This window comes from Phalangium opilio, unplaced genomic scaffold, assembly GCF_054372755.1.
Source record: "Phalangium opilio isolate 3A_F unplaced genomic scaffold, DU_Popi_V2 ptg000025l_1, whole genome shotgun sequence".
Classification (NCBI taxonomy): Eukaryota; Metazoa; Arthropoda; class Arachnida; order Opiliones; family Phalangiidae; genus Phalangium; species Phalangium opilio.
Window position 1 is genome coordinate 166842 of NW_028324156.1, and position 474523 is coordinate 641364.

General features: G+C 37.8%; 27 protein-coding genes and 4 long non-coding RNA genes across 66 annotated transcripts; 16 read left to right on the plus strand and 15 right to left on the minus strand.

The window, feature by feature from the left end:
• Nucleotides 1-6184: 6184 nt before the first annotated feature.
• Nucleotides 6185-18196, minus strand: LOC149691563 (mucin-5B-like). The gene is made up of 30 exons (XM_089869422.1): nucleotides 18090-18196; nucleotides 17514-17578; nucleotides 16674-17186; nucleotides 15993-16613; nucleotides 15638-15937; nucleotides 15334-15565; nucleotides 14858-15272; nucleotides 14487-14793; nucleotides 14257-14427; nucleotides 14075-14185; nucleotides 13889-14018; nucleotides 13523-13831; nucleotides 12791-13462; nucleotides 12596-12726; nucleotides 12242-12536; nucleotides 11942-12182; nucleotides 11194-11872; nucleotides 10893-11137; nucleotides 10727-10838; nucleotides 10575-10667; nucleotides 9557-10510; nucleotides 9161-9495; nucleotides 8931-9099; nucleotides 8754-8861; nucleotides 8470-8670; nucleotides 8303-8403; nucleotides 7913-8245; nucleotides 7629-7847; nucleotides 7516-7567; nucleotides 6185-7454 (listed from the first exon to the last, which is right to left on the minus strand). The coding sequence occupies exons 1-30, from the start codon at nucleotides 18194-18196 to the stop codon at nucleotides 6268-6270; spliced, it is 9408 nt and encodes a 3135-aa protein (XP_089725548.1). The 3' UTR covers nucleotides 6185-6267.
• Nucleotides 18197-19121: 925 nt separating this feature from the next.
• Nucleotides 19122-23146, plus strand: LOC149691564 (uncharacterized). Its single transcript, XM_089869423.1, has 5 exons — nucleotides 19122-20091; nucleotides 20236-21465; nucleotides 21533-21640; nucleotides 21700-22677; nucleotides 22733-23146. The coding sequence occupies exons 1-5, from the start codon at nucleotides 19122-19124 to the stop codon at nucleotides 22921-22923; spliced, it is 3477 nt and encodes a 1158-aa protein (XP_089725549.1). The 3' UTR covers nucleotides 22924-23146.
• A 427-nt stretch (nucleotides 23147-23573) lies between these two features.
• LOC149691565 (uncharacterized) lies at nucleotides 23574-26030 on the plus strand. The gene is made up of 11 exons (XM_089868886.1): nucleotides 23574-23713; nucleotides 23776-23860; nucleotides 23938-24109; nucleotides 24166-24453; nucleotides 24522-24634; nucleotides 24714-24847; nucleotides 24953-25021; nucleotides 25083-25190; nucleotides 25269-25355; nucleotides 25434-25580; nucleotides 25646-26030. Exons 1-11 carry the CDS (start codon nucleotides 23699-23701, stop codon nucleotides 25718-25720), a joined length of 1293 nt encoding a protein of 430 aa, XP_089725012.1. The 5' UTR covers nucleotides 23574-23698; the 3' UTR covers nucleotides 25721-26030.
• Nucleotides 26031-26710: 680 nt separating this feature from the next.
• On the plus strand, nucleotides 26711-56840 carry LOC149691566 (dual specificity protein phosphatase 6-like). Of its 3 annotated transcripts, none has more exons than XM_089868912.1 (4): nucleotides 26711-26883; nucleotides 32056-32461; nucleotides 41081-41563; nucleotides 53639-56840. In XM_089868912.1, the coding sequence occupies exons 2-4, from the start codon at nucleotides 32056-32058 to the stop codon at nucleotides 54250-54252; spliced, it is 1503 nt and encodes a 500-aa protein (XP_089725038.1). In that variant the 5' UTR covers nucleotides 26711-26883; the 3' UTR covers nucleotides 54253-56840. The 3 variants fall into 3 exon arrangements, with proteins under 3 accessions (XP_089725038.1, XP_089725037.1, XP_089725039.1); XM_089868911.1 differs by lacking the exon at nucleotides 26711-26883 and adding an exon at nucleotides 31210-31412; XM_089868913.1 differs by lacking the exon at nucleotides 26711-26883 and adding an exon at nucleotides 31210-31412 and having other exon boundaries at nucleotides 41084-41563.
• A 5239-nt stretch (nucleotides 56841-62079) lies between these two features.
• Nucleotides 62080-73112, plus strand: Grip163 (gamma-tubulin complex component 6). The gene is made up of 16 exons (XM_089868889.1): nucleotides 62080-63248; nucleotides 63334-63495; nucleotides 66630-66742; nucleotides 67358-67695; nucleotides 67769-67817; nucleotides 67934-68109; nucleotides 68176-68377; nucleotides 68450-68751; nucleotides 68814-69091; nucleotides 69159-70358; nucleotides 70435-70588; nucleotides 70668-70809; nucleotides 70869-71199; nucleotides 71284-71503; nucleotides 72131-72321; nucleotides 72945-73112. The coding sequence occupies exons 1-16, from the start codon at nucleotides 63089-63091 to the stop codon at nucleotides 73055-73057; spliced, it is 4131 nt and encodes a 1376-aa protein (XP_089725015.1). The 5' UTR covers nucleotides 62080-63088; the 3' UTR covers nucleotides 73058-73112.
• Nucleotides 73113-73800: 688 nt separating this feature from the next.
• LOC149691568 (uncharacterized) lies at nucleotides 73801-132489 on the plus strand. Of its 6 annotated transcripts, none has more exons than XM_089868891.1 (17): nucleotides 73801-74207; nucleotides 81261-81742; nucleotides 94736-94831; nucleotides 95639-95839; nucleotides 120108-120963; nucleotides 121598-122035; nucleotides 128452-128734; nucleotides 128912-129182; nucleotides 129256-129300; nucleotides 129373-129531; nucleotides 129661-129753; nucleotides 129835-130033; nucleotides 130090-130241; nucleotides 130312-130585; nucleotides 130781-131039; nucleotides 131107-131353; nucleotides 131433-132489. In XM_089868891.1, the coding sequence occupies exons 2-17, from the start codon at nucleotides 81530-81532 to the stop codon at nucleotides 131586-131588; spliced, it is 3942 nt and encodes a 1313-aa protein (XP_089725017.1). In that variant the 5' UTR covers nucleotides 73801-74207; nucleotides 81261-81529; the 3' UTR covers nucleotides 131589-132489. The 6 variants fall into 6 exon arrangements, with proteins under 6 accessions (XP_089725017.1, XP_089725019.1, XP_089725018.1 ...); XM_089868893.1 differs by lacking the exon at nucleotides 73801-74207 and adding an exon at nucleotides 74707-74724; XM_089868892.1 differs by lacking the exon at nucleotides 73801-74207 and adding an exon at nucleotides 74980-75125.
• LOC149691569 (uncharacterized) lies at nucleotides 111883-114821 on the minus strand. The gene is made up of 2 exons (XR_016383398.1): nucleotides 114603-114821; nucleotides 111883-112164 (listed from the first exon to the last, which is right to left on the minus strand). It is a non-coding gene; the product is annotated as an uncharacterized LOC149691569 (long non-coding RNA).
• On the minus strand, nucleotides 114916-118083 carry LOC149691570 (uncharacterized). Of its 7 annotated transcripts, none has more exons than XR_016383393.1 (4): nucleotides 117949-118083; nucleotides 117729-117814; nucleotides 117566-117638; nucleotides 114916-117477 (listed from the first exon to the last, which is right to left on the minus strand). It is a non-coding gene; the product is annotated as an uncharacterized LOC149691570 (long non-coding RNA). The 7 variants fall into 7 exon arrangements; XR_016383392.1 differs by having other exon boundaries at nucleotides 117566-117674; XR_016383397.1 differs by having other exon boundaries at nucleotides 117729-117793; nucleotides 117949-118081.
• Nucleotides 132490-132625: 136 nt separating the features above from the next.
• On the plus strand, nucleotides 132626-213744 carry LOC149691571 (flavin-containing monooxygenase 5-like). 6 transcript variants are annotated; one of them, XM_089868908.1, is made up of 5 exons: nucleotides 132632-132785; nucleotides 133013-133100; nucleotides 204830-205529; nucleotides 211777-212699; nucleotides 213209-213744. In XM_089868908.1, exons 3-5 carry the CDS (start codon nucleotides 204891-204893, stop codon nucleotides 213240-213242), a joined length of 1596 nt encoding a protein of 531 aa, XP_089725034.1. In that variant the 5' UTR covers nucleotides 132632-132785; nucleotides 133013-133100; nucleotides 204830-204890; the 3' UTR covers nucleotides 213243-213744. The 6 variants fall into 6 exon arrangements, with proteins under 6 accessions (XP_089725035.1, XP_089725036.1, XP_089725031.1 ...); XM_089868905.1 differs by having other exon boundaries at nucleotides 132631-132785; nucleotides 211777-213744; XM_089868909.1 differs by lacking the exons at nucleotides 204830-205529; nucleotides 211777-212699; nucleotides 213209-213744 and adding an exon at nucleotides 135115-137390 and having other exon boundaries at nucleotides 132626-132785.
• Nucleotides 140747-168755, minus strand: LOC149691572 (diacylglycerol kinase theta). Of its 2 annotated transcripts, none has more exons than XM_089868897.1 (22): nucleotides 167466-168755; nucleotides 166647-166732; nucleotides 165603-166488; nucleotides 156839-156918; nucleotides 154827-154929; nucleotides 154640-154728; nucleotides 154404-154535; nucleotides 152175-152331; nucleotides 150334-150447; nucleotides 147859-147953; nucleotides 147725-147791; nucleotides 147226-147367; nucleotides 147023-147165; nucleotides 146893-146957; nucleotides 146676-146826; nucleotides 146411-146598; nucleotides 146214-146338; nucleotides 145677-146150; nucleotides 145450-145605; nucleotides 145222-145387; nucleotides 145047-145145; nucleotides 140747-141283 (listed from the first exon to the last, which is right to left on the minus strand). In XM_089868897.1, exons 3-22 carry the CDS (start codon nucleotides 165796-165798, stop codon nucleotides 141143-141145), a joined length of 2883 nt encoding a protein of 960 aa, XP_089725023.1. In that variant the 5' UTR covers nucleotides 165799-166488; nucleotides 166647-166732; nucleotides 167466-168755; the 3' UTR covers nucleotides 140747-141142. The 2 variants fall into 2 exon arrangements, with proteins under 2 accessions (XP_089725023.1, XP_089725024.1); XM_089868898.1 differs by lacking the exon at nucleotides 140747-141283 and adding an exon at nucleotides 141316-144087 and having other exon boundaries at nucleotides 167466-168753.
• fh (frataxin) lies at nucleotides 169864-171001 on the plus strand. Its single transcript, XM_089868922.1, has one exon. The coding sequence runs from the start codon at nucleotides 169966-169968 to the stop codon at nucleotides 170560-170562; it is 597 nt and encodes a 198-aa protein (XP_089725048.1). The 5' UTR covers nucleotides 169864-169965; the 3' UTR covers nucleotides 170563-171001.
• Nucleotides 170558-172645, minus strand: LOC149691574 (MKRN2 opposite strand protein). The gene is made up of 4 exons (XM_089868929.1): nucleotides 172082-172645; nucleotides 171551-171600; nucleotides 171313-171478; nucleotides 170558-171248 (listed from the first exon to the last, which is right to left on the minus strand). Exons 1-4 carry the CDS (start codon nucleotides 172303-172305, stop codon nucleotides 171050-171052), a joined length of 639 nt encoding a protein of 212 aa, XP_089725055.1. The 5' UTR covers nucleotides 172306-172645; the 3' UTR covers nucleotides 170558-171049.
• LOC149691575 (flavin-containing monooxygenase 5-like) lies at nucleotides 183351-185785 on the minus strand. Its single transcript, XM_089868887.1, has 4 exons — nucleotides 185702-185785; nucleotides 184556-185375; nucleotides 184162-184488; nucleotides 183351-184104 (listed from the first exon to the last, which is right to left on the minus strand). The coding sequence occupies exons 2-4, from the start codon at nucleotides 185192-185194 to the stop codon at nucleotides 183547-183549; spliced, it is 1524 nt and encodes a 507-aa protein (XP_089725013.1). The 5' UTR covers nucleotides 185195-185375; nucleotides 185702-185785; the 3' UTR covers nucleotides 183351-183546.
• On the minus strand, nucleotides 213725-216061 carry LOC149691576 (flavin-containing monooxygenase 5-like). Its single transcript, XM_089868904.1, has 4 exons — nucleotides 215730-216061; nucleotides 215265-215575; nucleotides 214913-215203; nucleotides 213725-214848 (listed from the first exon to the last, which is right to left on the minus strand). Exons 1-4 carry the CDS (start codon nucleotides 215749-215751, stop codon nucleotides 213799-213801), a joined length of 1674 nt encoding a protein of 557 aa, XP_089725030.1. The 5' UTR covers nucleotides 215752-216061; the 3' UTR covers nucleotides 213725-213798.
• A 376-nt stretch (nucleotides 216062-216437) lies between these two features.
• On the minus strand, nucleotides 216438-218270 carry LOC149691577 (flavin-containing monooxygenase 5-like). Its single transcript, XM_089869424.1, has 4 exons — nucleotides 218019-218270; nucleotides 217584-217955; nucleotides 217258-217524; nucleotides 216438-217196 (listed from the first exon to the last, which is right to left on the minus strand). Exons 1-4 carry the CDS (start codon nucleotides 218268-218270, stop codon nucleotides 216438-216440), a joined length of 1650 nt encoding a protein of 549 aa, XP_089725550.1.
• A 348-nt stretch (nucleotides 218271-218618) lies between these two features.
• On the minus strand, nucleotides 218619-220909 carry LOC149691578 (flavin-containing monooxygenase 5-like). The gene is made up of 5 exons (XM_089868888.1): nucleotides 220258-220909; nucleotides 220049-220195; nucleotides 219812-219989; nucleotides 219396-219750; nucleotides 218619-219337 (listed from the first exon to the last, which is right to left on the minus strand). Exons 1-5 carry the CDS (start codon nucleotides 220584-220586, stop codon nucleotides 218715-218717), a joined length of 1632 nt encoding a protein of 543 aa, XP_089725014.1. The 5' UTR covers nucleotides 220587-220909; the 3' UTR covers nucleotides 218619-218714.
• A 2122-nt stretch (nucleotides 220910-223031) lies between these two features.
• On the plus strand, nucleotides 223032-227391 carry LOC149691579 (P-selectin-like). 2 transcript variants are annotated; one of them, XM_089868914.1, is made up of 8 exons: nucleotides 223032-223379; nucleotides 223448-223654; nucleotides 223723-223899; nucleotides 223956-224132; nucleotides 224432-224605; nucleotides 224691-224780; nucleotides 224903-225100; nucleotides 226156-227391. In XM_089868914.1, exons 1-8 carry the CDS (start codon nucleotides 223319-223321, stop codon nucleotides 226380-226382), a joined length of 1311 nt encoding a protein of 436 aa, XP_089725040.1. In that variant the 5' UTR covers nucleotides 223032-223318; the 3' UTR covers nucleotides 226383-227391. The 2 variants fall into 2 exon arrangements, with proteins under 2 accessions (XP_089725040.1, XP_089725041.1); XM_089868915.1 differs by lacking the exon at nucleotides 224691-224780.
• A 916-nt stretch (nucleotides 227392-228307) lies between these two features.
• Nucleotides 228308-346968, plus strand: LOC149691580 (tetraspanin-14-like). 4 transcript variants are annotated; one of them, XM_089868916.1, is made up of 7 exons: nucleotides 228308-228443; nucleotides 279004-279084; nucleotides 300824-300905; nucleotides 328441-328507; nucleotides 342685-343188; nucleotides 343273-343581; nucleotides 343662-346968. In XM_089868916.1, the coding sequence occupies exons 6-7, from the start codon at nucleotides 343375-343377 to the stop codon at nucleotides 344625-344627; spliced, it is 1173 nt and encodes a 390-aa protein (XP_089725042.1). In that variant the 5' UTR covers nucleotides 228308-228443; nucleotides 279004-279084; nucleotides 300824-300905; nucleotides 328441-328507; nucleotides 342685-343188; nucleotides 343273-343374; the 3' UTR covers nucleotides 344628-346968. The 4 variants fall into 4 exon arrangements, with proteins under 4 accessions (XP_089725042.1, XP_089725043.1, XP_089725045.1 ...); XM_089868917.1 differs by lacking the exons at nucleotides 228308-228443; nucleotides 279004-279084 and adding an exon at nucleotides 281357-281725; XM_089868918.1 differs by lacking the exons at nucleotides 228308-228443; nucleotides 279004-279084 and adding an exon at nucleotides 293281-293298.
• Nucleotides 228310-232693, plus strand: NKAIN (Sodium/potassium-transporting ATPase subunit beta-1-interacting protein). 2 transcript variants are annotated; one of them, XM_089868920.1, is made up of 7 exons: nucleotides 228310-228443; nucleotides 229738-229866; nucleotides 229961-230098; nucleotides 230200-230280; nucleotides 230393-230593; nucleotides 230671-230731; nucleotides 231423-232693. In XM_089868920.1, exons 1-7 carry the CDS (start codon nucleotides 228441-228443, stop codon nucleotides 231845-231847), a joined length of 1038 nt encoding a protein of 345 aa, XP_089725046.1. In that variant the 5' UTR covers nucleotides 228310-228440; the 3' UTR covers nucleotides 231848-232693. The 2 variants fall into 2 exon arrangements, with proteins under 2 accessions (XP_089725046.1, XP_089725047.1); XM_089868921.1 differs by lacking the exon at nucleotides 228310-228443 and having other exon boundaries at nucleotides 228995-229866.
• LOC149691582 (uncharacterized) lies at nucleotides 232257-352809 on the minus strand. The gene is made up of 15 exons (XM_089868899.1): nucleotides 352625-352809; nucleotides 352481-352566; nucleotides 352209-352412; nucleotides 352037-352143; nucleotides 351832-351970; nucleotides 349946-350066; nucleotides 349800-349885; nucleotides 348947-349131; nucleotides 348779-348841; nucleotides 244898-245071; nucleotides 244703-244831; nucleotides 243823-243937; nucleotides 233257-233400; nucleotides 232934-233174; nucleotides 232257-232870 (listed from the first exon to the last, which is right to left on the minus strand). Exons 1-15 carry the CDS (start codon nucleotides 352807-352809, stop codon nucleotides 232729-232731), a joined length of 2121 nt encoding a protein of 706 aa, XP_089725025.1. The 3' UTR covers nucleotides 232257-232728.
• LOC149691583 (uncharacterized) lies at nucleotides 234591-238137 on the plus strand. 2 transcript variants are annotated; one of them, XM_089868928.1, is made up of 3 exons: nucleotides 234591-235183; nucleotides 236872-237021; nucleotides 237111-238137. In XM_089868928.1, exons 1-3 carry the CDS (start codon nucleotides 234919-234921, stop codon nucleotides 237338-237340), a joined length of 645 nt encoding a protein of 214 aa, XP_089725054.1. In that variant the 5' UTR covers nucleotides 234591-234918; the 3' UTR covers nucleotides 237341-238137. The 2 variants fall into 2 exon arrangements, with proteins under 2 accessions (XP_089725054.1, XP_089725052.1); XM_089868926.1 differs by lacking the exon at nucleotides 234591-235183 and adding an exon at nucleotides 235286-236414.
• On the plus strand, nucleotides 240066-242609 carry pck (Claudin superfamily protein pickel). 3 transcript variants are annotated; one of them, XM_089868924.1, is made up of 4 exons: nucleotides 240066-240189; nucleotides 240784-241140; nucleotides 241213-241362; nucleotides 241441-242609. In XM_089868924.1, exons 2-4 carry the CDS (start codon nucleotides 240864-240866, stop codon nucleotides 241665-241667), a joined length of 654 nt encoding a protein of 217 aa, XP_089725050.1. In that variant the 5' UTR covers nucleotides 240066-240189; nucleotides 240784-240863; the 3' UTR covers nucleotides 241668-242609. The 3 variants fall into 3 exon arrangements, with proteins under 3 accessions (XP_089725050.1, XP_089725049.1, XP_089725051.1); XM_089868923.1 differs by having other exon boundaries at nucleotides 240067-240210; XM_089868925.1 differs by lacking the exon at nucleotides 240066-240189 and adding an exon at nucleotides 240225-240415.
• LOC149691585 (uncharacterized) lies at nucleotides 249153-250679 on the minus strand. Its single transcript, XM_089868935.1, has 2 exons — nucleotides 249890-250679; nucleotides 249153-249434 (listed from the first exon to the last, which is right to left on the minus strand). Exons 1-2 carry the CDS (start codon nucleotides 250279-250281, stop codon nucleotides 249287-249289), a joined length of 540 nt encoding a protein of 179 aa, XP_089725061.1. The 5' UTR covers nucleotides 250282-250679; the 3' UTR covers nucleotides 249153-249286.
• Nucleotides 344799-352830, plus strand: LOC149691586 (uncharacterized). Its single transcript, XM_089868936.1, has 2 exons — nucleotides 344799-344930; nucleotides 349639-352830. The coding sequence occupies exons 1-2, from the start codon at nucleotides 344811-344813 to the stop codon at nucleotides 349825-349827; spliced, it is 309 nt and encodes a 102-aa protein (XP_089725062.1). The 5' UTR covers nucleotides 344799-344810; the 3' UTR covers nucleotides 349828-352830.
• Nucleotides 352831-354435: 1605 nt separating this feature from the next.
• Nucleotides 354436-361351, minus strand: LOC149691587 (sphingomyelin phosphodiesterase). 3 transcript variants are annotated; one of them, XM_089868901.1, is made up of 12 exons: nucleotides 361188-361351; nucleotides 358714-358897; nucleotides 357238-357432; nucleotides 356690-356854; nucleotides 356390-356617; nucleotides 356146-356315; nucleotides 355975-356085; nucleotides 355749-355917; nucleotides 355586-355668; nucleotides 355334-355517; nucleotides 355071-355261; nucleotides 354436-354742 (listed from the first exon to the last, which is right to left on the minus strand). In XM_089868901.1, exons 2-12 carry the CDS (start codon nucleotides 358876-358878, stop codon nucleotides 354622-354624), a joined length of 1782 nt encoding a protein of 593 aa, XP_089725027.1. In that variant the 5' UTR covers nucleotides 358879-358897; nucleotides 361188-361351; the 3' UTR covers nucleotides 354436-354621. The 3 variants fall into 3 exon arrangements, with proteins under 3 accessions (XP_089725027.1, XP_089725029.1, XP_089725028.1); XM_089868903.1 differs by lacking the exon at nucleotides 361188-361351 and adding an exon at nucleotides 359832-360011; XM_089868902.1 differs by lacking the exon at nucleotides 361188-361351 and adding an exon at nucleotides 359828-360011.
• A 354-nt stretch (nucleotides 361352-361705) lies between these two features.
• On the minus strand, nucleotides 361706-362824 carry Pop4 (ribonuclease P/MRP subunit POP4). Its single transcript, XM_089868930.1, has 3 exons — nucleotides 362773-362824; nucleotides 362210-362732; nucleotides 361706-362144 (listed from the first exon to the last, which is right to left on the minus strand). Exons 2-3 carry the CDS (start codon nucleotides 362471-362473, stop codon nucleotides 361773-361775), a joined length of 636 nt encoding a protein of 211 aa, XP_089725056.1. The 5' UTR covers nucleotides 362474-362732; nucleotides 362773-362824; the 3' UTR covers nucleotides 361706-361772.
• A 134-nt stretch (nucleotides 362825-362958) lies between these two features.
• Nucleotides 362959-400970, plus strand: PRL-1 (protein-tyrosine phosphatase 4A family member PRL-1). Of its 5 annotated transcripts, XR_016383390.1 has the most exons (6): nucleotides 362959-363155; nucleotides 363642-364447; nucleotides 366205-366410; nucleotides 396409-396492; nucleotides 399435-399551; nucleotides 400834-400970. XR_016383390.1 is itself a non-coding variant. In XM_089868931.1 (5 exons), exons 2-5 carry the CDS (start codon nucleotides 364238-364240, stop codon nucleotides 400868-400870), a joined length of 537 nt encoding a protein of 178 aa, XP_089725057.1. In that variant the 5' UTR covers nucleotides 362960-363155; nucleotides 363642-364237; the 3' UTR covers nucleotides 400871-400970. The 5 variants fall into 5 exon arrangements, 4 of the variants coding, with proteins under 4 accessions (XP_089725057.1, XP_089725059.1, XP_089725060.1 ...); XM_089868931.1 differs by lacking the exon at nucleotides 399435-399551 and having other exon boundaries at nucleotides 362960-363155; XM_089868934.1 differs by lacking the exons at nucleotides 396409-396492; nucleotides 399435-399551; nucleotides 400834-400970 and adding exons at nucleotides 388132-388174; nucleotides 388240-389350 and having other exon boundaries at nucleotides 362984-363155.
• Nucleotides 373323-392092, minus strand: LOC149691590 (uncharacterized). The gene is made up of 17 exons (XM_089868890.1): nucleotides 391070-392092; nucleotides 379060-379315; nucleotides 378963-378989; nucleotides 378773-378885; nucleotides 378645-378712; nucleotides 378414-378583; nucleotides 376619-378355; nucleotides 376446-376556; nucleotides 376289-376381; nucleotides 376104-376217; nucleotides 375837-376029; nucleotides 375677-375769; nucleotides 375549-375616; nucleotides 375310-375484; nucleotides 374958-375250; nucleotides 374226-374519; nucleotides 373323-373475 (listed from the first exon to the last, which is right to left on the minus strand). Exons 1-17 carry the CDS (start codon nucleotides 391097-391099, stop codon nucleotides 373330-373332), a joined length of 3981 nt encoding a protein of 1326 aa, XP_089725016.1. The 5' UTR covers nucleotides 391100-392092; the 3' UTR covers nucleotides 373323-373329.
• LOC149691591 (U3 small nucleolar RNA-associated protein 25 homolog) lies at nucleotides 392722-394836 on the plus strand. Its single transcript, XM_089868900.1, has 2 exons — nucleotides 392722-394492; nucleotides 394568-394836. The coding sequence occupies exons 1-2, from the start codon at nucleotides 392869-392871 to the stop codon at nucleotides 394804-394806; spliced, it is 1863 nt and encodes a 620-aa protein (XP_089725026.1). The 5' UTR covers nucleotides 392722-392868; the 3' UTR covers nucleotides 394807-394836.
• A 949-nt stretch (nucleotides 400971-401919) lies between the features above and the next one.
• LOC149691592 (uncharacterized) lies at nucleotides 401920-404095 on the plus strand. The gene is made up of 2 exons (XR_016383402.1): nucleotides 401920-402658; nucleotides 403624-404095. It is a non-coding gene; the product is annotated as an uncharacterized LOC149691592 (long non-coding RNA).
• On the minus strand, nucleotides 402784-407887 carry LOC149691593 (uncharacterized). Of its 3 annotated transcripts, none has more exons than XR_016383399.1 (3): nucleotides 407685-407885; nucleotides 405420-405509; nucleotides 402784-403882 (listed from the first exon to the last, which is right to left on the minus strand). It is a non-coding gene; the product is annotated as an uncharacterized LOC149691593 (long non-coding RNA). The 3 variants fall into 3 exon arrangements; XR_016383400.1 differs by having other exon boundaries at nucleotides 404633-405509; XR_016383401.1 differs by lacking the exon at nucleotides 402784-403882 and adding an exon at nucleotides 404157-404568 and having other exon boundaries at nucleotides 404633-405509; nucleotides 407685-407887.
• Between the last annotated feature and the right edge of the window lie 66636 nt (nucleotides 407888-474523).

Here is a 474523-nt window from a genome sequence, read left to right on the forward strand (position 1 = left end):
TTTTCTTATTTTTGATTAAGGTTTATTTTTCTTTTTTGAATTTTTTTTTTTAGTTTAGTGACACGATTTAAGGGGGGAATACAAGGTCAATTTGGTTGTTAATTAAGATTTAAAAGGGTAATTAATTGAATATAGCCACCATTTTCTGAAGTAACGTTAGAATTATAGCACCAATTTCTTTCTTTTTTTTTTTTTTTTGAATTTTTTGAGTTTGAGTTTGAGACGTCTACTGATTATTAGTAAGAAGTAGAAGAAAAAAACAGGTTAATGGGGAATTAATTAACTTAGTTAATAATTAACGATGTTAATGGGGAATTAACTTAGTTAATAATTAACGATTAAGGGATTTATTAACGCGAATTAAAAATAAAACAACAACATTTAAAACACCATTAAATATTAAAATGGTGGGTATATAATTTTTTTTTTTTTTTTTTTTTTTTTTTCGTAATTTCAGTTATTTTTAATCAATTTAGGAATTGTTATTGATAGCTTAATTAATTTTTTTTAATGTTTAGTTTACATTAGCGAGGATAAAAAATTTGGACGAAGCTACTGAAATTTTTTTCAGAGCTTTAAAGTATAGTAATTAAAAAAATTAACATTGTTGTTACGTTCCAAATAGTTTTCTTCAATTATTATTATTACTTATTTTTTAGGCATTTTTTTTTTAATTAATTATCGCTTAATTCTTCCTCCATATCGTGTTTATAATGGGCTCGAATTCATAAAAAATTTAATCGCAATGCATTGCGGTTGGTTGGTTGGTGTTTTTTGAAGCTTACGCTATTCAAGATGAACGTAACCGTAGTAGTCTCGTAGAGTTATTGTAGTTGGGTGGATTAATTAATAGCTTAAATGAGAGAAGAGGAGTTACCCCCCCCCCCTTTTAAGCTTTTTGCATATTATAGTTAATGGTGAATTTTTTTTTGTTACTTTTAATAATAACAAGAAGTGATATCTAGTTTATTAGGGAGAAGGTATAAATTCGCCCCACATTTATAATCTAGCTTTATCTCCAGTCCAAACGTTACGTAGGTCCGGAGTTAATTTAATCCCCGCCGCCTCTAAATTGCAACCAGCATCATCTCATTGGTTCTTGAAAACTCACGTCAGCGCGGCGACGCGAATGACGGGAAAATTACAGTCATATTTTCCGACTGAGGAGAGTGTAGCGAAATAGCCCGGCCTCCTTTTTACGTCCCCCCCCTTGTATTTTGAAAGGGGGACTGCAGGACTATGGCGCGCGAATACTAAGGCATCTTATACTTTCTCCCTAATAAACTAGATATCGCTTCTTGATGATAATAATATCCTTAGTTTCGAAAGAGAGAGATGAATAAGGAGACGTGAAATAAATATCTATCCCCCATTTTTTTAACTATGACAAAAACTATCAACGCTGGCTGGCTGGTTATTGAAAGAATTTATTGGCTTATTCTGGTCTGGTGAGCGTAGGGATTTAAAATAAACAGTCGATAAGTTAATTAATTATTTATTTTAATTAATTAATGAACGACTTATTGTAACGTAAAAACATTTGGGCTTTTACAATAATCAATCAAACACAAACGTATATAGACTTATTAAAAGAAATATCATTTTTTTGGGCTTGATAACCTAAAAATATCGTATATAACCAAATAAATAAATAAACAACAACAAACCTAACTGACTAGATGATCCCTTTAAGAACAGGTTAGGACTTGTGACTTTGAAAAAAAAAAAAAATATTTCCCCCTAAAATGCGCATTATTCGCTGTTAATAAACAAAGTACTTTAAAATGAGTAAACAAAATAACGTGCTAGCTCGTTGGCAAAGATGTGTTATCAATACTTCTAAAAGATTTCTTAACGTTTGGGGAGGAAATATAAACTAAAACTTCAAGATAAAAAAAATGGATTATGCAAATTTAAAACCAAAACTATTTGAGAAATATGTGGCACAATTTTCCGTTGTTTGTTGTTCTTAGTGGGGGGTGAAAGACATGAATTTATCCTTAGAAACGCTTCGTTCATGATATAATCAAGAAGTGATATCTAGTTTACTAGGGAGAAGGTATAAGTTCGCCCCACATTTATAATCTAGCTTTATCTCCAGTCCAAACGTTACGTAGGTCCGGAGTTAATTTAATCCCCGCCGCCTCTAAATTACAACCAGCATCATCTCATTGGTTCTTGAAAACGCACGTCAGCGCGACGACGCGAATGACGGGAAAATTACAGTCATATTTTTCGACTGAGGAGAGGCTGCGAAATAGCCCGGTGGCCTCCTTTTACGTCCCCCCCCCCTTGTATTTTGAAAGGGGGACTGGGACTATGGCGCGCTTATATATACTTAGGCATCTTATACCTTCTGCCTAATAAACTAGATATCACGTCTTGATATAATTATGACCCAGTAAATTTATAGCGACGCTTCTCTTGGGATTATTTTTAAATAGTTATTGATTAAATTTAATCATTCCCGTCCCGTTTAGTTTTACCAACATATTTCTACCTTTTGAATATATTAAAAAAAACTTGAGCAACCTCGTCATATGAATTTACTTTTAAAACAAAAAACCCCTCGGAAATTCTGCTCAGACGCTAACCATTTTAATTATAAGAGGTTTACAGAGGTACAGTCAATATAAAAATACCGGTAATTCTTAATTAATTAAATAAATAAACAAACAAACTTGCTTCGAACGAGGAAACAAACATACTTCTCAAATGAAACGTAAAAACAAAAACAACGTACGCCTTTTTACAAAATATTTTTCCCTCCTCTCCCCCACAAGAAAATTGATCAAAAACTAGTCTCTTTTAAAATATATAAACGTAAACAAACAAACAAACATATAGAACATATTTGGGAGAGTTGGAATATAAACAAATACTTCAAAAACAAAGAAAAGCAAAAAAAATATATAGACAATTGTTTTTTGAGGGGAAAATAAGAAAATTTTACTCGTAGATTTGAATAATTAAATAATTATTTAACGCAGAATTAAATACAAAACAAACAAACTAACTAACAAACAAACCAGAATATATATCATTGTAAATTATAATCAAATTTAAGATAAAAGAATTAGGATGGGGATAAAAAAATAATTAAATATTATAGAATACATTAAAGTATATGCAGCATTCCAGTTGAGTTTCCCCCCTTCCCCTCCTTCCTTCAAATCCGTCACTAATTAAGCCTTATTAACCAATTAAAAAGAGGGGAATTATATAGATTTATTTTAATATTAATTAGTTAGTTAATTAATGAATTATCGTCAATTATTCTGCCCATTTCGCTAATTCCAGTATTGCGCTATATATGTATATTTTAATTAAACTCTCCTCCTTTAGCTATATATTTTTTTTTGTGTCTTTAAATATTTAAAAACGCGTCACAACTGGTTAATTAGCGCACCCCCTTAATTGTTTAGTCTTAAGTTAATTATGCAAATTTATGCATAAATATTTGTGTTTTTTTTTTCACTGAAAATGCCCTGTATACCTCAGAAATATTACCCAGCGACTTTTTTTTAATTTGCTATTTAACTAGTTATAATTAGTTTTAATTAGGATGTTACTGTTTAGAACTACACCAATTTAATATTTTTAAACCACGTTTCTTCCCCCCCCTTTTAGTTTACTAATTAAAAATTAAATAAATTCGCATTAAATTTAAAATATTTTTAAATGATAATATACTCAAAATGTTTTTCTGAATCATTAAATTTAATTTAATTTAATTAATTTGAAATTGATTATTATTATTACGATTCCTTGTTCTCCCCCCCTCCCTCCCCATTTAAACTATACGAAACAAAAATGGAAAGCGCCATTTTTGTGTACTGCCTTTAACTGTATTATGCTATATGGGAAATTAACATGGGGTGCCATTACTCTACTAAAAATAAAGGAAAAAAAATCAGTATTTCGATATTTTGTTGTGAAAAAAAAAATCCCCTTTATTTTTCATCTTATTATTTTTTAGTATATTAGTTGTTTAAAATTAATTCTTTAATTTTTTTTTTAAATAAATTTTTAATTATTCTAAATAATCCCCCTAAATATATGAAAGAGGTTAGTTCTTACGTATGCCTGTACAAAAAAAAAACAAAATAATAAAATAATACGAAACATACCAAAATACCTAAATGAAATATACAACAGAAAAAAAAAAAATTGGTCCGCGCTGCAAATAATTGTTGTGTCCATTTAACTCGTCAAAAAATTTTATGCTGGAAGCAATAAAAAGAAAAAAAAAATACAAAGAAAACGACAAAAAAAATTACCCAAGCTTGGTTCCTAAAAAAAAATCTAATTTTTTTATTTATTTACTTATTTTAGTGCATATACATCAATACTTTCGTCGTTAATAAACATACTTATTCTTATACCTGAAGTTCATAAGATATGTTACATAAGTCACTTCATGACAAGCTCTCAGTAATCAGTAATAAACTTATTTAACATATCTTATGAACTTATGCTTATACATATATTGAACATACTTTCCTCACAATATACTTAAGCTCCGTTCAAACTACGCAATTTTTATTCCATTAAAGTAATTGCTTAGTGTGAACGGGTCGTTAACAAGTTGGTTAATTGAACAGTTCTGTAACTAATTTTCCAATTTGGGTAGGGTTTTATTATCTCTGGGGAATTCTAAAATTTGAGATAATAAGACGGTACTGGAGTCGTACTTGAACTGTTCTTGGGTTTACTGGTTGTCCCAGGTCCAGGGGGTTTGTTAGTTGTTTGTTGTTTACTAGTTTCCTTCTGTTCTGTTTTTACTTCTATAATTTTGGGGTAGTTTTCCAAATTGTTATCAAGTGGTTGTTTACTCGTTTCTTTTGTGTCTTCATCCACTTCTGTTATTATTTTGGGGTAGTATACTTGATTGTAATCGAGTGGTTGTTCTTCAAACGTTCTCTCAGGGTCGTTGTAAATATCCAAATCGTCGTTGTAAATAATATCCGTCTCCATATCTCTTTCGTATCCATTGTCCTCTTGTATTACGTCAGATGATGGGTCGCAGTGGTCACAGGCTTCCCTCCTGAAAACGGGTTTCTTCTGGTCTTCATCAGTAACTTTGGGTTGGATTTCCAACTGGGTTGACTGGCAGTTATTTGGTTTGAATTCTATTGATGGGGAAACTCCCTCTTGGTTCTGGTTAAACACAGTCTGATCCGTTGGTTTGGCTTCTGTTGAAGAGGTAACTTGCTCTTGGTTCTGGATGACTGTCGTCTGGTCTGTTGGTTTGACTTCTGTTGAAGAGGAAACTTGCTCTTGGGTCTGGTTGAGTGCAGCCTGGTCTGTTGGTTTGACTTCTGTTGAAGAGGCAACTTGCTCTTGGGTCTGGTTGATTGCAGTCTGATCTGTTGGTTTGACTTCTGTTAAAGGGGCGACCTGCTCTTGGGTCTGGTTGAGTGCAGCCTGGTCTGTTGGTTTGACTTCTGTTGAAGAGGCAACTTGCTCTTGGGTCTGGTTGATTGCAGTCTGATCTGTTGGTTTGACTTCTGTTAAAGGGGCGACCTGCTCTTGGGTCTGGTTGATTGCAGTCTGGTCCGTTGGTCTGACTTCTGTTAAAGGGGTGACTTGCTCTTGGCTCTGGTTTAGTGCAGCCTGATCTGTTGGTTTGACTTCTGTTAAATCGGCAACTTGCTCTTGGGTCTGGTTGATTGCAGCCTGGTCTGTTGGTTTGACTTCTGTGGAAGACGCAACTTGGTCTTTTGACACTCGCACTCCTTGGTTCTGGTTAGGATTAAGTTCCGGAATTTCTGTTGGACTCGGGTTGGGTTGTGATTTTTCTGTGGTCATCACTGGGTTAATTACCGCAGATTCAACGAACATAGTGTTGAGAATTACATGTAAAATAAACGCGCGCTTACTGAAGTACATGGTGTTAGCCTTATAAAGAACTCTTGTCGATATGAGATAAATATGCCTTAGTTCTGTTTTTATAATTGCAATTTTAAGTTTATTCGAATTTCATTGGACCCTATTGTGTATTTAACCATTTATTGTTATAGCTAGTAATTAAAAGTATTAGGTTTCATTGACGTCCTAATTCAAAGGTTTATAATACGACGTGAAATTTTGAAAGTTTGGTTTGGGAGTAATCCGGTAACTTGATCCACCAAACAACGCTGAAATTTTACAGAAGAACTTAAATAATACCACGAGCTTTTAAATTTTTCCATTATAAAACTTTAATCGTATTCGATTACAAAGTGTAGTGTATTTTACATCATTTTGTTATTTGGGCATTTTGACCTAACCTTGATGTTGTTGCTGGAAGTTATTTAGTTGTTGGGCATGTTGAGCTTGAGCAGCTTGATGATAGTCTTGTTGTAGCTTCATCATTTCTTCAACTTGTTTTTGATGGTCTCGTAGGGCTTTAGACCAGTCAGAGTTGGCGTCCCCGGAAGTTTGATGACCATTTCCTGATGAGGAACTGAAACTAGATTCACTTCCATGATTGTAGGAGTTTCTCGAGGTTTCGCTGTGAGATTTCCGGTAGCCGTTAGGTAGTTGTTCAAAAGACGAGTGGTGTTGAGTGTGGCTGTCGCTTCCAAATGGGGATTGACCAAATGCTGATGGTTCTTGACCGATTTGTTGTTGACCAAATTCGGAAGGTTCTTGACCGATATGTTGTCGACCAAATTCGGAAGGTTCTTGACCGATATGTTGTCGCCCAAATTCAGAGGGTTCTTGACCAATTGGTTGTTGACCAAATTCAGAAGGTTCTTGACCAATTGGTTGTTGACCAAATTCAGAAGTTCTTGGACCGAATGTTCCTCCTTGATATTGTCGAGAAAAGTCGCTATTTTGTCCCGTTTGAAACCGATCACTGGATTCTGGAAATATTGCTGGTTCTTGACCGATAGGTTCTTGGCCACCGAACATGCCTTGACTTTGACCAAAAGCGAAGTTACTTTGCCCGTTCTCACCACTTTCGGTTGGGAAGTAGAAATTTCCGCTCTCTTGCTGGAATTGGCCAGAATCTTGAGAACTTATTGTCTCCTGTCCTATTGGTTCTTGTCCTCCAAACTGTTCGCTTTGTTGACCACCAAAATCAGATCCAGGAGGTTGCGGTCTTGTCTTTATATTTTTGGATTTAGTTTTGGTACCACCGGTGAATTTATCGTTTTTGCTTTCCCCGGAACATGGACTGCAACTACAAGACGTGGGTTGTTGGAATTTTCTCTTAATCGTTCGACCTTTAGCGCATTCCAACTCGACTTCGATGACCTCGAAAGTTTGGGGCGAGCAACAATGGCAGTTACTTTGGAAAACACCCGCATCTAGCGAGTACTTGGAATGAGAATCGCAAGTTCCGGAACATTCTTTCAAACCAGGGACTGTTTTGTAATTTCGGCAAACGCCGAGTCTTGGATCGTGAATGGTTAGGAACCCAATGGCATCCGTCTCGTTGACTAAAGCTGGGACGCATTTACTGACTATAAACATAGAAATACGTTAAGGTTGTTTTACTTTAACTGATTCTGATTGGAAACTTACTGGTTATGTTGCATTTTTGACAACATCCTGTTTCGTCCCATACAATATGTTCCTGTAATTTCAAATTTATATTAGAGGTCAAATTTTAACCCTAATAATTTAATAAAACTTACCGGAGGGCATTCCTCGGGTACTGCTTCACATTTTGGTGATGTGTATATGGTTCTAACTGACCCTCCATCCAAAATACATTCGGCGCTATAACATTTACGGACTGTCGAATTCCACGCGCTGCCAACGGGATATGTTTCACCATTTTCTTCGCAAACGATTGGTCGACACCATCCGCAACATAATCCAAGTGAAGCGGGTGGTTGGACATATTCCGTGTACTACAAAGAGAAACAGGAAGGGTTTAGCCATAGCTGTTAAAATGCGGATGGTAAAACTTAACTACCTCGGGACATTCAGTGCAAACTATAGCCCGTTCAACTTTCTGTACATCTCCGAAACTGGAAATTTCGCATCGGTACGATAAGCAGTTGTTATCGGGACTCTTCCATTCGTGTCCAACTTCGTAAAGGTTACCGAAAATATCCTTGCAGAATAGTCTAGCAATTACTGGACAACATAGGTTGGGGACGGGAATTGCTTCCAGAGCGTATTCTTTTTTGTCCGGCATATCTTCGATGGTGGGACAGTGTTCAAGTGTACATTTTGGGCTGTAATTACCATCGGCACCCTCGCAAGTACAGTTTCGACATAGACCATCAGACCATTTCTCGTTCGGCTAGAAAAAACACAACTTTTAAATTGGACCGAAAGTTTAAATTAGGTATGAACATACCTTGTATATAGATGGTACTTGTTCAGTTTCCGTTAAGGGATACTCGGCGCCATCGACTAGTCGAAGTTGATGAGTGTAAATGCAGACGTCTTCCGGTGGCTCTGTAAAGTAATTAAGTAATTGTATACACGAATCATTACGTATTTTTATGTGAGGTATGAACGTACTGCATTTGTAAGTATCGCAACATTCTCCCGGTAACGTCTTCAATTCCAAACCAGGCGCGCATGACGGTGGGACAGGGCATGACTCTGGATGGCAAACAACTTCCGCTTTACTACAACAGTCCACATTAACCAGCTCAACTTGTTGACCGGGTTCCAATTCAGTTGGCCATCTAACCATGGGACATAGACCAGGATCGCATTCTAAAAAAAAATAGAAATACCAAAAACAGTTCTAAATCTGAATTCACTCTTTTGGTGAAAATTTTTCACCAAAGTATTCTTACCACAAAGGTACTCCGGGCAAATGTCCTTTCCAGTTTTTAATTTGGCAACTTCTCCTGGGGCGCATGTTGGTACCGCGGCGGGTGGACAAGTTGGTTTAGGTTTGGGCTCTTTCAAGTTTTAAGTATTATGTATTAAACTCTTTCTTTTTGAAAGGAATTTTTTAAAATCTTAATTACCACATAGGTATTTGGTGCAGCAAGTGTCGGTTCCGTTTGGTAATACTCGCAACATTTCTTCAGATCTGCAAATGGGAGGTGAGGGACACGTGGGTGTTAAACAGACAACCTTAAGATCGTAATCGCAATGACATTCTGTGCATTTTCCATCTTTCCAACTGTCACCGGGCTATAAATACGTAATGGAACTTTTTAATCAAGTCGCCTAAGACTGGAGGGAAAACAATTACCTTATGTCCTTCATCATCGCACGTGTCGCAAACGGAGTTACTCATGCATTTACCCCGATGGAAAACCATGCCATCAGGACAGAAACAACCGTCCATTTTCATCTCGTGACATTTAAATTCTTGTTCGATGATTTTACCACCTTTAATAGCTCCGCCTTTAACTCCTTCGTTGTAACTTCCTTTAACACTTCCACCTTTGACGCCTCCACCTCCCAAATCGAGCATTTTCTCGTATCTTATTCCCTCGTCATCTCTATTAGTAGTCGCGTTGGTACATGTTTGGGGGCACGCGTCGTGGCATTGCACGTATTTACTTCCTTCCGGACACTGAACAACTATTGGGGGAAAATGCTCAAGTACCAAATAACTACGATTACATATTATTATTTAACTTACCACATCCTAAACTTTCCATCCAATCAATTACTGGCGCGTTCAACTCGCAACACTGTCTAGTAAATTCGAGTAGGGCTTTGCAAGCTGCCTCTTTGGATTGCGAACCCTTAACAACATCGTACAGACAAGCGCGACGGTAGGGTTCAGGATCAACCAATGCCATGCATTCTTGTAAAATTGGGTGATGAAATTCAACGCAGTCGTATGGATTGTCGTCGAAATTAACCGGAAGTTGTTGTTCGTTGTCGTTTACGCACGACTCGTAATTTCCTTCGTTCATGTAACTACAGAGGACATCCTTATGATCAGGGATACCGTCATTATCAACGTCCATGTCATCATCCTCGTCGGCGAAGTTGCAATTACCGCATAAACCTTTCGTTCGGTTGAAGAACAGTGCGACAGGGACTTTAATGGAAAACGCCGCGTGAGATGAGAAGTAAAATATTTGAGCGCTCAACTCTGGTATGACAACCATGTAATTATGACCAGGATATCCTAGAACCATCATTCCAGCTACGTCTACTGGTAATCTCTCCAAGTTAATTGGGATATTATCCAAGACCACGTTTTGGTTTCTCATCATGACGACTTTATGTCCCTGGTATTCAACACCCATTCCTACAATGCAAGCCACTCTTCCCTGACAATAATCCGTGTGTCCAGTGATGATTAAACTACTCTCTAAGTGGTTTGCCATAATGAAGGACCCTTTTCCTTGGAAGTTAAACATGGCGCCATCGAAGGTTACTACTTGAGGATCACCGAATCCTTGACATACTCGATCGGGACATTCGTTTTGTTCGACGCATTTATCTTCGTGACGAATCATTCCAGTTGGACAGAAACAACCGGAAACGCAACCTTCACTGCAGTCACGTTTCTTGTTGATGCACGATTTCTCGCATCGCGGATGGCAGTCGTACCAAACCAGTCCAGGTGGACATTCGGGAACTTTTTAAAGAAAATGGAGACGTTAGGTCTAATTTCAATAGATAAATATTTTTTAAGGACTTACTGCATGTAAATTCGGTACAAGGTCCGCTACTATCCTCAGCAATTTTGTAACCATCATCGCAAAGTGGGATTATTGGTGTTGGACAAGTTGTTACTGTAATTAAGTTAGGCTTAAATGATTCGGAACCTAATTTGATTAGTGTATCTTCATACCAATCATTAGAGCATGCGCGGTAGTAAATCCGCATCTTTCAACCATGACACATTTGAGTTTGTTGTTGACGCAATGACATTTCTTGCAATCTTTTTGTATCATAGTTCCCGGCTAGATAGTAATTAAGTTTAATATCATTTGAGAGCACTAAAGCTAGTTTCTTACCGCTAAGACGCTTCCGTCGGGTAGAACGCAAGTACATTCCGCGGACTTGACGCAAGTTCTCTCATCAAGTTGAACGTATCCCGGTTGGTTGCATTCGACGTATTCGCAACCTGGGACGCATTTACTGGGGTCACGATCCAACTCGCAAGTACCACTCATGACCAACTTATCATGATACGAGTGACAAGTTTGATCGCAACGGAATAAGCAGGGAGTCCAACGTAAACCAGGTGGACATGGGTTCTCTGTAATAATTTAAGTTTAGGATTCGTTTTGAAGTTTATATTTGTTTTTCGCGTACCAGTGGTTGTTGGGGCCAAAGTTGTTGTTGTAGTCGCAATTTCAGGCGTCAAACAGAAACAGTAAACTCGAACTTCATAATCCAGACATTTTTTACCCTTGGGTTGTTTTCCGTGAAGACATATCAACCCGTTGCTCATATCGCAAGTAATACCCCTTTGTCCAGCGTCATACCAAGCCTCCTGAGTACTCGCCACCCGACATTCAAAATTTCTAACGTGTTCCTCGGGGCAGGCTCTGGTGGCACGCACTGTGTCAAGCACAGTTTCCCTATCACCGTTTTCATCTGCTCGGGCGTTTGTGACACTGACCCATTCGCTCCAGCCATGGTTTTCTGGTAGACAATCAATGGGTAATTCTTCGGTGATAGGTTCCTCCGTAGTTGTAGTTGGAGGCAGTGTGGTCGTTTCTATTAATCTCTCGTTCTCACAAGAGCAGAATACTCTGATTTCATAATCGGGACATTTTTTCGCTCCTTTTCCTTTGCCGTTTTCGCAGACAAGTCCTTCCGGTAATGAGCACCGAACGTCATCAGGTTCACTCACACTTCCCCCTTTCTTCGTAGTAGTTTTTACGGGTCGACATTCGATCGAGGACATGTTGGGGTACGTACAAGGGATATCGTAGTCCTGGTAGAGTTTGCTAAAATGATTGCCAATATCTTCGTAGTCTCCGTCACTCTGTTGAATGAAAAACAGTGAATTATCATCTTTCAAGAATGGAGTTCACTTCTTGACTAATTTTCTTACGTATTCATCGGGTTGGAAAGAATTCATCCACTCTGTCCATCCAAATAGGGTGCAAGGCCTGATCTTATCTTTACCCTTTTTCTTTTTTATTGGTGGTAAAATTTCCGACCTTCCTTCATCTTCATAATCAACCTGTGTCTTTGGCACAGCTTCTGTCCTTGGACTAAATGGAAGTTTTTCAATATATTTTTGTCTAGGACAATCTTGATCCTCGCAATCTACTCTTCCTTTACGACAGTAACTACCGAATAAAATTAGGGTTAGTTACCATTTCTCTTACTGTAGTTTTCAAGTACTTACCATGATTGACAAGGGTTCTCCAAAGTTCCCTCAGATACCCAATCACCATCCTTGTATATTTTCCCTTCAATTTCACAGTCGTAATTGGGCGCTTCACATTGAGCTTCCGGTACGCATTCGTCATTTCCGGTGTAGTTGAACATATGTCCAAACGGACACGGTTTAATATCGCAGCCTTCTACGCATGGGTTACTCTTGCAGGATATTTTTCCCGTCGTTTTGAGGCTCTGACAAGTATCTCGGGGACATAGTGGGATGCATGGATTGTATTGGTCACATTCCTCACATTGTATAGCTGAGAATTGAACACAGTTACTTGAAAATTATGAGAGTGGGTGGGTTTATTTAACTTACGACAAAGGTTTTGCGATCTCCAGGTAATGGGTATACCCTTTGAAGCGCAAGTATCGGCGTAAACAGCGATGGCAGTGCAGAGACAGTCGCAATTACCTCCGGTTTCACATGAACAGGTGTCAGCGATACACCTAATTAAGCCTAAGTTAGTTTCGAGTTCATTTAAATTGAACTGGCGTTGTTACCATCACTTACCTATCGTAGTACAACTGGACAGGAACAGAACCATGGCAGGGAGCAAACATATCAGATTTCAGTACTTGGCATTGATGGGAGGCCCACTGACGATTTGCTGTTTTATGCGAACAAATGTCTGTGACTTCGTTCGAAGAGGGACAGTAAGTATGAAGTTTCCAACTGTCCGCGAATATATGCGCGCGAGTCTCTGGTAGGCCACCATTTGGCAGGGTAAAATCGTTAATAGAATCATCGTCAAAATTCCCACAGAGTCCTTGCAGTTTTCCTTTCAGTATGGGATCAGCTCTGACGTACAATCTAGACTTCTTATCCCATAATATTTCGATACCCACGTCGCTACTTAAGTACAGGAAAAGTCCCACTTCTTGTATCAAATACTTGGAACTGGTCGGATAAGGACCTTCTTTGGATAATGTTACGGTTTCGTATCCCACCGTGAATGTAACTTCTTTGCCGCAAATAACTTTGGAAGATCCGCAAGGAACGTTTTGTACTATGACCGAGAATGTCTGGCCTTGAATAGATTTTCCTCTAGTCAGGACATACTGACACTGTCCCTGAACGTCATAGTTCTTGCCGTCGAAACTTTGATAGTGGGAACTACCATAAGCCGTACATTGACCGAAACACTGTTCTTGCGTGCAAACCCAAAGACCACCTTTACAAAGGCTATGACAACAAATACAATGAAATTATAACCTAATGAAGGTCATAAAGATTATATTTTACCAGTTATTGCAATCCATTTGAACGGCGCTACCATCGGGGTAACTTTTACCTCCATGATGGCAAGGACATTGTTCGGGTCTGACGCATTTGCCTAGAGTTTGATCTAGGACATATCCTCGTTTACATTTGCAACCCGCTCTACATGTCTTTGTGTGGCATTTCGGAGGATGGTTCATGTTATCGCAAGTGAGAGGACAATCGGAAATGCATTCGGAGCTTTCTTGGTTTTCTCCGCATGTAAGTAACTGATCAGGGGATTCGGTTACTCCCGAATCGAATCTGCATTGGAATCGACCATTTTCACATTCACTGAAAGTAGATAAGAAAGTTGTAAGTTCTGGAAATTAGGCTTAGTGATCTACCTACCATATCTTTCCCGATCTTTGTTGACGATATCCTGCTGGGTATTCTTTACTGTTGTAAACGCAAGGGCATCGGGAGGTGAGGACGCATCGGCCGGTTGAATCGAGGCTATAACCAGGTGGACACGCGCAACCTATAGCAAAAAGATAGACTTAGATCGGGTTAGTCTTAAGTTGAGTTACACCTCACCATCAACGCAATCTTTATCGGAACAGTTCTGTTGAACTGATATTGCCGCGCATGAGTAGGAGCAAGATGAGACGCACATTTGATATTCTTGTCCACCAGTACAATGGATTCCTATAAAAACATTGCATCCAAGTTCAATTAACAAAGATTCTTTTTAGCTTCAGTTTAATGTCTTATCTTACCACATTCTGGGACCTCTGGTCTCCAGTTAACCAGTACTCCTTGGTTAGAGCAAACTAAGGCGTACTGTTCTAGCTCGGGACATAAACAACTCTCCAACGGTCCCTCACAAACGCATATCTCCTCTAGACAAGCCTGGTAGAATGGTTGAGGATCAACGACGTCATGACACTCTGACGTGAGCAGATTTGATTAGACATGGATTTTTGAGAGCTGGAACTACTTTACTTACCAGCGAAAATACTGGATTTTATTATTTCGCACATCTTTTCGGCAGTTATAAGTTGATAGGGGTTACTTTCGCAAGGCGAAGTTGGTTGTTCCTCCGTCGTCTGACAGTTTTCTTTTGTCCTCCATTTACGAGCAAAAGCGGCAACAGTCAGCTCGTTGTCACCTTCAGGGGTAAAGAAATCGTCGTTTTGGTTACGGTTGAATGTTCCGCAAAGTCCGTCAGTTTTGTCGAAGAAAGTGTTGGGTACTTGAACGTAACCTCCCGTCTCTCCGTTCCAAACAACAATAATACCATTGGGTAGTTCCACCTATTTTGTGTTATTAGTTTGGTCAAATACTTAATTATTCATCCCCTCTGATTACTGTCCTTACTTGCAAGTACAAGGATGATAATTGCTTTATAAAAATATTCTGGAATTTGACGGGTAAGGTGTTCATTTCTTCACCATCGATGGAAACTTCCAGGAACTTTTTCAACTTAATATAGCTCGACTTTTCGGCATTATTGACCACTATAACTAAGTTTCGGCTGCAGATGGACACTGTTCTTGCTGACCATTCAATGTTGGACTTAACCCCGTTTTTAATAGAACCAGAAGACCCTCCTCGACATGGAACATTTTCCATCTCAATTACATATTTTTCCGAGTAGTAAAGCGCGTACGAACAGTCTTCCGGCATCTCGTAAGTTCTTCCATCGAAGGTGGTCAAATGGTGATGACCGCTGATGAAACAGCGAGCGGGACACACATCATTCGTGCACGTCCATTGTCCACCTCGGCATACGCTAATAAATTAATAGGTCATCAAAGTGTAATCCATGGAATATATAAGGGTTAAAAACCTACCAAGTATTGCAATCTTTTCTAACCGATTGTCCGCTCGCGTATTCCCTTCCTCTAAGTTGACAAGGACAATTATTTTGTGGGATACATTGACCCAAATGTGACACTGTATTAGGCGGACATTCGCATCCGTCTTCGCATTCTTGAGTATCGCAACTTGGTTCCGGATTTAGGCAAGTAGGTACGCAAGGAGAGACGCATTCGCTGTAGACAGTTTGATTCTTGCAATCCATATCTAAAAGGGTTAATCAATTCTTAGACATTACGTCATCGTGGTAGACACGAAGGATAATGTGAAAATTCTTACGACAGAGTGCTTCTCGTCTCCAACCTCTGGGAAGTTTTCCACCCACTCTTTGACATTCCCGAAAATATTCTGATAGCGAAGAACATTCGCAATTTTGTCCATCCTTCTGTTGGCAGCAGTCAATGACGCAAGATTCGTAGTAAGGGTAGGCGTCAAGTACATCGTGACACGTTGCGAATTCGGCAGCGAAAATTGGGAAACATTTTTGGGACGAGACATCATTCGTTTTGCGGCCTTTCTGGGAGTTCATGCTACAAATTGGAGCCTCTTTCGCAACGTCGCTGCAAACATCTGCAATAGCTTTAATTAAATGAATTGCTTAAAATTGTAAGTAATTATTATAAAATTCGATTACTATCGGGTCCTATTTCGGTCCAGCTATTTCCAAAAGCATTTGCATTCAACATCGGTGTACCATCTGGCGTCAGGAACTCTTCCGAGGCGGATTGAGACCCTAATTGACCGCAAAGTCCGCATGTTTTTCCTTCGTAGAGATCAGGTAATTGAACACTAACAGCTGAACCTTCGTAGTCGAGTTTTATGATCAACCCCTTAGCGGTTCTGAGCACCAGATAGCGTTGAGCTGGGTATATTTTAACGTTTTCATTGAAAAACGGCAAAGACCGCTCTTGTTCGTTTTCAAACAGTTCGAAACCGGAAGTCGCTGTGGGGAAATGAATGATATATCGGTTTTCGTTGAGTTGCAAATGAACAGCTTCGTAAGGACGAGAACAAGGTCGGACTGGTGGTCCTCCCGGTGGTAAATGTTGGACGTCATCTTCGCATTGTGGGTCGTGTTCCAGAGATACGGCGAACTTCTCGCCCCATTTGAAAGCCCCCGTTTTCTTGCTTTGTGGGGTACAGTCTTGCGCCAAAACGTAGGTGCAAAGACCATTATAGTTGAAGATTCTCCCGCCAAAGGTGCGGTAATGATGAGGTCCGAATGCGGTACAAACTCCGCTGTTACTTCTACCACCTTAAAGGGTTAAATTGGTTAGTTAAATTGGTTTTGGACGTTCTTATGGAAGGAACCTACGAATGTCATTGCTTATAAGTTTGGGAGCTGGAAGATCCTGATGAAAATCCATCATCTTTTCGGACCTTGGATTCTGCGGTTCTTGTTGAATTTGTGCCCCAGGAACGGTATCAACGTCTTGGGATATGTCCTCTGATTGTTGAGGGATCTGTTGTATGTCCTCGTTTTGTTGGGGAATTTGTTGTATGTCTTCGTTTTGTTGGGGGATCTGTTGTATGTCCTCGGACTGTTGGGGAATTTGTTGTATGTCCTCGAACTGTTGAGGAATCTGTTGTATGTCCTCGGACTGCTGAGGGATTTGTTGTATGTCCTCGGATTTTTGAGGAATCTGTTGTACGTCCTCGGACTGTTGAGGAATCTGCTGTATGTCATCGGACTGTTGGATATCATCCGTCTGCTGGGATATTTGTGATAAATGGGAGCCATCTTGCATCTTATCCAAAATCCTGTTGGGGGCAGGTTCTGGCTTGTCCGGTACTGCTTCCCAGTGTTGAGTCGGAAGAGGAGGTGGTTCTAAAAATGGTTTATGTTAATTTTCGCAACGGAAATTTGTTAAATAATGATAGGATTACGCAACAAGCTCCAAAAACCTTATCGACTTAAACACTTAATATTTAAGACTCTAGTTTTACTTCCCATTCATGTAAGCATAAAAAGAATCACTTCCGTCGTTTTTACTATAGTTTAATCTTTCGGAAATAAGTGAAGAAATAACAGGATATTCAGAGCCTTACCGAAACCAAACCATTCCAGAAAGTGGATGGTTTAAAAATAATATTTTAAGTTTAATTTGAACTACACTTGAATAACAAACTCCTATATTATTTTAAAGAAACTTACCAGTTACTTGAGGTGGTAAAACTGCTGGTTGCTGTCTGACCAGTGGTGGAAATGAGTTCTTCTTTCTAAAATACATCAAGAGATTGTTGTATCATAAGTTCATAGGATATGTTCCATAAGTTTTTCAATGGTAACTGAGAGCTTGTCAGGAAGTGACTTAGGTGAAGCGTCATAGATTATCGTAAAACGACGCCTGGTGAGGCGCTGTTAAAGGATTAATACAGACTAAACCGAGTGTAGTCAATTCTCGCTTGTCGTTCTGCAAGAACTAGCTCGAACTGTAAGTCTCTAGCATTACGAAGTACACTAAGTGTCATACTTATGGACATAACTTATAAACTTATGGTTGCATTCATGGATTTTGAATAGAGTAATGGCAGTACTACGTATGCAAACGTCATACCCTTCTATCTCTTAGCTCAGTGTCATCCGCCTACTGGGAGCGCACAGTATCCCCTCTTACAAGAACGCGCCCAGATGGAGGGATACACAGTCTACGCCCCTCTCTACCGCCACTAGTCTATTAGTTGGTCTGATTCGTTGGGCACCTGCTCTATTGCGAGCCAAATTACTTACGATGTCTTTGTGGTTTTCTTCCCCTTTTGGGCACCATCCGCTTGACTGATCAGTAGACAGCAAGCGAGAATTAGGCCCAATGACCATTTAACTCTAGTTCCTTTCATGATGTTTCCAGAATTGCAATAAAATTATTGGGATTCTATTTGTATTCGAAGCGGGATTTAAAAACGAACCCAGATCAAAGTACTGGGGATCGAATGTTGCGGGAGGTGTGACAGTTGATCCCTTTTATAGTCTTGCCTGGAAGCCTTACCATTAAGATGTTTCCTATTCGATTAGATCATGAGGGAAAGAAGTTAACTGTTCTTCCTGAGAAACAAGATTTGACTTCGTTCTTTTTTTTTTCTCTCGTCGATTTTTCTTATCGACGGAAACAAATAATGCTCTATTGACGTCTGTATTCTTCGGACAATTATTATATAATCCCGGATTAAACTTATTTAATCAGTTTTCTACAGAATTGGATGTCTGAACTAAATTTTAATTTCCTGGAATTGTTTTTGAAAGGGCGTCAATAATTTGGTGGTACAGATAAAAGTTCAAATAGGGGTTATCGTAAAGCCTAGAATTTAAGGTTTAATTTACAAGTATTCGTGTGTTCGGTTTTTGCAGTCTTTGAATACTTGAAAATCTTTTAGACTCTTACGGAAAAATAGGCTTATATTGTTAGGGATTATTATGTTTGGTTAAAAAATTGAGTTTTCTGTTGTTAGTATTGGCATACTTATACCGAATATGAAAGTTATCGTCTTATGATCTTACGAATTCATATTTTTTATTGTCAAACAAAGAAATCAAAATGAAATAGCGGGAAATGATGATGAAATAAAAAATCGATATTCAAAAAATGCTTAGACCTAAAATGAAGTTAGAAAAATATAATAATAGGTTTAAATTAGATTAAAAATAGGTGAAATTAAGTTGAAAATGTCCCCGCAATTGAAAAAAGGAGCAAATTTTATCGTATATAAACCCGGGTCACCGAGCCTAAGTCATCAATATCGCGCAGTCTTCCTCCAGTGTGAAGCAATGGGTATTTCTACTTATATAGCAGTCGGCCTTTTATTAGTAGTTAGTTTTATAAGTCCTCTTCAGTCGGCGGTACTTAGTAATGATAGTGTAGAGTTGAGTTTCCCCGATGTCTCCAATTCTTCGAGCTTCGTAAAGGAATCGTTAGCCAACGATACGAGTTCCTTGGATACGGTTATTGAGAACATCCACATCCACAAAGGCGATGGTTCCAGGTACTTGGTAGTGATGGGTGATGGGTCTGTTTCGAAGCTAGACAACTTCAGAGGGGAAAGTAATCACCATGGAAACCAAGATGATCATGAGCATCATGATAGCCACGAACCCCACGGTCATGAGCCTCACGACAGAGAACATCCGCCACATCGTTTCCATTCGCATCATGGATCCTTCCTCGCTGAATCTGATAACGGAACCAGCAATGTCTCAAATCTAGAATTAGACGACTTCAGGGAAGAACACAATCACAATGATCATCATAATGACCACGAACATCACGGTCACGATCATCACAACCATGAAGATCACGAACATCATGACCATTCACACCATGGCTCGTCTTTCCTCGCTGATTCTGAAAACGAAACCAGCAATACCTCATCTTTGGAATTGGATAGCTTCAGAGACAGTTCTAAGGGTCACGGTGGTCATAATGGAAACCATCATGAAGATCACCACGATCACTCACACCACGATCACTCACACCATGGATCGTCATTCCTCGCTGATTCTGAAAACGAAACCAGCAATACCTCATCTTTGGAGTTGGATAGCTTCAGAGACAGTTCTAAGGGTCACGGTGGTCACAATGGAAACCATCATGAAGATCACCACGACCACTCACACCATGGATCGTCCTTCCTCGCTGATTCTGAAAACGGAACCAGTAATACCTCATCTTTGGAATTGGATAGCTTCAGAGACAGTTCTAAAGGTCACAGTGGAAACCATCATGAAAAAAACGGCCACGGTAAGGATCATTCCAACCATGGATCTTCTTTCTTGTCTATGGAAATGACTACTGATGTGTTGTCGGAGGGTGTCGTTCCTAAAACTTTGCCACCTACTTTAAATCCCATTTCATTTCCACTTATTCACAACATGGATACAATAGATCTCAACAATGCCGGATCTCGACTTGGACATTCCTTTAACAGTTCTGGGAACTCAACAGGTGAAACGTCTGTCGAAAAACCTATTGGAAACTTTTGGGGCTTCACCAATACCTTCAAGAAATTTCATCCCTGGATGAACTGGTTCGTCGGAGTACCGGGAAGTACGGATGCGAGCGTCGATCTTTCCAACCAAGACTACCCAACTGAATTACCGAGCGAAATGAAATCTTTGGCCGAACTTAATGAAGAAGTACGGGATATGCGTAGTTTCTTCAATCTCAACCAACCCACATTCTTGGCCAATATCAGCGAAGGCAACGATTCCGTTGTAGAAGGAGATGGTCGTGACATGCGCAGCTTCTTCAATCTCAATCAGCCTACTTTCGTGGCCAACATCAGTGACGATAACGGATCCGTTGTTGAAGGAGATGGACGGGACATGCGCAGCTTCTTCAATCTAAATCAACCCACTTTCTTGGCCAACGTCAGTGACGACAACGTTTCTGTTGTTGAAGGGGATGGACGGGACATGCGCAGCTTCTTCAATCTAAATCAACCCACTTTCTTGGCCAACGTCAGTGACGACAACGTTTCTGTTGTTGAAGGGGATGGACGGGACATGCGCAGCTTCTTCAATCTAAATCAACCCACTTTCTTGGCCAACGTCAGTGACGACAACGTTTCTGTTGTTGAAGGGGATGGACGGGACATGCGCAGCTTCTTCAATCTAAATCAGCCCACCTTCCTGGTCAATGTCATTGATGGCAACGATTCCGTTGTTGAAGGAGATGGTCGTGACATGCGCAGCTTCTTCAATCTCAATCAGCCCACGTTCCTGGCCAATGTCAGTGACGGCAACGATTCCGTTGTGGAAGGAGATGCTCGGGACATGCGAAGCTTCTTCAATCTAAATCAGCCCACCTTCCTGGTCAATGTCAGTGGTGGGAACGATTCCCTTGTTGAAGGAGATGGACGGGACATGCGAAGCTTCTTCAATCTCAATCAGCCCACGTTCCTGGCCAATATCAGTGATGGCAACGATTCCGTTGTTGAAGGAGATGGTCGTGATATGCGTAGCCTCTTCAATCTAAATCAGCCCACGTTTTTGGTCAACGACACTGCCGATCACTTAATATTCATGGACCTATCTGGCGATCACGTGCACAACGAGAGTTGCGATGTGGAACTGGATGCCTTAAATGATACAATCCTCGTCGATACAACTCATGGTAATATGAAACCCCCTTCAAAAAATAACTCCGCATATCCCTAACCCATCATGTCTCTACCTTTTAGAAGGACGTAGTCTAAGCAACTTCTTCGACTCTTCTGTCAATTCGTCGATAAAAGCTGAAGGTCGTAGTCTTGACGAGTTTAACTCGAGCTTCCTAGATATGTCGCCTGGTACTTCTACCGCAAACATAATGTACATGACTTACACTATTAATATCTATTTCTTGCAGAATCGTCCAACATTTCCGACACACTTTTTGATTCCATGGTTATCGAGCTTGATTCATCGGAATTCAGAAAATTCAGGCAACTTGACATCAACAATACTGAGGACAACCCTATCGACAGCGAAGAGAGTGTAAGCAATGCCTCAACGATCGAAGCTCGCAGTAGTGTCAAAGAACCTAGCTCTCTAGACGAACTTTTGGGGCGCACTGTCGATAAAGACCTTCTCATGGATTTCCTGAACAACTTTCCTGCTAAAAAGCCTCTTAAATTTGATGACCTCATTAACAAGTTACCAACTCACAAGCCTAAGGTCAAGCTCGATGTCCCCAAGAAAGTCTTGGATAAGATAAAGATAGTTGACGACCTCAAGGACGACTTGGAAAAGTTGAAACCGATTAAGAAGCCTACTTTCAAGCCAAGCACTTCAACCTCCAAGCCCACTACTATGGAACCAACTTCTACGACGCCTGAGCCTACTACAACCGAAAAGCCTACCACGACCATGGAACCAACAACTACAACAAAGCCGACTACAACGCCGAAGCCCACAACTACGACTAAAAGGCCGACCACGACAGGGAAACCCACGACTACCACCACAACTTACAAGCCCACGACGACATACAAACCATATCCTCATGGACCTCGTAAACCTCATCCCGTGCCCTACTTGCCAGAAGGACCCCATTATACCTACGATGAAGGCAATTACCATCGAGAAGAACCTGGAATGAGACCTCCCGTCTTTGCTCACCCACATGAAGACCATTACACTCCTGAAGGGGAAAAGTCTTACGTCGTTCCTGTTGATGTCTATGGTCATGAATATTCTGGAATGTCACCTCCTGTCTTTGCTCGTCCACATGAAGACCAGTATAGTCCTGAAGGGGAAACTTCGTACGTCGTACCTGTAGATGTATATGGCCATGAATCTTCTGGAATGTCACCGCCTGTTTACTCTCATGATAGTGAACAAACTGGTAAAAATTCTTAACTAAATCTAACTGTAGTAGTTTCTAACGCGCTCTTTTATAGCATCGTACCACTGTCCATTGAACAAGGCTGGTTATCCCTGCCCACAATGGTTGCTGGAGAAGGATCCTCATTGCGACACTCACGAAGATTGCTTGGCGGCCTACCCTATGTCGCTGTGCTGTCCCATAAATTGCAGGAAGAGATGTGTTGGCAACACTTATCCCTATCTTCAGAAGCATCGTGGATATTAAGCCTGGCAAAGAATTCTGCGCGATATTTTTTATTTGCATACAATTATGCCGTTTTATTGTTTAAAAGTTTAATAGTTCAAAGTTACATAGTTCACAAGTTTAGGAGTTTTACTATAATAATGGGCCATTGTTCACTTAATTTAATTTTAATTCCATGGTTCATCTCCTGTGTTCAGTTTTGAAATGAAAAGAGAAACAAATAAAATATTTTAAACAATAATAATTTTCGAGCTTATTTGATTAACCAAATTTACTACGTGTCTGCAGATTTCAACTCTTGAAGCCTAACAATCGATAATACCATAAGTTAATGATTAATTAGTTAATTATTCACTTATGATAATACCAATAGTAATCTTGGTGTTAAAAGTTTTCATGACGAGTAATATTTAAAAACACCGCCTATCAAATGTGGAAAGGTTGAAAGCTTTATAGTTGATTTAACCTTATGTGCTTAAAGTTAGTTTAATTTAAGGTTGACTAAAATAGTTTGAATGAATTTAAAATGTACAACTAATTTACATTAAATACTGCATATTTCAGTAGGAATGAAATGTCACCATGTCATGAACAAATGGTTATTGTTAATTTGTAATAAATAGTCACATCGCCGCGGCCGCCGCGCTTTCAAATCTCGCGCGAAATTGCATTCAACCATAGCACACTCGATCACGCATTTGAGTTGGCTGTTATTCTTTGATTTCCCGGTTTTGAAGGGTTTTCCCGCCATTTTTGTAAAGTAAGCCATCACGAGTAGAGCCGCTGTCATAACGACATGACTTCCATAAATGTAAGTTTATTTTGAAAACAATTAACTGTAAATTAAGAAATTAAATTCTTTAAATCCTTTAGGAGGATCCGAGCTTGGAAAGACATTTTAAAGGCCATCGTGACAATGTTCTTAGTGTTGACTTTAACCCTAACATGAAGCAGCTTGGTAATTAATTACGTTTATCTTATATCAAATTTAAATGTCTTCATATCTTTAAACAACAAATTTAATTAATTTTTCAGCTTCGGGAAGCGCTGACAGTTCAGTCATGGTATGGCACTTTAAACAAAGTTTAAGGGCGTATCGTTTTCTTGCCCATAAGGATGCCGTTAATTGCGTTGCCTTTAGTCCATCGGGAACACTCCTAGCTTCAGCTTCTAGGGATAGAACTGTTAGACTTTGGGCCCCTAACATGTAAGCCTAACGCTAAGCCTAACTACACTTGAAATTTATTGAAAAATCCATTGTAGGAAGGGGGAATCAACTGTATTTAAGGGTCATACGGGAGCAGTACGTTCCGTTGATTTCTCACCCGATGGTAACAACATTGTCACTGCTTCTGACGATAAATCTGTCAAATTATGGACCACAAATCGACAAAGATTCGTTTCATCTATGGCTGAACACGTAAATTGGGTCAGATGCGCTAAATTTGCATCAGATGGTCGATTAATAGTAACGGGAAGTGATGATAAAACAATTAAAATATGGGATATTACATCCAAAAATACGGTTCATACTTTTCCTGAACAAATCGGGTAATTAATTTTTTTATTGTCATGGTAATTAAGTTCATTAACTGTTTTATTAATTAATTAATTAATAGGAGTGTTAAATCAGTGGCTTTCCATCCAAGTGGAACTTGTATCGCTGCCGCTATTGATGATATTATAAGAGTTTGGGATATAAGAGTTAAAAAACTGCTTCAACATTATCAAGGTTAGTTTATAGTCATTTTTAACATAATTAAAGTTTATTAAGATCTCTAATTTAATTTAATTTAATTGTATTTAATTAGTTCACAAAGGAACTGTAAATGGAATTTCATTCCATAATTCTGGAAAATATTTATTAACCTGTTCTAACGATTGCAACTTGAAAATTTTGGATCTTTTAGAAGGAAGGCCTTTATACACTTTATTAGGACACAATGTAAGATGTTTAAATATTCTCTTAATTACGATTAATTAATTAATAATTAGTCTCTAATTAGGTTAGTTTAATAATAATAAATGAATTTAATTTTTTATTTTAAAGACTGCCGTTAATGCAGTTGCTCTTTCACCAAATGGAGAATATTTTGCTTCCGGAGGAGCTGATAAACAGGTGGATTAACTATTAATTGTTTTTTTTTCTTAATTACTTATTATAATTAAATTTAATTTAGGTCATGGTCTGGAAAACTAATTTTGAAAGTGAACATTCTTCTGATCGTAAAGTTGCTAAACCTGATGTTTCTATTATGGATTCAAATTATCCCAGCAAATACAGAGAAGTAAATAAAATTAATTAATTAATGCTTTTAGAAATTAATTAATTAATTAATTTAAATATTTATTAATGCTATTATTAGGTTGATGCCAATGTAACCTTAAAAAACATGAGTATAACTCAACCCGAGGTCACTGAAGTTGACCATAATCAAAATAGCTTCCAATTGGTGATTAGATTGATTAATTAATTATTAACTAATGAAGATTTATTTATTAATTAATTGAATTACTTCCGCAATATTAAGCCTACTATGGGAAATGCAAAAACTCCGACTAAAGCGCAATCACCAAATATTGAAAATATCCCTCCATCTTCGGCAGCTTCTAACACAGATCCAGCGATTTTACAAACTTTGGAACATATTGTATCGCAATTGGATCTTTTAACTCACGTATGTTTAATTAAATTCATCATCTTAATTTAATTAAATTAATTTGAATTTTTTAAATGTTTCAGAGCATCAGCATTATGGAAAAACGTTTGGTTATTGTGGAAGATGCTTTGAACGTTCAAGGAAATTACGAAAAGTGAAAAATATTATATTTCCAATGTATTTTTATTTTTATTTTTATGTATATTCTAATTTTCTTCGTTTTTGTTGTTCACTTGTGTTCATGGAAATTTGAATACCCTTTATAATATTTTAAATTTAACCTAGAATTAATTAGTTTCATTTCGTTCAGTTCCTTTTGCAATTTCAAATTTTTATTTTAAAGTAGCATTGTTGTTTCATTCCAAAAGTCATATAATATTGTTTTTCAAGTTCATAATATAAAATTCGTGTGTGATAAGAAACAATTGTAAACTTGTAAAGTAATAAATAAATATCTTTTATCAAAAACGTTTTAGATAAAACCAAAGGATAAAACTAATTAATCTTTCCAGATATGACAAAGTTTTTTTTTTTATTCAATTTAAAGAGGTTACTACCTCAGAGGTGGTGTTTTTTTTTAGAGAAAACTGTTTATTTAATACTAGTTCTACATTAGTTTATCGTTTTAACCTCCCTGAAGTAAGTAGTAAGCTTATCTCTCTCTTTTTTACATAGTTCATCCATAATTTTATTTATTTATTCACCTCTTTATCCTTAATGAGGTTAATTTACAAGCATTTTCGTGTTTCCTGTGTTTTATTTCGATTTTATCATGGATAAAACGTGTTTCTGGGTTAATTTTAATACAATTACATCCTTTTTTGGGTTTAACATTTGGTTAAAATATTAATTTTTGACATAAATTTCGTGTTTAATTATATTTTAATAGTATGATAAGAAAGTTACAATTTTCTTATGTTTTTAGGTTAATTTTCACGTAATTTTATCAGTTTTAGGGTTTTCAAATTCTAAATTAGGCTTAACGTATATTTTTAAGCCTTGCACGTGAGTTTGACCTTTTCAATTTTGGCGCCAAATATCCGGGGTCACGACGTTAAACTCAACTTTGGTTGAACTGTCACACGATAGATGGCGCAAGCAACTCGAATTTTTACCGAAATATTTGAGTTTTTTGACGTCTGCTCCATTTTTGGCGCCATAACGCAGTGTAATTCGGTCCGTAATCGACTTCAAACGTGGTTACAGTCGCGAATCACCTTGAAAATTAATAACAATAATACAATTCTAAGTAAAATATAAATGCGCGTTTCGTTAATTAGGCCTAACCAAATTCGAGAACAATGAAGGATTTCTTCAAAAGGTATTATTATATTTCTTTGTCCATCTTAAAAACGCGATATCTGGGGATAATGACGCTTGGCATCCACATTGGCTTCAAAATGGGCGTGTATCTTTTAAAGTTTTTTTTTTATAATGCATTGCCCCTCCTGCTGAGTGCTCTCTGCCTTTTGTTACAATATGCAAATGAGTTAAAGCGTAGGAGAGTTTGAAAAATCACCAGCCCGATTTTCGAGGTTAAATTCCTAGAAATATACACGGTTCGAAGCATTTTTTTTATGTAATTTTAAGGCTTAACTTGTACTAGACTAGGTTCCTAGCCTACCAAAAGAAGGGAGCGGGAGATACAAGTTATATTTATCTTTAGTCGAAAGTGTGCGTGCGTTTGCAACATTATTTACTACGAAAACTAACACTAAACACTTGTTTTTTATCGTGATTCACCTAATTTCCGAGTAGGATAAATGAACTAGAATATTTTTTGCCTAGCCTAACCACTCAAAAATGATAAACTATTATGCTAAATACGATTTCCGTTTTTATGTTGTTTCCCGCGCATCCGGTTGTTGTTGAATAATTAGTTATGCGTACTCCTGTTACTAATAATATTGTCATACAGATTAGATAATGTTTTACCCGACAAAACTTGATAGATACGATCGTCGGATTTATTGAGAAATTTATTCCAAACCCTCTCCAAATATTTCGCAAATCATGTTGGCGGTAAGATTAAAGATAAATATATAGTCAAGGTTTGGAAAACTCTTCCTACACTCACTTAGATATTCCGCGAAATGATGACGTAATAGTCAACATATTGAAGGAGCTTTCCTTAGTCGATAAAAAAAATAATAATACCACAAAATTGGTAAAAAAAAGAGAAGAGATTTCTCATCTTTTGGATATTTTTTGACATGATTTGGAGCAAGTTTAGCAATTTTAGTTCAAGGTAGAGCAGTAACACTAAGAGGAAGGAGGTTCTAACGTTACTTCCGCTATCTAGAGCCAAGAAAAACCATGAAAGCTTCAAGATAGATTCTAGGAATTGTTGTAGAGCCCGTTTAGTTCATTCCCACCCTCAACTTTGTCTTTGATTTTAACGCGATGAGAAAAACCATAGCCAAGAAGAAAAAAAATAAAATCCCGCGTAAGCAACCAACCAACCAACCCAAAGTGTTCGTCCTAATTATAAGTTCTGACATAAGTTTTTAAGATGTGTTCCTACCATAAGTATGACTGTATCTATACTTCGTAATGCTACTGAGAGACTTACAGCTCGAGTTAGTTCTAGCAGAACGACAAGAGAATAGAGAGACACCTCCCAAGTCGTTGTTCTAGTAGCCATATTGGGTGGTCTCAGCTTCATTCCCGCTTTAAACCCACCAATATGGCGGTGTAATTTATGTCACGAGACTCAGCTCCTCCTCCAACTGAAAGCTCTCTATTGACTACACTCGGTTAGTTTTGTAGGCCTTTGACAGCGCCTCACTGCAGGCGTCGCTTTACCTCGAATCTATGACCTACCTCATTCACTTCATGACAAGCTCCAGTTTCTAAGTTACCAGTGACAAACTTATGGTGAACATATCTTATGAACTTATGGTTCTAAGAGTAAAAAAAACCAGAATTTCTGTCTTGGCAAGTCGGCGCCACGTGAATCCAACATTTGTTTACATCCACTGACTTTTCTCAGTAAGTTTTTCCCGCGCTCCCGTGTTGTGTTTGCTAAAGGCTTGAAATACCCTCTGGTACCACTCGTACCAATCCTAAACTACAACTCCGTACCGTCCATATGAAACCAATGAACAGCGGGGTAAACTTTGATTGATTTCTAGGCTTGAAATGAAAATTTCAACTTTAAAATTGTACCAGGCTTAAAGCCCAGCGTATATTTAGTATTTATTCGGATACCCGCCTTTATCTTTAGTATAACTTCGTGATGAATTTCAGGTACGCGAAGTTTTGTAGAGGCACCATCTTATAATCTAGTAATAGAACTTAATACAGTAAAAGGTGGGGGATGCCATTTTCCTATTCTGAAGTTTATCACGAACTTCTTGAGAACTTAGTTTTACTAAGTAAATACATCAAGTTATCACGCGATGCGCTGCTAAATTTGGTCTAAACGATTCTACATTATGATCTTGTAGTGGAGTGGTTAGCACCACGTTAAGGAGGACCATGCTTAAACCCTTTTGAGACGCTGATTCTTTTTTGGGAGTGGTCCTTTTAATAAAATGACGCCAAAAGATTTATTTCGTATCCCCATTCCGAAATTCTTAGAAATTTTTCTTTCTCTGTCGACGGAACGTATTTTCTTAGTTGTAAAAGTAAATAGATGACTATCTTACGATTTTTATCAACTTTAGATTATACTATAGGTTAAAGTAGGATAGAGTACGATTTAGAATGTACTTATAGAAACGTTATCTTCGGTATAAACTCCGCTTTCGTTTGAATCCAATTTTATTTGAATTTTGTGAATGTATGTATGTAACACACCCTTGATTAGATAAAAATATTTCCGAGGAAAAAAGGGACGACCGGATATTAATCCCATCATGCATTTCTATGAGTAATATTAGCGGGGAGGTTAATGTTATAGGTTATGAAAGGTCATTTCATTTTGATAATTTAATTGTATTTTTAAAAAGCTAAATCGTTCGGATGGGAAAATATTATACGCCATTCCCCTTCCCTAATTCCGGGAAAATAGCCCGCAGCTTTCGCCTTTTTTAGCAGGATATGTATGGTTCTTCATCCACCCACCCTTGAGTATAGCATACCATACCATCCCGGATCCTCACCAAACTTTTTAGCGTCTCTTTTAACAAGTTCAACTTTTCTCTTGACTATTAAAAGGATATTTTCGGTAGTTATCAGCCTTCAATAGTGCTATAAAGTTACGTTGGTTCATAATATAAGCTTAACCATCTTATAAATCCACTCTAGTCTAAGCGTAAAGTTTCTTTCATCTAAAATGTAGTTCGGGGAGGATGGGGGAGAAGTGGGTTGCTATATTTTAACCATTAGCGAAGTACTTTTTTTAGTTTTTCGCTATCCCGCTTTTATCCTAACAGTGAGTGACCTTTTCTTTAAAAAAAATAGGCCTAACACACTCTTCAATATGACTTTGCATTGTTTCGACGTCAATTTCTGCCATAATATGAAAGTTAGGCCCGAATAGAATTGAGTTCGTTAAATTATTTACAGAGAATTAGGCTTAGCGATTTCTTATGCGCCGGAAATAGCGCGCCAAAAAGAAATTGAAAGCGCGCGCTTTTCGCCCTTCGCGTTTGCACGTGCGTGTCGTAAAAAATATTTCCCGCCTTGTTTTTTTCTTTTTTTTTTCTCGCGCTATATATTTTACGCCCACAGAAGGTTTGTGTATAAACTCGGCTAAGCCTAACGTTTAAAAAAATGTACCCATGCCGCGTGCTTAGGGGACTCTATTTTTAAACATTCTCTCAACATCTCAAACTATGTTCTAGACTGGAGTTTAATGTATAAGATGTTATATCCTGTACCATAGAAGGGACTTTTTAGAGCATCCCTCTAAATTTACGTTTTCGTAGAATTCCAAAAGGCTTAGAAAACATTTTAGGTTCCCTAGACAACGATAGAAAACGTTTATTTTCGTCGACTATATAAATTGGATATAAGGAAAATATTAGGTTTCTTTTAGTTCCAGGTATTTCTTTTTTAAAAAAAATCCGTTTTCTTATCTCCGGTCCGGATTCTGGCATGGAGAATCTGGGAGGACTTACTCCCAGGGAGAATAGCCTTTTTTTTTTCTGAGCGTATCCGAATTCCCAACCTCTTCTTTTTGGGTATAATTTGACCTCTGAACTCTAAATACACCCACACACGCGCCTCTTAAAGGTAAGAAAGAACATTCTCTTCCAAACCGGATCTTGTAAGTCGTAACTTTGCCTGCCAAGATTGAAGAGAACCCCCTTTAAAAGCTAAAACTTGATACAAAAAAAAACACTTAGGAATAGGCCTATTTTAAGCCTAATAAAACACAAAAATTAGGCTTAATACATCAATAAATTTAGGACTAAAATATCCCTTCGTTTAAACTTAACATATAATAACGTTAAGCCTAATATAGCTCTAATTTACTATCACGCGCTTTAATTATAAATGAATAAAAATAAAAAATACGCAACTTCGGCTTCGCGCCGTTTCTGCTGTCACGTGTTTCGTTTCGTCAGTCACTTAATTCTTGGCTTTAAAAACAATGAGTGAAACGCGACGTCACTCTCTCGCTAGCTATTGGTCGGTGAAGAGCACGTGACTCAGTCGTTCACCCACTAGCACGTTCTTCTAGACGCACTCGGTTTCTGCCAGTTTCTGGCTTCATTTTCGAGCGAGAAGGCCGTCGAAATGGGGGGATTAATCTGTCGGTCGCTTTGAAAAAAATATATCATTGAAGCCGCGTTAAGCCTCGGTCGCGTAGAGTTCACGGGCTTCGAGAATAGTTTGTTTTAAAGCAACAAGTGGATAATACTTTTACGTATCGGAATTTTTTGAACGTGTTTTTAAACGGTAAGGGTTTTTATTTACGTTTATGTTATGGGATATATATGAAGTATTTGTGAATGTTGTTATATTATTTTACGGGGTTAAAACTTGAGATAGAAGTCATCGGGTAAAATTGACTTCGGTGATTCGATTTTTTCTCGGGGGTCGTTAGGCCTTTGGCGGAAATGCGTAGCGCATGCTCCTACCAGTAAATCGCCCATCCCCTTTTTGATTCGCGCGTAGAAAATACGATGCGGTATTTTTCGCCGTGACCGTGATTTCTATTCCTATGTAGTTCTAGGTAGATCATTTTTAAAAAGAATTAATCCAATTGAAGAACGTAAAGAACTTAAGCCTAGTTCTTAAAAAACCTAATGATTTTAGGCTACTAGGACGTACTAGGATAAGTGATTATAAGCCCTTAACTCGTAATATTTATCTTAATTTTGAAAGTTAAAAGCCTGTGATTAAAATAAACCAGAATTAAGTGAAACTTGTAATTTAATTTGGCCATGATTTCAGTTAATTAAGCATTTAAAATACATTGGAATTATATTTACGCGTAATAAGTTGCCACTCTTTGATATTTAAATACTTGATACTTGATAGTATATTAATTAGTTACTTAAACGCGAAACTTGAATAGGCCTGTTTTGCTTAATTTTAGATGAAAATGCCTTCATTGGATTATTTGGACGAGAAAGGTGAAACATGCATAACCGGGGCGTCATTGGTCGAACAAATCCGTTCGGACTCGCGTAAACCGCCGGTATTATTAGTGGACTGCCGTTCCGCGGTGGACTTCCGGCGGCATCGTTTGAGCGGCTCCATTAACGTCAGCTTGCCCGCTTCGCACCTGATGCTGAGGCGACTGGCCAATGGCAAATTACAAATAGCCAGCTTGATACGCGACGATGCTTGCCGTCACAAATTCCAAACTGAATGGAAAACGCACACTGTTGTTATTTATGACGCTGATTCCCAGGATTTGGGCTCGCGAATAGATCAAAGCGTTCTACTCACCCTGTACAGGCGATTGGAACAAGATGGCTGCCGTGTTCTGTGTTTACAAGGTAAGAAAATTATTCTTTTTATCTTTCATTCTTTAAGATTTAAGACCTAATTCCCGCCATTATCCTTCAATTGCGCCTTGTTTTATTTATATCCCGCCTTTTTAAGCCTAAATTGCGCCTTTTACATAGATTTCCCGCCTTTTTTGTGTAATTTCCCAAAATTTTCGATTAGCATAACTTGATAATATTGACAAGCTTTCTACCGTAATCTTATCTCGCAATTTATTCGCCGGTAACGAACGGTTGGCGATTTTGTATAAAACTGCGTCGCATTTACTCCTGAACGTTTAAGAATCGCCTAATGTCTCAATAATATGCAAATTAGTTTAGTGATTGGTGCCAAAGTGTCTTTATATCGGCGTGGGTATTTATTTCTCTTTTAAAAAAATGTGGGACTCTTACTAAATTCAAAATATCGATTTATCGCTGTTGTAATAAGAAGTAGGGAAGCGATATCGCGAGGGTAACCATCTAAGAAGAATTACGGGGGAGCGCGCGCGCTTCTGTTGGCTTGGCTGCGCGTTCTACCTAATCGCGAGTGGTGACTAGCCCCTCGATACTGTCAAAGAAAGTGAAAAAAAAGTTCCCTATCGCGTGGGAATTACGCGTAGGTTTAAGAAAACCCCGTATCTACGTTTGCAGACGTTTCTTAATTATAAAATTCTCTAAGATACTGAAATGGAAGTTTCGTAAATTTTGACAAGTGTTAGGGGTCCTTTGGGAATAACGTTATGTTGCCGTTAACAGGGTTCATACAAACCTGGAAAAATCCGGGAATTAAATAGTTGACAAAAACCTCAGGGAAATTTCGAATTTTTAGTAAAATTCAGGGAAATAAGGGAAATTTGCGTCAAACAGGGGCCGAGTAATTAAGCAAAATGTTCATAAACATACCCCCCTCCATAGGATTAACATTACACTATACTTTGGAGGCTCATAACTCTGGTTCTACTAGAGATACGGGGATGTCCTTTGATTATGTAATAGTCATATTTGCCCCCCCCTCCTTCGTTAGCATTTGCTATATAGGATACTCCATATACGGGAAAAACCTGGAAAACTCAGGGAAGTATATGGGGGAAAAACCTGGAAAACTCAGGGAAGTATATGGGGGAAAAACCTGGAAATCTCAGGGAAATTTGTTTTCCAAAAGCTGTATTTGAACCCCGGTTAATCTCTTGCGCCATCATCCATCCCCACATTCCACGTTGTTGTTTCTTCTTACTATTTCAAAACTATAGTGTGGTACTGAGAGGGTAGGGACTATACGGGGATGTAACGCCAATATTGGCCTAATTTATACCAACTAATAAATAAATAAATAAAATGTTGTCGCTAAAATTGAGGTGTAAGAGATATAACTGTGTCACCAGAAATTTCGTTGTAGTAGACGACTATTTAGTTAAGCCTAAATTTTAACCCCTTGAATTATAATATACTACAATTATTTTCAATATTAAACTAGTGTTTTAAAGAAATAATTAGCAAACTTAATTAACGCGTGCGAAAGAAAGTTCGAGATTTATTAGGTATTCTTATGTCATTTTATAAAAACAGGTGTTTTTGCTTTTAATTTTTTTTTTAGTTTAATGTTAGGTCCATAACAATCGAGATAAAATACCTTCTAATCTTAGTTTGCACTGCAGTTTAAACTGTTTTACGTGCAATAGTATGGTTGGTTTTGATGTAAAGTTCGGTTGTATCTTTAAGCCTAATAGAGATAGAGAAAGAAAGAAGAAAAAAAACTTAAATTTTCTTAATGAGCGTCTTAAGATAGAGACAGAGAGCTAAGGCAAATTGAAGAAGTTGTGAGATTGCCCTTCGTGACGGAAACAGGAATTTGAAAGTTCCCACGAAATCTTTCTTAATTGTCGGGAATATTTTTTCTTCATTTCTTTTTTTATTTTAATAAAAAAATACGATCGAAATGCCTTCAGGCCCAGTTGGGCTAAAAGACCGACAATCTTTGGTATAGACCATTTCGGAAATTACATATAGGGAGCTAACAACTGGCTAAGGGGAAGAGATAGTCTGACGTCACTCAGCCCCTCTCTGGTTGGCATTTTTTGCGCGTAGAATACTGTTTCCAACCGTTAGGGTGGGGATGAAACTCCAGTAAGAGATAGAAGGGTGTGACGTTTCAGGGTCAGAACTGTTAGCTTCCTGAGGCGCCATTATGGGTATTCTCCCTCCCTCCCTCCCTCTCTCTCCCTCTCTCTCTCGCCTCAAGAAGCCCCGCTAAAGGCAGTGCCAGTTGGCTAACCTCCCTCGGCGTGTAGCGAACTAGGGCTCCTTCTGGCGTTGCTTATTGGCGCCAGGTAGAATACCCCTATGGCGGCCTCTCCCCTGTGTGTTGGTTTCTCTGTTTGTAATTTCCGTAATGGTCTATAGTATTTATTTAATAGTTAAATGAATATCTTTGTAACTTGTCCTTACAAATGTTTTTAATGAAAGCCTTAGGCTTTCTATTGAAGGCAAGGGGTAGGACATCGGCCAAAAATTCCGTACACTTACCCTGAAATCACTTTGAAAATCCTAAAAACTTGAAATCCCGTACACAAACTACCTCTATATGTCCGACCCCTCGATTGGAGGGAGTTATTGCCGTCCCCCTACAGTGTTGCCAGGTAGTTGATGAGTCAAGAGATTGCAAAGAGTTACTCGTAGAAGGCCCTGACAACACTTGCGTAGATCTGAAGTTTTAAACCTAGATATGGGAGGGGGATGAATTTTTCGTAGCCCCTTTAGTGAAAACTATACTTTCTTTGGTATTACTTTAAACATTACGTATTCATACACTTTTCCCCTCTAAGTTCGCTCTTAAACTCCTTTCGCTGCTTTCTTGAAAGAGAGGGAGAGAGAAAGAGGAAAAAAAATTTAACTTCGAATCAACGAAGCTTGTCGCGGTTTTCTACAAAGGAAGTCTATCATCCTGTCTAGAAGTGAACTTCGACAAATGGCCCACTTCCTATCATTCTTCTCTCTTTTTCTCTTTTCTCTCTCTCTCTCCTCTCTCTCTCTCGGTTTTATAATTGTTATCATCCGGAATAATTTGAAAGGGCACGTGATGACGTGAAAGTGTCAAGTCAGTGCTATTATCCCGACTAACTGCGTCGTCGTTTGGAACCTTATATTCCTGTGGTTTATGTCTTATAAATGGGACAGGAAAATTGAGTGAAAACTTTGTCGATACAAAATTATATAATCATGCACGAGAAACGGGATTGTAGGGGTTGTTAGGTATTTCAAGGTCATTATAAATTTAATTTCAAATTATTGTTTAGTTTCTGCTGGGCGCGCGCCTGAGGTGTTAAGCTCACTTTCAAAAATTATACACTATATTTTTGAGAGTCCGCTTTGTAATTACAAAGTCCATGTAGTTTCAGGAATAAATACAGCTAATTGGAATCGTTGCGTAACCATATCCTTCCGTGTTAATTTTTATGCGGGTTTTGTAGGCTGGGGTTGAGAACTTGCTATCCGTCACGTGTTATTATAATTCGATTAAGACGTTAGACGTCTTTAGAACTGTGATTTTATTTATATATACCAAGAAGCGATATCTAGTTTATTAGGGAGGTATAAGATGCCTCAGTATTCGCGCGCCATAGTCCCAGTCCCTCTTTCAAAATACAAAGGGGGACGTAAAAGGAGACCCCGGGATATTTCGCTGCCTCTCCTCAGTCGGAAAATATGACTGTAATTTTCGTCATTCGCGTCGCCGCGCTGACGTCAGTTTTCAAGAACCAATGAGATGCTGGGTATAATTTAGAGGGGGATTAACTCCGGACCTACGTACATTTGGACTGGAGATAAAGCTAGATTATAAATGTGGCGCGAATTGACACCTTCTCCCTAGTAAACTAGATATTGCTTCTTGTTTATACTTGATAACAGCACCGTGAGGTTTTGTGCGCGCGAGATTTAATATTCTCGAGGTAAAATACGTTATACTTAAATATTATTCGTAGCTCTTCCCGCAAAATCGGCCTAGGTATGTTGAGAAAAAAATCGCTAGCTATGCACTATGATTCCAATTTAGCTGTATGCATTCCTGGTTGCTTTTAAAATGAAAGATTCAGTTGACAATTTTCGCTCACCCACGTGCTCCAATTTCTGTCGAATTTACTCTCCCTCGTAATGTAGTAAAGAATGATGACGTTTAGGAGCGAGGGGGGGGGAAACGCGTCTATTTTTAGACTTTTTTTTGCGCCTCTCTCGTAAATACCAATTTTAGGAAGTTCCCTTCCCTTCCTTACGTCAAGTTACTTGTAAAGCGAATTTCGCCTCGTTAGGCTAGGCTACATCTAAAATTGTTTTGTACCTGAAAATAGTACGCGGCTAGGGTCGGGGAAAAGCGGCCTTAAACGTCGTGCCTAACTTAATTTGTTATTGCCAAGGAATGCCGGTGACAATAGTTATTGCTAAGGTGCCTTAAGTTCGTCGGTATCTCGGTCCCCAACTCCGTCCCAATAGAGAGATTGCAGATGGGATAGTAGTACGTCACACCCTCCCAAGTCTTACCACAGCGTGGGAAATAAGGCGGTGGCACAGGGCAAATGACCAGTTTAAAAAGTAGATCGGAGGGGGGTCAGTGGTCCACGGGACCACTAAGAAAATTCAAGGGTAACCAGAGTTTAGACATTAACTCAACTATTTTAATTATCCACTTCTTGAGTTTAGCAGACGACGTGCCCTGGTTAATCGTCATGGACCAGTTTATTTATTCCAGTCCAGGGCGGTCGCTGGCCCAATGTCCAGTTTTAAAAAAATCCTTATTTAATTTCCCACCCTGGTCTTACCGCTGTTCTGGTAGCCATATTGGGTGGGTGGTCTCGGCTTCATTCCTGCTTTAAAACCCACCAATATGGCGGCGTAAATTATGTCACGAGACTACTCAGCTCCTCCTCCAACTGAAAACTCTCTGTAGATAATGTTCACTTAATGCTGGGCATAGAGAAATTTCCCTCAACCAATATTTCTTAACTTTAACTTTAACTGCAACGCCAGTATTTTGTTATTATAATTAGATCAAACCATGTCCTGCATCTCGGGTTGGGAACTGAATGGTTAATTACTGAATCTAACGCAATACTACAAGCTTTTCAGTCTGTTGTAGGCACTCGTAGGTGATCGCAACACTTGCCAGCATGCGCTATCTGTATCAAATTACTGTTCAGATGATAGTAAAAACCTCTTTTATCGGCATTTACTTGGAATTTTCATTGGGAATTCTTGGTAGTAAACGGGGCTCTTCGCAACGAAGACAATATCCTTGCGGAAATGAAAGCGTTTCCCCCCCTTCCCCCCAACACACTCTTCCATCAATTTCCTTTCCACGTTTTGGTGAACGAGACAGTCACATACCTGTCGCCCTGCTTTGTAACCCCACTCTAGTATAGTATAGTTGTAGTTCACATATATACCTGGTTTCTGCCTAAGTTGACGCTATTAGCGAAGGTATTTTGTCCCCTTTTGTAAATCGAATAACAAATCTCGAAGTCGTACTGTAGTAGCCTGGGTGGGAATGGTTAGGGAGAATTGGCGCCAAAAACGGTCTCGTGCCTTCACTTGTGTGCGTACCTTTTTTATTGAATGAGTTATGACGACATCGTAGGAAATTGCTAACTCATTCACGTGGTTTTTGTCTTATGGGGGCCTACGTATTTATTCTTAGTGTGTTACTACGCGCTAAAAATAAGTTTGTACCTTAATCTAAATGTGATTACATTTAGAATAGCTTTAGAACTAATTATCTCGAGTGTACTCGGCGTACTCGCGTCTTTTTGAAGGCTCGCTCTATAACAGGGTTCATACAAACCTGAAAAATTGGGAAAACCTGGAAAAGATCAAGGCAATAAATAGTTGACAAAAACCTCAGGGAAAATTCGGGGAAATTTAGAATTTTTAGTAAAATTCAGGGAAATCAGGGAAATTTGTGTCAAACAGGGGCCGAGTAATTAAGCAAAATGTTCATAAACATACCCTCCATACGATTAACATTACACTATACTTTGGAGGCTCATAACTCTGGTGGTTATATTAGAGATACGGTTATGTCCTTTGATTATGTAATAGTCATATTCCACCCCCCCCCCTCCCGTACTTCGTTAACATTTGCTCCATAGGACACTCCATATACGGGAAAAACCAGGAAAATTCAGGGAAGTATATGGGGAAAAACCTGGAAATCTCAGGGAAATTCGTTTTCCAAAAGTTGTATGAACCCTGTAATAAGCGTCGCCTGGTTTTAAGTCAAGAAGGGGAATTTGGCGTCAAAATTCTCCCTTTTTGGCGCGGGATTCTCTTGGCTGCTGCCGTGCCCGCCTACGCTAATTGGCCTTTGAATTTCCGGTCTTTTCTTGTGTATTTGTAATTTTTTTTTTCTTTCGTTCTTCTTCTACTTCTTCTGTTTCGTAAACTTGAGTAAAAAATAGTTAAAAAGTAATAAGTAATTTTTAAAGAAATAAGAGAAGGAAACCTACGCCCGCCGTTGCCCGCGTTTTTCTTGAGAAATTCCCGCCTTTTTCACCTCTTTAAAAGCGCGCGTGGAGGAAGGGGCCGAAAATAAGCAAAAAAAGGAAACCCAACTAAGGACTTTTTATCAATAAACTTCATCTAGTTGTAGTCTAGTCGACGCCAAACTCTTAATATTAAAACTTCTTAAAAGAAAAAAAAATTATAAAATAAAAAGAAAAGGACTTTAAGGGCTTGGAATGAAGTTGTTAAAAGTTGTTCTCTATTTAGTCTTTTATAGGGAAAATACTTGCTAAATGAGAGATATTTTGGTGGCGACAATTTGTTAAATTAAAACAAGCTGTTTTCTCTCCGGACATTATAAGAGTCCTTTTTGAAGAAATTTCATAGGTGTTTGTTTTATTGTTTTCACGAGGTCACGTGATGAACTTAACATGGGTGCCACGTGCTATTATGGTATAGCCTAAAGTGTCCTCTAACCTCTGTGAAATTAGACGTCTATAAGTCAAAATCAAAAACCCAGTCTATTAATTCGTTGGACCACTTTTTTAATTAAAATCCTAGAGCTTCTCTGGTCCCATGGACTACTATAATAATTAATAACTTAAATACATTGGTCCATGGGACAAGTTTAATTATTGAATATAATAGGGACCTTATTCACTGGTCCCAATGACTACTTAAATAAATTGGGTAAGGTTACTGGTCCATGGGACAAGTTTAATTATTGAAGATAATAGGGGACCCCTTAGTCTTGTTTCGAAGCCGGAATTCTATCATACATTATACTTGTAAATTAACCAATAAGGGACAAGTAAATGTGGCTTCGTATAGAAGCAAACGTTTCGTTTTCCATTTGGTAGGAAGTTAGCTTCGCTAGTTCCTTGGGGAATTTTTATGTTGCGAATATCTTTCTACACATTTTGACTGCAGGTTTCGATAGTGTTGTTGCTTGGTTATGATTCCCCCTTTGCCTTTAGGGCCTATCGTGTTTCTAGGGTGGTGTGGTGGTGGGTTTGGTATAGTTATTACTAAGCCTAAAGGCACACGAGTGACGGACGAGATACAAGCCCTCGGATTTTCTTTTGGGGGAATGGGAGGGTCAAATAAACCACGCACGTTTACCCCTCTTTCAGCTGGACGAGGGGTGCGAGTATCCTGCTGAATTGTTGAGGATGGTAAAGGAAAGGATGCGTGGATGGTGCTATAGCAATTTTACTTGGTGGACTGGTGCACTTTGCACGGTCTCTTAACTTAACTGAGGGGCTGAGAATGTTTTCGAGCCAACACGTGTGTGTGTTGTACCGTACGCTGTATTTAGGTTGTCAAGCGTTTATTCTGGGTATTAGTGGGGTTATGAGATTGTGAATGTTGTGGTAGTAGTGGGAGTGAGTGTGTCGTTTACAAATTAGGGTTAATGGTGGTACGAAGTTACTATTTTATTAAGGTTTATAAATTATATAAGGTTATAAATTAATGTTAGGCCAGGGATAGATTTAATTTTAGAAGTAGGAATGGAGAACGGAACAGTTGGTATTTACTTCAGTCCGACTCGTAGACCACCCAGTATAGAGCCCCTCCCTCCAATACGTAACGAAAAGTTTAAATCTTATTGGCTCACTTAAACTACGTTTTGATGACGTTACTGACGGGGACAGCGGAAAATACTAATTCCTCTTTACATCTGTCGCTATGACCCGACTAGTTTCTTTCATACCCCTCCGTCTCGTGGAAGGGGGTCCGGGACTTTGACACGCGCCCGCATTACTCTGTTCTCCATTCCTACTTCTAAAATTAAATCTATCCCTTTCCTTGAGTATTTTAAGTTAGGTTAGGCTTAATAATACGTCTGTTTCTATTGTTCCTTCAGGCGAGGAGCTAATCACTCACTTTAGTTTAGCACCTTAGAGATTATGCGTTACATTTGTTACTCTGAGTGACTTGCCCCTCGCCTTCAAGGGTTGCCACCGTTCAGGGAATTTGAACCTGGATATTTTTTGACAACCCTGTCTTTCCGTTTTACGGTTAGGCTTAACTTACAATCTTATTAGTTCTGCTTATTAATTATAAATTAAGTCTTAATTAAAAAGCAAGCGGAGGATTATAGTTTCGTGCTTTTGTTTTTTCTTCCTTTCTTGGCAGGAGGTTTTAATCGATTCAGCGCCGATTTCCCGGAATGGTGCGAATCTGGTTCGGATTCGGACAGTCCATTGGACGCGTCGCTTCTCGGCCTGGAAACCTTGCGTATCACTCCATCCAATTCTTCTCCGTCATCCTCATCGGCCACTTCTACGTCTAGCGGCAGCGAATCAGAGTGCGATAGCGGCGTACCCTTAGTCGTGGGTGGAAGAGGTTTAGGTGGTCCCGGAGGTGGTGGTCAAGGTGGTCTTGATCCGCCATTTCCCGTGGAAATCGTCCCCTACCTCTTCCTGGGTAACGCCGACAACGCCAGCGATTTTGGAGCCCTCGAGAGACACCATATTCAACACATATTGAACGTCACACCCGATCTGCCCAACGCTTTCGATAAAAAGGGACTCGGGATACGATATCTTCAGATACCAATTATGGATCATTGGTCCCAGAATTTGGCCGTCTTTTTTCCCCAAGCAATAGCGTTTATTGGTGAGTTTTTGGAAATATTGTTTTGTACTCTTATATAACTTTGGGTCTCTGGCACGTCTTGTTACTTGGGTATGTCTCCGAGGGGCCAATCAAGATAGTGTGAGTCTGTTGAATTGGCCCTTTCGATGTAACTTAGAGGGAAAGACGCTGGGTAAAACTTTGCCTTAATTCCATCTCGCTTTTTGACGCCTGCGCTAGTGCGCTGTAGTCCGGGCCGGAAATAAGCACAGGACGCTGGACATTGTCCAAATTTTTTTTAAAATGTTCCATAATTTTTTTAAAAACTAAGGGGGTCACTGGACAGTTTCACCAATGAATTTTCCGAAGTTTTGATAGCTTGACTATCGAGATACGACACTATTTTACCACACTCCAGTGGACAATGTCCTATAAAATTTTCAATTCAAACGGGGGGGTCACTGGACAATGTCCTATAAGGAATTTTTCTAATTTCCGCCCCTGGTTGTAGTCGTTTTGTATCACGAGAGTACATGCGCAGAGACTGATGGCAATGTATCAACCCCCTTGTACGTCCCGATACTGATTGTTGCCTACCCACTTTTTACGTCGTAAAGGCCTATTTAGAGGTTGAATTGCTAGATTCACAAATGACTGGCAACACTTGTCCGCACACCAGCTATTTAGTGAATAGCCCCTCGGGTATACCGCTACTTTTCTCATCTTTGCGTCTTTGATTGTTGGGCTTCCTTTGGGTTAGGCGCTATTATTACCACCAACTCTATATCGAGACTATAGTCGAGAATCTTTAGACCGTACCAATTGCAATGGTTAGCCGTATCAATGTGTCGCTTCTACTTTGAAATTAGTTTTCTTGGCGAGGAACTCTGGGGGTGGGATGATTTTCTTTTGGGGTAATAATGCTCGTCCGGTGTCCGACCCTCTCTTCTTGTTCGTCTCTTTCGGATGGCGCCTTTTTATATTTTCCGGATATCCGGTTTTTATCGCGTGTTTTTCTTCTACCGCTACACGGATGTTCTCTCTCCTCTCTCCCAAGTATTTGATACTTAAGGTCTCTTAAGAAAACGTTTTTTTAAGAGCTAGGCAAGGCTTTAATTGAAAGTTGAATCAATTTGTGTCGCGGTTTCTTTCTTTTTTTGGCTGCAGTTTTAAATTTTATTTTAAAGGGAAAGTAAAGTGGCCAGACAATTTTTTTATTTTGGGAACACCATGAATCCAAATTCACCAAAAAAAGAGAAGGGATAGATTTAATTTGAGAAGTAGGAATGGAGAACAGAGTAATCTGGGCGCGCGTCAAAGTCCCGGACCCCCTTCCACGGGAAGTGAGGGGTTATGAAAGAAGAGGCGGGTCATAGCGACAGAGGTAAAAAGGAATTACGGGTATTTTTCTCCGTCCCCGTCAGCAACGTCATCAAAACGTAGTTTAAGTGAGCCAATAAGATAATTTAAACTTTTCGTTACGTGTTGGAGGGAGGGAGGGAGGGGCTCTATACTGGGTGATCTATGAGTCGGACTGAATTAAATGCTAACCGTTCTCCATTCGTACTTCTAAAATTAAATCTATCCCTGATAGGACCGAAGTACAGTGGGATGGTTCTATTTGAAATCAATTTTGAGTCTAAAATGTTGTAACTTCTATGGCCATTTTGACCTAACAAGGCCAGCGTTTAGAGTGTTTTACGGATGACCCCTTAATTAAATTAACATGCCATATCAATTTCTCACTTAAATTTAAGGGGTAATCCATAAAACACTCCATTCATTACTTTAAGGTTTCCTTTGGTCAAAATCGGTCATAGAAATTACTTTTCGACTCTCAAAAATTGGTTTCCCTTTGAACCATACCATTGTACTTCGGTGTTACCCTTTTTTGAGACACCCTGTATTGGTAAAATAACACCAAAATGTCATTATTTATAAAACCAAGGCAAGGAAATTTTTTCTTCTTAAATGCATGCTAAAGGCGAATTCCCATCCTTGCTCTTGATGTGGGGGTTAATTTATTTTTAGTGTCTTACCTCTCGTATTTTTATGGCGATTTAGAAAATTAGAATTGTCGGTCTAGAGGCATTATTTTTTTTTTTTTTTTTTTTTTTAAATCTCAATTTCCGCCAAGCCTTGTTTCGCCTAGGGACCATATTTTTATCCCAGACCGAAAGAAGGCGAAAAAAATTAAAAGAATCTGTAAATTATTTTCTTCATTGAATTTAGCAATGGCCAGGGTTCATACAAACCTGGAAAAATCAGGGAAATAGTTGACAAAAACCTCAGCGAAAATTCCGTGAAATTTAGAAATTTTTAGTAAAATTCAGGGAAATTTGCGTCAAACAGGGGCCGAGTAATTAAGCAAAATGTTCATAAACACACCCCCTCCATAGGATTAACATTACACTATACTTTGGAGGCTCATAACTGTGGTTATATTAGAGATACGGGGATGTCCTTTGATTATGTAATAGTCATATTTGCCCCCCCTCCTCCTTCGTTAACATTTGCTCCATAGGATACGGGAAAAACCTGGAAAATTCAGGGAAGTATATGGGGAAAAACCTGGAAATCTTAGGGAAACTTGTTTTCCAAAAGTTGTATGAACCCTGAGTTATGGCGCGGCGTTGGGGTTGGGTTCGGGTTTTTGAAGTTTTGTATGGGGCGCCAAACAGGACAAAATTCGTCCAAATAACTGGTATATATTAGTCGAAATCTGATATATATTAGTCGAAATCTGATATATATTAGTCGAAATCTGATATATATTAGTCGAAATCTTATATATATTAGTCGAAATATTATATATATTAGTCGAAATCCGATATATATTAGTCGAAATCTGATATATATTAGTCGAAATCTGATATATATTAGTCGAAATCTGATATATATTAGTCGAAATCTGATATATATTAGTCGAAATCTGATATATATTAGTCGAAATCAGATATATATTAGTCGAAATCTGATATATATTAGTCGAAATCTAATATATATTATAGTCTGGAGAATTAGCAAAAATCATGCACTTTGTGAAGAAAGCACGAAACATTGCACAGTGATAAATAAAGGCATTTCAAGATTAGAGCCAACCTCTAGCTCACCTGTCACATTTGTGACAAGCTTTCAAAAGTCCCCTAACGACATATATATTTGAATTCTGAAATTTATGAAGCTCCCTAAACTTCGTTGCAATGGGAAATACGTCCAGCCGGGACTCGCTAAGGGCATTTCCATGGGGGCCGTCTGTAAAGCGAAAACATACGCAATTATGCAGTCTTAAAGGATATAATATTTTTTTTAAAGCAATGGAATTATTTAAATATAGAGAACGCACACAATTTTAGTTTTAACACTTAAAAGAGACAAAGTTCAATGCAATTTAAGTAGCGCTATTTGAATATATTTCTTTTTAATTTATTGTGTTCTTCAAATTATTTTTCACACCCGGCACATTTTCGAAGTGCGGTGCAAGGTAAATTTGCTTTGACACATTGCATTTGCCATGTAAACCTTTAAGACACCCACTTTTAACCATTTCGCGACAAGTTTCTGCCGCTTGCGGCATTGTCAGCCATATTGGGTGCCATTCTATGGTACTATCAGGTTGTACCAGTTTGGTCAAGTTAGACGCGTCCGATAAATACGGCTGTTTTACCAATGTCCGCCCCCAAATGTCACTCTAAGCGTGTGTTGTAACTACGCGGTGCCAGTCATCCTCTCTCTCATACCACCTCACATTTTAACGCAAAAGGAGAGAAAACCGCATGGTCAACTTGCAAAGCATTCGATGCCTTACAAACCAAATTTAGAAGTCCTTCTAAAACAGTCGTTAAAGAATTTCTACCAACTATAGAGAGATTTGAAATTATGTATGATCTTTGTAGTTCTGACGATGTAGTCAACCAAGAAAAAAATCTTTATTCACGCAAAGCATTGTGACATTGAAAACATACCACCTACTGAAGACGCGTTGTTACAACACATGTTTCGAGGGTGACACATTTGGGGGCGAACATTGGTAAAGCAGCCGGACCAAACTGGCACAACCTCATAGTACGGTAGAATGGCAACCAAAATGGTTGACAATGCCACCAGCGACAGAAGCTTGTCGGGAAATAGTTAAATGTGGGTGCCTAAAAGGTTGACATGGTAAATTCAAATGTGTCAAAGCAAATTTACCTTGCAACGCACTTTGAAAACTTGACGGGTGTGTAAAATAATTTTAAGAACACAATAAATTAAAAAGAAAAATATTCAAATAGCGCTTCTTAAATTGCATTTATCGTTGTCTCTTTTAAGTGTTAAAACCAAAATTGTGTACGTTCTTTATATTTTAAACAGTTCCATTGTTTTAAAAACATATAATATCCTTTAAGACTGCATAAATTGCGTATGTTTTCGTTAGCGAGTCCCGGCTGGAGCTGGACGCCTTTCGCTCTGCAACGAAGTTTAGGGAACTTCATAAATTTCAGAATTCAAATATATATGTCGTTAGGGGACTTTTAAAAGCTTGTCACAAATGTCACAGATGAGTTAGAGGTGAGCTCTAATCAAAATTAAGTAGAAATACCCTTATTTATCACTATGCAAAGTTTCATGCTTTCTTCACAACTATAATATATATCAGATTTCGACTAATATATATCAGATTTCGACTAATATATATCAGATTTCGACTAATATATATCAGATTTCGACTAATATATATCAGATATCGACTAATATATATCAGATTTCGACTAATATATATAAGATTTCGACTAATATATATAAGATTTCGACTAATATATATCAGATTTCGACTAATATATATCGGATTTCGACTAATATATATCGGATTTCGACTAATATATATCAGATTTCGACTAATATATATATCGGATTTCGACTAATATAGATCAGATTTCGACTAATATATATCAGATTTCGACTAATATATAACAGATTTCGACTAATATATATCACTTTTCGACTAATATATATATCACTTTTCGACTAATATATATCACTTTTCGACTAATATATATCACTTTTCGACTAATATATACAACTTTTCGACTAATATATATCACTTTTCGACTAATATATATCACTTTTCGACTAATATATATCAGAGTTCGACTGATATATATCAGTAAAGTGTACGAATTTTGTCCGGTTTGGCGCCCCATAGTTTTGAGTGGTTTGTGTCTCGACCTACGACGGGGAAAAAGAAAAGGAGCCGCGACGCCAGACCATTCACAAATTTCTTATTTCTTTTCCCATAATTCCATTCAAGGATATCTAGCTAGTAGCCTAGTACTAAAATTTAGTGAAACCGCCCACCCTTCACTAGCTCACTCGCTCGCGCCAAGTTTTTTTATCGAAATAAGAGAATTAAGGGTTTGGTTTATTTTTAATCATTTTTATTAATGATTCTATCACGAGGTACAAAGTAGTCTGTTAATGTTGTTGGTAAAGGAGTCTGTCTGTCTGTGAAAACAACTTTTAATTTCACGGAAATGATCTTCAAAGGTGTTTTCACAAAAAAGTATTACAATGTTTTTGAAGGCGCATTGTAATTTAACGAACAGCGTTGCTAGATTTTGAAACCGGAATTATAGTACCGAGACTCAAAAATTATGGTTTTTTTGGTAAAATTCTGGTACGCACCATTTTAGGCGGGAAAATTTGAAATTTTGGGCGGGAAATTGAATTTTTGGGCTGGAAATGTTAAATTTTAGGCGGGAAATTTGAATTAATGTCTTTCAAGCAAAGTTTACGGCTAATACGATTTTATATCTTTTAAATACATAAATTTGAATATATGTTAAATATATTTAAATTTGTATATTACTCTTATAAGTTTTTTATATATAAAAAAATATTTTAAATCCTATTAATTTAATATAAACTTAATATAAAACATGAAATTAATAATGATAATAATGTAAACTTGGACGTATGTAGTTCCCCTTTTCCCGCCATTGCGGCCATTCCAACACGTTGCCGTAACCCCGTACCGGACAATAGTAAAGTTGGGCCTACCGACGCCTACACCCACTCACTCGATCACGAAAAGACGAAAACTACCCCAAGGCGCGCGCCCGTATACACGTTTGAGTGAGGCAGTGAGCTGTGCTTAAGAGCTCGTTCAACTTTCTTCATCGCAAAAACCGAAAAAATCAAAATAAGATGGCCATGATGATTTTTGAGAAGTCCCAAAAAAATATTTTGAAATTATTGTCAAATATGGTACACTTTGGTGAAATTATGGTACAAAAGCGTACCATATAGTACGCTAACGAAATTATGGTACAGCGATAAATTAAACTCGAAATTATTGTAAAGTACCATAATTATGGTACGTCTGGCAACGCTGTTAACGAAGTTTCACAAAGTATTTTCCAATGTTATTGTAGTTTAAGGTGTCTCATAAGTTTATAAGATATGTTCCTACCATAAGTATGACACTACCTATATACTTCGTAATGCTACTGCGAGACTTACAGCTCGAGCTATAGTTCTAGCAGAACGACAAGCTAGAATTGAAGCAGTTTAGTTTTGCAGGACTTCCATCTAGGTCCTATTTAGTCTGCATTACTAAGCCTTTGACAGCGCCAAAAACCAGGCCTCCCTCGCTTTACCTCGAATCTATGACCTTACCTCACTCACTTCATGACAAGCTCCAGTTTCTAAGTTACCAGTGACAAACTTATGGAGGAACATATCTTATGAACTTATGGTGTCTTCACACGAAGAAGTATATGCCCCTCAGCTTGTGAAGGCATATTTGTAACTAAATGGGCCCCGTATAGGAAGTAAGGCTTATTTAGCGATAGGAAATTCATCCTCCCTACTTCCGTTTTACCAGACGGATAGGATATATAAATAATCGCAATAACTACCGCGGAATAGACCGGAAGTTGTAATATATATTTCAGACTAAACTATAGATGTTTGCCACTGTAATGTTATTAAATTTATTATAAAAAGTTAGGCTTAGGGAGATATTGTTGCTTATATACAGGGTGTTTCTGATAAGACGGGCATAAATTAAATGGGATGTTCTTTGTACTAACGATTTTGAGTCGAAAATGTAACTTCTGTGACAGTTTGTTTGACCCTAAGATACACCGTTTTTAAGTTATGTTTGGATGGTGTATTTTACGGATGGCCCCTTAAATTTAATTAAGAAACTGATTAAGACAATGATTTCTAATTTAATTAAAGGGTAATTTTCCCTAAAACACTCATCAAATAATAACTCGAAAACAGTGCCCCTTGTGGCAAAATGGAGATAGAAGTTACATCAAGGATAGATTTAATTTTAGAAGTAGGAATGGAGAACAGTTAGTATTTACTTCAGTCCGACTCATAGCCCACCCAGTATAGAGCCCCTCCCTCCAACACGCAACGATAAGTTTAAATTATCTTATTGGCTCACTTAAACTACGTTTTGATGACGTTGCAGACGGGCACGGCGAAAAATACGTAATTCCTTTTTACCTCTGTCGCTATGACCCGCCTCTTCTTTCATTCCCTTCCGTCCTTTCCTTTCCAGGGACTTTGACGCGCGCCCAGATTACTCTGTTCTCCATTCCTACTTCTAAAATGAAATCTATCCCTGGTTACATTTTCGACTCGAAATTGTTCGTCCAATTTACATCCCCTTTAATTTATGGCATCCATACTTATCACAAACACCCTGTATAAAAGCGCTGTTTTGTTTTTACCCCTAAAAATCATTTAGATATAAATCTACACGTGTAAATGTTCTTTGACCTCGCCGAGGTCATAGATACCAAAATTGTCAAATCAAGTATTTATAGAGAGATCATATGTTTAATGTTTGTGTTAATGTAAAGAGAGATAGAGATATTTGAAATATTTTTCTCACGTTCGACGCACCCTAAAATTCAAACAGGTGTTGTTAGCTTGTAGTATATAGTATAAGCATATACATTAATACGTCACATGATGCTCGTCACGGGCTACAAGACGATCACCCTTAGCTGTTAGGGAAAAAAAATTCCCCATATTTGAACCCCCAACAGAGCGTTGAACGAATCGCTAATTACAAAATATAGAAAATTACACATGAATTTATTACAAACATCTCTTGAATCTTAAAGGCCGACTTTCATCGAAAATAGTTCTAGCGAACTGAAAACCGAACATCGAGTATAACAATGGAGCGACCGTGCCGATTTTCGAATCCCCGCTGGGGTAAAATATGGAAGGGTTCTAGCTAACTTTAGCCTACCATCTCGCTTTTTAGCGCCTGCGCCTCGGTCTTTATCAAGACTACAGACGTAAGGCAATGAAGCAACCCCCTTGTACGTTCCGATCCTGAGGGTTGCCTATCCCCTTATTTACGTCGGGAAGGTCTATATAGCGTCAAATTTAGTAACTTATCTTATCTAAAAAGGACCATATATTTCACCATTTAACCGTTGCCTACGCTAAGGCAACGATTTAACAATACTACAAGTGTTCGATCTCTTTTAACTTATAAGATCAAGTTTCCTCGAAGCTTCCTAATTGTCACGAGGGAATTGCAGGTGCAATAAAACTAGAGCCCCGCCCCAAAGTTGGCTTTTAGCAAGCTCTAAAAAAAGGAAGGACCTTTCCTCCTTCACATTTCTGTTATAAAACGAAGCCCCTTATTTTTGGGGGGCAATTTTTAACCCCCAAAAAAGGGAATAGACCATTTCTATGTAACTAAGAGGGAAAGTTTCACTTTTTAGTCAACTTAACAATAAGGTATCTTTTCGAATCGGTTTATAACAATTATATCCCAATATTCACGTTATTATTTATTAAATTCATCTTGTAAGTTTTGTAATTTATATAATCAACGAAAGGGAACCAGATTGGCCTTTTTTTTGGAATTGAAACAAGCATGTCATACATGTTTTTAAAAAAAAAACAAATTTTGATGGCGGTGGTGTATTACGCGGCATTTTTTAGTTTTTCTTGTTTTATTCAGTTCTAAACTTGTAAAAGCAGATATATATATATTCTTTTAAGTTATATTATAATTAAACAGGTACATTAGAAAGATACCTTAATGACAAGTGGTTTTTTTATTATATATATGTATCTTTTTTTTAATGATTCGGATATTTTGACGATGACGCGTACGATGTCATTGAAGTGATTGAATTCCGGTTTGTCCCCCAGGGATTTAATGGGCTTATATCGGGTTTTTAAATGTTTTTAAAATTAATACCTCCGGCGGTAATTAATGGATTATGGTGGCGCTTATGAGTCTGTGATCGTAATCTATTTTTCTCTTTATTTAAGTTTTATTTTTTTTTTAAATTTTTCCTTTTTTGGTAATTTGTTTTTTTTGATAAGTTTGGGGTATGTTTAGTTGGTTATAACTTAACTTCTATGTTAGGTAGAAAGAATTTGATAGTACCCTCATAAATGTCTAATTTGATAGAGTAATAGCACCGAGTTTCATGGCCCTGGAACTTCATATGAAATCACTGCAATGTTTTGAAGTTTTTCATGTTTTATTTTAACTTCACTTCTATGTAAGATGCTGATAATTTGAAAGTACCATGGCAAACTAGACGTTTGATAGAGTAATAGGCTAGCTGCTATAGCACCGAGTTTCATGATCCTCTTACTTCTGATAAAACCCCTGTAATATTTTAAATTTTTTTTCCAATATATGTTTTTCTTTGTTTACCCTTTGTTCAAGAAGCTAGTCTTATCTTTAATTGGTTATTACTTCACTTTTATGCTAGGTAGAGACAATTTGAAAGTCCCATGACAAAGTAGACATTTGATAGAGTAATAGCACCCATTTTCATGATCCTCGCATTTAAAATAAAATCCTTGTAACATTTGTAAGTTTTCAAACTAATTTACTTCGTTTACCCTTTCTTCAAGAAATGAGACTTATCTATAATGGCTTATAACATTACTTCTATGTTAGGTAGAGACATTTAATAGAGTAATAGCACCGAGTTTCATGATCCTCGCATTTAAAATAAAATCCCTGTAATATTTCGAAGTGTTTCAAACATTTCTTTGTTTACCCAACTTCCTTTCCAAAACATAGACACGTTCGTCATTGATTTTGATCTGATGATAAAACTGCGTAGACTTTGAAATCTAATATCCAAAGTACGAAAAATGCCCCCCTAACTCTTACATCAAAAATTCATAATTTTAGAAATATATATTAAAATTTAAAATGGATTATAATAGATTTATCATTTAAAATTAAAACTTATTTTAGTTGTTTAATTTGTCATTGACGTTTAACCTTCTGTCGACTTCGGGGATTAAGTCAAAACGGTACCCTAGTAACTAATAAGTGACCCCGTTTTAGGTGTTACGAGTTTGGTGAGAGTAATGGACCTTTTTAATGAAAAAGGTGGAGAAAATTAATGATATTTTATATAGGGTCGATTTTCGTCGCACGTGTTTCAAGATGAAGTACATTCCTTCTAGCAATGAATCAAAGAATTACTTTTACTCTATAGACTATTTTCTTTGAATCGAAGTGCGAATTTCCTGCCCAAGCTTTTCAAATATAGACTCCCCCTACCAAGGGTTACACACCAGTCGAGGGGTCCGACATTCCACCCAAAAAAAGCGTACCAGATTTTGAGATTTTGCTAAAGATTTCGTGATTTCTTCTTTGATATCATGATTTTGCTAAAGATTTCGCGATTTCTTCTTTGATATCGTGATTTTGCCAAAGATTTCGCGATTTCTTCTTTGATATCGTGATTTTGCCAAAGATTTCCCAATTTTTCTTTGATATCGTGATTTTGCCAAAGATTTTGCGATTTCTTCCAAAGATTTCGCGATTTCCTCTTCTTTGATATCGTGATTTTGCCAAAGATTTTACGATTTCTTCCAAAGATTTCGCGATTTCCTCTTCTTTGATATCGTGATTTTTGCCAAAGATTTGCGATTTCTTCCAAAGATATCGCGATTTCCTCTTTGATATCGTGATTTTTGCCAAAGATTTGCGATTTCTTCCAAAGATATCGCGATTTCCTCTTTGATATCGTGATTTTGCCAAATATTTCGCGGTTTCGCCAAAGATTAAGGAATTCCCTCTTTGATATCGTAATTTCGTGATATCTTCAAAGATTTTGTGTGAAACATTTCGCTAGAAACGTACGGGATTTCGCGTAACTGTGGGACCCCTCGTACCCAGTAGCTTCGCCGTTTTGAAAGAGTCCATCATAGACCGGACGAGGGAGCAAAAGATATTCTTCAGACCGTAGGGGTGAGATGGGGTGAGGACCTAGAGGGGTGTTTGAGCTTGGTGTAATGCTTACCAGCTGGAGGAAAGAATTTTTCTTTTTTTTCTCGCTTCCTCTCCCTCTCTCTCCTCCTTCAAGGAGATACAATGGACTCCGGGACATTTTGAACAATTTTCCCACGGTCCGGGTACTATAGTCTGATATGGTAGAAAGTACTTAGGGAGTTAGGAATACGAAAAAAATGTACACCTGGTCGCCAAAAAGAAATATTTCTATTCCAAACGAAACGGACCCTGCCTGTCCTCTGGTTTGGTAGTAGTTCCTGCTTTGAAAGACTGCTTAGTTGGTTCCTTCTCGTGGGTGGTGTGGGTGGGTTTGAGCCAAGATATTAAGTTTTTTTGTATTGTTGTTTATTATTAAATCTCCCAGAAGCCAAAGAATTTCTTTTCTTACTTACTCACGTCTATGATCATAAGTTTATAAGATATGTTCTTTCCATAAGTTTTGTCACTGGTTACAAACTGGAGCTTGTCATGAAGTGAGGGAGGTAGGTCGTAGATTCGAGGTAAAGCGAGCGACGCCTGGTTTTGGCGCTGTCAAAGGCTTACGACAGACTAAATAGGAACTTAGATGGACTGCAAAACTAACCACCGAGTGTAGTACTTCAATTCTCGCTTGTCGTTCTGATAGAACTTTAGCTCGAGCTGTAAGTCTCTCAGTAGCATTGCGAAGTATAGGTAGTGTCATACTTAGGGAAGGAACATATCACTTATATACTTATGCTATGATGTGTTTAATCGTACGCGTCGCGTCATAACGTATTTTTTTGCACGAGTTTATTATATATGCTATTATAAAAGAAATCTCCTTTTGTTTGTTATTCCAGACGAAGCCCGTCAAAGGCGGCAAGGTGTCTTGGTACATTGTCTCGCTGGCGTTAGTCGTAGCGTCACTGTAACCTTGGCTTATCTGATGAGGACACTTAGGTTACCGTTAAACGACGCCTACGAACTGGTTCGTCGACGTAAAGCCAATATTTCGCCCAATTTTCATTTCCTGGGTCAACTCTTGGATTACGAGGGTCAATTACGGTTGACCCCTTCAAGTGGACAAGGAGGACCACCGACCTTAGTGGCCCAACAATCCCCGTTACTATCTGGTAACAGTATCAGTCCCATTCCCGGGAATCTAACGGTACCGTTAGGCTCCAATTTGGTACCATCCTCATCGTCCGTTCTTGACGTACCGGGAGCTTTGGCGTACGGAAACTATCCCTGTACTTGTCCGAATAGTTGCCCCTGTTCTTGTAGCGCGAGACGTAACGGGGAAGGTCGCGAGAGAAGCGAATCTGGCGTTTCAACCGCCACTTCGTCCTTAGCGACGACACCAATGTCTGCCCCACCTTGCCCATGCGCCACACGGGCTACCGCTCTTTATTTCACTTCCCCCGCCCACGCTACACCCGATTCGGGTATCGACGTTGACCGTTGGACAGAATGACCCTAGGTTATAAACACCTAACTAGTCTTTTTTTAGAAACAAATGTACTATTGACTCGGACAATACGTATTGTTTATTAGTTTTAGGTCAGTTTTTTAGACCTAATACGCCGCTCGTGATTGTGTCAAAATACTCTAATACTAAGTACGCTACGGTATTAACAATTTTTTTAGTTAATTAGACAAAAACTCTTAATTACCACCAATGCTTCTTAGATTGTGAATATTACGTTTAATTAGGGGAAAAATGTTGAACTTGAAAACTTATGTTGTGTTATGTTATGTTCGCGAGAATTGATAACAATAACAACCCTCAACCCATATGTGTTTTTGAAACAAAAGAAACTTGGGTTAACTGTTAAATACAATGTTAATGTGCCAAAACTCCCCCCCCTCCAACTCCCATTTTTAATTCTTTTTAAACTCGATCTCATCCACATTGCCCATTATTTTTTTAATTAATTAATTAATTTTAATCAGTGTTGAACTTTAATTATGATAAGCCAATTATGGATGGGATTAATATTATAACAACAAGAGGCCCAAGCAAGGTAAGGTAGTAACGTTAAATATATTGAGTATTTAAAAATTTAAAACCAGGACAAATTTTTATAATTAATTTTAATCGTGGGGTTTTTTTAATTAAATTTTTTTTTTTAATTTTTTAATTTTAATTTTTTTTTTTTTAATTTTTTTTTTTTTTTAATTTTTTTTTTAAACTTAATCATGGGGGTAAATTTTAAATATATATCTATATATATATATTAATGAAAAGGACTAATTAAGGGTCATGGTAAAGAAATTAAAATTAAATTAAATAAAATAAATAAATAAATATGGCGTGCCTTTTATTTCGTCTGCTTCAAAAACATTTTTGGGAAAAAAAATAAACAAACAAACACACTTAAAGAGCCTGTTTTAAGGCTTATTTTAAATTATATAAATATATATATTATTATATATTAATTATAATAATTAATACAGAGGGGGGAAGATTTTTATATATATTATATAAAACAGCCATAAATATTTTTAATTAAAAGTGAAAATAAAGGTAAGGCAAAATTCATGGAAAATTCAGCGAAATCATTCTTAAAAAAAAAAACATTTTTATTTCTCAGGTTTTTTAATGATGGGGAGGGAAGGGTTAAAAAAATTAAAAATAAATAATTGCAATATGTATTTTAGAAAAGTGCCACGAAGTTAAAACAAATATATATATTATATGCTCAAATTAAATTTAAAAAAATAAAAAAAAGGATTGTGGGGGTAATATCGTCGTAGTTGCAGACTTGAAAAGGACCTTTTTCTTGATTAAAATTAAAATGAATGACTTTTATTATTATAAAGTCTTACCGAGACAAAATTGTTAAAATTTGGATAGAATTAATTAAAAAATATTAGGAGATAAATTAAAACATTATTAAAGATAACAACAACAACAACAAAAAATAATACAGTGCTTTAAGAAGTTGTACAAATAAATATTTAAATCGGTGTTAAAATAAATAAATAAATAAATAAATAAATAAACAATATTAAATCCCCCCCGCGCCCTTTCTCCGGAAGAAGAAAAATAAATGCCAAAAGATAAACAAATAAACGTTGAAAACATAATTATTATTATTAATAATAATAATTAAGAAAAAATTAAAATATTTTAGAGTATTACAGAAAATCACGTTAAACAATTCATAGAAATATGTAAATAAAAATGTTAAATAGCTAATCCCATAACTCATATAGATATCGTTAATTCCTTCCTAATTAGTACCATTTAATTAATTAATGATTCTTTGATTATTTAACCGACTTTAATTAATCGTAGAAATCAAATTATAATCAAAGAATCTTCGCGATTTTTCTTTCATTTTTTTTTAATCATGATTAAAACCAATTAAAAAAAAACGACACACACCCACCCTTCTTGGTAGGAGTCCCATCTTGTAAATAATCAAATTTAAATAAATAAATAAATAAACATTAAGGTAAATATACCCGCTCCCGCGTTGTTGACACAAATAAACAAACAATACCCCCCCCCCCATTTCAGAATCCCAGTAACGTCTCATATTTCAAACAAAATTAAACATTAATACAAAATAAACATTCCAAAAAAAATAAATAAATAAATGAGAAAACAAACAAATAAACAAACACTGACTGAATTTAAAGGCAGAAAAAGAGTTAGGTAATGATTGAAGAGTTTAAAGAAAGGGTTATCGCGGGCAAAACGTTGTGTATTTAAAAAGATATAATTCGTTATTTGAAGGAATGCTTAACTAAATTGTTTTAAAAACCAAGGCTTAACGTTAAATTATTTAACGTGAATGTTTAAATGGTTTTATATATAATGGAAATGTTGACAAATGGTTCGGGGTGTCAGTTAAATATGTCATTGAAAAGGGATAAATATATATATATATAAATGATGATGGTTTTTAAACAAACAAACAAAACTTGTAAACAAACAAACAAAATTCTTGTTGTTCTTATCCGTCTTCTATATTTTGTCCAGTACCCAAAAAAAAAACTTATGAAACAACAAAAAAATCTTACATGGAGTCGAATAAAACTATTTTTTACGAAGTTTTTTTAGTCTATTTTAATTTAGGCCTATTTTTTAAAAAAAAAAATATGCCTAACGCGGAGGAAGCTAACCAATCAGAGAAGAGCTTGTAATTCCCATAAACACGTGGGATGGCCTGTGATGAGTGTTGTTGATAGTAAAGACATTTTTTGATTCCTGAAAGAGAGAGAGTGGTTCGGTTTCTCTTCAAAGACGATTTTCCTTTTCTAATATTTGCTTCCCCACGGAGCACCATAGCATTCGCCCAAGTGCCGAACTTCGTGTGTCGCCCACGCTACTACGTCATCACGTAAACCCATCTACGTAATGGCGTCACCATGAAATGTTGAAGACTTTATAGAAAACCTCTGATGGAATTACTGCCGGTCCTCGTTGTTGACCCCTGCCATTCTTCATTTATTGATATTTGAAAGTAAGTATTAGGCTTAAGAATTTAAAATCTCAAATTTAGGCTTAACCCTAACCTAATTGATGGTAGTAGATCTTTTAAGCTAGGCTAATTTTAGCCATAATAACTAGAGGGTTGTAATCTTAAATATATATGGGTGGCCCTGTCATAATTAGGCTTAATTGATAATAATAGGCTTATTTTTATTAGAAATATATTCAATAGTTCGTCCTCTATTCTGACACGGAATGGGAAAAAAAATCCGTTTTGAAAAATTAGGCTTAACTACTTCGATAAAGAATATAGATTATTAGGTGAATTGGTCTATTTTAAATTAGATTTTAGACCTAATGAGTAAATAAGAAAATACGTATGCATAGATCTAAAATATCAATAGACCGATTTTGTCACACGAATCCATTCCATTCCAAAGCGCGCGCTAGCTAGAGAGGGAAGATGGATGAAGTAACCTTCACCGGTAACCATGACAACCGCGGAGTACGGATTTTTTCTCTTTCCTTTTCTTACTCCTCTGATCTCCTCTCCTAAGTCTCTTCCTCTACCCATGGCCATCCTCTTACAGTCAATTCATTTCAAAAGCGAACGAGGTAGGTAGGGTTAGGGTTAAAGGTTGAATCCACCCACGCCCCGTTCGATATCTGTTCATTCTACTACTACAACATCCGTTTTGGGGGGTAAAAATTAGGGGTATTCCTTCTATCAGCGCGCAAACACACACCACTGCATTTCATTCTGAAAACTTTAGAATACTCCAAGGATTTTAAGTTCGAATTTTTGATAACCAGCCTGAACCGGTTCTGAGAGAGAGAGAGACTTTAAAATGAGTCTTTTGGTTTACCCTCGATAATTATTATGCCCCCAATAGACTATAGGATAATTTATTTGTAAGGAATGTGTGACTGTGTATTAGGCCTAGTATTTAAATCGGGTTTTCAAAATCAAAATTTAGGGCTAAAATAAATGACCTGTCTATCATTGGTTGAAATCAGGGAGATTACTACCATTATTATCTTATTATACAAACAAACTAATTGTTTATAGTGATATATTTAGATCATTATAACAACGGCTTCAGTGTCACTTGGCATCTTTGCAACAGTTCGAGAGCGGTATTACCCCTACTTCCACTTAACTGTCAAGTCACACTGTTCAGTGCGGGGGCGGATAGTAGCTAGAGCTCTGGCATTTTGGGAAAATGGTCCAATGAGCGAACGAGGGACATCGTATCGGGTTCGAGGCCCCAAAGTAGAAAGTCAACAGCGTCCTTGGACCATCGCCATTCCTTGGCACGGCGTACACTCTCGGACCAGGGCTGGCTGGCTGGTGTGAGAAATAGAGGTAGGTCTATTCATCCTTCCGTCACGTGACTCGTACCATCCTTTTCTCCTTCAAAACTGGATCGATATTGTCTTGAGAAGGGACTCGGCTCAGCTGCCTTTTCATTCAGAAAACTACTCTCTCAACGTGGTCTTATCATCCCACTAGACGAGTTGCTTCCATTTGCGATAGAATCTTTGTCCATTGAAGGTTATGACTTATTACCTTCCTAGAATCCATCCTATGACCTTCTGTTGTTAACTAATCTGTCTATAGTGGTAATGTCTAGGCTTGAAATTAGGTGAAAAATAGACCAAGTGGTTTAAAAGCAATTGGAATGTGGGTAGAAGATTCTTGGGTATAATTCAATTTATTCTTGTATTTATCCAAAAGCTACGCGGGGTCTTATATATTTCGCCGCTTGGGGCCCTAAGTCACAGACGATACACTATTTTTACCCCCACGTGACCCCCCTTTCCCCTTCATTAAGGCTTCAGCGTTGGCGATACTTGAACGACTATTCTACTGGTACATTTTAACCGCCCACAATTTTCTTAATGGAAAATTTTGCGGTGTAGCGTTTTGTTTTTAAAACACGATACTATATACACTATTTTGACCTATTTATCCCCAAAAAAATAGGCCTAAGGCAAGAACCAAGGGTTATTTCTTAAATAAACGCAGTGTTAGGCCTAAAATAATAATTCTAAGCCATGTTACTAAGGCTTCGAAGTTATTTTCTGTTTTCAACATTCCGTTAGAGCATAGATTTCTTATTCCAAACCAAGATTTAAAGATACGAAACGTGTCTTTGACTTAGAAGGTGAAAAAAGGAAGGAAAAACGGGTCAAAGAATAGGGATTGGCGCGTAAATAAACACGGAGAATTTCCCGCGCTTCTCTCACTCTTCGCGCGCGTCGTACAGTCTCTCCGTTCTCGCGCCGCTTTCATCCATAGGAGAAGGTAAAGGATACGGTTGTCATGGTAACCACGATCTGCAGAGAGAGAGAGGAGGTGCACGCGCCTTTTTAGCGGGAAAAGAGAAAACGCGGGAAGCTGGGAGGTCACGCGCTAGGATAAAGAAAAAGAAAAATCTGGCGCTTGTTTTGTAATTGAGAGATTACGGAGATCGGACATTATAGGGGGAATTTCTTTAAATTTCTTTAAATTTATTTAACAAAATGGGAATTAATTTATTATAAGTGTTCGAGCCCTTTTCTGATAATAGTTAACCAACGAAATACGCGCAGATTTTTCGATCCGAAGTTAATTAAAATTCTGGTCAAACAAAAACACCTCGGGGTTCATTTTAACCTCGTTTTCTTTTTATTTTCCTTTGGAGGGAAAATGGGGGAAAAATCAATTTGTGCTGGTAACTTATTTATTATCTAAACGTTCGAAAAAGGCGTCGAGGTGGTGGAAACTTATTCCCTATAACTTACCTAAACTATCTTCGATAACCTTTTGAACCCTTAGAGACTTTTCCCAATATTTTCTACCCTAATTAACTCCCATCTATAAAGTGAGTTTTATTATTAAACAATGGATCCCTATCCCCATACCGAGTTGAAAGGGGTCCATGGGTGAGGCTCTAATTATTCTCAGTGATCTTTTACGAAAGGCTTAGGCCTAATGGAGTCGGAACACGAGATGACAATATTTTTGGGAACGACCACCGGTGACAATGATGGCAGCTTTTCAGAATTGATTATCGACTGTTACTCTATTGTTTTGAGAGCTTCGTCCGACTCCATTAGGCACGATTACCGAAAGTACAAAAGGTGTTTTCAAACAAAAGCCGGAAGAGGGCGTCAATTTCGCCCCACCCCTTTCTCTCCCTCCCTTATCTAATTCATTGTCTATTCGATTCCCAGCCTTCTATAGAGATTAATTAATTGAAAAGAGACACTATTAATATCAATCTTTATTAATTAAAATCAACAATTATTTTGTTTACAGTATATATTGTTTCATAAGTTTGTTACTGGTTACAAACTTATGGAAAAAGCTTGTCATGAAGTGACGATGCGAGGTAAAACGACGCCTGGTGAGGCGCTGTCAAAGGCTTAGTAATGCAGATTAAATAGGACCTAGATGGACTGCAAAACTAACCACTTCAATTCTTGCTTGTCGTTCTGCTAGAACTAGCTCGAGCTGTAAGTCTCTCAGTAGCATTACGAAGTATAGGTAGTGTCATACTTATGGTAGGAACATATAACTTATAAACTTATGATAGTTTTCACTAAATGGGGTATTGAAAATTCTCCCCAATTTCTCTTGACTTATAAACTTCAGCGCAGTGTTGTCTGTCCCTGTATGAGTCAACTTGGTGAAGTACTGATTCAAACTGAACTGCTAGCCTTTCTATCTGCAATTTCTTGACTGGTAACACTGTGGGAACGTCAAAAATCCCACTTTAGTGGAAACAATGTATAGATTCGGTAGCTTATTTTTCTTAAAACGTATCATAGGGAATAAATTATAGAGAGATCTTAGAATAATTTCTAAACACCATATTTGGAGAAGGGGAAATGATTAATACCGTCTTCAAGGCCCCTTTATCCGTTAACGTAACGGGACATTTAATAAACAAACGACTAGTCGCCTATATAAGTTACAGATATCAATTGACAGCGCCTAAAAGCCTGGGACGACCTTTTTTAAACCCGTTTAACAACCACAAAGGATAAATTAGAACCAAGGTTGCGCGGTTTTGCACCCTACCAGGCGCTTACACGGTGTCGAATAGTTATTTATGTCTGTGTATTGTTATTATAACAGAAAGTTTCCCCGAATAGAAAGTATCCAACACCACGGTAGGTTTTAAAAGCATTTTCTTCGTCGTCTCTATTAATTTTTCTCTCCTTGGTTTTTCTCGGAAATGGCTAAATTTAATTCCGGGAATTCTGAGTTGATTAAGTATAATATTATTATTATAATAATTTTTAATTGGTCTCCCTCTCTCCCTCTTTAATTAGCTATAATTAATATTAATTAGTTTGCAGGCTCCCGCCAGTCCAGCCTAACTAACGTTATAGTTAGATATTTTGGCCATTTTTGTGAAGATATACGTCACACGTGCTTATGGTATTGATTTTAAAGTAATTTAAAATATCAGGTGGGAGTGGTTATTATTTGATTGTTTTTCCTTTCGTGGCGCCAGTTCCAAAATTTTCACCGTAAACTCATTAACTGTCGATTAAACCATAGCCCACTTGATCACGCTGGCTGCACGCGCTATAGAAGCCCGCTCAATCGACCCTAAAAATGAGAATAACATAGGTTCGGTCTAAAATTCAAACCCGTCTGGTTTTAACATGGGCCTCTATGGGAGGGGACCAGTTTTTTCAACGTTTTTGACAATATTAGTGCATCCACTGGTTCAAATCTCTTGATTTTTTAATGAGACGTGTATTGAAAGGTTTGATATTATCCTGTAAAATTTCAAGTCTTCAGCTATAATAGTTTTTTTTATAAAAAATAAAAATCATCACTTAGTAGAGAATTTTGCCCCTTCAATTTCTCTACTATGTGATGATTTTTATTTTTTATAAAAAAAACTATTATAGCTGAAGACTTGAAATTTTACAGGATAATATCAAACCTTTCAATACACGTCTCATTAAAAATTCAAGAGATTTGAACCAGTGGATGCACTAATATTGTCAAAAACGTTGAAAAAACTGGTCCCCTCCCATAGAGGCCCATGTTAAAACCAGACGGGTTTGAAAGTTTAGACCGAACCTATGTGACGCGCCGTATTCGCGAGTTAACATGTAAAAAAAATCGTTTGGACGGGCTTCTAAAGCGCGTGCAGCCAGCGTGCGTGATCAAGTAGGCTATGATTAAACGTAGCCGAGATAGGCGCGTTCTATATTTTTACAAAATAATTGATATTCCAAGAAACGATTCCAACCAATTTAATAAACTATAATCGTGTTTTTAACCGCAAAAGCGTTTAAGAAGTAATTTTTAGCTAAGCCTAATTTTGCAGAATCGATAAGAGTTGGCACTAATTTGTTTTTCTCAGTCATACTAATACAGTCAAAGGAAGACAGCTGTCACTTCCCTATTGAAAAATATTTTATAGAAGAAAGTGGACTAATAGCATAATATGTTATTATTCCGTAGACTATAATAGAGTCAAAGGCAAAAGGCTGCTACTACCGTGTATATTTTATTTCGCGCCAAAACCTAGTTGTGGACTCGTGTCTCCCGCCATCTAGCATACGTTGACGTAACCAACAGCTGATGTTTTGACCCGGTAAAAAAACCGCGAAACTTCCGTCTGCTTATGTCAGATTTGAACTTATAATTTTAAGTTTAAACGAAATCAATTAATCGCTATTAGAGTAATATTGTTAATTGTGTTCGTGAAAAGTTACGGTATGTGTTAAAAATATCTTCAACGCGGTTGGAATAGATTAAAAAGGTGTAAAGAAGGCTGATTTTAATACGTTAACGCTAAGCCTTGGATCAATGTGTTAATTTTGAACCTAATTTAAATCGCGTTTATGAACCATGGTCCAAACGGAATCGGCTAAAGATCTATTGGTCCACCTGTACCAAATAAATACGAAAAAAGAGCAACTTAAATCGACTCAGATTGTAAAGAATTCATTTAAACTTTACAGTTATCTTTTAAACTTTGCACCAAAATCAAATGACACTTTATTAAATGGTAATTATACTTCTTAACTTCCTAATAATTAATTCCAAATTATTACCACAGTATTTACCACAATATTATTCTTAATTAATCACAGGTAATCAATGCCAAAATCAATTGTTAAAAGGTTACTCAGCAGTAGATGCTTTGTTAGCCGAAATTTACTCTATGAAATGCTCTAGAAAATATGGTAGAGCTCAGAAACTGGAAGAAGTTTCATTAAAATGGATTAATAAATTAACGGATAATGAATCTCCTGGTGAGTTTTTATTGATTTTACTTTAATTAAAATCTTATATATAATAAAAAAATAAGGAAATAGAAACAAATAGAAGCAATATTGTTTAATTATTTAATATATACTGGCAAAGATCAAAAGATCAGTAAATTATCTTAATTAGCATTTAATAGAAGTTTATTTTATATTTTACTGTGTTTGATATTTTATTTCTAATCGGTGGAATCGATTTTCTCTAAGAGTATAATGTAAGCTTAGACTAGAATGAGAGAAGTACAAGGCTCTGGAAGGCTTTCGTACTGCTCTCAGTTAATATTGACCAATTTGTGTTTGCAAAAAAGGAAGTATTCGATTTTCCTCCCATTCCCTTCTCGCTTTTGATAGGCCGACATAATTCCCTCCCAGTTTCAATGTAACTATGGACGAATAGAATAGAGTTAGAAGGGTTTCTAAGCCTTTGTTAGTAGTGTCAAGAAAGGTTGAAAACGATAAGCTCGTCCTTGTGAATTTTAGCAGAGAGAATTTAGAAGGGGAGTTGAAAGGGTGGTTTGGAATGTAGCGCAACGTCGTCTGCTAAACGTTATCTAGGCAGGTCGACTTCCGGTATAATGCGTTTGTAACAGAGAGATTTTAGAACTTGTGACGCCTACCCCAAAAAGCTCAACGCGACATCTTGTTTGGGCGTCATCACGTTTAATAGAGTCAAAGGGGGGGGGCCTTCTACTCCTCTTCTAAATTCTCTCTGATTTTAGCTTCGCTTCTCCACGAGTCGGTCGAAGACGCCATTTTCGATTAGATTAATCGCAAGTCGGTCTGTACGCGTCGCTACGATTTTTGAATCAGTTCCGGTTCTGATTGAACTAAAATTATAAAATCGATGTTTAACTATTTAGTTTGATAATTAAATACCCTTCTGTGATTTAAAAAAAAATCATTGAGAATAAAAATGGGTAATCGCGAACGGGCCCAAGTTTGGCAATTTTTCCACAAAGAGGGGGAGAAATCGGTGGTTTGCGGACTCTGTGGTCAACGTTTGACATTTTGTAGTTCGACATCCACTATGAGATACCATCTCGAACGAAAACACCCTGTACAGTGGTCCATGAGCCGTAATGATAAGGGGGTAAGCGTGGACCCATTATCTGCCTCAACCGTAGTCATATCTGAAGATACTAGTACTTCTGACCCGACCTTTGATCTTTGTGAACCTTTGCGAGTCGATAAACCTAAAAAATCATACGGCCGCAAAGTTGTCAAGAAATCTGTTGAAAATAATCAATCAGATACAACCTCCTTGGTACCCTTCAACTCGGAGGTTCAAATGATCCAGCAACAACAGGGTAGTTCAGCGTCATGTATTCGGTTCAATAACAATAAAAATACGAACGCAATTACTTACTACATTACTGATATGTTAGTTCGCGATTTGTTACCGCTAAGACATTTGGAGAATCAAGGTTTTAGACAATTACTGGACTACATTGAGCCAACTTACTCAATACCTAGTCGGGAATGCGTCATGCAGTCCCTTGAGACGCTTTATAACGAGGCCAAACCGGGCGTCATTCAGTCTTTAAGTCAAGTAGATACTTTGTCAATTACAATGGATATTTGGACGTCGATTACTTCGAGGATTTTCTTGACGTTAACCGCTTATTGGGTAACTGAAGGCTGGACCCTTACCAATCGCGTCTTATCTACAAGTAGTTTAGAAGCCGGTTATACCGTGGAGGACTTGGGAACTCGCGTCCACGAGACTTTAAACGAATATTGTATCGATATCGAGAAGGTCACAGCCATTGTCCACGCGGACACTGAGAATTGGCCATCAGAAATATGTGGAATTCCAGCCGTGACGTGTTTCGCGTTCACCCTACACGAAGCCGTGAAAAGGGCGCTTGAATTACCACCTATAAGCCGTCTGGTAACTGCCTCCCGCAAGCTCGTCGGTAATGTCAAACATCTATCAGGTTCCATCGTTGAAGTACCACTTGTTCAAAAATCGCAAGTCGCTGTCTCCGAAATTAAGTTGGAAACTGATATCCCCAGTCGATGGTTTAGTACTTGTACCATGTTGAAGTTACTTCACGAACAGCGTCACATCATAAATGCCCTGGTTGGTGATGAAGTCATGGAAAGATCTAGCGGTGGCGTTTTTGGAGAGAACTCGGAACAGTGGGACATCCTTGGGGAAATCGTTTGTATTCTTCACCCCTTGAAGACAGCGACTGAAGTAATTTCGGTTGATAAGAACGTCTCTGTGTCCAGCGTTTTCCCAATCCTTCATGGACTTACTACCGTCCATCTCAGCGACAAGTTAGAAGACAGCGATACCGCCAAGTTATTTAAGCAAGTAGTTCGGTCGGAGATTGATTCACGCTGGTCCTTGGATTCCATTGAAGTGGTTCAGACAGTCCCGGTCATCGCGAGTCTATTGGACCCGCGATATAGGGACCCCTTATACTTGAGCGTGGAACAAAGAGGCAACGTTAAAGATTGTTTGATGAAGGTTGTCGCCTCCTGTCCCTCGAGTGACCAAAAGGTTTCACCCGAGGAAGACAATTCCATGAGTGTTGTACCAACAACTTCTTCAACAAGCTCAAACATGAATTTAAGCGCTTTGGAGTTCTTATTGGGACGACACGTCATGATGGACCAACAATCTCATTGTAACGGTGGTAGTGACGCGTCCGAAGCCGAGTTCAAACTCTATATGGACCCCATTATGAATCCGCCAGCCGCGACTGACACTAACCCGTTGCAATGGTGGCAATCTAATAGATTGAGGTTCCCCATTTTGGCGCGAAATGCCAAGAGATTCCTGTGCGTCCCAGCAACTTACGCTCCAACTGACAAACTCTTTACCAGCGAAGGGATTTTATTCAATAGCAGTAGATCTCAATTGGAATACGAATGCATTAATTATTTGCTGTTTTTGAATAGCAATATTGCCACAAGAAAAATGTGAACTTAGACTTATGTACGTGTCTCGTAATAAAACAGAGTTCTTGAATGTTTTTCGAAGCTTATTTTCTTGACCACTGATTTCTTACACGCCATTCCCACAAAGCGTTTTCCATTACCGTTTAAATTTCAAAAGCTATCACGTCCCATCCCAAAGTTGATCGATATTTTTATCAAATTTCGATTAACAGCTGGACACGATTTTGAGAAATGTTTGAAGTTCTTATTGCACTTATCCAACTGGCAAAACGCGGACAAGACCGTTCTTGGTGCTCCCTGGACTATACCAGTCATATCTCCATCGGTAAACCTTAAAATTTTGCAATTAAAAATTCCAATTATCGTGTCAAATACCCCAAGCAGATGTACATAATACTTCTCTTCAAGAGAAGTGTACCACCACAAAGCGGTCGGGGTAATTGTAACACGATTCTTCCCAACATCATTTTTCATTTGGAGCAAGGTTACTAAACCGAATCACGTACGCGATAAATAGTTCCCTCATCATTAGTATATAGGGAGCTAACAACTGGCTAGGGGGAAGAGATAGTCTGACGTCACGCAACCCCTCTCTGGTTGGAATTTTTGCGCGTAGAATACTGTTTCCAACCGTTAGGGTGGGACGAAACTCCAGTAAGAGATAGAAGAGTGTGACGTTTCAGGGCCAGAACTGTTAGCTCCCTTAGCCAAGGCGCGCTTGTGGATTGTTGTCCCTCGTCAAGACAATCAAGGTTTGTGGGTTGATTGCTAAGGATTCAGTGCTGGCAAACAGCTATGGAATTCACCCTAACACGGTGCGATGACCATCTGAAGTTTGATGAGCGGGAGAGCAAACAAAACGGGACCATGAGCCTGGGAAGAATCATGTTACATAATCAAAGTATTAAGAGGATACAGAGTGTCATCCTTCTGCCATTAGATATTCAAGGATGAAGAAACACGCGTTCCCATGACACACGGCGACTCCAACATCTACAAGACGTCGTTTTATTACACTCATTACCCTGACAAAATATTCGAGGAAGTTCAAACTATATCTCAATCGGATGATAATTGTTTGGAAAGAATTTTCGAAGCCATACCTGGGAGAGACCATAATGGTAACACCCTCTTCAAGATGCCCGATAATAGAATGAATTCCATCAACTATAAGGGATTTTTCTTATTCGGGGCTGTTCGAAATACCTCGAATTTGATGAGGGAAGACAGCACGGAGATAAACTTGAGTTTACCCGTTTTAGCCAACAAACAACCAAAGTTAGTTTGATCACGATTTTAATTACCCTCCTTATTCATTAACAAGTTGGATTAAACCCACGTCATTTCGTAGTCCAATGATGTTTTCGTTGTCCGAGGTTAATAACAAGGAGAAGTTGAAGGTAGGTGAAGTGGTTTGAGGGTTTAACGGACTTTAACGGCAGTCCATGGCCAACGCGCTCTCGCATTAAGAAGGATTGTTCGCACTTGAAGACATAAGTTTAAAATCATAATACAGAAATCCGAATTAACACCATCACCGGAAGATGAGGGTTTTGTTGACGTGGAGTCCGGGGTCACGACCCCCGAGCAAACTGATCCGACTGCAATTTGGCAAGAGGTCTGCAAGACCAAGGATACTTTACCAACCCGAACGTGGGAGACGAGAATCGGTCCACCGAGACCTCTAAATCGGTTAGTTTCAAAATAAAATGATGGCCGCGTCCATTGAATGATGGATGACCTTTGAACCTGATATAGGAGAACGCTTTTAACTTCGGCTGGTCCCGAAGCAACTAACAACGTGTATCTTAATTACTTACACGATCTTCAATTAATGGCCGGGTTGTCTTCTGGTAACCTTTTACCAATTGGATCGTCGCAGTTAACTTTAGGACAGTTATTTTTGGATGTGGTACACTTACTTCTTGGTGTCACTTCGGATACTTTCCTTTACGAAGGAGTAAGTTAAATTTATATTAATTTAGGCTTAATTTAAGGTAAGTCTGGAATATTTAATTCACTTCGTAAACAGGACACTCGCAAATTTTATATCAAATCCTCCGCGTACGTCACTGGTTCGACACCAGAAACCTTAGGCAAAATGATGGAAGATTTCTTAGATTGTGGCGCGATATACGTCCACTTGGAGGAGTTTTCCTCTGGGATGGAGACGGATTACTTGTCTCACGCGGGTTTCGTGGTACAAAGGTTTAAAGAGGGTATCAGTGACTACTTGCAGTATTACCGCGGATTCATCCTTCACGTTGCTGAAACGCATGGCGAATCTCTACTTCTGTTTCATAGAAAAATACTTGGCATCTACAGACAGTTAAGGTACAAGTACCTAGTCACTTCCCCTTTAGTTATCATGCAAGTATCTGACACATTTTGCGCAGATATTTGAAGGATCTATGCGCGGGAGAACGCAATGTTCAAGCCAGAATTGGCTTAAGAATGGGTTTGCCTAAAGGCTTGCAATTACTGACGTATCTTTATGACCAATCTATCAAAGATTGGGGTGGAGACAATACCTACATTTTGCTGTTTTTATTAAGATGCGCGTGCGCTCCTTATTTGATATTTTTGCAAAATTGGTTATTTGAAGCTAAGTGCTACGACCCCCATTCTGAATACGACATTGAGATGAATGAAAATTTTCTATCCGGGAATTTGGGTAAGTACTTTAAATTTTTCCCTAAACCGTTAATTTAGTTACAATTATAATTAATCATGATTTAAAGGCGAGTTATTTTGGCAAGAAGGTTTCAAATTAAAGCCTAAACTTCGAGCGGCACCCTTCTTGGGTCCCATGATGGCAAAGGCCATCTTAGTTTGCGGGAAATCTTTAAATCTCTTAAAAATATGTCACCCAAAACATCGATTATTAGACGGAAGACATCATCTACGACCAGTATTATCCGTGTCCTTGACGCGAAAAGAATTAAAAGAGACGCAAGATCGAAGCGAAGCCTATTTCAAGTCCTTGAACGCTGAACTGGAACCTCAAGTACCTCCGAAAGACAAGATAATCAAGAAGATTCAACTGAAAACTTGCGTTGATGTGACGGTACCCAAGGAAGGTGATAATAACATTCTAATAAGTCCAGTTGTCCCGGTCAAGTCGGTGGTTGAAGAAGAAGAAGTAGCTAAGCCTGACGCGACCAAAACTGCTGCTAAGGCAAAAATTAGTTATCCGGCGAAACTTAAGGATATGGAGGAAGAAATGTCCGAAATTGACCAAGAGTTTCAAAGAATTGAATCGGAATTGATTAAGGAATTAACTGACGAGTATCAGGAAATGGTGGAAGCTGAGGACCGGAAGTTGGAGTTGATTAACTGGCAGAGTAAGAGATTAGGATTGGAAGCGACTTCAACAACCAATAAGACGACTGAAACGGTCATGTCCTCGGAGTTTCAAAGTTATTCCTCCTCAACCTCTTTCGTTTCAACCAGGATGACAACTGAAAGAGTCGAAAGTACCACCACCACCACCACTGTCACGAAGATTAGTGGTGCAAGTACTTCCTTCAATTTAATGACCTTGGAGGACGAAACCTTGTCCAATCAAAACGCGGCGGATGATAGTGACGTGGAAAGTGATATAGATAGTGACAGTGAAAGCTTACCGACGGTTAGGGAGAGGATAACGATTGTTGCCCCGCAATTGGACAGTAATATACAAGAAGAGGATGACATCGAATTACCACCTGATGACGACGAGATTGTTCAAAATGATAAATCTGAGGAAAAAGCTGATCAAACGATAGAGGACAATGTCGAGGACAATATGGAAGACGAAGACACTCTTAAAGATGATAATGTTGATGAGAACCAAGATGTTGAAGACATTGTCGAGGACATGGAGACTTCTCTTTACAAGTCAATGTACTTGATACACGAACCGGCGCCGTACGAAGCCGAATATAGTAACAACACTTTTGGTAAGTTAAATTATTTAATTTTTCGTTAGTTCCTTTGTTCTTTTGTTCAATCGTCCCAATTTGTTAAATGTATCAGCATCTTGTCCATCACGCGACTTGTTCTCAATTACAAAGTCAGCTAGTCAGGTATTCGCCCCCGATGATTGCAATGATGATGAGGAATTCATTTCGGATATTATTCCTTTACCAATGTTAATTCAACGTTCATTGCATCCCCCTCTTTTAGCCCAGTATGTACCTTTCTACCAATTACTCTTCCAATGACGTCACCTGTTATAATTGCGCCCTAACGCGACTTCTTTACTTCAGAATTCGATTGGTTAATCGCGCAACTTTGAATTACTTCAACGAGGAATTAAAAATTAACGATCATTTTGAAGCCCTGAGGAATTTCTTTTTCTTTCAAGATGGCGAATTCGGTCATTCTTTGTCGCAGCATATCTTTGATAAAGTAATTACACCATGCAGCGTGCTTGTTTTAATTGGTCAGTTATCTAATTATATCGTTAGCTCTGCGATGGTTCCCATAATCTGTACAATTGTCTTTCGAATCCGTTCGAATTGATGAGTGTTTTAGAAACGGCACTTTCTTCATCGTTGCCATCATCGAGGGAAAGTGGTTTATGCGAGAATTTATACTTGGTAAATAGGTCAGATGGTTCGTCACGTCATCGTAACGTGACGAAATATATTTCGTTGAAATATAAAGTCACGTGGCCGATTAATTTAATTATTAACGATGTCTGCCTCGAAAATTACGATAAAATATTCTCCCTGCTTTTGAGAGTGAAACAAGTCATTTGGGCTTTGACTAATTGTTGGTATCATTTGAAGAATAAAGGTAATTAGGCCTATTTTTTAATGAATTATTTTGATCGTTACTCGTTAGGTTTGTGAAATGCTCTTTTTAATTAATTGTTTTTAGACGATAAGTATGGTAGATTATCGGGTGTATTAGAATACCGTCGTATTCAGTTATTTCGTCATGAAATGCTGCATTTTATTCGTTCGGTTCATACTCACTTGTGCTGTCAGTTGCTCCAGTTAAGTTGGGCCGAATTTCAGGATTCTATAAAAAATAAAGTCAAAGATTTGGACGATTTGAAGGCAGCACATGAAAGTTATTTAAACTTTGCATTAAGAAGGTTTGTTACTTAAAATCATTGCTTAAAATCCCTGAAAAGTAGGCTTAGGCGTTGGTTTTTTACAAGTGTTAAGCCTAATCCCTGAAAAAGTAGGCCTAGGGCGACGGTCTACATCTAAGTGTTAAGCCTAATTCCTGAAAAGTAGACTTAGGCGACGGGGTACTACTAATTGTTAAGCCTAATTCCTGAAAAGTAGGCTTAGGCGACGGGGTACTACTAAGTGTTAAGCCTAATTCCTGAAAAGTAGGCTTAGGCGAAGGGGTACTACTAAGTGTTAAGCCTAATTCCTGAAAAGTAGGCTTAGGCGAAGGGGTACTACTAAGTGTTAAGCCTAATTCCTAAAGCGTAGGCCTAGGGCGCCTGTCTACGACTAAGTGTTACGCCTAATTCTTGAAAAGTAGGCTTAGGTTAACTACTAAGTGTTACGCCTAATTCTTGAAAAGTAGGCTTAGGTTAACTACTAAGTGTTAAGCCTAATTCTTGAAAAGTAGGCTTAGGTTAACTACTAAGTGTTACGCCTAATTCTTGAAAATTAGGCTTAGGTTAACTACTAAGTGTTCAGCCCAATTCCTGAAAAGTAGGCTTAGGTTAACTACTAAGTGTTAGTCCTTTGTTCTATAATTTCAGATGTTTATTGGCCAAAGATCAGGAAGGGGTATTAAAAATACTGGAACGGGCATTCAGTTTGATTCAACAGTTTCATTTACAAGTGATTTCGTTGTCATGGGAACCAGGACGATGTTCCGATGATAATGGATTTGATCGAGTCATGAAAACCAGGATGGAGTTTCTCTCATGTTCCCTAAAGCTTTATAAAGGTAATGTTCATTATTTTTAGGCCTAAATTGGTTTTTGTCAGTTCGGGTAGGCTTATATATTTGTCAGTCGAACATAGTAATTGTCAGAGAGATTACAAGTTATAATATTTCTGTTAGATTTTTATTCTATCAATTTAACTATTCAAAATTGCGAAATCTATACATTCTTCTTTGTACTTTTTCACTTGTTAACCCTCTTCCAAAATTTATAACTGTATCAAAAACATTATGCACACATTGCACTGGCAGATTGGCTCTGCTCACCAAAGGTATTTTTAAAACACTTTCTTAATTAAGAGTTCTTTTCTTAATTCCAATCTTCTAATTTTCATCCTCTTAAGCCTTAGTTAACGCACGATCCTAATTCCTAAGCCTAATTCTTAACCGTAGTATAAGTTTCCCGCCAAAATTTGAGCTCAAACTAGTTTAAACTTCCCAAAGTCTAAGATAGATGGCGTTAGTGTGTCATCGATTTTTGTTTCCTCTCCTTTAATCGATTATCGATTCCAAACTTTTCCCGCGTAAAAGTTTCCCGCCAGTTTTGTTTCGCCGCGTAAATTTTCCCTCCATTTATTTTTTTTGGTACAAAAGGGTAAAATGTGTTTTTAAACGCGTTTTTTCAGTCTTAAAAGTATCGCTTAAAAAGCACAAACAACAATACGTCATGGATTTTCTAGTCCTTCTCGATTTCAATGCATTTCTCGACCAATCACTGGCTAGTTTACGTAAAACGTGAATGAAAAGTTATCGTTAAGCCTTTGTAATTTAAATAAAACGTAATTTGAACGATTGTTTATTGTCTTTTTTTTATCTGGTAAGTACCGGTTTTTCTACTAAATAGAAAGTTGTTGTGGGTCAAAACGTTAAATATCTCAAGGAATTTCGGCCAAAAGGGTACAGAGGTATTTAAACAATCTTCCCATGCCATTTAGGCTTAAGTCCAACCATTTGACAAGATAATATAACCCGTTTTAAATAGCCTTTTTGATATAAAAACTTTAATTCGATATTGAAACAAGTTTATAAGTCATTTTTAAACCCTCCAAAACGCGATTATTCTTTAGGCATTTTCAACCTACCTGAACCTTATCATTTAACAGAAAGATTATTTATTTTAAGCGATTTTAATTCAAAATGAGATAAATTTTCGCCTCTAGCCTTTTTAAAGTAATTATAGTTTGATAATCCATAGTACTATCATAGGCATACACGAATAAGCTCTTGGCTTCGATTAAAAATGCCCCTCATGACTTCAGGGTCTTAAATTTAAACTATGAAAAAATAAAAAAATGCTAAATTATATTTTAAAGTTGGTAAGAAAAACCTGTCATCCAGGATAGAGTTAATAAAACTTGTACCAGCTAATGTTTAAAGATAAAAAATAACCACCAATAAAGGGGATGTTAGTAGAAAAGCTCGGTTTTGGTAGGGAGGGTAGTGCTACAGTTGGGTCTCTCTCTCCCTAAAAGATTGGGGGATCTGCTGCGAAAGAATTTCTGAAACAACCACCACCACGAGAAATGAACGAAGACGGCCTTGTGCTATGGGTTCGGTTGTCTTAGCTGTGTGTTTCAAAAAGCTTAGGCGGGCCAGTTTTTACAGAATCTGCAGAGATTCATTTAAGACTGGGGGTGAAGCGCAATTTAGGATGAAATAGGACGCCAAAGTTTCGTTCCGCGCCTCTCTGTTAGACTTCAAAGTCTGTTTGTTAACCACAAAGTTCACGTTTTATTTTACGAGGGAAGAAGTATCGTGGTTTTACAGTAAATAATGTGAATTATATGTAGTGGTGGTTAGTTTGCAGTTGTAGTTGGTAACGGGACGTACGGTTTTAAGCCTAACCGTACGTCATTGTTTGCGTCATTCAAGAGAACTGTAAAAACACGGTGAGTGTACGTCTTTTTGTAGTTTTAAATTATTTCATTTAGAAATTATTGTTTATTTTATGTAAATTTCGTGATTTTATCGTCTGCTATAACTCCTTTCCTAAGCCTAATGTTACTTTTAATTTCGTAAAAGACGGTTTGACATATTATAGAGCACGCACGAGGGGGCGCGCGCGGGAATTGATTAACCTTTTAACCCAACCTCCTCTTGTCCTTGAACTTATTGTTAAGCCTAATTTCAAACTTTATTAATAGTGTTAGTTACACAAAAGAGTTTTAGGCTCGCCACTCAGACATTATAAACCCAAACCAGGGTCAAGGATCTGTTTGAATTATACGTAAGAAAAAAAAAAACAGACTTCAGACTCTCGTGACGTAGATTAAAGCGACCAGTCAATCGTAACCGCCCACGGGTCAAAACTCAAGAAATTTTTAGTTCTTTTTTACGTTAAAAGGAAGAGAAAACTGAAAAAGTACTTTTCCCTCCCTCAAGAGAAGAGTTGGTGGCGGAAATCAGGTACTACCCTCTTGTTCTCATTTAGTATTTTTTAAGCCTTTTTCTTTTGGCGTTGAGAAATCGAGCGAATCCGTTCAGTTTTTCGTGTTATTTGAAAGGTTTTTGGCGCTAAAGATTCCTCCCACACCCTCAAGTTAACTTCTATTTATGCAATTTTTTTTTACCAAAAAAGGGGGTCGAAAATATTTAGAATTCTCGACGGGGTGCGTTTAGTTTTACTTGAGTTCGTTTACGGGAAAGTTTGCCTTGTATTACAATCGTCTTTTATCGGAAATTTCGAAGGAATACGTGGTTTTTTTTCGCGATGATTTGAAGAAATGTTTTTTATTCAAATCGCGTTGTGTTTTATTGGAAACAAAGGCTTAGGAATGAGTTTTCTCGCAAGTTGCAACTACTGAAGGGTATGTTACTTTATTATTCCAAGTGTTTCTGTTGATTTACATAGTATTGAAAGCAATAAGAGAAATAGGCCTTTTCGGTTGAAACCCCAGGCTATTTCATGCCTTCATTTATCTACAGAACAAACATAATATTATAGACCTTATTAATTGAAACATAGTGCAAGAAATGATTCCAACACTAAGCTATTGCATGCCTTCATTTATCTACAGAGCAAATATAATATTATAGACCTTATTAATTATAAAACATGGTGCAACTCTAACATCAAGAAATTATTTCAAATTAACTGCAATACAAATAGACATTTTCAGTTGAAACCCCAAGCTATTTCGTTTCACCCCTTAAAGCTACACAATTTAATATTATAGACTTCGATTAAAAATTTATACCTAAAAAATTAATGGTTCCAAAAGTTCGATAAAACTTAATTATGAAATAAAAATAGCTAATTAGTCCCAAATATATTCATTAGCCACGCCTTCTCGCGTGCTTCTAAGGTAAATAAATTAAGTCTGAAAGGAGTTGTGTCACGCCACGTGATTATGAATATTAAAATAAAACACCAAAAACCAGGAAGCCAGCCATGAAAATAATTAAAAGGTGTTACCTTACACCATGCTTACACCGCCGCGAAATCGTGTCCTTAGAATAAACAAACATTTACTTCCCACTCACTTATAAATAAATAAATCAATAAATAGAATAATCATTTTTAATTTAGTAATGAGCACAAATAGGCTTAAGACGTGGTTAGTTTTTCCGGGTATTGTTAGTACTACATGAATTGATTCGTTATCCTCCCCCCAAGTGTCCCCCATCCCGCTCCCTGTTCTCTATTTATTTGTCACTTGAGTGTAAAACGCTAAAGGTGTCAATGAACCGTTGTACCCTTGAGTTTATTAAGGTATTACAGGAATATTCATATATATTCTTAGCATCACTTGTAAATAGGGATTTATACCATATCGTTTCAATATGAACAAGATTATGCTTTGACTTAGTAGCAATTAAATCGTCTGCTTCTACGAACTTTCACGTGACGTCACACATAATATCACTTAATTACCTCGTTTTTGGAAACCATATTGGAAGTCGTCAGATCAGGGCATACAATACAGGGACCAATATTGACGTCACGTCCCGGTAGCTCCTCCCCTCTCAGTACCACTCTATTAAAAAGTCCCGGGGGGGGGGGGTTAAAATAGAGCCTGCTGTGTTGACCAACTTGTTTACTTCAGACTTCGAACATTGATGGGTATTTTATTTATTAATTAAGATATGATTTGAAAACAAAACGGAGCAAATTTGGTGCAGGACTGGTAACTTTGAAAGCTTTATCTTACGTCTTTGTTGTCAGTACATATATCCATCAATGTTCCTTCCGTTTTAAGCATTTATCAAGCAGACGATAACTGCACTGCGCCCTTCCACTTTTAATAAAAAAGGTTCTATTGAATATTCATTGTGGGGAATGAATCAATTCATAATATATGCCATCGTTATGACTTAGTAGTAAGATTGGAAGAAGCTGTAGTTCCCTTTTTTGTCGTCGTCGGCTCAGGGCTTACAAGATTAGCGAAAACGTGTCTAGAGCACCTGCCACTATATGAACTTTTTCCCTCGAACTGGATTATTCATTCATTACGCATTAAGTCGCATACTTCAACCCTTAGAAATTATTAACTTCTTTTAAAAAAAAATATACAGGGTGTTTCCAAAAAAAAATGGTGGTAGGGTCGAGGTACTATGGTTTGAACTGAGTCGAAAATGTCAAATCACATTTTGACACCGTTTACAAGTTATGATTGGGTGTGTTTTGAGGATCACCCTCACCCCTTAATTAAATTAACATGGTTTTTCAGTTTCTTTACTCAAACTTAAGGGGTCATCCCTAAAACACTCTAATCGTAGCTTGTTTAGGGTGTCCCTGATTTACCATAGAAACCCTTTCACTTCGGTCCTATAATTTAATACCCTTTCTGGAACACCCTGTATATGTATATAGGTAAAAATCGTGCTGACGTAACTGCACGAAAAATATATTAAAAAATTTAGGAACGAATGGGTTAAAATTTCAAGGTCGGTATTTATATTAGGAATTCTTATACCACGTGACTTTAATTTTATCCACGTGCTGGTATCACTTCGGGCGAAGTTTTAAATTGATTTGAGAGTCGTTTGGTTTTAATTAGATGGGGAAAAAAAATTCTGAAGATTCTTCAGGTTTTATTTTTTCCAAGAAATTTTAGGCCTAACTCGTTTAGGAAGTTATTTACCCATTTTAATATTCATGAGGTTGTTGCAAATTCCGGAATATACTAAACAGGATGTTAGTATTCAAAGAATCCCAGTGCCGAGTTGAGTTTCAGGCCAAGTTTGAGAAGTGGCCAAATGTTTTTCTAGTTTCTTAAATAAATATATATATATAATGCAATGCTGTATGTATTTTTTAGAGTGCGGTTAAGTGGTACTAAGTAATAGCTTAAGTGACCATTGCGTCACCATAAAAGCTAAGTTTACAGACTAGGAGGATTAATACCATTTACACAAGGAGGCCAGAAGCACTGATGGAGTCTGAAGCCAGGACTCCTTGTGAAAATGGTATGAAACCTCCTATAGTAATTAAACTATGTATACAGGGTGTTTATAGCAAGTCTGGCACAAATTACGGGGATGTTCTATAAGCGTATTTGACTCTAAAAAGTTCTATGAAGACATTTTAGCGTCCGGGATACCGTAAACATTTGGGTTCCACGCTCATCATAAGATGAGGCACACTTCGCTAGCTACGTCAATGTCACGTGGGTTCCAAGTTCAAATATATTATATGTGACGTCAGGAGTGACGATTTCTAACCCTCTTCCCCTTTAATTCAACCAGAAAGGAATATAAAATCACCTGTTAATGATTCCCAAGTATAGGAAATCAATTTCTTCCTGATTTTTTTAAATAACAATTTTGTCTCTCTCATCAAGTGATGGGTAGAACTAGAAATGAATTGTAGTGGGAGATCCAGAATGTGTACGCCTACTTTAACCCTACCTACGTTATACGTATGCCTACGAAGATAATGTTGTACTTCTTCTTATGAAAAGGAAAAATTCTATATATGTGCCTACGATTTCTTTAGGTTCACCTTTTTGGTTGGGCGGATTACCTGAATAATAATATGCAGCCAAAATATTTTTCATTCACACTCGAGGAACGAAAATGAAATTTTCTCTCGTGTCCTATACAGGTATGCTGCTACCCACTTTTAGTGATTTTTATTGAAAGGTAAAGAAGAAAAAAATTGGGAATATACCCACACTTATATACAGGGTGTTTGTGAAAGGTCCATCAATAATGAAAGGGCGTATTTATTGGGCCATTTTGAGTCAAAAATGTTCTATGACATTTTTCCGTCCGGGCCTCTGCTTTCAAGTTATGATTAGAGTAATTTACGGATGACCCCTTAAATTTAATTAAGAAATTGAAAGACAGCGCTAATTTAATGAAGGGGTCATCCCTAAAATATTCAAATCATAACTCGAAAACCGTGGCTCGGACGGCAAAATGTCATAGAACATTTTCGACTCAAAATGGCCCAATAAATACGCCCTTTCATTATTGATGGACTTTTCACAAACACCCTGTATATAAGAAATATATTGAATATTTCGTCACATCTTTTTATGTGTGACTAGAGAGAGAGTTTGGAGTCTGGAGAAAAATAACTTTACCAATTTGGGTGGGTATACAGATTGAATAGACCGTCAAATTTATTAAAGAAGAGAAGTGGCGCTGAAATCAGGGATAGATTTAATTTTAGAAGTAGGAATGGAGAACAGAGTAATATCTGGGCTCGCGTCAAAGTTCCAAATCCCCTTCCACGGAACGGAGGGGTATGAAAGAAGAGACGGGTTATACATGGTTCGTACACGACCTGGAAATCCTGGAAAAGTCAGGGAAATTTAAAATGCACCTAAGAGTCAGAGTGGTACTGAGAGGGGAGGAGCTATGGGGACGTGACGCCAATATTTGTAGTCTAAATAGTATGGCCTGAGATGATGACATCCAATAAGGTCGCCAGAACCGAGAGATAGGAGGGTGTGACGTCATGATTCAGTTCGTAGTAGCAGACTATAGAGAGCTTTCAGTTGGAGGATAAGCTGAGTCTCGTGACATAATTTACGCCGCCATATTGGTGAGTTTAAAGCAGGAATGAAGCTGAGACCACCCACCCAATATGGCTACCAGAACAGCGGTAAGACTTGGGAGGGTGTGACCTACTACTTTCCCATCTGAAAGCTCTCTATAGTCTGTTTGTTACTAACGCCATACTTGTTAATGCGCCTCTCTATGGTGGTCTTTAGTTTCTATTTATTTATTTGCATGAATATCAGCCCATTAAGCCACGCGCCTGTTGTAAATACAAGGCTAGGAGCTATAAATGTATAAAACAAGGAGGATTAAGTATGGAGTGTAAATATGGGTATTATATAATATGTGGGAGGGAATTAGACCCCAGGAGATTGACGAAACCTCCATAAATACCAGTTTATAACCTTATAGGTCCTTGGGATAAAATCTGAACGGTCTGTGATTGGTTCTTTCTGGGCACGTCTAATATGTCATCAGTCTGGTTGCATGGTGACTGCATGATTTAGGCTTATGCGTTATGATTCGGAAAATTGTATCCCTTTTATATCAACCCCCTATTCATTTTATAGGCTATTTTAAGTACAAACTTGTCTAGGGTATAATATAGAAATCTTTATACTACGTTATAGGCAGCGTTTAGGCTTGCTCGGGTTTATAATTGAAATGGTCTATGCTGGTAAGGATTGCTCTTTTCCTGGCGTTCCAGGGAAGGGGATTATCTCCTGGAACTAAAAAGGGGGAGGGGGAGTTCCCCCGCGCCGATCTCTATTATGTTCTATGGCCCGTATCCAATTCGTATCTAAAATAGGAGGGGGGCTCGATCTCCGCGAGTACAAATTAATTCATTTGGCCTAACGACCCTTAGGAAAATGTATGGTTAGAAATGTATTGGCCATGCTCGTTCAGTGTAAAAATGTCATATATCAGAAAATTAAGTTCAAAGACCTTATTGGGACATATACCTTCACGTCGAAACCCTCATAATTATGCTGTTATAGGAGATATGTGAGGTAGATCTAATTTGTTCACTTTTGAGTGATACCTAATACTTGGGGTTACGATAATCAGGGCTCGAGTAATTAAGCAAATTAGCAAAATATAACATCTAATCATGCTCGTGTTGACACCACTACTTTGGGTTGGTTTTATAAGAGATACAGGGTAGTCCTTTGAGTATGTTATAGTCCTATTTCTCCCCTTTCCAATGATGCTAAATACTTGGGGTTACAACAATCAGGGGCCGAGTAATTACACAAAAGGTTCATAAACGTCCTCTAAATAGGATTAACATGGGCTTATTTACAAGATGCCTCTTAATTCTGGTTCTATAAGAGATACAGGGACAGTCCTTTGAGTATGTTATAGTCATATTTCTATCCTTTCCAAGTGTACTAAATACTAGGGAGTTTCAGCATTCAGGGCTGAAGTAATTAAGGAAAATGTTCCTAAAAGTCCTCTCCATAGGATTAACATGGGCTTATTTACACGACACCTTTAAACTCTGGTTCTATAACAGAGATAGGGACAGTCCTTTGAGTATGTTATAGTCCTATTTCTTCCCTTTCCAAGGATACTAAATACTTGGGGTTACAATAATCAGGGCCCGAGTAATTACACAAAATGTTCATAAACGTCCTCTAAATAGGATTAACATGAGCTTATTTACACTTCACCTTTTAACTCTGGTTCTGTTAGAGATACAGGGAAGTCCTTTCAGTATGTCACAGTCCTATTTCTCTCCTTTTCAACGATACTAAATACTTGTGGTTACAACAATCAGGGCCCGAGTAATTAAGCAAAATGTTCATAGGCCTGATTAGCATGGACATCCTTTTAACTCTAATTCTATAAGAGGTACCTTGAAGTTTTCCCCTTTCCAACGCGAAGTACTTGGGGTTATTTTAAAAACAGCATTAAAAAAATTAACTAAAACTAAAAAATATATACGTGATGCATTTTATAATTATAAATTATATTTTTATACTTTTTAGGCGTTCGATTTTCTGGATCCTTTGTCCATCGAATATTATTCGTTCTTGAGAGAAAAGCCTATCTGCATTGCTTTATTGCTAACTGGTGGACCACAAAAATCTCCAAAAGTTCCTTTTACTGGTAGAAGCGGCGGACGGCGCGGGTATAACTCCCTCACATCTTTGGATAGCTAGCTAGCTGTCTATACTCTCCGTTTCAAGGAGAGCGAGATTCTGGGGCATCCAGTGCAGCTCTCTCCTCTCTCTCTTAAGGAGAAGTGACCGTTTCCATGGCAACGTATCTTCGAGAGAGAGGAACACTTACTCCTCGTAGAGTCCTTGTCGAATCTCGTACAGAAAACATGCGACGCTCTAACCCGGAGCCTCGGCGACAATGGTCCCGTTCTTGGGCCAATAACGATGAAAATGATGCTGCCGAATCACCCAAAATATCTATCTTGGAGGACCCATACTACGCTCAAACTGACAGCGAAGATGACGAGGTTAGTAAATTGCAATTATTATAGCTTATTAATTGTGGATTAGATAATGGTTTCGTTAAGCCTAATTCCGTATAACATCTGCATAACCTGTTTATTTAGTTTATGGTTTTATAGAGTTGAATCTCTTTAAGGGGTTAAAGGTCAATCATAGTTATAATAAGAATTATTCAATGGTTAATGGTTATCTTAAGCCTAATTCCTTGTAACATTTGCATAACCTTCGTTACTTCTGTTTAGTTTATCGTGTTCTAGGGTTAATTGAATATCTTTAAGGGGTTAAAGGTCAATCGCAGTTATAGATATGAATTAGCTAATGGTAATGTTTCAGTTAAGACTAATTCCGCGTATCGTTAGTTTCTTCACTTCTGGTGTTTGATTTGTCATTTTCTTGAATTGAATCTATTGAAGGGGTGAAAGGTCAATCGTGGTTTATAGCTGACATTTGTCTTGGACCAAGGCTTAATATAAATATATTTAAAAATGGTTATGTTAAGACTTAAGACTAATTCGATATAACATCCGCATGATTGATTTGATCCGCGTATCCTTCATTACTCCTGATTGGTTTGCCATTTTCTCGAATTGAATCTCTTTAAGGGGACTAAAGGTCAATCTTGGTTATAGTTCAACTGACATTTGTCTCGGACCAAGGCTTATGATAATTATTATTTTATTAATAAATTTGACCCCATTTTTCACGTGTTTCTAGTGTTTTATATCTGCTACGATCGTAGACACTTACTTTCTTAATTAACAAGAATTATTTTAGTACACTTAAGATTATATCTTTTCTAGGTCATATTTAATATAAATACTTTAAATTAAATTAAATTAATAATAATAGTTTTTGAATTTTAAACTATTGATTGGTGTTGATGAACTAGAAAAATTTGAACCTCAACTTGAACCAAAAAAAAAGAATAAGAAATTGCTAACAATAACATTTTTTATTTTCATCGAAAAATATTTTGAACTGGTTTCATTTTACGTGAAATTTCCTATAGCTTGTCTGTTCGCGAATTTAGAAGCAGTAGGGAGAAAGGTATTAAGATTGATTATCCATTATTTATTATTTACCCTTTTCCCTTATAAGTTTTAATTCACTGAACAAAATTTAATTTTACCTAAAAAAATCTATTCTTTACTGAAATTATGAAAAGTTCTCTAGCGTAACAGAATGCAATTTTGGTTTAAAAAAAATGTGATACAATAATTTTAAAAACATTTTTCAAAAATCAAGAGAAAAAGTGTCAGGTACTTATTTATTTTTCAATGCCTTTCCATTATTATCTATACCGTTTTCCTTATGGTTTGTTATTATGGATGTGTAGTTGAAAAAGAAAATTATGTATATAATTATGATTTAGCACATAACGTGTGTAACCCACAGATGAGCGCACGAATTGCTTTGCTCTATTTAGTTATTTCAAACCATGTGTGAAACGGAACACGTGGATGGAAGGATTACATTTAAATTTTAATAAAAAAGGTAGTAGGTACGTGTCTCTGTTCAAAGAGAGTTAGGCTTAGAGAAAGTTAATTGCGGGAAAAGTGTCTACGGACGGGTTAATAGCCTTTATTATATCTTCTGATGGTGCAAGTCTTAACGAACGACGTGCTTGTGATTTTGGATTATACAGGGTGTTTCTGATAATTCTGCTATAAATTAACGGGGGATATTCTTTGGGAAATCAATTTTGAATCAAAAATGGATTACTTCTATCTCCATTTTTATGCCACGGGTCAGGGAAAACCTGGAAAAGTCAGGGAATTTAAAAATGGGCCGAAAAGCTCAGGGAAAAGTCGGGGAATTTTAAAAATTTCAGCAAAGTCAGGGAATTTGATTTTAGTGGGTAAAATTTCTGGGCATAAGTCTTTATTGAAAGAGTAATGAAAGTTTCTCCTCATCCTCTCTTAACGCAGAAAACTCTAGAGCAATCCTTAAAAATACTGTCTAGGATTGTTTTTGTAAAGTAAATGCCTTTGAAAAAATCTCTTAGACTGTTATTTATAGTTAAAATGTTTTTATTCATTTTGGTGCAACAAATACATTGGAAAACTTTGTATGCAGAGAGAAGTTGCATTTTTGACCAAAAATCGTTCGACCAAAGAAGACCGCAGACTTATCAGAAACACCCTGTATACTATTTAGGCTTAGTAATTTAGTTATAAGTAAATATGGAGTGATATTAGGCTTAATAATTTCTTAGTTTTCAAATTAACGTTTAGGACAGATTGTAATTTAAATAATTAGACTTGACAAATAACCCCTTTAGGCCGCGTTATCAAAGACTTTCTTTCCATTGTTTTCCAAAATCTTATAACGGTAGGCTTAGTTTTAAAATTGAATTTTGGTAATTAAGTTTAACGTAAAGGCGCCCAAGTCGTCCAGACCAGAGATGGGACACGTCCCAGATCATAAGTTCATAAGATATGTTCCTCCATAAGTTTGTCACTGGTAACTTAGAAACTGGAGCTTGTCATGAAGTGAGTGAGGTAGGTCATAGATTCAAGGTAAAGCGAAGACTCCTGGTTTTGGCTCTGTCAAAGGCTTATTAATGCATACTAAATAGGACCTAGATGGAAGTCCTGCATGCAAAATTAACCACCGAGTGTAGTACTTCAATTCTCGCTTGTCGTTCTGCTAGAACTAGCTCGAGCTGTAAGTCTCTAAGTAGTATTACGAAGTATAGGTAGTGTCATACTTATGGTAGGAACATCTTATAAACTTATGCCCCAGATATATCGTAATATTTTGATTTAAGAATTTTCTTCATTTTTGCGCGACTCATTCCAAAAATCCCTGTAGAATAAGCGTTAATTTATTTTTAGTCTTCTTGACATTCTCTCTAAAGTTCTCTGGCGACAATTTAACCTGACAGAAGTATATAATACTTCTCTTCGTGAGAAGTGTACCACCACAAAGCTGGGTAATTGTAACATGATTCTTCAGCCAACATCATTTTACATTTATTATATCAAGGTTACTAAACCGAACAAACATACGCGATAAATAGTTAATTCCCTCATTATTTCTCAATTAGCCCTTAACTATTTGCCAAAGCGCATGCGCTTGTGCATGGATTTTTGCCCCACGTCAAGACAATCAAGGTTTGTTGGTTGATTACTGAGGATTTAGTACCAAACAGATATAGAATTCACTCTAACGGTGCGATGCATACCCATCTGAAGTTTGATGAGCAGAAGAGCAAACAAAAAGGTGCATTTATGAGTCTGGGTAGAATCATGTTACACAACTAAAGCATTAATAGGATACAGAGTGTCACCCTTCTTCTATTATATCCTTCTGCTAACACGTAGGGAGCGAGCCCCGAACCTATTTTATGCCCCAGCTCTTTCACGAAAATTTTAATCTCTTTAAGAGAGATGGGAGTTTATGTGCATTTGAATATTTCGCCGGAGTCATCATTTATTTTATTAAACGAGTTTCTAAGCTCAGAAGCGAGGAAGTTTTTCGCTATGAAAAGATGTCCTTTTAATCCACGAGAATTGCTCTCCTAGATAAGATCGTAAGAAGATGTCTGAAATGACCAAATATTATTTTGCAAAAAGGAATAAAGATAGTCCGGTCTTTATCTTAAGCCTTGGTCCCAAAAAAACTAAGATTAGGCATAGGCTTAACCGTCCGTAAATAACAACAACTTCAATTCATAGACTTCCAATACCTAACCAAGAAGTGATATCTAGTTTATTAGGGAGAATGAATAAGATGCCGAAGTATTCGCGCGCCGTAGTCCCAGTCCCCCTTTCAAAATACAAGGGGGGACGTAAAATTAGGCCCCGGGCTATTTCACCTCTCCTCAGTCGGAAAATATGACTGTAATTTCGTCATTTGCGTCGCGCTGACGTGAGTTTTCAAGAACCAATGAGGTGCTGATTGTAATTTAGAGGCGGCGGGGATTAACTCCGGACCTACGTAACGCTTGGACTGGAGATAAAGCTAGAAATGTGACGAATTTATACCTTCTCCCTAGCCCTAGTAAACTTGATATCGCTTCTTGACCTAACTATGAATGGCCTGATTCAGGAGTATATTAATGGCAGTTTTCTCGTTAGTTTCATTGAAAAATAACATAACGTGCCATTGCTATAAAAACATTTTTTCTTATTTTCTTACCAAAATTTTTTATTTTATTTTTTACCCAAAAATGTTTGTAACAATAGGGAAGGGTTAGGCCCTACTTAAATATTCCCAAACTAGTTTCGGTGAATAGATAAGGCTCTCCCATTGAAATGTAAACCGTTTCGTAATCTAGGCTAAAATATACAGGGGTTTGCTTTTACACTACGTACCTTTATTCTTTTCAACCAAAATCCCTGAGTCATCGTCTCTCTCTCTCTGTAAAAATCTCACCCTCCAGCTTCTAGAGCTCAACTTTGCAAAAGGTTCTTTATTATTAATTCTTTGGCATATTTTAATTTCAAACAATGCAACACCAAGGGAAGAGAGAATATATAGTGCTGGCGTTGATTGTTTCCCCCCATTTTTACCCCCTCCTCCTGTATATAATCGAGCACTGTTGCGAATACAATGTTTTAAAGGGAGGGTGAAGTAGAAAATCAAGTGATTTTATTGCGATTCTTCTACTAAATAATTATAAGACCAGTCTGCATAGTCAAACATTAAGGAAATACTAAATTTCATTTGGCATGAGAATTTTTGTTAACAAGAAGAGAGGGAGTTACGCGATTGGTCAGGGGGTCCTCATTTCAAATTATCCATAAAATCTGAACCTAATTTGAATTTTAAAATCATTTGGAAGTATTTCCTGAATGTTTCACTATGCAAACTGGTCTTATAATATGTAGAAGAATCGATAAAAAATCACTTGATTTTCTACTTCACCCTCCCTTTAAAGGGGTTGCCTAACACAGAAGAAAGATTGTGTAGGTTTATTTATTTATTTAGAACACGTGAAAAACTGTGAAAATATTCATTCTCGCGCCTTATTCCACGTGGTAAAAATATTTCCCGCGCTTTCCTGCACGTGAAACGCGGTTAATAATTATTTTTCGCGCGCTTTAACTGAATTCAAGGTCACTTGGAAATCTGCTAGGCCTAAATCTTAACGTATTTCCTCAAGAATGAGATGATCTCGTTACAACTCCTTTAATAATCTGTTCAAGAGCGTGATAGGTTTAAAAGAGCGAAGCCTACCTTGCAGGGTGCATTGTCACCACTATTGGCTGGGGGCCCTCGAATGTTTCTACCTCATTCATAGGGTAGCCAGGTGGTGCATAAGTAATTCTTTATTAGCTTAGCTTTTTACTGCAGGAGGAGGTTTTTATTGCCATAGAAAGTGGTAGTAGGGAAGGAAGTAATTCCCCCCCTGTATTCTACTATCAAGGTTCGAAGCCAGTCACTCACTGCCGTTGTCGGCTTTGGCTTTTACCTATAGCACACCTGGGGGCAGGTAGTAGGTAGGTCTACGCTCTAACACTAGCGGCTGCCTGCCTGCTACGGTGAACTTCTTCAAGCTAGTTTTATATCAGACGCGCTGCTTGCTTTGTGGATTTTCTGCTATACGTTAGTAACATCCTTTTATAGTAGTATGTACTGTTTTCTAGTGTTTGCTAAGATTGAACCAACCGAGGCTTAAAATGGGTTCTAAAGTGGTTCGCGATTCGCCTTCTTAAAACCGAATGATTTGTGCGCGTTGTTGTGATTTGTTTTGGATTACTTAACCCGAGGCGATTGCCGATTGGTCTAATTTAAAGGCAAGTGGATTTTTGCCAAGGCTTAAGGGAATTATAAAATTAATTGGACGAAATAGGCTTAATTTAGAATGGTGTCCATAGACATTATAACACTATGGTGTCGCGTGAATAAGTTCTTAATTGCACGTGTTTCGATGTAATACTATGTAGTAAGTTGAAATTAGGCTTAAGGTTCGTGTTATTAGGTGTAATTTCTTGTCACGTGATCAAGACATTAATCGCACGTGCTTTGAAAGGAAGAAAGTGGTCTAATTTGATTAGGCTTAATAAATTGAGTGTTTATTAAGCCTAACAACTGTTATTTATTGCATTTAACCATCCTTTTTCTTCTTTCCGGAAAAGATATTAATAAAGTCTTATTTCTTAAGGGTATGTCGAAATTTAATCCAATTGTGTCTACAACTTAAGACAGTGGGTTATTTAATACGAGAGACCCCCCTCCCCCAAGGGAAGCCTTATGGTTTTAAGACTAAAATCTAACGAAGCGGAAGAAACCAGTGTTTGAAAAATTTTTGACCCAATATTGATTTTTGTATTCGGTAGGTTTTAGTTGAGACAAACACAATGGGGGCTACTACCTAATTGCCGTGCCGTTCCATAAAGGTCACTGACTCAGAAATAGTTATTTATTTATTTACTTACTCAATTGTTAAAAATTATGAATGAATTTAAGGCTTAACTGTTGTTGTACCTAAGCCTAATTTACCCTCGAGACTTTTTATTCCGAAGTTGGTTTGAAACTTTGCCAATTATTTACGCAATTATGCAAATTAGTTTAACAAACCAAATTATGCCAATTCAGGGATGGACTTTTTAAAAAAAATGAAAAGAAAAACATAATGAGATAAAACGGAATTCGTGGCACGGTAATTTGTAGAAACGATTTTAGCGTGACGTACCTTCACTTAAATTAATTAAAAGTCAGAAGTTAATTATTCTAAACGAAGTATACGTTTCCAACCCTCTATATGAATTATAGATAACTTCACAGTTATTAACTTCCGTTGTTTAATTAACACTGTAAACTTGATTTGTACCCGGATTCTTTTAAAGTTGAAAAGGCCCTTTCTTTCTTTTGTTAAAAGAAGCTAGTTTCGTTTTGCCATTTCTCAAAACTGGCTTCCTTGGTTTTGTTGGCTTCTTAAGAAACGCAATTGCGACATATCTATATCAAGAAGTGATATCTAGTTTACTAGGTAGAAGATGTGATATCTAGTTTACTAGGGAGAAGATGTGATATCTAGTTTACTAGGGAGAAGATGCCTAAGTATTCGCGCGCCATAGTCCCAGTCCCCCTTTCAAAATACAAGGGGGGACGTAAAAGTAGGCCGGGCTATTTCTTTACCTCTCCTCAGTCGGAAAATATGACTGTAATTTTCGTCATTCGCGTCGCGCTGACGTGCACGAGTTTTCAAGAACCAATGAGAGGTTGTAATTTAGAGGCGGCGGGGTTAACTCCGGACCTACGTAACGTTTGGACTGGAGATAAAGCTAGATTATAAATGTGGGGCGAATTAATACCTTCTCCCTAATAAACTAGATATCACTTCTTGACTATATATAAACACAATACCCTTTTTTGCGCTAAGCCTAAACGTGGCAAAGGCTTAACAATAGTCAGTGGAACTTTTTGTTCGAGTTAAGTTGAATGTCACCCTGGCACGCGAAATTATAAATAATTTTTTTTTTGTGCTTGTGGATGTGGAGAAATGTTTTATTGTTTGAAGCCAACCAATGAAGGAACAATGGTGGCTTCCGTTAAGTATTTTTTGAAGGGGGACATCGTTAATATCCTGTAACAAATCTGTGGCCTTGTCACGTGATGTCGTCTTTTTTTAAAACCTCTTACATCTTCTTTCTAAGGATTCAGGGAGGGGGATTCTCTCCTTTCGGTTATTAATCGATTTCATCATCTCCTCCCTTATTTTATGGGGTCAATAATTGACCCAAGGGGGTTGTGTAATGTGTCTAGTTACTTGGGTAGCCAACTAGTTTATAGATGTAGCTAAAGGGGAAGCTCGAAATAGGCTTAGATATCTGATGATGTCAAATGAAATAAGTAACCCTATAAAGGATTAGGTTTAAATACTGTTAATAATTTGATAACTGTAACAAAGTAGGTGAAATTATGCTTGGAAAAATAGGGGATATTGTGCTTGGAAAAATAGGTGAAATTGGGCTTGGAAAAATAGGTGAAATTGGGCTTGGAAAAATAGGTGAAATTGTGCTTTGAAAAAATAGGTGAAATTGTGCTTTGGAAAAATAGGTGAAATTGGGCTTGGAAAAATAGGTGAAATTGTGCTTTGAAAAAATAGGTGAAATTGTGCTTTGGAAAAATAGGTGAAATTGGGTTTGGAAAAATAGGTGAAATTGGGCTTGGAAAAATAGGTGAAATTGGGCTTGGAATGGGCTTGGAAAAATAGGTGAAATTGGGCTTGGAATGGGCTTGGAAAAATAGGTGAAATTGGGCTTGGAAAAATAGGTGAAATTGGGCTTGGAAAAATAGATGAAATTGGGCTTAGAGAACCAAAAAGTTATGCTAGTTTTAAAGTAGTATTAGAAACACTGTTAATAAATTAACTACTCACTAAGGCTTAGCAAAAATTTAATGCGAGTAAATCAAATTAGGCTTGAAGTTTGACGTATTTATATAATTTCTTTTTATCTATCATTCCTGAATGAGTCTATTTATCCCAAATTACGAAATGTTATTGTATTTCAGTCATATCTCTTATCTTTTCTCTCGCCTTTTTTGGCCCCAATTGATAAAAATTGTAAGCTTGAAAAATTTTTACATTCATAACGTCAGTTTCACGAAAATATACCTTACGACTTATTATTTCCCGTAAGTCACGCGTAACGTGAGACATTCTGTTTAAACATTATCGTGAGACGTGTTTATCTACCCCATATATTTAAAAAAAAAAATAAAAAATAAAAAAACTTGTTTCTATATTTATATATTCCAAATAACGAATGTTTATATTTATTTTTGGAAATATGAGAACATTTTTCTTTTTTGAACTCGATAATAATATTTATAATTTCACGATACTAGATTTTGGATGTTTATTTACATAACTATTTACGTATATATAAATATTTGACTTTTGAATTATTTAATAATTATTCGATGCAATATTATCACATTATCTTAATAAAATACTTGACCTTTGACCCCAATATTTTAGAATTTTTATTATTAAAAAATTAAAATATTTGGATAAATATTTATAAATATTTAATGTCGTCATTATGACGTTACGCTTGAGTTAAATCTAATTAATTAATCGTGCAATTAGTAGACCTTGACATTTAATACCTCCTACACTTAATTATATATGTACGAAAAATTTCAAATATTTTTAATATCCGTTTATTCATTTTTAAAGACGTTTAAAAAAATAAGAAAATAATAACATCCGGTTCATAGTTTTAAAATTCAGCCAGGCGTAAATTTAACTTTGCATTAATATAATAATAGATATATCAAATTTTTGAAGGTTTTGTACTTAAACTTAATTGTGTTTTAATCCCCTTCCCCTATCTAAGAAAAGTAAGAAGCGTTTATTTAAATGTGTTTGATGGAATTCAATTTCAAGCTTGGTGGATTTCTTATATAGACAAGTGTTGCCAGCCAGTCATTTGTGACGTGTGCAATTCAATTGCTATCATCTGCAACATAACAGAATCAAAATCTTGATTCAGTTCCAAACATAAATGATGCAGAAGATGCTCTAAAAACAAATTACTGGCAACCCTGAAGCGCATGCGCAGTTAAAGTTAGGAAACGGTGGGAGGTAGACAATTTCTCTAGCCCCCTTTAGTGACCACTATCTATTTGACCTTTTACAATACTTGCTTTTTAATTCGCATTAAGGGTTGTTTAGTCTTATTTGAAAGCTGGATTTAATGTTCCTCTGAAAACATCGACCCATTTAATATGAATTTTCTTATCGTTTCAAAGGAAGTTTGATTAAATTTCGTTTAGAATTTAGTTAAGGCGTTGTACAGTACCTTCCTTATCGCAGTGATTTTTTTTCTTAATTGAAACAGTCTAAATTTGCATATATATACTTAAATGGAGCGATAATTGAATAGTTTCGTAATTTCGTTCTGAACACGTTAACTTAATTTAAGACAAGTGATTACCCCCTCGTACCCACCCACCCACCTTCCTTGCATCACTTTGCAGTACTAACAAGGTTGATTTGACCCATAACCCCCCTGTTCTCTTTAAGGACAAGTAAGACTGACCATCAAAACCTTCCATGAATAGAACATTACACCTTTACTGAAAGAGATTCTGAACTACATATCCCATCAAGCGAATCCTTATATTCCTTAACCTGATACCAAATCGGTGTTCAGTAGGTTAAAGCCTTATATTACCTGTGTTTTAAATAGCCATTCACTGCGGGACCACCTTGGGCCTTTAGGGACTTAGTGACAGGTCACACGTGGGTTAGGATATAGCCGGGTATCGTGCTAACCAAGGGTTAAAAGTGACAGTTGATCCCAAAAAGGTTAAATAATTGATAAGACGTTGCAGAATTTTGCCCAGTCTCTAGAGGAAACGATAAAGGGGTCGGATACGTTGATATTGCACCAGTACTTGTATTCCAAAATATACTGTTTTAAATGTCACGGGAACGTTGGAAGTTATAGTCCCCTTGGTTTTAGGAGATAGTGAATTTTTGGTAGTTGAATTGGCCCCACCCGGGCGTGGTTCTCTCTCTTCATGTCCTTGGGTATCTTGGCACCATGATTAAAGTCCGGAATACCCAAAAGTTATATCGAGAAACTTACCTCATGGTCATTTACGGTGACTATTTCTGTTTAAGATTACCCAATGTCCGATAACACTATAAGGGATTGGGTAATATTAGTAAGGTAGCAAATTCAGGGTGAATTCTGGTCGCGCCGCGCCTTCAAAAGATAAGTTATCGTGATGACCTTTTTTTTTGAGATGTTGAGACGTCTTTTCTTTGGTAGCAACGTCGTTTCGTTTTTGTTGTCACCGCCAAACGTTCAAATTGAATGAATGTTAGCTTGAAAGGATACCTGGGTCACTTTCTATTCAATTCTAAAAATGCTGTCATAGGTAATAGAGAGTTTAAGAAGTTGTACGTCAATGTCAGTTGACCAGGGAGAAATGAGGTGTGATGGAGTGGTTACTATGATGACGGGCGACTTGCAAGACTCAAACTCTCCCAACGTACCTTGTGCACGCCCCTACCCTTAGGTAGACGATTGTTAAGTCATGGACGGTGGTTAAGTGCTGCCTAGTAACGACATTGTATTTCTGTTAGAGCTAGCTTCTATTTTTAAAGGCCGACTTCCAGCGAAAAGGGTTCTAGCGAACTGAAAACCGAGCATCGAGACTAACAATGTCCCAGCGACCGTGCCGATTTTCGAATCCCCGCTGGGTCAAAAGTTGGGAAGGTTCTCGCTAACTGAAAGCCGTGCAATGTGGTTCTAGCGAACTGAAGATGAACAATAGAAATCCTTTTAAATTTATTTCCTCTCGAATTTTTGCTTTCCCCTGAAGGAAATTCTCTATTGTGTATCTATCTTTGACCCCAGCGGGGCTTCGAAAATCGGCACCGTCGCTCCATTGTTAGTTTCGATGCTCGGTTTTCAGTTCGCTAGAACTCTTTTCGATGGAAGTCGGCCTTTAAGACAGAGAGGGTGTCCTTTACGGTACCGTACTGTACGACCCTACCTTAACGCCACTGAGGATGCTGGGAGGATTTCTGTACCTTGGGCGAGGGTACAGAGGCAACTCCATCCTTCAGGAGTAGTCTAGTCTGCTCGTGACGTTTATTTATTTATTTCTTTATTGGTTTCTTAAACTGTCTATTTCACAGACAGTGTTTTGATTGAACGCTCAAGAATCTTTTAAAAAGGTTACTAGGACAATATGCAAAAAAAACATTTCATATCTCCCGTCTCGTATCTTGTTCTTTCTTTCTTACTTTAGTTTCAAAGTCAAGGTGATTTTTTTTAATTGGCAATTAAGAAGGAGAAAGAGAGAGATACAAAGAATATATTTTAATTGAAAGCCAGATCTTAAATAATAAGAAGAATAATCCCGGAAGACAGACGAACCTCTTATCTCAAATGGTCTTAACCCTAATTCGATACAGCTTTGGACTCTCTATCTCTGTCCCCCCCGCATCCCCCCAATTGTTGCTCTTTGAAACAAAAGCCATTTAGGTCTTTACTTCTAAATCTTTTGTCACCGGAGACAATCTTACCGGGAAGGGAAGCGCAAATAGGAAGGGATTTAAAAGAAAAATATACCAAAGTATCGAAAAGTAATTAAGGATGACTCTGTAAGCGTTTGAACTTCAAGAAGCGGTTTTTTTAGGTCAAATATAGTTCATAAATCTAAGCCCAAGTTATAATCTTTAGGCTTAAGTGTTTTAGCTAAAACCCGGCTTCAAATTATTTCACGAGGTAATGCGCACGTGCTTTGTTTTAAAACTAATTGAAAATTAGGCTTAACGTTCTGTAAATTTACAAAGGCTTAGAATTTATTTCGTTAAGTGGGTAAGGGTTGTTGTTTATGTTTCACGAGTTAACGCAACAGAACCCATTAGTAGTAGAGAAACCACTTCGACGACGTTGATATATCAGGGTTGTCACTTCCATTAAAGTTAACACTTAAATCTTTTATAGAAACATCTTCTCTAATATCGTATCAGCACCCTCAATTTACGCCCCGTCATTATCGCCAAGGCTTAGGAAAGTACTTAAAGTGTCTCAACCCCGCTATTGATAACCCTGCAAAGTCAAATGGTCCCTAAAGAGGATTTCGCGCCCATATCCGTTCGATTTGAAGTAGGGAATAGAGTTTAAACCGGGGAAACGGATGGAGAGGATTCTTGGATTTCTTGGGTTCAAACTTCAATACTCTGTTAAGCCTTGGTCGGTACACGAACACGGTATATGTTGAGTAAAGGGCGACTCAAATCGTTTGATTGATTCTTTTCCGCTTGAGGAATCGTTTCTTGCAAGATTCAAACCCCCTCGCGTTTAGGATTCTTGAATCTTTGGGCGACCCTTTAGGGTTAATGTATGGTGTAAGGCTTAGGAAGCTGCTGGGACCAGAACCAATTTTTTTCTCTCTCTCTCTGTCCCTTCACGGTTTATTTATCTATGTAGAAAAATATCGGTGCTTTCGACTTCCTTTGATCAATGTTTTAAGAAAATGTAATTTATCATTGTTTTTTTTTGTTTCTGTTTTAGATGGCGGGTCCAGGATTGGATTGGCCCATGGTTCAAGAAATAATCGGTAGTACCGATGAACGATTCGAAGCTGTCGTCAATAGTTTAAATATGAGGGTAAATATTGATTTATTTAAATCGTTAAATGAATTTTAAACATCCATTTTTAAAGGATTTTCTCGATTTGCTAGTTTTAAATTATTCATTATAGCAAAAGTTTATAGATTTAAAACAAAAAGTGTACTTCATTGAAGATTTCTCGTGCCGTGTGATATGAGAAACCAACCCCCTTTTACTTCTCAGAATAGTGTTGACCCCCCCGTAGCACAGGGAACATGCCTGAATAGGTTCCCAAGGTAGCGGATGCTAGTTCTAGTACTAACGTTTGTATCGCCACCATAGATTACTATTTTCTAATTTCTATTAACCTTTGACCCTAAAAAAAGCTCTCTTCTCTGATTGGCTGGGTCGTGTCCGACTCGTGTGTAAGGTTCAGACGAAGGTCGTTTGCTTCTCATTTTACATAGCGTCTACTGCTAAATACTGGGAACTGGAAACAAAGTATACTTTTCGTTTTTATATATGGACTTTTGATCCTAGTTAAGCCTAATTCCGGCCTGGTTACTATACGCGCGCGTGCGCCGGAAATGGATAGTGTCATGTGAAATATTTTTACCTGTACCTTTGTGAGTTCATAACCGTGTAACCACAAGCGGAACAGAACAAAGGCCAAAAAAGAAACAAAAATTGGATTAACTTCGCGGAGATAGTGTAGGAACCATTACAAACTCACCGTTGCGTGAAAATGCAATTCAAATAGTCTTTTTATTCTGGAGTCAACATGTATAAACTAAGCCTAAAAATTTCTAAATTCGTACACAGTGCATTCGTTTAGCATTTCGTTTTTCGTTTCGTTTGTTGTAGGAGATGCTGGATTTGGTCTCGGGTTTACAAAGCTCGATGGCCGAAGAACAGCAAAGGTTCGACGATCTACGTGTCAGGCTTGACCTGTTAGGACCCGGTCATCTGGAAGGACCCGAAGGCGAGACATTGTCTGTTGCTCTGTGTAGCAGTCAAATGAGATTGGCTCGTCTCTGCGCTAGGAATATGAGATGCTTCACTCAGGTAAGAACGTTTTGTTTCTTTCTTTGTTTGTGTACTCTATTTTTAGGCCCGATTTAGGGTTAGGGTTCTTTAAAGTGAGTCTGGGTGGATGGGATAATTTGGCGTATAAATTCATTTACTTTGATGGGCGCAATTTCTCCCGAAACAAAGTGCGTGTAACGGTATTTCTCTATTGCAGAACATGAAACATTAAGTTATTGTAGAAGGGGATAATAGAAGAAGGGTGACACTTTGTATCCTAGCTCTTAATACTTTAGTTATGTAATATGATTGTTATCAGGCTCGTGCTCACCTTTTTGTTTGTTTTCTTGCTCATCAAACTTCAGGGGGGAGGGGTGAATCAATCAACCCACAAACCTTGATTGTCTTGACGTGAGACAAAAATTAACAAGCGCATGCGCCTTGGCAAATAGTTAAGCGCTAATGAGGGTACTATTTATCGCGTATGTGATTCGATTTAGTAACCTTGCTATAATAAATGTAAAATGATGTTGGGGATGAAGAATCATGTTACAATTACCCCTCTTTGTGGTGGTACACTTCTCTCGAAGAGAAGTATTATATACTTCTGGTTATTGCCATTATTTTTGGTGATTTTGGTTGTACGTTTCACCTGAAATTAGGGACTTAGGAAGGTTTTTTATAACCCCTGTTTATCTAAATGCATGTTAGCAGAAGTGAGATGAGACTAGAAGTAAAGGGCTTTAGCATTGATAGTAGCTCCTGGCACTAGTGAACAAATTTGAGGATTTTATGCCGCTTCCAACGCGCCTTCATTACGGAGAAAAAAATTGGTCGAGTTCCAAAAACATTTCCTACCCCCTTCCCCTCAACCTAAAGCCGCGGAACACGGACGCGGGTGCTTGAATCTAGTTCGGCCGTCTACCACCGCGAGCGTCTCACGTTTTGGAGGGGAAATTCTGAAACCGTCACTAGAGGGCCAACTGTTGGTGTGTTATCAAGAATATACACTTTCGCCGAGTGAAGAATTTGGTTAGCTCAGTACTTCTAGTCTCATCTCACTTCTGATGTTAGTAATCGGAATTATGTACAAAGATATACGCGAGTTTTTGTGGATATCGTAGACCTGTTTTTCAGAATATTGTTGCGATAGAGGAAGCGCTTCCGACTGGTTAGGAAATTTATTCCGTTCAAAAATGCAAAAGGAAAACAGTGAAAGGTCATTCTTGAAAAAATACTTCCGATTTTTTTTTTTTTTGAATTCTTTTTAGTGCATGGGGTTTGAACTTTTGAAGTCATTCCGAGCTAGGGAACAATGGTTTCTACTTTAAAATTCTTTTGAGATATTGTTTTTTATCTTTTTTTGGAAGTTTTGGTGGTCTCAAGGGATAGATTGACATTATTCTTTATCTTTTGAAAGATGCTACACCGTGTGTGTATATATAAATGAAATTGCATTCTTTGTTGTTGTATTTTGTTTTTCTCCAAGATAAAATTGGTTTTAAACCTAATATTGTTGGGCATTTTGTTTTTTGTAAAGGAAAGATTACCTTGAATTCTAGCTTTTTATCTTAAAGGGAATAGAAATAGTTCCAAGGTGTTCTAGGGAGAGCAATAAGCTGTACTATTTGAGTGGCTTGGACGGTTTTTAGTATTATCAGAAGTGAGATGAGACCAGAAGTACTGAGCTAACCAAATTCTTCACTCGGCGAAGGTGAATATTCCTGATAACACAAGAGCGGTTGGCCCTCTAGTAGCGGTTTCTGAATTTTCCCTCCAAAACGTGAGATGCTCGTGGCGGTAGACGGCCGAACTAGATTCAAGCACCCGCGTCCGTTTTCGGCCGCTTTAGGTTGAGGGGAAGGGGGTAGGAAATGTTTTTGGAACTCGACCAATTTTTTTCTCTGTAGTGTAGGCGCGTGGGAAGCGGCATAAAATCCTCAAATTTGTTCACTAGTGCCAGGATCTATTACCAATACTAGAGCCCTTCACTTCTAGTCTCATCTCACTTCTGGTATTATATACAGGGTGTTCCAAAAAGGATGGTAATTGTTGGACCTAAGTACAGTGGGATGGTAATTGGTTCTATGGGAAATCAATTTTGAGTTAGTCGAAAATGTATTATAACAGGGATAGATTTAATTTTAGAAGTAGGAATGGACAACAGAGTAATATCTGGGCGCGCGTCAAAGTCCCGGACCCCCTTCCACGGGACGGGCGGGGGGGGGTATGAAAGATGAGGCGGCCGGGTCATAGCGACAGAGGTAAAAAGAAAACTACGTATTTTTCGTTGTCCCCGTCAGCAACGTCATCAAAACGTAGTTTAAGTGAGCCAATAAGATAATTTAAACTTTTCGTTACGTGTTGGTTGGAGGGAGGGGCTCTATACTGGGTGGTCTATGAGTCGGACTGAAGTAAATACTAACCGTTCTCCATTCCTACTTCTAAAATTGAATCTATCCCTGGTTGACAGATTTGCATGGTAACGAAATATCCTTTCATTTTCCAAGCAAGTACTTTACCAAAGTTGTCTAGCTCCTCTTTTAATGAAAGGGTGAATCAACCAAGCGCGGTTAAAGTCTGCCAGGGATAGATACCGAAAATTTCGCAAGCTGTCACCATAAACCAAAAACTTCCTAACGAAGGAACAAATTAACTTCCAATTTACTCTTTTTTTTTCTCCTTATTCGAGTTTTCTTTTTCCCACTTTTCTATCTTAAGTTTTCTTTTCGGGGGAATGGATTTATTTTTTATTTCGCCTCTTTGGCTACAGAGGGAGGTAGTTTCTAATAGCGAATTACAATGGACTGCTCTGAGATTGCACGTGGTGTTTGGTCTATTATGTCATCATTCAAATATTCGACAGGGTGTTAAAGAAAGGGTGGTTGGACAGTGTGGTACTTCTGTGACATTTTTCGTAAGGATCACTGTCTGCTAATTATGATTGGACTCAGTGTCATTGCTTTACGGATAACCCCTTAAATTTAAATGGACTTAATTGTTGCTTGGTAATTGAACTTGGAAAAGTCACACCTTGAATAGTTACTTGTTATTATAAAATTGTTCTGAAACGTAACTTCGCTGTAGTTTTTAAGTTATTTGATTTACTGGACCACCAAAAACTCCATGCTTTTTCTATGGGACGCTAAGCCTAAAAATCTGTGAATTTTTTATTTAACATTACGGAAGGGTATGAAGTCATATTACGTAATACTACTTTAATTAAGGAGTCATTCGTAAAAGCACAAATATTATAACTTGTTTAGGGTGTCCCTTAGTGCAAAATGGCGATAGAAGTTACACCATTGATTTCCCATAGAACAATCCCACTGTACTTCGGTCCTTTAATTACAATCCCCTTTTTGGAACACCCTGTATTTGTGGCGATTGAGAAGTCGAAAGTAAAACCGGACTTTAACAGGAAATAAGATAAAATATATCTTAGTTAGGCCTACTTTTTCCCTGTATCGCGTATCTTTGCAATTTAGGAAAGATTTACGAATTGAAAACTTTTTTAGAAAGTTTTACAGTAAATGGGCGAAACGTGTTGGACGGGCGAAATTTTCACGAATTTTTCCAGATAATCAGGTAGCGCGGTTTCATTGTTAAAGATTAATTGATTATAGTTTTAAATATTGTTATTATATTCTTTCCTATATATTGTGTTGGTTGGAATTTCGAATTTTTTTTTTGGGCCTTCCTTTCTCCGTTATATCCGAGGGGGTAACCACAATATGTTTTTTATTAAGAAAAATGCTTAAAAGGATATGCCGGGCTATTTTTTCGTTTTTTCTGTTTTAATCAAAGGAGCGTATAAAATAATGAATGTCATCAATTGGAACCATGTTTCTATCTATAGTTTTAAAGGAGATACAAACGATTAAGTTTCTGTAATGAACACTACGCGTTAGGCTTCTCCGCAAAGCACTGGGAACTCTCCCTATTGGACGAACACGTTAGGTGGTACTAGACGTCCAATAGGGGTACTTCCCAGTACTAGGCGGAGTAGCCTAATGCTTAGTAGCCTAATGCTTAGTGCTCATTACGGAAACTTAATTACTTGTATCTTCTTTAATAATACATTCATCAATTATTTTATACTCTCTTTCGATTAAAAAAGAAGAAAATTCTAGCCCGGATTTAATTTGTAGAATGTTTTCTAGAAACTAGTGGTTATCGCCTCGAACGAGTTAAGAAAGACTTTTATTTCTGTCGTGATCTAGAAACAATTCAATTGTTTTCTATTAAAAATAGTCCAAGGCTTAAGTGTACGTCAATTTATGCATTATGTCTTAAACTCTTAACCCTAATTTCAACTCTCGATTCATTTTTCTCTACGCGATATTTTCTTTTGACATTTAAATTATTATGGTATTATAGCATTTAAATCGTAATAATTATTACCTAGGATTGGCAAATACAAGACCTACGCTGTCTTATTATCAAGAAGGGAACTTTTTATTATATTTTATATTATTTGAGGAAAAACTTCCTCAATTAGGCTTAGCAATGCAAGGATTATTTTCAATTGAAATTGAGTGGGTTTTAAATTTTCAAAATGGTGGACAAATTACTTTTTAAGAGAGATTTATTTTTGAACTTCAAAAAGAGGCACCCACTTTTATACCATGAAAGAATTTTTATACCGAAATAGATGTAATCTTTCTTTTCGTAGTACCTAGACTAGTCTTTGGTTGCCTTGGTTACCAAAACGTTTTTTTTTATTTATTTATTTTCATACCAACAAGGTCACAAACCTAGAACAGTTAGGGAATTTCAAATAAGGATATATAAAGGTCAGGGAAACATCAGGGAATCTGATTAAAAGTTGCTAAAATATCTGCGGTTCAAAACAATCCGACTATTGGGTGTCTGGGTGACGAATTAAGCGAGATCACCTTTGACCAGACACCGAAATCTCAGAGCTTTCTTCGCAATGTTTTAAAGTTATATATCCATTCATAAAATGCAATTTAAACGAAATTATTTGCTTATAACACCCCTTCTCATATTTAAAACAGTTTAACAAATTAAACGTCAGGGCATATCGCAGAATAAGGTCAGGGAAAACCCCTTCTTATATTTAAAACAGTAAGAATTGAACTGTCAGGGAAAATCGTAGGAAAAGGTCAGGGAAAACCTTGAAACGTCAGGGAATTTGAATCTGAAACTTTTGTGGCAACCTTCAGGTCCAAGCCACTGAAATACTATTGCGTTCCATGAATTTATACTTCAGCTGGGTTTTTTAGTTTTATTTTTTTTCTACTTTTTTTTTCAAAATGAAAATCGATATATTTTTTTTATATCAGAAGAAATATATAGCGTTATACATTTTTTTCCCTGGCATTTTTCTCGATTTCTCTCTTTCGGAGTCTCGTCACACTTTGCGATTTTAATCGTGGAAGCAATTTCTTTCATATATTTCTTTCATTTTTTTTTTGACAAACCCCAGACTCTTATACAATCTTACAACTTCAATCGAGAAATCGATAAATTTTCGGTCGATAATTTTAGAAAAATTGTAAGTGTTCTGAAACTCTGAAAGACACGTTTTCGTAGCCAGTGGCGCAGGGCCGGATTAGCAAGATTTTGGGCCCTAGGCAAGGCCTTAGTTCCGGGCCCCCAGCCCCCCAACAGACCAGTTTAAGAGAATCTAAGAGACAAACTATTTTTTATATTTTTTTTACTTAACACTTGACTGCATATTTAAATTTATTTTTGAAATCAATAGTTAAATTCCTTTCTTTCTAACTCAAGAAATTTAAAAATTATCTGTTCATAGTCTATGAAGTCGTTTAGTAAATCCTTTTCAATATATATCAAAGATAAAGAACTTAATTTTTCCTGGGCTCATGTGGTTCTTAAGTAGTTTTTCACTCTTTTTAAAGCTGAAAAGGATCTCTCGCCTCTTGCATTGCAAACACAAGTAAATTCTCAAAACAATTTCTAAGTTTGGAAAAGTTGAAATGATATTATTGGTACGATTGAAGGAATGAAAGAATTCTGGGTTTTTGCTTTCTTCATTCTTCACGAAATGCTTGAAATGTAGCAGTTCGTTTTCAAGCTCTTCAAAATTTAAATCATTGCAATACGTTTCTGCCAATTCTTGGAAAGCTCCAGAGAAAGATTCATCGGAGGCATTAATGTTACAAATAGGTTTGAACTTTTCATCAGTGTCCTTGTTAACTTTAGATTGTTTTTTTAGTATTTGTCATTAGATTGTCACACCAGACGTAAAACGCTTTTATTTTGAAAGCTCCCCGTCCACTCGGTGTGTTATCATCGTTTTTAGCCACATCGTATGATGTACATCAACGATGAGGCTCTTAGTTTGGCCTGCCCTGTTGTACTCGTCCTCGTACTAGTACTAGTACCAGTAGACGTGAAAGAGTAGCGCGTTTGGCAGTATAGAATTTTTCGTTCGTCATTTAAGGGAGAGTGAATGGGACAGAATTTTGGTGATGTGATTTTTACGTTCGTGTATTTTAAGAAGATCGGATTATAATAGTAAGCATTGCATTTAATTGTACCAGTAAGGTTAAGCATTTTGCATTGTGTTTTACGATTGCTCGACATCTTTAAACGAGAAAGAGGATTATGGTGTTATCTTAATTAAAATGGAAGGTTTAATACTCCCTTTAAATTTCCTGTCACCTGTCGGCAATAAGGATTTCACGCTTTCAATCCCGCTCCCCTATTTCAAAATCCAAAGAAATCGAGGGGAATTTTTAAAAAGCAAAAGGAAGTATATTCCGACGTTATATTTAGAACGGTCTTAAGGAGATGTTTATTATTAGAAGTTACGTGTATTTCTCCACAAATCGAGAAGAATTTTAAAAGAAAGTACTAGCTTGTGGCCCTAAATATTACAATTATAACGTAAGTAAATTTATTAAAGTGAGGATTAAGGGTTATTATTTTTGTTAGGGCATCGAGGGGTTATTCACTCTCATTTTCTGTACTTCTTTTAACGGGCATTTATGGGCATTTCGTTTAACCACTGTTAAAGGATGCTCATCGTGGGGGTACTCACGTTTTCCGTTCGTGTCACACTATTATAATTATAAAAGAAGTAAAAAAATGAAGTAATCATTTTAAAACAGTTAAGGTAGCGCATCGAGGTCTATCCACTCAAATTTTCTGTCAAGTACGGTATGATGTGGCTACTATTACGAGTCCAACCCTTGGGTCGCCTTGTTCTTTCCTTCGCCTTCGGCAAAGAACCGTTTTCGTATTTTTTCCCCTTTCTTCATTACTTTTGTAAATTATCTCTTTTGTCAGCTGACCAATTATTTAAAATATTTCAAATTCGCACGACCACCCTGAATAAAGCTTATCAAGGAATCATACTATGCAACACCAGTGTTTAATGACGGTCAGTAACAACACGAATTCAAACTGAAATTTCTTTCTCCGAGGATTGCGACTTCTGAAAATACATTTCCATTGAATTTTCAAGTTTCTTTTCGTCTTTTTCTTTCTTCCTTTATAAATTGCCTTAATGTTTTTGGGTAACGGGTTTTTCAACATAAAGCTGCCGTTACATCTCACATGGCTTTTCCATGGTGTCAGTGACGTTATTTTTCGGTAGAGAAAGAGGGGGGAATATATTTGTTGGTTTTTCATTTTCTCAATTTTTGAAAACTGGCTGATTACGGGCCCCTCAGATATCCGGGCCCTAGGCAATTGCCTAACTTGCCAAGTGGTTAATCCGGCCCTGCAGTGGCGATATTTATCGCGCTAGATTTTAATAATACTCGGTTCGATTATTCCGTGGGGATGGATAGTTAATTATGCATTGTATATTTCGATTTAGTGTTGGCATTTGAAAATAATTTTTATCATATCAAGAAGTGATATCTAGTTTACTAGGGAGAAGGTATAAATTCGCCACATTTCCAGCTTTATCTCCAGTCCAAACTTTACGAAGGTCCGGAGTTAATCCCCGCCGCCTGCAAATTACAACCAGCATCTCATTGGTTCTTGAAAACTCACGTCAGCTCGACGCTAATGACGAAAATTACAGTCATATTTTCCTTCTGAGAAGAGGGGAAATAGCCCGGGGCCTCCTTTTACGTCCCCCCTTGTATTTTGAAAGGGGGACTGGGACTATGGTGCGCGAATACTTAGGCATCTTATACCTTCTCCCTAGTAAACTAGATATCCCTTCTTGATCATACCAAGAATTTGTGTTTAATATACACTTTCTGTCAGTATCGTCTGCTTGATTTAGGGTTAACTTCCGGTATGTAGATGCAAAGACTTAAACGCTACCAGTCCCCTCATGTATGAAGCCATATTTAACGTCTTTATTGTCTATTAAGTCTTACGAGGTCAACACACCAGATTCTATTTTACTTTTGAAAGGGTTTTTTTGCTGGTTTTTTTTTTCAAACCAAATAACTTCTTGATTAGTTTAAAGAATTAAACGGCTTTAATTACTTTTTTAAACAATACCCTCACTCATTAGCAAATATTTTAAAAACACAATCAAGTATTTAATTGAAGTATTTTAAAAATGATTACTCCAGTTTTAATATAATAATTAAATCCTCCTTTTTTATTGCAATTACTTTCCTAATATTTCCTTGAATTAGAAATTTTAAATTACGAAGTGATAACGGAGATAGTTTTGGTCTTTTTGCTAAGCGCAACTTAAAAGAAAAAAAAAATTAATGATGTTAAAATACGGGTATTTATAATAATCATTAGCAAATGGCACCGAATAGTTGATGCTAAAAAGAAAATCAGTTTTTATTTCTTTAAAAAAATGTTATTAGGTCTGCTTCTCAGAATTTTATCAAGCGTGGCCCAAGTTTTCGTTTTGGGTGGATGAATTTTTACATTAGGGAAGGTTGAAATGGACTACAAACTAAAAGAATCAACCAGTGTTGTCTGTGTGTGTTTCCTCATCAGGGTACGATGGTGTTGTGTTTAGGAGGGAAAATGTTATGGAATAAATAATACCAGAAGCATATAATATACTTCCCTTTGATAGAAGAGAAGTGTACCACCACAAAGCGACCGGGATAATTGTAAAATGATTCATCCCAATATCATTTTACATTTGTAAATCTTCCTATATCTATATAAATCAAAGTCCTGACTGACAGACTGACTGATAATTAACGCCCAGCCCAAACCGCTTGCCCTAGAAGGCTGAAAATTTGCAGGAACGTTACTCATAAGTAGTAGGCGTGTACTAAGAAAGATTTTTTCCAATCCGCCGCCATCTTAAAAAATGGCGACCAGAAATGTAAAAAACTTCTCTATGCAACAAAGTCCGCGCGTTTCAACCGATTTCGCAAATATTTAGTACACTGGTTTCCTTTGACCTCTAGACGGGCTGAAAGGTCTTTTGGGTTCGATTTGTTGCCATCTTTTAAAATGGCGGCCACAAACTTAAAAACCTTTCTTTATGGAATAATGTCCGCATGAAAAGTAATAAAAATGCATCCCGACGGGCTGACGGGCAACGCCGAGTGCCTTCGCTCCTGGGGTGCTACAAAAGTATTAGTCGAATCAGTAAAATCTACTTATTCTTTATAACATTTTGATGGAAGTTATTATTACACGCGCGGGTAACAGCTAGTTTATTATAATTAAAGTATTAAGAGGATACAGAGTGTCATCCTTCTTCTATTATCCCCTTCTGCTAATATTATTTTTTTGAGATCAGTGGTCACCCTAAGGAATACTAAAATATGTTTGAAAGTCGTCCTTGGTCATGAAAAACAAGTATATTTTTGTACCATTTGGAGAATGCCTATAGCTGGCATGCAAGGTTTTTGGGGTTTTAGGCTTCAATAATTCAAACAAAGCACGATAATTTTAGATTTTTTGGACCGGAGGGGGGGAAGGGAACTTGACTTGTATATGGGGGTGTATACGTTGGCCAATTATTAAGTAAGAAAAAAAATTCTGGCCCGATGTTCCTGGGTCCATGTTTTTCAGGGTTACCGAACCTTCCAAAAAATACCACGTTAGTATCCTAAGGGGCGAATAACATTATGTGTATTTTTCAATCTAAGAATTTACTGAGGTTTAAAACGGGGATAGGTACAAATGAAATTAAATTAAAGATACACGCTAGCCCCCTTTGATTGTAATCGAAACTAATGCAGAGAAATTTCATTTTAAGTATTTTTCATCTTAAGAATTTACTATAGGAAGTAATGGGGGGTTTGTGCTTTTTCGATATAATCAGGAATAACACATATCCCGCCTTTAATAACGCTATTAACTTATGATGGAATTACTTTATATATATAAGAAACCAACCACCAAAATTTAGGGGAGAGGAGAAGATATCACGTTGGCAAGTTTGCGTTTGACCCTCCTAACTTCGATAATACCGTAGTCGTAAAGTACACATGCGAGAAACTCGGTTTTTAAAGGGATTTACAACGTATTTTGTAGGGGCGGGGCCTATATATTTATATAGAGAGCTTTCAGTTGGAGGAGGAGCTGAGTCTCGTGACATAATTTACGCTGCCATATTGCTGGGTTTAAAGCTGGAATGAAGCTAGGACCACCCACCCAATATGGCTACCAGAACAGCGCCGGTAAGACTTGGGAGGGTGTGACGTACTACTATCCCATTTGAAAGCTCTCTATAGAACTTCCATCAAATAGAGTTCTACTAGGCATGCGCCAATGTCGTAGCGTAATTAAGTAACCAGTTACAAACTTATGGAACTTATCTCATCAACTTATGATGTTTCGTTGATATTTTGGAACTCTAAAAACTAGTCACATTTTTATCATCCTAGTTAGGTCAAAGTTGACTCGCGCGTGTACTTTATTAAGTAAAGCCGTCGGAATTTTTGGGATATTTGTATGGTGGTGGTGGTAGACTTCAAAAGGCCCCTCTCTCTCTTTTTCTCTGTCAAAAAAAATTTGGCAGAATTTAGCAACAATCTTCTACAGAAAGTCAGAAAATGACTTTCCCGCCACTTTTTCGCGGATTTTTTTATATTTTAGAAAGGAAAATATATCGTTTAATATTATTTTTTAAATCGCGATATTTTTAATCGATTTCGCAATTTTTTTTAGGGGAAGCGGTTATGTTATATATATTTTTAAATAGGTTGTGTTAATTTATTTAATATATAAATAAATATAATTTCAGTACGCGTAAACTAATTTTAGAAGTAACTTTTATTATAACCATAAATGATTGCGATATTGTGTTTTTATTTAGGTAAAGATTTTACGCTATGCTTTTACGCCTATTTAATTACCAAACTTTATAAAAATAATCTCGTGTGACGAATTTTTAAAACCACAACAAGAAATAAATAATTTATTTATTTCATTTCATTTCCACGTGTAATATCTTAGCGTTTAATTAAGGTGATCAAAAAAATAAACCCCCCCCCCTTAAATTTAATTATTAATTATTACATCTGGACAAATACAAACCAGACTGTATTTCTAACCATTCATAAAAACAGCCTTAATTAAAATCTCCCCGCTGTAATATATTCCAAAAATCTACATGTAAAGAAACGGCTTAACAGTCGTTAGTCTTGTGTTGTGTATCGAAACGGTCCATACATTTATGTATGTGTGTAATTTAAAACTCTCGGTTCTGTTTTGTTTATCGCTTATAAATTTGTGTGTTGACTTCTCCGGACCGGACCGGACCGGCGTGGTATTTACACGAGACGCGCGCGTTTTTGTGACCGTGATACGTTCCGAAACGTGAAAACGTTTGTATTTGTCTACCAGGAAAACTTAAGGAATATATCGTTAAAACATGTACACCACCATGAAGTATGTACTCGTATAGTTAATAACGGAGCTAAAAAACACCCGAAATAAAAAAAAAATATGTATAAAGTTATCCTGGAAAAAGATTCGAGGAAACTGGTCAGTAATATCTTCAGTTAGGTTTGAGAAGCCGTCAGAGACGCCGTTGCGTTCAGTTACTGAATATTATCATTGAAAAGGCGGTATTTATTATTAGATTATAAATATAGTTAATTAGTCTTTAGACCTTGACTCACCTTAGGAATCATTAATTAATTAAAATATTAATTAAACGATATCGATAAATAATTAAGTCTAGTTTTTATAATCTTGAAACAATCAATATTTGGGAGCAAAAACCGGCTTACTTGAAGTGATGGTGCAGACTGCATTGCTTATCTTTCAAGAGGTTATGTGTGTGTTTTTTGTTTAGTTTAGTTTTGGTTTTCTAACGGGTTAGTCCAGACTATTTGCGCGTAAAATGTTGACCGTTTTAGTCGCTCTAACAATCGGCGGATTTTGGATTGTTGCCATTTTTTTGGTTGTACCTGTTTGGAGAAAGAGTAGGAAAGAATGGGTGAGTTTTGATTAAATTTAATTTTATTTTAAATTTGTGACTGGTGGATTTGTATTACTTAAATTGAAGTTTAGTGCGTTGAATTTAGTACGTTGTTATATTTGTTTATTCGGGAATGGTCAATTAGATCTCGCCTATGCAGTTTTTTAAAATTAAGTTTACGTTAATTTAAATTAAATTGACTGGTCCCAACAGTTGTTCTACTGTTCGTACGTAGAGAAAGGGTAATGCATTTCTATTTTGTATTTTTGTATATTTCTGTATATTTTCTTTTTTTTCCCTATGGAGCTGTATGACCTTCTGATAGGGTTCTAGCTCGTCAAATAAATGGAGCAAAAAAAAAAAAAAAAAAAAAAAATGGTTAAGGTTTGAATCGTTGTTAGACTTACTTAGTTACTTGGCCCTCAAACTCAAAAGGAGCTGGAACTGATATTGTAAGTCAGTTGTCTTATAATACCCAATACTTGCTATCGTAAGTTTATAAGATATGTTCTATATAAGTATGACACTCTTTATACTTAATTCGTAATGATACTGAGAGACTTACAGCTCGAGATAACTAGTTCTAGCAGAATGACAAGTGAGAATTGAAGTACTACACTCGGTGGTTAATTTTGCAGGATTTCCATCTTCCGATTTAGTCTGCATTACTAAGCAGCCTGACCAGTCGTCTCTTTACCTTGAATCTATGACCTATGTCACTTCATTCATGAAAAACCCCAGTTTCTAAGTTACCAGTGACAAACTTATGGAAGGAACATATCTTATTCAACTAACAACTTTTGAAACAAAACCATAATAAATTATAAAAAAACGTCTTGGTTTGGACCAAGGCCGAAAAAACAAACGATATGTCTGAGGTTTATCAGTTGACTGAAGTTTCAGATATTGCAATTTCTTTTTAAATTACTTTTATTCCTTTAATCCTTAATCAATATTTAATTCAATCAACTTATTTTTACTGTTAATCGATCTATTCCCTCTAAATTAATTTCAAAAATTACATATCTACGCTTTTTCAAGAATAATTCCATTTTCCGAAAACATTTTATCATGAAATTAATTATTTTGAAGGGAGTACGTGTTGGGTGACGAATATTGAATATTTGAAATATTATACGAAGTGTCTAAAAAGAGCAAGCGATCTTTGATATAACTCGAAAGGAAAATGTAAATATTTGATAGTGGATGCATATATTGGGGACGCGAATTTATACATTTAACTTCGAATATCGAAATGTTACATTTTTTTGTCGCGACTATGAAGGAAAGGTTGCACTGCAGTTTCCCTCTCCGAACTTCAAAGCTTCTTGGCCATAACTCAATCTAGATTTGGAACGTCATCACCCCTTACTACATTGTTGGCGTTACTTGTACACAGGCCCGTAGCCAGAAAAGTTACGCAGAGGGGGCAGTATCTTTCTGTGAGGGGGCATGGCAAATGGAATTTTTTTTATAGAATAACATAAATATCAAAATGTCAGACAATAAATATTTAAGCAGGTATTTCATTATTGACACTCATTTAACATTTGAAAATCAAACTTTTTTTAAAAAGTTTAAAAATAAATAAATTGTTAATAAACAATTCTAAATCTAAATTTCTAGTCAGATCTTTTTCGTAGGCTAGGGAAGTTAAGTTTCACTTTCTTTCAAGTGACATAGCTCGTCGTTAAAGTGAAAATACGCCAGTAGGGCAGGAAAAGTTTGCCTCGCAACTTCGCAACTCGCTGTTGAGGCGTCAAATGTAAGTCTGTACCCCGAGGGGTCGGTCATTCATGAACTCCCGTACGCTACCCGTGAAATCCAACTTAAGAAATCCGAAATCAATGCTGATTTCGAAATCAAATAAAAAATCCGAAATCAGCAACGAAATCACAAAACATTAAAGAAATCATAAAATCAGAAAAAAAAACAAAAAATCAACAAAGAAATCACGAAATCAACATAAAAATCACGAAATCAGAAGCGAAATCACAAAATCAGAAACAAAATCAGTAAAGAAATCGTGAAATCCATTACAAAATTCACGAAATCCAAAATCCAAAGAAATCGCAAAATCCGTCGAAATCACGGGAAAAATCTCAAAATTCGATGAAATTCATTGGATTTTATCGAATTCTGAAATCAAACGAAATCCGACGGAATCCGAAGAAATCAAATTGGATTTCAAAATCCCGAACACTTTTTCCAAAACGTCCGACCCCTCACTGTACCTCGACATAATATTTTGGTCCTGGATGACAAAACCAGCGATATATATCAAGGATAACCACAAAAAGCTAAAAATTCCAGTGTATCAGGGATACATATCAAAAGTGAATTTAAAACATACAAATGAATCAGGGATATATCAAGTAAAAAAATCCAAGTGTATCAGGAATATACACAAGTAAAGACAATAAAGTCTAAAATATGTTGATATACATTCTAAATAGCTTGAATATTTGTGTATCAAAATGAAAATATTCATTACAGGGGCAAAGTTAGTTTGATAAGAAGGCATTGGAAAATTTTGAGGGGGCATTTAGGGGCAAACCGAAATCTTATTTGAATGGGCAGGATATATTTTTGAGGGGGCATTGCCCCCTGGTGCCCCCCCGTGGCTACGGGCCTGCTTGTACACCGGTTACGTATTACGCGGAATGATTTTATCAGGCGTAGAGACCATTTCCGAAAACACACAGGGGCGAGGAGACCATTGGGGTATTCTTCCTTGCACCAAGGGCCATCGTCAGACGGTGCCAAAGTTCACTACAGGCGGGAGGAAAGTCAACTCGCACTGCCTCTAGCGGTGCTTCTAGGCGAGAGGGAGAAGACCCCAATGGCGGCATCGCCCCAGTGTTTTAGTTTCTCCTTATGTAATTTGTGTACGATCGGTCCATGGCAGTTCTGGTAAGGTATGATGTGTTCAACCATTTTATTTCCTCAGGAAATAACAAGTCATCGGAACTGAGAAGTATTTCTTTTTATGTAAACTTTACCCTTTCCTTTGGTTATATTTACACCGATATCATATTTTTCCAGTGCATAAAAGGAGAGCTACCTACTAAAAGAAACAAGACAGGACCGAGGTTGTTGCTTTGTCTTAAGTAGACAACATAAGTTTATAAATTAGTTTGAGCAAAATAAATTCTTTATCATAATTTCTTGACATCAATCTTCCCAGCAACTTACAACAGATTTAAACTTTTTTGGTGCAAACTTGAAAATTTGTCAAGGCAACAAGAATTAAAACTGTGCTTCCAACTTAGTAATCATCGACACGAAATCCCTTCAAAATAATTAATTTCATGATAAAATGTTTTCGGAAAATGGAATTATTCTTGAAAAAGCGTAGATATGTAATTTTTGAAATTAATTTAGAGGGAATAGATCGATTAACAGTAAAAATAAGTTGATTGAATTAAATATTGATTAAGGATTAAAGGAATAAAAGTAATTTAAAAAGAAATTGCAATATCTGAAACTTCAGTCAACTGATAAACCTCAGACATATCGTTTGTTTTTTCGGCCTTGGTCCAAACCAAGACGTTTTTTTATAATATCTGTCCCTTCAGTCTTAATGTAATTAAAATTTGAATAATTTCATGTTTTTTGTACCGACATACATTTGGGGTTGATCTATTTCTAATAGCTTAAAGAAGTACTTAAGTATAGTTAATTATATGAACTCATATCCAATAACATAGTTTTCGAAAAGCATATAATGTTGTACTTTATATATGAAGTTAGTTCAAAAATGACAGTATTTGAAATGTAGAATAAATTTTTTTATTTGTTGTGTACACTCTAAACATATATCAATGAGAATTTTTGAGGAAATGCATCATGAGTAGAAGAGCTTGAAGACGATGTCTATATAAGCATATTGTGTTGTACTTTATTTATGAAAAGTTTAAAAACGACGGTATTTGAAATATGGAAGAAAAATATTTGTTTCGTACACTGTATACATATACAGTGTTGTCGAGATCAGACCAACAGCTTCCTTTATGTACAACCCCCAATACTGCCAACGGGTGATGTCGTGCTAAATTATACAGGGTGTAAATAAATGTTTAGAATTCATGTTTTATTGTATTTAAGTGACAACGAGTGGCAAGATACACAAAGAATACAGGAGAATATGCGTGAATGCAACAAAATATTTTAAAGCACAGTCCTACGATTAGTCTTAGAACCTGGGCCTCAAATTGCAACCTCTAAACTGTTTAGTAAACAACTCAACGTAAATATTCGAAGTGTCTACCATTGTGGTTGAGGCACTCTTCCAGATGACTGTCCGTGTCTTGCATTACATTTGCAACCACTAAACTCATGACGCATGGCAAGACTAATGGTATTGCCGTCTTAGGTACTTCTCGTCCGTTAAGGCTTGATGTAGGGGGATATGATTATGCCTGTAGTAATGCCCTTGTAAACTGGCACGAACAGTAGAATGGCTTAGTGCAACTTCTTGTTCCACCGCTCTACTACAAGCATGAGATTGGCTTCAAAACTTTCTACGATGTCAAAGTCTGTATCCTCATTACAGACTATACAGTCTCTTCTACGTTCACGATCTTGCACTATCGAAATGACGAAAGTCCTCGCACCCAAATGTCGGTGTGGAGACCGTTCGGCATAAAGCACTACCTTTAGTTGAACCAGAGAGAATTTTACACATGTGTAAAATTCTCTATGGTTGAATGTTACCGCGACCTTCACCCAAAATAAACTTGCTGCCCAATTTTTCCTGGTTAGAATAAGTTGGCATTTTGCTAGGAAACGAGACCAACTACTGTAATTCTACTACTTAGCGACACTGAAAGCCCCTTTATATCTAAAAAGACCGGAAGTTCCTCAAAGTTGAGTTTTCAAAGATTGTCAGCTTGAGCAGCAGGTCATAGTATGTATAGTGGTGAAGGTCGCTTTAACATTCGACACGTGACACCACGGTATGTTTGGTCCTCCAATGTCCTGACCCTATAGGTCCAAACAATTACCATCCAGTTTTTCGGCTCAGCGTTGCGGTATTGCCGGTCCCATTTGAAATACAATTTCTGTAGTGTTACAATTTTAACAATACGCCTGTTAAAAAGGCACAAATACCGAAAAAAGAAACCATTGTAATAAAGGTTGGCCCCCTAACCTTAAACTATGAACAAAATAAAGAAAACATAAAGGTTTCTTTGGGAATGACTTTGAAGCAGAAGGTCCGAGTTGTCTGAGGAACCGAGAAAAAAGGCCGTAGTGAAAACTAATCGTCGTTACGTAGCAGTTAGGACCGAATTTAATTAGTTAGTCTCGTCTTTTAGCAAAATGCCAGTGTATTCAAACCAGGGAAAATTGAACATGATGTTTACGAGGATTACCCAAAACGGCAAAACCTTTGCGTGAACTAATTGAAGCCGATCCATTATTTTTAGAAAGGTACTGTTCTCTGACGAGGCTATTTAAGGATGGTACCTTAAACCTTCATAACGTGCATTTTTGGGAGGGCATTCTTGGAAACCAAATTATCGGACCCTTTTTCTTGATAAGAAAATCTCTGAAGGCATTTACTTGGACTTCCTGCGTCATGAGTTCGTTGCTTGTAAAGTAATTGAAAGACATGGACAGATGAAGAGTGCCTGCACCACAATGGTAATCACATTGAACATTTACGTTGACGTTGATGTGTACCAAACGGATTCGATTAGAGGTTGTAATTTGAGGCCCAAATTCCAAGACTTATCGTAAGACTGTGCTTTAAAATTTTCTGTTGCTCCCCCCACTTGACTGGTATGCTAGGTGGTATTTCAGTAGAAGAAAATTTATTGAATTAGGGATAGCGAGAGATGGCTAGTGATATGGCTTAGTTATGGGCTAGACGCCCTTGTTTTATTGGCAACATTATTACATTGAATGTTGCCAGATTAAATTGTTGCTGGTGATTTGGCGAACTATGCTAATGATATATTAAAATTTAAATGGAAAAGTTTCATTTTGACACATTCCTTACCCTAAAATTTTGTGTTTGGAGCCTATTAATGCATTATAGTGATAATGTAATTAATTTTAGTGTTAAATAGGAAAACATTTAGGCTGAAAGAACAACTGGCGTAGTTTAATCTTATTTTGTTATTTCAGTTAAGGGTTATCTATAGTTACCCAAAAAAAACCTGTTGTTTTCGATTAATTTTAATTAAATATGATCATTAAGTTGAAATTAACGGCTTATCTTCTTTTACTAGTGTTATTTCAGTTTATTATACGAGTTTGAACAAGAAATTCAGCAAACTTTAGAGGAGTGACTGTTTGACTCTTGCAGAACAATCACTACTTTGCCCCAAAACTTTTAAATATCACGCCTTTTCAATGGCTCTCTTTTCAAAATGGGGAAAAAAGCTTTTAAATGACAATTTAATTAATCGTAAGAATTAAACAGGAAAATGGAGGCTGGGTGAAAGATTTGTTAGTTTAATTATAAGGTATCCATGAATTTACCCAAAACACGAATCTTTCACATTCTGGGAGCACTGCCGTGCTCCCAGCCAAGTCGAGCACTGACATCCTTTTCTCGAAGCAACTCGTGGCACTTTTAAGCCCACTGTAACTTCGTGATGGGTATAGGTGAAAGTCTGAAATTTTGCTTGCCGCGAGGACTGTCAATCCTAGCTATTGTTTCCAAATTTCAAGTTCCTACCCTATATGCTTTTCGAAATATCGCAGATGAAATTTACCTTATTTTGTCACTCACTCACTCACTCACCGATCATCAAAATTCTAAGGTACTTCTAGAGGAGATAGAAACTTAAAATTCAGGATTTAGTTTTCATTTATTTTATAAAGCACAGAAAAATTAAAACATCCCGAATTTTTTATAAAATTGTTCTTTAGTTCTTTATTTTAAAACTAGATGGCGCTGCCGTCTTTTCAACAGAAATAGTGTGTGTTCTTGATGAAAGGACGTAATGGTCCAAAGTTAACCGAAAGTTAAATATATATTAAAGCTAATAGGAGTAGTAGTTTAATAGAAATGTGTCGTAACTGATGCTACATTCTTTTATTAGGATATCGCGTACAATCTTTATTGCATATTCTCTGCGGGTCGAAAGGGGTAATTCAGCGTAAATATGGACAAACGTTAGCGATTATATTGGCAAACGAAGTACCACGAGAGGGTCTTGTTTTAATATAACTACCGAAGTATAACGAGAGGGTCTACAAAAAGAAGTGAGATCCTAAGAAAAACATTAACATGTACAAAAATGGGCCAAGCCTCGCTTCGTGCCCTCTCCGCCGTAAAAGTTCTGAAATCCCATGTAGAGCCAAGTCTGCCTTTTGGTCTCATTCAATCGCCAATTGAACAATTATGTTATAAATTAAGTCCTTTTCCTAATTAATAACCAATATTCTTTGACTCTATCATTATTATACATCTTTGTTCGTATCAAAAATATCGTGACTTGGCAAGCGCAGGTGTACATAAGGTTATGCATAACTCGCCTTATAAACTTGTAAATAGGGTTATGCATAACTCACCATATAATTTGTACATAGGGTTGTGCATGACTCATCTTATAAACTTGTACATATCCCCTCGACCATAAACGATTTAGTGAATATCCCTTCGACTTCCTTTTAATATTACTTACTTGCGATTGCCAAGTCACGATATTTTTGATACGAACAAAGATGTATAATAATGATAGAGTCAAAGAATATTGGTTATTAATTAGGAAAAGGACTTAATTTATAACATAATTGTTCAATTGGCGATTGAATGAGAACAAAAGGCAGACTTGGCACTACATGGGATCTCAGAACTTTTTAGGGCGGAGAGGGCACGAAGCGAGGCTTGGCCCATTTTTGTACATGTTAATGTTTTTCTTAGGTTAATTATACTTGATTGAGTTTAATTTAACGGCTTATCTTGTTTATCTTGTGTGGATTTATTTTATAATAAAAGTTTCAATAAAATATTAACTTAAATTGCAATTACCCTAAAATTTTAATGTATGCGCTTTTGATGTATTTTAATGATCATTTAGATTAATTTGAAAGTGAAATAGGAAACTACTGTGGCTGTACGAAAAACTTGTGATGTTTTAATCTTAATTTGAGCGTGGTTCGTGAGAGTGGATTAAGCTTAAAATTTATTTGAATTTTTTACCCTATTTGCAATGTTTAGTGCAGTTTAATATTTTTGGCATATATTCATCATTATGGTACCCTAAACTTTTGGGTAGTTTAAACAGTTTATTTAAAAGTTATTTGAGCTTTTATCCAAAAATGTATATTTTGGTTTAATTTCACGTTAATTATATTTAATTGAGTTAAAATTAACGTAGGATTGTGTTTTGGCAGTGTACATTTAGGCTATAAAATGAGTTTAAATGTATACTTCACCTTAATTGCAATTTTTAGTGGAGTTTTCGATTCTTATTTTACCCTAAACTTTTGAATTTCGCGCCTATTAAGGTGCTTTCGAGATAATTTAAATTAGCTTAAGTGTGAAAGAGAAAACATGGGGCTTTACCAACGGCTTGGTTAGATACAATCTTAATCAAGGACATCATTTAAGAGTTATCTGAGTTTTCATCCAAAAAAAATGTACATTCGGGGTTTAATTTCACGTTAATTACACTTAATTACGTTGAAATTAACTTGTCGTCAGTGCTCATTAAGCTTATAAAATGACTTTTAATAAATAATTCACCTTAACTCTAATGTTTAGAGGAGTTTTTTATTATTTCCAACACATTGCGTTAAATTTTTATCATATCCTGTGCTAGTTTTGTGGTAAAGATTATCTATACAATATGTTAATGAATGATGTTATTCTATAGTTTAGCTTGAATACCAGTAATTAAATCAAATACCTATACAATTCATAGCAATTTAAACCAATAAACAAACGGCAACGTGGACTGTGGAAATAGCAAACAACGTAACCCTCCGTTTCTAACGTGGTTACGTTGAGAGAATCTGTGATGTAAACATGAAAATTATTTGACTAATTAAATTATATAACGACACTGTCCTCCTGGATTAACCAGCACCACTGTTACTTATGAATTAAACAATCCACTGTTGGTAACAAATAGTTTATAAAATGATAACGTAACATCACAGTATAACTGATTCAATAGGACCAAAATTGTTTTAACGAATAATCTGGTCCTCTACATTGGTTTAGTTTTAAGGAATTATATCACACACCTTCACAATTAGTAGCATTTTAGTGAGATTAACAAATAATGAAACCGCGTATACCTGTCCTCAAATGAGAATGTTGAGTGAACTGCGCTAACCAGTAACCTATACACCACTCTTTTAACTGCCGTAGGAAAACACATTGAACATTTTGTGATCTTTCCTGTAATATTTTGAAGTTGAATTCTTCACAGGGTGAAAACACTACCGTTGATTTCTAAACCATTAACAAATAATGAAACCCAGTATACCTCATACGTAACTCTCCGTTTCCAACGTGGTTACGTTGAGAGAATCTGTGCTGATGTAAACATGGAAATTCCTCTACATTGGTTTAGTTTAAGGAAATATATCACACACCTTCACAATTAGTAGCATTTTGGTGAGATTAACAAATAATGAAACCCTGTATACCTCAGTCCTCATATATTTGTTTGTAGCAGGAAACGAAGCAGACTGCGTATTTTTGGAATACAGAGCTGGAAATGAGCTTTTTTTATCTTGAAAGGGGAAAGACTATATAAATACTATATTACATAGACAAACTAAAATACAACTTAAGCCTTGGCCGTAAAGAACGTTCAAAAACTTACTTTAAATGATATAAAAACCTCTGTTAACTGTAATTATTTACCTGAATTACTTTTCTAGACGAAAATTCGACCTGATAACGACCTATTTCTTATTAAGGGTGCTACAGTTAATTAGAAAATACATATAAAGGTGCTCAAGCTCGGATGAAATAGTAAAGTAATCTGTCAGCGTCTACTGCTAGATAGTCTGACTCAAAAGTAATTTTGACGTACTTTTAGAATTAACTAAAATTAACATACTTAGAGTTAATTGATTTAAATTAAACTAGCCGATAGCACACCTTGAATACATAATTGTTAAATTAAGAGTATTCCGAAAAGTAATTTCGCTCTAGTTTTTCAGTTAGAGGTGGCTAAATATCACGAAAAACCCCATGTTAATCTCCATAGGAAAAATGGTAAAAGCATGTGAATTTTGCTTTAACGTTACAAAAGAGTATCAAGTCATATCTACAAGGGCCTACCGGCCCTGTAGAATTTCTTCGTTCCATGCGTTTACTTTTTGGATCAATAAAGAATTTATTATTTGGTCTAATAAATAGTAAATTTATACGAAAAATATCAGGAAATTGGTTTTTATTTACGAGAAAACTGAACTGGGACAATTGATTTTTATCAATATAAATCTGGAAACATTTATTTAATCTCGAGCAAGCTTGTATTTGCAATTTTTATATAAGTCGATGAAAAAAGGAATGTTTCAATAAATAGGGTAGGGTAAAAGCATTCAATAATATTTCATCATTTGATATTACACAATCAAAAGTACTTGCCTGTCATCATCGTCTCAAAATAAAAAATAATCAAAATAAATTTTTGACAAACTAGTTAAAAAATAAACTAAAAACCCATTTCGTAATCTCACTCATTATTTTCAAATTAAGGTAGTTTGTTTATTTTAACGAAATTACTTAATGACATTAAATTTAATTATTAGTTTAGTTAATTAGTCTAATTACATTAATTCGTTCCTGGGGCGGCGCAAACCCTTTTAAGAAATTATCATTGAAACTGCTCGCCCATTTACCATTTTTAATAATTGGCCCCCCGAAATATTTGGCGGTTCCCAGCAGCCTCGGGTGCTAATTTGTTGTTCTATTGTATAAACGTTTACCATTGTTGCTTTGCACTGAAAGAATTGATCAATAATGGTCTTTATACCCTTGACAAAAGTGACAAGTTAATTAAGGCGCGTTGTAGGTTAGTTTTGGGAGGGATTATTGAACCAAATTTTCAAGCTAGGGGTCGCTTAAATCTGGGGCAATGGCACCCTGTGTTAATTACTCATTAAACGTTAACCGTAATAAGTTATTCAACTGCCACGTCGTTTTGGGTTATTTGTAAAATCCACGGGGCGAATATCCTGTATTTAGAACCATTTTAATTTAGAACGAAGGTATTTCAAACAGGCCTTGGTTTAATTGTTGAAAATACCCTACTAAAAGGCTGGGTATCGTAATACCCCGTCTTCAATCAAAACAGTCCATGATTGAAACCCAATATCACTTGACGCTATTCCCAAAGTTGAAGAATACCCTGTTTTAACTGTTACTTTAAGGACAAGTAATACCGTTTTAACGCACTTTGTTATCGATATAGTGGTACAAATTTCGCTCTTTTGTGCTTCGTAATGATTGTGCCACATTTTTGATATAGAAGCGGAGTCATTTTCTAGTTTGGTTGGTGCCCTTTTGTCACAACTCTCAGTGGCACCCCCAAAAGATTCCCGCGTAGTTATTGAGGGGATATGAGTTTATTTCCAGAGAGTGTTTTTGTTTGAACTTGCGGGACATATCTTGGATTCTTTAGGGTCTTTTTTAAGCCTTGGCCTTTTGTTAGGAAAGGAACCTAAATGACACGCGGACTTTCCAAAGGGAATCGAGAATGCTGTCTGAATGGTCGGGAATGTTCCATTAGAAGTTGATGTCCCCCCAAAAAGGGAACATAATTTAAGTGTCTTTGAAAGCTATTTTTGGTCAGAGATCGCTTGTACTGGTGTTTAGTAAAGGCGTGTCTTTCAAAGGTTACGTTAGACTTAGTCATTAGCCAAGCGAGCCAAGATATCTGGTCAATTTTCTTGAAACCATTAACGAGGGGAGACACAAAGGAGAAAATGTCCCCGGGTTATATTCCAACCAAGGCTTAACCCAAAATGTCTTGTCATTATTCTCAATACTTTTCTACTTGCTTTCGTCAACAGCAAGCGGTACGAGCCAAACAAAACCATCGTATTATATCCGAGGACGCCGATTCAAGAACATCGTCCAATTCGATCCTGTCTTCCGGGACTAGTAGTACCATCACCACCAACAACGGATTAAGTAAACCGACGCTCAACACAAATTCCCCGGACTCGGAAATATACCCGGTTGTGATTAGAAGGAACAGTGCAGATAGGTTATTGGATGACAATCAAGACGAAGAGGTTATCAATAAGTCGGACAGTCCGGTACGCGCGGTTGGCTTCAAGGAAAGACTACGGTTTTTTCAACAACAGGAATCTAACGGTGGCGGCGGTGGTGCGAGTAGTGTTAGTGCTCAAAATGGAGGTGGTACGCGTAAGACTTGGAGTAGCAGTGGTGAATGGACACCGGCTGCACGGAGAGGCGAAGCGACTGTTTTAGACGAGGATGACGCGGCCACAACAATCACGAGTACTACCAGAGACAACAGTGACGCGTTAAGTGATTTTAGGACTCGTTCCGAATCGGATTTTGACGTATCGGATTTCGTCGTGCATCGGACTACTTTCGCGGAGGATTTAGACGACGCTTACGATAGTTGTTCCGCCGTGGAGGAAGAGTCGGTCGTTTCCGGATCCGGTTCGACACCGGTGACGTCACCCGTTAGGATTATCAAAGTGGAAATTGAGGATAGGACTGAAAATGTGGTGTCTTCGACGCCGAAAGGAATTGACCTTCATGGTCATCTGAGCCATGATGATGAAGGCTTAAATGACCTTGATGGACACGGTGATTCACCGCTCGTCGAGCAACCGTCCAGTGATCCTGATGACGATTTTGTCGAACAGGAGAGGGAGTTGCAAAAGAGACAAAGTGAGTTTTTGTTTTTGGACTTAATTCTTTGTAAATTTCGTAAATTACTATTACCAGAAGGGGATAATTGTAGAAGTATGACATTAGGTATCCTCTTAATACATTAGTTATGTAACATGATTCTTCCCATTCTCATGCACCTTTTTGTTTGCTTTCCTGTTCATCAAACTGTTTTGTAGTAAATACATAGCAATGAACCCACAAACTTCGTCTTGACGCGAGACAAAAATCCTTGGCAAATAGTTCAGCGCTAATAGAGTAATAATCAGGGAACTATTTATCGCGTACGTGATTCATTTATAATAAATGTAAAATTATGTTGGGAAGAATCGTGTTACAATTACCCCGACCGCCTTGTGGTGGTACACTTCTCTCGAAGAGAAGTATGATATGCTTCAGCTAATACGCGTTTGTTAGGGTAGGCAACCAATGAACACCATTCTTCAATTTCATACAATCGCTACTATAATAAACGAACTGTAAATAAAACAGCCCACCCCCCTCCCCGAGTTCTTGTAAACTCTTCTTCGCTAACTTCTAAGACCTGATGAACTCTTACGAGAAAGACGTTAGGCTTTTAGAGCAATCAATTTTTATATATTTTTTACGCGTGTTTCTTACATCGTTTGTTCAGGTGGATTGGCGCGAGACGAAAACGCGGGAGATGCCGAGGGACACGAATCGGAAGAAGGGGGAGGCGGAACGGAAACGGAAGAAGAATCCGAAGAAGATTTCGTGGATAACTCTGCTTCTTATATGGCAGCCGATCCACGTCGATACGTTTACTACACGGACGAGAACGAATTGGAAGTCATTCTCGAAGAACCGGAAGAGGAAGCCGAGGCCGAAATGTTGCAACAGCAACAAGAAGAAAATTACCAAGACGACGAAGACGATGAAGATGAAGATAGCTCCGATTCGGATGCCAGGAGCAGCACCGTTGATTCCGTTGTTCAAAGGATTATTCCAAGTACAACCGAAGCCCAGAAATTGATCAATCACGAGGAAGATCTCGCGACGGAGACTAAAGTTTCTATCAATGGAAATTCTCAATCGCGCAAGACCGAGAATGGTGAGTTTTTATCTATTCTTACCTTTTGTTTGTAATATTTTGGATTGCTGTTATATTTGGGACAACATTACCGCATATTGAACTCATTTTAGGGTTTGGCAATAACAAAACAAACAAAAAACACATTTTCCCTTAACGTCATGAGAACCATCTTGTTTTTAGCCCATTGTAAAACTAACACATTCAACACTCGCAAAGTAGTATATAACCTTTTGCGCGTTACTCCACTTATTTTTTTATTATTTATTATTAGTTCACGTGCAGTTGTTCCAACGTTGTATAACTATGTTTTACTAATATAAGAGAGATTAAGCTATGGGTGGAGACCATCTTGTTTTTAGTTTCACAAATAACCCATTGTAAAACTAACGCATTCAACACTCTCAAAGTAGTATATAACCTTTTGCGCGTGACTCCAGTTATTTTTTTGTTCACATGCAGTTCTTCCAACATTGTATAACTATGTTTTACTAATATTAGGGAGATTAAGCTATGGGAGGAAACCATCTTCTCTGAAAAATTAATCCATTAAGCTATACGTTTATATATATATAAGAAAAAACCCGACTGTAGCTTGCTGGGGCTGCTGTCGCCTTCGTGGGAGCTTTTGCCTTTTCGATTATGTATACACTAAAACGAGGCGGGGAAAGGTCTTTTACAGGCGCGATAAATCTTCTTGATGACTGGGGAACATTTATTTTTCTTTCTTCCCCATCAGTAGATGCATTTCCTGCCCCCTCCCAGCCCACTTCCCCAAGAACCCCACGTCATTAATTTTAGACTGAAGAAAAAAATTAAAAATATATAGGATATATAATAATACAGGTTTTTTATATTAAAAACAAAAATAAAATAGCGTTGGTTTCGGAAACGTTTACGTGGAAGGTTATAAGGCGACGGTGACGCCAATGTAAATATTCAATTTTTATTACAAGTATTTTTAAATCATAGAATTGATTAGGAATTATAAATACATTTTTAAGAGTGTCTTTAAAGGTGTGGTCAGGGATAGATTTAATTTTAGAAGTAGGAATGGAGAATAGGGTAATATCTGGGCGCGCGTCAAAGTCCCGAACCCCCTTCCACGGGACGGGGGGGGGGTATGAAAGAAGAGACGGGTCATAGCGACAGAGGTAACAAAGGGATTAACGTATTTTTCGCTGTCCCCGTCAGCAACGTCATCAAAACGTAGTTTAAGTGAGCCAATAAGATAATTTAAACTTTTCGTTACGTGTTGGAGGGAGAGTACGCTCTATACTGGGTGGTCTATGAGTCGGACTGAAGTAAATACTAACCATTCTCCATTCCTACTTCAAAAATTAAATCTATCCCTGGTGTGGTAGAACCGAAGTATAGTTGGTTCTATGGGACTTCAATTTTAAGCCTGTCGTTCTGTGACAAAGGACACAGTTTCAAGTTACGTATGAACCCTTAAAATTAACTAACAAAGGGTCGTGCGTAAAAGGCTAAAATCATAGTTTGTTTAGGGTGTCCCTCCTTAGGAGCAAAATGTGTCATAAAAGTTACATTTTGTTACTCAAAATTGTCAAAATTGATTTCCCATAGAACCCGCCCACTGTACTTCGGCCTTATAATTACCATTTTTTGAACAACCTGCATATTAAATTGGGGTTACCATACACCTAGCATTTCTCACAGTAATTTGGTATCATATACCGGTGTACGATTATTAAGTATGTCAGGGGTATTCCGGTCCTAAATCATGTAGGTATATATTTTCCAATACTCCAATATAATATTTTGGGCGGAGTATGCATATGGTATATGGTCTAGTTAGAACTGAAAAATATATATATCGAATTTCACTTTTAACCACGAAACTAAATAGTGTTCGATGCATTATAAGATATAAGGCTACCAATTGATATGTCAGGTATATTTAAATTCGGTAAGTTTTATTTATTTATTTACTTACTTATCATTAATTTCATTTATGCTGTACACCCATTAAATCGTGATATGAATTTATTTTATAACAATTCGCGTTTGCGCATGACATGATATAAACAATATTCGCTGCTTGTATTGTATTTTGGCCAAGGCTTAGGAAAAGAAAGAGCCACCCTTCCCCCTTTATTATAGATTAGTTTGGCTGTGACGTAGCGAGAAACAATAGAAGTTGGACCGTGGAATATGCGAACGTGCAGGTCGAATTAACAAGCATTTTCTGTCCATCGGTTTCGTAGGCAGTTTTTGTTTTATGATGATATGGCATAAATTATTCTTAGATTTCTGATTGATTTAATTTCGCTTGCCTCTGAGCCTATGAGGATCTCAGGGACATGTCCTCCTATGCGCGCTTTACTTCCGGTTTCTACCGCTAGACGAGAAAAGAAAGATTTTGAAGGCGACGTCTCGGAAGGTCAAGGCTAAAATTCGCAGTCTCTTGCGCGACGTAGTGTCTTTCATCTTTTCTCTCCCTCTCTCTCTTTCATCTTGAGCTTCTTTTTCCGTTGGCCATCCCTCGGTTACATGTCTCTTTTGGAAAATTTCGGGGTCAATGGTACGGTTGTGTCAACCCTCGGTGTGTTATCCCAAACCTTAGACGTCAATGAGTGGGTTGAAGACTTGGGTTTAGGAAATTTGCAATTAACATCATGGTTGGATTGTACTAATTGTAAGTTGTTTTAATTACAATTTACATCTGGGTTGGGGGTGTTGTAGATAAAGATGCTAATCTCTTTAAGTATCAAAGACATTAACGTTACGTTTCTTAAGGTTATCTTTTCTGTTTAATCCAAGCATAAGTTTATAAGATATGTTCTGTTCCATAAGTTTGTAATGTCTGGTTACAAACTGGAGCTTGTCATGAAGTGAGGTCGATTATAGATTCGAGGTAAAGCGACGCCTGGTGAGGCGCTATCAATGGCTTAGTAATGCAGACTAAATAGGAAGATGGAAGTCCTGCAAAACTAACCACCGAGTGTAGGACTTCAATTCTCGCTTCCGTCGTTCTCCCTCGAACTAGCTCTTAGTGGTTGTGTCATACTTATGGTAGGAACATATCACTTGTAAATTTATGATCCAAGGATATATGTGGGCGAGAAACAACCATCCGAATTAAATTCAATGGAAGTTTAGTTAATTCTAGAGACTATAGTTAATTAATACGTGGAAAACATTTTAATAGCGTGGGTTAAAGGTTTAATCTTTTTTTTCTTTGAAGCCGTTTAAATGTAAGCGTTGAAGTAAACCATAGCGAATTTGATATAGATTTAGTCTAGGGACGGACTTGAAAAAGTTAAGAGTCGTGGTTTCGAGTTTCACTTGGTCGTCTCAATCCAATTATTAAATATAGGAACGCTTGATTACTTTCGTTTATTTGGGGAGAGAGATAGAAAAAAAATCGGTGCCAAATTCTTGTCTGTAGCTGATTTGATTCGAAAATAACCAAAAAAAAGTTCTCAATTAAAACTAGGACGAGTTTGCTAATTAGAAAGTATTGAGTTATATGAAGTTCCTCTTCATTTCGCTTTTACATGGTCCACTGAAATCTGACTCGCGGTTACCTACCCATGGGGTTTTTTTTTTATGAAAGGATGAACAACGAATTCTTCACCATATTCTTGTGTTTGTAATTGCCTAGCGTAGGGTAAAAATAATTTATTCCCAAAGAAATTACTCGGTCACATTCGTGGCGTGGCATTGCGAGAGAAATGTAATGGTAGATTTTTGTGTGCAGAGAAAATTCAAAATTGTGTGTGTTTGTTGATGTGTGTTACTGAAGAACTTTTTTATTGGAGATGTTTTCGTCGAAATTTGTTGGTATGTTTATGTTTATTTGATTATTTTTGACTATGGTTTATTTTAAATCTACTAAAGGAAATTTATGCCAAAATTAAGTTAGTTTTAATGTATAATTACGGATATTTTTTATTATTTTTGTTTAGAGATTATAACACTTGATTTTTAGTTCGTATACCTTTTGAAATTTGTTGCTAGTATGTTTAATTATCAAAGGAAAATACAGCAAAATTTAATTTTAATTTAATGCATATTTAAATATGGTTTGAAGTATTTTTTAGCCTTGATATTTTGCTGGGTTATCTTTGAAAACACGCTGTAACTGACGTCACGAATTAATTTGCACGTAAAATAAAAACCACATGAGCTGCGGCCTAGATTATAATTATTTTCAATATTTAATGAATTCATTCTTAGTAAGCATTTAATTATATTTCTCTAACAATAACTTTGGCCTTTGAAATAAGCGCGGTAGAGGTGTGTGTTGTACGCTTTATATAAGTAACTCGATTTTATTCAAATGGCAGCCCGTATTAATTATAAATATTCTTAAGTACAGTTAATGTTACGTCTGTGCCGTTATTACGTTTGAAAGTCTGGCGATTTTATTCAAATGGCAGTCGGTATTACTTATAAATAGACTTTAGTACAGTTAAAGTTACGTCTCTGCCATAATTACGTTTGAAAGTCTGGCGATTTTATTGAAATGGCAGCCCATATTAATTATAAATATACTTTAATACAGTTAAAGTTACGTCTCTGCCATAATTACTTTTGAATGCAACATTCAGGGTGGTTTTTCTTATGATTTATTCTAGCTTGAAATTTGATGTTTTAAAAAATTACTTTTGGTGAACATTTCTTTTGTTCTGTATACGCATCTACGAATTCAAAGTCAGAATGACTTGAATGTGTATGAATAAAGTTATTCTTTAAGTTTCTCCCCTCCCCCATCTATTTCCGCTTAAGTAACAACTAAAATTGACTATATGCCCTCCATACACTCTTGTATAGCGGCAGTTATCAAAGAACTATAACTACAGTTCAAGGGGAGTGGTTTAAAGTACGTCATTAGCTGTATAAGTAAAGTTACAAACCGAAGAAAAACTAAGAAAAACCAGAAGTATATAATACTTAACTTCGAGAGAAGTGTACCACCACAAAGCGGGGTAAGTGTAACGTCACTCTTCCCAACATCGGAACATTTAGAGCAAGGTTACTAAACCGATAAATAGTTCCCTCATCAATACTCTATTAGCATTTAAAATATTTGGCAAGACGCGCTTGTGCATTTTTGTCCAACGGTGAGACAATCAAGCTTAGATTTCTGGGGATTTAGTGCCAAACAACTATAGATTTCACCTTACGGTGCGATGCCCTTTTCTAGTTTAATGAGCGGGAAAGCAAACTAAAAGGGTGAGCCTGGGAAGAATGACGTTACATTAAGAGGATACAGAGTGTCATCCTTCTTCTATTATCCCCTTCTGGAAAAGTTTATAGAAAACTATGATTCACTCTAGTGTGAAGTTAAGTTGATACTATGATGAAGTTATTTATTTTTTGATTTTTTTTGGGGAGGTTAATCGGTAACGTACCTTGCCACCCTCACCAGGAAAACCACCTTGATCCAATTCCAAACATTCCTGCATTCTCGACAACGTTTATTAGTTTAATTTTTTGAAATACTAATTAGCTGGCTATATAGATGTATTATAAATTTTTTTTCACTTTAAAATAAAGAGTGACAGGTTTTTGCAGAAGTAATATGTTAAAATACCATTTTAGGGATTGTTAAAGTAACTCCCCCCTCTATTCCCTTATCCTGTTTCAAACTCCCAGGGGACGTTTTTCAGTTCTTAAATCATTTATTTTGTCGTCGACAACCTTCGTTGTATGGTAGTGTTTTTTTTTACACCAGTTCGTTTTTATCTGATGATGATTGGTGTTTGGAAACGTTGATTGCTTCTCAACAACGGAACGGAACGGGTGTATTTTGGGGTCGTATCTTCGTATCAGTATATATATATTTATTGAATTGATTAGATTATATTTAAATAAGCAAGTACTCGCTCGTATCGCCAGAGTTAATTTAGTTTGAAACAGGATCTTCGATTTAATTTGCGTTTAGTTTTAGATTAAATTCTTTTTGTTTTGTCAATGATGTCTTTAGGTAATTATGGATGCCGTTGTTTTCAATGGGTTTTTTGTAAATTTTGTGTTTATGTAACTACTCCACGTGAAAATTGCCGCGTAGTGTCAAATATCTCGTGAAAATTGCCGCGTAGTGTCAAATATCTCGTGAAAATTGCCGCGTAGTGTCAAATATCTCGTGAAAATTGCCGCGTAGTGTCAAATATCTCGTGAAAATTGCCGCGTAGTGTCAAATATCTCGTGAAAATTGCCGCGTAGTGTCAAATATCTCGTGAAAATTGCCGCGTAGTGTCAAATCTCTCGTGAAAATTGCCGCGTAGTGTCAAATCTCTCGTGAAATTTGCCGCGTAGTGTCAAATCTCTCGTGAAATTTGCCGCGTAGTGTCAAATCTCTCGTGAAATTTGCCGCGTAGTGTCAAATCTTGTGCGTTGTCACGCGTTCTTTCATTAAGTCATGGTTTATTTATCTAATTTTGACTTTCATTGTTATTCTTTTGAAGGTATTAGTTCCGACGATGACTCTATAAAGTCGCCCACTTCTTTGGGTGGAGGATTATTTGGCAAAGAGGATAATCACGATGATTCCGGAGTGGCCGAAGACCACCCGAGTAGTAGTAGCGCCGCTGAAGAGTTGGATGACCCCTTATCACCCTGTTCTTCCTTGGACCACAAACTTAACGGAAGTAACCTTATCGTTAAGGGCTTTGAAAGTCCGGATCCCTTGCCGAGACTAGAAGAAAATATCTTCACAAGTAACTTGGAAGTTCCCTTAGTACCACCAAGGTAAGGTGACATTTTTTTATATAGTGATTCTTAGTTCTTAGAGACTCTTGCTCAAAGTAGGCTTAACTACGTAATAGTTCACTCCCTCTTTAAGATTGGGGTGTCTTTCAAACGTTATTAAGTTTCCTAACAACCCTTTTTTTTTTCGTCATTTTTTCTTGTCACGTTTCTCTTTAGACCGCTACCCAATTACATTCCCGTAAATGGCTATCACAAGAAACAGGAAATTAAAGAGAAAAACGACCAAGATCGTGATGAAACCCCACCAGCTCTTCCGTCGACTCCTCCACCGAAAATTCCTTCCCAATCCCCGCCTACACAGGTCAAGCAGTCACCCGAAATAAAGCCCAAAAGTAACGGTCACGTCACCTTCAGTGCGAAGGACAGCAACGAAGATGAGGTCATCACAACCAACAGGCCTAGAAGCACGACGCTGAGTTGGGACCCGGTAGGATTTACTATAGAAAACCACCACGTGACGTTTGTAACCTAAATCCGTATTATTATTTTAAACTTTATAGTCGGATTTATTGGCGGAATTGTATAAAACTCCACAAATTAATGAAGTAAGTTCTCACGAATGATTTTTAATAATAGTTTTTTTTATTAGACTAATTAATTTTGTTCATAATTAACAGCGAAGTGATTGTCGAAATGTGTCTTATCCCGGGGAACGTCCCGTCATGATGGAAGGTTATTTAGAAAAATTACCAACTGGAAAACGGAAATCAACCTATTGGAACTCTTGGAAACGGAAATACTTCAAAGTTTTTGATGGACATTTACATTGTTACGATGTAAGTACTATTTTTTATTTTTTACTTTTTATTTTACTTGATGGCGGAGAAACGTTTGCGTAGACCTCGCACGGTCGGCTGGTTGTAAAATTTTCTTTCTCTTCTTTCTTTCTTCCTCTCAACCTTCAGAGTAGTTATTCGGAAGAACCACGTATGTCCTTACTTTTAATGGGAGGGACCCTTGAAAGACTCGACGACAAAGTTGTTGGATTGGACGATAGAGTAAGTACCGGTTGAGTGTTTTTTTATTTATTTATTTACCATCGGGGATAGTTTTAACCGAGGCTTAACTGACTCTCTCAGAAAGGACACTACTTGGTACTGAGATGCCATAGTGTTACGGATACCGATGATTGGTTTGACGTCCTATCTTGGCATTGTCAAGAAAACTTTGACGCTACTTACGTTCACCCCGTCGCCTACCCATTACCTAGTCGCAAAAAAATTGTCATAATTGATTTGGGAGGTTGTTCCACAAGGGCTGGTATCTTGATGGATCAACGTAAGTCATTTTTAACTATTGAATACTAATTTTAAACTAATTAAACATAATTATAGCGACACTACCGCAAGTTTATTTCCCGAATGTTTGCGCGTCTAATAAAGTTAATAGTCAAAAGAAAGTCTTTGGTAGTGAAGCCTTGGTTCCTTATACAAGGCAACAATCCGTAATTTCGTTTCCAATTCAACCCACAGCCAAGATAAGCAAGGTAAGTAAAGCCAAGGAGCTAATTGCGTGTCCTCCTAGTGCCCTAATCTTTTGAGTACATGGTTTTTCAGTACACTCTGGATGTTGATTCACTGCCAGTTTTATTTAAAAAAGTCTTTACGGAATTGAACATGGATCCATCGCTTTACACGGTGGCCTTATGCGTTCCAAGAACTCTCAGCCCTCAAACGCAGCTAGCCATAACCAAAATGCTCTTAGAGGATTTTGGTGCTCAAGGAGTCAATATGACACATCAAGCTCTCCTGACGTTATACGCTTATAGATCCACTTCCGGCGTGGTTGTGGACGTCGGAGATCGACTCGATATCGTTCCTGTTAGCGAAGGTAAAACAATTTTGCCAAGGCTTATCTTGATTTCGCCAAGGCTTATCTTGATTTCGCAAAGGCTTATCTTGATTTCGCAAAGGCTTATCTTGATTTCGCAAAGGCTTATCTTGATTTCGCAAAGGCTTATCTTGATTTCGCAAAGGCTTATCTTGATTTCGCAAAGGCTTATCTTAAATAATTATTTTCTTTCAGGTTATATCGTCGAAAATGGCATAACTAGGTTACCTTACGGTGGTAGACGAATAGCTCACCATTTAAACCACACGTTGGCGCACAAACAAATAAGTCTCCTCAGTGACGTAGAATCATTCCTGCTAAGATATCTATTGGAGCAAAGTTGTTACGTGGCTCAAAATTATGATGAAGAGGTTGAAAGGTGTAGATACGACCCAGAAAGTGTCGAAAAAGTGATACCGGTTGATAAATTCTTGCAGGACAACCCTCCTTTCAAGTAGGTCTAGTTATAGGCTTAGCATTAAGCCTAAAAAAAGTTACTGATGTAACTTTACGTAATATAGGTCAGTTACTATGGAGTTTGGAAGGTTTCACGCGCCAGAGGGGCTCTTTAATCCAAAATTATGGGGTCTTGATAGCCCCGGTTTAGCCAAATTAGTTCATAAGGCGATACAAGAATGCGGAATGGATGTCAGAAAGGAAATGGCTCGCTCCATTTTCCTCAGTGGCGGTGTCACGTGTCTACCCGGTTTTGCTCAAAGATTAGAGAAAGAAATTGATAAATTGACGCCTAATAGTGTCATTCCAAAGGTATATTAATTAGGGCCAAGGCTTAAAGGTTGACAAGGCTTAAATTAACCGTCCGTTTCTTTGAATTTGACAATTTTAGGTTCACGCTTCTCCTTACCGCCAACATATGGCGTTTTTAGGTGCCTGTCAAATGTCCTTGTCAAACGAATTTCAAAGAGTTTGTATCTCCAGGGAAGAATGGATGACATCTTCCAATAATCAGCGAGCTTCCTTAATTAACCGATGGCACCTCTGATTAACAACAGTAATTAATTAAAATACACCCCCCCCCTCTAGAAACATTTTCTTACTTGAAATAAATAAAAAAGAACCAAAACCTCGCCAGTGTAATATAAAAACCTCTTAACCAATCAGAGCTTTCCTGTTTGGATTAATGCCAAAATATAATTATTTTTTAGATAGGTCCACCTAACAATTAACGTTTGGGAGGTGTAACTATTTTTATTTTATTTTTTCTTTCCTAAGATTTAATGATAATTAATTTTAATTTAACCCAAATAACTTCGAATGTGATGAAATTTTTTGGGCTCAGATTTATTCAATTGTTTAGAAACGTTTTGTGAATAGATTTACTTCAATATATTCCATCTACGTAAAAAAAAGGTTTTTTTAAGTATAAAACGGACTTAATTATAATTAACTAACGGCGGTGATTAGTAATTAGGTCGTTTTAATTAATCCATAAATGTAAATAGTTATTAGGTTAATGTCGGTTTTTAATTGACATTAAAAAAGCCTTTTAAAAAAATGGTATGTATACAAAAGGTTTAAATAATTAATTAATTATCAAAGTAACTAATTAATTAACGTATTGGAAAGAATAGACATTCCATTTTGTTTTTGTGTTTTCTAGTTTGTTTTTCTGTAAATAGTCTAATAGACCTATTTTTAATGGAAAATCCTTTTACAACTTCTCAAACGCGGGAAAAAAACAGTAAAACTTAATATTTATCCAGCCAAAATTACTTTTCTTCCATTTTTTATTTAGATTTAGACTTAATCGAAATTAAAAGATTCTAATTTCATTAATCCAGTTACTTTTTTATATATATAAAAACAATTTTGCTAACATCTTAGACAATCTAAATCTTAAGTTTTTGTCAAAATAATTAATAAAATAAATGAGTTTCCCGCTATTTTCGCTTAAATTTATTGGTTTGCTTTTCAGAAATGGCTACTTTCGGCAACGTGGCACTTAAAATTTTAAGTTTGGTTCGGGTCAAAGGTCAAATTTCAGTAAAATTGCAGACGACGCGACTGCGCTGTCTGGACTTTTTTAGTCTGCGGTGATGAAACGTGTGAAGGAGGCGAGTTTTGGTTATTGTAATGTTTTACTTTAATTATTATTAGAGTTAAGTTCGCGATGATAAAATTAGTTAGTACTAGATTAAAATCTTTCGTTACTACGCGGGAAATATCTTAATAATTAAAAGTAAGTAATAAAACATTTTGAAACGGAAGATTACCTATTTTTTAGTTTCACTAAGCCTTGGCCATTCCTACGTTTTCAAAAATTCAAATTCATATTTTCATAAACTAGTCTAAACTTGAATTAGGGTTGAATTACCGGTTTTGCTTCTAAATTAATGATGATTAGTTTAACCTCTGCCCTATAATTCCAGTTTATTTTTCGAAAATTAATTATCTTATGATTTATAGGAATAAATAAGTAAATGCAATGGATAATGTGTCAAAGAAAGAAATGCATTCCTCATCATATAACTACGAGCTTCTAGCCAACACTCAGGTAAAAATCTTATATTTTTCAATGTTTTTTTTCCGTGTAAGGGGCATAAAACCATGCTTTTCATGCTTTGGTGTGGTATTTGGTTATATATTGAGCAAATGGTTTCCTCAAATCCTGAGTAGTGTAAGGTTTTGTTGGGAACAAAGTTATCTGATAGTTGGCGATCTTTATATTGGTTTCTGTTGTTTTTGCGAGTGAGATGGGGAATTTATAATTAACAAGGTGTTGATTTAAACCTGGCACAATTTGTACCCCAATAATTTGGACCAAATTCTTACCATTGATTGTTTAAATATGTTTTGAACCAAAGCTTGTTTCCTATTGTCGTAACTTGATTCCTATTCATGTACACTGACGCGTTTATTGTGATTCTATTGGTGCAGGTATGCAATGTAGTTGCTTTAGTAGTAGTAGTAGTAGTGCAAGTAGTTCCATGAATGAGTAGAAAGTATGGGATTTGGCAACAGTAGCGATATAATACCATGCTTTTCAAGCTTCGATGTCAGTATTTGGTTATTAAGCAAATGGTTTCCTCAAATCCCGGTAACGTAAGGTTTTGTTGGGAACAAAGTTATCTGATACTTGGCGATCTTTATATTGGTTTCTGTTGTTTCTTCAAATGGGATGGGGAATTTATAATTTGGACTGTTTTGAACCAAAATCTTTTTCCTATTGTAACTTGATTCCTATTCTTATATACTGACGCGTTTTTTATGAATGTATTGGTGTAGGTATGCAATGTAGTTGCTGTAGTAGTAGTAGTAGTTGTAGCATGAATCTATATAACTATGAATATACAACTGCGTTACGCTGTCTAACCTCTCGATAAGGTTTGGGCGGGGCTTAGCGAAAGGAGACATCAGTCACGTGTCTGCTAGTGTTAGGAGCGGGAGAAGGGAGGGGGAATTCGGAGGTGTGTAAATTCGAAACGTCACTTCCTCTTGTCTTGTGATTGGCTATTAGAGCCACGCAAAACGCCTCAAAGCTAGGAGGGTAACACCCAAACCAAATCGACATGATAGATGGGGCATATGATAGAGCTGTATGTTCATAGTTATATAGATTCATGGTAGTAGGCTAGTAGTTCACTGAATGAGTAGTAACTTAAGTCTGGAATTTGGCAAGCCATAGCGGCATAATAGGGAGCTAACACTTCTGACCCTGAAACGTCACACCCTTCTATCTCTTACTGGAGTTTCATCCCCCCTACCGGTTGGAAGCAAAAATGCCAACCAGAGAGGGGCTGCGTGATGTCAGACTATCTCTTCCCCCTAGCCAGTTGTTAGCTCCCTATACCATACTTATCAAGCTTTGGTTATGTTTTGAGCAAATGGTTTCCTCAAATCCTGGATAACATGAGTTTTTGTTGGGAGCAAAGTTATCTGGTACTTGGCGATCTTTATATTGGTTTCTGTTGTTTCTGCAAATGGGATGGGGAATTAATTAACAAGGTGTTCATTTAAGCCTGGCACACACAATTTGTATCCAAATAATTTGGACTGTTTTGAACCAATGCTTTTTTCCAATTGTCATAATTTGATTCCTATATACTAACCAGGGCCGATGGGGCTTGTTGGTGGCGCATCCCATTGAGTTAAACTATTCCCCCATAGCAACATTTGCTGTTCTTCTTTTTTTTTCCGACTTAAGGGGGCGCACATTCTCGGCCCCTCCGTGTGCTAAATTGCTTAATCCGGCCCTAATACTTAATACGGCGTTTCATTATGAATGTATTGGTGTAGGTGCGTAATGTTTTTGCTTTAGTAGTGGTGTTGTAGTTCCCTGAATGAGTAGTAACTTAAGTCTGGAATTTGGTTGACAACCCTAACCCCTGGTCGCACCATTAGTCCTTTCTCCTTTAGTGCTCCCTCTGGTGAGCCGCCCCGTTATAAAGGGGTTGTAAAAAATGTCTTCCATTAAATCCTGAATCCTTTGTCTTGCTGCATTGGCAATTGCAAATATACACAGTGACACATGCACTTCTTATTTTGATACCTTTTGATTCTACATTCAGAAATTTTTATATTTTCTCTGGATAACCTTTAAAACAAAAACAAAGGTTTCATCGTTGCAAAAGAATTCCATCTGCAAACGCTTTGGTTTCAAGAAGATTCTGTTATTCCTGGCCGTTTTACAACTACTTTGCATCTTATATTTGTACAAATCTAATTACTGGAAAATATCCAGTCCCGCCAAAGAAGCGAACAAAAATGCTTACGATTACGAAGAAAATAGGGGACAATTTCTTCCAAACTCCGTGTTTCATCTACCCTTGACGCGACCCACTGATATGAGCAAATATTACGTTGAAGTCGATGAGGATGTCTCTTGTATGATTGGTGGAATAATTAGCGAAGATGATACGCGTAAAAAATGTTTGTGTTTGGAAGGGTGGACTGGAAGCGATTGCGGAATCCCTTACACTATATGGGATTCCGGGTTTTTAAAAAATGGCACCGCTAAAGGAATTAAAGTTCAAAGACGACAACAACCTAGAAGAATCGTACATTCTTTATGGTTTAACGGAAATTTTAAACGATTAAGGGTTTATTTGAAAACCTATCAAGATGTAGTGGATTTATTTATAATTGGATTTTTCCCTAATAATTCCAATTCCAAACAATCCCTGAATGAAATTACGGAGAAGCATAAACTTTCTTTCATTGCCGATAAACTTATGTACATTCCATTAACGGAGAGTGAGGTTTCCTCGAACAATATCGCCATAATTCAATACGAAATTTGGAAATACGCTAAGACCATCTTGTCAGAAGTTCGCCCCGATGATTTGTTAATTATGAGTGATATTTTTAATCAACCTTATAAAGAAGTATTAATGTTTTTAAAACTATACGATGGCTATGGGGAACCGTTGTTCTTTCATTTGCGTCAAGCCGACGTAACTGAAAATATTAATTCAACTTTAAATACGTCAAATCAACAACAAAATTTGGCAAGTTTATCGACTGATATTGTGGCTTGTCACATTGAGTTTTTAAGGTTCTTGTGTAACTATGACGCGCGTTTAGTTTGGTTACATAAATTTTTGAAGGATAAAAATTATAAAGTTAAAATACGTCGGTACGAAGATAGTTTGAAGATTTCGAAATTTTCACCGTGGAATGTTGGTTCCGTTCATACCCCAGCTGGAATTTACGCTAATAACAAATCCTCCAAAATTCATCCTCCTACTTCATTAGATAAAATTAAATTAACGGATAATGTTAATTTTAATATTACAAAACTTCCGGTAAATTTTACTGGTTAAATTTACTGCCTAAATTGTATTAAAACTATTTTTTAAATGTATATAATTATTAAAATGGGTTAAATACTGGTGATATTTTAATTAATACTCCCTAATATACGTAAAACTCTACTTAGTCAATTAAAATTAAATTAAATTAATTATTAATTAAGAAAATTAAACTTTCTACAGCCGGTCTGTAGCCTGAATTAATTCATTAGAAAATGGGTTTTTGGACCTTAATTTGTATTATAATTTAAATTAAACATCACTAATTATTAATTAATTAAATTATTAGTGATTAAGCATATAGTCATGTACAGTATTAAATCACAGTAATTATCAAAGATGATGGGGGTGGGGGGGATACGTTATCTGAGGGAAATCGGTGGACACACTATGGAACGACTCGGGTCCGGTGGAACGCTAGAAATAGGGGAGGAATGCTCGGTAAAATGGCGTGAGGTACCGTCTACGTCAGACGACGAATCAGGAAGACTCCCGTCACTTTTCCGTGTATTCCTCCCCCATTTTCTAGCGTCCCACCGGACCTGAGCCATTCCACAAGTGTGTCCACCGATTTCCCTCTGATTAGTATCATCCCCCCATCATCCTTGGGATTATAGACGGTTTTCACTAAAAGGGGGGGGGCTAAAGAAAATACCTCCCCTCGCTCAGGTTTAACTTCAGTGTGGTGTTGCCAGTTATTTTGTAAGCCTAGTTTCTCAGTATCGTACTAAACTGCCAGCCTTTCACTATGCTGATTCTTGGCTTACAAGCGGGCTGGCAACATTTTGGTGAAAACTATTATGTATATGTATTTTTATTAAATTAAACTTGGTGGCCAAAAATAAAATATTGATTTTTTTGAAATTATTCTATGTTTGTTTGTTAAATTAATTTTTTTTACACTTTTTAAACTAAACATTAATTAGACTTATTGCATTTTAGTGCAATTACGTTTTATTTAAAATAAAAGTATATATATATTTAGGAGTTTGTTGGATTGTAATCTAAAACTATGAATAAAATAACGTTTATACTTTGGGTGCCTTTTTTGTCTACAGTCAGGGAGGAGGTATAAAAGGGGAGTAGCCTCTTTCTTTTTGCCTCCAGTCAGGGAGGAGGTATAGAAGGGGAGTGCTGCCTTTTTTGTCTCCAGTCAGGGAGGAGGTATAGAAGGGGAGTAGATAGAAGGGGAGTAGCTAGAAGGGGAGTAGCTTTTTTTTGTCTCCAGTCACAGGGTTGCCACAGGTCAAGGAAGACCTGGAAAAGTCAGGGAATTTAAAAATGGGCCGGAAGAGTAAGGGAAAAATCATGGATTTTGATTTTAGTGGGTAAAATTTCTGGGGATAAGTCTTTATTGAAAGAGTAATGAAAGTTTCTCCTCATCCTCTCTTAACACAGAAAACTCTAGAGCAATCCTTAAAAATGCCATCTAGAATGGTTTTTATAAAGTAAATGCCTTTAAAAAAATCTCTTAAGACTGTTATTTATAACTAAAATGTTTCTTAATCATTTTGGCGCAACAAATACATTGGAGTTTATTTAATTATAAGCACTTAAAACGTGCTGTAAACATTTACTTTTTCGCCTTAAAAAGGTCAGGGAAAATCTAAGAAAAATGTCAGGGAAAACCTAGAAACGTCAGGGAATTTGGTTCTGAAAATTCCGTGGCAACCCTGAGTCAGGGAGGTGGTGTAGAAGGGGAGTAGCCTTTTGTTTGTCTCCAGTCAGGGAGGTGGTATAGAAGGGAGTTGCCTTTTTTTTATTTTTTTTCTTTTGGTCTCCAGTAAGGTGCTATAGAGTGGGAGTTGAGATTTGGATTTTGGTCTCTCCGAGTCTCCTCCTATATGTGCTTGCCGCTGCAAAATAATTTTGCAGACACATTTTTTATGACAGTGGCATTTTAATTATCTAATGTATACATGAATTACAGTTAATAAGATCATTCAAGTTTGGTTTGTTTTTGGGGGCCGCGAAAATCCACCCAAACATTTTATGTAATGTTTTCAAAAATGGTCGGTACTCAAAAACGTCGTTTATTTTATTTATTTATTTATTTATTTTTTTCTTTAATGATTTCCCCTTAAATTAAAATCCGAAATAAAATTTAAATATTTTAAAAATGGAATGAAAACATTTCTTGCGCCGATTTCTATCTGCCTTTATTTATTTATTATTATTTTTTTTTATTTTAACTCTTTCATTTTAACTCGTTAATCCAACACATTTCTCAAAGACTTCCGTTAATTAATTTAAAATAATTAATTAATTAATTAATGGGAAAAAATATTCCGTATTTAACAACAGACGCACATCTAAAAAGTTTTTTGGGGGGAGAAAGTTTAAATTTAAATATTTAAAAATGAAGATTTTTTTCAATACTTAATACTTAATTAAAGTTGTGCAAACAGATAACTATACCGTAATTTGTTTTTTTTAAACTTTTTTAAATCTTTTTTCAAAAGCGAATTCAGACTTTTTATTATTTTGGTTTTTTTTCCTGGGTTTTTTAATTTTTCTGGCGTTTATATTAATTTTATTTATTTATTTTTATTTATTTTATTCTTTTTTTGTCAAGCACCGAACACACTTCTTAATTTATAATTTATTTTTTAGGGGTTTTTATGTGGGGGTTTTTTTTTTGTTTTTTTTTCGTAATAGTATCTACTCCAATTTTATTTTTTTGTTAATATATATTTAATATATCATTTTATTTTCAATAACGCTAAAAGTTTCAACAAGTTTTCGCATTTTTTTTTTATAATTTAGGAAGAAGAACCATGCTTTGTTTGTTTGTTTGTTTGTTTATTTATTTGTTTTTGGTTTAAAGATTTTTTTTTTAGTCAAACATTTAAGACTAAAAAAAAGTTTTTTTTTTGCGTGGTGACTTCAGTACATGTTTGTTTATTTATTTATTACATAGACTATTCTGCGAATTTTTTTTTTTTGGTATTATTTTAAACACTTTCCACTGAATATCATAAATTTTTAGATACATTTTTAATTTTTTTTTTGAAAAACAGAAAAATTTGCAATCAGCGGCCAACATAAATTTTCTTATTTATTTTTCGTTTAGTATTTTTTTTTATAAACCTACGTTTGTGTTTTGTTTGTTTGTTTGTTTTTTTCTATATATTTATATATATATATATATTATATATTTACATAACCTCCCTTCACTGTGGTTAATTTGTTAATTAGTTTTATTACCCCCAAAAAATTATGGCATTAATTATTTACATCAGAAAGACAAATCTCACCTACGTGTTTGTTTGTTTATTTATTTTTGTTAATTTTTTTAAAGTCAAAAATTATTAATTAAGGGGAAAATTAATTCACTAATCAACATTATCTCACAAAAATGGCAATAATTTTCTTTTTTTTTTAAATCCAGCACCGAAATTAATTGAAATTGAAATAAATTATTTTTATAATTTTTCAATTTTATTTTCGATGAGATAAACGCCAAAAAAAAATTACCGAAATAATCCTTTATTTTAGTTTAACCCTTAATAGTTTTTTCTCTCTCGTTTAATTAAGTTTGTAGCTCTAGAAATAAGAACATTATTTGTTTGTTTTTTTGTTTACGCGATGTACACAGTACATACATGTACTTAACCTTAATCCTTTTTTATTTATTTTTTTTTAAGAAAAAAACATTTTAGTTTTTCATTTTCATTTTCGTTTTGTGAGAATTTGTTTATTTATTTATTTGTTTAGAAAGCTGACCCAGAAAACATTTTTTTTGCATCATGATAGTATATTTGTTATTATTAAAATATTTTAAAAATTAGGCTTAGGGTTACGTTAAATTTGGATGGCTTTTAGGGGTTTTTAAGGTGTTTTTTTTTAGGAATTATTTATGTTAGGAATTTATAATTAATTTTGGCCCAATTTTAATTTTTTTATTTTTATTTATTTTTGAAGGATTGAAGTTTGAAATTTTATTCATTTTTTTATTTAAAAATTGCAATTTTTTAAGTGGAAAATTATCCAATTATTTTAGGAAGCACAAGTCCTTACGTTACGTACGTTAATACACGTTGCATTTACTATTTTTTCACTTTTTTTACTTTTTTGCTTTTCTTTGAAATATACATCCTCTCAAAAGAATTGCGTAGACCCCCTCTGGCTGGCTGGTTTTTTTAAACCTACCGAAAAATCCAGAGGGAGCTGTTATATATATATATATTAAAATTCAAATTCAATCCCTCAATTAATTCGTTTTAATTATTTAATAAATTATTATAAGCCTTTTTAAACTCTTTTTGGCATTTTTTTTAATTTTAAATTTTAAATTAACATTTTGCACTCTAGTTTTGTTCCAGGGGCTGTTAGTTTATTTTTTCTTTTTTTTATCAATTATTATTTAGTTAATTAATTTCAATTCCTCTCGGGTTTCTTTGTTTATTATAGGTAATTAGGGTTGATAAATTAAATTATTAATTATATTAAAAAAGCGCGGCGTAAAAATTAAGACATTACCATAGATTAATTTCTTGTTTTCAAGCTATATTATTTATTGAAATCGGAAGAAGTGTTTTCGATATAGATTTGGTTTTTTTTAATTAACTATATCTCGATAAAGCCTTGGTTAATTAATTAATTTATTTAATTATTTTAGAAATTCTAGCTCATCGCAGTCCGATTTGCAGTATTTTTTATACCAAAAAAACTACCAACCATTTTTACCCTAGTTTATTTTTTGCCCTCGTGTTCTTCAAAGGGGAGAGCCCCAATTTTGCAGACGATTTTTTTGGGTGTATGTGTTTTTATTTTTTTTTTGGTCCTAGAAAGGTCCAGATATCGTATGACTCGTGTAGCCAGAGGTAGATGGTAATGGGCTACCAACTTCCAAACCAGATATGACCATACTGGGCTCGGTGTTGCGACGCTTGATCTTGCTTTTACTTTTCTTTAACATTGTGGCCTTTTGTTGGGTGAAAAAAGAAAGGTTAAAGGTTATAACCACCCTCCCAAAACATTATTTTTATTTAAAGAGAAAAAAAATCCTATTTATTTTTTCTTTCAATAATTTTTTTTTGGTGTAGATTCCAAAGGGTTTGAAACAAAAATAATAGTTAATTTCATAACATTTTTTTGTTTTTTACATTTGTTTTTTGACAAAGCCCGTTTTAACCTTAAAGTTAAACGAAATATTCAAATTTTTATAAATGAAAAATTTCAATTTTGGGATATATATATAATTTTTTTTTTCAATTTTTTGTTAGACTTTTTAATTATAATTTAATTTAATTTAATCAACATTAGTTTATTTCATCATTGTTGAAAATTCTAATACGGAATTTATAGTTTCATTAACAGTTAATTTTTTTACATTAATTTTATACGATCATTTTTAATTTTCATTTAATGCGCTGCTAGATTAATTAATCTATGAAACTCGTTAGGTAATTTTTACATTAATTTTTTTTTCAAAGCAATTTAATTTTTATATTTTCGGTTTGTTTTTTTTTTTTTTTTTTTGGTTTAAATTTCATTTTTTTTTTAATTTCAGTTTTAGCTAAAACTACAATTAATTTTTTTATAATTTATCTTATTTTTTTTTTAACTTTCAAAGGTTAAATTTTTAAAACGAAGAAAAAAATTAGATTAATCTGCTTAAATTTCCTTTGGAATTTTTTGTACTATGTTTTTAAAAGTCTCAAACGACTCATCACGTCTCAAGATTTTTTGGTTATATTTTTTTTTTATTTTTTAATATTTTGGGTTGGACAACAAACTTAATTATTTCTTAGGTTTATTAAAATTAACGGGGAGGGGTTTATAATAAATAATAAATAAATTTTTTTTCAATACAAATAAATTATACTAAATTAAGATAAATTAATTTGCAAGGAGATCTTTTTAAATCTTTGGCAAATATTAATTTTAATCAAACTTTTTTAAGGAATTAACTTTGTTTTAGATCAATTTAGTAATTATTTTTTAAATTATATAAAAAAATTAGCTGGTTTATAAAATATTTAATTTTAATTGTGCCCTTTTAATTAATTAATTAATATTAAATTTCACATCATTCTAAAAGGAAATAAAAAATATGGGATTGAAAAAGTTCGAGCCCCAGAACTTAATTCATCCCAAAATTTTATCAACCAGCTATTTTTTTTTTTTAAATAAATTTTATTAACTAACAAAAATGGCCCCTTAAATTAAACAAGCACCTTATCTAACTGAGCAGATATATATATAGACCCCTTAATTAATTTTTTAATTATTTGGCTAAGGATCTTTGTGGTTAGCCCTTACCACAAAGCTAAGCCTTATTGATTATATTTAATTCTAATTAAATCACTTAAATTGATCCAAAAAACCATTCCTCTATTTAGTTTGATTATTAATTATATTTAATTAAATTAAATGAAATATTATTATAATTTTAAACGTAACATTAACACTATTAAATTAATTAATATTCTTTTTTATACATTGAATTCGTACTTGCATAAATATTTTTATAGATTCTTTTGAGCTACTTTAGGAGTCCAAGCCAACAACTTGTGTCTTTCGGCTATCGTTTGTTTGTTTGTTTGTGTTGTCTGTCTGTCTGTTTGTTTGTTAGTTAGTAAATATCGCGTTTGACTAGAACGTTTTTTTTTTTGGTTTATTTAATTATTCTCTCAATTTTTTAACTCCGGCTATAATTCGATCATTTCTTAATTAAATTCAATTTTAAGGGAATAGATTCGTGTAGGTAAGTTTTGTTTATTTATTTGTTTGTTTGTCAGAAAATTCGGGGAAAGATTTAGGCTTAATAATTAATTTTGGAAGAAAAAGATTTTTTTTTTTGCGTGTTTGTTTTTAAAGGTTTGTTTGTCTCGTTAGTTAGTTAGGCTTAGGCACCGTACTTTAATTTTATTTTATTTCGTATTTAATTTGCGTTTTAATCTTAATTAACTTCATTAATCTAAATTAAACTAAAAATAATGAAGATTAACTAGAGCACCGTGAAATCTATATATATATATATATATATATATATATAATACGTAGTGTAACTAACTTAATTCCCAATTATTTTTAAATGCCAATTCTTAACAACAAACGCAACTGATAAAGTTTTATAAATACCATTAATTAATTAATTATAATTTGAGAGTTAATTTTCGGTGATTTAAACCGGCCGCCCTTAATTTTTTTTTTGGCACTTTTGTCTGGCTATAATTTGGCTTATTCATGGTTTGGTTGTTTATTGGCCGAATTAGGCTTAGCGTTAAGCCTAAATATTTTTACTACCAAGGCTTCAGAAGTGTTTTAAGTATGGTATGTTAATATTTTTCAGTTGCGCTTGCGTATAGCACATTTTTTTTGTTTGTAATCGAAGTGTTTAGTTATATCTCCTTAAAATAGATTAGTTTTAATGTTAATTATCTTTTTTCGGAAGCTTCTTTTGTTATTTTAGGATAAATTCGAAGGATTAGCGAGAGTAAAAAATGAGTTTTTTTGTTTTGTTTAGTTGTTTGTTGCTGTTTAGTATTTATTTTAATTATTTTTTTTTATGTTGGCAATTGTTTTGTGAAGGAATGTTGCTTGTAATTAATTAGAAATCAATCTTATTGGCTCGCTCTCTTTGTCTGTCTGAGTTTTCTATTCGTCGGTGGTCTTTTCGCTGACGCTGGTGTTAGTGTGGTGGTGCGCGTTGGTGCCGCCACCCCCAGCTAAACTCGGCTCTGTGTTCCTCCGTTTCATTTTGCTTTTTCTAAGCATTGTAGCCTGCGCCGAACACACACAAATAAAAAACACAAAAATACGCAGAAAAGAAAGAAAAAAAGAAAGACAAAAAAATACCCAAATAAATAATTAAAAAAATAATCAAAATATCACGTGGTCATTTTAATTAAACCAAAATCAATAAAAAAAATCATAATTTTTACTTCCAGGTTTAAATTATCGCGAACGGAAAAGTATATTATAGGCCGGGACCATCTTGTTTTTTTTTTCGTGTAACACTTGTTTCCATGGCAACGCGGTTTGAATTAAGCTTCGAAAACAAATGGCGGCGTTGTCATGGTAACTTATTTCGTATCGCGTATATTTTAAACTAGGAAATTTCTTATAAGAAATGAAATAATAAACAATTTGCCCCTTCCGCGACTATTTCATCACTTTTGTCGGTCTGTCTATGAAAAGAGACCTAAAAATTAGGCAAAGCAATGAAATGGAGGAAGAGCAGAAGCCGCTAAAGCACGCGCGTGACGTAGTTACGTCATAAAGGAAAAAAAAATGGCAGTGAAATCTCGCGCCAAACGAGACAACATTACGCCAAGTAAAATACAGGTTCTTATTAAAAAAAGTGTTGTTTTTTTTAAACCCTTTGGAATCTTTTGGAAATGGTTTAAAAATTATTGGAATATAAAGAAGTTCTACGGATCAAAATCTAGCACTAGCAAACTAATTTTTAGGTCTCTTTTAATTCTAATTAAAAGAAAGATCTATGGTAAACAAAATAGGCTTAATACCTTTTGGAGTGTAAATGTTTTCATGCAAAATTTTGTGGCCTGAACTCTAAAACCTTATAATTGTACTTCGATCCATTAAGATGTACGCTTAACTTCGTTTTTCTACCTTTGGTAATATAACCATTGCCAAAGGTTGAAACGAACTAGCGACCTTCTTTGATCGAAATAGTCTATCATCAAGTGGGAAAAATTAATGGATATGAATGTTTTTACCTTTAACGCGGAGCGTAGAACGGTGACCTCACCGGGACCCTGAATCCACGGTTCTCCATCTACTTGTACCGGCATTTCGCAATGTAGTTTAATTCTTAACTGTAAATAGAATGAGGTTGGCATTGGTAGGTGGAGTTTTAGGGTTAAGATTGAATAATTTAAGGTTTCAACTAACGTGTCCTCCTTGGGCTATCCTGATGGCACTTCTGAGTCCGCTCTGTATTTGACCCATATGTACTACACCAGTTACCCCGACAATCTCTAACATGCCATCGTAATGCGTAGGCTTTGAAAAAGTATCTTCCTTCTCCGGTCCCCAAGGGTTGGCTCCCGAACCCCAACTGTAATTAAATATTAGCGTTTAAAATGTATCAAGAGATCAAGATAGTCTTGACATAAGTACCTGAGAATATTGAGGATTATAATTCCTTCAACCTGGGGCAAGTCGATGACTTTACCGTCAACTTCGAGCCGTATTTCTTTGTGCAAGTCCCTCCACGTCTTTTTACTAACCATTTTCCTCAAGCCCATTTTGACGTAGACTCCTTTGTTGTGCAACCTGGTTAAGGAATCGTTAGGTTAGCTTAGATGCGATTTATTTGTTTTGGGGTTGGTGGTGGCGTTACTTACCGACTGTTGAATTTGTTTGGGTTTTCTTCCCTGGCGTTGTGGAAATCGAGACAGAGGTCAGCGTCAATGCCTATTCCGAAGTAATTGTTCATGACGAATATGGCGGAACTGTCTTCGGACGTCGATCCGGAACTGTTCGTCATGCCCATTGAGGCTTGCGCGAAGGCTGCCTTGTCTTCCGGAGGTTTGTCGTCCGAATGGAAGACGACCGTCCACCTGTCCAATCTGATTTCCTCGGCGTCGATGACGTCTTTGAGCAGCGTCAGGGGGTCTTCACCACCCGTGTATCCCGGACCCCAACGGAGAACTCTTGCTAAGTCGTTCCCCGTGCCCAGGGGTACGATGGCGCACGGAGGCGATTGGCATTCCGAGTCTTGACCCACATTGTCCAAACATTGCAGGGCCCATCCTACGGTACCATCTCCCCCACATACCAGGATCTTGTAATCATTCACGTGACGAAATACGTACAGTCTAACAAAGACCTAGTGATTAAAACGCCTTCCCCCAAATAAATATACGTCAATATTTATTTACCCTGGAAGGGGTCCCCCGTTGTCGAGGTCGTACACCTGGTAAGGGTTGAGAAGTTTTCTAAAAGACGTGATCAGCTCCAGGCCTTGACATCCGCCACTCTTGACGTTTACAAAAACTAATAGAGGCTAGATGTATACCGTTCGTGGTTAGACACGGCGTGGTTTGAAGAATGGTATATAACGTTCGCGAGTACTTACCCTGATACCGGCAGGAATCATTTCTGGAATGATACTAGGCAAAAGAAGCACCAATAGGTTTTTATCCTCGTAATTCATCTCGCGCAACATGTAGAAAGCTTTGACCGCGATATCCGCGTTGTCATAGGTAATGATAAGAGAACCATATTCGTAGTAAATTGGACCAATTTGTTTGAACTTGTAAGCGGCTGTTTTTTGGGGGGGGGGGGAGATACGCCAATGAGTCCTTTGACACGTTGACAGAAGTCATGTGAAGGCTACTTACGTTTAGCGAGCAAATCGACTAATATTTTTTCGTATTGTCTTTGCGACAAGTTTGGCGGGAGGTTGCCAACGAATAACGCCACAGTGGCGCTGTAAGTGTCCTCTTTTTGCTGTAGGTAGAACCGCGTCAGCTCTTTCTGCCTTATGGACTCCTACATCCGTTAAATCAGTATTAAATAAACTCAAGTACGCCGTCAGGAACTCTGAACTTAACTTACCCTGGCGATATTTTTGAGTATCTCCCAAGGGCATTCCTGGTTGTCCATCGTCCTTTCGTGAACCGCTAAGTACCAAAGAAACCTATAATTAGTTCTTGCCCAATTACTTACTTAAGTAATGATAACTCACATCCTTTATCGAGGGACAGTTCACTGAGTCTATAGATGTTTAGATCGGCACCTTCGAGGTCAAACTGTTTCAGAGCTTCGACCATAATTTCGTCCACCCCCGTGTCGTTGGTCACGGGAATGATCTTGTAATCGTCGGACATCCTACAAAGAGAGAGACTTAGCTTTTGGGGGTAGCTTAATGACTCGGGGTCAAGTACTTACTTCATTTTCCCAGGGAAAACTTTAACGGTTCCTTGATCAGGATCAATTGGCCTGAAGCGTATGACGATAGCTGGCCTTTTCCCTTCCTTTCGGGTCAGGCTTTGTACTGGCATGAACTCACCGAGCTCTTTTTCGTTCGGATCTAGATACGGGTTCAAAAGGTTAAAGCGCCGCTGTTTTGTCATAGATATATGCATAAGTTTATAAGATATGTTCATTCCATAAGTATGAGATTTCCTATACTTCGTAATGCTAGAGAACGACAAGCGAGAATTGAGTTAGTTTTGCAGGACTTCCATCTTCCTATTTAGTCTGCATTACCAAGAAGTGATATCTAGTTTATTAGGGAGAAGGTATAAGATGCCTAAGTATTCGCGCGCGCCATAGTCCCAGTCCCCCTTTCAAAATACAAGGGGGGGGGACGTAAAAGGAGGCCGGGCTACAAACTTATGAACATATCTTATGAACTTTTGATGTATTTTAAATATGTATGACGCACCATAAGCGTCCGTTAGGAAATATTGTTTGGGATCGTCGAAAATATGAAAAGCTCTTAATCCCGCACCCTAAATAAGGATACGAGTAAATTTAGAGGACAAGTACTTGCGGCGGAAATGAGATATATATACTGACAATTATTTGCTCCCTGGTTGCGTTTCTTGAAACTGTGATTGTCCTAAACATTCTTCTTTTGAGGGAAGCGTTGCCATCGTAAACTTTGATCATTTCTAAATAGTTTTGTGACCCAATTTATGTTTACTGTCTTATGCTTCAGTGATTTCGAGCGCGGTGTTTAGTAAATATATTCATGTTTTTCATGAATATATTAATTTCATTTTAAAGTTATTAATTTGCAACAATAACATAGTTCATGAGCGTACGACCAAAAACCTCCTCACTAATGGTTAATTTCAAATTAGGGTTTAGTCGACTCTAAAAAGACTTAATATTCATCTTAGTAATACCGCATGAAATATCTTCATCTCAAATAAACCCTATCGTATTAATTAAGCACTATTGCCATCCCATAATTCCTCGCGATATCGTAATTTTGTATCGTATGTATGTGTACAGGGTGCTTCTGAAAGACCTGCCAGCAATTAAGAGAAGTGTTGTTCTTTGGGCGATTTAGGATTGAAAATGTTTTCCAGTTATGATTAGAGTATTTTACCGATGACCTCATAAATTTAATTTAATTAAGAAACTGATTTAGATAATGATTGGAACTCGTTACCTGAGGAGTTGTTATCATTGGAATCTTCTACCACTTTCCGTCACAGTATAACGGCTTGGATCCTGGACAACGCCTGACTTTAATAATTTAATCTTTTTCGGTTCATTTGTTGTACCTTAATGCTTTTGGGGGGTTGCACATAAGTCAATTTGGCTTAGCAACCCTATCCCTCCAATAAATAAATAAATAAATAAATGATTTCTAATTTAATCAAGGGGGTCATCTCTAAAACACCTCAATAATACAATAACTAGAAAACGGTGTCCCTTGTGGCAAAATGAAAAATAGAAGTTACATCATTTTCGCCACGAAATCGTTTCTTCCAAAGAACATTCCGTTTAATTTCTAGCATGCAAACCTTTCAGAAACACCCTGTATATTTCTCTGCCTAAAACCTAGGGGCCCAAAGATTTCGCACGTTTCCCCTCCCTGTTTTACGAAAATGGTTAGTTCTGTTTGGAGATCTCTTTCGCAAGCTAGCGAGTGAAGGGGAGGAGGGAGAGGACCGAGGGTGCCTTGCCCTGACTGCATCATCCCATCCCTGAAAGGCTGAACCTTAAGGCCAAGGATCGATACTAGCCGGAACCATAACCCTCTCTCTCTCTCTCTGCTCCGCGTATTCCCCTTCTCCGTGTGTCTTCTCTTATTGCGGATAGAGTAAGGAGTAAGGCGTAAGGCTAACTCGGGAGAGAACCCGAGTCCCGTTTTCTATCTAGGCGTAGTCCGAAGAGAAGCTGGATGGGTATAGATATTCAGCGAGAATCCTGAATTTTTACTCCACAAAAAAAGGGCCGGAAAAAATCGAAATGGAAGGGATAATAATCAAAAATCGAAAAAGCTTCGATACCTCTGACTCTTTTTCTAACTTTACCGATCATCATCATGATTAGTTAGGGTTCTGGGTTGCCACAAGTTAGTAAGGGAAAATTTGGGAACGGAGAATTAAATGGGTGTAAATTATCAGGGGCTTTTAACCTAGTCAGGGAAAACTTCGAAACCGGGAATTGAATGGGTGAAATAGATCACGGAGTGGATTAGGTGGATGAAATAGATCAGGGAATGGATTAGGTGGATGAAATAGATCAGGGAATGAATTAAATGGATGAAATAGATCAGGGAATGAATTAAATGGATGAAATAGATCAGGGAATGAATTAAATGGATGAAATAGATCAGGGAATGAATTAAATGGATGAAATAGATCAGGGAATGAATTAAATGGATGAAATAGATCAGGGAATGAATTAAATGGATGAAATAGATCAGGGAATGAATTAAATGGATGAAATAGATCAGGGAATGAATTAAATGGATGAAATAGATCAGGGAATGAATTAAATGGATGAAATAGATCAGGGAATGAATTAAATGGATGAAATAGATCAGGGAATGAATTAAATGGATGAAATAGATCAGGGAATGGATTAAATGGCTCATATAGATCAGGGAATGGATTAAATGGCTCATATAGATCACGGAATGGATTAAATGGCTCATATAGATCACGGAATGGATTAAATGGCTAATATAGATCACGGAATGGATTAAATGGCTAATATAGATCACGGAATGGATTAAATGGCTCATATAGATCACGGAATGGATTTAAGGGCTCAAATAGATCACGGAATGGATTAAATGGCTCACGGAATGAATTTAAGGACTCAAATAGATCACGGAATGAATTAAATGGGTTAATCTAGCGAGGAAATGTGTCTTGGGATGACTGTTAACATTACTGTTAACTTGGTCAGGGAAAATCATCAGGGAATTTGAAAATTTTATGGCAACCCTAGCTAGGTCCTACTGTTATAGAAAGTATTCTGGGCTACGGTGTTAAGTGAGGGGAGTGTATATAGATAGGGTGGTATGACCTTCGTCTTTGTCCTTTTCCTTTGGCGATGGATAATCGTCGAATTCTTTTCCCTTGAGGTCGCCCGTTGAGGAGAACTCTTCCGAAATGCTCCTAGCTGTAAAACAAATTTGGCCTTGCCACGTGAGAAAAAATGAACGGGTCAGAATGTGGCATGTCTCTCTCGCCCCGGCGTTTTTGACATTATATTTAAATAATGACAATCGAAACGCAGCAATTCAGTGCTCTACCATTTAAAAATAAAACACACAAAGACATTACCACATTCATCGCCATATTCGATAGGAATAATATATAATAAAAGAAAAGAAGAAATCATCGTTTAAATTAATTCCTTTTTAAAATAAAATTAAAATTAATAATTAGGGGACGTGCATAAAATGAAGATGTTTTAAATTTTCTTTTTTCTAATACTAATAAATAATCTAGTTAATCAACATTGGTTTATGGAGGCTATGATATCTCTATACTACGTCATAGTTATCTACGTGACTAAGTTCAAGTTCGAGCTAGGGAACGCGTATGAATATGCAAGGTTTAACTTTCATAGGGCAGAAAGTAGTACAGATTTGGTTACTTTTTGCTATACAGGGTGTTGCAAATATGTATGGTGGTTTAATCGAAGTATAGTGGGATGTTTCTATGGGAAAACAATTTGAGTCCAAAATGTATGTAACTTAAACTTCAATAACGTTCTGTCTTGATTATGGAGTGTTTTATGGATTTCCCCTTAATTAAATTAGATATCATTGTGTTTCAATTTCTTAGTTAGATTTAAGGGGTTATCCGTAAAGAACTCCATTCAATCGTAACTTGTTTATGGTGTCCCTAATATTTTCGACTCAAAATGGATTTCCCATAGAACCATCCCACTGTATATACTTCGGCCCAATAATAAGCCTTTTTGGATCACCCTGTATAAAGGATATAAATAGACTCAAAAGGCAACTAAAGGTCAGAAGATGAATTTAAGCTCAATACGTGCTGAGAGGGGGGGGGCGGATAAATCTATCAGCTCAAAACCCTCCCCCATTCCCCCCTCTGTTCCCTATCTCCAATAATAACTGCACCTATAATCTTTGAGCATCTTGGAGCGATATTTCTGCGCGTAATTCCCATAATTGGAAGGAATACGGTTATGGCACTAAACCAGCCCTTTTAAGTTTTAACCCATTGCCACTACTAGGTATTCACGAAATAGCACCCTACCACGACTATATTTCAATCTTCCAATTATCCAAGCCGCTCAAAGACTACGGGTAATTGGGGACAAAAGCAGTATAGAGCTCTCTCTCTTTCGTGTGTTTTTAAAGATCGTGGTTCGAGCTTGATTCAGCTTCTTTGATGGAGGGGGGGGGGTCGACACTGCATCTCAACAAACCCCTCTCCCCGGAAACTGAACCCCATTGAATACAACCCCCCTCCCCTAGACCAATAGAAAGCTATAGAAAATCTGACGTCATCAATCTATTCTCTAAAAATGAATTCTATGAAAGTGCAATCAAAGCGTTTAAGTGAATTTAGTAGTGAAGAATTTAAATGTCTAGTGACAATTGTGAATAGATTCAATAGAAACATTAATATTGCACCACAAGAAAATAAATGTTTGTCAACTGACTGACTGATTCGGGAATATTGGTCACGTGGATGGGGTGGTCACAATTTTGCAAAAAAGTGTGTTAAATTCAAACTCGTGAAGAAATATTTGAATATATTGAAAAGTGTGTAAATATAAATACTAAAGAGTGAAAGTGGTGAGGTGGTTTCAAAAAGTGAAATAATCTATTGATTATCTAAGAGTTCAGGGGGTCACGTGATTAAAAATGTTTCTTTCGGACTCACGGGAAAGGGTCTCGCGTCTCCTGGCCGAGACCCCGATGATTGTTTCCAGAGGAACGTCCGTTCTCGGAATGCTGACTGAGTATTGAGGGAGCATGATGCTTTGTAAGCACCCAAAGTTACACTCCACGTTTATACTCTTGTGGCACGTGGCGTGAGCCTTTGCGCGCAATCACGTCACGTGTTTTAGTGTCCAGAAAGTCAAAAGGGGAATGGGGAAATAGGATTGAGAGAAAAGATGTTAGAATTCCTTAATGGTGGTAACGCGTCATGTAAACAAACGAATGTAGGTACGTAAGTGGATGAGACGGCAAACTGAACCCTCATAGTGTTTATGGAGTGATCGTTTGGGTCAAGTTAGACTTAGGTTAGATTAGGATCAGCTTAGGTTCGGTTCGGTTCGGTTCAGGTTTAGTTTAGGTTAGAGTAGGTTCGGTTCGGGCTTAGCTTAGGTTAGAGTAGGTTCGGTTCGGGCTTAGCTTAGGTTAGAGTAGGTTCGGTTCGGGATTAGCTTAGGTTAGAGTATTTTCGGTTCGGGATTAGCTTAGGTTAGAGTATTTTCGGTTCGGGATTAGCTTAGGTTAGAGTATTTTCGGTTCGGGATTAGCTTAGGTTAGAGTATTTTCGGTTCGGGATTAGCTTAGGTTAGAGTATTTTCGGTTCGGGATTAGCTTAGGTTAGAGTATTTTCGGTTCGGGATTAGCTTGGGTTAGAGTATTTTCGGTTCGGGATTAGCTTGGGTTAGAGTATTTTCGGTTCGGGATTAGCTTGGGTTAGAGTATTTTCGGTTCGGGATTAGCTTGGGTTAGAGTATTTTCGGTTCGGGATTAGCTTGGGTTAGAGTATTTTCGGTTCGGGATTAGCTTGGGTTAGAGTATTTTCGGTTCGGGATTAGCTTGGGTTAGAGTATTTTCGGTTCGGGATTAGCTTGGGTTAGAGTAGGTTCGGTTCGGGATTAGCTTGGGTTAGAGTAGGTTCGGTTCGGGATTAGCTTGGGTTAGAGTAGGTTCGGTTCGGGATTAGCTTGGGTTAGAGTAGGTTCGGTTCGGGATTAGCTTGGGTTAGAGTAGGTTCGGTTCGGGATTAGTTTGGGTTAGAGTATTTTCGGTTCGGGATTAGCTTGGGTTAGAGTATTTTCGGTTCGGGATTAGCTTGGGTTAGAGTATTTTCGGTTCGGGATTAGCTTGGGTTAGAGTAGGTTCGGTTCGGGATTAGCTTGGGTTAGAGTAGGTTCGGTTCGGGATTAGCTTGGGTTAGAGTATTTTCGGTTCGGGATTAGCTTGGGTTAGAGTAGGTTCGGTTCGGGATTAGCTTGGGTTAGAGTATTTTCGGTTCGGGATTTGCTTGGGTTAGAGTAGGTTCGGTTCGGGATTAGCTTGGGTTAGAGTAGGTTCGGTTCGGGATTAGCTTGGGTTAGAGTAGGTTCGGTTCGGGATTAGCTTGGGTTAGAGTAGGTTCGGTTCGGGATTAGCTTGGGTTAGAGTAGGTTCGGTTCGGGATTAGCTTGGGTTAGAGTAGGTTCGGTTCGGGATTAGTTTGGGTTAGAGTAGGTTCGGTTCGGGATTAGTTTGGGTTAGAGTAGGTTCGGTTCGGGATTAGTTTGGGTTAGAGTAGGTTCGGTTCGGGATTAGCTTGGGTTAGAGTAGGTTCGGTTCGGGATTAGCTTGGGTTAGAGTAGGTTCGGTTCGGGATTAGCTTGGGTTAGAGTAGGTTCGGTTCGGGATTAGCTTGGGTTAGAGTAGGTTCGGTTCGGGATTAGCTTGGGTTATTGTAGGTTCGGTTCGGGATTAGCTTGGGTTAGAGTAGGTTCGGTTCGGGATTAGCTTGGGTTATTGTAGGTTCGGTTCGGGATTAGCTTGGGTTAGAGTAGGTTCGGTTCGGGATTAGCTTAGGTTATTGTAGGTTCGGTTCGGGATTAGCTTAGGTTATTGTAGGTTCGGTTCGGGATTAGCTTAGGTTATTGTAGGTTCGGTTCGGGATTAGCTTAGGTTATTGTAGGTTCGGTTCGGGATTAGCTTAGGTTATTGTAGGTTCGGTTCGGGATTAGCTTAGGTTATTGTAGGTTCGGTTCGGGATTAGCTTAGGTTATTGTAGGTTCGGTTCGGGATTAGCTTAGGTTATTGTAGGTTCGGTTCGGGCTTAGCTTAGGTTAGAGTAGGTTCGGTTCAGCCTTAGCTTACCATCTTTCTAGCCTTGGGTAAGCATAGGTAGTCCATAAAGACCATAACTTACCGTTAAACCACACCATTCGCATCGCATTCCAGCTAGACATTCTGCCGACCAGCATGTTCTTTTGCACAAATGACATTTCGAGTTTCCCGGTAAATTTCCTTCTCTCCAATGGTGGAACTGAGTTACTGAAGGCTGATGATTAAAAAATATTTTAAACAGAATATATATCAGTTAGGGAATCGTACGCTGAAGTGGTGCGACGCTTAGGTTAGGGCAACGAAAACTTAACAACTTACCAAGTCTCGGCTTGGGGCATATGTGGCACATTCTTTACAATCGGAAACGCTGAAGTCCTGACATTCCAAATGGACGCAGTACTCGCAAACTGGTTTAATAAAGTAGATACGATGTCCGTGTTAGTTAGTGTTAGGTTAGGTTAAACAAATGAATGGTTGGAGTGAACGGGTTAATGTGTTAGCTCACCTTCGCACCTTACGGCGCAACTGTCTTCGATTTTCTTCCTACATACGTTGCAGAATTTTTTCTTCAGGTGACCCGGTTCGGTCCAGCAATGAGGAACCGGGAACTAGTTTAAAAATTAAACCATAATTAAATTAAATTAACGGATATAGCCCTTAATCGAGGTTAAGACGGGAACCTGACTCTCCGTAGTTATATCCGGAAAGTCAAGGTTAGGTTTCGTCTAGGCTTAAGGCGAGGTTTCGTCTAGGTTTAAGGCGAGGTTTCGTCTAGGTTTAAGGCGAGGTTTCGTCTAGGTTTAAGGCGAGGTTTCGTCTAGGTTTAAGGCGAGGTTTCGTCTAGGTTTAAGGCGAGGTTTCGTCTAGGTTTAAGGCGAGGTTTCGTCTAGGTTTAAGGCGAGGTTTCGTCTAGGTTTAAGGCGAGGTTTCGTCTAGGTTTAAGGCGAGGTTTCGTCTAGGTTTAAGGCGAGGTTTCGTCTAGGTTTAAGGCGAAGTTTCGTCTAGGTTTAAGGCGAGGTTTCGTCTAGGTTTAAGGCGAGGTTTCGTCTAGGTTTAAGGCGAGGTTTCGTCTAGGTTTAAGGCGAGGTTTCGTCTAGGTTTAAGGCGAGGTTTCGTCTAGGTTTAAGGCGAGGTTTCGTCTAGGTTTAAGGCGAGGTTTCGTCTAGGTTTAAGGCGAGGTTTCGTCTAGGTTTAAGGCGAGGTTTCGTCTAGGTTTCAGGCGAGGTTTCGTCTAGGTTTAAGGCGAGGTTTCGTCTAGGTTTAAGGCGAGGTTTCGTCTAGGTTTAAGGCGAAGTTTCGTCTAGGTTTAAGGCGAGGTTTCGTCTAGGTTTAAGGCGAGGTTTCGTCTAGGTTTAAGGCGAGGTTTCGTCTAGGTTTAAGGCGAGGTTTCGTCTAGGTTTAAGGCGAGGTTTCGTCTAGGTTTAAGGCGAGGTTTCGTCTAGGTTTAAGGCGAGGTTTCGTCTAGGTTTAAGGCGAGGTTTCGTCTAGGTTTAAGGCGAGGTTTCGTCTAGGTTTAAGGCGAGGTTTCGTCTAGGTTTAAGGCGAGGTTTCGTCTAGGTTTAAGGCGAGGTTTCGTCTAGGTTTAAGGCGAGGTTTCGTCTAGGTTTAAGGCGAGGTTTCGTCTAGGTTTAAGGCGAGGTTTCGTCTAGGTTTAAGGCGAGGTTTCGTCTAGGTTTAAGGCGAGGTTTCGTCTAGGTTTAAGGCGAGGTTTCGTCTAGGTTTAAGGCGAGGTTTCGTCTAGGTTTAAGGCGAGGTTTCGTCTAGGTTTAAGGCGAGGTTTCGTCTAGGTTTAAGGCGAGGTTTCGTCTAGGTTTAAGGCGAGGTTTCGTCTAGGTTTAAGGCGAGGTTTCGTCTAGGTTTAAGGCGAGGTTTCGTCTAGGTTTAAGGCGAGGTTTCGTCTAGGTTTAAGGCGAGGTTTCGTCTAGGTTTAAGGCGAGGTTTCGTCTAGGTTTAAGGCGAGGTTTCGTCTAGGTTTAAGGCGAGGTTTGGGCTAGGTTTAAGGCGAGGTTTGGGCTAGGTTTAAGGCGAGGTTTGGGCTAGGTTTAAGGCGAGGTTTGGGCTAGGTTTAAGGCGAGGTTTGGGCTAGGTTTAAGGCGAGGTTTGGGCTAGGTTTAAGGCGAGGTTTGGGCTAGGTTTAAGGCGAGGTTTGGGCTAGGTTTAAGGCGAGGTTTGGGCTAGGTTTAAGGCGAGGTTTGGGCTAGGTTTAAGGCGAGGTTTGGGCTAGGTTTAAGGCGAGGTTTGGGCTAGGTTTAAGGCGAGGTTTGGGCTAGGTTTAAGGCGAGGTTTGGGCTAGGTTTAAGGCGAGGTTTCGGCTAGGTTTAAGGCGAGGTTTCGGCTAGGTTTAAGGCGAGGTTTGGGCTAGGTTTAAGGCAAGGTTTCGTCTAGGTTTAAGGCAAGGTTTCGGCTAGGTTCGGGCTAGGTTTCGGCTAGGTTCGGGCTAGGTTTCGGCTAGGTTTGGCCTAGGTTTTCGTCAGGCTATCATCTTGCTCTTATTATTATTTCAAAATAGAAACGTACTTTAATAAAATTAGAAGCGATCGTCGAACACGGCGAAACCACTGTTTTCAGGCACCGGTCATGGACAACGAAGTTGCAAACTGTTTTAAAAACAAAATTTTAACGTTTCAGTATTAAATTCCCGTGAACATTTTTTGCGGTGAGGTGACCTTGTAGGTTTAAAATTAACGTTTTAACGATAATTGATAAGCCTATATTTTCTTCTTAAATCGACAGATCGATAATTTTAATTTTTCTTTCGGGTTAAAAAAGAGGTGATCGTGAAAGGTTTTTCTATAAAGGGCACCGTTCTATTTCGGGGTCATTTTAAAACCATCACGTCGTACGTGGTCCCGTCCGTCTTTCCTTCTATACCGCGGAAAAGCTCTTGTTTTAAAATAACCTTTTTCTAAAGCGAGCGCTCTCTCTCCTGACTATTTCGGGCACCCTAGCCCATAATTGGCTTTTCAGGGCCTGACCCTTCTTCTTCCACCTTCTCTTCTATTATTCCATCAAAATTTTAAATTTGTTCAACCTCCTCATTCTCCTCATCCCTCTCTACCCACAATCCTCTACGTTTTCTTCTAAAAATGGATCCCCTTAGTGGTGGTGCTGCACGGCAATGATTTTTCGATCCTTTAAAAGAGATCTGGGAGCACGGCAGTGCTCCCAGCCAAGTCGAGCACTGACATCCTTTTCTCGAAACAACTCGTGGCACTTTTAAGCCCACTGTAACTTCGTGATGGGTACAGGTAAAACCCTGAAATTTTGCTTACAGCTAGGACCGTCAATCGTAGCTATAGTTTCCAAATTTCAAGTTCCTACACTATATACTTTTCGAAATATCGCAGGTGAAATATACCTTATTTTGTCACTCACTCACTCACTCACCGATCATCAAAATTCTAAGGTACTTCTAGGGGAGATAGAAACTTAAAATTCAGGATTTAGTTTTCATTTATTTTATAAAGCACAGAAAAATTAAAACATCCCTAAATTTTTATAAAATTGTTCTTTAGTTCTTTATTTTAAAACTAGATGGCGCTGCCGTCTTTTCAACTGAAATAGTGTGTGTTCTTGATGAAAGGACGTAATGGTCCAAAGTTAACCGAAAGTTAAATATATATTAAAGCTAATAGGAGTAGTAGTTTAAAAGAAATGTGTCGTAACTGATTCTTTTATTAGGATATCGCGTACAATCTTTATTGCATATTCTCTGCGGGTCGAAAGGGGTAATTCAGCGTAAATATGGACAAACGTTAGCGATTATATTGGCAAACGAAGTACCACGAGAGGGTCTTGTTTTAATATAACTACCGAAGTATAACGAGAGGGTCTACAAAAAGAAGTGAGATCCTATGAAAAACATTAACATGTACAAAAATGGGCCAAGCCTCGCTTCGTGCCCTCTCCGCCGTAAAACGTTCTGAGATCCCATGTAGAGCCAAGTCTGCCTTTTGTTCTCATTCAATCGCCAATTGAACAATTATGTTATAAATTAAGTCCTTTTCCTAATTAATAACCAATATTCTTTGACTCTATCATTATTATACATCTTTGTTCGTATCAAAAATATCGTGACTTGGCAAGCGCAGGTGTACATAAGGTTATGCATAACTCGCCTTATAAACTTGTAAATAGGGTTATGCATAACTCACCATATAATTTGTGCATAGGGTTGTGCATGACTCATCTTATAAACTTGTACATATCCCCTCGACCATAAACGATTTAGTGAATATCCCTTCGATTATTTCAAAATCGGCAACGATTTAGTGAATATCCCCTCGACTTCCTTTTAATATTACTTATCTGCGATTGCCAAGTCACGATATTTTTGATACGAACAAAGATGTATAATAATGATAGAGTCAAAGAATATTGGTTATTAATTAGGAAAAGGACTTAATTTATAACATAATTGTTCAATTGGCGATTGAATGAGAACAAAAGGCAGACTTGGCTCTACATGGGATCTCAGAACGTTTTACGGCGGAGAGGGCACGAAGCGAGGCTTGGCCCATTTTTGTACATGTTAATGTTTTTCATAGGATAGAATATACCGTTTGATCTTTCTACCATCTTTGGGGGGGGGGGGATTGTTAAAACCTATTTTCGTAATTATTAGTCACGTGTCAAAGATTTCGATGTCATTTTGACGAAATCAGCTGTAGATTGAATTAGCACGTGTTAAACGTTTTGAATTTTGATGACGTATTTTCACGAGATTTGGCTGGGGTTTTGGGTCCCTTTTTAACCCTAATATTTTTAGGGGGATAAAAAAAAATGCCACTTTCTTCGTTATGGACCGATATTTACATAATTTATCTTATTTTAAAGCTCTCAGTTTCTGCAAATAAAGAAACCGAAAATAACCATATTTCTTTTAAGCCTAATCTATACAGCGTGTTTCTGGGTCAAACTGAGTGGAAAGTTCATGTTAAAGAAGAAGTGGGGTCTACAACGTTAAGTTAAAGGAGATATGAGCTCCCAAACATTGATTGGCCCCTAAAACAATTAAGGAAATAGTTACTTAATAAGGTGTGGAGTAATTAGCTTTATTTTACCAGCGTACCCTTACTTCTACCAAGAAGTGATATCTAGTTTACTAGGGAGAAGTTATAAGATGCCTAACTATTCGCGCGCCATAGTCCAAGTCCCCCTTTCAAAATACAAGGTGGGACGTAAATTGAAGCTTTTCATTCATGGCAAACAAGCCTATCAAAAGCACCCTGTATACCAAATAAGAGCTTATGATACATAATTTAGGTAATTAGTTTTTTTTATTATTATTATTATTATTTTTTTTTCACCTTAACGAGAATCCATAGTAATTATCTAAAAACAGTGTTATAAACTAACTAACGTGTTTAGAGGGAAATTGCGTAACATTTAATGCACTTTTTTTGTGAATACCCAAGAGTTCTAGCAGAACCACGCCACGGGTACATAGACTAATTCAGGGTTCATACAACTTTTGGAAAACAAATTTCCCTGAGATTTACAGGTTTTTCCCCATATACTTCCCTGAATTTTCCAGGTTTTTCCCCATATACTTCCCTGAATTTTCCAGGTTTTTCCCCATATACTTCCCTGAATTTTCCAGGTTTTTCCCGTATATGTAGTATCCTATGGTGCAAATGTTAACGAAGGAGGGGGTGGGGCAAATATGACTATAACATAATCAAAGGACATCCCCGTATCTCTAATATAACCACAGTTATGAGTCTCCAAAATTCAGTGTAATGTTAATCCTATGGAGGGTATGTTTATGAACATGTTGACGCTGATTTCCCTGAATTTTACTAAAAATTCTAAATTTCCCTGAGGTTTTTGTCAACTATTTTTAATCACTGATTTTTACAGGTTTGTATGAACCCATTAGAGAGAGAGAGAGTTTTGTTACGGACTGACAACCAAAAAAGGGCCTTATTTTTTCATCCATCCTTATTTCTCATTTTCCTCATCTCCTGGACTGGTTGGTTATTTTTCCTCCACCGTCGCTGCCGCGAGTCAGTCGATTCAACTACTGCAGAGTTGCATTTGGTTTACGTCAGGGGTCGTGCCCCCCGCCCCCCCTTTAAGATCGTGGTCGGGTGGGCGCCGTTCCGTTCTGATCCCCGGCCACGACGACGTTCGTTCAAATGCATACACCAACCAACCTACCTACCCTTTTGGAGAAGGAAAGTGTACGTACAGATATCAACTACGCATGCGCTAGCCTGTTCGATCGAAGAGTATACACGCATACCCCTGGACCCTGGCGCCTGGGTTTAAGCTTTGGGTTTGGGTTTATATAGCTGAAAACCAACCGAATCTCTCTCTCTCTCTCTCTCGCAAGCGACGGACGGACTAGAACAATTTTTTTTTATTTATTTTTTTGCCCCTCTATTGGGGGCGAGTTGGGGTAGATGAGGGTGCCGGGCATACTTCATATCATCATCTCCTCTTGATAAAAATTAATTTTGTGGTTTTTTTTTTTTTTTTTTTTGCTATCTTTGTCTTCATCGGGATTGGATTGAATTCAATATTATATGTTTTTATATAAATTATTTTAGTCTTGATCAACTTGCTAGATTATCTATGAAATTGGTGGTATCATTTTTAGTTAAAATCGTATTTAAAAGGCGATAAATAGGCCTACAGTATTAACTTATAAAGAGCACACATTTTTCGACGTAGTTTAGTGTGTTCAAAATTATACAGGGTGTTTTTGATAAGTCTGGTTGAAATTAATTTAAGGGGGATGTTCTTGGGTGCACGATTTTGAGTCTAAAATGTAAGTTCTACTTCTCATTTTGCCGTCCGGGTCACCGTTTTCTAGTTAAGATTGTATTATTGGAGTGTTTTAGGGATGACCCCTTAAATGTAATTATGAAACTGATTTAGATAATAATTTCTAATTTAATTAATTAAGGGGTAATTTTGCCTAAAACACTCAAAACATCGTAACTCGAAAATAGTGTTCCTTGGGGCAAACAAAATGTCATAGATAGAAGCGTTTCATTTTCGACTCAAAATCGTGCACTCAAAGAATTAACAGCCTCTTAATTTATGGTGCTAGGCTTATCATAAACACCCTGTATAGATTATAGTCTAAACAGCTGTCGAAAATCAATCTTAAAATAAACCAGCTTGCAAATAAGTAATAGATTTTAAGTACTCGGGGAATTATGGAGAGATAATGGACACACTTAACGTTTTGTGGAGTTCATCTTTACACTAAGACTAATTTGGTTCGTTAAAGGTATTCGTGTTTTTTAATTGAACGTAATTTGACAGTTGTTAAAAGTTATATTAAGTTTAGTATTTTAAAATAATCTGGTTTAGAAAAAGGAGGAAGGTAGAGTTGCGTTGACACCACCTGTATTATATTTTATCGTTTATAACTGTTTTGTATATCTACACGTGTCAATAACCGATCTAACAGATGTGTTTAAGTATACTAATATTTGGAGGACAATAACCTATACCCAATGTTGGAATTTCTATCATTTTTTGCAATGTAATCAAGTTGGATAATCAAGTGATATTACTCTGATTCTAAAGAGATACAGGGACAGTCCTTTGAGTATGTCATAGCCCTATTTCTCCTCTTTATAAGGATACTTAATATTTGGGGTTACGATAATCATGGCCCGAGTAATTAAGCAACGTCCTCTCCAAAGGATTAACATGAACTTATCTATACGACACCTTTTAACTCTGGTTCTATTAGAGATACAGGGAAGTCCTTTGAGTTTGTTATAGTCCTATTTCTCCTCTTTAAGGATACTAAATACTTGGGGTTACGACAATCAGGGCCCGAGTAATTAAGCAAAAAGTTTGGAAACACCTTCTCCATAGGATTAGCATTTCCTTATTTACACGACACCATTTAACTCTGGTTCTATTAAAGATACTGGGAAGTCCTTTAAGTAGGTTATAGTCATATTTCTCCCCTTTCCAAGCATACTAAATACTTGGGGTTACAACAATCAGGGCTTGAGTAATTAAGCAAAATGTTCGTGAACATCCTCTACTTTTAACTCTGGTTCTATAAGAGATACAGGAAAGTCCTTCAATTATGTTATAGCCCTATTCCTCCCCTTTATAAGGAAACTAAATACATGGGGTTACAACAATCAGGGCCCGAGTAATTAAACAAATTACTAAAAATGACCTCTAACAATTCCATTCACTCTCTTATTTACACCTTCAGAACTCTGGTTCTATAATAGATACAGAGAAATCCTCTGTGTGTCTTAACTCATAACCCTTCTTTACTCCTTTCTAACCATACTTTATACTTGTGGTTACAAAACAGAATCAAAACTCGAGTATATAGTTAAGAAAATAAGCCATGGCTACGTAGCGATAACCCATAGCCACTCAATAAAAACCCTTTGAAATCGATTTGAAACGATAGTTAAAGTATGGTGTGACTGTACGCGTCTCATTCTCTCGAAACCAGAGCTCCTGTGTCAGAGAGAAAGAGAGAGAGGAAATAGAAGATACTGTTCTTAGTGCCGTTGAGACATCGATCGCTTACGGAGCCGAACCGAGGGAAGTGAGGGTGGCAGCGTTCGCTTGCTCTTGGGTAGTAAGGCCCAACGTTTCGTACATACATACGCGCACTAATCAATCAAGGGTGCCTCAACCCTGGCTAGAAAACCCGGAGACCAGAAACATTGAGAAACTAAAATCTTCTTCTTCTCCTTTTTACCTCTCCGTGTGACGTAGTCCAGGAGAGGTTCTGTAACGGCCGTGTCTGTCTGTGTGTGTGTGTGTGTGTCTGTCTGTGTGTCTGTCTGTCCGTTGTTACACCCACGTGACCGCGTTCGCAGTTTGCGTATCGGAGCAAACGTGTTCCCAATTTCCGGACCGCATTGACAGTTCACAGAAATTTGGAAAATTGTATTTCTCTCCTTTGGCTAGTCTATACTTGAGTTCTCACACCACCATGTTTGGTCTTCGTCCATCCCATAAGAACACCGGTCTGGTACTTTTCTGGCTTCCACCACCACCATCTTCTATTCTTTGTCAATCCCACATTGACACCAGTCTGCACTTACACTGGCTTCTAACACCACCATCCACAAAGTCTATTCCACATAGACACCAATCTATATCATTGGCTTCTACTCCATTATCATCGTTTGGTTTTAGGATATACGCGGCGATCAGCTAGGGTTACGAGAAACGTCTAGCCTCCCTAAGGTGGGATCTCCACCAAAGGTTTTCGCAATTGCGCTTTTTCCTTACTATTATAATGGAATCGAATCGTATATATACCCCAAATTTGAAAAAAGCGGGCAAGAGGGGTACCCTTCACTTTAAACGTCAATATTAGCAAAGTTTGAGATGATAATAGGTATAACTTTATTTTAAACGATTTAACTATTATTAATGTTAATTATTGAAGATTAAAATAATTAAAAATAATTATATTTATTTAAATATTAAAGATAAATCTCTCGTGCAAAGAGAGAGATTATCATTGCCTCCTATATCTACCAAGGCCCGTGCATGCGATATATTTCCTTCGTTGCCTCCTATATCTATCAAGGCCTGTGCATTGTGATATATTTCATTCATTGCCTCCTATATCTATTAAGGCCCGTGCATTGCGATATATTTTTCAAAACAACAACAAAAATGGGAAGCTCCTCTCAGAAACATAATAATTTCTTTTCTCTGTATATGAAATGAAAATATGGATAATATTGCTCTCCTTCTTTAATGGTATGAATCCTTGCCTGTCTATTAATATTTTACGTAAGAGAAATACGTATTTAGCGAAGCCTAGAGAGGATAAACATAAGCGAGATTGTTTCGGAAAAAAAATACTGCTTCCACTAATGGGTTTATACTCCTTGTTACTGTTGTATAGAGTAATCTTGATAAAAGCTTAAAAAATTACGAGAGGACAGATCTTTTTTATCCTTTTGTTTTATTCTTAATAAGAATATAAAACATTTATTTTGTATCAAAAAATATTTTTTGGTGCTGAGATTGCTTTAGAAAAATCCAAACGGTTAGGCATTGGTAAAAAAGACATGTGTAAGCTATTTGCAGAGATGATAATTGTTTCACATGTTTTAAATAAAACTGAAGCTTCCATTATTGTGTTTATGCTCCTTGTTTGTTTCTCTGAAAACCATCTAGGTGTAGATAACAGTTAGACCAAAAATTTCAAAAAAACCTAGTTGAAAATAGACCTTTTAAATTTGCGGGAGCCATTCTTGAGAATTTTTCTTTGCTTGTAGGTTGTCAATTTATCTACCAGTAAATATTTGTGTTTGGAAGTTGGATATTAAGTCAAATTAAGTGGTTGTAAAGAGCCAGCAGGTTTTTGCCGCTCCTTTTTGTGAGTATTCGATTTTTGTATGTAAAATGGAGGAAGATAATGTTGAGAGTAAGGATGAAATGCGGAAGCGCAAAGCGCGGGAAAGGATGAGGGCAAAAAGGTCGACGTTTTCATTGGATACTTAAGTTTATATAATCTCGACACGGAGAGGTAATATTTTGGTTTTCCCGACTTGTTTGTCATATCTCCGTTCTGTTTTTATTCACGGGGCAAAGATTACGTCACGATTATAGTCTATGAGCAACTTGGTTGGAAGGTATTATAAAACCTGGCGTGCCATTAGGGTCTTTTTTTTTAATTAAATTCTTTTTAATTAAATTAACAAAATGATGACGCGTATTTATTCCAAGAAACTTCACGACACACTTGAATTTTCCTTTTTCACAAACACAATGTCCACTTATTTCCTGTGTTTACCAGATATATCCGTGACTGGTGAGATAACATAAACCATTTTCGCGAACCCATATAACTTGGCTTTGCCTTGGACACCGGTGTCCAGCAGTTGGAACACTTCTACAAAGGGGAGGGGCATAGCGAACCCCTATAACTTGGCTTCTCCTTGGAAACCGGTGTCCAGCAGTTGGAACACTTGTACAAAGGGGAGGGGCATAGCGAACCCTATAACTTGGCTTCTCCTTGGACACCGGTGTCCAGCAGTTGGAACACTTGTACAAAGGGGAGGGGCATACCGAACCCCTATAAATTGGCTTCTCCTTGAACACCGGAGTCCAGAAGTTGGAACACTTCTACAAAGGGAGGGGCATAGCGAACCCTATAACTTGACTTCTCCTTGGACACCGGTGTCCAGCAGTTGGAACACTTTTGCAGGGGGATATAGTTTAGTTAAGTCTACCCTCCTACCCTTTTTAAATGGAAAATAAACCTCTATCGAAGTTAATAAATATTTTAGAAATAAAGTGTTTGTGCGCTGACCTTCGCATATGTATCCTTGTCCGATGAGACCCCATAGCATATCGGTGCAATGATGGCAATAGGTCGGCTTGTGAAAGGTCTTCTTGGTAAAGTAGTGGCCGTGTTCGTAGTCCGGATGGGTTTCGGCGGTGGGGCTAGGATTGTCGCTGCAGGGCCTTGGGGCACTTTGATTGTGCCTAGGTCCGGAGCTAGCCATACTGTTCCACCTTCTGAAGAAACCGGCCAGAGCTTGCCAAGCCAGCGGTCCACAGTGTCCGATAATCCCAGTCGGTCAAATATTTCGTAGGAAAGGTTATAGGTCAAGTTTTAAGGCGAAGAGCGGATCGGGTAGGGGGGGGCAAAGGAAAAGCAGAGATAGACGGAAAATTGTAGTATTTTGTTTATTGGTTAAAGTAGAAAAATAGAGAGAGAGAAAGAGTGAAAAATATCTACGTCATAGTTTTTTAAACCAATTAAATTTAAGAAATAAAACATTAATATAACCATCCGTCTAAATTGAATTTAGAAGAACACATTGCTGTTAATTTTTAAGACTATTTTGCTTTATCTATACGCAATAATAATTTAAAACGTTTTAACATGCAAACATGCATATTAAATATTTAAAATTGTGCTGTTACGTTAAATGGGATTAGAATTACGGTGTTTCGTGATTATTATATTTAAAATTAATCGTGATTAATAAGGAAATTCTGAAGCAAAAATAATAAATAATAGGTTCAAAAATAGATATTAAAATTCATTCACATTAATATAATTAGGGTTGGTGGACTGGTTTATTAGTTTTGAGATTTTTTGCGGATTTTTGGAGTTAGTAGCAGACGCTTTTTTTAGAAACAGTGATTTTTGAAAAAATTTTAAGATTTAAGTGGAGATTTATAGAGTCCTGCAAAAACATTTGGATTGGGAGTGTAAGGAGGTAAGAAAAAAATATACAGGAATATATATATATGTATAGGGTTATAATATAATTATAAATTATCAATCGGAAAAGAAACATTTAATATATATATATATATATAGAATTTGGTTTAAATGAAATACCTAAGTTTTATATTCCATGGATATTTTTCTTATTATTTTTTTGTTTTGTATTTTTGGTTTTGTTTGTGTTTTCGTTTTATAAAGGCCTATAAAATTGTATACAAGATTAACGTTGTAGAGAGATTGTTGATTAATTAATTAATTTAATGGAGTATAATAATTAATTGGCATAATTAGTTGGTTTTTATTTGTAACTATAGTAATGAATTGTGAAAACCCCAAAACCCAAAAAATTAGGGGGGGGGGTGTGATTTTTTCTCTCTCGGTCTAAATGACGTATGATGATGGTAATTTATGTGGAGTTTAATTACCAAAGCGGTAATTAATTAACTAAATTCTATTAAAAGTATAGGTAATAAAATAAGGTAATCGAAGTGAAGGCAGAGTTTGTACGAATTGTTTTCCGTTAAGCCTTGGTTCTAGTTATTATTTATTAGTCCGGAATTCGTATTCGTAATGCATCATGGGGTATAGGAAAAGACGGTAGGCAGCCATGTTGTTGGTGATATTAGGCTTAACAGTTTTTCATTATTAGTGTTAAGTTTTTTACTTTTTTAATTAATTTTGATTCCAGATTATTTTTTATTAATGGCGCCTCTATCGTAAGATGAAGTTTCAGTTTTTAAAGGAGCAGTGAACTAAACTCTAATTCTAGTGACACTTCCCCTTTAATTTTATATACGGGAAAAGTGTGTCTTATGTCATTATATCTTACAGAAAACTCTGCCTTTGCTAGACCAAATTTGCATCGAAAGTGATATAGAGAGATAAAATAGATAGAGATAAAGATAAAAGTTAAGATGATTTAAAGGTACCTACTGTATATTCCTTCACAGCATCCCAAAGAGTGGTAAATAGTGGCGGGTACACGCGAGAAATTTTGAAAAAATTAGGAAAAGCCACCCAAAAAAGAACAGATAATTAGGAAATATATCGAAAAATTTTTGACAGAGAAGCTAATAGTTAAGATGATATTTTTTTTCCCACGATGGTAGTAAGATAAAGCCACAGTCCTCCGAGGTAAAGATAAAACACGATTTTGTCGATATAAGGAAAAGGGTTGTTGTTTTAATTTTTTTAGTAGTAGTATTATTATTTGAATTTGTTGTTTCGTTTGGTTCGATGTTAAGTATATACTTGGAAGAAATTTGAAGCAAAGCCGAGTTAGGTGATGATATTAATTCACTTTTGGGTCTAAAATTTAATCGCGCTATCGAATTAATTAATTAAGGAAGAAAGGTATCTTCCGTTTCTTGGCAAATTTGGACCAGAATTGTTGTTGTAGATTAGAGCTGGCTGGTTTTAGATGCTACGGAGAGTTAGGCTTAGCGGATATACTTTTTCCTCCGGACTGGGAACTTCCCAGTCAAGCCAAAAGCAAACCAAACCCGTTCGTTCGTTAACCAAAGAAAGAAGGAAGGAAGAAGGAAAAAAACCGTTTCTCTATCCCCGTTTTTATTTAAACCTTTTTAACTTCCATGATTTTAATTCGAATAGCGTCTTTATAAACCACGGTTTATACGCGAATTGTTTTAACTAGTAAAATTATGACCGCGTTATAAAACGGAACGTTATTCATGATACAAAAATGGAACGGGGAAGCCCAACTTTTCAACGGTAACCTTTCTGGCTCTTCCCAACTTCCGCCATTCGACGATGGTTTTCTCTTCCGCGAAGCTTGTCGGGAGAGATCGGCTCGTTACGTAGTACCAGCCTATAGGCGAAAGGAGCCAGCCAGCTCGCGCGCTCCACACTTTGCACGTGGAAAGCCCTTAACAAAGACTTAGCAGGGTGAATGGGTGATGTTTTTCCGGGGGTTGCGATACTAGCGCGAGCTTAGCCTAGCCTAGCCTAGGCAAAGGATTCTCTCTCCCATGTTCTCTCTCGCAAGCGCCGAACCGACCTCGGATCATATAGGAAAAGAGGGGGGTTGTGGTAAACTCTCCGGGAATAGCCGAACCAGAGTCGAATAGGCGAATCGAGCGGTATACTCTCTTTCTCCTAGGCAAGGATGAATGATACTTCTCTCAAATACTGGAGTTGTATTGTAGGAACTAACCCCAACTAAGCGATAACATACGTCTAACTCTAACTTAAGCCTAATTCTATCCTTCACCAGAGCTAGTGTAGTTTTTAGTAAAAAATGCCAGTGTTTATTCGGTTTTACTAGTAAGTTAGCCTACCGTTATTTGGTATCTCTAGGTTACAAGTTTCATTTCTCCTTGTTGGAGAGAAAGAGGAGGGAATCTGTACTCTCTCTCGCTTGCTCTCTACCCGCGAGAAATTGTAATGTAGCTGTAGTGAAACTGAGTTCAGCAGGCTCAATTTTGCAGGCTTGGAATGGGGTAAGTTGGATAAGGTTCTAGACTGCGCGCTCTCTCTCTCTTACAGCATCGTATGTAGGGGTAATCTAGCTGCCTAGGAAATGGAGAAAATAAAAAAAAAAATAACAAAATGCTTGATATCCTCTTCCTCCCGTCTACTTCCCCGTCACTCTTGAGTCGTGAGGAAGCTCTTAATATCAATCAACTCGGTCCCCCCTCTCTCTTTACTTCGCGACATCTATAGCTCTCCTTAGTTTGTTTTAGTTAATTTAAAGAATTAGGCTTAAACTTAAGCCTAATTTTTTAGGAATTTATGCGTGGGTTTTGGAGCTTTATTTCTAATAAGTTTTACCAGTTGCTAAGCCTATTTTATTGATATTAAGATTGATAAGAGTACACAAACTTAAACCTAGAATAAACATAACAAATAAGTTTTTTTTTCTCATTTTAATCCTTATAATATCTTTTGCAATTGAACGTAAGACAGATGACGCAAAAATGTTGTTTAAACGAATTGATATTATATATATATTGATTTAATTTAACTTTACAATTCTTCCATAATTTATTAACCCTTTTTGGAAGATTTTATAAAAATTATGTCTAAAAATGGCCTACTAATGTATTTCCTATGGCCCCTGTAGAAGTGTTCCAACCGCATGGGGATATGCACTGCAGGGTAGCGTACTTAGTAGCGTATAGGGGGAATAGCTGGTGAGATTTAAAAAAAAAAACATTTTTTGCCTCTATGATTAAATATATTTAAATTATTTATTATTATATCTCAATAAATATAGAATATTAAGTGTAGTAAAATTAAAATTAATTAGCAAATTTAGATTAGTATAACGTAATCTGTGTAGATGGCAGTAAAGGATTTTTCTGGTGTATCGAAGCCTCGACGTGTGTACCGTGTGGCGTGTGTTTCTCAGTGCACTGTGCTACGTTTTTGTTGCAGAATTATAGGGTCGTATTTTAAACCCACAAAGTTAACTATGGCGTTTAATCGGCGCATTTTACTGAATTTAAAGTCAATTAGTTCCTATAACACCAAATATTTAATTAGGAGAGATACAGTCAGAAATGTAACGCGTTTATCCCGAATCGTAACAACCCTTGACCAAGGCTTATTGAAGTTTAGTAGTGTCAAAAATCGTCTGCTAGGGGACATTTCACCGCAAAAAATGGTAATTACGACGAACTTTTCCACGGATAATTCTAATTCAGACACCAACATTGAAAACGCGTTTAATTTGGTTGAATACGAGAAACTAGTTGAAAATACTTTACAAAGTTTGGCGGAATTTATCGATGAAATATTAGAATCTGCTGATAATCTTAATGATACAGATGTTTCATTGAGCGATGGCATTTTAAAAGTGTTCTTGGGTGAACAGTATGGTACTTACGTTATAAATAAGCAAACTCCCAACAGACAAATATGGTTTTCGTCACCTTTTAGTGGACCATTACGTTTTGATTACGTTGATAATCAATGGATTTATAAAAGAACGGGCATTACGTTAAACGGAATCTTATCGGAGGAATTTAGTAAAGTGTTAGAAAAAAAGGTAGAATTCCCCGGAGTCTGAGTTTTATTTGTACAATTCGTTGCGCTAAACTTTATTTAGGACTTTGTTTACACAAAAATATATCAAAACCTTTCTCCCATGAGTTATCATTATCAATTGGTAAATATTAAAAATTGTACAATAAAATAAAATAAAATAGGCTTAGCTTAAAAGCTAATAAAATATAAATCTTAGAAGTAAATAAAAAAATATACAGTTAGGAACTGAAAAATAAAAAAGCTGTTTCTTAATAAAGTGATTAGATGTCGAAAAATACCACAAAGTTTAAAAATTAATTAATCACAAGAGCCCGTAACAATAACAGCTTTGTAGGTTTAGCGTTACCCTGAAAAGTGGTGTGAATTAAATCAGAAAAAAAAAATAAACAGCATTTGTTTTGTCATTCGTGTTAACTGTGAAACTAATTAAACTAATTTCCCTTTCAATTGAATTAACTAAACCTGAAATATTTTTTTTTATTACGGGGAAAAAAAAATCATCGTTAAGTTCATCTTTGTATGCTAACACCTTCTTTCCTGAGTTGTCTATAAAGAGCAATGTACTTGGCGGCGTTTCTTGTTCTGGGAATGATAAAGTCCTTGCAGAATTGCGTTTTACTCGTAAGAGAGGCTTTTAGTTCTTTTAGTTGCAATGAACGTAAAAAGTTGATGACAAACGTGTAGCAGTTGTGACTTTCTTCGTCATAGCTATTTATATGGAAAGAATTATAGATTATAGCCCTAATTAGTAATTAAAAACTTTACTAATTACTTTTCCATATTCCATTGCTCTTGCTGACAAATAATGTCTAAAATATAATCCCAATATTCTTTCCACGTATTGTCCAATTTTGGACACACCGGGATCGGTAAACACTGACTCCAATCTTGAATCGAAGCTTTTCTTAACCCCATTTTATCAAATTCCTGTACATCTCCTAATTATTAAAATTCAAATACAATTAGTATTAAATTAATTAGTCCAGTATAACCTGGGAAAACAACACTACCATTGGCGTCAGTTACTCCAATATGGAGATCAGCTGAATTTTGATATTGACTATAAAATAATGATTTAAAATTTGTTTAAATACTTTCAAAATAACAATGGATGGGGTTCCCACTATTTTCCCCATCATACTAAACTACTAAAAAAATTCCCAGGGCCATTAACCGAATCTACAGGCGTGACGTTTAAGAACAATAGAAACATTATGACCCGTTTCTTTTATGACCCTTTCTACCAATTCAGGAAATATAACACTCTGTATTTTGCTAAGACTAATCAGTCATTTTGTTTTTAGTTTATTTCCCTTGTCTACATAAGCCTAAAATAACCCTTAGCAATAATTTCGTCACTAGTCCCGCTTTACCGACTTATACTCATAGTTCTAAAATAACCCTTAGCAATAATTTCGTCACTAGTCCCGCTTTACCCACTCATAGTTCTATTAACCTTGACCTTTAACCTTTTCCCACACCGTCCCGTCATTGGTCTATACTATAATAATAAGAATGATATTCAAATTGCAAACACTTACTGCAAGAAATCACCGGAAGTAGGTTTAATCACAACGGAGCAAGGCATCTTTTTGGCACCGGTAAACGGGAAAGGTATTCGAAAAGGCGGAATCCTTAATTCCGTTGTCAAGAGATCTTTTTTACACAAGGGACAAATTTTGGGTAAATCGAAACAAAATATTTTCACGTCCTTTTCGCAATGTTGAAAACACAATATTCCCGGGTCTCCGTGCATGATTTTCATTTGGAAAATTCAATTCAGTTCAAAATTTTTAAATTTCCCGCCGAAATGCGCTCGATGATAAACAAAATCGTAGCCAAGGCTTAAGGGATGTTTAAAAGTCGCGTTTTTATTGAATTTCACCGGGATTAACTACGATAATCGTCGGGAAATGAAGTATTATTGTTAAATAACCCTCATTCTAACACTTGGTAATAATAAACGGTTAATTTTAAATGGCTATGGCCAGCGAAAGAGCCACGAAACTACTTCGCTCGGACTCAGAACTGACATTGAACCGCTGGCTCTAGAACGCGTGTGTTTTGTCTGTGAAAATTTTTCCCACTAAAGTCAGGATGCCAGGGGCAGGTTTGTAGATAGGACAGAATTTCCTCCGACTCCGAAGTTTCCTCGTGTACTTTACCATATACAAAATAGAATGCTCGAAAGGGGGTATGAAAGAAAGGTTCGTACAAAAGTTTCTTTCCTTATAAAACGTACAGAGGCACTGTATTGTGTTGTTATATTATCAAAAGCGTATCATCACAATTCTTATGGCGGGAAATGAAAATATAAATTTGTGCAAATTTTCCCGCCTATTTTTCTCTTCACTTATTATTTTATTTTAAAGATGCAATATTGCTTTTTTATATCATGCGTATTTAACGCTAAAAATATACACAATAAGCTATTAAGAAAATAATTAAGTTTCTTTCATATGGGGAATGTTTTTTCTCAGGTTTATTATTATTATAATAATAAGGAACTTTTTTATGTAGAAATTATTCGTTTTAATTTCCTCAAACACGTAGAAGTATTTTAGTTTAATTATTTCGAAAAATATTTAATTCTTGTTATTATTAGGCAATTGAATAACATCCTCTGAAGGATTTTAATGTTTCAAAGTACAATTATTTTTATAATTACATTCTGGAGTTCATCGATCGTTATTTCTAGTACTTGTCAAAGTTAAGCCTAATTTTAAAATTTAGGCTTAGCAAATGTTCGCCTCGAAGAGAACCTTGACATAAAGTAGTTTGTTAAGCCTACTTTTAAAATTTAGGCTTAGCAAATGTTTCTTAAGCCTACTATTCAAATTTTGCTTAGGAAATATTTCTTAAGCCTACTTTTCAAATTTAGGATTAGTAAATGTTTCTTAAGCCTAATTTTCAAATTTAGGCTTAGGAAATGTTTCTTAAGCCTAATTTTCAAATTTAGGCTTAGGAAATGTTCCTTGGATAAAATTGAGCTTTGACATTTTACCCTAACTGTCCTGAACTCCTTAATGTCTCTTCCAATTTTCTTTAGTCTCACTAATTAAGATTAGTTTTGAATAATTATCTTCGTTAGTGAATAAAATTTCTTAATTACCATAGACACTTTTATCCCTTCTCCCCCCTCTAGGCTTAATTTTAATCTTAATTAATCATAAACGAGAGGATAATTTTAAATTCAAGATCAAGTTTCTTTTTTTTTAAAAAAATGAAAAGTAGATATATAGGGGATGAAATAAATAATTGCGTTTGGAAAACTAAAGTATAACGATGACCTCAATTTATTTTAACATCAAAGCTATAACTATCACGTTTTGTAGTGTTATTAGAGTAGATTTAGGCTTAGCTTAGAATAGATAATCAAGTGTCAGAGGGAGAAAACTGGTAGAAATTGAAAAGGGGTAATCCCAAAGTGTTTTTTGTATTTTGAAGAAGACGCGGTGTGCTCATTTATGGATGGTGTTATGGCTTTTTAAAACGTTTTAGAAATGAGGTCAAAGTTTGCCTCGAAGGGACGACGATTAAGTTTATATACGCGTTTCCTTTCCGTCTAAAAACGCCCCTATTAAAAAAATCCACGTGTAATAATAATATTACCCTACAGCTTTCCTTTTAAGTGAGGTTTTAATCTTGATTTTGGAACTTTTAGAAAACTTTTCTGTGTTACCTCAGATCTATTTTACGTAAAACCATAAGTTTATCATGCCTAGGCATTATAAACTTATGGTATAACGAATCGAGGGTCTAATTCCCACATAATTCCAAATTGTTTTATATGTTTATTATTTATACGTATTTCCACTTCATACTTAATCATCCTTGTATTACTTAAGATCTATTTAGTTATCTAATTTCCACATTATTCTAAATCTTTTATACATGGTGATCGCAGGTCTATTTTGCGTGTAACCATAACGAATGGAGGGTTTAATTCTCACATAATTCTAAATTATTTTATATTTTCACTACTTACTTAATCCTCCATGTCTTAATTAATTTAATTTCTCCCCATATTGTTCTAAATCCATTATACAGGATGTTACAAAAAGGGTAAGGGATGGTTAGAATTATAGGCAAAAAATGGGTATAGACTATAGAAGTTAAATTTTCGACTTTTAAATTGATTTCTCATAGAACAATCCCACTGTATATCACCATTTTTAAAAGTCCACCCTGTATATGTGCGTATATCCACTCCTCGCTCTGTGTGACTGACCATACATAACCCGCGGTTAAAAAATCGAAACTGACCACGCTTTAAAGGCCCGTTTTTTATTCCATATATTGAGTTATAAATATAATATGAAATTTTTAGTAATAATGAATTATTATATTTAAAAGAATTATATCGTGGGTTGCTTAAAAATATATCCAACTCTCAATTTTTATCCTGAAAACGAGGAATTATTAACCATATCTCTCCCACACTTTTTTGTTAAAATAACTTAGTTTTTTACTTTCTTATATAAAAAAGAATTGTCTATTATATTTCTAAATTCTGTGCAAGCCAAAATATTATAATTTAAAATATTCTTTTAATTGAGTTCTACTTTCTCAAAAGCAAAACATGTCTATTATAATTCTAAATTCTTTAAATATAAATTTATATAAATTATCTACAAACCAAAATATAATAATTTAAAACATTTTTTTATATCAGAATTATACATTTCTTTTAAGTTGCGCTTCTAATCTTGGGGGTGGATAGCCATGGTAGTATGTTAATTGTGCAAAATGAGGTTAGTGACCCATTTAAAACCGTGCTTATTATAAATGACTAAATACTTGGTTTTTATAATGGTTATGTTTAGTGGTTGATGATTCGCCATGAGGGGGGGAACCCAATGAATTGTGTTGTTTTTATTTGACCATGGTAAACATGATTTTAGGCTTAGTAAATAAATTTAAAAAAATAGAGAGAGAAATATATTCTCGGGGTCGGTTTGTCTGATGTCCTACATGGGAAGATGGATATTCAATCCAGGTTGTCTAAATTTTATTTAAGATCTTAAAGATTTGGGAAAGGAAGTCGTCTACAACGGGAGGAGGGAATGAAACTTTTATTTTGGCCCCAGGGGTTTTCAGAAGAAATAGAGAACGTATTTTATTTTCTTTAAATTTTTCAAGTTCAAGTTTAAATAGTTATTTATTTGTCAAAGTTACAAAGTTATTTGAGATTGGTTCAAAAGATTCTCTGACTTTTCGGTCATTTTTGTTTCTTATTTTTGTAATATAGGCTTAATTAAGTTATTATTTATTCTCAAATCACGTGACTTGAGTCTCACGAGGAACAATTGATATTTATTGGTCAAAATCAATTGAAAAAAGTTCAAAAGATTCTTTAACTTTTCGGCCATTTTGTTTTTGTTATTTCAGTAAAATAGGCTTAACTAAATTATTATTTATTCCCAAATTACGTGACTTTATTCCCACGAAGCACAATTGATATTTATTAATCAAAGTCATTTGAAAAAAGTTCAAAAGATTCTTTGACTTTTTGTCCATTTTGTTTGTTATAGGCTTAACGAATATTTAGTTTATTCAAAAATCACGTGATTTTAGTACCACGAGAGACATTTCTATATATTTTTTGCTCAAAATCACCTGAGATTCTCTAATTTTTCGGCCATTTTGTTGGTTATTTTAGTAAAATAGGCTTAACGAAATTTTAATTTATTCATAAATCACGTGACTTAAGTCCCACGAGCGACATTTCCATATTTTATTGCTCAAAATCACCTGAGATTCTTTGACTTAACGACCATTTTGTTTTTGTTATTTTAGTAAAATAGACTTAATGAAATTTTAATTTATTCACAAAAATCTCGTGACATTAATCCCATGAGAAATAATTTATATCAAAAGCGCGCGTAAATTTCTAAATTCAAAACAAGGCTTAAGGAATAACGATCTTATTTTATTTTCAAACTTTTTCTTCTTGTAAATAATATTTAATTCGTGAGAAATGGGGTAGCGTGTATTCGAACGAGGTTGCCATATATTTAACCTCTAATCGAAAGGAAACTTCAGTCCAAAATTGAGTTTAATTAGATTTTGCGATATTGATCATCATCATCTTTTTCTTCCTTGGAAGAAACCCCCATCCTTTCTTACAAAAGCATCTTTCCTTTTTTGAGGCGATTTACGCTTAAGGGAAATTTATTCTTTCGATTTCAAATAAGAAGAATGATCCTAAACCTACTAACACAATTTTCACCTCTTTCTCTATATAATGTAAAGAGGCCCGCGTTTTTAGCATCTTATAAAACTTGAATCAAGCAAGCCATATATCTTAAAGCTATGAAGGAAACGATGTGCTTTAGTTAGAGCCAAATATTCGTTAATCGGCGAGTGTCGATTTGGCGAGTACTCTTAAGAAAGAGCATAAGTTTATAAGATATGTTCCATAAGTATGTCACTACCTATACTTCGTAAAGCATGGTTTTCACTTGGCGTAAATCACGACTTTTCGCCCGACGTCAAGCGACAACCGAAAAAAAACCTAGTTACGCTGGACAGAAATTACGTTGAGTGTGGCGATATTAGCTTTCTATTTTTTCGGCCGCGTTCAACGTTAACGCTCTGCGCGAGCCAATCAGCAATAAGCTAGAGTCATGACGTCATTTTCGCCCATGCGTGTGCGGAAGAGGCCGTCCGCGGTCCGCCATCTTTTTATTTATTTCGATCCTAATCGAGTCAGTTACTTGTACAAATCCCTGAAAATACCGAAGTTCAATGCTGAAATGTTTATTGAAGAGGTTAGGAACAATACAAATCTGTATGATATTAGAAACAAAGATTGCAAAAAAAGAAAGAAAATAGATGGATCGCAATTGGTGCAGTGTTCAGTTTATCTGTTAAGCCTTGGTTCCATTATTTGCGAGAACTACGCTAGGTGAAAACGCTATAACGCTGGGCGACAACGTAAAAAGCAAATCTGACGTTTGATGTCCAGCTGCAAAGTAGTTTTTTTCGGTCAAGTGAAAACCATGCTTAATGCTACTGAGAGACTTACAGCTCGAGCTATAGCTAGTTCTAGCAGAACGACAAGCGAGAATTGAAGTCCTACGCAGGGGCGTCGGAACGTTTTTGAACCTGGGGGGCTGAGAATTTTAGCTGGCCTTATGTGTGTTTGAGAAAAATGCTTGAATAATGGGAAAGTTTGAAACAAAGGTGGACATGAAATCAGGGATGTCCTTATTCACGTACACAATCAAACAAAATGCAATTATAAATTTTGTTTTGATGTAAGCTGGGTAAATTCTACTGGTTTTAAGTTTCACTTATTGACCCATTAGTCATTTTAAAAAAGAGAAACTTATAAGCATAGTCAAGTATTACGCACGGTAATTATAATCCGTTTCAACGTAAAAAATTATTTGCAGTTAATATCGAATAAATGAAAATTCACTTTGAGCAAGCTCTATATGCAGCCTTTCTTTCGGGGGGGGGGGGGGACTGTGAGAATTTACTCTGACAGTCAGGCCGCCTTGAAAGCGCTGAACCAGTGTCAGATAACGTCTCACCTGGTGCGCAGTTGCCTTGATCTGCTTGAGCGACTGGCGTCCCGCAACAGGGTCCAGTTGTACTGGGTGCCGGGGCATAGCGGACATCATGGCAATGAGCAAGCCGATAGGTTTGCTAAAAGGGGGCGAAGGCCAAGGTCTTGGGACCGTCACCGGTCGTCCCCATACGCTAGACGGAGTCTGCATGACAGGTTGACAGTCGTTCAAAATAAGCTCTGGCATAATATGGAGGGTGAGGGCCAGAGACAAACGAAACAGTTTGTCAATGGCCCCTGCAGGTCTAGGGCTAGGGACCTTATTGCGCTCAGCAGATGGAATATTTGGCTGACCACCGGTCTTTTGGCCGGACACTGTCGGCTAAATAGACACCTCCATCTGATGGGCCTTGCTGACGACCCTCTCTGCCGGTCGTGCCGGGAGAAGGAAGAAACTCCTTCTCACATACTGTGCGAGTGCGATTACTTCGCCTCACTCAGGTTAGAACACTTCGATTCACATACTGTGGAGCCCTAGAGGGTCTCTTCCACAACGGTGGAACAAATTCTACGGTACACCGCGGCCACAGGCCTCTTCAAGGCCTGAATATGAGGGTGCACAATATGCCTCTGGCATCGGTGCAAGGACGTGATCCCCCTCTCCCCCAATAATAATAATTCAATACCTTAAATTGTCTTTATTACTTGAAATATTTGTTAAATCAGTTCGTTTCGTTAACCACTCAAGAATAGATTTTGTTCTTTGACAATTTGGACAATGTTATTGGTTAAATTATGTCGGCTGCTAATTTTTGGTGGTGGCAAAGGGTTGATCTCTGGGTTGACCGTTGACGTACAAAAGGTAATTTTTAAGTAGACGACACGGTCACGTGAACAACCGGAAGTAGTTTCTCCAAATTCAGAGCTGGTCCCTAATTACAAAGTTTCTGCTCCTCTTGGTATATTATCCTTGCTCAAATTGAGAGAAAGGTCAAAATTGGACGATTTTTGCCTTAGAACATTTGTGAATAGCCTCTAGTGAGATTTTGAGAAAAAGCAAGTAAAAGCTACTCTATCGGCATTGTGGATCGGGCCTATTTAGGAAGGGGGGGGGGGTGTTGTTCATTGTCTTGGCAGTGGAGGATCTATTATAGGCCTAATTCTCTCGAGAGTGACAAAAATATTTTTCACCCGGGAACTTGCACTTGTCGAGAGGGGTGGAAACTTATGCCTTTTTTTTGTTTTTGAGCCACGGGGATCACCTAATCACAGCTAAATAATATAATATTTTAAAATCTATTATTTTTACTGGTATTATTAACATTTATTTTATTTATACTTTTTTTTGGCCTAAATTCTGAGGGGGCTCAGCCCCCCAGGTTCAAAAATCGAGGGGGCTTGAGCCCACCCTGCCCCCGGCTTCCGACGCCCCTGGTCCTACGGTTGGTTAGTTTTGCAGTCCATCTTCCTATTTAGTCTATATTACTAAGCCTTTGACAGCCTCTCACCAGGCGTCTCTTTACAGGAATCTATGACGTTTCACCTACGTCACTTCGTGACAAGCTCCAGTTTCTAAGTTACCAGTGACAAACTTATGGAGCATATCTTATGAATTTCTGGCGAAAGTAGAGATGGGCCAATACCAGTTTAAAGGTGCAATTCGTAAACGTCGGACGCAACGCAATTTTGTACAGACGAAGGCAGGGCGTCGTGCGAAAACGTCCTGCCTTTGCCTGTACTAAATTTCGTTGCGTTCGACGTTTATGAATTCCACCTTAAGCCGATACCGATATATCGGTTAAGCCAAATGTCGGTACCGATACCGATATTGGAACACCCAGTATATTTTCAAAATAAAATAATATTGCACTGTGTTTAGATTTATTTATGGCTTTATTTTTAGGGTAGAAAGAAATCAACCTTCGGGTCAAACCAGTTTCATTCATGTTATGATATACTTGCTAAGAGTTCTTCTTAAGGCGTAAGCTTTGAAATTTAACGTAATATTGGACCTCATTTTAAAATGGAACGATATGAGTGTATCCCTCCCTCACCACCACCACCTCGTTTTCTCCCCAGATATGTTTGTGTTTGCAAAGTTTTTTTTTTTTTTTTTGAGTAAATTGGCACTTGGTTTTAATTTTTATAACAAAATTCGTTCTATTTAAGTTAAATTATTATATATATACAGTAATAATTCAGTAACTAGTGCACTCGTTAAATAATTCATTGGAGTTGAAACTAGACTTTTCAAAATAAACCCAGACACATTTTATAATAAGTAAATATTAAATATGACAGTTAAATAAATAAAACTTGATCCAGAAGCGATATCTAGTTTATTAGGGAGAAGGTGTAAGATGCCTAAGTATTCGCGCGCCAATCGCCATAGTCCTGCAGTTCCCCTTTCAAAATACAAGGGGGGGGGCGTAAAAGGAGGCCCCGGGCTATTTCGCCTCTCCTCAGTCGGAAAATATGACTGTAATTTTCGTCATTCGCGTCGCCGCGCTGACGTGAGTTTTCATGAACCAATGAGATGCTGCATGGTTGTAATTTAGAGGCGGCGGGGATTAACTCCGGACCTACGTACATTTGGACTGGACTGGAGATAAAGCTAGAAATGCGGCGAATTTATACCTTCTCCCTAGTAAACTAGATATCGCTTCTTGACTTGATATAAAAGGGTTTGGGATGGGAAATCAATTTTGAGTCAAAAATGTTGTAACTTCTGTCGCCATTTTGCCACAAGGACCACTGTTACAAGTTATGATTGGAGTCAGTGTTTTAGGGATGACCCCTTAATTAGTTAAATTAGAAATCATTAAATTTGAGTTTCTTAGTTAATTTCAAGGGGTCACCCATAAAACAACAACTGTGTTCCTTAGCTCAAAATGTTATACAAGTTACATTTTAGACTCAAAATTGATTTCCCATAGAACCATCCCACTGTACTTCGGTCATTCCTAAAACACTGCTCCAATCATACGTTGGCAGGTATTGCAAAATGTCATAGACGTTACAACATTTTCGACTCCCATAGAAACATATCCCACTGGATTTTGAAAAGGTCAAATTAGATTTGACAGTTCACAAATATAACTTGTTATAAAACGGAACAGTGACGTGACGTGACGTGTACTCGTGTTCACACGTGATAAAATCTATAATATGTTTCTTATAAGGGAAAGAAAGAAGTGTCAAAGAAATTACCTTCCAATTTTTTATGGTTCCTTGAAATGTTACGCATGACGTAATTGAATCAAGTTATAATTATATTATATACTCTTCATTCATGGAATCAAGTCCTGTAATGTTTCGCATCAGTAATATTATCCACCACTTCCCATCATGCCTTTCACGAAATTAAATATATATGCTATACACTCGTGGTAGCAACGTCGGTATAACAATAAACAAAGTTATTGTTACCAAATTTTTTATAGAAATATCTAGGTATATAAATTGAAACATCCTAACGTGATAGGCGATTTTATAATTTTTAAATCATGTGATGTTTAGGCTTACCTTTAATAACTATATCCGTATTAAATTACTATTATAGAGGTTGCGTTTTTGAAATGCTGGAAGTTTGAATCGTGATGGTCCTTATATTGTTTTGTGGGTAAAACGTACGTCCGTAGTTCCTCTCGTATAGATTTAAGTTTCGGTTGACCAATGGACCATTTTTGCCCTAAGTTTTTCTTTTTTAAACTAAATTATTAGGCTTACCTACAGTAACAGAAACCACTGAGTTAAATATAATAATTTTCTGCATGAGTGTTGAAGAGTGTTTTCAAGTTTATATTAATTTCTTTCTTGGACAAAATGATTTTAATTCATGATTGAATTTAAATTGAAGATAAAATTAAAGGTATCATCTTTAAAGGCCGATTTCTAACTGAGTTCAATATAATAATTTTCTGCATGAGTGTTGAGTGTTTTCAAATGCTTATTAAGTTAATTTTAATTACTTTCTTGGACAAAATGAATTTAATTCATGATTGAATTTAAATTGAAGGTAAAATTAAAGGTATCATCTTTAAAGACCGATTTCTAACTGAGTTTAATATAATAATTTTCTGCATGAGTGTTGAGTGTTTTCAAGTTTATATTAATTCCTTTCTTGGGCAAAATGAATTTAATTCATGATTGATTTAAATTGAAGGTAAAATTAAAGGTATCATCTTTAAAGGTCGATTTCTAACTGAGTTTAATATAATAATTTTCTGCGTGAGTGTTGAGTGTTTTCAAATGCTTATTAAGTTCATTTTAATTATTTTCTTGGACAAAATGAATTTAATTCATGATTGATTTTAATTGAAGGTAAAATCAAAGGTATCATCATCTTTAAAGGTCGAGTTCCAACGAAAAGGGCGGCTTCTAGCGAACTGAAAAGCGAGCCTTTTATGAGCAAACGTTGCACAAAGGTTGTAGCTAAGTGAATGCCATTCAAAGTGGTGCCTAACGATTTACCCCTTAAAATTTAACCCCAGCTGTGTATTTGAAATCTGCACGGTTGCTCCATTGTTAGAGGTCTTCATTGTTGATGCTCGGTTTTCAGTTCGCTAGAAGCAGCCCTTTTTGATTGAAACTCGACCTTTAATTTTAAATATCACGTCCCATTGTGTCAAAAGAACAAAAAATGCACCGTTACCTCTACCCGTTTTTGCTAATGATCCCGGGAATTATACATAGCCATAAATAAATCTGCTAAATTAAGTTTCATTCAAATTAAATATATATATTTAAAGATATAAAAAATAAACCCTTTCTTCACGCCTTTGTGAACACACCACTCGACCTTCCTGGGTTTTGTTCTCCATCGTGTTCGTAGCAGACAATTACTTGACCTTGGGGTCAACAAAGCCCGATTCTATTTATGTAATAAGATTCTTAGATTATATTATAACCGGCTTTATACTTATACCTTCGCTACTCTACGAGTAACGAATATTCGCCAAAGAGCAAAACTACACACAGAGTTCGATGGCTCCTTGACCCAGATTGAGGAAGTTTATTTATTTATTTATTTTTATTTTTTTGAAATCAAAAGTTTTAAGTAAAGAGAAGAGAATATAAATATATGGTATTTATTGCTATGATGGTATCAAGAAACCGGAAGTATTTAGTTAATTTCCGTTAGGTTTTGAAACTACTTCCATCATTATAACGTGGGAAGTTAGTTTGACACCTCCGCGGAAGTTAATGTCATTTTGTACGAATTTTCCGGTTTCCCTAATCGGCCCAAATTTATCACCAAAATTTTCAGTTAAGTTAAAAAAAAAGAAAAGAAATAAGTTTTTACAAGGTTCATTGCCTTGGTTAATGGCGCGAATCTCCAATTTATTTCGCGCCAAATTATTTATTTTATTTAACAATATATATATATATACTATTATAAAATATGTTTTTTTTTTTTTGTTGCAAGCTTTCAATATTGCATTTACTTACTTTCTCTGATATTTTTTTAAAAAAAAATTTATTAACAAATTAGCTTTTAAACGCTTTAAGTACTCTATCTTGGTAACTAATTATTGCTTCCCTGGCACCAGGCCACGCGTTAGGACCTTCTAATCTATACTGGTACGCTAATAATGGTCCGAAGAAACATTTATAAAACAACACTGGATCAGACCAAAACATTTTGGTAAAATTTGGCTTAGCTCCGATTTTTTCTGCTAAGTCATCTACGTAAGGCATATAATCGCAGTACCACGACTCGCGTTCACCCCCAGAAACAAAGGTCTCCTTGTTAACCCTTTGCGCTTCTTTAATGTCTGCCTTCATGTCTTGGACGGATGGTAACTTAGTTTTACCGTTAACAATACTGGCGAACCATCTGGCTTGCAGTTCGAACGCGGGAAACACAGGTCCAAATGCCGCGACGTAACCAATAAGCCCTAATGTACCTTGACCATAATCGGGTGGTATGATATATTTGTATAAATTAATCGATGTCGGCGTCCAAAAGACGTCGTCTGGAATGTCCAAGAATGGGAGCTGACATCTGTAACCAGTGCAGAGTATAATGACGTCCAGTTTGGTGACCTAAAATGATAGGGTATTAATTAGATTCTACGCTTTCAAAGACTCTTAATTACTTACTCTCTCGTCTCCTTGGAATAGTATGCCATCTTCAAGTACCTCCGTTACATCCTTCTTTAGTTTGAGGGACCCGTTAAGTAGTTTGATTGGTAGATCGTCGTTGACAGTTGGCCCGTGTTGAAGAGGGCGGTGCTTAGGTTTTAGTCCATATATTTCGTGGTTCAACATTGTACTCAAACGCCTTTCGATCTCGGAATGTACCATGTTTTTTGGTAAGTATTTTCTGGCTGTCATCAAGAATCTGGTCAGGGATTGTATGTCATTTGGTAGACCTTGGAGACCTGTTCTTTTGAAAATCCAAGCACCTTTCCTGGTACTGATATAAATCTATGTATCCACCGTTAATGGTTAGGAAGTTACCAAGACAGGTCAATGGTTAATAATTTCAGCTTACCTCCAATGCAACGTTGCACAAATCCACAGCGACATCCGCTCCCGAATTGCCAATTCCAATTACCGCCACTTTTAATCCTTTGTACTTGTCACTAGTGCGATAGTCAGCCGAATGTATCACTTGACCCTTGAACTTTTCTAACCCTTTAATGTGTGGTCGGTGAGGTGTTCCCAATTGTCCAGCGCAAACCGCGACGGCGTCGACTTCAACGCTGGACACGCGTTTCGTTTCCAAGTCCTCTACGTCGACAGTCCATCTTTTACCACTCGGATCCTTAGTTTCCTTTGCCTTGATGACCTTATGTCGAAACCGGATGTACTTGTCCAGTTGAAAATGTTTCGCGTATGATTCCATATAGTCTTGGGCCAGTTTGTGATGTAGGAAGTTTGGCCAATCGTCCGGTGGTGGGAAATCACTAAATGCTGAGATTTCTTTACTTGAATTCATGAAGGTACAGTTATGAACTGTCGTTATCTCTTGATTGTCCGAATTAGGACCGATCTCCTCACGGTATTTCCATAAACCTCCAACATTACCGGTCAATTCGAAGGCGATTACGTTTAAATCTTCTTCTAAACACGCTTTTATTGTCACTAAACCCGATACGCCAGCTCCAATAACAGCCACGCATTTCTTCATCTTGATTAGGCTTAGAGCTAAGCCTAATTCTTCAAGAAGATGAGATCCTTTTGCAATCGGCTCTACCAGTCAACTGAAACTTTCCTTTGATATTGCAAGTCTTTTTAGGTTTTTAAAAATTTAAGTAACTGTAGTTTATATTTGTTTAAAATTATCCGTGCAGTTTTACTTTGGCCCGAAGCTATAACGGGGATAAATATAGAAAAATGTTTATTATTTATATGCAAGAGTTATTTTAGAAATTTGAAAACCATTAATTCATTTTAAAGCTATCTGCTAGAAGAAAAAGGACCCATAAACAGTACTAATATCATAAATATAGAAAGACTTAAATTTAATCTGATATATTATCCGTAACAGATCCATGAAACTGGATTAAACTAGTTTTTAAATTTAGAAGTAACTAATTCGGTGTTAAACAAAACTCCAATCCATTTGAGACCAATATAAAATAGCTATTATAAGGGGTAGTTTACTTTAGTACATTAACTTCTGGGAACTACTTACCAGTAGTTAATTGGCAGTTGTTAATTGAGTATAGATAGTTAAACGATAACAATTCAAGGATATAATTCAATGACCGATATGAGAGCTAAAATTTTCAAGTATTTCGTAAAACCGATAATAAAAAAATTCAGCTAAGATACTTTGAAAGGCTCTTTCAGTACAGGGAAAATATCGCCTGATGTAATAAAAACCTTGAATATTAATTATAATATATATATATATATATATATATATGTATATTAGACAGACATACAAAAGTGAGTGATAAGCCTCCCTCTATATTTCCAACTTCAATCAAATTTTTGTGCGGTTTTAATGATACGGAAAATGCTGACGTCTATGTTATAGAAACTCAATTCAATAATATATAATAATTGATAAGATAAATACAGCTTATCTTCTATAAAAATATCTATTTCTAAATTATTTAATCTTTATTTATCCGTTAATTTGACCTTGATTAACTTAAATTTAATCGCATTCTTTCTAAATAGATGTCGGTAGTAACTCTGTAGAATATTTCTTATTTACCATTACGCCTTCCTTGAAGGAAAGAGTAGGATGGAGTGGTAATCCCGATACCTTATAATGTTATTGTTACCTCTGTACCCCCACCTACAGAACGTCACCGAAGTCCTCCCAGCATCCTCTTTGGGGCGTTTAGGTAGGGTCGTACGGTATGGAGACGTCCCCTGCGTCTTAAAAATAGAAGCTAGTTCTCATACAAATTATTACTACTCCATCTAACTCTTTTCTCCATGGCGTAACTTCTAAACCAGTTTTCATATACTTCTAAAAGGATTGTTGAAGTCAATCTGACTTTGCAGTACTGTAAAAGGCTTTAAAACTTTTAAAAATATGGCGTTTTAAAATTTATCACATACTTGTCTTGTTTTAACAATAATATTTATGTTATAAACAAATGAAATTTATCCCTCTTAGTGAAACAGTTACAAGTTTCTAACAATTTTGGTTTTATATTAACTATTTAAAAAAAAATATAATAATAATTTAAATTGAAAAAGAAAAAAAAACCGAGGGACTAATCACTCTCAGAATCTCTGTACACCGTTTACGAATTACGCGTAATCATTTGGGCACACTTTTAAGGGAAGGAAGCTTAAAGATTACCCGTAATCCCTTTAGTACAGTCAAAGATACACCGTTTACATTGCGATTAGTGAATGGCCCCTCGGAGAAAACCCGTGTTACACGATACAAATCATTCTAGCGCACTTTCAATGGCTGGAAGCTTAAAGATTACCCGTAATCCCTTTAGTACAGTCAAATTTACAGTCGTGTACACCGATTACATTGCGATTAGTGAATGTCCCCTCGTAAAAAAACCCGTGTTACACGATACAAATCATTCAAGCGTAAATATATCAACCATTAGGCTTAGTAAAAATACCAATAAATAACATCTAAGAAAATAATAACTCATCAGATCTTTTATATAGAATCTTGTACCAATCGTTTTTTAAAATGCTAATTTATTACTAAACAAGCCATGGGGGTCGATGAGAGTACAACTAGTATTTAGAGCGTGGACTTTTTTCTCATAAGTGTTTAACGAAATTGATGTAGTACAGAGATAAGTAGGGGTCTCTCTTTTAAAACGGGATAAGATCTATCTTTATCTATATTGGCTTTTAAACCTTAGATAAATTTTTTGGGGCGAAGATACATCGACCTCACTCAGGTTTGGTCACAGTTTTAAATGTCAACGGGGATTAAACTACAGCGGATGTTTATTACGTATTAAAATTCCATAAGAAAAGTAGTCCCGTTATCGTTCTACCCCTCATAGACGGAAACTTAAAACTCTGCAACGAAAGATAAGGTGAATTGTACAACGATGACACGGGGGTTCGATACATTTTCTACGCGATTCGTGTAATGTTACATATTCCCTTGATTTATGTAAAAGTACAGAGGAAACCGGGCTCTAAAATACGGACTCATAAGACTTCGGAACGTCTTAACGTGTAGGTATATACATACGTAAGTCAACTCAATATCAAAATATTTTTATTTGCTGCTAAACCTTAACCCTAACCCTAACCGTTATGTTGATTTTTAAATAGATTATTAAACCAAATTTTATTTAGAAAAAAAATTATTTTGTAATGAATGTTTATTGTAAATTGAAGTAGAAAATCCTAATTTATTTCTCCATGGTGGTAGTCTAGTCTGGGTCTAATAAAATTGCATATATATTCATTGCGCAGCCGCAGTTAGCGTCAAAAGCGGACGTAAGGAGGGGGTGTGTAACAAAAAAAGAAAGAATAACTCTCAGTTGCAAATTATCTTTTTGTCCCAAATATTTTTTTAGGCGAAAAAAATTGGGTTCGGTAAATTTTCTCGTTTAGTTACCAAGTTGCTGCTTAGCTAACTAGTTCGTGTCTCAAATTCCCCCGTTTCTTTGCTTATTTATTTATTTGTTTATGGTACGGTAGTAAATATATTTGGTTGAATCGCGTGAAGTAGTTTTATTATTACACCTAGTTAGGTCTCTTTTAATATTGCTCCATAGTGACGGTTTATAAGAAGCCAATGAAAAGCGGCGTAAAATATTTTTGATATTGAAGTTGGATTTCCGAGTTGAAAGACTCTTTATTTGTTTTATGCGCCGTGAATGTTAAGTTAAGTTGTTGACTGAGAAAAAAGAAAGATATTTTTTTGGATATAACCAAGTGGATTTGGACTTCATTCAACATTTTGTGACGTAAGTTTTTGATTTATTATATTTTATTGAAACGCCTTATTTTGATTTTATAATTTTGTTAACTAAGTACGTCTCGTGATATTTAGTGTAATTAATCATAATTAATTTAAACGAGTTTTAGTTTTTAATGTAGTTTAATAACGCCTCGTGATATTTCTGTAATTAGTCATAATTAATTTCAATCGGTTTAAGCGGAAAATGGTGTTTAGGTTGAAGATTTTTTTAGGACCTAAACCTATTGGCTAAACTGTTAATTGATAACAAAGCGCCTTTTAATTTTAAGTAATAAATTAATTGGTTCTACATTATTATTACCATTATTACCATTTTAATCCATTTTATTTCGAAGCGGTTAATTTATATCTATACAGGGTGTTCCAAAAAGATAGGGTAATAGCAGGACTGAATTACAGTGGGATGGTAAAACGGGAAATCAATTTTGAGTCTAAAATGTTATGTAACTTCTAGTACCAATTTTGCCCTAGAACTAAGGCCACCCTAAACTAGTTACGATTAGATAGTTTTATGGAAGACCCCCCCCCCCTAATTAAGCTAGCATCTTCTTAGTTATTAAATATAAGGGGTCATCCTTAAAACACTTTTACAATTATAACTTTTAAACGGTGTACCTTAATTAGACCAAAATGTAATAGAAGTTATAATACATTTTCGACTCAAAATTAATTTCCCACTGTCCGTTGGTGCAATATTTACCTATTTTTATACACCCTGTATAATCAACCGTATACCCTTACACTAGTTCGTAATATGAATTTCTGATTTTATGACTTTAAAATAATAAATAATGATTTTTAAACAACCCTAAAAATATAAAATAAATTCAACCGGCCGTCGTAAACAAAAAAATACTTTATTATTTTTTTTAAACATTAGCATAATTTATTTTATTCTTTACGACCCATTTTATATCGAATTTAACATTGTTTCACTTCAGAATAAACCCTTTTTTTCCCTTAATAATGTTTATAATTTTATTATGGGAAGATCAAGGTCCCAAATATTGATTACTTTTTATGATCGTTGTTTTGGGTGATTTTTGTCACGTTAGGCTTAAGGAGTACGTTTTCGCTTCAAAAAGCAGACAGACCTCATTAGAAACGGCTATGAATTCGCCAAAAATAATTTGAAGGGGAAACCATGAGGAACCTTTAAGGGATATGTATCGTTAAGTTAAGAAACCAGTTGGGGTACATTCTTCTAAATTTTATCAGTGCCTCCTTTAGTCGCTGGTATTATTGAAAAATAATAACGAACGGAAATTATTAAGTAAAAGTTTTTTTCGCAGGTAATTTTTCTTTTTATTTTTAATATCAAAATAGATTTACTGATTGAAACAAATTAATTGACGAGAGTTAATTCATCTTTTGGTTGTTATATTATTGTTGCAACTACTTCTCATTATTCTCGCGAATATCTAAGGCCAATTAAAAAATTAAAGCTCTAATTATATTAGTAATTACTTTATAAATAACAACCCTTTTAGTTAATTTGATGATTTTAAGGTATATTGTCAATTCTTTTTTATTATTATTATTGCAACTACTTCCCATTATTCTCGCGAATATCTAAGCCTAATTTAAAAAAAATTAAAGGTTTAATTATATTATTAATTACTTAATAACAACCAATTTTAATTAAATACATGCTTTTAAGGTATTAAGACCATATTTTATAAACTTAGTGGTTTTTTAAGGCGTTTAAAATTAGTTATATCAGAAGTATATAATACTTCTCTTCGAGAGAAGTGTACAACAAAGCGGGGTAACGTCATTCTTCCCAACATCGGAACATTTGGAGCAAGGTTACTAAACCGAATCACATACGCGATAAATAGTTCCCTCATCATTAGTCTATTTGCGTTAAACTATTTGGCAAGACGCACTTGTGGATTTTTGTCTCACCCCAAGACTAGGTTAGGGAGTTGATTGCTGAGGATTTAGTACCAAACAGTTATAGAGTTCACCTTCCGGTGCGATGCCCATCTGTAGTTTGATGAGCGGGAGAGCAATCAAAAAGGGTGAGCCTGGGAAGAATGACGTTACATAACTAATGTATTAAGATGATACAGAGTGGCATCCTTCTATTATCGCCTTCTGGTTATATCCGTTATTTTATTGAAGCTAAGCCTAATTTGAGGCTCTACTTATATTATTAATTACTTAAAAATAACAACACATTTTAATTAATTGTATTTGCCTGATTTTTAAGGTATTAAGCTTCTAATTTATAAACTTACTGTCTTTTTTAACGCACTTAAAATTAACTTTGTCCATTATTTTCAATAAAGCTAAGCTTAATTTAAAGTATTAAGCCTTAGTTTATGATAGGTAATTTTTAAGCCAGTTTTTTTTTACTTGTTAAAACCTCTTTCATAAATTTGTTGGCTTTATTGAACGCCCGTTAATTTTATTATAAAATAAGCTTAAGCTTAAGGTTTTAAAAGCCTTAGTTAATACTTGTCACGAGCGTTATAACATTAATTTAAGGATTAAATATAACTTTTTTTTCTAAATATCTTTCATATAATTGAGGAAATATTTGTTAAAACTGGTTCTTTTTAAAAACTTTTAAGTTGAATTTATTACCAATTTTAATATTCATTTTGGCACTTATTAATATTAAAATTATTGGGTTTTTTATTCATTATGAAAATTCATATTATATTGACACGAAACTTCGTTTTAAAAGTGCTATGATTGATGGCGGGTTACAGGTGGGTTCAACTCCAGAGACTATTAACAGGGGTGCCACGGGTCAGGGAAAACCTCGAAAAGTCAGGGAATTTAAAAATGGGCCGAAAAGGTCAGGGAATTTTGAAAATTTCAGCAAACTCAGGGAATTTGGTTTTAGTGGGTAAAATTTCTGGGCATAAGTCTTTATTGTAAGAGTAATGAAAGTTTCTCCTCATCCTCTCTTAACACAGAAAACTCTAGAGCAATCCTTAAAAATGTCTAGAATTGTTTTTATAAAGTAAATGCCTTAAAAAAAATCTCTTATACTGTTATTTATAGTTAAAATGTTTCTTATTCATTTTGGTGCAACAAATACATTGAAAACTTAATGTAGAGAGTTTATTTAATTAAAAACACTTTAAACATTTACACTTTCGGCCTAAAATGGTCAGGGAAAATCTCAGAAAATGGTCAGGGAAAATCTGGAAAAGTCAGGGAATTTGGTTCTGAAAATTCCGTGGCAACCCTGATTTAAGTTTTTAGTGTCAACATATAGACCTGAAAACTCTTCGTAATATTCCCTCCTTTAAAACAACGGGATATTGGTGGGTTTTCACTCAATTAAAACACCGGGTAATGCCGGGTAACAACCAATTAATTAACTAGTACCAAAAAATTATTTTTCACTTAAATTATAATAAAATTCAGGGTTAACATTGTTTTGCGTCTTGACAGTTGTGGTATAAGAAGGTTTATACGAAACTCCAATCACGCATTGGAAGGATACGTCTACATTAAGTTTTTGGCCTCGCTAGCGTCTTTGGGGCGTAGATTATAGTAACAGATACGCATTGTCAAGGAATTCTTTCTTTAAATTTACCCCAATGACAGAAATAATTAAAAAAATAGTAATTTATACCATGACGGCTCTTTATTTATATACATTTCTAACCTTGGGGGTCAATTCTTTTCATTTCCTTATTTTCATTTCACGCTTTATTCTTATTGAACCAAGCGTGTTAACAGCGCATGCGCCACAATAAACCCCCACGCTTGTTTTTATGCAAATATATCTTATATATAAGTCCTGACTGACAGACTGACTGATAATCAACGCCCAGCCCAAACTGCTTGCCCTAGAAGGCTGAAAATTTGCAGAACGTTACTCGTAAGTAGTAGGCGCGTACTAAGAAAGATTTTTCCAATCCGCCGCCATCTTAAAAAATGGCGACCAGATGTCCGCGCGTTTCAATTTTTAATACAATGGTTTTCTTTAACCTATAGACGGGCTGAATGGTCTTTCAGGTTCGATTTGTGGCCATCTTTTTAAATGGCGGCCACAAATTTAAAAACCCTTCTTTATGGAATAATGTCCGCAGTAATAAAAAATGTCCCGACGGGCTGACGGGCTGACGGGTAACGCCGAGTGCATTCGCTCCTAGGGTGCTACAAAAATATTTGTCGAATCAGTAAAATCTACCCATTCTTTATATCATTTTAATGGAAGTTATTATTACACGCGAGCGACGCCGCGGACAACAGCTAGTTACGTATAAACGGTGAATGTCTCGTTTACGTGGAAATGTTAATTATGCGGCTAAAGTTCTAGTAACAAACGAAATTGGATGTTGTATTTTATTGTTGTTTACTATTGTATTGTTAATGCGAATTTTCTCAAGGCTAACGATAGTACTTGATGGTTTTTAAAGCATTGAAAAACAATATTAAACATTTTATCATTAAATGTCTACCTCTAGTTTTGGTGTTCATAGCCAACTATAATTAATAATGTTTAATGGTTAAGAATATTTTAAATTACTTCAATTTCGCCTTAAAGTTTTTCTTTTCCTGGTGATGGACCAATTCTTGGAAAACAAAGAGAGTATAAAGAGGGGGAGTAGAAGTCTCGGCTTGAATGTTTTCGCTTTGAAAATTTACTTCTAAGCTTCCGGTGCGCGCGCATCTTTCTCTGTCCTCTTATTGGTTGAAATACATACAGTGAACAGGATATTAGTAGGAAAATATAACAAATAAATCAAAAAGAAAAGCGAGAAATCCCAAAATGCCTTGTAAAAAGATGGTAGCTTTTTACTTTTCTTTAATTGTACCCTCTTTGTTGCCACTTTTTCTTTTTGTTAGGTTAATTTCTATTTTATGTTTATATTCAAAGATAAACAAGTGTTATTACTTTAGGTTTTCATAATGGTTACCACGCCTAATCATAATTGCAGCTCTCTGAACCTTGGTTCTTAGCCAAAATAGTTCACATAGTTTTCTTTCAAACAGGCAAACCAAGGAGTATTAGAGCGGGCCCATACCACACACCGGTGTAATACTCCTTGGTCAAACACCCGGAACCTAATGTATCGCTTTCAAAAGAATTATCAACCAGGGATAGATTTAATTTTAGAAGTAGGAATGGAGAACAAGGTAATGTGGGCGCGCGTCAAAGTCCCGGACCCCCTTCCAGGGGACGGGGGGGGGGTATGAAAGAAGAGGCGGATCATAGCGACAGAGGTAAAAAGGAATTACGTATTTTTCGCCGTCCCCGTCAGCAACGTCATCAAAACGTAATTTAAGTGAGCCAATAAGATAATTTAAACTTTTCATTACGTGTTAGAGGGAGGGGCTCTATACCGGGTGGTCTATGAGTCGGACTGAAGAAAATACTAACCGTTCTCCATTCCTACTTCTAAAATTAAGTCTATCCCTGTATCAACAAACTTCTTAAGAACTGTTGATGAACTTCTGTATTAGAAATAAAGTCTCTGATTTTAGTTTTGCGGATTATCTCGTTTAATCATTTTGATTAAGATCTCGTTGTAAACTTTCTCTCTCCATTTCCCATTAAACCGGATTATTATCTTTTTTTTTTTAAGTCGAAAGTAGGCTAATACAAAAAAGTTGGGCGACGAGGAAAATGCTTGGGAAAATAATTTTTTAAAACAATTTTTCCTGTAAGGTACTAATAATAGCCGCTTCCTAAAAGTATATAGTTTTATTGCCAAAAAAGTAATTGAACTAGAATGTCTATATAAAATAACCGAATGGCGATTTTTAGTCCCGGTTGACCTAAATCATTTCGCTTTCAATTCAATAGAGTTTTTACCCTTTTAATTTAGAGATATCCGTTTGATATTATCATAGTTTTGTAGAACGGAATGTCTAGTATAATAATATGGGTTTTCAATAAGCGTTTATGAAAATTTTGTAGCGAGCAGTTAAGGCTATAAGAGATATCAGGGAAAGATTTAATTTTAGAAGTAGGAATGGAGAACGGTTAGTATTTACTTTAGTCCGACTCATAGATCACCCAGTATAGAGCGTTCTCTCCTTCCAACACGTAACGAAAAGTTTAAATTATCTTATTGGCTGCTCACTTAAACTACGTTTTGATGACGTTGCTGAGTACGGGGACGGCCAAAATAAAAAATACGTAATTCCTTTTTACCTCTGTTGCTATGACCCGTCTCTTCTTTCATACCCCCCCCCCCGTCCCCTGGAAGGGGATCTGGGACTTTGACGCGCGCCCAGATATTACTCTGTTCTCCATTCCTACTCCTAAAATTAAATCTATCCCTGGAGATTTAAAGTGATAATACATTTTCTACTCGAAAATCGCCATAAATAATTTTATAATTGAACGACTTCTCCTGTTATTTTAGAGATATCCATTTGATATTATCAGTAAAAGGAATGTCTACTTTAATAATATGCTTTTTAATAAGCGTTTATGCAAATATTGTAGAAAATCAAGTGATAATAAATTTTGAATTTTCGACTCGAAATCGCAATAAATGGTTCCCTTTTTAATTGAACGATTTCTCCCATTTCATTTAGAGATATCCATTTGATAGTATCATAGTTTTGTAAAAAGGAAGCTCTACTTCAATAATATGAGTTCTAATAAGCGTTTATGCAAATTTTGTAGCAAGGATTTAAGGTTTTAAGAAAGATCAAATGATAATACATTCAGGACTCTAAATCGCTTGAAAAAGAAATCCCCCAGGGTTAATTCCTGGTAGACCTCTCAGAAACACCCAGTATAATTATTTTACCTTCACTTTCAATATAAAACCAGAAATAAAATAATTTATTTGCAATTATGGATGAAAATCACGTATTTCCCCAAAAAAAATAAAAATCACGTATTTCCCCAAAAAAATAAAAAGTAATTAAATCGTCTAATTATTTTTATGGTAAAATACTCTTAAGTAAATTTGCAACCTTGAAATCCTCAGAGATAACAACTCATATTCTTTTACGAGATAAGTTTTGCATCGACATTAAGTCGAATTAGATAAAGATGACACCATAAGTTCATAAGATACGTTCCTTCCATAAGTATGGCACTACCTATACAAGTTCGCAATGCTACTGAGATACTTACAGCTCGAGCATGTTCTAGCAGAAAGACAAGCGAGAATTGAAGTCCTACACTCGGTGGTTAGTTTTGCACCCCCTCCAAGTTCCTATTTAGTCTGTATACTAAGCCTTTGACAGCGCAAAAACCAGGCGTCGCTTTACCTCGAATCTATGACCTACTTCAATCACTTCATGACAAGCTCCAGTTTCTAAGTTACCAGTGACAAACTTATGGCCAACATATCTTATGAACTTATGAAAATAACACTTATGCTTTCACTTTTTTGTATTCCGATTAAATGTCCCCTTGATATCCAATATTATCTTTAGGGACTTATTAAAGTTCGCAGATAAAAGGAGGTATAGTTAAAACGTGACGCACTCGCTAAGTCATTCAAATTCACCGGAAACGCATAAATACTTTACATTCATTTTATCTTTCGACCCCTAGACATTTAAAATGATATTAATATTCAGTATTTATAGTTACGCTTAAAAACTAAACGCTTTTTTAAAAAAGTTCAAGGCATTCTGGTTTGTAAATATTTACACGTATTTTAATAACGGGTATTTTTTCTTTTTTTATATAAAGATACGTTTTGTTTATTATTTTTAAATTTCGTGACAACTTTATTTATAATTATTTGTACATGAAGAAATATTAAGTAGGGACGTAACTTTATATGTTCCATCCATAAGTATGACACTACCTATAGAGCTATTTCAGAGGGGGTAATGGCTACGTCACCAATGCTATTTGCCCATAGAGAAAACCCTCGCAAAATGTCCGCCCTACACTCAAAGGCAGGCCCAATTTTCGTAGCAGACGAAATTTTTCACCCACTGAAATAGCTCTATACTTCGTAATGCTAGAGACTTAACTGAGAGATAACTAGTTCGAGAATGACAAGCGAGAATTGAAGTACAACAAAGACATGAATTCAAACAATACGGACTTAATGGACTCTCAAATTTGAAGCCCTTTATTGTTCATACCAGAAGTGAGATGAGACTAGAAGTGAAGGGCTCTAGCATTGGTAGTAGATCCTGGCACTAGTGAACAAATTTGAGGATTTTACGCCGCTTCAATCGCGCCTACACTACAGAGAAAAAAATTGGTCGAGTTCCAAAAAAATTTCCTGCCCCCTTCCCCTCAACCTAAAGCGGCGAAACACGGACGCGGCTCCTTGAATCTAGTTCGGCCGTCTACCACCGCGAGCGTCTCACGTTTTGGAAGGGAACTTCAGAAACCGCCAGCAGAGGGCCAACCGTTGGTGTGTTATCAAGAATATTCACTTTCGCCGAGTGAAGAATTTGGTTAGCTCAGTACTTCTAGTCTCATCTCACTTCTGTTCATACTCAGGATGTTTTATAATGAGACACTATTGTTTTTTTCTTTTTGTTAGGTTAATTTCTATTTTATGTTTATATTCAAAGATAAACAAGTGTTATTACTTTAGGTTTTCATAATGGTTACCACGCCTAATCATAATTGCAGCTCTCTGAACCTTGGTTCTTAGCCAAAATAGTTCACATAGTTTTCTTTCAAACAGGCAAACCAAGGAGTATTAGAGCGGGCCCATACCACACACCGGTGTAATACTCCTTGGTCAAACACCCGGAACCTAATGTATCGCTTTCAAAAGAATTATCAACCAGGGATAGATTTAATTTTAGAAGTAGGAATGGAGAACAAGGTAATGTGGGCGCGCGTCAAAGTCCCGGACCCCCTTCCAGGGGACGGGGGGGGGGGTATGAAAGAAGAGGCGGATCATAGCGACAGAGGTAAAAAGGAATTACGTATTTTTCGCCGTCCCCGTCAGCAACGTCATCAAAACGTAATTTAAGTGAGCCAATAAGATAATTTAAACTTTTCATTACGTGTTAGAGGGAGGGGCTCTATACCGGGTGGTCTATGAGTCGGACTGAAGAAAATACTAACCGTTCTCCATTCCTACTTCTAAAATTAAGTCTATCCCTGTATCAACAAACTTCTTAAGAACTGTTGATGAACTTCTGTATTAGAAATAAAGTCTCTGATTTTAGTTTTGCGGATTATCTCGTTTAATCATTTTGATTAAGATCTCGTTGTAAACTTTCTCTCTCCATTTCCCATTAAACCGGATTATTATCTTTTTTTTTTTAAGTCGAAAGTAGGCTAATACAAAAAAGTTGGGCGACGAGGAAAATGCTTGGGAAAATAATTTTTTAAAACAATTTTTCCTGTAAGGTACTAATAATAGCCGCTTCCTAAAAGTATATAGTTTTATTGCCAAAAAAGTAATTGAACTAGAATGTCTATATAAAATAACCGAATGGCGATTTTTAGTCCCGGTTGACCTAAATCATTTCGCTTTCAATTCAATAGAGTTTTTACCCTTTTAATTTAGAGATATCCGTTTGATATTATCATAGTTTTGTAGAACGGAATGTCTAGTATAATAATATGGGTTTTCAATAAGCGTTTATGAAAATTTTGTAGCGAGCAGTTAAGGCTATAAGAGATATCAGGGAAAGATTTAATTTTAGAAGTAGGAATGGAGAACGGTTAGTATTTACTTTAGTCCGACTCATAGATCACCCAGTATAGAGCGTTCTCTCCTTCCAACACGTAACGAAAAGTTTAAATTATCTTATTGGCTGCTCACTTAAACTACGTTTTGATGACGTTGCTGAGTACGGGGACGGCCAAAATAAAAAATACGTAATTCCTTTTTACCTCTGTTGCTATGACCCGTCTCTTCTTTCATACCCCCCCCCCCGTCCCCTGGAAGGGGATCTGGGACTTTGACGCGCGCCCAGATATTACTCTGTTCTCCATTCCTACTCCTAAAATTAAATCTATCCCTGGAGATTTAAAGTGATAATACATTTTCTACTCGAAAATCGCCATAAATAATTTTATAATTGAACGACTTCTCCTGTTATTTTAGAGATATCCATTTGATATTATCAGTAAAAGGAATGTCTACTTTAATAATATGCTTTTTAATAAGCGTTTATGCAAATATTGTAGAAAATCAAGTGATAATAAATTTTGAATTTTCGACTCGAAATCGCAATAAATGGTTCCCTTTTTAATTGAACGATTTCTCCCATTTCATTTAGAGATATCCATTTGATAGTATCATAGTTTTGTAAAAAGGAAGCTCTACTTCAATAATATGAGTTCTAATAAGCGTTTATGCAAATTTTGTAGCAAGGATTTAAGGTTTTAAGAAAGATCAAATGATAATACATTCAGGACTCTAAATCGCTTGAAAAAGAAATCCCCCAGGGTTAATTCCTGGTAGACCTCTCAGAAACACCCAGTATAATTATTTTACCTTCACTTTCAATATAAAACCAGAAATAAAATAATTTATTTGCAATTATGGATGAAAATCACGTATTTCCCCAAAAAAAATAAAAATCACGTATTTCCCCAAAAAAATAAAAAGTAATTAAATCGTCTAATTATTTTTATGGTAAAATACTCTTAAGTAAATTTGCAACCTTGAAATCCTCAGAGATAACAACTCATATTCTTTTACGAGATAAGTTTTGCATCGACATTAAGTCGAATTAGATAAAGATGACACCATAAGTTCATAAGATACGTTCCTTCCATAAGTATGGCACTACCTATACAAGTTCGCAATGCTACTGAGATACTTACAGCTCGAGCATGTTCTAGCAGAAAGACAAGCGAGAATTGAAGTCCTACACTCGGTGGTTAGTTTTGCACCCCCTCCAAGTTCCTATTTAGTCTGTATACTAAGCCTTTGACAGCGCAAAAACCAGGCGTCGCTTTACCTCGAATCTATGACCTACTTCAATCACTTCATGACAAGCTCCAGTTTCTAAGTTACCAGTGACAAACTTATGGCCAACATATCTTATGAACTTATGAAAATAACACTTATGCTTTCACTTTTTTGTATTCCGATTAAATGTCCCCTTGATATCCAATATTATCTTTAGGGACTTATTAAAGTTCGCAGATAAAAGGAGGTATAGTTAAAACGTGACGCACTCGCTAAGTCATTCAAATTCACCGGAAACGCATAAATACTTTACATTCATTTTATCTTTCGACCCCTAGACATTTAAAATGATATTAATATTCAGTATTTATAGGGTCAGTATGCATAACTTTGGACACTTTTTGCATAACCTTGAATAACTTCCGTTGCTTATATGTTAGACTCAAAATTAAAAAAGCAATGGAGAGAAGCATTCTTAAGACGCATTCTCACAAGTTTTCAACTTTTAAAATGGAATACATTTTTCACAAAGTAGAGTTCCCCAAAGGCCGAATTCGTGCTCAACTTTGGACACTTCTATGTAACTTTGGACGCCCCCTTCCTAACTTTGGACACCCCTTCCTAACTTTGGACAGCGAAAAAAGGGTGACTTGGGGACGCATTAGGCGAATCACAATTGTTAAATAAAACTTCGCAGTCTTCGAATTGAAATTGGCGCCAATTTGTAGTTCTATTGTAGCGCTACGTAACGGTTTTGAGAGATCCGATCCGAATCGAACCGCGGAGAGAATCGCGCCGTCTGCTCTAGCCTTTAATTTTGGCGCTCTGTTTGCCGCGTAACAATTTTAACAAACTGAGGACGTGTCCCTTATTGTTTTAAACTCTAAAAAAGGCTAATATCGCGAGTTAATTAGTGTTAACAAACGGAGAAATCGGCCAGCATGAAAGTGTCCAAAGTTAGAAATTTGCCCAGGTGTTTTTAAAGCTGAATATTTCGTCGAATTTCCCGCGTAAGACAGTGTTTAAAATACGGATTATGAAGCCAAAAAGTTGCTCTTTCGAATGGTTTCTAGTTCGTTCAGGTATGATTTCTCTAATTTTCGTCAAACCTTATTTCCCGGGACCAAAGGGTTGACCCCCGCCAAATTTGGCCGTAATTTAAATGGACGAGTTTGGGGAGTGGGCTAATTTGGCTCGTAACGTAGTCGGATGTTATTCTACGACTTTGAAGTATTTTTTTCTAAATTCCTCACATTCTAAGCTTTAAAATAAGCTATTTCATTATCAATTTGATGCATCCAGTAATTAAATATGATTTTTATAATAAAAGTGTCTAAAGTTGCAGCTGTCCAAAGTTAGGCACACTGACCCTAGTTACGCTTAAAAACTAAACGCTTTTTTAAAAAAGTTCAAGGCATTCTGGTTTGTAAATATTTACACGTATTTTAATAACGGGTATTTTTTCTTTTTTTATATAAAGATACGTTTTGTTTATTATTTTTAAATTTCGTGACAACTTTATTTATAATTATTTGTACATGAAGAAATATTAAGTAGGGACGTAACTTTATATGTTCCATCCATAAGTATGACACTACCTATAGAGCTATTTCAGAGGGGGTAATGGCTACGTCACCAATGCTATTTGCCCATAGAGAAAACCCTCGCAAAATGTCCGCCCTACACTCAAAGGCAGGCCCAATTTTCGTAGCAGACGAAATTTTTCACCCACTGAAATAGCTCTATACTTCGTAATGCTAGAGACTTAACTGAGAGATAACTAGTTCGAGAATGACAAGCGAGAATTGAAGTACAACAAAGACATGAATTCAAACAATACGGACTTAATGGACTCTCAAATTTGAAGCCCTTTATTGTTCATACCAGAAGTGAGATGAGACTAGAAGTGAAGGGCTCTAGCATTGGTAGTAGATCCTGGCACTAGTGAACAAATTTGAGGATTTTACGCCGCTTCAATCGCGCCTACACTACAGAGAAAAAAATTGGTCGAGTTCCAAAAAAATTTCCTGCCCCCTTCCCCTCAACCTAAAGCGGCGAAACACGGACGCGGCTCCTTGAATCTAGTTCGGCCGTCTACCACCGCGAGCGTCTCACGTTTTGGAAGGGAACTTCAGAAACCGCCAGCAGAGGGCCAACCGTTGGTGTGTTATCAAGAATATTCACTTTCGCCGAGTGAAGAATTTGGTTAGCTCAGTACTTCTAGTCTCATCTCACTTCTGTTCATACTCAGGATGTTTTATAATGAGACACTATTGTTTTTTGTTAGTAACGTTTTGCTTATTAGTGCACTTATATTTTAGTCAATAATTATTTATTTGCATCAGAGTATCTGCCTTCTCTTATTTATTTTAGTATAGAATTTCCAGCACGAGATTCTTTATTTGTTCATAAATTATGATGTAATACAGTTAATGGCAATTTCTCAACACCCTTTGTTTAACTTTAATGATTTCCATGACGTGGAATGCTTATTTTATATAAGTTATTTAATTTAACTTTTCAATTGAGGAAAATTGACTTAAAAATGATTTGGCAACTTTTAATATTTATGAAGTCTATTGTTTTGCCAGACTTTAAATTAAAATCGCCCTTGAAAAAAAATAAATAAAAAATATCAATTTTTATTCAATCTATGCATAAATTATGATAATTATCCTTAGGTGGAGTTTCGGTAGGATATATTATTATAATCTTACTTGGTTTTTGTTGTTTTTTTTTGCTGTTACCTCAGGGTTACATACCACGTTGTTTTTTTGTAAAATAATATACTGCTATAAAAAAAGGCTTCAAACATTTCTTGACTGTTATCACGCCTATCATTAGTTCATAAGATATGTTCCTTCCATAAGTTTGTCACTGGTAACTTAGAAACTGGAGCTTATCATGAAGTGATTGATTTATGCCATAGATTCGAGGTAAAGGCAAGCGAAGACACCTGGTGAGGCGCTGTCAAAGGCTTAGTATGTACAGACTAAATAGGAACTTAGATGGAGTTTAGGACTTCAATTCTCGCTTGTCGTTCTGCTAGAACTTTAGCTCGAGCTGTAAGTCTCTCAGTAGCATTACGAATCGTATAGGTAGGGTCATACTTATGGTAGTAACATATCACTTATGGCGTTTAGATTACGTACTGATAAGTGTTGCCAGGCAAGTGATAATTAGTTCCTATCCTGTGATTAAATTACAAATTATTGGCAACCCTTACGTTACAGTTAAAAAATGGGGGGGGGGGGAGGAAATTTCTCTAGCCCCTTTAATGCACGCGAGCTTATAATTAAGCTGCTAATAATCACCATAGCGCGCATGCGTCACTAAAAAAACTAAGTCTTTCTTAAATAATAAAATGCACTGATTTCAAAAACACTTCTTTATTCGTTGTTCGTTATTCAAGGAGTTTCGAGTAGTTGTTATTGCCGAACAATTCTTAGTGTCCATAAAAGACGAGCAATCATACATATTCGATTGTATCGGTACTCGTCAAATAACGAACGCCGACTTATAAGGTTGGTTTTATCAATTCTTGTCCTTCAATTATTATACCCTTATTTTTTCTCTTTATTTTCAATATCGAAAGATGAGACGTAATTTTCTATAAATAATTTGTTTTCTTAAAAAATCGAACTCTGAATGAAGACTTAAAGGCCGACTTCCAGCGAACTGAAAACCCTTCATCTTTTACCCCAGCGGGGATTCGAAAATCGGCACGGTCCCTTCATTGTTAGTCTCGATGCGCGGTTTTCAGTTAGCTAGAACCCTTTCATCTTTTACCCCAGCGGGGATTCGAAAATCGGCACGGTCCCTTCATTGTTAGTCTCGATGCTCGGTTTTCAGTTAGCGAGAACCCTCCTAACTTTTGACCCAGCGGGGATTCGAAAATCGGCACGGTCCCTTCATTGTTAGTCTCGATGCTCGGTTTTCAGTTAGCGAGAACCCTCCTAACTTTTACCCCAGCGGGGATTCGAAAATCGGCACGGTCCCTTCATTGTTAGTCTCGATGCTCGGTTTTCAGTTAGCGAGAACCCTCCTAACTTTTGACCCAGCGGGGATTCGAAAATCGGCACGGTCCCTTCATTGTTAGTCTCGATGCTCGGTTTTCAGTTAGCGAGAACCCTCCTAACTTTTGACCCAGCGGGGATTCGAAAATCGGCACGGTCCCTTCATTGTTAGTCTCGATGCTCGGTTTTCAGTTAGCGAGAACCCTCCTAACTTTTGCCCCAGCGGGGATTCGAAAATCGGCACGGTCCCTTCATTGTTAGTCTCGATGCTCGGTTTTCAGTTAGCGAGAACCCTCCTAACTTTTGACCCAGCGGGGATTCGAAAATCGGCACGGTCGCTGGGACATTGTTAGTCTCGATGCTCGGTTTTCAGTTCGCTAGAACCCTTTTCGCTGCTGGAAGTCGGCCTTTAATTTCTTGTATCTTATTTAATATTGTAGATAAAAACATGGTTCTAATTGATAAATTCATTATTTTTTTACACACTTCGAAAATAAAAAAATAAAATTCAACCCGCGCATCCCTTCTAAGTATCGTATCTTCTAGAAAATGCCATTCTTGACATGCTCGCTTTCTATTGAAGGCTCGAAGTCCTTCAGATGTTATTGCTGATAGGGTCTATTTAACTGTGTATATATAGTCTGCAGAGGTACCGGTTAACTCAGGGATCTGGATTTTTGGAGGCTGTACGCGATACTCAACAGGTTGCGCGTGCTCCGTTTTAGAATTTGTCGGGGGAAGGGGGATAGAAACTCGTCAAATTTGAAGCCAAAATCTTTTAGCAAAAGTTTAATCATTGTTCGATTGGCCTGACTGACTAAACAACAGGCCGGAAGCTCAAATCCGACGTTAGTGTAATTTAATTTCTTTTCGGAAATTCCGAATTCGATTTATCTTCTTTTTTTTTATTTCAAGATACATTTTAAGTTTTTATATTTTGGTATGTAATTTTTATTTTAAATACTGTTATTAGTAAACCTTTGGTTTAATAATTTAATAATAGTTAGGAGTCTAGACTATTTTCCCCTGGTAATGGTTTATGAACCTGTTTAATTGTAATGTATATCTTTTTAATAATTGTTATAAATAGCATCCGAATACTTTATAAGTATTCAGTTTTTTATCAAATGCCCGTATGCAAACGTTATAAGATTAACATATTAGACTATATAAAATAATAGTAGTTTAATTGTAATGTTTTATTTTTTGATAGCATTAGAATGCCTAATAAGTATTAAGTATTTTTTGAAGGGTTTAGCCAAATGCCCGTAGGCTATCGTTATGTGATGAATATATTAGACTATATAAAATAAGTAGTTTAATTATTTTAGTTTAAGTCTGGCTAGATACATTTTTGTCTGTCTCATATTCTTCTAATGCCTTTTTCCATTGGTATTTTCTATGGAGTGGATTTTTCTTACATTGAGAACGAGGGTCCCTTTATAATTGCAGCTATGTCTTCATTTATAATACTCCATGGATACTACAGATTGCTAGTAGCCAATAGAAAAGGGCGTAATAATTTTACTTGAGTTCGAAGCTTTGTTTCTGATTTTTGTTTTTATTTTCGTTTATTTCAGGTTCAGTTATTTGTTATTGAAGAAGAGGAAGTTTATAGTGAGATATCAACAGAGCTAAACCATGTCAGAACAAGGTGTCAAAAGGATCTGCGTCCTAGGAGCGGGCGCCAGTGGTTTGGTGTCCATAAAAGCTTGCTTGGACGAAGGATTCAAAGTCACTTGTTACGAAATGCAAAGCCAATTAGGTGGACTATGGCGATACCGAGATGATGACGTAGATGGTTTGGCCTCCGTTATGCGATCAACAATTATCAACTCCAGTAAAGAAATGAGCGCCTTTAGTGATTTTCCACCACCGACGGAATTACCTAATTACTGTCACAATTCCAAGTTAATCGAGTACATTGACCAATACGCCGATACCTTTAACTTAAGGGAACACATCATGTTCCGTCACGAAGTCATCAAAGTCGCCCAATCAAAGGATTATGACGCATCCGGACGCTGGACTGTCAAATTAAGGGAACTGGACAGTAATAACGAATTCGAAGAGGTCTTTGACGGCATCATGATTTGTACCGGACATCACGTCTTCCCTTACACCCCACACTTCGATGGTATTGACCAGTTCAAAGGGAAGGTGATACATACGCATAGCTACAAGAAACCGGCTGGGTACGAAGATAAGAAGGTGGTCATTGTTGGAGTGGGAAATTCCGGAGGTGACGTTGCCGTGGAATTGAGTGCCATTGCTGAAAAGGTACGCTATTGTTTTCGAATTTTGGTTGTTTCGTTTCTTTTTTATCAAGTCCACCTTGAACCTATGCACTTTTGAGTATTATTTAAAATAAGGGTTTTTTTTTAAAGATAAAAAATCGGGAAAACAGTGGGGTAGGACATTTAATTCGTAGATAAATTTTATCCTTACTTCGAACACGGTTAAAGTGGTTAACTATCCGCCCTTTCTGAATATTTACCGCGTTTTTGAAGTGTTTTTAGCCACATCGTATATATACGATGAGGCTATTAGTTTGTCCCGCGAGCCTGTGGTGGTGGTGGTGGTGGTGGTGGTGGTCGTCGTCGTGGTAGTAGTTTTTCGCGATTTGGAATGTGGTCAGAGTTACCCAAAGAAATGGTTATGTCAGAGCTAACCGAAGAAATGGTTATTTTATGCCTTTGGCAGTATAAAAATTTTTGGTTCGTCATTGAAGGGAGGGAGAGTGAACGTGAGAGAATTGTGGTGAGGTGATATTTTTCGTTCGTGTATTTTAAAAGGATGGGGATTATAATAGCATGTTTAAGCATTGCATTTAATTGTACAGGTAATGTTAAGCTTTGTGAATTGTGGTTTACGTTTCCTCGATATATTTAAAGCTAGAGAGAGGATTTTAGTATTGCCTTAATTTAAATGGAAGGTTTAATACTCCCTTTAAAATTCCGGTCACCCGTGGACAATCATCCCGATCCCCGATTTCAAAATTCAAAGAAATTGAGGGGGATTTTTAAGAAGCAAAAGCAAGTAAATACCGACGTTATATATAGAATGGTGTTTATTATTAGAATTTACGTGTATTTCTCCTCAAATCGAGAAGAATTTTAAAAGAAAGTCCGAGCGGGCGAGAGTTCTAGAAGCGCGCTTTGGAAATGTTTTAGTTTCTTCTTAGCTACAAGGTATCGATGGGACTAATACTTTTACCTGAGTAGTAGTAGTAGTATTAGTAATTTAGTAACGGGCGTTGGTGATATTTGATTCTCTTTGCCAAGCAGCCATTGAAAAATTATTCCCTCTGACCGGTATATTAGGGGATATTTCATTAGAAGTATATTTATTGTAGTAGGGATAGCGAGAGTACGTAAACGATGTGGCTTAATTATGGGCTAGACCATCTTGTTTATTTTACAATATCTCTTCCGTCGGGGAATTTTGAAATCACGGAGAAATATCGAGAAAAAATGTATATATAAACTACCATATTAATTTTTTTATCAGTCTTTTTTTACTTTCGTTTATTTCAAACGAATGTTCATGAAAAACTATCACGTATTTTCCTTATTATTTAATAAAACTATAAGCGTTAACTTAAGCAATTTAATATCGGGTTATTAAGAGTTATTCAAAGCGATTATATTGTTTAAAAAACTCGATAAGAATTATTGTTTATTATTTCGAAATACCTACTACTTGAAACACGGTGTTAAAGGTTAATTATTCAACCATAAATTATTGAAAAAAAAACCACCCCTATAAACATAAAACCGGACTTCTATGTTAAAACTTAAATTGAAGGACTTAGGATTTGTTTTCGAGTTTTGACAACCATTTGAAACGTTAAAGGAATAGTACCGCTAATATAACATTATACCTTAAAATAACGGCCTTTTTCTAAATATAAAATGAATTAAATATTAAAATAAAAATAAATTATCTCTAATTACAAAATAATTAGCATTTAATTAGTCTTAGAAAAATATCAATGACTGCATAGCCATCCGCCATTGGTTTAGTGACGTCTGCTAGCCCGAACCACTTACTCGTACAGGATTGGTTGTATTCTCACGGGCTGAGAGAGACATAAGGGGTAAGAGGGTTGGTTTGGTGGCGTCTGCTAGCCCGAACCACATACCCCTACGGGATTGGATGAATTTTCACGGGCTGAGAGAGAGATGAGGGGTAAGAGGATCGGTTTAGCAGACGCTACTAAACCAACCCTCTTACCCCTTATGTCTCTCTCAGCCCGTGAGAATACAACCAATCCTGTACGAGTGGTGGCAGTCCTTGATTATTTTTTTTAAGACTAATTAAATGGGTAACTATTTTATAATAAGAGATAATGTATTTTTTTATATTTTTCTTTTTACCTCTCCGAGTGACGTATGTCACGGAGAGGTTCTAAATTCGACGTGTCTGTCTGTCTGTCTGTCTGTCTGTCTGTCTGTCTGTCTGTCTGTCTGTCTGTCTGTCTGTCCGTTGTTATACCCACGTGACCGCGTTCGCAGTTTGCAGATCGGAGCAAACGTGTATTCAATTTCCAGACCGCATTTACAGTCCCGGAAATTGTATTCCACTTACAGGCTATAACTCCATTGTCTGTCTAACAACTGTTCATTTGTCCACCCCACATGGACACCAGTCTGAACTTTCTAGCTTCTAAACACCACCATCTTCTAGTCTTTCGCCCATTCCACATGGACACCAGTCTGTACACCTGGCTTCTAACACCACTATCTTCTGGTCTTTGTTTTTGTCCATCCCACATGGACACCAGTCTGTACACCTGGTTTCTAACACAACCATCTTCTGGTCTTTGTTTTTGTCCATCCCACATGGACACCAGTCTGTACACCTGGCTTCTAACACCACCAACATCCTTAAGGTTAAGACATACGCGGCGATCGGCTAGGGTTACGAGAAACGTCTAGCCTTCCAATGGAGGGGTCTTCCTCCAAGGTTCACGCAATTGCGATGTTCTTATCTACAGCCGCGATTCGAATCCCTTATATACTACCTATTTGAGTAAGTCGAAGCAACCGGCGTATGCTTCATTTCAAACGCCAATATTAGTCAAGTCTCTCTAGAATGTTTAATTGTTCTATATCAAAACGATGTAACGTTCAATAAGGCAAACAACTGACGAAGAAAATATTTAATATTAATTATATTTATTTTAATATTTAAGATAATCTTGTTTCTCATCTCAAAATTAATACGGAAAGAGTTAAAAAGCAGCTTATTTTTTTGTCTGTGTGTGTCCGTCCGTTGTTACACTAGTGCGTCGCGTTAGCAGTTAGCCTTGTGTTGATGTGTTAAGAAATCATACAGAACCTTAATATTCCCTTTTTACATAATATAAAGTGAATATGTGGAAGTATTTTTCGTAATTATGATGCATTTAGTAGTTTTGTAGCTTTAAAGCTCTGTTTCATTTTGATATTCCAAAGATTTTTTTTAATATTGTTATTTGAAATGGCTGTTTATATATTACTTAAGCTATACGACATCTGTATATAGAATAATCCTTGGTTTAGTGACTTCATGAAGAAACCTAAGACCTAGACTCCGGCGGGTAAAACAAGTATTATCCGCAATAGGCTTAGTGAAACAAAGTGTAAATTATTGAGGCCTGAAGTGAAGTAAACTTTTGGCTTTGATTTTCGTGTCTGAAATGAAGAGACATTAACGGTTCAGAGTGAGCCGAAAGTTAAATACACTCTTAAATAATCAGGTAAAGATTTTATAATAGAAGAAAAGATCATGGTGGCAATTAGATTAGTAAAAGGGCTAGTGGTAAACGAGTAGCTACAGACTTTTTATTCTCTTTACGGTGCGCTATGACTATTAGTGCGTCTGGGTATAATTTAGCTTTGGTGTTATTTAACGTTAACATTCGTGTTGGCAAACTAAGAATATTGTTGAGGTGAGACGAGACGATTGTGTTTACACTGAAAACCAGTTGTGAATGTAGCTACCAGAATATAGGGTAAACAGCTGAAGCGTAGACTTCATTTCCTGTTCTTTTCCCCATTGACTGATTTCCATGTGTCCAAGATTTATCCTTATTGGATGTAAAATGTCGTCTACTTTACTGTTTGCTATGTTTGGAATACTACTTCAATATTTCGTAAATTTTTACTTCAAAAAAGTGAAATAACTCCATATCTGGGTAAATAAGTTTGTAGTAGTAGACCTCTTGACTCGGAGAGGTAATATTTTGGTTTTCCCAACTTGTATATTTAGTAAAAGGCCGTTGTTTTAAGGTACAATTCGTTATGTTGCTTGACTTTACCTTTAATTTTCTTCGAAACGAAAATGAATCTCGAGGATGTTTTTAATCTATTTTGATTCTACGTGCTTAAGATCAATTCGGGAACAGATATGCACCTGGGATTAGGGGTTTTAATGGTCGTCTAGCCTTTGATAGTCGTCTTAAGTGACATTGGTAAAGGATATAGCGCAGAATGGTAAAAATTCAAGGGCGATTTTCTATTTTTTACAAAAAAATTTCAAATTTGTATTCCGAACTGGTTTAATTTTTTAAGGGCTTAGCTTTGTCCCTGAACTTAAATGGTTTTAGTTTCAACTTAAATATAGTTATAAAAAATTATAGTTAATGCTATAATTAGTTAAGCAACCCAACCGAACCCGGCTTTGCCCCCCGGGGGTTTTAATCATAACTTGTTAAGTGTGACCAAGAAGTGATATCTAGTTTATTAGGGAGAAGTTATAAGATGCCTAAGTATTCGCGCGCCATAGTCCCAGTCCCCCCTTTCAAAATACAAGGGGGGACGTAAAAGGAGGGGCTATTTCGCCTCTCCTCAGTCGGAAAATATGACTGTAATTTTCGTCATTCGCGTCGCCGCGCTGACGTGAGTTTTCAAGAACCAATGAGATGCTGGTTGTAATTTAGAGGCGGCGGGGATTAACTCTGGGCCTACGTTTGGACTGGAGATAAAGCTGGAAATGTGGCGCGAATTTATACCTTCTCCCTAATAAACTAGATATCACTTCTTGGTGTGACCCTTACAGAAAAATGTAATTTCAGTTGAAACATTTTCGACTCAAATTTTTTTCCCCATAGAACTATACTACTGTAATTCGGTCCTATGATTACCCTTTTTTTTGAACACCTTGTATGAGACAAGAATTTATAGTTAAATTAACGCGTCGTAATCTATATTAGTCATCATAATTTACATTCAAGGTCATCGAATTTATTAATTTTTTAATGGTTAATTGATTATTATTATTTTTATATATATATATATATATATATATATATATATATATATATATATAATTCGACCCCCACCGTTCCGTGTTTTAAACGGTGTTTAAATCCTTGTAAAGGTTTTTACCTCATTGCGGCGAATAGCGTGGAAAGGAATGAACTTGAAAGTTAATTGATATCTTAATAATTAGGGTACGCATTGCGTAAGTGAAAATTAATGAGGGGGAAAAATTTAGCCACTAATTTAATGAAGCGTAGAGCTTTTAAATGTGGTTTTATGGTCGTTTAAATCATGCTCGCGCGCGCGCCTTGACTATTCGAGCGGGAAATATGGCATTCCTGTCTATATAGTAAACGAAAATTACCGAAACAAATCATCATAGTGTCTTCACTTTCTTAAAGTAAACGTGGTACGGAATTTAGTAAAACCAGAAGGAGGGTGATACTCTTTATACTTTAGTTATGTAACATGATTCTTCCCAGGCTCATGTTCTATTGACAGATCACCTTTTGTTTGTCGGAACGCCGCTCTACCATTCCTCTGCCCTAAAAGCTACATTAATTTTGAATATTGCAAATATAGAAACTAAAATTCAATAATAATATTTCACATTCACTTGAATTAAACTTGAAAACTTAGTTACGCCATAAAGTTAAAGACCGGAGTGGGGGTGGTTGGGTTTGCATGGATAATTTCCCGTGTTTGTACTTATTTATTTTTTAAAAGAGAAGATTCTACGTTCATTTTTGAATGAAATGTGCACGAGAAAAAAGTTTAAAATTCTTTTCAAGATAAGTCAGTTCCAGGTCATGAATCAAAGAATATAACGGAGCGCGAAGAAGAAATATACGTTCAATGAACTTGGCTTCCTTTTATTTGTATTTGAGTTATTTCGAAATAAAAAAAAGGTATTAGAATATGATTTAGTATTGAAAAGTGTCCGATTTTGAATGATTTTATGGTTATGGGGTGAATAAAACTGGTTCTACAACATTACCAAGTCTTTGTTTACGTTACACCGAGGTTTACATTTTTTTATAATGCTGAGAAGAAAAGTTTTATTGGTCAAGTTCAACGTAAACTCGAGACTATGTTCAAGGGAGAGGGTACTTGGTTGTTAGGTCAACTCGAAAGAAAAGCGTTACCTCTAACTGGGACAAGGGTTAACTGTAGATTTATATTTAAGAAGGACTTGAGAGTATTGTAAATGTTAGGTAATCATTTCGGACAAGTTGTAATTGATTCCACCGTAATTAACTTTGGTATTTTTATCTTGGCAGGTTTATTTGAGTACCCGTCGTGGATGTTGGGTTCTCCATCGTGTTGGGACCAATGGTTTACCATTCGACGCCCAGTATATCCGTCGAACCTTCAACTTCCTTTTCTTAACGCTTCCTTACAAAGTCAGTACGACTTTCAGCGAAATGGAAATGAACCGTCGTTTCAACCACAAACTGTACAATTTACGTCCGAAACATCGCATTATGGGTCAACATCCCATGGTCAATGACGCCCTTCCAAACCGTATCCTTAGTGGAACCGTCATCATCAAGAGCGACATACACCATTTCACCCCGAACGGAGTCGTTTTCAAGGGCGAAGAGGACAAAGAATACGAATGTGACTCGGTCGTCTTGGCGACTGGGTACTTGGCCAAGTTTCCATACTTAGACAAAGAGATATTCGACCCGACAGACAATCGTTGCGACCTTTACAAATACGTCTTTCCACCGAATTTGAAACATCCTACACTGGCCTTCATCGGACTAGCCCAACCAGTTGGTCCTCTTTTCCCCATATCCGAAAATCAAGCCAGATGGTACGCTCAGCTACTCGCCGGAAACGTTAAGCTACCCAGTAAAGAAGATATGATGGTGGACATCAACAAGAAAGCCGATGACATGGCCAAAAGATACTTCACGGGACCTCGTCATACCATTCAAATTGATTGGTTACCTTACATGGACGAAATTGCCTCTCTGTACGGAGTTAAACCCAATATGTTTAAAATGTTGCTGAAAGATCCACGATTATTTTGGGCTTGTTTCACCGGACCTTGTTTGCCTTACCAGTACCGACTGGAAGGTCCTAGAGCTTGGGAGGGTGCTAGAAAAACCATTTTGACCTACGATGAACGAGTTAGAGGAGCTTTCAACACTAGGAAAGATTTACAAAAGATCGAAAGGAGTAACCAAGGCTTCAGGTGGGTTCGATTACTAGCTGGATTCATATTAACCTTGTTTCTAGCCATCCTTTTGGCATCTACGGTGTAGGGTTTATTACACTTTCAACTAACTTCCTATGATTCAAATGATCTAACTCTCTTACGATGGTTTCTGGTTGATTTTACTATTTTGTGTAACTAATAACTATGATTAGTACAAACCTATTTAATATTAATTTTCATTAAATTCTAATGAAAAATGGTGCTAATATTTAGTATAGAGCTGAATACAAAATCAATTCAAAGAAATTCAAAATTGCAGAAAATTTATTGCGACCAATTTTGGTCAAAGCTCTCTAAAGCTTTGTCTATAATTTATTACGAAATAATTAAATACTCATATTCCTGCTACTAACACTCATGACACTTGTTATTGCCTTTACTAACCCGTCAATTACTTTGCATGGAAACTAAAACGCCAATTTTATACCAAAAAAAGAAACCCTAAAACGTACTTGACTTTCGATGCCTTAACCCCTTTTTTCCAGCTTTTCAAGGTTATTCCCTTGCTTTCGGAATTAGAAAATAAACAAAATTAGCAGCCTAGCATTACACGTAAACGTTTAAAGTTTAAACTTGACCGCATGAGAGCTCAACTTGACCATAACAATCATGTTAATGAAGTGACATTAAATTAAATTAATGATTTTTCCTCCCAATTTTTGGAAAACCATACTCTCTATTGTTAATTTAATTGCAATTAAAGTTCAGAGAGATATTATTGCCCCCGCCAATTTTCCTGAATGTTTAAAATTGTGGGGAAAATGTTTTACAATCGTAATTAAAAACCACTCGGTAAACTTCACAATTTATTGTTAATTATAAAATTGTTATAATATGTTTAAGTGATATTGAATGATTCACAAAAAATATTCCGAGAAACACATACTATTTTTGTATAAAATTTATAAAAGTGATTTAGTCTTAATATTGTTTTTATAACACTTGTATTTTTTTTTGTCCCATGTATAAATTTATGTTATATATAAAAAAAATAAAATAAAACTTGTATTTTAATAAGTAATCTTGTATTTTAAAAATATATGCCCTATTTGACCACTTGTTTTTACTAATAGACTCAATTCTTCAACCAACGTGGATAGTAAAATTCGAAATTATCTGCCAGGACATCTTGACCATTTACATATCTTTGGTAGGCGTAATACATTACTAAAGAAGTAGTTACTATAAAGACTGCTTTCTTAAACTTATAACCAGATCCATGGGTTTCTTTAGAGCTGGTTTGACCTCTTACGATGGACTTCAACCGTTTTTCGTATCCAAGTATGGCATCTCTAGCACCGGACCATGGGTGAGGTCCGTGTAGTCTAAACTGGCTGTTATGGAAAGGACCAGTGAAGACGTGCCAATACAACTTCGGGTCAGTGAAGAGAAGCTTCCATAAATTAGGCTTAACACCGGCCAGTGATGCGATTTCGTCGGTGTACTCTGTTGAATGTATGTAAAAAGGGTAGGTATGTCCCTCTCCAAAGACTTCCGTTTTCATTTTCAGGTCTTTTTCAATATCCTTTTTCATTTCCTGCAACGGTGGTAACTTTACGTTTCCAGCAAATACTTGGGCAACCCATCTCGACTGCATTTCAGACAGGGATAATGTTGATCTACCATCAGAGTCCACAAGTCCGATAAAAGCCAAAGAGTTTCGAGATAAATAAGTCGGGAAGACCAACTTGTACAAATTCTGGCTACTTGTTTGAATATCAAAGACATTGGACAAGAATTGGTACTTGGCCTTGAACCCTGTGGCGTATATGATAACGTCAATGGGTTCTTCGTGTCCGTCCTGGAACACGACGCCATTTTTGGTCAGACGTTCGATTCCTGCTTCTATTTTGATCTTGCCAAAAGCGACTTCCAAAGGAAATCTGTCGTTTATGCACGGGAATTGATTGGTGATTCGGATATTTTGGTCCGGTTTCAATCCGTACATATCGTGGTCCCAAGCGTTATTTGAGATTTTCTCGAACATATCGTTAATGATTGATTTTGGAAGGAATTTTAATATCAACATGGCGGATCTTCGACCGATTTCGCCGTCCGTCGGTAACCCAGTTGAAACAACTCGAGGTAAAACCCAACCTCCTTTCTTACGGGTTGAAAGAATTACCTGTTCATCGAATCACCAGGTGTTTAAAATATTTTGCTACTTAATTTGTTTTGAAGTTAATTACTTTTTTTGTGACTGTGGCGCATTCGGCCGATATATCGCATCCAGAGTTACCAAACCCAACGACCAAAACATTCTTTCCTTCAAACTGTTCCGGTGTCCTGTATTGATGAGAATGTAGTTGTTGACCTTGGAAGATGTCCTGACCTGGAAACTCGGGGGTAAATGGATTGGAATGATGCCCACTCGCGACGATGATCTTATCAAAGATAAGCTCGAAAACCTCCTCGTTTTTCAAATCTTTAACGCATAGAAGCCATCGTCCAGTTTCCTCGTGGTCATCTGTCTTATCAACCTACAATCGGGTTGAAGTTCTTAATACGATGTTAGGCTTAACCTTTACCCATAACCTTTACCCGTAACACTTTATGATTAAGTTTGATACTCTTCGAAAGATTAAAGTGATCGGCGTACATGGACAAGTACTTAGTGTAGACGTAGGTCGGTAAGTAAAGCGGATGGTCATCCGGATGAAGAAAATCGCTGAATGCCGTCATATCTCGACTTGTGTTCGTAACCACTCCTCGGAAGACAGTTGCACGGTCCGGACACTCACCGTCAACGTAGTTCCATAGTCCTCCTACTTGTCCATAAGCTTCGTAACAGGTAGGAATTAATCCAGCCTCCAAGCACGACTTGATGGCTGGTAAACCTGAAGTTCCCGCTCCTAAGGTGTACCAGACGAAGATGAGAATTGAGAAAATAGAAAAAATTAATTAAATTAACGCGCTAAATTTAAATTTAAATGAAAGCCCGGTTAATCTTTAAAAAAAAAACATCCACTAATAATTTTAATATTTTGAAATCATTTCAGTTCTTACCTATGATCGCGACGGTTGCCATACTTTGTCAGAATGATTTTCGCTTGCTTAAGGTAAGAGGAAATTTAACTATGTGTCTAAAAAAACTGGGTAGAGGGAAACTTCTTTATTTATTAAACACGTACATCGTTTTAAATTATAATTGCAAGAATTTCAGAGTGGTCTTCCTGTAAGTTTGAAGCGAGCTATGATGTTAAAATTTGCATTCACCGTAGGAGTTTAAGTTAGTGATTTGAACTTTAAGCTAGAACCGATAGACGGTCGCCTCTCTGAGAGACTAGTAACGTCATAAGTTCATAAGATATGTTCCTTCCATAAGTTTGTCACTGGTTACAAACTGGAGCTTGTCACGAAGTGACGCGGGTCAGAGATTCGAGGTAAAGCGACGCCTGGTGAGGCGCTGTCAAAGGCTTAGAATACAGACTAAATAAGAAGATGACTGCAAAATTAACCGAGTCGCTTGTCGTTCTCGAACTAGCTCGAGATGTAAGTCTTTAGCATAACGAAGTATAGGTAATGTTATACTTATGGAAGATATCTAATAAACTTATGGTAACGTCTAATTTTTACTTGAATTGATTTTCTCAAGGACAAGAGATAATATAGTTTGTGAAACGTGATAGCTTCAATAGATGTATATATAATATTTAGCCCGTCAGATAAAAAGAAAATATAGAATAATTTTCTTTAAACCCATACCATTTAAGTTCAATTACAGTACAATATTTTAGTATTTTTCATGGCGTACGCTGCCACGACTCCAAATGTCAGAAAGAAAGTAAAAGCGACTTTAAATACACTTTTACCATTTGATTTTGGAAGTGGTACATTGTTTGTTGAATTACCAGAGTTTAACATTAAGGGTTTATTGACTCTTTTTTCGTAGGAAATTAGGGCATCCCTAGCGCCCAACCAGGCGTGCGGTCCCGTTATTCGGTATTGATACGACATCATGGGTCCCGTAAAACAAACCCAAAATAATTTAGGGTCACTAAAGAATAACGCGCGCAAGTTAGGCCTAACCCCGATGTAATCCGCTAGTTTCTCCATGTAAAAATACCAAAATATTCTGGTTTTGTGACGATTTCCTTCGTAACTCCAATGTCTTAACAGTTCCCCCGTTTTACGTATAGTGTGAGACATTCTTTCTTTGTTAGGTAGACGAACTTTGCCCTTTAGTACTTGGACGATCCATCTTGATTGCATTTCGGACACGGTGAAGACGCTGCCCTCGGGGTCGATCATGCCCACGAAGCTCAAGGTCGAAGGATGTTTCAAGTTCGCCGGAAAGACAAAATGGTACACTTCCAACGGATCCTTCTCGAAGTCCACTACGTCTTTGCTCAGGAATGGGTACTTTAACTCGTATCCAGTGGCCAGAACAATCACGTCTACTTCGTGGACTGTATCGTTATCGTCTTTGAAGATAACACCGTTCTCAGTCAGGTTAGAAACGTCTTTTTTCAACTGCAATAAATTGATTCGGTTTAATTAAAATCGGCTACTGGATCGAATGTGTCACAATTACCTTTACTGTTCCATTGAGAAGTCTAACTGCCAGTTCATCGTTGATGATGGTGTACTGGTTATAGATTCTTCTGTTTGGTTTTAAATTGTAGAATTCGTGGTCCACTTTGTAATTGAGTTGGGCCTCGGCTTTATCGAAGATACTTTTAAAAGAGGATAATCCTTTTAACAACATATCCTTGCGCCGGTAAAACTCGATATCATATGGTTTGCCATATTTCCCTAATCTATTGTGAATCCAGCTGCCATGGCGACTACTTAGATAAACCTACAATAACAAATGTTTAATTTTTTTTTTTGGTTTTAATTTAATGAAATATCAATTACTTTCTCTGCCACATGACTTAATTCCACGGCGATGTCGGCTCCAGAATTACCCAAACCAATTACTAAGGCCTTGCAACCTTCAAACGGTTCCGGTCTCTTGTAGCTATGAGAATGCATCGTTTTCCCCTTGTACTTGTCCATTCCCGGTAGTTCAGGCGTATGAGGATAGGCGTGGTGTCCCGCGCAAACCATTACAGCGTCAAATACCGCTTCAACACTAACGTTTTTAGATTCGTCATTAGCAATTACAATCCAGCGACCGGTTTCGTCGTAATCCGAGTTAGGAGTCACTTTCAAGACGCGATGACGAAATTTCACTCTGTCACGTAAGCCGAAATGGTCGGCGTATGATGATAAGTACTTGTGAACAAACTAAAATATGGGACAAAGATATAGTCAAGTATGTGCAGGATTTGGTTTTATGTTGGTACATACTTTATGAGGCATGTAATTAGGAAAATCGTCAGGCGGCGGAAAATCACTATAGGCGCTCATTTCTTTGCTAGTGTTCATGTAAGTACCTTTCATGACGCAAGCCAAACCTTCCACGTCATCCTCACGGTATTTCCATAATCCCCCAACATGATCGGACACTTCGTAACAAATTGCATCAAAATCTTCTTCTAACAGGGCCTTGAGAGCCGCGAGTCCACTTGACCCGGCGCCAATGACGCACACTTTTTTCATCTTTTCTGAAACGAATCTTTTAATAAATCCCCTTAAATCTAGTTACAGTATACATTCTTAATTAACATTAAAGTAACAGTAGATATTTCTTAATAAATTGATCAGTTGAATCACTTACCTCTTTTGTTCGTCTCTATTCAGGCTTAAATGACCGAGCGAAAATTTCCTACCGTCTCCAAGATATTTTGTAATACAGTATTTACCAACAATTTTAATTTTAAAATTTTATTTTCCTCAATATTTCATTCCCCTTTCATTACTCCTCATATTAGAAGTTTCCTTATAAACGTGTACATTTGACACGCGGTAACAGGAAATATTATAATTCGTGAATAATAGTAATAGGTCTAGTTTTTCCTCAATTTTATTATTATATTAATTGATTTTTATATATATCTTTATTATTAAACATAACAGAAATACATTTAAACCAGTTTTTAAATTTTAAAAAATAAATCTGACTAGTAGAGCCAATATAACGACGGCAGCAATCCAAAAGACGATTTGTTGCGATTGTAATCCGGATGAATTGACTTTCTTGGCGCAGGCGTTGCTATCCAAGGCTTTCCTTATTCTTTCGTGGTATGTCAACATGGCTTGTCTCGCCCCTGGCCACGAGTGAGGTCCGTAGAGTCGGAATTGATAGGGTAAATTAGGTCCGAAATAGTACGCGAAGAATATCTTCGGATCGGTCAACAGCATCCTCCAGAAACCGGGTTTAACCCCAAAGAAACTTCCTATGGTATCCATATACTCTTGGAAGATGACTTCCGTTACGTGACGGGTACCGGAAATGAAATGTTCCCTGTTGAATTGCAATCGCTTCTCGATGTCATTCATCATTTCCTCTTTGGATGGTAGTTTAACATTTCCTTTGAATACTTGAGCGTACCATCTGGCTTGTAATTCGCTGACTGGAAACAGGGACCCGATAGGTTGGACATTGCCAATAAAGACCAGCGTTGGATGAGACATTTTTGGGGGGAATGCAAACATATACAACTCGCACGTTTTGTTGTCGAGATTGGCGATTTTTGGATCCAAAAATGGGAAGGATACGTTGTAACCTGTGTCGTTAATACTAATTAGTTTATTGTTATTTTGCCGATATTTATGTGTACCTACCAGTTGACATGACAACAGCGTCTAAAGGTACAACTTTGTCTTCCTCTCCTTTGAAAACAACGCCGTCTTCGGTAAATTTCTTCACTGGGCCTTTAATAACGACAGTTCCGCTAAGGATTCTGTTGGGTAAAGCGTCGCTAACGGTCGGATGCTGATTCCAGAAGCGATGAGCGGGAGTTAGCCCGTAGAAAGCGTGGTCCACTAAGGAGTTGGCATTTCTCTCGGATAAGTAGTTCTTCAATGACTCCGGTAAAAATAGAGACGCGAAACGACTTGGAAACTGCATGTCAATGGGGTAACCCCTTTTCCCCACGCGATTCAGAATCCAGAAACCTCGTCTCGTGGTCAAATACACCTAAGTTGGTTGTATTTCAAGATAAACATTTTGAGAAACTATGTGGAGGGTTTTTAAATACCTGTTCAGCGGCGGCGCTTAACTCTACGGCGATGTCAACACCTGAATTACCGTTGCCCATAACCATGATGCGTTGGTCCCGGTAGCTATCTGGGACTTTGTAGCTGTGAGAGTGGGATACTTTTCCCTTGAACTTATCCAAGCCTTCGTATTCCGGAATGTGTGGGTCCACGTGATGCCTGCGTAATTTATGTCCGAAATGTTTCTTAATAATAGAGGACGTAATTGTCAAACGTACCCAGTACAAATCATGACGCCATCGAATACTTCTTCCCATTCTTCAACCACTTTAGTGTTCGGGTCCCATTTTTTAAGTTTGACCAACCATTGACCAGTAGTTTTAAAATCAGAAGTTGGCGTGACCCATTTGACTTCGTGGTTGAATCTAAAGATGGTTTATCGTCAAGAGCTTCCTGACCTTTTTATTTTTAAACAACAAGGGCTTACTTGACGTATTTTTCCAAGTCAAAGTGCTTAGCGTACATCTTGATGTACTCTAGGACGTATTTATTATGCATAAAATTAGGGAAATGGTCGGGAACCATGAAATCGCTATAGGTGTGGACTTCTTTGCTGGTATTGATAATGGTTGACCTCATGACAGATGACCTTCCTTCTATGTCCTCTGGCGTATAATTCCATAGTCCACCGATATGTTGGGATTTTTCGAAACAGACCGGATGCAACTCTTCCTCGAGACAAGCTTTCACGCTGGTCAAACCACTCTCTCCGCCTCCGATGATGGCGATCTTCTTTCCTCTTTTTGTCTCTGGCATCTTAGAACGGATTCCGAAGTATTCACGACGGAGTCTCAAATAACTTTAAGTAAAGATTTAATACGCAGTGCGTAAAGCCTTTTTCAAGTTTCTCTTGTGTTATCGGTTTAAAAATCCAGTTTCGTAAATTAGATTTTATTATCATTATCAGCGACTGATAATGTCGCGTTGCTGACATATGACAGCCGTCTCTAGAGAAAGACTGTCGCACAGTCTCCTTCAACCACATGTCATAGAAAATTTGAGGGAATAGAATTTGGTTATAACTGCTTCAATCTGACTCTACTTATTAGGTACACAATTGAGGCTTTATGGGTATAGAATTTGGTTAAAACTGCTTCAATCTGACTCTATTAGGTGCATATTTTTAACCTATAAACAACTACATATATATAACAGTTCTTTTAACAGATTATGTTATCGATGTTCTAAAATATCGTGTTATACAATTTAAATAATTCTTGTTGTTTTAATGTCTATTTTATTTTGAGCGTCACTGACAATAGGATGTTGGGACAGTATTCTTTGTGAGACTTTCAAGCCATAACTCAAGTAGTTAAATTAAAAAAAAACCCATACAATTATGCATAAGTTTGGTATAATTTAATTTCCGCGCCAAAAACTTAGAAATTGTTTCAACATATCTAAATAGGAATTGCCAGCTTCAAAGGGTCTTAGTAATATCAAAAAAAAAAACCTAAGTTTTTTTTTTTTTTTTTATTAAAAGTATATGGGCCAAGTGGGCTTGGCTTTTCGCCTGCCTCGGGCCCGTCTTTTTGGATACCGCGTGGTGTTTTGCACAAAATTTTTTTTTTTTTTTTTTGTTTTTGTTGTCCACGGAACCCTTGTTAATTAAAACAAGGAGGCGAATCGTTGCTTTACGTGAGACGGAATTCGAGAATCGACGTCCTGTCGGGAGAGTGATGTATGGAAGGCTCGGTTTAGCATTAAGGTTACCAGGGCACTGAGGTCGTAGTCCTGGTTCATATTTTGGGCGAAAGTCACCAGAAGTTCCGCCAGAAGGGGCGCAACTATTTCGGTTGGAGGAGCCAGAGCGGTGCTGTCTTCGGCTTTGGTGGACTGGGGAGGCAGGGGTTTTCGTGCTGGTTGGGCGTCTCCGCGCAAAGAGCCTTGGGTTACTGACGCGTAAGTTGTAGTGCGGGCTGTCATGTGTATACGTTGTGCTGCTTCATGTTTGGGGATGTGTTCTTTCTGTTGTAGTCTTAGTATTTGTATTTCTTTCAATCGGGTGGGGCAAGAATGGGTGGTGGCTGTGTGTGGTCCTTTGCAGTTCGGGCAATTGGTGGTAGTCTCGCAGTCCGTTTTGGTTTCGTGGGATGCGCCACAGGAATTACAGCGGAAGACTGAGCGACAGTATTTCGCTGGGTGTCCAAAGCGTTTGCAATTCTTGCATTGCCTGGGCCGGCGTTCGTATGGTGTTATCGGGTAATTTCTGTAGTAGAAGCGTACTTCCGGGGGCATCTGTGGTTGGTTAAAGTGAAGTAGGTAAAAAGTGCTGGTTGGGCCTAATCGTTTCACTGATTCTATCATGTATCCTTTCTGTGTTAACGCTTCTTTGATGGTCTCTTCGGAAAAGTCATGTGGTACGTTTTTTATAATTCCTTTGGCGCCTTCGTCTCTTGTGCTGCCTGGTTGTGTTACTGTAAATTTTATATTGTCTACGTGTGTCCATTTGTGGAGCGTGGTCCTTTGTTCGTTGGTGTTTGGGACCAGCAACAAGGCTCCTCCTCTTAGCACCCTGAGATCTTTTAATTCTCCTACTAGTTTCTCAATACGTTGGCAAAGGTTGGGGAATGAGATATCATGGAACGTTTTTTCCTCTTTGCTTCCTGGTTCGCCAATTGGATGCGCTCGGAAATTACTTGGTTGGAAAATGAGTGGACTTACCGGGGTCCTATCCTCTTGTATTAATATTGCTGCTGTGGGAACTGGTACTTCCCCTCCTGGTTTTGTCAAGGCTGGTCTGTTGTGAGTTGTTCCGACTTCTGGGTCATCATCCGTAATCGAGTTCGCGGATTCGTCCATCCCGTCGCTTTCTATGGCTTGGGCATTTAGCTCAAGCTGCAGTTTCTTGGTCGATGCTGGCCCGGGTATGGGTTTTTTCTTGCGTTTCTTCTTAACGGGGCCGGACCCCGTTATAAGTTGTACCAAGCCTTTCGGCATGACGAACTCCTAAGTAGTCAGAAACTCGCAATTCACACAGTCAAGAGCGGTGAACAAAACAACCGTCCTCTACGAGAGTTGACACGGTTCTCAACCTAAGTTTAAAGTTGTAAAAATAAGTTAAATGTAGTTTTAAATTGGTATTTCTTTTTTGGAGTGACTTTATTAAAATTTTCTCCCTTATAGCATGGTCTCCTGTAATAATACTCCATGGTGGTAGACACCCAGTCTTACCGCCATCTGTCTGTCTGTATCATAGAAAAAGGGTATACAGTCACATCCTTCACGGAAGTTGACATTATGGTTTAAGAAGGAAGTAGGTCTAGTTCTTGTTTAATTAAGTTTCAATTATCTATTAGTCCGCGTTTATTTACATTAGGGATTGTAGATAATTCACCCATGAAGCCTCTTCTAAGGCCAACTATAGTCTTTGCAATTTTATCGGGTCTGTCGACCGCGTACGCGTAACTAAAAAATAGTTACTTAGGCCTAAAAGTCGAGTACTTAAAGACACCTACTTGAGTTTTCCCAGCCCATTTCCGTCAATTATGGAACTACAACTGATACTTTTGACAGTTTTATCCGTAGTATTGGACTACGCCCGTTCCCGTAAGTCATAAAAATGAAAATTAATCTAAAATCTGTTATAGAACTTTCTTAAATATTTGCGTGATTAGAGCTAGCGACTGAATGTGGACCACTACCCGTAATCTCAAACTTAGAACCTATAGACCCGGGAAATCCCCCTTACCCTGTTGGAAAGGATATTAAATATAATTGTCGTCGAGGTTACGTTCGCCTAGACGGCAACAATAAGGCCATTTGTCAACAGTCTTCATCCAACCAAGCTCCTGAATGGGTTAAACCCACATTGACATGTACCGGTAAGTTATTTCTTAGATATTATCAAATTTTTCGCGCGTTTTTTTCTGACGTAATTTTGTTTGTTAAGGCGTTAGGTGTGGAGAACCGAGAGATTCTCCACATTCAAAAAAAATTGGTTATGACTACACATTTCCCAATAATGTTACTTACGTTTGCGATGAAGGTTACAAGATGAGGGGAACTAGGGCAACGCTATATTGTTTACCTAACGGAAATTGGTCAATTGACGTTCCGCAATGCGAAAGTCAGTCTCTAGTTTCTTTAAAAATCATCCTCTTCAATTAAAATTACTTATTTTAGTCATATCTTGCGGGGAATTGCCTTCAATTGAGAATGGTTACGTTAAATACGAGCCAGACACCAATTATGGTTCAAAGGCCATTTACGAGTGTAACTCTGGTTTCAAATTAAGTGGAATGCCTAAAAGAGAGTGCCTCTCTAACGGAACATGGACTGGAAAAGAACCTACTTGCGAAAGTAAGTAAATTTGACTCAATTAGTCTTATTCCTGATCAGCGCCACCTACCCATAGCGGCGACTTTGAGAACTACTGTAAGCGGCAAGCCAATCAGATGTCGCTAAAATCTGGTGACGTCACTGACTGGCACTCTCGGGTCTTACCAAAAATGACGTCACCAGATTTTAGCGACATCTGATTGGCTTGCCGCTTACGGTAGTTCTCAAAGTCACCGCTATGGGTAGATGGCGCTGATCAGGAATAAGGCTAATTCTCTTAATGAAATTTAAGTCGTAAATTTATTTATTAATATTTTCAGTATCCAGTTGCGAACCTCATTCTTCGTTGCTTAATGGTCGTATTATTCATAATGCAAATGTCACTAAAGTAGGCGCCTTAGTCATCTTTCAATGCAATGCCCCTGGTTTTACACCCGCTACCATCAAATGCCTTCCTTCTGGTGAATGGACCGATAAACCACCCAATTGTCCAGGTATTTTAACGAGTCGGAGTTTCCGAACACAGCAATTAAATTAATTAATTTTATTTTATTTTATTAATAATGAATGGCTTTGCAGCACTAACTACGAACGCACCCTCATTTACCCCAACAACTGAAACAGATTTTAAGCAGAGTACACCAGAGGCAACGACTGGTCCATCCGCAGGTTGGAATAGGGAGGGGAAACGTGTTAAATTAAAGCTTAAAACAGCGTGGAATGATTTTAAAAATTTCGTTAATTAATTTCTAATAAAAGTTTTCAAATCTTGATTGTATTTATTTGATTAGCTGATGGTTCTAAGGGAGGAGAGAGTATCAAATGTGGGGATCCCGGTCCAATTGAAAATGGTTACTTAGTGGAGGAGATTGCTTTCCCAACCAATCGGAGTGTCTCTTATCGTTGTGTTGATGGATTTAATCTTAAAGGACCTTCAACTTTGACCTGTCTCCCATCTGGATTATGGAATGCCTCTACTTTGCCCAGATGTAATTAATTTATTTATTTATTCATTTATTCATTCATAATCTCATTACTAATTTATTTTAACTTTAGTTACACTTTGGCCTATTTTTATTCTTTAGGTTAATTATTTAATTATTACAATTTGGCCTATTTTTATTCTTAAGCTTAATTATTTAATTATTACACTTTGGCCTATTTTTTTAGGTTAATTAATTAATTAATAATCTTAATTATTTAATTATTACGAATTTAATTTAACTTTAATTACACTTTGGCCTATTGTTTTTAGGTTAATTAATTAATAATCTTAATTATTTAATTATTACGAATTTAATTTAACTTTAATTACACTTTGGCCTATTTTTTAGGTTAGTTAATTAATAATCTTAATTATTTAATTATTACGAATTTAATTTAACTTTAATTACACTTTGGCCTATTTTTTTAAGTTAAATAAAATTCGTAATAAGTAATTAATTAACTTTAGTTTCACTTTGGCCTATTTTGCAAGTTAATTATTTAAGAGTCCCATTTATTTAGTTATTACAAATTTTATTTAACTTTAATTATACTTTAGCCTATTTTTTTCAGGTTAATTAATCTCATTTATTTGTTATGAATTTTATTTAACTTTAATTACACTTTGGCCAATTTTTTAGGTTAATTAATATTTAAGAATCCCATTTATTTAATTATTACGAATTTATTTTAACATTAGTTACACTTTGGCCTATTTTTTAGCTTAATTAATATTTAAGAATCCCATTTATTTAATTATTACAAATCTTATTTAACTTTAACTACACTTTGGCCTATTTTTTAGGTTAATAATAATTACTTATCACGAATCTTATTTAATTTTAATTATACATTAACCTTTCTTTTAGGTTAATTAATTAATTACTTATTAATAATCTCATTTATTACGAATCTTATTTAACTTTTATTACATTTTGACCTATTTTTTAGCTTAATTAATTAATTATTAATGATCTCATTTATTACGAATCTCATTTAATTTTAATTACAATTTGAATTTGGCCTATTTTTTGTATTTTTTCGTTTTTTCGTTTTTTAGGTCAGAGAAAAATGTCAATCGAAATGATAATTGGAATTGTGGTTGGCGTAGTGTGTTTATTGATTTTAATAGGAGTTGGAGTTGTCTTTTACTTAAAGAAGAGGAAAGCTAATTCACCTCAGAATCCGGGTTTAAAAAACAAAGCCCAAGCCATGGATGCTAAACACGTAGATGAAATTAGAAATTTAGAACGTAATAAGAAACCCATCCCTGTCACTTCTCTATAACATTGATCCATCCATCCCTGGCTCTCCTAAACCACAGTCATTAAGTATCCTTCACCTTACTTAATTAGTTTAATTTAATTTAATTGAGTTTAAAATTAATAGAAAGTATTTGCCTTTTTCATGAAATTTAAAAGAACATATTGTTCTTCAAAATTTCGTTATTATTCCTTTTCAGGCTTAGAAGGGAGAACTTAATTGCATTTAAAATCCTATTATTGATGGTAAAAATGGTTCCTTTTAGAACTGTAACTTCCCTTTCCCTTTAAAAGCTTAAGATAAAAAAAAAAGCTTTGACGATTAAACGATAGACTCTTTTTGATAATGCGAGACTTAATATTAAGAATCGCGAATTTAATGAGAGACTAATTAAAGAAGTTTGCGTGCAATTTCTTATTTTTCTAAAGAAAAAAATAATTCAACGTCATTTGGATACAAACTACTATAAAAATTTTATAGGCATATGCAATGCAATGCACAACCCTGATTTAATAACGTTTAATGAAAATATTCAAAATACCAAAGTTATAGTTTCGTTAGGTTGCATTTAAGTGTAAATACTCAGGACAATATATATATATATATTACGAATACGAGTGCTATATTTCGTTCATTTTCCTAGTCTTTACAATATATTTTAAATTATAAATGGACATTTTTTTAGTATAAATATATACTTAAACACTAAGCCTACGAGTTGACATTGACCAACTGTTTTATCGAGAGAATCTCACCAAAATCCTCCCTCCATGACTTTGTTGTACGCTAATTTGATCAAACGGAGAGCTTATTTAATTAAAATGGAGTTTGACTATTAATTCCTGCACTCGTGTCTGCGTTTTTGTAGTATTTCTTCATTTATTTTCCCCCCTCTTAATTAATTAATTAATGTTGTATGTATATGCCTATGAATGTAATGTAAATATTGAAAATTTAAAGCTTTTGTAAAGAAAAATTTATTATATATAGATTATAATGAAATAAAATGTGTTCACTTTAAGTGCCAAGATTATTTAAATAGAGATTTATTTCGTTTTTTGACTTTTTCTTAATTTTTAGGCCTAAAATTGGAATTTATTCTGGTCTTTGCCACACTTGTTTTATAAGAATGTCAACATTCTTGGTCACGTGATTCAATCCCCGGTCCCTGATTAGTCGAAAAGCGCTCCAGACTGACGTCACATCCGCCCCGCATTGAGTTTTTTTCGTTCTCTTTGAAAGCGGCTGGGAAATTCCATCGTTCCGGAATTAGGCCCGATTTTAGTGAATTTTGCGTTGATTATCTTTATTTGAACCGTATTTAATTTGATTTAAGTCTATAAAACTTAGTTTCAAAGTCGGTATAGTGAAACTTTGTTTTAATTTATCCTGGCGCGGTAATACATGATGGAAACCTCGGCTGAAATTTAGCCCGCCAAAATTCGGCTGTCAAATTGGAAATAATTACGGATTGACATTTTATGCAAGTATTGCTGGATTAATCATCGAAACATGAGCAAATTTGCCGCGGAAAAGCTCGGATAATAGGCGAGTTTTGCTCTAAATATATGGAATCAAGATAAACCGGAAGCGGCGAGTGATTGACAGGCTTCATCACCGGTTACAGTTGAAGAGAATAAATTCACTATCCTAATTAATGTAAGTCTTAATTTGGATTTCAACAACGAATATCATTGAAAACTGGACGAAAGGTTTCCAGCCGCGTTATTTCTGAGGTTGTGAGTTCAATAGAAAACCCAGTCTCGGTGAATTTAGAATGCTAAAATGGTAAGCCTAATCCGCCATTTTGATCTGAGAAGACGACTCTAGTTCAAAGGTTGGTCACCAAGTTGCGCCACCGTCGCATGCAACTCCATTTTGAAATATAATTTTCGCGCTTCATCATTGGACAGCCGAAGTGCGGTTCTATTTTGTGCCACGTGCGTGATTTTCATTTTCGCGAGTGCTAAGCCTTTTCTCAAGTTATTTGTGCGTGAAATTGGATTAAAATCATCAAATTTCGGGATCAACGCTTTGGAATATTAAATTACTCATCTTAAACGTGGATTATCTTGGATTTTTATGGTAAGTCCCGAACTTTTTTTAGCCGGATTAGCTGGCAATGGGATTTATTTTTTAGTTAGAACCTTGGTTTATGTAAGGGGCTTAGAGCCCCGACTTTTGTATACTTATTTTGCCAAATAAGGATGCAATAAGTCATTGTTTCTGGGTTTAAGGTGTGACCAACCTACTAATCAAATTCGCTTTAATGGCAGATAAGTTTAAGGATGCGCACAACTTTAGTGGCACGCATTTTGCAGGGGTGTGAGGTTTATATAGAATTATTTGCCTGCTTAGCATATTTTTAGCCAGTGTTTGTTAGTTATTTTTAAGCCTTTGAGTGTGGGTTGGATTTAGGGGGGGGGGACATACCGGCTTGTCCGTGCCGAAAGGCATTGCACACGGACCACATGACCCTGGTCCCTGGATTTAAGGAATGCGAGATTAATTGGGTTCTGCGTTAATTTTAGGTTAATTTTCCCCGCGACCTCCTTCGTTAGGGCAATAGGGTTCAATAGGTCACGCTTTGCATCGGGGCGCTGTGATTAACTCAAACGGATTGCTGTAAATTTTGGAAACAATGATCGTTTCTGTTAAATGTAAAGCCATTCTATCGAACTTGACAAGCTTGTTACGATTATCAACGATTTTTCCCCCCAATATTTTGACTTTGAATCCGAATATCAAATACTTGAATCCGTAAAAGTGCAACAGGGTGTGTCATATCAGGAACAAAAAAAATTCAACCTCTTATTTTATTTTTATATAAAAATAGTTTTGGTGTTTATTTCTAAGGGTAACTACCCACAATCCTCCTTGTAAGTTTAAAAGAAAAACCAGTATTTGACAAGGTCATTTAAATAGAAAGTGTCCCCTAAAGGCTTTGTTGATGCTGTCACGTTGTTCTTGGCGTTTTAAACACTGTCGCCAACCAATGGTTGTTGCAACTTGAATTTAAAATTTTCTTACGGACTTTGATCTTGGTTCGGCTCCGCCCTTTTAGCCTGGCGGCGAAGTTGCCCTACCCCTTGCTGGCTGAATTGTATACCATAGATATGACGACGAAGAAAGAGTGGGGCAGGTGGTTTTTCCTGGCAAATATGAACCCTTAATAGATAATTAGATTAGTCAATTAAGATTCGTAATCAATTTATTTGATTTTCATCATGTGAGTAATTAAACTCGGGTGGCGATTTCCAGTTTTTTTTTTTCCTTTCTTTCCGTCGCCGGATTTTGGGTTTGGCCAACAAAAATATTCGTTAGGCCTTAGCTTTGGTTTACCGTTTACCGCGTCGGAGTTTTATTTCTATTCTTCAAGTACTTGAGTACAATCAACTTTTCATCTTTGATCCGGCGTCCTTGTATTTATCGAGGCAACCTTGGAAGAAAAAAAATGACCTGTTGTACTGCTAGAACGTTTCTTTTGACCGTCTGTGCCCTGCAAATGGTGAGAAATTTCTTCTCTCTCTGATGATATCATTCATTTATTTATTCAAACTAGCTTTGCTAATTACCTTGGGTTAAATTTTTGATGGTTTTAGTTGGCGACTGTTCAACGAGAAGTATTTGATTTCTTAGGTTATATGTGGGCGCCAATTATTGGCAATTTTTTTCAACTCATCTGCGTTATTTTTGGAATATTTGGCATTTATCATTTTAGACCAAAATACCTAGCTGTGGTAAGATTGATTGATTGTTTTAAAGGCGACATTCTTATAATAAGTTTTCTTTTCAATTTTATCCTTTGTTGATTTACTTTATAAATATTTTTCGTATTTAGTATTGCGTTTGGTCTTTCTTATGGATTGGTTGGAATGTTTTTATCATTTGTTTATACTTAGAAGTTGGAATTTTACGAATTGTAAGAAATCCGAAACCTTTAAATATTTGTTTTCCCATAACAATGCTTCCCTAAACCGAGAGGGTTAACCATGAATGGTTATTTCTTTATTAATTATTGAAAAATGTATCAGGAATCCGAGGTTTTAAACCTGGGAACGGGTAGTCGGAGTTGGTGGACTGCAAATGGGATTGGATGCAAATTAATTTCAAATTATTCTGTGAGTGAGCTGGAGAAGAATCAGTTCTCAACGCCTCCTAGTTCAATTGAGGGATGTCTTTTACAATATTATTACGTTGAATGTGTTCAGGCCGCTGTTCAGTGTCTATTAGCTGTACGTCACTACATTAAGATAATCCTCTCGATCTTAAATATAAATAATTGATTATTTTGTCGTTGTTTTTGTGGTAGTTATTTGGGTTTGTGGCTGCGGCCTACGTTATTTACGTTTACACAGAAGAAGATGATTCTTGTGAGTTGCCATACCCGTTCTCCTATACCCTTCCCACCCCCTTATCTTAACTATATTTCTTTGATTTAATTTAATTGAAATAGGTTAGAATTTAGACTTTAAAGTTTAAGGAGATGGTTTTTTAGATTTAATTATATTATTTATTTATTTATTTATCTGTAAAAAACATTTGTTGGGGGGAAATATAATTTTTATTGTTATTTAGTTGTTTATTTCTTTTTGATCCTGTTTATTTTTTTTGTCCCTGGTGGGATGACACCTGTATTATATTTCAGTCGATTTCATTGGTGGCTTTGAGTCTTTTTCGTCCTACCATTCCCCATCCAAGAGTTCCCACATTCATCTGCAGCCAATGTACGTATGAATGTGCAGACCATTTCTATGTTTTTTTTTTTTTAATAATTATTTTTTTAATCGCCACCATTGAAAACGCAATTCTCTCGTAGTCTTATTAATCTCTCCCTAGTTCTGTTGACTTATCACTTAAAAACTAACAACATCCATAACCCCTTTTTCTTAAACTAACCATTCAGGGTTTGTATGTAAAGTTGCTGTCAGTACAAACCCTGTAAAAAATTCCTCCTAACAAATCTAAAGTTAGGCTGAATCTTTCAATAAGTTCATTAAGCGTAATTAATGGATTTTAATTAATGTTATCTGTTTGCAAATATTTCAACATTGTCTACATTAGCTACGAGGAGAAACAAGCACGGTCTAGCGTATAGCATAGAGTATCACGCTAGCGGAACTAATACTCACCTTCAGGACGCGAATGGAACTCTGTACCAAAGACCTATGACCCCTCGAAAAGTCAAGAGACGATCCACTCGTTCCAAAAGGGGTTCCTTAAGACAAAGTTACTATCAAAACCCGGTTACCAAAATTATGAACCAATCCGCGGAGACTTCCTCCATTGACAGTTACCATTTACACCCCCATAAAACGCGAACTCCACATCTCTTCCAACCACCTCCACCACCCGCTTCTTACCCAGGTCACGCTAACCCCGTTTATGTTGGTTCGCAACCAAACTCTAGAGCTTCCAGCTTCACTTATTTGAATGCTGATCCCAGATTAAGTCCCATTTACGTTAATGACTCGGAAACGGTCATCTAAGTTTGCGTGGACAACAAGACATTGATTGCCATACTTTTTTTCTGTGTTCTGTGCGCGATACCTATTTATATATCCTACTTTATACGACAATTAACTGTGAAGATAAACAGTATTTTTTATGCAAATGACTTTTTATATAAAAACAACGATGGTTAATACGTGTTTTTTTTTTAATGACGAAATTCGTAAGAAATTAGCACTTATTTTAATTTCAGGAAATAATGAAATATAATTAATTTCACACAACGATTGTAACCTCTAATCCACCAAGTGCCTTTTAAGAATGGACCCAAAGTTAATGAGGTTTTTTAAAATATACGTAACGTAAATAAACAGGTGGTATTTTGCCAAAACAAACTTAATTTGATAAAGGAGGGAATGATAATTGTAAATAATAATGTAAGACACGCAAAGTTGAGAGAATTTAATGTCTAAATCATGAATGACATGAATGACATGAATTTGTACAAATGATCTTTTAGTTGGCACCTTTTCCACGTATTTTTTTTTTTTTTTTTTTAATATTAAGAATGATTGATATGATTGTAATTATCTATCAACGTGGCACTCCTATAAATATATCAAGCTCAAATTTAATTTAATCACAATTAAAATGGCTCAAAATAAGAATTAGTTTAGTTCCAAAATATTTGTGCCATCGATAGATTAATTAATTCATTAATTTTAGCTTAATAATTAATTAACGACTGCTAATTAAGTTCTCTCTGAATTATAAATGAATGAAAGTTCTCAAGAAATTAAATATTATTTTGCATTTAAGTAAATATTTTATATTACTTTGGCTAATTATGATTAAAAAAAAAAGAATAATCTGTGATCCTTAAACGTTGCCTGTCACTTAATTACATAATTAGGTGTAATTAAATCATTAAATTAGGGTTAATTGATGGAGGTACACATTCTTGAGAAGTTATCGAGATTTCTGCCAATTTTAGACCAACTTGGACGCTTTTTTCTAATGAGGCTCCATTCAAAAGAGAGTTGGCCATTCCGGCTACCAAACTAAATCAGGGTAATTATTAATTAGTCGCTAGTAATTTAGATTAAATTTAATTATATTTATACCAGTCTCCAGCTCCAGTGACAGAAACTATGTTGGGGTGGGGGTTTAAGGGTGGGAAATATTGGGCCCGAATGGGGGCCTCTATTCGGGACACTCTGGTTAGGTGGTCTCCTTCTCTGGATAATGTCATAACCCCCAATGACCCTAAGGTCACCACCAGTAACTTCCAGCTTTCCAATAGTGTCTTTGAGGCTTGTAAACAGTAGTTTTTCAGGTTTTCTTTGTTACCTTCATCCAGGATTTCTGTTGAAAGTTAAATATTGCGTTAGGTTGCAGTTTTGAAGTGATGTTTGTAGCCCGGTTTTCTATCGCTTTTGGGATGTACCTTGTACGTGTCCAACATCTTGACCCGTGGCTTTTGCCATAACCTTTAGTTCGTGTAAATTGGGTGAGGCGTAAGTGACCACTGTCCATTTTGGCGAACGGAATACGTAATCAGCTTTTTTAATATCCGTTGGCTCGTACCAAACTATAAATACAAAGAAAACTTAATCAGGGTTCATACAAACCTGGAAAACCTGAAAAATCAGGGAAATAAATAGTTGACAAAAACCTCAGGGAAATTTAGCATTTTTAGTAAAATTCAGGGAAATTTGCGTCAAATAGGGGCCGAGTAATTAAGCAAAATGTTCCTGAATACGGGTATGTCCTCTGAGTGTGTTATAGTCCTATTTGCCCCCTCATCCAACCATACTAACAACTTGTGGATCGAGTAAAATGGGGCCAAGTAATTGAGGAAAATAGGATTAACATTACACTATATTTTGGAGGCTCATAACTCTGGTTATATTAGAGATACGGGGACGTCCTTTGATTATGTAATAGCAGAAGTATATAATACTTATCTTCGAGAGAAGTGTACCACCACAAAGCGGGGTAAGTGTAACGTCACTCTTCCCAACATCGGAACATATTAGAGCAAGGTTACTAAAACGAATCACATACGCGATAAATAGTTCCCTCATCATTACTCTATTAGCGTTGAAATATTTGGCAAGATGCGCTTGTGCATTTTTGTCCCACGTCAAAGACGAGGTTTGTGGGATGATTGCTGGGGATTTAGTGCCAAACAATTATAGAATTCACCTTACGGTGCGATGCCCATAAGAAGTTTGATTAGCGGGAAAGCAAACAAAAAGGGTGAGCCTGGGAAGAATGACGTTACATAACTTAAGTATGAAGAGAATACAGAGTGGCATCCTTCTATTATCCCCTTCTGGTAATAGTCATATTTTCCACCTCCCCTCCTTCGTTAACATTTGCACCATAGGATACTCCATATACGGAAAAAACCTGGAAAACTCAGGGAATAATACGGGGAAAAACCTGGAAATCTCAGGGAAATTGTTTCCCAAAAGTTGTATGAACCCTGTTAATTCAAAATTAGCGCCGCCTTCATGACGTGCTTCTCTTATTTATTTCGTTATGGCAAGACTAGTCGATAATAAAGTTACTTGTATGGAATCCAGGACGCCAATAGTCCGCGTACCACCCTGAAAAGTCAACGGGCGCGACATTACTCACCAATTACTTGTGTTTGAACCATCTGGGAATATTTAGGGTGGCATACTATTGCTTTGGGTGAAATTCCCCCCCCCCCCCGCCTTCCATTTTCGATTCCCGCCTCCCCAAATGGTTCGGAAAGAGTACGTTCAGTAGAAACAGGTAACTTAAAAAAGTGTTTGTGGCAGGGCGTGTAGTTTTGGTGGTCGCTTCTCATTCTATATTCGATTTGGAGTTGAATTTCTACCCTTTATATGTATTGCGTAATAATTTGAGCTTGATTGCCGATTGTAATCAAAGTTAGTTAATTATATAACCGTTTAATAATTAAAGTTTGTTAAATTTATTCTTAAATGGAATGTAGGATTATTTAGGATCAACGGGGTTCGGTCGTAACTTGGCGCGAAAAGTTGAAAATAGTAACTCATTTTTTTTTTTGAGTTGTGGTGGTTAGGCCTTGGTGGTCTCGGACCGTACTATCAACATGGGCGATAAAATGTCATTGAAGTTAAAGTTTGCCCTTCTTAGTATTGTGGCAGCCGCTCTATTTTCGGTCGTGGCCTTTTCGACCCCTTACTGGTTGGTATCGGACAGTCAACGGACTGTGGACCGTTTTAGAAAACTGGGACTGTGGGAAGTGTGTTTGGATCGATTCCACGATCTCAACCATAGATACGATCGCGAATTTAACGGATGTCTTTGGATTTTCGACGAAGAATATCAGTTTATTATCGACTTTTTAGAACCTTGTGAGTAGTTAAGATTTAAGAAAACAATTCCTTAACAAAAACACTTAATTTTAAGACCCATTAAGGCCTTTTGAATGGATTTGGCTTTGTTCTTAAAAGGGGGGTTGGACATTAGTCTCGATATTTTTGTGAATAGGATGTTTAGGCCTAATTTCACGTCTTGTAATTAGCATAATTGAGAGGCGGTTAGTTGTTGTGGGTTTTGAGGTCAGTTATTTGGGTCAAATTTTTTCTTCTTGCCTTACATACAAACAAATAAACCATTGAGGAAACTATTCAGAGTCAGTGGTCAAGAATTTTTCTGATTCGTAAATTAATTTCCTGGCAATTGGCAATTGTTGGCTGCAAAACGCGATGCAATTTTGAAAGTTTACTTAAAAAAATAAACGTGGGCGGTCTCAAACGTTTTTCAAAGTTTTGAAACCTTGAAGGAGAGGGTTTTTTTTTGAGGTAATGGCGGAGAATGTCTGTATGTTATCGAATACCTACCTAGTCTAGACCACGTGATCATTATACCTTTCGCGATTCGTCGGCCAAGCTTTCAACTTGACTAACAGGTTCAAAGCGCGGGGAGCGTCCCAATCTCCCAACTAAAGTTTACAGACGGAAACTGTGGTCGGGAACCTTTTTTCAATATGCAACGGTTTTGTTAACCTATCGGTGTTGAAAGTTTTGTTTGTTTTTGCCGAGTATCCCGTCTTTAGAAACCTTTGATGTTTTCCGTTCATATTGTAGATGAAGACTAAGAGATCAATTCGATTATCAAATTTGTATTTATATAATTGGGAAACGATGAAAAACTACGAAAATAAGACCGCGCCCAAAAAAATATACGAAATTATGTGTATGTCCTAGGCTTAGTTTCTGCGGAAAACGTTTTTCTTAATTTCGTTGAGGCGGATTTTTTCACCGACGGATTTTATTCAAGAATCGACAAAGAACTTGTAGTAGGTTTTTGTAGTTATGGCGCGTAAGATTAGCGATTTGCGCGTGGCATCATTTTCCATCGCTTTCGTTGTTGCCGTTTTGATTTTCCTGGCGTTTTCCACTCCTTTTTGGTTGCGTTCGGACCCGCGACATTACGGCGCGGAATTTGTCCGTTTGGGACTTTGGGAGACGTGTTTCCGTAGCTTCGTCAGTCCCGATGACTATTATCAGAACAAATACTACGTCGGTTGTCGATGGATCTTTACTTACGAGTATCAAAATCTTAGATACGTTTTGCAACCACGTAAGTTCTTTTGCCAAATCCACCACTCTGAATAGCTAACTCTATTGTCAAAGCGTTACATTTCCATTTGAAAAGCTCGGTGTATGGGTTGAAATGGCCTCCTAGTTGGTGCTTATGAGTTGAAATGGCCGACTAGTTCGTGTTATGGATTGAAAAGGCCGACTAGTTGGTGTTATGGGTTGAAAAGGGCCGCCTAGTTAAGGTGTTATGGGTTGAAAAGGGCCGCCTAGTTAAGGTGTTATGGGTTGAAAAGGGCCGCCTAGTTAAGGTTTTATGGGTTGAAAAGGGCCGCCTAGTTACGGTGTTATGGGTTGAAAGGGCCGACTAGTTACGGTGTTATGGGTTGAAAGGGCCTCCTAGTTAAGGTGTTATGGGTTGAAATGGGCCGCCTAGTCTGTGTTATGGGTTGATAGACCATGATTCTTATTAAATACAACTATGTTGTTAACTATTTTAGCGTTTTTCGTGGCTGTCCAAGTGTTTTTCACCTTTGGTTTTACCTTCATGTTGGCGGCCATCGTTCTTTTGCTGGCGCAACAACTTTGTCTGAGTTTTGATAAAACCATCCCGGTTTTCAAAGCCATCAGCGGACTCTTTCTCGCAGCCGGTAAATTAACCCTCCCGTTTGACCTCTTTGACCTTTATAACGAACGACTTTGATTCTGAGCATGAGTTTTTTTGGGTGGGTATATTTAGCCGTTTGCAGCACGATAGCCGTCATTGTGTTCGGTGCCTTGGGTGACAGTCGGCATTGGATGCCCGACCCTGATCATAATTACTTGGGCTGGTCATTCGGCCTTGGGGTCGTTGGAACATTTTTCGAGTACGTCGCTGCCTTGCTCTTCGCTGTCGAAGTTAGAGTACAGATTCGCAAAAGGGTTCAGCGATCGCAACAAGTCTTTTCACTCGATCAAACCAAAGCCTAAAGCCACTTTTAAATGATACCGTCGCATCAAAAACGAACTACTTTTTTAAAAAATATATATACGCGGAGGAATGAAGAATAGTTTTTATATAATAATTATTTAAAACTGTTTCGTATAATTTTGTGTGTGCACCAGTTTTATATATAAGAAAAAAAAGGGGTGAGTGTGTGTCAAGGGTCAAAACCATCGCTGCCTTCTCGACTGTTTATCACCAATCTCTTATTTTCACCATTTTATATTCTTTTGGAATCTCAGTTATTTTAGTTTGCAGTTCATCATTCTCATAATATTTTTTTTGCATTAATTGCTTCTGTAATCAAGGTGTTAATTATTTTTTTTATACGCGTTGGTTCAATATGACCATTGGAGACTGTAGGATAGAGTAATCAATATTAACCTTTGAACTTTATGGGACCAGATAAAACCGGTATAAATATATTTGTATGTATATGTTCTTATTTTCATTTTTACACAATTTATTTTTAAAAACATTGCACTGCGTCTATCTGTCCGTCCGTACGAGTGCCAACGTAGCTCGCCCAACTTATAACGTACTTAAAATTTCAATTAGTTTTAATTGATCCCTCGTAAGCCTTGTTTTGTAACGTGTAAATAAACTGATAGATATAGACATTGTTATAATCCATTGGCACAAATATCAACAAAAAAATAAGTTGTTTCTCTATTTTTGTACAAATTAACAAACAAAAACAAAAAGGAAAGTGGTGTATTTTTGTACACGTTTCTTTAAAAACGTTGAATGACAATAATAATCTAGTGATTTGTTTTTTGGAAAACATTTTTGACTCATTTACTGACTGACTGACTGACTTATAATCAACGCCCAGCCCAAACTGCTTTTCATAGAAGGCTGAAAATTTGCCGGGATGTTATTCATAAGTAGTAGGATCGCTTCAAGAATGATTTTTCCAATCCGTCGCCATCTTGAAAAATGGCGTCCAGAAATGTGAAAAGAATCTTCTCTTTATGGAATTATGTCTGGGCTTTTCAACAGATTTCTTTAATATTTAGTATACTGCTTCCCTATACGGTATAGACGGGCTTTATGGTAAACTTTTGGGGTTCTATTTGCCGCCGCCATCTTTTAAAATAGCGGCCGGAAAACGTATATAAATGTCCCGACGGGCAACGCTGGATGCCTTTACTATTTATATGCATGATCATAAGTTCATAAGCATGTTCCATAAGTTCGTCACTGGTTACATACTGGAGCTTGTCATGAAATGACGTGGGTCATAGATTCGAGGTAAAGCGACGCCTGGTGAGGCGCTGTACAAGGCTTTGTAATGCAGACTAAATAGGAAGACGGAAGTCCTGCGAAACTAACCGAGTGTAGTACTTCAATTCTCGCTTGTCGTTCTCCAACTAAATTCAGTAAGCCCCTAGCATTACGAACTATAGAAGTGTCATACTTATGGAACATGCCTTATAAACTTATGCATATATTCAAATACCATTAGTGTCTTATTTCGGACAGGTGCTTAGTTTGACGTCAGCGCACCTGCGGCCGGCATAACACAAAATTTCAATACTATGTTTCTCTCTTACAACTCTTTTTCTTGCATAAAATGTTTTTATCTTAAAACGTGGAATGAAACGTTTTGAGTTTGCGTAGGTTGAAGCGCCGTTTATTTTTTTTCTGTTAAGAAAGATGAGGAATTACGTCTGGTCACGCTCATGTCCGCTATGATACTTTTAACTTGTTTAACATGAAATTTATAATTAGGAACCCGCATGTCTCGGACAGCGCCCACACACGAGTTCGTTCGAATTTGAAAGATATATTTGCTGCTCAGCTTCGAGTTTGAAAGATATATTTGCTGCTCAGCTTCGAGTTTGAAAGATATATTTGCTGCTCAGCTTCGAGTTTGAAAGATATATTTGCTGCTCAGTTTTGAGTTCAAATGTACGCTGCTCAACTTTTGAGTTTGAAAATATACGCTGCTACACTTTGAGTTTGAAAGATATATTTGCTGCTCAATTTTGAGTTGAAATGTACGCTGCTCAACCCTGAGTTTGAAAATATACGCTGCTCAACTTTGAGTTTGAAAATATACGCTGTTCAACTTTGAGTTTGAAAAATATACGCTGCTCAACTTCGAGTTTGAAAATATACGCTGCTCAACTTTGAGTTTGAAAATATACGCTGTTCAACTTTGAGTTTGAAAAATATACGCTGCTCAACTTCGAGTTTGAAAAGTATACTTTTCAGTCAATTACATCCACAAACCGAAGTCAAAACTTCAGATATTCGGAAGTGTAAACAATTTAAGCTTTGGTATTTCCCCCTGAAGTGTTTTAATTCCAATCAAAGCTTTAATTGTCGCTATTAAAGGGTCATTTGGTCAGTTTCCGTAAACTTAAAATTTCTCTAAAATTTAAAACAATGAAGGAACGTTCTATCGCCTTGAAATCCTTCTCCTCCCCCTTCTTCGTAAGAGAGATTGCAATCCTTGGCTGGCTGGTACTTAGAAGGGTGAGTCGCTAGCCGCGGAATTCCAATCCAAAAGAGCGTTGCCACTTCCTTGTCGAACCACTATTCGGAATTAATTATCCAACTGACGTCACGCCGTTTATGTATATATAATTCTTTCTACACAACAGTCTCGCCATCTCACTACTAATTCAGTTTGAAAAGGTTCTACTATAGGGGTGAATGGAGTAACTAGTCGATAAACCGGACAGGTAACACCAATTTTTACCGTCCCTCCCCGGCATGGTAGTTCCTCCTCCCTACCATTACTCGATGGCTCAGTCACTCAGCTCTTCTTGTTGTAAAGTTGTTGTAACTTGTAATAGTATAGAGTGTGGTGGCGACTGGCGTCCAGGTAAGGTAGATTTATACCAAGGTATGTAGTAGCGTGTATAGTGTTCTTGTTTCCATAGATACCCCAAACAATTCAATGCCCAACAGAATAGTATAGCCCGAGTTTATTTTTAGACAACTGTCGTCTTTCTCTCTTTCTTTCTTTTCAAAATTGGGTAGAGATTAACTTATTTGAAAAAGAGATAGAATTTATCGAAGTTAGGCTTAGCAGTTTTCTGTTGCCTCAGGTAATAAGTTTTCGTTATTGCTATGGCTTTCGCTTTGGGGCGTCCATCCGCTAGTGTATAGGCGTGGTTCAGAGTTTTGGCGCCGTTTCTTTTTTTTAGTTCTTGTTAACTTAATTTTAAATCGCGTAAGCAATAGTGTTTAGTTTATTTCGAAAGGTATTAGGTTGTGTTAATAAGGTTTCAAACGTAGTGTTAGTGTTTGTTCTCTGAATATTGGAATAGTTTTAATGTTTTAATGTCGTTGAACTCCAAAACTAGTTGTTACGCACCATTGTTTTAAAAGTTTCGCATCGTGGGTTGGGTTGGGTTGTTGTTTAATTCATGAATAGGATTGTGGATTTCTTTTCTCTTTGTTTTCGCCTCTGTAGTTGATTATTCGAAGTAGTTGCGGTTTGCGATTTGAACACTGACGGTGAGCGTGGGTACGGGGGGCACGACGCCCACCATTATGGGGGAACCGGGTCGGTACCCGCGAGCTTCGGGCCTTTTATTGGCGGGAAGTGTTCTGGCCTTTCTGGCGGCCGTTCTACTGGTCATCTCATTTTCGAGTCCGTATTGGCTCGAATCTTATCAAGAGACTTATTCAAATTTCGTACGTTTGGGACTCTGGGATGTCTGCTTCCGAAATTACCGTCATCCGCCTTACCAGTATGACGAGAAATTTGACGGGTGTCACTGGATTTTTAGTTACAAGTACCAGAATATAAGAGACTGGTTGCAACCCGGTACGATTCGTTGGACCATGGTTTTTGAGTGGTCACTAATCGGTGTGTGATTTCTAAATGGTATACATTTAGGTTGGATGATGTTTGTTCAAGCCATGATGTGCGTGGCCTTGGTGTTATCTTTGGGTTCTTTGGCACTGATCAGTTTGGTTTTAATGAGATACCTTTTGAGGTACGAGGTCATCGTTCTCGCATCGGCCTTTGTTTTGGCCGCTTCGACTGGTCAGTAAATTCAATATAGTTTCAATGATTGGACCATTGTGGGTTCAAATTGGAACGTGTCTCCTTGGCATATTGCAGCTCTTCCTTTATTTCTATCTGTTGCCGTCTTCGGTGGAATGTACCAAAATAGAAATTGGTTACAATACCCAATGTACAATTATTTGTCGTGGGCGTACGCCTTCGCCGTTGTGTCATTCTTCTTTCATGGATTCGCTTCAATTTGCCTATTGGCCGAAGCCTTCAAAGCACGTGATAGAAGAAGACGGGCCAACAATCTCGTCTACAATATGCAACCAAGGTTTTAAACAAAACTCTAATCACCACCCCTCCATCATTTTTTTTAATTAGTCCGCAACGCAAAATTTTACGTTTCCTGGCTTTCTTAACCGTTCGTTGTCCATCCTCCTTAATTGGTGACTGCTTCTTACGATTTAGTTTATTAATTTTTTTTACTGGTTATCGGTTATTTTGTTTTTATACACCTAAACGCACTCGACCCAGCAGCAGCCAGACACTCCTTCGGTGTCAGTACTTAACGCCTAGATAGGTTAGTTAAGCCAGAAGTAGGATGAGACTAGAAGTAAAGAGCTCTAGCATTGATAGTAGTAGATCCTGGCACTAGTGAACAAATTTGAGGATTTTGTTCGCCGCTTCCATCGCGCCTACACTAGAGAGAAAAAAATTGGTCGAGTTCCAAAAATATTTCCTACCCCCTTCCCCTCAACCTAAAGCCGCGGAACACGGACGAAGCGGGTGCTTGAATCTAGTCCGGCCGTCTACCGCCGCGAGCGTCTCACGTTTTGGAGAGGGAAAATTCAGAAACCGCTACCAGAGGGCCAACCGTTGGTGCGTTATTTGTGTTATCAAGCATATTCACTTTCGCCAAGTGAAGAATTTGGTTACCTCAATACTTCTAGTCCCTTATCCTACTTCTGCTAAAGCTAAATAACGATGCTGAAATTTCCATAGAAGCTTTCGCTGTTTAATGTTTTAATATTTAATTATAATTGATATTTACGTACGCGGAAATGAAATTAAGGCCATAATTTAGTCGCCATAATAATTTTAGAAGATTCATTAGCACTTGACCTTTGACCCCCCCCCCCATTATATTAATTTTAGACTGACGGAATTTTATACCGGTTAATTAATTAAATCGTTCATTATATATTTTGTACGACCGTATTATTTTTTACTTTTGTAGTTTTTAAGTATAAAAAGAAAAGAAAATATAATAATACACGTTATATGTTTTTTTGCCGAGTTTTGTTTTAGCGCTTGCACCCTCGTTTTATTTTAACTCTCACATCTACAAATGATACCTATCTGTTTTCTCTTTTTCTTGACCACTGTCTCTATCCCGATTTACCTTTCAAAATCTCAGATCGGATTCTCCCAGTACGACGCTACAACTCAATCCGAGACCCGTCAAATTTAGCAGCGACGTGTGATTGTGTGTGTGGTCAGAGACACAATCCCACCCACCCCATTTCCATCGTGACGTCATGAAGGACTCGACTCAGCCTCTTCCATTCTGTATATCTATATACCTATACCCACTTTCAATCTCTTTTGTCTATTTTTGGGTTTAATTAAGTTAACTGACCAATCACGTGACGTGCATGGTCGCCTATGGGGCAACTGAGTTGATGGTCCGAATCTAGTCTATACTCGATCGACATTAATTTAACCATTAATTAATTTATAATTATCTCATATTAATGAATTAACATCGATTTTAGTTTATATAAGTATGTTGTTAGACAGCGTGTTTCAAAAGGGTAATTATAGGACAGAAATACAGTGGGATGGTTCTATGGGAAATCATTTTGAGTCTGAGTCGAAAATATAACTTTTATGGCATTTTCCCCTAATATACACCCTAAACAAGTTATGATTGGGTTGTTTTAGTGATGACCCCTTAATAAAATTAGCATTATCTCTTCACTTTCTTTCTTAAATTTAAGGGGTCATCCGTAAAACACTCCGATCATTCATGACTCGTGAACTTTGCCCCTTGTTGCAAAATTGATTATAGAAGTTACATCATTTTCGACTCAAAATTGGTGTCCCCATAGAACCATCCCACTATACTTCGGTGTTCCATAATTACCCCTTTTTTAGAACCCTGTATGTATTTTTAGAGCTATTTTAGTCGTCTTAATGTGATAAGGGCATTAAATTAGAATATCAGAATTTTTTATACTATACATATAAACGCGGCGAAATCTTTTAATTCGCTTTTAAAAATCGAATCCGGCCATTTACAATTTTAATATTAACGGGAATTTTAACCTATATATTTTTAATTAATTAATTAATTAGTAGTGGTGTAAAAGGCGCGTGTTTTTGTATACCCAAATAAATATAAATAATAATAATAATGCAACATTCCAATATACGTTTGGAATAGTTTGTCATCTATATACATGTATATGTGAAAACATTTAAAATACTTACCGGGGATGTCATATTGTTCGCTCAAATCTAGAAGGAGATTAGTACTTTCCAGTGGTATATTTGCATCCATGATTAGCATTGGTGACCTTTTAATGACCTGTTCGTGATTCCTGATCTATTTAAGATAAATTTCAAGAGTTTAGTTGACGTATTATATGAGACTGAGTACTTCTGATAACTCTGCCATATATTAAAAGAGCGTATTCTGTGGGTCAAACCAGGGATAGATGTAATTTTAGAAGCAGGAATGGAGAACGGTTAGTATTTACTACAGTCCGACTCATAGACCACCCAGTATAGAGCCCCTCCCTCCAACACGTAACGAAAAGTTTAAATTATCTTATTGCATGGCTCACTTAAACCGCGTTTTGATGACGTAACTGACGGGGACGGCGAAAAATGCTTAATTCCTTTTTCCCTCTGTCGCTATGACCCGCCTATTCTTTCATACCCCCCTCCGTCCCGTGGAAGCGGGTCCGGGACTTTGACGCGCGCCCAGATATTACTCTGTTCTCCATTTCTACTTCTCAAATTAAATCTATCCCTGGTCAAACTGAGTGAAAAGTGTCATAAAGAACATGGCGGTCTACACACCATTTAATTAATATGAGCTCCCTAACGTAGATTGGCCACCAAAACAAGGAGTCATCAATTTAAGAACGTTAATTGGACCTTTATCTATAGCAAAGTAATGCTAAAATTACTCCACATATCCGACTATCCTTTGTTTTAGGGACGAATCAATGTTTAGGAGCCCATGTCTCCGTAACTAAATCATGTTGTATAGACCGCATCCATGTTCTTAGTGACGATTTTAACTCAGTTTAACCCTAATAACGCACCCTTTAATTATGACAGACTTATGCTGTATTTATTATACCATTTTGGCGTCGATCCCGCTGTGAATTCCAAAATCTCCCACAAGAATTTCGCATTCTTTTTTGGAGTTCAGAACGACGGAACATTTGGCCGTCGATTCGCTCTCCGATATTTCAATTCCGCCCATTTGCTATAGATGATGATATTTGTTAAGGTTTTGCGTGTTTAGAGGTAAAATACGGACATAGGTACTGACCTCCAAATAGGAATTAGTTCGGGATAGAAGTTGAGCGTAAAGGTCATCTCCAACTCGAGAGATAAAGAATGGTCGACTGCCCAATTTACTCAGGCAATCGGCAACGTTGCGACCAACACCTCCTGCCGAAATCGAAACTCTACCATGGTACGTGCAACCATCACTAACATCCCCCTGTCAAAGAATGAAAAAAAGAAACGAAAAATATAGTAATAAGAACCTCGGTTATTTCAAAAGACCGCTCGGAATTCTGACAAGTCGGTTAATTAAGTCCTCTGGGTTGGCAAATGTCGTTTTCCGAATGAAAGCCTCTTTATTTTTGCGGTTTAGGGGTTTGGCGACCCCTTCCCCTACTTGTACCTCTTGACGGACATTTTTAATCCCTATCTGCCAAGGTAATTTTTGCGCTCTGGGTGAGCTTTACTCGGTTGCCAGCTTAGAACTACTACATCGTTTTCGTCTAGCGTTTCTCCATGGATGGTTTGTTATAGAGGACTAGAATTCGCAGGCCTTTAACAAGTTTAAGACTATCTTCCTCTCGAGGAAGGGTAGGCACGGGGGTCATCGTTCAAGGTCGTCGGTATAGAGAGCTTTCAGTTGGAGGAGGAGCTGAGTCTCGTGACATAATTTACGCTGCCATATTGGTGGGTTTAAAACAGGAATGAAGCTGAGACCACCCACACAATATGGCTACCAGAACAGCGGTAAGACTTGGGAGGGTGACATACAAGGGGTTGATACATTGCCATCCGTCTCTGCGCATGCACTCTTCATGGTACAAAGAGACTACAGCGCAGGCGCCATAAAGCGAAATGGAAGGTGGAGTTTTACCCCCTTTTCTTCCCCTCTTAGTTACAACGAAATGGTCTATTAGGCTTAGCATCTTTTATACACTCCCCCTCTCCATTATGATATTTGTTTGGTACGAGGCTTGATCCGTATGTAGGGGTAAAGAAACGCGTGCTTTGCCGGTCCTCTATAAGTCACCGGTGGTCCATGGTTCCGCGATGCCCAGTGAGATTGCGCGCCTCTATAGGCTACTTTGATTGTCTTTTTGGTTTTTGGACAGGCCGTCTTGTACGACGAAAATGAAATAAAGGACCCCCCCCCCCCGTTTCCGTTCTTTTGGTTGAAAGTACTTCCTAATTTAGGGAGTATAAGGGGGGAACCAAACGACTCCCTTTTCTTAATCTTTAAGGGCTAATTATGAGCGTAAACCCATGCACCGTTTGCTGGTCTGTCTCCATTAGAGACGACAATTCGACAAACAGAGTACAAACTCAAATATTGAAGAAATGTTACGTACGGCGTCTTTTGCAAAGCCGGAAAATGCAAACATGAGTTTGTTCAATTCTATCGTGAAGTTTTTAAGGGATGCTCAATGTGTTTATGTAGGGGCAGGGCCTATGTAAAGCCAGAATTGTCAACTTGGAATCTTTTAGAGCCTGTCATTTTCTGAGCCTTTCTGCTTGAATTAAAGAAGAGGAGGTGTAGAAACCGTCACCATGACGTCAGGCATAATTTATTTGAGCTTTGAAATCACGTCTTGCCACCTACTTGCGGCGCAACAAAGTTATACATTGCATCATAAGTATTCGAATAACAAATGAGATGACTGGAAGGAGGAGCCAAGTTTTTAGCTTAGCCCTTCCTCTTAGCTTCAATTAGATGGTAGTATGGGGTCTAAGTAGAAGGTATCCATGTATTTAGTGTAAAGCTTATATCTTCCAACAAATGTATATCCATTGAGCATGCGTGAACTTCGTAGCCTTATCAGTGCAATGGGACATGGGCCACGCTACAGTCACGTGACATTACCCAATCACTGCTGCTGCGAATAGTAAAGGTACTACTACTACACGCCCCTGCATAACCCATTGTACATCCGGTTAATTCTTATATCCTTTTGTTGCTTTGTTACTTGAAGATAAATTGAAAGCCCTTTTAGATTTTTCACGTGATATTTTTCTACATTCTTTCTAGGTTTGGTTGGGTTGGGTTGGTTCTTAGTGATGAGGAACGAGTTTGTAAATTGCCAATGAAAAAGAGTGTCAGCTTCCCTAAACCCAGACAAATGGTGTCGTTATTTAGTTTTAGTAGATTTCAGCCCGAATACGAAATCTTGCCGTTCTTTTCTTATATAAATCAAGATTTCAGCTCCTAAAACATTTATTGAAAAGTTATCCCCCTATTTTTCTTTTTCTATACGACAGGATTTTTTTTTGGCCGAGTCTCTTAGACAGATCTATAGCAACGGATAAATACAATGGGCTTCATCTGCTTTTTTTTCACTATTTACTCTTGTCAAAGGAGAAATATATAGTATAAGAAACCAATTTTATCGAAATATAAAAAAGATCCTCGACGCTTCGATGAATTTCGTTTTTGGAAATAAATATTATTAGTTTATAAATTTATAACCGTCAACGTCAAAACACATTAGTATCATAAGCCTAACACTTTTTTTTTTTTACTTTTCTTAATTGAAAATTTATAATTTTAATCATTACAGTGTCTTTTTACGGAATTATTGTTTGAATTAAAAATCATTCCTATAGAAAACAGCAATTTACCAACTTAACTTTGTTAGCACTCAAAAGGGCTAGACCCCATTGTTTTTCAACCAGCATGAAAATTGGAAAAAATAGCTTGGAACGTGCTAACGTTTTAAATTGACTTTGTATAGCGAAAACAATTTCGGCCATACTTTCAAAATTAATTAAATTAACATACTTAGACTTAATTGTTTTTGATGAAACTTTGATAAGGCACACCTTGAATAGTTACTTGTTAATTTGAAAGTATTCCGAAACGTAAGTTCGCTGTAGTTTTTAAGTTATTCGATGTACTGGACCACCAAAAAACCCACGCTTTTTCTATGGGACGCTAAGCCTAAAAACTCTGATTTTTTTTTTTCTTTAACATTACAAGAGGGTGTGTGGGTTCTTTTTCAACGGCCCTCCAGAATTAAAAATCCAAGAAAACTTTAGGTTGAATTGAGAATTTGAGACTACAGGTGTACATTCCAGAACAACAGTATTTCAAAATTCCCTTAAGGTTTTGAAGGGGAATACCCCCTCAGGGTGAGAGATTGACCCAAGAAACCCCATTATAAACACGATATTAGTAGAAAGAGTACAGTAAGAACGCCGTTTAAGGCAAAGAAAACACGCTTCCTTCCTAGAGATGATGGATGAAAATGTGTTTCCGAAATCTCCTTATTCGCCCCGTGATAACAATAGATTTTCATCTATGGCGGATTGATACATAATGTAAATGCCCATATGGGAAAATCATCTTTGCTCAAACTGAGGTCGAAATATAGTGGTACGGTTACTTCCTAACTATCTAGAAAGGAACCGGAAATTACCCTTCAATCTATGACACAGATAAGCCTTCCAAGAATGAACCATGTTTCCTCTGTTATCACCTTATAAGGTCGAGATTATAACCCTTTTTAAGGGATTTTATTTTATAATTACCACAAACGCTTCTTGCATTACGATTTACGAATGGAAAAAATAATTATTTAATGAATGAATGAATTAATTAAACCAGGGATAGATTTAATTTTAGAAGTAGGAATGGAGAACAGAGTAATGTGGACGCGCGCCAAAGTCCCGGAACCCCTTCCATGGGACGGAGGGGTATGAAAGAAGAGGCGGGTCATAGGGACAGAGATAAAAAGGAATAAACGTATTTTTCGCCGTATCTGTCAGCAACGTCATCAAAACGTAGTTTAAGTGAGCCAATAAGATAATTTTAACTGTTCGTTACGTGTTGGAGGGAGGGGCTTTATACTGGGCATAAGTATAAATACTAACCGTTCTCCATTCCTACTTCTAAAATTAAATCTATCCCTGACTAAACGAAATAGATCGTTAATGGGAAACGGCTGCTTTGAATTATTAACAGAGGCCTGAATAAACGATGATGTTCATAATGGTTGGGTAAGATGAATTGTCTTTTAATCCCCAAAAAATTATGCCTAGTTTTTGTTTTATTTTCTTTCTTTTTTTTTCACCATTAACTTCGATTGAATTTACTTCCGCCATTTTTGAGTTATCTCTTTTGGAAATTTAATTTATGCGATAACTTTTAAACTTAGGCCCGCACCGCTTCGAAATTGGGTCAAACATCTATCTAACCCTTTTAACTTCTATCTCAGGTGTCTTGGGAAATGAAATACAGACAGGTCAAGTCTAAAACTAAAATTGTACTTTGCGTTCAAACTTTATTAAGTACGTGGGAGCTATCGAAAATCGACTTTTAAGTTTATAAAATTTGACAAATATTATTGGGACATTAAGTTTAAAATATAAGTTTATTCCATACGAGTAAATAAAAATAATAGTTATTGAATAAATATAGTGTATATACAGCTGTCGATTATAGTAAATCCATTGACCGTAATAGTTGTCGGAGCTCTTTAATGTCGTGGTTGCATTTGTGGTGAGTTAAGGCGCAATTAACGACGTTCAGTTTGAAGGCGTCGCGGAATTTTTGTAAGTCGTCTTTCAATGACTCACCTACCGCCCTAGAAATAAAACATAAATTGCATTAATGACTTAATACGCTTAAAGGGAAAGTACAGGTAACATAACGTTATACCATAAAATAATGGCCTTTTTCTTAATATAAAAGGAATTAAATATTATTAAAACAAATAAATGAACTCTTTTACAAAATAAGAAGCATTTAATTAGTCTTAAAACGAGGACTACTAGCGCTAACCACCATTGTTTTAGTGGCGTCTGCTAGCCAGAACCTCTTACCCCTACGGGATTGGTTGAATTCTCACAGGCTGTAAGAGGTTCGGTTGGCTCCAAACAAATGGCCGTTGGCTCAGTAGTCCTCGGTTTTAAGACTAATTAAATTCTAGGTATTTTATAATAAGAGATAATTTATTTAGTCTTAATAAATATTTTACCTTTTATAAAAAGCTAGGCCGTTCTTTTAAAGGTATATAATGTTATGTTAATTTAAAATTACTCGAAAAATTCCTGCGCAAAGGCGTAAAAACGACCGAAAGACTCCGGATTTCTTGCGGCTTCGCAGAGTAACCTCATCAAACACGATTCACTTGTTTGACCAACAATTTCAGTGAAAATCAAAACTGTACTGTTGAACATCTTTCCGATACTTAGCCCCTGCGTAGTTCGTTGACGGTAATAGGGACTGTTCATCCAGAATGTGTTGAAGGCGTTTTGCAAGTAATTGGCCTGTTGCCCGTATTGGTAATTGTCCCAGGCGTTTGATTGAACGTAAGACGGGGGTAAGACGTTATTGTAGATCGATCCACTGCCGGAAACGGAAGTTAAGGAGGAACCAATCGGTTGGTATGCTCCCATACCGGGATATCCGTATGAGCCCAATTGGTTCATGACTCCATAAACGGGAATTCCAACCTAAAATCAGATGGGTCAGTCATAAATGCGTAATGAGTATGTTCCATAAGTTTGTCAGTGGTTAGTGAGAGCTTGTCATGAAGTGACAACGGAGGTCATGATTCGAGGTAAAGCGACGCCTGTTGAGGCGCTGTCAAAGGCTTAATAGACTAAATAGGAACTTAGAGATGGACTGCAAAACTAACCGAGTGTAGTACTTCAATTCTCGCTTGTCGTTCTGCTAGAACTAGCTCTCAGTAACTCTCTACCATTATGAAGTTTAAGTAGTGTCTTACTTATGGAACATACCTTATAAACTTATGTAATTACTTACTTGAGGTTGACCATAGTAGCCGTTTTGAGATGGGTAGCCGTAAAGGCCACCATACCCTTGACCCCTCATCGGATATACTTGTCCAGTTGGAATGAAGCGCGTGTTGGGTTCGGCGACGTTTCGGAAACCTTGACTTGAAACTTCTTGAAGCCCGATAATCGCGAACAATATTAATATCGTAAACATTTCTAATTTTAATTCAGCTGGTGGAAACTTAACAATCGCGACTCAAACTTATCCGATTTTAAGGCAAGATCTTGATTAACTTTAACTGTGTTTTGGGGAAAGGCTTTTATACGGGGTAAATTAAACAACTGCGGGGGCCCACCCCGAGAGAATTGTTTATTTTTTAATATCAGTGTTATTTTAATCAAAAAAATGCAATAACTCCCGCCAAATTAAAACGACTATAGCTCGACGCTTCATTTGTTTGCGAAGAATATAATCAGAAATCGTAAAGTAAACGAGACATTGGTACAACCATAAATTAATAATCTACCATTAAGTTTTTATGTCTCAATAGGAGCTGTAGGGAAACAGTAAAAGGGCGGGGCTTCAAGAAGGCTCGTTACATTTACATTTACATCTGCACGGTGGGGGATTTTATGAAGTGGAGAATGCTAGTGGGGGAGTATAGATGATTAGGTAAGATTAGGTCTGACGTCATTTAAGATTGATTTATCAGGTTATTCTGTCCCCTGCAGCCCATGATCCGCCTCACCCCAACCTGGTATTGAGTTATATGAGATACCACCGCCTTGAAAGCCTTCCCTTTAGTGTACTCATTCTGTCTATACAAAAAAAAAAACATGGTAGAAAACTGGTTTCTTTTTAACCTGTGGCGTTAGGGGTGGATAAGTACTTGGTGTTTCCGGGTAAAAAGAGACCCCTAACTAAAACGTTCACCCAATAGAGTCGAGCCACCCACATATATACTTCTCTTCATGTATTTTGACGCCCGATTTTTCTTGGCGCTGAAGTACAGAAAGTGTGCATGGCAAGTTCCGCAAAAGAACTAATAGTGGGCACTTAAAGGGGATTATTTGCTTATGCTACAACCTTAACATTTCTTGATTAAAAAGTTGGGGCAGTACGCCAGGGTTAATGGTCGAATCAAAGTCTACCCGAAGGAAGATTACAAGCCCAGAAATTAATTAAGAAGGTCACGTGGGGAGGGGGTACCGAGATTTCCCTTTGGGGGATACTATGACAGAGGGCTGGGGGTTTTTGTGTCATTTTGATTGTGGTTGGAAGCAAGAATAATATTATCCGACGAGCGGAAAATGGTCCACGCTCATTCCCCCCCCCCCCGAAGAATCTTTAATTAAAAACTACTACTACGACTACGTACCACCAGGGGGAAGTAGCCCCCTCCCTCCTCGGTTTATTCTTAATTTCCCTCTTCTCATTCTGATAACGGTGAATATTCTAGTCCAAGAAAACGGATTCTTTTTGTAAAAGGATGTCACCAAGATACCTTGTTACCATTTTCGATATCCGGCCTGTAATTGAATGTTTTTTATCGGCGTCTCGTGTTTTATCTTCTCGTCTTTCAGATAGGTATTAAATATTCATGAAAGGTAACCTATATGGCTAAGTAACTTCATGCATGCTTTTCTATATGTCTCTCTCAGGGACATAAAAATCTCATGATTTTATCGGGTCCCATATTTCAAAAGGCGGGGGGATGGGGGTCCACAGTGTCGTCTGCTTGATTTAGATATCCGGAAGGTATCTGGACCCAAAGACGTTAGTTACCAGTCCAGGCACCAAAGTTGTAATATATTGTTTATAGCCAGATCTTAATCTATACGTCTTTGTTGTATTGCATACCCATCAATGTTGTTCTTATGAAAACTAGGCGGTCAACACAGTAGACTCTCTTTTACCCCCCCCCTCCCGACGTTAAAATGTCGGGACATACAAGGGGGTTGATACATTGCATTACCATCCGTCTCTGCACACTCTCATGATACAATAAGACTACAGCGCAGGCGCCAAAAAGCGAGATGGAAGGCAAAGTTTCATCCCAGTAAAGAACAGCAAATGTTACTAAGTCTGGGGAATAGTTTAACTCAATGCGCCCCCAACAAGCCTTGCGCCCGGGGGCCAGTGACCCCACACTCCACCTTTCCTTTAATCCGGCCCTGGATTCAACTACTAGCAGAAGTGAGATGAGACCGCTACTAGAGGGCCAACCGTTGGTGTCTTATCAAGAATATTCACTTTCGCCGAGTGAAGAATTTGGTTAGCTCAGTACTTCTAGTCTCATCTCACTTCTGCTACTAGTATAGTACAGTGACACTCAAAGTAATTGTCAGTGTGATCTATTCCATACTGTAGTCTAAGCCACCAACTGAGTTTTTATTTTTACTCCGTTAATTACTTGGGCCTAAGTTAATTACGCGTAAGGAATAGAAGCATTAAGAATAAGAAACACTAATTTAGCTTGTCCCTCATTTTTTTACGGAGAGGGGGGACTGATTGTTGATAGGTAAGCGTGTGTCATGTGACGGTGTCGGAATAAAATATCAATTATTTAGAGAGACACGCGTTATTAGGGGGTTATTTTTAACCCTTTATATATCTTCCTAAAATAAATCAGCACGAGGGGGTAGAGGGATAAGAAGTGTCTTTTAGACGAGGTATGGTATGGAATATGGAATTTCTTCCGCCCAGTCATAAACGTTACAAGCTCAACCACTTATTCTTAACGCGGATTAAGGATTCATCCCCTTTTCTACTTCGGAAAGCATTAAGGCCCTCTGGCGATCATCCCTTTCATAGTCAAGACCCCCAAAGTTTGGCTGGCCCAAAAGAGAGAGCGAGAGAGAGAGATAGTGAGTGTGGGTCTATGTTGCCTAGCAACGGGACCCCGACCCGTCAAGGAGAGAGAGAGAGAAACGCAGAAGAGATAGCCAGCCAGAGCCTTCCTTGGGTTCAATCCGTTGAACAGGCCCGAAGATCGTTGACCACTCCCGACGGTGCGGCCGCGTTTGTTTCCACGCTATATACCTTTAATCCCCGGTTACAGGCGCTTCTCCAGGATTGACGTATCAAACAGTAACGGTTCCCAAGGCGAATACATTAGTATCTGTCTATCTATATAGCCTTTGGACGGTTTTGGTTTTGACCAAAAACCACTTAAGGGCCCCGCGACCGACCGCCTTTGCCCTGTTCCACTTTATATCAAAATCAGTGTATAGTCCGTCAACGTCATCCGGTCGAGTGAGTTTTCGAGTTCCGCGCGTCAAGAGGTTCTCGTCGTCGTCAAACCCCCGCTTTGTCTGCTTGCCTGCCCATCGACGAGTAATTTTGGACACTCGAATTATAAAGCAAAGATTTCCCCCCAACCCAACTTTGTCGTGAACAATAACTAACTAAAATCGTTTGGCTACTTATAATTCAATTCTAAAAGGGGTGAGTTACGTTTTCAAAGTTCATTTAGGGGTCAAAGTACTTTAGTTGTTGGTTGTTGGTCCTGGGATGAAGCTTTTATTTAATATTTTATTTTTGTATCCTGAATTATTTATTGAACATTGATGTTTCAAAAAATTTATTTATTTGGTTACGATTTTAAAGTTCATTTAGGGGTCAAAGTACTTTAGTTGTTGGTCCTGGGATGAAGCTTTTATTTAATATTTTATTTTTGTATCCTGAATTATTTATTGAACATAAATTGATGTTTCAAAAAATTTATTTAGTTTACTAAAAATCAATTTTGGTCATGAATGAAGACCGGTGAACGCTTGTTCATTCATTTTCCCTGTCCATAAACCATCCATCGCGTCCTTGTCTTTTTCCTCAGGAAGAACATTAACGAAAGATTAGTGTTAGTATTATCAGAAGGGGATAATAGAAGAAGGATGAAACTCTGCATCCTCTTAATACTTTATTTATGTAACATGATTCTTCCCAGGCTTACTCCACCCCTTTTTGTTTGCTTTCCTGCTCGTCAAACTTGCATGCATCGCACTGTCGGGTGAATTCTATAACTGTTTGGTATTTACTAAATCCTCAGCAATCAACTCATAAACATTGATTGTCTTGACGTGGGACAAGAATTAATCTACAAGCGCATGCTCCTTGACAAATAGTTAACCTTGCTATAATAAATGTTCTGATGTTGGGATGAAGAATCGGGTTACAATTACCCCCCATTGTGGTGGTACACTTCTCTCGAAGAGAAGTATTATATACTTTTGGTATTATCTTAATGTTCTAGAGATTTTTACTGTAATCGTGCGGGATTCGTGGCTGCGGCTCGATTGGAGACACTAGACTGAGACACTGTTCTTCAGTCTTCAACTTTTAGGGACTTGTACGTTAAGCAAATATTAGTCGTATAAGATCGCGTGACACGAACGCCCCAATCGTTTACCGAAGACAGTGGCAAATATTGACGCCCGTTTCTTTTTTCTTTCATTTGTATTTTTGCCCTTATGATATTGCACTGCAATGGCGAGATATATTTAGTCGAATCTTCATCTGACTGACTGACCATGTAGGTAATGGCGAGGGGTCCGACGTTTTTGAAAAAGTGTACGGGATTTCGAAATCCAATTTGATTTCTTCGGATTTCGTTTGATTTCGTTGGATTTTGCGATTATTCATATGATTTCGTCGGATTTTGCGATATTTATCTTGATTTCGTTGGATTTTGAGATTTTTCCCTTGATTTCCTCGGATTTTGCAATATTTATCTTGATTTCGTTGGATTTTGAGGTTTTTCCCATGATTTCCTCGGATTTTGAGATTTTTCCCTTGATTTCCTCGGATTTTGAGATTTTTCCCTTGATTTCTACGGATTTTGTGATTTCTTTTGATTTTGGATTTCGTGAATTTTGTAATGGATTTCACGATTTCTTTACTGATTTTGTTTCTGATTTCATGATTTCTTTGTTGATTTTGTGATTTCTTTACTGATTTTGTGTATTTTTTTACTGATTTTATGATTTCGTTGCTGATTTCGGATTTTTTATTTTGATTTCTGAATCAGCCTTGATTTCGGATTTCTTAAATTGGATTTCACGGGTATCGTACGGGATTTCATGAATGACCGACCCCTCGGGCAATGGTCAGTATGAAGTTACAGTTAGTTGGATGACTTGAAGGGGAAAGTAACTGTAGTTTAAATTCATTCCTCCCTTTAAAATATGATGAAGTTACATAGCTGTCACGATTGAGTTGTTACCATTCTGTTCGTGTATGTGTGTGTTCATTGTAAGCTTTTGACTTCTTTTATCGATTATCGTATATCATCATACTGGGCGAAAAACGAATGTACTTGAAGAATATTTTCTCATACGCTTTGGTGGAACTATTTTTAGTAAAAATGGAATCCATACCAGAGAAAATAGCCCCAGGAATAGATGTTTGCTGATATGCTGAGGGCTTTTTTTTGGTCTCCTTTCGTTAATTTTATCGGCACTTTCTCTGATTGAATTTATTGTAGGGTTAGAAAAAAACCAGCCCATTTTTATTTTAATTTTAAAGAAAAAGTCCCCAGCCAACCCGGGTTTTATTGGGTTTTTTTTATATTTTGTAGTTAATTGATGTTTATAATCATGACTTTAAACTGAAAAATTTTAATATCTGGTGCTTCAGTCATTCCATTTTGTTCTCTTATCGTTTACTTTTTCTAGTCTTTGTCCACTAAGACATTTTAATTTGTTAATTAGTTGTAGTATATAATTGTCATTCAAAAGTCACGTCTTCTAATTAAAACAAAAATATTAAAATGTTAAATATTATAAATAAAATACTATTACAATTAGTATCTTAAACTATATTTTTAAAAATAAATTATTTTTAGCATTTTAATTCATCAAAATTCGAGATTTTAGTGATTGGTTTTTTATGGTTAGTAAAACCCCAATAAAACCCGGTGAGATGGGTTTTTTTGAATTCGATCCCTGCTCTGTAGTCTGCTACTACGAACTTTCCCGTGACGTCACACCCTCCTATCTCTTACCTAAGTTTTTGGCCACCATATTGGAAGTCGTCATCGCTCAGACCATCCATACAATTTAGACTACACCAATATTGACGTCACGCCCCGTAGCTCCTCCCCTTTCAGTACCACTCTATTGCGACTCCATTTAACAGGAAATGGAAGGAAATTAAGTTACACTTTTTGTCGTATATGAGGACCCTGTACTTTCCATTTGAATATTATTTTCTCTGTCCCTACGTTAGCGTTCTTCGCGTGTCGTGTAGAACGCAAACCCTATACTTTTAAAGGTCCAACCCCCGCCCCCGCCTATTCCCAAAAAGAGAAATTCTACACTTGCATGATGATGGGAAATAAGCCATCTTCCTTTCTTTTCCAGTATACCTAAGAATAACGTTAGTGTATCACTTCGCCCTTACTTTTACACTACTGTCATTTAAGAGTGTCTCGAATGTATTCGTGCTCCTTTTGTCTCTCATCTTGCGGCCTTCAAGAGAAGACCGCGCAACACTCAAATTAAATTAGATTATCTTAGATATTATAATGGACGGTCGAAACACAATGGGTATAATACCTATGCCTTTTCCTTTCCCAGTTGCGCAGTTTACCTAATGCGCATTTATTATTAGGTCACGTGAATGCGACGTACGTCATTGTTTGGAACTGTTCAAGACGTTTCAAAGGTCTGTTTGATTTTTTAAAAAAGGGGTGTAGTTTAATATGACTCCTCTTTCTACCAAAATGGCGCCAAATTTTACTGAGTGGAAGGCTTGTGGGGGGGATGCATCTGATTGGCTTAGCGGAGGCATGACGTTTAATGGGGGATATTTTCACCACTTTCCCCACTCCCTCTGAAGAATTGACTGGCTAGATTGGGTTAGGTTTAAGTAAGGCTAAGCTTGATACTTTGATGAGTTGCGCAGTTACTTATTGCGCATTTTAACAATCACGTGAATGTGACGTATTTGTTTGCAATAGTTCAAAGATTCAAAAGGTGTATTATTATTATGCTTTGGTTGGGTTGCGCAGGACCTTAATGCGCATTTTAATAGTCAAGTTTCAAAATTTCTATTTTCTTTTATTAATGAAGAGTTGGCGCGGGTTAGTTAGGTTAGCTTTCTTTTGAAGTTTATCTTAACTTTATCTTCTGGTGAGGCTCTGTGCTTTGCTCGTTAGTGCCTCGCTTGGATTATATATATCTTAGTACTGGACAAGCAAGGACTCTTGGGCAATTAGTAGTGACGGGTAATTAGCCTGACGTTGTACCCAACTCAATATTATTGCTACGATGCTATTAGTTTGCGATGGACCCCAGAGGATATTTACTGCCGTGCAATTCCACTTGGAAATGTTACGTCGTCCGTCTAATGAAGTTGACCCGTCTTACTTAACAAATACAGGTGGTTTGTGATAAGTCTGGTTGCTTAAATTAAGGGGTATATTCTTTGGCTGCATGATTTTGAGTCGAAAATGTAACTTCTATCGCCATTTTGTTTGCCCTAAGAGTCACTGTTTTCCTGTTATGATTTGAGTGTTTTAGGGATGGCCCCTTAATTAAATTAGAAATCATTGTCTAAATCAGTTTTTTTATAAAAAATGAAAGGGGGTCATCCGTAAAATACACCATCCAATCTTAAATGGTGGCCCTTTGGTAAAAGTGAAAAATAGAAGTTACATTTTGGACTCCTCCCTTAATTTATGGTAGACTTATCAGAAACCCCCTCACCCTGTATAAGGATTTACTCGCTGGCCACTCAAGATCAAGTGCAAGTGTGTGTTTGTAGAGAAACGAAACGATAGTCAAATTATCACAGTACTTATTATATACTCCAGCATTCGCACTAGACCTTTAATCAAATTATGGTTTTTAAAATAACTTTTAAAATGTTGAAAAGTTTGCTGTAATTATCCCCTGTGGAGTTGAACGTCATCTCATCTTCTCTCTCATCCGTTTTAGATGGAGTTTTATCAGAAACAAATTAACGCGAAGTTCTATTTACCATCTTTCTTCCTTTTAAGTGACTCGTTTTAATGTATCGTGGATTACGTTATAACTTCGTCTTAGTTTCCTACTTAATTTCAAGGGGTCATCCATAAAATAATTCAATCATAACTCGTAAACTGTATTCCTTAGGGCAAAACTCAAAATGACTCATAGACTCCCTACCGAGGGGGTAGACACTCTGGATCTCTGTGTACACCCGAGTTCGAAAGAGTCCAGCTTTGACAGTGCATTGAGTTCAAAGCCTTCGGAACTCACAGTTCAGCTTTGACAGTACATTGAGTTCAAGACATATTGTACACCTGAATCTCAAGTGTCTACCCCCTCGGTCCCTACAGAAGCAAAAAGATTAACCAATGCGAGAGCCTTTAGGGAAATGTTTATTGCTAGGGTCCATAAAGGCGGTAATCGCCGCGTAACGAACAGAAACGTCATCGACACTCGCCGATTTACGAATATCTGGCGCTGACTTAAGCACATTTTCGACTAAAAATCGCTGTACTTCGGTCCAACCACCGCCTTTTTTATAACACCCTGTCTTATAAAGGGGAATTTGCTTGTTGTTTATTTTGGATGCGATGGAAATTTAAAGCTTTATTAATTTTGCAGCTAAAAATAACAAAGCTGGTATAATTAAGTTTTGTTTACACTATAATCTCAATAATAACAATAATAGTCGAGGATGCCTTTTTAATATAAGATAAGATTATATTCCGGCTTTTCCCGCCTTAATTGAACGTTTTCGCGCCAAATTAAGCCCCTGCACGAGGCGGTTTAACGATGATGAGCTCCATTTGTTTTGGGAAGTTTTTATTACCTCTCCGTGTGACGTAGTCCAGGAGAGGTTCTGTAACGGCCGTGTCTGTGTGTCTGTCTGTGTGTCTGTCTGTCTGTCTGTCCGTTGTTACACCCACGTGACCGCGTTCGCAGTTTGCGTATCGGAGCAAACGTGTTCGCCATTTCCGAACTGATTTCACAGTCACGGAAATGGCTTTCTACTTGAGTTCTCACACCACCATCTTCTGGTCTTTGTCCATCCCACACGGACACCAGTCTGTTCTTACTAGCTTCTAATCACCACCATCTTCTAGTCTTCGTCCATTCGACTTGGACACCAGTCTGTACATACTGGCTTCCAATCACCACCATCTTCTGTTCTTTGTCAATCCCACATTGACAACAGTCTGCACTTACACTGGCTTCTAACACCACCATCCACTGGTCTTCCGTCTGTACCACATAGACACCAATCTGTATCATTGGCTTCTACTCCATTATCATCGTTCGGTTTTAGGATATACGCGGCGATCAGCTAGGGTTACGAGAAACGTCTAGCCTCCCTAAGGTGGGATCGCCACCAAAGGTTTTCGCAATTGCGCTTTTTCCTTACTATTATAATGGAAACGAATCGTATATATACCCCAAAATTTGAAGAAAGCGGGCAAGAGGGGTACCCTTCACTTTAAACGTCAATATTAGCAAAGTTTGAGATGATAATAGGTATAACTTTATTTTAGACGATTTAACTGTTATTAATGTTAATTATTGAAGATTAAAATAATTAAAAATAATTATATTTATTTAAATATTAAAGATAAACCTCTCGTGCAAAGAGAGAGATTATCATTGCCTCCTATATCTACCAAGGCCCGTGCATGCGATATATTTTCTTCATTGCCTCCTATATCTACCAAGGCCCGTGCATTGTGATATATTTCAATAATTGCCTCCTATATCTATCAAGGCGCGTGCATTGTGATATATTTCATTCATTGCCTGCTATATCTATCAAGGCCCGTGCATTGCGATATATTTTTCAAAACAACAACAAAAATGGGAAGCTCCTCTCAGAAACATAATAATTTCTTATCTCTGTATATGAAATGAAAATATGGATAATATTGCGCTCCTTCTTTAATGGTATGAATCCTTGCCTGTCTATTAATATTTTACGTAGGAGTAATACGTTTTTAGCGAAGTCTAGAGAGGATAAACATAAGCGAGATTGTTTCGGAAAAAAAATACTGCTTCCACTAATGGGTTTATACTCCTTGTTACTGTTGTATAGAGTAATCATGATAAAAGCTTAAAAAATTACGAGAGGACAGACCTTTTTTATCCTCTTGCTTTATTCTTAATAAGAATATAAAACATTTATTTTGTATCAAAAAATATTTTTTGGTGCTAAGATTGCTTTAAAAAAATCCAAACGGTTAGGCATTGGTAAAAAAAAACAAATGATTTTTTTCAAATCTAATGAGATAACGCCCACCTAGTTGAAAATTGCCCTTTTTTATCCGCGGGAGCCATACTTAATGAGAATTTCGATGCTAGTAGGTTGTCAATTAAACTACCGGTATATTATTGTTGTTGGAAATTGGATATTAAGTCAAATTAAGTGGTTGTAAAGAGCCAGAAGGTTTTTGCCGCTTCTTTTTGTGAGTATTTGATTTTTGTATGTAAAATGGAGGACGATAATGTTGAGAGTAAGGATGAAATGCAGAATCGCAAAGCGCGGGAGAGGATGAGGGCAAAATGGTCGACGTTTTCATTGGATACTTAAGTTTATATAATCTTCTCGACACGGAGAGGTAATATTTTGGTTTTCCCAACTTGTTTTCTTTTAATTTACCTAAAGACGGAATAACCCAAGTTTGGTTATGTACAGGGTGTTTCTGATAAGATTGGCATAATTTAAGGGTCTGTGTTCTTTGGACGAAATGTAATTTCTATATCCATTTTGGCACAAGGACCACTGTTTTCGAGTTAAGATTGGATGGTGTATTTTACGGATGGACCCTTAAATTTAATTAATTAAGAAACTGATTAAGACAATGATTTCTAATTTAATTAGGGGGTCATCCCTAAAATACTCAAATCATAACTCAGAAACAATGGCTCTTAGGGTCAAAATGGCGATAGAAGTTACATTTTCGACTCAAAATGGTGTCTTAATCAAGAAGGGATATCTAGTTTATTAGGGAGAAGGTATAAATTCGCCACATTTCCAGCTTTATCTCCAGTCCAAAAGACGTAGGTCCGGAGTTAATCCCCGCCGCCTCTAAATTACAACCAGCCAGCATCTCATTGGTTCTTGAAAACTCACGTCAGTGCGGCGACGCGAATGACGAAAATTACAGTCATATTTTCCGACTGAGGAGAGGCTGGCGAAATAGCCCGGCCTTCATTTACGTCCCCCCCCCCTTGTATTTTGGAAGGGGGGACTGGGACTATGGCCCGCGCGAATACTTAGGCATCTTATACCTTCTCCCTAATAAACTAGATATCACTTCTTGTCTTAATTTATATAGCAGAATTATCAGAAACACCCTGTATAGGTTTATCTGTTGATGTTACGCTTTTGTATATAAAACCAAAAATGGAAGAAGCATTCTTTTTCTTAGTTTTTGTTCAATTAATAAAATTGGAGAGGGTTTAGTCTAGTCTATAACTCCCCAGAGTTTATTTTGGCAATGTTTGAATCCGAACATCCAGCCGGTTATATAACCCCGAATTCTCAAGGACCATGCCATTGTTATTTCTATTTTGAAGTATTTTCCCCGCTTCTGGTTTTCGGTAATATATTTCTTATCTTTTTTTTGCTCTAGTAATAATTTCTTTCTGGAAATTTCGTCTAAAAATCCAATAAATTAAGCTCCCCTTTTTTGGCAATGTTTTTGGAAAGTTGTGAGTTTCCAATTTCTTAGCGCGAATCCGATAGGGAAACCCATTACGCGGTTAACGGGCTTTTGGGGTTCAAGATGCCCACAAAAATAACAGGGTTGATAAAAACATGGAAAATGTGCACGGAAATGTCAAAAATTATTATTTAAGTAAAATTCAGTGAAATTTTTAAGTTTGATAATTTCTGAGGGTCGAGTAAGTTTGACCTGAAGGGATTGCTCCAATTAAATCATCCAATCTCGTAGTTAGTACCAGAAGTATATAATACTTCTCTTCGAGAGAAGTGTACCACCACAAAGCGGGGTAATTGTAACATGATTCTTTAACCAACATCATTTTACATTTGGAGCATGCAAGGTTACTAAACCGAATCACATACGCGATAAATAATTCCCGCATCATTACTCTATTAGCGCTTATAACAATTTTCCAAGGCGCATGCGCTTGTAGATTAATTTTTGTCCCACGTCAAGACAATCAAGGTTTGTGGGCTGATTGCTGAGGATTTAGTAAATACCAAACAGTTATAAAATTCAATCTAGCACGGTGCGATGCCCATCTGAAGTTTGTTGAGCAGGAGAGCAAACAAAAAGGGGTGGAGTAAGCCTGCCTGGGAAGAATCATGTTACATAACTGAAGTATTAAGAGGATACAGAGTGTCATCCACTCATCCTTCTCCTATTATCCCCTTCTGTTATTACTAAAAATTACTCCTGCAGATACTAGGTGGCCTTGCACCTGAAAATATTTGGGGAAATAACTGGGAAATGTCAGGGAAATCGGTTTTCCCAAAAGTTGTCTGAACCCTGAATGATATCCCATCTCTCCGGTGACCTGAAGACAGAACCGTCGCGCGTAAGACGAACCAAAACCTAAAATTCCTTTATGGAGCGAGTAATCCTTCCGAACGAGTTCGTCTCACTTCAAAAGTTATCACATACTACTAGTAGACAAAGCCAGATTCAGGGGACCCTGGTGACATTAGAGGCTAACGTCCCGGGTAATAGCTCCCCTGGAAACATTTACGGACCTATAGGCTTAAACAACAGAACCTTAGTACGTAGTACATACGCTCTTAGGGTGTTCTGGGTGGGACCGGGTACTCAAAATTGCTCGCTTAAATGTGTTAAAATCTATTCATTATTCGCGCTCGAGTTACTCGCGCTCGCTCGCTCGCTGGCCCAAGTTGTCCGAAAATGCCGCGTAATTTATGCATTGTAGATTAAGGGGTGATGAGAGGATGCTGTTGGTTTAGTTGATTTGTTTACTGCCTTATCCTTGTGTTCTTTTATTTTTTTTATTATTATGCTGGCGAGTCATACATTCAACGGACAGTTTTAAATCAGGGATAGATTTAATTTTAGAAGTAGGAATGGAGAACGGTTAGTATTTACTTCAGTCCGACTCATAGACCACCCAGTATACAGCGCACTCTCCCTCCAACACGTAACGAAAATTTTAAATTATCTTATTGGCTCACTTAAACTATACGTTTTGATGACGTTGCTGACGGGGGCGGCGAAAAATACGTAATTCCTTTTTACCTCTGTCGCTATGACCCCGCCTCTTCTTTCATACCCCCCCCGTCCCGTGGAAGGGGGTCCGGAACTTTGACGCGCGCCCACATTACTCTTTTCTCCATTCCTACTTCTGAAATTAAATCCATCCCTGGAAACACCCTGTATATTGTAACATCGTAAATCTCAGGGACTCACGTAAGGTGTGACCCATTTTAAACTATTCTAAATCATACGAACAAGTTTTGGTTGGCATTTTATTTTTTGGGGGGAATGGGGGTATTTTTCTCCATACCACGAATATTTATCTATTTTGAGGTATTATCAGTTTTTTCAGCGTCCCTTCTCACCCACCACGGTAATTTAAACTTGTGAATATGTTCGATATGTCTCGTATACCTCCATTGCAACTATACTTCTAGTAGTAGTAAACCGCTTATCGTTTTTTTTTTTTTTTTTTTTACTTTTAGAGAAATTCGTATTTCATACATTTTTTCGAAGCATGCATTCTGTAAAATCCCATATTCTTTCCTGCCTAGGAATTAGTTATTGGTTTAAAATTCAGCTGGCAAAGTAGCTATAGCACGTGGCTTTTCCATTTTATTTTTTTTTTCTATTTTTAAGCTCGCGCCACACACACGTGGCGCCAGGTTTTCGCGCCTTTTTCTGCTTTATCGATTCTTCTGATTGGGACGGGTATACTTGAAAAATGGATAGTATCATCATGTGACACCGACTTAAGAGTATATACGCTCGATGCTTGGCAAATTTCAATTCCTCAAAAATGAATCCACTTTTTTATTTTTTGGAAGTGAAATTCCGATTCTTTTAAACTTGGGTGAGGATTTTTTTCGCCTGATATACCGGGTGTTCCAATATGGGTAATTATAGGTCCCGATGTACAATGGGTGGTTATATGGGAAATCAATTTTGATTAGAAAATGTATTATAACTTCTGTGACATTTTGCCCCTAATGTTCATTGTTTATGAGTTATGACTAGAGTGTTTTACGGATGAATCCTTAAATTTAAGCATAAGTTTATAAGATATGTTCCTACCATAAGTATGACGCTACCTATACTTCGTAATCCTAGAGGCTTACAAAGAGCTATTGTTCTAGCAGAACGATAAGCGAGAATTGAATGACTACACTCGGTTAGTTTTGCAGGACTTCCATCTAGGTCCTATTTAGTCTGTACTAAGCCTTTGACAGCGCCAAAACCAGGCGTCTTCGCTTTACCTCGAATCTATGACCTACCTCAATCACTTCATGTCAAGCTCCAGTTTCTAAGTTACTAGTGACAAACTTATGAAGGAACATATCTTATGAACTTGTGATTTAAGTAAGAAACTGATTGACAGTTCTAATTTTAATAAGGGGTCATCCGTAGAACACTCTAATCATAGCTTGATTAGAGTGTTTTTTCATATTCCACTCAGAATCGACCATAGAACCTATTGTACTTTGACCCCATAATTACCCTTTTTTAAAACACCCTGTATAAGGCTTGAGTCGCGTATCCGTTTCTGGCGAATAAAAACCCTTTATTCTTTTTAGTTTCTTTCGTCTTAAATCGGATTATAAAAAGAGAAAGTCGACTTATACGACATATGCCACGAAAACGTGTTCTACAATTCTACTACAACAACTTCTGTCTTTTTTTTTTAACCTCGTGTAATATTTTAGTTGATTGCGTTTTTGGGGTTCCTCTCAAATAGAATGGATTTTTTTTTGAGAACTGAGAGGTGTTCGATCTTCTTTTTGATCTATTTTTAGAGACAGGCGAAAAGTTTCCTTAAGTTTTGTCGTAGCCTCAGATTCGCGAGTTTGCGTTGAACCCGCTCCCACCAAGTTCATCCAGATGATGCTAAATATAAACGGCTATCAAGAAGTGGTATCTAGTTTACTAGGGAGAGGGTATAAGATGCCTAAGTATTCGCTTGCCATAGTCCCAGTCCCCCTTTCAAAACACAAGGGGGCTATTTCGCCTCTCCTCAGTCGGAAAATATGACTGTAATTTTCGTCATTCGTGTCGCGCTGACGTGAGTTTTCAAGTTTTCAAGAACCAATGAGATATCTCGCTGGTTGTAATTTAGAGGCGGCGTGGATTAACTCCGGACCTACTATACGTTTGGACTGGAGATAAAGCTGGAAATGTGGGGCGAGTTTATACCTTCTAAATAGTAAACTAGATATCGGTTCTTGCTGCTATATAGTCTCTCACTCTCTTTCGCGAGTATACAGAGTCTCGAGAAAAAATGTGTTTGAACTTCATTTGGGCGGTTCAAGGTAGTTTTCTTTAATCTCCTTGATAGCTTACTAAACAACTAGGCCAAATAGATTGGTATTGGTGCATGAACAGGGTTGACGTAGTATCTGGAAAACCAGGGAGAAATGAGGTAAGATGGAGGGCTATCTGCAGCAAAAGGGAAGCATCCCAGTGTACCTTGCTTCGGAAGCGGCGATTGTTAAGTAGCGCCGTGTAGCGCCGTTTTATAGAGTGGTACTGACTGAGAGGGGGGAGCTAGGGGACGTGACGCCAATATTGGTAGTCTAAATTGTATATCCTGAGCGCTGACGATTTCCAATATGGTCGCTAAAACCGAAGCAAGTGTGACGTCATGAAAAGGTTCGTGATAGCAGACTGACTATTTGTATGAGAACTAGGCTCTATATTTTTTAGAGATGGGCCGATACCGATGCCATATCGGTATCAGTACCGATATTTGGCCTTAACCGATATATCGGTATCGGTTAAAAATGAACCGATATTTCTACCCGATATTTTTTGAAGAAAATAAATACTTATGTTGAGAGTAGATGACGCCATAAGACCTAAACTCTGAGACAGCACAGTTTTTCATCTATTTTTGGATAACGTAACTAGTGTCCAAAATGGGTTTTTCGTATGATAAGCCAGTTTTATAGTTTCAAGTACCGAAATTGGATCGAGAATCATCAATAGAGATGGGCCGATACCGATACCATATCGGTATCGGTTTGATATCGGTTTAATCGAAGGATCGGGTAAAATATCGGTATCGGTACGTATCGGTTTCCCAAGTATCGGATCATATCGGTATCGGTTTATACTGGTATCGGCCCATCTCTAATATTTTTAAGACACAGGTTTCATTGTCCACGTGGAGAGATAGGTTAGGATGGAGCAGAAACCTCCATACCTATAACGTTGTAGTCTGCAGTACCCCATCTACGAAACCGCAACGAAGTTTTCCCAGCATGCTAAGCGTTTCGTAGGGTCGTATCCCCGCTGTTCTCATACAAATACAATGGCGCTAGGCGGCAGCACTTAACAATAGCCTCTTTCGAAGAGTAGGGGCGTACGCAAGGTACATTGGGATACTATCATTGTCGCATATCGCCCATCGTTATCATTACCGCTCCATCTTACTTCTTTTCTCCTTGATAATATTAAAACCCTCTGATATTCATCGGGGAATGTAATGCATTCATTCATAAGAAAAGTGTTTTCTTTTATACTTGAAACTTTATGGAAGCGGAGGAGCGTAACGTGTCAGTATAGTCTCAGGTTTCTCCATCATTCCATGCAGTAACGGTCCGTAGTTTCCTTCCGATGGAAATTGATTGAAAATTCGTACAGTCGACTCTAAGCCCCCCCCCTTTTTTCCTTTTTTTTTTCGAAGCTTTTATGTAAAGTGTTAAAATTTTTTAATCCTGCCGCTTTTCATCCGATGGATGATCTTGGGGGACTTTCGGCTCGTTTCAGTTTGTAAGACTTTTTTAAGGATGTATCAGAAGTCCATTAATTTAGCCTAGGAAGTATGTAACTAACCGAAAGCGGGGTGTGGGACTCCCCCGGCCCTCTGTTGTGTAGCGATACTGAAGAAGGGCGACACAATCGCCATCTCGCGATAATTTTTCTCTGACCTCCGGTTTAGGCGAGACTCGTACGACAAAATTAGCCCTATTGGGAGAGAAACAGCTATTGTCTGAATGGGCTGAAGAAATCACGCCACACTCACATGACGCTAGATTTCCAAGAGAGGAGCTCGAGGTTTCAAACAGGCTTAGGCTACCGGGGGGGGGGGGTAGTTAAAAGTCGTTCTTACCCCAGCAGAGACGCACGCTATGTAAGCTATTGTAATTGTTTACTTCCTAGGCTAATTTAATGAACTTCTGATGTATCCATAAAAGGCCCAAGTTTTTGTTAACGATTATAAAGTAAAGGTTACGGAATATTCTAGGCGTTTCAAAGATGGCGGCCGACTATCTTGAAACACTAGATTGGTGCCCGTTTCCGTTGGCAATAGCATTTTCCAGAAAGCAATTTTCGTGGAAAATTCCTTTAAAATTGGATTAAATATATCAATATCTTCTTTATTATTGGTCCATGGTGGTAGATTGGTATCAGCCAATGGATAACGGCAATAGAGAATGGCTAGGGAATATTAAATATAACATTCCCCCCCCCCCTACAATGACGTCTTGATATTTTTTTAAATGAACAGGCCCAGTTAACTTTATCATTTGATTTAAGAAAAGTTCACTCATTTTTTAAAATAAAAACATTTTTCATTCTACTCTTGAAAAATGTTGAGCTTCTGGGAATGATTTTAAACCCGAAGGTTTTTGGAACTACAAGAAGAAAATAATATACAGGGTGTTCCAAAAAAGTGGTGGAATGACTGAAGTACATGAGTGGGATGGTTCTAAGGTAAATCAATTTTGAGTCTAAAATGTGTAACTTCAATGACATTTTTCCACAAGGGACACCCCAAGAAAGTTATGATTGGATTGTTTTAGGGATGACCCCTTAATTAAGTTAGAAACCATTGTCTAAATCAGTTTCTTAATTAAATTTAAGGGGGTCATCCATAAAACCCTTTAATTATCACTTGTAAACCGGTGTCCCCTTAAGGCAAAATCGGTCGTAGACAAAGAATAGATTTCTCATGTACTTCGGTATGTCCAACAACCATATCTGGATACAACACCCTGTATTTTTAAGATAGCTAAGGCTTAGATATGTAAGGATATGTCGCAGGTAAATTTAAGGGGGTCATCCATAACACACTTTAATCATAACTTGTAAACCGGTGTCACCTTAAGGCAAAATCGGTCGTAGAAGTTACATAACATTTTCGACTCAAATTTGATTCGTTACATCCAACCACCCTATTTGTGTGGAACACCCTGTATTTTTAAGATAGCTAAGGCTTAGCTAGGTAAGGTATATTTCGTTTTGCTTGGGGGCCCTTTCTCTCGGCGTGACCTTGATATTCGGATGATTGAACTCCTCAGGGTCCCCTCGGGTTACGTATTTGGGGGGTCCAACCCTCCCCCTCCTCTTCTTTATATTTCTATATGAGTTTTCTTCTCGGAATCTTTGGGATTCGCTCCGGGGCTCAGCATCCTCTTCCATCCTGCCCTGCTTGCACGCGAAGGGTTTTATTATCTTTTTTTTTTCAATTTCCAAAGCTGCTTTTCTCCCGACGAAGCAAGCCTTTTATCGAATATTTCTCTACTGAAAAATCTAATTTTTCGAAGCGAACGTAATCTTTTGGTTTTGGTTTTTAATAAGCTTCGCTATTCTCTTTTCGTCATCTCTGTTATTTATTTATTTATTCATTCATTTTGATGAAAGAATTAATTTCGATTCGATGAATTACAATCTTACTTTGCAACTATCCGAGCACTAAATATTAATGAGATTAAATTAAAAGATGCCCGAAATAATAATATTGATCCAGAAATTATTATTTTACAGTTTTATTGCCTCGAGGGGAGGTTTGCATGGCACGAGCTCGGATTGAGTTTTGTAATTCCTATATTTTTGAACCTATCCTATAATTTCATGAAATGTCTTATAATATCCTATATTTTTTGCCTTAGTCGAAGTTTTCGTATAGTTTAGCATCAAATTTATCAAGATTTATCTCTTTTATCGAGATCACATTTGACTAGACACCGAAATTGTGGAGTTTGCTCAGGATTTTATATTTTAACAGGGATGGATTTAATTTTAGAAGTAGGAATGGAGAATAGAGTAATTTGGGAGCGCGTCAAAGTCCCGGACCCCCTTCCACGGGACGGGGGGGATGAAAGAAGAGGCGGGTCATAGTGACAGAGGTAAAAAGGAATTACGTCACTATTTTTCGCCGTCCCCGTCAGCAACGTCATCAAAACGTAGTTTAAGTGAGCCAATAAGATAATTTAAACTTTTCGTTACGTGTTGGAGGGAGAGTACGCTCTATACTGGATGGTCTATGAGTCTAACTGAAGTAAATACTATCCGTTCTCCATTCCTACTTCTAAAATTAAATCTATCCCTGATTTTAACTAAGTTCCTCTTTTCAAAGTAAAATCAAATTTGTTATTTTTTGAGATTTTCCTAATATTTTAAGCATTTTTAATCCTATATTTTTCTGTAAAACCACATTTTTCCTCCTATAAAACCCTATAATTCCGGAGAACAAACTCTTAATTTTCCTGTAACAAATTTAAATTAAAATTTTTGACTTAGCTCCCTGAGACCGATTTTGATCGCGGTTTATGTCTGTCCTTTACTCGCTATGGACGTCGTCAACCTCTCGCGTTGATACGAGCAATTCCTTCTATAACAAGCAAACAGATGGCTTGAAAAGAACGATATTAGCTGAAGGATTTTTCTCGGCCATCAAAATAACTATTGTATATAGTCGCCATTGAAAGGCCGTATGACCCCACCAGACGTTTCTTTCCTTTTCATGATTGGAAAATACTTTGGGCTAAGAATATAAACAAAAGTACCCGTTGACTAGCGCACTCTCTCTGAGAAAGATGAAGTACCTACCAAGAAAGGGACTCCATTATATATCCCTTTGTTTAAATATATTTCTATAAAGACTTCAAAAACATTTTCTTTTTTAAAAATGCTTTAAAATTTTTGCCCCTGTAAGGGAGATCTCCTAAAAGTCAAACTGTAATGAGGGAATGCCAACTTACAGGCGCTGCTGGCCAGTCGGTTTTTATGTGAATTTGGATATTATAAACATAAAACTTATACGAAATATTGTGAATTAATGTTTGTTGACCTATGAAAAAATATCCTTTTTGAAGTAGGAACCCTCAAGGAGTTCAAAGGTCGAGAAAAATCTTTAAAACTATAGTCAAAATACCGACACACACACATACAGAAAAAACCTGATTAAATGGCAAAGGACAAAGAATCGCGTCTCAAGTCGCAGCAATGTAATAAATTAATTTACCTGGCATAATGAACTAAGTATAAAATTAACAAAGGTAAGAATACTTAGGCCAAATGCTTTGAAAATGTTTGCCCCTATAAGGGAACTCTCCGAAAAGTCAACCTGCAATGGGGAGTGCCAACTTACAGGCGCTGGTTTTTATGAGAATTTGGATTTTATAAATATAAACCTTATAAGGAATTGTATGGAGTTCAAAGGTCGAAAAAATTCTTAATAACTAGGCAAATACCGATACACAAATTGCAAAGGATAAAGAAAGGCGTCTCAAATCGCAACAATAGAATAACGAATTTAATTACGGCTCATAATGAATTAAGTATGATGTTAAATTATGATGCAGTAAGAATACAAAAAGGATACCCTTTTCTTCCAAAGTTTGGGATAAAATAGAGTCTGGTGTTTTGAACGACTTGTTTTCTAATGTGTACAAGGAAGACAAAGACATTAATTGAGATATAGCTTCAAACAAAGGGACTTAATGGACTGGCAACTTTAAGCCCTATTTAACGTCTTTGTTATCCATATACATCATTAATGTTCCTTCCATCTTAATCCAGTATCAAGCAGACTATACTGTGCCCCGCCCCTATTGGAAAACTTAGCGTTATTTCATAAAGGATGATTATTAAGTATGGAGTGGAAAAAAATTCATCAATTGACGTTCTATTTAATTCAATAATGATAGCTAAATATTTATATCTTTCTTTGCTTTAGCTTTTACGGTTAATATTATGTAAAATAGATACCGTCCTTGGGAGTTTGGGAGTCGAAAAGACAAAGCGAGAAAAAGATTGATATCATTTTTATTCGGTATGGCAGACAGCGAGCTAACCGGGGGTGAAAAGAAACGAAATGTGTCTTTGGGGCCAAGATATAAGTGGCGAACCGAGAATAAATATTTTGGGTATTCCGGAATAAAGAATGGTATCGTCTTAAAGGGAGGTTGAAATGGAATATCAAGAGATTTTTTTTTTATTTTTATTTTTCTTATCTATTTTTCTTCTACTAATTGAAGACTAATCTGCATGGTGTGAAACACACAGGAAATACCTATATTTATGGGTGATTTTAAAATTCAAATTAGTTGATAATTTGAAACTAGCACCTCCGACCAATCGCGTAACGCCCTGCGATGTGAATAATGTGGCGCGAAATTTGATAAAAATTGCTCGCGATGTGACAATTGTGGCGCGAGATTAGATAAAAGTTTCTCGCATTGTTTCAATTGTGGCGCGAGATTAGATAAAAATTTCTTGCATTGTTTCAATTTTGGCGCGAGATTATATAAAAATTGCACGTGAGGTGACAATTGTGGCGCGAGATTTGACAAAAATTGCACGTGATGTGACAATTGTGGCGCGAGATTATATAAACATTACACGTGACGTGACAATTGTGGCGCGAGATTATATAAACATTACACGTGACGTGACAATTGTGGCGCGAGGTTATATAAAAATTACACGTGACGTGACAATTGTGGCGCGAGATTAGATAAAAATAGCGCGCGATATAGAGCATTCCACGGGAATGCTGTTAACAAGAAGGGGCGGGGCTTTACGCGATTGGTCGGAGAAAGTTTAAATTTCAAATTATCCATATGAAATCCTTAACTAATTTGAATCTTTAAATCATTCGTAGACCTGTGGTATTTCCTGGATGTCTCATACTATGCAGATATGTCTTATAATTAGTAGATGAATCTATAAAAACCAAATCCTTTTCACTCTTCCTTTAAGGATGGAAAAAATAAATGGGTTTTTGAGGAAAGGATGTTTCATGCAGGCTCTGATGCCAATCGATAAAGACTTGCCAAAAATGATGTCGAATAAGTGAACCGAGAAAAGCAACCTCCCATACCTACCACCCGACCCACCCCTTTTCGCCAAACTCTCTCGGGACTCGGAGAAAAAGATTCCCAAAAATTGTATTGAATGGGTCCGTATAGAGTGTCGGTCCCCGGGCGCAAAAAAGGGACATGGTCTTACACTAGTCAGTAGTCGTCTATTGAGTCTTCTATGCCGGAGTACCAACCACTTTACCCGGAACAACCTCGTTTCTTTTTACTCTCAAAACCCTCCTCCTTTCTGAATGATACCATAAACTAAAGTCCTCAAACGCGATGGCTCTAATTCAACTCACTCAAAATAATACCAGGGAGAAATGAGGTAAGATGGAGCGGTTATGATGGTACCCTAACTCTCCCAGTGTACCTCGCGCACGCCCCCTACCCTTCGGATGAGGCAATTGTTAAGTGCTGCCGCGTAGCGACAGCTTCCGTTGTTAAGACAGAGAGAGCGTACGTCCTTTATGATTCCGTTCTGTACGACCCTACCCTAACGCCCAAAGAGGATGCTGGGAGGACTTCGGTGCCGTTCCGTCCGTTGGTGGGGGTAGAGAGTCAACGTTATAGGTATGGAGGTTACCACTCCATCACTCTCTTCTTCAAGGTAATACGAGTTTCAGTGGAGTTCGGTTTGTTCGGTACCTAATACTTCAGCTTCGTCTACTTTTGGGGACCATATAGAGAATGCAGGGATAGCTTAGCTTGGCTTGGCTTGCTCATCGACCTATAACTAAGTATGATTCCATTTCGTTAAGCCTAATTTCACATCCCCTCCCCCAACCTTCGTGGCTTGGACCCCGTGTCCATAGGTTGCCAAAAAATATATTGCGCTGATAAAGAAATAAAGGGCGTAGGTCCATCTTTCGTCTATCAAAGTTTGGTGATTGGTCCAAGTAAACCGAAACTTTTTTGGGGTAAACTATTAATTCACTTCCTTTTTTCCTTGTGTAGTTCTAAGGTGAAACAAATATTATGTATTTATTTAGTTGGTGGTATGCAAGAGTAGTAGCTGAACACATATTTAAAGACAGTTTAGATGCTCGATAATATACAAGGGGATTCTGATAAGTTTCCCTTAGTTTAAGGGGATGTTCTTTGGGTGCACGATTTTGAGTTGAAAATATAACTTTTATTTTTCAATTTGCCACAGGGGACACAGTTTTCCAGTTATGATTTGAGTGTTTTAGGTATGACCCCTTAATTAAATTAGAAATGATTGTCTAAATCAGTTTCTTAATTAAATTTAAGGAGTCATTCATACAAACCTGGAAAACCTGGAAAAATCAGGGAAATAAATAGTTGACAAAAACCTCTGGGAAAATTCAGGAAAATAAATAGTTGACAAAAACCTCAGGGAAAATTCAGGAAAATTTCGAATTTTTAGTAAAATTCAGGGAAATTTGCGTCAAACAGGGGCCGAGTAATTAAGCAAAATGTTCATAAACATACCCTCCATAGGATTAACATTACACTATAAATTGGAGGTTCATAACTGTGGTTATATTAGAGATACGGGGATGTCCTTTGATTATGTAATAGTCATATTTGCCCCCCCCCTCCTACTTCGTTAACATTTGCTCCATAGGATACTCCATAGAGGGGAAAAACCTGGAAGTCTCAGGGAAATTTGTTTTCCAAAAGTGGTATGAACCCTGGAGGTTGAATTCCACGAGTCACAAATGACTGGCAACACTTGAACTCTGCACACTATCTTTATACTTGTGTATTTCTTTGCTGCTTGATGACGATTGAAGTTATCCGGACTCATTTCTCGGTCTTTGAGCTAGGGTCTTGAATCAGCTGCGTTGTTTTGTTTTGGCGCGAAAAGTTATATCTCCTGGGACGCGCGAGGACTTGTTTTTGTTCTTGTTCCGGATGAGAAATAAAGAAATGGAAGAAGGAAGGAAGTGTTGCATGGAAGTACAAAGCGGAACCATTCGGAAAATTGCTCTTCGAAGAATATACCTTTCCTCTATAAATGCTCTCTCTCTCTCTCTCTTTCAACGCTTCTCTTTATTCCCGTTTCATCTTTTTCTACCTCTTCTATTTCCTCTCTCTCGCTTTCTCTTGCACGTGGCGTAGTGTTCAATGGTCTCGGGTCGACGCACTTTCTACCAGATCGTTGGCCTGCATTTATAATTACGTCTCATAATTATAACTAAGATGAAAAGAATTAGGCCTAGTGTTATTGGAAAATATTATTTTTTTATTTATTTTTCTTAATTTTTCAGCCTACGTCTATCGTCACTGAAGTATTTGAATTCTAAATTTACGCGTGTTTTTTTTTTCTTGTGAAAAATTTCAGAGAATTTGTTGTTTTCAATGTTTAAAGGTAAAGTACCCGCGCGAGGTACTCTGGGATAGTTTCGTTGCCGTACATGGCCCATTAACATTATTCTACATCGTCTCAACTCTCTCCTACTACCTACAAGGTTTGAGAAACATTGTCTCAGTGTTCATGCTAACCTAGAAAACTCAAGGAAGTAAATAGTTCACATGAAACTCAGGGAAATTTAGAATTTTTAGTAAAATTCAGGGAAATTTGTCAGGTTTGAGTATACTTTGCTCTGAAGGGGTTGCTTCAACTATAAAATAAACCACTCCCGTTGTTATTACTCCATAAAAACCTGGAAAACTCGGGGATATATATGGGAAAAAACCTGGAAAACTCAGGGAACATATAGGGGGGAAAACTCAGGGAAATATATGGGAAAAAACCTGGAAAACTCAGGGAACATATATGGGAAAAAACCTGGAAAACTCAGGGAAATATATGGGAAATATCCTGGATAGCTCAGGGAAATATATATCGGGAAAACTCAGGGAACATATATGGGAAAAAACCTGGAAAACTCAGGGAAATATATGGGAAATATCCTGGATAGCTCAGGGAAATATATATCGGAAAAACATGGAAGTCTCGGGGAAATATATGGGAAAAAATCTGGAAAACTCAACGAAATTGGCTTTCCAAAAGTTGTATCAACGCTGATTGCCTTAACCTAACGTAACTAGTCTATTAATTGAATACGGCCTTACTTTACGTGACCTGATAACGAAATTACACCCAATTTCGAAACTGCCTACATTTGCGATAAAGAAACTGGCAATTACCCAGGCTAATGTCAACTGAGCAATTTACCAATATTGCTAGCGATTACTTCAGGGTTTAATTTACTTTTGTTAAATAGATTCTGGCGCTTTATTTGTAGAGAAACGTACCCTAGTGAAGTCCTTCCATCACCCAGTTTCCTTTTCCTCTAGCTCTATATTGAACTAGAGAGAAAGAGAGAGAGGAGGGAAGAACTCTTACCGAATGGAGAAAACTTTGGAATTAAGAAGTTTCGAGGCGCGAAACGTGTATAGCATTTTACTCATCTTAGAAAGAAGGGGAATATACCGTTTCTTGTACCTGATAACGGAATCTTTTCAAGACTGCGATGAAGTGTAAAAGGTTGGGGAAAAGAAATGGTGGAATTTTGAAGAAAAAAAAATCGTGTTGGACTTATCGATTACACAATGTCCCTCAAGCATGATGATGCCTTTGTATTAAATTTTTAAACTTTAAAGCTCATCATTTAAGGTAAATCGTAAGCAGATTGAAAATTTTATTGGCACTTGTGTCTTTCGGTATCACTCCAAAGAGTATGAGCTGGAAGGAGAGAGAGGGCTGGAGTGGAAACCAAATACCTGTAATGTTGCCTCTGTACCCCACACCCACGGAACGGAAGTCCTACCAGCATCCTCTTTGGGTGTTTGGGTAGGGTCGTACAGGACCAGGGATATTAGAGTCTAAAACGCCCCCCCCTCTTTCAAGGACAAATTGAACTCGTATTCCGAGTATTCTTCCCCCATTTTTTGCGTCCCACCTGACCTAAGCCGTTCCACAGTTAGCGCGTCGATTTCGCATCCTCCCCCCATCATCCTTGATTTGGCCTTGAATGGTACTAAAAACTAGCAATCTGGTAGACCCTACTGCGCATGACACGCACACACAATTTCCTTCTCCATTCGAATCCCTCTTAAAACATCTAATATCCCTGAAAGGACGCTCATACAAAAACAATGACGCACTTAACAATGGCCTACCGAAGGGTAGGGCCGTGCGCGAGGTACACTGGGAGGGTTTCTTTTGCGGGAGGTGGCCCTTCTTCATTACCACTCCATTTTACCTCATTTCTCCATGGTATGAGTTTGTTTATAAAAGACATGCGTATGGTGAGGGAATTATAGGTTTGGAAAAAATAAAAGTAAATATGAAGGGGTTGATTAAGAGGGAAGAATAATCGATGAAGCTTTGCTCTTTAATGAAAAACATGTTTATGGAAAAACGTCCAAAGTGACGAGTCCCAGATGATCCCATACAAGTACACTTACTAAACTTCTTTAAGTTTGTTTATACTCTTAAAAGGAATACCGAGTTTAGGGAAGTAAATTGAAATGTCATCGTGAAAAATAATACCTGAAGATTCAAAAATAAATAAATATAGAGGTAGAATACTATAGGATATGTTATAGGGATGGCTGAGATGTAATCTTTAAAGATAGGCCCATTTAGACTAAACTAAAATCTTACATTCACGTCATGTTTGTGAATTAGTTTCTTTTCTCGCTAAATTAGAAACATGTCAACGACTATACGTTAAAGATTCTTTGCGGGTTTAATTTGAAAATTTACAGTTTCGTCGGGCTGTCTCGAGACGGCACCCATCTCGTTAGCCATAGCTTACTCGATCATGCCTTACTGACGCGTGATCGAGTTAGCTACTCTTTAGCAGACTATGTGAAATATTTTTAGGATTCTTGGCGCGGTATTTGTTATTTGGCCATTTTAATATTCAAGAATTTTGGCTGAAAAAATTATCACAATATACGTGACTGGTTTTAAATCGTCTGCTCTAACGTCTGAACAGGGAAAATGAATGTACCGTCACGAAATTAACAAGGCGTATTTAAGAAACGTAAGATGACCTATTCTTAATTTCCATGTGAATTATTTCTTTGGATTTCATAGACATTTATTTTGAACTATTTCTATATTTGGCTTTGGCCTACACGATAATTTAAATGTTAGTGAAAATATGATTATATAGTCTGTGTTTAACAAGGCCCATATAGACTGGACCCCCATACAGACATTGAATGTATATATATATATATTTATTTGTAGGCCAATAATAGACGTAATGAACTACCACCCACGTAGCGAACGAGCATAAAATATTACGTCAATTTTGTTTATATAAAAAAAATAAGGAAATTTAAATTTACGATTCTATTTTCTCGAAATTGTTAAAATTGATTTTAAAAACTTTGCATTCATGCAGCGTTTAATAGAAACGAACTAACTGACTGACTAACTGACTTCATGCCTCAGTTCGAAATTGAAAATTAGAATCAGTTTTCCTTCAATGAATGTTTAAATGAACCAGCTGCGCATTGGCTTTGCTTTCTGCCTGTACATACTAAACTATATAGTTAATATATATATATTTTTTTTTTTGACAAAATGTTGGAGTGTATTTGGCAACGGGTGTTTGGCGGCGTAACTAACGAGTGTTGTTATTACACGAGTGGCGACGAGGAAGAGAAAAAATAACAACAAAGTTATTCCCCGCGCCAATGTCTCATCCCCACCCCAAAAAAAGATTTCGTTTCGTCTAATTTTAGCCCTGTTTTAAACATCATTATTTGGCAATGGTCCCGCCCCCGCAATTTTTTTCTTTAAGGTTTTGTCTATTTATATTTACTATATTTTTAATATAAAAATATACAGGGTGTTTTTGAAAAGTCCATCAATAATGAAGGGACGTGTTTATTGGAACATTTTGAGTCGAAAATGTTCTATGACTATTTTCCGTCCGAGCCACTGTTTTCAAGTTGGAATTGGAGTAATTTACGTATGACCCCTTAAATTTAATTAGAAAATTGAAATAGAACTGTAATTTAATTAAGGGATAATCCCTAAAACATTCAAATCATAACTCGAAAACAGTGGCTCGGATGGCAAAATGTCATAGAACATTTTCGACTCAAAATGGCCCAATAAACACGCTCCTTCATTATTGATGGACTTTTCAGAAACACTCTGTATACATATATATATATATTAATATATTTTTAACCATTTTGTAATTTTATTTTCTTTACAGTAAAAAAATAAATCAGAAAACAAGAGAGAGTCATTATCAAAAAAGGTTTTCTTCGCCACGTGGATCTAATTTTTTCAACTGGTAATTAAGCCTCGTTTTAATTAATTATTTAGGTCTATTTTATTTAATTTGATTGCTAGCATTGGTTGTTTTACATTTGCTACTACAGACTGTTTGTAAATTAGCGTAGAGGAGAGAATTTGGTTCATGCGAGTCATTCGATTTAGCGAAACCCGGGAATTCATACAGCTACTTGGAATCATTGTGTACCCATATCTTAAACGTTAATTTCTATGCAAGTTTTGTGGCGAGTTAAAATTCGTCAGAGATAATGATTAGTCTTGATTAGTCTAACTGTGCTCACAAAATCCGAATATATAGAAACGTTGAGAAAATGGCTAGCTACACTATAATTCCAAATACCTGCATTTATTCAGGACTGTTAAAACCGATAGAGTATGAAATGGAATTTCCTATTTTAAAATTATATGTTTTTTTTTTAAATCGATAATATCAATCACATTGAAGGGGGCCCCAGTTTTTTTTAGGCTTCATATATACTATACCGGGAAACGGACCTTCTGTTTACCCCCATCTTATTTGCCTAACTCTCAAACTGATTGAAGTTGAAATATACAGGGTGTTTAATGTAGCTTCTATTTTTCATTTTGCCACAAGGGACACTGTTTTCAAGTTATGATTTGAGTGTTTTAGGGATGACCTCTTAATTAAATTAGAAATTGTCGAAATCAGTTTCTTAAGGGGTCGTCCGTAAAATACGCCTCCAAATTTTAACTTGAAAACGGCAAAATGAAAAATAGAAGTTTAATTTTCGACTCGAAATCGTTCGTCCAAAGAACATACATCCCCCCTTAGTTTCGGACAGACCTTTACAGAAACACCCTGTATATGATATCTACGTACCTAGTCAAGGGCTTATCTTTATTGACATTTTAGACTATATACCTATTCTTTGGAAATTCAAATATTCAATCCAAGTCCGATAGCAGTTATAGTTTCGTGCCCCGGGCGCTGAGATTCATATGCCCGTATTGGGTACGTCTCTGACCTTCTAAAAAATGAAGGGCACTAAACATTTTATAAGTATAGCCAGAAGTGAGATGAGACAAGAAGTGAAGGGCTCTAGCATTGATAGTAGATCCTGGCACTAGTGAACAAATTTGAGCATTTTATGCCGCTTCCCATGCGCCTACACTACTGAGAAAAAAATTGGTCGAGTTCCAAAAACATTTCCTACCCCCTTCCCCTCAACCTAAAGCGGCAGAACACGGACGCGGCTCGATACTTCTGGTCTCATCTCACTTCTGGTATCAGCAAAACAACGATTATTTTGTTGACTTTCATGGTCTTATTGTGTTGGCGAATATTCGTTCTAATATCAACATGGCAGACGAATCATCGTCTTTAGACAAGTAACCAACCCTGCATTACAGAATTATTATCAGAAGTATATCATACTTCTCTTCAAGAGAAGTGTACCACCACAAAGCGGCTGGGGTAATTATAACATGATTCTTCCAAACATCCCTCCCTTTACATTTGGAGCAAGGTTACTCTCTTAAGGCGCATGCGCTTGTAGATTAATTTTTGTCCCATGTCAAGACAATCAAGGTTTGTGGGTTGATTGCTAAGGATTTAGTACTACCAAACAGTTATAGAATTTACCCCCACAGTGCGATCATTATCATTTGAAGTTTGATGAGCAGGAGAGCAAACAAAAAGGTGCGCATGAGCCTGTGAAGAATTATGTTATACATAACTAAATGAGGGTACAGAGCGTCATCCTTCTTCTATTAATTAACCCCTTCGGGTATCACGTATTAAGGCAAATTCACGTGGCATTCCCTGGCCTTCCCCGAATTAACATCGATACCATCATTTTATATAACTGCATACATAGTTTGATTATTTGTATACATATTGACGTTTATATATAGCTCGCAATTTCAACGAATTTTGAATGAAAGACGGCGACGCGGGGGGGAGCTTTATTTCCTAGAAATCAGGAATGGAATGGATCAATTTTGAAAGGAGTTGCGTTGCGCTTAAAACATCATCATCATATCATTTCAAGAGAAATTTGTCGTTGTATAAGCCCCGTATAGAGATGGAATATTTTCTCTCACCGTTAAAAACGTTCTTCCGGAAGCTAGCTATAGCTATAGCTGGCTGAAATTTAGAGGAATTTAAAGTTTATTTTTTTAACGAAATCATCTTAGTTTGTAAGATCTGATGAGAGAAGGCGCTGTATATGGGTTACCCGCTCGATACTCTGTGTATATTCCACTAGGGCGGTGCATTTTAGCTTCTCCTTCAAACTTCGTCATCAGTCGATCGCGAGTCGCCCGTCGGCTCTCTGCGCGCTTTTCGAAGCTCGGCCGAGCACACACCAAAAGCTATATTATATATATAACCCTTTTCAATCATTTTTCGCTCGTTCTCGATCCAATTCGAGCTTTTCTGGCCTTTCCCTCTCCTTATTCCCACCCCTCTCTCTATCCTCCCTGGTCCAACGACATAGTGCAACGTCGGAAAATTATTCGTCAAGGAAACATGCGGTGAAAATATATGTATTTAATGGATACCCTAAAGTTATAATAACTATACACTTCCAATATTATCTTCGTTCGGTTTTAACCGTCGACATGGATTCGACGAACGATTATGCATTTCGTCTTTCGAACATTTTACGCGTCAACAGGTATTGTTAATTGTTTAGTGACTTTTTTTATTATTAATTTGTTTCTAAATGTGTTCCCCCCTGTAACACTTTTATTGATTAGTTATTTAACCGCGGTTTATTACGAAATAGTAATATTTTATAACCTTGGTGTATTGTACAATACAAATGAAGTGAATGAAGGTTTATCTTTTTTTTTTACTTCTAAACCGAGCTCCCTTGGGCTGGGTTTTCTTAATTGTACGAGTTGTTTAGCTTAGTTCGGGTTGTATAATTAAGTTTGCAATATTAGTATTATTTTATGACGTTGATTCAAATGACTTAAGCGAGGTTTAAAGTGTGGTTCATTTTAAAACCTCCTCTGGGTAGCTGCGGTTGGGTTTTTTAATTGGACCAATTGCTTAGCTTAGCTTGGGTTGTACAAGTTTGCAACATCAGTAATATTTTATAACGTTGATTCAAATGAAAACAGATTAATTTGTGTTTAATTTTACAACCTCTTTTGGGTAGCTGGGCCGGGTTTGGTAATTAGACGCATCTCTTTCTTAGCTCGCGTTGTACAAATTGAAAATATTAGTAATATTTTTATAACATTGATTCAAATGAAGCAATAGGTTACTTCATTTTTAAACCCTCCTCTGGGTATAGCTGGACTGGACGTTTTAATTGGACTAACTGCTTGCTTAGCTCGTGTTATACAAGTAATATTTTATAACATTGATTCAAATGAAGCCAGGTTAAAGTGTGTTTCATTTTTAAAACCTCCTTTGGGTAGCTGAGCTGGGTTTTGTAATTAGACGCATCTCTTGCTAAACTCGCGTTGTACAAATTTGCAATATTAGTAATAACATTGACTCAAATGAAGCCAGGTTAAAGTGTATTTCATTTTCAAAACCTCCCTTGGGTTGGGTTGTTTAATTGGACGAATTTCATTAGCTCAAGAAAGCGTGGGGTTTCGCTAGTAGTTAAGTTTTGTGTATCGTTATAAGCAGGAGGAGATATTGTGTAGCTAGCTTAGTATGACAATCGATAACTTTTAGCTTGCTTACTTCTTCTAGTCAATGTTAACTCCGGCTTATACTCTCCCCATTGTGTTTCTGTGGACATTTTTTTCTTTTTCTCTTGCTATATACAATTTACGAGGGAAATTCAGTTTCTGTTTGGTTTGCCGACGTCTATACGTGATTCGTTTGCGTAATATTTTAACGACTCTGTTTAGTTCTTTCTTTTTTTCTACTTAATTACTGAAATTATACCTTGCCTCTATCGCGTTTTCAATGGCTACTTAATACACGTTTAATTTAACTATAATATCGTTTAAAAGTTTAACTAATTACGTAATTACTTGAGTTTATAAGTGATATGTTCCTGCCATAAGTATGACACTACCTATACTTGATTCGTATTGCTATACTGAGAGACTTACAGCTCGAGCTAGTGACCAGAGAATTGAAGTATATACTACACTCGGTGGTTAGTTTTGCAGGACTTCCATCTTCTCCTATTTAGTCTGTATTAAGCCTTTGACAGCGCCTTACCAGGCGTCTTCGCTTTACCCCGAATCTATGACCTACCACATTCCTCCGTTTTGCAAGAAATGCAATTCAGCTGCGTTCAAAATGGTAGTGCTATAGTTTACTTGCTTGCCATCCCTCTTTTTCATGGGATGTATTGCACTTTTCCTATGTAGGATATTATCTTTATTTAGGCTAAACGTTTAGGCGCCCTTGCAAAAATGTGTTGATAGCCAGCCGCGCTTTCGTGGCTATTCCAGCCATCTCTGTCCCAACATCGTTTTCTGTATGAAAGGGCAGTTTATTTTTTTTATACGAGTTATATTGGTATCTTCTTGGTTGAGTTTTAGACCATTTGAAAGACTCGACGAGTCATACGACCTCGCGGGAAATTTCTTATCAAATTCGAGGGAATGGAGCGAATTGTGCACTGAATACGCGTCGTTTGCTTTATGGGATAAATTCTGTTTTCTTCCTTGTGGACATGGTTTATTTTTATATTCAGTTTTTTCTCGTACTCGGTATTGAAGAAATGAGGGTGTTTTTTCTTATTTTTTTTGCGATATTTTCAAGGTATCAATTGGAGCTGTACAGCTAGCCTTGTGTTTTCAGCGCCTTATCGGGATTAAAAGAGAGCTTTTAGAGAGCGATACTTAGATAGTAGACTTTAGTTCTTAAGTGCATGCTACGGTTTTTGCCTGACATATAATATGTACAGGGTGTTTCTGATAAGTCTGCCATAAATTAAGGGACGTGTGTTCTTTGGGAAACGATAATGAGTCGAAAATGTATGTAATTTGAATTTCTATCTCCATTTTGCCACAAGGGACACTCTTTTCAAGTTAAGATTGGATTGGATTGTGTATTTTACGGACGACCCCTTAAATTTAATTAAGGTTTAATTAAGGGGTCATACCTAAAACCCTCATCAAATCATAACTCGAAAACAGTGTCCCTTGTGGTAACCAAAATGTTATAGATAGAAGTTATCCATTTTCAACTCAAAATCATCTTGCACCCAAAGAACATAATTTCCCTTAATTTATGGCAGACTTATCGAAACACCCTGTACACTGAACTATTTTCTGACGTAAGGTTGGGTTATCCATCCGCGCTGCTTAGTTTGTTCAAAAGCTTAATTTTCCTAGAGTTCTAGCTAGAACCGCCGCATCAATGGCATAGAACGTTACGTACACCTACCTAGGCTATAGTAGAGGAGTTTTGGCCCAATTTCTCTATGGAGAAAATTTTTGCGGTTATCTCTATAGCGCGCCTTTACAACAACCTTTCCAATAAAGCCAACCCTCCCAACTTCCAAACAGGGGGGGGGGGAAGAGACCTTATTACAAGTTTTGACACTTAACAAACCAAAGGAATATTGTCGCACCCTTTTTAAAAGGGGTATATGACTAAACATCTAGGGAAAGTAATTGAATATTATTGCGACGGTCTGCATGAACGCCTATCCTCAAAGGTGGTGGTTTTGGATACGTGATGTTTTTGAATTGAAGGATGTGTTTTAATAGCGAGTTTTGATAGGGGAGTTAGGGATGCAGTGCGTTTCGGTGTCCGACCACACGAGCTGGGAGTTGAGGTTCCCGGATAGGTTGAGGGAAAGGGAAGAGAGGGTTTCATGCTCGCTTAAGTCAACAAATACTGGCTGCGGAGATCAGAGATCGAGAAAGGTCAAACCTATAACTCGGCTTGCAAGCTCCAGGGAGATTCCAGTTACCCCCAACATTTCATCACCTTCCCAACACTGCGATCTCTCTCTCCCGTCCCCTCTAGCACTCTCCCCAATCCGACCGACCTGTTCCATCGTTGCTTAGTAACCAAATTATCCCCTTTTTCTCTCTTTTTACTTCTAAGTTCTCTCAGAGATACATTCGTCGACGTTGAAGAGATATTTTTACATAGGTTGAGAGAAATGACAATTGTAACAGAAGTGTATAATACTTCTCTTCTAGAGAGAAGTGTGTAATCACAAAACCGGAGAATTGTAGCATGGTTCTTTATCCCCAACATCTATTAACATTTGGAGCAAGGTTACTAAACCGAATACTTCTCTTTGAGAGAAGTGTACCACACCGCAAAGGGGGTAATTGTAACATGATTCTTTATCCCAACATCATTTTACATTTATTATAGCAAGGTTACTAAACCGAATCACATACGCCAGATAAATAATTCCCTCATCATTACTCTATTAGCGCTTAACTATTTGTCAAGGCGCTTGCGCTTGTGGATTTTTGTCCCACATCAAGACGTTGCTGGGGATTTAGTGCCAAACAGTTAAAGAATTCAGTCTAGCACGGTGCTATGTCCATCTTAAGTTTAATGAGCAAGCAGGGGAGCAAACAAAATGGTACATGCATGAGCCTGGGAAGAATCATGTTACATAACTAAAGTATTAAGATTATACATAGTGTCACCCTTCTATTATCCCCTTCTGTTTTTACTTATAGCTTTACAAAGGCAAATGGACGTCGTATTAATTGAGCCTAATTGCTCGGAATAGTTGATAAGACTCGGTAGAGAATTTAAATTTCATATTTTCTTTCTTTCTCCAAATTCTTTACCTTCCACCCCGAAATGAATATATTAAGTCAACCTCAGACAAAGTATCTAGTCCCTTATTACCATTCGTTATAGCGCCGGTTTGAGACATTCGGGTTTTGGAAAACGTAAATTAATATTTAAATTATTTCAGTTGCCTAGCTGGTTCAATGACCCTAAGAGGATTCCCCCACTAATGACTCTGCTTATTAAAACAATGGCCGTAAGGGTCATCCCTTAGGAATTTAAAAATGTTATAATTTTGCGAATTAATTTTAAGCAAATATTAGAGTTGCAATGCACGAGATATTCTTAATTCCAGGCAGGGATAGATTTAATTTTAGAAGTAGGAATGGAGAACAGAGTAATATCTGGGCGCGCGGTATAGTCCCGGCCCCCTTCCACGGGACTGAGGGGGGGGGTATGAAAGAAGAGGCGGGGGGTATGAAAGAAGAGGCGACAGAGGTAAAAAGGAATTACGTATTTTTCACCGTCCCCGTCAGCAACGTCATCAAAACGTAGTTTAAGTGAGCCAATAAGATAATTTAAACTTTTCGTTACGTGTTGGTTGGAGGGAGGGGCTCTATACTGGGTGGTCTATGAGTCGGACTGAAGTAAATACTAACCGTTCTCCATTCCTGCTTATAAAATTAAATCTATCCCTGGTGTTCCAGGCAAATGTTGCAAACAAATTATGGTTATTTAAAAGTTAACTATGTCTGTCTGTCTGTCTGTATTGACCCAAATTTTAAAGTAAATATTCATATTCTGCTAGAAGTTGTTCAGCTCTAGGATGAGAGACTAGATCAAAGGCAGACGCTTCGTGCGATGCGAATCATGCGATGAGCGTACAACCCTTATTTTTGAGCTTTCAACAAATTAAAAGAGGACCCGGAGCGAGCGAAAGGGTTTCGGTGAAAAGACGACGCGCCTTAGCTCCGGGACAAAGTTGTTTACAAAGCGTTCTAATTAACAAAATGTTTATTTTAAAGTAGAATAATTTATTTTCGTATAACTTGTATATCCCCAAGAACCCTTAAAGGTCCTGAGAAAGTATGTACGTCCCAGTATACTTGATCTCCAGGTTTTTCCAGGGTTCATATGCAAACCTGGAAAAACTTGGAATTGTCACCCTGGAAAATAAGTTGACTATTAATTTAGGGAAAACTCAGGGAAATTTATATATTTTTTAATTAAAATTAAGTTTGGGGCTTGATTATGTTGCCCTGGATTAAGGGGTTTCTTCAACTAAAATTAACCAATCCCGTAGTTAATTAATACTGAAGGAAAGCAACTAACTAGGTGACCTTGTTCCTGGAAATATCTGGGAAATCGGTTTTCCAAAATTTGAATGTTCCCTAATTTTGTTTTTTGCACGGTTTTCTCAAATCGGCGTTATTTTTACAAGTTCTTAACGACCCACTAAGACATGACCTCAGTTAGCTTGATATTCATGTGTTCTCAGGTTATATATATGGGTTCTCCCTTCCTCTTATTTGTCGAATGATGTACAGGGTGTGATGTTAGGCTTTATACAAATCCAAACCAAACATATGAGAAATTAGACCTCTTTCAAAGATGTATAGTGGGGCCGCTGTGATCACAATTCATATGTTCTCAGGTTATATATATGGGTTCTCCCTTTCTCTTATTTGTCTAATGATGTACAGGGTGTGATGTTAGGCTTTGTACAAATCCAATCCAAACCAAACATATGAAAAATTAGACCTCTTTCAAAGATGTAGTAGGGCCGCTGTGATCTCAATTCATATGTTCTCAGGTTATATATATATATGGGTTCTCCCTTCCCCTCTTATTTGTCTAATGATGTACAGAGTGTGATGTTAGGCTTTCTACAAATCCAAACCAAACATATGAGAAATTAGACATCTTTCAAAGATGTAGTAGGGCCGCTGTGATCACAATTCATAATATTCTCAGATATTGTATGGGTTCTTCATTCCTAAGCTCGAGGCATCTCTGATGAAGTACAGGGGAGGTCTTATTATGGTACATTTCTAAATGATATCCATGGAATTCTTAGAATGACGATGCCGCAGTGTATTATAATAGCGTTTAAAGGTCACGTGGCGGTGGCTTTTTCTCTCTTAGCGTCAAGTTTTGTCTTATAAATGTACGATAGTGTTACTATATACTCGTTCAATCGCGTACGTCGCTTTTAAGAGAAGTCTCGATTATTCATTCTCTCTTATCTTCATATTTTTGGCAGGAACCCCAAACTCCGCGCGTTCACCATTGCAACGCCGCCATCCATACCTCCCCGGTTATAAATTTAGAATATTTCAATCTCGTAGCTTCAGTAGCCGCAGTCATACGCGACCCCCCAGCATGCCTCGCGATGTGCACAATCCATAAAATGAAAAATAAATTGAAAAAGAAGAGAAAATTTTATCTTTTTTCATTTTTAAAATATATATTTATCTTTATTAAAAATTTATATACCTACCTGCTGTTTTTCTCTATCTCATCTTTGGTTTTATCTTTACTCAAATGGTTTTTCTTGTTATTAAAATGAAATCAAAGGACGTATTAACAAGAAGCGATATCTAGTTTATTAGGGAGATGGTATAAATTCGCCCCGCATTTATAATCTAGCTTTATCTCCAGTCCAAACGTTACGTAGGTCCGGAGTTAATTCCCGCCGCATCTAAATTACAACCAGCATCTCATTGGTTATTGAAAACTCACGTCAGCGTGACAGACGCGAATGACGAAAATTACAGTCATATTTTTCGACTGAGGAGAGGCTGGCGAAATAGCCCGGTGGCCTCCTTTTACGTCCCCCCTTGTATTTTGAAAGGGGGACTGGGACTATGGTTGGTGCGGGAATACTTAAGCATCTTATACCTTCTCCCTAGTAAACTAGATATCCCTTCTTGGTATTAGGGTCAGGGAATGATATGTCAATATGTAACTTCATCAGAGTTACCCGTTTATTTGTCTTTTTCCGTATGCTTCTCTGGATTTATTAAATCGGATTTGTTTCTTTCTTTATTTATTTTTGAAGTCCCATTAGGTTTACCAAACACATGATTTTAATGCATAAATTTATCCCATGAATGTTTTATCCCTGCACTTTATTATACAGGGTGTTTCAAAATCGGGATTCTAGGATCGAAGTAAAGTAGGATGGTACTAAGAGACATTAAGTGAAAATGGAATTGTTCTTGAAAAAGCGTAGATATGCAATTTTTTTTTAAAATTAATTTAGAGGGAATAAATCTCTTAACGGTAAAATCAGGGATAGATTTAATTTTAGAAGTAGGAATGGAGAACGGTTACTATTTATTTCTGTCCGACTCATAGCCCACCCAGTATAGAGCGTACTCTCCCTCCAACACGTAACAAAAAGTTTAAATTATCTTATTGGCTACTCACTTAAAGTACGTTTTGATGACGTTGCTGACGGGGACGGCGAAAAATACGTAATTCCTTTTTATCTCTGTCGCTATGACCCTCCCGCCTCTTCTTTCATACCCCCCCCCGTCCTGTGGAAGGGGTCCGGTACTTTGACGCGCGCCCAGATATTACTCTGTTCTCCATTCCTACTTTTAAAATTAAATCTATCCCTGACTATATACAATCGTAACTTGTAAACGGTGTCCCTTAGATGCAAAATGTCATATAAGTTACACATTTTAGATTCAAAATTGATTTCCCATAGAACCATCCCACTTTGCAGAATGTTCAATATTCGTGAGATTATTTGCTATCTTCTTATATTAAAATGGGATTTTGGGAGTATTTGATTGGCTTTTCGGATTTAAGTCGAAACTGAAAAAGAAAGGCGCGTGTGTCTCGTCTCGTCTTATAAAAATCCGTTTCAATAAAGACGGGATGTCGTTTGCTATTTCTGGTTTTAGTTTGGTTTGTTTGTCGCCTTGAGCTTCCCTCGGGGTCACCGCCGCTTTTATTTGTCCAAGAAATCTTTTAGAAAGAAATCTCCCATGAGAAATGAAGTTCCGCGAATTGCCCTTAAAGCCCTTATGCTTGCGCTTTCTTTTTTTTTTATTATTGCAATTGCAATTGCTACCAGACAACCACCGCGTCTCGTCGGAAATGAATTTCTTTTTACCCCCTACATCAATTGTAATTAGGTTTCGTAATAAACTTGCCAATGCATGAACCTTTAATAATATTTTTTTGACCTATTTTTGGTCAAAATTGTAGCGAAAGAGGTCATTGTTAAGCCTTTTTTATTTTCTTTTCTTTGTCCGCTTTTGTTACACTGGTTGAGATTTTTGACATTGAAAGAAATTTTTCGTCTGTAGTATATTTTCAAGTCGACGAGTTTTGACAAGGCCGCTATATAAGCAAACAAACTCTGCCAAGAAATTGACTCACCAAATGTTCCCTTCCGACTGTGTTTTTCGCGCAGCTTTCTATAGGCCTTTTCTAAACTCCCGGATTTTCGCCTTTCCCGAGTTATTTCTAACGAAATTCCGTAGACTTTCACTTTCCCTCTCTCTTTTACCCATAGAGGATATACAATAGAGGAGTAGACAGTTGTTTTATTCAGTTCAAGTTAAATTTTATGGAGCTACGTCCGGCGGCACTCTTGTTTCTTCTAAGACCATACATAGTTTACAGGCATGGAGGATTCCTACCATTAACACTAGGAGACAGGCGACTTAGAGCGTAAATCGTCTGCTATTTTACGCTGTAAGTCGCCTAGTCTCCTTGTGTTAATGGTAGGAATCCTCCATGCCTGTAAACTATGTATTAAACACAGATTAACGGGAATGATAAGCTGAAAACCTCTGTTCTTCCAATGGCATCGCCTGTCGTTATCGTCGCCCCTAGCGGGAGAGCCCCTAAACTTTTCGGCTCATAGATCATGTTATGACTACGGTTTGAGTCGAAAAAGTTTCAATATTGGTCGCGATGTGGCGCCAGAGAGGCGCTGTCCTAAAAGAACCACGCCCCGTATCTCCATTCCAGCTATCCATCTGTGTATGTTTCTTGGTAGACACGTGGTTACCTTGGTTTAAATATCACTCCCCGCCTCCATAGAGGATGTAAGGTAAAGCTGACAACATATTTCAAAATCAATTGCACAGAAGGCAATAATCCAATGTGGGAAAAAACCGGAAATGAATAGTAAACATTTGACGGTAAATTCACTTATGTGTTGGTAAAGGCTAAGGTGTACTACTCCTCTACTGTATATCCTCTATGGTTCTCCCGAAGAAACGAGGTTATTATTTTGTCAGTTTGAATTCTACGAAATTTCAGTTTGTATTTCTCAAAAAAAATTTATTTTTCGAAACAGTGCCGAAAAAAATCTTCCATTTCGGTTTCTTAATTTCAAAGTGAATAAATCCCTACGTGATTTCGCGAGATCAGATTAAGTTTTTGGACTTACCCCGCTTATAGATTGGCTACAATTAATCAATCAATCAGATTGGTAAATCCTTTGTTGCTAGCAGCTATTCTGCGCGTCCCAGTTAGTCAGTCAATAATGTAATAGCATAAGTTTATAAGATATGTAGCATAAGTATGACACTACCTATACTTCGTAATGCTATCTGGAGACCTAAAACTCGAGCTAGTTTGAGGTGGAACGACAAGCGAGAATTGAAGTACTACACTCGGTTAGTTAGTTTTGCAGGACTTCCATCTTCCCCTGCATTACTAAGCCTTTGACAGCGCCAAAACCAGGCCTCCCTCGCTTTAGCTCGAATCTATGGCCTACCTTAATCACTTCATGACAAGCTCCAGTTTCTAAGTTACCATTGACAAACTTATGGAAGGAACATAACTTATGAACTTATGGTAACAGTGTATTCACAATTAATTGCGGAGTTTCGTGTTAGGTTAGGTTTCTCTACGTCATGGTATAGAACCACCAAAAATGTTACCCCTATGCGGGTTAGTTTGTTGTCTTAGTACTTTATCTGAAAGCGCGGTGCTGTTGTAAGTAATTAGCTGTTCGTTTCCTGGTATATTATCATGAGATTAGAAGACGCCTTTGGATTAAAGCTTTAGCTTGAGTTTTATCGCGGATAACAATTACTCTTCGCAGTTTCTTTCTTTATCTTTTGGCAAATTTTTTTCCAACGCTAACGTCTACTTCGAGCCAGACTTAACTGTGTGTAGACCTTTCCATTAACACCAGAAGAGAAGTGCTCAAAGATCATAGACGCGGGGAGATCACCTTCTTGAGGTATTTCCTATAATGTTGCCTCTGTACCCCCCCCCCCACCTACGGAACGGCGCCAAAGTCCTCCCAGCGTCCTCTTTGGGCATTTAGGTAGGGTCGTACAGCAGTCTGGGAAATAAGGATATTTTTTAAACTAGTCCTTGGGAACAGTGACCCCCCCTAGGGTCTGGAATAATAACTTGGTCTCCGGAGTGGTCCCAGCCTTTGTTCTCACATAGATTTGAAATTAATAAACTGGTCCTGAGGACCAGTAACCCGGTTCTTGAGTTTAAAAACTAGTCCAAGCAATTAATAAACTGGTTTTGGACCAGAGGAAGTGCACTGTTATTTCCCAGACTGTCGTACAGTAATGAATCGTAAAGGACGTACGCCACCTTTGTCTTAAAAATGGAACCTAGTTCTCATACAAATACAATGGCGCTACGCGGCAGCACTTAACAATTGCCTCATTCGAACTTCCGAAGGCTAGGGTCACGTGCGCACGCGAGTTACACTTGGAGAGTTTCAGTGCCGAAGGTCGCCCATCATCATTTTTCCCTGGTATTTTCCTCCCGTCAAAAAGCGCCACTAGAGGCGCAACGCGAGTTGGCTAGCCTCTCTACCACGTTTAGTGTACTGGGGTGGCTCCGTCTGGCGTCCCTTCTTGGTTGGCGCCAAGGAAATACCCAAGAAGGCGGCCTTCCGCCTGTGTGTTGTAGTTAAAATTCTCCGCGAGTAATTACTGGAATGTCTATTGGTAGCTTGACGTTCCTTCATACGACAAAGTGCACCGCATTTTTTTTTTCTTAAAACTTCAAGACTATCTAACCGGAGAAAGAAATTTATTTTTAGCTCATTGCATCGCGAAAAGATTCTCTCCTTTATTTTTCTTGCATGTTTTTTATTTTTTATTTTTTTTTTATTTTCATCATCTCCGTACTAGTGTGTGTGTGTGTTTGTGTGTGAGCAAAGTCTCGTCGTGTACGTCGACGTTCCATTTGGATTTCTTTTGTGCCTCGCATCGTCTACCTTTAGAAAGAATTGTCTTTAGAGAGGAAGTTCAAACTTCGCTTCATTAAGAAGTAGCTATACGCCAAAGTCTTTGTTGCCTGCCACTGCGACGCCATATTTTTATCATTGTCTTTCTTCCATTCGGTCTTCTTAGTTCGTGGAAACGGTTGGTGCTGGTTTCGAGCGAAGATTTGGTGCTGGTATATTACTTAGTGTCTCCGTTAGCGACCATTTTTTGCGAAGTTATCTTGTTGTAATATCGTTTTCCAAGTAAACAGTGTTTAAAGTGAATTTCATTTTCTGGATTAGCGCTTTTCGCAATTTTTCGTATTCTTGGATTTCGAAGAAAGGTAAATGTTTACCCTTGGCTTACTTTTCTTCTTGTGTTCGAATTTCTTCGACGTCAATTCTTAAGCCGGCAATCTGCCATCTTTCCCTCCCCTTAGTTTAGCGATGACGTATACAGCTTCCCAAGTCTGACCTTTCCCGTCAATTTTAAATAATATAATAGTATAATGCTATATAGGCAGCGTTGCGAGCGAAATTATTTCATTCTTTCATGAGTGAATGAATCAATTTATTTATTTTTTAACGTTCCTAAGTCTAAGACCGCGCGAGACTTGTGTGGTAGTGGTAGAGACGCGTGTCGGTAATTTGCCAATTTTCCAATTGTAAATTATCAAAGAACTCTCTCTACTTGTATCCATCATACCAAGTAGTGATATCTAGTTTATTAGGCAGAAGATATAAGATGCCTAAGTATTCGCTCGCGCCATAGTCCCAGTCCCCCTTTCAAAATGCAAGGGGGGACGTAAAAGAATGCCGGGCTGTTTCGCTACACTCTCCTCAGTCGGAAAATATGACTGTAATTTTCGTCATTCGCGTCTGTCGCGCTGACGTGAGTTTTCAAGAACCAATGAGATGCTGCATGATTGTAATTTAGAGGCGGCGGAGATTAACTCCGGACCTACGTACATTTGGACTGGAGATAAAGCTAGATTATAAGTGTGGGGCGAATTTATACCTTCTCCCTAATAAACTAGATATTATTTCTTGATCATACTATGGCTTTGAATGATTTCTAAACGTACCTTTCAAGGCTTAGATGTATCGTATATAGCTAAGGTTTTATTGTTATAGTTTCGTTTTATAGTCAAGGCGTGAATCTCGCAGTTGAGTTGTATAAAGGAAAGCCTTTATTCGTCAGATGGACATCGATTGATGGATGATAGAATTTCCTCTATCTTTCATTCCATCTTTTTCTGACGTTTTTTCGCTCCCCAGCTTCCTTTAGTGAAATCATCCCGTGCCAAGAATGTCTTTAAAAGTGTTTTTTTCTTCTTCTCCTTTAACTTATATATATTTATATATACAGTGTGTTTCTGATAAGTTTGCCATGGATAAAAGGGTCTGTGTGTTCTTGGGGTTAAACTGTGTTGAAAGTGTTCTTCAAAGAACATGGATGGGGTCTACAATATTTAGTTATAATGGGATATCTGGTCCTAAAACATGTGTTAAGTAACTCATATCAGCCTTCAATAGTCTTTAATCTAAGAACGATAGTAAAAGTCGAGGGGGTAGACACTTGAGAACTCAGGTGTACAATATGTCTTGAACTCAATGTACTGTCAAAGCTGAACTGTGAGTTCCGAAGGCTTTGGACTCAAATGTACTGTCAAAACTGAACTGTGAGTTCCGAAGGCTTTGGACTCAATGTACTGTCAAAGCTGAACTGTGAGTTCCGAAGGCTTTGGACTCAAATGTACTGTCAAAACTGAACTGTGAGTTCCGAAGGCTTTGGACTCATTGTACTGTCAAAGCTGAACTGTGAGTTCCGAAGGCTTTGGACTCAAATGTACTGTCAAAGCTGAACTGTGAGTTCCGAAGGCTTTGGACTCAATGCACTGTCAAAGCTCAACTGTGCGTTCCGAAGGCTTTGGACTCAATGTACTGTCAAAGCTGAACTATGAGTTCCAAAGGCTTTGGACTCAATGCACTGTCAAAGCTGAACTCAGGTGTACGCAGAGATCCAGAGCGTCTACCCCCTCGGTAAAAATATCTACTATTAAATGGGTAGAAGTGTGGTGCGAACGCTGCATGGTAAATTAAAACTATTCACTCCACACTCGTGAAGTTTCCCTTGTTTTGGGGACCAGTTAATGTTATGGAGCCCATAATGAAATGTTGTAGACCCCATCATGTTCTTTGACATGCACTTTCCACTAAATTTGACCCTATGAACATATACCCCTTTTATTTATGACATACTTATCAAAAACACTATGTATGTAGTAAAAAAATAATAAATAAATATAATAATTTAAAATAGCGTGGGCCTAAAAAATCTCGCTGTTATAATAAGAAACTAACACGCAACGTTTCTTAATTTGTTAAATTAGTTCTGAGTTCTTAATTGCATAAATAAATTTTCATGCAGCTCTTTTTCCTTTCAATCCGAGATAATTTACTAGTCTCTCATAATTTTCCCATAAATCTTCGCGAAAAACAACTTACTATAAAGTTTTCAATTTATCCCTGAAAACGCGTCCTAGATTTTGAATTTCGACTATAGTATATGTTTTCTTTTGCTCTTTCAAAATTTTATGGCACTATTTTTTTTCGCAAAAAAAGAATTGCTTCGAATTTTTTCTTTTCTTCTTTTATTGGGAATTTCTTAAGTAGGATAGTTTCCTTTGATTTATTTAAATAAACGTGATTAATTCCGGGAAAATTTCACTTTCTCAAGGAGAGGGGCAAGGGTCGGTGGAAGGGTATGGGGTCTTAAAGGTTACAATTAAAGTAGAAGGACGCAAGGGGGTAATTAGTTCCCAAGAACTGCGCGCTGTCGTCTTCATTTTCTAGGTAAGGTTAATTTTAATGGGATGAAATCGGGAAGGGACTAACATCCCCGGGCTCCTTCTCTTCTCTTCTCTCTTTACACGCTTTCTTAAGCATACCAAAGATGTACGTAAGTACGGAGAAAGGGTGTATATATTTGACTAGGGTCAACTTTGACATTTAAATTATCTTTAATTATAACTCGAATTTTGTTCTTTCTTTTTTTGATCCGATGACTTACTTGATTTTAACAAATTAGGTTTAAAATATCTCAATTACTTTTTATTATCGGTAATTAACCTTGAGTTGAAAGCGTAAATACACTGCTCCCCAAACTAACCTGTCTATCTTTGATTCTTTGTGACTGATATTTGCAAGTGAAATTATAAACGTAAGTTGGGGGATCATTGCAATTAACAATTAATGAATGCTCATGTAATTGCATAGGAATTACCGCGATGCTTGTACATTACCATTACCGAATTTAAACGGATTAATTACTTATTTTTTTTGAAGGTGTTCCAAAGAGTGAGGATGATAGGACCAAAGTATGGGGAAATCAATTTTTTGTCGAAAATGTAACAACTTCTGTGTTATTTTACTATAAGTGAAACTGTTAACAAGTTATGATTATAACGTTTTACCAAGAAGCGATATCTAGTTTACTAGGGAGAAGGTATAAGATGCCTAAGTATTGGCGCGCCATAGTCCCAGTCCCCCTTTCAAAATACAAGGGGGGACGTAAATGGAGGCCCCGGGCTATTTCGCCAACCTCTCCTCAGTCGGAAAATATGACTTTATTTTTCGTCATTCGCGTCGCGCTGACGTGAGTTTTCAAGAACCAATGAGATGCTGGTTGTGATTTAGAGGGTAGATTAACTCCGGACCTACGTTTGTACTGGAATGTGGGGCGAATTTGTAACTTCTCCCTAGTAAACTAGATATCGCTTCTTGGATGACCCTTTAACTAAATGGGAAATCATTGTATTTTAGTATCTTTCTTAAATTTAAGGGGTAATCCGTAAAACACTTAAATCATAACTTGTTAATTAGGGTGTTCCTAGGTTAAAAACCATAGAAATTACACATTTTTGACTCTAAATTGATTTCCCATAGAAACATCCCATCCACTGTAATTCGGACCCATAATTACCCTTTCTTTTTTAGAACATCCCGTGTTTCCTTTATTAAACCGTAACGTAACATTGTATTCTCGACTTTTCGATGTTCACGTGAGATCTGAGATTGTAGGTAAATAGGTCGCGCGCAAAAAAAACGGTATCTTATTTTTAGGATTAGTCTACCGATGCCTTTGGCTTGTCTTACTAAGGATTTAATTTGTAATGTTGGTTAGATAACCAGGCGAGATTTCAACTTAAACGTGTAGCGTTGGTTAAATTGGTACACTAATGAAAGTCAGCCTGTGTTGTCGCGCTGTTCCATCCGGCGTCTCGTGGAATTTAGATCGGGGACACGCGGTTTGCATAAAGCCGCTGCTTTTCACGGTGAGATTTTAGCTAAGGCGAAAGTTACCGGTCTATAAGATTTTAGTCTATAAGATAAGTGTCTGGATGGATACAAGATGTATCATAAGTACCTAAGATGTATCATAAGTACCTAAGATATATTCCTCCATAAGTTTGCCACTGGTAACTTAGAAACTGTAGTTTGTCATGAAGTGATTGAGGTAGGTCATAGATTCGAGGTTAAGCGAAGACGCCTGGTTTTGGCGCTGCCAAAGGCTTAGTAATGCAGACTAAATTGGACTTAGATGGAAGTCCTGCAAAACTAACCACCACGTGTAGTACTCCAATTCTCGCTTGTCGTTCTGCTAGAACTAGTTATCTCGAGCTGTATGTCTCTCAGTAGCATTACGAAGTATAGGTAGTGTCATACTTATGGTAGGAACATATATTATAAACTTATGATGAATATATACAAATTCTCATTTAAGAAATGGGTGCTATGAACTGTACGTACCATCGCTTTTAGGCCTAATTATTATTGTTATTTTTTTAATTAAGTTTTATAGTAAGTTGCGGACGGTTTAAGTTTTTTTTTTGTTATAAGGACTGAGTGGTCTGTCGGGTAATGGACCCCATTAAAATACCATCGGGGACTTCTTAATTAATTAATTAATTTATAAGTTACTTGCGCACGATAGGGATAGGTGCTTTATGTGAACCCTTTTTAAAATTCGGCGCGAACGCAGTTTCGTCTGCTTAATTGGTAAAGAGTTAATACTGAACATCCGGAAGGTATGTTGAAGCATAGACGCTAAGATAGGGTTTTAAAGTTACTAGTCCACTAAAGTTCTTTCGTTTGAAGACACTTGTAAATGCCGGGTGTTTAAATGTCTTAAGGAAATAAGGTGGTTGCTTAAACGCTAGACACTTATATTTGAAAAGTCTCTGTTAATTTCTCGCGACACGAGTTTATAGGAGAGTAGATTAAATATTGCGACTTTCAAAAATGGTCAATTAAGTATCAATGCATCATAAATTCATAAGATATGTTCCTATCATAAGTTTGTCACTGGTAACTTAGAAACTGGAGCTTGTCATGAAGTGAGGGAGGTAGGTCATAGATTCGAGGTAAAGCGAGGGAGGCCTGGTTTTGACCCTGTCAAAGGCTTAGTAATGCAGACTAAATAGGACCTAGATGGAAGTCCTGCAAAACTAATTAACCGAGTGTAGTACTTCAATTCTCGCTTGTCGTTCTCCCTTGAACTAGCTCGAGCTGTAAGTCTCTCAGTAGCATTACGAATCGTATAAATAGTGTCATACTTATGGATGGAACATATCACTTATAAATTTATGAAGCATGTTAGACCGCCTATGCGTTCTGTTTTTATGTCTGTCTTTTTTTTTTTTTCAAAACTTTTGTCCAAATTTATAGCTGCCAATTAATGTATATGGCCAGTATTCAGCTTAAAGCCAAATCATCCATTTTGCTATGATATTTAGGGAAACTCGTTTCAAACACGTGTTGATTAAATTAACCTCCTTCGTATTTTAACAACGTATTTCCGCGCTTATAAAGTTCAGTATTTTGGAGAAGTCTCTATGTAAATAGCTTTTTGGTATAGCTGGGGGGGGGGGCGTTATACCTAACGAGCGACTTGTAATGCCTGCAGCCCTCATTCTTAATAAATGGTTAGTGGTCGCTTGATCGATTGAAACGCTAATTTCTCGGAAACAAGAGAGACCCCTATAACGCGATATTTAACCACCTTTCAACCCAACAATATATATATTAGATGGCGTTGTTGAGGCAGGGATAGATTTAATTTTAGAAGTAGGAATGGAGAACGGAACGGTTAGTATTTACTTCAGTCCGACTCATAGACCACCCAGTATAGAACGTCCTCTCCCTCCAACACGTAACGAAAAGTTTAAATTATCTTATTGGCTCACTTAAACTACGTTTTGATGACGTTGCTGACGGGGACGGCGAAAAATACGTAATTCCATTCTACCTCTGTAGCTATGACCCGCCGCTTCTTTCATACCCCCAGTGGAAGGGGGTCCGGGACTTTGACGCCCCCCCCCGATATTACTCTGTTCTCCATTCCTGCTTCTATAATTAAATCTATCCCTGTTGAAGTACATGAATAATTCTTTGCCAGAAACGAGGCTCTAATAAATAGAACCAGAAGTGTATAACATTTCTCTTCGAGAGAAGTGTACCACCACAAAGCGGCCTGGGTAATTGTAACATGATTCTTAATTTCCAACTTCATTTTACATAGAACCATCCCACATATACTACTTCCGTCCTGTAATAACCCTTTTTGTAACACCTTGTAAAGTAAACTCTATCTTGAAATTTGAACTCAACATTCTAATCTAGGTAGTCTGAATGTTGTCGGTTTAAGGAGTTGGAGGAGTTTGGTATGTTGGGTTTGGGGCGATTAAAATGACGTTTATTAAATATTTATCGTCTGCTAGCTAGCTGGAAAGACGGCCAACTTGGATTAGGGAGGACATAGCTCAGACCAATCTCTTAAACCCCCTTTCCTTCGGTTTTAGGAAACGCCCCCTGCAGGTTCTAGAGCGTTTGCTAAAGGCGTAGATGCATGTGTACTTATATATTCGGGCGCCAAGGACATTAAAGGGAAGATGAAAATTAAAATCAATCGATTCTCCTATTAATTATAAAGACCAATCTGCATTATAGTGAAACATCCAGGAAATAAGTATCTCCTCCGAATGGTTTTAAAATTCAAATTTGTTTTGAGATTTTTATAGATAATTTGAAATTTGCATCTCCCACCAATCGCGTAACGCCATACCTTCTTGTTAACAAAATTCTCGTGGCGCCCTCAATGTCGATTGAAAATTACCGCGAGGTATATAGCGTGACGTGATTGGTCGAAGGTGCAAATTTCAAATTATCCATGAAATCTAAAACTAATTTTAATTTTAAAATCATTCCGGGTATTTCCTGGATATTTTACTATTTTCTAGATTGGTCTTATTAATAGCATAAGTTTATAAGATATGCTCCATTCCATAAGTATGACTACCTATACTTCATAATGCTAAAAACTCACTTAAAGCTAGTTCAAGAACGATAATCAAGAATTGAAGTACTACACTCGGTTAGATTTGCAGCACTTCCATCTTCTCCTATATAGTCTGTATTAAGCCTTTGACAGCGCCATAACCAGGCTTTGCTTTACCTTGAATCTATGACCTATACCTCATTCACTTCATGACAAGCTCCAGTTTCTAAGTTACCAGTGACAAACTTATGGTAGGAACATATCTTACGTTAATAGTAGATCGAGAATCGATGAAAGAGTAGTTTGATTTTTACTTTTCACCCTCCCTTTAAGAGGCTTTATTATGAGTGATGGGGTCCCTTTTAAAATTAAGTCTTTCTTGGTCTCTCTTGCCATTAACGCCGTGTCATACATTTATTATTAATTTTTTAAATTGAGGCATCATTTTCTCTTAATAGAGGGATTAAGGTCATTCGCGATCTAAATGAAACATTTTTCTTAAATGAATTTATTTTATTTTATCTCCATAGGTGAGGGAATCATTTGAAAGCCTTAAGTTCTTACTGTGTTTTACGGAAGCCTTAAACAAAGCGGCATTTCGAAGATATTTTGGTAAGTCACAATTTTTATTTCATTTATTAATTTGTTTTTGTGGTTTTTTTTATGTATATACAAGAAGCGATATATAGTTTACTAGGGAGAAGGTATAAATTAGCCCCACATTTCTAGCTTTATCTCCAGTCCAAACGTTACGTAGGTCCGGAGTTAATACCCGCCGCCTCTAAATTACAATCAGCATCTCATTGGTTCTTGAAAACTCACGTCAGCGCGGCGACGCGAATGACGAAAATTAGTCATATTTTCCGACTGAGGAGAGGTTGGCGAAGTAGCCTGGCCTCCTTTTACGTCCCCCCCCCCTTGTATTTTGAAAGGGGGACTGCAGGACTATGGCGCGAGCGAATACTTAGGCTTCTTATACCTTCTCCCTAGTAAACTAGATATCGCTTCTTGATATATAAATAAATAAATAAAACTTTGGGATAAACATAAATATGTAAAGTTAGCTTTAGCTAAGCTATCTGGCTTTATAAGAGGATGGAAAGCAATAAGAGTTTACTGTCTGTGTAGATATTAGACACTAATTGGTTTTTGCATCATGCATGTTGTGTTTTTACAACTTTAAAATTCAGTAAAGCTACGTTTAATTAGTGGTTAAACATATGGAACTGGTCTAGAAATAGAATAGGATGTTTTTAACAGGCTTAATGGCAACCCTTAGTAGAACTGAACCACCAAATTACTTAATAAAACCAGAAGTATATAATACTTCTCTTCGAGAGAAGTGTACCACCACAAAGGGGGGTAATTGTAACATGATTCTTCATCCCAACATCATTTTACATTTATTATAGCGAGGTTACTAAACCGAATCACATACGCGATAAATAGTTCCTTCATTATTACTCTATTAGCGCTTAACTATTTTCCAAGGCGCATGCGCTTGTAGATTAATTTTTGTCCCACGTCAAGACAATCAAGGTTTGTTGGTTTATTGCTGGGGATTTAGTACCTAATAGAATTCACCCTAGCACGGTGCCATGCCCATCTGATGGTTGATGAGTTGGAGAGCAAACAAAAAGGGGTGGAGTAAGCCAGGGAAGAATCATGTTACATAGCTGAAGTATTAAGAGGATGCAGAGTGTCATCCTTCTTCTATTATCCCCTTCTGATAAACCCAATATTAATATCTTCAATTTTGATGAATTTAAATGCTAAGAAAAAGATATTTATTGTTTCAATATTAAGTCGGTTTTTTATGGTTAGTAAAACCCAATAAAACTACTGGGTTCCTTTTTTTGGACTCGTACCCTGATAAAGAACAAACAAAGAAATTATCTTCTTTCTAAAATACATTTGTAAAATTCTAAGTAAGTTATAAGCGGACATTCTTACATTTGTCAATCTCTTTATCCATCCCCTATCTGCATTGAATATTTTTGAAACCTCTACCAGTATGTACCAAAGGAGAATAGCATGCACGCTTTGTTTTTAATTTCGGTGCATCCGAAATTGAAGTTTTAAAACTTTAAGGACGTTCGTTGGTTGAAGGCTGCAAGGTTTTCTCTTTCAAGTTGCCGTCTCGCGTTTCAACTTCTGATCTGTCTTCCCTTTTAGTTTATCGATCCTGAATTAAAAGCTTTCCCTCACAAGGCGGGAGGTGCAATTCAATCAAAAAATAAAATAGGCAGACGCGTGACGCGTCCTTCTATCGCCTGTCACTTTTAAGTGAAGTAGCTGTCCCTCTGCCTAAAAATTATTTAAAGGTTTCCTAATGCCATTCTGGGCGCCTTTTCAATGCCATCCGGAATAAGATGGAGGAAACGGAAGTAACGCGTTCCGCCATAGGGAGGGAACAAAAACGGAAATAGAAATAGTTTTCTTTCTCTCACTCACTCTCTCGCTCTCTCTCTCTCTCTCTCTCTCTCTCTCTCTCTCTCTCTCTCTCTCTCTCTCTCTCTCTCTTCCGAAAAGAGCGCCGGAAGTAAATATCTTATTCTTTTCCCCCCAAAACTTAAAAAAAGGTCAAATTAACGTTCCTTTGTCTCAAAGCAATCTCCTGACCCTATAAATTATATTTCAACCTTTAGTCTGTTCTCTCGCATTCAAGGTCAACATTTGGTTGGTGAATTTTCTAGGCGCAATGTCACTAGTGTCCCTTGGTAATTGGGTTCCCCTTTTCCGCGGGTTTTAGTCATTATCCCAGTAGAGTGTCGGTCCCAACTCCAACCAACTTTGGGTCCTATTGGATATAGACTTGAGTTGTTGAGAAGAAAAATGAGAGACGTCATTAGTCTAGTATATACACTCGAGATGATGTGTTTTTCTTTCTTTTTCTGCATGGGGTTGGGTTTTCGCCCTGCTGCCTGCCGATTGTCGTTAGTGGCGCGAAGGTCAACGGGTTAATAGGTTCACGTCTTCCGTCCATTTGTCCATACCCGGAGGAAGGGTTATATGGGACAATCATAAGTTCATAAGATATGTTCCTTCATAAGTTTGTCACTGGTAACTTAGAAACTGGAGCTTGTCATGAAGTGATGCTGTAGGTTATAGATACGAGGTAAAGCGAAGATGCATAGCTTTGGTGCTGTCAAAGGCTTAGTAATGCAGACTAAATAGGACCTGAAGTCCTGTAAAATTAACCACCGAGTGTAGGACTTCCAATTCTCACACGAGCTGTAAGTCCCTAGCATTACGGAGTATAGGTATGGTGTCATACTTATCTAACATATCTTATGGCCAACTCATTTGGGTTTTGGTTCCAACTATTTTAGGCTGCTATACTCCTCCTACACCCATGGAATCCAATCACGCTATTTCGAAATTATTGTAATTGCGAGTTTTAAATCCGAAAGTGGGTCAGTGATTTTTCACCTTAACTTTTTTGGTTGCATGTTTTTTTTAAAATACCGTATGTTCAATAAATAAGTTTAAGGCGTATAATTATATATATATATAGACTTGCATTTTATAACTGCAACTGCAAAAGTGGGTGGGTCAGTCGCGTGACTCTCTCTCTCTCTCTCTCTCTCTCTCTCTCTCTCTCTCTCTCTCTCTCTCTCTCTCTCTCTCTCTCTCCTGTGATTTGTAATGAAACTTTTATTTTGCAACATTTTCCGTTTCAATTAATAAGTTATAACCTTTTTTGACAAGATGTATTTATATTTCCGTTAGCTATGTACTCACTCCGAAGTCGGAAGTATATGTATGTATGTATGTATGTATGTATATGTATAGAGGATCCCAATTTTGACGGTGTGTTTTTCAATGGAATTCGTTTTACTCTTTTGAAAAGGGAAAATTTTCCTTTCGGAATTAAAGGTTTGGGTTTTGAGTTTGGGGCCCTCCAGGCCTCTAGACTTTTAAGGCTGGGTACGAATTCACTCGTTAGATTTTTCAAAGCCCCTTTCATCTCTCTTACTCTTTGAGTCTTGAGTTTCGATTTCATCTCGAGGTAGCTACCTACCTACCTAGCTTTCCCGCGTCTGTATACAGGGTGGAACGGATCGCAAGTACCTACAATTATTTTAAACGTATTTTGTCCTGTCGTATCAGGGATAGATTTAATTTGAGAAGTAGGAATGGAGAACAGAGTAATATCTGGGCGCGCGTCAAAGTTCCGGACCCCCTTCCACGGGACGGAGGGGGGTATGAAAGAAGAGGCGGATCATAGCGACAGAGGTAGAAAGGAATTACGGGTATTTTTCGCCGTCCCCGTCAGCAACGTCATCAAAACGTAGTTTAAGTGAGCCAATATGATAATTTAAACTGTTCGTTACGTGTTGTAGGGAGGGGCTCTATACTGGGTGGTCTATGAGTCGGAGTAACTGAAGTAAATACTAACCGTTCTCCATTCCTACTTCTAAAATTAAATCTATCCCTGGTCGTATCTATTGTATTTCAGTTTTCTCAGTATTTTACTCGAAGTACAGTGGGATGGTTCTATAGGAAAAATAAATTTTGAGTCGAAAATGTTGTTGTTAAGTTTCCCTCAAAATTAGTGTTCGGTCGATCCCGTTCAACTCTGTGTACTCCATTCTCGAAACAGCTTCTCTTGGCGGTTTTACCCCAAAGCTCGGAAATAAGCCTATTTCTTATTCACAACCCTTCGAAATAAGTAACCTTAGGCTATGCTGTCAGATGTATCTGGTTCGGATACGGGTGTGAGAAAATTTACATAATTTTCCTAAGCTCTATGAATATAAGAAAGTATATTTTTCTCTATAGCTATACCTTCTTGAATATAATATAACCATTCCGTAGCCTGAATATACCCTTTTATATTTTTGGATATACCTTGATACTTGCAAATATAAAATAAAAAGTATCTAGCCTATTTGGGATCTTTTGCTGGTTTTGGCGTATATAGAAAGAATTCATGACCCTTTTTCGACGCCATGGGCGTTGTTTAACTCGTCATAAATATTGTACGCTACGCTGGACTTTACTTGGCTCTCTCGCGTTATATAAAAAACAGCAACAACAATTTTGACCAATAGGGCAAGGTTTTACGGTGTATCTTTTGGTTCCATGAATAAATTATTTATTACCTGTAAAAGGGCGGGATTTTAGAGCGTGGGTGAGATGGGATATCATAAAAGTGGCGGGAATTTAAAATGTTCCTATATAGGGTAGGGGCTTCTTCCCAAAAAGGGTTGTCTGGTTGGTTGGACCGAAGTACAGTGTGTTTTGTTTTATGGGGAATAAATTTTGAGTTGAAAATGTAAGCAAGAAGTGATATCTAGTTTATTAGGGAGAAGGTATAAATTCGCCTCCACATTTATAATCTAGCTTTATCTCCAGTCCAAACGGTACGTAGGTCCGGAGTTAATCCCCGCCGCCTCTAAATTACAACCAGCATCTCATTGGCTCTTGAAAACACTGCACGTCAGCGAGGCGACGCGAATGACGAAAATTACAGTCATATTTTCCGACTGAGGAGAGGCCTCTTTTTACGTCCCCCTTGTATTTTGAAAGGGGGTCTGGGACTATGGCGAGCGAATACTTGGGCATCTTATACCTTCTCCCTAATAAACTAGTTCCCTAATAATACTTACTTGATGTAACTTAGTATGACATTTTGAACTGAGGAACATAGTTTACTGGTTATTTCATGATTGAGTTGTTTAATGGGTGACCCCTTGAAATTAACTAAGATACTTAAAAGGCGACATCTGATTTCTAATTTAATTAAGGGGTCATCCATAAAATAGAAATTACATTTTCGACTCGAATTGATTTCCCATAGAGCCATCCAACTGTAAATGGAACACCCTGTATATACGTCTGGAAATTTTCACTCTTTTACCTCCCCCCTACCCTTGTTTTGCAATTTCCCCCTCCCTCGCCAGTTGTCTATTTTTGGTAACGACATTTGCTTTAGGGCAACAAAGAGGCTTCCTATGGTGATTACCCTTTAACATATTTTCAAAACACCCTCTAAAGGTCACGAACTTTAAAATAAAAGAGGTGTGTGTTTATATATAGCGACTCCATTAAATTTATTCCGCTATATACCTATGACCTTTCATCGAACATATTGGGATTAGGATTATATTAAAATAGAGTAGTGACAACCCCTTACTTTTTAATGTATATATGAAAATAACGTGGTTTTCCATTATAGTTTTTGCATACATTGTTTTCAGACTTAGAGGATTTATAAGGAAGCCGGCAACTTGTAAGATGCATACAATTTTGTGCTCCAAGTATAGCCTGGCCTCCTATTGTAAATGGTATGAATACTCCCAGTCTGAAAACTATATATACTAAGCCTATTTTTAAAAGAGGCTAAGAATGTAATTAATCTATAGCAATTTTAAACTCAGACTAGAAGAATTGATACCATTTACACCCGGAGACGAGGCTACTTGGTACTGCACTTTATTATATCCAAGTAGCCAGGCCTAGGCCAGGCCTCCTGGTGTAAATGGTATCAATCCTCTTAGTCTAAAAGAAGCTTGGGGTGAAATTATCGCGCCTGTTTTCCGCTGTTTGGTTCCGTCGTTTATCCCTTCTCTTGTGTCTCAAGTAATTATTCTCTATCTGGATAATTGACGATGTTGATAACATTTCAATGACGTCACCCTTCCAGTTTTTCTTGTTTTATTTCAAACTTTCCAACACTCTACCACTTACGACGAAAGAGAGAGCGGTAACAGACGTTTAAAAAATCGTTTTACATTTTTTTTTTTGTAAAAAATGCGTAAAAAATTGGCTTCTTCATATCTCCCCCCTTGTAACTAAATCTATAATTAGAATCAGTAAGGTTCCTTCCTTTTTCCTTCTTATTCCCTCGTCGTTTGAAACACTCGTTTTTCGTGTAAAAGAGATAGAATTTTTGGCTCGTTCGTCTATTTAAATATAAACAAGTTATATATTCTAATTTTAGACCTTAGTGAACGCCCCCTCCGACAACAAAATCACATTTTAGTCTATTCGCGTACCGTCAGGAATTCATACAGCTAGAATAGGAATTATTCCGTCCCACGTGTTAATTTCTATGCGTGTTTTGTGGGCGGGGATTGAGAACTTACTATACGTCACGAACGAGTCATTATTTCCGACGGCGTCTTTCAGGGTTTATACAAACCTGGAAAACTCAGGGAAATAAATAGTTAAAAAAAAACTCAGAGAAATGTATAGTGAAATTCTGGGAAATCAAGGGAATTTGTGAGATTTAAGTGTGCTCTGAAGGGTTTGCTTGAAAACCACTCTCGTTGTTATTACTCCATATGATTGGGGCAGATAAAATGTACTCATTGGTTCTGGAGTTGCCAGAGCATTGCCTATAGCTTATGTCTAGCGCTTGTGAGTTAATGAAACGTAAATTATCGTCTGCTTCAAAGGACAGTGATATTTAAAAATGTCACCTGGAAATGTCACGGAAATATATAGGGGGAAAAAACCTAGAAAACTCGTGGACAAATAAGGGGAAAAACCCAGGGAAACTCAGGGTAATCAGTTTTCCAAACGTTGTATGAACCCTGTCTTTCTAACTGTGATTTCATTGGTTGGTATCAACGCGACGTGCAGCGAGATATATTATTCACGAGGTAAAATACGTCATACATAATGATTAATTAGTCTAGCTTAGCTCTTTCAACAAAATCCGGCTGGATATATAATTCCTATTAGATGTATGTATTCCTTATATCGTAAAGTTGCAAATATTGGTATAAATCTACTACCTACATGTAATAAAATTGTTGACTCGTAAAAGCCGGTAGGGCAGCCAGCCTATATTCCCATTTCCCAAAATGGCCCAAATAATAATAAATTTAAGTGCCACGCCCATTTCTAGACCCTTTATAAGTCTCTACCGAAATAGGCCTTTTTTTTTCAAAAGGAATTTTTAAAGTCCGTATATATATTCCTATCTTGAAAAGACTTTTATATTATTTTGCAACTTTAGATTACAATGGAGAATAAGGTAGAATCCATTTTTATTAAAATACTTAAAGGGTAGCGTTGTAACTGGTATAAACTCGTGGTGAAATGCGACGTAAAAATTTTAGGCGCCCGTATAAAAAGGCGCAAAACTAAAACAGCTGTTTGGGAGAACGCCCCTTTGACCCCAGGCGCGAAACGAACAACGTAGAATAGAACTTGGTTGGGGTTGGGTTTTCAGGGCGAAATGGAGATAGTGCCTACGTTCATTAAACTAAAGCGAATACCCATAATACCATCAATGCATACAGCTACTCGGAATGATTGAGTAGTTAGCTAGCCATTTTTCTCAATGTATCTAGGCGAGTCTTCTTGGGGATGAGCTAGACTGCTCATTACGTACGAAGAATTTTATCTCGCTGCGAGTTGAACCTAGCTCGCGCGCATTCGTCCCAACCTCGCGTTGCTACCAATCAATTAATAGCGTTTTCCATTGGGGTGATCCGAGCGCTTCCGGAGTGCTCCGAAAAATATTCGTCTTTCATTATGAAAAAACGAGCGGCTCTGAGACGGAGGCGCATCTTCCAATGCACCAGCTAGTCGCTCCCTCCCGGTTTGCTCCCAACCGCTCTGACTCTAGAGACGGAGCGACCAAAATGGAGCGCCCGATGACGTCACAAAACCGCTCAGAACAAACTTTTTTCTTTCATTGTGAGCAACTAGAGCGATGACGAATCAACAAAATACGGAGTGCTCCCGGGCGAACCCAATGGAGGCGTGGCGGACAGTAAGTTCTCAAGCCCCGCCCACTAAATCTCCAGATATATGGACGCACAATGGTTCCTGGTAACTGTATGAATTCCTGGTAATACCTTCAAAAGAAATGTAGTAGCGAGTTGGCCTCTGTACTATCTCTATGGCTGTATTCGTCTTGCTAAGGTGGACGGAAGAATAAACTTGAGTAGATGTGAGCTGAGATGAAGTTGTATAATCCAGATACCTAGCTTCCTGGCTCGCGCCGAGTGCTGGTCAGCACGCGCCTTTTCCCCGCAACCCTAGCCCCTAAAAATAGCTCGCGCATTTTCCCCGGTTCTGTTAATACGCCGTAACTTATAGGAGCTACTCGTTCGCAATCTCTTTCCCACTGTATGATTTTATTAAATGTCTTGGGGCGAATACCCGGCTGGACTTTTACTTCCTTCTTAGATGGCCAGATTTAGTTTTGAAAAGAGAAAGAAAGAATGGGGCGCAGTTAGCCGATAAAAGCATCATACGTCTATATGTGAGGCCTGCATGTACCACCCAATGAACTATACAATACGCGTACTGTACTGTACGGGAAAATTCGTCTAAGATTTTTGCTGAAAGGGTTTGAGAGGGGGGGGGGTAGGAACGCAGAAAGGAATTGCGCATTTTCTTCTAGGACTTGAATGTCCCTCGTTCTTGTAACCAGGCTACTACGTGAATATGTTTTTGGTATGTAACTATAGTACCTTACAGGGTTCGTACAATTCTGGAGGCTCTGGAAATGTAATTTAAATGAGTTGTTTACTAAAAACTCAGGGAAATAAGTTGTTGGCTGAAAATTCAGGGGGAAACTTGGGGAAGTGAGTTGTTGACTAAAAATTCAGGGGGAAACTCAGGGAAATAAGTTGTTGGCTAAAAATTCAGGAAACCGAGGGGAAATGAGCTGTTGACTTAAAATTGAAGGAAAAATCATTGGAATAAATGGTTGACGAAAAATTCAGGAAAATAAATTGACAAAAAATTCAGGAAAAACTCGGAGAAATAAGTTGACTAATATAATTCAGGAAATAAGTTGTGGACTAATAATTCAGGAAATAAGTTGTGGACTAATAATTCAGGAAATAAGTTGTGGACTAATAATTCAGGAAATAAGTTGTGGACTAATAATTCAGGAAATAAGTTGTGGACTAATAATTCAGGAAATAAGTTGTGGACTAATAATTCAGGAAAACTCGGTTAAATAAGTTGTTGACTAAAAGTTCAGGAAGCCTCGGGGAAGTAAATTGTTGACAGAAAGTTCAGGAAGCCTCGGGGAAGGAAATTGTTGACTAAAAGTTCAGGGAAATAAATTGTTGACTGAAAAATTAGGAAAATAAATTGTTGACTAAAAATTCAGAGAAGACTCAGGAAAATTTATAATTTTTAGTGAAGTTCAGGGAAATTTCTAAGACTTGAGTGAAATTTCCCTGCAGTTAGTAGGTGACCTTGCACCTTGGAAATATTTGAAAAACATGGGAATGCCAGCGAAATCGGTTTTCCAAATGTTGTATGAACTCTGAACTTCCAAATTGTTATCGCTACTTCTCGACTTGATGTCGTCGTCAAAAAAGTATTTTTAATATATTTGCGTAAACAAAGTCCGAGTTCTCGTCATCATCGTCATATTTTCTGGGGCGTGTCCCTCCCCGACATAATCATAGTCTCGCATTTCTTTTTCTTCTATTTTTGGATATCTCTTTCCATCCCTTGAGGATAATTCACTTAAATTATGATCCCTTCCTTAATAAAAACAAAATAAAAGAACACCCTCAGCCAGTCTAGCCTTATCTATAGTCCTTATAAAAACATGGGTGTGGTCCCGCAGCACCGGTGGTATAGGTAGCTGGTAAATCCCTTAGTTTAAAAATGGCCAAAATGGAGATATCCACGCATGCACATACACGCAAAAACTTAACCTAAGTAGCTGGAAGATTATCTGTCCAGTCTCTCCTAGCTCTTTCCGGAGGTGCTTAAGGATGTCGCTAGGGTAAGGGGATGGCCGGACAGTTTCCCAATGCTATGCCGCCAAATATAATCTCCTTAAGCGATAAAAAAGTGTCTTCTTAATTCTCTAACCGAAATAGTGGCTGGTTTTCTTTCTCCCATGGAAGCAGGGAGCGCTTATGAGAAGGAGAGTTAAAGAGGGAAGGTAACTGTAACGGCACAGCCCGATATCTCTCTCACGCGCACCTACCTATGGCGCACAGCCGAGGAGCCATACGTCACGTGATACGTTAAGAAGGGGAAAACGAAAAGACGGTTAGAGGCAAATACCAGATATCAGGGCTGGAAAAATAAGGAAAGTTTCTTAAAGGACATGTGTCCAGTGACCCCTGTTTGACTGGAAAATTTATAGGACATTGTCCACTGGAGCGTGCAATAGTAGTATCGCATCTCCATGCTCAAGTTATCAATATTTATTGGTCAAACTGTCCAGTGACCCCCTTAGTTTTTATCAAAATTATGGGAGATTTTAAAATTTTATTGGACAATGTTCAGTGCCCTGTGCTTATTTTCGACCCTGCTAGAGATCAGTTGGCGTGGTTAACTGTAGCCTTGGTCGGCACGTAATACTGGCTATAAACAAACATCTCTCCGTTGCGCCTATTGCGCATGTGCTGAACTCTGATACCGAGCCATAGCCACCGGCTTTGAAAGGGGGGAGTGCTGATGGGAAATTTGTTCTCTCCGAGCTCCTCTTTAACGTGCTCACTGATGGGAGGGAGAGAAGGGTTCTCTCTCTCTCTCTCTTTCTCTCTCTGGCGACGAAAGATAAATGTTCTTGGCCAGAAAACGCTTTGACCGAAATAAAGAAGATCATAGAGTGTATGGGGCATAATGAAATGTCGGCCTGCCACCTCTATTTAGCGCCAAAAAACCAGCTCCCGCGTAAAAAAGGGATCCCCCCTCCATTCTTTACTTCTTTTTACTTTCAACCCTTATTAAGTTGGTCATCCATATAAAAGGCATTTATTTGAAATATATATATATATTTTTCTTGGTTAAATTTAATTATGGCGCCTGTACCCTGTAATGTAGAAGAGTTTCACGCGTCGTTTATGAGTGAGTGAATGAATGAATATTTTTCACATTTCACTGAATTTCTTTTAAAACAGTGCATTTGTGTTGAAGGGATAAGATGACATTTAGGGGAAACGAATGTCATGTATTTTCAATCTGCCCCTGCAGAAATGTTTAACCCGCGGTGCATCTGAGTTCAGGGACAAGCCGACATTTAGGGGCTGTGAATCCCATGTATTTTCAATCTGCCCGTGTAGATTGTTTCACCCGCGGTGCATCTGAGTTCAGGGATAAACCGACATTTAGGGGCTGTGAATCCCATGTATTTTCAATCTGCCCCTGTAGAAATGTTTAACCCGCGGTGCATCTGAGTTCAGGGATAAACCGACATTTAGGGGGCTGTGAATCCCATGTATTTTCAATCTGCCCCTGTAAAAATGTTGTTGCCTATCGACATCCGTGTATTAGAGTTGCCACAAGTCATGGAAAACCAGGAAAATCCAGGAAACTTAATTCAATCTGAAGTCTTACAAGGACTTCAATATTTTAGTGAGGTACCATTAATGTTTCTGAATAACCTTTACAATGTTATCTCTATAAACAACATCTTGTTTATTCGTGTTAATATATATGTTACGCGGTACATTCAGATGCAATCAGTCTGGCATTCTTCTGGCGGTTCCCATTTTTAAAAGGCAACACAAATAAGTAGTGTAAAGGGACCCTACGCGAAGGAAGGGTCACCCGATGGGAGTGGCGACCTCGATACGGACTTTAGCCTTTTTTTTTTGGAGTGCTGGAAGAAGATCCCTTGAAATGCTTTTTTCACTCCAATGAGTTTATTCTCTGCCGAGCGAGATTAAATTTTTCTTTTTTTAAAGGGCTTGATGTATTTAACGTCCGAACACGTACGATTATAATTTTTCTTCTAAGAGCCAAGGCTTAAGAATTTATTGGTAATTTCTTTCGTACTTTTCCATAACCTACTTGTACAGTTTATTTTAAATTTTCATCGGGTACAAGGTTGATTAAACCCATTGAAAATAATGGCCCTAAAATTTAATGTTTGTTTTTAAACGTTATTTTCAAGCTTTAGTGGATGCAAACGCGTTTTCTTGATATTGTTATGTAGAGGAAATTTTAATCTTGTAACTAGTGATGGGCGATATTGTAAATTGACCGGTACCTATGCCAATATCGAACTTTTACCGGAATCTATTCCGATTTTTAACGATTGAAAACCCACTTTTAACGATTGTCAACCGATTTTTAACGATTGTAAACTCACTTTTAACGATTGTCAACCGATTTCTAACTATTGTAAACTCACTTTTAACGATTGTCAACCGATTTTTAACTATTGTAAACTCACTTTTAACGATGGTAAACCCACTTTTAACGATTATCAACCGATTTTTCCCGATTATCATCAACCGATTTTTACTGATTATTAATCGATCTTTACCAATTATTAACCTATAAATTGGTGAATTAACACCGTAACCGATACCGATATCATATCGGTTTATTTCCCAATCACTACATTTAACTAAAAAGATATTTTTCGGTAAATCCTTTAATGTCTGACGTTCCAACGTTGGTCCCAATAGCGAATCGAACCTATATAAGACCGAGCTCAAGACTAAGCTACTACTGTTCTAGGAGTTCTTGGTGCGGTCATTTCTCTTTTTTGTGTGTGTAGAATGATCTTGCCAGGGATTCGGGAGGGGGACAATTACTACATCGGACACCGTCAATCCTAAGGGCAAAATAAAAAAAAGGGTTGGCAAAAAAAAATCCCTTGCAAATCGTTATGGTAGACAGGGTTCGTACACGACCTGGAAAACCTGGAAAAGTCAGGGAAATTGAAAATGGGTCTAAAAGGTCAGGGAAAAGTCAAGGAAATTGAAAATGGGCCTAAAAGGTCAGGAAAAAGTCAAGGAAATTGAAAATGGGCCTAAAAGGTCAGGAAAAAGTCAGGGAAATTGAAAATGGGCCTCAAAGGTCAGGAAAAAGTCAGGGAAATTTAAAATGAACCTAAAAAGTCAGGGAAATGTCAGGGAAAAGTATATTGGAGGGAAATTTAAAGTCTGGATAACAGTATAAAGGTGACCAGAAAATGGTGTTGTCTGAGATTTGACCAGAGCCCCAAATTCGCGGAGCTTGCTCCAGTTATTTATGATTTACTTAAAGTTAAATTTAAACGAATTAATTGGCTAATTTTTATAAAAAATAACTCGTGCAAAAATGATTCGAGTGAATTTAGATTTGTTTTCATATATGTTCGCCATATACGTTATTGCATATGGTCAGGGAAATTTGTGGAATTTAGTCAAGGAAAACCTGGAAATGTCAGGGAATTTCATTCCAAAAATTTTGTACGAACCCTGGTAGAAGGGGAGGGAAGGGCCGCAGTTGGTCTTTCGGCTATAGTTTTTTCTTTTATTATTTCTTTTCTCGTTGACCATTGGCTAACTGCCTTGACCAACCGAGAGTTTGTGACTGCGACTGTTAGAGCGTAAAATGAGACTCGACATCAGAAAAAGAGGAAATGGTCAGGATTCTTTTTGTGTGTGTGTGGTGCTTTGTTTTATTTTCTTTTGGTTGCCTCGTTTATTTTTGGGTAAAATGAGACTCATTTCCCTCAAATAAGGAATTGCTGAGTGTCTCGTTTTCGTTTCCTGGTTTTTTCTCTCACCAGCAAGCGGGAAATCTTTAGATGTATACCCTAGCTGTTTGGGAATCTTTATAAGAAACACAAAGTCTTAATTCTACTATAGCTTGCATGGCACCCGAGTCTACGATATAATTATTGCCGACTAGGTATATTTTCCTTTGTATACTAAATGCAGCTAAGCCTTGGCTATACCTACTTCAATTAAAAAAGACGTAGAGGTATAAACGAAGTTCTAGAGAAATCGGCGGAGAAAGGCTTTCCGCGGAGATAGGAAACTGGTCTCTCTTTTCTCTCTCTCTCTCTTCTCTCTCTCTCTCTCTCTCTCTCTCTCTCTCTCTCTCTCTTCTCTCTCTCTCTCTCTCTCCTCCTTTATTACTCAGGGTTCATACAAACCTGAAAAACTGGGAAAAATCAGGGAAATAAATAGTTGACAAAAACTTCAGGGAAAACTCAGGGAAATTTAGAATTTTTGTAGTAAAATTCAGGTAAATCAGGGAATTTTGCGTCAAACAGGGGCCGAGTAATTGAGGAAAATATTCATAAACATACCCTCCATAGGAATAACATTACACTATACTTTGGAGGCTCATAACTCTGGTTATATTAGAGATACGGGGATGTCCTTTGATTATGTAATAGTCATATTTGTCCCCCATCCAACCATACTAAAAACATACGGCTACGACAAACAGGGGCCGAGTAATTGAGGAAAATGTTCATAAACATACCCTCCTCCATAGGATTAACATTACACTATATTTTGGAGGCTCATAACTCTGGTTCTACTAGAGATACGGGGATGCCCTTTGAGTATGTTATAGTCATATTTGCCCCCCCCCCTCCTTCGTTAACATTTGCTCCATAGGATACTCCATATACGGGAAAAACCTGGAAAACTCAGGGAAGTATATGGGAAAAACCTGGAAATCACAGGGAAATTTGTTTTCCACAAGTTGTATGAACCCTGGTAACTTTCTCTCTCTCAACCTCCCTCTTTCTTTCTCTCTCTCTCTCCTTTGTTAAAAAGAGCTGTTGAAAATATATAGATGAGAAACGAACATACGGGCGACATATATATAAAAAAGGGGAAAAATAAAATTGGGTTTGTTATGATACCCATGCATATTCTTGTTCAACAAATATTCTAAACACGAACTGGGATAATTTTAATTTCTTCTATATAGACGTTTTTTGTTGCTTTCGAGCTTAATTTGCTAACCAACTTTTAAACGGCTCTTGAAAAAAAAAAATAAACGCGTGAAAAAAGGCGGTAACTTTGTCGCTCGCGATTATTTTAAAAAAGGTTCATGGCGCGCGTGGTATGGTTCGTGACATAAACTGTATGCACGAGCCGGGCTCGTCTATGCATGAAGGCTATATAATCCAATTTTCCTTAAACGGTTTAAATTGAGTTAGTATATGGGATGGTTGAAGCCACGTAATCGATGCAGTGCCGTTTAAGAGATGTTGCAGCTTATGTATTTATTTATGTGTCGCAACCTTCTTTTTTTTTTCAAATATCCAAGGCAACGATCTGAAATGTTTTCAGGTTAAATTGTATATATGTATGATCATAAGTTCATAAGGTATGTTCCTTCATAAGTTTGTCACTGGTAACTTAGAAACTGGAGCTTGTCATGAAGTGATGCTGTAGGTTATAGATTCGAGGTAAAGCGAGAGAGGCCTGGTTTTGGCGCTGTTAAAGGCTTAGTACAGACTAAATAGACCCAACCAACAAATAAACAAGTTGCCTTGGTCTAGTCTCCATCTATAACAAAGTTGACTGTAGTAGTACCATCTGTCGTTAAGCGACGAAAATAAATCTCTTATTTTTCTAATTTGTTTAGAGTCTGACTCTTGGGGTTAAAACGGGTTCTGCGCATGGCAAAATCAAGCCAATCAGGTTATCCCTTTCAAAACCCAAGCTCGAGATCTGAGCCGTTATAAAAATTCAAAAGAATTGTTGGAACATGGAAGTCCTGCAAAATTAATTAACCACCAAGTGTAGGACTTCAATCCTCGCTTGTCGTTCTACTAGAACTAGCTATAGCTCGAGCTGTAAGTCTCTCGGTAGCATTACGAAGTATACAATAGGTAGTGTTATACTTGTTGTAGGAACATATCTTATAAACTTATGAAATGGAAAGGTATACTTTATTCCATTTGGTCAGATTATTTTACCTTATGTATTGAGAGAGGGAGGGGGGGGGGTGAAGCCCGAAGACTGACTGACTGAATATACCGTGCCGCTTCAATCGACATTTAGTTCGATATTTTGTGTAAAAGTAACGCTTCTACTTCTTTTCCATGGCAAAAACCGATAAAAACTATAGATATATCCTTGACCCGTAGACCGACAAATGACCAGGATAACCTACTTCTTCTTCTCTTCAATTCAAAATGTGTCTTTCATTTTATTTTTTTATTTTTGGCTTTCTCGCTGTTAGTTTGTCGATAAGACTGTCACTAACGAATTATTAATTATTTCATGTTGAGTTTGTGTATACTTTCTCAACGTGACTTGTCTTTTGATGATATCAGAAGTAAACTAAGACTAGAAGTAAAGAGCTCTAGCATTGGTAGTAGATCCTGGCACTAGTGAACAAATTTGAGGATTTTATGCCACCGCTTCCATCGCGACTACACTAGAGAGAAAAAAATTGGTCGAGTCCTAAAAACATTTCCTACCCCCTTCCCCTCAACCTAAAGCCGCGGAACACGGACGCGGGTGCTTGAATCTAGTTCGGGAGTCTACCGCCGCGAGCGTCTCACGTTTTGGACAGGAAAAACTCAGAAACCGCTACCAGAGGGCCAACCGTTTGTGTGTTGTCAAGAATATTTACTTTCGCCAAGTGAAGAATTTGGTTAGCTCAGTACTTCTGGTCTCATCTTACTTCTGATGATATTTAACATTGAGTATAAGAAGTAAATTAACATTGGTGTTATTAAAAGAAAGTTTTAGCCGACTTTATGTTATTACTAGCTGTTACCCGCGGCGTGGTTCGCGTGTAATAAGAACTTCCATCAAAAGGATATAAATAATGGGTAGATTTTAATGCTGACTAATATTTTTGTAGCACCCAAGGAGCTAAGGCACTCGGCGTTGCCCGTCAGCTCGTCGGGACATTTTTATTACTTTTCACGCGGACATTATTCTATAAAGAAGGGTTTTAAGTTTTTGGCCGCCATTTAAAAAGATGGCAACAAATCGAACCCGAAAGACCATTCAACCCGCCTATAGGTCAAAGGAAACCAGTGTACAAAATATTTGCAAAATTGTTTGAAACACGCTGACTCTGTTGCATAGAGAAGATTTTTTACATTTTTGGTCGCCATTTTTTAAGATGGCGGCTGATTGGAAAAACCTTTCTTAGTACGCGCCTACTACTTATGAGTAACGTTTCTGCAAATTTTCAGCCTTCTAGGGCAAGCGGTTTGGGCTGGGCGTTGATTATCAGTCAGTCAGTCAGTCAGGACTTTGATTTATATAGATATAGATAACCCGGGATTACATGTACAGGGTGTTTACGATAAGTCTGGCATACATTAAGGGGGATTTTCTTTTGGGCCCTCGATTTTGAGTCGAAAATGTTCTATACTTCTATCACCATTCATTTTGCCCTAAGGGATACTGTTTTCGAGTTATGATTTGATTGGAGTGATTTAGGGAAAACTACCCCTTAATTAAATTATAAATAATTGTCTAAATCAGTTTCCTAATTAAGTTTAAGGGGCCATCCGTAAAGTACACCATCCAGTATTAATTTGAAAACGGTGTCCCTTTTGGCTAACAAAATGGAGATAGAAGTTATACATTTTAGATTCAAAATCGATTTCCAAAAGAACACAGTCTCCCTTAATTTATGCCAGCCTTATCAGAAACACCCTGTATATCTCTAGTGTTACTGGCATTAACGTTGGTGCAGTTTTTGATTAATCCAATTAGGAAATTAACAAAATGCGACCAAAAAAAACAAATATATTTAAGGTAATGTACTCCAAAATATCCACCACCATCCCCCAAGACCCCTGATAAGACGCGCTACCTTATTATTAAATAGGGTCAAAGTTGACTTTCAAGGGACGTGCCCTGTAGGCTACTATACCATTTTTCGGCCATCTTGTAGCGCACCAAATTTAGCTACAAACTATAGTATTTCCCCTATAGAAGAACCACCAGGCCTTTTGCCTTGCCACAGGCATGGTGTGTGTCTAATGGGTAGAGGGATTCCATTTTAAACGCTCTTTTACGACGTCCAAGGCTTAACACAGGCAAGTACTCTATCTATAATAAAGAGGTATATAGCTGCTAGACTCTGAGTCGTAAAAAGATGTATAGGTGACGGGATTCCGGATCCCGTATAGCTGCATAGATGGGTTTTCGGCAATAAAGGCTTATTTTTCCCCCAGTACTACGCTACAGCCTATAAACATGGGGGAGGGGAGCTATAAAAGACGCATTTACGCTTGCTTATCTCCATGTCGGAAAGAATTAATAACTTTGAGTTCAGTTCAGCTATGAAAAGGAAAAAGGTCGTTTAAAACCAATTTGATCCTGCGCTCCATTACCCATATTAATTGCTTACTTAATTAATTATCTTTCTTCTAATATTTTAAAATCAATACAGAATATATAGTTATTTATGAAAGGTGTGTTATGTTTGTTTGTATGCTTGTTTATTATTTACTAGCTGTTACCCGCGGCGTCGCTCGGGTGTAATAAGAACTTCCATCAAAAGGATATAAAGAATGGGTAGATTTTACTGATGACTAATATTTTTGTAACACCCTATAGGAGCGAAGGCACTCGGCGTTGCCCGTCAGCCCGTCGGGATGCATTTTTTATTACTTTTTACGCGGACATTTTTCTATAAAGAAGGGTTTTTAAGTTTTTGGCCGCCATTTAAAAAGATGGCGACAAATCGAACCCGAAAGACCATTCAGCCCGTCTATAGGTTAAAGAAAACCAGTGTATTAAATATTTTTGAAATCGGTTGAAACGCGAGGACTTTGTTGCATAGAGAAGATTTTTTACATTTCTGGGCGCCAAGTATTTATCTGATTACATAGTATACTTTAAACCCAACTTTCTAGTTCCTAACTCCCCCAGACAATTTTTGAATAAAGTAATTAAAATTTTACGTTGTTAATTGGCTCATTAAGAAATTAAAGGTGTTTTTTTTTTGAAATTTATTTATTTCGCAATTGAAAAAAAAAATAATTAAAAGAAGAAAAAAAAACCACCCAAATTAGATAAAGTAACCGCGCGCGGCGACTAAATTAAATTCTGTCCTTTTGTGTCGGTGTACGCGGTCTTCCTTAATTTCTTCTTTCCTTTTTACCTCTCCGAGTGACGTATGTCACGGAGAGGTTCTGTAACGATCGTGTGTGTCCGTGTGTGTGTCTGTGTGTGTGTGTGTGTGTCTGTTGTTACACCCACGTGACCGCGTTCGCAGTTTCCAAATCGGAGCAAACGTGTTCGCCATTTCCGAACTGCTTTCACAGTCACGGAAATGGCTCCTCTACTTGAGTTCTCACACCACCATCTTCTGGTCTTTGTCCATTCCACACAGACACAAGTCTGTACTTACTGGCTACTCTACATGAGTTCTCACACCACCATCTTCTGGTCTTTGTCCATCCCACACGGACACCAGTCTGTACTTACTGGCTTCTAACACCACCATCTTCTGGTCATTGTCCACCCCACATGGACACCAGTCTGAACACACTGGCTTCTAACACCACCATCTTCTGGTCTTTGTTTTTGTCCATCCCACATGGACACCAGTCTGTACTTACTGGCTTCTAACACCACCATCTTCTGGTCATTGTCCATCCCACATGGACACCAGTCTGTACACACTGGCTTCTAACACCACCATCTTCTGGTCCTTGTTTTTGTCCATCCCGCATGGATACCAGTCTGTTCACCTGGCTTCTACACCACCATCTTCTGGTCTTTGTTTTTGTCCATTCCACTTGGACACCAGTCTGTACACCTGGCTTCTACTCCATCGTCATCGTTTGGTTTAAGACATTCGCGGCGATCAGCTAGGGTTACGAGAAACGTCTAGCCTCCCTAGGGTGGGTTGTCCACGATAGGTTTTCGCAATTGCGGTTGTTCTTGCTTTTAGCTGTAGTTCGACACCCTTATATACTACCTATTTGATTAAGGCGAAGCAACCGGCGTATGCTTCATTTCAAACGCCAATATTAGTCAAGTCTCTCAAGAATGTTTAATTGTTCTTTTTTAAAACGATGTAACGTTCAATAAGGCGAATAACTAACGAAGAAAATATTAAATATTAATTATATTTATTTTAATATTTAAGATAATCTTGTTTCTCAATTCAAAATTAATACGGAAAGAGTTAAAAAGCAGTCCATGTTTTGTCTGTGTGTGTCCGTCCGTTGTTACAGTAGTGCGCTGCGTTAAAAGTTCGTTTTGTTTTGATGTGTAAAGAAATCCTACAGAACCATAATATTCCCTTTATCCTTAATATAAAGTGAATATGTGGAAATATTTTTCGTAATTATGCTGCATTTAGTACTTTTGTAGCTTTAAAGCTCTATTTCATTTTGATATTCCAAAGATTTTTTTTAATATTATTATTTAAAATGGAATATTATATATTACTTAAGCTATACTACATCTGTTTATAGCATAATCCTTTCTTAAGTGAATACAAGCACAACGCTACTATATTGGTCAAATGAACTTTTATTTGTCAATAGGCTTAGTGAACCAAAAAGTAAACGCTTGGGTTTGGTTTTCGTTTCTGTAATGCAGAGACATTAACGGTTCAGAGTGAGCCGAAAGTTAAATACACTTTTAAATAATTAGGCTTAGATTTTATAATCATGGTGGAAATCTGGGCCGCGTTCAGCAGAGCCCAGCGCTGTTAGCATAACGGGATTTTGTTTTTGAATTTTGACGTCACGGTGTTTAGCGCTGAGCTAGCGCGGTCTTCAAAGAAAATAGTCGGCTTTTTGGATAACGTGACGTAAAACGCGTAGTTCTCAGCTTGGCGAAAAAACTATGGAGGAATTAATACAAATAGCTCTATGGGACTATAGCTATTTAATTGGCGTGAAACCAGTTGATCACGCGAGAACATGGCAACCCTGTTGTGAATATGGCTTTGAACATAGAGAGCATACAGTTGAGGAGTAGAAAATTGGGCCTTTACAAACAGGTAAAGGTATATATCTCTCCAAAGTTTTATCTCTTCATTTCCCGTTTTTCCCCCATCGGATGATTTTAATGTGTACAAGTATATCATTATTGGATGTAAAATGTCGTCTGATTTACAGTATATTTGCTATGCTTTGCATACTGCTTTAATATTTCATAAATTTTAACTTAAGAAACATTTCCATATTGGGTAAATAAGTTTGTAAGTAGTCGTCTTGACTCGGAGAGGTAATATTTTGGTTTTCCCAACTTGTAGCTTCTACCAAATTATTAATAGGAAATTTCATTCCACGACAATAATTAGTTGGCGCGTAAAACGTATTAGCCTTCCCGTTTCCCGCGCTTTTTTATTTCTTTCCCTAGGAAAGTACTTTTCCGATTAGAGATAAAATTGTTTAACGAGAAAAGTTAGGTGTTTTTGGGGGTCCACGATAGAGTTCATTGGAACGTCAGACCGACCGACTTATTCCGGACCCGTTTCCGTTAGGGCCCGGGCCTTTTTTTACCTGCAGATAACTGGGGTCCTCCAAAATGATAAGGTATAGTCTCTGCGTGTAGAGGGTACCTCCTAAACTATTCAGATTTCAAATTACTGATATACATTTTATATATATAAATCGAAGTCCTGACTGACTGACAGACCGACTGGTAATCAACGCCCAGCCCAAACCGCTTCCTCTAGAAGGCTGAATATTTGCAGGAACGTTACTCATAAGTAGAAGGCGCGTACTAAGAGAGATTTTTCCAATCCGCCGCCATCTTAAAAAATGGCGCCCAGAAATGTAAAAAATATTCTCTATGCAATTAAGTCCGCGCGTTTCAACCGATTTCACAAATATTTAGTACGCTGGTTTCCTTTAACCTATAGACGGGTATATAGAGTTTTGTTAACAGGAAGGCAGGGCGCTACGCGATTGGTTGGAGGTGCTAATTTAAAATTATCCCTAAAATCTCAAACTAATTTGAATTTTAAAATTATCTGTATGTTTCACAATATGCAGATTGGTCTTATATAGTTAGTAGGAGAATCATTAAGCGTTTTCCTTTTCACCCTCTCTTTTAAAAAACATATTTTGACATAAATCTTCCTCATTTAAAATATCATCTTCCTTTGACCTTTGACCCAATACTCGTTTTCCGAATCGTTTCTTTCCCAAAAAAACCAAAGAAATATTTCATAAAGAGCAACCGAATTTTTTTTTGGTCGTGTTAAAAATGGTACATTTTTTTTCCAAAACCCGACGACTTTAACGATGTATCCCATCAAGAAGCTATATCTAGTTTACTAGGGAAAAGTTATAAGATGCCTAAGTATTCGCGCGCCGTAGTCCCAAAGTCCCCTTACAAAATACAAGGGGGGACGTAATAGGAGGCCGGGCTATTTCGCCTCTCCTCAGTCGGAAAATATGACTGTAATTTTCCCTCATTCGCGTCGCGCTGACGTGAGTTTTCAAGAACCAATGAGATATCTCGCTGGTTGTAATTTAGAGGTGGCGGACCTACGAAACTTTTGGACTGGAGATAAAGCTAGATTATAAATGTGGCGAGATTTATACCTTCTCCCTAGTAAACTAGATAACACTTCTTGATCCCATTTCTAGAAAAAAACTGATCCCATTTTTTTTTTTCTTTTTTGGTTTTTTTCTGGGCGAAACGAATGATGGTCCCGTTTTTAATGATCCCCTGGAGTACAAATGTAAACGCAAGAGTTAAAAAAACTCAAAAAAAAACCGCTCTCTATTTCTCCAACAACAAACGTTTTTTTAAAAAAAAGTTCTAGACGCGGATGTTTAAATCCGAGCACTCAACGGCAGCGCTTTAAATTTGTTTAAAAACTTATTCAGATGAAAAAAAAATTTAATAAATGCCATGCGTATTAATACATTATGTTAAATTAGGTATAAGAGAAAGTAGTACAAGCCCTTGTCATTTCCAGATGTCCGGTTATATTTTATTTTTGTTTTTTCTTCTTAAGGAAAGTTCTTGGAAACTTTTCTAGAATAAAACGTCTATCAGAGGGTTTTGTAAATTTTTTTACAAGGTTAGCGAAAGCTACCCGGGGTGTTTAAGGGTCTGGAATCCGGGAATACCCTAAGGACCACCGTTTACAAGTTGTGATTGAAGTGTTTTACGAATGGCCCCTTGAAATTAATATGGGGTGTTCCATAAAGGTTAATTCAATTATAGGATTAAAGTACAGTGCGTTTGTTATATGGAAATCAATTTTGAGTCAAAAATGTTGTTAACTTCTGTGACATTTGGCCCTGAAAGACCACCCTAAACAAGTTATGATTGGGGTGTTTTACAGATGACCCCTCCAAATTAATACGGGGGTGCTCCAAAAAGGGTAATTATAGGATCAATTATAGGAAACAGTGGGATGGTTAATCAATTTTGAGTCAAAAATGTTTTAACTTCTGTGACATTTTGACCTAAGGGACACTGTTTTAAGTTATGGCTGGAGCGTTTTAGGTATGGCCCCTTGATCCAAGACAATGATTTCTAATTTAATTAAGGGGTCATCCGTAAAACACTGTAATCATAACTTGTTTAGGGGATCCGTTGTTGCAAAATATAGTTTTTGACAATACATTTTTGACTCAAAATTGATTTCCCATTGAACCAACTTCCACTGTACTTTGGTTATATAATCACCCCTTTTTTATGGAACACCCTGTAAGGTATATGTATCTCTTTTTATATAAAAATCTATGAACCTCGTACCTGTATCAAATTTGAAAATATAGATTTTTATTTCCAAGGTCTTGATCAATCGATAAACGAAACTAAAAACGTACTGTGTGAATAAAAAATGGACTGAAAGGCTTTCACTTTTAATCTGGAAACCCTTTTGCCTAATGGCTTACCAAATTTATCCAGTTTGCAGAGAGAAAGAGGGAGAGAGAGAGAAGGGGGAGGTAGTAAGAGTGAGAGAGAAAGAGATTGAGAGGGAGAGAAAGAGAGAGAGAGAGAGAGAAGAGTTAAAATTTAAAACTGGGGAGAAAAACTTCATACACTTTAAGCTTAGCGTCCCCAAGTTCAAATTTAAAAGAGAAAGTCTACTGTCTCTAAAAACGATACGTCATTGTCTCTAGACGGAGTAGGGGGTCGCTTTGGCACGCTATCTTCTCCGTAAAACATTTAAAATTCGTCCAAGGAAAATCTTATGACGTCGAAGATTAGATTAAAGTAAGCGAGGTAATTTCTAAATTCAAATTTGCCACCGTGGAGTCGAATTATTTGAGTCGCTGTAATTTACTGCGATTTAAGGTGTCTATTATTATCACTCCAATGCAATAACTCCATCGGAAAATGTCAATTGGAAACTGATGCGTAGATGTCAAGTAATTGCACGCAGCTTTGGCTGTTAGAACTTTCATTATCACTCCATAAACTGTAATAACTCCATAGTCAACGCCAATGGTAACATCGTAAATATTATAAAGACAACGCTTCTGTCACCATGGAGCAATATTAACGGAGATTTAAGTGCGGTTGCAGGACGCTGTTAAGGTAACTTTCATTACCACTCCATAAACTGTAATAACTCCATGGTAAATGCCAATGAGAACCGCTTAAATCAACTCTTCTGTCACCATGGAGCAATATTTTTGGAGATTAAAGTGCGGTTTTAAGGGACTTTCGTTATCACCCCATAAACTGTAATAGCTCCTTGGTAAAGACGTACATATTATTAAGACAATGTTTCTGTCACCATGGAGCAATATTAACGGAGATTTAAGTGCGGTTTTAACAGGCTTTTAAGGTAACTTTCATTATCACTCCATAACTTGTAATAACTCCTTGGTAAAGACGTACATATTATTAAGACAATGCTTCTGTCACCATGGAGCAATATTAACGGAGATTTAAGTGCGGTTGCAAGACGCTTTTAAAGTCACTCCAATAAACCAGTAAAGTAACTCCATGGAATAATGACAATATGTAAATATAAAGCCAATTCCCTTTCGAAATATATTGAATCGATTTCATTTCATATTATATTATATAGCTTCTCAATTTTGAATGGCCATTTAATAATATTGTTATCCACCTCTAATTACGTACTAGGATGATTCATAATAGGAATTTTATTTAGTAATTAAGATTTCTCGTATCTCTTTATTCCCTCTTGCATTGTTATATAGTGTGTGTCTTCAAAATATATCCCCGCGACACAATTTCCTAGATCTTTACTATTATATAGGTATGGTGGCTTGTGAGGATTTGTCGCCTTTCTGAAGGACAAATTAAGGTGTTGGATACTAGCTCACTTTGCATTTAATGTCTTAATTACGTTTGTAGTAACGAGGGGCACACAAGGGCGTGCGACTATCCGACCGACGTCCTTTGAGTGGTTTTCGAAATGTAATTAATTCCATGCAATTTTAAGCTCTTTCGAAGCCCTTATATGACCTCCTCCTCCCCCCCGGAGGTCGGTTTTCGGGTCTCGGTTGGAGCTTCATCTCAATAGATTCAATGCCAAACGTCTTGTTAATATATTATTTTGCATAAGGACGCGATAATAGAGAGGATAAGCAAACTCGTAACTCTTAACTAAAAACCTCAAAGGGCAATTAATGTACATAAATTAAATTGTGTCAGTTGCTTAACTCTTCTATTGTTGGGTCATATTGTTTACGAATATTTCGGGTGTTCCGAAAATGGGAGGACAATTATAGGACCGAAGTAAAGTGGGATGGAAGGTTCTATGGGAAATCAATTTTGAGTCGAAAATGTTATGTAACTTCTATGACGTTTTGCCCTTAGGGTCACCGACTATTTTATGGATGACCCCTTAATTAAATTAGAAATCATTGTCTAAATCAGTTTCTTAATTAAATTTAAGGGGTCGTCCTTAAAACAATGACTCCAATCATGACTTGTTTAGGGGGTGACCTTCTTAGGGCAAAATGTCACAGAAGTTATAATACATTTTCGACTTTAAATTGATTTCCCATAGGACCATCCCACTGTACTTCGTTCCTATAATTATAATTACCCTTTTTGGAGCACCTTTGGCGACGTTTTTCAACAAGTTGCGAATACTTAACGTCTCTAAGAAAACGCTTCCCAAGAAAATCAAAAAATTAAATAGAAAACCAGATATCTCCATAATATTGAAATTCCTTTTGTAAAATCTCCGGTTGTAAATAAGAGAGCTTCTTGCACATCGAGAATCTAATGGACCAAAATGCCCTCTTTAAACCAATGTTCTCGAATTTTTCCCTAATTGCGAGGAACACACCCGAAAACGCTTCCCAAGAAAATCAAAAAATTAAATAGAAAACCAGATATCTCCATAATATTGAAATTCCTTTTGTAAAATCTCCGGTTGTAAATAAGAGAGCTTCTTGCACATCGAGAATCTAATGGACCAAAATGTCCTCTTTAAGCCAATGTTCTCGAATTTTTCCCTAATTGCGAGGAACACACCCGAAAACGCTTCCCAAGAAAATCAAAAAATTAAATAGAAAACCAGATATCTCCATAATATTGAAATTCCTTTTGTAAAATCACCGGTTGTAAATAAGAGAGCTTCTTGCACATCGAGAATCTTATAGACCAAAATGTCCTCTTTAAACCAATGTTCTCGATTTTTTCCCTAATTGCGAGGAACACACCCGAAAACGCTTCCCAAGAAAATCAAGAAATTAAATAGAAAACCAGATATCTCCATAATATTGAAATTCATTTTGTAAAATCTCCGGTTGTAAATAAGAGAGCTTCTTGCACATCGAGAATCTAATAGCCCAAAATGTCCTCTTTTAACCAATGTTCTCGAATTTTTCCCTAATTGCGAGGAACACACCCGAAAACGCTTCCCAAGAAAATCAAAAAATTAAATAGAAAACCAGATATCTCCATAATATTGAAATTCCTTTTGTAAAATCTCCGGTTGTAAATAAGAGAGCTTCTTGCACATCGAGAATCTAATAGCCCAAAATGTCCTCTTTAAACCAATGTTCTCGATGTTTTCCCTAATTGCGAGGAACATACCCGAAAACGCTTCCCAAGAAAATCAAAAAATTAAATAGAAAACCAGATATCTCCATAATATTGAAATTCCTTTTGTAAAATCTCCGGTTGTAAATAAGAGAGCTTCTTGCACATCGAGAATCTAATAGCCCAAAATGTCCTCTTTAAACCAATGTTCTCGATGTTTTCCCTAATTGCGAGGAACATACCCGAAAACGCTTCCCAAGAAAATCAAAAAATTAAATAGAAAACCAGATATCTCCATAATATTGAAATTCCTTTTGTAAAATCTCCGGTTGTAAATAAGAGAGCTTCTTGCACATCGAGAATCTAATAGACCAAAATGTCCTCTTTAAACCAATGTTCTCGATTTTTTCCCTAATTGCAAGGAACTAGCCCAAAAAGTCTATTGATTCTTAGTCTTTTGCGTATGTCTCAAAGTGTATATATTTTCGATTTTAAATGAACTATGACATTTAATACTACCTATGCCTAGTTTATCGCAATTTATTATTTATTTATTTATTTATTTTTGACAGAATCGGGCGTTTAAGAATTGGGGTAATTGTTCATATCATCATTATCAACACTTGAAAAGCAGCGGTGGTGAGTGGAGTTGTTTTTGTTTTGTTATTTTTCTTTTCATATTTTCTCGTTGCTGTAAAGAAAATGTATTCTATTTTCCCTCAACAATATAAATATTTATTAAGAAACATCTGTTCGGTTTCCCTTATAACTAAAATGCGTTAACCTCGAACAGGGTTGCCATGTAACTAGAATCTAGAATATCTTGGGAGAAGATATTGGAATTTTTGAAATACAATCTATAGGTACCCCCCCCCCCCAAAGAAACAATTAGTTAAATTCGTTACGCTCAATTATTATTATAAAATCCGGCGACAACGATAATCGAAGTGGCTCTAATTAACGCCCAGCCTCCTAATGACGCTAATTGTAAAACCGTTACGGAGTACTGTGCGTCTGACCCCACGCTCCTTTCAGTCGCAAAATGGCGGAACAAATTATTTGAAAAACCCTTTCATCCATAAATTTTTATCTCTTCTCCGCTAATAGACAATTCCATAAATTACAAAAGGCCTTTTCAGACTATAGAACGTTTTGACTCATTTAGATGATTCAACTTTAGTTGAGTGAAATCAGGGATAGATTTAATTTTAGAAGTAGGAATGGAGAACAGAGTAATCTGGGCGCGCGTCAAAGTCTCGGACCCCCTTCCACACAAGTTCCACGGGACGGAGGGGGGTATGAAAGAAGAGGTGGGTCATAGCGACAGAGGTAACAAAGGAATTACGTATTTTTCACCGTCCACGTCAGCAACGTCATCAAAACGTAGTTTAAGTCAGCCAATAAGATAATTTAAACTTTTCGTACGTGTTGAAGGGAGAGTACGCTCTACACTGGGTGGATATGAGTCGGACTGAAGTAAATACTAACCGTTCTCCATTCCTACTTCTAAAATTAAATCTATCCCTGGTAAGTTGGGTCGTGTGAAGGAAAAATAACCCAAGAAGGTGACCTACCCGCCTCTGTGGTATTTGTACTTCTCTAGTGGAATTAATGAAATGGTCTATGGACCGTTTTCCTCCATCACCCCTCTCAATGTATAACATCCCATGGCTAATTCGTCTCCATCTTTCACGATTATGGATGGAAATTAGACAGGTAGTATAGCTGAAATCTCTGATCAAAATGGTCCATATGTGTTTTCCATTAAACCGTTCCTTAACTAATACCTGTAGGGGGGGGGGCTGGGAGCGCGGGCTACTACTGTCTTTGTTACGATGAATAGAGTATTAAACAGAAGCCTTAACTTGTACAACCCCCCCCCTCTAGCCCCCCGCCTAGCTATACGAATCCAATTTGTCAGAAATCGATTTTACAAACGGGTAGATAGGAGACGGATTAATGTAGACTAGGCTTCTAAGCTGTTTCCAAGCTGAATTTGATTGGTATTGGAGAAATATGGATAACCGCCTTCCGTTGTAGTATGAACTTAAAGTGAAAAGAAAAAAATGTACTCTCTAGCCACGCTATTATCGGCTTTTAATCGATCGGGCAATTTTTTTTTTTTTTGGTAAGGGACCACGAATTTTCTCTTTTTAATAACTCCTCAAGGAATTCCGCCCTCGAAAATTCGACTCATCTTGAGCTACTACTCCGTCTTTGCTTTCTGTTCAGGGAGGAGTTGAAAGGGAGACGTTTTGTGAGTTGTACAAGTGGTCTACACCGTGAGCCTAACCTCCCGCAGTGGGAGAAAGGAGGTTAAATTGTTTTATTTTTGTCACGTGGGTTGCTGTTTGTGTATTAAGGAATTCCGCCCTCGAAAATTCGACTCATCTTGAGCTACTACTCCGTCTTTGCTTTCTGTTCAGGGAGGAGTTGAAAGGGAGACGTTTTGTGAGTTGTACAAGTGGTCTACACCGTGAGCCTAACCTCCCGCAGTGGGAGAAAGGAGGTTAAATTGTTTTATTTTTGTCACGTGGGTTGCTGTTTGTGTATTGAGCTACTATTTTGCGCCCTCTCTCCAACACAAAATGTACCATTTTCAAATATGTCCAGATAATGGGCGCTTTTTTATCCCTATCAATATTTTCTCACAAGAGGGCAGTACGTATAGAGTGGTAATGAGATGGGAGGAGCTACTGGGACGTGACATTGGTAGTCTAAATAGACCTTTTCCACATAAAAAAGGGGTTAGGCAACCCTCAGTACCGGGACATACAAGGTGTTGTTACATTACCGTCTTTGCGCATTCTCAGGATGTAACATGACTAAAGCGCAGGCCCGAAATCGAGATGAAAGGTTGAGTTTTACCCCCTTGTCTTTCCCTCTTGGTTACATCGAAATTGTTTATTGTATTGACTGATCTGAAGACTTACAATATGGTCTCCAAAACCGTGTTAAGAGATGGGAGTTTGTGACGACACGAGGAAGTTCGTAGTAGCAGACTATAGTGCGAGTTTTGCGGGGAACTCTGATACCACGTGATAAGCGATAACCATGTTTTCCCTAAGAGGCGCGTGCGATACAACTCCATTTCTACTCCTCCCTGCTTTGAGCCATATTCTTCTCGTAATGACTCTTATTAATGTTTTAAAAGCAAATTGGGATTGGTCCCCATTACGAAGATTTTTTTGTTTCATTGTCTATTTTTTGAAAGCGCTCTTAACTCGGTTTCGAAAAGGATTTCCTGCTCTTCTTTGGATTTGGGCGAAAATGACTAGGATACGAATAATTTTTTTTATTTGTACCCAACTCTATTAGGGTTTAACCAGATTGGTTTGGGTGTGTGTGTGCGTTGTTTCTTTTAATACGCATATTGTTTATATGGATATGTCCCTATGGGACAAACGTATTAGTAAGCCTCGAACCCCTCTCTCTCTCTTAATGGGGCCAAATGCCCCGTAGGATCAAGATAATAGCTTTTCACCCTCACACACACCCGGGTAAACCAGACGCGTCCATTTTCCTGCCTCGAATGAATAGAGACTTGGCAGTGCTACGTCATGTAACCTCACTCTAGTTAAAGAAGATACCAAGAAGGGGGGCTGTAATAGCTTCTACCAGAATGGCGACAGGGGGTAGGGAAGGAGCTACGTCCAAATTACCAAGTCCATATTAGGTTAGAGATGGGCTGTTTTTTCATTATGTATTAGCAAGAAGTGATATCTAGTTTATTAGGGAGAAGGGATAAATTCGCCCCACATTTCCAGCTTTATCTCGAGTCCAAACGTATAGTACGTCCGGAGTTAATCCTCGCCGCCTCTAAATTACAACTAGTGGTTCTTGAAAACTCACGTCAGCGCGGCGACGCGAATGACTAAAATTACAGTCATATTTTCCGACTGAGGAGAGTGTAGCGAAATAGCCCGGTGGCCTCCTTTTACGTCCCCCCTTATATTTTGAAAGGGGGACTGGGACTATGGCGCGCGAATATTTAGGCATCTTATACCTTCTCCCTAGTAAACTTGATATCGCTTCTTGGTATTAGCTTAGAGATAGGATGCCTATGGACAGTATTCGCCTTATCCAATTGGACAAGGAGAAAATGACATCTTTTACCCCGAATTATTCAGATGTATTTATTTTTCTAGGTGAAATATTATTCTTGTATTTTTTCATTCGGTTTTTGTTGTTGTTAGTATCCCTTCGTCCATTACCATGCAAATTGTGTACTTTATTTTTCGCTGAATCCCAAGGGAATGTATTCTAAGAAAGGACCCCCTCTTGGCAATGTAGGGCGGATTTTATAGGGTAGAAGTGATTTATATTGGAACTTTCAACTTTCTTGGGGCGTGGGCCCCTTAGGTGGGGCCTTATTTCGCGTTTATATTATAATATAATACATATAACCAAAGTGAATACAGCATTCTTCGATTATTTTTTTAAAGCAAGATTTTGAACTTGGTACTAAATCCAAAGCTAACGCGGATTGATACTCTAACCTTTAAATAGTCCCGTATAAATTTCTTTAGTTTTTAAAATGGCCTTTAAGGTATAATAGCCCATTTAGGCAATTTTCTATTTGCCCGCGTTCAGTCTATATAACCATTTTTAAGAAATCTCTCAGCTCAGCTGAGCTAAAGTCTGATTCGTTTTCTGTTGAAATCACTTTTCGTATTTTTCAAAAATTTACATAATCGTTCTTTCGTTCCCCCATTTTTTTAAAGAGACTCTTTTAGGAGAGAATTCATTTTCAGGTTCAGAAAAACCGATCCCCGCGTCATACCAGAAGGGGATAATAGAAGAAGGATGACACTCTGTATCCTCTTAATGCTTTAGTTATGTAACGTCATTCTTCCCAGGCTCACCCTTTTAGTTTACTTTCCCGCTCATCAAATTACAAATGGGCATCGCACCGTAAGGTGAATTCTATAGTTGTTTGGCACTAAATCCCCAGAAATCATCCCACAAACCTCGTCTTGACGTGGGACAAAATATTTAAACGCTAATAGAGTAATGATGAGGGAACTATTTATCGTGTATGTGATTAGGTTTAGTAACCTTGCTCTAACCGTTCCGATGTTGGGAAGAGTGACGTTACACTTACCCCGCTTTGTGGTACACTTCTCTCGAAGAGAATTATTATATACTTCTGGTCATATCCACCCACCCACCTCTTTCTCTGTCCCAAAATATCCAAAAACACTTTCTGAAGATCGTTCTATCTTAGTTCAAAAAGATAGGAACGCGACCTGGGCCGTATGGTTTTCAAGAAAAAATTTATTTTCGTGTTTAAGGAATTGGGGAGGGGATGAAAAAAGGGTGGCGTGGTTTTTTGGAAAACAATTCAAAATAGATAGTATGGGCGTCCATCTTCAGAATCATTATCATGTATATTTAATAAGGACTTTTACCCTCAAATTGAAGTTGATTCAAGCACACAATTCAATTCTTTCTTAATGCCCATTCAGACTGGAGTAAAATCTTACGATCCCGTCGGTCGCGTCGATCGTTCATTTCCATGTTCAGGCGTTAGAGCAATCGACTTAAAACGAGTCGCAAATATGGCCTTTTGGAACCAAGACTTTTGAACAGGGCCGGAAATAAGAAACATTTCTTATAGTACATGTGTCCAGTGATACCCCCTTTGACTTGAAAATTTATGGGCCATTGTCCACTGGAGTGCCCAAAAATTGTGTCGCGTCTTCATAGTCAAGCTATCAAAGCTTGGGGAAAATTTACTGGTCAAGTGTCCAGTAACCCCCTTTGTTTTTATAAAATTTATGGGACATTTTAAATTTTATTGGACAATGTCCAGTGTCCTGTGTTTATTTTCGGCCCTGCTTTTGAATATTAAAATAGCCGAACAACTTAAATAACAAATACCGCGCCAAGACCCCAAAAACGTTTCAAATATCGTCTGCTAAAGCGTAGCTCACTCGATCTCGCGTTATTAAGGCATGATCTAGTGAGCTATGGCGCTAACGAAGGTGGCGAGATCTCGACACTCACTGCCCGACGAAACTAAAAACTAGTTTTCGAACTAAACCGGCGAGTCGTTGCCACGTGTTTTATAGAGTGCTGTCAGTTGTGACGTCAGATCCAAGGTTAAACGTCACGAGTCTGTCTTTAGCAATGGGTGGCCATGACAGTTACCGTTTTTTCTTTATGTGAAAACATCATGGGTGACGTCACACCGGCGCTTCTGACAGCACTCTATTAAGCGACTTCGCCGAGATGGACGTACGATTTTTGTTTGCAGTCTGAATGGGCCTTATCAAGACTGTATGATAAAAATATTAAAGGCTTCTTTTATTAATATCTTTTTACGCTTCCTAGGCACGCTACTAACTCCACGCGCTCGATGACGTATTTTTCCCGCGCGAAAATGTATTTTCACCTTAATTCTTCTTAAGCATCTAATTCCGTGCACGAGGTATTTATTTTATTGTCGTTCTCTCGCGCGCGAGATGTTAATTTGCATTCTATTTCGGTAGTAGTTCCGCCCCGGTTCATTAAGCGCCTAATTCCGGCGCGAATTACTTGGCCTATTAACTTAATTTCATTAACAAATATATCCCAAGGATACTTTATCAAAATGTGTCTCCGTTCCTTCTTTCTTTCTTTTTCACTGTAATTTTTATCGGATGAGTACTTCCTTTTAGGATTGAAGGAGAAATTAGTACTCGTTCTTCGGGCAAGAATGTCATCCTCTTAGAAAGGATCTTTCGTGACATTTGACCCTTCTTTCTACGGAAGAATTATCGCTGACCTTTGCACTCTTGGGTAGGGGTGACTTTTGCAATCCCTACATTTTTTTCTCTCTCTGTCCCGGGAAGATGGTCGATGATTCTCTTCCTTGTCAGATTATGCTTTTATCAGATTAAAGTCAAGAGAGGTTTCTGATCTTTTCGACTTGAAATGGAGGGCGAGACATAAGACGCAATTTAAACCCTACAATGACCTTTAAATTGTTAGACGGTTGGTCGATATATTTATTATATATATTGGTGTGGGTTTTCACGGCAATGGGGGTCGACCCTAAACCTTGGAGGAAAGAGGTGAGATGGAGTGTAGAAGTGTTCGTGGGACGTATGCGGTAATGAAAGTAGCAGAGTACCATGCGCGTGTTGGGGGTTCGTTAAGCTGTCGCCTAGCACCTATTAAAATCGAACCTAGCTTCTATTTTTAAGACCTAGGGGGCATTGTCGTCGTTTTCGTACTGTAAACACGTACCCTACCAAAACGCCAACCGAGGATGCTGGGAGTAGTGAGCACGTGTAAGGGGAGGAGGTAACTATAACGGCACAGCCCGATATCTCTCTCACGCGCACCTACCTCGACGCATAGCTGAGGAGCCAGACGTCACATGATCCGTTAAATAGGAAATTTAAAAAGGGAAGGTAAATACGAATAGACGGTTGGAGGCTCGCACCAGACCAGGGATAAGCGTGGTTAACTGTAGCTTCGGCCATAAACAAAACAAACTTCTCTGATTTTTTCCTCTCTGTTGCGCCGATTGCGCATGTGCTGAATTCTGATACCGAGTCACTAAGTGGCTTACAGAGAATTTGGTCTCTCAGAGTCTCCTCATCATACGTGCTCACTGTTGACTGAACTTCGTTGTCATTTCATAGATGGTGGTACAGACGGCAACGTTTTAGGTATAAATATTACTACTCCATCGCACCCTCTTTCCTCCAAGTATAAACTATAGAAGAGGAAAAGTTGAACCGCATGGCCTTTTAATTTCACCGTGAGCGAAAGTCAATAATTGTACCTCGAAGAAGATAAAAGCCGAGCAATATATATTAAAGATCCCTTGGTTCTACGTGATTTTCCTATAAATTTTCAATTTCTCAAAATGAACTAAATCCTGCACCTGACCCCCGCCCCCGTCTAGGGCCTATATATAATCTTAGCAGAAAATTCTATGTCAGAAGAAAGCTTATGCACAGGGTGTGCCCGCCAAAAAAAGGTTGTTAGGGACCGAAGTACTGCGGGATGGTTCTATTTGAAATGTTCAATTTTGAGTCGAAAATGTGTAACTTTTTTGTCATTTTGCCCTGAGGGACACCGCGTTTATGAGTTAGGTTTAAGAGTGTTTTACGGATGACCCCTTAATACATAGTTAATTCAGACTAGGAGGATTCATACCATTTACACAAGGAGGCTTGGCTTTTGAATCCATCAGGGAGTCTGCATGGCCTACTTTTGTAATACCAAGAAGTTGTATCTAGTTTATTAGGGAGAAGGTATAAGATGCCTAAGTATTCGCGCGCCATAGTCCCAGTCCCCCTTTCAAAATACAAGGGGGGACGTAAAAGGATGCCTGGCTATTTCGCCAGCCTCTCCTCAGTCGGAAAATACGTAATTTTCGTCATTCGCGTCGCGCTGACGTGAGTTTTCAAGAACCAATGAGATGCTGCATGGTTGTAATTTAGAGGCAGCGGGGATTAACTCCGGACGCGTCTACGTTTGGACTGGAGATAAAGCTAGATTATAAATGCGGCGAATTTATACCTTCTCCCTAATAAACTAGATATCACTTCTTGATTATACCTTAAGCCTGACCTCCTTGTGTAAATGGTGTGAATCTTCCTAGTCTGTAAACTATGTATTAAATTAGAATTCATTGTCATTCAGTTTCTTTCTTAAATTTAAAGGGGTCATCCCTAAAACACTCTAATCGTAACTAGTTTAGGATTTACCTTTGGTCAAACTGGCGATAGAAGTTACAACATTTTCGACTCAAAACTGATTTCCCATAGAACCATCCCACTATTCTTCGGTCCTACAATTACCCTCCCTTTTTTTAAGTAACACCCTGTATATATACTAACTTACGACGCAAGCTCTACTTTTATCCCAACTTTGTATCAGTCCGCTTCCTTTAGCTGACTATAACAGTCTTTCCCTAAACCGTTCTTCGGAAAATTTATTGAAAATCGTAGTCTCTTAGGAAGGAAAGAGAGAGAGAGAAAAAGACCGACCGACGGACCCTTCAATCAATCTCAGTCGAGTTTATTTATATTTCTGTGTCTATCGAGAATGAACCAATACGCCTGAAACTGTACGAACTTGTATTTAACATATTTATTATACAATATGCACCTTTGACTATATTGGTTCTTCGGTTAAAGAATCACATCAAGTCCCCCTGTTCTTTAAAATTCGCGGTCGCCGCTTTTAGAAATGGTCGAAGGGAATCGAATGTTGATGGATATAGACGGAGAGCTTAAGAGACCTTTTCAACTTTGACCTTTCGGAAAAAAGATATTCTGGACTTTCCCCCGTCGTCGTCCCCACAGAAGGGGGAAGGCATATATTCTAACTCGCCTCCTCCTATATGGATCGTTAGGAAATGTTAATATGTTCGTATATATAGATTGGGTGAAACGTTTTATGACGCCATGACGCGTCTTAATCACTTTTACCTTAAGCGCGTGCGAAAATGTATGAAACAGTGATGAAAGTGGAAGCGTAGCATGGACTCTTTGTAATTAAAAAAGAGAGGACCGGCAAAGAGATGAAGTACCACCTTTTTTGAAAGGGCGGCCGCTGTCTCGTAACATGTTTGCCGATCCCCAAGTCCAGTGTTGCCAGACCGTACAGTCAAGACATAGCGGAGAGAAAGGGTAGCAGTTTAGTTTGAATTATACGTACAGAGAAACAAACTTCCAGGGGCACGCCTCTATAATGGAGGCAGCCCAAGCTCATTGAATGTCAGAGGCTAGCCAACTCGGTCATACCTCTAGCGGTGTCTCCTGACGTGAGAGAAATTATCTAGTATGGATTGGAGGCTTGCCCCTGGAAGTTTGTTTCCTTGCATGTAATATTCCTATTGGTCAATTAGTACTTGACCAACTTGTCTCTGAGAGGGCCTGACAACACTGCACATTTTAGTTTAAGCTTAGAGAAAGAGGCGGAATTTTAGTGGAAACTATATCTTGTTCGTGCATTCCTTTTCCAAATTTTCCTGTCCCTTATAGGGTTTATAAGGTCCGTGAAAGATCCCACCCATTCCATTAACAGTTGTCAAAAACCATTTTGTCACTCGCTTAGTATAAAAGCACGCAATCTCAATGCACCGTGACGTCACTATTTTGGGATGCAAAAATTTTAAAAATGCCATTGCAGCGGATTACTTTTGTTTATTGAAGCCGAACACAGAATAACATCGCAAATGGACCTAAAATTGTTGACTATTTGCTATCGGAGAAACAACAACGAAAAAAAAAATAAACAATGAACTCGTAACGATTTTAGAATTGCCAAAATGTGGGCGCCTTTTTTCTTGAACCCCAATTTCTCCGATCGAACTGAAATTGATCCGACGAAGTTGCAAAACAACATTTGTTTGTGCTTGTTTTTTTTTTTTGCGGGAATCACTCGCTACACGAGTAAGGTTATTTATCCCTTCTTCGTACAAATGGATTGGAAAATAAAGTACTTGTCCTGGGAATTTGTAGAGCTTGCTTACTTACTCTTTGGGTAAGTTGTAAAGAACTAACTCAATCGAATTTGGTTGGTTATTTTTAACACCTCGGGAACGTTATTGAAAATAATTAATTAAGGCCGAATTTTGTTTTAAATTATATACCATACTGTAACCATAGCATAAGTTCATAAGGTATGTTCCTTCCATAAGTTTGTCACTGGTAACTTAGAAACTGGAGCTTATCATGGAGTGAAGGAGGTAGGTCATAGATTCGAGGTAAAGCGAGGGAGGCCTGGTTTTGGCGCTGTCAAAGGCTTAGTACAGACTAAATAGGACCTAGATGGATGTCCTGCAAAACTAACCAACCGAGTGTAGGACTTCAATTCTCGCTTGTCGTTCTGCTAGAATTAGCTCGAGCTGTAACTCTCTCAGAAGCATTACGAGGTATAGGTAGTGTCATACTTATGGAAGGAACATATCTTATAAACTTATGACCATAGATACGTTTTTCTTGTAAGTTATCTTATGTCTTTGCTGGGTCCAGGAATAAAGGGTAAAATATCCCCACGTCTGTTCCAGCTCAATTTAAAAGGACACCACCAAAAATGCATAATTCAAGGGGATTCGCCTCGAAAAGGATATGAGAGTGACACCTCGAGAAAAATGTTTTTCTTACCATATAGACCATTTCGGAAATACTTGCAGAAAAACCAACATACAGGGACTAGGCCGCCATTGGGGTATTTTCACTGGCCAGAGTTCACTTCACGCGGAAGGCTAGCCAACTCGCACTGCATGCCTCTAACGGTGCTCTTTGACGCAAGTGAGAATACCCCAATGGCGGCATCGCCCTCTTTGTGTTGGTTTGTCTGTATGTAATTTCCGAAATGGTCTATAGGCTTAGGCCATAGCGAAACAAGCCGCTAGGGATATGGAAAGATCTATACACAATTTTGTAGATATGTTTTTTCTTTGGATTCTAAAGTTGGACAGAATTTTAAACCCTGGACTATTCGGTATTCGCCTAGTCCCGAGAGATTATTTAACGAATCCCTAATGAAGGGATAGTCACTTAACACGACTCATAATACATTAGAGAAAATTATTTTAGCAGACGAATTATCGTTATCATTTTTGCAAAAAAAGCTTCTTCAATGTTTCAAGGTTAAATTTTAATATTCGTTACTTTGTATCTCCGTAATCAATAAAATGAATGCGCTCTCTTTTATTGCAAATGGTTACTATGGGAGATGAAGAAATGTTTTTCAAAAGAAAAGGCCGGGATAAGGTTTTCTAGGTCGAAAGTGCCCCGTAGAGAACACATTAGCAGTACGCAACACAATACAAACCCCCCTCCCAACTTTTAGGCCTAACTTCAATACCGTTTCTGAAATAAAGCAGACTATAATATATTTTAGCGTGTTATAAACTTAAGTAAAACGAATTAAGTACTCGTATTCTTCTCGACGACTTATCGTTGAAGCGGGAAAGAAAAAAAAAAATGGAAAATTAATGGCGCGAACTTGAACTACATAAAAGCGTCGAAGCTTACCCCTTCTTTAAGTAAGCAGTCCATCAATTGAAGTATACCTTAATCGTCTTATAAGACTTTAAAACGTGAGACTCTCATGCAAATTAATGTTTTCCTCGCATATACACAGCGTGTTTCTGATAAGTCTGCCATGAATTAAGAGGGGCTGTTCTTTGAGTCGAAAAAGGATAACTTCTACATCCATTTTGCAGTCCGGGTCACTGTTTTCAAGTTGAGATTGGATGGTGTATTTTAGCTATGACCCCTTTATATTTAGAAGTAGGAAGGATGAACGGTTAGTATTTACTTCAGTCCGACTCATAGACCACCCAGTATAGAGCCCCTCCCTCCAACACGTAACGAAAAGTTTAAAATATCTTATTGGCCTCTTCTTTCATACCCCCCCCCCCCCGGTACCGTGGAAGGGGGTCCGGGACTTTGACGCTCGCCTAGATATTACTCTGTTCTCCATTCCTACTTCAAAAATTAAATCTATCCCTGATTTAGTTAAGAAACTGATTTAAACAATGATTAATTTATAATTTAATTAAGGGGTAATTTTCCCTAAAACACTTATCAAATCATAACTCGAAAAAATTGTGGCCCTTGTGGTAAAATGGAGATAGAAGTTAAAATCGTTCGTCCACCTTAATTTATGGCAGACTTATCAGAAACACCCTGCATACTTGCGCACTTAGAGACGAGTTATACGGTAACAGCTGGTTTGCCTCGTAAACACGCGCCCCGTGGCCTGTACCTTCGGAGAAGGGGGGGGGGTCGAAGTGGTAGGGGTCTGACTGGCTATTAAGACGCTATCGATTCATCGTGAAATATACATCCCCTTCTTAATCCACGACCTCGAAACCATAAACCACTTTTTCTTTATTCATTCCAACCCCTTTAATGGACCAAATCCCCAAAATTTCCGTGGACATCGTCTTAAAGGGGCTAGGTAGACTTTTCCGTTTAAAATATTTACGAGCTTTTTGCTTCTAGGGATTTATGTGTCCATTACCCAAATTAAAAGAGCCCGTATACCAAAATAGATAGATCAGATGACATTTGAGAAATTTATAATAAATATTTAAGTGGATTGACTACCTTTCTTAGATTCTATGGACCAGACTCGTAGGGATTGTTTATATAGGTATAGTCTCGTGAACGTAAACGCGTACGTCTATGATTGTGTCCCTATATATATAGATATAGGTTTTAACTTCGTATCATAAGTTTATAAGATATGTTCATACAATAAGTATGACACTACCTATAATTCGTAATGCTAGAGACTTACTTACTGGGAGCTAGTTAGCGAGAATCAACCTTATTCCCTTTCGCCGGAAGTTAGGCTTAGCTCGGGATTCATGGGGGTGAGTAACGGGAAGAAATTGGTCTGTCGTCCGCTACAGTACATATTTTTGGCTTATGTAGCAGACGACAGACGAATTTCTTCCCATTACTCACCCCCATGAATCCCGAGCTAAGCCTAACTTCCGGCGAAAGGGAATAAGGTGGATTGAAGTACTACACTCGGTTAGTTTTGCAGGACTTCCTATTTAGTCTGCATTACTAAGCCTTTGACAGCGCCAAAACCAGGCAGGGGTCGCTCTACCTCGAATCTATGACCTACCTCCTTCACTTCATGACAAGCTCCAGTTTGTAACCATTGACAAACTTGCGGCCAACATATCTTCTGAACTTATGTTCGTATCAATAAGCGATGTGTTCTCTCGACAGAGAAGAAAATTTTGTCGTTGCTACGCGACCGTTTTTCCGCGAGACGTATAGAATGTAGAAGAACGAAGAGGGTGGTAAGGACGGTTTGGTTTGGCGTTGCCGAGGATACGCCCAAATACGTCTACCCACTCGTGAGATAGAGAGTTAATCCCTCTTCCCGCGCGGAAAACCCAGAGTTCTGACACTCCAAAGTGGATCGAGGTAGCAATACCGATATGTTATTGCTAATTTCGTATGTTTTTCTTGTACTGCATGGACCACCGGCCGTTTAAAAGGAACCCTGTCGTATTTAGTATCTTTGGATAGGGGGTATCAATACATCAAATGATTTCACCGTATCTTTTATAAAATCAAGAGTTTTGAGACTGACAATGAAAGAAGTGGGGAAGCAAATTATTTCAGTCAACAAATCAAGTCTCCAGTCGTATTCAATAGGAGGCTTGCCCAAATAGAGTGAAGACAATGTTCTCTAGAGGTAGAGCGACGAACGGAGGGAATGGTGGTGTTATATTCGCTTGGCTGCCTTCCTTCCTCGTATCAGCTGTTTTACCCGACATAATTTGTCGAGCTGGCTTCAATTAGAGAGAGGAGAGAGAGAGATTCTCTTCCCCCGTCCGCTTGGGGCCGCTTTTATTAATTAATGGCGATGCGGTGCAGGCCTAAAATTGCTAGAGACAAATATTAAGAGTCATCGTAGCAAAATGCTTAAGTTATGTTCCATAATTTCATAAGATATGTTCCATAAGATTGTCACTGGTTACAAACTGGAGCTTGTCGTGAAGTGGCGTAGTTCATAGATTCGAGGTAAAGCGAGGGAGGCCTGGTGAGGTGCTGTCAAAGGCTAAAAACACACTAAATAGGAAGATGGACAAAATTAACCGAGTGTAGCTACTCAATTCTCGCTTGTCGTTCTCGAACTAGCTCGAGCTGTAAGTCTCTAGCATTACGAAGTATAGGAAGCGTCATACTTTTGGAATATATCTTATAAACTTATGGTTATATATATGAAGGAGCAAGGGGATTAAAGGTCAAACGTATCTTAATTTACACCGATTTCAAGAAATATTTTTGGAATGACAATGCGTTCTTTATTTGTTTTGGTTGTTGTAGGTATACGTCGGGGTGATTCCGCTTTCAGTTCGGGTGTGTATACAAGGACAGTCCAGGGAGCGATAGGCTTCGGCTTGAAGGTCTCGGGTGCGTCATTTGATTGTAATGAGTAGTTCGGGCGCGGGCACGTCTCAGCGGAGTCGCCGGACGCAGTCTCTATCGAGCACGGTCACTTCTCTGGACTTTCACCATTTCAAGCTGGTCACCAATTCGTTTCTGGAGTCTTGCTGCCCGGAATCGGTCAGCAGTCGCTGGCAGTTCCTAGAAGAGATGTGACTCTCGAGGGAGCGCAAGACGACTAGCCAACCAGTTCCAGATCAGCGTGAAGCGCGACTCCCGACCACCGCCTCCTCGGGAGCCTCCCAACGACCTCCCTGTCCTCCGAGAAGGTCATCGTCTCAACCAGCATCGACCCCGGAGCCAGGGCCGGCCGCCGTCGAGGCGCCCCTGTCTCCCCACGAACAGCCCACCGGACAATTAGAAGAATCCCCCGCGGCCGATCAGGTAATTACACCTGATATCATTAATTATTTGGCCAGTTAATTAACAAATTATTATTAATGGTCTGTGTATGAATTATTTATTTAGGAGGTGTGCGTGGCTGGGGGCATCGTGGCCTCTAGCTCGGGGGCATTGCTTTCGGGCCAATCTTGTTCGGCGGTGGTGGAGTCGGATCTGTCACCTTCCTCCATGTTTCTTCACAAAGCTATGAGGTATTATAGGCTATGGATCTACTCGTGTAACCTCGTTCTGCTGGTCAGCGTCATGGTTTTTGTCGCTCTCGCGTCTTGGGCTCTGGCCGATTACCATATGGCCCTCTTCCCCTCCGTTCGCTTCCATCAGCCCACCTTCGTATACGCCTACGCCGCCCTCGTCCTACAAGGAGGTATCTTGCAGGTAAATCAATTTTCTCTAAACCGCGATGGCCTTGCTTTACTCTGGTGAATGGTATCATTTATTTATCCGTGAATAATTAGGCGATCGGATGTGTGGGGGCGTTGAAGATGAACGAGAAGATGTTAAACTCTTATTGGTCACTGATGCTGGCGTTGTTGGTGGGTGACCTGGTGGTGGGCGTCGTCTGGATCTTCCGTTATCAGAATTTAACTTCCGGTTTGGGCGGCGAGTTGCGGTCGCGTTTGCGGGAAGACTACGGCAACGACCAACGATACCAAGTGCTGTGGGATAAGGTCCAGCGCGAGTCGCGTTGTTGCGGCGTGTACGGCCCTTCGGACTACGTCAATTCCACGTGGATGACGCGCGCCCAGGCCGACGGTTCGAAACAAGCCGTGCCGCGCAGCTGCTGCATGGCCGTTTGGGACCCCCGGCAACGAGAATACGTCCCCCCCAACGTGACGGCTTGCGTGACGGACGCCAACGACGAGACGTTGGTGCATCAAAACGGCTGTTTGGAACCGGTTCACCGCTGGTTGCAGCGCAACGCCGACATCTTAGCCGTCATCGGCTTTTGCGTCATCGCCTTCCTCAAGATCTGTTTTCTGGCCATCTTGCGCTACGAAATTCGCGAAATGATTCAAAAGATCAAGATCCTGAAAGGACTCGACGACCAGTCCATGGTCAACGCCGGAATGATACCCGGCTTCGATCAAACTTACATTCCAAAATCGCAGCCCGGCGGAGGCACTAACGTTTTCGGTGATAACCCCGGAGCCCTCAATCACCGAAATCACCCTCCTCCGCCACCTCCACCGCCACCTCAACCTCAACCGCCAACCCCTGTGCAAACACCAAACCCCGAACCTCCAACTAAGAGTAGCGGCCCCAATCACCATCAACGCGTCTATAATAACAATCTTCCGGAGGACGGCAAAGACTGCCTCTTGTCGAAATCGGCCAACGGTAACAATAACGATACTCCTTTAGCGCCTTCCAGAGAAATCTCCGCCGAGCGCGACAACTACGGTAGTAATAGTCCCGTTTAACCAACAAACCCCCCTCCAACCCCAACCCCCAAGTATTCTTCCGTTGGTACAACCAAAACCAACAACGTCAACCTCGAAAGACATAACTTTGTCCACTCGATATTCGAGACTAAAATTACGAGAGAGAACTTTATCAAAAAAAATAAATAAATAAAGAGAAACAAAGGAGAGATTGCGCGAAATATGAGTTCCGTTTCATTCCGAGCCTCCCCAAAACAAAATGGCCGACGCGTCAAGAGAAAAAAAAAAATAAAACAAAATGGCCCCGAGCGGATACAATACGAGGAAAGTCCTCTAGAGTCGGTAAGAGGGCCTAAAAAGGCTTAGTTTTACTTTATCTACTGATGGGTTTTATTCATTTTTTCTTTCTTTATTTCTTCTTCGGTTATACGGTTCCTTCTAAACTATCTTAACTATATCATTCTTGATAATTAACTAACTATAAGCCCGTGCTTTCCTTTCCATACGTTTTATTTTGTTTCATCACTAAGCCTACAAAAATACGCCTACCCTTTTAAAAATATGTCGAGGTGGTACATCGAAAAATGAAAACAATTAAAAATTTCAGAGCCGTTCGTAATTAACTAATTAACTAATTATCTATATAAAAAACAATCCATTGCCTTCAATCAAGTGCCCACGCGTTAAACAAAAACAGAAACAAAAGCTTCGCTTATCGTTCGTTAAAAATTATTATACGTTCTCAGAACACCAACAACAACAACAACAAAGGGGGGCTCTCCCCCCTCCTGACAGGGGAGGGGTTAAATAATATTAAAGATAAAAGTAAAAGTAAACAGAATGGGATTTTGAAAATAAGTGAACAAAAACGTAATTTAATTTTGAGTCTCTCTCTCTACGTCATGGAATGATATTAGGTTTAGATCGATATAGAAATTAATAACAAAAATTAGTGACAAAATAATATATACAGTTGAGATAAATAAATAAATAAACAAAATAAATAATCCGAGCTAAAATTTTTGATATAGCCAAATATATTAAATAAATAAATAAATAAATAAATAAACGAATAGGTATTTAGGAATATTAAAAGAAATAAATAAATATTTTTATTTTAGGCTACCCTTATCCGAGTTAAAAACGAACCACTTAGCGAAGCTACCTTCCGCTTATTTATCACCACGTGACCCTACAATATTTCCCTATATATATATACTAATTAAGAAGTATTATTATTAACGTTAGTAAATTTTCTAAACAAGTAAATAAATAAATAAATAAATAACTAAATAAACAAAAACAAACAGGTATAGCCCAAAACATATAAGATTAAAACTTCCTCTTTTCCTACAATATCGAAATTAACCAATTACATACATCTATACATATATATCTAATTGAGATTAATTAAATTTCGGTAGAACCAATAAGGCCTTTGAGTGGTGATTATTGGTCTATTAATTACAGTTTATATTAATATAGAGTGCCTCCTCTAACGGAAAAAATAAATAAATAAATATTCTATGAAAATTATAAACAAACAAAAAATATATAGAGAGATACAAAAGCTATATTATACATTTTTGTGTCACGCGCGCGCTCAGATACCCGTAAACAAACAAACAAACATACGTATACGTAGTTGTAAACAAAAAGGTTTTTTCACATATATTATTCTAATGAAAAATTGTCGAAGCGTTCAATATTATGGAAAAAGAGAGAAAGGAGTTACGTTTACGTCACTCTCTTTAATGATGACGTCGTCGAAGTCTCGAAGACTCTTTGATGACGTCATAATAAATTAAAACAAAACGAAAAAGAGATGCGCTTCCCGTCCTATTTTTAAAATCGCGCCGACGTTTGCCGTACAAGTTGTAACATTTTTTTTCCCCAGTTCAACTTGCTTGCAACAAAAAAGAAAAGGAACTTATAACGTGTAAGTCGCCTAAATGAATATCCAATCGGTGATATCTTACATACATATATATATATTAATTAAAAGGGTGGTGGCAAAACTTAAAGGGTTTGAATATTTCGAAGACTTGTCTCGGTATTTTTCTGAATACATTGTACAGAAATGTATAAATTAAAATTTAAAAAAAAAGTTAACAAACAAAATGGAGCCCGTCTCTACCGTGAGAACAACAAAATCTTAAAAAAAAAAATCGTTTCCTTCGATTTGAATTAATTCATTATTGGTATATTGGGTATCGATTATATATGATTTTAAATGATGATGACGAAATGGATGTATTTGTGTAAATATTTATCGACGAGACAACAAAACAAACAACAACATATTATCTCGTTTTAATTTTTTTTTTCTGTTCGGGTTTCCTCGGATATTAAACAAGCGAAATGCATTTTCTTTAATAAATTCTCGCTATTTCTTACCAGGGATAGATGTAATTTTAGAAGTAGGAATGGAGAACGGTTAGTATTTACTCCAGTATAGAGCGTAGTCTCCCCTCCAACACGTAACGAAAATTTTAAATTATCTTATTGGCTCACTTAAACTAAGTTTTGATGACGTTGCTGACGGGGACGGAGAAAAAATACGTAATTCCTTTTTACCTCTGTCGCTATGACCCCCATCCCGGAAAAAGGGATCCGGGACTTTGACGCGCGCCCAGATATAACTCTGTTCTCCATTCCTACTTCTAAAATTAGATCTATCACTGCTCTTTCTTATCAGAAACACCCTGTATCTTTTCAACTAACACCGCATCTCTAACTTTCGAAGCAAGCCAAGTAGGCCAAATTTCTTTATCAAAGCTTTATTTTCTTCTACTCTAACCTTTAACCTCTCCTTCTCAACGCATTTCTCTGAACTTTATTTTTGTCTACTAGCCTAACATTTACCTTATTTTTTGCTAATCATTCTTTGGTACGATCTTTATAGTTGTAGGGATTACTAGCGAGAAACGCCTAACATGTTGTCTAAATAGACAATATTCCCGGGGTGAAATGAATGAATAAACAGAGCTGAAGTCATCAGTGACAGGTTGTCAGGTTCAAAGAGAACTCACGTCTCTCTTTTTACTTCATTCTGGGAAACACTCCCCACTATTTTGGGACCTTTTATCTGTGAGTCAGTTTAAAGGCCGACTTCCACCGAAAAGGATTCTAACGAACTGAAAACCGAGCATCGAGACCAACAATGAAGCGACCGTGCCGATTTTCGAATCCCCGCTGGGGTAAAAGATGGAAGGGTTCTAGCTAACTGAAAGCCGTGCAATGTGATTCTAGCGAACTGAAGATGAACAATAGAGAATTTCCTTCAGGGGAAAGCAAAAATTCGAGAGGAAATAAATTTAAAAGGATTTCTATTGTTCATCTTCAGTTCGCTAGAACCACATTGCACGGCTTTCAGTTAGTGAGAACGCTTCCAACTTTTGACCCAGCGGGGCTTCGAAAATCGGCACGGTCGCTCCATTGTTAGTCTCAATGCTCGGTTTTCAGTTCGTTAGAATCCTTTTCGCTGGAAGTCGGCCTTTAAGCCCAATTGTACTTCCATGTGGACTCAAAATGGCAGACCCGTACTTTGTCACCGAAATAATAGACACCGCAAAGGGACCTTCGCAAAAAGAATAAAAACCCACCACTAACACAACACAAGGGAGGAGGTGCTGCTCATTGACAACACGGTTCGACTCGTCTAAATAGAAATGGCGATACCTAGTTCCGAAACTGATTGACATCAGGACGATGTCAGGGAAAATAGAATGACGGATTCAACGATAAGAATGGTTATAAAAAGAGTATTATTTTGTTATAGCCTCAAAAGACAACAATAGAAGAAAATACCGGAAGCGGACGCCGGAAATCAAAATCAGTTTCGGGATAATATGAAATGATCGCGCGGTCTTATTCCATTATTCGTTCCATTAAGTTTTAATAAACCCTTCTATTCACCGCTTAATTAAAAACTAAATTCGAAATAGATTAAGTCGAAGTTATTGCCCCTTTTTTATACGTAGTTTTCAGGCTAGGATTGATATAATTTACACCAAGACTCGAGGCTATGCTGCACTTTTTTCCCAGGCCTATGTAGATTGGCCTCTTGGTGTAAATGGTATCATGGATCCCCTAGTCTTAAAACCATGTATTAGATTCTATTTTCGGTACCGTTTTGACTTAACTTCGGCTTACTCTACTTTCGTAAGTGAAAACGTTTCGTGGCCTACCTGATCAAGTCGTTGGTCCATCGTTGCAACTATGTCGACGTTAGAAGCGCCGACAACGACGGGCTACATCCGCAAAAGCGGAAATGGAGAAAGAGAGAGTGAGAGAGAGAGGAAAAAAAGGATTGTTAAAGAATGAAATTGAAAGGTTTTGGAACAAGGCATTTTTACCATTCTTTCTCCTCGCGTTTTCCAACTTTTCGTTTCCGCTTCATTCGAGTTCGATGAAGAAGTCCCGGTATTAGTTCCGGTGGACGATCCATTTCCCGCATCAGAACCGGAAGTGGAAGAGATTCGATTGAAGTGGACGGCGATTCTAGCGGCCATCCGAGCGTTATTAGCAACCAAAATTGCATCTGATAACGCGAAGTTAAAGAAGACTTCGATATTTACTAATAATACTAAGATACTTTTTTGTTACTGACAACTCTGCCAAATATTAAACGGTGTATTCTTAGGGTCAAACTAAGTTGAAAGTATCAAAGAACATGCTGGGGTCTACAACAATTATTAGTAACAGAGATCTGGGCTCCCAAACACTGAATATGATTTATCAGTCTTCAATCTAAGAACTTGACAGTATCTTTATCCAGCAAAAGTGTATTATTAAATGGTCAAGTAAAGCTAATTATTCCACTCGTGTGGCTATTTCCTTGTCCTTGTTTTAATCCTCCTTAACTAAATGTTTTAGACCCCATCCATGTTCTTTCACACTTTAAACTCAGTTTGACCCTAAGAACACACCCCTTTAATTTATGACAGACTTTTCAAAAACACCCTGTATATTTCTAATTATTTCGAGTTGAAACGTTTCTTCGTTTGGCCCATAGCGACAATACCTTATTGGATTTTGTTTTTGACAGGCAACCAACGAGCTAAGTGTCAGAAGATGGAAGCTAGGGATTACCTTGGCAACCGTAACACCCCCTCCCAGCCTTGAACCGTCAACGATGGATAAGCTGCCACATTGTATGTACAATTTTACTATCTTTGTCGCTCGCGCTCTTGGCAGTTTAAAGGATACTCAGTTCTTGAGAAATTCCTCCGGTTAGTTTGTTGACTAAAGAGAGAACGTAAGGCGTCACGTCCTTACCACGAACTCCTTCAGACCTTTAAAGATACGTCATTAGAGGAAATACTTTAATATCCGAAGCGTAAATATAAACGTACTTGGCTTTGGATAAGGCTTCAATTATAGCCTCTTCAATAACTTGGCCCTTGTCCTGACTCGAAACGGGGATAGGGACGGCTAATAATATTCCCGAATTCAAACCTAAAGAGTCCCGGGCAGCTATAAGCATTTTAAGAAAATATTTTAAAATAAATTACCAAAAATTTCGTTCGGAACTTTTGATATCATCAGGGATAGATTTAATTTTAGAAGTAGGAATGGAGAACGGTTAGTATTTACTTCAGTCCTACTCATAGACCATCCAGTATAGAGCCCCTCCCTCTAACACGTAACGAAAAGTTTAAATTATCTTATTGGCTCACATAAACTACGTTTTTATGACGTTGCTGACGGGAACGGGGGCGAAAAATACGTAATTCCATTTTAACCCTGTCGCTATGACCCGCCTCTTCTTTCATGCCCCCCCCCGTCCCGAGGAAGGGGGTCCGGGACTTTGACGCGCGCCTAGATTACTCTGTTCTCCATTCCTACTTCTAAAATTAAATCTATCCCTGATATTATAAAAGTATAAGAAACAAAATTTTCTGGATAGCAGAATCCCCCCAAAAATATATATATATTGTCCCTAAATTGTCCGTACAATCGGTAAACCCGGGGTTATTCCTTTTCCCTTAGTAAAAAAAAAGGAGGTATCAGAATGTTTGCTCTGGGCATAACATTCCTCAATGGACGGCGATCCGTTGGGGAGGGGGGTAAGAGGTCAATACGGTTCCCCCTGGGGCTGCCCTTCGTAACGACCCTTGGCCCCTGAAAAAGAGAGGGACCAAGTTCTCTTTAATCCTCAATAAATTCCACGAGAGTACTACTCCCATGCTCCAATGTCCTCCTCTGACAGGGTGCACAAACCCCCTCTTCTTCTCTTTTTTTCTGTTCATCCCGGATTTTTCTCGGCGCTCTGAATTTATCGGCAGAAAGAGATTTCTTCGCTCGCAAAATGGATCTATATTATTTGCCCGGCATTTTTCTTCTTTCCATCTCCGAGAACGCGAGGGGTCGGACGGAAGTTAGCACTCTTGAACCCGTTAGCTTAGCTATACCTGAAGGCATAAGTTTATCATGCCTCTAAGTAGAGATATGGCTGCTACTCCTATGGCAATAGTGTTTGTCTGGCTCCATTTAATGAAACCCTATACTCTCTCCGTATCATTTATCACCTCGACTTCAATACAAAATTGTACCGCCTAGCCTAGCGTTTCTTTTATCCCTTTTAGAATGTTTCAGGACTGAAACCGCCTCTATCTCACGAGAGAGAGGGGGGGATTGGGGTTGCTTAAGTAAAATTCGTTCCCCCCCCCCAATGCCTGCCTATACAAAACGTAAAAATCTCCTTTATTCCATTGGATGATTTTTTTCACATGACCCATTTAGTAATCGTCTCGACCGCTTGGTGGCTGCACTGCGGCAGGAATTTCAAAATTTTCTCTCTTCGGATCTTAGCGCTATACGAGTTCTGACGTCTCAGTGGCCTGCGGAAGATGCCCAGTTGTAACCCATATTTGTGTACTTAGAGGCATGATAAACTTATGCTGAAGGGGTTTTAAGAACTGTGTCCCACCTCTTTCTTCGTCGTTGAACCTTTACATTTTTATTTCTGGTTATAAATATTTGGGAGCTTTATCCTGATGGTCTAGAGACGCTACCAATGATGCTAGAGAAATTTTCGAAGCAATTGGATAGCCCACTCGAACGTATAACTTATATCTTTTTCTTTCGAAATGTATGAAATTTTCCCCCATTCTTCTTTTCTTTTGGTATCTGATACATTTGGTATATGGAATCCGTGTTCTCTTTTAATGGTGTCTTTTAGACTATATATTGTATAGAATTCTATTCGAAATCAATCAATTGGTGGGGGTGTTTTTACCAATTAGTTGGGCTGCCTCTGCGGGTGTACTGAGATAGGCGGGTGCACCGTGTCCACTACGGGCTGTAAAGAAAGCCGGGAAATCCCTGGTGACGTGTTCACCCTCCCGCAAAACGGCCACGCAAACTCCCTCTGTCTCCTATACCGACAAAAGAAGTGATGCCCAATTATTTTAGATAAAAGGAATAGGTTGGTACTCGCTTACCAAGTACTCGAGAGTTCTACCGATATCCAAAATGGATTTGACACCCGCTGACACGACTGTCACTGGTGTCCTCCCTAATTCTCGTAAGTCAGCGCTGATATCCATGCCTGAAGGTAAATTAATTGTTATTAAAACGAGCTCTACACCTTGAGCGTAAGTTCAAAGACTCAACTGTTCTGAGCGTCACGGTGGACACCGCCTATTCCTCCAGTTGCGAATATTTTTATACCGCTCAAATGGGCGGCGATCATGGTAGCCGATACGGTCGTACCACCGTTTAACCCTTTGCTTAGGACGTACGGTAGATCTCTCCGGGAAACCTTACTGGCCTTTCTTTGACCATTGGCCAGTTCCTCGAGCTCCCTTTCGTTCAAACCTGAAATTATCCCCACCGTCAGACGAATAAGGAAACATATAGTAATTGAAAGCAATTGACTTACTTACCAACTCTTATCTTTCCATTGAGGACAGCTATGGTAGCCGGGACACATTTTTCTTCCCTGAGGACACCCTCAACCTCTTTGGCGACCCTAAATAGATTAATGTCACCACTAGTCACTCCTGGTAAGTACTTGGTATAGAACGTACTGTAGGTTATCGGGGTATGGCATTCCGTGAGTAATGATGGTGCTTTCTAGTGCCACTATCGGTTTCCGGTTCTTCAGGGCCCATTCTACTTCTTGGCTTACTTTCAAAAGATCAGTCGTGAAGTGTTTTGACCATTGACCTATCCATTTCTTGCCTTGTCTCCTCGTAGAAATCCTTCTCAACATTTTAGTCCGATCAAATACAAACTCTCAATTTTCTTATCGCTTCGCAAAGTAAAATAGCTTCGATAAGAAATTGAAAATGTAGACGGAACCTGTTTTGAACTTCTCCTAAACAATCTCCTACATGAAAAGAGGAAATTTTTGGAATTGTATAGATACACTTTATTGACGTTTTGCTACAAAACTAACAACATGGAATGTACCCTCTGGTCCCTGGCAATACAATGTCTGTTCGAACACTCAATAGTCGGTACCCGATTGAAGAAATTTCAGAGTCAACTTTTATTTCTTTATAGAATTCCCTTATCGGTCGTTTCTCCCCCCTCTACATTACGCTATAAAAGAATTTATACCAATCTCACGCGAATATTGATCGCAACGTTTATCTATGGGATATGCTTAAATGTTATTCGTAAAATTCAATTCATGATTGTGCGCTTGCTGTCTGGTTTTTATTGGGGCACGTCGGACTTGAATTTGGGTCAATGGTTGTTGAGAGAGAGAGATAGACCCGGTCGGTCTTTTAAATAACAACGCCGCTGTTATCGTTGACTGGCTGATATTAAAACTCGTTTTATTCTGTCGAAATGAGGCTTAAGGATTTTAAATGTACCTCCAAGAGGAAACCAAACCGAGCGGTGTCTCTCCCTAGTGGTGCCTCAATCAATACCCGGATAAACTATAGTCTAGGTGTCGACACTTTCTAATAGAGTACTTTTCTGCCGCACTTTTCAAATTTAAAGGGACTCTAAAGAAGGCATCGGCAGGTGGGTAAAATTATTCGAATACGTCATAGCAGAAGGGGATAATAGAAGAAGGATGACACTCTGTAGATCCTCTTAATGCTTCAGTTATGTAACATGATTCTTCCCTGGCTCATGCATGTACCTTTTTGTTTGCTCTCCCGCTCATCAAACTTCAGATGGGATTCTATAACTGTTTGGTACTAAATCCTCGGCAATCAATCCACCAACCTCGATTGTCTTGACGTTGGACAAAAATTAATCTACAAGGGCAGGCGCCTTGGCAAATAGTTAAGCGCTAATAGAGTAATGATGAGGGAACTATTTATCGCGGTTCAGTTGATGTTGGGAAGAATCATATTACAAATACCCGGCCGCTTTGTGGTACACTTCTCTCGAAGAGAAGTATTATATACTTCTGGTCATAGGCACGTACGTGACTGAGGGAAAGCGTGGTTCAAAGAAACTTAGTTCATTTTATTTCGAAAACTACCAACCACTTCGGAGGAATAGAGTAATGTCAGTTTTACGTATGCAAACGTCATACCCTTCTATCTCTTAGCTCAGTGTCATCCCCCCCTACCAGGCGCGTACAGTATCCCCTCTTACAATAGCACGCCTAGAGGGAGGGATACACCGTCTACTCCCCTCTCTACCGACACTACTCTATTGTTGTTGTAATCTCAAGAAAAACAAGGACTAAATGTAAATCCCACTCAATGTGGAGTCTTTGGATCTTGGCGGCACGTCACGTGGAGTGGTGCCTGTGACGTATTTAATAATTTTTACCCACCCGCCACTGCCTTCTTTACCATCCCTTTAATCTGTATATATCTACGTAAAGACACTTCACGCTTCACGTGATACAAAGTAACATTCGACAATGTTTCATTAATGATTTATTTATATGAATAAATTAGTGACAAACAACAAATCAAATAAATACGTGCGAAAGTAATTTACAGTTGATAAAAAAAATATAGATTATAGAATTTATACAAAAAATATATAGTAGGAAATGTTCCAAATGGAGATTTTTTAAATTGTTTTCTAGATTTGTACTTGCGCTAGTTTAATCCTCTAAACAAAGATAGGGGTCGTTTGAACGGGCACTTTTCAGGTCGCAAATCAAGTCGGCTTTGCAACTATCCTCGCATTGTTTCCTCTCGAAGGTACTTTTCATAGTGTACATGCTGCAACATGAGAAACATTGGTTAATTAATTTACCTTTGACCCTAGTTTAGTCATAAGTTTATAAGTAATGTTCCATAAGTATGACACTTCCTATACATCGTTATGCTACAAGTGTCTAGCAGAACGACAAGCGAGAATTGAAGTACTACACTCGGTTGGTTTTGCAGTCCATCTTATTATTATTTAGTCTATACTAAGCCAAAACCAGGCGTCGCTTTACCACGAATCTATGACCTAAGTCACTCACTTCATGACGAGCTCCAGTTTGTAACCAGTGACAAACTTATGGAGGAACATATCTTATGAACTTATGATTTAATTAATTACCTGTAAAATGACTGAAAGAGATTATCGTCCTCTTGAAATTTGTCCACGACTTTGCCCCATTCTTCAGGTTGCAATGAGTCCATGTTGTAAAGATCTTTAGCGGAATAAGCTCGGTTCCATTCCGGAATACACTCGGGTTTCGCGTTTGCTTCCGTCAAGTTCATAAAAAACGTCTCGTGGTCCAAAATTGCCTAAAAACAAATAAAAAATCTTTAAAAAAATTTTTGCGATCAAGGTCACCATCCATGACCTTGACTACTGACCCTGGTGCTTCCGGGATAGTTTCCGTCGACGGTAAATATTCGGTAACTTGGGTTGACTCCACCGAACGTGGTGACACTGGGTGTTATGTAAGCTACGTTAGTCGCCCGTTTTCCGTCGTAGAATAATTCAAATTCGTCGAAATGAGTGTGACCGTAGAATTGAGCCATGATTGTGCTTTCAAATCTGTCATACAGTGAGAGAGAGTTAATGACCTTGCTAATATTAATTAACTATAATGACGCGACAAATACCTGTTAATAATTCTATAGAAATTTTCACTCCATACTTTGACGCAATCGTATTTTCCGGGAGGGATGTGTGAAATAATATGAACCTATTATAGGAAGTATATTGTAATACGAGGAAGTTGTTTAAAGTGGTTCCGGATGGAAGTCGAGTGACTGTGATGTATACCTTTTCGCCGGCTTGTTCCGCCTTGAGTAGTTCCTCTACCAACCATGATAATTGGTTTGCCGGATCGGTTGAGTTTAGTAGAAGCCACCAGTTCATGCTATTGCAGTAATTAGAGTTGATAGCGATGATTCTGAATCCTTTTTGAATCTTAACCGAATAAAATCCGCCCCTGTAATATAATGGTCAATTATTTAATCTTAAGGTCCAGACCAGGCTGACCACTTACCTCTGAAGGGTTTGTTCCGCGCTTTTAGGTAACCAAGTTCCCCAATGTTCGACCAATTTATTGTACAACCAGGATATGTCGAACTTTCCTTTTACTTCCGGTGGTGGAAAACTGTTCACATTATTATTATTAATTACTAAAACTATAAGGTCAGTTCGTTGGTCATCTAACCTGTTGACTGGTACCGTCTCGTGGTTTCCAATAGAGGGGTAAACAGGGATGTCCTTGAACTTGCTTTTAAGTAAATCATTGACCACCTCGATGATATGTAAATTTTCTTCCCGGCTAGAGTTCCAAATATCGTGAGGCGGAACATCCCCAGTCCATACAACGTAATCAATCTAATTGATTTTGCGTTCAATTAAGTTAAGTTTAAGTTTAACGCGTAATGATTTTTATCTTAGGATGTATGTACCTTATGGTTGGCCACGATATAATCTAACATATTTTCAAGTGTGGTCATCGGAGTGTCACAATCGTGGTAATCTCCCCATTTTCCCGCCTTTTTCTCATCGGGGGTCGCACTTCCATCCCCTTTTCGACAGCACAAGGGTTCATTGCATTGGTTATTAGTACCTTCTTCATAGTTAGGATCGTAATGGATGTCTGTCAGATGCAACACTTTTAAAACAGGGGATCCGGCCTTTAAAACGAAAGGTTTAAGTTAAACTAAACTTCTAATCTGGTTCGAATTTGTTGAAAAATCTTGTTATACCTTGGGTTTCGGTACGGGTACAACAGGGGGTTTAGGTGCGTCCGGTAATGGGACTGTCCAGTTATGGAATGGGTTTATAACAGGAGCGCATTTCCTGCCCAGTAATACCCCGCATATTTCATCCGATTCTAAAGTGGCTTGATCTAAGACGTAAAGTACTTGGTCCTATATGGGGTGGAGGTTATTACGTTAAAAGTACTTGCGGGTGAAAAAGAGACCATAAGTTATGTTCCGTCCATAAGTTTGTCACTGGTAACTTAGAAACTGGAGCTTGTCATGAAGTGATTGAGGTAGGTCATAGATTCGAGGTAAAGCGAAGACGCCTGGTGAGGCGCTGTCATAGGCTTAGTAAGTTCAGACTAAATAGGACCTAGATGGAAGTCCTGCAAAACTAACTAACCCGAGTGTAGTACTTCAATTCTCGCTTTTCGTTCTCCCTCGAACTAGCTCCAGCTGTAAGTCTCTCAGTAGCATTACGAAGTATAGGTAGTGTCATACTTATGGTAGGAACATATCACTTATAAACTTATGATGAGACGAGTATTTACTTTGAAGACATCTACTACGCCGTCGCAAACTCGTGGTGTAAAAATATTCAACGTCTTGCATATTGTGACGATATAACCCGCGATCTCTTCCTCTGTTTTCCCCGTTTCCAGAAAAGACTTCAACATACTGACCGCGAATTTGCAAGTAGTGCAAGTTGTACTTGTTGTCTTACCATATTTAACATCATTGATGGCCTAACACGTAATTAATTATTACATTTTAATTCTTAGAGATACATAAAAACATTTTATTTAAATAAATAAATAAGAATGAATTGAAAGTCATTCCACAAGGATATGTCAACATCAATTTTAAAACTTTCTCTCCCGATGAATGAATGAATGTATTAGTAGGATCTTGTAAACATTCATCCTTAGGCTTTAGTTAATAACAAAACAGAGGATATTTGGGAATGAGATTGGGGTCCAGTTCTCGTTTCGTTTCATTCTTATTCAATTTTTCAATAACGTTTATTTAACGGACTATATAGTTGGGCGGATACCGTATACACTTAAACACATATTCAAGAAGTTGGTGGCCGCCTAAACTAACACGCGGAACGAATACCGCCACTACTGAACTCCTTTTAACAAAAGACATAGGTCCACTATAATTAACTGGAAGTTAACAAATGTGGATGTGGTAGCCTTGCGGATTATAATGGATGGTTGGTTTTTGATATTTTCGATTTAATCTACAATTAAATACAGTGTGTTCCAGAAAAGGGTGAGGACCGAAGTACATACAAGTGGGATGGGATGGTTCTATGGGGAATCAATTTTGAGTCGAAAAATGTATGTAATTTCTTTGGTCATTTTGCCCTAAGGGACGCCGTTTACAAGTTATGATTGGATCAGTGTTTTAGGGATGACCCCTTTATTAAATTATAAATCACTGTATTTCATTTTGTTACTTAACTTTAAGGGGTCGTCCCTGACTCCCTAAAACACTCCATCCAATTATAACTTGTTTAAGGGTGTCCCTTGGGTCAAAATGGCGATAGAAGTTGCAACATTTTCGACTCAAAATAGGGAACTAACAGTTCTGACCCTGAAACGTCACACCCTTCTATCTCTTACTGGAGTTTCATCCCCCCTAACGGTTGGAAACAGTATTCTAAGCGCAAAAATGCCAACCAGAGAGGGGCTGCGTGACGTCAGACTATCTCTTCCCCCTAGCCAGCTGTTAGCTCCGTCCATCTCACTGTACGTCGGTCCTACTATTACCCTCCCTTTTTGGGAACACACTGTATTTGCCCATTTCGGTTTTGGACAATATGTCTGAGTAGCTAGCTAAACGGGGTCGGGTTAATTGTTGTTGCGCTTTTGTTAACGGGCTGACGTTTCGGTATCGCTTTCGCGACTATCCTCGAAGCGTGACGTCATTTTGTACAGTACCACTCCCACGCGAGTAATAATTTCTTTTAAAAATACTTAATAGGGCAATATTCATTATAGATTGTTATCAATTCTTACCCCTTTAACATTCAATACTCGGAAAACGTAAGACATCATTTTAGGAATGAAGGCTTGATCTTTCCCAAGTTCTCTGATGTCCCTATTGGACGAGACACCACCTTGTACCGCGGCCATAACCACCAGTACCAGAATGGTCAGCTCTTTAATCGAGGTCATCGTCATCGTTATTGTTAATTGGACGCTATAAATAATTATTTAATGGAATTAATAAGGATTTATAGAATTTGAGCGCCTTTGTTTTACGCGCTAAATAAGGGCGGCCGCTCATAGACTATACAGGAGACCCAGTGAACTATAAAATCCTCTTTTTTTCGAACTTGTCCTATATTATACTATAATTTCTTGAAACGTCCCATAAAATCCTATATTTTTAGCTTTGTAAAAAGTTAATAAGGATTTATAGTCTTTGAGCGCCTTTGTTACACGCTAAATAAGGGCGACCGCTCATAGACTATACGATAATTCCTATAAAATTATACTACTTTTTTTCGAACCTGTCCTATATTATCCTATAATTTCATGAAAGGTCCTATAAAATCTATATTTTCGAACCCCTCCTATATTATCCTATAATTTCGTGAAAGGCTCTATAAAATCCGATATTTTTGGCTTAGTTTACAATTTCATTAAGTTCCTCATTTCAAACTTCAAAGTAAAACCAAATTTCTTATGTTTTGAGATTTATTAGGCCTACAGGTTTAACCCAAGAATAGTATTATATTTAATCCTATATTTTCCTATAAAAACATATTTTCGTCCCATAAAATCCTATAATTCCGGGGAAAAATAAAATCCTTTCTTTCTTAACTATAAGTAATTTAAATTTTTTGGCTGGGCTCAATGAGAAAGTCTAACTAATTAAACACAATATTTAATTTTCAAACAAAATTAATGAGTATTATATAACATTTGAGCGCCTTGGCTCGCGCAAAATAAGGGCATGCAGTTGCTCATAAATTATCTCTTAACTAATCAAATAAAAATTGGTGCCAAAATAGCGACCCTAGAGATCAAATTTCGTCAAAAACAAAAATTTTATCTGTTTATGAAAAATCAAAAATTTCAAATTTTGATTTCTTAATTCATATCGTTATGCTTTAAATTTACTCACTTACTTGTAAATAAGGATGTATCTTTAACGTTAAAAGAACAATATTTTTCCCGCAAAAAGTGTTGTAAACGCGTTCAGGAACGCGGATAAACTTTTGGGGAAAACTATATTATATTTAGTTTCGAACTTGACACTGGCCCAGAGAAAGTGACTAATTTCCCTGTTGTTACGAGTATTTTTATGGCTCTATATAACAGAAACCAATTTGACGTCAAAGGGGGAAACTAAACCGCCCCCTTTTTTGTCCCCCCTCTTGTAAAATATGAAAAATCAGCGTTTTTTGGGAGGAAAAATTATTTCAAAAATACTTCAGATTATAATCCCATATCAGTTATACCATGAAGTATTGTACCAACCGATACTAGAAGTAAATAAGCATAGAAATGATACTGGTGCGAAAATGTTTACGTAGCTCGTTTCCCAGTATTGAAAGACTATTGGTATTTGGTGAACAAAGACAATGATTGCATAGAAGAATGACAAGTAGTTTAGTTAGAACTTTGAGTATCGTGATTCAATCACCAGTGGCGTCTTAATAGCATTACTTTGTCTATTATGTAAGGTCCACTTACATAATAGACTTATGGTATTACATATTAACAGAAGGGGATTATAGAAGAAGGATGACACTCTGTATCATCTTAATACTTTAGTTATATAACATGATTCTTCCCAGGCTCATGCAAGCACCTTTTTGTTTGCTCATTAAACTTCAGCTGGGTATCCATCGCACCATGGGGTGAATTCAATAACTGTTTGGTACTAAATCCTCAGCGCAATAGAGTAATGATGAGGGAACTATTTTTCGCGTATATTTATAGTAACCTTGCTCCAAATGAAAAATGATGTTGGGAAGAAGAATGTTACATTTACCCCGGCCGCTTTGTGGTGGTACACTTCTCTCGAAGAGAAATAAAATATATACTTCTGATATTACATATGTTAGTGGGGGTCCCTAGCCAAGTAAGTGTCCATCTTAATTACTTGCCACTAAGTGTCCACTGTGAGAAAGGGGGAATCATTTTCTCTATCCATGGTTTAACTTCGGAGTAATTATTTAATTTCTAGTTCCCCCACAATTTAAACCACAATAGATAACACTATCACTTAACCTTGTTGAACAATGAAACAATTTAAACACAAGTCGTACGATCATGATGTGACGCGATAAACAACCGAAACTTAGTAACTTATATCTGATGACTTATTAACCTTGAGAAGGGATTAAATACGATTAACTATCATGCTAGTTAGTGTCCAACGTATAAGATAGCTTCTCGTGCGCGTACTTATAGGTAAAGGCAAATGGCCTGCGTTTAGATAAGATTGTAAAATCAAGTACAGTAAAAGTCAATCCTACCTTAGTCAGATGACATTCGTCCGTTATATTCTGGTAATAATGTAAGGCGAGAAAGAAGATTTAAAGACGTCTTCAACCGTTACTACTCTGTTAAAGAAGTAACTGTACGTACACACTGCGACCGCCGTTAAGTCGTTTAGTTGACTCGGTGTAGAATTTAGGGAGGGAGGGTTGACAGTATATCCCCAGTTTTTGTAAGAAGGAGAAGGCCAACTATCTTACAGTAGGTTATTAAGATACTCTCTAAGAGGCAAGGCGAGCTTTGAGTCTAAGGGGATGGTGCCCGTCCGAGTCCCTCTCTTCGCCACCACAAGTCAATGACCTTGAGTTGTGTACCAGACAAATCATGATGTTATAACGGAATTTTTATTATTATTTCCCTAATCGAAAGTTCTTTCGCCTTATTTGAAAACTTAAAATAGATTTTAAACTTTCTTCCTCCGATATTATATATTTAATTATATCTTTTAAATTAAACGCTAATTACCAAAGTTTAATTGTAATTTATGAAAATGAGCTTGTTTTTATATTTTTTAATTTTTATTGAGACGTTTATGAATACAAAACAAAATACATTATTTATTTTCAAAGTTTGTTAAGTTGTTTAGCTTTAAATTTAACTTTCATTCTTTCAGCTGCTTGAAATCCAAAATTATCTCCGTATATTTTAACCATTTTACCTTTGAACTCAAAGGCGAATATGTTGCCCTTCTTAGGAATGGTGATGATTTTGTCATTGTGGGTTAGTAACTGGAAAGTGTTTCTAGTTTCCCGTACAACTAAACCTCGTTGACCTTTCATGGTGGAGCAGTTTGAAGAAGCTACAACCAAATAGCATCCGTGGTAATCGGCCTTCATTAACTTCGGGTATAATTGATTTTTGTCTCCGTTGAAATCGCCCAAAATTTGTTCCATGTATTCCTTCCACATCAGATGAATTGGGTAAAATTCTGCAAACTTTATATATAAAGTTCCAAAGAAACGTTAATGGGTTACGTGTTGTTTGTGTTGTTGTATTTTACCTTTAAACTGTCTTTAGGGAGATTATAAAGGGACTTCTTAACACTATTTTTCAAATTATATTTCTTGGGATTTGACTTTTTCTTTTCAATTTTAGACGTTCCAGGTTCTAAGGTGAAGGTATAAACGTTTAGGCCCGATTCTTCCAGGCTTTTTTTCGGTATTGTTTTCTCTAGAAACGTATCTACGAATTTCCCGGGAACATTCTTAATCCCGATTTCGGGCGCCAAATGGCTCACCCCCGCTGGCAGTTTTTCCTCTTCCATTCTCTCCGTTTGAATAAACCGCGCTTAATACGTCACGGGCGGTCAGGAGGGTGGGAGGGAGGAAGGCTAGACTAAACCGAGGCTTAGCAACTATGGATAGATCGAAGTTCTCTTTCCACGAAATTTCTACCGTCTTAGAAAGAGAAGTAGAAATAATAATGGTTTCGAAGGAAGTCTATTTCCTACGAAAAATGTTTATGGGATGATATTCCCAGAAAAACAGAACGCGCGCGCATTCAACACGCACGAGGAGGTATACCTTGGAAGAGGGAAGTAACTTCCCTCTTCCAAGGGTATACTTGACGTCACATACGCGCCTTTAAGTTTTATGTTATTAAAGCGTAGCGTACAACTCCATCTGTATTTCTCGCTTTTTTCCCTCCATTGTCGTCTGCATCTTCGAATGCATTTATTTATTAGCTTATTTAAGTGTTGACGTCACATAGCCACGGCCACGAGGGAAAGTTATTCGACGAGAGAGGGAAGAAGCTTTATGGAAGGCGTGGCCACACCCTATACTTCGATCGTGTTTTTTAATCTCGACGATTGTCGCGCGGCCATTTTTAGAAAATTATCATCGGGGAAAAAGGTTCTACTTCGAGTGGAGGTGTCTGTCTTCGTCGCCAGAATCGGCATCCTGTCCGGATTATTTTGGGTTTTTCAAATGAGAATCGTAACAGCGGTAAGTATTTTATTTAAATACCTAGTATTCGTTTAAATCTTTCCTTTAACACGCGTAATTATTAATATATAAACTCCCGTTTGACGTAACCTTCGTACCGATACTGTCCCTGGGAAGTTGAGACCGAGGCTTAGTAATTTGTGATGTGAAATTGTTAGTGAATCTCTCCGCGAGGATTATTCATTGGGATGTGGTCGGGCAATATTGCATCAAGGGCGAATAAATTTTTTTACGTTTCGAGTCTTAAATTAATCAAAATTAGTTAAAATAAGTTTAATTTAGCCTTTCGGTTCATTGATGCGGGTTGTTTATTGGTTTTAAGTAGGTTAAACATTTAGTAAAGGGATTTTTGTTAACCCCGTTACGTAGGATGGCAAATCATGTACTGTATTTGTATTAACTCCTACGTTACGTTTACTGTTAGAAATAGTATTTGGGTTTATTATCTGACCTAAAATTGTTCGTAAAATTTAATATCTATTATAGTTGACAGAAGAAATCAGTGATTCTTTGATGGAGCACCTGTCGGCGAGCGGGGAGTACTGCAGGGCTCAGCACAAATAAACATTGTCTAGCTTAGATACGATTAAAAAAAAAGAAGAAATTTTTAATTTTTCCTCAAAACGAGTTTGTATATATTTTTTGAAACAAAAAAAACAAAAAAAATCGAGGCATTCTCTCGATATAAAAGTCCATCAGGATCAAGCCGGACTTTCATCTACAAATCTCGCTTTCAAATGGGATAAACTAAAACGAAAAAGTTCTCGCGTTTTTCTACAAAGTAAAAAAACTCAAAACTAAACGGGATTCAAAACAATCTCGTTGGATTTAAGTGAAACGAAACGAAAGACAAACGTTAACGCCTACGAAAGAAAACAAAAAAAAAAAACAAAAAAACTCTAGTTATTTTTCTACGTATTTTATAATTTTTTCGGGCAAATTGACTCTTTGGAACAAATAGTTTTATTTCTATCGGACTTTAAAAAAATACTCTTTGTTTGGCTGCATCTTAATCGGACAAAAGGAATATACTCTCTCTCTCTCTCTCTCTCTGAATCGGATTAGCCTCGTTGCTCGTTTAAATGAGCACAATGAAGCAGAAGACAATGAGGCTGGGACCGTCCGAAATCACCTTTAAAAACATGCGTTTCCTAATTATGGATCGACCCACCGACGCCACAATTCCCACCTTTCTAGAGGAATTAAAATCAAGGAATGTGACGGATGTGGTGCGAGTGTGCGAGGCCACTTACAAAACAGACTTGCTAGAGAAACAAGGCATCAAAGTACTCGTAAGTATTGTCATCCCTACTTTAACACGATTCTTACAGAACATGGATAGGTCAGGGATTTGGGAAATGGGTTAAAACTTAGCCAGGGATTTGTAGTTTCTTCCTTAAAAAGTCAGGGATAGGTCAGGGATTTCGTTTGGTATATCAAACCATGATTGCGTCGAGCAATGCTAAATATGGACTGCAGGTTTAATTATGAAGTGGGCTCTGATAAACGCCTTAAAATAGTCAGGGATTTAAAGTTGTTTTCCTGAAAAGTCAGGGATAGGTCAGGGATTTCGTTTGGTATAGCAAACCATGATTGCTTCGAGCAATTCTCAATATGGACCAGGCCAGGTGTAATTATGAAGTGGGCTCTGATAAACGCCTTAAAATAGTCAGGGATTTAAAGTTGTTTTCCTGAAAAGTCAGGGATAGGTCAGGGATTTCGTTTGGTATATCAAACCATGATTGCTTCGAGCAATTCTCAATATGGACCAGGCCAGGTGTAATTATGAAGTGGGCTCTGATAAACGCCTTAAAATAGTCAGGGATTTAAAGTTGTTTTCCTGAAAAGTCAGGAATAGGTCAGGGATTTCGTTTGATATAGCGAACCATGAATGCTTCGATCAATCATCAATGCTAAATTTGGGCCAGGTGTAATTACAGGGTTCGTACGGAACCTGGATAAGTCAGGGATATGAAAATTAGGGGAAAATGTCAGGGATAAGTCAGGGATTTAAAATATTTTCCTAAAAAGTCATAGATATGTCAGGGATTTCGTTTGGTGTATCAAACCATGCTTCGACCAATGCTAAATATGAGCCTGGTGTGATGAAGTGGGCTCTGGTAAACACCTTAAAATGGTCAGGGATATTGCCAAAAATTGGTCAGGGATAACCTGGAAAAGTCAGGGATTTTCTATGTAAAAATTTCGTACGAACCCTGATTATTATGAAGTAGGCTCTGATGAACACCTTAAAATGGTCAGGGATTTAAAGTTTCTTCCTGAAACGTCAGGGGTTTCGTTTGGTATATCAAACCATGATTGCTTCGAGCAATTCTAAATATGGGCCCAGGTGTAATTATGAAGTGGACTCTGATAAACATCTTAAAATGGTCAGGGATATATCTTTCAACACTTGGTCGGGGATAAGCTGGAACGGTCGGGGGTAAGCTGGAACGGTCGGGGGTAAGCTGGAACGGTCGGGGGTAAGCTGGAACGGTCGGGGGTAAGCTGGAACGGTCGGGGGTAAGCTGGAACGGTCGGGGGTAAGCTGGAACGGTCGGGGGTAAGCTGGAACGGTCGGGGATAAGCTGGAACGGTCGGGGATAAGCTGGAACGGTCGGGGATAAGCTGGAACGGTCGGGGATAAGCTGGAACGGTCGGGGATAAGCTGGAACGGTCGGGGATAAGCTGGAACGGTCGGGGATAAGCTGGAACGGTCGGGGATAAGCTGGAACGGTCGGGGATAAGCTGGAACGGTCGGGGATAAGCTGGAACGGTCGGGGATACGCTGGAACGGTCGGGGATACGCTGGAACGGTCGGGGATACGCTGGAACGGTCGGGGATACGCTGGAACGGTCGGGGATACGCTGGAACGGTCGGGGATACGCTGGAACGGTCGGGGATACGCTGGAACGGTCGGGGATACGCTGGAACGGTCGGGGATACGCTGGAACGGTCGGAGATTTTCAATATAAAAATTTCATCCGAACCCTATTTAAAAATCCCGCGAGGAAGGTTTTTATATTGTTGTCCGCTTTCATTAAACAGGATTGGCAGTTTGATGATGGGTCTCCTCCTCCTGGAAAAGTGGTAGAAGATTGGTTTGAGCTGTTACGTAATCGTTTTCGCGAAGACCCCGAGTGTTGCGTGGCGGTTCATTGCGTGGCTGGTTTGGGTCGCGCCCCCGTTCTCGTTGCTCTGGCTCTCATTGAACTGGGAATGAAGTACGAGGACGCCGTTGAACTCATCAGAGAGTGAGTACAAGCCTTTGTTTTTTATGTGTGCATTCCAGAGTTTGAGTAAATGTCAGTTTGTTTCCCGGCTTTGACCTTATGAAGGTCTATGGGGGCAAATAACATGAGCTATTACATTGCAATCAGCTTATTGTGTTATTGCATGTTTTTCACTTTGGTTGTTGACTTGTTAATGTTTAGTTAGGGTTGAGAATTGAAGATTGCGTTGGATATTAGCATAAGTTTATAAGTGATATGTTCCTACCATAAGTTTGACCCTACCTATACGATTCGTAATGCTACTGAGAGACTTACAGCTCGAGCTAGTTCTAGTAGAACGACAAGCGAGAAGTACTACACTCGGAGGTTAATTAGTTTTGCAGGACTTCCATCTAGGTCCTATTTAGTCTGTATTACTAAGCCTTTGACAGCGCCAAAACCAGGCCTCCCTCGCTTTACCTCGAATCTATGACCTACCTCCTTTCACTTCATGACAAGCTCCAGTTTCTAAGTTACCAGTGACAAACTTATGGAATGAACATATCTTGTGAACTTAAGATATTAGGCTAGTTATTGTTGTTTTTTTTTTTTTTTCAATCGCATTGACGTTTTAAGTTTGATTTTGTGGTGGTTAAACGCATACGCACTTTGGTGTTTGCTAATTGATAGAAATACCCCCCCCCCCGTTTCTTTAATTGCGCTTCAGGGTTGCCGGTAATTTGTGAGATAATTTAGAGTTGAAACTAAATTGAACAGAAAACTTTTAAGCTATTCAGTCTGTTTTGTAGATAGTGGTTGAATTGCACACGTCATAAATGACTGTCAACGCTTATTTGCACACTTGTTATTCCATAGTAGTTTCGCGTTGACGTTGCTTGGTTTATAAGTTGCAAACCCACAGATGTTTTTCAATTTGAACTTATATTAAAATCATAAGTTTATAAGATATGTATGACACTACCTATACTTCGTAATGCTAAAGACTTACACCTCGAGCTAGTTCGAGAACGACACGCGAAACTTTTTGTAGTCCATCTACCTATTTAGTCTGTAATAAGACTTTGTCAGCGCCAAAACCAGAATCTATGACCTACCTCATTCACTTCATGACCAGTGACAAACTTATCTTATGGAAGGAACATATCTTATGAACTTATGATTAAACGTGTATACGCACTTTGGTGTTTGTTTGCCAATTCCGCAGTAGTTTCTCAAGAAACACTCGCCCTGACATTCAGTTTTGCTTTTGACTCCTTTTGAGAGTTTTGGTTTGGTTGTTTACATTCACATCTGGTTGGCATTGTTTGCAAGTAATTTTTGGCACTGAATTATAGTTTCATTGGCGCCGCTTTCCCCCCCCCCCCCGAATCCAATCCAAAATCCAAATGCTACGTTTTAAACAGGGTTCATACAAACCTGGAAAAATGAGGGAAATAAATAGTTGACAAAAACCTCAGGGAAATTTCGAATTTTTAGTAAATACTAAAATTCAGGGAAATCAGGGAAATTTGCGTCAAACAGGGACTGAGTAATTAAGCAAAATGTTCATAAAAACATACCCTCCATAGGATTAACATTACACTAAACTTTGGAGGCTCATAACTCTGGTTATATTAGAGATACGGTTATGTCCTTTAAGTATGTTATAGTCCCATTTATCCCCCATCCAACCATACTAAAAAACAGGGGCTACGACAAACAGGGGCCGAATAATTAAGGAAAATGTTCATAAACGTACCCTCCATAGGATTAACATTACACTATACTTTGGAGGCTCGTAACTCTGGTTACATTAGAGATACGGGGATGCCCTTTGATTATGTAATAGTCATATTTGCCATATTTGCCCCCCCCCTCCTTCGTTAACATTTGCTCCATAGGATACTCCATATACGTGAAAAACCTGGAAAATTCAGGGAAGTATATGGGGAAAAACCTGGAAATCTCAGGGAAATTTGTTTTCCAAAAGTTGTATGAACCCTGTTAAATATATTTGCGGTTATATTAAGAAGGGATTATTTCATTTTTTCTCTTCCACTCTCTCTCTCTCTCTCTCTCTCTCTCTCTCTCTCTCTCTTTCTCTCTTCGTTAAATGGCGACATTTAGGAAGCGTCGTGGTGCCATTAACGCTAAACAACTTTCCTATCTGGAAAAGTACCGTCCGAAATCCAGGCTTAAGATCAAGAACGGCCAAAAACAGTGCTGCATACAGTGAACACACTTTATTGTTGTGGTTTATTTCACTACTTCTTCTTGTTCTTATACTTCTATTACTATTTCTCCCCCCCCCCTGACTTTTCTTCTATCGTTGATATTTATTTTTGTCAACTAACTTTTGGTGATTTAACCCTTTCTTCTATACTATATTAAGTTGCGTTACGTAACAAAAGGGAAAAGGGAAAAAGGGGGATGGGACAAAACAAAACTGGCAGACGCTCAACGGTAACACTTTGATTAGAAATCGCTAATTAAAGTTTGAGATGGATGTAAAGTATTATAACTTAATTAATTAATTTTTGGTAATGAGGGAAAAGAGTGGGGGTATCCCCCCCCCTAAGCTTATAATTAATCCTTTTTCCGTTTTTCAATCGTTTAAACGCAAACAAAACGTTTTAGTGACGTCATGAAATTAAAATTAAATATTTTGAACGTAGCCGTAGATTTTTTTTCTAGTGTTTTAGGTAATTAGTTAGGAATTTATTTTTTTTTGTCTAGGCCCGAAATAATAATTATAATTATATAAAAAAAAGATTATGTTAATTAATTAATTAATTAATTAATTCGCGGGGTTTAATTTTAAACTACCCCCCCCCCCACCCATATTAGGATGAATTGTAAATTTTTTGATTTATTTGTTTTGCCAGTAATTATAGTTAATTAATTGAAGTCAAATGAGTTTGTTTCGTTTTTTTTTAATTAATTTTAATTAATTTGGGCAGCCAATCTAGAAGGGATAGAAATTAATTAATTTTTTTTTAAATCATTCCAATTTATTTTAATTAGAATTAGGCAATGTTTTTTGGCATTTAAGATTAAGGTTCTACGGAGTTTTTTTAGTGACAGGTATTGATTGGGCTGAATTAAAATTGTCACCGCAGTATTGTCCGGGTTTAACACCGCGTTAATTTAAATTTTAATTTTAGTATTAGCCTTTCTTTAAACGTTTATATTATTAATCTAGTTTGGCACCCATCCGTATTTAATTATTATTATTCAATCAGTTTAATTAATTAATTAAGTTGTTTTTTTAATGTAATATAACCAGAATATAATTAATTAATTATAATAGAATATTTTAGATTTGATTATTCAGTTCTAAATTAAAATTTAAAAAAAATAAACCTTAATTAATCGCACGCAATCTTAGAAAGAACCAATTTCTTTTAATTGGTGTTAAGAAATTAGAGTTCGTTTCAAGGTTGCGACGAAAATATAGAATAATAATATTTTTTTTTTTAGTTAGGAAATAATAGAAATAGAGTAATGGCATCTCCCTGCCTTTGACTGTATTACGCTCTATGGGTAATTATAATGGAGTGCCAATACTTTATTTAAAAATATTTTAGGAAAAATCGAGACCCTCTCCCCCCCCCCCTCCATAATAGAGTTTATTTTAAAAATAATAATAATATCAATTAGCCCGCGCCGTTAATTTTGGGGGGTTTATTAATGAATGAAATAGCCCGCCCCAAAATGTAAAAATAAAGGAATACAAAATATATTTGGTGTTTTTGGCTTGGTAAACAAACAAACTGAAACAAACAAACACAAATGATGCTAAGCGAATAAACATAAACTAATCACTAAAAAGAAAAAAAATAAATTATATAAATGGTCGTAACAATATGCAAATTAAATAGAAATAAATAGCTAATTTAAATTAATTTAAATGAGATTTATAATAAATATATTCGGCCAATTTTAATTTCTCATCAGTTTCATCTTTTTTTTTTTACGTGATTAAAAAGATCCTCTATTTTGGCGTGACGTCACGTCAACCGCCATTTTTCCAAATACTAAAATTACGCCCGCCATTTTTCTTTTTTTTTGTGATTTTTCACTGAAAAACAAATTTGGACCACGTGCCACGAAAACTTTTAGTATAAATGCGCCTTTTCCTATCCCAAAGATTAATAAGAAAAAAATCGAAAAAAGGGGTGTTTCTTTTTTTGTCAAAAAAAAAAAGGTTGATTCTGATGGACTTTATATAATAAAAAAAATAAACGTAAATTTTTCAAGAAACAAACAAACAAAAAACCCAGAAATATAAAATGAAAGCAAAAATTGATTTTAAATACAATTTTCAGTGATCGTAACAATGTAATAATCGTCGTATTTTAATAAAAATAACGCGTTAGATTGATCACTTAATTAATTGACTAGTACTTTATTTAAATCCCCAATTAGTTTAAGCAGAAGTATATAATACTTATCTTCTTTGAGAGAAGTGTACCACCACAATGCGGCCAGTCAAGACAATCAAGGTTTGTGCAGAATTTATTGCTGGGGATTTAGTAAATACTAAACAGTTATAGAATTTACCCTAAGGTGCGATGCGCATCTGAAGTTTCGGGGTTGCCAAGGGTCAGGGAAAACCTGGAAAAGTCGGGGAATTTAAAAATGGGTTGGAAAAGGTCAGGGAATTTTAAAAATTTCCGCAAAGTCAGGGAATTTGATTTTAGTGGGTAAAATTTCTGGGAATAAGTTTATATTGAAAGAGTATTGAAAGTTTCTCCGCATCCTCTCTTAATGCTCTCTAAAAAAATCGTTAAAATGTTTCTTAATCATTTTGGTGCAACAAATACATTGGAAAACTTAATGTAGAGAGTTTATTTAATTATTAGAACTTAAAACGTGCTGTAAACATTTACACTTTAGGTCAGGGAAAATCTAAGAAAAAGGTCAGGCAAAACCTGGGAAAGTCAGGGGAATTTGGTTCTGAAAATTCCGTGGCAACCCTGCCCTGAGTTTGATGAGCAGGAGATCAAACAAAGAAGAGGATACAGAGTGTCATCCTTCTTCTATTATCCCCTTCTGGTTTGAGGGATTATGTCGCAGTCACTCACCCTCCCTTGTCATAAACGAATTTACTCGGCGCCTTTTTAGATGTTAATAGCCCATTTCTTACCACCACCTTATTATCTTATCTTAGTTTTTTTCGGGGGTTCCATCTATTAGTGTCGCTTATCAAATAAACATATTTGGCTGACAACCTGAACATTTTTTCCTTTTCCTTTCCTAAGTGCGGAAGGACACCCACCATCTATTTTTAGAATTTATTATGTAATTAGGGGATATTAGTTCGGAGGCGTATTATGTCCTTCCCCTTGTCGTTAATTAGGCTATTTTGACGCCTATCTTATAAATAATCCACTTAAATAGACAGGTAATTTTTATTTATTTAAGCGTTTTGGATGGGAAAAAATATTATTCTGAAGTTTTATCAGAAGAATATAATACTCCTCTTGGAGAGAAGTGTACCACACCGTAATTGTAACATGATTCTTCTTCCCAACATCAGGAGCAACTTTTGTTATAGCAAGGTTACTAAACCGGATCACCTACGCGATAAGTGGTTCCCTCATCATTACTCTATTAGCTCCAGAAGTAAGATGAGACTAGAAGTAAAGAGCTCTAGCAAATTTCAGGATTTTATGCCGCTTCCATCGCGCCTACACTAGAGTGAAAAAAATTGGTCGAGTTCCAAAAACATTTCCTACCCCCTTCCCCTCAACCTAAAGCCGCGGAACACGGACGCGGCTCCTTGAATCTAGTTCGGCCGTCTACCGCCACGAGCGTCTCACGTTTTGGAGGGAAAATTCAGAAACCGCTACCAGAGGGCCAACTGTTGGTGTGTTATCAAGAATATTCACTTTCGCCAAGTGAAGAATTTGGTTAGCTCAGTACTTCTAGTCTCATCTTACTTCTGTTAACGCTTAACTATTTGTAAAGGCGCTCTTGTGCATGGATTTTTGTCGCACGTCAAGACAATCAAGGTTTGTGGGTTGATTGCTTAGAATTTAGTACCAAACAGTTATATAATTCACCCCAAGGTGTGATGATTCTCATCTGAAGTTTGATGAGCAGGAGAGCAAACAAAAAGGTGCTTACATGAGCCTGTTACATGTTATACATAACTAAAGTATTAATAGGATCTACAGAGTGTTACCCTTCTTCTATTATCCCCTTTTGATTTTATCTATCTTTCAAGGGCTTGTTTGGATTATTGCCACAAGCTATTTTATATATTTTTAGATGTGTTTTTGCACCACACGCAGCACATCCTAAATATCCGCATATCAGAGAGGCAATCCAGATGTTAAGAGGCTTTTTAGAATGACGAAAACAAAATTCCAATAAAAATTAGCTAACCTAAGGCTTTTAAAAGTAGATCTCCCTTTACATTGTAGGTACAACAATGAAAAGTAGGCGGTTTTATTTGTAAAAACTAATAATTTATTTATTTATTTATTTGGGCGTCAACAATACGAATAAATTTCAGTTTGTAGTTATTTATTTGTCCGTATGTTCACTTCCCTTTATCCAAAACACATTTGAAATAAGTCCAAACGAAATAACCCTTTTAATTTGAAATTGGTCCAAGTTCAAGGGTCAGAGTTTGATAGGGTGGTGGGTTATTGTCTTTAACAGCGTTTATATCTGTCCGTATGTTCATTTCCCTTTATCCGAAACACATTTGAAATAAGTCCAAACGAAGTAACCCTTTGAATTTGAAATTGCTCCAAGTTCAAGGGTCAGAGTTTGATAGTCAGGGTGGTGGGTTATTGTCTTTAACAGTGTTTATATTTGTCCGTATGTTCACTTCCCATTATCCAAAACACATTTGAAATAAGTCCGAACGAAGTAACCCTTTGAATTTGAAATTGCTCCAAGTTCAAGGGTCAGAGTTTGATAGTCAGAGGGGGGGGGGTTATTGTCTTTAGCAATGTTTTTCGTCACTACCATCCCAACAGTCCATGACTTTATCGCAGACCTTTTTCTTGGGTAAACATTTTCCCAACGGACATCTGTGTCCTTCACAAGGCGCTGATACTCTCTTTACTGAGGACCCCTGTTCTTCTTTTTCTGTTGTAAATATATTTAACACCAAATGTTAAGTTCGCTTTTCGCAAATAAACAAAGTAATCTAATAAAGAGATCTGGCCCTCTGTGTAAAATAATACGGTTGTTGGTTGCGTAACGGCCCGCCATCTTATCTACCCCAAGGTCTTATTAGAAACTTGGCAATCGGAGCTTTTTCTCAAAATAAGAGCTCTATAAGTGAACTTAGCAAGGGGAAATATTTGGAAGATGGTGGCAAGTTGAAGGTTCTATGTTCTTGAACTCTTGGCTCTGATGGGAAAATATTTACTAGGCCATCTCCTTTCACTATCGACGGGGGTGTTCCCGTCAATCTTTTGTACTTGTACCATGATACTGTCGTATAGTTATTTAGGTCCCTTCCCAAGGTCAGATTGTTTTTTTTAATTGTTGGTCTTATGATATATAGTTTATTAGGGAGAAGGTATAAATTCGTCCCACATTTCTAGCTTTCTCCAGTCCAAATGTACGTAGGTCCGGAGTTAATCCCCGCCACCTCTAAATTACAACCAGCATCTCATTGGTTCTTGAAAACTCACGTCAGCGCGGCGACGCGAATGACGAAAATTACAGTCATATTTTCCGACTGAGGAGAGGCAACGAAATAGCCCGGCATTCTTTTACGTCCCCCCCTTGTATTTTGAAAGGGGGACTGCAGGACTATGGCGCGCGAATGATTAGGCAACTAAACCTTCTCCCTAATAAACTAGATATCACTTTTTGGTCTTATCTTACCTATGACTGAATGGATCCATTCCAAGTAGTTGACAACCTTTGTATAAACTCCCGGTCTGCCCGGACGCCCGCATCCGTCACCGTTGCTCGTTACCCCGACTAGACTCCATCGACCGTTTGACCTTTGACACATCAACGGACCACCGGAATCACCCAAACACGCGTCGCGACCTCCTCTCTCGTATCCCGCGCAGAACATGTTGTCCGTGATCTTGTATAAAGGTAGAAATGAAGTTCTCTTACGGCATTCTTCCGTTGATATAATTGGTAATTGCACTTCTTGCAACGTGTCCGCTAATATATAAATCAATGTCCATTTTTTTTAGTAATTTTATGCGATAGACCATTACATTAATTCCAGAAGAGTAGCAAACACCACAGGGGCTGGGGTCCCCTTCTTGGGTTAATTGCCTCACGCCAAGAAGCACCGCTAGAGGCAGTGCTAGTTGGCCAGGCTCACGCTCTGTCTGACTTTGCCTCTTGGCTCGAGAGAAGGGAAGTAACCCAAGATGGCGTCCTTCCGCCTGTGTGTTGGTTTTTCTTCTTGGGTTATTTTCCCCGCGCCAAGAAGCACCGCTAGAGGCAGTGCTAGTTGGCTAGGCTCACGCTCTGTCTGACGTTGCCTCTTGGCTTGAGGGAAGGGAAGTAACCCAAGATGGCGTCTTCCCGCCTGTGTGTTGGTTTCTCTACCAGTAATTACTGTAATTGTCTATTGAAGTACAGTTTACTTACGAAAAATGCGTCCAACTTCGAATAGTTTGCCCCAACCAATGGCCGTACACGATTGTCCCTCCCACGCTCGCGTGTCCTCCGTTATTTGTGGCAAGCAGATGGGTCGAACCTGGTCACTGAATTGGATAGGGTTCTGCAAACGCAGTAAGACGATGTCGTTAATGAAACCTCGGTCGACGTAATCCGGGTGTAAATGAATTGCCGTGATGTTGCCGATTTGCTCGTAGGGTGAAGGAATTTCGCTCCCTCGCCTTAGGAGACCCATTCTAGCCGTCCAATGAGATTCTCTCGAACTGAAAGTACACATTAGTTGAAAGGGAATATGGACTAGATGTAAGTATTATTTACTTACTGGTAAAAACAATGTCCAGCCGAGACAATCCAGCGATCCTTTATTATAACGGCCCCGCATTGAAATTCGCCTTCCTTATAAAGAGCCACTTGCCAAGGCCACGACCCGAACAATGAACTTTGACCTCCAACAATACGACGTCGAAACGCCAAGGAGATGGGTCGCAAACCGCACTCTGTTAAACCAATACCCTAAGCTCAATAAGATGCCCCATTTAAGCGTAGATTTCAATCTAATACCTAATGAATTACAGGAGACTTTAAGTAGTTTGCGATTCGGACATTGGTCACTCTCCAATGCGTCAACGCTATGAAAATGTTACCATTAGTTAGTCAGACCACCTTTAAAAATAAATGGTGAAAATTACCTTAACCCCGGATGAGGTTTTAAAACACTAATCTTGAAAAAATCCGCGCCGGTTTCGAATGGGTCTTCCACGGTTCGAACCGAAATTAAACCTCTATAATTATATAAAATTGACCGTAGGTCAGGGATGACGTTAAGGTTATCGTAAAATATGAGTTAACCTGAATGACAAGGCGTTGCAAACTGCTTTCCCCAAATCCTCAACGGTCCAGGGGTCAACGCTTCCATCCCCGGAAGTAACGGGGAAGTTCGCCACGCATAACTTCTTCCACTGTCCATTTTTCCTGACCACTAGGTGACCTTCGCGGCGATACTCTATTTTCTCGGCATCTTTACGATCGTCTATTAATTTAACTGCTCGAGAAAATTAAATTACTTAAGTTAATTCTGTTGAAAAGTTAACCAAACCACGTCGGGTAAGTACTTACCGCAATGAGCTTCGTCTTCGGAACCAGGGCAGTCTGGGTTTCCATCGCAAACCTTATTTTGATCAACGCAGAGTTTGGCCCCTGGACAGATGAATTTTTCAGGTGAACACCAGGCTGTGTTTTAAAATGAAATTAATTAGTTTTCCGGGTAATCTTTGAGAATATTGCAATTGCATTTAACTAACGGCAATTTTTTTCATCGCTGTAATCCCAACAGTCCACTGTTCCGTCGCAGATTTTAGTTCGAAATATTCTACTTTTTAAGTAGTCAGCGCAACCTTGAAAAGATTAGTACATGTTAAGTAAGTTAAACTTACTCAAAAAATGTGAAGTTTAACTAACTGCAATTTATTTCGTCCGAGGCATCGGAGCAATCCCTTAGTCTATTGCACATCTTGGATTTGGGGATGCAAGACTGACCCGAATGGCAAGCGAATTCCTCCTCTTTGCATTCTGTTTAATCAACATATAGTTTTAATTCATTGTAATTAATTTTAATTGGAATTAGAGTATACTTTTTTTCTTAATGGCTGCGATTGATTGCAAGTGAAAATCTCTCTGTTCCTCTTCCAATCTGATTTTGGTTGGAGATAAAGCCGGGAAGTCTGGTTTACCAGTTGGTGGGACTGTTAAAGCGGGTTTCGTGGTTTCACCACCAAAGATACCGTTCGTCGTCCCAGTAAACGGTATCTCTTCCAAAGTTATGGAAGTGGTAAAATCGGGTTTTAAGGTTGGCAACCTTGTAATATTTTCCGGTTTCAAATGGAAGAAAGGTTTGCTGATGGACAGTATCTCGTACTTGTCCCTTAGACTTAGTCCGTCGTCTTCCGGAATGTCTTTGAAAGTCTGCCCTTTATTGTAAGGGTTGTATTGGGAAACTATTTTGGGAACTCCGCCTGGACTCGATTGGTCGGTTGAAGTTCGGTTTGCCTGGGTGAGGTTGACTTGGGCGCTGGTGGCGTTTAAGGAAGCCACTTCCGTCGAGTTTTTGTCCTTGGTGTGTAGGGCGACGTAGGCTTGACCTTTCCCGGAGCCTCTGACGTGAAACGGTACGTTAGAAACTTTGGGAAACTCTGTGGTAGTTGTGGTACTCGATTCAGTAGCGATGGAGCTAACAAACTTCTTAGTGGGAGTTGGACTAGGCGAAAAGTAATTGGATTTGGTGGTCGGTTTTCGAACGCGGTAAGGAATGTTTGGCCGAGGTTGTTTGTCCAATTGAGCCCGACTGTTCCGTATGAATAAGGAAGCGCCAACCGTTAATTCGCTTGACGTTTCCGGCGGTTTTTTCGTGGAAACTTCCGCCGGTTTCGAGGTGGTGGAAGCGGGTAACGATATCAGTTCCGGAAAAACGGCCTCGTCAACGGCGACCACGAAACCTTGCCCTTGTATCGGACGTTTCTTTAAGTTTAAACTAGCTTCAACCGCGATTTCCGGTAAAGGTTTTTTACTTTCGATTGAACCAATGGGTTCAAAATTTCTCACAACTCCCATTGATGTACTTAATCTCCTAAATGTGGAGTTCACTTTGGACGGAGGACTGTGAGAGTCACTTATTAGTACAGGGACTTCCGGTTCGGAGTTGGAGTTTTCGGTTGCCGCCGCGGTGTTGGAGCGTAATTCGACAACTGGCATTGATGTTGTAGTTGTTGACGGGGTTACTTTGGGAGTTGAACCGGGAGCGTTGAATTCTCCGTTACGTACAACGGAAAACCCACTAACGAATCTGACTTCGGAAGAGTTTTTACTTTTGTTTGGGGCGTTGTTGTTAAGGACGATGGCTGGAGATTCGAGTGAAATTTCTCGGACTTCGGGAAGATCTTGAGCATGCGCAATACTAGTTTGATTTTGTCTTCTAAGTCCGCGTCTGATTTGGGGATCCCGATAAAGTACAGGGTGTAAAGACGTCTTGGGTGCAGACGTCGTGAACAAGTTCGGTATGACTTTCTCGCGGTCTTGGGGGAAACGTACGGTGTCACTAACTGGCGTCATTTTAGTTAAGGGTCTCCATGGCCCCAAATTAACGGGGATCTCATCGCTGGATACACGATGACTATCCAGGTTAGAAACGGGAGGTGAAGTACTTGTTGATGTGGTGGTTGTTGTTGTTGGAGGTCGCGTGCCACGAAGAATAATTGTTGGACTGGTAACCAAACTCGGAGATGAGTTATGTTCCAGTTCTATCAGTGGAAAGTCTGTTATTTCGTCGGTATGTGGTTCTTGGGCCACTTCGTACCTAACTCCGTCTTGTTCATCTAGAAAAGAAATTAATTTTAGGTTTTGGGTTTGAGTTGAATATGACTTATTCCTTACCCAAGACCATAAGATTTTTCAGTTCAACTTTAAGTGGACCGAGAACAGTTGAATCTTCCTTCTCAATTTCCTTCATGAGTATTTCTTTGGCCTCGTTGCTAAGATCCTCGGTTCCACCTTGGCCCGTCTCCTCTAAACTCAAGTAAAAACTGACCTCCAAACTCCCCTCTCTATGAGGCGGTAAAACCTTTTAGAATCATTCGATCAGTTTAAGAATAATTTTGAACTTACTGAAATTGTAAAACCTTGGCTTTCACCAAAGCGTTCCGCAGATGACTTTCTTTGTAGACCTTTTCTAACTGTTAAGTAATTAGAGGTATTTATGAAAGGGCTTAATCGTGAGAGGGCGTATGTCTTACCAATGCCTCGTATTTTTTGGCTTTTTCCTGGAATTCAGGCGAATCAGTGTCCAGTAAGCTCGATGTAAAGACATCACCTTCAAGTACCCGTAGTTTCCCCCTTAATGATACGACTATACGCCGAAGTAATTGGTAGTTAACGAAATAATTAACTAATTAATTAATTAAAAACGAATGTTCATGTACTTACTAGATGAATTTCTGATATGAGTCAACCCTAAATACAAATAAGTAATTAAGAATTTTGGTTTGGGTTAATTTGTTGTAAATCAGGGGTATTGCCTTACAAGCCAAGTAGATTGAGGCGGCAATTAGTGCCGTTAAAAGTACAATTCCCGAAGCGATGGTGCAAGCCAGGACAACGGAACTCTTTGTACATCTCTGACAAAGAATGGTTGAATTCCATTTCCGTCTGTCGTGTTTTCTGTGGTTTCGGACTTGTCGCTTCTCCCAAACTAAGTAGGGAGCTTTGCGATGGTAGGAACTCGTGTACGGCAAGTAATCTTCTGGGAATGTCGAGGTGAAGGACAGAATGTCCAGCCTCTGCAACCACACAAAAAGTAAGGTACTTAATTATATTTCTAATAAACCCGAGGTCGGAGGGTACCGTCACTCCTACAAAAAACACTATCGCTTTTAATTTCAAGAAATCTTATTATTTATTTCATTGCATAAGGTTTTGCATAAGTTAAGCTATTCAAGGTGGTTTTATTAATGCAAAAGAATTCATGAATAATACATTAAAGGATTTATATATATTTATTTATTCATCAATCAAGTTACTTTTAGAATATTTTAACAATTTATCCAATTAACAAACCCCCTAACGACAGTGAAAATTATTTGAATTGCTAAATTAAATTGGTATGTCCTTGAAAAAAAGAGACGGGCTTCTTTTCGATCATCGTATAATGTTTAAATTTCTTTCTCTTTTGAAGTTAGAAGAAGACGGCACTACTTAATGCTTAGCTTCCGGTCGGGTCTATGACCCTGAGACTTTTTGACCAATTTCGAGTTAAAACTAGATTGAACGTGAGCTATAAGCGACGGACGTAACTATAGTCAATCCCCTATCTATGCTTATGACTGGGCTGCCAAACCGGTACGGATTATTGCCTACGGTGCATGCTTAGGGACTATTATTACCATCCCGTAGAGGCGCCAATGAACTTACGGAATGTTACCAACCTGGTCAAAACATCCCGAAGTGTTCTCAAAGTTTACCCCACGTCTGTCATAAATAAAATGGTGTGAGTGTTCTTTGGGTCAGATTGAGTGCAGAAAGTGCATGTCAAAGAACATGCTGGGGTCCACAACTTAGTTACGTGGATATGAGCTCCCAAACATTGATTATCCCCTAAAACAATTAAGGAAATAGTCACGTATGTCGAGTAATTAGCTTTATTTTAAAAGCGTAGGCACGCTTTTACCCATTTAAATTTAATAGTAGACATGTCTTTTAGATTAAGGTTCAATTCCGTTTTTTATTGAAGGCTGATGTGTATTACACCACATGTATGACTGTTTCCTTATTTTAAGGGCCAACCAATTTTTGGTAGTCAATATCCTCCGTAACTAAATGTTTTAGACCCCCATGCATGTTCTTTGGCATGAACTTTCCACCCAGTTTGACCCTAAGGACACGCCTTTAATTTAAGGTAGACTTATCAGGAACACCCTGAGGGCCTAAACGTTTATAATTTGAAATGTAGATAATTGTTTAATTATAGTTATAATTGCGTTTTAATTAAGAGCGAGTCTCGAATTAATAGAAGTGTTGTTAAGTGCACTTGGTTGTTCTTAGATTGAAGGCTGATAAGTCTTATACTACATGTTTGACTCTTTCTTTGTTATAGGGGCCGATCAATGTTTGGGAGCCCATATCCTCCGTAACTAAATGATGTAGACCCCATGCATGTTCTTTGACATGAACTCTCCGCCCAGGTTGATCCCGAGGACACGCCCTTTAATTTATGGTAAACTTATCAGGAACCCCCTGAGGGCCTGCCTAATCTTGTATATTTTGAAATGTAGGTAATTGTTTAATTATAGTTATAATTGCGCGTTAATTAAGAGCGAAACTCAAATGAATAGAAGTGTTGTTAAGTGCGCTTGGTTCTCGAGTCTCAACTAACAGGAAATTTAAACCTAAATATTTTCAAAACCAAAACCAAAATATTGAATGTTTAGGTTATTCAAAAATCGTTCGAAAAAAACACCCAAATACATTCTGGGATGAATTACGCAGGGCGTTAGTTTAGTCTCACCAAACTTCTTCTCAACCCTTTCCTGTCAAAGGAGACAAAGAAAGAGGTCTCACACTTCATCCCTGCATTAACCGCGACCCCTTTAAAAAAGTTTTCAAAGCGACCGCCACCGCCCAATTGACCGACCTCTCTTAAAGAAAAACAAATACCTTTCTCTCAAAAAAAGAAATCTTTTTAAGTTTCTTTGACTTTTAAAGTGATTCTTTGGGGTTGAATCTAAAATGCCTTTTTTTTCTTGTGTGTGTGTTCTCTGTCAATTAAGTTCGAGTTTTTTAGGGGTTTTCGTTTTTTTCTGCCCAGGAAATAGTTTGGGTGTCGAGAAAAGTGAAATCAGGTTAGATTTGATTTCAACCCTCCTAGGTTCTTTTCTTTCCCACCCCTTGACTTTAATTATTATAAAAGGGTGTATTTGTATGACCTTTAACCCCGCCACATTGAAATTGTATTTATTACAAACGGATTAGGAACTTTTTATTAATGGAAATAAGGGTGTTGTTCCGGACCCTTTTTCGGATTAACGAAGGTCAAAACATATTCGACAATCTTAAAAATTCCAATCTAGGGTTTAAAAGTTTTAAACTGTGTTGGTTTCAATTGAAAGTAAGTAAGGTGGTAGTAATGTTTAGGTATTAGGTTAACAATGAATGGTCACACCCCCCTTCTATCACGATTTTGGGCTGTAAATTGAGGGCGCACCCTATATCTCTTTGTGTTTTATTTTCCCCATTCCATTTGTGAAGAAACAATTCACTAATCTTTCATTACTAGATTACTGGAGAAACTTTAAAAGTTGTATTAAGAATTATAGTTGAAATTGTGACTAGAAAGGCTTTACGAATGATAGATCATTGAATTAATTCCTGAAGTGAAGCAAACACCACAGGGAGAGGGGGAGGTCACCTTCTTGGGATATTTCCCTGGCGCCGAGAAGCGCCGCTAGAGGGCAGGCAACGCGAGTTGGATAGCCTACCTGCGCATGTCTGGCATTGCCTTTTGGCGTCAGGGGAAATAAGCCTCCGCGATTTAAAAAAAAGGGGCAGGTAACTCTCAGTATCGAGACATCTTTGGAGACATATAAGAGCAGTCTCTGCGCACTCTCTGAATCCAAAACGCCTAGAGCGCAGGCGTCGAAAAGCGAGATGGAAGGCAGAGGTTTAACCCCTCTGTCTTCCCCTCTTAGATACGTTTAGTCTTATAGCCTAAGAGGGTAGCCTCCCTCTGTGTTGATTTCTCTGCAAATAATTACGAACTAGTCTATTAATTCTTTGCAACCCCTTTTTTAAGTACAGTATAATTTTTGCCGGAACATATATCTATTCGGTTGTGTTCACGGTCTTCGATCAAAGGGGTGGTATAAAGAGGGGAATTGAAATAATTTATTCCAGACGGAATAAACAGGGCGAAACCAAAAGAAAATTGGGTATGTTCAAATCTATACCATAATCGTGCTTGTGATCACCCATTCCTCCTTCCCCCTTCCCCTCTTCCACAAATATCAAAGCGTTGCCTTTTTTCACACGCTAAATAACAGGGCTACATGAAAACTCCGGAATCAGTACGTAAAGAAATTAATTCAATTAATTTTAAAGATCAATGTTGTAGCGTTACCTTTGATTCTATGGGGGAAAGGGGGGGGGGTTAAAAATAATAAGTAATGGAAGGGTTGGAGTGTGTTTAAAAATAATAAGTATTACATAAGTTTACAAGATATTTTCCATAAGTATGACACTACCAATACTAATACAAAAAAACCCTAACGCGTTTTATTTCAAGAAATCTTATGCAAACCTTATGCAATGAAATAAAGTATAACATAAGTTTATAAGTGATATGTTCCATAAGTATGACACTACTTATACTTCGTATTGTTAGTGACTTACAGTTTGAGCTAGTTCTAGCAGAACGACAAGAGAGACTTGAAGTACTACACTCGGTGGTTAATTTTGCAGGACTTGCATCTAATCCTATTTAGTCTGTACTAAGCCTTTGACAGCGCCTCACGAGTCACCAGGCGTCTTCGTTTTACCTCGAATCTATGACCTACCTCATTCACTTCATGACTAGCTCCAGTTTGTAACCAGACATTACAAACTTATGGAAGGAACATATCTTATAAACTTATGGTATTGGAAGGGTTGAAACTTAGTATAATCATAATGAACGAGAAATATCCAAAAAAGCTGGGAATCCACTGGTTCTAAAGACGAATTTTGAGTTGAAATTCGTTCTGCACTAACCCTAACCTGTGGGGGCCCCTATAGTGTTTAAGCGGCTTGGTCGGCCGACTGTAAAATTCTCTTATTGAAAAAACCGGTTTTTGATAGACGTCTACCTAATCCCCTCAAAGATTAATTTAATGTTAAACTCTCTCTCCCCCTTCTGTTGAATAAGAAGACGAAACTGCCATTTTTAAAGAGGTTTATCTTTTAGAGAGGCTCCACGAAATTCCTTCCCATTAATCCACCGCATATAGCCTTGGAAAAAATAAATAACTTTTGGACATTCGTTAAAAGGTTCTGACAAAAACGAATCACTTTCTATCGTGGCGACTCTGTCTTAGCAATGAAGATTCTGTTTTTCAACTTTGGCAATGAAACGAAATGAAATAAAAAAAAAGACTTGAATGACTTTTTTAAATGAATAGGTTTGGAATCTTGGTGCAGTGGGAAGGAAAAACTAACCTACTCAGACTGTTATTATACTTTTACAAATTATGGTTTTTATTAATAGATTTATTTCTTAGAGATAAGCACGAATATTCGGTACTCGGCATGTAGCGAATGTTGGCAATGAAACCAGATAGAAATAACCTTTAATGACTTTTGTTAAATGAATAGGTTAGACATCTTACTTTTAGAAATTATAGTTTCTATAAATGCACAAGTAGCAAAGACACCATGCACATTTAATTTTAATTAGCTTTGGGGTCGCCATTTTTAAAGATGGCGGCGGATTGGTACAATCTTTCTTAGCGCATGTCTACTACTTAAGAGTAAGGTTCCTGCAAATTTTCATCTTTCTAAATAAAGCGGTTCGGACTGGGCACTGATTATCATAAAGTCAGTTTATTTTATTACATTTCAGATGCAGAGGAACGCGAATATTCGGTACTCGGCAAGTATCGAATATATAACTCCGTCTAAAATCTTAACTTATTGTAGTCGTTAGGGTTGAAAGGACTTTTGCCCTAGCTGCAGTGCACGCCTACTTTTTTACGTACTTCTCTGGTTGTAAAAGAATATGACTGGATTCGGTTAATTTGAGTCGCGATCACGAAATAGCTCGAGGCGAAAATATTTTTACTTTCATTTGGTCTTTCTTAACTACTTAAGAACATAGTTTTTTTTTCTTTTTTCTTGTATCACTTAGTCATTATCTGAAATTGTGAAAAAAAGAAAAAAAAAATATTAAGTAGGGACTACTGCCAACAGAAAGTGAAAGTCAAGAAAAATTAAATAAAAATTCTCAAAATTTTTCCTGATTTGACGAAATAAATAATTTCGAGGCCAAGGTACTTTTTGTTTTGCGCAAATTCCAAACATAAATATATACAGCGGATGGAAACCTTTAGCTACAGTCGTCGTTCTTTTGGTGTAATTAACTAAACAGATTATAGTCTTCATGAATATTTATTGAATTAAGATATGTATGTAAATGTGACACTCAACCCAAACCGCCTTACCTAGAACACTGACATTTTGCAGGAATGTTGCCCTTAAATAGTAAGCACGCCCTAAGAAACGTTTTTTTTTCCTAATCCACCGCCATCTTGAAAAATGGCGGCCATAATGGTAAATAAACCTTATTTATGAAATAATGTTCGTGCATTTCAACAGATTTCTTAAATATTTAGAATACGGATTGCTCTTTATCCGTTAGACAGGATTTAAGGCTTAAACGTGTCGTACGCCATATTATAAAATGGCGTCTCTAAAGGTAACCAAAATATACAACAGATAAACGGACAACGAAGGGTTCCTTTGCCGCTATTATTGAAGAAGAAAGAGAATAGGTTTAAAAATAATCTTCGGTTCGAGTTTTCTTAAAATAATATCTTCTTTGTCTAAAAATAATTAGTAAAATAATCAGTATATGACTGAAAATAAGCTGTGCCCCGTTTTTATTTTAAAGTAGTTAGTAGTCGATCGGGTTTCGTCTTAATAACTTAAAAGTATATAAAATTGAGGCCAAGTGTGTCCGTTCGTCCGTTCCGGCAAAAACGAATTCCTACCTACATTCTACCATAAGTTTATAAGATATGTTCCATTCCATAAGTATGACACTGCCTATACTTCGAAATGCTACTGAGAGACTTACTGAGAGCTAGTTCAAGCGAGAATTGAAGTACTACACTGGGTTAATTAGTTTTGCAGGACTTTCATCTAGGTCCTATTTAGTCAGTACTAAGCCTTTGACAGCGCCAAAACCAGGCGTGTGTCGCTTTACATCGAATCTATGACCTACTTCAATCACTTCATGAGTTCATGACAAGCTCCAGTATCTAAGTTACCAGTCTGACAAACTTATGGAAAGAACATATCTTATAAACTTATGTTTCTACGAATATAATCCTGATTATAAAATTTTATTTCCTTAAAAATTTTGGAGCCAATTCCATTGTAACTAGCTCTTAACAAGATCACAATTGTGTTGTTACCTGCTGAAATATTACATTCTTCTTCATAGGTAAAAATTTATTATTTATTATTTTTTTTTTTTTAAGTTTAAACCCATTATATTTAGTTGCGCAATTTTTGTAGGCCACCACCACCAAAATGCACCCACACCCTATTGTAAAAATGTTCCTTCATGGTTGGCAATGCATTATCCATAGGCGTAACTCTTGATTTTTTAGCATGACCGTGGGTAGAAAGATATATGCGTACAAAGAACGTCGTAGTTATGTGGTATTCCCCTCAAAGTGTATCCAATAATAATTTATCGTTCGGACCTTTTGACTGTGCGAGAGATTTACAATCTATTCGATAATTTTTAATCCCCCACCTCACTCGTGGTATTACTCTTGAAATGGCCTTGTATTTTTTTTTTTTGTTCTTTATAAAATTCCCCAGTGTGATGGAGATTTGGTAAATAAAATCAATCACAATCATAGGTCAGACGACTACAAGACGGCACGGCAATCTGACCCCACCTAACATTTACGAGATTAAAACCTAACCTTTACGAGATCAAAACCTAACCTTTACGAGATCAAAACCTAACCTTTACGAGATCAAAACCTAACATGTACGAGATCAAAACCTAACATGTACGAGATCAAAACCTAACCTTTACGAGATCAAAACCTAACCTTTACGAGATCAAAACCTAACCTTTACGAGATCAAAACCTAACCATTACGAGGTCAAAACCTAACCTTTACGAGATCAAAACCTAACCTTTACGCGATCAAAACCTAACCAAAGGTCTATAGATAAAACCAAAAAGTATACTTCATTGAAGCGTGCTCGCGCCTTGTGATATGAGAAACCTTGTGTCGACCGCCTCTGCCTATGATTACCTTCACGACCGTAGCACATGCTTTCAGATGGGATAGTAGTACGTCATAACGGTGTTTCAATATAATAGACCTTTAGACCGTCTTGTTTGGCATTGGTCTCTTAACATCTCTGACTGAAGTCTAATCCACAACGAATTTACAATAAATTCAATAATAATAAAAAAGATATTGATAAGATGACTTCAAGGTCTTTTTCCCATTTCACTTTTTCGTCAGTTTTACTTTAACAAAATTCGCCGCCTAGCACGTCAAGTATAGTAGCCTAAACTTATACCTAAAACTTTTTGAATCCATCTTTTTTTATTGCGAAAAGCCAGTTTTAGTGAGTGTAGGATGGGATGGATGGATGCCCCCTTATCTTAAACGCGGTTTATTCAACTCTTTCCGAGAGAAAAATAAAATACCCTTTTTTGTTGCGGTCGCTCTAATTCGTTTCCGAGGTTTTACAGGCTGCTACATTATAATTGAGTGACAAAGTTTAACACTGTTAGCTAAGTTCTTTCTAAACCAAACCAAACCAAACCGGAACTAACACACGTGTATTACGTACGTACTTTTGTACATTAACACTAATTATTTTCTCAAACACAAATAAATTCAATTGAAAGAAATATTTCAACGCCCCATTGCATTTTATAATTTTTTACCATAAGTTCATAAGATATGTTCCTACCATGTAAGTTTTTCACTGGTTACAAACTGGAGCTTGTCATGAAGTGAATGAGGTAGGTCATAGATTCGAGGCAAAGCGACGCCTGGTGAGTGAGGCGCTGTCAAAGGCGGCTTAGGGAGGATGCAAGTCCTGCAAATACTAACCGAGTGTAGCACTTTAATTCTCGCTTGTCGCTCTGCTAGAACTAGCTCGAGCTGTAAGTCTCTCAATAGCATTACGAAGTATAGGTAGTGTCATACTTAAGGATGGAACATATCTTATAAACTTACGCTCTTACCAAATGAGAATCATGCTCTATAGTTAATGATTATAGAAGAAGATTTTACAATAATCTAACTTGTGTTTGGGTTTTTAAATTTTTACTTAAAAATCTTAAATCCTTACAACAATCAGTACGTGATTGAATGGATGTATTATTTTGCAGCGTAGTAATTACTGGGCGTAACTAAAAACTTTATAATTGAATGAACCCTTTCGTGTTTCGTTTTTGTAGTTAGTTTTGATTATAATTCTTTTAATTTCAAGGTTGTTAACAATATACGAATCTTCTCTCTTTTTCTTTTCAATAATTATTAATAGAAATTTGTCAGGTGTTGCCTTGATTAAAAAGAAAACCTTTTGGGATGAGAAACGATTTTTTTTTTGTAATTCTCGAAAATCGTGAGGTAATCGTTATTGAACCATACGTTACCACCACCTCCCCTTAAGTAAGTAACTGGTGTCCGTAGATGATGCCATGTCCAAAGAAAGTATTACGTTCCTTAATTTCTACGAGGGACAAATGAAAGTATTACTGGGACCTATTTGCCCATTTTTTTATGCACGTTAATGACTTCTAAAACGCCCTATGTGCGCCCAACCATTTACCCTGTTTAACCTTAAGATTATTCTTTTACAGTTACTTGGTTTAAGCAAGAAAGCACGTACCTTTATGGTACAAGGTCGGTATTATATCCTAAACAAATTTATGACTTTGAAGTGACGCAACTGGACATTTATTTCTTAGTGATAAATAATCAGAGGTCGAGAATACAGGGCATAAAAAAATGCAATTGGCCATTATGCTATATCATGGGGTCATGACCCGAAGTCAAGCTTTGTTAGGTAAAACCAACTTCTAGGCAATCTTAACGCATTTATGAGGTTAAAAGGTCAAATTGTCCTTTATTCAACGATACCAAATACTTGGGAGTTATATGAAATACAGGGTGTTTCAAAAAAGGTAATTATGGGATCGAAGTACATTGGGAATTTGGGATGGTTTGTTCTATGGAAAATCAATTTTGAGTCGAAAATGTATTATAACTTCTTTGATATTTTGCGATAAGTTATGATTGGATCAGTGTTTTAGGGATGACCCCTTAATTAAATTAGAAATCATTGTCTAAATCAGTTTCTTACTTAAATTTAATCAAGGGGTCATGCGTAAAACACTTCAATCATGACTTGTAAACAGTTGGCAAAATGTCTTAAAAGTTACACTCAAAATTGATTTCCCATAGAACCATCCCACCACTGTACTTCGGCTCTATAATAACTCTCCCTTTCTGAAACACCCTGTATAGATACAGAAAATATCTTTTGACCATACAGAAAATAAATATTAATTTGAACCACGCCTTATTAACTAATACTACCTAGCTTATTGCGTAATAGAAAACAATAGAATTGGATGTCGTGATTTATCCTCCATGATTTTTTTTGTTTGTCTGTCACGCGAACCTTTTCCAATTTCCTCTCCCCCCCCATCGTGGGGGGCCAACCAACCTTTAATAATATTCTTACAAAATTAGTTTCGGCCTCAAAATATTTTAAGCAGGGAGGAGAGACCCTGTTTTAAGTAACTGTTTCTAATTTTACCAAATCATCACTTGCAGGCTAATTTTTAACAATGAATTCTCTTTCTCTTAGTTATCTTCCTTTTTTTACGAACGCGTTACTAATTGCCCAAAATTTAATTAGAAAAATTATATTATTCTTAGGTGTTAGGTGGGATAATTATTTTCGAAAGTGAAAACGTGTTTTGAAGGACGTGTGGTTGGTTTTTAAAATTTTAATTATCTTCTAAATTTTAAAACACGAGTTAAATAAAAGAGGATTGTTTTAATTATTTTCTATTTTTGGTATTATTTTTATTACTGTTATTATTAGTGAACATTCTAGGAATAACTTCTTTAATCAGTCCTTAAACTCGACTGATTTGAAAACATTAATTTGTATTTCCGTTCCGCTTTGTGATTGCTTTCAAAACTTTATTTTTTATTTTTTTCTAACAATAGATAAAGGTAGCTGGCTTATTTTAACTTATTTTGGTTTAAATTATTTCTTTTTTTAACAAAGGGCAATTTTTGGCTGCGAAACTCGTTTAGAATATTTCCGTAATGGTATTTTGAACTCCGGGCGCCGACAGAGTTCACGGTTAAACAAGAATTTAGCATCTAAGAGCAAAATACAGTGTGCTTTTCGGCAAGTCTGCATGCCTGCTGCATTGGGGCGCGATTTTGAGTTGAAAATGTAACGTCTATCTCTATTTTGATGCCCTAAGGGCCACTGTTTTCGAGTTATGATTTGATGGGTGTTTAAGGGATGGCCCCTTAATTCAATTAGTAATCATTGTCTAAATCAGTTTCTTAATTAAATTTAACGGGGTCATCCAAAAAGTACACCATTTAATCTTAACTTGAAACAGATAGAAGTTACCCATTTTCGACTCGAAATCGTGCACCCAAAGTACATCCCCTTAAATTTATGACATACTTATTAGAAACACCCTGTATATCAATAAAGAAGAAATTTGCATGCGCCTTATTTCTAAAAACTGATCATGTTTAAAATCCTGGGATAGCCCATGCAGACAATCGTTATTTGCCGAGCACCGAATAGACACTTCTGAAAAATCGGTTGTAGAGTCTGCTTGTTTGACCACCTTGTTTATTTAAAACGGAACATTGATGGATATGTCGATGTACAACAAAGACGTGCCCTAAAATATGGTTTCAAACGATATGGACCATCCAAATTTGGTGCAGGACTGGTAACTTTGAAGCCCGTTCTAGTGTCTTTGCGTCGACATACCCATCAATGTTCCGTCTTCAGCAGCTTACCCTTTTGAAAAGGGTCCTTTTAAGATTGAAACACCGTAAAGAATCAATGTGTAGCGCCCACTATTTAACTCGATGTAGAATATTTGGCCTAAAACGGCATAGGTACCACACCCACTTCACAATCACGCTTCGAAGGCGATAGCATTGTTTCCTAACTTGACTATTAAGATGTTTTAAAAGGATAAACTCGAAACGGAGAGTTTGAGATTTTCATTCTTTGATTTGAGACGAGGGTGAAAGACTTTGATCGGAATCTCATTGTGTAAGTATTTAACTTAATCGAATGGCCAGATCTGACTGGCATCGAGGTCGAGCGCCCATTTGGATCAACGCTTTTGTTTGTCCATTCATTAATGGTACAATTATCAATTCTTAAATCGGGCAACCATTCTGTTCCGCCGTTTAAACCCTAGATGCTTAAACATTCACCCCCACCCACCCCCTTATCGTTTCGAAATTACCGGTAATTAGACCGTAATCTAAGGCGAAATAATCTAATTTTCACCTTCAGTTTAGGTGGTCAAGAATTGGTCAAACCAATAACAACAATAACAACAACCATTATTGTTAAATTAAAATTATTATCAGAGACCTTCAGCTAATGAGGAAAACTTATTAATGTGACGTCTTACTAATTATAAATTTCAAGGTTCTATATAATAATTAACAAAACTCATTAGCGCATTATGAAACCGAGTTTAATTAAAATTAAATAATTTATAATCGTCTTACCTTGTCCTTTTGATCCTGGGAAATTCTCATTTTGTAATAAAACCGATTGCACTATCTTGTAATCCAAAATTATTTATTTGTTATTGTTTAACACAAACAACGGCCAATTAAATTTGAAGAAGAGTTCGACGAAGGCAAAATCAATCCGTTGATGAGACACCATTATTAACACAATTAATTAATTACAGCGTGTATCGACGCATAACTAACTAAACAACTTAAGTCCGGAGCTTTGGCGCACGACATCCGCGGTTGCCTCCGTTTGGTTCTCAAGTAATTTAAAATTCAACCTTGGCAGAGAGAGAGACCAGAGATGAAGAAAGTAAAAGCTACCACACAACGCTACCCCTAGCTCCGCCGCGTCCGACGCACTCAGTCTGAACTATACGCCAATCCAAGAAGAATGAATATTATTACAAGTCTTGCCACTGCTGGGGGAGGAGGATTGCTAAGACGTTTCGGGTTCTGAAGACATTCGGCGGACGGTATAGTATTTACCTCCGTCCGGACATTAAGGAAAAGGTCAACAGTCTTTCTTATGGTTGTTTCCACCACTCGTCTTGAGAACTGGATGCAACCAAACTTCAGTTGCGTTTGAAAATGTATTATAATAAAGGTTGATTTTGATGTACGGGGAAATATCTTCGAAGGGGGTTTTGAAAAATATTCAAATGAGCTTGTAGGATGATTTCAAGGCGTTTTTCTTTATTTTACGCGACTTAAAAGTTGTTCCGAATGTTGTATAAATTGCAAAAATGGTCCGCCTTAGTACTATAAAATATATAATCATTACAGTCTGGCTGAGGAACCATTTCAACTTGTGAGACGGGCTATTTCCAATATGGCTTTAATCATACGGAAGGATTGACAAGTTTTTACTGGAAGAAGTTTGGATTCAGAAAGGTCTATGTGTGTGTGTAGGGAATTCACGGTCCGATTGTCAATGGTGTTTTAAGACTTTCAAGAAGATTCCCTAATCAATTTACTCGATTTTTTCTTCTTTCTCTAATTTCGCGGTTTAGTTTATTTTCGGCCTAATTTCCTTTTGATGTTTACCTTGATCGATTTGCTCGATTATCCACCGGATAACGGCCATCATCGAGTATGGAGCGTATCCCTGTTACCGTTTTTAACGGGCTGTCCACGAAAGCGTGGCTAATAACTTGTAAAAGGATGAGACGTCATTATCGCCGTTACACTTATTTTGTCAACTTTGTTTTTGGCCAAGTGTAGGCTGGCTTATCCGGGGTTTTTCTTTACATTAGATTAGTGGACAGTCATGTAGTTGCGTAGAGTCTTTCATCCGGGTTTCTTTCCTCAATTTAACCCCTTATTATCGAAAAGTAATTGGTTTCGTGTACCGCAGCGCATCGTATCTGACCTTGACTATGAAGTTGAGTGCGGGAGAATAATAGAATATAATCATTTATTTTAATATTGTGCCTTGTCCATGACCCTTTCAATAAAAATCTTTAGATTATATCTCCCTCTTGGGCCTATTATTATAAAAATTTATTACTTCATACATTTCATTACAAATTCATCTTATATAATTATTGAAATTTCCCGCCTTCGAGTCTTTTCACTTTACTCGCTTATTTACAGCCCTTTTATCAAGGCTACCAACTTTTGAAGTCGTCTGCTTTACCGTAAGTAAACAAAAGTCAAAACGTAGCCGAACACGTGTTCGGTGTGCATTTTTTAATTTGGCTTCAGTTTAATCGTGTTTAAAACAAATTATTAAGCTTATAAATTATTAAAGTTAATGTAAATAAGATAAAAGTCATTAACCGTCCATTATGGAACCCGAAAATAAGAAATGTAAGTTGGAAAAGGACGAAAACATCGAAAATGATATGGTTAGCGACCAAGGCTTAAAGTTGGAAAATGAGGAAAGTGACCGGAAATTGTTGGATAATACGGATTCCGAGGATGAATCGGATTCGGAAGAATTGGACATGATTGCCGATGATCCTTTCGTCCAACATTTCAACAATGAAGGTCTGAATGAAGAGACTTTGTCCAAATTAAATGACAAATCTAGTTGGCAAACTATAAAACTACGTTGGAAAGCCATTGGCGAGATTCAATATACAAAAATAGGTGACTCTGCACCTGTAGAAATGAATAACGAACTGGAGAAGCTGAATATAAAGGACAATTTAATTAGAAACATTCCCTTTGCTTTGAAACAATGCAAGGGTTTGATCAATGCCAATGATCGCCTAACTGATTTACAAGTAGAGACATTAAATCTAATTTCCAAGTATCAGGACTTTTTTTACTCTGAGCGAACTGCTTTAAAGGGCGAGGAAATGAGACTGGCTTATTGTTTGCACCTTTTGAACCATGTTTTAAAGACGAGAGCACTCGTCATCCATCATAACGCCAAGATAAAGAAGAACAAGTTGGATGCTGACAACTTTAGAGATCAGGCCTTCGCTAGACCCAAAGTTTTAATCATGGTACCCTTTCGGGAATCGGCCTTAAGGATCGTGTATACTTTAATGGCCTTGCTCGTTCCACAATCTAAAGGCAACGTGGTGAACAAGAAGCGTTTCCAGAATGAATTTGGTGGAGAGGATAGTGTCATTAACAAGAGATTGAGTCGCCCTGATGATTTCTTCTCCACTTTCACTGGTAACATTGACGACTCCTTTCGAGTAGGCATTTCCGTTACCAAGAAGAGCTTGAAGCTGTACTCTGACTTCTATTCGGCGGACATCATTATTGGTTCACCTTTAGGGTTGAGGACAATCATTGGAGCTGAAGGAGAGAAAAGTCGCGACTACGATTTTCTCTCATCTATAGAAATCCTGATCATGGATCAAGCGGATATTTTCCTTATGCAAAATTGGGAGCATGTTTTGCACGTATTTTCCCATTTGCATTTGCAACCCAAGGAAGCGCGCAACGTTAATTTCTCCAGGATTCGAATGTGGGCCCTTGAAAATCTCCAAAAACATTATAGACAGACGCTGGTTTTTAGCGCCGTCAATGTGCCAACCATTCGCGCGCTCGTCAACCGCCAACTGAATTACAGCGGGCGTTACATAACCGCCAACTTGGAGGAAAAGGGTACTGTCAGCCAAGTGGTGGTTCAAATGCCACAGATGTTCCACCGATTCAACCCGAGTAGCGTGACGTCGTCTCCTGACGAGAGATTCGAATTTTTCGTGAAGAAAATCTTGCCTCATTTCAAGGAAGACGTCAACTCTCACACTCTAGTGTTCGTCCCATCTTACTTTGACTTTGTGCGAATTAGGAATTATTTTAAACGGGAGGGATTGAGCTTCAATCAAATCTGCGAATATACCAAGGAGGGCAAAGTGGCCAGAGCCAGGGACATGTTCTTTCACGGACAGAATCACTTCCTGCTCTACACCGAAAGGTTTCATTTTTACCATAGATACGTCATCAAAGGTGAGAGTCTCAGTGATACCTTATTTACAGCTAGGCCTCATCTTTATATCTTGTTTCACGTTTTTACTTGAAAAGGAGTTCGACATTTGATTTTCTACGAATTGCCAACGTATCCGAATTTCTACAGTGAAATGGCCAACCTTCTTCAACCTAGGATCGGAGCTGATAAGGAGGGTTTGACCAATGAAAGTGTCACTGTTATTTATAGCCGATTTGAGGCCCAGCAACTAGCGGCCATTGTGGGTCACACCCGCGCTTCTCAAATGATTCAATCACCCAAAAAATTACACATGTTTGTCACGGACAAGTTATGAAAATATTAAAATTACTTCACAAAATTGAAATTGTCCTCTGTTTTTGTTAATTTAAATGTGGCGGGAAATGGCTGACTGCGTCGCCATCTAGATGTGTTTATGGCGGCTCCTTATGATGGTCTGCACATCCACTTTTTTAGAAGGGCTCCTGCGCAGGGTTGGAAATAGGACAGGTTTACAAGTCCAAAACTAGTTTATTAATTGCTCGGACCAGTTTATTTATTCCAAAACTTAGGTTCACTGGTCCCAAGTTTATTAATTCGGGGTTCCTTATAAGAATTTTTCTAGCTCACACATTTTCTACCAATTCTACTCCTATGTAGTTAGTACTCCTTGGCTACAACTTCCCTACTAGTACTACAGCATAGTTCACTCGATCACGCGCAACACTGATCGCGCTATAGAAGCCCGTTCAAAGAATTCGATTTACATGTTTAAGCGCGACTTTTGAAGATTATCCAAAAGGAACCCAAAATTAACATTAAGTTCTATGGGAGGAGGTAGCTTTTTTTGGCCAGATCCTTTGTCCTATACATCCGAATAACCTGAAATTTTAATGAGACGTGTGTTTTGGCGTGTTTTATTACACTAAAAAGGGTCCAAGCTTCTAGAGTGGATAGTTTTTCTTATAAAAATTATTTTCCAAAGTCAAAATGATGGCTTCAGTGCTAAGACTGAATATATCTTCGGATGATCGGATCTACTGGTCCCAATGTCCGAAAATTTTAATGAGAGATGTGTTACAATCTATTCTATTATACTAAAAAGGATTCAATGTTTTAGAATGAATAGATTTTTAATAAAAACTAATTTCTAATGTCAAAATTGTAAATTCATTATTTAATCCACAATATCGTTGGATTAAATGGTCCAAATGTCCTGAAATTTGAATGAGAGGTGTGCCACGATATATTCTATTCTATTAAAAAAGATTCAAGCATTTAGATTTTTTTAAATAAAAGTTAATTTCCAATCCATTTTAAACACTTTTCTAGTAAAGTTTTTGGTGTAGGGAAAGAGTAAAAAACCGTTACCTTTATCTAAGAACCATAATTTACTATTAATAAAAAATAAAATAACGATAAAAAACGGACCCCCTTCCACGGGACGGAGGGGTATGAAAGAAGAGGCGGGTCATAGCGTCAGAGGTAAAAAGGAATTACGTATTTTTCACCTTCCCCGTCAGTAACGTCATCAAAACGTACTTTAAGTGAGCCAATAAGATAATTTAAACTTTTAACTACGTGTTGGAGGGAGGGGTTCTATACTAGGCTATGAGTCGGACTGAAGTAAATACTAACCGTTCTCCATCCCTACTTCTAAAATTAAATCTATCCCTGGTATAGTAATTAAATTAGCAACTTGAAAAATATGCTAAACATAAAGGAAAATATTGCATTCACAATAGAGAATTACCAGATTTGAGAGTTGTATTCCCGCCTAATCTAGGTGTAGATTATTAATATCTGTGTATTGAGGAAGGTAAGCTCTTTCAGTTCGTAAAAGGGTCCCAAAAATTTATTTAAAAAATGTATTTCTTTATTTAGTTTGTGAAAAGACGGGCGTAAGTGTTTAATTTTGATCCTTTACACGTTCTTTCAGTAACCTGCATCTAAAGAGATGGGGACCGCGGTTTGGACGTTTCTCTTCATCCCCCCCCCCATCCTCCTGCCGCCATCATAAAAGGTAAGACCATGGACTCGATTTACATATTCTCAACTCTGCATAAGCTTTCAGTAGTAATACTTCTCAAGTAAGAAAAAGTACGTCAAAGTATTTTTAGCCACATCGTATGACGTACATCTACGGTGAGGCTCTTAGTTTGACCTGCCCTGTTGTTGCCCCCCCCCCCCGTCGTGCCAGTATAGAGCTATTTCAGTGGGGGAAAAATTTCGTCTGCTACGAAAATTGGGCCTGCCTTTGAGTGTAGGGCGGCCATTTTATGAGGGTTTTCTCTATGGGCAAATAGCATTGGTGACGTAGCCATTACCCCCTCTGAAATAGCTCTGTATAAAAGTTTTCGTTAGTCGTTGAAGGGAAAGTGAAAGGGAGAGAATTGTGATGAGGTGATATTTTTCGTTCGTCTACTTATGAGGAAGGGAATTATGATAGTAAGGTTAAATAAGTTTATAAGATGTGTTCCATAAGTATGTCACTACCTATACTTCGTAATGCTAGAGGCTTAATGAGAGCTAGTTCAAGAACGACGCGAGAATTGACTATACTCGGTTTTGCAGTCCATCCTCCTATTTAGACTGTACTAAGCCTTTGACAGCGCCTCACCAGGTGTCGTTTTACGAGAATCTATGACGTTTCACCTACGTCACTTCATGACAAGCTCTCATTAACGAGTGACACACTTATGGAACATATCTTATAAACTTATGGAACATATCTTATAAACTTATGGAACATATCTTATAAACTTATGGAACATATCTTATAAACTTATGGAACATATCTTATAAACTTATGGAACATATCTTATAAACTTATGGAACATATCTTATAAACTTATGGAACATATCTTATATATGGTTAAGCTATATATACTCTCCCTTTCTCTTTCAAACGCTTCTGGCCATAAGTTCATGTTAGAAATTTTTAAGACGCGATAAGTATGCGAAGGCATAAGTTGTAAACTAAAAGTTTCTGTACGTGTATTAATTGAACGTTAAAGCATAGCGCGGCTCCTGTGGATCCCCTACAAGGGGACTTTCCTCCTGAGCTCCGGGTTTGGCTTGGCAAAGGCTAGTGGGCGGGATTTATACATGCACGTATAAATCCCGCCCACAAATGCATCCTGCCTTCGCCAAGCCAAAACTGGAGTTCGTAAGGAAAGTAAACTTTTAGGGGTTCCACAGGAGCCGCGCTATGCTTTAAGTATGTAATCATTTTAGCACTGTTAAAGGTAACTCGATCATCGAGGGGATAATCACTAAAACTTTCTGTTATTAAGAAAATCCCGGCAGGGATTTTATATTTATACTCAATCCGAAATAGTAATGTTAATCTCTAGGCAGCTTAACATTACGAGGTGGATAATTTTTTGCGAGTTAGACCCAAGGTTTCGCGACCAAGGGGGTACACTTTTTTTACAACCCAACTTTACATTACTAGCAAAGGCTGAAAAGGTACAATATCTCATTTCTCGTAGTGCAAAGTTAAGTCTAACTTTTTGTAAAGGTTTTAAAAAAATCGTTTAAACCAGCTAGTTTCACGCGGTTTAAATATAGCAGAGGGTGCTTTTATACAGTGCATTGTGTTTTCCGACCATTCCAAATATAAGTTACGATTGAATTTGACCTTTCCAGAACTAATTTATTTCCTAAATAACGCTTCTCCCCAAAAAGACACCCTAATTGCAAAGCATTCTCCCGAAAACGCTTTTCAAAAAATCAAAAAATTAAACAGAAAACCCCATATTTCCATGGTATGTTATCGATTGGGCGTGTTATCAAAACAGCATTGTCCAAAACGGCTTTTTCATAAACGCGTTTGCCATTATAGCCATTTCTCGTTTTAGCGCATTTTGATTACAGCGTTTATATCTTGAGCGTACGAAAGTACGCCTTTTCCAAAATATTGTTGTTTATCTTCATTGACTTCCCAAAATAATATGCCTTTTCCAAAAAAATTATATTTTATATTTACTTCCGATATAACATTACTCCTTTTTGCATAATATTGTTCTTTGTCCTATATACTTAATATAATAGATATTTCCCTCCCTATCAATCACAGTTTGGGCGGAAACAGGAACCGCTGTTTTGGGAAATATCGCTGTATTGAGAAACGCGCAAACAGCAACCGCGGTTTTGCTTCCACGCGGTTTTGCAAACCGCTGTTTTAGGAACCGCTTTATTCCAAAACGCTCTTATGAAAACCGCTCAACTACCCGTGAACCTATTTCCATAATATTCAAATTCCTTGTGTCAAATCACCGGTTGTAAATAAGATGGCTCCTTCCGCCACGCGTCATTTAATAGACCAAAATGTCCTCTTTAAACTAGTGTTCTCGAACTTTACCAAAGCTTTCTCCCGAAAACACTTCCAAAAAAATTCAAAATATCAAACTCCGCATTTATACCCGTTTTTCTTGTAAAATTTCTAATCATAACAAATGTGTGAACTACGCGATTAAAACCAAATTTCTCATATTGATTAAACTTAATTTCAAATTGCAATACATATAATAATTTCTAATTATATTAAGGGTTACTTGTGTGTAATCAGTTTAGCACTGTTAAAGCTAAAACCTCGTTTTTATAATGGCCTTACGATTAATCATTTTAGCAATGTTAAGGGTAGCGCATCGAGGGGCTACTCACTCAAGTTTTCTCTTGGCGTCGCGCTATTACAATTATAACATAAATAAATTTATTGAAGTAAGGATTACTGGTAATCATTTTAGCACAGATAATAGTAGCGCATCGAGGGGCTATTCACGTAAATTTTATGTACGCCTGTTAGTGTTAAGTACTGTACGATGTGGCTACTATTATGAGCCCGGCCTTTGGCCCATCTTGTTTAACTTTTATTTATTAGGAATTTTGTTTAATCAAATCTTTCCTGTTCAAGCATTATTATTTGCCGGTTCAAGCAAATTAATGAATATTTCTGTTTAGTTCTATCATGATTTATCTAAATTTAAATCAAAGTCCTGACTGACAAACTGACTGATAATCAACGCCCAGTCCAAACTGCTTGCCCTAGAAGGCTGAAAATTTGCAGGAACGTTACTCGTAAGTAGTAGGCGCGTACTAAGAAAGATTTTTCCATTCCGCCGCCATCTTAATAAATGGCGCCCCGAAATGTAAAAAATATTTTCTATGCAATTAAGTACGCGCGTTTTCAACCGATTTCACAAATATTTAGTACACTGGTTTGCTTTAACGTGCTGAATGGTCTTTCGGGTTCGATTTTTCGCCATCTTTTGAAATGGCGCCCAGAAATGTAAGAAAGTATTCTCTATGCAATAAAGTCCGCGCGTTTCAACCGATTTCGCAAATATTTAGTACACTGGTTTCCTTTAACCTATAGACGGGATGAATGGTATTTTGGGTTCGATTTGTTGCCATCTTTTTAAATGGCGGCCAAAAACTTAAAAACCCTTCTTTATGGAATAATGTCCGCGTGAAAAGTAATAAAAATGCATCCCGACGGGCTGACGGACCGTGCCGAGTGCCTTCGCTCCTAGGGTGCTACAAAAATATTAGTCATTAGTAAAATCTACACATTCTTTATATCATTTTAGAAAGAAGTTCTTATTACACGTGAGCGACGTCTTGTTATAACGAAGTTATAACAAGACGACCCAAGGGCTGGGCTCGTAATAGTAGCCACATCGTACCATACTTCGACGCCCGTCTTTTAACAGTGGTAAAACATGGTACCCGTAAAGAAAATGAGAGTGAAGAGCCCATCGATACTCTAACAAAAAATAAGAACCCTTAATCCTTATTTCAATAAATTTACTTACGTTATAAGTGAATATCCTGGGCCACAAGGTAGTACTTTCTTTTAAAACTCTTCTCGATTTGTGGACGTGTTTTGGGAACGTTCCCCTTTCGCTAGCTCGAGATAGAAGCTCTCCAGGAATACGGATTAACAAAGCTTGTTTTACAAATACGAAGGTGCATTTTTGTTACTATTAAGGGTTGGTCGCTTTAGAAATTGAAAGCTCAAGGTTTTTACATCTGTTATTTTTGTATACAAGGTTGGGTGGGGTTTTATCTTCACTCGCACTTACATATTTCTTTTATACGCTTAATCTATACATGGTTAATAATATTTACGCAGTTTTAATTTTCACAATTAACTTATTCCATAAAAACGCGCAAATTGCTTTCCTAATTTTTCAACACTCGGTGACTTCACCCCATCCTCTCTGGACGCAAAAGCATAATGCTACGTTTTGCATCCTAACAACCTCTTTTTCCACCGTAGGATATTAGCGTGGAAAAATAGTGGAAATTCTAAGCCGATTAAAATTTGTTAATAATAGAAATTTCTTATTATTTTCAGTACCTGGACTCATCACTCGGAAGTTACGCGTTTATAAAAATATTCTTATTATTTTCATTATTAATCTTTTCAATAAAATCTAATGTATCAATGAAATATATTTCAAAATAAAAACTTGCATTAATATTTATAAAATATTATTTGATAAAATTATTTCTATTTATAAGCTTATTAATTTTATTATAGTTATGGCGTCAAATAATAAAAAGAATAAAAGACTTTAACCAAAGTTATAAAAAGGATTACCACATTTTTGAAAAGTATTATTAATTTTTATTAAATCCGAATTTATCTGATGGAATATATTTCGAAATAAAATATTGAATTAGTATTTATAAGTCTGCCTGATAAATTTATTTTTACTTGTAAGCTTACTAATTATATTTAGTGACTAAGGTATAGAAACTCGCTTCATACCTCTGAATTAGAGTATGATTAAAGTGCTTGCTCAACATAGTAGAGCCGTCAGTCGAGTATGAATATTTTGAATACAGTTTCAAAGTTATAATGAATGATTTTATTCGAAGTGCATTGCACTGAAGCGTGTCGTAGCAGCCACGTAAAACAAACAAACTAATGCTTTAACTAGTGCTGGTTACATAACTGTGTGTTTGCTTATGTGTGTGGTAGTGAACGGATTAAAGGTTGCGTCTGGATTACGAGTAATTATCGAGGGGCTACTCACTAAAAACTCGTTAGTGATTTTAAACGGGATAGGGATTTGGGGTTACTTAGGGGCTATGGGTTATTATTATTATTAATATTAACGGATAATTAAGCATTAACACATTTGCCACTAGGGGCGCTGTATACGTAGTTACGTATTTACTGACATCTAAAACATGATAAAATTCTGCTAGACATTCGTGTAAGCAATAGATAGTTCATAAATTGCCGCTAGGGGCGCTGTGTACGTAGTTACGTATTTACTGACATCTAAAACATGATAAAATTCTGCTGGACATTCGTGTAAGCAATAGATAGTTCATAAATTGCCGCTAGGGGCGCTGTGTACGTAGTTCCGTATTTACTGACATCTAAAGCACGGAAAATTTTTGCTATGACGTCATATCCGGTGACGTGGCCAACGACGTAATATCCGGTGACGTGACCAATGACGTCAACTCCGATGACGTGATCAATGACGTCATATCCGGTGACGTGTCATGACGTCATATCCGGTGACGTGTCATGACGTCATATCCGGTGACGTGTCATGACGTCATATCCGGTGACGTGTCATGACGTCATATCCGGTGACGTCACCTATGACGTCATATCCGGTGACGTCAGCTATGACGTCAACGAGGTAATTGACTTGTGACGTCATGACAGATGTTAATGGTAATAGGTAATGATTGTCCATTCAGTTTACCTAGCCTTCATTCATTTAGGCCTAGCGTTCATTCATTTAGTAGGCCTAGCGGTGTTCAGCTATTTGAATTTCATGCCTGGGATATGGCGCACCCGAGTTCGCGCATAGGAGCTTTTAGCGCCACCGCAACGTTGGAAATTTACTTAGTTGATCGTTCGGGGTCAGCCGGTTCATTTGATGCCTGGAAGCTGTCGAGGAAAGTCGCTTGGAAAACATCTCCCGCTCAGCTGATTGATACGGGTCATCCAGTTCATTCGTTCCCGTGAGCCGTCGAGGATAGTCGCTTGGAAAAACCTCTCCCGTTCAGCTGATCGTGACCCCGGCCTTTGAAGTTGATTCTTGATCGGTCCGCCATTTCGCTGATCGTTCTTCCCGAGGATGCAAGCTGAATTCGAAGCTCTTCAACGTACTTGGCGGCCATTGCTTGGCCTCGTGGTGCTTTAACAATCCGTAAGCCTAACTTTATAATAATCCAAACTCATCTAGCCCCCCCTTAAATTATTTATTTTATTTAAAGTGCTTAAATTAATTAAGTAGTGTTAAATGTTAGTGAATTTTATTTATTCATAAAAAAATGTTAGTGAATTTTATTTATTTATAAAAAATCAAGTACCACAAATAAAATTTTACAACGAGATGCTGTACAAGAGAGAATCCCTTAATAATTAGTTTAGGGCCTATTATTATAAGCTATTAAGCGGGGTACGTAATTAATTTAGATATAAAGCAAGAGATTTTCGGAAATCAGATATCGCCGAGAGAATTTTAGAACACGAGGCCAGTTGCCCTAAGCCTAAATTAAGCCTTTTCCCATTTAAACCCTAGTTATTTACGGGGTCTGTCAGTGGGAATAGTTTTAAAAAAAATAAATAGCGGGTTTTCTAAAATAAGTTTAGGGGCTATTAATTAATTTAGAGATAAAGCGACAGTTTCTAAAATCAAGTTCCGCAAAGATAATTTTAAGACACGTGGACAGTTGCACTAAGCCTAAGTTAAGCCTTGTCCCATTCGGACTAAAGTTTTTATTTATGGGTTCTACCTGTGGCAATAGTTTTAATTTAATTTAGGGGATATTTTAAATTATTAAGCTATTAAAAGGGGGGCGCAATTTAATTTAAATAAATGAACGGTTTTCCTAAAATTAATTTAGGGGATGTGTTAGATTATTCAAACTACGTTATTTAATTTAAAATTAAAAGGCAAGTTCTCCTAAAATTATTTTCTATCCAATTATGGGAAGTAATTTGTTAGCCAGAGCATTTATTTAAGGATGGGAATCACGGTAGTCAACCTTTCATTAATTAGGGCTGGAAATTGGTCTTTCTCTCTAAACTTAGTAACCAGTTTTTTAATTAAGGATCGCCCAAAAGTAGGCAATGGTTTAAGATGTGTTATTAATATGTTTTCATTTATAGATGCAGATGATATTCTTGGATTTTCTGTGTCTGGTCATTATATGATGTATCTTTCCCGATAACTGACGATTCCGAGACTTATCATTCCTGATGACATTCTTTGTTGGATTAACGTTGCACGATGACTTCCGCTGTTCTGGACTTGCTATGTATCATTCCCGATGACAAGCTTTGTTGGATTCCGTTACACGATGTCTTCTTCCGGACTTGGCAATCTCTCTCAACATTTGGGTCGAAGTTACGGAGAAAATCATCGAAGCTAGAAGACACAAAATTCAACTTTTTTACTTGAAAATTTTACATGTAACCACTTATTTTAGTTTTTTTGCTTGCCATTTTATATGTAACTACTTATTATTTTTTTCGCGTTCAAACTTTAACTTATATAACTCTTTAATAATTTTTTTGTTCGAAATTTTTGTAAACACTTGGTTTTTTTGTTTCTTATTGAATAAATTTTGCCTTAAACCTCGTTCTTTCTTTTCTTTAAATTTTTACGATACTAGACTTGGCTTCAATTTTTTAATGTCTGGACTTAGGGGTTTTTTTTGACCCCTTTTAGGCTTATTTTTTAATAAAATAGAGAACAAAATACACTTAAAACATTTTTTTTATAAAAAATTATAAAAAAAATGACTTTTATGAAAAATTTATTAAAAAAATAAAAAAATTATTAAAAAAACCATAAAAAAAGGTCAAAAAAACTACCCTAAGTGTTTTTCGACTATTTTTGTTCCTTCCCCAATATCGAAACTTTAGATTTAAACTTAAGCTACCACCCCCAAGGTAAGCCTTGCGAGCCCAATTTAAATTTAACAAGTCCCTGGTTAACTCGGGAATTATTAAATTTAAACTAAAGCCCGCTGTGGAGCCCCCAAAACCAGGAAACTTCGTCCTTAGCATGGGATTTCCAATGAAAGTCCACTCGCAGACGTCCAATTCTTCCTGCGCAAGAAAAAATTTAATTAATATTTGTTAAAAGGCACACGATTAACTTGAAATTAATTACCTTAATACGAAAATCCACTCGAGTATTCTCGCATGATGCGACGTTAAAGGTTCCGGCATAAGACAAATGACTATTATTTGGCAAATAAATGGCACACTCTTAACATTAATAGGGAAAGAATACCATAAAAAGCTAAGCCTCGCCTTAAACCCGCTTAAAATCGTGTTTACTTTAAAGGAGAAAGCGTATAAGCAACCTTCTACCTTAAACCTAAATCAGAAATTTATTTAGATCCTACAAAACTCCCTCAACGAGTTGCCAAACGCTTTTCCTCTAAAAATATAATTAAAACCATAAACTAGATACCTTAATACCGCAAAGGGAATCTCACCCTTGAAATCCTGATTACGCTTTCATTATTCTTAAAAGGGAGGGCTAGGACCAGTGTTCACTTATTCCATAAGTAAGATTTTATTTATGTCCTGGCGAAAAGAAAAATCCCTAAAAATTAAAGGACACAGCGCTTCCCTTCTAACAATAAATAGAATAATAAATTATAAACTAAATACCCTAATAATGGTCTAAAAGTCGCTTCACAAGCTGTCTAAATAGTTTTGCTAGTGAGATTCCCTTTCAACGGATAAAATCAAAGTGTAGGCCGGAATTAAGAATGGAATTGTCCTGTTAATATTGCTATAATTACTATTAATAAGATTTAATTATTGCACTAAGGGCCTAAAGTGTTTCACACGCTGTCTAAATAGTTTTTGTAAAGAGATTCAGTTTCAACGGATAAAATCAAAGCGTAGATCCGAATTAAGAATGGAATTGTACTGGGTTTATTGACCTGATTAATATTAGGTGCCATTTTTTGCCAAATAAATAGTTATTCATTCTAGAATCCAACATAAATTGCTCCTTTGGAAACGGATGATGGCTATAAAAAATAGAATTCAAACAATCAAATACAAATTAAAATTATTATCAACTTAAATTGCACAAGAATTTTCAGGGCCGGATTAAGCAATTTTACACCCGGGGGCCGAGATAATGCGCCCCCCTTAAGTCGAAGGAACAGCAAATGTTGCTAAAGAGGGAATAGTTTAACTCAATGTGCCCCCAACAAGCGTTGCGCCCGTGGGCCACTACCCCCTCTCCCCCGGGCCTGACTAAAACATACTCAAAGGGCATCTTCTCATCTCTAGTAGAACCAGAGTTATGAGTCTCCAAAGTTGGGTGTAACAGAGTTCGTACAAACTTTTTGGAATAAAATTCCCTGACTTTTCCAGGTTTTCCCTGACTAAATTCCACAAATTTCCAATAACGTGCATGGCGAACATATATGAAAACCAATCTAAACTCACTCGAACCATTTTTGCACGAGCTGTTAGTGATGTAAAAATATGGCAACTATTTCGTTTAAATTGAACTTTATCTAATTAAATAATAAATATATAAATAATTAATAGGTCCATTTTCAACTTCCCTGACCTTTTAGACCCATTTTAAATTTCCCTGACTTTTCCAGGATTTCCAGGTCGTGTACGAACCCTGTGTAATGCTATTTCTATGGAGGGTCTGTTTATGAACATTTTTCTCAATCACTCGGCCCTTTTTACTCGATCCCCAAGATTTTAGTATGGTTGGATTGGGGGGGGGGCGGAAGGGGGGAAATAGGACTATAGCATACTTAAAGGGCATGTCCCAATCTCTAGTAGAACCAGAGTTATGAGCCTCCAAAGTTGGGTGTATGTTAGTGAACACTATCCTCAATTAATTGGCCCCTCTTTACTCGATCCCCAAGATTTTAGTATGGTTGGATTGGGGGGGGGGCGGAAGGGGGGAAATAGGACTATAGCATACTTAAAGGGCACGTCCCAATCTCTAGTAGAACCAGAGTTATGAGCCTCCAAAGTTGGGTGTATGTTAGTGAACACTATCCTCAATTAATTGGCCCCTCTTTACTCGATCCCCAAGATTTTAGTATGGTTGGATTGGCGGGGGGCGGAAGGGGGGAAATAGGACTATAGCATACTTAAAGGGCATGTCCCAATCTCTAGTAGAACCAGAGTTATGAGCCTCCAAAGTTGGGTGTATGTTAGTGAACACTTTCCTCAATTAATTGGCCCTTTTTACTCGATCCCCAAGATTTCAGTATGGGTGGATGGGGAACTGAATGCGCCCCAACAAGCCTTGCACCCAGGACAGTGCCCCCTCAGCCCCCCTTTAATCCGGCCCTGAGGGTATTATGAATAACATCAGTTTTACTTCCAAATAAATCATTTAACGTAACTATAAAAATAAATACTAATACTTTTTAGGGTCAATCTTGAAATATCAATTAAATAATCACATTGAATTTCTTTTAAACCGACTAAAAAGATTGAATAGTAAAACCAGGAATAAATGCAATGCGCAATTAATAAGATTAATTTGAAATATTTTGAATAAGTACGACATAAATGTGAATCACGAATACTGTTTGCATTTTACCACAACTCCCCAAAATAAACTAAGGCTATGTTTTCTACAAACAAAGGTCGTAATTAAGAAACCTATTTTGCACGCTTAACAATCAACTCTCCACTTTTTTTTTCTTTGCTCCTGTGGGGGAATGTCTATGAGAAAACCTTACAGCTCCGAAGAACATAGAGGCACATACGGGCCATTATAGTTTGAAGTACTGTTTCAGCGCTGACTTAAATTGGGGAATAGATTTTAATGATACAATCTCAGGGGGAAGTGAATTCCAAATGGGGACCAATCTACGAAAAAAGGAGTGCTTAAGCTAGTTTTTACGGGCATATCCGTGGCATAATCTTTTACCATGTGGGAGCGATAGAGAGGGCATCAGAAAAATAAGTTTGATTAGGGGAGTTTAAGATATTGAACAAGCTTAAAAGGTCAAAATATTTGCAACGCGTTGTTAGGGAAGACCAACCAAGAATAGAAAGTCGAACTTCACTTGGTAGGTGTCGGAGTCTAGTTGGGATTCTGGAGAGACAACCCATATCAATTGCGGAATGGGGGTAACGTTTAACTTCCATTTGGTTGCGATAAAATTTAGGTATTTAATCTAAATTAACCCTTAATATATAAATGAAATATTTACCTGGAAAGATCTCTGTAGGCACCACTGAAATAGGCTTCAGCCTTCAGGCCAACTCCCAAAAAGCCCAGGATACTAAGCCTTGGTCGTAGTGTGCCAACCGTATTTGGCACGGTTAAGCATAAATTTTCCACTTGCGACGTTTAATTTCCGATCGGTTGCGATAAAACATTCGTATTTAAAACAAATTAACCCTTAAAATATAAATAAAATCAAAATATTTACCAGCAAAAATCCAACAAAAATTCGCAGCAGCCAGTTGTCTCGGAAAACGCCCCAAAAAGAACCCAGACAGGGATGCCAGATTGAAAACCTTCAACCCGCCAAAATCAAATTGGAAACAAGCCCAAAGAACCGCCAATCGGTGTTTCGAAAAGAAGCCCAAAAACTGCCTAAGATATAAACTATCCAGCCCAAAAACAAACCAAACATTTATCGTGAAAATTTGAAATTAGTTTTTTTTAGAAATTTTAATGCAAATTCAATACTGACACCATTTTTAAAACGCAAAACAAAATGAAATCATTTTATTTAATCATGAATTATAAGCCGCTCAAAAGGTTTGACAGCACCATTTGACAGTTTTTTGGGCATTCTAATGATCTTCCCCTATTGGCGGTATTTTAAGTACAGAAAGCCAAAGAAAAACCCCGACAAGTCCAATTTCCAGCCAACAGCCAACCCTTTTATTTCAAGCCAATATTTTTGAGAAGAAGCCCAATATGGCAACCCTGAACCCAGAATGAAAAGGCTTATTGCTTGCAAACATGGACCGCTAGATGGCGCTGCTGAAGTTAGTCAGACTTCAAAATAGAGTGCTGTCAGAAGCGCCGGTGTGACGTCACCCATCCTGTTTTCCCATAAAGAAAAAACGGTAACTGTCATGGCCGCTCATTGCTAAAGGCAGACTCGTGACGTTTAACCTTGGATCTGACGTCACAACTTACAGCACTCTATATGGCGGGAGCGTGCGTTTCAATTTTATTGTTTCTATTTTCTAAACGAAGCTAAACGAAGCTAAGCTAAGCTAAGCTAAGCTAAACGAAGCTAAACGAAGCTAAGCTAAACGAAGCTAAGCTAAGCTAAGCTAAGCGAAGCTAAACGAAGCTAAACGAAGCTAAACGAAACTAAACGAAGCTAAACGAAGCTAAACGAAGCTAAACGAAGCTAAGCTAAGCTAAGCTAAGCTAAGCTAAGCTAAACGAAGCTAAACGAAGCTAAGCGAAGCTAAACGAAGCTAAACGAAGCTAAGCTAAGCTAAACGAAGCTAAGCTAAGCTAAACGAAGCTAATCGAAGCTAAGCGAAGCTAATCGAAGCTAAGCGAAGCTAAGCGAAGCTAAACGAAGCTAAGCTAAGCTAAGCTAAGCTAAACGAAGCTAAACGAAGCTAAACGAAGATAAACGAAACTAAACGAAGCTAAACGAAGCTAAACGAAGCTAAGCGAAGCTAAACGAAGCTAAACGAAGCTAAGCTAAACGAAGCTAAGCTAAGCTAGCTAAGCTAAACGAAGCTAAGCTAAGCTAAGCTAAACGAAGCTAAGCGAAGCTAAACGAAGCTAATCGAAGCTAAACGAAGCTAAGCTAAGCTAAACGAAGCTAAACGAAGCTAAGCGAAGCTAAACGAAGCTAAACGAAGCTAAGCTAAGCTAAGCTAAGCTAAACGAAGCTAAACGAAGCTAAGCGAAGCTAAACGAAGCTAAACGAAGCTAAACGAAGCTAAGCTAAGCTAAACGAAGCTAAGCTAAGCTAAACGAAGCTAATCGAAGCTAAGCGAAGCTAAGCGAAGCTAATCGAAGCTAAGCGAAGCTAAACGAAGCTAAACGAAGCTAAACGAACCTAAACGAAGCTAAACGAAGCTAAGCGAAGCTAAACGAAGCTAAACGAAGCTAAGCTAAGCTAAGCTAAGCTAAGCTAAACGAAGCTAAGCTAAGCTAAGCGAAGCTAAACGAAGCTAAGCTAAGCTAAGCTAAGCTAAACGAAGCTAAACGAAGCTAAACGAAGATAAACGAAACTAAACGAAGCTAAACGAAGCTAAACGAAGCTAAGCGAAGCTAAACGAAGCTAAACGAAGCTAAGCTAAACGAAGCTAAGCTAAGCTAGCTAAGCTAAACGAAGCTAAGCTAAGCTAAACGAAGCTAAGCGAAGTTAAACGAAGCTAATCGAAGCTAAACGAAGCTAAACGAAGCTAAAAGAAGCTAAGCTAAGCTAAACGAAGCTAAACGAAGCTAAACGAAGCTAAACGAAGCTAAGCTAAGCTAAGCTAAGCTAAACGACGCTAAGCTAAGCTAAGCGAAGCTAAACGAAGCTAAGCTAAGCTAAGCCAAGCTAAACGAAGCTAAACGAAACTAAACGAAGCTAAACGAAGCTAAGCTAAGCTAAGCTAAACGAAGCTAAGCTAAGCTAAACGAAGCTAAACGAAGCTAAAAGAAGCTAAACGAACCTAAACGAAGCTAAACGAAGCTAAACGAAGCTAAGCTAAGCTAAGCTAAGCTAAACGAAGCTAAGCTAAGCTAAGCTAAACGAAGCTAAACGAAGCTAAGCTAAAATAAACGAAGCTAAGCGAAGCTAAACGAAGCTAAACGAAGCTAAGCTAAGCTAAACGAAGCTAAACGAAGCTAAGCTAAGCTAAACGAAGCTAAACGAAGCTAAACGAACCTAAACGAAGCTAAACGAAGCTAAGCGAAGCTAAAAGAAGCTTACCGAAGCTAAGCTAAGCTAAGCTAAGCTAAACGAAGCTAAGCTAAGCTAAACGAAGCTAAACGAAGCTAAGCTAAGCTAAGCTAAACGAAGCTAAAAGAAGCTAAACGAAGCTAAGCTAAGCTAAAATAAGCTAAACGAAGCTAAACGAAGCTAAGCTAAGCTAAACGAAGCTAAGCTAAGCTAAGCTAAGCTAAGCTAAACGAAGCTAAACGAAGCTAAGCTAAAATAAACAAAGCTAAGCGAAGCTAAACGAAGCTAAATGAAGCTAAACGAAGCTAAGCGAAGCTAAGCGAAGCTAAACGAAGCTAAACGAAGCTAATCGAAGCTAAACGAAGCTAAGCTAAGCTAAACGAAGCTAATCGAAGCTAAGCGAAGCTAAAAGAAGCTAAACGAAGCTAAGCTAAGCTAAGCTAAGCGAAGCTAAACGAAGCTAAATGAAGCTAAACGAAGCTAAACGAAGCTAAGCGAAGCTAAACGAAGCTAAACGAAGCTAATCGAAGCTAAACGAAGCTAAGCTAAGCTAAGCTAAACGAAGCTAATCGAAGCTAAGCGAAGCTAAACGAAGCTAAACGAACCTAAACGAAGCTAAACGAAGCTAAACGAAGCTAAACGAAGCTAAGCTAAGCTAAACGAAGCTAAACGAAGCTAAGCTAAGCTAAACGAAGCTAAACGAAGTTAAGCTAAGCTAAACGAAGCTAAACGAAGCTTAGCTAAGCTAAACGAAGCTAAATGAAGCTAAGCTAAGCTAAGCTAAGCTAAACGAAGCTAAACGAAGCTAAGCTAAACGAAGCTAAGCTAAGCTAAGCTAAACGAAGCTAAACGAAGCTAAACGAAGCTAAGCTAAGCTTAACGAAGCTAAGCGAAGCTAAGCTAAGCTAAACGAAGCTAATCGAAGCTAAACGAAGCTAAGCTAAGCTAAACGAAGCTAAACGAAGCTAAGCTAAGCTAAACGAAGCTAATTGAAGCTAAGCGAAGCTAAACGAAGCTAAACGAAGCTAAACGAAGCTAAACGAAGCTAAGCGAAGCTAAACGAAGCTAAACGAAGCTAAACGAAGCTAAGCTAAGCTAAGCTAAACGAAGCTAAGCTAAGCTAAGCTAAGCTAAACGAAGCTAAACGAAGCTAAACGAAGCTAAACGAAACTAAACGAAGCTAAACGAAGCTAAACGAAGCTAAGCGAAGCTAAGCGAAGCTAAACGAAGCTAAACGAAGCTAAACGAAGCTAAGCGAAGCTAAACGAAGCTAAACGAAGCTAATCGAAGCTAATCGAAGCTAAACGAAGCTAAACGAAGCTAAACGAAGCTAAGCTAAGCTAAACGAAGCTAAACGAAGCTAAACGAAGCTAAGCTAAGGTAAGCTAAGCTAAACGAAGCTAAGCGAAGCTAAACGAAGCTAAACGAAGCTAAACGAAGCTAAGCGAAGCTAAGCGAAGCTAAACGAAGCTAAACGAAGCTAATCGAAGCTAAACGAAGCTAAACGAAGCTAAGCTAAGCTAAACAAAGCTAATCGAAGCTAAGCGAAGCTAAACGAAGCTAAACGAACCTAAACGAAGCTAAACGAAGCTAAGCTAAGCTAAACGAAGCTAAACGAAGCTATACGAAGCTAAGCTAAGCTAAACGAAGCTAAACGAAGCTAAGCGAAGGTAAACGAAGCTAAGCTAAGCTAAACGAAGCTAAACGAAACTAAGCTAAGCTAAACGAAGCTAAACGAAGCTAAAAGAAGCTAAAAGAAGCTAAACGAAGCTAAGCTAAAAGAAGCTAAACGAAGCTAAACGAAGCGAAGCTAAGCTAAACGAAGCTAAACGAAGCGAAGCTAAGCTAAACGAAGGTAAGCGAAGCTAAACGAAGCTAAACGAAGCTAAGCTAAGCTAAACGAAGCTAAGCGAAGCTAAACAAAGCTAAACGAAGCGAAACGAAGCTAAGCTAAACGAAGCTAAACGAACCTAAACGAAGCTAAACGAAGCTAAGCGAAGCTAAGCGAAGCTAAACGAAGCTAAACGAAGCTAAGCTAAGCTAAACGAAGCTAAGCTAAGCTAAACGAAGCTAAACGAAGCTAAACGAAACGAACCTAAACGAAGCTAAGCGAAGCTAAACGAAGCTAAGCTAAGCTAAACGAAGCTAAACGAAGCTAAGCTAAGCTAAACGAAGCTAAACGAAGCTAAAAGAAGCTAAACGAAGCTAAACGAAGCTAAGCTAAGCTAAACGAAGGTAAACGAAGCTAAGCTAAGCTAAACGAAGCTAAGCTAAGCTAAACGAAGCTAAACGAAGCTAAGATAAGCTAAACGAAGCTAAGCGAAGCTAAACGAAGCTAAACGAAGCTAAGCTAAGCTAAACGAAGCTAAGCGAAGCTAAACGAAGCTAAGCTAAGCTAAGCTAAGCTAAACGAAGCTAAACGAAGCTAAACGAAGCTAAGCTAAACGAAGCTAAACGAAGCTAAGCTAAGCTAAGCTAAGCTAAACGAAGCTAAGCTAAGCTAAGCTAAGCTAAACGAAGCTAAACGAAGCTAAACGAAACTAAACGAAGCTAAACGAAGCGAAGCTAAGCTAAACGAAGGTAAGCGAAGCTAAACGAAGCTAAGCTAAGCTAAACGAAGCTAAGCGAAGCTAAACAAAGCTAAACGAAGCAAAACGAAGCTAAGCTAAACGAAGCTAAACGAAGCTAAGCTAAGCTAAACGAAGCTAAGCGAAGCTAAACGAAGCTAAGCTAAGCTAAGCTAAGCTAAACGAAGCTAAACGAAGCTAAGCTAAACGAAGCTAAACGAAGCTAAGCTAAGCTAAGCTAAGCTAAACGAAGCTAAGCTAAGCTAAGCTAAGCTAAACGAAACTAAACGAAGCTAAACGAAACTAAACGAAGCTAAACGAAGCGAAGCTAAGCTAAACGAAGGTAAGCGAAGCTAAACGAAGCTAAGCTAAGCTAAACGAAGCTAAGCGAAGCTAAACAAAGCTAAACGAAGCGAAACGAAGCTAAGCTAAACGAAGCTAAACGAACCTAAACGAAGCTAAACGAAGCTAAGCTAAGCTAAACGAAGCTAAACGAAGCTAAGCTAAGCTAAACGAAGCTAAACGAAGCTAAACGAAGCTAAACGAACCTAAACGAAGCTAAACGAAGCTAAACGAACCTAAACGAAGCTAAACGAAGCTAAGCTAAGCTAAACGAAGCTAAACGAAGCTAACGAAGCTAAGCTAAGCGAAGCTAAGCTAAGCTAAGCTAAGCTAAACGAAGCTAAACGAAACTAAACGAAGCTAAAAGAAGCTAAACGAAGCGAAGCTAAGCTAAACGAAGGTAAGCGAAGCTAAACGAAGCTAAACGAAGCTAAGCTAAGCTAAACGAAGCTAAGCGAAGCTAAACAAAGCTAAACGAAGCGAAACGAAGCTAAGCTAAACGAAGCTAAACGAACCTAAACGAAGCTAAACGAAGCTAAGCGAAGCTAAACGAAGCTAAACGAAGCTAAGCTAAGCTAAACGAAGCTAAACGAAGCTAAGCTAAGCTAAACGAAGCTAAACGAAGCTAAACGAACCTAAACGAAGCTAAACGAAGCTAAACGAACCTAAACGAACCTAAACGAAGCTAAGCGAAGCTAAACGAAGCTAAGCTAAGCTAAACGAAGCTAAACGAAGCTAAGCTAAGCTAAACGAAGCTAAACGAAGCTAAAAGAAGCTAAACGAAGCTAAACGAAGCTAAGCTAAGCTAAACGAAGGTAAACGAAGCTAAGCTAAGCTAAACGAAGCTAAACGAAGCTAAGCTAAGCTAAACGAAGCTAAACGAAGCTAAACGAAGCTAAGATAAGCTAAGCTAAACGAAGCTAAAAGAAGCTAAACGAAGCTAAGCTAAGCTAAAATAAGCTAAACGAAGCTAAACGAAGCTAAACGAAGCTAAGCTAAGCTAAACGAAGCTAAGCTAAGCTAAGCTAAACGAAGCTAAACGAAGCTAAGCTAAAATAAACAAAGCTAAGCGAAGCTAAACGAAGCTAAATGAAGCTAAACGAAGCTAAGCGAAGCTAAGCGAAGCTAAACGAAGCTAAACGAAGCTAATCGAAGCTAAACGAAGCTAAGCTAAGCTAAACGAAGCTAATCGAAGCTAAGCGAAGCTAAAAGAAGCTAAACGAAGCTAAGCTAAGCTAAGCTAAGCGAAGCTAAACGAAGCTAAATGAAGCTAAACGAAGCTAAACGAAGCTAAGCGAAGCTAAACGAAGCTAAACGAAGCTAATCGAAGCTAAACGAAGCTAAGCTAAGCTAAGCTAAACGAAGCTAATCGAAGCTAAGCGAAGCTAAACGAAGCTAAACGAACCTAAACGAAGCTAAACGAAGCTAAGCGAAGCTAAACGAAGCTAAACGAAGCTAAACGAAGCTAAACGAAGCTAAGCTAAGCTAAACGAAGCTAAACGAAGCTAAGCTAAGCTAAACGAAGCTAAACGAAGTTAAGCTAAGCTAAACGAAGCTAAACGAAGCTTAGCTAAGCTAAACGAAGCTAAATGAAGCTAAGCTAAGCTAAGCTAAGCTAAACGAAGCTAAACGAAGCTAAGCTAAACGAAGCTAAGCTAAGCTAAGCTAAACGAAGCTAAACGAAGCTAAGCTAAGCTTAACGAAGCTAAGCGAAGCTAAGCTAAGCTAAACGAAGCTAATCGAAGCTAAACGAAGCTAAGCTAAGCTAAACGAAGCTAAACGAAGCTAAGCTAAGCTAAACGAAGCTAATTGAAGCTAAGCGAAGCTAAACGAAGCTAAACGAAGCTAAACGAAGCTAAGCGAAGCTAAACGAAGCTAAACGAAGCTAAACGAAGCTAAGCTAAGCTAAGCTAAACGAAGCTAAGCTAAGCTAAGCTAAGCTAAACGAAGCTAAACGAAGCTAAACGAAGCTAAACGAAACTAAACGAAGCTAAACGAAGCTAAACGAAGCTAAGCGAAGCTAAGCGAAGCTAAACGAAGCTAAACGAAGCTAAACGAAGCTAAGCGAAGCTAAACGAAGCTAAACGAAGCTAATCGAAGCTAATCGAAGCTAAACGAAGCTAAACGAAGCTAAACGAAGCTAAGCTAAGCTAAACGAAGCTAAACGAAGCTAAACGAAGCTAAGCTAAGGTAAGCTAAGCTAAACGAAGCTAAGCGAAGCTAAACGAAGCTAAACGAAGCTAAACGAAGCTAAGCGAAGCTAAGCGAAGCTAAACGAAGCTAAACGAAGCTAATCGAAGCTAAACGAAGCTAAACGAAGCTAAGCTAAGCTAAACAAAGCTAATCGAAGCTAAGCGAAGCTAAACGAAGCTAAACGAACCTAAACGAAGCTAAACGAAGCTAAGCTAAGCTAAACGAAGCTAAACGAAGCTATACGAAGCTAAGCTAAGCTAAACGAAGCTAAACGAAGCTAAGCGAAGGTAAACGAAGCTAAGCTAAGCTAAACGAAGCTAAACGAAACTAAGCTAAGCTAAACGAAGCTAAACGAAGCTAAAAGAAGCTAAAAGAAGCTAAACGAAGCTAAGCTAAAAGAAGCTAAACGAAGCTAAACGAAGCGAAGCTAAGCTAAACGAAGCTAAACGAAGCGAAGCTAAGCTAAACGAAGGTAAGCGAAGCTAAACGAAGCTAAACGAAGCTAAGCTAAGCTAAACGAAGCTAAGCGAAGCTAAACAAAGCTAAACGAAGCGAAACGAAGCTAAGCTAAACGAAGCTAAACGAACCTAAACGAAGCTAAACGAAGCTAAGCGAAGCTAAGCGAAGCTAAACGAAGCTAAACGAAGCTAAGCTAAGCTAAACGAAGCTAAGCTAAGCTAAACGAAGCTAAACGAAGCTAAACGAAACGAACCTAAACGAAGCTAAGCGAAGCTAAACGAAGCTAAGCTAAGCTAAACGAAGCTAAACGAAGCTAAGCTAAGCTAAACGAAGCTAAACGAAGCTAAAAGAAGCTAAACGAAGCTAAGCTAAGCTAAACGAAGGTAAACGAAGCTAAGCTAAGCTAAACGAAGCTAAGCTAAGCTAAACGAAGCTAAACGAAGCTAAGATAAGCTAAACGAAGCTAAGCGAAGCTAAACGAAGCTAAACGAAGCTAAGCTAAGCTAAACGAAGCTAAGCGAAGCTAAACGAAGCTAAGCTAAGCTAAGCTAAGCTAAACGAAGCTAAACGAAGCTAAGCTAAACGAAGCTAAACGAAGCTAAGCTAAGCTAAGCTAAGCTAAACGAAGCTAAGCTAAGCTAAGCTAAGCTAAACGAAGCTAAACGAAGCTAAACGAAACTAAACGAAGCTAAACGAAGCGAAGCTAAGCTAAACGAAGGTAAGCGAAGCTAAACGAAGCTAAGCTAAGCTAAACGAAGCTAAGCGAAGCTAAACAAAGCTAAACGAAGCGAAACGAAGCTAAGCTAAACGAAGCTAAACGAAGCTAAGCTAAGCTAAACGAAGCTAAGCGAAGCTAAACGAAGCTAAGCTAAGCTAAGCTAAGCTAAACGAAGCTAAACGAAGCTAAGCTAAACGAAGCTAAACGAAGCTAAGCTAAGCTAAGCTAAGCTAAACGAAGCTAAGCTAAGCTAAGCTAAGCTAAACGAAACTAAACGAAGCTAAACGAAACTAAACGAAGCTAAACGAAGCGAAGCTAAGCTAAACGAAGGTAAGCGAAGCTAAACGAAGCTAAGCTAAGCTAAACGAAGCTAAGCGAAGCTAAACAAAGCTAAACGAAGCGAAACGAAGCTAAGCTAAACGAACCTAAACGAAGCTAAACGAAGCTAAGCTAAGCTAAACGAAGCTAAACGAAGCTAAGCTAAGCTAAACGAAGCTAAACGAAGCTAAACGAAGCTAAACGAACCTAAACGAAGCTAAACGAAGCTAAACGAACCTAAACGAAGCTAAACGAAGCTAAGCTAAGCTAAACGAAGCTAAACGAAGCTAACGAAGCTAAGCTAAGCGAAGCTAAGCTAAGCTAAGCTAAGCTAAACGAAGCTAAACGAAACTAAACGAAGCTAAAAGAAGCTAAACGAAGCGAAGCTAAGCTAAACGAAGGTAAGCGAAGCTAAACGAAGCTAAACGAAGCTAAGCTAAGCTAAACGAAGCTAAGCGAAGCTAAACAAAGCTAAACGAAGCGAAACGAAGCTAAGCTAAACGAAGCTAAACGAACCTAAACGAAGCTAAACGAAGCTAAGCGAAGCTAAACGAAGCTAAACGAAGCTAAGCTAAGCTAAACGAAGCTAAACGAAGCTAAGCTAAGCTAAACGAAGCTAAACGAAGCTAAACGAACCTAAACGAAGCTAAACGAAGCTAAACGAACCTAAACGAACCTAAACGAAGCTAAGCGAAGCTAAACGAAGCTAAGCTAAGCTAAAAGAAGCTAAACGAAGCTAAGCTAAGCTAAACGAAGCTAAACGAAGCTAAAAGAAGCTAAACGAAGCTAAACGAAGCTAAGCTAAGCTAAACGAAGGTAAACGAAGCTAAGCTAAGCTAAACGAAGCTAAACGAAGCTAAGCTAAGCTAAACGAAGCTAAACGAAGCTAAACGAAGCTAAGATAAGCTAAACGAAGCTAAGCGAAGCTAAACGAAGCTAAACGAAGCTAAACGAAGCTAAGCTAAGCTAAGCTAAGCTAAACGAAGCTAAACGAAGCTAAACGAAGCTAAGCTAAGCTAAACGAAGCTAAACGAAGCTAAACGAAGCTAAGATAAGCTAAACGAAGCTAAGCGAAGCTAAACGAAGCTAAACGAAGCTAAACGAAGCTAAGCTAAGCTAAGCTAAGCTAAACGAAGCTAAACGAAGCTAAGCTAAGCTAAACGAAGCTAAACGAAGCTAAGATAAGCTAAACGAAGCTAAGCGAAGCTAAACGAACCTAAACGAAGCTAAACGAAGCTAAACGAAGCTAAGCTAAGCTAAACGAAGCTAAACGAAGCTATACGAAGCTAAGCTAAGCTAAACGAAGCTAAACGAAGCTAAGCGAAGGTAAACGAAGCTAAGCTAAGCTAAACGAAGCTAAACGAAACTAAGCTAAGCTAAACGAAGCTAAACGAAGCTAAAAGAAGCTAAACGAAGCTAAGCTAAAAGAAGCTAAACGAAGCTAAGCTTAGCTTGCTAAACGAAGCTAAACGAAGCGAAGGTAAGCTAAACGAAGCTAAACGAAGCGAAGCTAAGCTAAACGAAGGTAAGCGAAGCTAAGCGAAGCTAAACGAAGCTAAGCTAAGCTAAACGAAGCTAAGCGAAGCTATACAAAGCTAAACGAAGCGAAACGAAGCTAAGATAAGCTAAACGAAGCTAAGCGAAGCTAAACGAACCTAAACGAAGCTAAACGAAGCTAAACGAAGCTAAGCTAAGCTAAACGAAGCTAAACGAAGCTATACGAAGCTAAGCTAAGCTAAACGAAGCTAAACGAAGCTAAGCGAAGGTAAACGAAGCTAAGCTAAGCTAAACGAAGCTAAACGAAACTAAGCTAAGCTAAACGAAGCTAAACGAAGCTAAAAGAAGCTAAACGAAGCTAAGCTAAAAGAAGCTAAACGAAGCTAAGCTTAGCTTGCTAAACGAAGCTAAACGAAGCGAAGGTAAGCTAAACGAAGCTAAACGAAGCGAAGCTAAGCTAAACGAAGGTAAGCGAAGCTAAGCGAAGCTAAACGAAGCTAAGCTAAGCTAAACGAAGCTAAGCGAAGCTATACAAAGCTAAACGAAGCGAAACGAAGCTAAGCTAAACGAAGCTAAACGAACCTAAACGAAGCTAAACGAAGCTAAGCGAAGCTAAGCGAAGCTAAACGAAGCTAAAGGAAGCTAAGCTAAGCTAAACGAAGCTAAGCTAAGCTAAACGAAGCTAAACGAAGCTAAACGAAACGAACCTAAACGAAGCTAAGCGAAGCTAAACGAAGCTAAGCTAAGCTAAACGAAGCTAAACGAAGCTAAGCTAAGCTAAACGAAGCTAAACGAAGCTAAAAGAAGCTAAACGAAGCTAAACGAAGCTAAGCTAAGCTAAACGAAGGTAAACGAAGCTAAGCTAAGCTAAACGAAGCTAAACGAAGCTAAGCTAAGCTAAACGAAGCTAAACGAAGCTAAGATAAGCTAAACGAAGCTAAGCGAAGCTAAACGAAGCTAAACGAAGCTAAGCTAAGCTAAACGAAGCTAAGCGAAGCTAAACGAAGCTAAGCTAAGCTAAGCTAAGCTAAACGAAGCTAAACGAAGCTAAACGAAGCTAAGCTAAACGAAGCTAAGCTAAACGAAGCTAAACGAAGCTAAGCTAAGCTAAGCTAAGCTAAACGAAGCTAAGCTAAGCTAAGCTAAGCTAAACGAAGCTAAACGAAGCTAAACGAAGCTAAGCTAAGCTAAGCTAAGCTAAGCTAAACGAAGCTAAACGAAGCTAAACGAAACTAAACGAAGCTAAACGAAGCGAAGCTAAGCTAAACGAAGGTAAGCGAAGCTAAACGAAGCTAAGCTAAGCTAAACGAAGCTAAGCGAAGCTAAACAAAGCTAAACGAAGCGAAACGAAGCTAAGCTAAACGAAGCTAAACGAACCTAAACGAAGCTAAACGAAGCTAAGCTAAGCTAAACGAAGCTAAACGAAGCTAAGCTAAGCTAAACGAAGATAAACGAAGCTAAACGAAGCTAAACGAAGCTAAACGAACCTAAACGAACCTAAACGAAGCTAAACGAAGCTAAGCTAAGCTAAACGAAGCTAAACGAAGCTAAGCTAAGCTAAACGAAGCTAAACGAAGCTAAGCTAAGCGAAGCTAAGCTAAGCTAAGCTAAACGAAGCTAAACGAAGCTAAACGAAACTAAACGAAGCTAAACGAAGCTAAACGAAGCGAAGCTAAGCTAAACGAAGCTAAGCTAAGCTAAACGAAGCTAAACGAAGCTAAACGAAACGAACCTAATCGAAGCTAAGCGAAGCTAAACGAAGCTAAGCTAAGCTAAACGAAGCTAAACGAAGCTAAGCTAAGCTAAACGAAGCTAAACGAAGCTAAAAGAAGCTAAACGAAGCTAAGCTAAGCTAAACGAAGGTAAACGAAGCTAAGCTAAGCTAAACGAAGCTAAACGAAGCTAAGCTAAGCTAAACGAAGCTAAACGAAACTAAGATAAGCTAAACGAAGCTAAGCGAAGCTAAACGAAGCTAAACGAAGCTAAGCTAAGCTAAACGAAGCTAAGCGAAGCTAAACGAAGCTAAGCTAAGCTAAGCTAAGCTAAACGAAGCTAAACGAAGCTAAACGAAGCTAAACGAAGCTAAGCTAAGCTAAGCTAAGCTAAACGAAGCTAAGCTAAGCTAAGCTAAGCTAAACGAAGCTAAACGAAGCTAAGCTAAGCGAAGCTAAGCTAAGCTAAGCTAAGCTAAACGAAGCTAAACGAAGCTAAACGAAACTAAACGAAGCTAAACGAAGCGAAGCTAAGCTAAACGAAGGTAAGCGAAGCTAAACGAAGCTAAGCTAAGCTAAACGAAGCTAAGCGAAGCTAAACAAAGCTAAACGAAGCGAAACGAAGCTAAGCTAAACGAAGCTAAACGAACCTAAACGAAGCTAAACGAAGCTAAGCTAAGCTAAACGAAGCTAAACGAAGCTAAGCTAAGCTAAACGAAGCTAAACGAAGCTAAACGAAGCTAAACGAAGCTAAACGAACCTAAACGAACCTAAACGAAGCTAAACGAAGCTAAGCTAAGCTAAACGAAGCTAAACGAAGCTAAGCTAAGCTAAACGAAGCTAAACGAAGCTAAACGAAGCTAAGCTAAGCGAAGCTAAGCTAAGCTAAGCTAAGCTAAACGAAGCTAAACGAAGCTAAACGAAACTAAACGAAGCTAAACGAAGCTAAACGAAGCGAAGCTAAGCTAAACGAAGGTAAGCGAAGCTAAACGAAGCTAAACGAAGCTAAGCTAAGCTAAACGAAGCTAAGCGAAGCTAAACAAAGCTAAACGAAGCGAAACGAAGCTAAGCTAAACGAAGCTAAACGAACCTAAACGAAGCTAAACGAAGCTAAGCGAAGCTAAACGAAGCTAAACGAAGCTAAGCTAAGCTAAACGAAGCTAAACGAAGCTAAGCTAAGCTAAACGAAGCTAAACGAAGCTAAACGAAGCTAAACGAACCTAAACGAACCTAAACGAAGCTAAACGAAGCTAAGCTAAGCTAAACGAAGCTAAGCTAAGCTAAACGAAGCTAAACGAAGCTAAAAGAAGCTAAACGAAGCTAAGCTAAGCTAAACGAAGGTAAACGAAGCTAAGCTAAGCTAAACGAAGCTAAACGAAGCTAAGCTAAGCTAAACGAAGCTAAACGAAGCTAAACGAAGCTAAACGAAGCTAAGATAAGCTAAACGAAGCTAAGCGAAGCTAAACGAAGCTAAGCTAAGCTAAACGAAGCTAAACGAAGCTAAGCTAAACGAAGCTAAACGAAGCTAAACGAAGCTAAGCTAAGCTAAACGAAGCTAAGCTAAGCTAAGCTAAGCTAAACGAAGCTAAACGAAGCTAAGCTAAGCGAAGCTAAGCTAAGCTAAGCTAAGCTAAACGAAGCTAAACGAAGCTAAACGAAACTAAACGAAGCTAAACGAAGCTAAACGAAGCTAAGCTAAGCTAAGCTAAGCTAAACGAAGCTAAGCTAAGCTAAGCTAAGCTAAACGAAGCTAAACGAAGCTAAGCTAAGCGAAGCTAAGCTAAGCTAAGCTAAGCTAAACGAAGCTAAACGAAGCTAAACGAAACTAAACGAAGCTAAACGAAGCTAAACGAAGCTAAGCTAAGCTAAGCTAAGCTAAACGAAGCTAAACGAAGCTAAGCGATGCTAAACGAAGCTAAACTAAGCTAAACGAAGCTAAACGAGGCTAAACGAAGCTAAGCTAAGCTAAACGAAGCTAAACGAAGCTAAACGAAGCTAAGCTAAGCTAAACGAAGCTAAACGAAGCTAAGCTAAACGAAGCTAAGCTAAGCTAAGCTAAGCTAAGCGAAGCTAAGCGAAGCTAAGCTAAACGAAGCTAAGCTAAACGAAGCTAAGCTAAGCTAAGCGAAGCTAAACGAAGCTAAACGAAACTAAGCGAAGCTAAACGAAGCTAAACGAAGCTAAGCTAAGCTAAGCTAAGCTAAACGAAGCTAAACGAAGCTAAACGAAGCTAAACGAACCTAAACGAACCTAAACGAAGCTAAACGAAGCTAAGCTAAGCTAAACGAAGCTAAACGAAGCTAAACGAAGCTAAACGAACCTAAACGAAGCTAAACGAAGCTAAGCGAAGCTAAACGAAGCTAAACGAACCTAAAAGAAGCTAAACGAAGCTAAGCTAAGCTAAGCTAAGCTAAACGAAGCTAAACGAAGCTAAGCTAAGCTAAGCTAAACGAAGCTAATCGAAGCTAAACGAAGCTAAACGAAGCTTAGCTAAGCTAAGCTAAGCTAAACGAAGCTAAACGAAGCTAAGCTAAAATAAACGAAGCTAAACGAAGCTAAACGAAGCTAAGCGAAGCTAAACGAAGCTAATCGAAGCTAAGCGAAGCTAAACGAAGCTAAACGAAGGTAAACGAACCTAAACGAAGCTAAACGATGCTAAGCGAAGCTAAACGAAGCTAAACGAAGCTAAGCTAAGCTAAACGAAGCTAAACGAAGCTAAGCTAAGCTAAGCTAAGCTAAGCTAAACGAAGCTAAACGAAGCTAAGCTAAGCTAAACGAAGCTAAACGAAGCTAAACGAAGCTAAGCGATGCTAAACGAAGCTAAACTAAGCTAAACGAAGCTAAACGAAGCCAAACGAAACTAAACGAAGCTAAACGAAGCTAAGCTAAGCTAAACGAAGCTAAACGAAGCTAAACGAAACTAAACGAAGCTAAACGAAGCTAAACGAAGCTAAGCTAAGCTAAGCTAAGCTAAACTAAGCTAAACGAAGCTAAGCGATGCTAAACGAAGCTAAACTAAGCTAAACGAAGCTAAACGAAGCTAAACGAAGCCAAACGAAACTAAACGAAGCTAAACGAAGCTAAATGAAGCTAAGCTAAACGAAGCTAAACGAAGCTAAACGAAGCTAAATGAAGCTAAGCTAAACGAAGCTAATCTAAACGAAGCTAAGCTAAGCTAAGCTAAACGAAGCTAAGCTAAACGAAGCTAAGCTAAGCTAAGCGAAGCTAAACGAAGCTAAACGAAACTAAGCGAAGCTAAACGAAGCTAAACGAAGCTAAGCTAAGCTAAGCTAAGCTAAACGAAGCTAAACGAAGCTAAACGAAGCTAAACGAACCTAAACGAACCTAAACGAAGCTAAACGAAGCTAAGCTAAGCTAAACGAAGCTAAACGAAGCTAAACGAACCTAAACGAAGCTAAACGAAGCTAAGCGAAGCTAAACGAAGCTAAACGAACCTAAAAGAAGCTAAACGAAGCTAAGCTAAGCTAAGCTAAGCTAAACGAAGCTAAACGAAGCTAAGCTAAGCTAAGCTAAACGAAGCTAATCGAAGCTAAACGAAGCTAAACGAAGCTTAGCTAAGCTAAGCTAAGCTAAACGAAGCTAAACGAAGCTAAGCTAAAATAAACGAAGCTAAACGAAGCTAAACGAAGCTAAGCGAAGCTAAACGAAGCTAATCGAAGCTAAGCGAAGCTAAACGAAGGTAAACGAAGGTAAACGAACCTAAACGAAGCTAAACGATGCTAAGCGAAGCTAAACGAAGCTAAACGAAGCTAAACGAAGCTAAGCTAAGCTAAACGAAGCTAAACGAAGCTAAGCTAAGCTAAGCTAAGCTAAGCTAAACGAAGCTAAACGAAGCTAAACGAAGCTAATCGAAGCTAAGCGAAGCTAAACGAAGCTAAACGAAGGTAAACGAACCTAAACGAAGCTAAACGAAGCTAAGCTAAGCTAAGCTAAGCTAAACGAAGCTAAACGAAGCTAAGCGATGCTAAACGAAGCTAAACGAAGCTAAGCTAAACGAAGCTAAACGAAGCTAAACGAAACTAAACGAAGCTAAACGAAGCGAAGCTAAGCTAAACGAAGGTAAGCGAAGCTAAACGAAGCTAAGCTAAGCTAAACGAAGCTAAGCGAAGCTAAACAAAGCTAAACGAAGCGAAACGAAGCTAAGCTAAACGAAGCTAAACGAAAATAAACGAAGCTAAACGAAGCTAAGCTAAGCTAAACGAAGCTAAGCTAAGCTAAACGAAGCTAAACGAAGCTAAACGAAGCTAAACGAAGCTAAACGAACCTAAACGAACCTAAACGAAGCTAAACGAAGCTAAGCTAAGCTAAACGAAGCTAAACGAAGCTAAGCTAAGCTAAACGAAGCTAAACGAAGCTAAGCTAAGCGAAGCTAAGCTAAGCTAAGCTAAGCTAAACGAAGCTAAACGAAGCTAAACGAAACTAAACGAAGCTAAACGAAGCTAAACGAAGCGAAGCTAAGCTAAACGAAGCTAAGCTAAGCTAAACGAAGCTAAACGAAGCTAAACGAAACGAACCTAAACGAAGCTAAGCGAAGCTAAACGAAGCTAAGCTAAGCTAAACGAAGCTAAACGAAGCTAAGCTAAGCTAAACGAAGCTAAACGAAGCTAAAAGAAGCTAAACGAAGCTAAACGAAGCTAAGCTAAGCTAAACGAAGGTAAACGAAGCTAAGCTAAGCTAAACGAAGCTAAACGAAGCTAAGCTAAGCTAAACGAAGCTAAACGAAGCTAAGATAAGCTAAACGAAGCTAAGCGAAGCTAAACGAAGCTAAACGAAGCTAAGCTAAGCTAAACGAAGCTAAGCGAAGCTAAACGAAGCTAAGCTAAGCTAAGCTAAGCTAAACGAAGCTAAACGAAGCTAAACGAAGCTAAGCTAAACGAAGCTAAACGAAGCTAAGCTAAGCTAAGCTAAGCTAAACGAAGCTAAGCTAAGCTAAGCTAAGCTAAACGAAGCTAAACGAAGCTAAGCTAAGCGAAGCTAAGCTAAGCTAAGCTAAGCTAAACGAAGCTAAACGAAACTAAACGAAGCTAAACGAAGCTAAACGAAGCTAAACGAAACTAAACGAAGCTAAACGAAGCGAAGCTAAGCTAAACGAAGGTAAGCGAAGCTAAACGAAGCTAAGCTAAGCTAAACGAAGCTAAGCGAAGCTAAACAAAGCTAAACGAAGCGAAACGAAGCTAAGCTAAACGAAGCTAAACGAACCTAAACGAAGCTAAACGAAGCTAAGCTAAGCTAAACGAAGCTAAACGAAGCTAAGCTAAGCTAAACGAAGCTAAACGAAGCTAAACGAAGCTAAACGAAGCTAAACGAACCTAAACGAACCTAAACGAAGCTAAACGAAGCTAAACGAAGCTAAGCTAAGCTAAACGAAGCTAAACGAAGCTAAACGAAGCTAAGCTAAGCGAAGCTAAGCTAAGCTAAGCTAAGCTAAACGAAGCTAAACGAAACTAAACGAAGCTAAACGAAGCTAAACGAAGCGAAGCTAAGCTAAACGAAGGTAAGCGAAGCTAAACGAAGCTAAACGAAGCTAAGCTAAGCTAAACGAAGCTAAGCGAAGCTAAACAAAGCTAAACGAAGCGAAACGAAGCTAAGCTAAACGAAGCTAAACGAACCTAAACGAAGCTAAACGAAGCTAAGCGAATTTAAACGAAGCTAAACGAAGCTAAGCTAAGCTAAACGAAGCTAAACGAAGCTAAGCTAAGCTAAACGAAGCTAAACGAAGCTAAACGAACCTAAACGAACCTAAACGAAGCTAAACGAAGCTAAGCTAAGCTAAACGAAGCTAAACGAAGCTAAGCTAAGCTAAACGAAGCTAAACGAAGCTAAAAGAAGCTAAACGAAGCTAAACGAAGCTAAGCTAAGCTAAACGAAGGTAAACGAAGCTAAGCTAAGCTAAACGAAGCTAAACGAAGCTAAGCTAAGCTAAACGAAGCTAAGCTAAGCGAAGCTAAGCTAAGCTAAGCTAAGCTAAACGAAGCTAAACGAAACTAAACGAAGCTAAACGAAGCTAAACGAAGCGAAGCTAAGCTAAACGAAGGTAAGCGAAGCTAAACGAAGCTAAACGAAGCTAAGCTAAGCTAAACGAAGCTAAGCGAAGCTAAACAAAGCTAAACGAAGCGAAACGAAGCTAAGCTAAACGAAGCTAAACGAACCTAAACGAAGCTAAACGAAGCTAAGCGAATTTAAACGAAGCTAAACGAAGCTAAGCTAAGCTAAACGAAGCTAAACGAAGCTAAGCTAAGCTAAACGAAGCTAAACGAAGCTAAACGAACCTAAACGAACCTAAACGAAGCTAAACGAAGCTAAGCTAAGCTAAACGAAGCTAAACGAAGCTAAGCTAAGCTAAACGAAGCTAAACGAAGCTAAAAGAAGCTAAACGAAGCTAAACGAAGCTAAGCTAAGCTAAACGAAGGTAAACGAAGCTAAGCTAAGCTAAACGAAGCTAAACGAAGCTAAGCTAAGCTAAACGAAGCTAAACGAAGCTAAACGAAGCTAAGATAAGCTAAACGAAGCTAAGCGAAGCTAAACGAAGCTAAGCTAAGCTAAACGAAGCTAAGCGAAGCTAAACGAAGCTAAGCTAAGCTAAACGAAGCTAAACGAAGCTAAGCTAAACGAAGCTAAACGAAGCTAAACGAAGCTAAGCTAAGCTAAGCTAAGCTAAACGAAGCTAAGCTAAGCTAAGCTAAGCTAAACGAAGCTAAACGAAGCTAAGCTAAGCGAAGCTAAGCTAAGCTAAGCTAAGCTAAACGAAGCTAAACGAAGCTAAACGAAACTAAACGAAGCTAAACGAAGCTAAACGAAGCTAAGCTAAGCTAAGCTAAGCTAAACGAAGCTAAACGAAGCTAAGCGATTCTAAACGAAGCTAAACTAAGCTAAACGAAGCTAAACGAGGCTAAACGAAGCTAAGCTAAGCTAAACGAAGCTAAACGAAGCTAAACGAAGCTAAGCTAAGCTAAACGAAGCTAAGCTAAACGAAGCTAAGCTAAGCTAAGCTAAGCGAAGCTAAACGAAGCTAAGCTAAGCTAAACGAAGCTAAACGAAGCTAAACGAAGCCAAACGAAACTAAACGAAGCTAAACGAAGCTAAACGAAGCTAAGCTAAGCTAAACGAAGCTAAACGAAGCTAAATGAAGCTAAGCTAAACGAAGCTAATCTAAACGAAGCTAAGCTAAGCTAAGCTAAACGAAGCTAAGCTAAGCTAAGCGAAGCTAAACGAAGCTAAACGAAACTAAGCGAAGCTAAACGAAGCTAAACGAAGCTAAGCTAAGCTAAGCTAAGCTAAACGAAGCTAAACGAAGCTAAACGAAGCTAAACGAACCTAAACGAACCTAAACGAAGCTAAACGAAGCTAAGCTAAGCTAAACGAAGCTAAACGAAGCTAAACGAACCTAAACGAAGCTAAACGAAGCTAAGCGAAGCTAAACGAAGCTAAACGAACCTAAAAGAAGCTAAACGAAGCTAAGCTAAGCTAAGCTAAGCTAAACGAAGCTAAACGAAGCTAAGCTAAGCTAAGCTAAACGAAGCTAATCGAAGCTAAACGAAGCTAAACGAAGCTTAGCTAAGCTAAGCTAAGCTAAACGAAGCTAAACGAAGCTAAGCTAAAATAAACGAAGCTAAACGAAGCTAAACGAAGCTAAGCGAAGCTAAACGAAGCTAATCGAAGCTAAGCGAAGCTAAACGAAGCTAAACGAAGGTAAACGAACCTAAACGAAGCTAAACGATGCTAAGCGAAGCTAAACGAAGCTAAACGAAGCTAAACGAAGCTAAGCTAAGCTAAACGAAGCTAAGCGAAGCTAAACGAAGCTAAGATAAGCTAAACGAAGCTAAGCGAAGCTAAACGAACCTAAACGAAGCTAAACGAAGCTAAACGAAGCTAAGCTAAGCTAAACGAAGCTAAACGAAGCTATACGAAGCTAAGCTAAGCTAAACGAAGCTAAACGAAGCTAAGCGAAGGTAAACGAAGCTAAGCTAAGCTAAACGAAGCTAAACGAAACTAAGCTAAGCTAAACGAAGCTAAAAGAAGCTAAACGAAGCTAAGCTAAAAGAAGCTAAACGAAGCTAAGCTTAGCTTGCTAAACGAAGCTAAACGAAGCGAAGGTAAGCTAAACGAAGCTAAACGAAGCGAAGCTAAGCTAAACGAAGGTAAGCGAAGCTAAGCGAAGCTAAACGAAGCTAAGCTAAGCTAAACGAAGCTAAGCGAAGCTATACAAAGCTAAACGAAGCGAAACGAAGCTAAGATAAGCTAAACGAAGCTAAGCGAAGCTAAACGAACCTAAACGAAGCTAAACGAAGCTAAACGAAGCTAAGCTAAGCTAAACGAAGCTAAACGAAGCTATACGAAGCTAAGCTAAGCTAAACGAAGCTAAACGAAGCTAAGCGAAGGTAAACGAAGCTAAGCTAAGCTAAACGAAGCTAAACGAAACTAAGCTAAGCTAAACGAAGCTAAACGAAGCTAAAAGAAGCTAAACGAAGCTAAGCTAAAAGAAGCTAAACGAAGCTAAGCTTAGCTTGCTAAACGAAGCTAAACGAAGCGAAGGTAAGCTAAACGAAGCTAAACGAAGCGAAGCTAAGCTAAACGAAGGTAAGCGAAGCTAAGCGAAGCTAAACGAAGCTAAGCTAAGCTAAACGAAGCTAAGCGAAGCTATACAAAGCTAAACGAAGCGAAACGAAGCTAAGCTAAACGAAGCTAAACGAACCTAAACGAAGCTAAACGAAGCTAAGCGAAGCTAAGCGAAGCTAAGCGAAGCTAAGCGAAGCTAAACGAAGCTAAAGGAAGCTAAGCTAAGCTAAACGAAGCTAAGCTAAGCTAAACGAAGCTAAACGAAGCTAAACGAAACGAACCTAAACGAAGCTAAGCGAAGCTAAACGAAGCTAAGCTAAGCTAAACGAAGCTAAACGAAGCTAAGCTAAGCTAAACGAAGCTAAACGAAGCTAAAAGAAGCTAAACGAAGCTAAACGAAGCTAAGCTAAGCTAAACGAAGGTAAACGAAGCTAAGCTAAGCTAAACGAAGCTAAACGAAGCTAAGCTAAGCTAAACGAAGCTAAACGAAGCTAAGATAAGCTAAACGAAGCTAAGCGAAGCTAAACGAAGCTAAACGAAGCTAAGCTAAGCTAAACGAAGCTAAGCGAAGCTAAACGAAGCTAAGCTAAGCTAAGCTAAGCTAAGCTAAGCTAAACGAAGCTAAACGAAGCTAAACGAAGCTAAGCTAAAGGAAGCTAAGCTAAACGAAGCTAAACGAAGCTAAGCTAAGCTAAGCTAAGCTAAACGAAGCTAAGCTAAGCTAAGCTAAGCTAAACGAAGCTAAACGAAGCTAAACGAAGCTAAGCTAAGCTAAGCTAAGCTAAGCTAAACGAAGCTAAACGAAGCTAAACGAAACTAAACGAAGCTAAACGAAGCGAAGCTAAGCTAAACGAAGGTAAGCGAAGCTAAACGAAGCTAAGCTAAGCTAAACGAAGCTAAGCGAAGCTAAACAAAGCTAAACGAAGCGAAACGAAGCTAAGCTAAACGAAGCTAAGCTAAGCTAAACGAAGCTAAACGAAGCTAAGCTAAGCTAAACGAAGATAAACGAAGCTAAACGAAGCTAAACGAAGCTAAACGAACCTAAACGAACCTAAACGAAGCTAAACGAAGCTAAGCTAAGCTAAACGAAGCTAAACGAAGCTAAGCTAAGCTAAACGAAGCTAAACGAAGCTAAGCTAAGCGAAGCTAAGCTAAGCTAAGCTAAACGAAGCTAAACGAAGCTAAACGAAACTAAACGAAGCTAAACGAAGCTAAACGAAGCGAAGCTAAGCTAAACGAAGCTAAGCTAAGCTAAACGAAGCTAAACGAAGCTAAACGAAACGAACCTAAACGAAGCTAAGCGAAGCTAAACGAAGCTAAGCTAAGCTAAACGAAGCTAAACGAAGCTAAGCTAAGCTAAACGAAGCTAAACGAAGCTAAAAGAAGCTAAAAGAAGCTAAACGAAGCTAAGCTAAGCTAAACGAAGGTAAACGAAGCTAAGCTAAGCTAAACGAAGCTAAACGAAGCTAAGCTAAGCTAAACGAAGCTAAACGAAGCTAAGATAAGCTAAACGAAGCTAAGCGAAGCTAAACGAAGCTAAACGAAGCTAAGCTAAGCTAAACGAAGCTAAGCGAAGCTAAACGAAGCTAAGCTAAGCTAAGCTAAGCTAAACGAAGCTAAACGAAGCTAAACGAAGCTAAACGAAGCTAAGCTAAGCTAAGCTAAGCTAAACGAAGCTAAGCTAAGCTAAGCTAAGCTAAACGAAGCTAAACGAAGCTAAGCTAAGCGAAGCTAAGCTAAGCTAAGCTAAGCTAAACGAAGCTAAACGAAGCTAAACGAAACTAAACGAAGCTAAACGAAGCGAAGCTAAGCTAAACGAAGGTAAGCGAAGCTAAACGAAGCTAAGCTAAGCTAAACGAAGCTAAGCGAAGCTAAACAAAGCTAAACGAAGCGAAACGAAGCTAAGCTAAACGAAGCTAAACGAACCTAAACGAAGCTAAACGAAGCTAAGCTAAGCTAAACGAAGCTAAACGAAGCTAAGCTAAGCTAAACGAAGCTAAACGAAGCTAAACGAAGCTAAACGAAGCTAAGCTAAGCTAAACGAAGCTAAACGAAGCTAAGCTAAGCTAAACGAAGCTAAACGAAGCTAAACGAAGCTAAGCTAAGCGAAGCTAAGCTAAGCTAAGCTAAGCTAAACGAAGCTAAACGAAGCTAAACGAAACTAAACGAAGCTAAACGAAGCTAAACGAAGCGAAGCTAAGCTAAACGAAGGTAAGCGAAGCTAAACGAAGCTAAACGAAGCTAAGCTAAGCTAAACGAAGCTAAGCGAAGCTAAACAAAGCTAAACGAAGCGAAACGAAGCTAAGCTAAACGAAGCTAAACGAACCTAAACGAAGCTAAACGAAGCTAAGCGAAGCTAAACGAAGCTAAACGAAGCTAAGCTAAGCTAAACGAAGCTAAACGAAGCTAAGCTAAGCTAAACGAAGCTAAACGAAGCTAAACGAACCTAAACGAACCTAAACGAAGCTAAACGAAGCTAAGCTAAGCTAAACGAAGCTAAGCTAAGCTAAACGAAGCTAAACGAAGCTAAAAGAAGCTAAACGAAGCTAAACGAAGCTAAGCTAAGCTAAACGAAGGTAAACGAAGCTAAGCTAAGCTAAACGAAGCTAAGCTAAGCTAAACGAAGCTAAACGAAGCTAAACGAAGCTAAACGAAGCTAAGATAAGCTAAACGAAGCTAAGCGAAGCTAAACGAAGCTAAGCTAAGCTAAACGAAGCTAAGCGAAGCTAAACGAAGCTAAGCTAAGCTAAACGAAGCTAAACGAAGCTAAGCTAAACGAAGCTAAACGAAGCTAAACGAAGCTAAGCTAAGCTAAGCTAAGCTAAACGAAGCTAAGCTAAGCTAAGCTAAGCTAAACGAAGCTAAACGAAGCTAAGCTAAGCGAAGCTAAGCTAAGCTAAGCTAAGCTAAACGAAGCTAAACGAAGCTAAACGAAACTAAACGAAGCTAAACGAAGCTAAACGAAGCTAAGCTAAGCTAAGCTAAGCTAAACGAAGCTAAGCTAAGCTAAGCTAAGCTAAACGAAGCTAAACGAAGCTAAGCTAAGCGAAGCTAAGCTAAGCTAAGCTAAGCTAAACGAAGCTAAACGAAGCTAAACGAAACTAAACGAAGCTAAACGAAGCTAAACGAAGCTAAGCTAAGCTAAGCTAAGCTAAACGAAGCTAAACGAAGCTAAGCGATGCTAAACGAAGCTAAACTAAGCTAAACGAAGCTAAACGAGGCTAAACGAAGCTAAGCTAAGCTAAACGAAGCTAAACGAAGCTAAACGAAGCTAAGCTAAGCTAAACGAAGCTAAACGAAGCTAAGCTAAACGAAGCTAAGCTAAGCTAAGCTAAGCTAAGCGAAGCTAAGCTAAACGAAGCTAAGCTAAGCTAAGCGAAGCTAAACGAAGCTAAACGAAACTAAGCGAAGCTAAACGAAGCTAAACGAAGCTAAGCTAAGCTAAGCTAAGCTAAACGAAGCTAAACGAAGCTAAACGAAGCTAAACGAACCTAAACGAACCTAAACGAAGCTAAACGAAGCTAAGCTAAGCTAAACGAAGCTAAACGAAGCTAAACGAACCTAAACGAAGCTAAACGAAGCTAAGCGAAGCTAAACGAAGCTAAACGAACCTAAAAGAAGCTAAACGAAGCTAAGCTAAGCTAAGCTAAGCTAAACGAAGCTAAACGAAGCTAAGCTAAGCTAAGCTAAACGAAGCTAATCGAAGCTAAACGAAGCTAAACGAAGCTTAGCTAAGCTAAGCTAAGCTAAACGAAGCTAAACGAAGCTAAGCTAAAATAAACGAAGCTAAACGAAGCTAAACGAAGCTAAGCGAAGCTAAACGAAGCTAATCGAAGCTAACCGAAGCTAAACGAAGCTAAACGAAGGTAAACGAACCTAAACGAAGCTAAACGATGCTAAGCGAAGCTAAACGAAGCTAAACGAAGCTAAGCTAAGCTAAACGAAGCTAAACGAAGCTAAGCTAAGCTAAGCTAAGCTAAGCTAAACGAAGCTAAACGAAGCTAAGCTAAGCTAAACGAAGCTAAACGAAGCTAAACGAAGCTAAGCGATGCTAAACGAAGCTAAACTAAGCTAAACGAAGCTAAACGAAGCCAAACGAAACTAAACGAAGCTAAACGAAGCTAAGCTAAGCTAAACGAAGCTAAACGAAGCTAAACGAAACTAAACGAAGCTAAACGAAGCTAAACGAAGCTAAGCTAAGCTAAGCTAAGCTAAACTAAGCTAAACGAAGCTAAGCGATGCTAAACGAAGCTAAACTAAGCTAAACGAAGCTAAACGAAGCTAAACGAAGCCAAACGAAACTAAACGAAGCTAAACGAAGCTAAACGAAGCTAAATGAAGCTAAGCTAAACGAAGCTAAACGAAGCTAAACGAAGCTAAATGAAGCTAAGCTAAACGAAGCTAATCTAAACGAAGCTAAGCTAAGCTAAGCTAAACGAAGCTAAGCTAAACGAAGCTAAGCTAAGCTAAGCGAAGCTAAACGAAGCTAAACGAAACTAAGCGAAGCTAAACGAAGCTAAACGAAGCTAAGCTAAGCTAAGCTAAGCTAAACGAAGCTAAACGAAGCTAAACGAAGCTAAACGAACCTAAACGAACCTAAACGAAGCTAAACGAAGCTAAGCTAAGCTAAACGAAGCTAAACGAAGCTAAACGAACCTAAACGAAGCTAAACGAAGCTAAGCGAAGCTAAACGAAGCTAAACGAACCTAAAAGAAGCTAAACGAAGCTAAGCTAAGCTAAGCTAAGCTAAACGAAGCTAAACGAAGCTAAGCTAAGCTAAGCTAAACGAAGCTAATCGAAGCTAAACGAAGCTAAACGAAGCTTAGCTAAGCTAAGCTAAGCTAAACGAAGCTAAGCTAAAATAAACGAAGCTAAACGAAGCTAAACGAAGCTAAGCGAAGCTAAACGAAGCTAATCGAAGCTAAGCGAAGCTAAACGAAGGTAAACGAAGGTAAACGAACCTAAACGAAGCTAAACGATGCTAAGCGAAGCTAAACGAAGCTAAACGAAGCTAAACGAAGCTAAGCTAAGCTAAACGAAGCTAAACGAAGCTAAGCTAAGCTAAGCTAAGCTAAGCTAAACGAAGGTAAACGAACCTAAACGAAGCTAAACGAAGCTAAGCTAAGCTAAGCTAAGCTAAACGAAGCTAAACGAAGCTAAGCGATGCTAAACGAAGCTAAACGAAGCTAAGCTAAACGAAGCTAAACGAAGCTAAACGAAACTAAACGAAGCTAAACGAAGCGAAGCTAAGCTAAACGAAGGTAAGCGAAGCTAAACGAAGCTAAGCTAAGCTAAACGAAGCTAAGCGAAGCTAAACAAAGCTAAACGAAGCGAAACGAAGCTAAGCTAAACGAAGCTAAACGAACCTAAACGAAGCTAAACGAAGCTAAGCTAAGCTAAACGAAGCTAAGCTAAGCTAAACGAAGCTAAACGAAGCTAAACGAAGCTAAACGAACCTAAACGAACCTAAACGAAGCTAAACGAAGCTAAGCTAAGCTAAACGAAGCTAAACGAAGCTAAGCTAAGCTAAACGAAGCTAAACGAAGCTAAGCTAAGCGAAGCTAAGCTAAGCTAAGCTAAGCTAAGCTAAGCTAAACGAAGCTAAACGAAGCTAAACGAAACTAAACGAAGCTAAACGAAGCTAAACGAAGCGAAGCTAAGCTAAACGAAGCTAAGCTAAGCTAAACGAAGCTAAACGAAGCTAAACGAAACGAACCTAAACGAAGCTAAGCGAAGCTAAACGAAGCTAAGCTAAGCTAAACGAAGCTAAACGAAGCTAAGCTAAGCTAAACGAAGCTAAACGAAGCTAAAAGAAGCTAAACGAAGCTAAACGAAGCTAAGCTAAGCTAAACGAAGGTAAACGAAGCTAAGCTAAGCTAAACGAAGCTAAACGAAGCTAAGCTAAGCTAAACGAAGCTAAACGAAGCTAAGATAAGCTAAACGAAGCTAAGCGAAGCTAAACGAAGCTAAACGAAGCTAAGCTAAGCTAAACGAAGCTAAGCGAAGCTAAACGAAGCTAAGCTAAGCTAAGCTAAGCTAAACGAAGCTAAACGAAGCTAAGCTAAACGAAGCTAAACGAAGCTAAGCTAAGCTAAGCTAAGCTAAACGAAGCTAAGCTAAGCTAAGCTAAGCTAAACGAAGCTAAACGAAGCTAAGCTAAGCGAAGCTAAGCTAAGCTAAGCTAAGCTAAACGAAGCTAAACGAAACTAAACGAAGCTAAACGAAGCTAAACGAAGCTAAACGAAACTAAACGAAGCTAAACGAAGCGAAGCTAAGCTAAACGAAGGTAAGCGAAGCTAAACGAAGCTAAGCTAAGCTAAACGAAGCTAAGCGAAGCTAAACAAAGCTAAACGAAGCGAAACGAAGCTAAGCTAAACGAAGCTAAACGAACCTAAACGAAGCTAAACGAAGCTAAGCTAAGCTAAACGAAGCTAAACGAAGCTAAGCTAAGCTAAACGAAGCTAAACGAAGCTAAACGAAGCTAAACGAACCTAAACGAACCTAAACGAAGCTAAACGAAGCTAAGCTAAGCTAAACGAAGCTAAACGAAGCTAAGCTAAGCTAAACGAAGCTAAACGAAGCTAAACGAAGCTAAGCTAAGCGAAGCTAAGCTAAGCTAAGCTAAGCTAAACGAAGCTAAACGAAACTAAACGAAGCTAAACGAAGCTAAACGAAGCGAAGCTAAGCTAAACGAAGGTAAGCGAAGCTAAACGAAGCTAAACGAAGCTAAGCTAAGCTAAACGAAGCTAAGCGAAGCTAAACAAAGCTAAACGAAGCGAAACGAAGCTAAGCTAAACGAAGCTAAACGAACCTAAACGAAGCTAAACGAAGCTAAGCGAATTTAAACGAAGCTAAACGAAGCTAAGCTAAGCTAAACGAAGCTAAACGAAGCTAAGCTAAGCTAAACGAAGCTAAACGAAGCTAAACGAACCTAAACGAACCTAAACGAAGCTAAACGAAGCTAAGCTAAGCTAAACGAAGCTAAACGAAGCTAAGCTAAGCTAAACGAAGCTAAACGAAGCTAAAAGAAGCTAAACGAAGCTAAACGAAGCTAAGCTAAGCTAAACGAAGGTAAACGAAGCTAAGCTAAGCTAAACGAAGCTAAACGAAGCTAAGCTAAGCTAAACGAAGCTAAACGAAGCTAAACGAAGCTAAACGAAGCTAAGATAAGCTAAACGAAGCTAAGCGAAGCTAAACGAAGCTAAGCTAAGCTAAACGAAGCTAAGCGAAGCTAAACGAAGCTAAGCTAAGCTAAACGAAGCTAAACGAAGCTAAGCTAAACGAAGCTAAACGAAGCTAAACGAAGCTAAGCTAAGCTAAGCTAAGCTAAACGAAGCTAAGCTAAGCTAAGCTAAGCTAAACGAAGCTAAGCTAAGCTAAGCTAAGCTAAACGAAGCTAAACGAAGCTAAGCTAAGCTAAGCTAAGCTAAACGAAGCTAAACGAAGCTAAACGAAACTAAACGAAGCTAAACGAAGCTAAACGAAGCTAAGCTAAGCTAAGCTAAGCTAAACGAAGCTAAACGAAGCTAAGCGATTCTAAACGAAGCTAAACTAAGCTAAACGAAGCTAAACGAGGCTAAACGAAGCTAAGCTAAGCTAAACGAAGCTAAACGAAGCTAAACGAAGCTAAGCTAAGCTAAACGAAGCTAAGCTAAACGAAGCTAAGCTAAGCTAAGCTAAGCTAAACGAAGCTAAACGAAGCTAAACGAAGCCAAACGAAACTAAACGAAGCTAAACGAAGCTAAGCTAAGCTAAACGAAGCTAAACGAAGCTAAATGAAGCTAAGCTAAACGAAGCTAATCTAAACGAAGCTAAGCTAAGCTAAGCTAAACGAAGCTAAGCTAAACGAAGCTAAGCTAAGCTAAGCGAAGCTAAACGAAGCTAAACGAAACTAAGCGAAGCTAAACGAAGCTAAACGAAGCTAAGCTAAGCTAAGCTAAGCTAAACGAAGCTAAACGAAGCTAAACGAAGCTAAACGAACCTAAACGAACCTAAACGAAGCTAAACGAAGCTAAGCTAAGCTAAACGAAGCTAAACGAAGCTAAACGAACCTAAACGAAGCTAAACGAAGCTAAGCGAAGCTAAACGAAGCTAAACGAACCTAAAAGAAGCTAAACGAAGCTAAGCTAAGCTAAGCTAAGCTAAACGAAGCTAAACGAAGCTAAGCTAAGCTAAGCTAAACGAAGCTAATCGAAGCTAAACGAAGCTAAACGAAGCTTAGCTAAGCTAAGCTAAGCTAAACGAAGCTAAACGAAGCTAAGCTAAAATAAACGAAGCTAAACGAAGCTAAACGAAGCTAAGCGAAGCTAAACGAAGCTAATCGAAGCTAAGCGAAGCTAAACGAAGCTAAACGAAGGTAAACGAACCTAAACGAAGCTAAACGATGCTAAGCGAAGCTAAACGAAGCTAAACGAAGCTAAACGAAGCTAAGCTAAGCTAAACGAAGCTAAACGAAGCTAAGCTAAGCTAAGCTAAGCTAAGCTAAACGAAGCTAAACGAAGCTAAGCTAAGCTAAACGAAGCTAAACGAAGCTAAACGAAGCTAAACGAAGCTAATCGAAGCTAAGCGAAGCTAAACGAAGCTAAACGAAGGTAAACGAACCTAAACGAAGCTAAGCTAAGCTAAGCTAAGCTAAACGAAGCTAAACGAAGCTAAGCGATGCTAAACGAAGCTAAACGAAGCTAAACGAAGCTACTCGAAGCTAAACGAAGCTAAACTAAGCTAAACGAAGCTAAACGAGGCTAAACGAAGCTAAGCTAAGCTAAACGAAGCTAAACGAAGCTAAACGAAGCTAAGCTAAGCTAAACGAAGCTAAGCTAAACGAAGCTAAGCTAAGCTAAGCTAAGCTAAGCGAAGCTAAGCGAAGCTAAACGAAGCTAAGCTAAGCTAAACGAAGCTAAACGAAGCTAAACGAAGCCAAACGAAACTAAACGAAGCTAAACGAAGCTAAACGAAGCTAAGCTAAGCTAAACGAAGCTAAACGAAGCTAAGCTAAACGAAGCTAATCTAAACGAAGCTAAGCTAAGCTAAGCTAAACGAAGCTAAGCTAAACGATGGTAAGCTAAGCTAAGCGAAGCTAAACGAAGCTAAACGAAACTAAGCGAAGCTAAACGAAGCTAAACGAAGCTAAGCTAAGCTAAGCTAAGCTAAGCGAAGCTAAACGAAGCTAAACGAAGCTAAACGAACCTAAACGAACCTAAACGAACCTAAACGAAGCTAAACGAAGCTAAGCTAAGCTAAACGAAGCTAAACGAAGCTAAACGAACCTAAACGAAGCTAAACGAAGCTAAGCGAAGCTAAACGAAGCTAAACGAACCTAAAAGAAGCTAAACGAAGCTAAGCTAAGCTAAGCTAAGCTAAACGAAGCTAAACGAAGCTAAGCTAAGCTAAGCTAAACGAAGCTAATCGAAGCTAAACGAAGCTAAACGAAGCTTAGCTAAGCTAAGCTAAGCTAAACGAAGCTAAACGAAGCTAAGCTAAAATAAACGAAGCTAAACGAAGCTAAACGAAGCTAAGCGAAGCTAAACGAAGCTAATCGAAGCTAAGCGAAGCTAAACGAAGCTAAACGAAGGTAAACGAACCTAAACGAAGCTAAACGATGCTAAGCGAAGCTAAACGAAGCTAAACGAAGCTAAACGAAGCTAAGCTAAGCTAAACGAAGCTAAACGAAGCTAAGCTAAGCTAAGCTAAGCTAAGCTAAGCTAAGCTAAACGAAGCTAAACGAAGCTAAACGAAGCTAAGCTAAGCTAAACGAAGCTAAACGAAGCTAAACGAAGCTAAACGAAGCTAATCGAAGCTAAGCGAAGCTAAACGAAGGTAAACGAACCTAAACGAAGCTAAACGATGCTAAGCGAAGCTAAACGAAGCTAAACGAAGCTAAGCTAAGCTAAACGAAGCTAAACGAAGCTAAACGAAGCTAAGATAAGCTAAACGAAGCTAAGCGAAGCTAAACGAAGCTAAACGAAGCTAAGCTAAGCTAAACGAAGCTAAACGAAGCTAAGCTAAGCTAAACGAAGCTAAACGAAGCTAAGATAAGCTAAACGAAGCTAAGCGAAGCTAAACGAACCTAAACGAAGCTAAACGAAGCTAAACGAAGCTAAGCTAAGCTAAACGAAGCTAAACGAAGCTATAAGAAGCTAAGCTAAGCTAATCGAAGCTAAGCGAAGGTAAACGAAGCTAAGCTAAGCTAAACGAAGCTAAACGAAACTAAGCTAAGCTAAACGAAGCTAAACGAAGCTAAAAGAAGCTAAACGAAGCTAACCTAAAAGAAGCTAAACGAAGCTAAGCTTAGCTTGCTAAACGAAGCTAAACGAAGCGAAGCTAAGCTAAACGAAGCTAAACGAAGCGAAGCTAAGCTAAACGAAGGTAAGCGAAGCTAAACGAAGCTAAACGAAGCTAAGCTAAGCTAAACGAAGCTAAACGAAGCTAAGCTAAGCTAAGCTAAGCTAAGCTAAACGAAGCTAAACGAAGCTAAACGAAGCTAAGCTAAGCTAAACGAAGCTAAACGAAGCTAATCGAAGCTAAGCGAAGCTAAACGAAGCTAAACGAAGGTAAACGAACCTAAACGAAGCTAAACGATGCTAAGCGAAGCTAAACGAAGCTAAACGAAGCTAAGCTAAGCTAAACGAAGCTAAACGAAGCTAAACGAAGCTAAGATAAGCTAAACGAAGCTAAGCGAAGCTAAACGAAGCTAAACGAATCTAAACGAAGCTAAGCTAAGCTAAACGAAGCTAAACGAAGCTAAGCTAAGCTAAACGAAGCTAAACGAAGCTAAGATAAGCTAAACGAAGCTAAGCGAAGCTAAACGAACCTAAACGAAGCTAAACGAAGCTAAACGAAGCTAAGCTAAGCTAAACGAAGCTAAACGAAGCTATACGAAGCTAAGCTAAGCTAAACGAAGCTAAGCGAAGGTAAACGAAGCTAAGCTAAGCTAAACGAAGCTAAACGAAACTAAGCTAAGCTAAACGAAGCTAAACGAAGCTAAAAGAAGCTAAACGAAGCTAACCTAAAAGAAGCTAAACGAAGCTAAGCTTAGCTTGCTAAACGAAGCTAAACGAAGCGAAGCTAAGCTAAACGAAGCTAAACGAAGCGAAGCTAAGCTAAACGAAGGTAAGCGAAGCTAAACGAAGCTAAACGAAGCTAAGCTAAGCTAAACGAAGCTAAGCGAAGCTATACAAAGCTAAACGAAGCGAAACGAAGCTAAGCTAAACGAAGCTAAACGAACCTAAACGAAGCTAAACGAAGCTAAGCGAAGCTAAGCGAAGCTAAACGAAGCTAAACGAAGCTAAGCTAAGCTAAACGAAGCTAAGCTAAGCTAAACGAAGCTAAACGAAGCTAAACGAAACGAACCTAAACGAAGCTAAGCGAAGCTAAACGAAGCTAAGCTAAGCTAAACGAAGCTAAACGAAGCTAAGCTAAGCTAAACGAAGCTAAGCGAAGCTAAACGAAGCTAAGCTAAGCTAAGCTAAGCTAAACGAAGCTAAACGAAGCTAAGCTAAACGAAGCTAAACGAAGCTAAGCTAAGCTAAGCTAAACGAAGCTAAGCTAAGCTAAGCTAAGCTAAACGAAGCTAAGCTAAGCGAAGCTAAGCTAAGCTAAGCTAAGCTAAACGAAGCTAAACGAAGCTAAACGAAACTAAACGAAGCTAAACGAAGCGAAGCTAAGCTAAACGAAGGTAAGCGAAGCTAAACGAAGCTAAGCTAAGCTAAACGAAGCTAAGCGAAGCTAAACAAAGCTAAACGAAGCGAAACGAAGCTAAGCTAAACGAAGCTAAACGAACCTAAACGAAGCTAAACGAAGCTAAGCTAAGCTAAACGAAGCTAAACGAAGCTAAGCTAAGCTAAACGAAGCTAAACGAAGCTAAACGAAGCTAAACGAACCTAAACGAAGCTAAACGAAGCTAAACGAACCTAAACGAAGCTAAACGAAGCTAAGCTAAGCTAAACGAAGCTAAACGAAGCTAAGCTAAGCTAAACGAAGCTAAACGAAGCTAAACGAAGCTAAGCTAAGCGAAGCTAAGCTAAGCTAAGCTAAGCTAAACGAAGCTAAACGAAGCTAAACGAAACTAAACGAAGCTAAACGAAGCTAAACGAAGCGAAGCTAAGCTAAACGAAGGTAAGCGAAGCTAAACGAAGCTAAACGAAGCTAAGCTAAGCTAAACGAAGCTAAGCGAAGCTAAACAAAGCTAAACGAAGCGAAACGAAGCTAAGCTAAACGAAGCTAAACGAACCTAAACGAAGCTAAACGAAGCTAAGCGAAGCTAAACGAAGCTAAACGAAGCTAAGCTAAGCTAAACGAAGCTAAACGAAGCTAAACGAAGCTAAGCTAAGCTAAACGAAGCTAAACGAAGCTAAACGAAGCTAAACGAACCTAAACGAACCTAAACGAAGCTAAGCGAAGCTAAACGAAGCTAAACGAAGCTAAACGAAGCTAAACGAAGCTAAAAGAAGCTAAACGAAGCTAAACGAAGCTAAGCTAAGCTAAACGAAGGTAAACGAAGCTAAGCTAAGCTAAACGAAGCTAAACGAAGCTAAGCTAAGCTAAACGAAGCTAAACGAAGCTAAACGAAGCTAAGATAAGCTAAACGAAGCTAAGCGAAGCTAAACGAAGCTAAACGAAGCTAAGCTAAGCTAAACGAAGCTAAGCGAAGCTAAACGAAGCTAAACGAAGCTAAGCTAAGCTAAACGAAGCTAAACGAAGCTAAGCTAAACGAAGCTAAACGAAGCTAAACGAAGCTAAGCTAAGCTAAGCTAAGCTAAACGAAGCTAAGCTAAGCTAAGCTAAGCTAAACGAAGCTAAACGAAGCTAAGCTAAGCGAAGCTAAGCTAAGCTAAGCTAAGCTAAACGAAGCTAAACGAAGCTAAACGAAACTAAACGAAGCTAAACGAAGCTAAACGAAGCTAAACGAAACTAAACGAAGCTAAACGAAGCTAAACGAAGCTAAGCTAAGCTAAGCTAAGCTAAACGAAGCTAAACGAAGCTAAACGAAGCTAAGCGATGCTAAACGAAGCTAAACGAAGCTAAACGAAGCTAATCGAAGCTAAACGAAGCTAAACTAAGCTAAACGAAGCTAAACGAGGCTAAACGAAGCTAAGCTAAGCTAAACGAAGCTAAACGAAGCTAAGCTAAGCTAAACGAAGCTAAACGAAGCCAAGCTAAGCTAAGCTAAGCTAAGCGAAGCTAAGCGAAGCTAAACGAAGCTAAGCTAAGCTAAACGAAGCTAAACGAAGCTAAACGAAGCCAAACGAAACTAAACGAAGCTAAACGAAGCTAAGCTAAGCTAAACGAAGCTAAACGAAGCTAAACGAAGCTAAACGAAGCTAAGCTAAACGAAGCTAATCTAAACGAAGCTAAGCTAAGCTAAGCTAAACGAAGCTAAGCTAAACGAAGCTAAGCTAAGCTAAGCGAAGCTAAACGAAGCTAAACGAAACTAAGCGAAGCTAAACGAAGCTAAGCTAAGCTAAGCTAAGCTAAACGAAGCTAAACGAAGCTAAACGAAGCTAAACGAACCTAAACGAACCTAAACGAAGCTAAACGAAGCTAAGCTAAGCTAAACGAAGCTAAACGAAGCTAAACGAAGCTAAACGAACCTAAACGAAGCTAAACGAAGCTAAGCGAAGCTAAACGAAGCTAAACGAACCTAAAAGAAGCTAAACGAAGCTAAGCTAAGCTAAGCTAAGCTAAACGAAGCTAAACGAAGCTAAGCTAAGCTAAGCTAAACGAAGCTAATCGAAGCTAAACGAAGCTAAACGAAGCTTAGCTAAGCTAAGCTAAGCTAAACGAAGCTAAACGAAGCTAAGCTAAAATAAACGAAGCTAAACGAAGCTAAACGAAGCTAAGCGAAGCTAAGCGAAGCTAAACGAAGCTAATCGAAGCTAAGCGAAGCTAAACGAAGCTAAACGAAGGTAAACGAACCTAAACGAAGCTAAACGATGCTAAGCGAAGCTAAACGAAGCTAAACGAAGCTAAACGATGCTAAGCGAAGCTAAACGAAGCTAAACGAAGCTAAGCTAAGCTAAGCTAAACGAAGCTAATCGAAGCTAAACGAAGCTAAACGAAGCTTAGCTAAGCTAAGCTAAGCTAAACGAAGCTAAACGAAGCTAAGCTAAAATAAACGAAGCTAAACGAAGCTAAACGAAGCTAAGCGAAGCTAAACGAAGCTAATCGAAGCTAAGCGAAGCTAAACGAAGCTAAACGAAGGTAAACGAACCTAAACGAAGCTAAACGATGCTAAGCGAAGCTAAACGAAGCTAAACGAAGCTAAACGAAGCTAAACGAAGCTAAGCTAAGCTAAACGAAGCTAAACGAAGCTAAGCTAAGCTAAGCTAAACGAAGCTAAACGAAGCTAAACGAAGCTAAGCTAAGCTAAACGAAGCTAAACGAAGCTAATTGAAGCTAAGCTAAGCTAAACGAAGCTAAACGAAGCTAAGCTAAGCTAAGCTAAGCTAAGCTAAGCTAAGCTAAGCTAAGCTAAACGAAGCTAAACGAAGCTAAACGAAGCTAAGCTAAACGAAGCTAAACGAAGCTAAGCTAAGCTAAGCTAAGCTAAACGAAGCTAAGCTAAGCTAAGCTAAGCTAAACGAAGCTAAACGAAGCTAAGCTAAGCGAAGCTAAGCTAAGCTAAGCTAAGCTAAACGAAGCTAAACGAAGCTAATCGAAACTAAACGAAGCTAAACGAAGCGAAGCTAAGCTAAACGAAGGTAAGCGAAGCTAAACGAAGCTAAGCTAAGCTAAACGAAGCTAAGCGAAGCTAAACAAAGCTAAACGAAGCGAAACGAAGCTAAGCTAAACGAAGCTAAACGAACCTAAACGAAGCTAAACGAAGCTAAGCTAAGCTAAACGAAGCTAAACGAAGCTAAGCTAAGCTAAACGAAGCTAAACGAAGCTAAACGAACCTAAACGAAGCTAAACGAAGCTAAACGAACCTAAACGAAGCTAAACGAAGCTAAGCTAAGCTAAACGAAGCTAAACGAAGCTAAGCTAAGCTAAACGAAGCTAAACGAAGCTAAACGAAGCTAAACGAACCTAAACGAACCTAAACGAAGCTAAACGAAGCTAAGCTAAGCTAAACGAAGCTAAACGAAGCTAAACGAACCTAAACGAAGCTAAACGAAGCTAAGCGAAGCTAAACGAAGCTAAACGAACCTAAAAGAAGCTAAACGAAGCTAAGCTAAGCTAAGCTAAGCTAAACGAAGCTAAACGAAGCTAAGCTAAGCTAAGCTAAACGAAGCTAATCGAAGCTAAACGAAGCTAAACGAAGCTTAGCTAAGCTAAGCTAAGCTAAACGAAGCTAATCGAAGCTAAGCGAAGCTAAACGAAGCTAAACGAAGGTAAACGAACCTAAACGAAGCTAAACGATGCTAAGCGAAGCTAAACGAAGCTAAACGAAGCTAAACGAAGCTAAGCTAAGCTAAACGAAGCTAAACGAAGCTAAGCTAAGCTAAGCTAAGCTAAGCTAAACGAAGCTAAACGAAGCTAAACGAAGCTAAGCTAAGCTAAACGAAGCTAATTGAAGCTAAGCTAAGCTAAACGAAGCTAAACGAAGCTAAGCTAAGCTAAGCTAAGCTAAGCTAAACGAAGCTAAACGAAGCTAAACGAAGCTAAGCTAAACGAAGCTAAACGAAGCTAAGCTAAGCTAAGCTAAGCTAAACGAAGCTAAGCTAAGCTAAGCTAAGCTAAACGAAGCTAAGCTAAGCGAAGCTAAGCTAAGCTAAGCTAAGCTAAACGAAGCTAAACGAAGCTAAACGAAGCTAAACGAAACTAAACGAAGCTAAACGAAGCGAAGCTAAGCTAAACGAAGGTAAGCGAAGCTAAACGAAGCTAAGCTAAGCTAAACGAAGCTAAGCGAAGCTAAACAAAGCTAAACGAAGCGAAACGAAGCTAAGCTAAACGAAGCTAAACGAACCTAAACGAAGCTAAACGAAGCTAAGCTAAGCTAAACGAAGCTAAACGAAGCTAAGCTAAGCTAAACGAAGCTAAACGAAGCTAAACGAACCTAAACGAAGCTAAACGAAGCTAAACGAATCAAACGAAGCTAAACGAAGCTAAGCTAAGCTAAACGAAGCTAAACGAAGCTAAGCTAAGCTAAACGAAGCTAAACGAAGCTAAACGAAGCTAAGCTTAGCGAAGCTAAGCTAAGCTAAGCTAAGCTTAGCGAAGCTAAGCTAAGCTAAGCTAAGCTAAACGAAGCTAAACGAAGCTAAACGAAACTAAACGAAGCTAAACGAAGCTAAACGAAGCGAAGCTAAGCTAAACGAAGGTAAGCGAAGCTAAACGAAGCTAAACGAAGCTAAGCTAAGCTAAACGAAGCTAAGCGAAGCTAAACAAAGCTAAACGAAGCGAAACGAAGCTAAGCTAAACGAAGCTAAACGAACCTAAACGAAGCTAAACGAAGCTAAGCGAAGCTAAACGAAGCTAAACGAAGCTAAGCTAAGCTAAACGAAGCTAAGCTAAGCTAAACGAAGCTAAACGAAGCTAAACGAAGCTAAACGAACCTAAACGAACCTAAACGAAGCTAAGCGAAGCTAAACGAAGCTAAGCTAAGCTAAACGAAGCTAAACGAAGCTAAGCTAAGCTAAACGAAGCTAAAAGAAGCTAAACGAAGCTAAACGAAGCTAAGCTAAGCTAAACGAAGGTAAACGAAGCTAAGCTAAGCTAAACGAAGCTAAACGAAGCTAAACGAAGCTAAACGAAGCTAAGATAAGCTAAACGAAGCTAAGCGAAGCTAAACGAAGCTAAACGAAGCTAAGCTAAGCTAAACGAAGCTAAGCGAAGCTAAACGAAGCTAAACGAAGCTAAGCTAAGCTAAACGAAGCTAAGCTAAACGAAGCTAAACGAAGCTAAACGAAGCTAAACGAAGCTAAGCTAAGCTAAGCTAAGCTAAACGAAGCTAAGCTAAGCTAAGCTAAGCTAAACGAAGCTAAACGAAGCTAAGCTAAGCGAAGCTAAGCTAAGCTAAGCTAAGCTAAACGAAGCTAAACGAAGCTAAACGAAACTAAACGAAGCTAAACGAAGCTAAACGAAGCTAAGCTAAGCTAAGCTAAGCTAAACGAAGCTAAACGAAGCTAAGCGATGCTAAACGAAGCTAAACGAAGCTAAACGAAGCTAATCGAAGCTAAACGAAGCTAAACTAAGCTAAACGAAGCTAAACGAGGCTAAACGAGGCTAAACGAAGCTAAGCTAAGCTAAACGAAGCTAAACGAAGCTAAACGAAGCTAAGCTAAGCTAAACGAAGCTAAACGAAGCTAAGCTAAACGAAGCTAAGCTAAGCTAAGCTAAGCTAAGCGAAGCTAAGCGAAGCTAAACGAAGCTAAGCTAAGCTAAACGAAGCTAAACGAAGCTAAACGAAGCCAAACGAAACTAAACGAAGCTAAACGAAGCTAAACGAAGCTAAGCTAAGCTAAACGAAGCTAAACGAAGCTAAACGAAGCTAAGCTAAACGAAGCTAATCTAAACGAAGCTAAGCTAAGCTAAGCTAAACGAAGCTAAGCTAAACGAAGCTAAGCTAAGCTAAGCGAAGCTAAACGAAGCTAAACGAAACTAAGCGAAGCTAAACGAAGCTAAACGAAGCTAAGCTAAGCTAAGCTAAGCTAAACGAAGCTAAACGAAGCTAAACGAAGCTAAACGAACCTAAACGAACCTAATCGAAGCTAAACGAAGCTAAGCTAAGCTAAACGAAGCTAAACGAAGCTAAACGAAGCTAAACGAACCTAAACGAAGCTAAACGAAGCTAAACGAAGCTAAGCGAAGCTAAACGAAGCTAAACGAACCTAAAAGAAGCTAAACGAAGCTAAGCTAAGCTAAGCTAAGCTAAACGAAGCTAAACGAAGCTAAGCTAAGCTAAGCTAAACGAAGCTAATCGAAGCTAAACGAAACTAAACGAAGCTTAGCTAAGCTAAGCTAAGCTAAACGAAGCTAAACGAAGCTAAGCTAAAATAAACGAAGCTAAACGAAGCTAAACGAAGCTAATCGAAGCTAAGCGAAGCTAAACGAAGCTAAACGAAGGTAAACGAACCTAAACGAAGCTAAACGATGCTAAGCGAAGCTAAACGAAGCTAAACGAAGCTAAGCTAAGCTAAACGAAGCTAAACGAAGCTAAGCTAAGCTAAGCTAAGCTAAGCTAAACGAAGCTAAACGAAGCTAAACGAAGCTAAGCTAAGCTAAACGAAGCTAAACGAAGCTAAACGAAGCTAATTGAAGCTAAGCTAAGCTAAACGAAGCTAAACGAAGCTAAACGAAGCTAATTGAAGCTAAGCTAAGCTAAACGAAGCTAAACGAAGCTAAGCTAAGCTAAGCTAAGCTAAGCTAAACGAAGCTAAACGAAGCTAAGCTAAGCTTAACGAAGCTAAACGAAGCTAAACGAAGCTAAGCTAAGCTAAACGAAGCTAAACGAAGCTAAACGAAGCTAATTGAAGCTAAGCTAAGCTAAACGAAGCTAAACGAAGCTAATTGAAGCTAAGCTAAGCTAAACGAAGCTAAACGAAGCTAAGCTAAGCTAAGCTAAGCTAAGCTAAACGAAGCTAAACGAAGCTAAGCTAAGCTTAACGAAGCTAAGCGAAGCTAAGCTAAGCTAAACGAAGCTAAACGAAACTAAACGAAGCTAAACGAAGCTAAACGAAGCTAATTGAAGCTAAGCTAAGCTAAGCTAAGCTAAGCTAAACGAAGCTAAGCGAAGCTAAACGAAGCTAAACGAAGCTAATCGAAGCTAAACGAAGCTAAGCTAAGCTAAACGAAGCTAAACGAAGCTAAGCTAAGCTAAACGAAGCTAATCGAAGCTAAGCGAAGCTAAACGAAGCTAAACGAAGCTAAACGAACCTAAACGAAGCTAAACGAAGCTAAGCGAAGCTAAACGAAGCTAAACGAAGCTAAGCTAAGCTGAGCTAAGCTAAGCTAAATGAAGCTAAGCTAAACGAAGCTAAGCTAAGCTAAGCTAAGCTAAGATAAACGAAGCTAAACGAAGCTAAACGAAGCTAAACGAAACTAAACGAAGCTAAACGAAGCTAAACGAAGCTAAGCGAAGCTAATCGAAGCTAAGCGAAGCTAAACGAAGCTAAACGAAGGTAAACGAACCTAAACGAAGCTAAACGATGCTAAGCGAAGCTAAACGAAGCTAAACGAAGCTAAGCTAAGCTAAACGAAGCTAAACGAAGCTAAGCTAAGCTAAGCTAAGCTAAGCTAAACGAAGCTAAACGAAGCTAAACGAAGCTAAGCTAAGCTAAGCTAAGCTAAACGAAGCTAAACGAAGCTAAACGAAGCTTAGCTAAGCGAAGCTAAGCTAAGCTAAGCTAAGCTAAACGAAGCTAAGCTAAGCTAAGCTAAGCTAAACGAAGCTAAACGAAGCTAAGCTAAGCGAAGCTAAGCTAAGCTAAGCTAAGCTAAACGAAGCTAAACGAAGCTAAACGAAACTAAACGAAGCTAAACGAAGCTAAACGAAGCTAAGCTAAGCTAAGCTAAGCTAAACGAAGCTAAACGAAGCTAAACGAAGCTAAACGAAGCTAAGCGAAGCTAAACGAAGCTAAGCTAAGCTAAACGAAGCTAAGCTAAGCTAAACGAAGCTAAACGAAGCTAAACGAAGCTAAACGAAGCTAAGCGAAGCTAAACGAAGCTAAACGAAGCTAATCGAAGCTAATCGAAGCTAAACGAAGCTAAACGAAGCTAAACGAAGCTAAGCTAAGCTAAGCTAAGCTAAGCTAAGCTAAGCTAAACGAAGCTAAACGAAGCTAAGCTAAGCTAAGCTAAGCTAAACGAAGCTAAGCGAAGCTAAACGAAGCTAAACGAAGCTAAACGAAGCTAAGCGAAGCTAAACGAAGCTAAACGAAGCTAATCGAAGCTAATCGAAGCTAAACGAAGCTAAACGAAGCTAAGCTAAGCTAAACAAAGCTAATCGAAGCTAAGCGAAGCTAAACGAAGCTAAACGAAGCTATACGAAGCTAAGCTAAGCTAAACGAAGCTAAACGAAGCTAAACGAAGCTAAGCGAAGGTAAACGAAGCTAAGCTAAGCTAAACGAAGCTAAACGAAACTAAGCTAAGCTAAACGAAGCTAAACGAAGCTAAATGAAGCTAAACGAAGCTAAGCTAAAAGAAGCTAAACGAAGCTAAGCTTAGCTTGCTAAACGAAGCTAAACGAAGCGAAGCTAAGCTAAACGAAGCTAAACGAAGCTAAACGAAGGTAAACGAAGGTAAGCGAAGCTAAACGAAGCTAAACGAAGCTAAACGAAGCTAAGATAAGCTAAACGAAGCTAAGCGAAGCTAAACGAAGCTAAACGAAGCTAAGCTAAGCTAAACGAAGCTAAGCGAAGCTAAACGAAGCTAAGCTAAGCTAAACGAAGCTAAACGAAGCTAAGCTAAACGAAGCTAAGCTAAGCTAAACGAAGCTAAGCTAAGCTAAGCTAAACGAAGCTAAGCTAAGCTAAGCTAAGCTAAACGAAGCTAAACGAAGCTAAGCTAAGCTAAGCTAAGCTAAACGAAGCTAAACGAAGCTAAACGAAGCGAAGCTAAGCTAAACGAAGCTAAGCGAAGCTAAACAAAGCTAAACGAAGCGAAACGAAGCTAAGCTAAACGAAGCTAAACGAACCTAAACGAAGCTAAACGAAGCTAAGCGAAGCTAAACGAAGCTAAGCTAAGCTAAACGAAGCTAAACGAAGCTAAGCTAAGCTAAACGAAGCTAAACGAAGCTAAACGAAGCTAAGCTAAGCGAAGCTAAGCTAAACGAAGCTAAATGAAGCTAAGCTAAGCGAAGCTAAGCTAAGCTAAGCTAAGCTAAGCTAAGCTAAGCTAAGCTAAACGAAGCTAAACGAAGCTAAACGAAACTAAACGAAGCTAAACGAAGCTAAACGAAGCTAAACGAAGCGAAGCTAAGCTAAACGAAGGTAAGCGAAGCTAAACGAAGCTAAACGAAGCTAAGCTAAGCTAAACGAAGCTAAGCGAAGCTAAACAAAGCTAAACGAAGCGAAACGAAGCTAAGCTAAACGAAGCTAAACGAACCTAAACGAAGCTAAACGAAGCTAAGCGAAGCTAAACGAAGCTTAACGAAGCTAAGCTAAGCTAAACGAAGCTAAACGAAGCTAAGCTAAGCTAAACGAAGCTAAACGAAGCTAAACGAAGCTAAACGAACCTAAACGAACCTAAACGAAGCTAAGCGAAGCTAAACGAAGCTAAGCTAAGCTAAACGAAGCTAAACGAAGCTAAGCTAAGCTAAACGAAGCTAAACGAAGCTAAAAGAAGCTAAACGAAGCTAAACGAAGCTAAGCTAAGCTAAACGAAGGTAAACGAAGCTAAGCTAAGCTAAACGAAGCTAAACGAAGCTAAGCTAAGCTAAACGAAGCTAAACGAAGCTAAGATAAGCTAATCGAAGCTAAGCGAAGCTAAACGAAGCTAAACGAAGCTAAGCTAAGCTAAACGAAGCTAAGCGAAGCTAAACGAAGCTAAACGAAGCTAAGCTAAGCTAAACGAAGCTAATCGAAGCTAAACGAAGCTAAGCTAAACGAAGCTAAACGAAGCTAAACGAAGCTAAGCTAAGCTAAGCTAAGCTAAACGAAGCTAAGCTAAGCTAAGCTAAGCTAAACGAAGCTAAACGAAGCTAAGCTAAGCGAAGCTAAGCTAAGCTAAGCTAAGCTAAACGAAGCTAAACGAAGCTAAACGAAACTAAACGAAGCTAAACGAAGCTAAACGAAGCTAAGCTAAGCTAAGCTAAGCTAAACGAAGCTAAACGAAGCTAAACGAAGCTAAGCGATGCTAAACGAAGCTAAACGAAGCTAATCGAAGCTAAACGAAGCTAAACTAAGCTAAACGAAGCTAAACGAGGCTAAACGAAGCTAAGCTAAGCTAAACGAAGCTAAACGAAGCTAAACGAAGCTAAGCTAAGCTAAACGAAGCTAAACGAAGCTAAGCTAAACGAAGCTAAGCTAAGCTAAACGAAGCTAAACGAAGCTAAACGAAGCCAAACGAAACTAAACGAAGCTAAACGAAGCTAAACGAAGCTAAGCTAAGCTAAACGAAGCTAAACGAAGCTAAACGAAGCTAAGCTAAACGAAGCTAATCTAAACGAAGCTAAGCTAAGCTAAGCTAAACGAAGCTAAGCTAAGCTAAGCGAAGCTAAACGAAGCTAAACGAAACTAAGCGAAGCTAAACGAAGCTAAACGAAGCTAAGCTAAGCCAAGCTAAACGAAGCTAAACGAAGCTAAACGAAGCTAAAAGAAGCTAATCTAAGCTAAAAGAAGCTAAACGAAGCTAAACGAAGCTAAACGAACCTAAACGAAGCTAAACGAAGCTAAAAGAAGCTAAAAGAAGCTAAACGAAGCTAAGCTAAGCTAAGCTAAGCTAAACGAAGCTAAACGAAGCTAAGCTAAGCTAAGCTAAACGAAGCTAATCGAAGCTAAACGAAGCTAAACGAAGCTTAGCTAAGCTAAGCTAAGCTAAACGAAGCTAAACGAAGCTAAGCTAAAATAAACGAAGCTAAACGAAGCTAAACGAAGCTAAGCGAAGCTAAACGAAGCTAAGCGAAGCTAAACGAAGCTAATCGAAGCTAAGCGAAGCTAAACGAAGCTAAACGAACCTAAACGAAGCTAAACGATGCTAAGCGAAGCTAAACGAAGCTAAACGAAGCTAAACGAAGCTAAGCTAAGCTAAACGAAGCTAAACGAAGCTAAGCTAAGCTAAGCTAAGCTAAACGAAGCTAAACGAAGCTAAACGAAGCTAAGCTAAGCTAAACGAAGCTAAACGAAGCTAAACGAAGCTAATTGAAGCTAAGCTAAGCTAAGCTAAGCTAAACGAAGCTAAACGAAGCTAAGCTAAGCTAAGCTAAGCTAAGCTAAACGAAGCTAAACGAAGCTAAGCTAAGCTTAACGAAGCTAAGCGAAGCTAAGCTAAGCTAAACGAAACTAAACGAAGCTAAACGAAGCTAAACGAAGCTAAGCTAAGCTAAACGAAGCTAAACGAAGCTAAGCTAAGATAAACGAAGCTAATTGAAGCTAAGCTAAGCTAAGCTAAGCCAAACGAAGCTAAACGAAGCTAAGCTAAGCTAAGCTAAACGAAGCTAAGCTAAGCTTAACGAAGCTAAGCGAAGCTAAGCTAAGCTAAACGAAGCTAAACGAAGCTAAGCTAAGCTAAACGAAGCTAAACGAAGCTAAGCTAAACGAAGCTAAGCTAAGCTAGGCTAAACGAAGCGAAGCTAAACGAAGCTAAGCTAAGCTAAACGAAGCTAAGCTAAGCTAAGCTAAGCTAAGCTAAACGAAGCTAAGCTAAGCTAAGCTAAGCTAAGCTAAACGAAGCTAAACGAAGCTAAACGAAACTAAACGAAGCTAAACGAAGCTAAACGAAGCTAAGCGAAGCTAAACGAAGCTAAACGAAGCTAAACGAAGCTAAACGAAGCTAAAAAAAGCTAAACGAAGCTAAGCTTAGCTTGCTAAACGAAGCTAAACGAAGCTAAACGAAGCGAAGCTAAGCTAAACGAAGGTAAGCGAAGCTAAACGAAGCTAAACGAAGCTAAGCTAAGCTAAACGAAGCTAAGCGAAGCTAAACAAAGCTAAACGAAGCTAAACGAAGCTAAGCTAAACGAAGCTAAACGAACCTAAACGAAGCTAAACGAAGCTAAGCGAAGCTAAACGAAGCTAAACGAAGCTAAGCTAAGCTAAACGAAGCTAAACGAAGCTAAGCTAAGCTAAACGAAGCTAAACGAAGCTAAACGAACCTAAACGAAGCTAAACGAAGCTAAGCGAAGCTAAACGAAGCTAAGCTAAGCTAAACGAAGCTAAACGAAGCTAAGCTAAGCTAAACGAAGCTAAACGAAGCTAAAAGAAGCTAAACGAAGCTAAACGAAGCTAAACGAAGCTAAGCTAAGCTAAACGAAGGTAAACGAAGCTAAGCTAAGCTAAACGAAGCTAAACGAAGCTAAGCTAAGCTAAACGAAGCTAAACGAAGCTAAACGAAGCTAAGATAAGCTAAACGAAGCTAAGCTAAGCTAAACGAAGGTAAACGAAGCTAAGCTAAGCTAAACGAAGCTAAACGAAGCTAAGCTAAGCTAAACGAAGCTAAACGAAGCTAAGATAAGCTAAACGAAGCTAAGATAAGCTAAACGAAGCTAAGCGAAGCTAAACGAAGCTAAAGGAAGCTAAACGAAGCTAAACGAAGCTAAGCTAAGCTAAACGAAGCTAAGATAAGCTAAACGAAGCTAAGCGAAGCTAAACGAAGCTAAGCTAAGCTAAACGAAGCTAAACGAAGCTAAGCTAAGCTAAGCGAAGCTAAACGAAGCTAAGCTAAGCTAAAAGAAGCTAAACGAAGCTAAACGAAGCTAAAAGAAGCTAAGCTAAGCTAAAGGAAGCTAAACGAAGCTAAGCTAAGCTAAGCTAAACGAAGCTAAACGAAGCTAAGCTAAAATAAACGAAGCTAAGCGAAGCTAAACGAAGATAAACGAAGCTAAGCGAAGCTAAACGAAGCTAATCGAAGCTAAACGAAGCTAAGCTAAGCTAAGCGAAGCTAAACGAAGCTAAGCTAAGCTAAGCTAAACGAAGCTAAACGAAGCTAAACGAAACTAAGCGAAGCTAAACGAAGCTAAACGAAGCTAAGCTAAGCTAAGCTAAGCTAAACGAAGCTAAACGAAGCTAAACGAAGCTAAACGAAGCTAAACGAAGCTAAACGAACCTAAACGAAGCTAAACGAAGCTAAGCGAAGCTAAAAGAAGCTAAACGAAGCTAAGCTAAGCTAAGCTAAGCTAAACGAAGCTAAACGAAGCTAAGCTAAAATAAACGAAGCTAAACGAAGCTAAACGAAGCTAAGCGAAGCTAAACGAAGCTAAACGAAGCTAATCGAAGCTAAACGAAGCTAAACGAAGCTAAGCGAAGCTAAAAGAAGCTAAACGAAGCTAAGCTAAGCTAAGCTAAGCTAAACGAAGCTAAACGAAGCTAAGCTAAGCTAAGCTAAGCTAAGCTAAACGAAGCTAATCGAAGCTAAACGAAGCTAAACGAAGCTTAGCTAAGCTAAGCTAAGCTAAACGAAGCTTAGCTAAGCTAAGCTAAGCTAAACGAAGCTAAACGAAGCTAAGCTAAAATAAATGAAGCTAAACGAAGCTAAACGAAGCTAAGCGAAGCTAAGCGAAGCTAAACGAAGCTAAACGAAGCTAATCGAAGCTAAACGAAGCTAAACGAAGCTAAGCGAAGCTAAAAGAAGCTAAACGAAGCTAAGCTAAGCTAAGCTAAGCTAAACGAAGCTAAACGAAGCTAAGCTAAGCTAAGCTAAGCTAAGCTAAACGAAGCTAATCGAAGCTAAACGAAGGTAAACGAAGCTTAGCTAAGCTAAGCTAAGCTAAACGAAGCTAAACGAAGCTAAGCTAAAATAAACGAAGCTAAACGAAGCTAAGCGAAGCTAAGCGAAGCTAAACGAAGCTAAACGAAGCTAAACGAAGCTAATCGAAGCTAACCGAAGCTAAACGAAGCTAAACGAACCTAAACGAAGCTAAACGATGCTAAGCGAAGCTAAACGAAGCTAAACGAAGCTAAGCTAAGCTAAACGAAGCTAAACGAAGCTAAGCTAAGCTAAGCTAAACGAAGCTAAACGAGGCTAAACGAAGCTAAGCTAAGCTAAACGAAGCTAAACGAAGCTAAGCTAAGCTAAACGAAGCTAAACGAAGCTAATTGAAGCTAAGCTAAGCTAAGCTAAGCTAAACGAAGCTAAACGAAGCTAAGCTAAACGAAGCTAAGCTAAGCTAAGCTAAGCTAAACGAAGCTAATCGAAGCTAAACGAAGCTTAGCTAAGCTAAGCTAAGCTAAACGAAGCTAAACGAAGCTAAGCTAAAATAAACGAAGCTTAACGAAGCTAAACGAAGCTAAGCGAAGCTAAACGAAGCTAAACGAAGCTAATCGAAGCTAAACGAAGCTAAACGAAGCTAAGCGAAGCTAAAAGAAGCTAAACGAAGCTAAGCTAAGCTAAGCTAAGCTAAACGAAGCTAAACGAAGCTAAGCTAAGCTAAGCTAAGCTAAGCTAAACGAAGCTAATCGAAGCTAAACGAAGCTAAACGAAGCTTAGCTAAGCTAAGCTAAGCTAAACGAAGCTAAACGAAGCTAAGCTAAAATAAACGAAGCTAAACGAAGCTAAGCGAAGCTAAGCGAAGCTAAACGAAGCTAAACGAAGCTAAACGAAGCTAATCGAAGCTAAGCGAAGCTAAACGAAGCTAAACGAACCTAAACGAAGCTAAACGATGCTAAGCGAAGCTAAACGAAGCTAAACGAAGCTAAACGAAGCTAAGCTAAGCTAAGCTAAGCTAAACGAAGCTAAACGAAGCTAAGCTAAGCTAAGCTAAACGAAGCTAAACGAGGCTAAACGAAGCTAAGCTAAGCTAAACGAAGCTAAACGAAGCTAAGCTAAGCTAAACGAAGCTAAACGAAGCTAATTGAAGCTAAGCTAAGCTAAGCTAAGCTAAACGAAGCTAAACGAAGCTAAGCTAAACGAAGCTAAGCTAAGCTAAGCTAAGCTAAACGAAGCTAAACGAAGCTAAGCTAAGCTTAACGAAGCTAAGCGAAGCTAAGCTAAGCTAAACGAAGCTAAACGAAACTAAACGAAGCTAAACGAAGCTAATTGAATCTAAGCTAAGCTAAGCTAAGCTAAGCTAAACGAAGCTAAACGAAGCTAAGCGAAGCTAAACGAAGCTAAACGAAGCTAATCGAAGCTAATCGAAGCTAAACGAAGCTAAACGAAGCTAAACGAAGCTAAGCTAAGCTAAACAAAGCTAATCGAAGCTAAGCGAAGCTAAACGAAGCTAAACGAACCCATACGAAGCTAAACGAAGCTAAGCGAAGCTAAGCTAAGCTAAACGAAGCTAAACGAAGCTAAGCTAAGCTAAACGAAGCTAAACGAACCTAAACGAAGCTAAACGAAGCTAAGCGAAGGTAAACGAAGCTAAGCTAAGCTAAACGAAGCTAAACGAAACTAAGCTAAGCTAAACGAAGCTAAAAGAAGCTAAACGAAGCTAAGCTAAGCTAAGCTAAGCTAAGCTAAACGAAGCTAAACGAAGCGAAGCTAAGCTAAACGAAGGTAAGCGAAGCTAAACGAAGCTAAACGAAGCTAAACGAAGCCAAACGAAGCTAAACGAAGCTAAACGAAGCTAAACGAAACTAAACGAAGCTAAACGAAGCTAAACGAAGCTAAGCTAAGCTAAACGAAGCTAAACGAAGCTAAGCTAAGCTAAGCTAAACGAAGCTAAGCTAAGCTAAGCGTAGCTAAACGAAGCTAAGCTAAGCTAAGCTAAGCTAAGCTAAACGAAGCTAAACGAAACTAAGCAAAGCTAAACGAAGCTAAACGAAGCTAAGCTAAGCTAAGCTAAGCTAAACGAAGCTAAACGAAGCTAAACGAACCTAAACGAACCTAAACGAAGCTAATCGAAGCTAAGCTAAGCTAAACGAAGCTAAACGAAGCTAAGCTAAGCTAAACGAAGCTAAACGAAGCTAAACGAAGCTAAGCTAAGCTAAGCTAAGCTAAACGAAGCTAAACGAAGCGAAGCTAAGCTAAACGAAGCTAAACGAAGCGAAGCTAAGCTAAACGAAGGTAAGCGAACCTAAACGAAGCTAAGCTAAGCTAAACGAAGCTAAGCGAAACTAAACAAAGCTAAACGAAGCTAAACGAAGCTAAGCTAGTCTAAACGAAACTAAACGAAGCTAAGCTAAGCTAAACGAAGCTAAGCTAAGCTAAACGAAGCTAATCGAAGCTAAACGAAGCTAAACGAAGCTAAACGAACCTAATCGAAGCTAAGCGAAGCTAAACGAAGCTAAACGAAGCTAAGCTAAGCTAAACGAAGCTAAACGAAGCTAAGCTAAGCTAAGCTAAGCTAAACGAAGCTAAACGAAGCTAAGCTAAGCTAAGCGTAGCTAAACGAAGCTAAGCTAAGCTAAGCTAAACGAAGCTAAACGAAGCTAAACGAAACTAAGCAAAGCTAAACGAAGCTAAACGAAGCTAAGCTAAGCTAAGCTAAGCTAAACGAAGCTAAACGAAGCTAAACGAACCTAAACGAACCTAAACGAAGCTAATCGAAGCTAAGCTAAGCTAAACGAAGCTAAACGAAGCTAAGCTAAGCTAAACGAAGCTAAACGAAGCTAAACGAAGCTAAACGAAGCTAAGCTAAGCTAAGCTAAGCTAAACGAAGCTAAACGAAGCGAAGCTAAGCTAAACGAAGCTAAACGAAGCGAAGCTAAGCTAAACGAAGGTAAGCGAACCTAAACGAAGCTAAGCTAAGCTAAACGAAGCTAAGCGAAACTAAACAAAGCTAAACGAAGCTAAACGAAGCTAAGCTAGTCTAAACGAAGCTAAACGAAGCTAAGCTAAGCTAAACGAAGCTAAGCTAAGCTAAACGAAGCTAATCGAAGCTAAACGAAGCTAAACGAAGCTAAACGAACCTAAACGAAGCTAAACGAAGCTAAGCGAAGCTAAACGAAGCTAAACGAAGCTAAGCTAAGCTAAACGAAGCTAAACGAAGCTAAGCTAAGCTAAGCTAAGCTAAACGAAGCTAAACGAAGCTAAGCTAAGCTAAGCTAAACGAAGCTAAACGAAGCTAAGCTAAGCTAAACGAAGCTAAACGAAGCTAAACGAAGCTAAGCTAAGCTAAACGAAGCTAAACGAAGCTAAATGAAGCTAAGCTAAACGAAGCTAAGCTAAGCTAAGCTAAACGAAGCTAAACGAAGCTAAGCTAAGCTTAACGAAGCTAAGCGAAGCTAAGCTAAGCTAAACGAAGCTAAACGAAACTAAACGAAGCTAAACGAAGCTAAGCTAAGCTAAGCTAAGCTAAACGAACCTAAACGAAGCTAAGCGAAGCTAAACGAAGCTAAACGAAGCTAATCGAAGCTAAACGAAGCTAAGCTAAGCTAAACGAAGCTAATCGAAGCTCAGCGAAGCTAAACGAAGCTAAACGAAGCCAAACGAAGCTAAACGAACCTAAACGAAGCTAAACGAAGCTAAGCGAAGCTAAACGAAGCTAAACGAAGCTAAGCGAAGCTAAGCTAAGCTAAACGAAGGTAAACGAAGCTAAAAGAAGCTAAACGAAGCTAAGCGAAGCTAAGCGAAGCTAAGCGAAGCTAAACGAAGCTAAACTAAACGAAGCTAAGCTAAGCGAAGCTAAACGAAGCTAAGCTAAGCTAAGCTAAGCTAAACGAAGCTAAACGAAGCTAAACGAAACTAAACGAAGCTAAACGAAGTTAAACGAAGCTAAACGAAGCTAAGCTAAGCTAAGCTAAGCTAAACGAAGCTAAGCGATGCTAAACGAAGCTAATCGAAGCTAAACGAAGCTAAGCTAAGCTAAACGAAGCTAAACGAGGCTAAACGAAGCTAAGCTAAGCTAAGCGAAGCTAAACGAAGCTAAACCAAGCTAAGCTAAGCTAAACGAAGCTAAACGAAGCTAAGCTAAGCTAAGCTAAGCTAAGCGAAGCTAAACGAAACTAAACGAAGCTAAACGAAGCTAAACGAAGCTAAGCGAAGCTAAACGAAGCTAAACGAAGCTAAGCTAAGCTAAGCTAAGCTAAACGAAGCTAAGCTAAGCTAATCGAAGCTAAGCGAAGCTAAACGAAGCTAAACGAAGCTAAGCGAAGCTAAACGAAGCTAAACGAAGCTAAACGAAGCTAAACGAAGCTAAACGAAGCTAAACGAAGCTAATCGAATCTAAACGAAGCTAAGCTAAGCTAAACGAAGCTAAGCTAAGCTAAACGAAGCTAATCGAAGCTAATCGAAGCTAAGCGAAGCTAAACGAAGCTAAACGAAGCTAAACGAAGCTAAGCGAAGCTAAACGAAGCTAAACGAAGCTAAGCTAAGCTAAACGAAACTAAACGAAGCTAAGCTAAGCTAAACGAAGCTAAACGAAGCTAAGCTAAGCTAAGCTAAGCTAAACGAAGCTAAACGAAGCTAAACGAAGCTAAGCGATGCTAAACGAAGCTAATCGAAGCTAAACGAAGCTAAACGAAGCTAAACGAAGCTAAACGAAGCTAAGCTAAGCTAAACGAAGGTAAACGAAGCTAAAAGAAGCTAAACGAAGCTAAACGAAGCTAAGCTAAGCTAAACGAAGCTAAACGAAGCTAAACGAAGCTAAGCTAAGCTAAACGAAGCTAAGCGAAGCTAAACGAAGCTAAGCGAAGCTAAGCGAAGCTAAACGAAGCTAAACTAAACGAAGCTAAGCTAAGCGAAGCTAAACGAAGCTAAGCTAAGCTAAGCTAAGCTAAACGAAGCTAAACGAAGCTAAACGAAACTAAACGAAGCTAAACGAAGTTAAACGAAGCTAAACGAAGCTAAGCTAAGCTAAGCTAAGCTAAACGAAGCTAAGCGATGCTAAACGAAGCTAATCGAAGCTAAACGAAGCTAAGCTAAGCTAAACGAAGCTAAACGAGGCTAAACGAAGCTAAGCTAAGCTAAGCGAAGCTAAACGAAGCTAAACCAAGCTAAGCTAAGCTAAACGAAGCTAAACGAAGCTAAGCTAAGCTAAGCTAAGCTAAGCGAAGCTAAACGAAACTAAACGAAGCTAAACGAAGCTAAACGAAGCTAAGCGAAGCTAAACGAAGCTAAGCTAAGCTAAGCTAAGCTAAACGAAGCTAAGCTAAGCTAATCGAAGCTAAGCGAAGCTAAACGAAGCTAAACGAAGCTAAGCGAAGCTAAACGAAGCTAAACGAAGCTAAACGAAGCTAAACGAAGCTAAACGAAGCTAATCGAATCTAAACGAAGCTAAGCTAAGCTAAACGAAGCTAAGCTAAGCTAAACGAAGCTAATCGAAGCTAAGCGAAGCTAAACGAAGCTAAACGAAGCTAAACGAAGCTAAACGAAGCTAAGCGAAGCTAAACGAAGCTAAACGAAGCTAAGCTAAGCTAAACGAAACTAAACGAAGCTAAGCTAAGCTAAACGAAGCTAAACGAAGCTAAGCTAAGCTAAGCTAAGCTAAACGAAGCTAAACGAAGCTAAACGAAGCTAAGCGATGCTAAACGAAGCTAATCGAAGCTAAACGAAGCTAAACGAGGCTAAACGAAGCTAAGCTAAGCTAAACGAAGCTAAACGAAGCTAAACCAAGCTAAGCTAAGCTAAATGAAGCTAAGCGAAGCTAAACGAAGCTAAACGAAGCTAAACGAAGCTAAGCGAAGCTAAGCGAAGCTAAGCTAAACGAAGCTAAACGAAACTAAACGAAGCTAAACGAAGCTAAGCGAAGCTAAACGAAGCTAAACGAAGCTAATCGAAGCTAAACGAAGCTAATCGAAGCTAAGCGAAGCTAAACGAAGCTAAACGAACCTAAACGAAGCTAAACGAAGCTAAGCGAAGCTAAACGAAGCTAAACGAAGCTAAGCTAAGCTAAACGACGCTAAACGAAGCAAAGCTAAGCTAAACGATAGCTATGCTATTCTATGCTATGCTAAGCTATGCTATGCTAAGTTATGCTAAGCTATGCTATGCTAAGCTAAGCTATGCTATGCTATGCTAAGCTAAGCTATGCTATGCTAAGCTAAGCTATGCTATGCAATGCTAAGCTAAGCTAAGCTAAGCTATGCTATGCTATGCTATGCTATGCTAAGCTATGCTATGCTAAGTTAAGCTATGCTATGCTATGCTAAGCTATGCAAAGCTATGCAAAGCTATGCTAAGCTAAGCTATGCTATGCTATGCTAAGCTAAGCTATGCTATGCAATGCTAAGCTAAGCTAAGCTATGCTATGCTATGCTATGCTATGCTAAGCTAAGCTAAGGTAAGCTATGCTAAGCTAAGCTAAGCTATGCTAAGCTAAGCTATGCTAAGCTATGCTAAGCTAAGCTATGCAAAGCTAAGCTAAGCTATGCTAAGCTAAGCTTTGCTAAGCTAAGCTATACTATGCTATGCTAAGCTAAGCTAAGCTAAGCTATGCTAAGCTAAGCTAAACGAAGCTAAGCTAAGCTAAGCTAAGCTAAACGAAGCTAAGCTAAGCTAAACGAAGCTAAACGAAGCTAAACGAAGCTATGCTAAGCTATGCTATGCTATGCTATGCTATGCTATGCTATGCTATGCTATGCTATGCTATGCTAAGCTAAGCTAAGCTAAGCTATGCTAAGCTAAGCTATGCTATGCTAAGCTAAGCTTTGCTATGCTAAGCTATGCTAAGCTAAGCTAAGCTATACTATGCTAAGCTATGTTAAGCTAAGCTAAGCTATGCTATGCTATGCTAAGCTAAGCTATGCTATGCAATGCAATGCTAAGCTAAGCTAAGCTAAGCTATGCTATGCTATGCTAAGGTAAGCTAAGGTAAGCTATGCTAATCTAGGCTAAGCTATGCTAAGCTAAGCTATGCTATGCTAAGCTATGTTAAGCTAAGCTAAGCTATGCTATGCTATGCTAAGCTAAGCTATGCTATGCAATGCTAAGCTAAGCTAAGCTAAGCTATGCTATGCTATGCTAAGGTAAGCTAAGGTAAGCTATGCTAAGCCATACTATGCTATGCTAAGCTAAGCTAAGCTAAGCTATGCTAAGCTAAGCTTAGCTATGCTATGCTAAGCTAAGCTATGCTATGCTAAGCTAAGCTAAGCTATGCTATGCTATGCTATGCTAAGCTAAGCTAAGCTATGCTATGCTATGCTATGCTAAGCTAAGCTTAGCTATGCTATGCTAAGCTAAGCTAAGCTATGCTATGCTAAGCTAAGCTTAGCTATGCTATGCTATGCTATGCTATGCTAAGCTAAGCTAAGCTAAGCTATGCTATGCTAAGCTATGCTAAGCTAAGCTAAGCTATGCTATGCTAAGCTATGCTAAGCTAAGCTAAGCTATGCTATGCTAAGCTAAGCTAAGCTATGCTATGCTATGCTATGCTATGCTATGCTAAGCTAAGCTAAGCTAAGCTATGCTATGCTAAGCTATGCTAAGCTAAGCTAAGCTATGCTATGCTAAGCTATGCTAAGCTAAGCTAAGCTATGCTATGCTATGCTAAGCTAAGCTATGCTATGCTAAGCTATGCTAAGCTATGCTATGCTAAGCTAAGCTAAGCTAAACTATGCTATGCTAAGCTATGCTAAGCTAAGCTAAGCTATGCTATGCTATGCTAAGCTAAGCTAAGCTAAGCTATGTTATGCTATGCTAAGCTAAGCTATGCTAAGCTATGCTAAGCTATGCTATGCTATGCTATGCTAAGCTAAGCTTAGCTATGCTATGCTAAGCTAAGCTAAGCTATGCTATGCTATGCTATGCTATGCTATGCTAAGCTAAGCTAAGCTAAGCTATGCTAAGCTAAGCTATGCTATGCTATGCTATGCTATGCTAAGCTAAGCTATGCTATGCTAAGCTATGCTAAGCTAAGCTAAGCTATACTATGCTAAGCTAAGCTAAGCTAAGCTATACTATGCTATGCTAAGCTAAGCTAAGCTAAGCTATGCTAAGCTAAGCTATGCAAAGCTAAGCTAAGCTAAGCTATGCAAAGCTAAGCTAAGCTATGCTATGCTATGCTATGCTATGCTAAGCTAAGCTAAGCTATGCTATGCTATGCTAAGCTAAGCTAAGCTATGCTATGCTATGCTATGCTAAGCTAAGCTTAGCTATGCTATGCTAAGCTATGCTAAGCTATGCTATGCTAAGCTAAGCTATGCTATGCTAAGCTAAGCTAAGCTAAGCTAAACGAAGCTAAACGAAGCTAAGCTAAGCTAATCGAAGCTAAGCGAAGCTAAACGAAGCTAAACGAAGCTAAGCGAAGCTAAACGAAGCTAAACGAAGCTAAACGAAGCTAAACGAAGCTAATCGAATCTAAACGAAGCTAAGCTAAGCTAAACGAAGCTAAGCTAAGCTAAACGAAGCTAATCGAAGCTAAGCGAAGCTAAACGAAGCTAAACGAAGCTAAACGAAGCTAAACGAAGCTAAGCGAAGCTAAACGAAGCTAAACGAAGCTAAGCTAAGCTAAACGAAACTAAACGAAGCTAAGCTAAGCTAAACGAAGCTAAACGAAGCTAAGCTAAGCTAAGCTAAGCTAAACGAAGCTAAACGAAGCTAAACGAAGCTAAGCGATGCTAAACGAAGCTAATCGAAGCTAAACGAAGCTAAACGAGGCTAAACGAAGCTAAGCTAAGCTAAACGAAGCTAAACGAAGCTAAACCAAGCTAAGCTAAGCTAAATGAAGCTAAGCGAAGCTAAACGAAGCTAAACGAAGCTAAACGAAGCTAAGCGAAGCTAAGCGAAGCTAAGCTAAACGAAGCTAAACGAAACTAAACGAAGCTAAACGAAGCTAAACGAAGCTAAGCGAAGCTAAACGAAGCTAAACGAAGCTAATCGAAGCTAAACGAAGCTAATCGAAGCTAAGCGAAGCTAAACGAAGCTAAACGAACCTAAACGAAGCTAAACGAAGCTAAGCGAAGCTAAACGAAGCTAAACGAAGCTAAGCTAAGCTAAACGACGCTAAACGAAGCTAAGCTAAGCTAAACGATAGCTATGCTATTCTATGCTATGCTAAGCTATGCTATGCTAAGTTATGCTAAGCTATGCTATGCTAAGCTAAGCAAAGCTATGCTAAGCTAAGCTATGCTATGCTATGCTAAGCTAAGCTATGCTATGCTAAGCTAAGCTATGCTATGCAATGCTAAGCTAAGCTAAGCTAAGCTATGCTATGCTATGCTATGCTATGCTAAGCTATGCTATGCTAAGTTAAGCTATGCTATGCTATGCTAAGCTATGCAAAGCTATGCAAAGCTATGCAAAGCTATGCTAAGCTAAGCTATGCTATGCTATGCTAAGCTAAGCTATGCTATGCAATGCTAAGCTAAGCTAAGCTATGCTATGCTATGCTATGCTATGCTAAGCTAAGCTAAGGTAAGCTATGCTAAGCTAAGCTAAGCTATGCTAAGCTAAGCTATGCTAAGCTATGCTAAGCTAAGCTATGCAAAGCTAAGCTAAGCTATGCTAAGCTAAGCTTTGCTAAGCTAAGCTATACTATGCTATGCTAAGCTAAGCTAAGCTAAGCTATGCTAAGCTAAGCTAAACGAAGCTAAGCTAAGCTAAGCTAAGCTAAACGAAGCTAAGCTAAGCTAAACGAAGCTAAACGAAGCTAAACGAAGCTATGCTAAGCTATGCTATGCTATGCTATGCTATGCTATGCTATGCTATGCTATGCTATGCTATGCTAAGCTAAGCTAAGCTAAGCTATGCTAAGCTAAGCTATGCTATGCTAAGCTAAGCTTTGCTATGCTAAGCTATGCTAAGCTAAGCTAAGCTATACTATGCTAAGCTATGTTAAGCTAAGCTAAGCTATGCTATGCTATGCTAAGCTAAGCTATGCTATGCAATGCTAAGCTAAGCTAAGCTAAGCTATGCTATGCTATGCTAAGGTAAGCTAAGGTAAGCTATGCTAATCTAGGCTAAGCTATGCTAAGCTAAGCTATGCTATGCTAAGCTATGTTAAGCTAAGCTAAGCTATGCTATGCTATGCTAAGCTAAGCTATGCTATGCAATGCTAAGCTAAGCTAAGCTAAGCTATGCTATGCTATGCTAAGGTAAGCTAAGGTAAGCTATGCTAAGCCATACTATGCTATGCTAAGCTAAGCTAAGCTAAGCTATGCTAAGCTAAGCTTAGCTATGCTATGCTAAGCTAAGCTATGCTATGCTAAGCTAAGCTAAGCTATGCTATGCTATGCTATGCTAAGCTAAGCTAAGCTATGCTATGCTATGCTATGCTAAGCTAAGCTTAGCTATGCTATGCTAAGCTAAGCTAAGCTATGCTATGCTAAGCTAAGCTTAGCTATGCTATGCTATGCTATGCTATGCTAAGCTAAGCTAAGCTAAGCTATGCTATGCTAAGCTATGCTAAGCTAAGCTAAGCTATGCTATGCTAAGCTATGCTAAGCTAAGCTAAGCTATGCTATGCTAAGCTAAGCTAAGCTATGCTATGCTATGCTATGCTATGCTATGCTAAGCTAAGCTAAGCTAAGCTATGCTATGCTAAGCTATGCTAAGCTAAGCTAAGCTATGCTATGCTAAGCTATGCTAAGCTAAGCTAAGCTATGCTATGCTATGCTAAGCTAAGCTATGCTATGCTAAGCTATGCTAAGCTATGCTATGCTAAGCTAAGCTAAGCTAAACTATGCTATGCTAAGCTATGCTAAGCTAAGCTAAGCTATGCTATGCTATGCTAAGCTAAGCTAAGCTAAGCTATGTTATGCTATGCTAAGCTAAGCTATGCTAAGCTATGCTAAGCTATGCTATGCTATGCTATGCTAAGCTAAGCTTAGCTATGCTATGCTAAGCTAAGCTAAGCTATGCTATGCTATGCTATGCTATGCTATGCTAAGCTAAGCTAAGCTAAGCTATGCTAAGCTAAGCTATGCTATGCTATGCTATGCTATGCTAAGCTAAGCTATGCTATGCTAAGCTATGCTAAGCTAAGCTAAGCTATACTATGCTAAGCTAAGCTAATCTAAGCTATACTATGCTATGCTAAGCTAAGCTAAGCTAAGCTAAGCTAAGCTATGCTAAGCTAAGCTATGCAAAGCTAAGCTAAGCTAAGCTATGCAAAGCTAAGCTAAGCTATGCTATGCTATGCTATGCTATGCTAAGCTAAGCTAAGCTATGCTATGCTATGCTAAGCTAAGCTAAGCTATGCTATGCTATGCTATGCTAAGCTAAGCTTAGCTATGCTATGCTAAGCTATGCTAAGCTATGCTATGCTAAGCTAAGCTATGCTATGCTAAGCTAAGCTAAGCTAAGCTAAACGAAGCTAAACGAAGCTAAACGAACCTTAAACGAAGCTAAGCTAAGCTAAGCTAAGCTAAACGAAGCTAAACGAAGCTAAGCTAAGCTAAGCTAAACGAAGCTAAACGAAGCTAAACGAAGCTAAGCTAAGCTAAACGAAGCTAAACGAAGCTAAATGAAGCTAAGCTAAGCTAAGCTAAGCTAAACGAAGCTAAACGAAGCTAAGCTAAACGAAGCTAAGCTAAGCTAAGCTAAGCTAAGCTAAACGAAGCTAAACGAAGCTAATCTAAGCTTAACGAAGCTAAGCGAAGCTAAGCTAAGGTAAACGAAGCTAATCGAAGCTAAGCGAAGCTAAACGAAGCTAAGCGAAGCTAAGCGAAGCTAAACGAACCTAAACGAAGCTAAACGAAGCTAAACGAAGCTAAGCTAAGCTAAACGAAGCTAAACGAAGCTAAGCTAAGCTAAACGAAGCTAAACGAAGCTAAGCTAAGCTAAGCTAAACGAAGCTAAACGAAGCTAAGCTAAGCTAAACGAAGCTAAACGAAGCTAAGCTAAGCTAAACGAAGCTAAACGAAGCTAAATGAAGCTAAGCTAGTCTAAACGAAGCTAAACGAAGCTAAGCTAAGCTAAACGAAGCTAAGCTAAGCTAAACGAAGCTAATCGAAGCTAAGCTAAGCTAAACGAAGCTAAACGAAGCTAAGCGAAGCTAAACGAAGCTAAACGAAGCTAATCGAAGCTAAACGAAGCTAAGCTAAGCTAAACGAAGCTAAACGAAGCTAAGCTAAGCTAAACGAAGCTAATCGAAGCTAAGCGAAGCTAAACGAAGCTAAACGAAGCCAAACGAAGCTAAACGAACCTAAACGAAGCTAAACGAAGCTAAGCGAAGCTAAACGAAGCTAAACGAAGCTAAACGAAGCTAAGCTAAGCTAAACGAAGGTAAACGAAGCTAAAAGAAGCTAAACGAAGCTAAGCTAAGCTAAACGAAGCTAAACGAAGCTAAGCTAAGCTAAACGAAGCTAAGCGAAGCTAAACGAAGCTAAACGAAGCTAAACTAAACGAAGCGAAGCTAAGCGAAGCTAAGCGAAGCTAAGCGAAGCTAAACGAAGCTAAGCTAAGCTAAGCTAAACGAAGCTAAGCTAAGCTAAGCTAAACGAAGCTAAACGAAGCTAAACGAAACTAAACGAAGCTAAACGAAGCTAAACGAAGCTAAACGAAGCTAAACGAAGCTAAGCTAAGCTAAGCTAAGCTAAACGAAGCTAAACGAAGCTAAGCGATGCTAAACGAAGCTAATCGAAGCTAAACGAAGCTAAGCTAAGCTAAACGAAGCTAAACGAGGCTAAACGAAGCTAAGCTAAGCTAAGCGAAGCTAAACGAAGCTAAACCAAGCTAAGCTAAGCTAAACGAAGCTAAACGAAGCTAAGCTAAACGAAGCTAAGCTAAACGAAGCTAAGCTAAGCTAAGCGAAGCTAAACGAAACTAAACGAAGCTAAACGAAGCTAAACGAAGCTAAGCGAAGCTAAACGAAGCTAAGCTAAGCTAAACGAAGCTAAGCTAAGCTAAACGAAGCTAAGCGAAGCTAAACGAAGCTAAACGAAGCTAAACGAAGCTAAGCTAAGCTAAACGAAGCTAATCGAAGCTAAGCGAAGCTAAACGAAGCTAAACGAAGCTAAACGAAGCTAAGCGAAGCTAAACGAAGCTAAACGAAGCTAAGCTAAGCTAAACGAAGCTAAACGAAGCTAAACGAAGCTAAACGAAGCTAAGCTAAGCTAAGCTAAGCTAAACGAAGCTAAACGAAGCTAAACGAAGCTAAGCGATGCTAAACGAAGCTAAACGAAGCTAAACGAAGCTAAGCGATGCTAAACGAAGCTAATCGAAGCTAAACGAAGCTAAACGAGGCTAAACGAAGCTAAGCTAAGCTAAACGAAGCTAAACGAAGCTAAACCAAGCTAAGCTAAGCTAAACGAAGCTAAACGAAGCTAAGCTAAGCTAAGCTAAGCGAAGCTAAACGAAACTAAACGAAGCTAAACGAAGCTAAACGAAGCTAAACGAAGCTAAACGAAGCTAAGCGAAGCTAAACGAAGCTAAACGAAGCTAAGCTAAGCTAAACGAAGCTAAACGAAGCTAAGCTAAACGAAGCTAAACGAAGCTAAACGAAACTAAACGAAGCTAAACGAAGCTAAACGAAGCTAAGCGAAGCTAAACGAAGCTAAACGAAGCTAAACGAAGCTAATCGAAGCTAAACGAAGCTAAGCTAAGCTAAACGAAGCTAAGCTAAGCTAAACGAAGCTAATCGAAGCTAAGCGAAGCTAAACGAAGCTAAACGAACCTAAACGAAGCCAAACGAAGCTAAACGAAGCTAAGCGAAGCTAAACGAAGCTAAGCTAAGCTAAACGAAGCTAAACGAAGCTAAACGAAGCTAAGCTAAGCTAAACGATAGCTATGCTATGCTATGCTATGCTAAGCTATGCTATGCTAAGCTATGCAAAGCTATGCTAAGCTAAGCTATGCTATGCTATGCTAAGCTAAGCTATGCTATGCAATGCTAAGCTAAGCTAAGCTAAGCTATGCTATGCTATGCTATGCTATGCTAAGCTATGCTATGCTAAGTTAAGCTATGCTAAGCTATGCAAAGCTATGCTTAGCTAAGCTATGCTATGCTATGCTAAGCTAAGCTATGCTATGCAATGCTAAGCTAAGCTATGCTATGCTATGCTAAGCTAAGCTAAGGTAAGCTATGCTAAGCTAAGCTAAGCTATGCTAAGCTATGCTATGCTAAGCTATGCTAAGCTAAGCTATGCAAAGCTATGCTAAGCTAAGCTAAGCTATGTTAAGCTAAGCTAAGCTATGTTAAGCTAAGCTAAGCTATGCTATGCTATGCTATGCTATGCTAAGGTAAGCTAAGGTAAGCTATGCTAAGCTAGGCTAAGCTATGCTAAGCTAAGCTATGCTATGCTAAGCTATGTTAAGCTAAGCTAAGCTATGCTATGCTATGCTAAGCTAAGCTATGCTATGCAATGCTAAGCTAAGCTAAGCTAAGCTATGCTATGCTATGCTAAGGTAAGCTAAGGTAAGCTATGCTAAGCTAGGCTAAGCTATGCTAAGCTAAGCTATGCAAAGCTAAGCTAAGCTATGCTAAGCTGAGCTATACTATGCTATGCTAAGCTAAGCTAAGCTAAGCTATGCTAAGCTAAGCTTAGCTATGCTATGCTAAGCTAAGCTATGCTATGCTAAGCTAAGCTAAGCTATGCTATGCTATGCTAAGCTAAGCTAAGCTATGCTATGCTATGCTATGCTAAGCTAAGCTTAGCTATGCTATGCTAAGCTAAGCTAAGCTATGCTAAGCTAAGCTTAGCTATGCTATGCTAAGCTAAGCTAAGCTATGCTATGCTATGCTATGCTAAGCTAAGCTAAGCTAAGCTATGCTATGCTAAGCTATGCTAAGCTAAGCTAAGCTATGCTATGCTAAGCTATGCTAAGCTAAGCTAAGCTATGCTATGCTATGCTAAGCTAAGCTATGCTATGCTAAGCTATGCTAAGCTATGCTATGCTAAGCTAAGCTAAGCTAAACTATGCTATGCTAAGCTATGCTAAGCTAAGCTAAGCTATGCTATGCTATGCTAAGCTAAGCTAAGCTAAGCTATGTTATGCTATGCTAAGCTAAGCTATGCTAAGCTATGCTAAGCTATGCTATGCTATGCTATGCTATGCTATGCTATGCTAAGCTAAGCTTAGCTATGCTATGCTAAGCTAAGCTAAGCTATGCTATGCTATGCTATGCTATGCTATGCTAAGCTAAGCTAAGCTAAGCTATGCTAAGCTAAGCTATGCTATGCTATGCTATGCTAAGCTAAGCTATGCTATGCTAAGCTATGCTAAGCTAAGCTAAGCTATACTATGCTAAGCTAAGCTATACTATGCTATGCTAAGCTAAGCTAAGCTAAGCTATGCTAAGCTAAGCTATGCAAAGCTAAGCTAAGCTATGCTATGCTATGCTATGCTATGCTAAGCTAAGCTAAGCTATGCTATGCTATGCTAAGCTAAGCTAAGCTATGCTATGCTATGCTATGCTAAGCTAAGCTTAGCTATGCTATGCTAAGCTATGCTAAGCTATGCTATGCTAAGCTAAGCTAAGCTAAGCTAAACGAAGCTAAACGAAGCTAAACGAACCTTAAACGAAGCTAAACGAAGCTAAGCGAAGCTAAAAGAAGCTAAACGAAGCTAAGCTAAGCTAAACGAAGCTAAACGAAGCTAAACGAAGCTTAGCTAAGCTAAGCTAAGCTAAACGAAGCTAAACGAAGCTAAGCTAAGCTAAGCTAAACGAAGCTAAACGAGGCTAGGCTAAAATAAACGAAGCTAAGCGAAGCTAAACGAAGCTAAACGAAGCTAAGCGAAGCTAAACGAAGCTAAACGAAGCTAATCGAAGCTAATCGAAGCTAAACGAAGCTAAACGAAGCTAAGCTAAGCTAATCGAAGCTAAGCGAAGCTAAACGAAGCTAAACGAACCTAAACGAAGCTAAACGAAGCTAAGCGAAGCTAAACGAAGCTAAGCTAAGCTAAACGAAGCTAAACGAAGCTAAACGAAGCTAAGCTAAGCTAAACGAAGCTAAACGAAGCTAAACGAACCTAAACGAAGCTAAGCGAAGGTAAACGAAGCTAAGCTAAGCTAAACGAAGCTAAACGAAACTAAGCTAAGCTAAACGAAGCTAAAAGAAGCTAAACGAAGCTAAGCTAAGCTAAGCTAAACGAAGCTAAACGAAGCGAAGCTAAGCTAAACGAAGCTAAACGAAGCGAAGCTAAGCTAAACGAAGGTAAGCGAAGCTAAACGAAGCTAAGCTAAGCTAAGCTAAGCTAAACGAAGCTAAGCGAAACTAAACAAAGCTAAACGAAGCTAAACGAAGCTAAACGAAGCTAAGCTAGTCTAAACGAAGCTAAACGAAGCTAAGCTAAGCTAAACGAAGCTAAGCTAAGCTAAACGAAGCTAATCGAAGCTAAGCGAAGCTAAACGAAGCTAAACGAAGCTAAACGAACCTAAACGAAGCTAAGCGAAGCTAAACGAAGCTAAACGAAGCTAAGCTAAGCTAAACGAAGCTAAACGAAGCTAAGCTAAGCTAAGCTAAGCTAAACGAAGCTAAACGAAGCTAAGCTAAGCTAAGCTAAACGAAGCTAAACGAAGCTAAGCTAAGCTAAACGAAGCTAAACGAAGCTAAGCTAAGCTAAACGAAGCTAAACGAAGCTAAACGAAGCTAAATGAAGCTAAGCTAAGCTAAGCTAAGCTAAACGAAGCTAAACGAAGCTAAGCTAAGCTAAGCTAAACGAAGCTAAACGAAGCTAAGCTAAGCTTAACGAAGCTAAGCGAAGCTAAGCTAAGGTAAACGAAGCTAATCGAAGCTAAGCGAAGCTAAACGAAGCTAAGCGAAGCTAAACGAACCTAAACGAAGCTAAACGAAGCTAAGCGAAGCTAAACGAAGCTAAGCTAAGCTTAACGAAGCTAAACGAAGCTAAGCTAAGCTAAGCTAAGCTAAACGAAGCTAAACGAAGCTAAACGAAGCTAAACGAAGCTAAGCGAAGCTAAACGAAGCTAAACGAAGCTAATCGAAGCTAAACGAAGCTAAACTAAGCTAAACGAAGCTAAACGAAGCTAAGCTAAGCTAAACGAAGCTAATCGAAGCTAAGCGAAGCTAAACGAAGCTAAACGAAGCCAAACGAAGCTAAACGAACCTAAACGAAGCTAAACGAAGCTAAGCGAAGCTAAACGAAGCTAAACGAAGCTAAGCTAAGCTAAACGAAGGTAAACGAAGCTAAAAGAAGCTAAACGAAGCTAAACGAAGCTAAACGAAGCTAAGCTAAGCTAAACGAAGCTAAGCGAAGCTAAACGAAGCTAAGCGAAGCTAAACGAAGCTAAACTAAACGAAGCTAAGCTAAGCGAAGCTAAGCGAAGCTAAACGAAGCTAAGCTAAGCTAAGCTAAGCTAAGCTAAACGAAGCTAAGCTAAGCTAAACGAAGCTAAACGAAGCTAAACGAAACTAAACGAAGCTAAACGAAGCTAAACGAAGCTAAGCTAAGCTAAGCTAAGCTAAACGAAGCTAAACGAAGCTAAGCGATGCTAAACGAAGCTAATCGAAGCTAAACGAAGCTAAGCTAAGCTAAACGAAGCTAAACGAGGCTAAACGAAGCTAAGCTAAGCTAAGCGAAGCTAAACGAAGCTAAACCAAGCTAAGCTAAGCTAAACGAAGCTAAACGAAGCTAAGCTAAACGAAGCTAAGCTAAGCTAAGCGAAGCTAAACGAAACTAAACGAAGCTAAACGAAGCTAAACGAAGCTAAGCGAAGCTAAACGAAGCTAAGCTAAGCTAAGCTAAGCTAAGCTAAACGAAGCTAAGCTAAGCTAAACGAAGCTAAGCGAAGCTAAACGAAGCTAAACGAAGCTAAACGAAGCTAAGCGAAGCTAAACGAAGCTAAACGAAGCTAAACGAAGCTAAACGAAGCTAAACGAAGCTAATCGAAGCTAAACGAAGCTAAGCTAAGCTAAACGAAGCTAATCGAAGCTAAGCGAAGCTAAACGAAGCTAAACGAAGCTAAACGAAGCTAAACGAAGCTAAACGAAGCTAAGCGAAGCTAAACGAAGCTAAACGAAGCTAAACGAAGCTAAACGAAGCTATGCTATGCTAAGCTAAGCTAAGCTATGCTATGCTATGCTAAGCTAAGCTATGCCTAGCTAAGCTATGCTAAGCTATGCTAAGCTAAGCTATGCTAAGCTATGCTATGCTAAGCTAAGCTAAGCTAAGCTATGCTATGCTAAGCTAAGCTATGCTAAGCTATGCTATGGTATGCTAAGCTAAGCTAAGCTAAGCTAAGCTATGCTAAGCTAAGCTAGGCTAAGCTAAGCTAAGCTATACTATGCTAAGCTAAGCTAAGCTAAGCTAAGCTATACTATGCTATGCTAAGCTAAGCTAAGCTAAGCTATGCTAAGCTAAGCTATACTATGCTATGCTAAGCTAAGCTAAGCTAAGCTATGCTAACCTATGCTATGCTAAGCTATGCTATGCTATGCTATTCTAAGCTAAGCTAAGCTAAGCTAAGCTATGCTAAGCTATGCTATGCTAAGCTATGCTAAGCTATGCTAACCCATGCTATGCTAAGCTATGCTATGCTATGCTATTCTAAGCTAAGCTAAGCTAAGCTAAGCTATGCTAAGCTATGCTATGCTAAGCTAAGCTATGCTATGCTAAGCTATGCTATTCTAAGCTAAGCTAAGCTAAGCTATGCTAAGCTATGCTATGCTATGCTAAGCTATGCTATGCTAAGCTATGCTATGCTATGCTAAGCTATGCTTTGCTAAGCCTGCCTAAGCTAAGCTATGCTATGCTATGCTATGCTATGCTATGCTATGCTATGCTATGCTATGCTATGCTAAGCTATGCTATGTTAAGTTATGCTAAGCTATGCTATGCTAAGCTAAGCTAAGTTAAGCTATGCTATGCTATGCTAAGCTATGCAAAGCTATGCTAAGCTATGCAAAGCTATGCTAAGCTAAGCTATGCTATGCTATGCTAAGCTAAGCTATGCTATGCAATGCTAAGCTAAGCTATGCTATGCTATGCTAAGCTAAGCTATGCTAAGCTGAGCTATACTATGCTATGCTAAGCTAAGCTAAGCTAAGCTATGCAAAGCTAAGCTAAGCTATGCTATGCTATGCTATGCTATGCTAAGCTAAGCTAAGCTATGCTATGCTATGCTATGCTAAGCTAAGCTTAGCTATGCTATGCTAAGCTAAGCTAAGCTATGCTATGCTATGCTATGCTAAGCTAAGCTTAGCTATGCTATGCTAAGCTAAGCTATGCTATGCTATGCTATGCTATGCTATGCTATGCTAAGCTAAGCTAAGCTAAGCTATGCTATGCTAAGCTATGCTATGCTAAGCTATGCTAAGCTAAGCTAAGCTATGCTATGCTATGCTAAGCTAAGCTATGCTATGCTAAGCTATGCTAAGCTATGCTAAGCTATGCTATGCTAAGCTAAGCTAAGCTAAACTATGCTATGCTAAGCTATGCTAAGCTAAGCTAAGCTATGCTATGCTATGCTAAGCTAAGCTAAGCTAAGCTATGCTATGCTAAGCTGTGCTAAGCTATGCTAAGCTAAGCTAAGCTATGCTATGCTAAGCTAAGCTAAGCTAAGCTATGCCTAGCTAAGCTATGCTAAGCTAAGCTATGCTAAGCTATGCTATGCTAAGCTAAGCTAAGCTAAGCTATGCTATGCTAAGCTAAGCTATGCTAAGCTATGCTATGGTATGCTAAGCTAAGCTAAGCTAAGCTAAGCTATGCTAAGCTAAGCTATGCTAAGCTAAGCTAGGCTAAGCTAAGCTAAGCTATACTATGCTAAGCTAAGCTAAGCTAAGCTAAGCTATGCTAAGCTAAGCTAGGCTAAGCTAAGCTAAGCTATACTATGCTATGCTAAGCTAAGCTAAGCTAAGCTATGCTAAGCTAAGCTATACTATGCTATGCTAAGCTAAGCTAAGCTAAGCTAAGCTATGCTAACCTATGCTATGCTAAGCTATGCTATGCTATGCTAAGCTATGCTATGCTATGCTATTCTAAGCTATGCTAAGCTATGCTAAGCTATGCTAAGCTATGCTATGCTAAGCTATGCTAAGCTATGCTAACCCATGCTATGCTAAGCTATGCTATGCTATGCTATTCTAAGCTAAGCTAAGCTAAGCTAAGCTATGCTAAGCTATGCTATGCTAAGCTAAGCTATGCTATGCTAAGCTATGCTATTCTAAGCTAAGCTAAGCTAAGCTATGCTAAGCTATGCTATGCTATGCTATGCTATGCTAAGCTATGCTATGCTAAGCTATGCTATGCTATGCTAAGCTATGCTTTGCTAAGCCTGCCTAAGCTAAGCTATGCTATGCTATGCTATGCTATGCTATGCTATGCTATGCTATGCTATGCTATGCTATGCTAAGCTATGCTATGTTAAGTTATGCTAAGCTATGCTATGCTAAGCTAAGCTAAGTTAAGCTATGCTATGCTATGCTAAGCTATGCAAAGCTATGCTAAGCTAAGCTATGCTATGCTATGCTAAGCTAAGCTATGCTATGCAATGCTAAGCTAAGCTATGCTATGCTATGCTAAGCTAAGCTATGCTAAGCTATGCTA

Excerpts from the sequence above, each read along its gene's own strand:
- LOC149691571 (XM_089868905.1), top strand. The coding sequence starts at position 204,891 with ATGTCAGAACAAGGTGTCAAAAGGATCTGCGTCCTAGGAGCGGGCGCC. Across the intron at positions 205,530-211,776 it reads TGAGTGCCATTGCTGAAAAG|GTTTATTTGAGTACCCGTCG; the intron begins GTACGCTATTGT and ends TTATCTTGGCAG.
- LOC149691564 (XM_089869423.1), top strand. The coding sequence starts at position 19,122 with ATGGGTATTTCTACTTATATAGCAGTCGGCCTTTTATTAGTAGTTAGT. Across the intron at positions 21,466-21,532 it reads CCTCGTCGATACAACTCATG|AAGGACGTAGTCTAAGCAAC; the intron begins GTAATATGAAAC and ends TCTACCTTTTAG. Across the intron at positions 21,641-21,699 it reads CTTCCTAGATATGTCGCCTG|AATCGTCCAACATTTCCGAC; the intron begins GTACTTCTACCG and ends TATTTCTTGCAG.
- LOC149691574 (XM_089868929.1), bottom strand. The coding sequence starts at position 172,305 with ATGAAAATCATGCACGGAGACCCGGGAATATTGTGTTTTCAACATTGC. Across the intron at positions 171,601-172,081 it reads ACTTCCGGTGATTTCTTGCA|TCAATATCAAAATTCAGCTG; the intron begins GTAAGTGTTTGC and ends ATTATTTTATAG. Across the intron at positions 171,249-171,312 it reads GAGCAATGGAATATGGAAAA|CTATGACGAAGAAAGTCACA; the intron begins GTAATTAGTAAA and ends CCATATAAATAG.
- pck (XM_089868924.1), top strand. The coding sequence starts at position 240,864 with ATGGGGGAACCGGGTCGGTACCCGCGAGCTTCGGGCCTTTTATTGGCG. Across the intron at positions 241,141-241,212 it reads AAGAGACTGGTTGCAACCCG|GTTGGATGATGTTTGTTCAA; the intron begins GTACGATTCGTT and ends GTATACATTTAG. Across the intron at positions 241,363-241,440 it reads TGTTTTGGCCGCTTCGACTG|CTCTTCCTTTATTTCTATCT; the intron begins GTCAGTAAATTC and ends GGCATATTGCAG.
- LOC149691566 (XM_089868912.1), top strand. The coding sequence starts at position 32,056 with ATGAAAATGCCTTCATTGGATTATTTGGACGAGAAAGGTGAAACATGC. Across the intron at positions 32,462-41,080 it reads CCGTGTTCTGTGTTTACAAG|GAGGTTTTAATCGATTCAGC; the intron begins GTAAGAAAATTA and ends CTTTCTTGGCAG. Across the intron at positions 41,564-53,638 it reads CCAAGCAATAGCGTTTATTG|ACGAAGCCCGTCAAAGGCGG; the intron begins GTGAGTTTTTGG and ends TTGTTATTCCAG.
- LOC149691580 (XM_089868916.1), top strand. The coding sequence starts at position 343,375 with ATGTTTCTTCACAAAGCTATGAGGTATTATAGGCTATGGATCTACTCG. Across the intron at positions 343,582-343,661 it reads TACAAGGAGGTATCTTGCAG|GCGATCGGATGTGTGGGGGC; the intron begins GTAAATCAATTT and ends GTGAATAATTAG.
- LOC149691583 (XM_089868926.1), top strand. The coding sequence starts at position 236,147 with ATGGCGCGTAAGATTAGCGATTTGCGCGTGGCATCATTTTCCATCGCT. Across the intron at positions 236,415-236,871 it reads TAGATACGTTTTGCAACCAC|CGTTTTTCGTGGCTGTCCAA; the intron begins GTAAGTTCTTTT and ends TAACTATTTTAG. Across the intron at positions 237,022-237,110 it reads CGGACTCTTTCTCGCAGCCG|CCGTTTGCAGCACGATAGCC; the intron begins GTAAATTAACCC and ends GGGTATATTTAG.
- LOC149691585 (XM_089868935.1), bottom strand. The coding sequence starts at position 250,281 with ATGAACCAATTGGGCTCATACGGATATCCCGGTATGGGAGCATACCAA. Across the intron at positions 249,435-249,889 it reads TTTGCGCAGGAATTTTTCGA|GGCGGTAGGTGAGTCATTGA; the intron begins GTAATTTTAAAT and ends TTTTATTTCTAG.
- LOC149691572 (XM_089868897.1), bottom strand. The coding sequence starts at position 165,798 with ATGGCTAGCTCCGGACCTAGGCACAATCAAAGTGCCCCAAGGCCCTGC. Across the intron at positions 147,368-147,724 it reads TTTCCTAACGGACGCTTATG|ATCCGAACGAAAAAGAGCTC; the intron begins GTGCGTCATACA and ends ACCCGTATCTAG. Across the intron at positions 147,166-147,225 it reads GTTTTCCCTGGGAAAATGAA|GATGTCCGACGATTACAAGA; the intron begins GTAAGTACTTGA and ends CTCTCTTTGTAG.
- fh (XM_089868922.1), top strand. The coding sequence starts at position 169,966 with ATGGCGTTTAATCGGCGCATTTTACTGAATTTAAAGTCAATTAGTTCC.
- LOC149691576 (XM_089868904.1), bottom strand. The coding sequence starts at position 215,751 with ATGGCAACCGTCGCGATCATAG. Across the intron at positions 215,204-215,264 it reads TTAATCATAAAGTGTTACGG|GTTGATAAGACAGATGACCA; the intron begins GTAAAGGTTATG and ends ACCCGATTGTAG. Across the intron at positions 214,849-214,912 it reads GCGCCACAGTCACAAAAAAA|GTAATTCTTTCAACCCGTAA; the intron begins GTAATTAACTTC and ends TTCGATGAACAG.
- LOC149691577 (XM_089869424.1), bottom strand. The coding sequence starts at position 218,270 with ATGAAAAAAGTGTGCGTCATTGGCGCCGGGTCAAGTGGACTCGCGGCT. Across the intron at positions 217,956-218,018 it reads CTAATTACATGCCTCATAAA|TTTGTTCACAAGTACTTATC; the intron begins GTATGTACCAAC and ends CCCATATTTTAG. Across the intron at positions 217,525-217,583 it reads TAAGTCATGTGGCAGAGAAA|GTTTATCTAAGTAGTCGCCA; the intron begins GTAATTGATATT and ends TTGTTATTGTAG.
- LOC149691587 (XM_089868901.1), bottom strand. The coding sequence starts at position 358,878 with ATGACGATGACCTCGATTAAAGAGCTGACCATTCTGGTACTGGTGGTT. Across the intron at positions 356,618-356,689 it reads TACCCGTACCGAAACCCAAG|GCCGGATCCCCTGTTTTAAA; the intron begins GTATAACAAGAT and ends TTCGTTTTAAAG. Across the intron at positions 354,743-355,070 it reads CTCTTTCAGTCATTTTACAG|CATGTACACTATGAAAAGTA; the intron begins GTAATTAATTAA and ends CTCATGTTGCAG.
- LOC149691579 (XM_089868914.1), top strand. The coding sequence starts at position 223,319 with ATGGAACTACAACTGATACTTTTGACAGTTTTATCCGTAGTATTGGAC. Across the intron at positions 224,133-224,431 it reads AAAAGAACCTACTTGCGAAA|TATCCAGTTGCGAACCTCAT; the intron begins GTAAGTAAATTT and ends TAATATTTTCAG. Across the intron at positions 224,781-224,902 it reads AACGACTGGTCCATCCGCAG|CTGATGGTTCTAAGGGAGGA; the intron begins GTTGGAATAGGG and ends TTATTTGATTAG.
- LOC149691563 (XM_089869422.1), bottom strand. The coding sequence starts at position 18,196 with ATGAAAGGAACTAGAGTTAAATGGTCATTGGGCCTAATTCTCGCTTGC. Across the intron at positions 10,668-10,726 it reads CGCGCATGCTCTAATGATTG|TAACAACTTGTCCAACACCA; the intron begins GTATGAAGATAC and ends ACTTAATTACAG. Across the intron at positions 9,100-9,160 it reads GCGATGATGAAGGACATAAG|CCCGGTGACAGTTGGAAAGA; the intron begins GTAATTGTTTTC and ends ACGTATTTATAG.
- LOC149691565 (XM_089868886.1), top strand. Across the intron at positions 25,191-25,268 it reads ATCCCAGCAAATACAGAGAA|GTTGATGCCAATGTAACCTT; the intron begins GTAAATAAAATT and ends TGCTATTATTAG. Across the intron at positions 25,356-25,433 it reads ATCAAAATAGCTTCCAATTG|CCTACTATGGGAAATGCAAA; the intron begins GTGATTAGATTG and ends CGCAATATTAAG.
- LOC149691582 (XM_089868899.1), bottom strand. The coding sequence starts at position 352,809 with ATGTTGAGAAGGATTTCTACGAGGAGACAAGGCAAGAAATGGATAGGT. Across the intron at positions 351,971-352,036 it reads GTAGAACTCTCGAGTACTTG|GAGACAGAGGGAGTTTGCGT; the intron begins GTAAGCGAGTAC and ends TTGTCGGTATAG. Across the intron at positions 232,871-232,933 it reads GTCACTGGAGCTGGAGACTG|TTTGGTAGCCGGAATGGCCA; the intron begins GTATAAATATAA and ends ACCCTGATTTAG.
- Grip163 (XM_089868889.1), top strand. The coding sequence starts at position 63,089 with ATGGTCCAAACGGAATCGGCTAAAGATCTATTGGTCCACCTGTACCAA. Across the intron at positions 67,696-67,768 it reads TTAGCCAACAAACAACCAAA|TCCAATGATGTTTTCGTTGT; the intron begins GTTAGTTTGATC and ends GTCATTTCGTAG. Across the intron at positions 68,110-68,175 it reads CCACCGAGACCTCTAAATCG|GAGAACGCTTTTAACTTCGG; the intron begins GTTAGTTTCAAA and ends AACCTGATATAG.
- NKAIN (XM_089868920.1), top strand. Across the intron at positions 229,867-229,960 it reads CCGTCTGTGCCCTGCAAATG|TTGGCGACTGTTCAACGAGA; the intron begins GTGAGAAATTTC and ends TGATGGTTTTAG. Across the intron at positions 230,732-231,422 it reads CACAGAAGAAGATGATTCTT|CTACGAGGAGAAACAAGCAC; the intron begins GTGAGTTGCCAT and ends TGTCTACATTAG.
- Pop4 (XM_089868930.1), bottom strand. The coding sequence starts at position 362,473 with ATGGAAGAGGAAAAACTGCCAGCGGGGGTGAGCCATTTGGCGCCCGAA. Across the intron at positions 362,145-362,209 it reads TCCCTAAAGACAGTTTAAAG|TTTGCAGAATTTTACCCAAT; the intron begins GTAAAATACAAC and ends TTATATATAAAG.
- LOC149691586 (XM_089868936.1), top strand. The coding sequence starts at position 344,811 with ATGAGTTCCGTTTCATTCCGAGCCTCCCCAAAACAAAATGGCCGACGC. Across the intron at positions 344,931-349,638 it reads AGGAAAGTCCTCTAGAGTCG|GCAACCAACGAGCTAAGTGT; the intron begins GTAAGAGGGCCT and ends TGTTTTTGACAG.
- LOC149691591 (XM_089868900.1), top strand. The coding sequence starts at position 392,869 with ATGGAACCCGAAAATAAGAAATGTAAGTTGGAAAAGGACGAAAACATC. Across the intron at positions 394,493-394,567 it reads CCATAGATACGTCATCAAAG|GAGTTCGACATTTGATTTTC; the intron begins GTGAGAGTCTCA and ends TTACTTGAAAAG.
- LOC149691590 (XM_089868890.1), bottom strand. The coding sequence starts at position 391,099 with ATGAGAATTTCCCAGGATCAAAAGGACAAG. Across the intron at positions 376,382-376,445 it reads CTCGGACGAAATAAATTGCA|GTTGCGCTGACTACTTAAAA; the intron begins GTTAGTTAAACT and ends AATCTTTTCAAG. Across the intron at positions 373,476-374,225 it reads ATGGATCCATTCAGTCATAG|AAAAAGAAGAACAGGGGTCC; the intron begins GTAAGATAAGAC and ends TATTTACAACAG.
- LOC149691575 (XM_089868887.1), bottom strand. The coding sequence starts at position 185,194 with ATGAAGAAATGCGTGGCTGTTATTGGAGCTGGCGTATCGGGTTTAGTG. Across the intron at positions 184,489-184,555 it reads TGTGCAACGTTGCATTGGAG|ATTTATATCAGTACCAGGAA; the intron begins GTAAGCTGAAAT and ends GTGGATACATAG. Across the intron at positions 184,105-184,161 it reads TATTCCAAGGAGACGAGAGA|GTCACCAAACTGGACGTCAT; the intron begins GTAAGTAATTAA and ends CTATCATTTTAG.
- LOC149691568 (XM_089868891.1), top strand. The coding sequence starts at position 81,530 with ATGGCAACGTATCTTCGAGAGAGAGGAACACTTACTCCTCGTAGAGTC. Across the intron at positions 81,743-94,735 it reads CTGACAGCGAAGATGACGAG|ATGGCGGGTCCAGGATTGGA; the intron begins GTTAGTAAATTG and ends TTTCTGTTTTAG. Across the intron at positions 129,301-129,372 it reads AAACTCCACAAATTAATGAA|CGAAGTGATTGTCGAAATGT; the intron begins GTAAGTTCTCAC and ends CATAATTAACAG.
- PRL-1 (XM_089868931.1), top strand. The coding sequence starts at position 364,238 with ATGAGCACAATGAAGCAGAAGACAATGAGGCTGGGACCGTCCGAAATC. Across the intron at positions 364,448-366,204 it reads AACAAGGCATCAAAGTACTC|GATTGGCAGTTTGATGATGG; the intron begins GTAAGTATTGTC and ends TTCATTAAACAG. Across the intron at positions 366,411-396,408 it reads GCCGTTGAACTCATCAGAGA|TAACCTGCATCTAAAGAGAT; the intron begins GTGAGTACAAGC and ends ACGTTCTTTCAG.
- LOC149691578 (XM_089868888.1), bottom strand. The coding sequence starts at position 220,586 with ATGCCAGAGACAAAAAGAGGAAAGAAGATCGCCATCATCGGAGGCGGA. Across the intron at positions 220,196-220,257 it reads GACTTGGAAAAATACGTCAA|ATTCAACCACGAAGTCAAAT; the intron begins GTAAGCCCTTGT and ends AACCATCTTTAG. Across the intron at positions 219,338-219,395 it reads CGCTGTTGTCATGTCAACTG|GTTACAACGTATCCTTCCCA; the intron begins GTAGGTACACAT and ends TTAACGACACAG.